This window comes from Thermobia domestica, chromosome 9 (assembly GCF_964235325.1).
Source record: "Thermobia domestica chromosome 9, izTheDome1.hap1.1, whole genome shotgun sequence".
Classification (NCBI taxonomy): domain Eukaryota; kingdom Metazoa; phylum Arthropoda; class Insecta; order Zygentoma; family Lepismatidae; genus Thermobia; species Thermobia domestica.
In genome coordinates this window covers 267,169,203-267,643,520 of record NC_137462.1, presented here as the reverse complement: position 1 = coordinate 267,643,520, position 474,318 = coordinate 267,169,203, and the positions used below count along the sequence as shown (strand labels likewise).

At 35.9% G+C, this 474,318-nt stretch overlaps 4 protein-coding genes across 9 annotated transcripts; 2 read left to right on the top strand and 2 right to left on the bottom strand.

Moving 5' to 3' along the window:
• Nucleotides 1-58,693: 58,693 nt before the first annotated feature.
• Nucleotides 58,694-213,093, top strand: LOC145660682 (uncharacterized). 3 transcript variants are annotated; one of them, XM_081726021.1, is made up of 7 exons: nt 58,694-58,847; nt 90,017-90,126; nt 160,956-161,164; nt 170,947-171,121; nt 173,625-173,708; nt 188,605-188,764; nt 203,078-213,093. In XM_081726021.1, the coding sequence occupies exons 2-7, from the start codon at nt 90,100-90,102 to the stop codon at nt 203,779-203,781; spliced, it is 1,359 nt and encodes a 452-aa protein (XP_081582147.1). In that variant the 5' UTR covers nt 58,694-58,847; nt 90,017-90,099; the 3' UTR covers nt 203,782-213,093. The 3 variants fall into 3 exon arrangements, with proteins under 3 accessions (XP_081582147.1, XP_081582148.1, XP_081582149.1); XM_081726022.1 differs by lacking the exon at nt 173,625-173,708; XM_081726023.1 differs by lacking the exons at nt 58,694-58,847; nt 90,017-90,126 and adding an exon at nt 160,334-160,455.
• Nucleotides 213,094-227,307: 14,214 nt separating this feature from the next.
• LOC145660679 (uncharacterized) lies at nt 227,308-345,456 on the bottom strand. 2 transcript variants are annotated; one of them, XM_081726015.1, is made up of 14 exons: nt 345,309-345,456; nt 324,426-324,595; nt 320,023-320,128; nt 308,800-309,024; nt 300,595-300,803; nt 291,115-291,283; nt 285,534-285,760; nt 282,346-282,527; nt 272,964-273,060; nt 269,789-269,972; nt 263,740-263,865; nt 252,148-252,792; nt 249,998-250,156; nt 227,308-238,856 (listed from the first exon to the last, which is right to left on the bottom strand). In XM_081726015.1, exons 2-14 carry the CDS (start codon nt 324,591-324,593, stop codon nt 238,552-238,554), a joined length of 2,802 nt encoding a protein of 933 aa, XP_081582141.1. In that variant the 5' UTR covers nt 324,594-324,595; nt 345,309-345,456; the 3' UTR covers nt 227,308-238,551. The 2 variants fall into 2 exon arrangements, with proteins under 2 accessions (XP_081582141.1, XP_081582142.1); XM_081726016.1 differs by lacking the exon at nt 345,309-345,456 and adding an exon at nt 345,081-345,207.
• LOC145660680 (cilia- and flagella-associated protein 91-like) lies at nt 345,442-445,930 on the top strand. Of its 3 annotated transcripts, none has more exons than XM_081726017.1 (14): nt 345,442-345,636; nt 372,558-372,634; nt 389,772-389,896; nt 394,953-395,018; nt 403,245-403,480; nt 407,999-408,165; nt 412,450-412,618; nt 414,546-414,728; nt 421,225-421,371; nt 425,174-425,352; nt 430,456-430,602; nt 436,261-436,482; nt 441,544-441,692; nt 445,068-445,930. In XM_081726017.1, exons 1-14 carry the CDS (start codon nt 345,561-345,563, stop codon nt 445,675-445,677), a joined length of 2,553 nt encoding a protein of 850 aa, XP_081582143.1. In that variant the 5' UTR covers nt 345,442-345,560; the 3' UTR covers nt 445,678-445,930. The 3 variants fall into 3 exon arrangements, with proteins under 3 accessions (XP_081582143.1, XP_081582144.1, XP_081582145.1); XM_081726018.1 differs by lacking the exon at nt 345,442-345,636 and adding an exon at nt 347,207-347,270; XM_081726019.1 differs by lacking the exon at nt 345,442-345,636 and adding an exon at nt 363,364-363,501.
• Nucleotides 437,250-470,333, bottom strand: LOC145660681 (uncharacterized). Its single transcript, XM_081726020.1, has 3 exons — nt 469,982-470,333; nt 444,469-444,902; nt 437,250-437,772 (listed from the first exon to the last, which is right to left on the bottom strand). The coding sequence occupies exons 2-3, from the start codon at nt 444,588-444,590 to the stop codon at nt 437,586-437,588; spliced, it is 309 nt and encodes a 102-aa protein (XP_081582146.1). The 5' UTR covers nt 444,591-444,902; nt 469,982-470,333; the 3' UTR covers nt 437,250-437,585.
• Nucleotides 470,334-474,318: the final 3,985 nt, after the last annotated feature.

Here is a 474,318-nt window from a genome sequence, read left to right as displayed (position 1 = left end):
ACTGATGAACCAAACTAGTTGCTTGTTAAACGATGCAACAATAAGAAAACATACGTAAAATTAAATTTCAATATTTTACATATAATGGTGGCCATCTGGTAGATCATCAGTGACATTGGACATATTCGTATTTGTTTCTCTAAATACAATGTTGTACCTTGTATGGGTAGAAAAGTTTTTCTTTCATACTTACAAAAGTCTTTCCATTTTCAATATCTACCCTTTTATCAGCCTTCTCATTTTTACAATACATATGTGTGGCGCTGGATGCTTGACACCAAACCTAACAATCTATCTATGTGTGCAATCAGAAATAACATTTTTAAAAAGCGAGTGACCACATATTCCAGCAAGAAACAAGAAATGAGATCTAAGAACTTCTACCAAGTCGTCGTAGGATAATAAGACATAGGATAACCCGTTAGAAAAATCTAAGCTTATATACTGTTTCTCCTGTGTTTGTATTACTTTTCATTTTGAAGTTCGTCACAATAAAATAATAAAATTACATTACACTAGATTGGTCTTAGACACCCTAAACCTTTCTTCTATCTCCTGAATTACACATCAAAATTAAAGTTACATTGTGAATAGGTACCCTGACGATGAAGTACTTGAGTTGAAATTTGAACATATTGTAAAATACTCTACTGAAAGAAAGTTGGTAGAAACAATAATGTACACAGGATTTAGACTTTCTTCCTTAATATTTTTAATACAAAATTATGATACAATTATGTATAAATCTAATGATGGTCTGAAAACTAATAGAGCCCCTGAAATTTGATTATTGGTGATTGTTGATTGGAATGTCCAAGTGCCAAGTCGCAGCTAAGGGACAGGTTGGGGAAAACCTCAAGGCCCAGCCGTAGCCAAGAGGTGGGTGTATCTAGTATTTCAGGACCCAGTCACAGCCAAGGGACAGATTTGGGAGAACATCAGGGTCCAGGCGCAGCCAAGGGAGTGATAAGGAATTTTAGGGCCCAGTTAGAGACAAGGGACAGGGTCGAGAGAACCGATAAGGCCCAATCGCAACCAAGAAGTTGGTATATGGAGCATTTCTCGTCCCATGCACAGTCAAGAGAGTAGTAAGGAATTTTAGGGCCCAGTCACAGCCAAGGGAAAGATTTGGGTGAACATCTGGGACCAGTTGCTGCCAAGAGGTGGGTCTATGGAGCTTCTTAGGGCCCAGGCGAATCCAAGAGAGTGATAAGGAATTCTGAGGACGCAGTCGCAGCTAAGAGAAGGGGAAGGAGTTATCAAGCAGCAAGACTGATGTCTTCTAAGGTATTGTGGCGTCTTATGTGCCCTCCTCAAGAGTCGTAGATCCTCAGGCACTTGAATGAGATGGCGTTCGTCATTTTTCGGAACGCATGTTGTTTGTTAATATCCGTCATTTACTTTGTTGTTGTTGTTAAGCACGTGGAGCGCCATCATATGCAGAAGATATTACAATATTAATAAAAAGAACCTCTACCATCACAATGCATAATTAATACAAGATTACAGGGACAAATTCTATTGTAGTTTTTGTTTTTTAGTGTTCTTCTTAGTCTAGTAAAGAATCTGCTTACTGTTGACTCATTGTGTCTCATATCGAGCGCACTACAGTGGTCAAATCACATTTTAAACGGAGGTCTTGTCTTCTATAGCTTCATTACTGATGAAGGACGTAAATCCAAATCAAGCAATCATTTATTTCGTTTCGTCTGTTCTATTTTGGTAGGTAGTACTTAGCCAAAATATCAAAATAACATAGAAAACGAAAATACTGCAATTTAAGTATTGTATTCTTTCTTTTACACTTTTGAAAACAAGTTCTCAATAAATTTAACTACTGAATACAGGTGAAGCATTTAAAGCAAATTTAATTTTACACTTACTTGGCTGTCAAGCCACAACGCCACTATTTCTTGCTTATTATTTTTTCTCCTTAATATATGAAAATTTTAATGACACAGCATATATAGCACAATCATTTTCGAACAATTTTGAAATTTTAAGACATATTTTGCGTAACTGTGATGATCACTTCTTGAACGTCAAGTCAGTATCGCTACCTTCTTTTTTTGTTATTATTAACATTCTCATTATTAGTAAGAAAAATGAGAAATGTCAATACCACAATCCATCATAAACGTAGCACTTGTGATTAAAAGTAATTTGAAATTGGTTTGGAAATATTTTGATTGGTGATGATTTTAACTTGACTATCAAGTCAGCATTGCTACATTATTTAATTAAATAAACAAAACTTACGTGCTTACGATCGCCAGTTAATTCCAGACAACCAAGTTTTCGGTTAAACAAATATTTTCTTCTTGAATTTTCCCTTAAGTTTTTCATGTATCTTTAATATACTCTTCATTCATTTCTCCATTCAATGTTATTATCATCTCTAATTGTTTTTAAAGGAATTAATACAATTTACAATAGTCTTATATATACCCTTCCTACTAATGTTAAGTTTAGAAGATAAACTTATAATAACCGCACTAATTGTAGCTAAAGATGTTGTTATAATTGAATGAACAGTAACAGGGATAAACACAGTAATAAAACCACTTGTTGCAGATAATAATATGGATAAAGTGATTAAACTATAATACATATATTTAAGAAAACGTAACTTTTTCCTTTTCTTCTTTAAGCCATATTCTAATTTTCGAATGATATCTTCTATTAAATTGATTTCTTCCTCTCTTGGAATATCCTTAGGCAAGTCAAACTCGTTCATTTAGTATATAATAAATGGCTAAGGTCTTCAAGTTAAGTAGTAATACTTCTATTATGAAAAAGAAACTTCATTACGAACTAGACAATAGTAATAACGATTTAAGTATAGGACTTGTTGCATTTTACAGTACTTATCTAACTCCAAACGTAACAGATGATGCATGGATTAAATGTGAGTATAAAACCGCCCATGTACCAAATGGACAATATAGCTTAAAGAGTCTTAAGAATTATTTAAAGTCTCAATCCGTAAACATAACATTAAAAGAAGATCATATAACAAATAGAGTAAAAATAGAAACAGGAGATACCGATGTTCTAATAGGAACTATAGCTGATATTCTTGGATTTGAGTATTATCATTTTTTTTAAAAAAAAGAATAAACAATATAGTGGAATTAAATTACGCAAGTTTCATCCTTTTAACACAATTAGCGTTCACTGTAATGTTGCTGATGGTATGTTTGTTTAAGATAGTGATTATACCCATAGAGAAACAGGAGTAATAACAACATTTAAAACAAATGCAGGGTTCAAACACAATATTATATATGAGCCCGTTTATTCATTATTTTTTCTTTAACAAGAGATAAGATTGATGAGTTTTAGATAAAAGTAACAGATGAGAATGATAGCTTAATTTATTTTGGTGGTGCAAGAACAACTGTACTTTTACAAAGATTTTCTCCTAAATAAATAGGAAGTATGTGTTCTATTAAAGGCTGTACGTTTAGTATTCCTCAAAATGAGCTTAAAAATTAAAGATTGATCATGTATTAACAAAGAAACAACTAAGTGATAAAGCTAAGAAGTTTAAAGAAGGTAGAGGTATGAATTTAACTTTAACTAATAATAATAATAATAATAATAATAATAATAATTTGTGAGCGTGTGGCCCCCCTCACTCCCATTCCATTTTAAATTCTCCCAGTTTTCCTTGGCTGAATTGGAATGAGGCTGGATGGATTATACGTCGACGCAAACTTTGTGTTAGTTTTATCCTTTTTTATGAGTTGGCAGTGCTGTGAGCAGTAACTTGTATTTCCGGTTGACCGAACAAAAAGGATGTGATATGGTGATGTTCCCAAAAAATAGTACCGCAGTTTCAAAAGCCATCCTAAGTTGTTTTTATTGATTTCAGAATTTTAAATATAATATGTTAATGGCGAGATTATTTAACACCCGTGATCCATATTTTTGTTAACAATACTGCTTATGGATATTTTTTTTAAAATAATCCTTTGGTGTGATTGGAGTAAGCTAACCGACGCTAGAGGAAGAAGGCGGGAACGGTGTGCGCGAAGATGGATGCAGTAATGAATAGAAGAGGTACATGGCACGGCATCAAAATCCTAAGTCAATTTACTAATCCTTTGTGAAATCGCACCAATATAAGTCGGAGTGAACTGCAGAAATTGTGTTATTTTATAATTCACGTAAGTTATAGTGAAGTTCAACGAAAACAATACAAAATGCCTCAAATCAGCTCAAACTAAGTACGAGCACACCTTTTCAGTTTTGTGACAGCGTTGTTGTTCTGCCCTAAATAACAAGTCTAATGTTGAGTTTCATTCGTGTTTATTATAAAGGAACATAGGTAAAACAAGAGATCAAAATATTCTGTAAATTGTCAATCAGTGGAAACATAGACAAGTACATTGCCAACTACACAGCTGAATAATGAAAATAGAAACTAACTTGGAAAATAGGACATCCCTTTGAAGAAAAATGGAAAGAAGATTCTAGAAAACTGCCTCCCAATACATCTATTGGCCTCCCCCTCCTTTTTTTTCAAAATCTCCAAAACCCCAGTGCGTGTGTGAATTGGTGATTTGTTAAGTAATTTGCCGGCTTCGTCGATATAGTTTGAAATTCAAATTCAAGTGTTCTAAATACTTTTTTTATTTTTTTTTAATTTTCCAATAAAATTCATGGGCTTGTATTCAAGATGGTAAATGACAAATGAAAATCCTAAAATATAAAAATTACAGAGGTATCAAACTAAAACATTGAAGTAAGTATGTATGTTGTATGTAGAATAGTTGTGTTTAAGTAAATCAATACCATACATGTATTATGTTTCAGTTGCTCCATACCAGTTTCTCACTCAAACCACTACTGGAACGGTAAGATTATTTGGTTGGTGTAGAAATTGTACGGATGTGTATCGGGCGTGTCACTGAGCGTGGGTACGCGCATAAACTGATTTGGATCGAATCCATCTTAATTAATGACTACATGCAATTCATCCCACAATCTCTAACCACTACTGCACAAAAGAGAATCTTATACTCCGTTCCATCATTCACATTCATTACAAATGGAAATTCTCAGTGTCTAAATAAAATAATTACACTTAGTGAAATCATAATACAAGCATACCGATCAAGACATGAGTCCCACAGGTCGTCAGAATACCTGCCCCGAACTGGAACCAAACCCAACACAATCCAATTGTGTTACAAAAATGGCTAGCCCGAACAGGAACCGAACCAATTGTGTTACAAAAATGTCTTCCCGAACAGGGACCAACGGGAATCGAACCCATTGTGTTATAAATTTATTTGTACTTTACACCCAAAGGCAATTACAAAGTACGAAGTTTATACATCATTATCGAAGGGTATGCAACGCAACTCCAAATATGGAACTAACATTGGTAACACGAAATAGTACTATAAATCTTTTTTTCCATATGTTGTACAAAAATATTTTACAATTTATCATTTAGTAACTGAAATCACTTTCGCTTAAAGGTCTTAAATTCATACTGAAATAAATCCAATCCCATAGACTCAATTTTGTTACCTGCATCACATAATTTACACAGTGGTGAATTCCTGTTTACATTTATTCTGTTTTCAGGCATATAAAAAACCTGTCTACCTCTCAGATTTTGCCGAGGACAATAAAAAGGTAATCTGCTTAATAAGAATGCATTATCTTCCTTGTTATCGATTATTTTTTTAAGATATAGTACTCGCTGTATAAATCTCCTATTTTCAAGTAACGATAATTTGAATTTTTTTAAAAGTTCATCATAAGGAATATAACGAGTTTGAATACCATATATTTTATACGCAGTATATCTCAATAACTTATTTTGAACTTTTTCTATTTGCTGTTTCCTACACTGATAAAATGGATCCCAAACAATAGATGCATATTCTAGTTTCGATCGAACAAATGCATTATACAACGATAAAATGGTCCTCTGATTTTTAAAATAACGACTTGACCTCTTAATAAAACCCAGCATTTTAAAAGCTTGGTTAGTTATTATATTTATATGATGTTTAAATTTCAAATTAATATCAAACCAAACACCTAAATCTCTTATAATTTCCTTTCTTTCTAACATCTGATTTCCAATAGTATATTCAAATATTGTGCGTGCTTTATTAAGAGTAAAAGTCATTACATAATATTTTGAAATATTCAACTGAAATTTATTTCTGCTACACCACTCATTAAGCGTATTAACATCTGTTTGTAATTTAATACAATCACTTTCCGTGCGGATTTCTTTGTACAATTTGGTATCATCTGCAAATATCAAGCATGAACTATATTGAAACATTTTAGGTAGATCATTTATCATAATAAGGAAGAGTAAAGGACCCAAATTTGATCCTTGTGGTACCCCAGAATGCACCTTGAATTCCTTAGATTTAATATTACGTATTAAAAATAACATATTGAATTCTTTCATTCAAATACGAATGAAACAATTTGACCAGTTCTTGCGATATACCAAACATTCTCAGTTTACCAAGAAGTACCCCATGATTAACCAAATCAAAAGCACGTTTAAAATCTGTATATACTACATCTACTTGAGACCTTTTATTAAAAGAATCATTAATTACTTGATTTATAGTCAGCAAATTTGAAATAGTTGATCTATTGCGTCTGAAGCCATATTGAGAATCCGATAAATTCGTAGATACGTGATTAAACATATGTTTATAAATGATTGCTTCGAATATTTTAGCAGGAGATGATATTAGATTTATTGGTCTGTGATCTTGTATTAATCTTACTGAATTAACCTTAGGAACCGGGCAAACCGTTGATATTTTAAATTTCGCAGGAAATTTACATTGAGTCAAAGACAAGTTAAACAAATAAGTCAATGGTTTAATAAAATATTCTTTACAACCCTTAAAAATATAGGACGGTATACTATCATGGCTAAACGATCTTTTACTTTTCATTTTGTCTATTGCTTCTCCAACTTCAGCTTCGCGGATCTTGTCTAAAACCATTATATCTACAGTTGAAGGAACTTCAATAGAACATATTTCATGTAGATCTATATTAGATGGTTCACAATTATAAACAGATTGAAAGTGTGTAGCAAAAGCCTCACATTTTAACTTAGTATCAATAATTTTTTCGTCGTTATATTCAAGGACAGATTGATTCATTTTAACTTTTGAGCATCTTCTATTATTTATGTAATTCCAAAATTCCTTAGGTTCATTAGCAATATTCGCTTTTACCTGATAATTATAATTTTGAAAAGCTAATTCAATGCTACACTTAATTTGTTTCCTAATATCTACAAAGTGCATGTAATCAGAGTAACGCTTAGATTTTTTAAATTTACGTCTAATGCGATCCTTTTTCTTTAAAGTTTTTATTATTTCAACAGTGAACCATGGCGGATAGGAATGTTTACTCTTAACCTTTTTTGGTGCACATTCATCAAGTACCTTGTACAATTCAGAATAAAAATAATTAACACCTTCATCTACATCATTAATTATGTACAAGGAATCCCAATTTTTTTCTTTAAGAAGCTGATACAGCTTCAGAAAATCACATTTGTTAAAATTATAAACTGCGTCACCAAGTTCGTTATAGGTTTTACAGTGTTTTAGAAACTGAATACTAATACTCAAACTCGGGTGATGTCTATCTTCTCGGACAAAGCAAACGTCTGATTTGGCAACTTCAATATTAGGTATGTTAGTTAATACTACATCTAAAATTCTAGATCACCGATAATGAGAACATTATGGGACAATGATAGTTCTTTGAATCTTTCAATATTTCTAAAAAAAATCTAAATAATACTCTTCTTTGCTATAGGGAGGGAAATATATTACACAAACGTATATAAAAGTTGAATTAGATAACTCAATTCTGACCCACAAATCTTCATAGTTCGGTAATTCAAATTCATTTAATCTCTCTGAAGTATAATTATTGTTAACAGCTAAGAGCACACCACCCCCATCATGCATTCCGCAACGTTCCATATCTCTATCCTTCCTAAAAACTTGATACTTGTTATCAAACAGTTCAGTACTAAATATTTCAGCTTGTAACCATGACTCAGTAATAGCCACACAGTCAAAATCATACATAGTTGAGCTCAGATAAAAATTATTAACTTTTGTTTTTAAACCGTTGTCATTTTGGTAGAATATATCAAATGTGCTATTAACTACTGATATACTACTAGAATAGTTTGTAATATAAATAAGTAAATAGTGTTGTGAATTATTTTTGAACAAGTATTCGAGCTCTTCTTACACGACAGAAAAGTAAATATTTTACCATAATGCTATATAGATTCATTAAAAATGCTATGTACCAGTCATCATACTTAAATAGATTTAAATAGTATATCATTAAAAATATTGAAATTACTAATCTGCTTATTATTCTAAACATTACACCTTTCAATTCACTCCACATAATAGATTTAATTAAATATGTATATTTAATACACTCTTTAGACTTAATTTTCGTTTACTTACTATCATCATCCAAGTACATTACTCAATTAATGGGCAAAGTGCTGTCTCCTTCATTGATAGAATTAGGGAAACCTGGCAAATCATCTTCAGTTTTTATAATCATTACCGGACTACTTTCATTTTTTCTAATTAAGATTTGGCCACTAGTACTAATCCAACAAAATTTGTGGTGAGTATTTCTTGCAGCGTTTCCTGCCTTTCAAAAAAATTGCTTATTTCTAGGGGACAAATTTACATTCACAAAAATTTTTTGATCATCACTTCCAGAAACTAAGTTATTGCTAACCAACCCTGTATTTCTTTTACTTAACCACCTATCCCTTACCGATCGTGTCTTGAACTGCACAATTATTGCTTTTCTCTTGTTTTTATTAGTACCATTTGGAATTCGGTGTACTACATCTATATCTTGTTCTTCGCAATTTAATCGCAATTTTCCTGCCATGTCAATTACAATTTCTTTCAAATTCTCACCAACACGCTCTTGGCTTCCATGAATTTCTATGTTTTTGTTACGTCCGTATTGGTTAAGATCATTCAATTCTATAACCTGTTGTTTTAGTTGAGTTTTCAACTCTACATTTTCCGCTTTTACTTTCGTTATTTCTTTATCCCGTCTGATGTTCTCCCTAATCTCTACATCAAACTTTCAGTAACTCATCATATTGCACAAATGAAAAAGATTAAAAGTTCTCCGGAAGAACATATCGGTGGTTTTACTTTTACAATACCCGCTATTTTCGCAGCATTAGGAGCAGTTGTTCTTTAGCAGGAGGATCAGCAGCTATCGCCAAACTGTTATAGATGCAAAAATAATAAACAAGAATTAGAAGAACAAAAGAGACACAACTTAGCAATGTAAGAAAAACAAGGTGCAGAAAGTAAAAAACTAAAACCATTAATCAACTTCGATATAGAGAGATTGGTGAAGGTAAAACATTTTCGAGGAGTGTTTATGAGTGATGAATTGACTAAAACTACTTATAAGGAAGAGTGTGGAGTTGTTAACTTAGATAGATCAGAAAACGTTGGTACACAATAGATATGTTATTGGAAAGATAATAAAGTTAAGTATGTATTTGATTCTTATGGAGGAGAACCACCTAAACCTTAATATAATATCTTGGAAATGATTATTTTATAATGACGAACGGATACAAGATTTTAATTCAGTCACTTGTGGACATCTTTGTGTTAAGGTTTTTAATCTTTTAAATCAAGGTTGTTCTTTTAGTGATGTTATGTGTATGAAAAAATAAAAAAAAACTATTTATGTATTTAATTCTTATGGTTTGATTGTCATACAAGTTTTTTGTTTAAAATAAATATGGAAACTATACATAATAGAATTACGGAGTATTTTGAGAAACATCAAGATGAGCTTAGTGGGACTGATTATTTGAATTATTTTGAGTATTGCAAGTATGTTAAAAATATATACTTAAAGGATAAAAATAATGCATATAAGGTTGTTGATTTTTGGAAAATGTTTATTCCTAAGTTTTTGTATACAGAAGAAGAATTGAGAAAGTTATATCCAGTAATTAGTTTAAACGATTTGAAAATGAGCCTCGGAAAGAACACCAATTGTAGTTATATAGATGAAAGAACAATAAATTGTTACACCAGAAAACCATGGTATAATAGTGTAAAAAGATTTAAACTACAATTGTCTCGTATACAAGCTTTACAGAATAGAATTATACCAAAAGAAATATATAACGTATTAGATTATGAATTTAATATACCAAAAGATCAAATAACAGTAAAATATGTTTTAAGAGTACTTAAGAAGCACAAATACTCAACCTTTTACGATGATGTTTACTTAATACACTTTCACTTTACAGATCAGAAGCCATTAAGATTAGAATTAAAATTGAGGGCTGAACTAGTATATGAGTTTGAAGAATTATATGACATCTTTTGAGAACTTTATCAATTTAAGAAAAGTCATTTTATCAATGTAAAGTGTGTTTTGTATTATTTATTAAAAAAACATAATATACATTTTGATATTGAATTTAAACAATCTAATAAGCAGATGGAGATACTAAAGATACTGGAGATACTAAGTTGGTCATTTCCTTTATAATAAATATGGATATCTTTGGTAATATTATAGATAGGAAAGGTGATATTAATATTAGTGAGGAGAAATTAAAATTATTAGAGAATTTAAATAATGCTGTTAGCGGAAGTCAACTTACGAGGGAACCTATCCAAGTGTATCTCTGACTTCGAGTCGATACTATGGTCGTTGGATACCTTGTCCCAAAAGAACATAACACGAAAAGGGATACATCCTCGATCTCAACCGTTGCGGAGATGTGTTAAAATTTAGAAATTGAGCTCCTTACTATACATTACAAAGTCAGATTCCGGTTCAGATTTTTCGGAAACGGTTGGGTAAGGAAACTCAGCGAATACATATCAAATTAGTGTGGGGAGACCAGCACATTTTGAATGAAAAATTTGTCCCTGGGGCACTCGCAGGGTCCCAGGCGGGGTCCAACTCAAAATTTGCAAATGGAACAGTGGGTCAAGTAACATATTGTATGAAAGCTATTGTTAAATAAAAGAAGATAGAACAAATCTCAACTATCTACGATAACCCTGTGCAAACGGTCAACCGGACAAAATAATACAACCTACATCAGAAAATCTATGGCCACTCTTCTAAATCCGTTAAGTTGTGACAATAACAAAACAGAAAAACACGCTTAAAAGTGCAAGGTATTGAAGTAAATCAAATTGCTGCAGTTTCTCACAGAGTCGCACAACGAACCTTATCCAAGTATAAGTGTGACGCCGAATGACCAATGGACTATAGAATGGCCATGATCATTGTATTTCGTGTCCTAGAAGAGAAAGGGTACATTCTTAATCGCAACCATCGTAGAGGGTGAGAAGTTCAAAAGGCAACGGTATATGCTTCGCGAATCGGGACCCAAAATTCGTAGAGTGCACCAGGAAATTTCTTCGGGGGATGTGCTGAACAAGAAACATGATGGAAAAGACGAAAAGGATTGATCTTGAAACTTTGAGGCATATTCAAGAATAAGATAGTGGAGAAAACGTGAATAGTGATGCAAAAACAAAGTATATCGGAGGGTGCTTGTCTAGGGATATAGGAAATGATCAAGAATAATATTTCGTAAAAATGTACAATTGGAAACTAGCTTGGTAACTGCAAACGTGACAAAGAAAAACAGGAGCATAGTGGAGTAGAAGATGGGTAAAAACATAGTGAACGTACGAAAAGGGAAAAGCTTATAGAAGAACGTTGCCATCGGCGTGATTTACTTGTCAAAGCGCTTGCCTACGGTACTCGTGTGTGTGCGTTCAAATCAACTGATCTCCCTTGAGAAAGGTGGTTGCAATTGAGAAAATATCATTTTTCTTCTAGGACACGAAATTCAATGGTCATGGTCATTCTATGGTCCATTGGTCATTCAAAGTCACACTTACGCTTGGATAAAGTCCGTTGTGCGATTCTGTGAGAGACTCTGCAGCAATTTGATTTACTTCAATACCTGCACTTTTAAAAGTGTTTTCTGTTTTGTTATTGTCGCAGCTTAACGGATTTAGAATAGTGGCCATAGATTTCTGATGTAGGTTGTATTGACATTTGACCAGTTGCCCGTTTGCACAGGGTTATCGTAGAGAGTTGAAATTTGTTCTATCTTCTTTTATTTAACAATAGCTTTCATAAAATATGCTAATTGACCCTCGTATTCCGAAAAATCTGACCCGGAATCTGAGTTTGTAATGTATAGTAAGGAGCTCAATTTCTAACTTTTCACGCCTATATCTCCGCAACGGTTGAGATCGAGGATGTATCCCTTTTCGTGTTATGTTCTTTTGGGACAATGTATCCAACGGCCATAATCTCGACTCGAAGTCAGAGTTACACTTGGATAGGTTCCCTCGTTAGATCATTAGAAGCCAATATTAACGCTCAATTAGAAACCAATAGACAAAGGTTCGAAGATGTATTAACCACATTACAAGACACATATAGAAAGAAAGAAAGATGACTTTCAAATGATGAAAAGAGATACTACTAAATTAATTATGCAAAAGGAAACTGTAAACCTATTATGTCGATTGAGAGCTAAAAATGTTAAAGATCCAGTCTTTAGAATATTTATTCTATCTAATGGTTAAAAATTTCCCTATAATGGAAAAATAATGCACATGGAATTAAATGTTGATAAATACTTCTTAAAGATATTTGTAAACGATACTCTAATTGAAAATTTTCCTTTTGAATTAGTAAGAATAATATACATATGTTCCAACCACAAAAAATTCAGCTATGGAAGAAGGACAATTATTATTTGATACAATGTATATAGAAAGAGTTATATCGTGAGAATTAGCATTTACTATACAATAAATATGGATATCTTTGGTAATGTCAAATATGCATCTGAGTTAGAAAACACTGGTACGAAAAAAGATATTGAAACATTAAAAGAAGAGCTAAACTTAATTAAACGGAATGAAATTATAGTTACCATGTCGATTGACAGAAGATGTGGAAAACCAGTCTTTTTAATACACAATTTATCTATTGGATACAAATTTCTCTATGATGGTAAAAAATGCACATGGAATTAAGTGTAAATAGTTATTATATAGATGAATGTTTAAATGATACTCCAGTGGAAAGGTTTTCCATACATTTTAATATAAATGATAAGTTATCAATTCATCCAAGTAATGATTCTGATCAGAAACATGGTAAATTATTCTTTGTTCGTATGTATGTAGAAAGAGATGAGGATCAGAATGATGATGAAAATATGAATGCTGGTAGTTTAATATTAGGCGGTGATAATTATTAACTTTAATGATTATCTCTATAATAAATAGCAATGATGATGTATTGTGTTAAGTGTAAGAAATCAACAGATACGAAGAAAGATACCATTAGAATAGAACAAGCAAAGAATGGAAGATACTTAAAGAAAGAGAAAGGAATATGTAGTATATGTGGAATTAATAAAATCCAATTTGTGAAAAAGACTGGTTGACTAGAAGAAGACAAAGGTGTTAGAGAAGATATTATAGAAGAAATTCACAAGCCTGCAAGAAGAAATTATACTAGGGTAAGTGTTATTATAAAAGGTATAGATGATTTATGGCAAGCTGATCTTGTAGAAATGGATAGTGGAGACTAAAAGGTGTTTCCAAATTAAATAAGGGGTATAAGTATTTGTTAACGATTATAGATGTATTCCCGAAATATGCATTCGCTGTTCCTGTTAAAAATAAAAGTGGAAAGAATGTTACAGAAGCATTTCAATCAATATTAAAAATAAAAAAAACTAATAATTTACAAACGGATCAATTCAAAGAGTTTTACAATAAAGAGTTTACGGAGTTGAAGGAGCAAAATAGGATCAATCATTACTCAACCTATAGTGGTAAGAAAGCTTCTGTTGTTGAGGGTTTTAATAGAACGCTTAAACAAAACATGTGGAAAAATTTACAGCACAAGGAAATTATAAATGGACAGAGATATTACCAACATTAGTTAGCGAGTATAATAATCGAGTGCATAGAACAATTGGTTTACAGCCAGTAGAAGTTAATAAAAAGAATGAACAAATAATATTGGAAAGAGTGTATAAGAAAGAATATAAGCTTGTTAAGCCTAGATAAAAGATTGGAGATTATGTTCGTATAAGTAAATCTAAAGGGTTGTTTGAGAAAGAATATATACCTAATTGGTCTGCAGAAATGTTTGTTATTAAAGAGGTTATTCCATCTAACCCACCAACATACAGAATTAAAGATTTAAATAACGAAGACGTGCAAGAAAGGTTCTATGAGCAAGAACTATTATGAACTGAATATAAAGATTAGTACATTGTAGAAAAAGTATTAAGAAAGAAAGGCGATAAGGTATATGTTAAATGGTTAGAGTTTGATGACTCTCAATAGTTGGATAGATAAAGAAAATGTAGTAGTTTAAATAACTTTTATGGTTAAATACCGTAAAAGGAAGAGGAAATTTAAAAAAATATTTTCTATACAATAAATATGAGCACTATGGATAATTCTCTTAGTTTAAACGATATTTGTTACCAGCAAATCAAAAGTTAACTATTGGTACGGTTTATTTGGTGATTTTAAATTGATCATAGATAAGGAGACAGAATGCTTTAACGCTACTTAGTTGTGTCAGAGTGCAGGTAGAAGGTTTGATCACTGGTTACAAAATAAGCAATCTAAAGAGTTAATCGATTATGTTTCTAGAACCGGTATTCCGGGTGCAGAAATTAAAAAAGTAATTCATGGAGGTAAAGGAGAGATATACGACATAATAAGAGGTACATCTGTTCAAAACAATAATATTCGCAATATCAAATTGGATCTCTCCTGAATTTTATATCAAATGTAACCGAATTATTTTTGACTATTTTATCCAAGATTTAAGACAATACATGATGATGTGGAAGAATTACAAACGATTACGAAGATTAGAAGAAGTTGAACAGTCAATGGAAAGATTAACGATTCGAAACAAGGGCTTAAAAGAAATAGCAGCACCATACAGACGATGACTCAAAAGATAATTGCCTAATCATATACAAGAAGAACAAACTAGATGATCCTTTCTCTTATTATGCTATCAGATGCCAAAAGAGAAGTCTATATAAGACTCTTAATGAAGCAGATGGAAAACCAAAGTGAGAATATGCGTTTTGTTTTTTTTAAGATTTAAACACGAAAAAAATCTTTGAGAAAACTGAAGATTTTCTATATACTAAAAATGGAGAAACATTTTGATTTATTACATGATAGACTTAAACTAATTCACGAAGGTCTTAAACTCTTAACAACACTATTAGAAAAACAAATATTATTAAAGAAAAGAACATGATATTAAAAGAAATCGAGCTAAAAGAAAAAGAGAATGCAGAACACTCACAAGAATAAATTTGGGGTAATGAAAGTGAAAGTGAAAATGATAGTGGAGGCTATGAGGGTTATGAAGGTTATGATGAAGTAGATTCTTCTTAAGCCGCAGCGGTGTTTTGTATAAAATGAATTATTTATGTTTTATGGATTATTTCCATAAAGCCATGTAAAATGAAAATGAAAATGAAATACTTTTTAATTTTTCTCTAATATTAATAGGAGGATAAATTTACTGTAGTAGAGTTAAGAAAGATACGTAAAGAGAAAGAAATAAGAGGTTATTTGCGGTTAAGAAAAGCACACTTGGTTACTTTGGTTCAAAAACATCCGAATGTAATGTCAAAACAGGCATGTGTATCGTTAAAAGCAGAAGTTGCTGTTATGAAAGATATGATTAGTAAACAAGATCCTAAATATGTGGTAGAATATTTTCAAAACTCTATTTGTACAGATATCGTCATTCAAGTACTTAATAAAGCAGACATTAAAACATGGGAAGAGTTTTCTAAATTGAAGAACTCATCTGAAAATTTTATTTATTACTTCAGAGAAAAATTAAATTGGAAACGTGTTTCATATCATCATCCACTTACGTTTTCCTTCATCGATCGTTTAAAAAGTGTATAGATTGGGAGGCTATATCTTCCAATAGAAAATTGGTTATTCATCATGATGTTATAAAAAGTATGTGGGTAAATTAAATTGGAAAAAAAATATGTGAACGAAATAAGAATTGTCTGAAAAATATTCTCACCTTACACCTACATTTGTATTAGAATATAAAAGTTATGTAAGATCACTCATTAATTGGTCAAAATATACACTTGAGCATGGTAATGATATATCTATGGATTTTTTACTACATTCAAACATTTATTAGACTGGAGAGCTCTCTCTTCTATGGGACATTGATTTAAATTACAATTTTAAGAGCATTTAGAGACAAATTAAATTTTAGATTCGTTTCCTACACCTATAAATCTAAAGGCTGTGAACTAGGAAACTTTTTAAATAATTTTAGTGATTTAATAGATTGAGAGCTAATTACGTTTTTGTTAGATGAGCCTCTGATTGAAAAATACCAGGACAAAGTTATTTGGAAGAATATTAATTTACGTGATAAGAGTGAAGAATTCATTCTTAAATATCAACACAAAGGCATAGCCTTAAATTAGCTGAGACGTTGTTGCTACAGAAAATTTTCTTAAAACTTTATAATGGAAATTAAAGGCGAAATAGATATATTTAGTTTTTTAAGAGTAAATAAACATGTAAGTGATGGTTTAGCCGTGTAACGTGGGTTCCTGTCACCACGGCATGGCGCGTCCTCAGGTTGCGGATCGAGATGAAGACCTCTAGATATAGAGGTTAGCTGCGAATATACTGAATAAGCAGTCGCGGACAGCCGACTAGGAGTGGTCCTCCAGCTTGGGGGGTTGGGTAGGGCTAACAACCTCATCCTGTAAAAAAAAAAGCACTTGTTAAGAAATATTCACAAAAGCCTCGGACAAGGACTGATAACTTGGCACGACCTCAGCAAAAGAAAATGGACATGATTTGGAACTTCGAATGTTGGAAGTCTTTACAGGCTAGGCGCGTTAAGATCCGTAACGAGTGAGTTAGAGAAATACAGGATGGACCTAGTAGGAGTTCAGGAAGTTAGGTGGGTATGAAATGGATCTGTGAATTCTGGAAATTTTACGTTCTTTTACGGGGAAGGAAATAAAAATCACCAGTTAGGAAAAGGGTTTTTCGTTCACAAACGAATATTACCAGGAATTAAACGGGTTGAATTTGTTACTGACAGACTTTCTTTTATTACTCTTAAGGGACGGTGGTGTGATATTATTGTTTAAAATGTACATGCCCGAACTGAAGATAGGGATGACGATATAAAAGACAGTTTTTACGAAGAAGTGGAATTGATATTTGACCAACTCCCGCGATATCATATGAAAATTCTATTAGGGGATTTCAATGCGAAGGTAGGACAAAAGGATATTTTCAAACCGATTATAGGAAACAAAAGTCTGCATAAGAAAAGTAATGACAACGGTGTTAGACTCGTGAACTTTGCAACATCCAAAAACCTAATCATAAAGATTACAAAATTCCCACATCGCGACGTTCATACATACAATTGGACATCACTAGACGCAAAAACACATAATCAAATTGATCACGATTTAGTAGATAGAAGAAGACAATCTAACATAATTGATGTCCGGTCGTTTAGAGGGGCTGATTGTGACACTGATCATTACCTGGTAACAGCGATAATACGAGAGAGGTTATTGTTGAATAAAGGTAATATTCATTGTCCTAAAACGGAGAGATTCAATTTAAAGAAATTAGAAGAGAGCCAGGTAAGACAGGAATACCAGATTAGAAGATTCAAACTGCATAAGTGTCGCGGATACCTGGATTGAAATTAGAGATAGCATTAAAATTTCAGCAAACAAAAAAAAAAAAAAAAAAAAAAGGGGAGGACACGCGGAAATACGTGGGAACAAACCATGGTTCGAGCAGGAATGCATTAAACTAGCAGAAAAGAGAAAACAGGCAAAATTACGCTGGCTACAAAATCCGAATGAAATAACTACACAAAATTTCGCAGGTGCCAGACGGGAAACTTCCAAAACTTTTCGAACAAAGAAACGCGATTTTTGAAAGCTAAAATTAAGGAACTTGAAGATAATAGTAAAAATAAAAACATCCGGGACATGTATAAGGGAATCAACGAATTTAAGAAAGGCTATCAACCTCGTGCGTATATATTAAAGAAATCTGACGGTACAGTTCTCACTGATACAGATAGCATCTCAATTAGATGGAAAGATTTCTTTGACAATTTGCTTAACACGCAACCAAAAACTAGTGTGCGTGGAGAAAAGGAGATACACACCGCAGAACCGTATATTCCAGAACCAAACCGAATAGAAGTAGAAACCGCTATAAAGTAATTAAAGAAACACAAATCTCTGGGTGTAGATGAAATTCCGGCTGAGTTAATTTTAGCTGGAGGCGAAAAATTGTGGAACAAGATACACAAACTCATTCTCCTTATATGGAACAAGGAAGAATTGCCAAAAGAGTGGAAAGAATCAATCATTGTTCCAATTCACAAGAAAAGCGACAAAACTGACTGTAATAATTATCGAGGCATTTCTCTTCTGTCAACATCCTATAAAATCCTTTCAAATATTCTGTTAGCAAGACTGACCCCATACGCAGATGAAATTATTGGAGATTATCAGTGCGGATTTAGACGAAATCGATCAACTATCGACCAAATATTTACCATTCGCCAAATACTTGAAAAACGTGGGAATATAATACCCCGGTATATCAATTATTTATTGATTTTAGAAAGGCGTACGACTCGGTTAGGAGAGAAATATTATACAACGTTCCTACAGAACTTGGAATACCGAGAAAGCTAATTACATTAATTAAGATATGTTTAAATGAATCCCAAAGTAAAGTCCGGGTAGGAAAATTTTTGTCCACGAGCTTTCACGCCGAAAATGGCCTGAAACAAGGAGATGCGTTGTCGCCATTATTATTTAACTTTGTTCTGGAATACGCTATAAGGAAAATCAAAGATAGCAACCAGGGCCTAGAGTTGAACAGTATTCATTAGGTTATGGCACATGCTGATGATATAAATTTAATAGGGCATGAAAGGAGAACAATAGAAAGAAATGCAGAGATCTTATTAAACGCTTGCAGGGACAAGGGTTTACAAGTAAATGTAGAGAAAACTAAATACATGGAAGTGCGTCGGTACCGTAATACAGCAAATTATGGATGCGTTAAAATATTAAATAATACTTTTGATAAAGTGGATAGTTTCAAATATCTAGAATCAATATTAACAGACGAAAACATATTCACGAAGAAATTAAATGTCGACTAAAAGCAGGGAATTCGTGTTACTATTCGGTTCAAAATCTCTTGTCGTCGCGAATTCTGTCGAGGAATTTGAAGCTTAAAATATTCCCTTTCGGATCCTATGGTACAATTTGTACCATACGCATTTTTCATGGTACATTGCGTTATTTCTCTTCTATTTGAGCTTTTTCGTCCGGGTTTTTTTGTTTTCCAAGTCCAGAGGCCTTGTACAGCGGGGGACACTTCTAAATGGTACACCTTAGCCGTAAATCTCCATATGGCTGTACCATTTAGAAGTGTCCCCCGCTGTACAAGACATTACGTATGGTTTCAGACCGTCCTGCGTCCAGACATAGGAGGTGATGACGTCATAAGTAAAAAATTCTTTTCTCATTTTCTAAGCGTATGTTCAATATTTTTTGGCGGGCTTATTTTTTTTACGTAGAAGATTGAAATTTTGCACAAACATTCAGTCCACTGAGTAGTATTTACCAGATTTTTTGTTCCGATGTCAGTGCTAAAACAGGGGGGAAAAACAGAGGGCCAAAGGGGTGAAAAAAGGAATATTTTTACCCCCAAAATCCCGTTTTTCGTCATTTTCCCGCCTCACATACATGATGGGGACACTTGAGTCATATCGTCTGAAAGGCAGTTCCATTCTGAAGAGAATGACGGCCGAATCATTGTCCTAGGGTAATTAAGGACGTCTCAGGGATTTTTTGAAAAATATACTTCTATATAGGGAAAAATGGGACATGGTGGGTATATTTTTTGGCGGGCTTACTTTTGCACCTAGAAGATTGAAATTTTGCACAAACATTCAGCCTACCTAGTAGTATTTATCAGATTTTTTTCAGATCTCTGCATTAAAACAGAGGAGGTCCAGAGGGGGAAAATCTGAGAAAAGGGATTTTTAGACCCAAAAAATCCCGTTTTTCAGGATTTTCCCGCCTCACATACGTGATGGAGACACGTGAGTCATATCGTCTGAAAGGCAGTTCCATTCTGAAGAGAATGACGGTCGAATTATTATTCTAGGGTAATTAGGGACGTCTCAGTGAATTTTTTTTCAAAATATACTTCTGTATAGGGTAACATTGGGAATTTTCTGAATTTTTTATCTGGCGGTTCTATTTTTGCACCTAGAAGATTGAAATTGTGCACAAACATTCAGTCCACCGAGTGGTATTTAACGGATTTTTTCAGATTTCTGCGTTAAAACAGGGGGGTCCAGAGGGGCTAAAAGTTTAAAAAAAGGAATATTTAGACCAAAAAATCCACTTTTTTTGCAATTTCCCGCCTTAGATACATGATGGAGACATGTGAATGGTACCGCCTGAAAGGCAGTTCTATTCAGAAGAGAATATGGGCGACACATGACCCTAGGGTAATTAGGGATGTCTCAGGAATTTTTTCCCCTGAGATCATAGTGTTTTGTAGTAATTTTTGGCATTGTGGGAAATTTTGATAAAATTTCTCTCTCCCTTACTATTCAAGATAAAAACTTGAAATTTGGCACACACGTTCAGTATACCAAGTACTATTTCTCAGATTTTTTAGATGGCTACGTTCACACAGGGGGGTCCAGGGGGGCCAAAGTTCGAGAAAAAAATTTTCCCTCCGAAACTTTCACTTTGACATTCCCCCCCCGCTTCTTGTATATGGTATGAGCATGCAAGTACAATTTGAAAGCCAGCTCTATTCTGAAGAGAATGAGGTATGAACCATGATCCTAGGATAAATAGTGACGATACAGTAGCTGCTTGACTGAAAGTCTAAAAATAGCCAAAAAAAGCCAGGATCCGGAAAGGGATATACAAAACTATAATCATGCCTGTCGTTCTGTATGGTTACGAAACATAGTCGCTTACTCTGAGGGAAATACATAGACTGAAAGTATTTGAGAACAAGGTCCTGAGACGAATATTCGGACCCAAGATGAACGGGAATGGGGAATGGCGGAAACTTCATAACGAGGAACTACATAATTTATACGGTTTGCTCAACATTGTTAGGGTCGTCAAGTCTAGGAGGCTTAGGTGGGCAGGTCATGTGAGTAGAATGGAAGAAAGTAGAAACGCTTTCAATGTCTTGACTGGAAGACCAATCGGAAAACGACCTTTAGGAAGACCTAGGCGCAGATGGGAGGACAATATTAAGATGGATCTTGCAGAGATAGGAATACAAAGTAGAAACTGGATGCAGTTAGCTAAGGATAGAAGTCAGTGGAGAGCTTTTGTGAACGCGGCATTGAACCTCCGGGTTCCATAGGCCATAGAGTTAGTTAATTTAGCAAATGGTTTAGAATTGGCAAAGAGTGAAAATGAATGTTTGATATGTAAAGAATCAGAATCTGAAATGTGTAAAACTAGCTGTAATCATAAATATTTTGTGTTGGATGTATGGTTCCATGGTTAAGAAGCAATAATGTTCTATGTGTAGAAAGGTTTTAAGAAATTTACCAAATAGAGAATATGATGATGATTATGATATGCAAACATTTGATGATATGATGGAAGAAGACCTTGATGAATTAGCGAGAAATGTTAGCAATAATGCTATACGAGAAACTCTTGAAGAAATGATTATATCTCAATATCAATATCAATAAATAAAATCTAGCAATAGAATATGTAGTTGAAAATGAAATTAGTTTTATTAAATAGTTTGTGACTGATGGGCTACGTCCAAAAAAGCCGAAAATGAATTAATTTATTTATTTTCTCTATAATAAATAAGATGAATAAATTTGCTTTAGTAGAGTTAAGAAGAATATGTAAAGGGAAAGAGATAAGAGGTTATTTCCGATTAAGAAAAGCAGAACTTATAAATTGTATTAAACAACATGAAGATGAACAAAACAGATTAAACTTTAGCCGAACATTTCCATTTAAAAAAGAGATATTTAAGGAACCGAAAGTCAAAGTTGAATCAATGCCAATCGATGAAAACGTCAAAATACTACATTCAAATCAAGATTAGAAACATGGAGACTCACAATATAAGGCAGAAGATCCATTAGAACATTATATTAAAACAACATCCAAAGCTATATTAAACAGAATACAACTCAGCTTACAAAAACATGGCTCATTGAAAATTAATCTATGATTAAGTTGTAAATATAAGAAAGGAAAACAAATTCAAGAGTTTTATTTTAATATTGAAAACCGGGAAATATACCAATCAACCAATTTAAAAGAAACACTAACTAATATGAAACAAGTATTAAGGAAAAGAATGGATGAGTTTCAAGCTAGAGTTTCAAGCTGGGCTATTATAAATATTAACTTTTTAGAACTAGCAATCGTTAAATATGTACCATACAGAGGATCACCATACATAGAATTACCTAAACAGATTCAAAACAAAGGGGCAGTAATTAATGTAAAGAATGAAGATGAAAAATGCTTTTAATACTCATTATACAGAGCCTTATATCCAGCAGTCACTTCCTGAATGAGTACCAAAAAATAATGAACTATTATCAAACTTAGAATCTAAACTAAAAGATATTCATTTTCCTGTAAAACTAAGCGTTATTCCAAAAGTTGAAAAAATATTTAATATTTCTATAAATGTTTATGCGTATGATAAAGACTATTCAATCTATACATTACATCACACACGGAATAAAAAAGAAAACATGTAAATTTATTATATATAAAACAACTTGTTGAAGAAGAGAAAGAAAAACACATTATTGTTGGATTAAAGACTTGAGTGGATTAGTTAATTCTCAAATGAGAAAATGGAAACATTTGTATGATTGATGTTTGTTATACTTTTACCCACAAAGTGCATTAGATAAACATGAGCAAGATTGTTCATCAACTGAAGCAGTAAAAATAACAATGCCTGAAGAAAACACATATGTTAAATTTAAAATCTATTAATACAATATGAGAATGCCATTTGTAATCTATGCTGATTTTGAATGCTTATTACATATGGTGATGGGATGTGAAGAATGTTACTCAGAAAATAAACCATACACAAAAAATCAACAACACAAACCTTCTGGATTTTGTTATTACACTGTTAAAAGTGGTGTAACTAAAAATAAATCTATTTTGTTTAGAGGCAAAAATGCAGTTAAAAGTTCATAAATAAGTTGCAGAAAGAAGCTAAAATGATATAAAACATTTATAAGCAAATCAATGAATTGTCTTTAACAAAAAAAACAGAGAACAAAATTTAATAATTCCGAATTTTGTTATTACTGCAAAGAAAATACACTGAAAAGAATTATAAAGTTAAACATCATGATCATGTAACAGAAGAGTTTATAGCTCCTGCATGTAATAATTGCAATTTAAAAGTTAAAGTTCCAAAGTTTGTGCCAGTTATTACACATAACTTAACAGGATACGACTCGCATTTATTCATTAAAGAGCTTGGATGCAATAAAGAAACAATTGATTTAATATCTAATAACGAAGAACGCTACATTTCATTCAGTGAAAAGGTTGGAACAATCAAATTAAAATTTATTGCTTCATTTAGATTTATGGCTTTCAGTTTAGACAACTTATCATCAAACCTAATAAGAGAACAAATGATTCATACACAATACTGCTACCCTAATGAAGAACAATTTAAACTTGTAACAAGAAAAGGTGTTTATCTATATGATTGTTAACAATTGTAATAGGTTTAGAGAAAGAAAATTTGCACCGAAAGAAGCATTCTTCAATAAGCTTACTAACACATATATAAGCGATGAAGATTATGAATATGCAAAGAATGTATGGGAAACATTTAACATTAAGAATCTCCGACAATACCATGATTTATATTTAAAAACAGATGTATTATTGTTAGCAGATATATTCGACAATTTTAGGAAAACATGTATAAAAGCATATGGTCTTGATCCTGCTTGGTATATGACAGCACCAGGTTTAGCTTGGGGTGCAATGTTAAAGATGAAAATATAGAATTAGAATTATTAACAGATTATGATATAGTATTGATGATAGAGAAAGGCATAAGAGGAGGAATCACAATGTAGTAAAAGATACGTAAAAGCAAACAACAAATTTATGGAAGATTATAAGGAAAATAAAAAAGATTCTTACTTAATATACTTGGATGCTAACAACTTGCATGGATGGGCAATGAGTCAATAATTACCATTTAAGGGATTTAATTGGTTAAGTGAAGAAGAAATAAAAGAAATAGATTTTGCAAATGTTCTTGATATTTCTGATAAAGTTACATTTTAGAAGTTGATCTTTAATATCCGAAAGAATTGCATGACTAGCCATTAACTCCTCAAAACATGTGCCCACCTGGTTCAAAACAATCAAAACTGTTAACAACTTTATACGATAAAGAAAAATACGTAATTCACTATCGAAACAAAACAATGTTTATCACTTGGATTAAAACTTAAGAAAATTCATCGAGTAATAGCTTGAACAATCAGATTGGTTAAATAATTACATAGATTTAAACACACAGATGAGAACTAAAGCAACAAATGATTTTGAGAAAGACTTTTATAAACTAATCAACAATTCAGTTTTTGGAAAAACTATGGAAAATATTAGAAAGAGATTTAACATTAAACTAGTAAGTGATGACAAAAAATTTGAGAAGTTTGTAGCAAAACCAAACTATAAAAACACTATAGCTTTTACGGAAAATTGAGTAGCTGTTCATATGAATAGAGTTAAAGTGCATTTTAACTAACCGATTTATGTAGCTATGTCAATTTTAGATTTGTCAAAACATTTATTGTACGATTTTCACTATAATGTGATGAAACCTAATTATCGACAAAATAGAAATCTGTTACACAGATACAGATAGTTACATTTATCAAATTCAAACTAAAAATATATACGAAGACTTCAAAAGTTTTATTAATTAGTTCGATACAAGTGATTATCCAAAAAATAACAAATACGAGATACCAAAATAAATAAAAAAGTACTGGGTAAAATGAAAGATGAACTTAAAGGAACAATCATAGAAGAATTTGTTGGTTTAAGATCAAAATGTATTCAATCAAATTTGAAAAAGATAAATGTAAAAAAAAGCAAAAGGGGTTAAGAAAAATGTTATAAGTAAAGAACTTTCATTTAAACATTATAAAGACTGTTTGTTCAAGCAAAAATAATATTATAAAAAGATGAATTTAATCAGAAGTTATATGCTCGATTTGTACAGTGTAGAAGTAAACAAACTAGCATTAAGTTGTGTTTATGGTAAGAGATGTGTTTCAGAAGATGGAATAAACACCCTCCCATGTGGGCATTATAAGATAGAAGAGATGTAGATGTACGATTAGTTTTAGTTAGATATAAGAGTTTTATGGTTATTATGCCATAAAGTTTAAATTGATTTTCATTAGAATAAGATTTGTCTTGTTCTTTCAGTGTAGATAGTAAATGAATTGTAGTTATAAGATGTAGATCTAGATGTATTGTAGTTATAGTTCTTAGATATAAGGTTCTATGGATGCAACTATAAAGCCTATGATCTTGCGCTATGTAACTTAGTATAGTTAGTTGTAAGGATTTATGGGCCATTCTATAAATGGTTTGTGGTATTCTTCTGTGCCAAATAGTATTGGTTAAAGTATTGGGAGAGGAAAAGTGGCCCAGAAAAGAGATTACTCCACTACTGTCTCATGTATTCTGTTTTGCAGACATATTTTTACGATGCTACCACAGCATTTGTATTTTGTGTCTTTACACATTTTTCTCCTAGGTGGAAGACCGAATAACGGTATATTATCGATGTTCCAAGGAACATACGTGTATTTTACTGAATATTAAAGTGTTTATATATCAGTTATGTATAGAAACATTTTATAAGTGCCTATGATTGCAGGCCTTTTCACGTTTTTAGTTTTGCATCATAGGATACGATTTCATTTTGTGCGTATGCAGTATACACTTTCCCACCTATGGTTTTGGTCAATTCATGGCGTAATGACCGTTTATTTTCAGGAATGTTTGGACTAGTGAGTCAATTTCCGAGATTTAGACTTTTGAGAAACTTGGATCTACAATGTATAGTTTTCAACGTTTTATTAATAAGTTCTTTAGCAGATAATACTCACATGTTCTGGTAACTACAATATTTACGTTTTCTGAAAGTGAATAACAATTATTATTCTAGGCCTACGCTAATAATAATAATTTTGTTCCAGGATGAAATCGTTCGTATATTGAGCATTATTGAATTAAAGTTTCGATTTTCACATGGCAAGCAGATGTCACTGTGATCCTTATGGCGTGCGGAATTTTCTTCATACATGTGAAAGATATCACAATCTTTTTCTTGATATACAGAATCATGATTGTTTGTTGGAATTACTATGAATGTCAGCTTTGACACTTAAGTTTTTTTTATTATTGGAAAAATGAATTTTCGTTCTTTTCGCTAAGCAACACGAAGCACTATTTAAATAAAAGAGGACATACAGGTGAAAACCTTATTTTGTTTGTATATTGTCAGTCTATAGTGTGTTTACATTTTCATTCATTTTACTTTTTCAATGATTTTCATATTTCTCCAGTATATGACGCTAATATTGAATCTTCGACAATAATTTTAATACTTTAATATGTTTTTCATTTTTTGTTATTTGCTTATTTATTCATGTTTTAATGTTTTAAATACAGATATAAGCATATTCTAAAAGGAAAAGTTTGCTAACTTTTATTGAGATGTTTAATAATTATTGAAGTCAATATTTTATGAATAGTTATTATGTGTGTATATTTACTTCATCTTTTATGATATAAAATGATCGAAACGGAACACTTTAAAACATTTTACGAAAAGTATTTTTAAAAAAAGAAAAAATAAGTAACAATTTAAATAGCCCCTATAAACGCTTTTTGCGCACTTTCAGTGAAAAAAGTTATCATACAGGTGTAACCCATACCTCGTTTCTCACACCAGTGTATTAAAAAACCTTCCCTTCTCACCTCATCAACTCAACGTCAAAAAACAACGTGGGATGTTCGTCATAGGAAGACAAAATGGACTTCTATATACGAAGAAACAGGAGATAAGGAAACAACCGCACCAGTCATTCAAGAGGATCTTATTACTTTATGGAACATTTGTACTGGATATTGCTCATGCAGGAACCTCAACATATTTTGTTGTAGTGAGTGAACGACAAGTTACTTAACTATTTTAAATAACCTTTTTCAGATAAAAAAACATTGATCGTTTATGCACGAAAATCTCACACCATATCACAGTGTTGCCAACTAATCATAATTTTTTGGTGAAAACCCTAACTTTATCCCAATCTTATTAAACGGCCAAGAGTCCTTAACCTGTATGTCGTATGTACTTCACAGGTTGATCCTTTAGTCGGACACCAATCTATAGCCGCCACCATTTTGTAGAAGTATTTTTGTGGACGTTCTGTATATTTCATAAAGACAGTGACTATTTTTCGATTTATACTTTATTCTGCGACACAAATAAGTTCTTTTTGCGATGGGAACTGTTTTTTCGCACGCAACAAGACAAAGAAGTCTTTAATCGTTTTTCATATATATATATATATATATATATATATATATATATATATATATATATAACGTTACTTTGTGGTGAGAACATTTTAGTGAGCGACGAAGCTAATGAGTGTTTCTCCCTGACTTATTAATATGTAAAGAGTATGTTCTATGGTTATTTGGAACTCCAGAACGACGCCAGCCACATCGCTTAACCAGCTTGTTATCTAAACGTTCCCAAACCCAAATTATCGCAATGTCTCGTGCGTCGTGGCCAGTAGACTAAAATTAACGTCAACTCTTTTTTATGTTCTATTTGCATATACATACAGGTGATTTAACTGAGTGCTTTTGGGAATGAACTACCAACATTGATCAGTCGATCAGTGCAGTTCGCATCTCGAACCTCTGAGTTCGAAGAGTGTTACTTCACGTTTCGATGTAGCAACCCCGCACGTTGCATCGGGCATCAAGTGTAATGTTGTGCTAAGGAGTATACGTTATTAGCCAGTCAAGGACTTAGTTATGGCTAGCCCCAATCAGTGAAATCCTAGGTTTTCAAACCTTGTGCGTCTAACATTGTAAGTTATAAACGCGCCCTCCAACATTATCATTCCATTTTGGTGACCGTCTACCTATTTTTACTGAGGAATAACGTCGACATTTGAGGATTGTTTGGAGCAGCAACTATATTACTTTGTGGAATTATCCCGGTGACATTTCCCCAGTGCTAATCCCCCAAGTGCACTAATGGTGTGAGAAAAGTATCTCTAGTGGAATCCTAATCATAATCTTTTATACCGATATATAAAAGTGATAAAGGGCTATAGTGTAGTGAAAAAGCAAAGTGTGATTTTATTAATGAAAATAATTATATATATTCAGTATTGAGTGTTGTGATTGTTTTTCTAATCCGTTATCTTTATATATAGTATTTAATAAATAAGCATAGTGTCTTTTAATCCAGTGTGTTTTTGTTGTGTGTATGAATAGTGTTTGTGTAAGTTGTGATCTGAGTGATCGTCTGATCGTCCATGAGGTTTTCGAGACGAGACATCCGAACGTCTCGGTGCCTAATGCTTATCTCATTCTTGAGACCGGTGGGCAATTCAGAAACGATTCTGTAATCACTTTTTCGAGCTGTCCTTCAACGTCTTACCCAGGTAAGTCCAGGTCTCCGGAAAATACTCATTGGTGGGAAAGCGGAGGACAGACTCAGGAAAGCAGTTACATAAATAAATTGATGCCCGAACAGCGACCCGAATCGAGGCGATTATTGTATATACGTATATGACTGAAAAGGGTAACTAATCGAAATCGAAACTGTAACACTAGCCAACAGTGAAAATGTAACTGGAATGAAATAAATGTTTATGAACTATATCGACCACGTTGACAACGAAAACGACAATGAAAAACTCGAATTAGCTCTCGTTTTTATGTTAAGGGGGCATTTAATTATAAGTATTATATTCTATTAGCATTCATTGAAATCCTTTCCCATACAGGCTTCAAATCCCGCTGATGGTAAACAGAGTGATTAAGTTTCCAAAGGCAACAAAAGCTGTGTGTATTTTGTCACTATTTTTAGCCAGGGCTTGTTGCGACAATGGGGGATAGTGGAAGAGGAGGGAGGAGAGGAGCATATTTTATTTAAGCGTAGTTTCAGTCTGTTACAAGTTATGTTGGTACGTGTGCTGGAAGAACGTGTTATAGAAGTGTAGTTAGTGCGTGTGGTCATTGTAATTCCTGTGATTCAATATGCCTCGTACAGTGCTCACAATTTTTGCTACATTTCTGAACAGGCTAAATTCAAATCGCAAAGGAGGCCAAAAATGCCATAGGCGTAGAGACGGTAATTTGGCTCTGAAATTGGGGACCAGGACAAGCCTTGGGCTCCTCATGTGTGAAGAATATCTTGTGTCTCGAGTCTTCATTCCTGATTGAATAGTAAAAGATCTTCCATGGGTTTTACTATACCCATGATGTGACGAGAACCATCACACCATGTGGATGATTGTTATTTTTGTATGACAACTCCATTAACACATACTATTTTCAGGAAGAAAAAGTCTTCCTTGATATATCCTAACATACCGTCGGCCATGTGACCAGTACCTCAAGGAGACGGACAGCCTGTTCCTGTCTTACCTGATTGTGATAATGATGAGGACGGTAGTGAAACTATTGCTGCACCATCACCTTCAAAATCCACTTCTTCGAAAGATTCTGCTTTTGTGTGTAACGATGAGTATACAGAATCACAAAATAACACAGTGTGAACTTAATAATCTAGTGAGAGATTTGGAATTCCGAAAGATAAAGCTGAACTATTGGCGTCAAGCTACAACAGTGGAATTGCCTAGATAAGACGGTAAATGTGGCTGCATTCCGTAACCGCCATATGATGCTACCTCCATTTTTTGGAAATTGAAAAGAACTTGGTAATTTGTTGTGATGGAGAGGGACTAATGGCAGCTATGGGCATTGACAATAAAAGTGATGAGTGGAGGTTGTTCATCGACTCCTCCAAAATAAGTCTTAAATATGTCCTCGTGCACAATGGCAACGTGTTACCACTGATTCCGATTGGGTATGTATCTTACATGAAAGAAACATGTGATAACATGAAATAATTGCTGTCGTGATTGAACTATGACAAGCTTAAATGGCAGATTTCCGGGGATCTGAGAGTCATAGGCATATTACTTGGGCTACAACAGTGCTACACCAAATTCTCTTGCTTCCTGTGCCTCTAGCATAGCCGCGCCAAAGCACTTCATTATAAAAAGAAGGATTGACCTAGGCGTCAATCACTTGAACCAGGATCATACAATGTTATGCACGAAGCACTTATCGAATTCAAGAACATAATTCTTTCTGCTCTTCATGTAAAACTGGGCCTAATGAAACACTTCGTTAAGGCCACGGACAGAACTGGTAAATCATCTCCCTATTTGCGCGAGAAATTTCCACGTCTTAGTGATTCGAAAATAAAAGGGGATTTTCGTAGGTCCCCAAATACGCAAACTCTACAAAGATGAGCATTTCAACACCATCCTGACAGATGATGAAAAGTTAGCGTGGAATGCCTTTGTTCAAGTATCAACAAACTTTTTAGAAAATAAGAGGGCAGAAAACTATAAGGATCTTGTGGTAATTTTCTGCATTGCTACGATAGACTGGGATGCAACATGTCTTTAAAGCTACATTACTTAGATTCCCACTTGGACTTCTCTCCTGACAACTGTGATGCTGTAAGCGACGAGCACGAAGAACGCTTCCACCAGCAAATTTCGGACATGGAAATGAGATATCAGGGAAAGTGGAATACATTAATGTTAGCCGATTACTGCTGAACACTAATTAGGGAATCACCAGCGGAAAACTACAAACGACAGGCAAAGTGGTTGCGCCTGTGACCTTCTTCCGAAGGATAACAACAAGGGAAATACATGTATAAGCTTATGCATGAAATAACGTAAAATTATCATAACTTCAAAACGAGAGCTAATTTTTGATTTTCATTAGCATTTTTGTTATCAGCATATCCGAAAACATAAAGATTAGCTGTTCTCATGCCAGTTACATAAAAGAAGGAAAATTTTATTGGCTAGTGTAATCGAAACGTCATTAGGGCATATATATATATATATATATATATATATATATATATATATATATATATATATATATATATATATGCTCGTGCTCGTTGTATCATATGGAGGGATATTTTTAAACATTTGGTAATAGTCCTAATGCGAAATAAAGTTTTGATTATTACATAGTTACTTGTGTTCAGGTATGCACCAACGGAGATGGTCCGAGAGTCTGAATCCCCTAGAACTTTTCTTAAAAAGTTAGCATAATTTCAGGGGTCAAATACACAAAATTACGAGTGTTTGTACTTTGTTAGCTACTCCGAAAAACCTTCGAACCCAAAAGAAAAATCTTGGGTGCGTCACTCCTTCTGTTTACATTGTGTTACTCATTGCCTGATTTAGAACGATTATGTTGGAAAGGACTGAATTGTTTTATAGGCCTAAGGATCCCTGAAAATATATATATATATTTTTTGCGTGGGGTCTTATTTTGAAGGACCGCTACTGCATCGAAGATAAATTAAATATCGTTTAACTCACACGCTTTTGTCACTTGTTGTGTATCAAACAAGTTCAGCTAAAGTTAATGAAGAATTGTTTGAGATCAACTATATTTCAAGAACGATTAAATGGACTAAGTTTGATGGACATGGAAATGGATACGGTTGCAGTAATAACAGATTGAAAGCCAGAAAAGTAACTTTTTTATAACTTTTCAGTAACAAAGAAAACGAAAAATTAAGCTAATTGCATAATCGTATCACTAGAAAATACTAGGAAAATATGCTTTTAATGAAGCATAAGAGCATACCTCTTTGTCAAAATCAAACCTATGTTGGGGCCGCGGTGCTTCAGTGGTAGAGCGTTCACTTCTGGCGCTTGGGGTTCCGGATTCAACCCCTCCCGCCAAGTACACTTTGTGGTGGACAAACACCGAGTGCGTGGGTTTTCTCGGGGTACTCCCGTTTCCTTCCACTTTCTCCATTCCACCATTTCATTCTTCTCTCATCATCACCGTCTCCTTTACCCTAACCGGCATAATCGTGGGACGTAAAACTCAAAAATTTCATTTCATTTTTCAAACCAATGTTAATGTTCGATAATGTTCGACAGTCTATAAAACAATGGCGGCGCTTGCAGTGGTGGGTGTAACAGACCGTCCTCAAAACAACAAAAATTTGGTAGAAATTCAACAAGTTAGTAATGATAAAATATCTGATGGTGAGTCAAGAAACAGTTCTCTAAATAGAAACTGTAAATACAGTAATAATATACCCGAAATTGATAACATTACATTAGCAAAATGTAGTTACTGCAAAACATGAATCAGTGAGGTGAAAACAAATGACGATCAAACCGCAGAGTAAACTAATAACTGAACTAATTGAAGAGATACGTTCACTGCGTGAGATTATTTCAGTGTTAACAGGTGAAAAATGTGAAGATATTCCTAGACAAAAGCAACAAGGCAAATACGAAGATGGATTACCGGTAATTAGTACAAGAAATGGTTCACCGCTTTATAGTGATGTAGTAGTGCACAATAACAAAACAAGTGCACAACAACCTACAAATTGCAGCAAACGAACCTGTTACAAGCAGAAAGAAACATCGAAGAGTGCTCTTCCAATTAGTAACAAGAAAATAAATGTTCAGAAACACAGTAACAACAATACCAGTGAGCATGGTGTATTACAGGAAATACCCACATAAAACAGGTTCACAGTTCTACACGACCTAGCAGATGTGAATAGTGAAAGTGCAGTTAGTAAAAATTGTACAAGCAATGTACACAAAAGTTCAGGTAATGTCAGTGTAAATGGAAATTTAGATGCTACAAGCAGGTGCAAGAAACTAAATAAAAGGTCTACAAATAGTAGTAATCACACAAGCGTTCATGATGGAAGCAATGGCAAAACTGAGAGTGCAAAGCTGCATAGTTTGAGAGCAAGTAGTGAAGTAACGACAAGAAATGCAAATATAAAATTTGGCAGTAATAGTTTGAGGGGGAAGTCGAAAGTAAGTCCAACAGAAATAAACAAGCGGAAAGTGGTGATATATGGTGACATTCATGCAAAGGGATTGGCCGGTATTTTAAACTTCAAATTGGTAGATAAACAAATTACTAGTTTAGTTAAACCGGAAGCAAGAATAGGTAACGTAGTTGAGCCAGTGGCTTTAAATAGTAATACTCTAACCAAGAACGATGTACTTGTTACTATCGGAGGAACCAACGATATTGCTAGAAATGAAGCTGATGCGGATATAAGAAATCTGTGCTCTTTATTACCAAATCTAACTCAAACAAATGTGATAGTTGTAGGTGCTCCACATTGCTATGATTTTATTAGCTCTTCTTCTGTAAACCAAGCGGTAAAAAACTTCAATAAGAAACTTAATACATTAAGAGGGAGAAGGAGTGAACCACAGCGGCCAGAATATTGGTGTTCAATTTAACATGGGATCTCAAACATTTTTTAGGCAAATCATGGTTTCATTTCGTTCTTTCGCAAAAGTGTCTCAATAGCTCATTAAATATGATGCATCTCCTTTTAAAGGTACAATTTGAACACTTCACGTTGTATTTTCTTCTTATAAATACGGATAATTATAATCTAAATTCCCATAAGAAAATGATCAAAATTAGAGGGAAAAGTCTTCTTTTTTTTACAGTAAGGAAAAGAGCTGAAAACTTCGAACTTTTTTGAGAATGGAGTTCTATCTTTGTATTTGTGCGCTACTGTACTACTTTTTCCTGTTTCCAAAGACAACCATTTCACAATCGATGAGAAATTATATTCTTAATCATTGAATCTACAGAAATCAGGTTTTTTCGTGTTCACGTACTTGGCCGTCTAACTGCTAGATGGCACTATAGTCATTTCTCATCCCACCTTCCTTCTCAGCGGGAGCCAGTCCTTTTGGAAACACATTGAACTTCTTAACAGGAGGGGGGGAGGAAGGAAATCATTGTAAAGAACGGAACTTCAAACACAAGGAATGGCAAAATTTATGACCTCTTTAGGTGATGGTTTCTGTTTTAGCAGCTCAGTGTATTTGAATGGTTTCTGTGAGAAGGAGTGATTTGTGCTTGAAGCGATAATGCCGAACTTTTGACAAAGATTTGTGAAGGACAAACCAAACCAGAAAAGACTTCGTTTATCTATTCCAAGAAAGAAAAAAAAACTTCCTCCCGGTCTGAGAAAATATATGCAAGAGAAAAGGTAAGACACATTATTAGTTATTATAATAAATTTTATAATATACAGTAGTAATATAGCAATGCACTATATGGTACCTTATCAAAATGAACATACCATATGCCAAGGATGCGAACATTAACAATAAATAATAATAATAATAATAATAATAATAATAATAATAATAATAATAATAATAATAATAATAATAATAATAATAAAGACATTAATTCAATTTAAAGACATTATTTGCTTAATCAAGTCGCACTAAAAAGTAAAAAAAATAAACAATTTTGTTTGTGCATGGCTAAAAATAAAAGAATGGGATGCGCTCTCATATAATGTTACTTTATAAATTCTTAAAATGACACGCCTCATTCTTTTTGTTAGTCTTGCATAAACATTTATTTTTTACTTTGTAGTGCGAATGGATTAAAAGAAGAATGTCTTTAAAATGTGCTATATCGTTTTATCAATGGATACTTTTTCCAAATCCTAAAGTGATATGTAACCAGGAAAACCAAGGCTAATTGCAGGCTAGTATTTATTTTAGAATAAAGAAGTTGAAAAAATATTAAAATTTACTTTTAAAATAAATAAATATAATGCAATATATGAAACTAACAATGGAATATTGCATTTCACCGGACTTATCTCGCTCTGCAACATTTCTTAATTCTATAACGTCAGGAAATAAGTTCAATTAACGTTGCATTGATAACACCACGAACCATTGTGAACTAAAGAAAGTAATATAAAAATAATTTGTTTAGGTTAAAAATGATTTTTAATCCATTACTGGATGAAGGTTTCCCCCATTTTGCTCCTACCAATATCACTCAGCTGCTGCCCTTATCAAGTGTTTTCAGGAGCTATGTGGATTTCATCTATCCATCTTGGCCATCTTCTAGGTCGTTTACTTCCTCTGGATATTCAATGTAAAACAATCCAATCGTCATCCAATTTCCATCTGTTTGCCTACCTATGATCCATCTTCACTTCATTTTCTTTGCAGTCCTGAACTTATTGACTTTCTAAAATTTATTGACTTTCTTCCCGTTCCTCCTAGTTATTCCTAGCATGTATCTGTCCACACTGCTCTTTGCTTAACTCTAAACTTCTGACTTGTTTGACATTCAACGTTCACATTTCACAGCCATACATCAGGGGCAAGACATATCAATTACACATTTATAAACTTGTGAGTTCCATAAGCTAGGCAGTTAGTTATAGGTCATCCAAATTGGACGGTGGCAACTGAAGCCTAGCAGTAGCACATGTTCATACTACGTACGGCTCACTTATGTATACATCCATTCGTAGTTTCATGGACATAACAGCACATATTTGGCATTTTGGTCATTTTTTGCATCAATGGTGTTTAGAAAACCAGAATGATCTGTCCGTAGACCAAGGGCGCCGATTTCTCTGTAAATTTGGGGGGACCCATTGGGATGCAGAAGTTATATATATGAAGATATTAAGACAAATCGCACTAAAATTACGCCAAATATTGTATATTCATAAATATAATAGGGGGACCCACATGAGCTTTGGGGAGCCAGGGCCTCCTCGGCTCCCCAGGATCGGCGCCCTTGCCGTAGACGGATAATTCCTTGTGTCATTAAAAAGTCACTTCAATTATACATTGAAAGTAAGTTTAAATATCGCTTAAGTATAAAGTAATTAATTCCTTAGGAACACAACATAAAGTAATAATTTATTTTAGGTCGGTGCCTGCAACGGAAGAAGTAGGAAATGAAGCGTGCAACAATGAAGTGAAAAGTAAAACTGACTGTATTTTATCCGGCCGAAGGATCATAGACATTCAGCATTTCCTAGAAGCTATGAAAAGATTAGACAGTCACAGTCCAATTGGTTGCACTTTCCGAAGTATGAAACTAGTACGAGAGAAGCGAATAGGATTGGAAAGCACTCTTATTTTCAAGTGTTCTATGTGCAATTTAGAAATTCCAATTTCAACTGAAAGGAATGATGAAAGTAGTATGGATGTGAACACTGCGGCTGTTGCGGGAACTATATCAACAAGTGGTGGACATGCACAATTGGAAGAAGTACTATCAGCAATGAATGTACCGTGTATGTCTTCAAAAACTTTTAAAAAGTATCACGATGTTGTGTGTGATGCCTGGGAGCAGACAGCAGAGAATGAAATGAAACTTGCTGCAGAAGAGGAAGCGAAAATAGCATGAGAGAAAAATAATGTGGATACCGATGGCACACCTCTTATAACTGTTGTTGCCGATGGAAGTTGGGGAAAACGATCGTATATAAAGAATTATAATTCACTATCTGGAATGGTAAGTTTCAAAATTCAATCTATTATTATTCAACTCTAAATTCATAATCAGTAAAATAACCCCTTCGGGGTAAAGGAAACAGTAACGCAAGAATTATATTAACAAAAAAGTGATATCCATTTTGCAAGTGACTTTCTTTGTGTCACTATCGCTCAAGTGTTTCCTTTGTAATAAAATTAAGAGACTTAGTATCCTCTCTTGCTCCACAGTGAAAAAAAAAACTTTACCATATATCGTAAAGATCTGATCCACCGGCAGTGGCCTATTTACGATTTTGTTTCGGAGGGGATTGGCTAACTTTGTTCCTGGAAATGTGAAAATTATGCAAGATATTTCATTTACTTTAATGTAGTAAATACAATTTTGGGGAGACTTAAGCCCGGAAGCCCCCCTTAAATACGCCACTGTCCACCGGTATTGTAACAGAGCGGTGCTTGAGATAATGACTGTAGAAATGCAAACTCCGTTTAGTGATTATTTCACAGCCTTGTTTTATTACAAGTGTAAACTTTTTTAGTCAATGGAAAGGAAGACGTGGATCTTGTGGGTCAGAGTTGATGACGATGGGTTTTGGTGAGTCGGAGTTGTTCAGAACGGTTCATGGTGGGTAGTGAGTCAAAGTGGGTCACGGTGGATCGTGGATCACGATGGGGTGGATCAGTGGACCATGGGTCACGTTTTCATTGACCCACGCCATCTCTGGTACAGGGATGCCCATTGTACGAATTCAGACATCCACTGGTCTACATATGGACTCCACTGGATGTCCGTGTGATGTCTGGGATGCTTGAAACGTTCGAAATCATAGTGGTAGGATGTTCGTTGTTATGAAGTAACTATTTAGTGAATGTACGGGTGAACAATAAATGTGGTGTGCTTTGTAGTTCGCGACACTAAATACGAATGGAAGAGGTATTATTTATTAAAGGCATATATTAAAGTTTAATTTCCCTTATACATGTTAGGCTCTGCAAGTTTTAATATTGTTAGTACTTGCAGTGGACCTCGTCAACTGTACTTTAGTAATAAACATGATCGATGTCCACTGGATTCGAAACTTCCATTTTCTGTACGTCTATTACACGTTCATTTCATGTGCAGTATGCATATATGGATATAAAATGAACATACTAGGACATCATATGGACGTCCTGTGCTTTAGGCGATAAAAATGGTTGAGTAGATGTGTTTCTTTCTTTAAAAAAAACTAAGTATTTTGAAAATATTGGTCAACAGATTTGCTTTCTGAATTCAAACTTTAAAAAACAAAAATATATTTGTTTCAGCACACAAAGACTGTTTATTCATAAATTCATTACTTTATTTATTTATTTTTTCAGGGAGCTGTTGTCGGTTATGAAACTGGTTTATATATATCGGCATAAAAAATAAATATTGTTACACTTGCACTCAAGCAGCAGCCCAAGGTGTTTCACTGAAGAAACATACGTGTTTCAAGAACTGGAGTAGCAGTCAAAGTTCAAGTGGCATGGAAGCAGCCGTAATAGTTGACGGATTTTGCAGAAGTGAAGAAATGTATGGAGTACGCTACAATAAACTTATTGCGGATGGTGATAGCAGTGTATATAAAAAAAATTTAGATGCTCGCCCGTACAAACATTTGACAGTTGAGAAAATTGAATGCCGCAATCATTTGCTTCGTAATTTTTGCAACAAACTTAGAGACATAGCCACTACAAGCGACAAGAAAAAGGAAAATATTGTGCTGAGAAAAATGTTAGGAGACAAGATTTTACGATTTAGGAAAGCAGTAGTTAGAGACGTCAAACATCATAAAAGTACAAACTTTGAGTTAAATGAAAAGGCAGAAAATTTAAGAAAAGACATTTTAAATTCAACTGACCATATATTCGGTAATCACAGCAACTGCGCAACATACTTCCGCAAACAAGACGGCGTCAAGGATGACAGAAATATTATTCCTGATTTGGCAAGCCATGGACTTCTAGAAAAGATCAGGGAAGTTGTACGACACCTAAGTTTGAACTGTAGAAGTTTTATACAGGATGTTGACAGCAACCGCTTGGAACACTACAATGCTGCAGTGGCCAAATTTATTGGAGGCAAGAGGATTAACTTTTCTGCAGGTCGTTCATATGCAGGGAGATGCGCTGGAGCTGTTGTGAGGCACAATACAAGTATGGCCTTTTATAAATTACATAAACAAATGTACAAATCCAGTCCAGGAAATGTGGCTAAAAGCACTGAAATGCGAAGGAAAAGAAAGTCGGAGTTACAACGACTGCATCGTGCTCCAAAGAAAAGATGTTGTAAATCACTATTTCGTGGAAAGGACAAGCCTGATCCAGACTATGGTCCTATCGCGCAAAGACCTGATCTCTCTCCAGATCAATTTGAATCTGAAAAAGAAGCTTTCATGCAGGAACTCCGAAAATCGGATGCAGCAAGGAGACTAATTGAAAGATCAACGATAGCCCAACGGAAGAGTGGCGGATGGATGGAATATCGAAGGAAACTCCTGACAGCATCAAATTTTGGAAGAGTATGTAAGATGCTACCAACAACAAGTTGCGGGAGAATTGTTAGGGCCATGTTATATTCTAAATTCGACAACGACCATATGGCATATGGGCGATATAATGAAGCGAAGGCAAAAGTAGTGGTTGAACAGGTTGAACAATAGTAGCTATCGAATATTGTGGGTTGTTCATTGATCCTCAGATCCCTTATCTTGGAGCAACTCCGGATGGACTTATCGGGGACAATGGATTAGTAGAAATAAAGTGCCCATCATCAGCCAGGGAAATGACACCAGAAGAAATTATAAAACAAGGAAAAGCTACAATATGGAAAGCGAAAAACGGTAATATATTGGGCATAAACAAAAACCATGATCACTTCTTCCAAGTGCAAGGCCAGTTACACGTTACCAGAAGAGACTACTGCGTCTATGCTATTTGGACACCTTGAGGAACAAGAACAGAAAAGATTGTGCGTGATGACAAAACATGCTTCCAAAACTTGAGAAATTTCATATGAACTGTCTCCTCCCCGAGTTAGTAGATCCAAGGAAACCAAGAAATATGCCCATTCGTGATCCACCATATATCACTGCAGCAATAGAAATGAAATCTCAGAGTAAGAACAAAAAAAGCCAAGTGCAATGATTTTGCAGATCTGTCAATCACTTTACAAGATTGACTGCAGGCGCTGCTCCAAAATACATTGGGCTATACAATGCAAATTCTTCAATCTTTACGTTAAGCTTAAAACTCCCAATCTATGCACCTATTCGTTCTTTTAATTTGTAGGCCTATATACATTACTGCATTCAGTTTTAGTTTGAGTATTGTATAGTAAAACAGCAATCAATAGAGCTTTGAGTAATTCTTTGAAAATGTGGTCACAAATGCGCATGCCCAAAAGATTGGGTGGATGGGAGGGCATGGGTGGAACACGTCATGCAGCCACCTCCTCGTGGTTTGTTCTGGGTTGCGAAACTACTGACGGTGGTACCGCAAGCGAAGAGTTGCATAGCCTATTACATAGTTTGTATCAATGCTATAATTCATTAACTTAAAAGCCAACGGATTGTTCATTTTCAACACATTTTTTCAAGAAACCTTCCCAGAGGAATTGGACATGGACATGGGAGGTAAAATATGGAACGAAAACTTACCAAATGTACCTGTGGAAGAGAGAAATACCGTCAAGTTAGAATAATGCTGTTATCATTTTGTTGTACAAAAAGGGGACAAAGAACGCGTCGAAAACTACAGACCAATTAGTTTATTGTCTGTTCTATACAAAATGTTCACCAAAGTTTATTTTAATCGTATTCAATGAGACGGATTTTAACGAAGGAAATGAACAAGATGTACTTCGTCGTAGCACATTGTATCACATACAAACATTGAATGAAGTTATGGAAAGAACTAATAAACTTCTACTATGTCTGGGATTCATAGATTTTGATTTCCTTGGCAGCAGTATATACATTCTTGAACATTAAGGCATCGATAAAGGCATCTAGTTACTGAGAAACATTTACTCCACTGCTAGATTTGTCATTAGACTAAGAAAGTGAAAATTTTGAAGTTGGGAAAGGAGTAAGGTAAGGAGAATCACTTTCTCCAAAACTGTTTTCAGCTGACTTATAGAGAGTTTTCCCAAATTTAAACTGGAATGAAATTGGAATAATGATCAAAGGTGAATATCTTCATCACTTACGATTCCTTTATCATATAGTCCTGTCATGTTAGCTTCAAATGCACAAGAACTAAACACCAGAATGGAAGAGCTGTGTAATGAGAGTTTGAAAATTGGCCTTAAAACGAATTTAAGTAAAACAAAAGTAATGTACAATCAACATGCGACAAAGAAGGAAATAAAGATTAGTGGAGAGACAATAGGCATAGTTGATTAGTATATTTACCTCTACCAATATGTCTCAAACGTGAAGTTTATAACCGATGTGTCTTACCTGTATAGCTGTGAAACTTTGGTACTGAATGCGCAAACGGCTCAGAGATTAAGAGTTACACAAAGAACAATGAGAGATGCAAGAGAACCAGGAAGATAAATGAATGGATTCACCTCCAAACAAATATAGAAGAGATAAACAAGGCTGTGAAGTGAAATAGAGATGGTCCATTTACGTAACTGAAGGAAAGATGGAAAATGGATGACAAATGTACTATATTGGATTCCTAGAGAATAGAAACGACCGAGACGATGTCCAAATGCAAGATGGGTGTATGAAATCAAGCGTTTTTCTGGAGCTACATATATGAGGATAGGAGCAGACCGACATAACACAATTATACAAGCAAAAATTCCACACAATATTTACTTTGTAGCGCCATATTCCAAGAATAAAATATGAGCCACTAGCTGATATACCCGCCTGTTAGTGCAGAATGAGTATAGTATGTTAGCAACACTAGAAGTCGTACCACTACTACAACCACTACTACTATCACTACTAATGCTATCACAACTACCACTCATACTACAACTACTAATACTACTGCAACTACTAATTTTACAACATTAAATTATTAATGACATCACATAAGCTACTGTATTTTAAAATACTAAATCTGTACATTCGTCTGGGGACTTCAGGTTTCGTATAAATGCGTTCCGCGGAGAACAGAAGCTGTGCTAAGTGGGAATGGTGACCCGGCACATTAATAATGGAAGAGTATGAATTTCATAGGTGTTTGTATTGTCTGCTCAATACTTGTGTATAAAGAGAATATAAAATATAGTAAGACACCTGAAAGGAAGAACACAATGAAATGGCATTTTCTATTACCTAATTTAAACTACTTCATCGAAATTCCTTCAAACAATCCTTTTATTGCCCATATAATCAGAAAGGCGGGGGGGGGATGACACAAAATTCTTTAAAGCATCCGATCTTTTGCCCCATGGCTACGTCTTTATTTGATGTGCACCCACTAAATATATTAATACTTATTTAATGTTTGAAACAAACACCTGTTACGTCCTTGCACCTTCCTGAAGAAGATGACGCTTCTTTTAATTCTATTGTTAATAAAATGGTCTATTTCCCCAAATAAAAGCAACACCAAGCAGGGCATATGCTTCCTCCTGTCCCTCTAAGTCGGCCCGCGGCCCTTTCCTGTTGTAACAGGAAAAACGTCAGGATGGTCGGCTACTGGTATCGTACCCAGGACCATTTGAATATGAAGGTGAGAGAGAAAATAAATTTGGTGGTCATATTTTAAAAAGAAAATGAGATGGATTCCATTAACAAAAGTCACATTGTCAATACGTTTCAGATCTTTGATTGGGTTTACTGCCTTTCAATTGCAAGTTTTATTTATTTATTTATTTATTTTACCGCGTAGGCCTTAAATAAATTAGAATATCGACTCTCCTGTGTATTTTAATATTAGCATGGTTCTTCATTTTATAGCAGACTCTTCTTGTACTATTCTGTTATTTGCCGTAGGTAGAATCCTTTGAGAAAGACAGGCGACAAGTGCTTTAACTTTTTTTTTTTTTTTAGTTCTCTATGGTAGGTTAGTGACCATTGTAGATATTTGAGTGGTTGGAGACACGGGGTTGACGGCTGGTATCATGTTGGTCCCTCTTATTTATTTTTGTTTCTTCGGTTCTGTTTCTCTTTTAGCCAAAAGAAAGGAATTTCACTCTCCTATCCCATTCACAGCCATAACCATCCCCCCTCCTGTGTTCTCCAACTTTGACCACATGCAGGGGAAAACGAAGGAAAAGAAGGGGTGTCATTTGCTTTGACGGCATTTCAGCAGCAACCCCATCTGTTGTCAAAATAAGGAAACACTTTGCACTGTAAAGAGAAACTGAGGAAGGCTGATATGTTCGATTTGTCAAGGTCACTTGAGTCCCGCCGACTCTTAAGTAAACGTTATAGTCATGTGCACCACCTAAATGTTGAGGATTTTATTCGTAGATATTTCACAAGGCATGGTATGCACTTAAGCAATACAGGTAAAAAAGAAATATGCGAGAAACTTAGCGTAATGATGGGAGAGCTTTCAGCAAAACTTAGTGTAAATAAAACACCCATAATTATTGATACAAATGGTACAGTACGCGAAAATTTTGACAAAAATTGCAAAAGTAGTAAAATTCCATGTCAACAAAATTGTTTCATACCATCTAATGAAGACGGTATCAGGGTAGAATCGAATATTGAAAATATGAATGTTTCAAATGTCATTGTCTCTCCTCAAGAAATTACGTCATATCAGGACAATGTATATAGGGAATCAAAAAGAGAAAGAAAACCTCCAACATACCGTCCGGATTATTTTTTTTGGTAGGATCATCAACCCAACATAAAGACATCCGTAAAGATAATTGGAGTTTTGATAAACGTCTAATTGACAATAAATTAAAACTCAGGTATATTGAGAGTGATGCCGTTAAAGTGCAGACATGTTATCAAAGTATACAGTCTGACAACTTAAATAACAAACATAATAGAAATAATATAGTTATTTTCCATCAAAATGTACAAGGGTTTTCGTTATATAAAAAGAGCATGTTGGAAGAACTACTTTTGGACAAATTGTTGGGAGTAAATTTAATCTGTATAACAGAATACTGGTTACAATCAGGCTGCTTAGAATACCTAAACATTCCTGAATTTCAGCTCAGAGCAGGATACTACAGAAGTAACAGAGATAGAGGGGGAGCCTGTATATATGCAAAGAGGGGTCTAAAAACGAAAGAATGCATTAGGTTTAAATATTTAAATGTAGAAAAACGCTTTGAAAGCTGTGCATTAGAAATAGTAGATTATAACCTTGTAATTGTATGTGTATATAGAACTCCTGACAGTGATATAGAAATTTTTATAAATAGGATGGATACGATACTAAATTATTTTATGAAAATCAAGAAGACCGTCGTAATTGTTGGTGATATCAACATAGACTTTTTACAGCCTATAAAACACGAGGTAGAACGTCTAGATTCATTTAATATGGACGCAATTGTTAAAGTTCCCACACGAATTACAAAATACTCTAAAAGTGCAATTGACCAGTTCATAGTGAGCAAACATCTTAACTACAACACAGTAGACGTCTTCAACAGTGGTTTTTCAGACCACCTTGCCGCTTGCCCAAGTACTCGACATACATGTAACTCCTAATAAAAGTTTTTGTAATGCAAAGGCAAGTAGTGAAACGTACAAAAGAAAATTTAATGACGAGAATATACAATATTTTAATCACCTTCTCAGGGAAGAAAACTGGAACGAGCTTTATATACATAATCAGGTTAATGAAACTTTCAGTTATTTCATTGACACCATAAAATGCTATTTCGATCTAGCATTCCCTGTTGTAAAATGTGTTACTTCAACAAAACAATCAAAACCCTGGGTAACACAAGGGATCAGAATAGCAAGTAAAAAAAATGAGACTTCTTAACAAAGCTAAAACTCAAGGAAATCTACCACCACATACAGAGACATATTACAAAAGATACAGAACATATACAAACGGGTTCTGAAAGCAGCAAAAGAATTACACAATGACACAATCATTAAAAAATCAGATAATAAGTCAAAGGCATTGTGGAAACTAGTGAAGAGCGAGTTAAGTTTAAACACTCGTAATGATGACGGTAATTTAGAGGTAATTAAAAATGGCAACATAATAAAAGTTCCTCGTATAATTGCTGACCTATTTAATAACTATTACACCAACTTATCACAAACGTACAATAATGATCCAGCATTGTCCACTTCGAAAATATTCTCAAAAATTTGCAACAATACAATGTATCTACATCCAGCTACTAATGCAGAAATAATAAAAGTGGTAATGAAAATAAAAAATAAATGGTCAGCTGGGGTAGACGGCATACCGCCAAGTATTGTAAAGAAAAGCATGAAATATATTGCTGACCCTCTGTGTTTCCTCATAAATATGTGGTTCTCAAGTGGAGAATCCCCTAGTATATTAAAAATTGCAAAAGTAAAACCAATATATACAAAAGGCGACAAATCAGCGCTTGAAAATTATAGGTTTATTTCACTTCTCTCAATTTGCTCAATGAGTGTCCGGCTAGCATCCTTTTTACTTAAACATGATCTAATAACACACGAGCAACATGGCTTCCTACAAGAGAAATCAACGGAAACCGCAATATATAACTTCGTGGAAAGTGTACATAAAAATTTAGATAGTAAGAAGAAATGTATAGGTGTTTTTCTGGATCTTTCGAAAGCATTTGACTTAGTGTCACATAGAAATCTTCTCTCAAAGTTACAAGATTACGGAATAAGAGGCATTGCATCCAAATGGTTTCAATCGTATCTGAAAAATCGGCAGCAAGTAGTGGAAATTACATACAATAATAGGGATACAAACCAAGCTACACACTAATATAAGAGAAACAAGAAATAACATGTGGAGTGCGACAAGGATCCGTATTAGGGCCGCTATTATTTTTTATATATATCAGTGGCGGCTAATGTTAGTGTTGCAGCGTTGCGCAACGACCAAAGTATTTCAAGAAATAATATTATTATCAATAGTAGTAAAGAACATTAAAAAATACTTTTTAATACTTGCATATATACACTTTAAATAACATATTTTTTACTTCTGTAACTGTCCGCTCCGTTAATCCGTTTTAAAAAGCGAAAAATAATCCGTCACAGAGTCTCTAATTTACATTGTGTTGCAGCGAGCATGCAACGACCAGATTCCTTCAGCGCGGCAATTGGAGCAAATGTTAAGTCTCCTTTTCCCTATCTCAGAAGTTAAAGGGACTGGTCGTTGCAGTGCTTCCGCAACACAGCACGGTTTCCAGTGAACGAGAAGTTTTTTCACGCTAAATAAGATTTCTGAATTTTCTTTCACTAGCAATTAACAAATGGAATTTGTTTTTATGCATTCATATTTTTAAATTACGGGACCATACTAAAGCAAATCAATATAATGACAATTAAAAAAAGTGATTGCAAAATTACAAAATAAGAGAAAATATCTAGTAGAGAAGAAAACAAATAAAAGTAGACCCACATTTACAAGTTAATTCTTAGCTTATATTGATAACGAAGGCTTCTTCTACAGTAATTTGTGAATCAAATATTAATAAGTCTGTATGTAGAATCGCTCTCCTCCCCCCCTTCTCTGTGGATAGTATTTTAGTATAAACATATTTCTTTTATAAAATAAGTATGTTTTATACTCTTGATAATTTCCACAAAAAACTGTATGATGGGGAACGCCACATTGAATTTGGGACTAGTTAGCAATGCTCAGGGGCGTAGCCATGAGGAGGTCCACCGGGTCCGGACTTCCCAAAAATTTCGAAATTTGACTAACATTTGTAAACTTTCTTAATAAATTATACTTTTTTAACACAGAAACGATTGATGTATGCTAAATATTTTATTTTACGCCTCATCATGTACTCTTCTTTTCCTATAAAAATAATCGTTCTATCATTTTTTCTAAAAATATATGTGACAGTAAGTAAGAATTACTTATCGTCTTTTCGGGTGCAGTATAAGACAGGTTCCATATTATGTAGACGTATTGGACCTCCCTCAAATACTTTGGACCCCTCCCAGTTAACATTTCTCGGTGTAGAACTGGCAGCGCTGTTTGTTTTGATGTTCTTTGATTTTTTTTGGCTTCTGTTACATGCTGATCCTTCATCTGGCGGGTTTCGAGGTTTCCTTTCCAGAACATATCACATTGGTAAGCATTGTTTCGCCTCATGTGGAAGTATAGTGTGTTCATCGTGCATTGCGTAACAAGCAAGACGGATGATTTGGAATGTATTTTTTTCTTTTACGTACATGTGTGTGTGTGTTGATGTATGAATATGTGACATTCGGAATTCATATACCAGTACCTATTTTGTATCAGCTGGTTTGGTTTTTAATTATTAGGTTTAATTTTATTGTGTGTGCTTTAATTCTGTAAACAACCTACAAATTCTGAATGAATTGTATACCATGACTTCTGTAAATAACTTACAAAAAACATTGACCAGCTTTCAACTGAGGAAAAATTTGCAATTAAGGCTTAGACAAAATAAGCAAAGGGCAATTCAGGAGAGTGTTGAGAAAATCAAGTTTAAATTTACAGGATATCTTATGCAGTAGTGTTGTTTGCACCAGATACATTTCCTCAATTTATTTTAAATTTTCCTGGATAAACTGTGAATAAAGTGTGTTCAATGTACATTTTTTTATAACACTAATCTCTGCTACGAACTCTCTTCAGTCAACACTGAAGAGGAATTCGGATCACTGTCAAGGACTGAGTTTGCTAGAATGAATCGTTCGCAATAATCTAGAAAAAAATATTTAGTAAATCTACAAAGCTTTGAAATTAATATTAACAGTACATATGGCGTCAGCAAAAGACGAAAAGTTTTTTCCACATGAGAAAGAATTGACACTTTCAAGGAATTGAATGTTCCAAGAAAGGTTATCATCATTGGTTATGCTTTCCATCGAAAAAGACCTGACAATAAGAATACCAGAGTTCAACCAGCATGTATTAGACAGATTTGTTCTAATCAAAGAGAGGAGAATGAACTTACTAATTAATTAAGGTGATTAATCGGATAAAATGTTCTGCATTTTTTATTTTTAAAAAACAGAATTTCATTTAATTTAACATGTCACATAGCATTTGTATTTAAAGTTATGCTGATTAGTCAATGAGTCAACTTTATATCTTCTGTCTCTTATCGTTCGTACTGCAACACCCGAAACCACAATCCACCGGCCGCCACTGATATATATTAACGACCTACCAAGTAATATTGCTCCAGCAGAAGCATCCCTTTATGCAGATCGCGCTAATATTATAGTAAAAGGTAAAACAAATGAGGTTGTTGAAGGTAGTGCAAACGAACTCCTTTGTAAACTATCTCACTCACTAGGTTAAAGAAAATAAGCTTAAATTAAATATTGAAAAGACACAAGCAATCAATTTTCATCACATGCGCAACAAACATGCACAGCCTAGGAACATTGTAATTCAAACTAACGAAATAGAATATGTAAACTCAACTAAGTTCTTAGGAATTTGGATAGATAAAAATCTCTCCTGGGATGTGCAAATAACTAAGCTTAGTAAAATATTAAACCATATTTCGCAATTAAAGTACTTAAAAATATTTTAAGAGAGTCTATTTTAAAAACAATTTACTTTGGATTATTCCAATCGAATTTAACATATGGTATTATATTTTGGGGAAATACACACAAGGCCAAAGTAATTTTTACGATACAGAAACGAATATTAAGAATGATGGCAACTGCTAAACCAAAAGATCACTGCAAACCAATATTTAAAAAAATCGTATACTTCCAGTACTCTGTTTGTATATTTTAAATCTATTGATGTTTGTAAAGAGACACCTACAAGGTATCCTTACGCGAGTAGAACAGCAACATGATCATGATACAAGAAACAAAGAAAACTTTTCTATTGTAGAACACAGAACAGTATTATATGAAAAAGGGTGTAAATACGCGGGTATCGTGCTTTACAATAAACTTCCGAAAGAAATAAAAACTCAGGACTCTGTTGCTAAATTTAAAAAAGAACTCCAGAAATATTTATTACAACATTGCTTTTACTAGGTAGAGGAATACATGAACTGCTAAGTGAATAGAAATGTTACATGATGTACAGTAAATCAATGTCATTACTCGCTCTTAGCATTAGATATTTGTTGGAGGATTTCTAAATGCACTGCAAGTAATAATTGCTAAGTTTATTTTTAACAATGATGTCATGCAAAATGTACAGTGTAATAAGATGTAAGAAGTAAGGCTTAATTATTAACCTAGTGTGTGTAATTTTCACTATTATTCTTTTACTTTTGTATTCATATATAAATGACGTGTCCACTTCATATGCATTGTATTACAGTGCTAAATATATGAAAAAAGGACGAAATAAATACAATACAATACAATACAATACAATATGAACTCAGTTGTTTTATTCTGTTTCCACTTTCATGTTTCAATTGTATTTGTCAAAATACATCTTAGATATATATTAGTTGTGTCTTGTGCTCATTTAATTAAAAAATATTATTGATTATAGAACTGAAACTTTGATCAGTTTTCATCCACAGTCAATTAATATAATTTCGCCATTTTTCATTAATATTCACAGCTAGACTACAGATATTGAAGAAATTTGCAATCGTAACAATTATTTTAAGAATTTTTGTTCATTACAACTTTCTACCCTTTTATTATCATTTAGATGAGGGCACCTAAATATTTTTTGCTTACACTTAAGAAATGTCTAGAACCGGTCCTGACTGTAACTTTTCTTAACAACGGGAGTGAATTTATAAGGATCGAATAGCCCTACTTTGTAGTAGATGAACAATACGAGAAAAAGAGAGAGAAACAAAGATAGGCTCGGCTCCAACAGAACCCGAAATCGAACGCCAAGCTTGCAGACCCCGCTAAATATGGTTAACTACATTTTATTTCACACCTTTTATTTCCTGTGTTTTCACAGCAAGCTACGAAAAATCCGAGAGCTTGGAGTACAAAGGATCTCGATGTCGCCCAGTACGACATGTACACCATCGTTTCTAACCATTCTTGGATTTTGATGTTCTTTATATCCCTTTCTATCATAGGAGAAGTAAACTGAAATTTCCTCTAATCATCTTCTTCTTTTGTGGATAGATACACTGCTACGTACAACGTGTGTGGTTCTCCTTGGTGCGTTCTGATTTTTTTTCAAACAGTGTGCAACACTGTACCATTAGACTTCACTGTTTAGTGATACTAGGGAATTTTAAAACTGTGCATACTTGTATATGGTGTTATTTCAAATAAAAGAATTTTATGCTGAGTTGGCAACACTGCTTCACTTATTGCAACACTGTTTGTGGTTTTCGAAAAAATGAAAATGAAATCTTTGAGTTTTACGTCCCACGATTATGCCAGTTAGGCTAAAGGAGACGGTGGTTATGAGAAATGAATGAAATGGTGGATGAAGAAAGTGGGAGGAAACGGGAGAACCCCGAGAAAACGCACGAGCACGGTGTTTGTCCACCACAAAGTCCACACGGCGCGAGCTGGAATCGAACCAGGGACCCCAAGCACCGGAGATGAACGCTCTGCCACTGAGCCACCGTATCCTCACAGTTTGTGGTTTTCGATAGTGCATTTTGTTTTCACTATATTGTGCAACTTTTGTTTTGATTGCTTTAATGGTTTTCAAGATATTTACTTTAATTGTACGTGATTCCATGATATAATGTTTCGTATATCCAAATTTTGAAGCCCCGTAGCTCCTATCCTTTTGGTCCCTAACACCTAAAGTTTTGCTCATTTTTATTTCTCATGATGCTCTATCAGATATGCTATGTGGAAATCAGATTTGAGCGAAAGCTCGTGGGACATTCCCGTGTCGAATTATTTGGCTTTAAAATACTAATTAGTTTGGTGTTTTATCTTGTACTACAAACTACATTATATATTACAATTTTGAAATCAAGGTTTACCACCTGAAGAAGAAATGGAAAAGTAGAATTACTGTGTGATGCCAATATGAGGTGTAGTCGGGGAACGTTTTGATCAGGGAGGGGGCGCTAAGATGAGTTCTTGTCCCGGGCGACAACTAGCCTAGTTGCGTTGCTGATAGTAATCCAAATTAGGTTGACTCAAGTAAGAAACAAACTTGCAAAGGTAATGTTATCATGTGGCTTTTAGACACTTGCACAATTGATACATTTTTCATTTACACTAGCTTGTTGACGCAATACCTGATGCTCCCGCGTGAACATGTACGCATCTTTCCCTTTCCCTTTTGAACCCAGACGACAATTTTATTTCTTATTTCCTAAATAAAGAGGCTCTCCTAATTATGGCGTTGGCGTGCATCAGTGATTCGAAGCACAACTCCCAGGGATGTGGATTTGCAGCGTGGTTCCTTGGAATAGTCATCTACTTTACTTGATCTTACACCCTTTGACTTTTTATCCTTGCGACCATCTGAAGCAAGTGGAATATACTGAGAAACTCAGCGAGTTACCAACAAAAACTGAGTGAGTGTTTTTATGATCATATATCCTTCTGTTGGATGTCGTCCAGAAGAAAATTGGCAATACGAATGATTTTTCATCTTGCCGATTTGATGAATAACTGGTTTGCTTATGCAGACCTGTACAAAATGTGAAATTCCAGTGAAACAGATAATAACACTTCTAAATATCGCAGAAATATTAATCCATAGAGGTTATAATTCTCCCGGAAATGATAAATAATAGGAAGAAACAATCAATAGAGAACCACCGATAAGCTTATGACCATCAAACCTTAAGATAGTTTCCTCAGCCAAGCGAATGGTAGCTGACAGTGTTATCCAAGAAGCAAAAATGAGATACCCACATGATTTTTTTTTATTGGCATGAAAAGCAATAATATAAAACTAGCAGCAAGTGGTATTATTAACATTAGCCATTCCAGACAAATCATATGCAGGCATATTGTCAATCTGTACGCAGTAATCTGAGCTTGCGTCAAAGTAATCACATGCCAGAACGTCTTAAGAAATCATTTAAATTAAGAAAAGTGAAAGAAAATGTTTTTTTTTTTTAATTCTCGCAATATTCTCAATCTACGCCAATTTTGGGAAGTCATCTGTGGTATTTAGCCCTAATATTATTTAATTTTATAGTTATACAAAACAGATTACTGCTAGTAAGCATCAAAAGATTGTCAACTGCTTTCCGTGTCCACATTATACTCGATTTAGTGCCACCGCACAGCGATTTTCGTTCGTTCTCTTTGATACAATGTTGGATAGAAATAGAACAAGCTCTAATTTAGAAGAGTTGTATCAAATGTTGTAACCAACCCAAAAGTTGCATACAACTTGGTATCACACATGTTCAAATTCTACTTTGATGAAATATTTGATACAATATATGATGGAATATTTGTTCGTCTATAACCGGCTTAAGAGTATTTTTTTTTTTAAAATTTCTTAGTGCTTTTACGTCATTTCGTGAATATGGTTCTCTAAATTACATAAAATCAAACAGAAAACACTCTGAAAGAAATCTTAGGGAGTATAGCATAATAAAGAAAAAATCTGTTATGTAATTGCACCAGGTTTTTTAGCTTGTAATTTCGTTCTTTGAACTACTATGAAAACATTATTAAAAGGAAGCCATGTTTCTGGGAAAAAAACATGTAACCAAAATTTAGTAAGAAGATAACTACCAATGGGCACTTTCACTCATGAAAGAAAAATAAATATAATCTTTGAGTTTTACGTCTCAGGATTATGCCGATAAGGCTAAAGGGGACGTTGATGATGAGAAAGGAATGAAATGGTGGAATGAAGAAAGTGAGAGGAAACATGAGAACCCCGAGGAATCCCACGCACAGGGTGTTTGTCCACCACAAAGGTCACTTGGCAGTGGTGGGGATCGAACCCGGGACTCCAAGCACCAGAGGTGAACTCTCTACCACTGAGTCACCGCGGCCCACTTTCGATAATGATTTGTTTCAAACAATGCAAAATTTGTGATTTAGTTTTCGTCAATCGGCACACCAATTACGTATAATGAATGAGCATTTTTAACAATGCGCTACGGTGCGCAGAATGGTACAGAATCACCTCCAAAATGTTTCAATCAAAACATGAGGCCATATTTCATATCTGCCTTCGGAAAATTTTCGTAAGAGATGAGAACGCAAAATAATAATAATAAAAAAGATATAACTTCTACTCGATTATAGGTAAAGTAAAACATAAGTTGCGTCTCGTTCATGTAAACAGTTACGGGATGAGATGGATGGTTCTAATCTCAATATTAATGATAATGATAATTTATTGCATCCGTTCATCGTCATACAACGAAATTGGACATGTCATTTATATATATACCAGTATACATAAACATATATACTATTATTACATATAGATTTTTATGGTTACTCAAATTTACTTACTATACATTTAATTTTACGTATACGAATTATTTTCTACATATTCTTCAACCGAGTAAAAGCAATGTTCTATCAAGTACCTTTTAAGTTTGGATCTAAAGCTATTGACCGAGACCTGATTTTTTATACATGATGGAAGTAGATTGTATAATAGAGTACCTTTGTGCGTAACTGATTTATTGTATATATTTGTCCTATGTGCATGCAAGTGAATGTCGTCTTTACTTCTTGTGTTATAACTGTGAATGTCTTTGTTAACAATAAATTCACTACTATGTTTTTTCAAATACATTAATATTTCAAACAAATACATTGAGGGAAGAGTCATTATTCCAAGTTCCTTAAAAATATTTCTGCAAGAAGAGTTCCATTTTACTCCTGCAAGTATTCTTACTACTTTCTTCTGTAGCCTAAATATAGCAATACTTTTGGGTGCATTTCCCCAGAACATCAAGCCATATTTTATTGTAGAATGAAAATTTGAGTAATATATACACTTAGCTGTTTTTATATTAATTTTATCCCTTACACATCTAATTGCATAGCATAGTTTGCTTAGCTTACTTCTTACATGTTCTATATGTGGTTCCCAGTTGAAATTATTAGATATTTTAACTCCGAGAAAGGTAGCAGTTTCTACATATTTAACTGTTTTATTATTTATTTTAATTATTGCATTTGCTTGATTACTTTTACCATTGTTAAAATTTAAGGCACATGTTTTATTTACGTTAATAATTAGGTCATTTTTATTCATCCAACTTGAAAGTTTGTTCATTGCCGTTTGGCAGTTTGAAGTTAATTCGCATTCATCTTTCCCACTAACTATTACACCCTCCATTCTAAAAGAAACCGAACTTTTGAAAACAAATAGTACCACTAGTGCCATCTGCTGTAATATTTTACCGGTAGATGGCGTAGTCCCTCATTGACAACTGGTATAAATGTCATGACATTTGGATGCACGGCAACAAAGTTATTGCGTTTCAACTGTCAGTGTGTTGTGTACATCGGTCGGAAAATGAGTTTCAAACAACGAGCTGCAATTGAGTTTTGTGTTAAACTGGGTAAAACTTTTAGTGAAACGCACCAAATGCTACAAAATGCATATGGTGATGAGTGTCTATCCCGTACGCAAGTTTACGAGTGGTTCAGGCGATTCAAATCGGGTAGAGAGACGCTGGATGATGACGAAAGATCAGGCCGTCCCAGAACCGGATTATCGGAAGAAAACATCGAAAAAGTGCGTGAATTCAGCAAACATAACAAAATATCGTCGGTGAAAGTTATTGAAATGGAATTAGGCATTCCTCAAACAACCGCATACCGCATTTTGACCGAAGTTTTGGGCCTTAAGAAGGTTAATTCGCGGTTTGTACCACACAAACTCACCGAAGACCAAAAAGTTGATCGAATTGCGCATTGCAAAGACATCGTTAAAAGTGCTCGGCAGGATCGAAACTTCTTGAAATCGATTGTAACTGGTGACGAGACGTGGTGTTTTGAATATGAGCCCGAAACAAAGCGGCAAAGTGCTGAATGGAGAGCGCCGGATGAAGGAACACCCAAAAAAAGTTGCTTGGTGAAGTCAAAAGTTAAGGTGATGCTGATTTGTTTTTACGATTCAAAAGGAATTATCCACAAAGAATTTGTTCAGCCCGGCCAGACAGTCACTGGAGTTTTACTTGGGCGTCATGAAGCGTTTGCTGGCAAGAATTCGTCGTATTCGGCCCGAATATTGCGAAATCGGCAGTTGGACTCTTTTGGACGATAATGCACCATCACATCGTTCGCGACTTGTAACTGAATTTTTGGTCAAAAATCACATTATTCGGTTGCATCATCCGCCCTATTCACCAGATCTCGCTCCGTGCGATTTCTATCTGTTCCCGAAACTGCAATTGGCTATGAAAAGAAAGTGGCACGCATCGATTGATGCCATTGAGAAGGCGACGACCGCCGTCCTAAAGACCATTCCAATAAAGGACATGGAGAAGTCGTTTGACAACTTGTTGGAGCGTGCAAATATGTGTATCGATGCAGAAGGGGAATACATTGAATAATAAAAATGATTTGTTCCAAAATGTACATTGCTTTTTTGTGTTTTTAAAACGTTCGGTTTCTTTTGGAATGGAGGGTGTATATTTGTATCATCTGCATATAAAGTCACACATGAACTATTAATACTGTCAGAAAGATCATTTATATAAAGAAGAAAGAGAAGTGGTCCTAGAATTGATCCTTGTGGTACTCCACGATTAATCATTTCTTCACTTGACACACATTTTTGAATTTTATTTTTAACTATTCCTGTGATTTCAGTTACTTGTTTCCGATCTTTAAGGTATGATTCAAACCATTTATTTGCTAAGCCTCTAATACCATAGCAACTAAGTTTTTCTAGCAATATATGATGATTTACTAAATCGAAGGCTTTTGTTAGATCTAAAAATATTCCTATAGATAATTTTTTCTCATCCAGTAACTTTCTGCAGTTTTCTAGAAAATGAAAAATTGCTGTCTCAGTAGATTTACCTTTCAAGAAACCATGTTGTGCGTTGGATATAATAGAATATTTATTAATGAAATCCATAACCCGATTGAACATTATTTTTTCCAGAATTTTACCTATAATGGGTAGCAATGATATCGGTCTATAGTTTTCTATTTCATTGAGTTTACCTTTTTTGAGCAAAGGTTTAACTTTAGCAATATTTAGTTTATCAGGAAAGGTTCCTGTGGTGATTGAAATATTTGAGAGATAACATAATGGTTTAACTAAATATTTATAACAACTTTTTACTAAATTGTTAGATAATTCGTCCGACCCAGCCGAATTCGAATTTTTCATTTGTTTTATTATGATTATTATTTCACTCTCAGTTACTGGTTTCAAGAATATAGATTTATCACATTTTTTAATTTTAAGTTCCGATAAGTTAGTTTTACTAGTTCCTTTGTTTTTAATAAGAGTTTGCCCTACATTTGTGAAATATTTATTAAAAGACGTTGCTATGTCCTTTGGATTTGTCATGTTCACGCCCTCATAAATTATGTTATTTATATGGGTACTACGTGTTTGCATGTTGAGCTCTTCTTTAATTATTTTCCACATTGCCTTTGTTTTATTGTGTGACTGAAGAATTTTCCTACTGTTATAATTTTGTTTCGCTATCTTCAACAATTTTTTTATAACTAGTTTTGTGTTTTCTGTAAATTAATTCATTCATCCCGGTAGGGTAACGCTTCCTAGTTTTTTTTAGTTGTATGTTTACCATGTTTGCTTCTAAGATTTCGGGTGTAATCCATTTTATTTTTTTCTTCTTTATTTTACTAAAATTATTTTTTTATTGGAAATGCTACTTCAAAACTATGTTTTACAGTTTCATATATTTTCTCATATACGTCATTCACGTCGGTTAGTTCATAAATATCATCCCACGTCTCCAAGCTAAGCAAATAAACAAAATAACTAATATTATTTGAACTAAAACATCTCGTTATTATAGGTGTTTCATTGGGTTTCTCTATAGTTGCAGTTGTTTGTTTTAAAATGTTTACTTTTACAATTTGTGCTTCATGATCTGAAAAACCTGTATTTATAACTTCTGAATCACAATTCATGACTAATGGATTTACTAAAATCTGGTCAATGTTAGATACTGAGTTTTTTGTTATTCTTGTAGGTAATTTAATTGTGGGATTTAAATTGTATGTTTGAAGTAAAGATTGAAAGCTTTCATTGAGTTTTTCACTTAGAAAATTTACATTCAAATCACCTACAATAATTGGAAAGTATTTTTTAACATGAAAATACGCCAAAATTTTATCCATCTTATTGATAAATATTTCAATGTTACTGTCGGGCGTCCTATACACACAATGCTTTGTACTGTTGTGAGTCGAACACATTCCCATACACTTTGCGTCAATGGAACTGATATTTGCAATTTAGTTTGCGGTAAGAGACAGAACAGTTAAATATAAATATCGGGTGTTCTAAAAATGGCGCCCACGGACCACAGAGCAAGTCAAAATAAACCAATATATACTGTATATTTGTATACTTTTCTGGTCCTCTTCTGAAGACGCAAACTGCACTATGTGGCAACGTCGCCGATAAAGAACCATTGATTAGATCTACCAGTCCATCAAATAATTACTTTGATTCTTACCAGGTGCCAGTTAAAATCAGTAGACGTTGACACTAGCACCACTTATTACCTTTAACAATCAATGTAACTCTTCGATAAATTTGTAGAGCAATGCTAACGGTTCCAAGTTAATATGCGATGTTGCCACATAGTGAAATTTTGATTCCCAACAGCGGATGAAGGAGGCGCAGAGGACATTTCATCATATAACATTTTCGATTTATTTTGACCTGTAGGATAGTGCTCTATGGTCCATGGGCGCTATATATAGTTTGCGTTTCTTTGAGAAGTCTCGCACGGATGACCTCTACCATAGCATCTACTCGCTCATGAGTTTTTAAAAAATAGTAAAAGCAACTCAAATTAAAAATTGGTCTCTTTTTTCACCTGTCCCTGTTTGCGAAAAACTGCGAACCGTAACGTAACTCAAAATTGCAAAAAGTCATTATAAATGTTATGCTGATAATCAGTGGCAGATCTAGGCATGGCCGGGGGGCCCAGTTATTTCATTGACAAAATAATTTAAGCTATTATTTATATATTTTTGAAAGTTTATACATACATTTCATAGTCTGGGTACTGGCTGACACCGCCAGTTTTTACCTTCTAGATCCACCAATGTTGATAATCGCAAATTAGCAATTTACTGATGATATCGTTGATGTAAGTGCCTGCTGAACAAGACAAATATGTGAAAATAAGTGAAAACAAAAAAGGGCAATTAGAAAGGAAATATGACAATATTCAGTAAGATTTGCGTAAACGCAAAATTTTCAATTACTTACCAATATGCAGGATAGATTAAAATTAATTCTTACATTATTTCGGTTGCGTTGTAATTCACTGATTTTTGTACATGTTTACAGAATGAGGATAATAGTTCTTTTTCGTATCTTTGCTAGATTCCAAGCTACCTATCGCGGAAAGCATAAAAATTTGTTAAGAGTGGTTCAAAAAATAAATTTAAATTTTGCGTTTTTTGAACAACTTTTTACAGAATTTGTTGTTTCGTTTTTTTTTTTTTTTTTGAATGATCTAACCTCTATCGCATCTTTAAATTTTTCATAATTTATTTTGTAATATAAGTGCTGTGAAGAGAGCTTCTCGGTATATAGGATAATAAGCAGAAAGCAAGCAATCCTAAAACGAAATTACGAAAAGCATTACAAGATGGACGAAGTGCGGTAGAGTAGTGAGTGATGAAGTTCGTTGTTTGCAAATGTGATATGAAGGTTAAGACCAGTGGCAGAGGATAGAGGTTCGTAATTATACTGTTGCTTTTGTAATTTAGCTCATATGTCAAGATGCGAACTATAAATATGGAACGAAAGTATGATCATACAAGTGACATTTGATGAATTTCTTTGTTGCTATAGATTTTTTTTTCTTTTCGGATTCTGATTCCATGGGTATCGAACATAGTCTCATTTGTCATTATTTTTTTTATTATAATACCATGCTAAAGAGTAGGGACAAGATGATGAGCAACAGATTTAATGAAAATACGAAACGTCATTCATTGTGAGCGCTATGAGTATCTATGTTCGGAGAACAGCTGACGTGTTCCTAAGTAGCCTTGAAATAGAGATGTTAGGTGGCAGATGCAAATAGTTTCTCGAAAACTTGTGTATTGAGCTACATTAAGGCTTGCGTTTACCCCGTATTCTGCATTTTAAAACACATCTCGGGTTAAGTTACTTATTGCTGGATTTTAAATACAAGCATAAGAATGCCATTATCTTTGATGATTGTAACACTTTCTTTGATGTTGTGTTGGTTTCGACTTCAAGTATTGGAAGATTATAGCTATGATTAAATTAAAAGATTATAAGTATCATCAAGTTACTGTTCCATAATTGCAACATTGTATATTTACACGTGCCCCTTCATAGGAAAATGTGTTTTAGTGCAAGGCGATTCTATATTTTCAGTGTTAAAAATGTATACTTTCTTCACAGTTGCATTTACGCAAAAATAATTCCAATGTAGTGATCATCATTACAAACAAAAGTTAAAAGAATGAAGGGCCTATGTTTAGCAGAAGGGGTCCAGCTTTTTTCTCTAAAAAATGTTACTATTTTGGTAATTTCTGCTCACACTCGGTTAGTTTACGGTAGAGTTGGTTAGTTTTAGTTAGGTTAGGCTAGTTTAGGTTACGTTAGGTTAGGCTAGTTTAGGTTACGTTAGGTTAGTTTAGTTTATGTTATATTAGTGTAGGAGTCCCGCATAATTTTCCAAAAAATGACAGAATTTCGCTTATTTCTACTAATACTACGTTAGTTTAGGTTAGTTCAGGTTAGCTTACGTTAGTTTACGTTAGGTTAGGTTAGCTTAGATTTGGTTACGTTATGTTACGTCTAAGTACTTGCATCAGTCATTTCTCCTGTAAATTTTGTGTTTTTTACGTGCTTCTGGACCCCTTGTACTAAACATACTCCGAATGAAGAAATCAAATAATAAAAAGAAGAAAACGCCGAGATTAGGAATACTACGTAACCCATAAAATTACCCAATAATGCTTTTGGAAGAAAAAAATCCGGGTAACAATTTACTGAACGGATCTATATATTTGTAAAATTTAGGAACAACTTTGTAATAACATTTTAAGAGACCAGTGTGTAAGTATTGAGATATGTTGTGTTCTTATCTGTGGTACATGTATCTACGAAGAGTTAGATTAATAAAAGTCTAACCTATAAAGCGCGGATTCGTCCATAAAGTAGGCTAGATATGAATTACGATATTCAAAGTGAAATGAAGTGAAGCATGTGAAGTCAGTGTGCTAACTTATGACGTGCAACCATAGAAATGTCCGACAGTTAAGTGATCCATATGTTTGTGGTGCTAGTATAATCTTGGCTTACCACGTTTTGGAAGATTTACAGGTGAAATTCAACACTGCATAAAAATATATGTTTATAAGGAACAAGTCTTTGCAGGCGACAGAATTAAATACAAAGTACTACAGCTGTATTTTAGGTTTACAAGTATAGGGGTACTAGTGTAAAATCGTTATAAGTGCTTTATGACAGATAAAATAAGTAAGTGTATATAAAGATGACACTGTTCGGTGTTATTTTCTGTCGGCGATATATTTCTGCACAGTGTAAAGAACCTGTATTTTATGTTTATAAGAAGAGCGTTACTGGTATGAAACAATGACAAGTGCTATTGAAACTCGCATCATTGCCAAAGTCCACTTCTTGTTACTATCCTCACTTACGCGCATACCCACCATTGCTGACGTGCCAGCTCCCATCGGATGCACCCCACACTATTGCGCGTGCCCTACCCAGCTTCGTCCTATCCTGACTCTGCTAGAGAGCGTTCATGATCTTTAGTAACCACCTGCCACAGGTTAATTTGAATTTTTTGCACGTCAGTTTCATGACACATACGTAAGCCATATTTTTACGCAACGTGAAAGAATTGTATATTTTCAACAATTAATTCTGGTTGCTCCATTGAATTTTATCTATGCCAAATGAGATTTCCATGTCGCCCAGCAGAAACCTTTTAGGGGACCACAAGTAGCAAATTGGTAAAGAAATGATAATTATTCAGAAATTCTTTCTAGTGGTGCGTCAAAAGTAAACCAGTACATATTTGTGAAATTTGCTTAAGTAATGTGTTATTTTGGAACACAAATGCAAACGTTAAAAACATGTCGGGATATTATCTATAACATTCTTAGTAACGTACAAATACTTAATTTAACTCGTAGGCATAAGGCAAGTGTGTTTATATGTCATATACACAATGTTTTCCACAAATGTTGTTTATGTGTACACGTACCGTCGATAACGCAGTTACTCCCTGCAGGCACGCTACTGCGCGGGCCCTTCTGCTCCGTTCCTGGCGTGACACAGGTAGATAGCATTCATTCTTTTTAGTGGCCACCTAGCTCAAGGCTCCTACATTGAATCTGCATAGAGAAAATTATATATTAAATGAATTTATGTATGAATCTGTATAGTAAATCAGAACCCTTTTGGTGCCTTATCAGTTATTTCTTAATGTTGGAGTTTCATTCCTGGTGCAGATTTATTTTAGAAGAGCGTAATCGTTATTGGTTTAAATATAGCGTCCGGACATATGTCATGAAAACGTTGATGCAAGAAACACTAACCAACTTGTAACAGGTGGCCGGTGAAAAGTATGAATTTCAACTTACCCGTGTAAGGGTAGGGCGAAGCTGGAGGTCCCGCTCGGGGATGCGTCCGTAGAGATTAATCATATCAGCAATGATGTGTATGGTGTGAACTAAGATAGTAGACAAACACTGCTTTGGTATGCTTTACTGTCGAACAGCTTTCGGATGCTTGTATGGTTGTGGGTCATGATTGAAAACATACTGTGTGATGTGATGCACATATTCAGTTCATCATGGTTTCCCTATGGACTGCCACGTGCTTAGTAGATATACTTTAGATTACGATTTCTAAAAATATTATCAGGGATGTCAGTGATACGATCACCGTATAATTTGATTACTTACATATTCCTCTTTTGAAATAACATTTGATGTTCCTCCTGTAAATTTTAATCTTGTTTAAGTAGACTGGAATGGCACCAAAAAAAATGTATTCTATTTCCTTGAGAAGTTATATTCAATTGGCATATTTAGGATTTAGTCACCTCCCACTTCCTACATGAATTTTTACTATTGTAGCGTATAAGGATAACTATTACATATGCTATTCTTCGCGTAAAATCGACTAGTAATTCTAGAAGTGTTCTTAATGTATTAGCGACTTACATTTTCACTAATATGTGATAGCACGAGAGGATTTGTTTCATAGAACATTAGGAAAAGTAGGAACGTAAGTCAGCGAAGGGATGCGAGAAGGAAAATGCTTCGCTATTCTTAATGTCCACCGGGCAGAAGTTCCTTTGCCATAAACTAGAATAAAAGCTTAATACATAAATATTTAACTTATTCGATGAAGATCCACTTTTGTTAGAAATTAAAATATCGCTAGAATATTTCTCCGAGACTGCTAAAGCTTCTTAAAATGGGCGGATTACACTCCACCCACTGGTTATGATTAATGTGAGTGGACATATCACTAACTCTTATACCACAGGCTAACATAAAAGGCAATAAAAAAGAGTGAGTAAGTACCGACGTCATGAATGAAAGAACCTGTGATTAATGCAGGTAGCGTAGTAAGCACATCGGCATGGTAAGCCGAAGAACGAGATTCGAATCTCGATTCAGTCGTGCATTTTACACGCTTCGTATATCATTAAATTCGATTGATGTGATATGAAATCAGTTGTGTCTTTAATTTTTTCGAGAGTAAGATTTTATTTCTTAGCTTTTGTCATACCTATTTGTAGTAGTTCGTGTAATTTGTAAAATAAATGTGTAGGCTTTTAGATTGTTTTTCGTCATCATATTTGTTCGGTTGTACCACTCGTGTTATTGATGACTTTTTAAAGCAAATCTTCACGATTGTATAACTCTTTCTTACTCTTATGTTTTTCATTTCATCCACGCGGATTTGAAATGAAATGAAATCTTTAGTTTTGCGTCCCACGAGTATGCCGGCTAGGCTAAAGAAGACGGTGATGATGAGAAATGACTGGAATGGTGGAATGAATGAAGTGGGAGGAAACGGGAGAACCCCGAGAAAACCTTTGTCCACCACAAAGTCCACACGGCACGAGCTGGGATCGAAGCAGAGACCCCAAACACCGGAGGTGAACGCTCTACCACTGAGCCACCGCACCCTCCACGCGGATTTGAATGGCAACGTAAGTGAACTGCACGACTTCATATGTAAATAGAAATTATGTGAGGACTGGATGGGAACGACTGTAGCAGTTCTTTCAGAATAATATTTGTTGCCCATGAGAGTGAAGAATGTCTTGTTCTATTAAAAAAAAAAAAAAAAAAAAAAAAAGTCCTAGGCTTCCATCGTTTAGGAATCTTAAATCATTCGATAGGGTTCTTATCCATAGGGCAGAACCGTAATTTAGCAGGTAGTGTACACGAGATTTTATGTAAAGGGAGTATTATTATCATCAGGTTTCGAAGAATTGGAATTAAGACGTTCCAATCATACAATACAATTTGCCACATAGACTTACTTGATTGATTGGTTTTTTTGAGTTTAACTTCCCGTTCGGCAGCCAAGCTATGCGAGACGTGGACCTACATGGACTTAATTCAATTTGGATGTAGGTAGGTGCCGCGCTGGCTCCATGGTAGAGCACCCGCCTTTGATTCGATTCCAACCCACGCCAAGTGAACTTGGTGGTAGGTAAACATCGTGTGCAGTTTTTTTTTCCTACCGTTTCTTCCTACTTTCTTCATTCCACCAGTTTATTCATTTTTATCACCACCGTCTCCTTTAGCCTCGGTGCATAGTCGTGGGACGTTAAAATAATAATAAAATTATTGATTGTTTTGAATCAGTGTTTTGGCATTAAATTATAATTACTGTTTCAAAAAAAAAAAAAAAAAAAATCAATTGGAAGAGTAATGTGTGCCGTTCTTGAAGGCACACTGCTCGCCTTACGTGATTTTGACTGTATACTTGACACGAGTTTTTCTTTCCAATTAGCATGCTTTATAGTTCGCAAGTCGAGATTACTCAAATCCTATGTATAGGAAAGGCATATCGATATTCACGATATTCGTGGTGGTAAAGAAATTAGTTATCTTCATTGCAGTGAGTGAACTTTATCTAAAAATTACAGAATTTCTGAGTATTCTATGATTAATTGGTTAGTAATTATCTTTGCTGTAGAAATGTATTTTATTAGATGTAAAATTAGTTCGATGAATAAATTTCTAATCACATGCTTATTTGCATGTATTTCAGTCTAACTTCACACCCATCCAAGTGTCACTGATTACTCTTAGAGATTTTAAACCGAGAAGTCTTATAAGTGTTTGTTTTGGATAAACTCAGCATGTTTTAATAAAGAAAACCGTACATCTGAATGTTAGAACTATAGGGAATTTGTGCTTACGGGCTAAACTCAGTCCTCTGAAGTCAGTCGACAAATGTTTGATATCACTAAACTCCCAAGTTTCAAAATTGTATTGTGTGTGTAAACAGTAGAATTAATTCTTTGTCACCTGAGACCTAGAGTTAAAGAAATTCAGAGGAAGTTCAAGGGGAATTTCTGTACTCATAAATAAAAATTTTGAATTCATTATGTGCTGAAGCAGTGATATTTACGCTTACATTACCCATACGCTGATGTTTTATCAATACTTTTATTTCACATTTACTAAGAGGCTGGATTTCGATAATAATCCTAAAAGAAAGATGCACTGTAATCAGATTTTACAAGTCAATCCCGAAAGGCAAGATATCCAATTCCATAGCCTTTTTTAAAAAATGAAGGAAAAATTTCTTCTTCACCTCCTTTCCCCTCAAAGGGTTCACATTCATCGAAAAAATGAAATGAAATTTCTTTAGTTTAACGTCCCATGATTATGCTCTTTATGCTAGAGGAGACAGATGATTAATGAAAATGCAGGATTGTAAAATTAATTTTTGAGCTGTTACTGGGATTTCAACCCAGAACCATGTACAGCAAAGGTACATGCGTTAGCTAATAGAGCAACGGAGAGAACTTCCACAATTCTCGAGTGGAAATGTGTCGGAATTCTTATTTGGCTGAAACTCCAAAAAAAATTTGTTTGTGAACCGATAAACATACACTTAAAACAAACACAAGCATCGTGAGCCTTAACCTAGATTTAAACTTACAGTTACAAAGTATTGCGCGAGTTTCTAAGCTATCAACCCTAAATTAATCTTTTAGTCATTGACATCGTCATTCCTGCGTTTTACAGATTGTTCCTGTTTTATAATGAAATCGAATAAAATGTAATCAGGTTTTATACAATCGGCTTAATATATGATAGAAGCTCACTTATGTGCTGTGTTGTTCTTAAATTGTTTATTTTCATGCATATGTCATTATTCACAATACATCACCATTCCTGCATTCAATAACAACTATATAATTTATGGCGTTCTTTATTAAGTGCAAACATATTAAGCTACTTATAACGTGTAAACTGTAACTTTTAAAAATCGTTGGATACACTGCAGAGTGACGCTTCCCTGTCCCACCACGCTTACCAAGAAAGTAATGTAAACACAACACCAGCGCCCTCCACCAGAAACCGCACTGCTATCCTAGTGAGGTAATTAAAGTGTGAAACATCATCATCAAAAATAAACGAAATGCAACTTAGCAGCAATCCGAGAACACTGTACCTTCAGGAGATGTTTTCCGTGTAGCGCGAGAAACGAGACTGACAGATTTTCGGAGGTGCGGGTTTATGACCGGGACCAACCCTCACGTTCTATTGGCTGCTGAAATTGTCATATTTAAGTCAAGCTTAACGACTCGTTGCGACCATTGTATTATCGAGTTACTGAAAAGTGGCTTCTGACAGATAACTGCACATGTTGTAAACAAAACGAGAGGGAGGGTTATTCGCCAATCACAGCAGTATTCTTTCATGCTGTTGCTAGGCAACGAAGGGCACTGACCGCGCTGTTGCCAGTAGTTGAGTCGACTTGTTAAACGTCTTAAGTTTGTCCCCAGAGCTGCTGTCTCTGTTGCGGAACCTCTGGCAACAGCGTCTCGAATACTCGACGTGCTCTACCCAACTGTCAGAAGCCACCTTTCCTTACGCACACAGTAGTGGATGTGCAAAATGTGTTGAAATTCTTATAATGAGACGTGAAGATGAGTGAATTTCCCGTAAAGCAGTGCAGTCATGACATCGCCACTGACCTAAACATCCATCACCATACAATGTTAAATCATTTGGAGATAGCTGGCTACTAGAAGAAGCTCGACGTTTGCGTGCCACATGATCTGACTAAAAAACATTTACTTGGTCGAATTTCTATCTGTGATTCTCTACTAGGATGAAACAAACTCAAGTCATTCCTGAATCGCTTGATCGCGAATAATGAAAAATGGATAATTTACGACAACGATATGCGGAATAAATCGTAGTCAAAGCGAGGAGGAGCATTGCAGTTTATGACAAAGCCTACACTAACGCTCAGCAAAGTTACGCTGTGATTGGAAGGGGAGTATGCATGACGAGCTGCTGCTGCCGGGCAGAACAATAGACTCGGTTCTGTAGTGTCGACAGTTTGCGCGACTGTATAGTAGCCTCAGTCTAAAGACAGCCACTTGCTCACAAAGCGATGCCGCCCCCGTGTGCGGTTTCTTTTCATACTATCCTGTTTAGTTTTCCTGTCCCTTGAAAAGTAACTGACCAGCAATAAACTGAACACAACTGTTGCCAAATCTTTATCAATGATCCTTTTTCTTTGACACAACCTCCCCCTCCCCGTATACACACTGTTGGAAACATGGATGGAAGAGAAAAGGGGGCGAGAGAAAGGAAGGCACTACGTGTGGCAACGTTCAGCTTTTTCTTCTTTCAAAGGAACCACAAACTTTATAACGGCTTCATTGTGCTAAATTCAAAGTCTCCCGAGTGGCTATCGTCTGGACGCGCTTTCTATACCTAGCAAGTCCAAAGAACTCCCGAAACTGGTCAACAAAGGTTGTCGTATATCATACTGATAATGCGTGACCACGTTTTTCATGACGCCAGGAATTGAGGAAACTTTGGCAGGGAGATTTTAATATTTCCACCGTATAAACTAGACGTGGCACCTTCATACTATCATTTGTTCTAGTCTGTAGAACTCCGTGCATGGTAGTTTCAAAACGGTCTTGTGGAAACCGTAGGTCATTAAACAAAATGATGCATATGTGATTTCATAATATTTTCAAATCACAATAAGTGTATGGTTAATTGTACCTCCAGATGCTTAATACTTTCCAGAAAGGTGATATTTAGGCTGAAGCTTTCATATAGATTCCAAATATCCTCACTTTAACAGTTTAGTTGTGGTTTGAGAAATAAGTCCTTATGGGTATTAAGTTAAAAAAAAAAAAATAAATAAATAAGCGGTTCCTCTGCAGTGTTAACAATTATGCAGAAACTCGCTTATTTCTGAGATATATAATCAACCTTTTCTTTCTAATTTACAGAGTGGCCCAAAAGTATGTATACAGCCCTGCATTGATCAAGTATAACATTCTAGTGTATCAAGATGAGATTATTTCATTCGGTCTGTTCCAAGCTTTTGGTATAAGTGAAAAGAAATTAAGAACACATAAGAACGAAACTAAGTCAATACCTGTATGAATAACAATAAGGAAATGATATAAAATGCCAGGAGCCAATCAGTACGGGACTCTGTAGGAGCCTACCTACTTTTGGACCACTCTGTATTTTAATTCTCTCTCTAGTGCAGTGAGTTCAGTCCACAAGGAATCTAATTTTGAAGTCTCTGTTGAGAAAAATCGAAAGGCATCGTTGAGAAGTTTATCGTGAAACGTATCATTCCACATACACAAACACACATACCCCTCTGTCTTCTGTTATTCTCAGCTGATTCCATCCTCAAATAATAAGTCCTAGTGGTAAACCTCAATGAAGACACTTGTCAGAGAATAGGTTGTTTATTTAATGAGATGAGTTTTTTTCATACGATTTTCGACAAATTTTACTACAAAGGTAGAAAATTATGTCAAAAATATCTTCACGTCATAATTAAAAGCTCGCGAATTCGGCTTCATCTAGTTCGGAAATTGCTTTTAAAAACTCTTCTTGAGGGTTTTATATATATATATATATATATATATATATATATATATATATATATATATATATATATATATATATATATATACTCAAAAATTACTTAGTTTTCAAGTTTGTCATAACACGACGTATAAAATTGACCTGTCGATGGATCAGTAGCAATTTTTCATTAGTAAAATTCAGTGTCGTTTCTTACTGCAAATCTTCATCAGCAGAATATGAACTGAATTCTACACAAATTTGCGGAATAAAAAGAGTTCAGACTCATCATCTATCTGTTCTATTCGTAAATGCTATTTTTGATTGGACGTCCGATAAGCTTCGTGCAGAATTAAATGAACTGCGAGCGACTATTTTAAGTAAATCTTTCAGGTTAACCTTCAGTGTATTTGTTTGTGTGGTGACGTATTCCTAGCAGCAAAGATAGCTTTCTTTTAATATTAGTATATTTCTTTATCTTTGTTTTGTAAACGTACTTTATTTTTCATTTTATTGCTCTTTTTATGTATTTTTCAGAAATATTTGTTATTATAATGTAATTTCTTTCCGTACTTTTTGTTTTACGGATAATTAAATGTCTAGATTGTTTTAATATACATTGCAGTCGTAATGTTTCTGATCTTTAAATAATTCCAACTATTGGTTTAAGGTCAGTTGAATGAATTATTATTACGCTTTCAAATTATACTATGCGTAAGTGTCGGAAGTGTTATGGGACATATTTGTCCGTCCGTCCGTCTGTCTACAGTTATCAGAGCAAAAACATTAAGAGATATCGAAAAGTAGTTTTTTTTTCTTTTTCAAACGATTCAGCGTCCCAAGACAATATATTACGACTATCCATAACACACTACCAAAACCGAAAGTGGTTCAGATTTACTATTAATTCTGGCTTCGATACTGATTTCCATAGAGCAAGAACTAAAGATATAGAGATTTTTTTTTTTTTTCAATCTAATCAGCTTCCGGAAAATAAACTGTGTCTTTCATTAATCCTCTATTCAGACCGGAAGTGACTCGAATTAACCATTTCTGATTTCAATATATTTCGCTGTAGAACAGAAACTCTAAAGGAATACCAAGTAAAGCTTTTTGATATGGATTCAGTGTCCGAGGAACAGGTTCTATCTTTGATCTTGTTACTTTGTTTGAACCAGTAATTACAGATTTGCTGCTTCAAATTTGAGTATTGAATGTGCATAGTTTGGAAATTTATCGTAGTTTCACACTGTGATAGTATATTCAATTATAAGTTATATACTATTTAGTAATAATGTAATAAAACGCACACGCTAATAATGTGAAATCATGTAGTAACTTCAATCTTTATTCATCTATTGAATTATCGGTTGCACACTGTGAATATTTTATTATTTCATAAATTTTATATGGACAGTTTTATATATTGTGTGCTTACTTGCTCCATTTTCAAAAACATGAAATAAAACACTTCATGGTAAAATATTGTGAAAGGTTTGTTGACACAGCAGATTAAATATATGCGTGGTAAAATGTTAGGAAATGTAGTCGATGTAAATTGTCTCAATTGGCTCTTTGTACAAGTACTGCAGATAAAGTTTTGGCAATGTCTGAGAAATAATGATTCCGGTGGCAAATATTTGTAATAGTGTAATGATAAATCAGTAAATCAACTGCAAACGATGCTGAGAATTACTGACACTCCGTTTAGTTGGACAATTTGCAGTAGGTTTTACGTTTTAAATCAACAAAATTCGCACCGTTAGAAGGTATGTAAAAAGACTACGATAACACTTGTTTCGGCGTATTATTTTATTCAAAAGCCGACCGAAGGGGGGGGGGGCGGTAGCTCAGTGGTAGAGAGTTGTCTTCTGGTGCATCTGGTCCTTGGTTCGATTCCAGCTCGCGCCAAGTGAACTTTGTGGTGGACAAATACAGTGTGCGTGGGTTTTCTCGGAGTTCTCTCGTTTCCTCTCACTTCATTCCACCATTTCGATCGTTTCTCATCACCACCACCTTCATAGTCGGCATAACCGTGGAACGTAACTCTTAAAGATTCCATTTCAAAAGCCGACCATAATGTCAATGAGTTGTGATAGTAAAGTACCCAGAAGTTTTTCTTTGATGCTCAAAATTTGTTTTGTCAGTAAGCATGGAAATATTAAAAATGATTGTCTAAAATATCATCGATTTCTTTTTTAAATATTTATTTGAAGATTTTCTAGATACCGAAATCTGTAGGGTTTTCTTTAAATAACAATAATTCACACCAATAAATATACAGTAAGAATACCGCTGTTGCCCATACAGTATTTCTCAATAAATGTAATGTTTGTTCGCCCAGAACAGGGTCAAACATGTACAGGAAATAATAATAATAATAATAATAATAATAATAATAATAATAATAATAATAATAAAATAACGCGGCGTAGATGAACACTTAACATCCTCGCATAGCAGAGATTGCACTAATGATATGACAGTTTTGCTTTCTGTAAGGAGAATTAATAAAGTACTAGCTGAACCTGCGCTCTCTACAGCGCATCATTCGCATATGAGCATAAATCTCCTTCTCATTCCTCGCAATATCTGTACATGTCCCTTTACAGACACAAGTGAAAGACGTCTTGATAAAAAAAAAAAAAATCGGCAAGGGGTATCTTAAAGGGGAGATTTTTTCGATTATTTTTTGCAAGATTTGAGCCTACTTCCGGTTGGAGTTTCTAATTCATGTATGACTAGTGTTTTCTTTCTTCTTGCATGGAGTATGTAATAAGCAAATACATTACATATACGATTAATTATAGTGTCAGGTATATATGGTGTTCATTCGGCAAAACATTCAAGAAGTAATGATTTATCTTAGACTGAAGAAATGGTTATCCTTCCTTTTTCATTATTATTTGGCCATGAAACAAACGCCTGAGACATATACAACCCAAATTTACAACTATGTGGTGTTGGAATGTATAATGCGTAGGATATTATGCTTTAGTTTTTTTTTAAATTTTAACACTTCCAGTGTCCCGTAAAAATGTAATAAAGAAGTAATGGTCATATTTTTTTAAATATTCAATTAGAGCTGTACAATCTACGCAAAATTTGGAATCGATCAGTGAAAACGTCATCTTTCTAGAGCCTATAGTTTCCGAGATCTCATTGTCGAAAGGATTGGCCACAAACATATAGTCTAAAAGAACTCCAAAGATGGCTGCACGATTCATTTACATTGATTTTAGAGAAAATTTACTAAAATACAAAGGCTTTGAACAATAATTTTAGAAACTTTATGAAAAAGATCTACTTAAATAATTTATTTAAAGTGCACACACTTAAAATATTTTGTCTCTGTTAAACGTGAAATCACATATAACCGTAAATGAAAGATTTGAAAGCCGAAGTTATAGGTTGGAGCTCAGGCGTTTTTAATTGCTATTGTAGCATTTTAATAGATAGATTAGACAATTTGAGGAAAAGCGACAGTTTGAGCGAAGAATATGGGATGAAAATAAACGATAGTTAGAAAGACAAAGATAGTGGTGATCGAAACGAAGCGTCGGTATCAAGTGTAGAAGTAGAAGGGTAGAAAATAAAATAAATGTTTAATTTTCGCATAACTGTGAAATATTAGTGAGGATATGAAGTTTGAACAGGAGATAGAAGCAAGGATAGGAATGGCAAAAGAAGCATTGAGGTGGAAGAAAAGTCTGTTTTGTAGGTCCTTGTAATAAGGAGTTGAGAAAAACTCATAAAATGTTTCGTTTGGAATGTTGTATTATATGGAGCAAAAACATGAACATTACGCAAAAGCGATGAAGAAAGACTACTAAATTTCGAAATGTAGATATGGAGAAGAATGGAGATAATTTACTGAGTCGGACGAGCAACGAGTGAGGAAATATTGGAAATGGTAGGGCAGAAAGGAATAATTTTAAGTATAATTAAAAAGAGGAAGAGAAACTGATTGAGCCATTGATTAAGAAGGAAACTGTATCATAAGGGATGGGAGGATGGAATGCATCAGGAAAAAGAGGGAGAGGACGAAAGAGGCCTCAGTTGGTATACGGTATTAAAACAGAAAATTCCTGCGTAAAGACGAAGTAGTAGCTGAAGACCCTGGTACTTATAAGTTTTTTTCAGATTGCAGTGGGTGACATACTAATAATAGCAGAATTCCTATGATGATAAAGATTGTACTTATATAGGACGAGACATACATTTTAAAGTAGTATCTTGATCACCATATTGCGTTCGATACTTCCCACCAGGAACCGAACCTAGGAATTTCGAGCATCAGTCATGTACAGTAGCCATTAGACTACGAAGAGATCAATGATTGCTTTGAATTGGCTGTATTCAGTCCAATGTAAACAAATAAATAAATATAAAAGGTGTGTCCTAAAAGTCGTGTAATATACATATTTTTTGCCGCGCTCCAACATGTCGCAGCACGTTCGGGCGTGTTGAGTTAGGTGGGCAGGACACTCAGTTTTTTAGCGCACCCTACGTCAGTCTGCTTCGAGCATCGGTGACATCAGGATGGCTGATTTAGCGTACCTCTGTTTTGAGACTACTACACGGCGGATACTTTGAAACAGCGTTGGTTGATGAAGTTCTGTACTAAACTCGACAAAAACGCTGCAGAAACTCATGAACTGCTGTAGAAAAAATGACGTCGCTGCTACCTGGCTGCTGCACCACGAGAATGCGCCCAGCCACACTTCTCTGCGCATTTGTGAGTCCAGTAGTAGTCGGGCACATCGTCCTTTTTCCCTTCTGTTTTTAATTCTAGGTATAATCTACGAAAGGTAATTTTATATGTTGCTATGTCAGTCACGTACTGACAACGAATGCTCGTGTATTTTAGAACAAACAGCGCGTTCACAAATCTTTGGAAGAAACATGGAGGTGTTATAATTTGAATGCACCTCCTATTTGTATCGCTTCATTAACAGGGGCGTACAAATGATATGTTTGCTCCCTGGAGGTGTATGCATACTCTCATCTGTGATATTTTTACATAATATTCTTTAGGACTATTTTTAATATAATATCCCAGTAAGGATCATGTTTGAGTTGTCTAATATTGCTGTTAATGGAACGATTAGGTTGGTAATAAGCATTGTACTTCTTCTAAGAGAAGATAACTTCAGTGACGAAGGTAGGCATTCTTCACAACTGTATCAACATATGTTAGCTGCATCGCTATGAACACAGTCAACCAAATACTATAAAAAATATCTTTATAATTCATTCACAGTTATATTGTCCCAGACTCTACATATTTATTACTATTTTGAATACAATAAGTTCTCGTGACTTGCAAACTACTAACAGAACTGCAGTAATTAATATTCATTCAAGTCACAAATGACGTTTCAACATGGAATCCAGGAAAACAAGTAATATCTAACATAAACAACAGGTTAGTATCATAAATCCGAGGCAGCATGTCCGATAACTGCAGTCATAAACATATCCTAACAACATTTTGTCATCATGATGGTTCGCAGCTATCATGCAGTAGGCCTACAGTCTTTCACTAACGTAAGCTCAATGTCTTGACGGAAGATTTACTACGAAACAATTTATATATTAATGTTGTCCCAGCATCGTGTTGAAAAGGAGAGGTGTTTGATTTAAGAGGTCGCGAACCAGGGTATAGAAAGCCAGGAATAACTGTGTTGCGAGCTGATGCACTAATAATATATCTCCCAGTCCAATTGCATTCTCACGAACAGTAGAGTATCGCAGTCTTCATGAGCCTATCCGAGCACTTGCTGCACTGAATCCAGTCTTCAACAAAGTCTTTTCTAAAAATGATGTATTTTCTTTTCTTCTTGGCTTTCGTTTTCCAAAATCGATGCATTTTTGTTTAGAACTGTCGCTGTTGCTTTTGTATTTTCTTCATCTTGATTTTGATTGTTCTTTGCTTTCTTGTTTCTTCAGATAATTTGACTCTAGCTGCCTTTTTTCGTCTCTATAATAATCATCTGCTTGATTGTCTTGAGGGATCCTTTGTAGGAGTTGTGAGTTTGATACTTTTATTACAGAGACTGGAAAAGTGTTTTCTAGCAAGGCTGCATTTGTAGCCTGTGATCCCACGGTGCCTTTTATTTCCTTATACTCAAGATTGATCGGGTTATATCCGATCAATTTTCAACATTATTTATCTTATGATAAGCTTGGCCGCCATTACCGATTGTGCTTTGCCATACCACCAGCATTATGGACAACCGCCGTACGTTGGAGCAGAGTCATACGATTTCCTTCCTGCAGGTTTCCTTTGGGCTAGTGAGGGTACGGGAGAGGCGATGCTTTAACTGGCGAAATGCGCAAACATGCATTGGGATGACGTTCATAGGTTTCTACAGGATAAATGTACAGTCAGAAATAATATTAAGTATAGGTTGGAGGTATAAGAAATGATAGCCGCAACCTATACTTAATATTGTTTTTGACTGTACAAGGTAACCAAAAAAAGTTCTTTCCGCTTTTGACGTCCCATTAATCGTGCACTCAGAGAGGATACGAAATGACACATGTCCCTGGAAATCGATCGGGTTAGTTTGTCCATCGACCTTCATTAACGCAGGCACGTTGCGCACGTACAGCAGTTGTAGCTCATCCAGTGTCGACGAGAAATGGAGGTAATGAAGCAGCTTGTTCGCATATGTTTGTTGTATGACTTTAAAGTAGACCTGTTAGCTGCCGCATCAAGTCGACGTATATGCCAGGCATTTGGAGAATGCCGCAAACAAACTCACCGCCAGGCCTTGGTTCAAGAAATTCCATTCGGGAGATGTGAGCCTTTCGGATTAACCTCGCAGTGGACGGCCACATGTGTTGAATGACGAGGCCCTGACAGCAGCCATCGAGGAGGACACTGTGATGAACTTACTGCACCTACATGGGATAGGGGTCATACAAATTAAGCAAGTAGGTACCCCACACATTATCGCCAGCCAACAAAGAAGAATGAGTGACAGCCTGATTGTTCTTGCAAACTGTGCACCTGACCACCCATCTTTGATCGCTTGCTCACTGGTGACGAAAAGTGGATCCTCTGACACTTCAAAGTGTACCAGACATTGGTTATCGCCATGTGATCTTGTTTCTCACGCCTCAAGACCATCTCCGTACCCACGAAAGGTTATACTCTGTGTATGATGAAATTGTCCGCAAGTGGTGCATTATAAGATCCTGGTCAGACTATCATAGTTGCCTCTACTCTCAGCAGTTGCAAATGATGCACTGTGCATTGTGGTAGAAGGAGCCAGCATTGCTGAATCACAAAGGTGTGGGTTCCTGCACAAGAATGCCAAATCATATGTGACAGAGGACCCGGCATACCTTTCAGCAATGTGGCTGAGATATACTGCCATGCGCCATATTCACTGGACCTGGCGCCAATAGATTACCACTTGTTTCATTTTTTGACAGTTGGAAATTTTTCAATTGCGGCAAGTAATTGTCAGTAATGGCAAAATTTGTAGTTTTTTTTTTTTTAAACCTACATGACATAACCGAGGTTTCTCAAATTAAAAATTACCAACATCCCTTTCCCCTAAATCGTTTTGCAAGACAAAATTTATAAGTTCAAAGCATGCTTTTGACTTCTTTACCGTAATAGACTTAACTATAACGATGTTCTCAACCTTATTTATTTGGTGCTCCCCTACGTAATCTCTACATACTTCATTGCCTCTTTCCTTCTCCCTCATTGGTTATATGTGCTTTTTGTCTGACCATTTCGATTTGTGATGTAGTATTGAATTTGTAAATCTTTAATAATAATAATAATAATAATAATAATAATAATAATAATAATAATAATAATAATAATAATATAATAATATGCCCTTGTTTGATAATATTATTTGGATAATTTTGGTTTGATAATAGGGATAGTTTTTTGAACCCATTTGTGATCATTTTATAAAGAATTGTAGTTTGTGTAAGTACAGGGTGAGGCAAAAAGATGTTATCATTAAAAGGAGGTTTACTCACTTGAAATTACAAGACAAGAATTTGGTTTCAAGGTTTTAATCTGGCATGCATGCCGCTCAGTGCACTTATTGAGTCACTGATACTTTTGATTGCATGGTCCTCTGGGCCATTTGTGCAGGGATAGCAGCGATAACCTGAGTGACGTGGTACTTCAGGTCTTCCAAGTTGCTGGGTTTGCTGGTATACTCATGATCCTTGACCATGTCTCACAACCAAGAACCACATGGCGGCAGGTCAGGGGAGCGTGTTGACCATGAGAAAGGACCACTTCTATTAATCTAACGTTTTCGAATGTGTCGTTCAGGTAATCCCGCATTTGCTCGCGATTCGTAGATCCTACCAATTGTCAGGCACGAAGACATCCCGTCTGGTCCAGGCCGTGAATTTCTCTTGTAAAATGCTTCAGGACTGAAAAACCTCCATCCAGTCAGTTATTTTCCTTCGTTCCTCAATGGAGTATCGGCACGCCATGATTTAATCTGCGAAACAAAAACAAAATTTAGTTTTCAATACCATACAAATCTTGAATAGAAATATGTGCTTTATTCATAATTTTAGAGTTTAGATCTATTTATGTTAGTAGCTTTCCTCGCCCCCCTTCGTTTGTTCACGATACCCTGGGAGATCAGGTTGAGAACCACTGATCTATTATAGTATTACACTTTATTATTTCGGGCGACGGTAGCAGAGAAGATAATGTGGTGTTTCTGAAAAAATCGAATTCAAGATTTCAGTGGAGATGGCTTTGGAAGATGGCAATTTTTTTTTTTTTTTTTTTTTCATGTTATGTTATTGGCCTCCGGGGATATGTATTCTCACCTGAAGCTATACCGTTGAGCATATCCGGACCAAATTTTAAACATAAGGCTTTACGAAGTTTCTGTAGTTTTCCTCCGTTTCTTTGAATTTTCTTGCTACTACCAAAGTTAAGGGTAGTTCATGGAAGTTTCGGTTTTTACGAAAGCTGCTGTAACGATTTTGTTTATATTTCATAAAATATTTCATTAAAATCCTTACAATATGGTGCAAGTAGTTTCACCTTAAAGATCTAGAAAGGGTACTTGACTCGTGGGGATGATTTTTTTTTTTTTTTCGAAAGATATCTTCAAAACTATTCAGACGGTTTTATTCATAGTGTCATGAATAAATATTTCAGAAATAGCCGTACGAAAGCCATGAGAGAGAATTGATCCCTGGAGGTGTTCTTTTTAACACTTAAAAAAAAAACTGTCAAGACGATTTACTCGTACATTCATAATACATATTTAGTTATCAACCTTATGATATGATGTAAACTAATTTTTCAAGAAAAAATAAATCCACGAAATGTAGTTTACTTTTGGTGGTAACTTTCTTGGGATGAAGTTTTCCCAAAACGTCTATTATAATTTTGTTCATTTCATAAATAAATGTTTCAGGAGTAAATACAGCATGATATAGATCTACGAGGGAGGATCATAAATTAAAGTTACAAGGCCGATATTTCTGGAGTTTCGTCCGTTATAGAGGAACGAGCAGTGCGCGGTAATTTTAATATATGGAGTTGGCAACTGTGCAGTTTCAGCCACGCGCCACATGAGGCGCTAGTTGTAGGTAAACAGAAATGGTGACTCTTTTAGAAATCTGGTCTGGCGAAGAAGTCCGCTCAGTTATTCGATTTCTGTGGGCGAAACATGTTACCGTGGCTGAAATTCACCGATAGTTGGTAGAGATTTACGGAGAGACTATAATGTCTCGTGAACTTGCAAAATGATATCGAAAGTCTGCGGCTGGTAGAGAAAACGTCACCGACGAGGACCGCAGTGGTCGACACAGCACGGCATCAACAGATCTGAACACGACTGGGACATCGTTGACAACCCTCCTTACAGCCCGGACCTCGCTCCAAGCGACTTCCACCTGTTCCCCCAGTTGAAGAAGTACATGCAAAAGAACGGTACTCCTTCAAGTAGGAGGCCGCGATTTTTACCAGGAGGGAATCTTCAAACCCATCCCACGATGCGACAACTGCCTCAACCGATATAGAGACTACTATTGGCTGTATTGGTTGTGGGGGGGGGCAAGCATTACTACGCGTATTTATACCCCTTAGAAAAAGTTGTTGTATTTCTTGGGCCCCCTCTTTCCATCTTTCTCTTACTCTATATGGGCCCACGGAGCCTGTAGACCCTCCCGCACGGCAAGATCTGCGGGTCTGTTAGTTACGCCTCTGTGCCCATTGCATACATGACAAGTTAATTAGGGGGACAATATTGATAATTTCAAAGCCATACCAATAAGCATTATTATTATTATTATTATTATTATTTGTGTCCCTAATAGTAATTTTTTAGTGAAATGGATCCACGACTCATTTTTGTTTTATTTACCTTTTGTGTGCTGTTGTCTTTATGTAATGTAGTGAACTTGTTTGATGCTTCATTTATAATTTCAAGTCCATATCGTATATGAAGTAAAGAAAATTTAGTCTTAAAATGGGCCCCCCTCGAACGGCAAAGAGCTTCCCTGTCCCCCCACAAGTTACGGCCCAGAGCGACGAGGTTTAATCTGGTGCCCCTTACTTTTTTATTCCGTCTTTTCGAAATTATTATTTCACTTTCTCATAGCATTATTGCATGTGTCGTGGCAATCAGTCTTGGGAAGTAACGTAACGTTTTTAAGTAACGTTTCCTAGTAACGCGTTACATTTTTTCCAAAGTAACTGTAACGCGTTACAAATTTTTAAGTAACATACCTAGTTTGCGTTACTTTTTTCGCGTTACATTTCGGATGAGTAACTACAATATATGTATTTTTTTCGGAAACAAATGTTTCTTTCCTGTAAGTAAATTTCTCAGAATTAAACAATCGAGCATGAATTACGTATGTCAGTGACCAACAGTCACCGACACACAGAGAAACAGATAAGTTCGTAGTGCCACTTGCTGTTTTTGGAAGATGAGGACAGCCTCAGGGATATCACGTGTACTGATTACAAGCACCTGGAAGATTTTGTCGTAAATTTTGACAGCTCCAAATCAATACATTCAGTGAGTGAACTAAGAGTGCAATGATACCGGTAGTCTATTTTACTTTGATTGTTGTTGTTTTTATAAAGATGGAGAACGAAAATATTTTAGCGTTCGAACATTTGAAAGAATACTTTTTTCTTAAGAGCTGAGGATGATGGTGGACAGAATTTAAAAGTAAAGTGTCTGAAGTGCCTCGGCGGAAATATTTATCAACAACTAGGGTACCATAGTTAACGACATACAGTAAGGGGTTAATATGAATAAACTGTTCTGATGAGCAGGCCTACTTTATTACTAGAAAATAGTTTGCTGATAGTATATAATATTGGAGTTCTTTCAGATCAGTTTGCTTATCCTAGAGTCCCGTTGATTATAGAGTTTGAAACTAGCTTTAAAAAGCATGCATCGATTTTAGAGTTACTGGCAAGTTTTGATTCACCCCCAGTTCATGTGTTCTCATTTTATTAGTTGTAGTGTAATATTTCTCTATATTCTGTATTTTTAATTTTACATAACATTGTTATTATTATATAATTAGTTTAGCAGAATAATAATAAGCAACCATTTTTTCTAATGCATAAGGATGAGCACGAGTCAAGATAAAACTCGACTCGACTCGAATTCAAGTCGAGTTTCGAGTCAAGTCAAAGGTAATATTCTCGAGTCGAGTTCCTAGCCGATTAAGTTTTTCGTGTCGGGTTTCGAGTCCAGTCGAGTTTGATAAATGGCTCGTTCGTTTTAACTCGTCTTGAAATCATGGCCTGATTACACTGGAAAGCGAAAGCCATAAGAAATGTAAGCTAAGCAATAATATGGAATACTTTTAGTGTTGCTCACGAGAGGGGACACTGCTCGCATCTCGTCTCGTCTCAATAGCGAGACCATAAGAGATTTTTTATAAGAAGCTCAGCTACGCTCGGCTCAACTGAGAAGATGGCTGGAGCCGGCTCGCTTGGGTGAACAATCGACTCGAGCTGGCTTGGTTGGGATGAGCCATCTGCTCGGTTCGGCTCAACTAAGCCGAGGGCTCTAGCCGAATCGGTTGGGTGAGCTGTTGGCTCGGCTCACTTCTCGATTCGGGTCGATAGTGAATGAGCTGTGAGCCGAGCTGCTCGAGTCGTTGACAATTCTAAACCCGGGCCGAGCAGTTTTGAAGATATTTGGCCAGTGCCCTATAAGTTTTAACAGTGTTTGGCTCGAGCTCGAATACTCAACCTAGACCCTCAACCCAAATTCAGAATATCGTGAACAATGTCCTTGACTCCTAGACTTCACGACTACCGAGGTTGGGATTTCAACTAGTTTTTTTTTTTTTTTTTTTTTTTTTTTTTTTTTTTTTTTTAGTATTCAAATACAAACCACCTATCTTTCATGTTTATATACAGTGTTGTTATAATAATAATAAGTTGTAGTAGTAGTAGTGTCATTGATAATACTTATATTGCCAATGTAATATACTTGAAGAGAGTACTTGTAACTACGCACCGGATTTGGCTCGACTCGACTCGAAACTCGACCCCAATTCGAGTCGAATTGGAGGAAATTTTTCGAGCCGAGTTCTCGGGTCAAGCTCAAAGATGTATGTTTCTTGTCGAATCGAGTTTCAAAGAAATCTCGCTCGTGCCCATCCCTACGAGTAACGCAGTATGGCATTTTATCAATGTTACAGTATATGAAAATGTTCATATAACAAGTAAAAAATTGTCCTTACATTTACATAAAGCGATTCAGAAGTGCAATAATAATAATAATAATAATAATAATAATAATAATAATAGCGGTAGTAATAGTAGTACGGAAAATTGAAGTAATAATTTTTTCACATATTTAAAGTTTCGGACCTAAAAGTAACGCGTTAGTATCGCGTTACTTTCGAAGTAAAGTAACAGTTACTTTTTTGGACCAATTAACGCGTTACATTTTAAGAGAAAGTAAAGTAACTTGTAACGCGTTACATTTTTACAGGTAACTTACCCAATACTCGTGGCAATCAACATCTTTTGAGATTAAGAACAAGACGTACGGTGACAATCTGGTTCGTCCTTTTAAGTGATATTTATTACAACTATAAATGATATGAGAAAAAAATGAAAGTAGCGAACAGAACACTGTAGCATAAAACACTTGACAGACCATAAAACAAAGACTTTTGCAAACAATGTAAATAACACGTGCGACTATCGACTGACATAAATTGCAGAGAAAACTACGTAAAATATAAGGAATGTTTGTCATGAAAAACTAAATACTGAATTTATGAAAATATCTAAGATTATTTTTTTCATTACTAGATTTACTTTTCCTTGTTATTGATATATGTTAAAAAAAAAAAAAAAGTCCTGAATAACATCAAGGCCCAGACCACATCGCTTAAGCTAGAAACTTGAAGTTTGGACAGGGCATAGGATTTTTTTATTTATTTATTTAAGTTCCACTGAGGAAGGATTATTGGAAATTCGACGGGGCACCTGAAAATAGGGGTGACAGTTATTATCTTAACATGTCAGTAGTTCGGAATCTTTGAATGTTAAGAGTCATGAAATTTGGTATGTGGACTTGTATTTGAAATAATTAGACATGTCTTTCAGTGTTTTTTTAGTATTTGACCTAGAAGGGAAGAAAAGAGGATGGGAAGGAAAAAAGGGATGGAAATTACAATTCTTATTATATGTCCATATCTCAGAGTCTCTTAATGTTAGAGATATCAAGTTCGGTATGTAGGCTTCTCATTTGAAAGAATTAGACACGTGTTTCGCCGGTTTTTGATATTTGCCCTAGAAGGTAAGAAGGGTGGGGTTACAGTTATTATAACTAGATTACAATATCTAGAAACTCATTAAGGTTAAAGACGTGAAATTCGGTATGTACAGTAGATTCTTCATTTAAAATAATGAAAGCCGTGTTCAGCTTTTTTTTTTTTTAAATCACCCAGAAGGGAAACAAAAGGCGGATAAAAGAAAGGATGTGAGGGGCAGGGATGAATTCAGGGAGTAGCCCGGGAAAATCTCCCCTCTCGAAGAAAGTTCATCCCCCCCCCCCAGGAGAAACTCTCAAAATTTCAATCAGAAAATATAGTAATTATTTCACCCAATTACCCACTTTGCTTTCCGTGCACATGCAGAGCAATACGATGACGCAGACCCATTCTATATAAATATACCAAATAGTCAATAGAAGCTCAGTTTCTTAACAGTATGATCGAGTTTGGCAGAACATGAAATTGTCAACTGTTGATGAAAGGTTTGTATTTTAGTAGGTACTGCCGCTCTATATTATATACTAGCAGCGTTCACCCCGCTTCGCTGCGGTCACCCCGGAACGCAATAAACTTTGTTACTTAGATAATTTTTACTTTTTCGCTTTCAAGTGATATGATAAAAACCATAGAAGATTGCAGTAAATGTTAACATTATATCGCCTGTCATTTATGTTAACCCGCCCCGCTTCGCTGCGGTCACCCCGGAACGCAATAAACTTTGTTACTTAGATAATTTTTACTTTTTCGCTTTCAAGTGATATGATAAAAACCATAGTAGATTGCAGTAAATGTTAACATTATATCGCCTGTCATTTATGTTAACCCGCCGAGTGACACGGTCATGCGGGTTGCATATAAATACGTTTATTTTTACCTATGATGAACTAACAAAGGATTTGTACGTTATGGACACTTGAATGGTCAATTATCTCAAGACACTGGTAATTAAAAATTAAAGTGATATGATAAAAACCATCTAGGGTCCAAATCCTAATAACCCCCCAAAAATGAAAGAAATTGGTTCAGCCGTATTAGCGTGATGAGGGAACAAAGGATTTGTGCGTTCTCTTTTATATATAAGATTAGTAGGTAGCACTAGCATAGTTTGAGATAGGAAAGAAAAGGTAGGGAAGATTCTTCGATCGTTCATTTGATCTCTAATGTCAGCAGACTTCAGTTCTTGAAATTTAACAGTTCTTGCATTATTTGAAATAGAGCGACCTAAGTCCCATTTTTCGTACCGGGAGTAACAGACGTAAGTGTATGGATTGTTAAAGCAAACATACCTTTCTTTAACTCAGCGTTTCCCAACCGGTGTGCCGCGGCACACTGGTGTGCCGCGAAAGGACCGCAGGTGTGCCGCGAGGAAATTGAAAGAAAATTATTAATTCTATAGCAACCAAATTGCAAGACAGGAAAAAATGTATATTTTTGTGTTTCACATTACTATGAATTTCTACCAAGGAAAAAAAACTGTAATTGTAATATATTATTTTACATCTATTACTGTGTAGCAGACAGTATTTCGGCTCGCACACATTTTCACGGTTAGCTGCTATGTTACGCTTCTTCAATTGAGAGTCATACTAACACTAAGAAATGGAAGCACTTGTACGGTACGCGTGCGCGTCAAGTGAACGTTCGTAGAACACTCATTCGCACGTGAATAATAGAACAAAACTTAGTTCAACAGGTGTGTTTTGACTTCGACGCATCGCAAGCTGTGTGATTGCAATAATATGCACCGGTTTTGATTAAAACAGCAAAGTTAAAAGTACAAGACGTTTGTTCACTTGTTATTTAGTGATCTTCGTTCTTAGCGAAAGGTTGGATACAGTTTTCGAAAAAGAAAGCGTATTTTTAAAACTCTGAGTCCTATATTTCATTGCAATTGTTTTCTATTTTAAAATTAGAATAAAAAATAAGCATAATGAATTAGCATAGCGGAAAACCAGTGATCGAGGTTTCATCTCTGTGAGATCAGTAATCAAAGAAAAAAATTACCATGGTATTTAATATTTGCAAATAATAATAATAATAATAATAATAATAATAATAATAATAATAATAATTATTATTATTATTATTATTATTATTATTATTATTATTATTATTAATATGAGTGTGCCGCGAGAATTCAAGTTACACCCATAGTGTGCCGCAAGTTGAAAAAGGTTAGGAAACGCTGCTTTAACTAAATTGAAGACAGTTAGAGGGTGAGATTCAGAGGGCGTCATTTAGAGGGATCAGGGAGGAACAGTCCCACCCCCGGGTTTGAAATTTATATAGATTTTATCAATAGAGTAGTAGTCCTATATCAGTGAAAGATCGCTATTAGAGGTGACGAAGATCCTACGAAGATTTCGTGAAGAAAGTTATTGATGTATATGCAGCGAAGAAGACAAGGCGAATATGCTTGATTTAGAATCAGAAGTTTGAGAAACAATGAGAACTTTTTGTTACAATATTTTTATGTATGTTTGTTTTAGGAAAATTAAAATACTTGTGTTATTTTAAATCTTTGACCAAACTCCTACATTAATAACAAACAGTAACTACTGTAAATAGGAAATAATAATAAAAATAATTACTGTAAATAGCAATTAAAGTTTAGTGTAAAAATATTTTTTGCCATTCTTTATAATTATTTAATGTGTTAGATAAAATTAAACGATTGTTTTTTAATTATAATCTTACATTGAATATTTATCCGCAATTAGTTTCAATATTAGGTAAGATGTGCATATGAATGGAATTGTTAAATATGCTGCATTCTTGCAAAAATACACAGAAACTCTCATCCCCCCCCCCCCCGAAGAGTTCACATTCCCCCTCGGGTGGAAATGTCTGAATTCAACACTGATGAGGGGTTGCAAATGTTACAATAAGATGACTATATCTCTTAGGCCACATTGCCACGTTAAATGAATCTTGTAGCTGTCATTAAAAAAAAAAAAAAAAAAAAAAAAAAACTTTGCAAACCGATCTTTCTATTTACTGTGTACATATTACGACTTCTCGAAAGCAAGAAAGGTATTTCCACCTATGCAGCACTGCACACTAGTGGACAAACAGTGAACCTCCTCATTAAAAACGTGTATTTTGGCGCACCCCGTCTCCCTGTCCAAAAGAATCCGTTGTTTCGGAAGCGGCGAAACTGGGTTTTCCTTTGTCAGCGGGAGGGCGATAGCAGGTAGCAAGCAAGACGTCCCAGAAAGTTGCACACTGTTCGACTCCTTGCAAGATGGAAAAAATGTTTTATGACCCTTAGGGTTTCAAGATTATTATTATTATTATTTTTTTTTTTTAATGACAGCTACAAGTTCTTCTAACGCGGCAACCCCCTTGTAGTTGAGGTTGGAATTGTTAGATTACCATATCTTGAAATCCCTTAAAGTTAGAGGCATGAAAATTGGCGTTTAGTCTTTTCATTTAAAGTAATTAAAAAAGAATGACGAGGGAACCTATCCAAGTGTAACTCTGATTTCGAGTCGAGACTATGGCCGTTGGATACCTTGTCCCAAAAGAACATAACACGAAAAGGGACACATCCTCGATCGCAACCGTTGCGAAGATGTAAGCGTGAAAAGTTAGAAATTGAGCTCCATAATATACATTACAAAGTCAAATTCCGGGTCAATTTTTTTTCGGAAACGGTCGGGTAAGGAAACTCAGCGAATACATATCAAATTTATGGGGGGAACCCAGCACCTTTTGAATGAAAAACTTTTGTCTCTGAGGCACTCGCAGGGGTCCAACTCAAAATTTTCAAATGGAACCGGGTATCAAGTATCATATTGTATGAAAGCTATTGTTAAATAAAAGAAGATAGAACAAATCTCAACTCTCTACGATAACCCTGTGCAAACGGACAACTGGTCAAAGTGTCAATAAAAAATGAAATGAAATGAAATCTTTGAGTTTTATGTCCCACGGTTATGCCGGTTAGGCTAAGGAGACTAATGAATGAAATGGTGGAATGAAGAAAGTGGGAGGAAACGGGAGAACCCCGAGGAAACCCACGCACATGGTGTTTGTCCACCACAAAGTTCACTTGGCGGCGGCTGGGATCGAACCCAGGACCCCAAGCACCAGAGGTGAACGCTGTACCACTGAACCACCGCGGCTCCAAAATGTCAATCAGAAAATCTATGGCCAGGCTTCTAAATCCGTTAAGTTGCGACAATAACAAAACAGAAAAACACGTTTAAAAGTGTAAGGTATTGAAGTAAAGTAAATTGCTGCATAGTTTCTCTCTCAGAAGCATCCTCCGATATATTTTATTTCTGCACCATTATTCCAGTTTTCTCAAACCGCATTCCTCTTCAAGTTGCCTCACAGTTTCAAGGTCCCTCCTTTTCGTCTTTACCATCATGTTTCTCGTTCAGCAAATCTCCCGATGAAAATTTCACAGTGCAATCTGTGAATTTGGGGTCCAGATGCGCGAAGCACATACCGTTGCCTTTTGTCCTTCTCACCCTCCACGACGGTTGCGATTGACAATGTATCCTTTCTCTTCTAGGACACGAAATTCAATGGTCATGGTTATTCTATGGTCCATTGGTCATTCGAAGTCACACTTATACTTGGATAAGGTCCGTTGTGCGACTCTGTGAGAGACTACAGCAATTTCCTTTACTTCAATACCTTGCACTTTTAAACGTGTTTTTCTGTTTTGTTATTGTCGCAACTTAACGGATTTGGAAGCGGGCCATAGATTTTCTGATGTAGGTTGTATTGACATTTTGACCAGTTGCCCGTTTGCACAGGGTTATCGTAGAGAGTTGAGATTTGTTCTATTTTTTTTTTTTTTATTTAACAATGGGTGATATCAATAAAACGGAGAAGTTACTCATTACGCCCAATTTTCAAGTAGTTACTCGCATTGGTATCAATAAAAAGAGAACTGAGCACTAGTCGTCCCGGCTGACCTCGAAGAAGCCCCGCCCTTTTGAAGTAACCACACCTCTATTCTCGAGCCGAGTAACTACTACGCGTTTGATATCAATAAAAATCAGACTCCTCTGTCATGCTAGTAACTTCTCCAAATTTGTGGAGCAAGCTAAATAGGTGACTCCGTGCGAAATATGGCAGAGTATATGATTGTTTTACTACGTAGAAAAACTTATAAACTGCATAGAAATGTTGGAAATGGAGATTACAAAAAGCATTATAAGTTTATGAAAGAAAATGTAGTGATTAGCACAACATTTTTTAAGGAGAATCAACCGAAATTCGGGGTGGTGGACTACGTAATGATGAAAAGATGCGGGTTTTCTTCAAGGGCGCCGATCCTGTGGGCGCCAGGGGGTCCGGGCCCCCAAAGCTCATGTGGGCCCCCTATTGTATTTATGAATGTACAATACTTGGCATAATTAGAGTGCAATTTGTCTTAAAATCCTGATATATATACCTTCTGCATCTGAATGCCCTTTCCCCCAATTTACAGAGAAATCGGTGCCCTTGGTTTTCTTGCGTTACGTGAGTGATCCGGAATTCAAGGTTGGAATGTCAGGGGATTCTGGTGTGGCTCAAAGTACTGTCTATGACTACCTGAAAATGGATTGTTTCCGGAAGTGTGCGTAATATACAAACAGCAAAGGCAGAGTGGCAAGAACAATATACATTTCCGGGTGCTATCGGAGCACTTGACTATACACAAGTGGCATTAAAGAAACCTAGTATTTTGGAGAGTAATACGTTAATAGGAAGAGCTATTTCGTGGCTAAGCGGTTAGCGTACATGCCTTTGGCATAGGAGACCCGCGTTCGATTCCCGGCAGGAGCTCATGTGGTTTGGATTCCACGTTAATCAGTGGGTTCTGTCTCACATAGGCACGCTACTGAAAAGGACGTTAAACTAATAATCAACTCAACTCGACGTTGATAGAAAGGGTGTATACATGAGAATGTATTTTGTTTATGTCAAGGCGAAAGGGGACATGTATGGTATGGAGAACGCAATCAGATGGACGTGATTTATGACGTGGGTGGCTGGACTTTTTTAAAAAGAAAACAAAGGAGCCAAGTGTCTGATTTCGTTCTTAAAGCCAAACAATCTACAAAGACCTTGGACAACACGTGATATGCGCTTGTCGTGTTAATCTTGATATTGCTGGATTCCAATCGACATCCATCAGCTCAAATAGGTTCATTTCTATGGTTTGAGTATTACTTTCTTCTTTCCCGTTTTTTTTATTATTTTTTCTTCTTTTTTATTTTTGTTTTATTCTCGCTCGAATATTAAAGATTCTCTTTTGAATTTGTGTCTCAGTCGTAGATGTATTTGATATTTCGTTGCATTTCACTGTAATTACCTTCAAAGTTTCGGCTTTCCTTCGTTTACTTTCTGGTAGCTGTGACTTTGAAAGTACCACTGGAAACTCTTTTACAATATCCACAAATGCACTTTGATTGAAGCTATCGTTGCTACTTGCCCGTTTCCTGGCTTTTAAGATACTACGCCATAGGTTAAAAACAACGAAATGACTGCGCGATGAATGGGAGAAATGAGTAATCACTTCTTTTATTGATACGACTCAGTGCTACGTGCAGAGGAAGCGCGAGTAAACGTTCATAAATCTGGAGCAGACTAGACCTGAGTAGTGGCTTGTTTTATTGATACGAAATTGAGGGAGGAGATTACTCCAGGTGTAGTTACTCCGATTCTCGAGCAGGACTTCTCAGGAGTAGTTACTTATTTTTATTGATATCACCCAATATCTTTCATACAATATGCTACTTGACCCCCGGTTCCATTTGCAAATTTTGAGTTGGACCCCGCCTGGGACCTTGCGAGTGCCCCGGGGACATAAATTTTTCATTCAAAAGGTACTGGGCTTCCCACACAAATTTGATATGTATTCGTTGAGTTTCCTTACCCGACCGTTTCCGAAAAATCTGACCCGGAAGCTGACTTTGTAATGTATAGTATGGAGTTCAATTTCTAACTTTTCACGCTTATATCTCCGCAACGGTTGCGATCGAGGATGTGTCCCTTTTCGTGTTATGTTCTTTTGGGACAAGGTATCCAACGGCCATAGTCTCGACTCGAAGTCAGACTTACACTTGGATAGGTTCCCTCGTGAGAGTTATAATTGCTAAAATAACGTGGCCACAGTGGCGGATCTAGCACGGGGCCGGGGTTCTAGTCCCTCTCAGTTTTTTGAGTGACAAAAATAATTTAAGCTACGATTTATATATTTATGAAAGTTTATAGCAGCGTTTCCCAACCGGTGTGCCGCGAATGGGCCGCTAGTGTGCCGTGAGGAAATCGAAACAAATTATAAATTTTATAGGAATCAAATGCAAGACATAGGGGAAAATGTATATTTGTATTTCACATTACTATGAACCTCTACTATAAATCTACAATTTTAAGTTTCATACTGTGTTACTTTTCTGTACATTTTTAATAATGGAAAACGTATTTATCATTATCATGACCATTATTGCTTCTTTATTGCTGCAGACTATTTCGTAACTTGAAATTTCAACATATCATTCAATAAATTCAACAAAGCAAATATGCATACATTTGTGTTTTAAAAGTATAGGAGATTTGTTTATTTATTCGTTATTTAGTGATCTTCCCTTTTAGTTAAAGGTTAGGTACAGTTTTCGAAAGAGAAAGCTACATAGTAGATACAATTGGAAAGATCATTCCATCACCTTTCCAATGCGCTGTGTTTCACATTGTGAAATAACTACAGGGTGAGCAGTAAGCAATATAAAGTCATAAATCGTTCACAACCTGTGGCTCTCAAACCGTTGAGAATAGATCCTGTGTTCTTGTAAACCTTTTTTTTTTTTTTTTTTTTTTTACTTAGTTTCTTCTGGTACACCCTACCCTATATATATATTCACTGTTCGGATAACTGGTGGATGCAATGTGAAATGCAAAATTTCATGTATATGTTTCACGTATTTATTTCAGTAATAGAAATTGATAACATGCTAATAGGTTTTATATGTATTTGTTTTCTTTTTCAGACTGTTTTGGCTTTCCCATGAGAACCATTTTATTAATATCGTACCATTGTCTCTAATATTGTCATCTAATCGTCAGAGACAAAATGGCAGAAAAGCCTTCAGCATGCAAAGTAAGTTTTATTTTATTTAATTTTGTTATGAGCAATGTTAACCTCTTCAGCCTTTTCCTTGTATTGATTTTGTTACTAATGTTGATTTTGTAACTTAAACATTATACAAGAAAGTGATCCTAATCTCAATTTAATGATTATTTCTGTACTTGTGTGACACAAAGTTGCCAACCCAGGGATCCAAAATACCAGTAGCAACAGTTCGTAAGTCTGTATATTCAATAGATATTGTTAATAAGCTATCAAACAAACAATCGATCCACCATACAGATTTAGATAAAAGAAGAAGCTGCTTTAGAGTCACCATATTTTTGTTTTAAACACACAATAGTCTTGGACATTGTTAGCATTAAAATGTCACTTTTTCGTAACAGTCGCCATTCAGTGTCCCTCTGGTGAGTTCGTACAGATGTCACTATCAAAGTAGGAAGAATGGATTTAAAAAACTTCAGTTTTATGAGATCCAGTATTTCAGCATCTCTGATCGTACTATCTTCAAAAGTACAAGGTGTTTCAAAATGAATATCAGATTTTTAAGTCTTTGTAGTATTTATTACATTTAATATGCAATTGTAAATAATATAACAGTGTTTGGTACAAGTGTTCAATATGAGCACCATTCGTTACACATCGTAGCGAAAGGCCAAAAAGGCCCATACAATATGGCACAAAACACATTCAACTTAGGGGAGTCTCATTGCAACTGTACCATCTCGTGAAGATTTGCTGACCGCCCAGATGCGAACATTATTTGTGTTTACATCGCCACTTAGGTGAAATGTCCATTGATCACTGAAGACGACACGATTCACAAAATCTTCATAATCATGCAGCAACATTTCATTTGTAAAGTTGACACGTAAACAGTGGTCTGTGGGCTTTAGAGTTTGTAGCAATTGCAGACGATAAGAACGTACTTGTAAGCGTCTCCCTAAAATTCCCCACACAGACGGTTACAGTGTAACTACAGATTCAGTCTTTGCAAAATGTAAAACGCAGGAAGTTTTCTGCTCACTAGTCGCCATCTTTGCTACTAGTGCTTCCTAACGGCAGACAGAGGAAACAGTGCATGTGCGTTTGAGCGTACAAAACTGTTTGAGTTGCTGTTTCATTGGATGTATTATTTATAATTGTAAATTAATTGTAATAAATACTACAGAGCCTTAAAACCACACGATATTCAGTTTGAAACACCCTGTACATCTTTGAAGAATTTCTTGGTAGTCTTGATAACAGTCTAACATTTTATTTAAAAATATTTATATTTTGTATCGGGAGGTTTATTGATTGTACAGAAGCTTCTAGCGTCGCACCAAAATACATTTGTTCTAGAGAGCTCCTCCCTGGCTAAGCGGTTAGCATACGCGCCTTTGGCGCGGGAGACCCGGGTTCGATTCCCGGCGGGAGCTCATGTGGTTCGGATTCCACGTTAATCAGTAGTCCACGTCTCACATAGCCTCGCTGCTGAAAGGGACGCTAAACTGAAATTCAACTCAACATTTGATCTAGAGGTAATAAGACACTAGGATATCGATAGTCCACACTTTCGACCTTTGCATTCTATAGCTAATTGCTCACATTTTATGTAGCAATCAAGAGTGGTTGATAAAGAACCAGTAGTATTTGTGCGTAACATAATAATCTAGGAATCTTCACTGTGCTTCTGTCTGTTTAAATTAGTAGATATCAGATTTTTAAAATTTTCTCCAGTGCGTCACTAGATAAGTTGAAAATTCGGGAGATCTACTGAAAAACCAATAGGGTTGTCAATACAAGTATGGTATCTTTGAAGTATGTTTTTATACAAATTTGGAAATTGAGTTTTTAGTCCCGTTTAGTTACTAGTACCTTTTTTTGTGTGTTGTTTTACTTTAGCTGTCTGTTCAGCACAAGATTATAATGAAACGCGAACTTGTTGGTTAATTGGGATCAGAACTACAACACTTATTGCTATCGAGAACCGAACGGGACCTTCTGCTCCCGTTTCGACAATGCTAACATTTGGTCATGAGTAGAGGTGGATTGGGTCGTGGGTCAACAGGACGTGATCCACTGCGACTCACCACCCACTGTGACTCACTCTGCTCAGTGCATTGTAGACAGCATCTTTTGAACACTGGTGAATATGTGTACGTTTTACTTTGAAAGCCTCCATTTTTTCCTTTTCATTTGTTTCTATTTACTGAGTATATCTAAGTGAAAAAAGAACTTCAGACACTTTTGGATATTGATATTTGTAATTGTAATAATAGCTATAGGACTTGTTACGTGGCTTTCGATGCACAGTAGAATTTAAACTTTCTTTCTTCACGTTGGCCTACTTTACTTTGATTTGAGACTTTCAAATGTCATCCTTTTTTCCAGTGAAAAGTATCAATAATTCAACAAGGGCCCATGTCAAACGTATTACCATTTTGTATCGTAAAGGTCAGATTCACTGGTATTGTAACAGAGCTGTGATTGAGCGTAGAAATTCGGGCTCCGATTAGTGATGATTTCACGGCCTTTTTAAAAATTACAAATGTGAACTTTTTAGTTAGTGGCGTGGATGATGGGTCAGAGTTGATGATGGGTTTTGGTGGGTCTCCCTTCAGGGTTTAAGCCCTCTAGCCACGACAATGTCCAAGGCGGCTCCGGCTGGATGTTTGCCGGAGCTTGCCGTTAGTTTTTAGCAATGCATGATTTATATTTCTATTTTTATAGTCCATTTTTGGGTGGTTCGTTCCTTCTCGGTTCCCGTCGCGCTGGCTTCTTGTCTTTCTGGTTTTGTGTGTATCGTCTGCTGTACTGATGCTTGTAAACAATAGCACATGTTGCATGAATAACCATGTGCTCGCACTGAAAGGTGGAGATCCTTACAATATTTTACATATAGTATTATTTTGTCAATTTTGCAGGATAAGTCTGGTTTCAATTGTTTCTTAAGCCTATCCTGTTTTTCGAATCTATCCTGCTTTTCACTCTCAATCTGTCGTAATCTTACTGACATTTAACTGACGTTATGTCTCCCTCGATCGCTGCAAGTTGCTGAGTGAGGATAAAATTGCAAATACTTCGACAAACAAGAGACACTCTTTAAAATTCTAGGGTTGTTACAAAAGTTCAAAGCCTACTTATGAACGGAGCAGCAGAGAGTTTATGGATGGTGTTACTATCCAACGTAGTCCCCTGACAAGATAACACATTTTCCCCATTGATGTTCAAGTGTGTTTTGTTGTTGGTAACAAGTGATTTTGTAGAAGGCGTGTAAAATTTTATCTACGGCATGCATGATGTCATCGTCAATGTCAAAATGAGTGTCTTCAAACTTCTTTTTGTACTTTGGAAAAAGATGGTCAGAAGGTGCCAAATCAGGCGAATAAGATGGGTGGTGGACCAATCCATAGCCGCAGCCGTGAATTGCTGCCATTGCGATGACTGACTTATGGCTAGGGACATTGTCTTGATGGAGAAGCATACCAGCTGCCAGGTTTCCATGATGCTTCTGCCGAATTTTATCACCCAGTTGTCGTAGAAGACTAGTACTCCACAGTTACTGTTCGCCCCTGTGGAAGATAATCCACCATCACTATCCTTTCTAAATCCCAGGAAACTGTCCATCAGTTTTCCATCTGAAAGGCACTGACTTGGCCTTTTTTTGGACGGGTGTTTCTACTCCTTGGAACTTAGGACTTTGGTTGGTAATGATGGACTCAGGTCTCATATTTTGTTATGAATCGAGTGCGAAAGGCATCTGAATTTTTCTGAAAGAGTTGAAGATTGCCCCTTGAAATGTTGCGCCTGATGAGCTTTTGATCAGGTGTCAAAAGTTTTGGATCCATCTCGCGGAAACCTTGCTCATTCCCAGATGCTGGGTGATCCCCAGAATCATTCCCAGATGGATTCGGTCAACTCTTGCAGTAGTCCCTACTGTCTCGACAATCTTTCTGATGGTCATTGGCCGATCATTCGTGATAATTTCATGCACTTTGTCAATGTTCTGAGTTAGTGCTTCCACGGGCCTTCCTGATCGAGTATCATCTTGAATGGAGGACCTCCCCTCTTCAATTCGGCAGCCCATTTCTTCACTGTGGCATATAAAGGACACTATCACCTAAGGTACAGTAGTAACTATGTCGGCGTATATCTTCTGCGGCCTTAAACATTTCTTGTGGAGATATTCAATAACAGCTCTCAGGGGCCGCAGTGGCTCAGTGGTAGAGCGCTCACCTCTGGTGCGTGGGGTCTCGGATTCAAACCCTGCTCCCGCCAAGTGAACTTTGTGGTGGACAAACACCGTGTGCGTGGGTTTTCTCGGGTTCTCCCGTTTCCTCCCACTTTCTTCATTCCACCATTTCATTCATTTCTCATAATCACCGTCTCTAGCCTAACCGGCATAACCTTGGGATGTAAAACTCAAAGATTTCATTTAATTTCAGTAACAGCTCTCGCCTTCAATTTCTCCATTTGGCCACACTTTGTTCACTCTTCTGTCTTTCTGCTCATGTAACAAAAGATTAAAAGTCTATATTAATACCAAATTTCCTATGATATAGGATGGTTCAATAAATATGGCCTAAAAAGTATTACGTGCCTAGTTCTAGTATTTCTTGCTTACGGTTAGAATTTATGCAACAACCGTCGTATCGTGAATGAAATGAATTGTTTTGAAACGAAATATACTGATTTAACAACATAGATTAAATTAGATGTAAAAACATGATTTTCTAGGAAACGCATAAAATGTTATTACTAACGAAAATCGCAGTTGAACGAGAAAAGCAATACTACAGAGCCGTTTATTCATTTTTATTTACTTCCGCTTATGAAATGTCAATTGATACGGTTCACTTTCCTTAAATTAAATTATTTCGACCTACATATTATTGAAGTACTCTTTTAAAGATTTTCTTTTGCTTTAATCGTGAAAGTGTGGAACCATTGTAGGTTTGAAGCTAATGTTCTGCTTTTCAAAAAAGCAAACACGAAGCATGTAATTGTAACACAGAGTAAATATTTCATAGAAAAAAGTTTGTTTATTTAGATTTTATGGAGTATATCTTCCTTGCTGCTGCTGTGCATACTTCCTGTCCTGATTCAGCGCCCATTGTTCTAAGCCGCAAAGTTTTAATTTTTTTCTTTCATTCCCCCCCCCCCCCCACGCCTTCGTTGTTCGTGTGTAAAACAAATCTCTGGAGATGAGGTTCGATTTTTGTTGAAAGAAGCAGGTGGATTGGTTGTCCGTGTCAATATTTTATAGAGTTCTTGTTTTTGACGTCATTGGCTTCGCTGACTTTTTTTTTCTTTTTCTTTTGTGCATCTCATTGACCGAGACATGGACGTTGCAACTCAATAATGCTTTCGGATTCACCCTTGAGAGTTAGACCTTGTGAATATTCTTTTGGGAAGATGCCAGGAAGGAAAGATATTGTGGTATAGATTATCGACCTGATCTTTATTGTCACAAGCAAAACTGTACATTTATAATATGTATAACACAATTCTAATTTTGAAATCTTATCACTTTTTAAATGTAGTTACAAAAGAATGTTAGAAAAACATATTTTATTACTATCACATTAATATTCTTATAATATTTTAATGTTAATCCGTCCGTTACTCTTAAAACGAAAGCATAATTTTGGATAACGGTGACTTTAACACATTCCTTACTCCACACGATAACCCGTAAATGAAAGCATAATTTTGGATAACGGCGAGATTAACACATTCATTTACTCCACACGGTAACGTGTAAACGAAAACATAATATTGGATAACGGCGACTTTAACACATTCATTACTCCACACGATAACGCGTAAACGAAAACATAATTTTGAATAACGGCGACTTTAACACATTCCTTACTCCACACGATAACTTTTAAACGAAAGCATAATTTTGGATAACGGTGATTTTAACACGTTCATTACTCCACACGATAACGCGTAAACGAAAACATAATGTTGGATAACGGTGATTTTAACATGTTTGTTACTCCACACGATAACGCGTAAACGAAAGCATAATTTCGGATAACGGCGACTTTAACACATTACTCCACACGATAACGCGTGAACGAAAGCATAATTTTGGATTTTTTTTTCCACAATAAACAGCTAGAGCGCTTATCTAGACTGAGTTTGTTATTGGAGTCAATCTGCTAATCTTCACTGGTTACGGTAATTTATCGGCGGTTATTCACATCCCATTCATTAGTTAAAAATGTACATTTAACATAACGTTAATATGAAGCTTGTAAAACATTTGAAGAGTTATGGAGTGCATAATTGTCTAGGCGAAAATTCTTGGATATTCTTAATCTTTATCTTAAACGCAAGTAAATTAATTGATAAATGCTCGTTTCGCGTGACCCACTTCGCTGTCGTTAGCAGAGTTTAGTTCAATTGTGATGCTCGAACTAATACTACAAGATCTATAACATGTTTAAGGATCACTAATTACGAAACTTTCGTTTATGGTGTGGAATCGGGAATCTCAAAGAGTTGCTGTTTTTAAAAATGTATTGTAGACGGAAAATTCCATTTTAACTTTGGATAAATTAGACGATTGGCTTGAAACGGCTGTTGATGTAGACCTCTGATTGGTACAAATTGTGTGCAAAATTACAGACAGGGAAGGCTCTATCATATGTGCAACACGTGCATTTATCTGTCATAACTATATTATTTAAAATAAATATTTCGTGTTGGAAACAGACTTCATGATGATAGTAGTTAAATTTACTAAGCTGATCTTCTATTTGAATACTACATTCATAAATCATGTTTACGTCGCACTAGTTTAAGGTCAGATGTATTAATACAATGCTAAAGCAAATGATCAAACAAATCCCAGCATGAATTGTTTGATTGTTTTCAAATACCAAATCTCAATTCTCAAACAGTAGCGAACACCTGATCCATTTAGTTAGTTATCACATATTTGATATGAAAATTAATCTTATCTTTGTCACAAACAAATTCCTTATCATTGAAAATGGAAACAATTGTTTCTAAAATTTTTAAACATATAGGGCTATAGAAGGAAAATCAAGAAATAAAGATAAAAGAACTAGTTGCACTGGAATTGCAAACTGATATATTGAGATTGAAACTTAATATTGGATTCTATAAAGAAAGGATTACATCTTTCCTCAGCAGGTGTATTTGCTTTATCTTTCACTAACATAATAGATTATTATTTAAAGAAAAAGAAAAAAAAAACAGACACAACTAGTGCGAGTGCTTTTCCTCCCCTTCCTTGTTCATGATGAGTTAGTATACTTTAAATAGTGACTTTAAAAATTTGTTCTTTCTGGAGAAAGAGAGGGGCAGAAAATGATGCCATTACATGGGGCGGCAAATTGCGTAGAGCCAGCCCTAAATACAGAGGCATGATCATTATCCTTGAGTTTCTGCAAACTTTTGGAAATAGGCGCCACTGTGTTTGGAGGTTCAGTGGCCAGAATTGTTCAGTCCATTTGCGGAACCTGGGGCGAAAGTAAATTGCGAGTCCAGTAGTGTAGGTTAGGAGTTCATATCTAACATGAAAAATGTATTGCAACAACTTGAGCCTTTTATATGAATGCCAATGATATCCCGCTAAACATTTGAAAGAAGAGAAAAATAATAATAGCAACAGTTCATATTATGCAGGCAGTACAATACAATAGTATCGGCGCATTCGCGTGCGATATACTGTTGCTCAACTTTTTATTTCGTTTAATATAGAACATCCAGGTTTAGAGTTTAACAATCACAAATTTCTGTCTGCTCTATGTGAATGTAATAATAAAGTTCCGCCGTGCTAAATGTAAGTCGGATATCCACCACAGAGTGATCTTCAGTGTAGCCTTCGTGAATATTATGGTCTATTAGGTCTATAAAGTGATGGTTCATGGTCCAAATATTTTGAACCCCAAGAATAAATTAGAAATAGTAAAGTATTTGAATTTTTTCAAGGGTCATTTTCCTGTATGGAGCAAAGCCTGGGGATACACTTTGCACCATTGACACTCGCTTATATTTCAGTTTCTAGAAAGAAGGGAGTATATAATTTTCTCGGGTAAGAAAGAGATGGATAATTTTATGTACACTCATGTCCAAAATTATTGTCGCATGTCTATAAATGTGTTGTTGTAGGAATATAATTTGATATCGAATTCGTCCGGTATTTCTTATAACGTTAGTATGTGTATAATCGGCAAAGACATGTATGTGGCAAATTTCATGTCAAAAGAGCAGTAAATAACAATAAAACGAAAAACTTTCTCGTCCATTTACCAACATTCTGTTTTACTCATTCTAATTTTCGTCTTTATAATTCTTTTCCCATGAAATTTACCACAAAACTACATTTCCCGATTATACACACAGTATCAGTATTGAAAGTATCCTGCAAAATCATTATCAGATTATATTCTTAAAAGAAGACAGTTACAGATATGCGACAATCATTTTGGACCCCCACTTACACTCAGGATTCAAATCCCAGAATCAGTCGTTCTGATTGAAGATTCTTTTTGTTTCCTTCAAAATACGCTAAATAAATACTAGGATAATACTTCAAGATCAGGAGCCAGAGATAAAACGTGTCTTTATTGAACGGAGGTTGTTTTCTGAAAGAAATGTCCGTTTTAGTTTATTTTTAAAGAACTGAAATATTGAAAATGGATCTTTTTCTTTCTCATTTCCATTCCCAATTTGCTTACAATAGGTTGTACGATTAAAGTGATTTTGTGACATACAATAATTGTAGTGTGCTTCGGTTACTTCCTGTTTTGCATAATGCCTTATCAGTGTGCAACGTTGTCAAGTTTACACATTCCTGTTTCGCAAAATCGCTTGAAAAGTTTTGATAGCACCTCAATATTAGAAATATTTGGTGAAAGGAACAAACCACCAACATAAATCTAAGGAGGTGCGGCCTCTTGTCGCACAAGTGCAATTGTGATATACTGCAACAAGAACACGTTATAAAAAAAAAAACTGACATAAATTTTAAAAAAATAATTTGTATTGAACAATAATGGCATGAACCTTAATAAATTTAGTATACAGGTGCGAATCTTAATATCACCTTATCTGCATTGGATTGTAATTTCAACTATCCAAATGAATGCAATGATATACTGCACTAAAGTACGGAATAAAGCCAACCTCGCCACACTTAAACCTACTCTTTAAGAACCTGAGTACGACTGTCTAAACGTATCCATAATCTTCTCCGCAAAGTTAAATTGCCTGCTTCCAGCAGCCGCATTCTCGGACTGTTCTTGCTTCAAAAGTAGAATGAATCTGTATATATAGTGATGGTTTATGTATACTTCCTATTAAACTTGAAATGCTAACTTGTTCGGCATTGTTCGTGCTTTTTTCGTTGTTCTTATCATTTTTTTCTTATTGCCCTGAAGTATTAATAAAAATATAATTAGTACAGCGTAAGGCGTTAGATAACAATCGAATAAAAAGTAAACTTTCAAATATTCCTAAATTTACGGGTAAAATATTACATTCAGTTCGTCAGGTAGTCTAAGGAAACCTGTCCAGGAATGTCTTCAAGTCTGTAGTCTAAGAATGTCGTCAAGAGGAATGAGGGTAAGTGCCTCTTCTCTCCTAACTCATTTCCTCATATTATTATGAGCCTTGTAAATTAGAGCCAACCCAACATCTTGTACCTTTCTCCATATAGATTGGGTAACATGAAACAAAACAAATGCGTTATGTCGCTTGCTGGCCTGTTTCTCTTGTAGTAGCGTATTTTGTCGTTTGTTCAGAGTCGGTTATAAATTTTTGCACACGAAACTGGAAGGAACGGTCTTCAGCTCTTTTCTTGATTTTTGAAGCATGAATGTGTACAATGACTTTCTTTTGCTTTGCAATAAGCAGAAGAGGAATGGAAGAAATGTCCGAAATACTTTCCGTATGATGTATATAACTATGAAAATAGACGTGGACAAATTTGAAATGTTCCATCCATCACCATCTTTTCGTTCCTTTCACTTTACAGAAATTCCCTTTCACTTTACGGTGTGCTGATATACCAGCTATCTTGACTTTCTCAATAAGTTATGAAATAATTTGTTTGTTACTTAAAATTTGTATATGTGATTACAATATTACGACGGAATCAATTTCTCAACATATAATGCAAATATCGGCGTACTTCTGGTGTCGTACACACTTACACACTTACGTAAAAATAAATAAATAAGATCTCTCATTCTGCGAAACAGGAACGCCTTGGATTATTTTCCTGTTCTTCGAAACGGCAACGCTGAGCGTGAAAAACAGTTTGAACCCATTTCTGCGAAACAGGAACACGTGGTGTGCTTCACATACTCTACGAAATTCGCAAAGAGAAATTCAGGAGTTTCACGATTTGATCTCCATTAGTGTTGAGAATATAGAGATATATTTCTAGTTAATTAGTTTTTCAAGTGAAATATTTTCGATTTGTAACTAACTGACACACGGAGAAAGACATTTTATTATCTGCTTTTTATTAATATGCAAGTACGTACTAGAAAAACAAAGGTAATATAGTCGCATTATTTTATTCCATACTAGCTGATCTTGACACGGGATGAATTAGGTTGGTGGAAAATATTTGACCCTCCTCAGGATACGCTTGTCAATGAAAATGTAGAAATAAAAAGTCCATAAGATATTATATTTTTGGCGTGAATTTTGAATTCCCATCTCCCTTATGGTATGCCCTTTAAGGAAAGTTGCATGATAATATCCCAGCTTTAGATGGGTACTAAGTGTGTTCAAAAACTCATTTCAAACTGTTCAGTCATTTCCTCGTGACGCGATCACAAACATGCAACATCGCTTTCAATGTGAACAAAGGAATTAAAGAAAATCACCCCTTCCACTTTGAACGAAAATTTTCAAAAACGTTGGAATACATGCCCACTTACTTTTAACGATGAGTTATATACCTAGTTTCATCTTTCTGACTTGGCGGACACGTGACATACTGTATTTATTTACATGATTTTTGAACATCATTTCCCCTTGCCTAGGGTTGCTAACTGGTCGGGTTTTGACCGGTCTGGCCGGAAATGTTGCTGTTATTTTGATTAAAGCCGGTGACCGGACAAACTTCTTACCAGCCCCTTTATAAACGTTTTTTTTTTTCAAATCTGTGTCTAGTTCGAAGTATAGATTAAAAAAGTAACTTTTATTGTGTAAATCCAAACTTTCATCTTTCACCATTATCTGTTTTGATAATTTTAGAGAGAGGACAGGGATTGTATCAGGGAAATTTTGAAGTTGTAAGGAATTTTACACATTTATTGAGAGTAAAAAATGGCTTCTTAAAGCAATTTCCTGTAGTTGAAGTACAAGTTTAAAGAACAAATTTCATTTTCCAAATTCAAAATTGTTGCGTAAGGATTAATGTACTTTTCTTCATCTGGTTTGATAATTGTAAAGATCTGGCAGTTACTGGTAAATGCAACAAAATGATCAATGCCGATTTCAGTTTTTCATTTATAGAACAATGTATCTATTAAGCTTATTAGTGAATGTACTAAGAATATGCAGAACACAGGTGCTAATGTACTTTTGTTCACGATAATACTTTTTCTTCCCGTGATTGGATCCGAATAGAGATACTTCACACTTAGACCTATATCATAGCGGATTTTTAGGGGGTGTCGGTTTTTTTAATTTTCCAGAGTTGGCAACCCTACCCCTGGCCCTAGGATGCGCCCTTGAATCAAAGTAATATGATAGAAACCCAGCTCAGGGTGGGTAGGTACTAACTACTGTATATTCAAGAATTCATTCAAACTGCTTAACCGCTTCCCTGTGATACGATCAGAAACAAGAAATAACATCGCTTTCAAAGTGGAGAAAATGCTTTCCTTTCCCACGTAAAACGGGAGTTTTCAAAAACGGGACTGGGACACGGACCCACTTTTCAATGGAGAGTTTCTGTAAAAACTTTCATCTTCCTAACTTGATGGGATTGTGAGATACTAAGTTTTTCGCACAGAGTTTGAAAGGGAAGGAAACGAGAGAACCCCGAGAAAACTCACGAACACGATGTTTGTCCCCCACAAAGTCCACACGGCGCGAGCTGGGATCGAACCAGGGACCCCAAGCACCGGAGGTAAACGCTCTACCATTGAGCCACTGCGCTCCCTAACAATTATTCGAATTAATCTTTAGACGACGAAGGGATTTAAATGCCGCAGCCCCTTTTATACGGCGCCATTTAAAGCGTTTTCGTAAGAGTTTACAAACAAGTCCATATCTCCACTCCTGTTTATCCAAAACACATGAAACAAAAAGAATGTTGTTCACGAATGTCTCTATTTTGTATTTGAGTTATTTATATATACGGAATTTTTAATGTTTTATGCGTTATTAGTATTGTTGTAATAGTAAATTTGCTTTTAGGAAAGAAAAATCAAATTTCTGCCCCCACCCTTCGTCAAATATTCTGATAGGATCAATCGGTGTTATTTATCCCTTAAGTTCCATTATTTGGCGTTACAATCCATGTAAAACTTTCCTTCTAAATTCTCTTTTTACCCTGTAAAAAAATAGTTTTTTTTAAAAAAAAAGTGTCGACCAGTGGAAAATGATATGAGTTGGAAACACTACTCATTTGCATATAAATTGAACATATAAAGAAACATAAACAATTTTATCTACTCACCTATGCTCCATTATAACTCATGAAGGTTACCACGCTGAACAGTCTCTCGTAATTCTTATTTCTTGCAGTGTCACCACAAGTACCAGTCGCGTATACACACTTGGCACTCGTGACTCACACATAAGTTCTGCCACATCTTTTTTTCTCTCTAAAAATTCTTGCCCAGCCTCTAAATTTTCAACTCTCAACTTCAAATATAAACAAAATGTACGAACCAGATAAGATAGGTTCGAAAGCCTTTTTGGGGTATTTTTTAGACTTTCAGTCAAGCAGCTACTGCATCGTCACTATTTATCCTAGGATCATGGTTCATACCTCATTCTCTTCAGAATGGAGCTGGCTTTCAAATGGTACCACTTGCATGCTCATACCATATACCAGGAGAGGGGAAAATGATGTCAAAGGAAAAATGTCGGGGGGATTTTTTTTTCACATTTTGGGCCCCTCTGGAACGGCCCTGTGTGAACGTAGAGATCTCCAAAAAATCTGGTAAATAGTACTTGGTATACTGAATGTGTGTGCCAAATTTCAGATTTCTATCTTTAATACTAAGGGCGGGAGAAATTTTATCAAGAATTCCCACAATGTCCCAAATTAGCGCAGAAAACCATGATCTCAGGTAAAAAATTTCCTGAGATATCTCTATTTACCCTAGAACTATAATCCGCCAATTATTCTCTTCAGAATAGAACTGCCTTTCAGGCGGTACCATTCACATGTCTCCATCATGTATCTAAGGCGGGAAAATCCCGTAAAAAGGGATTTTTTGGGTCTAAATATCCCTTTTTTCAACTTTTAGCCCCTCTGGATCCCCCCTGTTTTAACGCAGAAATCTGGAAAAAAATCTGTTAAATACTACTCGGTGGACTGAATGTTTGTGCACAATTTCAATCTTCTAGGTGCAAAAATAGGCCCGCAAAAATTATATATACCGACAATATCCCATATTCCCCTATACAGAAGTATATTTTGATAAAAATTCCCTGACACATCCCTAATTACCCTAGGGGCATGTTTCGCCCATCATTCTCTTCAGAATAGAACTGCCTTTCAGACGGTATGACTCACGTGTCTCCATCATGTATCTAAGGCGGGAAAATCCCGAAGAAAGGGATTTTTGGGTGTAAATATTCCTTTTTTCAACTTTTAGCCCCTCTGGACCCCCCTGTTTTAACGCAGAGATCTGAAAAAAAAACCTGATAAATACTACTAGGTGGGCTGAATGTTTATGCACAATTTCAATTTTCTAGGTGCAAAAGTAAGCCTGCCAAAAATATATATATACCGACAATGTACCATATTCCCATATACAGAGGGATATTTTTAAAAATTCCCTGAGACATCCCTAATTACCCTACAATCATGGTTTGCACATCATTTTCTTCAGAATAGAACTGCCTTTCAGGCGGTACCACTCACATGTCTCCATCATGTATCTAAGGCGAGAAAATCCCGAAGAAAGGGATTTTTTGATAAAAATATCACTTTTTTCAACTTTTTGCCCCTCTGGATCCCCTCCTGTTTTAACGCAGAAATCTGAAAAAAAAAATCTGTTAAATACTACTCGGTGGAGTGAATGTTTGTGCAAAATTTCAATCTTCTACGTGCAAAAATAAGCCCGCCAAAAAATAATGAACATAGGCTTAATAAAAGAAAATATATATTTGAGAATTATGACGTCATCACCTCCTATGTCTGGACGCAGGAAGGTGTGAAACCATACGTAAGGTCTTCTACAATGCCTCTGGACTTGAAAAACAAGAAAAACCCGGACGAAAAAGCTCAAATAGGAGAGTTATAACGCAATGTACCATGAAACACCCAAAGGGATAGAGTGTGGACTGTCTGGACAGAACCACTCACACACACACACACACACACACAAACGCATTCACACACACACTTTTTCCCTTCTCTCATCGACATCATTGGTAATAAACACCTCGAAGTGTAAGCTGAGTTCCTCACAACAGAAACAATCTCCTCTTGTCAGCAGAAATAATTGATAAGCAAGCGGTCACAAAAGTCAACGTGAAGAAATGAAAAAAAATAAAGGGAGGAAAAGTAACCAATTTTTTGGTTTGTTTGGGCTACAACTGGTGAACCATTTTTCTGTCACGTGTTCCGTTGATCGTTTTAGAACACACAAATGCGAGCAGCGGAAGGTTTGATGCAGGATAGCCAGTGCTACATTAGTTATTGGTCTGAATAATTTTTTTGGTCGAAAAGGACCAAACCGTATTTTCAGCCAAAATCGCTATTGGTCGAAAACGGCCAAGTTCGTCGTGTAAAGGTTAAACGATAGCAATAAAATAAGGACAATAATAATAAAACAAATGTTTGCAGCAATCCGACAACATTGTACTCTCAGTAGATATTGTCCTTATAGCGTGAGGGACGAACGACACTGGCAAAATTTCATGGGTGGGGACACACCCTTGTGCTCTATTGGGTAGTGAAATTGGTAAATCTAAGTTAAGCTTCACGACTCTTCGCGATGACTTTAGTTTGTAAAAGTTGAAGTTCGCAATATTCTATGACAGTTACAATGTTCAAATTCCAGGGCATGACGTGTTTCCGCGCCAACCACTAACACCTCTGCAAAACAGAGAATCGAACTCGCTGAATAAACTTCGCGCGATGTTCAAAGGGTGTTGCAATACATCAAATTAAAAAAAACGTTTGGGTTCAGTTGCCGATAACTGTAACTTCCTGTCTTTTACTATTTACAACGTATGTTGCTTGCACTGTAGTTAAACAGCAATTTCTGATTAGTTTGTTTTACTCCTCCCCAAAACATACGGCGGACAATGGTATACCGTATTCTTTAGCAACTGAATCGATATGTGCGAAATTATTCTGGAAGTAGGTAGCTTGAAGTAAGTTGCCGAGAACTAATTTTAGCAGTTTCTGTATCTACATAAAGGAATTCTTCCTAGTAAATATTTTGACATAGATAAGGTTTATTCTGGAATGAGGAAAACGACGGAAGATTGTGAAGGTTTGTTCTTCGCTTTATCGATAAACATACCGTGCGTATCTTTGACCTCAAAAATAACATTAGTTGCAAGCCCATGTTAAATTTCCATGATTTAAATGGTTGTCCTTAGAAGGTGTAAACGAGTATTTAGATATTATGTCATGAAAAAGAGGGAGATTCTAGTAGAAAGCTAATTGAAGGAAATGTGAAGTTCTGATTAGAAGGAAGTTTCTATTAAGGATCTTCACTACAGCGAAATTAAGCTACCGTTAAGTTTAGTTTTTTTCTGTAATATTTTCAAAACAAATAAAAATATTCGAAAAGTAGAAAGGTAGTGAACTAGACAATATGGTTTTGCATCTGATATCCTTATCGCAACTCATCTCTCTGCTTTCGATTTGCAACTGTAGATAGATTTAGCCTTTTTTGCGGATTCTGTAAATAGCGGCATACCAAAAACAGATAGGTGAATTGTGGTAAAGGTAACATATGCAAAATTGGAGTAGTTCACTACGTTTCTGCTTTTCGAATATTTTTATTTGTTTTGAAGATATTACAGAAGAACTCTAAAATTAGCGGTAGTTTAATTTCGCTGTAGTGAAGACCCTTAATGGAATGAAAACATTCTACAACATAATAATAATAATAATAATAATAATAATAATAATAATAATAATAATAATAATAAATAGCATTTTGTAGATACGACATGAGTCTCTACATTTCTGACAATCTTCATTATCTTTAAATATTCACAAACGTCCCACGATTATACACCGAGGCTAAGAGACTGTGATCATGATAATAAATAAAATGGTGCAATGAAGAAAATGGTAGAACTCCGAGAAAATCTCTCACACACTGTGTATGTCCGCCACAAAGCTCAGTAGGCGCCAACTGAGGTCGAGCCAAAAATCTCAAGCAGCAAAGGTGAGCGCTCTACCAGTCATAGTGATGGGCAGTGGTAATATTCCCGGTGGGAAGGAAAATAAAAAATGGGAATATTCCCGGGTTTTTTCCCTTGGCATATAAATTCCAGGGAAGGAATTTATTTCAATTTCCTTACTTTATCTTCGAAATTATAAGAACCAAATGAGTAATTATTTTATTTTCATTTATAATGATTTACTTCTAGGTTTTAAATAATTTGGAGGTTAAAAAATTTAAAATTCGTTGACTGTACTTTATATAACTAATAATATGATTTTTTAAAATTCCATTTCCATTTGCGCTAAAAAGTAGCAAAGTACTAATTTACAAATGATGAAAAGGAACCATTTCGTAAAGTAATGTAGAAATTATGTAGAAATAGATATGAAGTACTATTAATAAACCCTGAACTACCGTTAGTAATAGACGTCGGTCTGTTTCCTCTCTCTGACTCGAATTTCTGAAGAGGTACTCGGACTTTTCTTACATGTGAATTAACGCATGAAATTTCGAGAATCGGGTAGGAAGAAAGGTCCTATGTGGCAGTGTTACGTGCAAAATTATAAAGGTGAGTCAGTATCTTGCAAATATTGTGAACATAAATATTTAAGCGCAAATTTTAATAAAGTGATGGGACATGTGTCTTCTGGCAGTTACCCAATCTAATTTGTTTACAACATTTAAAAATTTAATATGTTCATAATATCAGTAGTAGAGTAAAGTTCAGGAAATCCACTTACATATAAATTTAAACTGTTTAGTGGTTTAAAAGTATGCAGACTTACTGTACCAAGTTTTCCACATATTTACTCGCATAGAACATACTGTAAATAAATATACATTTATGCGTGTTCTCTAAATATAATAAAATAACATAATACCGTTCAGAATATAGATATACATTTTAAAGACTTCCTCTGGGGTCAACAGTAATAATATACTGTGATATAAAAACGAACTTTGAAATTGTAATATAGTAATATAATGTAATTTTCTTTGTGATTGTACATAAATTCCCGGAAAATTCCCATTTTTGGGAATCTTCCCAGGAAATATTCCCGAAAAATATATTTCCGGGAATTTACCCATCACTAACCAGTGATCCATCGCGGCCGCACTAAAGCTAGGTTGCCCTGCTGCAAGAATCTTGTAGCTGTCATTAAAATACCTTGCAGCCCGATCTTTCTAATTACTGTTTACACAGTACAACTTTCTAGAAGTAAGAAAGATATCTCCACTCATGCAGCACTGCACTCGAGTGGACAAATAGTGAACCTCCTCATTAAAAACGTGTATTTTGGCCCGCTTCCCCTTCCCGTCCAAGAGAATGCATCGTTTCGGAAGCGGTGAAACTGTTTTTTTTTCTTTGTCATTGGGAGGGCAATAGCAGGTAGCAAGCAAGTCGACTCAAAGTTGCAGATGCTTTGACTCCTTGCAAGATGAGGGGCCGCGGTGGCTCAGTGGAAGAGCGTTCACCTCTGGTGCTAGGGGTCCCGGGTTCGATCCCAGTCCCCGCCAAGTGAACTTTGTGGTGGACAAACACCGTGTGCGTGGGTTTTCTCGGGGTTCTCCCGTTTCCTCCCACTTTCTTCATTCCACCATTTCATTCATTACTCATCATCACCGTCTCCTTTAGCCTAACCGGCATAACCGTGGGACGTAAAACTCAAAGATTTCATTTCCTTGCAAGATGAAAAAATGTTGCATGTCCCTTTCAAGAGTATGTTTAAATGGAGAAATATTGCAGGGTTGCAAGTTTTTTAAATGATAGCTACAAGATTGTTGCAGCATTGCAACCTAGCTTAAAATAAGTAAATAAATACAAAGTGGATGCGAGCTTAGCATTAAGAAAGACGATTTTTTTTTGTCGTCGTTTACTTTTCTTAGGTAAATGGAATTCTATTTTATGTATATTTTATTCACGATAATATTGTATTTTTAGAATAAGTTCCAAGCATAAATATCAATAAATCAATCTATTGAATATCATTATCTTATATATATCAGTGTAATCACAGTGTAATCACAATATAGGATAGAAGTACTCTCCAATTTACATGCTTATCTGATTTTTCTTTCTTTTTCTATTATGTGTGTTCAATTATCCTTACATAATTATGTTAGCTGCTCTCTTGGCAATTGTTCATATTGTTACGTTACGGTGTTATAAATCTAGTTTCTTCTTTTTTTTTCTGTCATTATGCAGCCCATTGTATATTCTTTAATTATAACATTTAAGACCTGTTGCTTTTTCACGCCGTGTTGAGCAGATTTGAAGCTTTATGACGAAGTGTGAAGCTCAAGCTGATCGTACTCGCGAAGTGTGGAATTGGAAAAATGAAAAGGAGGTTTCTTGGTTGTGTCGCTACATTGTGTGTTGCTTGACATGGAAAAATAAATTACAGAAGAATGGAACATTAAAAAAGAAAAAATGCCATTTATTATTATTATTATTATAATATTATTATTATTATTATTATTATTATTATTATTATTATTATTATTATTATTATTATTATTATTATTATTATTATTATTATTATTATTAGTTTAAATACCGTCCTTCGCGCGTGGAAGATAAAGTTTATGCAATATACCATATTTGAAATTAAAAGAAATGAGTGAAATAAATAAATAAATAATGAATAAGAACTCTTTAGGCGTTCTCTCTCTTAATATAAATGAAATAAATAAATTATGAAGCGTTCGTTATTCGTTACTCCTGTAAGTTTTCGGACCAACTGACTTGTCCTTGCTTTCCTAAATGTTATCGGAACTGTCACCAATTGACTTAACGATCACGAGAACTATGAATTTGACATTGATATCGATCATTTTTGACCTATTATTTTTACCTGCATCCCCTCATGACAATAGGAGCGTAACTTAAATGGCATTGAGTGTCACTGTTCATCTCAGTGACCCTGAAAACTATTGATTTAACATTATATCATCCGGAAGTTTTCTTTAGACTATAGGCCCTATGGTTAGCGCACGCGCATGTAGCGCGAGAGACTCGGGTTCGATTCCTGGATGCAGCTCAAGAGGTTCGGATCCCGTGTTAAGCAGTATGTTCACCTATCATATTGTCTCGCTGCTGAAAAGAACACTAAACTCCAATCCACCACTACAAATATCCATCATTTCAGGTATTTATTATCTCCTTTTATTCATACATTTTCACTCATCACCCCATATTACCCGAGTTGAAAATCTGAAAAAGAGATTTGTAGGCAATTAGATCTAATGAAGACATATCTGAGTACAAAATCCGATAGAGCTATGTTCGAGAAAATAACAAATTTTGATTTCTATCCTTCAGTAAACTAACCTTAGCGGAAATTTAAACACTAGTAGAGGCATCTAGGGTTATCGTACAATAAAAATATTGTTCAGAATAAGTCATCATGAGCGTTGAGACACTTGTCTTACTGTGTCACTTGCTTACAAATGCCGTCCATGTTAATACCCTGGAGATCCACTGCGCACACACTTTGTGATACCCCGGATCTTTCACAATTTTCTGAGAAGTACCATAGAGAAGTGCCATTCGCTATGGATTGAATACTAATGCGTGTATCCGCAGCTATAGCCGCATAGGTAGCTTTTCACGCGTGTCTTCTGTGGCAACAACATGGGCTTGACCAGGACGGAGAGATAATCAGTGGTTTTTTCACTCCCCTTCCGAAACATTCTGGCCCAGTCCACCACTGTTGTTTTGGAGACGCATGTATCACCATACACGTCTTTCATACGCCGGAACCAACGGCGCCGAATTTCAAAATTTATGTGGGTGCATATCAGTGGTGGGACGTGTTAGCCTACATGTTTTCATTAGGGAAGTCTGGATATTTTATTGATTTATTTTTACCTAAAATCTTTTATGAACACTGTCATAAAGGGCTGTGCTGTGATAAAGTAAAATATACCGGTACTGTAAGGATAAGTTGGGGCTGCCCTAGCTCAGTCGGTAACACGGCTGATTTAAACGGAAGAGAAACGGGTTCAAGCCCGGTTCAAACTAAAAATCTTGTGGGTGCCGGAGCACTGGAGCACCCGCGTACTCGGCGCGCATGGCCGGAGCACTTCAGCTGGTTGACAACCTTCGGCACTCAGAAACTGGATGACGGCACGCTGGTCCTGTTTGGACGGATTGGGAATCTTGAACGCCATCTTTCACTCGTTGTACCTGCAAAACGGAAACGTATTAACATTTCTACACCCAACACAAAGGGACATTAGCCATTACACACTATTAAACAAACAATATCCTCCTACACACTATACCAATAATACATGGAACGAACTGGTTTGAGTTGATCGCCTCTTATATTTATATTAGGACGGGTGGACATGTGCGAACGGTCCCGGTTTCGATTCCCAATTGAGGATCACTGAAAGTGTAAAGTGTAAAAGCTGTTTCAGGCCAGCCATTTTGAGTGAGTTTTACCCAAGGATCTTATAAAATAGAGGATCTGCCCTTACAACAAAATCTTAAAGCCATACGTCACAGTTTCACCACTCCTACTCTGCCCACTCCGCCCAATAGGATAGCAATGTTTTGAGCCAACAATCATGGCGGAAATGAAAGTAGCCAATCAGACGATGGCAGAAACGAGAGTATCCAATCAGACGTGCCGATGCTCGGTTGTTTTTTGGCTTCATCGATTTAATAGGATGAAGATACATATGGGCAGATCCTCTATTTATAACATCCTTGGGTTTACCTTGGTTTTCCTCATTCACACTGGGGAAATGCCGGGATGGTACCTAACATACAGGTCCCAGGCAGCTTCATTCCCTCCCTTTCCTCGAATAGTGTGATCGCAGAGGGACGTCAACCCTCATACGTGACGGGCTGACATGGCCATAGATGCCGAAAGCCCAGAAATCTAAATCCTAATCGTAACCTAATCCTAGGACGGGCGTGCAGATGTCCTAAAATCCTGTTTTCGGCATGTATTGATGTGTTTCTTTCACTATCACCATACTTGAATTCTCTTCTGTCGTCGCTCAAAAGTAAAAATGGGACAAGCGGAACCATCGAAAGCATTAAAAAAAAAAAAAAAAGTTAAAACAGGCTGTGAGTATATCCTAGAAGCCATACTATAATACATCGAAGATTAGTGTATTTTGATTGAAAGAACAGATGATTACAGCGTTACGGAAATGAAATAATTTTCATGCAATGCTAATGCTAGGTGTGTCCATCCTTCGCTTTGTAATTCTGAACACAATGAGACAAATGATGTGGTTGTTGGTAAATAACTACTCGCCCACAAAATATTCACAATGTACTGTATTCGTTTTTGCCAGATGTTCTAGTTTTCCAGTAATAAATAACTTTTAGTTCAAAGTAAGCCAGGTCATCTCGAAAATGGTGTTTCATGGTAGTAGAATTTGCTGTATTATGTGCATCGGAGTAACAATGTTTTGACTTAATAAACAAGGGAGCCCATAAGAGAGAAGTGTGTTATTGAAATTTTAGGAGAGTTGACAGAAATGTTAGTTGAATCAACTAGACCTGTAACTTAATAATAATAATAATAATAATAATAATAATAATAATAATAATATATTTTGTACAAGAGCATCTCGCAATCAAGGCCGTACTTCCACCTGGGGTAGGGGTCTAAAAAGTGGGCTTTTTAAATCCGGAAAATTCTTTAAACGTGGAATGATTTATACGGAGTTTATATAATTTGAATGGAGAGTTTATGCAATTTGAAACTTAGTTTAAATCTAATATCTCATCTCCGAGTGGACTCAAGACACGAAACAGAAACCAGTGGGAGATATAGAGGTGACCTTAGCAAAGAGCTTTAAAGCAAACCTTACATCGCGTTCACACTTGTCTAGGCATTGTCCGTCAGTGTCATCTGACACTCGGATGAATGTAGCAATACGTTGCAAGTAATTGGCGTGTTCACATCTATCCGCGTGTTCACCCGTTCGAGTTAGATCCGAACCTCATCCGGACGTGTGTACGGTTGACATTCAAGCCTAACATTGTGGACAATTGGAGTATACATATGTATCTGGGCTTTGCCCATCCGAGTGCTGAATTGTTGCCAGTTGTAGTGTTTCCTTCGCCTAAATTCAAATGGTTATCGTCTAGGAAACAAACTGTCAATGGATCTTACCACTGACCCATTGAGAACTATTTTCTCTGATTTTACTCTGTGTAATGTGTCAAACCAGTTCAATTATGTTACCCACACTTTTAAAATGGAACTCCGTTTAACCTCCTCTCATAATTTACATTTACCTAAAGGCTTTATTTCTTAGACTTTTCAATCAATACTACATTTATATTTACGCAGCTTGAGTTTCCCAGAGATGCATTCTCAAGAAAAGTCATGGTTCAAAATGCGTTCATGGAGAGGGACCAAGAGAAAATTAGTTGAAATACTTAAATCAGTCCTAAATTGAAAATTGTAAAAATAAATAAATGAAGAGCAGAGGTAAAAGTAAAGGAGAACGTGGGTGGATATAGTTCTCCCACTTCCAAAAAAAAAAAAAAAAAAAAAATGGCGTCGCTCCACTTCCTAAAAAAAAATACAATGGGCAGAGGTAGGCACGGGGTAGGTGTGACGTCAAACATTCCCCTACATTTTTAGATCCACTTTTACCCCTGATAAAGAGTATACTACAAAAGTACACCTTTTAAACAGTACAATGTCCAGTGGGGAATATTAGAAGTTCGGACTATAGACATAAATTTAGAAAGTAAATATTCCTTTTGAAAGGGAGTATCATTTAGAATAAGGGTGCCTGTGACATTTCTTATTATAACGACGAATGTCACCCGCCAGGGCTGGATTAACCTATCTGGACGCTCTGGGCTAGAAAAAAGTATGTGGCCTTTTCTGACTTCACCTAATACATTTCTGTTGAAGTACAGTAGGAAAGTTAAGGAAATATGTTTCAAATTTTTCGTCATATTTTATTTTATGATTATCTTCATGATTCTTTTTAGATGCACAGTTGAGATTTTGATCAAAGTGGAGGTTCCTGTCCACCAGACTCTCTAAGCTGCTCCTTAATCCGGCCCTGTCAACCACGTAAACGTCTCGACTTAATCATGCAAGTCCACTTCCGTATAATGTAGCATTGTCCATTGTCAATCCAGTTGTAAAAACTGTTTGTACCTTTCTTTGTGTAGAGCTTATTACGAATTATACACCTAGTATGCTAAGTATAATTTAAAATCCGTGAACACGCTATAATTCAGTATTGTTCTTCCATAACAATGAATATTTGCAGTGACAAATAGGTTGCATATAATGCATTCCTCTTGGACTGACCTGAGTAGTAAAAAGCTTTGTTTTGAACGAATGTAATACCGTAGGTAATACTACTACTTGATGCAATGAACAAAACGTGACGTAACCATTGAAATGTGTAATGCTTTGAGGCATCGCTGCACTAATTATTGCATGCTGTCTTCACGCTGGAAAGTTAAATGTATTACATACTTGGCAGTTAACTGTAAGACACATTAGCATTAAATGAGTCTTCTGTTTTGACGTAGATCGTGTTTTCAAGTTTCTGCTCGGTTTTAGTAGAACAAATGTTGTTTTGTTCTTGAACTTTTAAAATATCTTCAGACTTTTCTGCGTAAGATCAAGGTTAAAATTTACTTTGTGTGTTATGAAAATATATAGTACAAACAACAATTAGTACTTAAATATTACAGTACTTTTTAGTAGGCTAGTATCGTTATGCGTATCTTTGTTTGAATGTTATCGTATGGGCAAAGTGTTCTCTGTAAACAGTCTTTTACATAAACTAAGTAGTTTCTAAGCGGGAAAGTGAGATAGATAAATAAATAAAGACATACTGAATTAGAAACTTCCTCGTATTGGGAACAAACTAAAAAAAACTAGCGACTGTGTCAGAAACACTTCGTCGTAGATTGGTTTATATGGCATTCTTATGGAGGAGAGGCCCGAGAGGGTATATGTTTTTTTAAATTGTAGTATGACTTTACCCCATATTACGTCTTGCGTTCTGTTGCTAAGTACTATGATGTATTATTAATACAGAATTATGTACTAGAAAATCACGTTCAGTTGTAATTTCTCTATGTCCTAAGGTGCGTTGCAAAATGATACGAACGATACCAGATATCGTCATATTATGTGATCGGAAAGGAAACGGAAAATAGAAGTGAGGATGAATGAAACAGTGTTGTATTTATGTTACACGAACACAGGTACTGTAGAAATATACACGTATAGAGAACAGGGAGAAACAAAAATGAAAAATCAGCCCAAGAAAAGTGTTGCAAAATGATACGAACGATGACATGTTTAGTGTAATAACATGTAGCTAGGTCTCTGCTAGGAACATAGAGGGCGCTAGACGAGAAGGCAAAATGTATAGCAGACGAGTGATAGAAGTGTAGGCTAGTTTACTACGGCGAGGACATCTGTGTGAGGTGACGAGTAAGAGAAGCATAATGGGCCCTGGCAAAGTATTATCTGAGTGCGAAAATTGCCAAATAATGGCATATAAAGAAGAAGGTGTATCTGTTAATGAAATTGCACGTCGAATTGGGCAATGTGCTTGTGTCCTGAACAATTTTCTTAAATTTGGGATGCGGTATGAAGTAAGGAAATCATCAGGACGGCCGCGTTAATTCACGCCACAACAGCAAAGACAGGTTGTTCGAAAGCTAAGTTGTGCTGGAATATCCCTTACACAGTTGGCACAAGACCCTAACATTCGTGTACATAAATCTACCCTATCAAGAGCTGTGAAACGCTGTAATCATATCTCTGATAGAAGAAGCGTAAGCGTCAGCCACAACTCACCGCGCAGCACAAGGAGCGACGGGTGATCTGGACCAAAATACATGTGACCTGGAAGCAGAACGCGTCGTGTCATCTTCAGTGACGAAAAGAAATTTAATTTGAATTGTCCCGATGGCTAATGATACTATTGACACGATCTGCGGAAGTAGGAGCAGATTTACTCCAAGCGATAGCAAGGACAGTCTGTAATTATGTGTGGGGGAGGGCTTCGGTTGTTATGGTACAACAAATCCCGAATTTCTTACATCTCATATGAAGGGTAAGGGGAAAAAACAAGGAATGTCCATGTATGTGCTTTTTCGGGTGCTTTGCCCTATCTGTTGGTGACTCTTGGTTCTATTTGACTGTATATGCCATGCATGCGTAGATGTAGAAATGTCCATATAAAATGGGCAAAAGATTTAACTAACCCTATTCTTCTTACGCGGTTTGCAATATTAAAACGCCGTTTCCTCGAAAATGCAGTTTTGTGACATTCCTTAATTTTTCCCCTTACCCTTCATATGACATCAACCACGTAGTAAACAGTACTTGCAGACAATTTATTGTCATTTACCTTGCGAATTGCTGGTCCCGAGTGTATCTTCCAACAGGATAATGCTACTGTCCACGTTGTTGGAACTACCAAGGATTGCTTTCGGGAGAAAGACGTGATTGCACTTGATTGGCCTTTCAATTTCCCAGACAAAAACCAGATGGGAAATCTTTAGGAAATGTTGTGTCGCTCAGTGATCGCCATCGGTACCCAGTACAACAATGTTCGTGAGTTGCAGGATGCCATCATCGTTGCATGGAATCAAATTAATGTGACTCTGCTGCACACGCTGGTAAACATCATGTTTAATCGAGTGTTCAAGCTGGTCTTATGCAGTGGCTCATTTATTGTCTGTTAGAACTAGCTTTTGTATTGCGTTCGTATCATTTTGCAACAGTCATTATCATGTTGTTTTGATTGTTTTTTGTTTACAATTTGGTTAGCCGTGGAAATGAATGAACTATCCATGGTCTGTAAACATATCCTCCTTATACATCTCTACATATCACGTATTCCATCCGTGACGTGCACTTACTAAAGTTATGCCACATATTTGGATCGTTCGTATCATTTTGCAACATACCTTACGTTGACCCAACTGTTTTCATTACACCATAACTTGTTAATCAACTATTTTGTCTTCCTACCGTATCACCACAGACATTTGAATCGTATCAGTTATACCTTTGATGCATCAAATACTTGGGTTGATCACAGTTTTCTCGCCGAGTGGATTTTGTTATGGACAAACACTGTGTGCATGGTTTTCTCCGGATTTTTCCCACTTTCTTCATTCCACCATTTCTTCCATTACCACCACCACGATCTGGTTTAGCCCCGAAGTATAATCTTGGGACGTTAAACTCAAGAAAGAAGACAAAAATGGAAAAAAATAAATTGAAATATTCAAGTTTTACGTCCCACGTATATGCCATGTAGTCTAGAGGAGACGGTGATGATTAAAAATGAATGAAATGATGGAATGAAGAAAGTGGAAGGAAACGGGCGAACCTTGAGGAAACTCACGCATACGATGTTTGTCCACCACAAAATTCACATGGCTCAAGCTGGGATCGAACCAAGGACCCCGTGCACTAGAGGTGAACGCTAGTGATGAGCGCAAGAGTCTTGGTCTTGCAGTTTTTGCAAGAGTCTTGCATGCAAGACCAAGACCAAGACCAGGAATAGCGGTGCAAGACCAAGACCGAGACCAAGGGGTGCAAGAACAAGACCAAGACCAAGACCATACTTGCAAGACCAAGACCAAGACCAAGACTCTTGCGCAAGAGTCTTGCACAAGTACTGGTACTACTTGAATTTTTTTATACAATGTAAAAAAGGAGAAAATTCATTACATCTTTTACTTGAATTTTTTGACTTCAGTAAAAATGACACTGGAGTGAATGTGTTCCCAGTAGTGTTATGCAATCCGTGTGAGTCGATCTGCCCCTGTAGTATATAGCTACAGTATATCGTTTCCTGAATTGGTTGTTCGCGTTTTCTGTAGATATTGCTCGTTTTCAAGCCACACATGTGTCATCTTGCGCCATGTAAGCTATTTTGGTGGACAAACATTGTGTGCGTGGGTTTTCTTAGGTTTTTTCCGTTTCCTCCTACTTTCTTCATTCCACCATTTCAGTCGTTTTTCATCATCACCGTCTCCCTTACCGTTGGTGCATTACTGTAGGACGTTAAACTAGATACTTCATTTCATTTCAAAGCATATTAGTGGTGTTCTTCTTCCAAAACTGAAGAGAACTGTAGTATTGAACATCGGTAATTCCGTACACCATAGGTGTCGACTACATGGGTATGGCCTTGGTTATTGAGACTCAAGCATCCGTTGTAAATTTTTAATGTGTGCTTATAAAATTAATATCGAAATAACATTTTCATGACATTGACAAAAACTTAGTGCATGTGACCGCAAGTTTGATTTCATGGGCGGATGCTTATACGTTGAATAATTGTTTATTCATATAACTTTTAGCCTCCTTAGGTGTACGGCACATTGGGGATTGAGCGATATAACATTATACTACAACAGTAAATCTATAAAATTGAAAGTGACTATGTTTGTGACTCCTAATCTCTTGAACCACCAGCTCGAGATTGATCAAATTTTCAATATAGATCAGATTTGGGCCTGGAATGTTATTTTTCAGTTCACTTTGAAGGAGCAATGTGTGGGAGGAGGAGGAGGGGGAGGTATACAAAAATCAAAATAAATAAAAATAAAAGTGACTAAGTTTGTGACTTAATAATTCTTGAACCACCAGACCGACCTTAATCAAATTTTTAACATGTATGAGGTGCGGAACTGGAAAGTTTTTTATAGTTTCATTTTAATGGTAGAACCTAGGGGAGGAGGAGGGGAGGGGGAGATATATATAAAAATAAATAAAACTTAATAACTCTTGAAACACCCGACCGATCTCGTTCAAATTTTCAACATAGATGAAGCTCAGGCCTTTCACGATTTTTATCATTTTACTTTGACGGTACAACCTAGGGGATGGGGAGGAGGGAGATATAAGGGAGATGGGAGATGTAAAAAATAAAAGTATAAGTGACTGCCTTTGTGACTTCATCACTCTTGAACCAGCCAATCGATCTTAATGAAATTTTCAACATATATGAGGTTCGGACTTGGGGTGTTTTGTATCATATCACTTTGATAGTTGAACTAAGGGCAGGAGGAGGGGAGAGGAAGTGTACAAAAATAAATAAAACTTAATAACTCTTGAACCACTCAACCGAAAAAAAAATGAAATGAAATCTTTGAGTTTTACGTCCCACGGTTATGCCGGTTAGGCTAAAGGAGACGGTGATTATGAGAAATGAGTGAAATGGTGGAATGAAGAAAGTGGGAGGAAACGGGAGAACCCCGAGAAAACCCACGCACACGGTGTTTGTCCACCACAAAGTTCACTTGGCGGGGGCTGGGATCGAACCCGGAACCCCAAGCACCAGAGGTGAACGCTCTACCACTGAGCCAACCACTCAACCGAACTCGATCACATTTTCAACATAGATGAAGTTCGGACCTGAGATGGTTTCTGTCATATCACTTTGACGATGGGGCTTAGGGGCCGAGGAGAGGAGAGATATTTAAAAATGATCGAAAATGACCGATATTAGAGTGGAGTCTATAGTTTTGGGGGTCGCTGAGATAAAAAAAAATGACACTTCCGATTATGTTTAAATCCAAATTTAGCCCCGCAGCTTGGCGGTGGGAGAAGAGATATCTAAAAATGATCGAAAATTAATATTAGTGTCGAATTCATAGTTTTTGGGGTTACGAAAGTGAACAGTGATACTTCCGATCCCGTTTAAATGCAAATTCAGCACCACAACTTGGGAAGGGGGAAGAAGGATATATATATAAAAATTATTGAAAATGACCATTATTATCAACGTCAAATTCATGGTTTTCGAAGTCATTGAGATGAACAGTGACACGTCCGATGCCGTGCCTTGCAACATGGGGGAGGAGGAGATATAAATTTATTGAAAACGACCGATATTAGTGCCGAATCCATAGTTTTCGGTGTTTCTAAGATGAACAGTGACGTTTCTGATGCCGTTTAAACCCAAATTCAACCCCTGCAACTTGGGGAGAAGAAGGGGAGAGAAATATAAAAATAATCGTAAATGACCGATATCAGCAAGCGCTTAGTAATAATGAAAAGTGACTGATTAACGAAACATATTATTATTATTATTATTATTATTATTATTTAAAATTTAACCCAACGAAGTGGGCAATTGATGCTAGTAATCCATCTTCACAAGTGAGACTGATTTTATACAGTTATTTTAAATAACTTGTAGTTTGATGTCGTTATTTTGTATTTCTAATATAGGTCAAAAGTATTTATACAAATTGAGTTTATAGAAAAGACAGACAAACAGATGAGTCGTTTTTAGTTTTCACTCAAATTATTCTAAAATATTAAGTTTTGATTATAATAATTATTTTATTTTTTCTCTTTTTTGTCGATATGCAAAACATAATCATAATCATCATCAAAGCTATTCTGCCATTATTGGCTGGTTGCTTGCTGCAACTGAGAAACCTCCCGATGTACGGTGGTCCTCAGCTAGTCTCTTCGTCTTAATGTAGCAATTTTCTTAATATTTTCCTTCAACTACAATTTTTTTTGCTCCCTTTCTCTCTTTCCTTTCACCATACCCTCTAGCACGTCCTCCACAGCCAATATCCCAACCAGTTCCTCTTTCTCCTCTTGTCAATATCTAAAATTCTTCTTTTTTCTCCTACTACTAATATTTCTAACACCTTCTCATTCGTTTTCCGTTCAACACAGCTAATTCTCTCCATTTTTCTCCATGCCCAGGTTTCGAAAGTCTGTAATTTTTTCCATCGCTTTTGCGTAATGTCCATGTTTCTGCCTCATTGGAATCAGTAAAACCAAATCTCAATATTTAATTATAAGTTTGTTTAACACAAAGATTAGCTAATGTGGTTAAAAAGAAAAATCTGACGCCATTAGAGTTTAAAAATAATTTTGCATTTCATGGTATTTCAATTATCTGTACCGTTTTGATTTTCTTTCATTCCTCTCAGGGATAGACTCCCCAGTTTCGGAACCTGTGGAGTGTTGGATCTGTTAAAAAATATAAAAAGATTACGAAATGTCGTGATTTATCTTATAAGTAGCGAAGCGTGGGCACCCAATAAAAAAAATAAAGGTCATCACTCAATGTTATGTTGTACACTATTATCATACTTACACGAAGATAAACTATGTTACATTTAGAAACATATATTGTATTTCCGTTACTATTGGAGCATTGTAGAATTTATTATCCCTTATATTCAGAGTAAAATTTACCTATGAAAAGCATAAGATTTCTTAAAAGCAAGACTTGCAAGACTCTTGCAAGCAAGACCAAGACTGGGTGTGCAAGACCAAGACCAAGACCAAGACCAAGACCAAGACTGGGTGTGCAAGACCAAGACCAAGACCAAGACTGGATGTGCAAGACCAAGACCAAGACCAAGACCGAAGGTTCCAGTGCAAGACCAAGACCAAGACTGGGTGTGCAAGACCAAGACTGGGTGTGCAAGACCAAGACCAAGACCACCCCGGTCTTGGTCTTGGTCTTGCATTTGCTCATCACTAGTGAACGCTCTACCACTGAGGCACCGTGACCCCAGAAGAAGAGAGAATTCTAGTTTAGTTGGTATTGAACGTTATGAATATTACCATCAAATGGCTCTTTGCAGAAATGTAAAAGGAGCCGCCTCCTTCCCTTTCTTTCTAGCGTTCTTTTGATGTTTATTTATTTATTTATTTTATTTTTTGCATACCTAGTTGTATAATGAGGTACTATGAAGAAAACAGTATTTGTCTAAATGTTTAACATTAACGACACTCGAGATTTTATTGCTTAAAAATACAAACTGTTCTTAATAAGGTGAGATCTATAGAACAAAATGGGGGCACGGTAGCTCAGTGGTAGTGTTCACCTCCGATGCTGGGGTCCCTGGATCTTTATTCCACCATTTCATTTATTTCTTATAATCACCGTCTCATTTACCCTAACCGGCATAACCGTGGGACGTAAAATTAAAAGATTTCATTTTTTTCTATATTAATTAGATGTAACGCAGTGAGTAAACACTATCTTAAGATAGTGCTATAAGTAGTGTATTCCACAATTTCATATTTTCGGGAGAATATTTTGGCGTTTCTTGGCATCGTAGGAAATGTTTTGAGGCATTAAATGCATAGGAAGTCATTCTTTATGTAATTGAATCGACTATTTCTGAGAAGTCTAGTCTATGATTTTCTTGCAAACAGTTGCCAGTTAAACAGAAAAGTAGGTTAGTAGCAACTTACGTAAAAACTAAATGTATTTCTCTTTGCTTTGTTGTGCTCTAGTTACTGTTTCAGTTGTGTAATTGCATTAATGTTATGCTATGTTTCCAGTGTTTTAGTTTCTGCTAGTTACTTGTATTAAACTTGATTATTGGTTGATTCTCGGGAAACATGCTATTTTTCTTTAAGTAGTATTTGTCGTTTGCATAATATGGAACACTAAAGAAAGTTTAGTATTCCCAAGTGGAAGCTCACAGTTTCGTATGTGGGAAACCCTGCATCTAATTATCGTGCAACAAGGGCGAACGCGTGGGAGGTACACCGGATCGGGACCTCCCCCCTCAAACTGCTAATTCAACATATATTGTACACCTCTTAATGAAACTTCTGCTTGTTTAACAGGGAAGCAATTGATGTAGCATGGAAACTTGATCTAACACTTCATCTGTTCTCTTTCTCTCTCTCTCTTTTAAATACAGTTTAGTTCTATCACTTTTTCCCCCTGAAAATATAGGTGGAAGTATTTTACAATTGCTATGGAAGTTAAAATTACGGAAGCTTTGCACCGAAAGGATAAGTTATCTCGTTTTATTTGTAGCGAAATAGGCTTTGAAATGCATCAGAAAATCGGAGAAAGTCTCGAAAATATCATCGTTGGTATGGCCCATTGTACTCAAAATTCGGTTGATGGCATGTCTGGAAATTTCACCCAGCAAGGAATAATCTGTACATCCGTTGAACATAAAGGAAATATGCATGTTGGATTGTGTATGCGTGGCTTCCTTTATGCTGCTAAGAACCACCATCTACAGTCTCCAATTAGAAATAGGGCCCCTTGAAATTTGGCTTTTTCGCGATTTTGGACAGCCCTAGCTCTAAAACTATGCACTTTTCGCCATAGGTCCATATGAACTTTTTCTCTTATTTTGATGTGAGGAATCACCTCTTAAAGTTTGTCGGCATAGTTCATTAACACCCTGCATATATATAGGGTGTCTCAAAAGTCCCCTGACAGAATAACTCTGTTGTTATCAGAGGTACAACAAAATGTAAATGGGGAAACTGTCTCCAAATATGATATTTTCAATCTAAAGTGAAGGAATTATTTTAAATCGGACGAACCGCTCGTGCTGTACACACTTTATGCGCCCAATGTTAAATGAAAATGCAACCCACAACGTTTAGCTGGACCCACAACATAAGTGAATGAAGTTACTATTTTTTTTTTTTTTTTTTACATTAACGTGTCGATGGCCAGCCCCCATTCACCGTACTCCTACAAAATTTATCCACCTCCTAAGAAATAGCAACGTTACATTTTCATTTAACATTGGGCGCATAAAGAGTGTACAGCCCAGGCGGCTCGTCCCTTCACTTTAGATTAAAAACATCATATTTGGAGACTGTTCCCCCACGTACATTTTGTTGTGACTCTGATAATAACGGAGTTACCTTATGTCAGGATATATATATATATATATATATATATATATATATATATATATATATATATATATATATATATATAAGACGAACAAACACAAAGAAGAGTAGTATTTGAACACAGCACTATGACAATGTTTCCAGCAATTGTGCACTACTGGGCGAGTTGAATTGTGAGTAGAGGCGTGTGTGCACGTCCTTATCCCGAAATATTACTTGTAAGCCGACGAAAAAAAAGAAAATGTTCAGAAAACTTATTTGCTAACCGAGAGGTTCTTGAACTGGGAGTCTACTGTATTTATGTTCCATACTACGCAAGCAACACAAATCAGTTTATTTTGACATAATGAACAAATACTTTCAAATGGCATTGATATGGAATTGGTAGAGCATTGTGAACAACAGATGAAAGGGGAGGGGGGGATGAACATTTTTACTGATTTTTCCCATTACCTTCACAAGCATAATAAAAATGTTTATGCATAAAATATGGGCATATTTTTCCGTGTAGTCTTGAAGTGTAGACTAACAAAGAAACGAAAAATATTTAAAAAGCAGTAAAAAAAATACTAACCATTCTTTGGGTTTAAAGAGAAACAAAAACAATACATATTCCGATATCAACGGAACCACTTAGCTACGCTCTGTTCCCTCTACCTTCTGAACGGTAATAAACAGAACTATTTGTATCCCTTCTACTGTTCAGAAACCTGATTCGTTAATGATATTTCACTTCCACACTTGCAGAGGGACAGGAAATTATACTTTTATGGGACTATTTTTGGTCATGTGGAAAACATTCAGCGCTTCATGAAAATTGTTTTTTATATTACAATTTTCTGAGCAACTAGTAATTATGGTGATCAATATATTCAACACAAGTATTTATCCTTAGTACGTAAATGCCTCTATTAATAAAGAGTTGGGTTTATCCAGGATATTTTATACCTATATTTAGCCTGTCCGTGTATCCATCCTTTCGGAGACAGAAATAAACTCAAGAACTACTTGTCGAATCATCATCAATTTTAGCCAGGACGTAGAGAGCAGGATGTCTACTGATACTGGAAATACTTGAATTATACTGGAATTAAATTTTGATACTGGAATTTTGATCCACATACTGGAAAAATCATGAAACTTATAATTTGTCAACAATACTTTTTTGTTTTGATAGTGTTAGAAACAATTTTGTATCCATTGAGATTGTAAATTTATCCAAAGCAAGAGTTGTATACATTTTGTAATTAAACATTTAAAGCAATGGGTGAAGTGGATGGCTGTGAGGGGAGTTGGAAGGCCCTTTAAAAAATATTAAAAAGTTCTATTAAAAAAAAATCAAGGCTAACTAAATTTATTAAAAATAAAATATTCTTTTGATGGTAAAACAATTACAAACCTGAAATCATCAAGAGTGTGGTTATTCCTAAAGAACTTTTAAAAATCATTGTACTAAGTACAGAAATTTTGCTGATAATTATACTGATCTTGTGAATATACTGGAATTTTGAAAATGAAACTCAGTAGGCACAGGCCGGTAGCCAGCCCAAAACTGTAGGGGGGGGGGGAGGCAGTAGAAGTTAGTAGGGATGCACACGAGACAAGATTTGAGGCTGTCTCGCCTCGAAAATGTGCTGTAAAAGTGATGTCTCGACTCGAAAAATGTATTCTTCTCTATTGGAAGAGCTGTCTCAACTCGAATTTTGTCAGGACAATTCTGTCTCGACTCGTCTCGTGCGCATCCCTAGAAGTTAGAGGGAGCTCTATCCAACTATGTTATAGTTCATCACCATATTATAGTGCATTTGCAAGCCTACCGTGAACATTTTAGGGGGGCAGCAAAAATTTAGGGGGCCCGGACCCCCTAGCCCCCCCTGGATGCGGGCCTGAGTAGGCACCCTGGAGAGTCCAAGTTAGGAATCGAGTTTGTTGTCAGAGGTGATCCATCCATCGGGAAGGTAGAAATAAACAATTTCTGGTTTCTACGATGATCACTTTAGAGCAAAACGGTAATAGATAGCGACAAGCGTTTTCCTGCGATCGATTAAGTTCTACCCTTAACTCTGTGCTAAAACTGGAAATTATAAAAGCATACTATAACTTTGTTTAAATATTGATGTACGTAGGTCGTTCAATATATAAGTTTTCCTAAGCTGTAATATATATATGTATATATATAAGATGTATTTGTGAACTATACATAAATGTGTATGTGAGTCCTTCCTTACCTTTCCAGTAATCCCCATTCAGACTTAGGCATTTGTCTCACCGTAGCACCAATTTGTCCGAACCCTTTACAAAAAATCAGAGCTCTGGCAATTTAGCGCTCTCCTCATATTACGCTTCACTTCATCTGTTTCGAAGCGTTCAACTTGCAATGCAGACTTTAACAACTAAAAAAGATGGAAGTAACTCGGCGCTAAATTGAGGCTGTAAGGAGAGTGGGGCAATCGTTCCCATTCCATTTGTTCAATTTTGTGTCTTGTTTGCGTGCTGAATGGGGTTGGGTGTTACAGTCAAGAACAAGAGATCAGAACACGTATGTCAAATGGCGTTTCCCTGAAGAAGAGTTAAGGTTCGACATAAGCGACCTGGTCTCTTGTTAACTGGTGATGAAGTGAAACGAAATGTGAGGAAAGTGCTAAATAGCCAGGACCCTGATGATTTGTAGAGGGTTTGGACAAATTGTTGCAATTGTGAGACAAATGCCTGAATCTCAATGGAAATTATGTAGATAAGTGAGGAAGGACCCACCTATACATGTATGTATAATTTACAAATGTATGTTAAAAATATTTTATTTACAGCATAGGTAAGCTTACATATTAATGACCCACGTACATAGAGCAAAAAATACGTGTCATATTCTCTCTTAACCTTGTATTCAAACCAGGAGTGGCAAAATCGAATCGTTTCCGATTCTAACGTTGATTAATAAAGAGTAAAAACGGTAATAGCAAGAAACCATTTTCTGTAATCTGTTAAGCAACCCAACAATATATTCCATTCCCACTCTAATCTTCCAACAAAAACAGGAAATGGTGGAAATCTACTAATGCTGCTTCCGGTTTCAATATTAATGGAGAAAATATCACGCCATACAAACGAAACTCCTTTACTTGATGTACACCTGACACTGCTACGTGTATTTTTTTCACTAGAGCATTCGTAGAACGAGTAGCCATTCATCTTCCCATTTGAAAGCAAAACATCGTACTGAGCTAAACTAAATCATGTTCTTTCAAGTGTACTTGATGACGTATGGCTTTATTACGTAAAGTCTGTTTTGTTTATTGTCTCTCATTAATTGGGGGTCGCGGTGGCTCAGTGGTAGAGAGTTCACTCTGGTGCTTGGGGTCCCGGGTTCGATCCCAGCCCCCGCCAAGTGAACTTTGTGGTAAACAAGCACCGTGTGCGTGGGTTTTCTCGGGGTTCTCCCGTTTCCTCCCACTTTCTTCATTCCACCATTTCATTCATTACTCATCATCATCGTCTCCTTTAGCCTAACCGGCATAACCGTGGGACGTAAAACTCAGATTTCATTTCATTTTTTGTCTCTTATTAACATGTCTAGTTTTAGCGTAAGAGTTAACTCAATATTAAACCATCGTGCTTTAGTGCACATGTCTTTTTTTATAGTCGTTTAGAAGTTTGATCGGTTCTAACAACAAGAACTTAACATATCTTTTACAAAGATACAAGTTTCATCTAAGTTTTCTTGCATTCAACACACATTAAGTGAAAATACATTTGCTATGTGTGTGTGTGTGTGTGTTCCGTAGTAACATTTGTAAACATTGTCAACTAACTGATGATGATGGCGGTAGCAAAACTTGCCCACACTTGGATACATACTGAGCTTTTAATTGGATACTCGACGTAGGCGTTCGTTTATCCCTCTCGAATCAGATTTGACATGGTGATTCGAGAGGGGTTGCCTGTCTCATTGAGGAATAATCACCGAAAAACAATGCCCATAGACTTAACATTGGAAAAGTATTTGGCGCGGGAATACCCGTTTTAAACAATGGAAAATAAAATTTTCAACATTAGAAATACGGCGAAGCACTTTTTGTTTTGTTCTGCTAACACAATTTTTCAAAGCCATTATACTTTTCCCTGATACGCCAAATTCAATTATTTGCATGTCGTGTTACTTCACAGAAACAATTGATGCACTAAATATATATGAGTAATCAATAAAGGTGGATCGCTTTGCTCCTAACTTGCAATTAATGCATACCTAGTACGTACTGATTGAGGATTTTGTAGGGCTATTCAAAGGAAGTATTTTAAAACCTATTCGTCCATAGTGTCACGAGGAAAATGGCCTTCAAGTTGGGATTTTTGAGACACCGCTTGTGCCAATAATAAAAGTGCCAACACTTGAATACATACCGAATTTAAATAATTATACTATTACTAATTTAAGGTCGCTGAATGCAATGGAACTATTTTTAAACATATGCGTCCATGGAGTGTCTAGAAAAGTTGATCCTAATTTTGAGGCATAAATAAATATCGCAACTCTCAGATAATTTTTCTCATGACCCCGTGAGCTAATACGTTTAAAAATAGTCTCATTGCATTCAGCAATTATTATAGAAAGTACAATTAGAAATTCATTGAAACGTGAGAACTTTTTACTTGTGACATGATTATTGGTTCTTCGATGGAATGAAACTTCTCTCTCTCTTTTTGACCTTCAGTTTTATCCCTTTTCCTTCAGGTTGAGATGCTGAGATGTCAAGTAGGTTAATTTATGACGACTGATTGTGTTTTTCTCCATCTCATTTAGAGATGGAGTGGATCAAGATATGTGAATGGGTCAATGGGTCAATAGGACGTGACCCACTGTGACCCACCATCCACCGTGACACCCATTCTGACCGATTAACCCACCATGAACCATCGACCCACTCTGCCATGTGCATTGTAGACAGCACCTTCTGAACACTGGTGAATTTGTCTGCGTGTTACTTCCAAACCCTCCATTTTTCTTTTTCATTTTTTTCTATTCACTTACCTGAGATAAGTATATCTAAGTGAAAAAAGAACTTCAGGACTTTTGGATATTGATATTTGTAATTTTAATAATAACAATAGGACTTACTACTTTTCGATACACAGTCGAATTTTACACGGCCTTTTATTTATTTATTTATTTAACCGACTTTACCTTGATTTGAGACTTCCAAATTTCATCCTATTTTCCACTGAAGTGTTTATGTAGTTCAACAAGGAAATAATTATATAGGCTATGATAATGAAATTGAAATTCATTGTAATATGACCCATGACAAACAATTTATCATTTTATATCGTAGAGGTCAGATCTACCGTTATTGTAACAGATTGACCATAGAAGTTCAAACTCCGATTAGTGATCATTTTATTGTAAGTGTAAACACTTTATTCAGTGGAAGTTCAAACTCCGATTAGTGATCATTTTATTGTAAGTGTAAACACTTTATTCAGTGGAGAGGAAGGCGTGGATTATGGGTCAGAGTTGATGACAATGGGTTTTGATGGGGATGGGTCAGAGTGGGTCGCTAGGTGGTGGGTCAGTGGGTCAAGTTTTCATTGACCCACGCCGTCTGTGCTCCCATTTCCGATATTGATGAAAAATTAATTTGCTTTCTTTGGAGCGTGTCAGTTAACCCCATTTCATGAGTTTGAGATCGGTCAAGCTTAATGCTACTTAACATCTGAAGAATCTTTCAGTTTCTTATGCATAGCACATCTGGCTGGTTGTTTACAGTCAAATATAATCAAGCATTTGTAAAATGTAATTCCCATGCAATAAGTTTCTTCAATTATTTGTACTTCATCATACATGATAGTATAATATATATATTTTCTCCACCATGCTCCCAGTTCCCGTTTTTCATTTCTGAAGTTCGCAGCCTGAATTTTCATTTCTTTTCGGAATAGATACTGATAAACTAGAATTTATGTTTTTACTATAAAAAAATCAAACTATACTTCAAGCTGTGAAATTTTCATGGAGATAAACATGTAATAATGAAGACATTTCGTGACATTTCACCTCTGGTTTGATTTCAAAACTGGTCTCCTGACTTTCCGAACAAGAAAAGAAAAGTAGCTTACGAAACTTTAGTCATAATCAGGAGCATCGGGGTTTGGAAATCAGTGGTGGGGGGTGCTCTAATTCACAGTGCATGACCGGGGATTCTGGTGGTATTAGAAGGATTTGCTAGGGGCCCTGGCCCGGAAAATTCTGAAAATTGACTACCCTGTGGTTCTTTTTTGCTTTTTCCCCCCCACAGTGGTAATATTCTCGAATGATAGTATGACGGTGTAATCAGAAAGTTTCTAACTCCTGTCTTAGAACTCATCATACCATTCTGAACACTAACCTTTGGATTCACACCATGTGCGTGGGTTTTCTCGGGGTTCTCCCGTTTCCTCCCACTTTCTTCATTCCACCATTTCATTCATTACTCATCATCACCGTCTCCTTTAGCCTAACCGGCCTAACCGTGAGACGTAAAACTGAAATATTTCATTTCATTTCATTTGTATTCACAGATTTTAAAAGGAAAGCAGACATATAAAGTTAGTTAAATAGAACAAAATTTAAGTGGATAGTTTTGTAAAATGAACCCTTTATATAATGCAGCAAATTAAAATTAAAGGCTTGTACTTAGTTAACAAATTCATCTTACATCTCCCCACCTCATTGTATGAAAAATGCGGGCTCATCTTTTACTGAACAAATACACCGAAATAATATTTCTCTTCCCATTTGTGTGATTGCTCAGCACCCCTATAACAAACTGGAGATTGCCGAGTAGCAGAAAAAATCTTTCAGCTTAACATAACATGATTATGCCCTTTAGGCTAAGGGAAATAATGATTAAGACAAGTGAATGATAATGGAAGAATTAGGGAATGATAATGTGGGAGGAAAGGGATATCCCGAGAACACCCACGGACATGATGTCCACCACAAACTAATTCGGCTGGGGATCGAACCAGAGACCCATACAACAGAGGTAAGCACTGTACCGCTGAACCACTGTGTTCCCCTGGTCGAGTACCAGAGTCGGCGCCCCTTTTATGTATTTTAGAGCTTATGAAGAAGACGTTCAACCAAAGTCATACTTTGTAAACATTTCAGAAGGAAAAAAAGTTTTTTTTTCAGTGTATACTTGCAAATTTTGTTGGAGGATTCCACGGGCGTCAATCTCACCGGGGACGTGTCCCCTCCAATATTTATAAAAGGGTTTTCGTCCCCCCCCGTTCCCAAATAGGTCCACTACGACCCAAGAGGCTTAACCGTGTAGCAGTTTGCTACGTTCACAAAACGATGTTAGACAAAGTGGATATGATAAAAGTACTACAAAAGTTTGTTTGCAATTGTGAAAAAAGGCAGTTAGTATTTGGTCTTATAAAGGTGAAGGTAGAGTAAACTGTAACGTAACAAACTATTTTTGTTTGGATTACGAGCAGCAGAGCGAGTTTATACAGCGTTTTATTTCTAAAAATAAAGGTGCAGGTACGCTGGACTTCACGTTCAAATGGTTAAAAAGTTGTATTCCTTTCAGGGTATTATTATTATTATTATTGTTATATTGTAAATAATAATAATAATAATAATAATAATAATAATAATAATAATAATAATAATAATAATAATATAATGTCAAGTAGCATATCACTGCAGTCTTGTAACTAAAAACTCTTAACGTACATATACACAAAGATGCTTTTAAAATGTCTGATACATCTTAATTTTATAGTAAAATAAATACAATCAGTATTTCTTAGTGATTTATTTCTTGCTTTTTTCTCTTTCCGTAAACGGACGAAAGTAAGCGGCTATTGTTTGTTTTCAAAAGGTACCGTAGATGCGGGCTACTTGGACCCAATTTTGCAACAAATTCGTTCTTTCGGCCTATTTTCATCCACGAAAACTCGAAAGTTATTGTCATTACCCATATTAAGTGAAACTACAGGCTTTATTGCACATATCCCGAGAACAGTTTTAGTTACATGTATTGAAAACAAAGCACAGGCGATTATTGTAAAAAATGGGTCCAAGTAAGACTCGCGTTCGGGATACTTGAACCCACCCCCATATTTTCCTACAGAAAACCATTGAAATCTGCTCTGAGACTAAGTAGGACGTAGGTGTTCCAAGAACAACACTTTTTATTTACTGCAAACCACAAAGAGAACATTTTAAGAGGTACAATTGTAACAATCACTCCACGGAGCAATTATTATTCTATATATTTTCTTATAATAAATGTTTGGGAAAGCCAAAATATTTTTTTTACGAGTTAAACATCCCTTCTCTTAATCTTCGAAAACCGTTTGCCAACGAGTTTCACAAAATACGGTTGGTTGTATTTTACTCCTTCTTGGTTGTACCGACCACCCACGTCACTGAGAAAGGCCAGAAACGTTCCTTCGCACTTTGGCTACGAAGAAAGCACACCACTCCAGTTTAAAAAAAAAAAAAGAAAGAAAGAAAGAAGCAGAGAAGTGGACAGTGGTCTCCAGAACTAACTGTCATCTAGTGGAAACAACGCCACCCTTCCAACGGACTTTTTGGAAGGGGACATAAGCCACCAATACAACGACGAGTTTGCACTTTTAAAATAAAAGAAGAAAATTGAAAAAGAAACACCCGGGAGAAGTCAGTCAGTTCGAACTCCGCGGCACTAGAGGACGCGTGATAAAAAAAAAAACTACACACACATACACGCAATTTTTTTTTTAATTGTAGTTAAGTGAAGTGCACACCCAATATGCATTGCTAAACAACTTCAAAGTGGTGCTTTGTTCGAGATTCATCCGGGTGTCGATATCACTCACACATATACAAACTCTACACATATGTATATATATATATTCTGCTAGCGATCTTTTTTAATTCTTGTAAACGAGCAAGGAAATTAACGTGGTAGTGGCTCATTTTCTATTTTGTGTCCACATGTTTAATGTAAGTGAGATCAACTGTATATCAACTCAACTCAATTAAAACGAGATTCTCAGTGATGTGGGTTGGAAATTTAGGAGAAACGAAGTGCAACCAAGATATTAATACCGGTAAAAGAACAGAGACAATGAGGAGACCCTTGTTTCGGGATCCGAGATGTAATGGTGAAGCACAGTTTCCTAAGAAAGAAGTGGGACTACTAGAGGAAACAGCCCTCATCATATTCATGGAACATCAAAAGCATGTAAGATTTATGAAGATACTCGAGGTAAGACGTTTCCATTTCCTTATATTAAACAAACAATTAAGCGTGCGAGGGACATCTCTGAGTCATTCGCCCACTGTTATTACTATTGATTCCACCACCTTTTTGCGGCAATTCCACACCAAATCATGTGTTTGCGGAATGACCTCCAAGTTAATTATTCTAGAAATCAATGAACATTAGTTCCCAGGACGTGAATTAAGTATTCAATATTTTTTTAAAGTGCAAAAACTATAAACTTGCTTATATCATTCAGATTTTCAAAGACTGTGATTTGTTTTATCTAACTGATTTATTCTATAAATGGACATTAATTTCCACGGATCATGTAATTGTATTGTTTCATTATTTTTTTTATATCAAATTAAAAACTATTATTTTCATCAGAGTTTTGAAGAGTATAATGTCTAATTCAGTCAATTTGTTACGAATATTCTTGTATTTTGTTATTTATTATATTTTTTTTTATTTTGTATACTTTTGTCCAATATGTATATATTTATTTCCTGTGCGTATCGACAACATATTTAAAAACAATTTGATATTCAGTGATGTTACTTAAATTATATGTATATGTGTTTATGCTTAACGAGACAAATTTCTATCGATTCAAACTTCAAATCTCTTCTTTCACATGACTAGTCATTACAAAATTAAACACCATTCTAATTCTTCCTACTATCCCTTAAAGTCTCTTCTCATAGATAGCCAAGGCCGAGGCAAAATAACTATTGTTACTTATTCTAATGAATCAACGGGTTGTTCAAATCATTTTTAAAAATAATTTAGATAGATTTAACCACTTTGTGTGCAAAAGAAACTTATATTTTTAGTTTTAACAAAAGAAATCGAGACCAAAAGCAATTCTAGACAAAAGCGTAAAAATGTGATATTTCAGTTTAAAAACAACAAGAGTATATTTTTTAAAGTATCACTAAAATTATACACTTTGTGTGTTTTCATTATTTATGTAAACTACTTGTGGCTTATTAGGAAATCATTCAAAATAATTATTATTCGTGCACAGAAAGGAGGAAAGGGGGCTTGAATCAGCTTTTAATATTTAACAAGATTAAATCCTTTCACGGTCATAATATTTTTTTAAATCCAAAATTAATTATTACCAGATTCATATCTGTTGTAATACTAGAAGCGGTTCAGTATTCCTTTTCGTTCCTTTTTAGTGCTTTGTTGTTATAACTTTGATTTGGATTATTAAATTTAAAGTTTGTTAAATTTCAAATATATATATAAAAGTGAGATTTGTTAAATTCGCTTTCAAAATTGCCTTTCTCTGAAATTAAATTTTAACATTAAATTTGGCTGTTAACCAAAAAGGGTGTCTATTCATTTATGCATGTCAATATTTCACCCATTTCATTTCATGACTGGAAATTAGAGAACATTATCTATATTTGCATTACAAGTATGTAATCAGAGTGATCTTCGGAAATTCAAAATTTCTTTCAGTACATTTACTATTATTATTATTATTATTATTATTATTATTATTATTATTATTATTATTAGTGCGTATTCTTATCAGAGACGAGAGCGTTTAGCTCTACGCTCGTGATAAGGCATTTCCGAAACTCACTCTGATCACCGCCTTATTGATTGCATTTCAGCTATGCAGCATGTGTTGTATAAAAGAAGATTTGGAACAAAGCATTTTCTTCCACTTGTACTTGTAACATTTTTTTTTATTCCACTCTCAAGACGCTCCGTTCTCTAAAGCCCTGGGATCCGTTGGAGAAGGGTGGGTCTTAGAGTGAGGTAGAAGACGATATATATATTTTTTTTTGGCGCGCCGAGAAAACGAAATCTCGCCTCCGTAGCATTTTTTTTTTGGCTGAACCGAGGTTTGACTCCAGACGGACTCAAACCCCGGTAAGGCTGAGTGTGATATTTCACAAAGAATAGCGCCACGAACAGGGACTCGAATGTTATGTACAAGGTTTTTCGCGCCAAACAGCTACACGAATCATGTGGAATAGGTTTATGTTAAAGAGGAAAATAGCCTCCCAAATACTGACCCGAACTACTTGAACTATTGGTTCACAACCCGTAAGATCTTATTCTCTCTCAACTACGTAAATGATGAGTGTTATAGCACTCATAACATTGCCCTTTTATTTTCAGTATAATAACATTTTTGTATTGATAACGGATACATTTTCAGAAAAACAAAACAGAACGACATACGTAGTTAAAAAAAAAAAAAGTCACATTTTATTGCCTGCGGGATTTGTTTCTTGTGAGTATTTGAAGCACTAGAAGGAGCAAACGCAACCAGGTCAAAAAGAAGACTTCGTTAAAGAGGGTCAAGAATAATACTTGCCCAGCTAAAGCAACAGGGGGTGAACCGTGCGACCGTCTCTCTCTTAAAAAAAAAAAAAAAAAAAAAAAAAAAAAAAAAAAAAAAAAAGCAAGAAAGAAAAGAAAAGGGAAAAAGTGTATTTCAACTATCTGTTTGTTTTGTTTCTTTTGCCTGCAAAGAAGAATAAGAAGAAAAAGAAGAAAGAAAGGTAAGCAAATTAGGGTGAGAACAATCCAGATTGTTTCTTTCCGTTGGGTACGTATAGCCTATATGTAAAACTTTATATCATGTTTTCACATATACATCTATATATTTTTCTTTTAGAGAATTCATGAATGTATTATCATTATTATTATTATTATTATTATTATTATTAGCGCTAAGTATGTTGGATAAGTTAAGTATTTTAGACTTATTGTATTTTTTTTTAATTTAGTAAATATGTTAATTCCGTTGTAATGAATTATAGCTATAAAGAGTTGTGATGTGTGAGTTGTGTTGTCACCAATGGGTGATCTCCAGCAGGGTACCACATTTTTATATGCATAGTAAATAAATAAATAAATAAGCGTGTGTGTGTAAGTTTTTGAAATCGTCTTGTGGACACTGAAATTAATTTTATGCATGTCAGCATAACCAACTGTAGTTAGAATTAGATGTTTTGTGTCAATTTCTTTTCTCATTGAGGAGGATTTAATCTATCATAGAAGCTGACCTTTTTGAGTTTCAGATGCCGAGACTGCGTGCTCACACACTCTTTGGAAATAAGAACCAAAATGCTGACTGGAGAGGAACGGACTTGCCCTGATTGTGGCCAAGATGTATGGGAACAGGATGTAATCCCGTCTTCTCATAATGCAGAGTGTGTCACGTGTAGCGCTGTCAGCACAGCAGTGGCGTCGACCGAGAGAAGACAATCTTCAGCAACCGAAGAACCGCCAACGAGAACAGAGCAAGCAGATGCTTCTAACAGAAATTTTCCAAATACTGATATTGTCGTCATGATACAGACTCTTATAGAAGAATATAGAAAATGTCGAGAAGAATTAAAAGAACAGAGAAAAGGGCTGGAAAGAAAGCTCAACGAGCAGAAAGAACAGCAGATGCAGGACACGAAAATTTTGCAGGAAAGTATTGCTGCCAAAATGGCAGAGAAGCTGGATAGGCAGGCCCAGAACTTGCAGAGATCAAACGAAAAACAAATACAAGAGTCTGAGAAGGTAAGGGAAGAACGAGAAGAAACTTCTGGAAATGCATCAAATAATGTTCAAGATGTTGAGTGCGAGCAGGAACTGCCAAGTGAAATTATTGTGACCAGCGAAAGTCTTCAAAAACAGGAAGACAGAGAATGCACTGAAGAAATTTGTGGAAAGGAGCAACAGATTGAAAAGGAGAAGCATATTGCTACAGTGCTACATAATGCAGATCTAAAGCAACTGATAGCAACACCTCAGCCGTTGAATTCACCTTCAGCAATTCCGGTGTATGTAGATATGCACACTAAGCAGCTTGCTGGTAAGGCGACCAAGAGGCAGCGATTGAAGAAGAGGAAAAGAACTCGTGAGAAGCTAAATGGGAACCATAGAAAAAGAGTGCGAAAGAAACACATACGCATAAAGTTTCTGGAAAAAGTGGACAAGGTTGTTAGACCAACTTCCACCGATGGATCAGTGTACACGAGAAGAGGGAGACAAGTACATGTCAGAGAGATCTCCAGACAGGAAGCACCACCTGACAGAGGCGAAGACGGCCGGATCTCCGATGATGACCAAAGCCATGTAAATTATTAGATGCCTGTGACTCCAGGGTTCGAGTTTACGATCAAATAGAGTGCCAAAGGAATAAGCCGCTACTTGTCATATGAGAAACTTGCGCCAGGAAGAGAAATTCCATAGTAATGTAGATCGATTTAAAAAAAAAAAAGAATAAACCATATATAAAAAAAAGACTATCTGGTCGAGGTGAGCAGCGCTCTTGTAGCAACAGAAACAGCGCGCCCTCCCAAAGTTAAAACACATAACACTGCAACATTCCTCTCACAAGGGAGAGAAAGAAGAAAAAGAAGAAAACATGTAGTTCAGGATTAAAAACTGAGATTGAGAATAATTGCAGAAAGCAATCTGGAAACGGAGAGATGTGACAATGAAGACGGAGGAGCAAAACTTGAGGAGAAATTTAAACATGTAAATGACCACGCATTGTGGCTGGCAATGAATATGACACTTGTTGACTCGAGAAAAATGAAAGTTAGAGCACTCGGTTGTACTACGGTCCCGAATGAGCTCCGAAGTAGAACTTGCGTTAGAGGCACTTGTTAAGAAGCTCAACGCAACCTTCCTTCGTATTTGAGGTGTAGACTTTCTGTAGGACTTAACGCGCCGAGCTTGAGTACATACTCGCTTGAAGCAGCGAACTTCCTCAGAGTCCACCAGAATTATAAGTTTGTTCCTACCCAGTATGGTAGAAGACGTCCTCTTATTTTATTAATTGATTATATAGATGAAGTCCAAGTGGATCATGTAAGATTAGTACAGCATGACAGGAGTTCCAAGCTTAAGTACAAGTAAAGAAGTTGACCTCACAAAGAGAAGAACAAAAGCTCCAATAGCACCCTCCGGACATACCAGGACGCATCTCCAAAGAACCAAAAGAATATATGATACATTAATGGGTAAATAGTAAAGAGCCAATGACCTTGCATTCAAACTATGTTAAAATTGCGTTGAAAACTTAATAATAATTTTTGCGATATATTTATGTGTCATAAATGGCGCCAAAAAGATGCAAAATGCAGCGAACATAAATAGCACTCTAGTGGCTCGTCCAACTGTGATCGGACTCGAAACCCTACAATATGTTACGCTTTGACAGAAAGAAGTTCTCTGCTAACCTTTAAACGAAGAATGGTGGAAGCAACATCAGAGCCAGGATTTTTATGTACTTTCTAAAATTAAAAAATTTTTTTTAGGGTTCGGATTTTTAGGGACTTACATTTTGACTTGGAATTTATATAAATGTAATGTAAACATCGACTCTCTTAGGATGAAGCAGAGCTCCAAAGATTTTGCATCTCTAGCTTCATCTTAGGAGGGGGGTAATTGTAACAATCACTCCACGGAGCAATTATTATTCTATATATTTTCTTATAATAAATGTTTGGGAAAGCCAAAATATTTTTTTTACGAGTTAAACATCCCTTCTCTTAATCTTCGAAAACCGTTTGCCAACGAGTTTCACAAAATACGGTTGGTTGTATTTTACTCCTTCTTGGTTGTACCGACCACCCACGTCACTGAGAAAGGCCAGAAACGTTCCTTCGCACTTTGGCTACGAAGAAAGCACACCACTCCAGTTTAAAAAAAAAAAGAAAGAAAGAAAGAAGCAGAGAAGTGGACAGTGGTCTCCAGAACTAACTGTCATCTAGTGGAAACAACGCCACCCTTCCAACGGACTTTTTGGAAGGGGACATAAGCCACCAATACAACGACGAGTTTGCACTTTTAAAATAAAAGAAGAAAATTGAAAAAGAAACACCCGGGAGAAGTCAGTCAGTTCGAACTCCGCGGCACTAGAGGACGCGTGATAAAAAAAAAACTACACACACATACACGCAATTTTTTTTTTAATTGTAGTTAAGTGAAGTGCACACCCAATATGCATTGCTAAACAACTTCAAAGTGGTGCTTTGTTCGAGATTCATCCGGGTGTCGATATCACTCACACATATACAAACTCTACACATATGTATATATATATATTCTGCTAGCGATCTTTTTTAATTCTTGTAAACGAGCAAGGAAATTAACGTGGTAGTGGCTCATTTTCTATTTTGTGTCCACATGTTTAATGTAAGTGAGATCAACTGTATATCAACTCAACTCAATTAAAACGAGATTCTCAGTGATGTGGGTTGGAAATTTAGGAGAAACGAAGTGCAACCAAGATATTAATACCGGTAAAAGAACAGAGACAATGAGGAGACCCTTGTTTCGGGATCCGAGATGTAATGGTGAAGCACAGTTTCCTAAGAAAGAAGTGGGACTACTAGAGGAAACAGCCCTCATCATATTCATGGAACATCAAAAGCATGTAAGATTTATGAAGATACTCGAGGTAAGACGTTTCCATTTCCTTATATTAAACAAACAATTAAGCGTGCGAGGGACATCTCTGAGTCATTCGCCCACTGTTATTACTATTGATTCCACCACCTTTTTGCGGCAATTCCACACCAAATCATGTGTTTGCGGAATGACCTCCAAGTTAATTATTCTAGAAATCAATGAACATTAGTTCCCAGGACGTGAATTAAGTATTCAATATTTTTTTAAAGTGCAAAAACTATAAACTTGCTTATATCATTCAGATTTTCAAAGACTGTGATTTGTTTTATCTAACTGATTTATTCTATAAATGGACATTAATTTCCACGGATCATGTAATTGTATTGTTTCATTATTTTTTTTATATCAAATTAAAAACTATTATTTTCATCAGAGTTTTGAAGAGTATAATGTCTAATTCAGTCAATTTGTTACGAATATTCTTGTATTTTGTTATTTATTATATTTTTTTTTATTTTGTATACTTTTGTCCAATATGTATATATTTATTTCCTGTGCGTATCGACAACATATTTAAAAACAATTTGATATTCAGTGATGTTACTTAAATTATATGTATATGTGTTTATGCTTAACGAGACAAATTTCTATCGATTCAAACTTCAAATCTCTTCTTTCACATGACTAGTCATTACAAAATTAAACACCATTCTAATTCTTCCTACTATCCCTTAAAGTCTCTTCTCATAGATAGCCAAGGCCGAGGCAAAATAACTATTGTTACTTATTCTAATGAATCAACGGGTTGTTCAAATCATTTTTAAAAATAATTTAGATAGATTTAACCACTTTGTGTGCAAAAGAAACTTATATTTTTAGTTTTAACAAAAGAAATCGAGACCAAAAGCAATTCTAGACAAAAGCGTAAAAATGTGATATTTCAGTTTAAAAACAACAAGAGTATATTTTTTAAAGTATCACTAAAATTATACACTTTGTGTGTTTTCATTATTTATGTAAACTACTTGTGGCTTATTAGGAAATCATTCAAAATAATTATTATTCGTGCACAGAAAGGAGGAAAGGGGGCTTGAATCAGCTTTTAATATTTAACAAGATTAAATCCTTTCACGGTCATAATATTTTTTTAAATCCAAAATTAATTATTACCAGATTCATATCTGTTGTAATACTAGAAGCGGTTCAGTATTCCTTTTCGTTCCTTTTTAGTGCTTTGTTGTTATAACTTTGATTTGGATTATTAAATTTAAAGTTTGTTAAATTTCAAATATATATATAAAAGTGAGATTTGTTAAATTCGCTTTCAAAATTGCCTTTCTCTGAAATTAAATTTTAACATTAAATTTGGCTGTTAACCAAAAAGGGTGTCTATTCATTTATGCATGTCAATATTTCACCCATTTCATTTCATGACTGGAAATTAGAGAACATTATCTATATTTGCATTACAAGTATGTAATCAGAGTGATCTTCGGAAATTCAAAATTTCTTTCAGTACATTTACTATTATTATTATTATTATTATTATTATTATTATTATTATTATTATTATTATTATTAGTGCGTATTCTTATCAGAGACGAGAGCGTTTAGCTCTACGCTCGTGATAAGGCATTTCCGAAACTCACTCTGATCACCGCCTTATTGATTGCATTTCAGCTATGCAGCATGTGTTGTATAAAAGAAGATTTGGAACAAAGCATTTTCTTCCACTTGTACTTGTAACATTTTTTTTTATTCCACTCTCAAGACGCTCCGTTCTCTAAAGCCCTGGGATCCGTTGGAGAAGGGTGGGTCTTAGAGTGAGGTAGAAGACGATATATATATTTTTTTTTGGCGCGCCGAGAAAACGAAATCTCGCCTCCGTAGCATTTTTTTTTTGGCTGAACCGAGGTTTGACTCCAGACGGACTCAAACCCCGGTAAGGCTGAGTGTGATATTTCACACTATCAAATATAATGATTGTAATAGCTGATTACGTTTTCTTCTGCAGCTGTACGAGCCCTATCTATATTAGCAGCGAATCTAGTCGTTGACTGGAGGTGCATTTTCTAAAATAACCACTCAATCTCGACTGGGAAGATTGTCTTAGAAAGCAATGACAGTTCTCCCATGCATGGCAAAATAGGACTTCACAATAAATCTGAAATCAAGTTAATTAACGAGGAATCCGAAATCACAAACTCTATCAAGATGACTAGCGAAGGCTAATTCTTCTTCTTCATTGAACACTTTCAGATGGCCCGGATTCTGCCTTGACCTATTTTTTAATCTTCTTTCTATGGTGGAACGACTTATCTTGAAGTGAGCTTCTGTTTCTTTTCGCGACATTTTCCCCGACTGAATTGCTGGTAAACATTCTTCAAGCTGTTATGAAAAATCAGAATATTTTCGACCAGCAGGCAATCTTTTATATTGATGTACCATTTTGTACCGGTATCCTTAAGGAAACAATGAAAAGTCCTTACTTGTGTGACACGTGACAACAAACCTTTATTTTTTATTGATAAAGATAACAAAGGATGGGGTGGGATAAAGATAACAAAAGATGTGGGACAAAATATCCATGTTTTCCAGGTCATATGTACACACTTCATATACTGTATAATGCAATTACGCACACATCTTATTGTATATGAGAAAGTTTACCATGTCAATTTCATTAACCTATATGTAACTACTTATGTGTTTACCTAGCATTGGTTCCACTTCCTTGCAAATAGTGTCCACACATAAAAGTTTGGCGCTCAATAAATACACTCTTTCCGTCAACGACCTTTCTCACCTGCTGCTCGTATCGTAGCCTGCCACAGAACTAGTTTCAATGTGTGTACGCCTGCATTATGATCCCATCTAACGGATCTAACTCTGAACTCACTCACTATTGCATTGCATATGGGACTTTAAACGAGTTTTTGGTATGGGTCCAAGTAGCCCCTTAAGGGTCCAAGTAGCCCGCATTTACGGTATCAAGAGTTTTACAAATACTGAATTTTTCAATAACAACATACATACAGTACATTGTTTACATACTATTCTTCAGAATACTAGTCATGTTGTACAAACCTCTACTAAAGTAATGGATAAACCTTGCGAAAATAATCTAGGGGATATATTCACTTAATCCTCTTCCTAATAGCGAATAAAAACAATTAACTGGATACATTAAAATATGAACTGGGTACAATAAAATCTGATCTTAAGGATTTTCTGCGGAGAAAGTACAGAGGTGGAGTCCTAACAGAATTTTCGTACTGGCTTTCAGTTTAATTCAGTTCAGTTTAGAAGAAATATTTAGTTCTCATTAAAAAGGTGCCGGTACGCCGTACCGTTGCGTACCGTCAGAAGTAAGAGTGTAATGGGAGGTAATGCAAATAGATGTAAGTGATTCGTGACATCAAAAGAAGACAAAAAAAAAAAAAACATCTTGAATACTGTCGAATTCCACGTCGTGTACGATTCGATTTTCGATTGCAGGTTGGCAAATCTGTCACTCGTACACAACACGGAATTCGACAATATGGGAGAGGACTTTTCTTTTTGATATTACGAATCACCTACCGTAGTATTTGCATTACCTCCCGTTACACCCTGTATATACATATATTTCAACTAAATTTTTTAACTATACAGGGTGTCCGAGAAGTCCTTCCCTGATTACAGAAATTGATAACTCAGGCTAGAAATAAGATAGAAATATGAAACTGGTGTTGAATTGTTTTCAAACTATAAAAGTTTTTGTCTGTGTTAGGTTTGTTCTGCTTTACCAAGTCTTTTTTTTTTTTTGTTTGTTTGTTTTAGGTTTGTAGTACGTAAGTAAGAAGCCCAAGAAGCCATGCCAACCAACCAGGAGAAGGCACAGTGTGTCCTGTGGTACCATGAGACACGATCACCAACCACGGTGCAGAGACAGTTCCAGACAACATTTGGGAGGACTCCACCTGATGTCAAGAGCATTAAAGCCTGGCATGAGAAGTTCAAGAACACAGGGTCGGTTGCTGACCTTCCGAGGTCTGGTCGACCAAGAACCTCAGCAGACACGGTGGATGGAAACTGGATATCGCCTAGATGTGCTACGTGCTACCAAGGGTGCTCATGTGGAAGTGTACTGATGTGACCAAAACTTTTATAGTTTGTAAACAATTCAACACCAGTTTCATATTTCTATCTTATTTCTAGCCTGAGTTATCAATTTCTGTAATCAGGGAAGGACTTCTCGGACACCCTGTACATTGTTGAGCCTCATTTACATTAGTTGTAGGCTTGTATGGCTAAAACCTGTTTTCAAAACTTTATTGTTTCTAAGTGTTCTTCACACTACCTTTTATCATTATTTTTGGCACTTGGTATCATTTCAGTTTAATTAAAATTGTAGAATAAGGTTGAATTTTACTGTTTGAATAAATAAACCTTTTTTATTTTTTAAAAAAACCTAGACTATGAAAAGTAAAAAATAAAACCAAAATTTTAAAACTTTTGTTTGGTTTTTAAGTCAAAAATGGTATAAATGCAATATACCAAGATTATTTTTAATTTCCGAGGGAGGTTCCCTGGATCCCCGCATTCCTGGGGGCATTCCATGTATCCCAGTCCCTCAGTAGTCTGTCCCCCAAAGTTTATATGCTGTTAAAACGATAATGTATATTTTGTATGTTCTTCCCAATATTATTTCTATTTAGGTATAAAAGTGCTATTTAAAAGGGCACAAGTTGTTAAGAAGAAGAAGAATATATATAAAAAAAGGAATGATTTAAATATTGGTCTTGTATCGACATATTTCTTGTTTTGGTTGCTATACCAACGTGTTTATCTCGTTAATATAGTAACAAAAAACATAGAACTAAGATCCATATTGTAAGAATTGAATGTCCATTATTTTAGTGTCAAATTTGATGTATATCACGAAATATACATATTTTAAAGTGCATAATCATGGTGTGAATTATCATAATCTTGTGTAGTTTATAAATACTAAAAATATATTGGAAACTAGGGAGTGTAACGAAAGAATCACGTTACATATTTAGATGGCGTCGAAACCCGGGACTTTTGAGATTAGTTACAAGTTATAGTAAACTATCTCATTTATTGAAACACCACGGATCACATTCTATTACGAAATAAAAAGAAAATATATCGAAGAATTAAAATGAATATTCAAAGGGACGAAGATACCAGTGCTAGAGTTGATGTCAATATATCAGCAACTGAGACATAAACGGATGTGATTGATCTTATACGGCAGCTAGGACAGCAAATGAATTCCATAACACAACAAATAGGACAGCAGATGGATTCCAAATTGAATTCCAAAATGGAACAAGTAACACAACAAATAGGAGAGGAAATGGATTCCAGATTGGAACAAGTAACGAAACAGATAAATACCAAACTGGAATTAACCGACAATAGGATAGAACAAATTGTTCATAGTTTTGCAGCGATGAGAAGTACAGTTGAAGTAGTAGAAACACAAGTTAATGACAATACAAACCAAATTCGGAGACTGCAACAGGAAGTACAGATCATCCAAAGAGAAAATTAGTACAGCACATTGTAATCCCGACCCTGCTATCAACGTAGCGTATGTGGAACATGAGAGAGCTGAGTCAGGGCCATGTAAAGAGGACAGTAATCCATCAGAAGGCTATTCTGAAAGGGAGAACCCATTTCTAATATCGAAGATGAAGAAAGAAGACCTCATCGAAGGAACCATACGCACGTAAAACCTAGACGTTTAAGATATTTTAGTACTAATACCCGCGTAAAATTTGGTGAAATAAAATCTCTAACTAAATTTAGCGGTATATCTGAGGATATCCCAGCAAGCACCTTTTTAGAAAAAAATTGAAGAGGAATGTGAGTTAATTCGTGTAGACAAGTCTAATTCCCTCAAAATCTTGCCACACATTTTATTACCACCTTGTTTGGTATGGTATAAAGCTATCCGGGGTAGTCTACGTAATTATTCTGATTTTAAAAATGCGCTGATAGCAAATTTTGAGAACGATTTTATGTTAGCAGACCAGGATGCCCAGATTAGAAACCGACGTTTTGATCCTAAGGTGGACAAAATCTCTCAGATTTTGTGATTTCAGCATATAATGACTTGAAACTGATCAATCCATATCAGCAGGAATCACGCGTTATTTCATCAATACGAATACTATTACCGTTTAGGTTACAGCAAATATTGGTCTCTTCGCAGTGTATTAATTTTAATCATTTACTTATGATAGTACTGAATTATGAGAGTCAGTCTAGGTTGCAAGGTAATACTAACAGAAATCAAGCGAACCATATTCCTGTTCGAAACCAATGTTAAAGAAGATTGTAATCATAATACAAGAAGTAATGTTGGATTTTCTCGTAATGGCAATACGACCGAAGCTAATTTTAGAAGAAACAGAAATAATAATCATACAGCTTTCAGGAACAATGTAAACAACCGATCTAATTTTCCACGTACTCCCAGATTTCGTAGTAATTGCATATGTGTCACAAATTTTCAAAATAGAAATCAAAGAACTAGTGAAGTAAAAAGTATACAGGACTGTACTCAAGATTGTGCTATTCAATGCAACTTAATCGAATTTTTTGGTAATGTCACTTGAGCTAAAGTTATGACGTCCGTCAAAACATCCAATTATTTCTTGTTTTGCTTCACTTTGAATATTGTTATGATTTTTCGTTGTAATTCTTACTTCGTCTGTACTCTATGCAGTCACATCTATGCATCAATACGAATATTGTTTATCAAAGTTATGCTAGCTATGCCCGAATAAATGAAATATGTTGTATTTTAACTTACATCAACCTTATTGTTAACAAGGGGGCCGCGGTGGCTCAGTGGTAGAGCGTTCACCTCTGGTGCTTGGGGTCCCGGGTTCGATCCCAGCCCCCGCCAAGTGAACTTTGGTGGACAAACACCGTGTGCGTGGGTTTTCTCGGGGTTCTCCCGTTTCCTCCCACTTTCTTCATTCCACCATTTCATTCATCACTCATCATCACCGTCTCCTTTAGCCTAACCGGCATAACCGTGGGACGTAAAACTCAAAGATTTCATTTTCATTTCATTTTATTGTTAACAAATATAAGTGATATTGAGTTAAAGAATCTTATTTAGTACCTAAATAATTAACTTATATTTTGAATATGTCTTTGAGTTGATTTTAAGTTTAACGTCCCGTTCAGCAGCGAGGCTATATGAGACGTGGACCTACTGATTAACGTGGAATCCGAACCACATGAGCTCCCGTCGGGAATCGAACCCGGGCCTCCCACGCCAAAGGCGCGTACGCTAACCGCTTAGCCACGGAGGAGCTCTGAATATGTCTTTGTTATTGATAATTTTATAAAATTAAAATAAGATTGATTATTAGAAAAATATAAGAATGAGATTGAGATAAGATAAAAATAATATATTATTTCATGAATTGTAATTTTTATATGTAAAGGATATTCAAAAAGTAAGGTAACTATGTGTATGAAATGTTTAACGGTCCAGGATTCTTTCTTCAACTGTAGCCAATTCAAGAAGTCCTATAGTTCGGGAGCCATATATACAACGATAATGTATATTTTGTATGTTCTTCCCAATATTATTTCTATTTAGGGACAAAAGTGCTATTTAAAAGGGTACAAGTTATTAAGAAGAAGAATATATATATATATAAAAGGAATGATTTAAATATTGGTCTTGTATCGACATATTTCTTGTTTTGGTTGCTATACCAACGTGTTTATTTCGTTAATATGGTAACCAAAAAACATAAAACTAAGATCCATATTGTAAGAATTGAATGTTCATTATTTTAGTGTCAAATTTGATGTATATCACGAAATATACATATTCTAAAGTGCATAATCATGGTGTGAATTATCATAATCTTGTATAATTTATAAATACTAAAAATATATTGGAAACTAGGAGAATCACGTTACACTGTGATGTCAATGGAGGGTTTTGACTCTCGATGTCTTTTTCCCCTTTTCAGTGATTCTTTGCGGTGAACTTATACAACAACTGCAGATTGAAAGATCAACCATTAAGTCTAGGAACTACATTTTAAACGGTATTGAATGTTTGAAATGAATTAAATTGTGATGGAAACTCCCGCTATGTAGAACGAACTTCACATTCGTCTTACGTTATTGTTTTTTAAATGTGATTTCAGTGCAGCAAATATGTGATCTTGAAGCAATTCAAGGTTATAGTTAACTGTTATCAACGTGTCGTAGTATAAGTGGTGTATTTGAGGTAAGAAAAATAATTGTGTATAATGTGACTTTTCCGCATTGTGTGGGGCTTGTGTGAGTTACATGGTATGTTGAATATGTAGGTCAGAATGTGTGTTTGGTCTATGCCGCTTGATAAAGACTGCCAATAAGGCAATGAGTGTTCATGCATTGATTTTTTTTTAAAATTTAAGAAACAATTTAAGAAACAAAAATTGAAATTGTCTTCCTTTATTGCTAGTATAGGAGACGTGGTTCTTTCTATCTTTTATTGAATACGCCGATTGACCCAATTTTCTGAAATTGAAGAACATGCAGAGTGCGAGGTACAAAGAATAATAAAGGTGAAATATTGATCACTGGATTTTCTGACAGGGTCACGAGACAACTATTTTCGTGTGATGATTGCGTAACTCTATAATATTGTGAAACTTCTGGTTCAGAAGAAAGATTTCTATTTAAAGGAGCTTTGTATGTTACAGTTTGGATTGCTGGGTAGTCAAAGGTTTTAAACTTTGCCTGTGTTTTGTGTAGTCCCGGGTTCAATTCCAAATAGGTTTTATTCAGAAGTAAAGGGTGTCCCATAAAGAACGCGATTTTTGAGTGCATAATAATACAAAGTTATTGATGAAATTAACGAATTTACACATTTATATAGTATGCTACCTGTAATTATATATGAAATACTGTATATCACTCAAATGCCCTCCACGACGCTGCAGGCACAATCTTGTTCTTTTTCGATGAAATTTTCGATAACTTTTCGGCATACTTGCACAGGGTGTCTACGGATACTGGAAATATACTGGAATTTTTATCCACATACTGGTAAAATCATGAAACTGGTAATTTGTCAACTATTTTTTTCTTTGTAATTGTTTTAAGTCTTAGAAACAAATTTTGTATTCATTGAGATTGTATACATTTTGTAATTAGACATTTAAAGCAATGGGTGGAGTAGAGGGTTGTGAGGGGACTTGGGAGACCATTTTAAAAATGTTAAAAAAATCATTTGTATATTTTAAAAAAACAAGGCTAACTAAATTTACTAAAAATATTCTTTTGATGGTAAAAAAAATTACAAACTTGAAATCATCAAGAGTGTGTGTATTCCTAAAGATTAAAAGAAAAAAAATCATTGTATTAGGTATTGGAATTTTGCTGATAGTTATACTGAATATAGTGAAATTTTGAAAATGAAACTCAATAGACACACTGTTGCACCTCTCGTAGTTCTGAAAGTACACTCTGAATCACGGCCTTGAGTCTCGAGGGGTAGAAGTGATCGTAGTTTGTTGGCGTAGACACGAGATTTCAAATACTCCTACAGAAATAAATCCACAGAGTTTGCGAGCAGTCTCTGCTTAACATACACCATATTTGTAATAAATTTTCACAATTACAATATGCTGTTCTGTCGTGAAGCACTCAATTCCTACCAGTGTTCTTATTTTCCCTAAGAAAATTTCCCTCCAACTGATTCAAAATTTTCTCTTATCAAATTTCCCCGTTTGTTGAATGTCCAATTCCTATGATAGAAGTTAATAAGTTTAATTTAGCTATAATAAAGAAGTGCGAACCAGTGACGTAACTAGGGAGTCAACGGGGCTTGAGCCCCGGGTGCCGAATTGGATGGAGAGCGCAGAACTGGGCAAATATTTGTTTTCACTATAAGGCAAGGGAAGGAATTTTAGCATACTAAAGATCATAAAAAAAATTACCTCAGAAACTTAACAGGACAAAATGAAATGAAATTTTTGAGTTTTACGTTCCACGATTATGCCGGCTAGGCTAAAGGAGACGGTGATGATGAGAAATGAAGGAAATGGTGGAATGAAGTAAGTGGGAGGAAACGGGAGAACCCCGAGGAAACCCACGCACACGGTGTTTGTCCACCACAAAGATGACTCGCCAACCTTAGGATCATATCCATAGAGCATACATTAGCTTCAGAGCTATCTTTCGAGGACATTGTAAAAACTTTGAAGCTAAAAGAGCCCTTAAAGTTAAATTTCAGTTCCCGATTTTTGTTTTCATTTAACTTACATCGATTCAAGAGATTTTTATAATGTCCGAGATAATACTCGAGACAACAGCTTGACTGTGTGTCATAGTTAAATATTTTATTTTAAAGCAACAAACTGTTGATTCATCCTACACAAATGCACATCCTGATATGATTCCAGAAACCTTGTGATTTGCAATTATGATGATAAGACTATAAGAATATGTGAAGCATGTTACCCTCATATTATTTGGCAATCAAATACTAATTAGTTTGGTGTTTTATCTTGTGCTAAAAATTAAATTATGTACTGCAATTTTGAAATTTATTCATTTGATTTTTTGCTTTAAACTTTTTCCTTTTTTTTTTTTTTTTTTTTTTTACAAAAATGCATATACACCTAGCAAATTATGCTACTTTGAAATTATGCTACTAACAATGGATGCAAATTATGCTACTTTGAACAGACCCCCCCCCCACACACACAAACTATTACTATTGTATTGGCTTATTTGTGAATAACAAAGAAAAATTTAAGCGTTTATATTGGTCAGCGCGAAAATTTCCCTGGATTTTCACATTTTATGGAAAAATTTCCTTTTCCATTTTTGCTAAATTTGCCGGCGAAATTTCCCTACATTAGGGAAATTTCCGTCATGCTACGAACACTGATTCCTACCTGTACAGAAAAAAGATAACTAGCTCGGGAGAGTAATGCTCCCGGAAGTACGAACGAAATTCACAGTTCTGATTGGTTGGCGTTATCCATTTCTTGCCATGTAGCATTCAAATAGAAATCAAACGTTTGCTGCTGTAGGCCCTCGTGGCCGAGCGTGCTAGCGCTGTATGCTAGTAACGAATATCGCTTTTGGCGTGGGTTCAAACCCGTACCAAGGAAAGTTTTTTTTTTAATGTTCATAACTTTTTTATTAAAATAAGATGAAAATAATACTCAAAAAGTGATTTACTTACTTTTGTGCAGATAAGTAATAATAATAATAATAATAATAGGAGGAGGAGGAGAAAGGGGAGGAAGAACGGGTTAGAAGCTCTGCAGGGCTCGTTTTGTTCCACCTTGACCCCCATTATATAAATTTTGTGACAAAACAACTGGCTAGAATAGCGCGTAAAATAGCTGGCTAAAGTAGCGCGCGAAAAAAAAGGTACTTCCGGGAGCATTCGGGGCTCCGTGACTACTAACCACAAAGACAACAGATGAAAATCATGAAACGTTCAGTGCTGCCAACTTACTAGGACAGAAATGGCAGATATTTCAAAAGATGGGACACCGTTTATTATATGCGTCACTGTAAGGAATTTGTGTCAGAATAAATCGATTAATTGTTATTGTAACCACACATGAAAATTTACCTCAAACATGTCACAGGGGGCCGCGGTGGCGTTCACCTCTTGTGTACGGGTCTCGGGTTCAAACCCTGCTCCCGCCAAGTGAACTTTGTGGTGGACAAACGCGGTGTGTGTGGGTTTCCTTGGAGTTCTCCCGTTTCCTCCCACTTTCTTCATTCCACCATTTCACTCATTTCTCATCTTCACTGTCTCCTTTTGCCTAGCCGGCATAACCGTGGGACGTAAAACTCAAAAATTTCATTTCATTTCATTTTCAAACATGTCACACTTTCTTCAACTAGATGTCGCGTACTTAAACGAACATCAGTCTTCTAGTTAACTGTTATTATTATTATTATTATTATTATTATTATTATTATTATTATTATTATTTATAATAAAAATACCAATGTCCAGGATGTTCAGTAAAATGTGTCGTCAGTCAAAAAGGGTTAAGAACCACTGAATTGGACGATTACGAGCTCCTCGTGGCTATATGTTAGTATACGTATCTTCGGCGCGGGAGACTAGGATTTAGTTCTCAACGGGAGCTCATATGGTTCGGAACCCACGTTAAGCTGTACGTCCAATGTCTTAAATTACCTCGGTGCTGAGCTGAATGCAAAAATCCAAATCAATCAACCAATCAACTAGCAACACGACAGTATAAACTATGCGTAAAGATACATTCAGCTCAGCACCGAGGTAATATAAGACATTGGACGTACAGCTTAACGTGGGTTCCGAACCATATGAGCTCCCGTTGAGAACTAAATCCTAGTCTCCCGCGCCGAAGATACATATACTAACATATAGCCACGAGGAGCTCGTAATCGTCCAATTCAGTGGTTCTTAACCCTTTTTGACTGACGACACATTTTACTGAACATCCTGGACATTGGTATTTTTATTATAAATAATAATAATAATAATAATAATAATAATAATAATAATAATAATAATAATATCTATTATAATAGTGAAACTATTAATTTTTATAATAACTCTATATAGCATCGAGCATTACTGCTACCGCTGCAGGTGGAGGTGTTGACTGGTAGTCTGTCTCGATTTTAACTATTATTAAATTCTTGATAAATTTTAAATTCTAAAATTTCGCAACCACTTCAGGGGGACTGCGTGACACACCAGTGTGTCGCGACACATCGGTTGAGAACCACTGTTTTAGTGTTAAATGAAAGGACTCATGAGGCTGTGATATTGTGCAGTGATACTTCAATATCATTTTCTTTTTAATAGGTGGAATAATTTCAGTTTTAATTTTTTTTAGAATTTTTTGTCGATTTTTTTTCGAAAGCTACGCATGAGGATTTATACTCACCTATATCCATATCAGTTTGTTCATCTCAATGAGATCTGTCAGTTAGTATGTCTCTTATTTCTTCATTTTCAGTCGTAATACGCGAATGAATAATGAAGGCAGTTACGTTAAAGATTCATATCAGCCAATATATTAAATAATGCACGAGTTGACGTCGTTTCATATTCCAGCAAGCGTTTCGTGGGGTGCCAACAGATTTTTAGCAATTTAAATAGTCGATTATTAACCATGTGATGTAGATATCAATTTCTCCGTAGTCAATCTCGATCCCATAGGCAGTCCCGGTGGCTACTCTTCCAACAACAGTTCAACCGCTGTTGCATCTGTCAAGATACGCAGCACCGTGCGTCTTGTCCTTTGGCAGAAGGCGTTCAACCATCTGTGTAGGTATCGGCCAATACGTTACACGCGGCCTCCATCGTAGTCGGGCTTCAACATCCTGTAGCATCGGCGTCTCTGTCGGTTTCGTAGCGACAGTAATTCGGCAATTCGGCAATGTCGTGGCATGTAGGTCAGAAGTACCGGGCCGAAGCCCTTGCCTTCCATCTGAAGTGGTTGTTTCATTGGTGGTCCAGCGTTTCTGGTATTTGAGTCTGCTACTGTCGCAGACTCTGGCTTGTGAAGATCTGATCGACTACTGGGGTTGAGGCATCCTGTGGTGTCTTCTGGCTGGAGGCGGTGGTCTCTCTAGGTCGGTGACTGCTGGGTTTTCGTGCTGTCGTGTTCGGGCCCAGAAGGTTGCTGAAAGGTTACGTCGGGTTTCGCTGAGGAGCGGTAGGTTGAGGTCTTCATGGATCTGGTCGATTTTTGTGTCCATCGTGTGTCCTGTTATTGCCCTTGCTGCCCGATTCTGGACAACTTGAAGCGGTCTATGATGGCATTGTGCTACGTGTTCCCGTGCTTGATGGGCGTAGAGCAGGAGTGGCCGTATGTATACTATGTACACATTTCTTCTCGCCTCGTGGGATAGTTGTCTTGTGAGGAAGATAGGCAGCAGGGCACGGAATCTCCGGTTCGCTCTGTCTGTGATATCTGTCAAGTGCTGCCGGAAGGTGAGTTTCTGGTCAAGGACTATTCCCAGGTATCTGGCACTCTGCTGCAGTTGTAGCGGTGTCCCTTGGTAATTAATGTTGTATTCCTTCAGGGCACGTTTCCTGTTGAAATCCACCAGGGCAGTTTTGTCAGTTATTTCTAGCACTGAATATATACCTACGCCTTCCGTGGCAGCATGCCCAATGAGCTCACAAGAAAATCAGGCACCTCCTAATCCCGCTATGACGGAGTTCGCGCTCTCACCGATGCTGCCTTGAACGGCAGGGACAGCAGGCTTCAGTAACGATTCCAGCTAATCAATCTTTCGACTTTGACGTAGCAATCAAGTTTCTGCAGCTGCTTTATCAGTTTTGTAAGACTGTTTGTGATTAAGTGGAGTTCGCGATGCTGCAGTGAAAGTGTTCACCTCTGCTGCATGGGGACCTTGGTTCGATCTTGCTTTGTGTTGGACAAACATCGCGTGCGTAGATTTTTTTGGAGCTCTTTCATTTCCTTCCACTTTCTCCCATCATTTCATTCATTCTGATCATCTCGATCTCCTTTCGCCTATACGGCATAATCGTGGGACATAAAACTGAAAGATTCCATTTCTTGCTTGTGAGTAGTGTTGGGTGTACATATGACGTAAGTTGTCATGTTTCGCTACAATATCCATACTGTTCAAAACCTTGAATTAATTACATTCTCTTTAGATTATCTTATATTGATTACTTAATACAGAACTAGAACTAAAAATATTCTATTGTAAAAGATATACAGCCATCAGTAAAGATAGTGTGACGCTGTATTCAAACTATTGTTTTGAGAAGAACAGAAACAATTAATGCGATAACTGTATTATATAATTATTTTCAAAAGGCTTCAATATGCCGATTCTTTCATCGTCGTCTTAAAAAATTGATGCAACATACTATCACTACTAACACAACTATTCGTTGGAGCGTATAACTTTTTTTTCCTAAAAATTCCAGTTCCAATTATTTTATTCAACATCAGTCATTTTATATATACACTAGCTGAAATCCCCATTGTTCGCATGGGTCAGATAAAATATCTATGTAAACAAACTGAACAACGAAAGGGAAAAAAATATCGGTCATTTTGAATTATTTTTACATGGCTTGGTTTGCCCCTTCCCCCAGTTACCCCCGGTCCGCAGTCGAATGGGGTGAATTTGGAAGTTAATGCGATCGGAGTTTCACCATTGATCTCAGCGACCGCAAAAACTATGAATTTGACAATAATATCGGTCATTTTCTACTCCTTTTACATGTCCCGGTAGACGCCGTCCCCCTGAGACCCCCTGGTTCGAAAAAAAAAAAAACAACCTCTTCGTCTTGGTCTGGGGCCAAGACCAAGGTATTCATGAGTAATATTTGGTAACTCTCAGTTCACTCGTCTGGTCCCCAGGCTGCACACAGACACACAAACAACTCAGGGTGTCTCAAAAGTTCTCTGACAGAATAACTAAATGTAAGAGAGGAAACCGTCTCCAAATATGTTTTTAATGTAAAGTGAAGGAATTTTTTAAGTTGGACCAGCCGTTTGGGCCGTACGCTCTTCATGCTCCCAATGTTAAATGAAAATGCAACGTTGTCATTTACTTGTACCCACAACATAAATGAATGAAGTTACTGTCTTTTACGCTAATGTGTCGATGGCCAGCCCCCATTTCAAACAGTAACTTCATTCACTTATGTTGTGGGTTCAAGTAAATGGCAACGTTGCATTTTCATTTAACATTGGGTGCATAAAGAGTGTATAGCCGAAGCGGCTCGTCCGATTTAAAAACGAAACGAAAAAAAAAAAAAGAATCTTCATTTTAGATTGAAAACAACATATTTGGAGATGGTTTTCCCGTCTTATATTTTGTTGTAACTCTGATAATAACAGAATTACACTGTCATGAGACTTTTGAGACACCCTATATATATATATAGTAAGAACACACTTGAAAAACTAATATTCGTTAATAATTTTTTTCGTAGAAATACACTTTTTTTTTTTTCAAATAAACATAAACAAGTTTTTCTTCTGGCTCTTTTGAACCTTTTTTTTTAAATCAACGATCAAACAATGAATTAAAAATTAAAATATGAACAATATTTTAATTCTTTAGTTGCCCTAGTGATAACGGTTGCTTCTGTAACCGATTTTAGCGATTCAAAGCTGGAATATTGTACTCAGAACCTAAAAATGTAAGTTTTATTTATTTTTATTCTTGATTTTAGTTTGAAGTGGGAAGGCTTGATATTTAATGATATTATAGGAGAAACTGAGTTACACATTTTATACAAGTTGTGTGTTCGCTTCTTCTGGGTTAATCTTTGGGTTCTGTTATAATTTATGGCACACCAGGCCCGTAGCCAGCCCAAAAAAGTAGTGGAAGCCCGGCTGAAGGTAGGGGGCCCGGCTCCCTAGACCCCCCTGGATACGGGCCTGTGATACACACAGTTTTTTCTTTCGCAGTTCCAGGGGTGCACCCACTAGAGATCCGCCGGGTTCGGACCCCTCCCTAAAATTCGTAATTCAACATAAATTTGTATACTTTCTCAATAAAACAATACTTGTTTAATGGTGAAATGATAGATGTAGCATGAAAAATTGATCTTAATCTGTACTCTTTCTCTTATAAAAACAATCTAGTTCTGTCATTTTTTAGCTGAAAATGTAGTTAAAATTATCTTACAATTAGGGATGGGCACGAGCCAGTTCGAGCGAGTTTTCTTTGAAACTCGACTCGACTCAAAACATACATTTTTCAGTCTTAAAGTGACTTAAAGGTGGAAATTAAATGTATTGTTGAGACGCGTAATAGATTCCAGAAAACAACTATATATAAGCTGTCCCTTAATTTAGGTAATTTCGTGTTGCGATACGCACACCTCACAAATGTATTCTGTGTGACCATAATTTTTCAGTCACGAAACATGTATGATTAAACATGAGGACAGGCGTTTAGAGAGCTTTTCTGTGAGGCAGGCGATTGCTAGAAAAATCCAGGCCAGTGCGCGTGAACAGAGAATAATATAAAGTATTGTTACTTACACTATGTTGCCAAATTTCTAACCAATCAGAGTTGCAGACTCCGTATTAAAAACTTTTTTTTTTCGATCGTCTCTCATTCGTATGTAGGAATAAATATCCATGACACTTTTTTCTTATTAATTGTGAAGACAGGTGACTTTGTGATTACGTTATAGATCTTTCCCTAGTCTCAAACAAGACCAACTTTAGGGTGGTTTAGATGTGCATTACACCGCTTGTCTCAATGGTCCTTTACTGTAGTAGAGGCTTCCAAAATTTGGATGTTCCTGATACTGTAGTTGTCCTTAGTTTGCAACACACAATAATAATATATGAGGTATTGTAAGTTTGCGTTTAACATGTAGATTGGAAATATGTAATAATCTGACGTAGTCTCTCATTTGAAAAGGTACAGCTTACTTTATATTGGGCTGGCCTGTTTGTACTGCAGATGATTTCCCATATTAATATTTGCTTTGTCAGCGTTTCTTATGTTTTAATTTAGAAGTTACACCTTATTTCATTGCTATTCAACCTTTTTTTTCTCGCGTACCCCTAGACACAGTTTGCCACCCAATTGAGTATCCTGAAGCTGTTATGCATTTTCTCCAACTATGGTCATTCAATAAATATTGTAAATATGCTTGTTTTAGGATTGCGTAGCCCCAGGAACATGTTCGCGTACCCCCGGTTGAATAGCACTACCTTATTTTTCAGGTTAAACATCTCAGCCTGTATAACATCGTTGGTTCTACAATAATATGCGGCATTTCCTGCTAGCAATTTCTATAATACGACTGCATGCTTTCCAAACCGTGGTTGCATAAAAGCACTCCATGAATAATAAAATGCAAAAATTTGTAATCACTGAAGCATCTAAATGTTAAAACGGCGACGTTACGTTTCAATGCAATAACTTTTTATTATTTTTTTAAAAAATAGGTTATGCTGCTAGTATTATTAATTTTTATCAGTATCCTCCACGCTAGCACTTTTGCAATGGAAAATCTGTTTTGTTTTGTAGGATTTTCAGAGAACAAAAATAACGCGGAGTAAGTCTTCTGAACTTGTGACTTAATACGACTATGTCTTTGTTGGTGTGTTTCTCTCGAAAAATGGTAAGTCGATGACACAAAGTTAAAAAAAAAAAAAGTTTTGATGACATTAGTATGGTCGTCGGTTAAACTTTAATAGAACAAATCATAATTGTGTTGAGAGAGACGTGAAAAAACTAGCAATTGTAAATTTGGAAATCTATGTTTTCAGTTTGGAGTGAAGATTGGAACCAGTGGCAATCTTACTTTGATGCGATTGATTCGGTGAGTCAGTACAATTTTTGAAGAAAGGAACTCGTTTTCTATTTAGCTGCCCCATCAAATACACATCCCATAAAATCAACCATTCTCATGTTAAAAACCACTGGCACCACAATGATCAAAAAGCTGGTTTAATTAGCTACGCCCGTATAATCAAAGCCTTACTCTGAGAGTAAGTTGAGTTATTTATAAGTGCGTGAGAGAGAGAGAGAGAGAGAGAGAAAATTAAGAATATTTTCCATACGTTTCTGAGTTCCGTGAAATTCGAAATGAGCACAAACTGGAAAAGGTTGTGAAATCGTGATAGATAGGCTACTGGGTGGGTTAAAAATTAATGCAGGTTTTTAAATCAATCGCAAGCTCAGAATGCTATAACTTGCCTGAAGCTGAACGGAATTAATCGATATAAAAACATACATTATCAATACATTTTAGTCTGCGTGACGGGGTGGCTCAGTGGTAAAGGGTTCACATTTGGTGCATGGGGTCCCTGGTTCGATCCCAGTTCGCCAAGTGAACCTTGTGGTGTACAAACACCGTGTGCGTAGGTTTTCTCGGGGTTCTCCCGTTTCCTTCCACCATTGTATTCTTTTCTCATCATCACCGTCTCCTTTAGCCTAGCCGGCATAAACGTGGGACGTACAACTGAAGGACTTCATTTCATTTCATTTCAACCATATAAAAATTCGCGAATCTGGAAGGAATAAATTCTTCAAAGGCATCCTGGACACACTCTTGGTGTTGAAGACGTGCCCGTTCAAGAATATGTCCAGATACTGGAAAAGATGAAAGTCAATGGGCAAGAATGATGGATATGGCAGCGCTTTGTATTGCAATACGTGTAACATTTGTAACATCATTAATTCACATTGTTGTTGTGTTAGACCAGATCTGCTGAATAATAACCTAAAAGACTTTTCAGTTTTTGTATATTTTGCCAATATTCTGAATTGTCGGGAGTGATGAAATTACCAGGATTAGGTAAGATATAGTGGAGTATTGCAGCTACGAAGCATCTTACCATAGGAGTAGAAGCATGCTTTAATCATTTGGTAGGACGTAATCGTTGCCGACCATACAAGATTCATTTTTCCTTGCATATATTAATGTGGTCAAAAAATGGATCCTTTTCGTAGCGCAAGAACAGCAGCACATGACTAACTTGTATTAGTGTGGAAACCTTTTTTTGTTCTGCATTCCTCCAAACTCGTTCAATTTCTGCATGTGTTCTTGCTGAGTGAAGTCTGTTCGATCGTAGTAAACCAGCTACCCAACTGTGCTATCTAAAAACGTCCAACCAAACGACGAATCATTGATTCAGAAATTGCATCTCTGACACGAAACTGGCGGCGATACTCTCTTTGTGTTAAGGTAATTGATTTCTGGTTTTCAAAATACAGTTCAATAATTTTGTTGTTTGCACAGCGTTAATTTTTCCATCTTGCACTTTCTAGTTGTCTATTTCATGCAGTCTGCAAAATAAGAGGAAAATGATTGTTAGAAACATTTTTTTTTCCTGCCATACTTCTACCACGGTACTGCGATCTTAAGAAACATTCACATTAATCTTATATTCTCATGGAAAATATATGTTGCAATCCCTTCGTGAATTGTGGCCCACCCTGTCTATAAAAATAACGTAGAATAAGTAGTAGTATTATGAGGTGTGTTAATACGACAAAGATATTTATCAGTATTTCCGGAGTGAATGTAATGAAGAATGTCAACTAAATAAAATTTTAACATGCGAGATACGTCCAGAAAATGAGTGTACTAGATTTTTGTAGGTTTCAAAAGATTTATTTAAAACAACTTTTATATGGTTACATCAGTATATATGTGAACTATTTTTCCACGTGGTTTCCGTCCCTCTCGATGCAGTTAGTGAAATGAGGGATTTTTTTTTTTTTTTAATGCCTTGGTGAATGAAGTCTGCCGCTACCTCTTTTGAACAATTCTTCACCTCCACTTTCTCATCAGTTGAAATTTTTTTCCACCCATGTGCATCTTCAGGGGGGTGAACAGGTAATAGTCTGAAGGCGCCAGACCAAGAGAATGCGTATATCAGTCAAAATCGACAGTCTTCCATTCCTTTTCTTATCGTACACATCACTACGTTGTTTTAAAATTCACGACACCACTTACCCATACTCGTACGATTCAAAATTCCTTCGTCATAAACTGATTTGATCTCGTTAAAAACTTCAAACGAAGATTTTCCCTTCACAGTGAGATAACGGATAACGCTGCGAATCTCGCACTTGGCATCAGATTTAATTGACATCTTTGACGGGAGACATTACTATGGCCACAGTTCTGGTCGTACTGACGCGTGATTGGGCTCGTTGGAAAGGATAGGAACTAAGCTACATGGTAGTATGACCAACATAGCAATAACAAATTCCCTCTGCCCGCGAGAGCCCTAATACACTTATTTTGTTGACGTACCTCGTATTTTTGTACAATTGGAGGATACTGATAAAAATATCTAGTTCTAGCATAATTTCTTCATGTTAACAGCAGAATTTCTTCCTTAAGAACACGCGTGACGAAGATGCATGAGGTCATTGAAATGTAGCGACGGTACGTCATTTTAACATCAGATTGCTTCAGTCAGTACAAATTTTACTTTTATTATTAATATGGATCCTATTACGCCATTATTAATGAATTGCTCAGTGTTGGTTTTAGAAACACGACAGCTTCTGTCACAGAAGGAAAAAAAAAATGGTAACGGAAATTAATGGTTTACCAGAGCTCCATTCACAATATTATATTCCCAAAAAAACATTAAACAATGAAAAGTTCAAAAATTATTAAACGTGCATACAATCAGTGACGTCTCCTTTATGAAGAAAAATAACAATTTAATCTATCTATAGAAAATCAAAACAGCACTTTCAAGGTGACTATTTTGGAAGAAAGTAAAAACACATATTTTCTCATTATCAAAAAATCACACAAAGTGCCTTTCTAAATTCCAAAACAGTTTTGTGACAATATAAAAACTAGTGTTTTAAGCAAAAGATCATTCTACCTACGTCCGACAATTGTGAGTTAGGTGTATCGAATTCACGTCGCGCAGGAACTGAGAACACGGAAAATTCCAAGATGTGGCTACCAGGACTGGCATCCATTACAGGACGTTTGTGAGTATGCTTTGTGTTATCGAACATTACATGACTTAATTTGAGTGAAGGAAGGACCACAAAACATTAAAGGACACACACGAGAGAACCAAGGACTTCCCCTTGGTGCTTTTCTTTCCACTATATTACTTTGTTATATATCATTATCCTGTATATATCATTTGTTTTTATATCAATATCTTCTTAGGTGATGGTTCTAATAAATATTACAAAATGGAAGACATTTTCCTTCTAATTGCCCTTTTAATATGACTAGTAGCATAGCGTGACAATTTACAAGCATCTTTAAGCTCTTGAAGCATCAGACATCATATTAACAAGATATTCCCTGTAAGTTTTCCAAATACCTGTACTACGTCTGTACTTCCTTTTTTACAGTCCACTGTAGAATGAAATCATCTACTTAAAATATTTTTGTGTATATATATTTACAGTAGTATTAATAGTTGTGATTCTCTCATTCTAAATAATAACTCTTTGCTTTTCTCTTTTTATTTTAGAAATGTGGTTGTGTGTGTGAAAATTGTTCTGACCAAGCGAGTTTGCATTTGCATGTGGAAATTGAGAATCTGAAACAACGACTTTTGGAACGAGAGAACCACATTGTGAAAATGGAAACCAACTTTCTGACAGAAGCAGAGAAATTTCCAAACGGTGAACATGCTGCTTTGATGGAAGAAGTAGTCGTTTGGCAAGAGAAGTACAACAGGTAATAATAAACAATAAGAATTCGTAAAAGAAACTTATTTTACTACTGTTTAATGATGTCTGAAATGTAGGACAAATATTTTCAAAGGACATGTTTTGTAGAGGTAGGGTGTATGACACGCATTTTGTACGTACTGCACTGTAGAGAAGAAGTATAATGGGATTTGGAATGTGAAAAAAGTAGTTGATAATTGTAGAGCTGTTGCTACTGGAACTCGTAGTGATTTTATTGCAGATGAGGAAATTTTTAATATATACATTCTATATTATTGTGTATGTATAGCGATTGAATAACATAGAAATAAACACCACCGGATATAACGGTGCAAGCGCCACGTGTGGTCAACTGTATATAATCGTGAACAAAGGATGAAGAGTATACACAGTATATCGAAAAAAAAAACGGAACTTTTTAAATTAACAAAACGAATTAGGTGTTTTTATTCAAGATACATCCCTTCCGCATCAATACGCCGCTGGGCACGTTCCACTAATGTTAGCATAAAGTTCTTAATATCCTTTTTCGGAATCTCCTCAGTAACCCTCGTCATGGCAGGCTGGATGTGTGTAACATTGTCATAAAATGTTCCTTTCATGGCCAATTTTAATTTCGGAAATAGCAAAATAGCCACACGGCGATAAACCAGACGAATACGGTGGATGTGGAAGCACATAGATTTGTTTTTTAACCTAAAAGTCACGAACTGCGACGGTTATGTGATATGGTGCATTGTCGTGCAATAAAGACCAACTACCTGGCGCTCAATACTCAAGCCTTACGTGAACAATTCCGCCATCCATTTCACAATTCGCACCGTGGGCGATCATTTCACGCACTTGTTCCACCAAGTCATCGCAATTTTTGTTTTTGGTTCTGCCTGGCTTTGGGTCGTCTTCCAAGGACACACGACCGTCCCGGAATCACGTATATCACTCGAACACGCGTGTACAAGATAAGCACTCATCACCATACACTTGTTTCATCATTTCTAATGTTTGTGTAAATATTTTACCTAGCTTGAAATCAGGGTTGGCCGGTTTAAACCTTGGTTTAAACCAGCTGGTTTTTTCAAAAAAACCAACTGGTTTAAACCAAAAAACGAAAAATGTTCGTAAAAGTGTAATTATTCGTAAAATCTTGATGAACACATATTTGTGGGTTATCACGTTTCACTCCCATATATTATTCGTATTATATTCAGACCTAAATTCCCCATTCATTACTCAAAGAGATTATACCACAAAAGCAACCTTTTTTATGTAACTTTATGGATGTTTCTTTTGTGATTTTTTTTATAGTTTGTTATTATTGTTGTGCAACCAAAGGAAAATTCTAAACATTGTTTCGTTTTGATAATGTTTACTATCGATAAAATACATCGAAATGCTGTACTTTTTTGGGAGGGGGGTCATACAAACCCCACGAGAGGCAATTATTGAAATCACAAGAATCTTTGGTAACTATTTATATATAAATGGGTCAGAGCCAAAGTGGACTCAAATAATTCGTATCTTTATTCATTTTTCTTACTGATATGCAAAGTAAGTCGTCATATCTTTTTAACTTAGACTAATAAAGGTCGTAGTGAACTGACTTGGACTAAATTAGTTCTTCTGTACTCTCTAGTATTTTGAAGTTGTCCATATGTAATTCTGTATAATGGTTCCACTTGTGCAATTGTTTATCTTTTGGTCCTGAAATGACTGTTGACGATTATATTAACAAATATGTAAAGATCAGTCTAATGTATTTTTATCAGGAATCCTTCGTGAGTGAGTCAGCACACGTATCGCATTTGTGGCCAATTAGTCCCGATTTCGAGTTCAAATGGAGGACAATTTCTCTTAGATGTAGGCCGAGATGCGATTGGGATTCTCCTTTAAGCTTATGTGACCCCTTCCAGCATAACCCGGTTGTTGCATACTAACACCAAGGCGAAACAAGCTTATTTCTGTCCATATGTGATATAAATACATAGAGCAAATTATTGAAACCAAAAAACCTGGTTAAACCAAAAAAAACTGTTTTTTTTTTTGTTTTCTCAATAAAAACCATGGTTTTTGCCAACCCTGCTTGAAATAAAATTTAAGATTGACTCTTTGTTCAGTCCTTGTGTGTGTGTGTGTGTGTGTGTGACGAGGTGACACCAGATACATTCATTTTTCTTGCCATAACTTGACACTCCGTTAATCAGTTCTCATGGTCGTGGTCTCGTTTTGTTCAGCAAATATCCAGCTTTCCGATGATGTGTTGCTTCAATAGATGCAGCTAGTGGTTATCTGGAAACAAAAAGTTCCGTTACTTTTCCGACATACTGTGTATGTGCGATTCTTCATTATAACACAGATGATAGGACGATCAGCTTAATCATAAATTAAACTCAGACTAATATTCTCCCTGCGTCTCTCTGATAATTTGTTTGAATTGTCGTAACTTATTCATTTCTACAGATGCATAAAACAGTTAGCAGTAATTCTCTTTTGGACTTAAATATGCGCTTATTGAAGAAGAAGAGCATCCTAGATCAGTTTCTCAACCAGTGGCCTCCATTGACAATTCTTGTAGAACTTTTTCGCTGATTACAGTGATAACTGGCATTGCTATTCCTGTTTCCGATTTCGATAAATATTTGCTTAAACCTTTTCCATATTTTATGGTATCTTTAGTTACATAACCCTTTTTAATTCATGAAGAACAAATTCAGTAGATACCAAAAACAGTTCCGCAAGAGACGAAAAGCTTCTTCCTGCTAAAGAAACATTTACTCGTAAGAAATGGCTATGCTAAACTCTTTAAGCGATCATCACTGACTGACACACAAGGAGGTATCGAAAAGTTCGTGCAATCATCTAGAAGAAATCTACTCTGGAGAACTCTGACATCATGATAGTATTAATCCTTCTCTCCTTAGTTACCGTGCGTAGCGACACAATTTTGCTAGCGGTTCTTCACTTTTCGTAAGTTCGTTTTGTAAAAGTCTGCAGTTTGGCTTTGAATTCACAGTTCAACCTCAGAAATGACGTCCTTCCTACTGTCAAAATGACATCTTCGTCATTTTTGAAAAGAGGAAGAAGGCACTTGATGCTAGATCCGATGAGTATGGGGTGGGACAATATTTCATATCCTAATTCCACTGCCTTCATCATAGATGCGTGGGCGAAATGAGCTTGTGCATTGTCTGCCAATAGCAGCACACCTTTTGTGACAAATCCACGACATTTCTTCTTCAGTTTCTGTAGTAACGTAGTCAGGAGGTGGGAATAATAGGTACTATTCCCTGTTCAGCGTAAGCTCTAAACTCCGATAAACAAAATATTTGTATCCTTCCGCCTGTCACAAGTACGATTGGCTAGTGATGTATCATTCCCACTCCTCACGGGGAGGAGCAAATTACACACGTGCATTTTGACAATACTGTCTCGTGTTGTCCAGATACAGCAGCAGCAGAAAAGAAAGAAAAAAAACTCGAAAGATTAAAAAAAAAAGTATTTGAATTTCGCTCGTAAACAATTGTTGCTTAGTGAGTAAAGGTTTACCTTGTTGTTTCAGCACAACACTCGCGGAACCGGGATTCATGTCAGCCATCTTTCAGACTTAAAAAGCAGAACACGCGTCCACAGTTGAATTGGCGCCATAATTACTGCGCATGCTTAGTGTTTATTTCTATTGTTTCATTAATCACACTCGATTGCAGTATTATTAGATAATACGTATTATATTTTTTTCATTTATAATAATATAGCAGTTTTATATGGAGCTTCATAGTAAAACTAATAATCAAATCATATGAACTATTTTGCGGAGGAGTACAAGCGTCGGTAGGACAACAGCAAATCAGCGAGATTAGTTTCACGAGGCTTTATCACAGTTTAGAGCTTACGCCGAACAGGGTTTAGTAATAGTTTGCCCCTGTGGCAGGAAATCTGTCATGATGACCTCTTCACAATCCCCCCTCCCCCCCAAAATGGAAAGCTTCACCTTGGCGAGAGACTTCAGCAATTGTGCGTTTTTAGAAGTAGAGAAGGTGGTGTGTTTCCATTGGTTGCTCATTTCCTTGTTTCTGGGTGGTAAAGGTAAGCCCAACTTTCATTCATTATCACTAGTCTGTTAAAAAAGTCCTCTTCATCCACCTGATATCGATGCAACGTTTCTCTTGCAGCGTCCTCGCTATTTCTTTTCTGGAAAGGTGTGAGCAGTCATGACACCCATGTGCTGACACTTTCTGAAGAAGCAGCTAATGGTGAATGATATTCCTGGCAGACCCATAACTCATATCTGTTGCATACATGACACTATCAATAATTATCGTCCTGTCTTCCATTATGATCATCTTAACTTTCTCCGTCAATGCGGCATCATCAGTGAAAGATCGTCTTCCAAATCTAGATGCGTCCGCGGTGGTCATGTGTCCAGCTTGGGATTGCCATTTCCACTCGGATACTATCTTATAAGATGGACTTTCATTCCCATACACTTACTTCATACGAGGGTCACTACGAAAATTTTGAGATGTGAAATAACTTCATACTTAAAATCAATTAAACACTTACATTTTCTCAAAGTATTCACCATTACACTGTGCACACTTCTGCATCCTCGAAAACCACTTTTGGAAGCAGTGTTGCCAGTCTTTTTCTTCAAGTGTTGAAAGTTCATTCTCGTAAGCCACTACAGCTTCTTCAGGGCTGCAAAATCTCTTCCCACGCATGCGATCTTTGATCCTGGGGAACAGAAAAAAATCACACGGGGCCAGGTCAGGGCTATACGGCGGATGAGTCATAAGTTTGACCTCCGTAGATTCTAAAAAACTGAATTGTAATGTTGGCCGTGTGTGCGGACGCGTTGTCATCATGAAGCAGGATCCCACGCAATCCAGTTCTTGGACACCGTTCCCGAAGCTTCTGCAACACTTTTGTTAGGCAACCAGTGGTGTACCACTGAGCAGTAACAGTCCTTTGTTCTTCAAGTGGAACAGTTGCAACATGGCCACATTTGGAGAAAAAAGTTGCGACCATCTTCTTCCTCACACTTCGCGGTCGCTTCACTTTCGTGGGTGGATTTTCGTCTGGAATGATCCAAACTGTAGACTGGCGTTTCTTTTTAGGGTCAAATTAATTGCTGTTCAAAGTGTGAGGCACCCAACGAGATTAAACCTTCCTGAGCTGAAGATGATCATGAAGAATTTTTGTCACTGCTGGCGATCCAATGTTCGCTGTAGATTCAATGTCCTTGAAAGTTGTTCGAGGATTTTCTCGAATCATTTGTTCCACAGCGGCAATGTTTTCATCTGACACAGCTGTTACCGGACGTCCAGCTCTCTCTTCATCTTTAAACTATATCCGGCCTCTTCTGAATTCACCAAACCACCGAAAAATTGTAGCACGGGAAGGAACAAGGTCCCCAAATGCCCCCTGCAAACGGTCAAGGCTTTGTGTCTCGTTCAAACCACTTTTGAAATCGTAAAGGATCATTGCCCGAAAATGTTCCGTTCCGAGCTCCATTCTAGACAGCTGAATACTGCTCACATCAACAAACAAGTGAAGGCGATACGGCCACGCCGATAAGCGAGGCAAGTTGAAACTTGCTTCGCTTCTTCGCTCTGGATACAACTACCGAACGCAATTGTTGGAATTCAAATACTGTGCCACAACAATGCGTATCTCAAAACTTTCGTAGTGACCCTCGTATCTTCGTGAATCTCCTTTGGTGATTTTCACTGCTGAAGATTGAGGAACTTACGACGCTCCGTGCCTCAAGCTTGTCAATCATTGCACCCTCAATGATTTACCTGAAAAAGAAGAAAGAAAGAAAGAAAAATAATCGTTCTAACGAGTCCAGAATTTGCATGGATAATATATAAGGACGTAACTATAAAATGTATGTCCAAAGGGGTTCTAGTTCGTCATCTTCTAGATGATTGCACGGACTTTTTGATACCCCCTCGTATCGACACAACTTGGTTTTCTAAATGTAATTAATTTAATGCTACAAGTCAACACTATATCCTTATAACTCTCACAAAATGTACCTCAGAACCTAATAATAATAGAAATATCTCATTATTAATTTGCATTTGTTTCAATTTATTATACACTCTTTTGCTTTTCCTATAAAAATGGAAAAATGTTACTATCTCAACTAATCGACGTAGTGTTTATAACAGTGTGATTCAGTGCTTTAAAAGGAGTATATTTATGTTGAGGAGGAAGAAATGAAGCTAACGATAATGATTTCTGATAAAGATGCATGGCTTCAAACTTCACGTGTTCATCTGTCAGTAGTTACAGCATATTAGTAATCCTTTGGCCTGTAAGCACAATATTATTCAGAAAACTATGAAAGATATATATATTTTTAATTTTCTTAAGTACAAATTTTCCACTTAGGTAAGCGTTCTGTTGAAGCATAAAACTTAATTCCTGTGCCGAAGTTCGGTAGATAATCTGACTATGGTGATTCACGTGAAGCTGAAGAATGTATACAATTATAACTATATTGATGTCGAAAATATCTGTTGATGGCTTCGATACATCAAGTCTGGCGAAACAACGGTCAATATCCAACTCAGAAGCGGAAGACTTCAAACGGTGGTAACGAACCCAAATTTAAGATGATTAGATGAACTGATTGGACATGACAGGGATATTTCCACAGATGCCGTGGGGAAATATTACGTTGTTCCAAAGAGTGTGTATTTAGCGTAGCAAATGCATTTAATTACAAAAAAATATGCTCCAAATGAGTTATCAAGCTCTTTACAAAATTATGATCATCATAGGTATTCTGTCATTATTTTCGGGTCACTTGCTCTAACTGAGAAGCTTCCATGTTCACTGTCTTCAACTAACTTCTTCGTCTTCACGTACGATTTTTCTGTTGTAATACCGTCCGTCAACTGTAGCCCTTTCCCTCTCTTTCCTGCCACCGTACCCTGTAGCACGTCCCTTATGATACACTTCCTTATCAGCCAGTGTCCCAACGAAACAAAGATATGGTGGCCAGACAAAAAGTAATTTGTTAGGATCAACAAAATTCTTTATTATGTGTGTAAATAAATTTTCCTGAGTATTTTATTTATTTATTATATTAGATTAAATAGCAGTTAAGTGGTCTTTCCTTCGGTGTGAATCTCAGAGGGAAGTTTTAAAAATTTTCCGACAAGAATATTGGTTTCCTGATTTTATTCGCTTATACTTTGAGTTATAGATAGAGACGTTAGTAGTCTAATAGTTGTCAAGAACAGTGTTAATGTTGGTACAAAAAAATTTTACTTCCAGCAACCTATCCTCTCTTACAGTATCCGTGCAATTTACAGGAAAATAGAAAATGTAGTGCATCCATTCAAAATTTTCCCCCTCAGTTACTATTAGAATTGTAAATAGGAGAAAGGTGTATATTTTTTTAAGAAAAACTTCATGAGTCGCCGTTTTTTTCTAAAGTTCTTTTAAAAGTTATTTTTTTTCAGCCGTGTGAAAAAATGTAAAAACAAATAGAAAACAAAATGATGCTTATAATGTGCTGAGAATCGGTTCTGATGTAGATTTGCGAAGTAAAAAGCAATAGAATTTGAAATTAATGCCCATAATTTGTGTAATCAAATTAATGAAAAACTGATTGTTGAAAGTTTATTTTTATGTGTTAAACAGGGTGACCCAAACGTAGGGATACACCTCTGCATTGTGTACAAGTATAACATTCTAGTACATTATTATTTCTACTTACTCACATTTTTCGATTTTCAAAAATTATATATAGTAAAAAAAAAGAAAAAATCATTTTTGGAACTTTGAAAAATTCAAATGAAAACAATAATTAATTGTTATCTTAGATTGGTTTTCTAAAAATTACATAATTGAAATAAAAATATACTATAGAAATGGAAGTTAACGTTCTGGGGGCTAGCAAGAAATCGGCAACAAATAACAGTTGGATTCACGTTGCAAACTGTTGGAAATGAATTCAAATGAATAATTATGTACTGACTGTTGGATAAAAAAAAAAAAAAAAAAAAAAAATCCAACTAACCATTAGAATGTAACATTTTTGTCCTTGTGACTGGACGTGGTAGGAGCCGAGATTTACTCATGTCTATTCTATATTTGGGAACAATATTTTAAGAAGTAACGAGTTGTCCCGGCAACTTAAAATGACCAATCATATTTTGTGACTGCTACTCCAGATATATTTTCCTTGTTTATAATTCTCTCATTGGCATCTAGTACTCATCCTTAATCGATGAGAAACATATGAGACGTTCCAGATAGTAAGGACGAACTCAACTTTTCCTAAAAATGCATTCTCAACAATCAAAATATATACATCTGAGAATTGCCCTCAAACATAATTTCCGAGCGTTTAGATTGCAGTGGTGACCACCCACCCCTTATGTCCATGACGCACCCTCCCAATTGTCTATCCATAGGTGTTCTTCCATGAAAAATAAATCATTTCGATTAATTTTACACCCCCTCAAACATATTTATATAGATTTTTAACCCCCCCAATATTTCAATGACGCAGTTTGCGTCATAGCCCCCCTTTGTGGGCACCCCTGTAGATTGTATGTAACTTCCGTTGAGTTCTTCCTTACTATCCAGAATGTCTCATATCCACATCACAAACTAATTAAATAGTACTTTTTAAGTAGACAAATTTTAGTATTCTGTGAGTTGCGTAGTATTTTCTAAGATAACAATCAGGCCTAGAGCTGAATGGTATTCACCAGGTTATGGCGTATCCTGATGATGTAAATTCAATAGGGGATTATAGGAGAACAATAGAAAGTAATGCAGGGGTCTTATTAAACGCTTTCAGGGACATGGGTTTAGAAGTAAATGCAGAGGAAACTAAATACATGGAAGTTTGTTAGAATCATAATACTGCAAATTATAGGTGTGTTAAAATATCAAATAATACTTTGATAAAATGGATACTTTCAGATATCTAGAATCAATATTAACAGACAAAAACTATATTCACGAATAAATTAAATGTCGACTAAAAGCAGGGAATTTTTTGTTATTATTCAGTTCAAAATCTTTTGTTGTCGCGAATTCTGTCGAGAAATCGGAAGCTTGAAACATATAAAACGGTAATCATGCCTGTTGTTCTGTATGGTTGCGAAACATGGTCGCTTACTCTGAAGGAAAAACGTATTCTGAAAGTGTTTGAGAATAAAATCCTGACACGAATATTTGAACCCAGAAGGAAGGGAATTGGGAATAGTGAAAACTTCATAACGAGGAAATAATTAATTTATACCGTTTACCAAACATTGTTAGAGTTATCAAATCTATGTGGTTCAGCTGAGCAGGTCATGTAGCCACGATGGAAGAAAGTAGGAATGCTTTCAAAATTTTAACTAGAAATCCAATCGGAAATTGACCATTAGGAAGGCCTAGGCGCAGAGCGGAGGACAATATTAAGAGTGATTTTGCAGAAATAGAAATACAAAGAAGAAACTGGATCCAGTTGGCTAAGGACAGAAGTCAATGGAGAACTTTCATGAACACGGCATTGAACATCCGGGTTCCATAAGCCATAGAGTGAGTTAGTTACGTAGTATTTTCTTTTTTAGAGAATTGAAAAATGGCAAGGAAATGTTGAGGACCATAAAAAACATTAACTGCTTCTTCCAGAGGGTACTGGTTAGTCCGAATGGTCATGAACGAGGTAGATTAAGAAATAGTTAAAATATTATGTCGAGTTAAAATTACATTAATAGTTTTTATTTCCTTACGCTTGTAATAGTAGGAGGTAGGAATAATTTGATTTTGTTCCAGGTTGTATGACGCTCACAAGAAACTCCAAAAGGTAAATCAGAGTCTGGAGGACAAGCTTCTGAAAATAGTGGATAAGTTTGAAACAGAGAAAACTTCCTTGACACGCGATATGGCAAATCTAACACAACGTCTTGTAGAAGCGAGAGTGAAAATAAACCGATTGCAGGATGAAAATGTAAGTAGAAGTGTTAAATTACAGTTGTTTGTGCAGAAGTAGTAGTATTGTCTTCTTTTTTTAATAATTGTGATTTTATTAGTGGTGCTTAGATTGATTAGTTACCTATCAGGGATGTTAAATTCTTCGGATATGTTTCTTCTTGCTTATGTTACTAGTGCCAAAAGAAGGCGTTAACAGATCAGATTTTTAAGAACAAAATCCAACATACTCAGGAGTTAAATATTCCCGTACTTGACAGCCTGACATACTAAAAATAATACAAAATTTACCATTTTTCTTTTGCTTGTTTATTCATAAGTGAAAGGAGATAATGAAATGCAACTTACCACAATCATAGATAATGTTATTTTACAACAGAAAATATGAACCTGAAGAATTTTTAGTGTTGCCAGAATAACATTTTCCCAAAAATCTAAGTTAAGGCAGCGACTAGAGGAACGAACACAACTGCATTTGATAACGTATCTTCGTATGTTGTTTTGGTATCCTGTGAACTACTTTCTAAATAACATTATTATTTAATTTTAATAACTGTATGTTACAACTATTTTGTTTGTTACAAACTAAATGCAACTATTATTTAAAAAGTAGTTTACAGGACTCCAAGACAACATGATACGTAAGTAGTTGAGTTCGTTTTTCTAGACCATGCCTTAACTTAGATTTGGGGGAAATGTTATTCTGGTAATACTAATTTCTATGGATAGCAACACTGAAAATTCTTCAGGTTCATATTTTCTGTTGTAGAATAACATTATGTATAACATTTCAATGGTTTTGATCAACAACAGAAGCAATTGAAGTTGATAAAAATCCTACAGTTTTATTTTTTGCTCGAGACTTTTAAGTATGTGCCTGCGACACTTCCGCAACAATTTTTATAGAGGCAGTTGATGAGTACTTCAAGTTATATGACCGTAGAAAAACACCCTCCATAAATATATTCGTCATCTATCTTTCATCTTTTAACTTCAACGTTTATTTTATTTCTCATGCAAGTTTTTATGCTGTGTGGTTGTAAATGCTTGTGAATGAGATCCTTATTCTTAACCATACACCTATTGGTATTCATTGAGTTGCGGCTTCAGGTAGCGAAATTGTTTCCTGAGGTACAATTTGAATGTTAGAATCCTGTAAATTTTGAGAATGATCTTAACGTTAATAAATCTTATGGGTTGTATTTTGGTCTAAAATGTATTTGTAAAAACCTGTTAAGTTAGGCAATTTTACTTACATAATATGAGTAGTATTAATAACAGTAGTAAAAGTCAAAATTCGAAATATTTAGTTGCTGACGATGGTAAAAGCGTCAATGATATTACCCCAGTTTTTGTTCAGAATGTCCATATCGGAATGTAATTTTGACGTATTCATTCGAGTGAAAAAAGCTTTTATGACTGTTTGTCTATAGACAATGAAGATCTTTCATTCTCTTCCACTTTTAGCAATGTTGTTTTGTGTCTTGTTAGGTGTTTTGAAATAAAAGGACTTTAAAATCATTGTTGTTAACTGAGGGCAGTATAATGTTGGTTACAGTTCCTTGTGCTTAGGATGATAGATTGTATGAAACATTTGGTAAGACTAATACGATAGTTGTGTTTTAGTATAAATGTTAGACTAAATTGTTTGGCACAGGACTATTAATAGAATAGCAGCTTACTATTTTTAAGAATCAGAGTTGCATAATAAAACCCGAAAAGAATATGCTGCATAAAAAAAAAAAAAAAATATTTATGCTTAAAACAGATATCTGCTCGTAATTATCTGCTAAGGAGAATATGTCTTTAAAGTATCCGTAATTTCTAACAGGAAAGCAATTTTTGGATCGAAAGATCTAATATATTTCAATCAAAAAATTTCTTGCAGGCCTTATATCTGGAGAACTACATGTGGTGTAGCCAAACTCAAACTATCACATAACTCAGTATGATGTGCTTATTCTGTAGAAAATACGAAAACTCGATTTAGGGGCCGTTCAAAAATTTTGTGGTCCCTGATCCAAAAACTAATTATTGACCAGGATCGCAATCTTTTGATCCATTTTTGGTTTTCCTAAAAAATTCTTGTTATTCAGTTAAATCACACAAGATACTTTGTTAACTTGCTTTCAAATGTTACTATGTTACACAAAATAATAGTCTAACTATCAAAAGTCTAAAACCTAAATGAAACGTTTCATCGTAAATGCCAACTCTCAAACTAATGAATATTGATCGAACTTAACAACTTCAATAACAAAGATATAGTTATCTATTTTCTTCTTGTTATAAACTCAACGTCTTTTTTTCTTGTTGCTATTAAGTGCAATTTTTCTTGGAACTATAAACTTTTCCCAACAATATTGAAATAAGAATTCCAACGAAAATACATTAAAATTAAAAGTAAAGTTTAATATATATATATTTAAAATATAAAAATGCATGATCATAATACTACTTCCTACTTCTGCCTGCAATTCACGTCTTATTTCCTGAGTTCACACATGTATGTTCTATTTTAGGAGAGGTATAAGAATGACGTAAACCTTGCCATTCAGTTACTTCAGTGTAAGCCTTCCAACTTTGTCTCCCAGAAATTTGACTCGGTAAGTAAACCATTAAACTTAAAAAGTTAAAACTATAAACATCAATTAAGTCGCATGCCATTTTCATTTGACGGAAAAGATTTCCTAGGCAATTACTGTTCCTTAAGAAAATATAATTTAAGCTACCATTTGCCTGGAAAGGATAAGAGAATACTGCTCGGTTAGGGTCTGTGAGAGAACGCTATTACCATTATACAAAAGATTCCAATCGTCTTTTTGAGTAGTGTACGAGCTACGAGCAATGCGTAAGATTCAGGAGGAGATAATTGATAATGTAGTTGTTCAAAATACACTATGTTGCCAAAAGTCACCGGACACCCGATATTGTTGGTTTGAAAGGTACCACATGTATAACTAGTAGGATGTTGGGCTTCCGTTTGCCTGGAATTATAGCGTTTACCCCTCGGATTAGGCTAGTCACTAAGTTCTGGTACACTGCTGGCGGAAGTGTGCTCCATTCCTCCTGTAGCATGGTGAACAGTACACGTTTGGTTGTTGATCGAGTGGGTCCGGCACGCAACCGACTCTCCAATTGATCCCAAAGATGTTCAATAGGGTTCGGGTCGAGGCTTTGCGCCGGCTGGGCAAGCACTTCACCTGAATATTGTCAAACCACGACTCAATGGCACGTGCTGTATGAACAGGAGCATTATCGTGTTGATACAGAAAGAAGCCCGTCGCAAACTGTTTCCATAGTCTTGGCAGCATACTGTTGTCTAAAATGTCTTCATATACACCAGAAGTTATCGACCAGTCAATAAAAACTAACGGGTCCAACCCAAACTATGACAGTACCACCACCAAATTTTACGTTTGATACACTACACTCCGATAAATACCGTTCGTCAGACACCATTCGCCAGGTCCATACACGCCCATCAGAGTGCCAAAGCATTTATCGTGGTTCATCACTCCACATTACATTCTTCCACTGCTCCAAAGTACAATTACGGTGTTCTTTGCACCAGTGCAAACACTTCCGTGCATTGGTGCGTGTGATTAGGAGCTTCCTGGTGGCAGCACAAGCATAAAAACTAAGTGCTATTACTTCTCGATGGGCAGTCCTCTCATTGGCCTATGTACCTGAGCTGAGACGGAAGTCCTCTGCAATATCTGCCAAAGATGTCTGTCGGTTGTTTCCCACAACACGCTTCAGGGGTTCTCCGGTCTCGATCACTTAGTTTCTTGGGCGTACCAGAGCGAGATTTCGGTCCATATTTCTTTGGCGTTTCCACTTGACTATGACATCTCTACTTGTGGACCGGGGCACGTTGAGCTGCTGAGAAATCTCTCTGATCGTATGTCAGAGTTTATAGATATCTGCAATAATGCCCCTTTCGAATATATTCAACTCGTTCCGTTGACTCATCATCATGGACAACTCATGTTTGATGCTCCAGCTTTTCGGTCTTCACTTACATAGCGTCGGTAAGGTGTACTGACGTCATTCTAGGATCGTTTACTTGACGTGAAGGAGTATCCGGTGACTTTTGGCAAAATGGTGTATATCGAAATCAATCTTACAGGTTGTTCTTAATTGCAAATACGTTTACATTAATTCAAAAATATAGGGATACTCACTGAACTTCCTATGATTAACTCTTCTAAAATTACATCAAATAATATTTAGAAAAAAAGTCAAGAGCATGAAAAATGACAATTACATGAAACAGTAAATTTAAAAAAAATGAGTAAACGTTATGTCAGCTTTCGAGAATATTCAAGTTGCCAACAGAGTGTTTTTGTTCCAAATTAAATTTAAACTATAAATAATATTATCAGGCTATTGAAAATTAAATCACTTTGTGTTTTTGAACATTATTTATAGGTTCCGTTGATAACGCTTTGATATAATAATTTCAGTCTGATGAATTATTAATGCGTTAAATACTGTGATTTATATGTATTCATTAATACTGAAATTTACAAGAAGCACCTTAACTGTTTAATATTAAACTGCAAGAAGCCTATTGGAAACAGTTGAATTAAAAAGGCCTTTAAGTGTCTCAAATAATTGAGAAAACAAAGCAGCAAACACTTCATAATGTACGAAACTTCAAATATCCTGAAGTATTTGCGTAAGCATAAATGTGTTATTTCTAAGTTTTTAAGTTACAATTTGTAGAAATAGTTTGCTTGCGAACTTTTTTTTTTTTTTTTTTTTATTATATAAAGTTTAATGTTCAAAGTAATCTTTGTAATTTTCTGTGGCGTTGCGCCGTGCATTGGTTTATTCATAAATATTCTCCCGGAGGAAATTTCATGGTTTGAAGGCCTCAGGTCTTTTACGATCCTCTTTCTTTACCGTGAAATGTGTGAGCAGTTGGGGTAGGCACTAGATCCAACATCTGTTAGCACAAACAAACCTTTATATTTATTCAGATGTCTAAGACAATCTTCTTTGCTGTGAACGTGGTCCTGAATTCGCTGTAATTTACCAACATCTGCCGAGATAAAGTTACCGTAGAGCACATTTTTTTATCACCTATAAATTTTTGGCAGTTCACATTTTCGAAAAAGGAAGGTAAGTAAGAGCATTCTCGTTTAATAATAAGTATGCATGATTCAGTGTGCAAGTCAATCTCATACACTATTTTCTGTATATAATATGATCACAGGATTATAGTTTAACCAAGTGCAGAACAAATCACTACCACAAATAGAATACTTAAAAAAAAAAAAAAAAAAATTGAAGTACGAATCGAGTACGTTGCTTCAAATTCGTGTTTTTTCTCAAATTATCTCTGCACTATACATTGTGAGGTTATATTGCCTGCTTTGCAAACCTGTATGGAATTTAGGGATGGGAAAACCAGTTTTTATAAAAAACGGAAAGTGCTTCTTTTGCAAGTATATACAGTAGAGTCCAGAAAACTTAGGCTAATGTCTACCGAAAGATAGCAGAGTTTGTGAGAATACCCGTTTATCAGGAATGGGGTTAAAAAAGAAAAAGTAGGAGTGTTTCCTCAGAAAATACAGTACTGTACTTGTATGTATTGGTTGCTTGAGAATATAACAGAGAATAAACTACTCCAATTACCCTTAAACAGGAATGGGGTTAAAAAAGAAAAAGTAGGAGTGTTTCCTCAGAAAATACAGTACTGTACTTGTATGTATTGGTTGCTTGAGAATATAACAGAGAATAAACTACTGCAATTACCCTTAAACAGGAATGGGGTTAAAAAAGAAAAAGTAGGAGTGTTTCCTCAGAAAATACAGTACTGTACTTGTATGTATTGGTTGCTTGAGAATATAACAGAGAATAAACTACTCCAATTACCCTTAAACAGGAATGGGGTTAAAAAAGAAAAAGTAGGAGTGTTTCCTCAGAAAATACAGTACTGTACTTGTATGTATTGGTTGCTTGAGAATATAACAGAGAATAAACTACTCCAATTACCCTTAAACAGGAATGGGGTTAAAAAAGAAAAAGTAGGAGTGTTTCCTCAGAAAATACAGTACTGTACTTGTATGTATTGGTTGCTTGAGAATATAACAGAGAATAAACTACTCCAATTACCCTTAAACAGGAATGGGGTTAAAAAAAGAAAAAGTAGGAGTGTTTCCTCAGAAAATACAGTACTGTACTTGTATGTATTGGTTGCTTGAGAATATAACAGAGAATAAACTACTCCAATTACCCTTAAACAGGAATGGGGTTAAAAAAGAAAAAGTAGGAGTGTTTCCTCAGAAAATACAGTACTGTACTTGTATGTATTGGTTGCTTGAGAATATAACAGAGAATAAACTACTGCAATTACCCTTAAACAGGAATGGGGTTAAAAAAGAAAAAGTAGGAGTGTTTCCTCAGAAAATACAGTACTCTACTTGTATGTATTGGTTGCTTGAGAATATAACAGAGAATAAACTACTCCAATTACCCTTAAACAGGAATGGGGTTAAAAAAGAAAAAGTAGGAGTGTTTCCTCAGAAAATACAGTACTGTACTTGTATGTATTGGTTGCTTGAGAATATAACAGAGAATAAACTACTTCAATTACCCTTAAACAGGAATGGGGTTAAAAAAAGAAAAAGTAGGAGTGTTTCCTCAGAAAATACAGTACTGTACTTGTATGTATTGGTTGCTTGAGAATATAACAGAGAATAAACTACTGCAATTACCCTTAAACAGGAATGGGGTTAAAAAAAGAAAAAATAGGAGTGTTTCCTCAGAAAATACAGTACTGTACTTGTATGTATTGGTTGCTTGAGAATATAACAGAGAATAAACTACTTCAATTACCCTTAAACAGGAATGGGGTTAAAAAAAGAAAAAGTAGGAGTGTTTCCTCAGAAAATACAGTACTGTACTTGTATGTATTGGTTGCTTGAGAATATAACAGAGAATAAACTACTTCAATTACCCTTAAACAGGAATGGGGTTAAAAAAGAAAAAGTAGGAGTGTTTCCTCAGAAAATACAGTACTGTACTTGTATGTATTGGTTGCTTGAGAATATAACAGAGAATAAACTACTGCAATTACCCTTAAACAGGAATGGGGTTAAAAAAAGAAAAAGTAGGAGTGTTTCCTCAGAAAATACAGTACTGTACTTGTATGTATTGGTTGCTTGAGAATATAACAGAGAATAAACTACTCCAATTACCCTTAAACAGGAATGGGGTTAAAAAAAGAAAAAGTAGGAGTGTTTCCTCAGAAAATACAGTACTGTACTTGTATGTATTGGTTGCTTGAGAATATAACAGAGAATAAACTACTCCAATTACCCTTAAACAGGAATGGGGTTAAAAAAGAAAAAGTAGGAGTGTTTCCTCAGAAAATACAGTACTCTACTTGTATGTATTGGTTGCTTGAGAATATAACAGAGAATAAACTACTCCAATTACCCTTAAACAGGAATGGGGTTAAAAAAGAAAAAGTAGGAGTGTTTCCTCAGAAAATACAGTACTGTACTTGTATGTATTGGTTGCTTGAGAATATAACAGAGAATAAACTACTTCAATTACCCTTAAACAGGAATGGGGTTAAAAAAAGAAAAAGTAGGAGTGTTTCCTCAGAAAATACAGTACTGTACTTGTATGTATTGGTTGCTTGAGAATATAACAGAGAATAAACTACTGCAATTACCCTTAAACAGGAATGGGGTTAAAAAAAGAAAAAATAGGAGTGTTTCCTCAGAAAATACAGTACTGTACTTGTATGTATTGGTTGCTTGAGAATATAACAGAGAATAAACTACTGCAATTACCCTTAAACAGGAATGGGGTTAAAAAAAGAAAAAGTAGGAGTGTTTCCTCAGAAAATACAGTACTGTACTTGTATGTATTGGTTGCTTGAGAATATAACAGAGAATAAACTACTCCAATTACCCTTAAACAGGAATGGGGTTAAAAAAAGAAAAAGTAGGAGTGTTTCCTCAGAAAATACAGTACTGTACTTGTATGTATTGGTTGCTTGAGAATATAACAGAGAATAAACTACTGCAATTACCCTTAAACAGGAATGGGGTTAAAAAAAGAAAAAGTAGGAGTGTTTCCTCAGAAAATACAGTACTGTACTTGTATGTATTGGTTGCTTGAGAATATAACAGAGAATAAACTACTGCAATTACCCTTAAACAGGAATGGGGTTAAAAAAAGAAAAAGTAGGAGTGTTTCCTCAGAAAATACAGTACTGTACTTGTATGTATTGGTTGCTTGAGAATATAACAGAGAATAAACTACTTCAATTACCCTTAAACAGGAATGGGGTTAAAAAAAGAAAAAGTAGGAGTGTTTCCTCAGAAAATACAGTACTGTACTTGTATGTATTGGTTGCTTGAGAATATAACAGAGAATAAACTACTGCAATTACCCTTAAACAGGAATGGGGTTAAAAAAGAAAAAGTAGGAGTGTTTCCTCAGAAAATACAGTACTCTACTTGTATGTATTGGTTGCTTGAGAATATAACAGAGAATAAACTACTCCAATTACCCTTAAACAGGAATGGGGTTAAAAAAGAAAAAGTAGGAGTGTTTCCTCAGAAAATACAGTACTGTACTTGTATGTATTGGTTGCTTGAGAATATAACAGAGAATAAACTACTTCAATTACCCTTAAACAGGAATGGGGTTAAAAAAAGAAAAAGTAGGAGTGTTTCCTCAGAAAATACAGTACTGTACTTGTATGTATTGGTTGCTTGAGAATATAACAGAGAATAAACTACTGCAATTACCCTTAAACAGGAATGGGGTTAAAAAAAGAAAAAATAGGAGTGTTTCCTCAGAAAATACAGTACTGTACTTGTATGTATTGGTTGCTTGAGAATATAACAGAGAATAAACTACTTCTATTACCCTTAAACAGGAATGGGGTTAAAAAAAGAAAAAGTAGGAGTGTTTCCTCAGAAAATACAGTACTGTACTTGTATGTATTGGTTGCTTGAGAATATAACAGAGAATAAACTACTTCAATTACCCTTAAACAGGAATGGGGTTAAAAAAGAAAAAGTAGGAGTGTTTCCTCAGAAAATACAGTACTGTACTTGTATGTATTGGTTGCTTGAGAATATAACAGAGAATAAACTACTGCAATTACCCTTAAACAGGAATGGGGTTAAAAAAAGAAAAAGTAGGAGTGTTTCCTCAGAAAATACAGTACTGTACTTGTATGTATTGGTTGCTTGAGAATATAACAGAGAATAAACTACTCCAATTACCCTTAAACAGGAATGGGGTTAAAAAAAGAAAAAGTAGGAGTGTTTCCTCAGAAAATACAGTACTGTACTTGTATGTATTGGTTGCTTGAGAATATAACAGAGAATAAACTACTCCAATTACCCTTAAACAGGAATGGGGTTAAAAAAGAAAAAGTAGGAGTGTTTCCTCAGAAAATACAGTACTCTACTTGTATGTATTGGTTGCTTGAGAATATAACAGAGAATAAACTACTCCAATTACCCTTAAACAGGAATGGGGTTAAAAAAGAAAAAGTAGGAGTGTTTCCTCAGAAAATACAGTACTGTACTTGTATGTATTGGTTGCTTGAGAATATAACAGAGAATAAACTACTTCAATTACCCTTAAACAGGAATGGGGTTAAAAAAAGAAAAAGTAGGAGTGTTTCCTCAGAAAATACAGTACTGTACTTGTATGTATTGGTTGCTTGAGAATATAACAGAGAATAAACTACTGCAATTACCCTTAAACAGGAATGGGGTTAAAAAAAGAAAAAATAGGAGTGTTTCCTCAGAAAATACAGTACTGTACTTGTATGTATTGGTTGCTTGAGAATATAACAGAGAATAAACTACTGCAATTACCCTTAAACAGGAATGGGGTTAAAAAAAGAAAAAGTAGGAGTGTTTCCTCAGAAAATACAGTACTGTACTTGTATGTATTGGTTGCTTGAGAATATAACAGAGAATAAACTACTCCAATTACCCTTAAACAGGAATGGGGTTAAAAAAAGAAAAAGTAGGAGTGTTTCCTCAGAAAATACAGTACTGTACTTGTATGTATTGGTTGCTTGAGAATATAACAGAGAATAAACTACTGCAATTACCCTTAAACAGGAATGGGGTTAAAAAAAGAAAAAGTAGGAGTGTTTCCTCAGAAAATACAGTACTGTACTTGTATGTATTGGTTGCTTGAGAATATAACAGAGAATAAACTACTGCAATTACCCTTAAACAGGAATGGGGTTAAAAAAAGAAAAAGTAGGAGTGTTTCCTCAGAAAATACAGTACTGTACTTGTATGTATTGGTTGCTTGAGAATATAACAGAGAATAAACTACTTCAATTACCCTTAAACAGGAATGGGGTTAAAAAAAGAAAAAGTAGGAGTGTTTCCTCAGAAAATACAGTACTGTACTTGTATGTATTGGTTGCTTGAGAATATAACAGAGAATAAACTACTGCAATTACCCTTAAACAGGAATGGGGTTAAAAAAGAAAAAGTAGGAGTGTTTCCTCAGAAAATACAGTACTGTACTTGTATGTATTGGTTGCTTGAGAATATAACAGAGAATAAACTACTCCAATTACCCTTAAACAGGAATGGGGTTAAAAAAGAAAAAGTAGGAGTGTTTCCTCAGAAAATACAGTACTGTACTTGTATGTATTGGTGGCTTGAGAATATAACAGAGAATAAACTGCTCAATTACCCTTAAACAAAGGAAAAGTACATACGTACTTTATAGAGCCTTTACTATAGCTACATGAAAATGAAAATTAATTTATACACACTGTACAATAATTTGCCTGATAAGACAGACCTAAAAAAATACCCGGCAATGACCAGGCTGTGGCAGAGTTATTGAGTGCCGAGTTTTAGAGACTCTCTCTCTCTCTCTCTCTATATATATATATATATATATATATATATATATATATATATATATATATATATATATATATATATATATATATATATATATATATATATAATATAATATAACATATTTTTAAACTAAAAAAGAGTTTCGAAATAAAGTTGGCAAGGCACCGAATTAATGTGCATCTCTGAATATCTGAGAGAAACCGGCAAATTCTAATACTAATAGAGCTCCCTCTTGGCTACATGGTTAGTGAGGCCCGAATTCGATTCTCGATGGGAGCTCATGTGGTGCGGATACTAAATTAAGCTGTAAGTTTACGTCTCATATAGCGTCTGTATTGAAAGGAACGCTAAATTCTAATCAAACGAACCAGCCAAGCGACTATCGAAAATATAGTAGCATGTGCATAATTTGATCTTACATCTTTGCACCCGTACGCCATTACTACTCCGTAAGACGGAGACTGGAGTACATTGTGAAAAACTCGTGACGGCCAGTTTGATTATGTATGTAATAATTATGTTATTAAGTAAAACTTACCTCTTTAGCATATCAAGTTAATCCGGAGAGTGAGAAGAATTACAAACTTAAAACTTTTACGTACAAGATTTTATGAGTGTAGTGTGTGTACGCTTTAAATATGTATGTATAACCTTTAAAAATTCATATTGAACGTTGTAACTTACATCGTAGCAACGACACAACAATTAAATAAAGAAAACTTAGAGCGAAATTGTTGTCATTTGTTAATAGAAAGTAAATATATTGCTATATATGGTTTCTTTCTTTTTTTTTTTCTTTTGTCGAAGTGCAGAGAAAAGAAATAAAACCAGCAAGAATACTGGAAAGAATCGCAGGACCCGGAAAATCTGTAGAACAGACGGACTATGTCTCTGTAGTGGGATCAGACTTTATGAGTGCAAATTACTTGGTATGAATTTTAAAAAGTTGAGCAGATTCTTAGGAAAATGTTCTATTAAGTACCGAGCGGATGTAGGTTCGTGGTTACCAGTTTCTGCTTTGTACTCGAGAGATCCAGGTTTCAAATCCAGTGGCGGCTATCCTGATTCAAATTTTTCCTCAGTTCCACTAGACGAAATTTTAGGATGGTGATTTGAAAAATATATTCTGGGCGAAATTGTTCCAGTTCATTTCCTACTTTTGTTGAAGTTGATTGTTTAGGATTCCAGTGTAAAGTTGCCTCATGGTATTTGGCACTTCCTTCAACAAGTAAAGGTAAAAGTCTTAAGGAACCAGCGGTGGTCCAGTACTAGAGGGTTCACCTCTGGCGTGGGAACCCTGGTTCGACCCCCAGCTCGCGCGAAGTGGACTTTGTGGCTGACAAACATCGGGCACATGGGTTTTCTTGGGGTTCTTCCGTTTACTCTCACCTTCTTTATTTCACCATTTTATTTTTTTTAACCATCATCACTGTTTCCCTTAGCCTCGGTGGATAATCGTGGAACATTTCTTTAAAAAAAGTAGACAATACTCGATACTAAATTAGAATAAAATAAGTCGTAATTATTGATTTGTGTAAGAAGACAAATCTGGGTTTTTTCAATGTAAGAAACCATGCAGAGGACTTCGTTTGGCTTATATATATGGATCAGAAAAATGGAAACACCTGTAGTTGGCAACACGTCAGATGTATGGGTTGAGAGTGGTGTCGTGGCGCCCGCAGCGCCGGACCGCTGGTGGTGGTGTGTTAGGTCGGTCTCCATACTACGTCAGGCGCAGTGGAACAGCAGTGTCCAGTGGCTGCAGCAGACGGAGGTAGTGTAAAATGGGAGACCTCTCAGATTTTCAGAGAGGGCAAATTGTTGGTGCGCGGTTATGTGGAGTGAGTGCGACGGCAGTGGCTACTGTGTTAGGTGTGTCGCGTGGGACAGTGTTGAAGGTGATGACGGCCTACACAACACACGGGAAAACCACATCGGGGAAGCGGAACAGTGGGCGGAAGAAAATCATGAGTGACAGGTCACGCCGGGTATTAAAGCTCATTATCACGCAAAACCGTCGTGCCACTGCGGAACAAGTGACGGAGGAACTCAATCAGCACCTCCCCCACCCTGTTTCGACAATCACAGTCCGCCGCGAATTACATGACATGAACTTACGGGGTCGTGTTGCACGGGCCAAACCGCTCATCAGGGACCATAACGCTTTCGCACGCCGCAAATGGTGCCGCGACCATGCAACTTGGACCGATGAGGACTGGAAACGTGTGATATGGTCGGATGAGTCATCCTTCACCCTCTTCCCAACCACGGACCGTGTGGAGAACGCCCAAAGAAGCTTATGATCTGCAGTGTCTCCGCCCAACTGTGAAACATGGCGGCGGCTCGGTGATGCTGTGGGCCGCAATATCATGGTTTTCATTGGGTCCTGTGGTCACACTTAGCGGACGAATCACTGCCAACGATTATGTCGCAATTTTAGGAGACCACTTGCATCCTATGGTCCGGATGTTGTTCCCGGACAATGACGCCATCTTCCAGAATGATAATGTACCCATTCACACAGCTGGCGTTGTTGCAGCGTGGTTTGAGGAACATCGGGATGAAGTTCAACATCTTCCCTGGTCCGCCCAATCCCCAGATCTCAACATAATTGAACATCTGTGGTTCGTCTTGGAAACACGACTCCGGCGACGATTTCCACCTCCATCCTCTCTCACAGAACTGGCCGATGCCCTGCACGAGGAATGGTGTAAAATTCCACTTGCTACCATCCACATGCCTCCATCCCACGTCGCATCAAGGCTGTTCTGAAGGCGAAAGATGGCCCGACACCATATTAATCTGGTAAGTTGCAATTTCGTTCAGGTGTTTCCATTTTTCTGATCACCATCAGTAGGTCAGTGTTTAGTATTTTTGCTTTGTAATCGAGAGATCCAAGTTTCAAATCCGGTGGCGCCTATCCTGGCTCAAATTTTTCCTGTTTCATTACACGGAATTTTAGGGTGGTGACTTGAAAAATATGTTCTGGGCGAGATCGTTCCACTTCATTTCCTACTTTTGTTGAAGTTGATTGTTTAGTATTTCAGTGTAAAGTTGCCTCATGGTATTTGGCACTTCCTTCAACAAGTAAAGGTAAAAGTCTTAAGGAACCAGCGGTGGTCCAGTACTAGAGGGTTCACCTCTGGCGTGGGATCCCTAGTTCGACCCTCAGCTCGCGCCAAGTGGACTTTGTGCTTTGTGGTCGACAAACATCGTGCACGTGGGTTTTCATGGGTTCCGTTTCCTCTCCCCTTCTTGATTCCACATTTATATATATATATATACTATCGTCACTGTTTCCCTTAGCCTCGGTGCATAATCGTGGAACATTTTTTTAAAAAAAGTAGACAATACTCGATACTAAATTACAATAAAATAAGTCGTAATTATTGATTTGTGTGAGAAGACAAATCTGGGTTTTCTAAGTATAAGAAACCATGCAGAGGACTTCATTTGGCGATATATATATATATATATATATATATATATATATATATATATATATATATATATATATACAGGGTGTTACATAAGTGTGTCACAATAATTTGGGGACAGATTCTTCACATCAAAATAAGAAACAAAGTTCTTATGAACCTGTGGTCGGAAATGCATAGTTTCGTAGTTATAGGGTGTCGAAAACGTGAAATAAGTGGAGAACATTAGAAGTTCATGTTTAGAAGTCCACTACTATGGGACCTATCGTAGTCGGATCAAGACATCACTGAGAAACTGGTACGTGAACTATCCAAATATCCATGTTTAAGAGTGCTCCAGTACTTGTACATCAATTTTTAGAGAGGTAGGTGGAGAGTGATCAAGTACTCCCTAACAGCCTCTCTGAAAATGATTATGCAAATACTGGAGGTTCTGAAAGATGAATATTTGGATAGCTCACATACTAGTTCTTAAGTGATGGCTTGACCCGACTACATCGGTCTTATAGTAGTGGAACTATAGACATTTAAGTTTTTTTAGGTTTTCGACACCCCATAACTACGAAACTATGCACTTCTGACCACAAATTCATATGAACTTTTTTCTTATTTTAATGTGAGGAGACTGTTGCCAAAATATTGTGGCACATTTATGAAACACCCTGTATATTAAAAATCCAAATACAGCATTCGTGGCCAATGTACCTTGCAATAACTTAACAATTTACGAATCAAACAACACAGCGGAATAGTATATGGGAGGAAGTTAGCCAGAACCTATATGTAAACGTACCATTTCAGCACTCGCCTGGTGGAACTGAGGAATAAGTGTAAAAATCCTCAGTCCGGGTTGCTAGCAACTGAACTCGAACCCGGACCTTCTGATCATGAAGCCAGAACCCCAATCACTAACATATATTTGGTCGGTAGTAACGGAATATTCAATTTGAATGAGATGTAGAAGTTCACTATTTTCTATGTAAAACAAACCAATTTCATCGCGGACGTATGAAAATCAGAATAACAGAGACCAATGTGGTGTGATGACAATCCATTAATGAACGAAAGCTTCAGCAGAATTTAGAAATGATATTGTGTGATATGCGCAAAGTAATAATGTTAAGCTTTCTTATGGCAATGCTTTGATTCCTCTGCTGTAACCAATGCAAATATACTATATACGAGGGCTATCCAAAGAGTACTAGACGTTATGACTTATCGCGGCAGTGGGCGGGGCTAGAGTCGCCATGTTGGTGTCAGAACGTTGCCACACACAGTACGTATCCAGCTGTGGTAGCATGAGGACCGTGACGATCTTACTGTGTTTTCTGTGACGTGTTACAGTGTGTGCTGCAATAGAAAATCCCGCCTCTTGTGAGGTCCGTTCTGTGACTAAGTTTTTGTTTGTTTTGTGAAACACTGAAAAAGTTAAGGCACGCGATTCAAAACAAGCGTCGGGGGAAAACTTAGCGCGAAGGTGTTTTTTCACAACACGACCAAGCGTACCTGAGAGCTCTTGGATGGTTTTGGATGCAAGGTGTTTGATCACCCATCATACAGCCCGGATTGGCACCGAGCGACGATAATCTCTTCCCAGCGATGAAGACATGGCTCAGTACACAATACTTTGATACTGACGCCGAAACGCATGCCGGTGTAAACCAGTGGTTGAAATCGCAGACGGCACATTTCCACCGCGTCTGTATTGAAAACCTTGTGCCACGGTATGAGAAGTGCCTTAATTTGCATGGTGATTGTGTGGAAAATAGCTTAAGAGTGTACCTTTCAAATGTATATAATAGTATTTGGTTTTGTTCATTCTGTTACTTTTCAAAACTTCTGTTACTTCTGGACAGCCCTCGTAAATATGTAGAACAAAGGAATCTTAATGCGGGTTTATATATATAAAAAAGTAAGATATAAAATACATTATTAAGAAGGAATAATATAGAAAAATCTGGACGCTACACTAGCGTCCATATTTTTTGTGCTATCTTTGTTTATAGCACGTAGTGCAGAGCTTAAAACGAAACTATAAATACACAAAGCAAGGAGGTTTCTCCGTGTGTTTTCAATTGCCACCGAGTCTTCGGACTAAAGAAATGATAAATAATTTTTAGATTTATAAGTGTTAATGTCCTCGACTAATCCTTGCGATATTCTAATGTACGAGGGCTTTTCAATAAAGAATTATCATAAATGAATAAAACATAATTACCTGTACTAATTCTCCAAATGTTGATGGTCTTTTTCAAAATAGTCCCCTTGTATTGCACTTGTCCCAACGTTTTTGCCACTCATGAAAGACATGCTAGAAGCCATTTTTGGACAGATTCTTCAAAATCGTCTCTGCAGCTTTCACCACTGCCCCTGAAGATGCGAAACTCCGTTCCCAGAGGTGTTTCTTTAAAATTAGAAAAAGAAAGAAATCACAAGGGGCTAAATCAGGGCTATATGGAAGATGGGGTACACACGGAACGTTACTTTTTGCAAGATAGTCAATAACAACATTGGCAGTATGTGGCGTAGAGTTTCCATCCTGTTTCTTTCAAATGTGACAGTTTACGATGAATGTTACCTTGGAGGGTTTGCTATACACCCTTATAATACACTTCCGTGACAGTTGTGTGTAATGGGACAACATTTTTTTTACACCATGCCTTAAATAACGAAAAATGAGATGACTATAACTTTGTTAGCAGAAGCAACTACTCTCGGTTTCTTGGGTGTTGGTGATGAAGAAAACTTTCACACAGAACTTTGCTGCTTGGACTCAGCGAAAACAGAATTTGTGCACTATACTGTTCTTCGCGTGTCTCTTTCATGTTGCCATATGCGAATTTGAAACACGTGTGCTTGAACGGCTGCCAAAGTCTCATTGCTGACGTCATGTTCTTCAGGCTTGCTCGATCTATTCGTCACTTCTCCCACTACACAGACGTGTTTCGTTTTCTGTGCATTGCTGTTGCAGTCACCTTATAAACACTGATGGCCAGTCTTTATTGATCAGCTTACGTAACTGGAAATAAAATCGAGAGATTTTAAGAAAGAGAATTTTGCAACCCAAAGCATCATTTATGAAACAATTTTATATGTAATTTGTTTGATATGTAATTTGACACATTTTTTTGATTTTGATGATATATCTGTATAGTATATAATTCTGTTACAATTTTCAGCTTCCAATGGATCTTCAGCAGAAAGTTAAGTCTTACATTAGTAGTAAAAAGAAAGATGGAAATGGAATTCAGAACAAACCAGAAATAAAAACTATCAAAGTGCCTATTCCTACGTTTCCACCTACAGCTATGGTGTATTCTGTAAATAAAACTATTGGAGGTAAGGTTTTTCGAATTGTTTCAACAATTTGGAAGAAGTTTTACTATTTGTTTTTAAATAATACATGGAATATATTTAGTAACGCATTGTAATGGACACTTTTGTTAATGTCAGAATAATTACTCACAAGTATCTTTTCTTTCTAAACAGTAATTATTTATTTATTATTATTATTATTATTATTATTATTATTATTATTATTATTATTATTATTATTATTATTATTATTATTATTATTATTATTATTATATTGATTTAATCCGATTTGAACGTAATATGATGGTTGGCGCCTGTAGCAAGTGTAGATTATTGGAAGAGTTCTTCTGCAAAGAACTTCCTTATAGTAGGTGACAAGAATTACAGATTTTTATAATTGTTTGTTGGAAGATTTTTTGATGTTCCAGTTATGTCATACTGTTTTTAGGAACAACAGCTGTAGCTTTGATAATGATGGTGTTAGTGTAACTTTCCTATTTCTCAATATCTTTTTGATTTCGTCTGCCTAGTCTTTGCTATTTTTTTCTAAATATTGTACGTATGTTCTGAGTGGCGCTGCTGTTTCTTCTGTGAGGTACTTTCTGGTCCATTTTATTTATGATTGTCGTGCCCGGTCTGTTTGCACGTATCCTTACATTCGTTCTGATTTTTCGATTTCGGCGCTTAACTTATTCCAGTAATTTGTGTTTATCGTTTTCAAGAATTGGATTTTACTGATATTTGTAGTATGCTTTGGAATCGGAGATTAGTTTCAGGCGATTGTATTGTGTAGTATGGAAAGTGGAGTGTGATTTTTTGCCACGTTTGTGTTTTTTCAGGTAGTCCGTGGGAACCGTTATGCGGTATGAGCCTGTGATGTGTTCAATTGTTTTTCTGATGTGTGCCCACATTTTCTGCATTTTTCATCGAGTATTTCTTGTTTTAATCTATATTTACAATAGTTTCGGTTGGTATCACTTTGTCCTGGATGACGATCATAAAACCTGTTATTTCAGAAATTATTCCAGTCTTCTTGTGCCAAGCATTTGATTGTATTGATTACTTGTAAGTGAATCGTAAGGATTTCGTGAAATTGTTTTGCTGTTTTTGTTCATCTGATTAATAATTTGTAATGAACTCCGTCCTGGCTAGATGAAACGGTGTTACCTTTGTGTCTGCATTACATATTACGTGAAACAGATGATTATTACTAGTAATAGTACTACTATTTTGTTCGTGGAATATTGTCGAAAATCTCCAATCTTTTCTTGATTGAGTTTTAGTATATTTGCGATACCAGTGTCTCCTTATGTGGGGACTGTCATGCGCCGTATTTACTTCAGCTTTGGAAGTTTCATTCTGAATTCTGACCTTAAAGTCCACAATCATTCGCGTTTAATATTTAATTGTTTACTACTTCCAAGTCCTTGGAAAAAGAATGCCGAATAAGCGTCGAACTCAGTTACTCTTGGTAACATTAAAATCGCGATCTGACCTGGAAGAGTAGTGATTATAGTCATGGGCCAGTATAGGTAAGGTGAGTATAATTTAGGGGTACCAGATTTCCTTCAAACCACAATTGTTTTGGTGCCTGAGGACCACGAAAAACTATGATGGCCGTCTCAGAACGGTAGGTTTTCAATATGGCGTCTAATCAAAGATGGCGCCAAAGTCGAATTATAAAACTGGCAATATCTTGGCTCCTAATAACGCTTAAAAAAATAAAAAAAAATATATAAAAAACGACAGCTCATTATATTTGCAACAAATGTTCTCATAATTTTTGCTGTATCTTTCACGATATGTGAGGTAAATAACAAAAAATGAATTTCGAAGCGCTTTAGGTTTCATTTAATCTATACTGATTGTGAGAACAAAAGATCTTATGAAAAAATACTTCGAGTAAAAGAAAAGAGACATTAATTAGCTTTTGTTTGATGTATTTGTGAACATTCTAACAATAATGCAATCAGAAATATCAAAATGTGAATGTGCAAAGGTGCGAGCGGCAGCACTGCAATTCAGTGTAAATAGTGAAGTGGAATGTTTCTATAAATACTCGCACACTGTGAGCTGTTGGCGAATGTTTATGGAGTTTATGCAATTTATGCAGTTTTTCGTGGTAACATTTTAACTCCTAAATATGATGGTAATGACGAACTAATTTTACTTTTGAATCGAATGGTCATGGTTGTAGTTACTCGAAACTACTTGAAATACACTTCATTATGCATGCAAACATTGCTTCAGTTCAAGACAATCAAATCCCTGTCCCTAGCGGTATTCATTAAGGGTTTTCCGACTGTCGTTGCCTTTGATAACATCAATAGGAATGAGGAGACACTTAGTGGAGCAGGAAAAAGAACGTCTCACCGAGTTAATAGCATTATAATTCAGAAAGTGTCAGGCTCGTGTTTACTTCTGAAACCTGTATTCAGTGATAATAAGAAAATAAACGCTGTAGTTCATTCACCTTTAATCAGAATATATTGCAGGTAAGAAGATTGAGCCTCCTAAGATTATAATGTAGCCAATTCCTGATTGCCTTAGCTTGTTTTCGGAATCTAAACGGAAAATTTTACTTTGGGTTCTAAGTCGGCATTGCAACTCTGGAAATCAGACAGTTGAACAGAATTTAATATACTTGTCATTAACAATATTGAAGTTAAATCAAATTCAGTAGCTTATTTACCTTTCATAAATCACCAAGCAAACTGATAAGTCAACAGTTAATGAAATAGGGACTGAGCGCAATCAAATAAAGTCAAGCCTAAATTTGGAAACTGTTGTTGTTGTAGATCAGGCCAATTTTCATAAGCAACAGGAATTAAATGGACACATCCCATGAAATTGACAGTATTTTCGTATTGATGGGACCTTTTCACTCGTTTGTAACCTACTTTCTATTATTGGGAAGTTACTTGGTAATGCTGGACTTCATTCTGGACTTAGCAATAAAATCCAGGGTGGAAAAAAATCATGATTTTTTTCAAAAAAATCATTTTTGTTAATTTTTTTTTTTTTTATTTAAATCGATTTTTTTGATTTAAATCAAATCTTTTTCTTCGTATAATACAAGTCGCGAACTGAAGAAAAAACATTAGGAATTAGTATTAAATGTTAATTATGTCATTTAAGTGAAAGTATTGGGTTTTAATTTTGAATTAATTCCCAATCGTTAACCTATTTCAATCCCAAACAATGTTTCTTAAGCATTAAGGAAAAAGTACAGCAATGTATATCAACATGATACTTTTCTTTTCACGAAAGTTACTGATATTTGGCAGGGGCATATTTTTAAACAATTGGAACTAGCTAGCAGCACGAAATACATATAAAGCACATAAATTTCGCCTAAAATTAACTCACTCACTCTATGACCTATGGAACCCGGAGGTTCAATGCCATGTTCACAAAAGCTCTCCTGACTTCTATCCTTAGTTAACTGAATCCAGTTTCTATTTTGTATTGTTATTTCTGCGAGATCCATCTTAATATTGTCCTCCCATCTGTGCCTAGGTCTTCCTAATGGTCGTTTTCCGATTGGACTTCCAGTTAAAACTTTGAATATGTTCCTACTTTCTTCCATTCTCGCTACATGTCCTGCCCACCTGAGCGTCCAAGATTTGATGACCCTAACAATGTTTGGTGAATGGTATAAATTATGCAGTTCTTCATCATGAAGTTTTCGTCATTCCTCATTTCCGTTCCTTTTGGTTCCGAATATTCGTTTCAGGATTTTATTCTAACTTTCAATCTGCATTCTTTCCTCAGTGTAAGCGACCATGTTTCACAACCATACAGCACAACAGGCATAATTATCGTTTTGTATATTTTAAAGCTTCAAATTCCTCGACACAATTCGCGACGATAAGAGATTTTGAACTGAATAATAACACGAATTTCCTGCAGGAATTCCAAAATAAAAAAATCAAGATGATCAGTTCCAGAAGAAAGAACACTTATGATTGTTAAAAATATACTTTATGTGACGTGCAAAACAGTTCAAATGCGAGTTGTCCGTGCATTTAAGACATCTATAGATAGCAGGCACGTTTTTATATTCTTCTGTTGGCTATTTTATTTCCTCTGACATTTTTTCCTGCACAGGCGCGGCAAATTTTCTGCGATCACATCGCAGATCGCGGCATGTTCTGCAATGGGGTCAAGTATCCATTTTATCATAAGTATTATTCGATATTTTAACGCATCCATAAATTTCTCGTATTACAATCCCGAGGAACTTCTATGTATTTAGTACATAAATTTCGCCCAAAATTTTAAAATCTATTTTTTTTTTTTTTTTTTTTGTTTGTTTCGGAGAGGGGATCGGACCCCTCTAAATACGCTTCTATTATCTGGAAACAAACAAATAGACGTGGACACAAAAGAGTCTTCATCTTAAATGTCCATGGTGATTTCCCCGTTGGAATAGAAATTTTAAAAGCCTTTGTTACAAAGAGAAGGAAGCAGGGTTCACCCGTAACCCGTTCAAACGGGATTTTCCCTGATAGTTCTCTACATGATACTCGTTTTCATACTGGGGGGCGCGGTGGCTCAGTGGTAGAGCGTTCACCTCTGGTGCTTGGGGTCCCGGGTTCGATCCCAGCCCCCGCCAAGTGAACTTTGTGGTGGACAAACACCGTGCTCGTGGGTTTTCTCGGGGTTCTCCCGTTTCCTCCCACTTTCTTCATTCCACCATTTCACTCATCTCTCACCATCACCGTCTCCTTTAGCCTAACCGGCATAACCGTGGGACGTAAAACTTAAAGATTTCATTTTTTTTTTTTTTTTTTTTGTTTTCATACTGTGTTTACATACATTGAGTCTCATTGTATTATGATTATTATCTTCCATAATCGAAATAACAGAAGAGAAACTGATTTTACTTACTTTCACTTTAAATTAATTCATTTCGGAATTTGATTTAAATCAGCGATTTTTATTTAAAAAATCAAGTGATTTAAATCTTGATTAAAATCGTGATTTAAATCAGACTGATTTAAATCAATCCACCCTGATAAAATCAGAAATAGTTACAATTGTCTGCATTTATCAAGTTTTAGACTGAAAGAAATACAATCGTGCTGTAAGACTCCGCTAATACAGGGGTGGACAGGCCACCGGGATACCGGGTAAATCCCGGTAGGCCCCCTGCCAATAATTAACGACGCCCAGTGGTGGAATCATACTATATTTAATTCCCGTGCTCCATTTGGTATGACAGCTTCCAACAGAATTAATAATTGACCATTGACCATTACATTTCTTTCTGAATGCCAAGGGCCCTTGAAATGTGTTGCGGGGAATCGGAGGCCCCCTGTACTACAGTGCTCCCGGGCTCCATTTGCAGTATCTATCCGCCCCTGCACAAACATAATGAGAATAATTTGGAATGAGCTTTTGGATCATTTGAAAGTCGAAAATATTCAGCTTCCTTTTACAGTTAAACGTTATTAAATGAGTTATTTTGTTCATTTGCCGCAAACATACCTCAAAACTTTGAAACATTGTATGGAAAGATAAAATCAAATAAATATTTATTCTTTTCGTAGGCTGTCTGAATCATTTGAGACATGAAAATGGAGCACTTTCGTCTTTCTGGATGTTCTACATAGATTTAGTGGAGTTACTGTTGGGCTTGATTCGAGCTGATAGGGAAGTTCATTTGACTCTACCTTTCGTGTTTACAAGAAATGATCCCATGGTGTTTTGCTTTAGGTAAAATAAACTATGCCAGGTTGAAGTATCCCAACTCTAAAATACAAATCCTTCCATATTTGTCCCGGCGGGAGCTCATGTGGTTCGGATTCCACGTTAATCAGTAAGTCCCATCTCATAGCCTCGCTGCTGAAAGAGTCGTTAAATTAAAATCTACCTTCCATTTTTAAGTTTACGTCTGGAGAGTCTTCTGTCCAATTTAAATCAAAGAATCCATTTGCACGAATTCCGATTGATCAGGCTTTAGAGAAGACAGTAAATAAAGATACATAGACAGCAAGTAGGACAAAAGGATTTAGTTTTAAAGCTTGGAGTAGTCAGTAAATACTACTCAGCCGCAGAATATCGAGCTTCAGCACTTGGGAAGATGCGAGAATTTGTAGAGATCGTTCCACAAAAGAAATACCAGCATCCGGATCTTCAGAAGACTCGTATATCTAAAGACGAAGAACAAGTTCCGGCCTTAGTTGAGCTTCTGCACAATGAGTGGACCAACTCTTTTGACAAAAATTCCTGGAACATTGTTCATATTTCAACAGGCATAGAAGCGCCGACAAAAGTTCAAAATTATTGGCAAGATAGAAAGGGAAAAAAACTTAGACCTGACATGATCGTTTAGAAAAGAATAAAATGTTTCTTTGACCCTATTTAAAAATTCAGTTGCAAACTTTCAAAAATAATCAGGAGATTAGGCGTAAAAGACCCAACAAAGAAATAATTTTAAAGATAGATAGAAATTTTTTTGGAATCATTTCATGTTTTGAAGAATGCACACAAAGTACAAAACTGGAAGTTAGTCTTAAGAAATAAGGACAGCAAGAATAAACTAACGAGATTCCTAGCAAAAAGTTGATGATAAAAGAAGAAAAGAATGGATTTGAAAGGAAAATAACGTATAGAAAGAAGCGTTTAAAAATGACAGCAGAAGATTTCAGTGAAGTACCAGAACTGTCATCTCAAGAAGAAGCTGATACGAGAATGATGTTACATATTAAATATGCCTCACAAGAGTTTTCAAATGTCATATGTCAGTAAAATGACACGGATGTGTTTGTTCTGTCTGCATATGCGTCTGTGTACATTGAAAATCAAAGTAATATTTACATTAAGCGTGGAACAAAAAACTCTCGTCTTATTGATGTACCGTAAGGAAATTTGTCTCTGTTTTGTGATTTCCTTTAGAATCTCCTTCACCTTCCCTTCACGCAATGACTGGTTGTGATTCAGTTAGTGCTATGTAAAGGAAAATTAAAGGCAATTAAACTATTACGAAATAATGATGAATTTATGCATTTATTTATTTTCTTTGGAAGAGACTGAAATACAAACAGTGAACTTTCCAGCCAACTACAAAAGGATGTTTCCTTCCTGTGTGTGGAAAATAAGCGTATTGATCGAGCAAATGAAGCACGGTACCATTATTTCGAAGTAGACGACTCTGTTCAACTTCCTCCCTGCGAAGATTGCCTCTATCAACATGTTCTTAGAGCAGATTACAACTTTGTAATTTGAAAACGATGCCTGAAGACCTTTCCTGAAATTTCCGAGCCTGAAAACCAATGTTGGACAATTGACGAGAGTGGACATTTATCTGTTCAGTGGATGACGGATTACGTGCCCCAAAAGCTTGTTCTCGTTTCTATAAGCTGCCTAGCTGTTCTTTTTTGTTTAATAACATGGATTGTACACCTGCTTATAAGCTCGCCGATTGTGACAACCTACCTCAAATAGATGTTGAGGAGTATAGAGTTAACGAAGAAATTGGGTTTTCAAACAGTGAAGAGGAGAAGTAAAATTCGCAAGGTAAGTTTACATTTTAAGAGAGTAAAATAATATGAAATGTAGCTCGTGTTACGAGCTTTTTGTAGAAGAAAAATTCTATTTTAAAAATTAGATCTTTATTTGAGCTTTCTAAACGCTGCGGACCTTTGAGGACATTTAAATCTTGATATTTCCGGTTGTATTATTGTTAGAATGTTCACAAATATATCAAACGACAGCTAATTATTTTTTTTTTTAATCCGAAGAATTTTTTCATAAAATCTTTTCTTCCCACGATTAGTATATATTAAATGAAACTTAAAGCGATCCAAAGTTGGTTTTGTTATTTTCCTCACATATCGTCAGAGATACGGCAGAAATGATAAGAACAATATTTGTTGCAAATATAATGATCTTTTTTTTTCTTTCTTTTTCAGAGCGTTAAAATTCGATAATTAGGAGCCGAGATATTGCGTTTTGTAAATCAACTCGGGCGCCATCTTTGATTCGACACCATCTTGAAAAGCTACCGTTCCGAGATGGCCATCATAGTTTTTCGTTGTCCACAGGTACCAATACAATCATGGTTTGAAGGAAATCTGGTACCCCCAAATTATACTCAAATCTTGTCAGCCCATGGACTATTATTATATACCTCGGTAAAGGTAATCTCCAGAAAAAAGAATCAAACAAAAGCCTGAGTGGTCGGAGAATTGGACATTTTTAATACTCGTAGTACGTAAGAAAAAACAGAAGATGTAAATCTTAGATAGGGAGAGCCTAAGATTCTTTTCTTTTCAAAATGGTAAATGTCATACATGCCACGATATACGAGATGCCATGAAATGTCAACAACCATATAAAAGAAATACGAATACGTTACCTGGATAATGAATATTGATCATATATTCCTAGAAAACGATATATGAAAATCTAACACCAGAACACTTTTACGCATTAAGTGCAACATTAAGATATATTAAAATTTAAAATTTTATCACTATTATTGTCCTTTTACTGGTATTCTCACACTTCGAATCAGTATAACTCAAACACAATGTGTTTTACTTCACTAGAGGGAGGGAGTATAGCTCAGAAAATCACTGGCGAAGGGGGGATTGGTGATTATCCAATATTGCGATGAATTTCACTCCTTGCCATGCTGATTCCACTAGCCCTCCAAGTGACTTGAAAATGGATGGCTAAATTACTATAATCGTCTTAAGAGCCCGACAACGATTTCACACCATGCAGCCGGCGAACAATGCAGGAAATGAATCAGCTGCTCTCGCAATGGAAAAATATTAACTGCCGCTTTAGCGCATTTTCACTACATTATCTATAAAAAAAATTTACAGGGTGTCTATCGGTCACGAAATCAGAAAACGGTCATTAAAGTCAAGAAAGTCACGAAATTTAGCTTTTGGGTCACGATTTTTGCTATCTGTACAAATATAAATACATAAGACTGAAATTTTTGTTCTATAAAACGTCAAAATTCACCACCAAAAATGTATATGGTCGGCTTTAGACGCTACCAAATCGAAAGCAAAGCACGCTAATATCGCATGCATGAAAATTCGGCCCAATTCGCACCCAAATTCGTTCTTGAGAATGTTATTAAATTTTATGGTTTGGGGCAGAAAAGTTCACGAAAAAGTCACGAAATTTCATTTTGGAATTTTAGTAGACACCCTAATATAACATTGAACACCACTGCGCTATATGCAATACCTGAAGAACGAACCAACGAGGCTCATATACTGGTTTACACCGATGCACTCTTCTGAGATGTACAAAGTTTGTTGGCGTTGTCATAAAACTGGAAACTCTGGTGTTGTTAGTAGCTTCCTTAAGATGTTACGAGTAGACCTATGAAAATCCATGTATGATTGTATGGTAATTGTCCTTAGGCGTACATGTTTAGTTCGAGCAACACTGAAAGTCACTACACTCTTTTACCTTCTTGAGAATATAGCCAACAGGTATTTCTCACGGTTCATCTCCTATAAATATTTCCATCTAAGTTAATGGAAAATGTAAGGAGTTGATAAATGTTTTAGGTTAACGATATACAGAAAACAGTTCGAAAAATAATAATAAATTGGCAATTCTGAATGTGTTATCGTTCATTTGGCTTTCTACCCAGTTACGCTCTGGGTTTCACAAGATATTATTCTCATTCACTTTTGGTGTCTTATTGACTGGCGACGGTGTCTCGAGTGCGTCTGACTGGTGTCTCAAATTAAAAGTACGTTATTCGCTGCGAAAAGGAAAAAAAAATAAAATTAATTATTCAAAATGTTTTAGCTTCTGTGTTTCTCACAGAAAATGAGAAAAGTGAGGAAGAAATAAATGCTGGTGAAAGACAATTGCATATATATATATATTTTTTAAGTTATAAACTACCTATTTATTAGGCCAAATAAGTGTATAAGAAGTACTATAAATGTATTGATGACTAACTTTGTTAGCATTAGTAATTTGAATTCTGCGTATTAAATTAATTCTTGACTCTAAATGTTCCTGTAAGATGCGTTTCATTGTTTTCTGTTCAGTACTTCGAAGATGCAGTAGGCATTTGTAGTGGTCCGTACATTTGTAGTGGTTTCTTCAGGCATTTGTAGTGAATTGTTTTTTTTTTTTTTCTTTCTTTCTTTCTTTTGGAGATGTTGATTGGTATTTGTCTATCCCTTGTTCGATACAGATGTCACGGCTAAAAACTGTTTCTATTTCTATTAAACGATGGAGGTGGTGCTTAGCTTTAGGTCGTCTGTATATAGTAGGTGGTTAATTACACATGATTGGGACTATTACCTTAAAGCCATAAATAGGGATTGTTTGCAAAGGATTTGCGAAAAGGGTTGGACATTATGTAGAGTATTTTGAGAGAATCCCCTTTAGAATATACCTCTGTTCGTTTTTATTTCTTGAAATACTATTTTCTTCTTATCATTGGAGAGATGTAGTTCTGTGGATCGTTGTTTCATAGCTGTTTTCAGAAAGTGGAAGGTTGTAGGATGTATTTTATACTTGAGGTATTTCCATTAGATATAGGGGGCACGGTGACTCAGTGGTACAGCGCTTACCACTGGTGCGTGAGGTCTTTGGTTCGACCCCCGGCCAAGTAAATTTGTGGTGGACAACATCGTGTCCGTGGGTTTTCTTAGGAGTCACTCCCGTTTCCTCCCACTTTCTCATTCCACCAATTCTTCCATCATTCACTTGCTTTAATCATCCTCTCCCTTAGCCTAAAGAGCATGATTGTAAGACGTTAAACTCAAAGATTTCATTTCATTTCTACATTAGATATAGATGTTGGATTGAATCGAAAATTTTTGGTAGTTATAAATGGTACACTGTTTTGTGAAATGTAGCTTGCTTAGTAAGCACATTATCTAGTATGATCTGGTCCTTGGATTTTTTCTGGCTCTGTAGCATCCTTTTTGTTCTTCTGTCGTGATTTTATTGTTCTTCAGTAGAAAGTATATTTTCTCTGTTGAAATCCTGGATCTGTGCATGATAAGAAGTTAGGTATCGGCCTGACGCTTGCAGGCTGGTTGATGTCGTATAATTTACTTATCGAGCATATACACATTATAATATTTCGAATGACTTACCTGCTGATGTTCCTCGGGCAATTTTTACTGTAATATTTCGAGTGTTACAATCGAACACTCATTCTCAGTGTGTCTTTTCACAACACAATCTTTACATTGATTTCTTTGTCTCAGTAGTGGTAACTTAAGAATATTACTGAAATTTTATTGGTACTCATGGCAGGGTGAAGCAGGTTTTCCAGGTGGTAAACCCACTAGGTTTTTTTTGGGGGGGGAGTAAAACGCAATATCACTCTCCCCCCTCCACTTTCGAAAATATACTTCAAAACTTGAATTGAAATAACAACCTTAATGTGATCATAATTACTTTCCTCAATCATGTTCCTCAGTATACGCCTAGTTTCAGAATTGGCTATAAAAGTGTATCAAGGTTGGCTGGTTTAAGCCAAGGTGTTTTAAACCATGGTTTAAACCAGCTGTTTTTTTTTTTTTTTCAAAAAAAACAACTGGTTTAAACCAAAAAAACCAAAGTGGACTCAAATAATTCGTATCTTTATTCACTTTTCTTATTGATATGCAGATTAAGTCGGTGTATTTCTTTAATTTGGACCAATAAAAGTCGTTGTTAACTAACTTGAACTAAATTAGTTCTTCTGTACTCCGTAGTACTTTGAAATTGTTCATATGTAATTCTGTGTAATGGTTTCACTTGTCCAACTGTTTATCTTTTTGTCCTTCTGAAATGACTTGACAGTTATGTTAAGAAGCATGTAAAGATCAGTACAACTTTTTTTTTTAAAATCAGGATTCCTTCGTGAGTGAGTCGGCAGACGTACCGCATTTGTGGCCAATTAGTCCTGGTTCCGAGTTCAAATGGAGGACAATTTCTCTCGGATGTAACTCGAGAAGCTGTTTTTATTCCGCTTTAAGCTTATGTGACTCCTTCCTGCATAACCCGGTTGTTGCATAATAACATCAAGGCGAAACAAACTTATTTCTGTCCATATATATGAATATATAGAGCAAATTATTTAAACCATAAAAACCTGGTTTAAACCAAAAAAAACTGATTTAAACCAAAAAACCGGTTTTTTTGTTTTTTTAAATAAAAACCATGGTTTTTGCCTACCCTGAAGTGTATTCATCAAAAGAAAATCTTCAGAACGGAATACCATTGAAAAAGATATGTTCGGTAATAACGTATAACAAATTTAATTCGCTCACGATCAAATTCGCTGTAATGGTATTGAATTGTAACCTGAAACAAAAAGCAATGCGACTGTGTTCCCTATGTTTGTATAGTACATATTCGCGTATTAGTGCAAATAAATAATAAAATGTCTTTCTTCATGTATTATTTAATTACAAATCGAACATGCTTCACTTAAGAAAGGATTTTTTTAACACTACATTTGAATACGAGGAGCGTTCAGTAAGTTATCTACATAGACAGGAAGGAAGGGGCGGAGAATGATGACTGTGGGGAAACTCGCTGAGCAATTTAAGGTCAGTCGGAGCAACGCAGTGGTCATGAGCAGGATATGGGAATTAAATTTAACAGAGAGTTATAACGTTATGTCAATCCTATTGAGCTAGGAGCAAGAAGAATAGAAGGTTTTAGTTCCAAACCTGTTTTCCATATAGAACTTGAATCGATATTATGGAATAGCATTTTCTACACCTTTAACAAAAATGGAATTTTCTCAAACGTATTTTAGTGAATCATTGTTTTGAAATAAAAATGATACCTTCATAATTATTAAGGGAAAAAGTGAAACTCCTTTTCGTTGTTTATAAGACTTTCCCCGTATGGTTTCAGCCACCTATTTTGTACCGCTTTTCACCAAGTTACATCACTCACATGAAAATGAAATCAGTTTATAAACAGATTTTTCACTTCTGGTGCAACGGTTCTAAAATTGAGAAAGGCCTGTTGATAAACTAGTTGTTTATGTGGGAAAAGATTCTTTCTTTCTTTTTTGGAGCAGAAGATCCAATATATTTCAATCAAAAATTTTCGTGTAGGTCTTATGTCTGGAAAACTACATATAGTGTAGCCAAACTCAGACTATCGGTTAACTCAGTATGATGTACTTATTTCGTAGAAAATATAAAAATTCATTTTAGGGGCCGTTCAAAAATTTTGTGGTCCCTGATTCAAAAACTAATTATTGGCCAAGATCACAATCTTTTCATCCATTTTTGGTTTTCTTGAAATTGTTTCTTTCCTTTAAAAAAAAAAAAAATCGTTATGAAGGAACTGAAGATTAAACGATTCTTAAGTATACATTAACAATGTGAAGGGTCTCTTATTCACTGTTTCGTCTTTTCTTGATGGTAACTTTATATTTGAAATATTTCGCAAAAATTAAAATATAACTAGGAAGTTAAGAAATTATTGAGTATATGACGATTATAATACATTAAGACTCAAATTTGTTAACATTTAACTTAACAAGTTGTGTAGCCTGTGAACTGGTTAAAACGTTATCTTGATGTAATCGAAAGTGTCAAATTCAAACTATAAATACTAGCCGAACCTGTGCTCTCTACACAACGCATCATTCACATACAGTATGAATCTCCTTGTCATTCCTCACAACATCTGTATATATTCCTTTGCAGACACAAGTGAAGACGTCTTGATAAAAATCGGCAAGGGGTACTATAAAGTGGAGATTTTTTTCAATATCACACCATTTGTAAGATTTCAACTACTTCCGGTTGGAGTTTCTAATTCATGTATGATCAGTGTTTTCTTTCTTCTTGCATGCAGTATGTAATAAGCAAATACATTACACACATACACAATTAATTATAATGTCAGTGATATATGGTGTTCATTGGGCAAAACACGTCAATCAGTAAAGATTCATCTTAGACTGGAGAGATAATTATCCTTCGTTTTTCATTATCGTTTGGCCATGAAACAAACGCCGGAGAGATATACTAACCCTATATACAAATATGTGATGTTGGAATGTATAACTCATAGAATATGATATTTTACTTCTTAAAATTTCAATACTTCCAGTGTATCACTAAAAAAATGTAATAAAGAAATAGTCATATTTTTAAAATATTCAACTAGAACTGAACAATCTACACAAAATTTGCAATCGATCAGTGAAAACAGCATCTTTCTAAAGCTTGTGGTTTTCAAGATGATATTGTCAAAAGAATTAACCACAAACATACAAACCTAGCATTTTAATATATAAATGATTTCATTTTAAGTGTGTCATGTTATGGTTTGAGATTTTGTTTAATTTTTTATTTTATGTTTATTTTTCAGACAAAGAAAGTGGAAGTGAAACAAAACAAGCAAAGTCGATAGACATTGTGTCAGCTGCTATTATGGCCAAAGTGTTGGAGGAGCGAGAGAAAGAACGTTCTCAACAGAAACACTGCGATACGTGTCATTGTGTTCAGAGTGACACTAGCTCGCACGTGGACAAAGGGACACAAACATCTGGTTCCTGCATCGATGAAAAATGTGATTCTTGTGACGAACTATGCGGTGAAAGCAAACGAAAACATGGGAAACTAGAAGGGAACGAAGTAGTTACATCAACTGGTGAGACTGTGAAACCATTAGGGAAAATGTGTATAGCCAAAATGTCTAGAAATTCTGCGGTCGGTATACAGCCTAGTTCGAAAAGTTCATCAGCGAATATTTTACTAGACAATGCGCATTCATATTCACTAGTGTATGGTGTTAATGGTAGGCAGTCAGAAGTTCAAGCACCGACTGTGACCTGTAATGGTTCTGATGGTAGCCGCGTCAGTCATATTGCCCAGCGCACCACGTACAGTTCCAGCAGCAATGGTTCATGGCGTAGTACTGTATTAGTTCACAGTCCTCGATCACGTTCCGCGTCACTTTCAAGCAATGATTCTCAAATTGGACATCGAATAGATAGGATGGACAGTGTCACCTCAGCAGTCAGCCATTGGGTCCAATGCGGTTCAATATCATCAGCTGAAACAGAGATCTAATGCGTTGGTTTCGATTCCTAGTCACTCAATGTTACAAATGATGTTATGTGTATATATACTTGTGGGAAAAAAATCTATAGAAATTACAATTGCGTGTGTATTAGTACTTTGACTTCCCTTTAAAAGACTGACGTGTACATTTTGTGCATAATCCATGTGCATTCTTCCATGTTTCAAATAATCACTTACAAGTGCTATCAGTACAAAAGTTACTAGTTTACACATTGTAGTACCAAAGAAAACGAAGGATCCTTAACGGTAATACCACTGTACATTCTTGACATAAGTTATTTGCTTAATGACACATCTGATAACTTTTAAAAGCCTTTTTTTCTTCTTCTAAAAGCAAAAAGTATATACATGTGTAATTGTTTTAAACACAATTGCTTTTGATAGGAGAGTTTACTGTGTTCCGATATTTTCTACGTACGATAGCTGCAGTACACAGGTAGAGTCAACTATTTACAGTAAAAGAACAGTGCATTGGAATATTGTATTCCGTTTGGTAAATTTGAAAGTCATACGTATATGATGCTATAGAAACTTAAGAGATATTCTTTTGTCGGTCACTGTTGTTGATAACTATTTGTAAAACCAACTCTTTGCAAACAATCATATTATTGTGAAAACTCGAGAGAAAATAGGAATGTTGTGATTTGGTGCTGAGGTTGTGTTTGTGATTAAGGCACCAAATCCATTACTGTTGTTGAATACAAAACTTTTTCCTTCTCCTTGGTAGGCCAAACGTTTCCTTTATATTGTGAACTTGGCTGTTTGTGCTTAGTGGTCTAACAAGGATTGTCATAATGATACCACGTAGAGATCATTCCATTGAATTCGAGAGAGTGATGTAGACCTTGTAGAAATAATGAGACCAATCTTCAAAATAAGTGAGAAAAATAAACCGTGTTCATCTTTTTTGTATCACTTGTCAGGGTTTACAATTCAGGGCGAAGTGGCGTACAGAACCAAAATAGATAGGATTATCATAAAATTGTGAAGAAAAATATATTTGTGACAATATTTGATATCGAATAATTAGGAATCGAAGTTTTTTTGTTAGCAGTAAAAAAAGAAAAGTGCTTTTACGCAAAATAGGCAATAAAGAAAGCAAAGCTCAAATATTTAGTGTTCGTTATGCATATTTTCCTTCAGAGATCGTAAACGGAAACTAAAAAATGCTGGAAACAAATCACTAATCATTCAAGAAATAAATTGTTATCAAGGAACACACAAATGTAATTAGTAATTGCACAGAGTGATCATTTTATAGAAATATATGAGAGTGAACAAAATTATTACGTATAACTATAGAATACAAAGGTGCTATGTACAAGTCAATACAGCAGTTAGTGATACTCAACATCAGAGCTTGTCAATTTGTATTGGTCATACAATTGTTATCATATCTCCCTGTATATATTTTTTCTCCAGGTTTGTTTGTGTTATAACTTTTGTTTGTTTTTTGAACTCATGGGAAGTACACATGAAATAAAAAAAATGTGACGTAACATTCAATACATAAAATATGTATGTATTGAAATTGTTATCTCGTTTTTTTTTTTTTTTAAAAAGTTTGTTACATAAACAGCGTTAAAATTGAGTGTCTTCTTGTTATTTTTATGTTGTAAAAACAAAAAAAAATATTGAAATGGAACGCGCAGAAAATTTAGTATGACCACACATTGACACAGACTTACATACGTTAATATCACTGTAGATATGTTATTCCTTAAAACAAAAACTACAGTATAAAGTGCTTCAGTTGTGTAGAGATTATGAGGGACAATATAAACGGGAAAAAATCAAATCTACATGGTGTGATTACCAACTTTCGGCAATATCACGTACGTAGAGTTTGGGTCTTGACATAAATTTAGGCTTTAATAATTTTGTTTTCTATTTCTTTTTTCGTTACTAACGGCCCATTTCGTCTAAACTCACCATAAGTATAATCTGAAAGAAATTTAAACCTGTTAATAACTACATTAACAAGGAAGAGTTACATCTGGCTGAACTTAAATCGTTTATCTGATCTTCCGACCATTATTCCTTTTTTTCTTCAAGTTCATTTCTTTCTTGTTTTACTTACACGCAGGATGATTTTATTCAGTCGGTTCGCACCGGTTCCCTAGAACCGGTTGTTAAAATATTTCCAGTTCGCAGAACCGTTTGTTATACCCAAACATAACAGTAAATTTTACCCAGTTATAGCCAGGAACAGTAAATTTTAGTTTAACTATCTTTGTTTGTAGAAATTCGTACAGCTACAGGTTTAAATATATGATCTCTCAAACAAAGTATAAGCGTTTATTTCTTAATCTCAAATGCTTAGATATCAAGAATAAAAACTGAGTGTAGTGGTGAGGGTTATTTATATTTGAAACGCATATATACCATCATCAACAATTGTCGATCAATTGCTGAAATTAGTCTTTCCAATATTTTTTGACAACTGTTTGTCGTGCATAATTAGCTTCCAATATATTCGCAGTACTACTTAATTTCGTCACATCACCTTGTATTAGGATACTGTGTAGATCTCTGCGTGTCACTTGTGGCATCCAGTAAAAAGTTTGCTTTTGTCTACCTTACATGGTTTATCTATCTACCAATCCATCTCTTTCTCCCTCCATATATATATATATATATATATATATATATATATATATATATATATATAACACCACTGTATACGAATAATAAATATTTAAATGTCCCACAGATGTGCCCTGGAAGCTAAACGAGACGGGTAATCATGAAACAGTGGAATGAGAATGTGAGATGAAACCCTCGGACACTATGTTGCCGATCACAAACTTTTCCATCGCCTAAAATCGAACCAGGGATCCCTCGTATCAGAGAAAGTTAGCGTTGTAGCAGTGAGCTACCGTGTCCTCCTCCCGCTCCTCCCCCCCCCCCGAAGTTTTACTGTGTAAGAACTTCTTTTGTAAATTGTATAGGTGTTGGTAAATATACGAGGATAATCTCAAAATCGCTGGGGACGCAGGGAAACTATTCGTGTGGCTATTAGCAACACTATTGTGCTTGTTTACCCCCACTCCCAAACAAGCCTACACACTCCGCGCTAAAACGCACAGTCTTGGTTTAGCAGCCGCTTGTAATGAATCTCCCGTTTGGCGCTACCACCAAGTGCAATGTTCGCCCAGTTATTCGGTTTTTCACCGCTAAAGGCGTGAAACCGATTGAAAATTATCACCAATTGACATGGCAAATCATGCATCGATGTCAAAAACGTCCGCAAGTGATGCAGGGAGTTTACAGTTGGTCCTACTGAAATTCATGACAAAGAAAGAAACAGGAGACCGTCGATTTCCAAGACAAAATAAAAAAATTGGTTTCCTATGTATTCCTATGAGAATAATTACGGTTCTCTCTTTCTTGATAGACTAACCGCAGTACTGTTGAGATTAGCTGGTTAGTATAATGCTCAGGATACAAAATACTAAGTGACCGTGGAATACAACCCTAAAAGAAAATAAATAACTTTATATGCCACAAATTTATAGACTTAAATACCTTTTGTTTTGAAATACTAATTCATCTTATTAAAGTTTGTGAGAATGAAAATGAAATATTTAAGTTTAACGTTCCACGCTTATGCTCTTTAGGCTAAGGGAGACGATGAATAAGACAAGTGAATAGTGATGGAAGAACGTGGAAGGAAACGGAAGTACCTCGAGAAAACCCGCGGACACGATGTTGTTCACCACAAACTTACTTGACCGGGGATCGAACCAGCTGCTACTTGTTTATTATTATTTTAAATGTTAGACGAACATCATTAAAGCAAGTGTTGTCTGAAGGAATTTCCAAGGTGGGCGGGGCGTAGCGAAAAATACAAGTTCTTCCATCAGAATCTCGTTAAACCAAACACTTCCTTGTTAAGGTTTCGCTTGCAATGACAGGGTGTCTACCAGTCAGGGAATGTCAAGGAAAAAATTTTTCCCGGGCTGTGGGGGGGGTGAAGGAATGCCACTAAAATAGTCATAAATTACAGGTAAATGAATTGGTTCATTTGTACGTTTGTAGAATATTGTATAAGCATATAAACAATGATGAAAACTTACAGTTCACTTTAAATCTAAGTTATTTTTCGTGAGTTATACTAAGAAAAAAAGAATGACAGTCAGGGAAAATTATAATTTTGTCAGGGAATTTGATTATGCTTGCTTGGTAGACACCCTGAATGACAGTTACCAAGTTAAAGAAAAAATACTTAAAAATCGTCGGACGATTTATTTTTGCCCAGTAAAGTGGACGGACGTAGTTAATATATAAACAAGTTTGTTAAAATTTTATTTAGAAATGTATTTTTCACCGAATATTAGTAAGTTATTAAGTTTTGGAATTAATTTCGAAATACATTCTTAGTTACTCTGTTTATATTCTCAGTCGTCTTTGTTCAGTTGTTTTATACTGTACTCACCAACTAAGCTACGTTGGCGAGATTTATAATGTAGATGGATTCCGAAGTCCATTCAAAGCGCTCTGATCAATATATATTTTACTTCTTCTTTCAAGTAGTTACTTACAAAAATCTAACGTGCATGCAGTAAGAAGGAGCAAAGAGAATCTACTTACCAAGAGAAAATCAGTTCTGATACCTGGATCCATTACCAAATGCACCTAGGCTAGTGGTTAGCGTTATTTCTTTACAGTCGGGAAGTTCCGAGTTGGAATGCGAAAATTGTCGTCCTGGCCGAACGAGGTGAATACTGAGATGGTAATATTTTAACAAAGTGCCGTAATCGAATTTCTTCCTCATTGTTGTTATTAAATATTCATAAAACTTGCAGACTGATATTTTGTGAAATAAATAAATACAAAAGTAATTTCGTTACATATTACCATCAAATAGTCAAACAATGATGTAGAATGTGCTATCGATTCTATAGAAACGAAAAGAGAGAATTATTTCATGTTTTGTATTCAATGATTGGGCAAAGCCTCAATAGGGAGATCAAGATGGCCGCTGTACAGATAAGTATATGAGCGTCAAGCTCTCATTTTATTTTTATTTTTTCTCTTTTTAATTTTTCATCAATTTATATTTAGACAAATATAATAATTTAATACAATGCTTAAGATATATAACATAACTATGTCCGGAGCCACTACCTTTTTACAGTTATTAGTTAAAACAGTTTTACTTAGAAACAACATTAGTGACGAATGTCGGCTGGGCTTTATGGCTGCAATTATAATAATCTAAACACCCATAAAGATTAATAAGGAAGTAAAGCATTAATAATAGCAAGTAAGCTTAGATAAATAGTTAGCATTCTTGCTTTTCAGTCAGAAATCAGGGTTCGAATCCTGCCGCCGACAATCTTAATTGAGTCCCATCAACCTCTCCTTTGCTAGAATCGTACCTTTAACTGTAGAGCTTTTTCGCATTTCTCTTAAATTTCCTCTCCGATTTTCATCGTCAATGTTCCTAGTATAAAATCCCCACATGCATGTATCTAGAACTATGTTATTGGGTGTATAGAAACCATCATTTCAATCATATCTAAATATATGATCTTTCGTTACAAAATATACATTAATGGTAATATAATCAATCATTACTGTCAGTTGTGACTTTTTGTCAACAATCAACTGAATGCAAAGTTCCATCTGTGAAAAACACTTCATCCGTACAGGCAAAAAATTACTCCAGTGTCTCTTTTATATGATTATGAGATTGAAAGTTCTTATTCCTTATGCTGTGCTCGAAGGATCAAAATAAGAGGTAGTAACTGGGAGTTATTTCCGGTGAATATGGGAATAAAGCAGGACGTCCCATCCTAGCTGTACTAGTACAATATTACGCCTTTTGGTTGATAAAAGGTGGACGTTCAACTAATAGTGCTTCACGTAATCATTCTAATTGGTCGCCGTAAAAGGCGCCGTTATAGTCTAATCTACCATGTCATCCCATAAGTAATGTATTTGCGGCGTGAGTAAAAGAACAACTTACCTGGAACACTACTGCTAATCAGAAAAAAACAAAAAAAAAAAAAGTTTCCATCAGACTCCACAACATTCTGCCACCTTTCAACCAGTTGTTCAATCCCCTGCTGAAAGAAGTCACTGGTTTTGAAGGCAAAGGACTGGGTCACTGTTTGTTGCACATCATCGTCTTGCAGTGTTTTACCGGAAATGTGGTTTAGAAGGCTGCAAGAAAGACTGTTAAGGCTGTTGATGCAAAATCTGGTGAAAACGCCAGCTACATTCCTCGATCCTAGCACAGAACCTTCTTGGCATGTGTGGGTGCGCGTTATCATTGTGGATGAGCACACCCTTACGATGAACCGGAGCATGACGTTTCTATAACAATACAGGCTGTAGGCGTTCAAGCTGATGACAGTAGACATTTGGATTGATTGTCTGGTTACATGGCAGGAGCTCAAAAATGGATTATTCCATGTATATTCCAGCAAACACTCAACACAACTTGGCAGGGGTGATCCTGTTTTTGTGCAGTTGCTGTAACCTCTTCTTTAGGTACCCTCTGACGTTTGCGTATAATATGGTAAAGGACCCAGTTTTCATTCCCTGTCACCATTCTGTCCAGAAATGGTTCATGTCTGTGACAGATGAGCAGGATCCACTCGCTGCTGCTTCTGTTGAGGCGTTAACGCATGGGGTACTCATTTATCGATCTTCAAGACGTCCTAAGCTGCTGCAGATGACGATAAACGGTCGAATGGGTTCGCTAGCCAGTTCTTCAACAGTATGCATTAGCGCTGCTCGGAGGTCATCCTTGTCCAGCTGCACAGGTCTCCTTTCTTGTGGCTTATCGGTGAATCTAGTGTCCTGAGACTGAAACTTCTGGGACTTCCGCATATCCATAACACCCTGACCATATATAGCATTAATGTTTCGTACCACTGCGCTCGCTGAATGTTCGTGGCAAAACTCATACAACACGGCATGGCGTATGCTGTCCTCCGACACTGCCATGATCAAACACAAGCTATGATTCCAAAACGTGAAGTAAACCGCTGTCCTATCACTACTGCACAATGAAGTGCCCTACATGGCAGCTATGGCGCGTATCGCTAACTTCACTATTCGCTTGTCAGATGGCGTCATTGCAGTGATCATCGAAAAAACGACACTACTTATGGGATGAGCTGATAATTTCATTCCATAATATATAGCTTCCTTGATATCGCACCACATTCAGAATAAACTTTTTTTTTTGGGGGGGGGGGGGGGTGAAGTCCATCTTGAGTGGCCGGAGCTGGTATTTGCTACTGAGAAAGTCATTGGTTTTTCTTTCGTATTACTTTTATATGTAATAGTTTTTCATCACTAGTTACAACGCGTTTTGAAAAGGGCTGGTTTCTTTCTCTTGTCACCGATGTATTTCTAATTGTACGTCTGTGTGCTTAGCTCTGTTTTCTGTTCAAGAGCTAATTATGTATTTTCTTTAGCTTTTTTTCTAACTAACGCCTTTCTACTGAACGTAAAGATTCGACTCGGGGCAATCGTTCTTTGAGATAAGCTGAGATTCACGAAAACGATAAAAGTTAAAAAGTCTTCCGTTCTTCATGAAGATTGGGTTCGATCACAAAGGTGTGCAGTTCGATGCGAACATCAAGTTCTATTCGTGATAGTAAAAATGAATATTAAAACCTACAACTAAAATCTTGTCTTTTTCGATGGGGGTAAAGCTCCGTCCTGGCTAAGCGATTAGCGTTCGTGCCTTTGGGCGTGGCAGACCCGGGTTCGATTCGCCGCTTGAGGTCATGTGCTTCGGATTCCACGTTAAGCTGTAGGTCCAAGTCTTATATAACCTCGTTGCTGAAAGGGACACTCAACTAAAAATCACATCAAATTTGATGGGGGAACTGTGGCGTAGTGTAGAGCGCTTACCTTTTATCGAAGGCCCCATATTCGATTCTAGATCATGGTACGTCGAGTCCCAGGTTCGATTCCCGACCAAGTAAGTTTGTGGGGAACAACATCGTGTTCATGAGTTTTCTCGGGTTAATCCCGTTTCCTCCCAATTCCTCATTGTATTATCATTCACTCGTCTCAGCCTAACAGACATAATCGTGAAACGTTAAACACAAAGATTTTATTTTATTTCAAAATTGCAAATAAGCAAGCTCCTGAATGATGGACGGAACTCAGATATAAACGGGATCGTAGTGGCTCACTGTACAGCGTTCAGCTTTGGTGTCTGAGGTCCCTAGTTCGATCTCGGCTTGCGCCAAGTGGACTTAGTGGTGGACAAACACCGTATGCATGGGTTTCCGCGGAGTTCTCCCGTTTTTTTCCCGCTCCACCATTGCATTCATTTCCCATCACCGTCTTCTTTAGCCTAGCCGGCATAATAGTGGGACGTAAAACTCAAAGATTTAATTTCATTTCAGATGTAAATATCAAATTCAGAGACTACGTATTCTGTGTCGTTATCTCAACAAGATCAAACCTGTTTAATCGTGAGTCATTACTCCAGTTATTTAGCTTTGTTCGTGAAAGAATTACAGAATGGACGAAATTTAAATATAAGTGCGAGAATAACAGTGTAAGAACGAAGGACCAGTGTGAGAATACAGAATTGAAATAGCTACAATTTTCCATTTTTATATTGTTGGTAATGACGTGATAGTTTTTATATGCCCTCGTATATCGCCTATATTATTTCTTTCTATTGTTTTCCTTTTGATTATCTAAAGTACCGGAAATTTTCCGTTCTCGAACGTCTTGTGGTTGAATTTATAAAACTTAAATGTACCAGCAGGGGCGGCTTTAGGATTTTAATTTTGGATAGGCCCGCTTCCTCGCTTAAGGATACATATACACATTTGAATGATTAATAACAGTAAGAAATCACTTTTACAGTAGTGGTTGATGCTATTTGTTAAATAATTATCTTCCATTAATATAAATAGGGGATAATATATTTACTCTTTATTGTATCTTTAGCGTTTATGTATTTTTCAAAAAATTTGGGTAGACCCGTGCCTACCCAGCCTACCCGCTAAAGCCGCCACTGAGTACCAGACAGTTTTCTCTGCATATTTATGAGATGTTCATTCTGGGTCTGTGTCACTGTGCGATCAAATAAACATTTATTTAATTGAAAGGGGTTCATTATCTAATAACTAAGAAGTTCTACATTTGAGCCATATATGAATTGTTAAACTTAAATGTGCTTTAGTAAAATAAAGATCTGTATTATCTTCACGAAAATTCCATGCTTCATTCTTCCAGAACAAGCAAGTCTTGATAACGATTGTAAACATGTTAATATATAAAAATTGTAAATAAATGTTAGATTCAGTTATACTCCTGCTTTTTTTTTTTATTTCTAGCCTCCATTTAGTCTGCATGTGCTGTATGATGTTTTAATCTAGAGTTAATTTAATGCTCCCGTTGACACCAAACATTAAGTAATTCCGTGAAATTATTGTATTGATAGAAATCAAGTGAATGTTGTGTTGCAAATGAAAACAAAACCTGTTGACCTTGTTCCTCTGTGTTAAGTTTTAACTGTAAATAATTTATTTGTTATAAACAGATTTTTAATTTATTGAAAAACATTGGAAAGCAGAAAAAGAATCAGCAAGATGAATATATTGTGTTTTTAGTTGCAGTTTGCTTTTCAAGTATCTGATTGGTACACTGCTGATCTGATTGTACTGTTTCAATTATATTTGTACACTGCAAAATGAATATTCAGGAACTATGATACCACATGAACAAAATTTTATATACACACTTCATTTTCTATACTGTACCTGGTTAGTACAGGGTGTCTACTGGAATACCAGAAAGTAAATTCATGACTTTTTCATGACCTTTTTGTTCAAATTTTCATGACCATGGCGATAAAAATTTACCATTAGTAATAATAAACCCCTACCATCAGTGGTGCATCGGTTAAGATGAAGATCACATTATGTTCTTATTTGTCTAATGTACATAATGTCGATTAGCTGACAACTAATTTTAAAATGCAAGAGCAATTTAAAAGGCAGTAAACAAATTTTTAATTGCGGTTCTTAAATATCACTTATTGTGAATCTTAAAGAAAGAATTTAAAATTCTGCCGCCTTGTGTTCGAGCACAGAATAGCACTTACCTAAATACGGGCCTGCTCTTACCAGTGAATCACTCTATACTGTATTTGAAGTTTTAATTCTGAGTATAATTATCCATCTAGCAGAAATTTGTCTGAAATTAAGCACTCAGAGAACTGCTCAAAGACAAAACAAATTACAAAAGAAATTAGTTTTAAAAAAAATACATCATCAAATTTAAAATCTGCAAACTCAAACGAATAATATTTGCATAAGTCTAAAGGCCCAAAAATACACAATTTACATTTCTTAGAAGTAAAGAAATAGGGGATCAGAAAGTTGGACAGTAAAAAGTTGTTACTATATTACAGAGACTAGAAGATGAAATGGGGAGCAGCTAGGAAGACAGTAAAGTACCAGTTAGCCAGCACTAACTGGCGGGGGAAATTCTCACAATTACTGACCTGATACAACTGTTTCAGTTCATGCAGTATGAGGTATAAAAGTATGAAGTATAAAAATATACTCTGAGATTTCAGATTTTCATGACCAGTTGGGTAAATAAAGGACTTTTTCATGACTTTCATGACCACTAAGCAAAATATGACTTTCATGACCAGTAGACACCCTGTAGTAAGACTATTCATGGCTTTGGATTGATTGTTTTAACAAAAGAAACACTGACCATGGTTATGTGCAAAGGGTTCCACACAGACACGGACATATGGAGGACTACATTTGGAAGTTGAATTATTACTAGAAGTGATCAGAAAGTAAGATTACAAAGCCTGCAGTGAAATATGTATATATTATTTTTCGACATAGTCTCTATCGGTTAAGGCACTTGTCGCATCGTGGGATAAGTTTGAAGCTTCCCTCCTGGGGAAAAAAAATCCTCTCCTTGCGTGCTCATCCACGTTGTCATGAAGTGTTTTACCTCCTCGTTTGAAGTGAAGCGATGGCCTTCTAGGTGCTCCTTCAAATGCGGGAACAGGTGAAAAGTCGCTTGGTCCGGGCTGTAGAGAGGGTGGTCGATGATGTCCCAGCATAACTGCTTCAGCAGCGTTGATGATCTGGGTTGTATGCGGGCGCGCGTTTTCGTGCGCAAACTTTTGACACTATTCTGTGACATGCTGACGAGACATTACAATCTCTCCGTAAACTTCTACCAGCTGCCGGTGAATTTCAGCCACGGTTACAAGTTTCGCCCACAGAAATCGAATAACTGAGCGGACTTCTTTGTGAGACCAGTTTTCCAAACGATTCGCCATTTGTGTTTACATACAACTAGCGCCGTAGGTGGCAGGTAGCTAAAACTTTGCACAGTTGCCAACTCCACGTATTAAAATTACCGCACACTCCTCTATAACAGACGAAACTCTACAAATATTAGCATTGTAATCTTAGTTTCTGATCCTCACTCGTACAACGCATCCATCTTTTCGTGATAAATTAGGCTTTCTTGGGCAAAGTAATATTCCTCTGGTTTGTTAGTTTTCTTGTTATCCCGGCATGGCTTCAGAGGTTTAGGTTCTTAAAGAAACTGCCGCTACAGTGGATCCGATTTGAATCACGGCAAGACATGCATAGCGCGGCGGTACCAGCTGTACTCCATGCTCAAAGAGGACTTACAGAAATACTTCCAACCATGATGTAAACAGATTGTGAAGTTCCAATATGAAATATTTCTGTAGGTAATTAGGTTTTCGATATCCTATTAGTAATTGTTCATGGGCTGGGATTAAAAAAAAGTGACAACACTGCTGTCACGAAGGAGGTGCAAGTTAAATGCCTGCAGATATTTTGTGACTGATAACGGAAGACTAGGCGAGCAAAGTGTCGAGTTCGAACGGTTGTCTGATTCACTCAAATACTACAGTTTGTGAATTAAACGCGGACATTTTTAACGCCCTAAAAATATGTTTATGAAAATTAAACATGCGTGGATCAAATTTTAAGTAGAGTGTAGTCAGAATGCATGGGATTACGTCAAGCATGTGGTAACAATTCGTGTTGCTGTATCAAATAGTGGCGCGAAGATCTAAAATGCTTTATGAAGGCAGATAGCGTTCAGGATATGTACCATTTAGACGACTCCAAATTGACCACCACACTAATTCAGCTCTATTCATTTTTGATGGAGGTGGATAGCCAATGGACTGAGTGTGAGTTACCCACAATTGCAACTAACGCTATGCAAGTGCACAGAATTTGCTGCACCATTAAAGGGAAGGTAACATTTCCTTTAGACAAACGGATACAATGGCAAAACCAAGACTCGCTCGTTTCAATGACGATTCAAGGGGGAATTCAACAAGTGAAAGCATATTTGATCTCCTCGCCGAAAGATAGTGCGTTTCGTGAGGGTAATCCTGCACGTTACGAGTCGAGATGGTCGATGCAGCATACTACTGCAATTTCCTGCAATATTGCCTTCATTCCACACCCAGGAAGTGCTCAAGGTGTCGTGGGCACCTGTTGACAACGATGCGCATCCTCTTGCATGACCAGGGCAGGTCACAGCTAATGCTGTACAAGATTTGCATAAGTGGCGATAGAAGTTACTCGAATATTCGACATATTCTCTGGATACGAGTCCATGATGCGATTACGATGTTTTCGCGAAGATAAGAGAAACACTTCGTGGGAAGTATTCCGACTCAAGAGGATCCATAATTGTGCCCTTGGCCAGTCCCTACAAAACATCAAATGGACGTGTTCACAATACACGTACACTCATGTCCAAAATGATTGTTGCATATCTATAACTGTATTCTTGTAAGAATATAATTTGATAATGAGTTTGCAGGGTACTTTTAATATTGATACTATTTGTATAATTGTATTTCTATGGTAAATTTCATAGGAAAAGAATTATAAATACGAATATTAGAGTGAGTAAAACAAAATGTTGCTATATGCACAAGAAAGTTTTATTTTCGTTTTATTGTTCTTATTTACTGCTCTTTTAACATGAAATTGCCACATGCGTGTTTTTGCAGGTTATACACATACTAACATAAATACCGGGCGAATTCATTATCAAATTATATTCCTTCAACAACATATTTATAGACATGCGACAATAATTTTGGACATGAGTGTACATTACATAGGTACCTGACAGAAAATCGTAGACATGGTAGGTGAATAGTACGTTGAAGTAATGCAAGTGACAAGTACAAGGGAGGATCGGAAACTAAGCTTACAAAGCCGATATTTCTGGAGTTTCATCTGTTATAGATTAATAAGGAGTGTGTGGTAATTTTAATATATGGAGTTGGCAACTGTGCAGTTTCGGCCACCCGCCACCTACAGTGCTAGTTGTATGTAAACACAAATGGTGACTCGTGTGGAAAACTGGTCTCGCGAAGAAGTCCGCTCAGTTATTCGATTTCTGTGAGTAAAACGAAACCGCTGCTGAAATTCATCGGCAGTTGGAAGAGGTTGACGGAGAGACTGTACTATCTCGTCAGCATGTCTCAGAATGGTGTCGAAAGTTTACGGCTGGTAGAGAAAACGTCACTGACGAGGAGCACAGTGGCTGACACAGCACAGCATCAACAGATATGAACACAGCTCGCGTAGAGAAGCTGATTGAGGCAACAGGTATCTGATGGCAGAGTTGGGAATGTCGTTCGGAAGCGTTCGTCACATTGTGTACAATATTCTGCAGTAGTGAACACATCGTAATAACGTGGTTGAACACGCAAGGATGGGATTTTTTATTTGCCAGGAAGAAATCTTCAAACTCATCCCACAATGCGACAGGTGCTTCAAACGATATGGAGACTATGTCGAGAAATTACCTAATATATGTATTATCTTTTGGCTGTATTACAAAATCATCCCGGGAACACTATGATAAAACAGGAACCAAACAACAGAAGCAAATTCCGATTCAAACAACTGTGAGTCATAGGTCCAAACAAACATAGACACAAAATAATGCATATAACGATTCTGCTTATACATAAAGAAAGAGAGAAAAAAACTTAAGATTCCCTGGGTTGTGCAGAACGGACTTGACGTCTCAAATTACATATTAAGAAACACTGAATGAACGTTGCCAAACTCAAAATTACGACTAATATTGGGATCACAATAAAATAAGTAGTATGTAAGTTATTAAATCGCTTAACAATAAACTCAGTATGGTTAATTTTCAACTTCTGTAATTCCATATCTAACTCAGTAAGGGTTTTGATAGACGCAGAAAAATTTAGATGAGGGAGAGAAAAATTTAAATCAATGTTCATATATTCATGTTCCATATTTATCGTTTTCCGAGTGGGTAAAACCATATTTTGAATAAGCACTGTTTCAAAATTGTCATATACTATAAATTGAGTCAGGTTAATTCCATATTTAATAGGGGTAGTATGTAAAATATTATGGGAAGTTCTAGAAGTTATATGACCTGGTACTAACGAAGAAAAAAGTAAGCCAGCTGGCGTATATAAATGAACAAATTTTGCATCAGAAGGAACAATTTCTAGGTTGCAAAAGGTTAAATTCTGATTAAAATATATGTCCGTAAGACATTTTGATCGATTATTGGCGCTTAAACCTGAGGTTTCGCAAAAGTATAAAAATTTCTTCCAAACACACTGTTGATTGTCAATTTCTACAAAATGATTATCTGACAAGTAGGCCTCTTTAGGCAACGAATACCTGACAATCTTGTTTGTCATTAAAATACCTAGGTTGTGAATCATAAAACGCTGGGAAATTTTATCAGGAGTAACTACAGGTGTCTTTAACATGAGATCAATGTTCCAGGAATCAAAATTGAAGTTTATAAGAAAAACTGAAGATACCGTATAGAATAGACCAATATCATGTGAGAAAAGAGTATCCTTTAGAATAGCATGGCTCTTAACTAGAGAAAGTATCTGAACAGAATTTAAAATACGATAGGTTAGTTGATTTTGTAGAATATCAGTTAACATCTCGGCAACCTTACGTCGGGATTCATAATAATTTTGCATAATCCACAATCGTCTTTCATGGGTAATCACATCACAAAAAAGGTTCGAAGTCTCGTTTTGAATTTGGAGTACGGCATGCTTGACAGCCAGAACCACGCCACGTACTATTTTCACTTCATTATTAAATGCTTTCTTAATGTTCTGAAGTTCGGATTTCAAATAATCATCGTGGTCTTGTAAAATACTAAGGGATTGCTTTATTCGTTGAGTCTCAACAAAATTGTAGGAAGAAAATCCAAAAGAGGATATTCCTAAGAGCCATGAAACTATGGAACGAGTAGGACGGTGTTGATGCATACAGTGTAAAGAACTATTCGAATACTGAAATGCACATGGTATAACAGCTTGTAACTTAGCATAAAAATCTCGTTCCATGGTAACTACATCATTAAAAGGATTTACTTTGTTCTCACATGAAGTAATGTTTAAATTTGAAAGATGAAGGTCCAAATGTATACGTAAGGTAGTATAGACAGTGTCCGTTGTGTGCACAGCGTATCCTGCATGTGAAATGGCGATACCTAATTTTTCCAAGGTTGCTTGCTTGCGGTAGTCTATATCCCACTCGGAAGAAATACAGATAACTTGCAGAGGAAAGAAAACTAATACCCAATACATCTGAAATAAGAGGGGAAAAAAAAACTCATTTCAGAACCATTGTATTGAATAGATTATACTTGTTACTATTATTGTTAACCCATTTATCAACCTTTACTATAAGTCAAAACTTCTCTATTTCCAGGTACGTCATCTCAAATTATTGTCAGTGAAAAAAAATAAGAAAAGACAAGGGAGAAAAAAAGAATTCTAGAGGGATTTCTTCGGTTGCACGAATGGTGGTGGTAACTTGCATGTTATTTTTTTCTTTGCTTCTGACACATACAGCAGGACGACTATACATAGTCCGTCCATAACATACACGTACTAATCTAGATTATAGTTCCCTGGTAGGCCAGTAACAAACTAATCCAATATAATTAAAATATGTGTTCTCTTTCAGGTCTATTGTGGAAAGTATACATGCATCAATCGCTCGTACGTTCGTTGATTTTCTTTGTCAAATTGACAGAACACAACCATGTCCACCAAATCCAAATTCTCTTCCAAGAACTTCCGTATGCAATCCAAAGCAATACGGCATGCTTCTTCCTTGGGAAAAAAGAAAATCCCAGTCGCAATGTTTGGAAAGGCTATGGATCTAAAGCCACTTTTCAATGCGAGACTTAAGGCTTTTTCATAGCACGCTTGTAGTTTCCTTGGGTTCTTGTCTGGTGGAGCGCTGACATGTATGACGTAGGAGGCAGGGAGGTTATAGGCATCAGTGACGCAAACATCTCCAACTTTTAGCTGACTAATCTTCTCGCAGTCCTGAAGTAAGTCTGGTCCAGAAGCCTGGTGGATCGCTCGGTCAACACCTCCACGTGGCTCCAATGACGTGTTCGTACTGTTCACTATACAGTCTCCGGAGAGCGAAGTAATACTTCCAAAATATAGGGCTATTTTCTTGTTGATCTCGTGGTTGGCTGAAAACTTTGGGCACATTCTATCTTTTAAGGTTGAGGTGGGAGAAGCCATGTCGTACCAAGTCGGTAGGTCCACCATAGAAACTATATCCCTGATAAACATACAATCAGGAACAGCATCATCTCTGTCCAAATTTGGTTCTTCAACTAAGAACTGGGCGAAATCACCATTAACAGCTGGTAACTCGGGATCCTTGGCACCTTCACCTAAGACAGTAGGGGAAGAGGCATCTAGCTTCTGAACATCCTTTTCAGCATCTTTTCCTGGTGGGTAATACTTTTTTAAACGGTCAACAGCGAAAGAATCAATCTTAATTTGCCCATGTCCTGTCCGAAACTTTACATAGTAACTGTTGTCATGTTTGCTTCCTTGAATTATACCTGGACCAAAGTATTTCCCTGAGAAAGCTTTACAGTTACCTTTCTTAACGGTTGAATCAAAAATCCAAACCAGATCGCCTTTCTTAAAAGTTTGCTGTTTCTTCTTTTTGTTGTACGATTTAGCGGAAATCAGAAATCTTTTATACAAGTTATCATGGGCTCTTTCCCGTATATATCTTAAACGTTCTAATCGATCTTGGTTATCTGAAAATTGACACTGTGTGTCCAACATGGCAGAATGTAACAGTTTAGGAGAAAAACCATGGAGGCACTCAAATGGAGAAATCTGCATACTCAAATTACATGTGACGTTATAGGAAAAAACAATCTGTGGTAAAAGTTCAATCCAATTGGACTGGTTATCTTTGTCCAATGCAAGTTTCAGTTGCTGTTCAATATGTCTTATGGCGACTTCCACCTGACCTAAAGAATAGTGTCCTGCCACATCTGCAAAGTGTAATTGGATATCAAAGATATTACACAGTTCCTTGAAGACTTGACTCGTAAAAGCTGAGCCACGGTCGCATGCCAATTCAGAAAAAAGACCATATTTCAAAATAACTTGCTCGTACAAAAATTGAGATACAGAAGCAGCTGATGTATCGGGCAAAGAAACAGCTATACAGAATCGAGTTCCCTCGTCGACACAAACAACCAAATAACTGTGTTTAAGGATGTTGTTGCTGGGGTATTTCCCGGAAAAATCTATATATATCCTATAGTAGGGTGGAACGCTGGGATGGGTCTGTAGATTTCCTAGAGGCTTGCCACTCCTCTTCTTCAACACTTGACAAACAATACATTCCTTGCACTTCCGATAGACAAATTTCTTCATGTCCAAAAAGTATACAGACTTTAATAGCAAATTATACGTTTTGGAAAATCCAGCGTGGTTTGCTGCGAGTTTTTCAGCATGGCACTTCTCAAAAACTCGGTCTCTCAAGGACAGTGGCACAGCGACTAAATGAACTTTTCCAAGAGGCGTGGAGTTGACTTTGTATAGGGTAGAGTTCCTCATGGTAAAGTGTGATGCTCTTCGCTCGAAAGCAGGATCCTTGTCAGGAGCATCCTCCAAGTAGGCGATAATCTTGCTAAAGTATTGATCTTCTCGTTGAGCTTTTCTAAGATCAATAGCGTCATTATCTTCAATGAAAAATATACGGGGATCTGCCGCACTTGCGTCCTCATCGGTAATATCACGCTTGTGGTTAACAAAACGGCTGAAAGCATCAGCCTCCACATTGCTGGCTGCGGCGACGTGAGATATAGTAAAATGGTAAGCTTCAATTTCCGTCAGCCAACGAGCTAGTTTTCCAGTTAAGTTCTTGCTATTCTTTAAATATGTTATGGCTTTGGAGTCCGTGTGAAGGAAAAAATGTCTTCCCAAAACAAAATAGCGGAAAGAACGCAAGGCATATAGCAGAGCTAGGAGTTCTAGATGGTAAACAGACAGATTCTTCTCAGCAGGCCCCACTGCACGGGATGCGAATGCAATAGGCACCAGTTCAGATTCGGGATCTTCGGATACGGGTTGTTTTGCGACGGCAGCCAAACCTCGGATCGAAGCATCCGTGTATATGTGCAAGTCACGTTCGGGTTTATAGGCCAATAAGGTGGGAGCTTCCAAGATGGCGGTCTTCAGCGCTTCAAAGGAATCCTGCTGGGATTTACCCCAGGTAAAATCAACATCCTTCTTCATCAACTTCTGAAGAGGATCCGCGATAATCGCAAAATCCTTGACATAACGCCGCAAAAAGGAGCAAACTCCAAGAAAACTCTTGACTTGTTTCTTCGTCCGTGGCCTCTTGTAATCTCTAATGGTGTCCAACATCTTATCGGAAACGGACATCCCAAAACTCCCAAGCTTGTGGCCAAGTACGACCAAAGAGTGGTGAGCGATTTTGGTCTTCTCGGGGGACAACTTTAAACCTCTGGAACGAAGTCGTTCAAACAGAATCTTGCATAAGTCGAGCATTTCAGCCACACTACTGGAAACTACATAAAAGTCGTCCACATAATACATGATGTTTGATGAAGGAACTCCAGCAAGCGTTAATTTCACCAACCTATTCAACGCTGCGGCACTGGAAATGTGCCCCATCGGTAGGCAATTGTATACATAGGATCCGAAGCCTGGAATTGAGAATCCTGTGCACTCCCTACTCTTCTTAGTAAGCTTAATTTGGAAGAATCCGGCTTTCATGTCGGAACTCGTGTAAAAAAGCTTTCCCGCCATGCGTCCTAAGATGTCCTCCATCGGTGGCGTCGGATAATTACAGGGCATCGATTGCAGGTTTAAAAATCTGAGGTCCGAAACGAATCTGAAGTCTCCAGAGCGTTTTCTGACCAAAATAATAGGGTGATTCCATGGGGAAGTCTCTGCCGAGATTACATTCTGACGTAGGAGAAGATTCAACTGTTTTTTGACGACATCTCGAAGGTGGTAAGGTACTGAATACGGAGCCTTGTTCACTGGGGTCTCATCAGATAGCCTAATTTCATGTTCAAAGCCTCTAGCGACGCCCACGTCTGTGTCCGACCAAGAGAAGACATCCGCGAAGGAGCGGATAAGATCGTAAAATTTTTCCTTGTCCTCCGGGGCGAGGTCTTGATTGACGTCCACTCGGGTGGGATCACACATCTTCTGTGATGCGGCTAACTGCTCTGGTGGTGGGGTGTATTCCTCCGTGGTGTTTGCCACAACTTCATCCGAATCAACAGGCACCTCCTCAAAGTCCTCTGCCAGACCAAGAACTGTTCCCATGCGTAACTTCACTGGGGTGGTGGTGGGGTTGGTCACATAAACGACTGGTGTCTCACCATTTACTAAAACTCGTGGGATAAAAATTCCCAATAACTCTTCAATTCGCTGAGACGGGGACAATAACTTTTTTCCGGTGATATCAAGCGAATTTCGGAGACGGACCAAAGTATGTGACCGCGGTGGCAACACAGTATTTTCAAAAACTCGAAAAACAGGAGTAGAACAGCTAGCAACTTTACTTGTAAGGACTTTGGATAAATGCACCTCTAAATTTCGCCTCGGCAATGAACGAGACGGTAAACGACCAAAGTAAGAAAGAGTAAAGGTATTACTATCATAATCAATTAAGGCTCTATGAATATTCAAAAAGTCAGCTCCAAGCAAGGGACCATAGTCAAAGTGTGGAATAACTCGAAACACATGAGAGAAACGTCTCCCATTAATATCAAACTGGAGAATCGCCAACTCAGAAACCTGTATAAACTTGCCAGTAACACCTCGTAAACGAGTATTGATGCGATATCTCCTAGCACTTTCTGGTACTAAATTCGAACCGACGCAACTGACCTGGCTGCCACTGTCGAGCATAAATTCAGTCTGGACTCCTCCCATAATAACACTGATATGAGGCAACTCATTCTGGGTGAAAAGAGGGACCGTAATTCGGAGAGAATGGGTAGCAGTGGTCCAATTTGCTACCCTAGCAGTTAGTTTAAAGTCGCCCTGCAATATCTAGCGATATGATTAGGGCCTTTACAACGAAAACAGATAATAGGTCCCTTTTTTGAGGAGTCGTTGTTTTGGGACGACCCTGTATTTGATTCGGACCGGTTAGGATCGGTTTGGGGCACATGAAAACTATTGGCACCATTATCATTGTTTTGTTGCCTGTTATTACGTGGAAAGTTTCGTCTATTGTTATTTCTTCTATTGCGTGAGCCATTGTCATTGTTTTTGTTTTTACTGCCATCAGAAAAAGCGGATATTTGCAACGTTAACTTAGATAATTGTTGCTGTAATTCAAGCAAACGGCCATTGACGTCATTACTCTGCTGCGTTTGCTCTCGTGGCGAGTCAGCAGCTCTAACAGCTGTTTCCTGTCTATATGCTGCGTCAGCAGCTGTTACATAAGGAAGGCTGTCTGCCGGCTTATTGCTGACCAAGGCAGACTGCAAAAGCACTGAGTTCTTTTTAATGAACTGATCCAATTCCTTCCTCTTTGTCAGCAATCGTGCTTTTTCCTCTAATATTAACTCATCGACGAGTGCAGCGAGATTTTCATATTCTTTTTTAATAACAGCACGAAAATATTCAGGTTGAAGACCTTCGATAATGTACTGTATTTGTGCTTTTTCTGAGGCTGTAGGATCTGATCTAAGAATGAGATCCTGTTTTGAGTAAACGTAGTCCATCACGCTCTCATCCGTACCTTGCTCTCGAGCCCTCATCTGCGCAACAGTAAAGTGGGGAAGCGCATGATCTTTAAAGGTTTGACGGATTCGTTCTTTAAACTGGTCATAATTCCACTGCGCAAATTCGGGTTTCGATTCAATTGCTGAATACCAATTTTCAGCACCTCCTTTCAGTAATGACCCTAAAATTAACTTCTTACGGGCTCCTGTCCAGCCGTTGACTTCGGCCACAGTTTCGTATTTCCTCAAAAATCTGTCCACATCCTCCCCGAAACGAGCATAAAACGGCTCAGGTCTAATAATCGAATTCATATATTGGACGGGACCTTCGCCTCCTGCATTATTCGCTGCAGATGCCATATCTGATACTTTAGGACTTAAAGAAATGGAAGAGGACCCAGAAATCTCAGAGAAGGTATCGGATAAACGTAACTGCCTACGTAAGTTATACAAATATTGGCGCGTAACCTTAGCGGACTTAGGGGAAGAACACGCGGCAGGCTCAAAATATACAGTATCGCTGTGGTCTAAGATTTCTTCTGTAGGCACACCTAACTCCTCATGTAAGTAACGCAACATAGACAAAAATCTCTAAAAATTTGGGCACACAACTACACATCACATTAATACTATAACTCAATAATTAACTTAAAAATAATAAAATAATACCGAGAATACGCTAATATACACAAAAAATAAGAAACGCACTATACTTCGGAGAGAGTTAGGAAAAAAAGACATCTCGCCAGGACCCAAGTGTCATGCAAAAAATAAGAGGATACATAGGTGAGCTATTTTCCAATTGAGGAGAACCTCTCGGACTCTAGCGCCACTACGCCCCTAAACGAGGAAGTCAGATCGGTCAGAAGTTCCATCTGAACGCAATGACCTCCGTGTGCGGACTCGACCAAAAGGCCTCGACGCTAAAGTAGTACTTTTTGCTCGAAAGTAAGACGCACACCAAAAGAGCATTCACAATAGGGTGAAACCCTCCTCGTACAGTGCTACGCCCTTAGCAAGGTTCTGCTCGGGGTACGTCCATACCTCCGCAATAAACCTCGCACAGACTCGGCAAAAATGCCTCACTGCAAAAGTAGTGAAATGCGAAAGACCCAATAGACAAGAGAGCTTATTGGCCTCCACTCTGGTGAAACCATCCGTCTGTTGCGGAGATACGCCCAATAACTGGTCTCGATCGGGGTGCGTGTGCTACACTCCCGCAAGAAAACCAGTCTAGACTCGGCACTGAAATGCCTGCTCCAACAACAGCTATTGGCCAGAAAAGAAAACAAGAAAAACATGCACTATTAGAAGATTGACCTAAAAACATGCAGAGATAGAACTGTCAGGGTAAAAACAATTCTCCACCAAGTAGGACACTAGCAGGGATAAAAAGAAAGAGTAAAAAGCCACATCTCCACCATATAAAGGGTGTGTGGGGGAGGGAAAATGAAAGGAAACTCCACCTACACACAAGCCGTCAGAAGAACTAAAGTGGGGAATTTAGCTCAGTTCATAGGCACTGGATTCGGACGGCTGTCCTTTGAAGTAGAAGATCATTAGGATATTAGAGTTAATAACGAAGAAATTCTATAAAAGAAGAGAGACAGGGTTAGGGTTAGGTTTATCGGTTAGGGAAGGTGTACCTTCATGACGTCCGGGCGTGCGTTGTTCCCTCTCTGGTCTCCTGGTATCTTGCTATGGATCTGGTCCTGGACTATTGGCGGGATATCGCGGGCATCCGCCAGATCGTAGGAGAAGTCCGAGATTAGCTTCCACTCCGCACCGTTACTCCCGGCTTCAAATCTATATCGCTACTCCTCGAGACGGAAGTAACCGGGGCTATTTAAGGAGGGCCCCCAGGCTCGGTGACTATTCTGGTTGATATCGAAAGCGAGTCCCAGACGTCATAGGAGGTGTGGTTGTAGGTGTTGGGAGGAGTCAGGAAGGTGTCTCTCGTAACTTTATTACAATAAATACATAACATTCATAAATTGCTGAAGTAGCAAAACAACAACCAGTTGACTGTTGACAGTTCAGGACGCAAGCACTCTACACAGAAACTCCGCAAAACACAAATAAAATTAATAGAAACCTGTCACCAACATCATTGTCTGCATAACTCAATGCATTATTAATAACAGTCTTTGTGAATCGAAGCAAAGACACATTGATTCCTTTACAGTTGTATAAAATAATATATACACGTTTCACTGCAGGCTTTGTAACGTTACTTCCTGATCAACCCTCGTAGGTTGTGAATAAAACGAAGCTAGAATTACCATGTTCCCACTTTTGATCCTGCCATTTATTTTTATCTCCAAGAAGTATGATACTTCTTGAATAAACCACGTAAATGCCGACTTATATTAACAACATGGAAATGGTATTGAATGAAACTCAGGAATAATGTATGACCAGGAATTTATTCATTGTTATCCACATTTAAACATGTTGTTTTATAAATCATACTTTTTGATATTGAACAGTAATTTGAACATTTAAACACATTAGAATTTGAATATTTATAAAAGATTTCGAAGGCATGATACACAAAAGATGTCGCTCCATTAAACATTAACACATGTAGACAAGAGTAACAACCTTTTAATACAAAATTGTTTTATGTATTTCATTTGATTTTAAGCAATCGAACATCACAAAATATGAGGATATATATTTAGAACAGGATTTAAAGTGGTTCGAGTATTAAGAACATGCTATTCTTAGCAATATAAACATGGTAATATTTTAATTTATAAAAGACGTCTGTGATTAACTTTCACAAATATAGTAATAAGAATTTCCTTAAGTTCCAGCCTATTTTGAGAAAACTTTGTTGAAAATGTTACATATTCAAACCTATTCAGTGAAAACTTAACCAAGGAACTGATCACGAGGAAAACCACGACACTCCTCCCTTCTTGAGAGTCCCCGTCGCTATGACGTTAGTGAACGCGTCTTTGGCGCGGAAGTCTGTGTTTCGATTCCCGGTGGAAGCTCATGTTATTCGGATCCCACGTCTCATGGAGCCCTGCTGTTGAAAGTCGGGTTTTCAACCCTCATATTCCAATAGGGGACCTCTCATGATAACAAGACATCTAACTCCGACATGGATTGTTTCCACTATAGCTTTGTGCTATTAAACAAAACAATATCCCTATAAGAATATCACTAGAAAACTGAAATCCTTCCTATCTGTACTTTTTTTTTCTGCTAAATTTCCAAACGTTAGAAACAAGCCCGTAAAATTGAGGTTGTCCCTTTAAAATTTTCGAGATTGATTACAGATTGGCGAAATAGTTATGTGAGAGCACCCTCCGATATGGATGGTGCTAAACCAGCACATTCTTTGTGAATATCGTAGTTTTATTATTATTATTATTATTTTCTTTTTTAAAGATAGAATTACCATCTTAACATAAAACCTCGAGTATATTCGGGCATCACTGTTGAACTGTGCAAAGTTAGAAGCTTGAAAATGATAGTTTCCCCACGTTTCTGACAAGAATACTCGAGATTTTATTAAAGGAAGATTTTAGGGCTACGTATATCATTGTTTACCTTCATTAAAAGTAACTTCATTGTTGCCATTAAATTTCCCCCAGTGATTGTTAAAATTTAGCAATAAAAAATTAGATGAAAATTGAAACGCTCTTTCAGAAATAATCGGTATATTAAGGGGTTAATATTTTCGACTTAAATAGTTTTAAGTCGGTGGAAATGGCTTCAGTACTCAATTAATGCCAAAACGGCGTAAGTTTTTTCCTTCCTCGACTGTGATCCAACATTTGTAAGAGCGTGATATGTAATTAGAAATATGCGGCTAAATAGAAAAATATACAGAATAAAAAGAAATCATGAGATGATTACTGAAAAAAAATCTGGTGGAAAATATGTACAGATGTGGTTAGAAAAGAACAAATGCAAAATGTAATGTTCCAGTCATTACGATTTTTGTTTTGAATAAACTTCATTTATTAGATCGGAATTGGAAGTAAATGAGAATTCTCTTCGTTCAAATCCTAGAAGATCCTTTGAAAACATGCAAAGTATATTGATCCTAATATTCAAAATAATAATAATCAATTGTTATTCACAAGATTGCAAAGGATAGTCAATAGAAAGTAGCTGAACTCATTTTGCATTTCTCGCTGTTGAAGGAATTACATTATCTGGTTAAAAAGCTTCCTTGGGAAAATCAGAAGGTAAGTACAAGAATAGATATAATGCGCCTTATGCGAGTCATTCTGACGTGCGATTACTGCCATTCGAAAGAGTTCGACTAACATATGTTTCCTGCAGTAGTCAGACCTTTAGTATAACTCTAATCATACGTCGAAACGACTCTGCATAAGGCTCAATAAATTTATATTACTAGAGAGTTTTTTTTTTTCTTTTTTAAGTAATAGATTTTCCTGCTAGACTATTTACTATATTTACATTATTGTATTTTAATGAGATAGGGGACACTCGCATGGTCCCGGATTCGATTCCCGGCCGGTGCTTCCAAATTTTTGGCGTCGTGAGGCAGACTGGGGAGTCGCGTGAATGAAAGATGGGACGGCCACTAGGTCTCGAAAGCTCCCGATATACCTGAGCACGTGCTCGTTGCTAGGCTGGGCGTAGTTCCACCAATCGCTAACAGATGGCGTGGTCGCCAAATGGTTTGGTTTATTTTAATAAGGTTTCATGTATTTAAGGTGGAAACAGAAAACAACTGTGGACCGTATTGTGGAGTAATAATAGACCAGGTTCACTGTTTTATCCCGAAAACAATTGAAGGGGTAATTTGGATAAGGGCGTATCGACCTATTTCCGGTAAAATGAGATTATACATATTTTCGGCAAGTTCAAGCACGTCCGCATATGTCTAGGTGGTGTTAAGGTAATATCTCTGCTCCGTAGCGAACGCCTGTCTCCAAAAATAGTGTGTGAATACATTGGTTAGTTGGATAAGAGCGTTTGTTTTTCTGCTCTCCTGAAAAATTGGAGAATTGCTAGTTACGCCCTTATCAAAATTTACCCCTCAATTAAAATGTATGAAAATGCCGAAATCCCAATTTCATCAATTTGAGGGGCTACATTTTGAACTAACAAAATTTGACCAGTGGTATCGTCAGTATGAGGTGGGAACTGGTAGTGTTAAAATAGAAGAAAACGACAGTCCGTATTACATCAATTTAAAGACTGATATTTACCGTTGACGAAATCTGACCAAAAGCGTTTGCATGTTTTACAAATATGAATAGTTTCTGTACTACATTGACTTTTGGATACTCCTATTGTCTCATATATAAAATAAAGATGCGCCCTTTCACGACGCCTACACACTTTCTTCATTTCAGCATGTGTAGTCAGCGTCATAATTCTTTTCGTTTGATGAAATTAGTTTCGTAAATAACTTCAGAATGGAAGGACAATTTGAGTACAGTTTTCAGTAAATTAAAAAGAATATAATTTTCGGTACGATATAGTCATACCACTGTTATTCCTAAAATAAATTTTACCAAACGGAAAGAACTTTTGTCCCTGACTGTACAAGTCGACTCCAACTTGACAGGAAATCATTTATCGGGTAATAATTAATATATTTTACACTCAGAAAGTACAGAATCCATTTACACTCAGAGGATATAGAATCCATACGCCACATTAATAATGCTAAGGCAAATAAACTCACATTATTGAGATCATAAATCTTTCTTCAAATTCTGCATGGCTTGGCACAAATAACACAGATTAATTTTTAGTTTTCCATTGTTAATATATATGAAAGGAGAGGAAAAACCTTGAATTTGTAAATACGCACTCTATTACAAAGTGTTCATACTGTTTTTAAATGCACTACTAGCAGGGTCGGCTCTAGGCAATTTGCCGCCGCGTACAATATTATTATTTTCAGCCCCCTTCTCCAGAAAGAACAAACCATAAAAGCCACGATTTTAAGTATGGTACCCCATCATGAACGAAGGGGAGGGAAAGAGCACTATACTCAGAAAGGTATAAACACTACAAATACAATTTCGTTATGTCTTTTTTTTTTTTTTTAATCTATTATGTTAGTGAAAGATAAAGCAAACACACATGCAAAGGAGATGGTAATCCTTTTTTATAGAATTCAATATCGAGTTTCAATCTCAATATATAAGTTTTCAATTCCAGTGGAACTAATTCTTTTATTTTTATTGCTTGATTTTCCTTCTACATCTGTTAATTTAAAATAAGTTAATTTTTTTTAAAAAAAACTTGTTTTCGCCTTTAATGATAAGGACTTATTTGTGACAAAGACAAGACTAGTTTTCATATTATAACTGTGATAACTACCTAAATAGAAGAGGTGTCCGCTACTGTTCGAGAATCGAGTTCTTGTGTCTGACAACAATCAAGCAATTCATTCTGGGATTTGTTTGACCATTTGCTTTAGCACTGTCCATGTGACTTTAAACTAATGCGATCTAAACATGATTTATGAATGTAGTATTCAAATAGAAGGTCAGATTAGTAAATTTAATTATTATCATCATGAAGTCTGTTTCCAACATTTAAATAATATAGTTATGATAGATCTTGCCGCTCCGTGCAAATACACGTGTTGCATATATGGTAGAGCCGGCCTGACTACTAATGCAAATAATGTTAAGACTGATATTGTAGTTTATACGGAGCAAGTTTGTATCAGTAAAATCTTCTTTGAGAAACACACATGAAGGAACACTAAAACAGAAAACACAACAAATATATCGGTTTCTAAATGGGTAATCAATTTCGGAACACTTGACAAATTTATGTTACAGGCAATATTACAATATTTACAAATAATACATTCAAAAAGAAACTCACTCCAGTCGTTAACAAAAGAAATGTTTTGATTAGTAAACTTGATAAAGATAAATGTTAGAAGTTGGTTCACTTAAAGGTACACTAGATCTTAACATTGACGTGAAATTTTAGATTTTGATTTTCATATCTGCTTATCATTGTTTTTCAGTCACCCTTTTCAAAAATCTTACAAGGTTAAAAGTGTTTTTCTATATCATTTCAAATGTTGGGAAACACAAACACTACTACAATATGCAACATCACTTGAAAATATGAATACGGTTTTCATCTAATCACGTCAATTGTAAATTTATGGAATGTAAGTTTAAAAATAATACACAGGAAAATAATTTAAAATCTCCAGTCGTAACAAAAGAAGTGGAGATATTGGTTTATACAAGGTGTTTCAAAACAACATCGACAACGTTTGGGAGGTGATTCCTGACAGCAAGATAGAACAAAACGTATAGTCCATACTTGGTGCGCAAATGCTTCCTTTCGGAGTAATGGGCTGCCGAAAATATGAAGAAAAAAAAATGATCTTTAAAGATCCATAGCTCCAATACTATGGGACCTACTGTAGTCGGGTCAAGGCTTCACTCTGAAACTATAGAAACATGAAAATTGTTGTGGAAGTACCGCAGGATTCGAAATATGCATATTTGCATAGGGCACATACTAGTTTCTAAGTGAAGTCTTGAGTCGACTAGGTAGGTCCCGTAGCTTTGGAGTTATGGACCTTTAAAGTTATTTTTTTTTTTTTTTTTCATGTTTTCGGCAGCCTGTAACTTTGAAAGGAATAATTTGTGCACTCAGGTTGGTCTATACTTTTGTCTTATCTTCGTACAGGAATCACCTCCTAATCGTTGTCGATGCTGTTCTGAAACACCCTGTGTAATTATACACACTATTAAAAACTTGTAACATTTTATGAAACAGATTTCTTCTGGTTATACACACACAGAGAGAGATAACTCGTATGAAAATTTTGAAAGAAGTATTCGAACTTTCTTTGATAAACAAAATGCAGAAAATGTTTCTTTCAAAATAAAATGCAAAGAATCGATCTCTCTTTTCACTAAGAAATTGGTGCAATAATGAAACGGAGACTAAACTGTTAATTGATCTTAACTTCATTACGTTAGTTAGCAGAACAAAATTGAATGAGAAGCTGCTATGTGGCTAAATTATAAGCATTCTCTTTATTGTAGATCAGACTTCAGATGAAGCTCACATCATTCAGGTATCACGCTAAACTGTACATCCACGTGATACCTCAGGATGGCTTTTGAAAGGCTCTGAGGTAGGCAAGGGCCAGAAAGTAGCAACCCTCCTCTGGAATTCAGGGAATCCCAAGATTTGAGTTAGGTTTCACCAGATCGTGGTCGTGCTGTAGGATTCAGTACTTTGTGCCTCGGAACCAAAAAGGGGAAATGAGCTTGCCTTAGCGCTCAGGCGCCAACACCGGCAGATTCCTACTCGCTAGGGAGTCCCCTCTACCAGTAAATATAAAAATATAACTGAGAGACATTTAAGGACCGCAAGAACCTGTATAGGAGACTGAGATCCGTCACGTTTGATGGTCGTAACCCATCACATTCTTTTAAGTCCTGATCAAAGCATAGGGAAAACTAAATTCAGCAATTACCGTTAATGCTTGCAGTCACAGGCCGAATTTAAGAAGCTGACTTTTAAAATAAAACATAGGGTTTGCCCGTAATGTATTAAGACTAGCAGCCGCACGGCGCTCCAGCCGCCAGCAGTGCGTTCCGCGGCGGGAGGATTTGTGGTGAGGGGGGGTCTAAGCTAAGCAATGCACCTGGCGGCAGTCGTGTCCGAGGTCGCCGAGCGACCGACAGTTGGGAGTCCAGAAGATTTTTCACTTAGGCCACATTTCTGTCCAAACTACTCGCTGAAGGGCGTCCAGACAGCTTCAGGTTTTCAATGCTCTTCCGCCCATTCTTGAACTCTATCAACCACCGGAAAACCTGGAAACTTGACAGGGCGTCGTCTTTGTAAGCCTCCTTGACCAAGGTAAGCGTCTCGGAAGCGGTTTTGTCCAGGTGAAGCAAAGTTTAATCGCGTAGCGCTGCTCCAGCAAACGCTCCATTTCTCATGTTCTCTGCCGTGACAAAAACTCAACAGCAACTTTTGCGTCACGCGTGATTCTCACTGCGTCAGAGCTCGGATGCGACTGCCGCCCGGTGCGTTGCTTAGCTTAGATTTCCCACCACAAATTCCCCCTTATCGGAACTCAGTCTTGACTTTGCTCCCTCAGCACATACGTCCTATTCCTTTATAGATGGTTTTCTTGAAATGAAATGAAATGAAATGAAATCTTTGAATTTACGTCCCACGCTTATGTCGGTTAGGCTAAAGGAGACGGTGATAATGAGGGATGAGTGAAATGGTGGAATGAAGAAAGTGGGAGGAAACGGGAGTACCCCGAGAAAACCCACGAGCACGGTGTTTGTCCACCACAAAGTTCACTTGGCGGGGGTGGGATCGAACCCGGGACCCCAAGCACCAGAGGTGAACGCTCTACCACTGAGCCACCGTGCCCCCCTAGATGGTTTTCTTATTGAAAGACAAAATCAGTAGTTATAATGGAAAGAGAGAACGATTGTAGGAAATAGTTGGTTTTCAATCTACAATGGTCGAATTTTTGGCTTCACACTAGGAAGGTGCTGTATGTTTAATGATAAAGCAAGTTGATCGAACGGAATGCAAGAGCACTCAAAAATGACACGGGAAACTTACACATTATGTGAGAGGAACCTACAATTCCTCAAATCCATTTCCAAACAATACTATATTGTTGTTATAGTGAGGACCCAAGAGAAGAGCCTGCTCACCTGACAAGGTCACTTTTTATTTAACACAGGGTGCCTTAACAATGTGCTGCCCAAATGTATGACGGAGTGGAAAAAATTCCACCGTTTTAGACTGAAACTAACTTATTTCCAACAACGTTTCATTCTTCGTACCTTTATTTATAACGGAGTTACTTTATGGTCCTGGACTTTTGATACAGCTGGTATATTTTAAAATTCCATACTCCTTCGTTACTACATTTTCAATTACGACGCGCGTTCGGAAAATAACCTCTGATTGCTCACTCTGTGTGAAGTAGTGGGGGAAGCGCTACCATCTTTGCACAGACGTGCGCAGTAGATCAACCTGCATCCAGCCGTGGTAGAGTGAAGGTTGTCTGATCACTAGTTCCACCTTTGTAGTGTCTCAAAATGTGTGCTACAAGAGAAAACCCCGCCAAATGCGAGGTGCGAGCTGTTATACGGTTTTGTTACGGCAAAACAATATCGACAGCAGCTATTCATTGGGAACTTTGTGCCATGTATGGACCAGGTATAATAAGTGAAGGAGTTGTTCGTGAATGGGTTCGTTTATTTAACAGTGGATGAACCAACATTCATGACGTAGGCCATCAGTGGTCACTGATGAACTCGTTCAGAAAATTGATGGAAAAGTTCGTGAAAACCAACGTTTCACAATCTCGGAGTTTTCCGATGAATTTTCACAAATTTCCAGGACTGTGTTATACGACATAGTGACACAGAGGTTACAGGCTGGCTCAAGGCACAGGCGGGAGATTTTTATGCTGATGGAATATCGAAGCTAGTGCAGAGGTATGGTAAGTGCTTGAATGTTTATGAAAACTATGTTGAAAAATAGAGCAAATAGTAGTTTTCAGATGTATATAATAAATTCTTCTAATTTACTTTGGTGTTCTTTTTTTAACCAATCGCAACTTACTTTCCGAACGACCCTCGCACATTCATCCCTCATTTTAACGAACAAATAACAATAACGGTTTTATGTTGCTGACTGAAGTTCCGACATTCAGTATGCAGGAGTAATATCAACAATTATATTACAAAATAAAAAGGAAAATTCAGTAGAACCTACTGTACTTTTAATCAAGGATACGATCCAATCTGACAGTGTAAAATACCTGTACACTGCGAATATACATTATAGTAAAGTAAATTCAACATTTTTTAATTGTGTGTTTCCTCGAGGTTCTCCCGTTTCCTCCCATCCACCATTTCATTCATTTCTCATCATCACCGTCTCTAGCCTACACGGCATAATCGTGGGACGTAAAACTGAAAGATTTCATTTCATTTTCATTTCACCACTTTCGAATAATCTAAAATAAGATTACCATGGATAATGGAAAGGCGTTCTTCCGTACAGAGCAGGACTTTTAAACTGAATCGGCTGCTCCAGATTTTGTCCGAGAGATGAGTTTATTCTAATTTATTTTGATTTCACAATTTAGTAATCTAATAGTTGACTAAATTGTTATAGTGGACAAAAAGATATACGATTTGAACATAAACATAACATACACAGCTTTCTTTCTTTTTTTCTTTCTTTCTTTTTTCAAAACTAATGCTAGAATGTCTCTTAACTAAACCATATACACACACAGACTTCACAAGGTACAATTTTACTTTTGTAATATACGTACAAATAATTATAAAAATTCTATCCACCTCATAATAAGGAATGTGAACTCATAATAATTATACAAATATACCGATTAGTATTGTGTATCTCTAACCTTCCTAAACTGGTTACAGACTCCCATCGTACAAACCTACGTCAATTAATAGCAAAATCCTGGCCTGCAAATTTTCTACAGTACACAATCAAAACGGTAGTATTACATGACACTCTGATGACCGACGAATGTTTTGCACAACTTCAACTTGTGTCCAAAACAGAGAAAGAACGAAAAAATGACAAACACTTCAAAGTACGTATCACTGAAGTGATGCTACTTTTTTTTTTTTAAAAAAAAAAAAAAAAAGAATTTAAATACTCTGTTTCATGCTTTTTCATAGACAGAATTTACATATAAGCTTCTTATGAACATTTTTCTTTTTGATTAAATTTTACATTTACTGAAGGCGTATGATTTCATTAGGTTTGTTTTATATGATTGAAAAATATAAATATATAGTTGGAAATGGAAAATGAAGTATCACAAAATAGCAAAAGCATCATCAATACGTGTTATGTTATCAAATATATTAAGCCACGTTATATTATCAAATGTCAAATATATCGCTAAACGCTTCAAGAAATAAAGAAGGATGAAATTAAGAAAGAAAAAGAAACAACAATTGAAGAACAGAAAAATAGCAGTGAAATGCTATCTGGGAAAGAATCATGTGGTAGATTACCAAGTGATAGGAGTGAAAAGTGAATTTTATTCCCGTGAAAATAGAAGTGATCGAAATAGTTGTGCGCTGAACACATTGCAAGAAAAAATTGTGATCGGAGGACAAAACCAATCATTAACAGGATTTATATATATAACAAACAAACAAACAAAAAAAAAAACTCACCTACGAAACGTCCTTATACAAATCGTGTGACAAAATCAGCAAGCTCTGCGAAGTAACGTAGGAAAGAATTGACCAAAGTAGACGACTGCGGAGAGACCTTCTCCAGTGGATTGGCAATGGTTGATTATACTAACTATATATACGAGGGTAAATCAAAAATTATCCTCAATGTAGCTATAACTTTTCTTATATTTTCATACTGATCTCTGTCGTCATTTATTTTATTGTTATGCTGTTGTGGTCATGCTAGGAAAGTTTGGTCCTAATTCCTCCATTTGTCTTCCTTTTGTTGCAAATAAATCATGGCCGCTCCATTAAAAGTTTGCACGAAAGAGGAACAACGAGCAGTGATCTGATTTTTGTGGTCGGAACGTGTATTAGGGACCGGAATCTATCAAAGCATTTCGAAACAATACGGGAACAGTGTCTTGCCGCAACGGAGTGCCTACGAATTGATTTAAACATTCAAAAATGGTTGCATAAGTGTTACGCACGAGGAAGGATGGTCGTCCGGCCCCACATTTATGCGACTATTTTTGAATTTTTCAATCCATTCGTAAACACTATTCGTATATTGTGTCGAAAGCCTTTGATGGATTGCGACCCCTGATACACCTTCCGACCACAAAAACCGGATCACTGCTCGCTGCTCCTCTTTGGTGCAAACTTTTAATGGAGTGGCTATGATCTATCTGCAACAAAAGAAAAACAAATGGAGGGATTAGGATCAACACTTTCATAGCATGGCCATAACAGCATGTCAGTATGAACAATGTAAGGAAATTTATGGCTACACTGCGGATAATTTTAGACTTACCCTCGTATATTACATAATCATATTCCTTTCATTTTTTATTCTTTCTTTTTCCAATCTGTCTTAATCTCAGGGCAATCTGTTTTAGTTTTGCCTCAGTCCACCTGAAACTCTCTCTACTTTCAACCTTGCAAAACAATTAAGTGACCTCATTGCAAGATGGCGGCTACTTGGACGATTCACTGCTGCTTTTCTGTTCTTTTTCTTCCTACTTCTTCCCTCCATTATCTCATGAAGCGTTGAGCGAAAGCGCTTATGAAGTATTTTTATAATGCTTCAAATTTCGTGTGTTCATTAGTTTCTGGTAGGAAATTCAATTTCCGAATCCTTTCGTTCCAACTATATACGTATTATTTTATAAAACATGCCTCTGTTATTCTTCTTTTACATTTACGAAAATAATACCCTGCAACTGCACTGTAAGATAGATGAAAATAGTATTTCATAAAGAAACACTAATTCTATATTTTAATAACTTAATATAGTGTAAAAATATATTTAAAAACGTTTCTTCTTATATATATATATATATATATTTATATTACAATTATGTATAAAGTTCAGTGCATGATAAATTTTGCATGTAAATCTTTGGTATAGCAATCACTGTACAAAATAATTAATTTATTTGGTTCCTTATCATACCCGTCTCGGCAAGAAATAACCATTTCCAAAGCGTCCCATGTGTGCGGGCCAACTCTGCTGCTCATATGGCAAAATTGTTGCACATTTTTTACCATTTTTTATATCTTCAGGATTACATGTACATTTAATTTTAAGTCTGTACACTGTCATTTGACCCATTTCTAAATTAAAAATGTTATCATCATCATTATTTTGCGATTCGTAATCTTCACTATCTTGGTCTTCATCAGAATTATTTTCCAAACATTCTCTCGTGACTGCTTCTTCATATGCCTCTTGGTCCATTCCATGGTATTTGCCTGGAAAACACGAAGCAATTAGTATTTGCACGGAAAGAAAAGGTTTGTGGAAAATATGTAAAGTATATACAGAGGATGTTTCCGATCTATGGTAACGAAATTACACATTTTATGCAGCACCACCAAGCGGGAGGAGATGGAAGCTGCCAGTCGTGTGGGTACCTTGGACCACTGACTGTGCGTGACAAGTGTGGTAAGTGCATTTCGGAACAAATGCTGCCGATAATAAGTGCTTATTGGGAGGGCTACATAACTGCCCTTTCCGACATGAACTACAGTTATAGTACCATTATTAAACTGTCCAAGAAGTGTGGATTCACTGTGTCCAAAAATGACATCACGGGTGTTGAAAGAGGTAGGGTAAGGCCAGGTGTGGGATGATTCCTGTGGAGCAGAAACAGGCCAACCTCTGGCCTGCCACTAGCCGCACACGAGCTAGAATTCGGGAAATCGGGGCTCTGATCACCAGGGAGAATCTACCCATACAAAGGAGTATCGAACCGGCTACAGACATCACTGAAGAGTGTACACCATCATTCACCGCGATTTGTGGTTGGTAAAGCGACGAAAGGGGCGTGTTCATAAACTCTTGTCAAAGACATCCGGGAACATCGCACTAACTGTCGAAAGCTGTATGAGCGGTACCTAGACGGTGAAAAGTGGAAGTTTCTTGTAACACTGGAGGAGGCATATGTTTATCTGGATGACTGTCACAAGCCACGTGCAATTTTTTATCGATTAACACGTGCGAGGGACTTTCAAAGATTGTTCACTGAATGCAAGGAAAGTTTTGGTACAGGTTTCTTGATCATTGCTGGATACTCGTACCAGTGAAAGCTGACCAAACATCGTGTAGCCAAAAATACGAAAGTGAATTCGGAATAATATTATCAGGCTAACGTCCTAATACCCGTTTATCGCCATAACATTCCCCATCTCTACGGGAGGGACAAGAATCGTATGTAGGTACATCAAGACAAGGCGTCAACTCACACATCTCGCTCAACCCGCTTCTTCCAACAAATGGCAGCAGAAACTAAAATTCGTGCCATTCCATTTAAAGATATTCCAGTGAAATCCCCTGATGCGTCACCGATGGAATTTTGCGCCTTCGGCCTCCTGCAACGAGCCTTGTCTCACAGGTGACCCCGCACCTTTGAAGCCTGTCAGGAGAAATAGTTGCCGCTTGACCTATGACTACACTGCGTGTCAGTCTCCTACAGTGGAAACTTCGCTGTCGGGCAATTGCAGGCCCACCAAATTGAGCACTCTCAATGGTGGCGACATGGTTTCTCTTGAGGTAAGTGCAGTTTGAAATCGTCATCACAGATCAGAAACAATCTCTGTATATCTATAAAATGTTTTTCTGGTTACAGAACACTTGCTGATACAAGTTCGATTTCACTGAAGCCTCGTTCACGCTAATTTCCCAACATAACTAAATCTTATTATCTCTCTAATACATGCATTACTTGCACAAAATTTAAGGTTTTATGCCTAACAGGAAAAACATACTTTGAAGTTCTCCTTTTCTCCCTTAAGCGTCACATTTCCTAAAACCATTTTGTCAACCATGGGGAATATTTATACACAATTTCAAGCTTCTGTGTCTAACAGTTTCGAACATGTGAGGAAAAAAAATTAAGTCCCTCTTATCCTCCTTAAGGATCTTTATTACAGCGAAATTAAACTACCGCTAATTTTAGAGTTTTTCTGTAATATCTTCAAAACACACAAAAATATTCGAAAAGCAGAAACGTAGTGAACTAGACAATACGATTTTGCATGTGATACCGTTATCACAACTCATCTGTCTGGTTTTGATTTACAACTGTTAGCATTTTTTGCGGGTTCAGTAAACAGCGGCATATCAAAAGCAGATAGATGAATTGTGGTAAAGGTATCACATGCAAAATCGTATTGTCTAGTTACTACGTTTCTGTTTTCGAATATTTTTATTTGTTTTGCAGATATGACAGAAAAACTCTAAAATTAGCTGTAGTTTAATTTTGTTGTAGTGAAGACTCTTTCTTATCGTCGGCCTAGGGTATATAGAGAATATTTATACAAAATTTCAAAGTTCTACGCCTAATGATTTTGGAGATCTGGGGAACGAAATGTATCAAGCCCCCTCTTCTTCCTTTAGGGGGCGCTTTTCACAAAATCCTGTTATTATCTACAGCTTAGGATACATGAAAATTCTTTGCACAAACTTTCTTGATTCTATGCCTAATAGCTTCAGAGATCTGATGTTGAGTCAATCAGTGAATTTACTCTTATATATATATTAGTATATACTAAAGATTACGAGCTTGCAGTATCAGCCTTATCCAAATATTTATTCACTTCAAACCACATCATCCATAAGACCACTTCGTAAACTGATATATCTACTTTCGAATCTCTCTTTATTAGGACTAGAGAACCAGAACTTAATCTTAACCCATTTGAACCCGTTGTTACAAAATTGGGACATTTTTTATTTTACTTTTATTTTTCATATTACGTGAATAAAGGTAACAATTTTTGTATGGACCTCTTCATTTGGCACCAATGGTTTAGCAAATGACGTATCTTTGTCTTGAATTGGCACAAACGATGTGTGCTGTCGATATTAGTTGCGCTGAATAAGAACAAATTATGGCGTCTCAAAGGAGGTAAGTGAACTTTATGTTCGTTTATGAATTTTCTACCTATATAATACTATTTGGGTAGCAGAAGTATCAAGTTTTCAGTGCATGTGAAATGCAACAATTGATTATGATTATTATTAACAAAAGCGTTTTATAATTTTGAATGTTCCAATATTGGAACAGCGGGCTCGATCGGGTACATGAAGTTTACATTTTGTTTGTTCCATTATTGGAACAACGGGCGTAAATGTACCCATAAAGCTATGGAATATAGCAATTTTATTGCATGAATTAGTAATTGTTTCGTACATTTTATGAGCGTATTTTTATTTGATGTCATTTGTGCCACTTTTGAGGGCATTTTGGGCTTACATTCGGAATTTATTGGTCTCATGGATGAGGGGAAATTTATACACAAAAATTGATTTAATTGTTACACCCACGCAGTACGCTTTTCAGTTGAGTTGAGTTGATTGTGAATTTAACGTTCCTTTCAGCAGCGAGGCTATATGAGAATTGGCCTATTCATTAAAGTGGAATCCGAACCACATGAACTTCCGCCGGGATCGAACCCGGTCTCCCATGCCAAAGGCGTGTATGCTAACCGCTTAGCCAAGAAGCAGCTCTTTTTCAGTTGAAACATGACAGCCAAATAGAGTTGCAGGTGTCTTGATCGCTCATTCACTGAATCGTACATTTATTTACCTATATGTAGGAGTTGTTAAGAATGCCTGATTACATTTTGTAACATTTATTATTGATTTCACTTTACTGCAGTGTAATAAAAACAGTAAATTTTGGACATAGATAAAGGCATATTATATAGTTATATTTTATAGGTACTGTAGGGGAATCATTAGGAGCCTACACAATTTTATAGGCCCTGGCCGCCTTCCTTTCACTTCCTTCCCCAATGTTATCATTATGTTGATCACTCCAGTGTAAAATGGCCTTTGAGCTGTATCTGGTAGCTTGTAAATAAATAAATATTTTGTTGTTTTATATTTTAAATGTGTATTTCACAACTTCATATGGATTTTAATTATTTCTATAAATACTGTTTTATTTCAGATAGAGTGCGAGCGGTCCCGGGTTCGATTCACGGTGCGGGCTCTCGGTCGTAAAAGTGTAAGAAGCTTTTCAGATCAGCCATCCTGAATGAGGTTTTCCTGGCTTTCTCGTTCACACCAAGCAAATGCCGGGGTGGTACCTAACATATATGTCCCAGGCCGCTTCCTTCCCTTTCCCTGGAGTGTGTTCTCGCCGAGTGTCAAACGTGACGGGCTAACATGGTCACAGATGCCCAGAAATCTAAATTCTCCCTCCCTATTTCAGATTGACTATTGACGAAATTATCAATATACTTGCTAACGAAGAAGATATTCTTGCTGCAGATATTGTCATTACACCACCAGAAAATGAAGAGTTCTCGGAAGAAGAAAACCAGATATAGAGAGGCTATCTAAGGCCCGCTAAGGGAGAAGCTTCTTTTACAGTAATGCAAAGCGGCCAGCTGAGAAATGAATTTATAGGTAAGTTTGTTGGATAATGAAGCTCCGAAAACTAGTACATGTAATGAAAGTCAGCCTTCTGCAAAGTCGCATAACAAAAGTAATCTCAACAACCAGCAATTGTTGGGAGACCTATTGCGACCAGTCAACAAAGAAGCAATAAATGAAGTGGGATATCACAAAGAAGGACATTTCATTATAAAATCAGAAAGACAATCAAGATGTGGACAGTGAAAGCAACACAACATGGAAGTGCTTCTTTCACTTCCATCAGTAGCAAGAATGTGATGTATTGGAAAATAATTATAATGAAAAAAAAATCTGTTATTATGTGGATATGCATAATATTAACGTTTCAATATTTGTATACTTTGTATCTAATGAATATTGCTAATTATTGTAAAATCTGTATCCTAAAATTTTACCGAAATAGTACTTTAGCCTGGCTAAATTGAAATATTTTCTTTCAGAAACCTGTACCCTTTCAGGCCCGTTGTTCCAAAAATGGAACATTACCGAATTAGGGGTCCATGACATTTTCGTGAACCATAATGTATTTAAATATGTTATTTACCTTTATTTCTACCAATCTGACGGGAACCAAGATTAAATTCGATAAAAAAATAATTGGGGTTCAAATGGGTTAATCAAGGCTCCCTTAACAAAAACTGAAATTTTACGTATTATTAAACTTAGTAACCCTTTCGAATCATCATTAACATTAGATGGCTCTGAAAAATAACGCAATGCCCTTCTCATACTTAAAAATGAAATGAAATCTTTAAGTTTTACGTCCCACGGTTATGCCGATTAGGCTAAAAGAGACGGTGAGAATGAGAGATGAGTGGAATGAAGAAAGTGGGAGGAAACAGAACCTCGAGAAAACCCACGAGCACGGTGTTTGTTCACCACAAAGTTCACACGGCGCGAGCTGGGATCAAACCAGGGACCCCAAGCACCGGAGGTGAGCACTCTACCACTGAGCCACCGCGCCCCCCATACTTAAAACTGCTTTAACAATTATTCATACTTTAAGACTTGAACTAAATAGTAATTGGCAACATTGTATGATGGCGATGTTTTGAAGACAAGTATTTTTATACTGCACGTTAATGACTTTAATTTAACTTCAATTGCCTTTAGTACCTTCTTCTAGAGATTGGTGAGTGTTAACAACATTTATGAAGTGTTCAGAAAAGGTTAACATTTCTAGTAGATGAAGAAATCACAAGACAAACACGTAAATTGTCAACAGCTCAACAAGTAACTTAGGTCAGAAGTAACTTAGGTCTAGAAGAAAATGTCAGTAGGAAATTGAAATTATCGATGCTTACATAGTATATCCAGTGGGAGAGGGTTTTTTTTCACGGAATTACCAGCACCATCTATGGAGAAGTACGTGTACTACATAGCGATGCATTTCGACTATTTCCGTCAAAGTTGCAAAGCGCTAACAGCGATGGTCGATGTGTGCGGGTCTTGCGACTGATCCAACCTGCTGAACGTCGGTCAGAAAGGGAGCAATGAAGCAACGAGCGAACTTTAAATTCTGTTTCAGTGGCCCCGCGTAGCGCACTCGCTAATGTTCTAGCCTTTGGTTCCTGATGGGTCTACTCCGTCAAAAATGTGTAATATTTATATATATATATATATATTTTTTTCGAGCCAGTCATCTTGAGTGAGGTTTTTCGTCGGTTTTCGTAATTCAATCCAGGCAAATTTTGGGATGGCACCTAACATATAAGTCTCAGACCACTTCTTTTCTTCATCCTTTCCACAGATAGTGGGGCAGCGGTTGCTCAGCGTTCACCTCTGCTGCTTGGGGTCCCGGGTTCGATCCCAGCCCGCGCCAAGTGAACTTTGTGGTGGACAAACACCGTGTGCGTGGGTTTCCTCGGGGTTCTCCTGTTTCTTCCCACTTTCCTCATTCCACCATTTTCATTCATTACTCATCATCATCGTCTCCTTTAGCCTGACCGGCATAACCGTAGGACGTAAAACTTAAAGATTTCATTTCATTTTTCCACAGATAGTGTGCTAGTCGAGGGACATCATCTCTTATATGTGACGAGCTTAAAGCCATAGATGCGTGTACTGCCCTTAAGTATGTGTAAATAAAAAAAATCTTTTTCAAATTGGATAAAAGTGCAACAGAGACATTTCAAATGATTTAAATTGTTTACGTCAGTAAGGCACTGAGTCGTATAAACGTGTTTAAGTGGAATGCAAGATTTCGTGATGATCAGGAGAGCACTGAAGACGATCCATCCACAACCAGCAGTGACTGGGTGAACTGACGAAAATGTCCAAACAATGGCAGAGATTGTACGCAAGCATCGTTTGTGCATCTGCACGGCTCATCGAGGATCTCACTGGAATTCCGTAGTCCACTGTTTATCTCATTCTAACTGGAAATCTGGGCAAACGAAAGGTGCAGTTTGTGCCACACACACACACACTCAATGATGAATAAACACACAGCAGATTGGAACACGACAGAGTCGTGAAAGAAGCAGCTGATGTAGATCCAGGATTCACTGCAAGAATTGTAACAGATGATGAAAATTGTGCTTTCAATACGAATCGCTCACAACGCGTCAGAGCTCGTTAACGCTCTCCAAAACCGAAGAAAGTGCGCATACAGAAAAGCCGACTCTGCTCACTGTTTTCTTCGATTTCAAAAGCATCATCTACAAGGAATTGACTTCCAACGGTCCGTCTATGAGCGCCGAATATTAATATGGGTGTTTTGTAATGTCTATTAGCCAGGATTCGTAGAGTTCGACCTGAATATCAGCGACAAGGCTCATGGTCTGTTGCACGACAATGCACCCGGCACAAGAGAAGGATGGTACGCCAGTTTTTGAAGAAGGAAAAAAAAGATCGTGGCACTCGAGCAATTTCATATTCTCCAGATTTAGCTCCATACGACCTCTGGCTCTTTGAAAATTAAATCGGCGTAGAAAGGAAGGCGTTTCGATATCAGTCACAAGATCCTAAAAGTTTCGACCGCGATTTTGAAGACAATTCCGAAAGAAGAGTTCCAATACTGCTTCACCAAGTTTTATAATCACTGCAATGCAAGTATTGACTCACAAGGTGTCTATTTTGAATAAAACCTACCAGTCCACAATGTGTTGTCTTTCATTTCTCTCCAGTCATCTTTACCACTGGACATACTGTTTAAATTAAATTTTAAAAAAATGCCAAGATACGTGTCTTTATTTCTTTATTATTTTTCATAACAGCTTATTATACAAACAAGAAAACACTCACTTATTTTTAAATACTATTTAACCTGAGGACACATCAATATCTTAACTGCCAATCAGGGTTGGCAAAAACCATGGTTTTTATTTTAAAAAAAAAACCGTTTTTTTTTTTTTTTTTTTGTTTAAACCAGGTTTTTATGGTTTAAATAATTTGCTCTATATATTCATATCATATATGAACAGAAATAAGTTTGTTTCGCCTTGATGTTATTATGCAACATCCGGGTTATGCTGGAAGGGGTCACATAAGCTTAAAGCGGAATAAAAACCGCTTCTCGAGTTACATCCGAGAGAAATTGTCCTCCATTTGAACTCGGAACCAGGACTAATTGGCCGCAAATGCGATACGTCTGCCGACTCACTCACGAAGGAATCCTCACTCAGAAGGACAAAAAGATAAACAGTTGCACAAGTGAAACCATTACACAGAATTACATATGAACAATTTCAAAGTACTACGGAGTACAGAAGAACTAATTTAGTTCAAGTTAGTTAACAACGACTTTTATTGGTCCAAATTATAGAAATACACCGACTTAATCTGCATATCAATAAGAAAAGTGAATAAAGATACGAATTATTTGAGTCCACTTTGGCTCAGACTCATTTATACATAAATAGATACCAAAGATACTTATTTCACTAAATGCCTCTCCTGGGGTCTGTATGACCCCCCACACACACACACACAAAAAAAGTACGGCATTTTCGATGTATTTTATCAACAGTAAACATTGAAACGAAACAATATTTAAAATTTTTCTTCGATTGCAATTACATAACAATAATAACAACTACAAAAAATCACAAAATAAACATTTATAAACTTATATATAAAAAAGTTGCTTTTGTAGTATAATATTTTTGAGTAATGAATGGGGAATTTAGGTCTAAATATAATACGATTAATATACGGGAGTGAAACGTGATAACCCACAAATGTGTGTTCATCAAGATTTTACAAACACTTACACTTTTACGAACATTTTTTTGTTTCTTGGTTTAAACCACTTGGTTTGTTTGAAAAAACCAGCTGGTTTAAACCTTGGTTTAAGCCATGGTTTAAACCACCTTGGTTTAAACCAGCCAACCCTGCTGCCAATCCACTTTGAAACCAAATAGTTTCCCTTGCGCTTTGACTCACTGGATTCATACCTTCATTTCTTTATAGTAAAATTGATACGAAGATGGATAGTATTTAGTTTTCAAGCAAAAAAGATAACTAGTCTTCATTTCTATATATACAAATAAGTAATCATGTACGTACTTTATGAAATCTGATATATTTTAATTCTTAATGATTTGAATTTAAAAGGGATTTATGTTGGGGATTTATTTCTTTAGTTGTGTATTTATTGTTTACATTTGAATGTTGACTACATATCAGAAAAAAGGACTATTAGTGTGTAGTGTAAGATGATAGTGGTTGGATGCATACTACGAATGTTAATCACAGTGACGTATTTAGGGGGGGGGCCTCACACGGCTCCAGCACTCCACCATTGAGTGCAAAGTTTTTTTTTTTTTTTTTTTTTTTTAATGTACTTGCAGCGATAAGAGAAAAACTCACGAAATTGTCATTTGTCTCTTGTGGAAATGCAGAATAAAAGACAGCATATCTGCAACAGAATGACCCATCACTCTTCACCCCCCCTCCCCCAACACATACACACACACACACACACACCAACAAACACTTTTAACAAGTGAATATGTTATTGCAGCGCAACGCTTTAAAGTCCCGCTCCAATTCTGCTCTCTCAGAGAGAGCTTTATATATATAATAGCCATATTTGCATATCTGGATTCATGTTCAACATACAAAAAATAGGCCTATGTTGTATTCAGTTTTGACCCAAAATGTAACCCCCCCCCCCCTATTGAAAATTTCTGGATACGCGCCTGGTTCATCATTTATTAATTCTACTGTATTGTGTTCTTGAGATATAAATACTCTGAAACCATTCAATTTTGTTCCAGTATCATTCATTGCATTGAATACACTTCCTTGCATAGCATTATTCTGCACGATTATTAAAATCATTTGTATAGAACTCATTTTTATTTCATTTAAGAAGAAGAGCAAAAGGGTTTTTTTTACAGCTAAGCCCATCTCTTTGAAGAAAGAAAGAAAAAAAAATATCTTCGAATTAGAACCAATTATCTTTTCTACAAACTTTTATAAATTGGATTATTTCTTTGATTTCAATATTTTGTTTATTTTTTTCCCGCAAGAGAACATACCAATAACCTATCGCTAGGTTTATGCGGTGGAGGTAAAATGTTACAGCTATCACCTTACTATTGGTTATGGTATTAATTAATGACACAATTAGTTTATAATCAATATTTTCTTTAAAAAAATCTAAAAGTGATACAAGTACGAAACTATTTTTCAAGTTATAGGTCAGATTGGTCTGCCATTTGGACAAATGGAAGCATCATCTTTCGTGACGCTCAAGAAGCATCAGATAGGAGATGGACAGATTTATGCCATTTGCAATTATTTACATAAATCTAGCGTTTATATATTATTATATGTAACTATTATGAAGCCTCTAAAATTAATAGTATTTTAAAATTACGACACTTGGCACATTGATTATTAATAAGTGAATACGTTATTAAACGATCGATATTTCAAAATCAGATATACTCGATATACTCGTAACAATTACGGTACAATTTTCCAATTGTTAGTGATAACATGTTTCTAGACGATAAAAGTAAGCATCCAATTGTACACATTATAGTCAATAACAATATAAGGTTGACATGGATTTCAGTAGTGTTGGAAGATTTTCTGTCAATGATGATTCGCATCTTGAAAAGAAATCTCGTAAATAGTCAAGTTTATTCATTGGTGAGCACGATTACATAATATGTTCTATTTCGGATATAAGATATACTGTTAAGTATCTAATTATCGCAACTGTATTAGCTGAGTATATTTATCGTGAATATAATTTCACAACTTTCAACATTAACCGAACATAATTTTTACTACTACTAGATTTCCACTTCGTGACCTCATTTCGCGATTTCATCTCACTTTGCGACCATATGTTTGTTTTGCGACCCTTTAGAGTTCCAAACACACCAGACTGAAAAATCTCAGTCTATATATTTTGTCTTATTTTGATGTCAGAAATCACCCTGTAAAAGGTGTTGGTGTTGTTTCCGAACACATATGTACACTCATGTCCAAAATTATTGTCGCATGTCTATAAATATGTTGTTGTAGGAATATAAGTTGATAACGAATTCGCTCGGTATTTCTTATAATGTTAGTATGTGTATAATCGGCAAAGACATGTATGTGGCAAATTTCATGTCAAAAGAGCAGTAAATAAGAATAATAAAAAAAATCTTTCTTGTCCAATTAGTAACCTTTTGTTTTATTCATTTTAATTTTCGTATTTATAATTCTTTTCCTATGAAATTTACCACAAATATACATTTCCCTATTATACACATAGTATCAGTATTAAACCTTGCAAAATCATTATCAAATTATATTCTTACAAGAAGATAGTTATAGATATACGATAATCATTTTGGACATGAGTGTACATATGTGTTTTACCAATAGACAAGTGAATGTAGGCAGTTGGGAGGTGGTTGGCTACAATCTGACACAATCGAATGGGATTGGACTTGTTTCTGTGACGACCAATCTTCTGTCTTCTTACATTATATATAAAAAGAAAAATCACGGTACTCACTTGTGACATCAAAGCGTACATCTTCATCTGCTAGCCGCTGCTGTATGCAGTCTTGGTCCCTCGTCAGAAGAACTCTCTTTTTAGAAGAAAAAATCCAATGTGTTGCAAAAATAAAGTCTATACTGTTATTTACAGAAGACATTGGGGGTGCTAGAGTACCTGCAAAATAAGTAATATTGATTACGCAATGTTTAAACACTATTTTGCACAAATACGCAATCAAAAATAGTTTCTCGTACTTTCATTAGTTCTGGAAATTTCATATTCATTTTGCACAAATTTGCCGCATTCTTTCTATGATATTTCTTACTCGTTTGCAAATTACTGCGAGACATCAAAAACAACAAACGGCATGATTATAAGTTATTACAAAGTTTTACTGTAAAATTTTCTTTTGAATCAGTGCTTTTACAAAAAACATAACCAAGCGAACTAAAAGTAGTCTAAATTGATGTTATTTAATACAAACATGAATATTTTCATTATTTCTTACATTTTCCTTTGCATGCTCAGCGAATGTGCACTGAAACCACAATGTCATTTATTTTAGAATGAATTAATATTTGTGAAAATTTATGAGTCATAAATGTTATCGTCAAAGAAGGTACACAAATTTAAACTCCATCTTTATTGCAAGAGAAGGAAAAACTCCTGTATGGCTATATGGTTAGCTTATAGGCGTTTGGCGTGTGAAACCCGCGTTTGATCTCAAGTGTAAGCTGTAGGTTAAACTCCAAAACAAACAACCAAATGATATTGTCAGGTATGGTATTATCAACGGTTACGACTGAAAAGGAGTGATTGTGAAAAGAAATTACTTTAAATGTCTTTTCATCTGTTTCTGTGGAACACAAAGGAGTCTAGAGAGGGACTTTTAGTATACTTATGTTGACAGCGGTCGACCGTACTGATATGATCGCTGTATGTTCTTGCATAGATAGAGGAAATCTGGAGAGCTGAAGGAGTATCTGTAACTGTTCATGCGGATCGAAAAAGGAGTTAGTGTTTCTTCGACTTAGAAGGCTGGAAAAGGGACCAGTTTTCGTAACGAGGATGCTGACCTCGGCTTCTTTAAGTGAGGAGGGAAATGTGGTATAAGCAAGATTCTTGAGTTTCTGTGGGAAATGTATTGTGTTAAGTTGAGTTGATTATAGTTTAGCGTCCCTTTCAGTATATGAGGCTATATGAGACGTGGACCTACTGATTAACGTGGAATCCGAACCACCTGAGCTCCCTCCGGGAATCGAACCCGGGTCTTCCAAGCCAAAGGCGCGTACGCTAACCGCTTAGCCACGAAGGAGCTCCACCTGTGGGAAATGTAGGCTGGGATGGTAATGAGGGAGGAAATTCGAAGTAAAAGATGATTCTACATTTTAGTTATTTACTTACGAATAACGCTTGGAAAGTATCACTAGTAGAAGATACTCTGATGAGAAAATCTAGGGAAGATGTTGAGGGTCGATGTGGTACAACAAATACGGGTTTCCCGAATGACTAAAGCAGGGAGCGTTGATTTGGTGAAGACGGAAGCTCTTTAAGTGGAGAAACTATGTACGTCAGTCTCGAAAGACAGTTTTCGACTAGGATATCTACATCAATGAGTATGACGAAATAGTTTTGAAGAACCAGCGAATTTATATAAATAAATAAGTTTAAGTAGCAATCGGTAATAAACAACTTTCCTTGATTTCGTTGAGATTACTTCTTTTTCGAGCCAGATGTGAAACTTTTAGGAAAACATTATGAATGTCATTTATCACATTTTCCTTCATAATATTTCCATCATAAATATGACTTAGTGTTACAAGAATTTTGTAAATAGCCCCCTAAAGTTTCTTTTTTCTTTTCGCTCCTTCTAGAAAACTTTGCCCATCACTGGCCTAATCTACGGCATATACATACAGGAAAATGATGGGTGTAAATGATATTTGTACTAATTATAAATGACTTGAGTTGATTTTGAGTTTAACGTCCCGTTCAGCAGCGAGGCTATATGAGACATGGACCTACTGATTAACGTGGAATCCGAACCACATGAGCTCCCGCCGGGAATCGAACCCGGGTCTCCCGCGCCAAAGGCGCGTACGCTAACCGCTTAGCCACGGAGGAGCTCTACTAATTATAAAGTCTAAGCCTAATGAAGTACTTACCAGTAGAAGACGTGAAATGAAGACTTCGAGAAAATTCTTGAGAATGTACTTCACGCTTTCTCCAGTTCCGGCTGTACATATTCTGGTTCCAATCCCTGTCTGGACCCGATATTGGAGTATCATAAGCAAGCTGAGGATAATCTTTATTCATATCATAATTTTGTGGAACATTAACTGTGTTCTGATAAGGTAAGGTCTCTTGTGCTCGTCCCTCCGAAGGGTATCCAAGCGACTGCCAACCATTCATTGGATGCCGATATCCATGCTTCCCCACGTTATGATACTCTGGGTATCGGATATTTTCAGTTTGCTCTCCATATTGTTTAGGAGGTAACATATCAGGCTGCATAATTCCAGATGGTTGCCCACCAACATGGGGCATGTAATTCTCTCTATTTAAATTGGGCCTGCTATGGTACATTTGCCGTTGATTTAAAGGATATGAATTCTCATTATTGAGATTTTGATTTCTAGCTCCGTCCTCCTCACCTCTTCCATAGTAATTTTTGCTTTCAAATACGTCCGGCAAATCCTCTCCTTTATATTCGCGATATTTGTCCCAGAAATCAGGATGGGTTTTACGGTATTTCTGGGCTTCAGCAGATGTATTTACAAAATTACTATGTTCTAGTTGATGTCGTGATTCTGCAAATAAAATACATACATTTTTAACTGGAATATTTGTGATATGATGTGCATTCTTTAATTTGTGCTGGAAAACTTTCAAGAAATACAAATCAGAAATTAAAACACTCTCATCCGGGATCTCTTACTCCATTTTCTTGGAGGCGAGATGGGGTAAATGCTTATTCTGGACAAAGTGATCCTGCATGAGGTCTATAAATCCACCAATTGCGCCAAATTCTACTCCTGGAATGGTTTGAAACTAGAAGAAATAAGCACCGTTCGGGAACTAATAAAAACACAGCTAAATAAAAATATCAACAAATCAATCTGAGTACTGTTGAATGGCACCAAATAAGGTCCCACTCGTACCAGTGCCTTATCGTGGAAAATCAGCGCCCGGGGCGAGAATATACGACGCCGTTCCCGAACACATGAGTGATGTCGACAGACTAGCCGCAAAGCGCCACCAGCGCGAAGAGTAAGAAATTTTTCAAAAATAAACCCTGGTTTTCCGTGATTCTGAGCACTTTTTATTACTTTTCTCCTTCCATTTTATATATGTGCACATGCATTTTCTGCTTCTGGTCAAATTAAATATTAGATTGAAAAATACTGCTGTTGATCTAAAATATTCCAATATTTCTTCCTCTCGCATGTTTTCCTTTCCTTTTTTTATTCCCAAATTTTGCACCCCCTTACTTCGGCGCCCGAGGCCGTCGCCCTGTTCGTTTCCCCTTCCAAGACACGGCACTGACTAATACCTATAAACTTAACTTTCCTAATGCACAAAGTACAAGATATACAAAACAAATATACTGTAACAAAGCATGATATCTATTATAAATGTAACAAAAATACCAACAACATTTAACATTTATCCATACAAACAATATTATTTTAAACATATACACTCTTTATTTCAAATGCTCTATATTCCCTCCTACATTCCCACGGTAAAATTTTAATGAAACAAAATTGTATACTCCTTATTCGTGTGAAAACTCTGCTATGCTACTTTCCGGATATATCTCGTTCTTATTACGATGCATACTGTAAAATTCTGCTTATTGCAGGAGTTTGGGTAAAAGCTAGGATGAATAACTGAGCGTCCGGAATCGTCTCCCACTATCGATTTATTATAAACTAATAGAATACAGTTGTATTTACAGATATTAATAAAATGTTCTAATATCAGGTACTACGTAAATACAGGTTCCCCTCCATCTGACGGTCTCGGGAAGGAATCCTCAGTAGCGTGCTACGTGAGGGGTTGTAGGACACATTCTACTCCGCTGCAAGTAGAAGGGGTTAAGATTCCCGTTGAAGCTCTGCTGCAAGCCAGTCCGGGTTGTGGTTAGGATCCTCCTGCTGCTCCATTGCAAACAACAAAGAAGGGTAAAGTCTAGGAACCGTTAGCTTTGCTGCAAGCTCAGGTTTTGGGGAAGGGTACTTATCCCTTAGATTTCACTCCAAGTCTAACTGAGGGAGGACAAATCGATAACTGGTACCGGTCCGCTGGTTGCTGTCCAATATATAGGCGTCCCAGAGCGGTGATGGCGCTGCTACTGTTCTGTCGTCATGTGATTTTTACGAGGTGCTGGAGGCCCGTCGTCTGCTACTCGAAGTTAATCCCACGTGATGTATAGTACTCTGTTGTAAATCCATGTGGTGATGTTTGCAAACAGGAGCATATGGCATTGTTTGTATACAGAAGCACGTGGTATATTACAATACATACATATATACAGGGTGTTAATAAACTACACCGACAAACTGAAAGAGGTAATTCCTCATACCAAAATAAAAGAAACAAATTCATATGGAGCTATAAAGAAAAGTTTCAGAGTTAGGGCTGTCCAAAAGCGTGGGAAACATCAACTGCAACATAAACGCGTTATTTGCAACATGAAGAAACCTGGAGTGGCACTCCATATCGGCGTAAAGGAAGTCAAACATACGCTATGCATAAATGCATATTTCAACACCGTGACAGGGGTGCGCAAGGGACTCTCCACAGCGCATATTTCCCAGACATGCTCCCAACAGATTTTCCAGATATGCTTGGGCTTAAAGGTGGGTTCAAAGTAGGCAGAAAGTAAGCCTCGACAGCAGTGAACATGGTATGCGTCGGCGAGAAGTCGGAAGTGTTAGGGAACACTATCTCCACGGTTCTTCGTCTTCGGAAGAACGCGTACTGGGATTTTTTTTCACGTTTATACGTAAAATTAACTTTATAAATATCAGAGTAGCTGCGCCGCTGTAGGGACAATGTTGGGATGTAGCAATAAGTCGCAAGATGAAATGAAATGGTGACAATACTCTTGAAAGTATATATAGAGAAAGAAATTAGGCGAGGGGAGAAGTTAGATTGATTCGAATACAGAGATTTGGGGTACCTGGTGACACTCCATCCTGAAGCTATGCTCATAGTCGATATTCTGCCTGATCCAGGAAGTTTCCTTATTCCGCTGTTGGCGTGCTGAATTCCTGGAGACTGTTTTTCAGCCTAAAGATGGCTATATCTCTGACTCGAGTGTGAACCTTGGACCGTCAGTGTCCAAGTCACTAATTCTCTGGCTATTCTTCGTTCGCTTAATTCCATGAACGACCGGTTTTTATTCCGACTGGCAGAGTGAATAATCGCGACTCACTGAATCTGAACTGACTGTACTTCGTATTCCGATTAACTGACCTCTCTTCCGGGATCTCTTCGGTTTTAAGGATCAATCCATTACAGTATCATGATTATGTTGATGAAAAGCCTTGTGTTACCAGTCTCTTGACGTCACAGAAGTTCGATAATTATCAGGAAGGAGCTCTCTCTGGTTTATTACATAAAAGGAAACACTGACACAACAGTTATATAATAAAATAAATCTTAAATAAGAAAAATAATAAAATATGAAAGAAGAAAACGTTACACGAACTTCCAGACTGTCGGTATGTCATTTCTAGAATACTGTCCTTCCTTGATTTCTATATTCCTCATTCTTTTAAGTCTACTAAGCATTTCTACGTAACTAAAGAAAGAAAAAAATGTTACAAAATAATGGTAATTTCCATATACCCAAAGTTTCATGTCCATAAATCAATCAATAGTTCGTTTGCTCGATATCGGGACAGATCAATAAATGATAAATTCTGATTATATATATATATATATATAATTTACAATATAATAGGTGATACCGATACTGCAAATACCGCTTTTACTAAATCAAAATTGTTACAATATATATTAAATTTAATATCCGACAATGAACGAGGTGAGTACACTTTAATACTCATAACCTCGAAGTGTATGAGTACACAAACCTACGATATCAGGGTAAACACTTCACACGGTATGCGAACTCACAGATTTCACCTCTAATTCTTGTCATATATTTAATAACTTTTTCTATCTTTTTCAGTTTCATTCGATTTTTTTACAATACAAATACTCCTTTAGTTTAAATGCTTGCAATTTGCAAATTAACACATTTTTATTTCTGTTTTGTGTATTGGTTCTTAAGCCGTATGCTTAGAAAATAAAACAGCGATAACCATGGCAACAAGACGGTTGTCAGGAGTCACACTATTTTAGTTCATCCGTGGGTTTTCTCGGGATACTCCCGTTTCCTCCCACTTTCTCATCCACCAATTCATCTAGCATCATTTAGGTGCCTTATCATCATCTCCATTAGGCTAAAGAGCATAATAAATCTTTAAGTTTTACGTCCCACGGTTATGCCGGTTAGGCTAAAGGAGACGGTGATAATGAGAAATGAATGAAATGGGGGAATGAAGAAAGTGGGAGGAAAATGAACAATCCCGAGAAAATTCACGAGCACGGTGTTTGTCCACCAGAAAGTCTACACGGTGCGAGCTGGGATCGAACCAAGGACATTAACCAGCATAATCGTGGGACGTTTAAATTGAAACATTTTATTTTCATTTTATTTTTATTTCAGTCCAAAAGTCCGTCCAACTATATTATGGTGAAGTCATTATCTAAGATAAAAGGAAAATCAAGTTACTATACTGATCAAGGATGTTTTTCGATATTTATAAGATTATGTGCGGCTGAAAAGACAAATTACATTGACATGTCCAACCGGAACATAATATCCCATCTCAAAGAATTATTCAAAATGCTAACGAATCACATCTAGTTCCTTGTTTTGACTTTTCAGAACATCTAACAAAACCTTCTTCAAATATATATATATTTCCTGTCCAGTATCTAAACTAGAAAGATTCTACCTTTGAAGCATCAAAATCTTTGAACATTAAAGAGACAAGAAAGAAAGAAGAAGAAAACAGTATTGCAACACTGAAATTTTCGCCCACAAGCTTACAACATTCAACAATGGTGCATATAGTGAATTTTTTCTGTCCTGAGTTCAAACTGGTTTAATTTTCTTTATCGATTACTACTACTATTATTTTACCAGTCTTCATACAATCCTTTAAAAATAATCTTTTTCAACCAATTTCATCTGTCGTTTCTTTTTGACTAGCGTCAATTACTGCTTCGTTGGGTTAAAATAAGAAAAATTACTGATGTGTTCCGTTAGTCAGTCACTTTTTACTATTACTGAAGCGCTCTCTGGTATCGGTTATTTTTCGATCATTTTCACATATTCTCCAACTTCCAGGGCTGAATCTGGATTTAAACGACATCGGAAGTGTCACTGTTCATCTCAGCGACCCCGAAAACTATGGATTCGACAATAATATTGGTCATTTTCGATTATTTTTATCTTCCCCCACCATGTCCCAAGTTGTAGAACTGAATTTAAATTTAGTTGGCATCGGAAGTGTCACTGTTCATCTCAGCAAGTTTGAAAACTATGGATTCAACACTAACATCGGTCATTTTCGATCACTTTTAAATATCTCTCCCCCTCCCACCTCTAAGCTGCAACGTCAAAATGAAATTATAAAAACCATCCCAGGCCCGAACTTCATCTATGTTGAAAATTTGATCGAGATCGGTCGGGTAGTTCAAGATTTATTAAGTCACAAACATAGTCACTTTCCATTTTTATGTATTTTTATATATTTCCCAACGTAGTCACTTTCATTTTTACATATTTTTATACATCACCCTTCCCTAAGTTGCGCCGTCTACGTAAAATGATAAAAAACATCCCAGACCCGAACTTCATTTATGTGGCAAATTCGAACGAGATCGGTCTCGTGGTTCAAGAATTATGAATTTTTATTTATCTTTATATATTCCCACTTCCCTACGTTGTACCGTCAAAGTAAAATGACAGAAACCATTCCAGGCTCGAACCTCATTTATGCTGTAAAAATGATCGAGATCGCTCGAGTGGTTCGAGAGGTATGAAGTCACGAACATAGTCACTTTAATTATAGATAGATAGATAAATAGATAGATAGATAATGACTGGAACATGATATAGTAGAAATTATTGGGAGAAACCTATCTTCATTTCACAGAATTTGAAAGCATTTTAATTTACATTGCGTCTTCCTTTTGGATTTCTTTCTGAAATCGATACGGAACATTGCTTGTGCTTTAAATTTATCTCATTTTGATTCCGTTCTTCTTCTTCTTTTTTTTTTCTTTCTTGTTATTGACAAACAAAGAGGTTGTATTCTTACTTAAACCCATCTCATTAGTAAACTCGGTATTCAGACTCCACATATACGTCGCATGGTGACCGATTTGCTGTTTCTCCTCAAAATTATGAATCGAAAAATAAACTCCCTTCTTCTTTCAGTTCTCAAGTTTCGTGTGTCTTTTTGCCTTACACGTAGTCATTCGCTATTAACATATGCTACGCACAGACTTTCAATTGTTCTTTGTACTAAAGGCTGGAATCATTGTACAGTTTACCAGTTTACCATTGTACAGCTTACTTTTGACTCTGAGAAACAATCCACAATAAAATTGATCTTTTTGTAAATATGGTACATATCATACATAGGTACATACATATGTGTGTACCATATACATCTGAAACATTTGCACATAAATAAATAAATAAATAAATAAAATAACCCGTTGAGAATGCTCCAACAGCATTGCCAGAACGAACTTAAAAAGAACTGTTTGTTGTCTAGGGCAAATTGCTAAACAGATGGTAGGCTACTTGTCTCTTATAACTAGAGGAAGAATAATTGCGTATGGGAAGCCGGAATGCCTAAAATGCAAGTTGCTGGAATCATGAGCCTGTATATTAAAACAGTAAGATATTGAATTGAACGATTCGAAGCAGAAGGGGAACTGGGATTACAAACTAAAGCGAAACTGAGTAGTCCGTCGGTGACAACGGAAGACGAAGATGTTTCGATTATTGAACCTAACGCAGCAAACCTATTCGCTGCTAGGCGTGGGAGACCCGGATTCGAATCCCGGTGGGAGCTCATGTGGTTCGGATTCCACGTTAATCAGTAGGTCCTATGTCATACAACCTCGCTCCTGAAAGGGACGTTAAACTCCAACTTAACTATTTGCTACTGCAACAAGTCTGAAAACAATTTTAGATATATAACTGTACTTATATTATTTGTTCTGCTATGCAGGTCAAACTAATAGATGCACATATACATGCTCGTTTAGAGTTCGCAAGGACGCACATCAACAAGCAATAATACTTCTGTAACCGTATACTCGGGAGTGATGAGAAAGTGTTTAGCTTATACGAAGGAGGGAACCTGTTAAAACGTTCTACGATATGTTGTTTTACGAAGACACATGCTCAAAATGGAAGGCTCAAAATTGAAAAATTCGCAAAATGTAATTTCTCTATGACTTGACGTTCCCGAGATATGGTTCCTCAAATCTCCCGAAATTGAAACTTTTTTGGCCAATATCCCGGGAACGGTATATGTGACGCGAAAAATTCCATCAGTTTTTCATATAGTTTTCGACGTTCTATCGAAAGGAGGGCTTAAAACTGAAAAATTCGCAAATAACAGACATACACACACAGAGAGATATAGAGAATTCAGTAACGAAATTTTAAGTTCGTTGAAAATATTAAGTATACGAAGTAGTAATACAGTTACCCACAATAAGTTTTATCACTATGAACTTTGATAATTTTCTCAGGTAACAATGAGAAATAATGTTATTCTAACGACTAACTTAAATATTTATTTCACGAATATAATTTCCTCTGGCAACATTTATATTGTGTCATAAAATGGCATCCTTCTAAAACTGCTGATTATTATATTAATTGTTACTAGTGTATTTTTAAGTGTAAATTGTCAGTGATAATTCGAAGAAAGCTTAGAAAGTAATTAGTAGACCTCAATATATTATTAAATTCAACAATAATTACTTTGATGAACAAATGGAACCGCAAAGGTGCGACGGAAATGTCAAGAAAATATGGTCCGATTAAAGTAATTCTGATTTTGGGGAAAACCTTGAACAATGTGTTCAGATAAAATTATGCTGACAGAAGTAAATACTTGAGTTGACGATCACAAGAGCTATGCCATTCTCCAATGTATTACTAAAACAAAGTTACTTAAATTATTAATGGCAAATGTTATTTTGACTCATCATGTACAGAGGTTATTTCATTTCTATTTAACCGAAGTCAACGCAACTGTTCCGCGCATGAGTAACCCATCACCGTGAGATTGCCTCGATGCAAGCAACAGTATCTTGTTAATCACGCAGTAGACCAGGATGGTCGAACGTAGTCTGATGCCGCTGAAACTGAACAGATTTTAGGAGGGGTTCATTGTAGCCCTTTTCGACGCTGCGCGGCATCACGCATCGTACAAATGTGTCAAGTGTTTAATTTTCGTAAGGATCTTGCCATTGTCAATCATATTATATGGAAATATGCGACACAGAGTTCTGGGCCCACCACACTCATGAGAGCAGCCAGAAACTTGTCTGTCTGAAGAAGACCCCCCGCTATTGTGTGTGGTTTGGCGTGTAACCATTCACAGGTCTTTACGTCTTACGGACGTTTGCAAGAGCAGTGTGCACGCCCCGAAACTGTGTCATGTAGCTAAGCGGAAAAGAACTGCAGGAGGTTGTATGGACATCATTTCTCGGGTGATCGGTGGAAGTTTATTGTTACCCTTGGTGAAGTGTCGATTTACTTTAAGACTGTGGTTAAGTTCATACCATTATATACACACCTGTTGACGCCAAGGGCCGAAGGACGTTCTTCCGTCAATGTGCAGAGAGTTTTTCAAAACGGTTCATGGTTGTGGCTGGTTTCTCATACAGAGCAAACTGAGTTTCCGAAAGATGACGCGAAACGTCAAAATCAATGCTTTGTACTATCAGACTCATGTTCTGACTGAAATGCACCAGTATGAATACCAGCATTGTACGAACTAGACGTAAATCAGGTTGAACTGCATCCACACAAAGGATCCAGCCACATGGCGAAACATTGCTGGAATTCTATCGTCGTATGGACAGGAAGCTAAAAAATTTTGGCTACTTTCTTCTGTAACATCCCTACAGTCCAGATGTCAGGCCAATGAACTATTGCGCTTTTGGACTCCTAAAGCGGCGACTGTCCCATTATCGAGCCCAAACCGTTTCCGGCCTGTGGAAAGCATGTAAAGAGGAGTGGAATGCAATACACGTGGTCCATCTGCAACGCAGTCTCCTGCAATGGAAACTCTGATGCCGGGCAATAGTCAGTAGATGTGGCCTTCAGATCGAACACAACCGGTAGTAGAAATACAGCATTTCGTAGGTAAGTGGTAAGCTTAATATAAATATGGAAACTCCGATGCCGGGCAATAGTCAGTAGATGTGGCCTTCAGATCGAACACAACCGACGATGGAAACAATATTTCCTAGGTGAGTGCCACATTCAAATTCAGCTCAATATAAATGTATCAACCTCTCGTATTATGCCATTTGAAGCAATAAGTAAATACTCCGGTAGGAAAGATAAACATGTCAACGTTTATGGTGCTATCTGATTTAGCTTAACATAAATAACAGACTTTCTCTTCAATTCATAATATATTTTTCATAATAACGTAAGTTGAAAAGGCATGTACAGGATGCTATACTTCAACATTTAAAATAATATAGGTATAGCAGCCGCGCTTAAAACGTCCACTTCTAAGAATTCCCTCTATTCCGTGAGTACTTTGAAATTCCACTCGCACTGTTCTTCCTCACCATAAAATTGGCTTGTTTCTTCATGAATCTTGTTAGGCATTAAATTTAACTTTAAATGTTGTTGGCTCATGCAGTAGTAACCACGGTTATTATCATTATTTCTCTGAAAGATTATCATAACTCGCGGAGAGGCAACGTTATGAGCGCGGTTATTATAATAGTGGTGAGAGGATCTATGAAAATATCCTACTTCAGAACAAAATAAATGAAGCAAATTAATGAGAAAATATGAAATCTTTAAAGTGAATGATGTTTCACTAAGTAATTCTGTCAGAGACATATTAGAACATGCTGTATCGAGATAATTCCTCTTCCCGGGCAGTTGCCAATGCGAACTAGCAACAAATCCTACACAGCTAGACTCGCCGGCAAAAGAATGCATACTATTGAAACAAAACTTCTACTATGATGTCTGTATTATATATAAAAGATCAAACATTATAAAGTACCTTAAATCTACGAGGGCTATCCCAAAAGCAACACGTTTTGAAATAATAATAATAATAATAATAATAATAATAATAATAATAATAATAATAATAATAACACAACAATTATTAAAGGATTTCAATATAATAGTATCAACAGGGGTTGTCAAGGACGGATTTCTGGGGGTGGCAAAGAAAGATTGTATTCTTTTGTCATCGGGCTTTTGTGGCACTGATGTCTTACGTGGGGGGAGGGAAGGAAAGGGGCGAATCACTTAACATGTTTGGTTCGTACAAGCGTTATCGTTACGAAAGTTACCCAATATTAATAATATGTTATATTTAAGAGTAAAATAAGCACATATCATGAAACTAATGATTGATTTCTTTTTTCTCTTCATTACAGCATATCCAAATTGAATTCAAATTAAATGAAATATTTCAGTTTAACGTCCCATAACTATGCCCATTAAGCTAAGGGAGACGGGAGGAGGAGGATGCAATGAAGACAAAAGTAATGAAAAAACTAGATAAATCTGTCTTTCTGCGAAGACTACTGAAGAATCAGTAAGCAAGAGAGTGAAAATTGCAACATCGCTTTCTTTTTCAGCAGCTCAACTGGAAGGCCACCCTCAACTGGAAGGATTTGTTGAATTATCCATCCCATGTAACAAAGAAACACGTTTTTTTTTTTTTTTTTTTTTTTATGGTGTTCCGCTTTCTTTGAAGCCGCCTGGGGACAGTTTGAGCGATTTTACTTTAGTAGTCGCTCGGCGCCAAATTCGGGCTCTGTGGTGGGTGATCGAACACCTCCTATTCAAAACCATGCAAGAGCTCTCGGGTACGCTTAGCTGTGTGTGGACGTTCATTCATTATCCCATGTCCGTACACTTCACACAGTTTGCTATGGATTTCAATTGGCTTGTGGTCCTTTGTCAACAAAAACCAAATCACAGAATGTACCTCACAAGAGGCGGGATTTTCTATTGCAGCGCACATTGTAACATGTCACAGAAAGCGCAGTAAGAGAGTTACAGTTCTCATGCAACCACGGCTGGATGCATACTGAGTGTAGCAACGTTCTGACTCCAAGATGGCGACTCTAGCCCCGCTCACTGCCGCGATGGGCCAAAACGTCTGGTACTCTCTGGACAGTCCACGTGTGTAGACACTAGACCTCATACCAGCCAGCTACTTCGTGATCCTAACAAATTCAATATAATATTCTTCTTTCAAACTACTTTCTATTCTAATGTTGATATCAAAGTACAATAATATTTCACACTTAACACAAGATATCAGAAAAGAACTATAAAGAATGTTGTACCAAAAAATAATAATAATAAATTAAAAAATAAAAAAATAAAATAAAGAAGTTAATATAATTAAATCAATAATATTTACCTGAGTTATAGACTTCGATACCAGGAGGACGTGTATGAAAACTCAGTGCATACATTCTGCTTATCTTCTTAGATTTGAAGCGTAATTTGCACATATCATATCGTCGCAGATCTTCTGAACTGACTCCTACAAAATTCAGAATACCGAAGTTTTATCACACTTTCCCTGCTCTTACACAATACATACAACAGCGTATTTCAGTACAATCTTGTTAAAATTCATCTTGTATTAAAATTCATCTTGTAAATATAACATGCTTCATCATCAATATTTCAACACTAGACCATCAGTATATGTTTGAAATACAATACTTCACCCAATTTTGGTTCTTTCTATCTCTTTTAGTGTGTATCCAAAAAATTCATTTATTTTTAGGTTTTATGTCACATGTTTCTGTCCTTTAGGCTACGAAGGATGAAAACAAATACATGAATGGCCAATATACAACGCTAACGCCACTACCAGAAGTGGAACTCACGACAGTCTTGCAATCGCCAGCCCGAAGCCTTACAAGGTACATTTGCGAAGTGTCTCCTCGGGATTCGTGTAAAATTGATTCAAATGCAAAGTTCTCCGTGACCTAATGTGTATTGTACCACTTGTAGCGCCCATACCGGTAATTTGCATATGTATGGGCCTTTATATATCCATAATTCAATCATACACTACCTGTACTATATCGCTTGGACGCAAAATTGCTTTTAGTTTCTTTAGATGTAACTCGACATGAAAGTGGGCATATGTAAAACAAATTGGATCAAGTATTGCTTCTCTGACACATATTATCCACCCAGGCCGCCATCTTGGATCCGCCATATTGGATTCAACTTTCGGTTTTTCAAATGGGAATAGGTGCAAGTGATACATCAAATTCACATACAATTTTCTCGGAAATGCACTGGTGTAGTGAATTTTATTGTAGCTTGTATACCGTTTTAAAGGTATTGCATGCTAAATCCCTCCAGAATAGACATTGCAGAAAATAACTTCTAACTGGAAAAAATACTGTAGGTATATAAAAAAAACTCTTTACAACAATGGTGTCATAATCTTATTACATTTCTGTGAGTGATTATTACTTTCATGTTATACTGTAACAAGGAAGTATTGTATTACGGTCAAAATGCCTAATGTAAATCCAGATACGACCAGATTTGGGTGAAGATCTACCATTTCCGTATTTACGTCTGTGTGTCTGTATGTATATAGGTTCAGAGAATATTTCGTCAACGATAAATCACGTTAGAGATTACATATGCACAAGGGGTCCTGCACAACTTTCTACTTGGTTCAATATTTGTGACAGTGCCTGACTTTTAACATGCAATACCTTGTAAACGGTACACGCTACGGTAAAACTCACAACATAAATGAATTTCCGAGAAAATTGTACATAAATTTGATGTATCACTTGCACCTATTACCATTTCAAAAACCGAAAATTGAATCAAATATGACGGATCCAAGATGGCAGCCAGGTTGGGTAACATGCATCAGAGACGCAGTGCTTGATCCAATTTATATTGCATATGGTCACATTCATGTCCAGTTACAACTAAAGAAACTAAAATAAATTTTTTGTCCGAGCGTCATAGTAGTGTATGACTGAATTCCGGAGATATGAAAGCCTATGTATATGCAAATTACCGGCATAGGCCGCTAAAATTAGTACAATACACATTGCGTCGCGGAGAACTTAGCATTTGAATCAATTTTACACGAATTCCGAGAGACACTACGCGAATGTATCTTGTTAGATTACTCGACCATGCTAGCCGGCAGGTAAGGAAATCATTAGTGTTAAAATGTTTGTTTGTGTTCTACATTGTTTGTGGTGGACAACACTGTGTCCGTGGGTTCTCCCAGTTCCTCCCACAAACTAATTTTGCCAATTTCTTAAAAATCATTCACTATGAAAGGCATAATTGTGGATAAAGTTAAAAAGCTTATTTTATTTTTAAGGAGATCTCATCAAATCTCTTTTATACAGGGTGATTATAATTAAAGTAACACTTTCAAAAAGCTGAAAAAAAAGGAACGACAGGTCAAAATTACTTCAAATTTGAACTGAATATACTCGAAGGTGGGAAATAGTATGGCATAAGAACAAAAAAGTTCCAGAGTATATCAATAGACAGCGCTGTAAGCAGTCTCTATATACGGTTTTAGGCTAAGGATAATTAAAAACCGAATCATTATATGCTTTTTATGCAGTTTTTGGCCCAAAGACAATTAAAACTAAATCATTATGTGCTTTTTTATGCGATTTTCGGCCCAAGGATAATTATAAACCGATTTTTCCCGCCCAATGTGGTACGACCTTGCCGTGGTGGATAGGCTTTCCACTAACAGTGCCACAACTGTTGAATGACTTGGAAGTCATTTTGTCCGTCACAAAACCGAGACAATCATACACATTGAACAGTACGGTTGGTTTAATGCGTAACGCATGCCAAAGCCGTCGTATTTCCATTCAAAATGTCACTTGTAACCGAATCCAGTTTCGTTATGCCGTTTACAGCGCCATCTATTGATACACTTTGGAACTTTTTTTTCTTACGCCATACCGTTTCATCCCTTCTTCAAGTATATTCAGTTCAAATTTGAAGTCATTTTGACCAGAGGTTTTTTGTTTTCCAGCATTTTGAAAGTGTGACTTTAATTAATCACCCTGTATATTTAACCTGTCTGCTTATTTGTGTGCTGTCCGGGAGACCAAAGTCCAGAATGGTTTAATGGATCACCATCACTTTCGGCCAGGATGTTGAGGGAGGAAGTTAGGAAAAGAGTTCGTTGATAGAGGCAATCAATCTACCAGAAGTAATATAAATAAACCATTTCCGGTTTTAACGTTGATCACTATATAGCAAAATCAATTATAGATAGCGAAAAGTGGTTTCCTACAATCAATTAAACGTTCCAAGAATAATTTCCTCTTCACTCTAATCTCTCTTCTAAAATTGAAAGTGGTATAAATCTACTACTAACTAACTAACTAATTCTATGGCCTATGGAACCCGGAGGTTCAACACCGCGTTCACAAAAGCTCTCCACTGACTTCTATCCTTAGCTAACTGCATCCAGTTTCTACTTTGTATTCCTATCTCTGCGAGATCCATCTTAATATTGTCCTCCCATCTGCGCCTAGGTCTTCCTAATGGTCGTTTTCCGATGGGTCTTCGAGTCAAGACTTTGAAAGCGTTTCTACTTTCTTCCATTCTAGCTACATGACCTGCCCATCTAAGCCTCCTAGACTTGACGACCCTAACAATGTTGGGTAAACCGTATAAATTATGTAGTTCCTCGTTATGAAGTTTCCGCCATTCCTCATTCCCGTTCCTCTTGGATCCGAATATTCGTCTCAGGATCTTGTTCTCAAATACTTTCAGTCTATGTTCTTCCCTCAGAGTAAGCGACCATGTTTCGCAACCATACAGAACAACAGGCATGATTATCGTTTTATATATTTTAACTTCAAATTCCTCGACAGAATTCGCGACGACAAGAGATTTTGAACTGAATAGTAACACGAATTCCATGCTTTTAGTCGACATTTAATTTCTTCGTGAATATGATTTTCGTCTGTTAATATTGATCCTAGATATTTGAAACTATCCACTTTATCAAAAGTCTTATTTAATATTTTAACGCATCCATAATTTTGCTGTATTCCTGTCCCGACGCACTTCCATGTATTTAGTTTTCTCTGCATTTACTTCTAAGCCCATGTCCCTGCACGAGTTTAATAAGATCTCTGCATTTCTTTCTATTGTTCTCCTATTATCCCCTATTAAATTTACATCATCAGCATATGCCATAACCTGGTGAATACCGCTCAACTTCAGGCCCTGGTAGCTATCTTCGATTTTCCTTATGGTGTATTCCGGCACAAAGTTAAATAATAATGGCTACAACGCATCTCCTTGTTTCAGGCATAAATCTACTACTTTCGGTTTCAACAACACTGGGTCGATGCATAAGTTCATGCGGTTTTATTTTGGGTTGGTAAAAATGCGGCGTGAAGCGATTGTTTATCGTTATTCCGTTGTTTTACCGTAGTTTGGAGTTTGTGTGTTTTAAAACACATGATTTCTAGATTGTGAACATATTACTGTATATATTTTACACAAACTAATATGGAATGTCAAGTTGAGAAAAGTGGTCATTTAAGTCACATTTCACTCTTCTAGTTTAACAGAGGATCCAGTGCAGCAGAAGCTGCGAGAACAATTTGTGCAGTGTACGGGAATGAAGCAATTGCTGAAAGAACAGCATAGAAAAGCTTATCTTGATCAATGGCTAAGAGATTTCTTCCAGTTAAAACCAAAACTGTTCTACAGGCGAGGCATTGAATGCTACCTGAACGCTGGCAGGTCATAGTAGAGGTGAATACATTACTGAGTCGTTGTGAGTTAATGTGAGTGACAGTAAAATGTATGCAACGTATTGTTACACTCGTAGAATATGTTAATAGTATGTCTATGTTGTATTTGTATCTGAATTAACAGAACAGCAGAATACAAATAAAATATAAAATATAAGAACCGCACGAACTCATGCATAGACCCAATAATTGAGAATATATATCATACAAACTAAACACCTTCAAGTTGTGTACACGTGACACTGTTACTTCTTTGTAATATAGTATAGATTTGTAATATAGTAATATAATATACATGCAACATTCGATTATCATCTTTCAGAAAACTTGACTCACGGAGACATCTTGAATGACTGTGCTTTGCAAAGATTATAAGCAATTCTCAATTTGGTATTACTAAATAATCTGATATGATACATATTAAACATTAGCTAACACTGTACCCAACAGAAACATCCATATGCAAACCACACCATGGCTGTACCTATCAGAAACACCCACATGCAAACCACACCTCTGTACCCATCAGAAGCACCCACATGCAAACCATACCGTGGCTGTACCCAACAGAAACACCCACATGTAACCACACCGTGGCTGTACCCATCAGAAACACCTACATTGCAAATCACACCGTGGCTGTACCCAACAGAAATACCCACATGCACACAATATCGTGGCTGTACCCACCAGAAACACATTGCAAATCACACCGTGGCTGTTCTCATAAGAAAACACACTGCAAATCACACCATGGCTATATCCACCAGAAACACCTACATTGCAAATCACACCATGGCTGTACCACCAGAAATACCCATATTACAAATCATAACGTGACTATTCCCATCAGAAATACCCTCATTCCAAATCACACCGTAGCTATACCCGCCACAAACGTCCTCATTGCAAATCACACCATAACTGTACCCACCAGAAATACCCACATTTCAAATGACATCGTGGCTGTACCCTTCAGCTAAAAGAGACCGGGTTTCCATCAGAGTTCTCATATTTTCGTACAAGGAAACACTTCAACTTGTCAGCCATTTTCAGTCTTGTAAAAATTCCAATCGGTAAAGATTAAATCGCAAACGTTTTCGCAAAGTCTTCCACACAATTGGCAGTGGGATAATTCTTTGCTTGCTCTGATAACAAGATTCCTTTGGATTCGTGTGAAAACTGTCCGGATAAGTTTCACTGTTAAGACAGTCGGATGACTTCTGCTTACAGATGCAAACTCTTCCCTCAAAATAGTATGTGACAACAGGAACAATCTTCTCCAAATACTCTTCAAAAATTACAGTACATACTAACAAGTATGCTGGTTGACGTAAAATTCAAGATCACAAAACGCTCTCTTGCCTTCCTTTACAGTTTTCTCTCATAATATCCCTAGCGCCAGAATTGTGTAACTTCACAGAATTTTTACCAAACATTGAAAACTTTTCGTTTTTTATTTTATTTATTTTATTTTTTATTTATTTTTTTTATTGTATCAAAAGTCATTAAAACGTGGTTTCTGTATGTTTCTAATCAGGAAGCTCATTTATCACACCACGGTACTGTTTCTCTTATTACCATGCACAACCACCATTTTTTTGAAAAACAAAATAATTCTTTTGTTTCAAACACACATAAATTTTAAATAAGAATATTTTTCACCTGTAGCAAATCCAAAAGACTCTTTCGATTGCTCATGTCCTTTACAGTCTGCCGCCAAATATAGGAACATATCGTTTCCTAATTCTTCCATACTAATAGTTACGCTCGATCCTTGTGAACCAATAGTATTTATCATTGACTTGGGTAGAAGAGGTTTCCCTGTTTTTCCATTAAGCACCATTGTCTAAAAAAGAAAGCACAGAAGCACTAATAGTACATTTCTTACAAATCTACAAGTTTTATTTCTAGGTACCCGAATTCACAATGAAACAAAGCTATTTCAGGAGCTTTTCTTGAACTTTTAAATGATTTTTATAAATACTAGCTAGGTACTTACTTAGTACAGAATACAGGGCAAGTCAAAATGATGGACCCGATTTCAAAAATGTATTCTGTGAAATCTAATGAACATATATTACTATGAGACATGTGCTTCAAAGTTTAGTTTCCACTTTTTACCGCTAACAGTCAGTAAGAAAATGGCGTTGCCTGGAGAACAGAGATCTTTCTGTGTGCATGATTATCATGTAAACAAGTCTATGATTAGAGTGCAATGGATTTCAGGACCAAATATCGGAGAGATCCACCTACGAGAAAGGCCATACGTAAGTGATATGAACATTTCAGAGATTGGATGACTTTCGTGCCCGCATCATAGTACCCATTGGTGATATTGACTGAAACATGCTACAAAAGGTTTGGCACAAAAAGGACACCATGGTGCGAGTGATCTTTCTTTACGAATTCAATTTTATTCTACGTAGCAAGCCGGACAACACATTAACAGTTTATGAGTCAGTGATGACGAATGAACGCACAACTTGCCCTTGGTTTGCGAATACAGGGTGTCTACTAAAATTCCAAAATGAAATTTCGTGACTTTTTCGTGACCTTTTCTTTACCAAATCATAAAATTTTCTAACATTTTGAAGAGCGAATTTGGGTGCGAATTAGGCCGAATTTTCATCCATGCGATAGAAACATACTTTGCTTGAGATTTGGTAGCGTCTAAACCCGACCATAGACATTTTTGGTGGTAAATTTTGACGTTTTATAGAACAAAATTTTCCAATCTGTACTTACATTTGTACAGTTTAAAAAATCGTGACCCAAAAGCTAAATTTCGTGACTTTTTCGTGACTTTCATGACCGTTTTCTGATTTCGTGACTTTTTCGTGACATTCGTGACTGTCGTGACCGATAGACACCCTGGAATATCGTTCCAGTGACAGTATTATAAAATGCATCCTGTGGGAACCGTCCATCACCATGTTCAGATAAGCTCATCAGGAACACCGTGGGAGCGAACCTTCAGAAAAGTCTTCGCCATTGCAGACGAGTAACAAATTTACTTTTAATTTTAAAGATGCCACTATCATTCGGCGGCGCTGTGCAACCAATAAGGTGAAAAAGTTGGATTCATAGGTGACACATGAGCTGATACTCACCAACAAAAATCGACGTCTGGTGGTTGCAGTTCTCTGAGTGTAAGGAATAACCGAGGAAGTTTCTTGCACCTGATCGTCACTTGAGATCTGCTAGACAATCGTAAATAGTCAGGACAATATTTGGATCGTGATAACTGCCCTTCCATATATCGAAGGTGGTGTTGCTTATATGGTAGGAGTGTTCCATCATATTTTTCTCAGGCGCGGTGAAAGCATTAATACAGATCGTTACAATCCTGAACTCTGTGAAATGTACAAAAGGTTGTTCACTTTATATCCGTCCATTTTTGACGGGTACTCACCTTAAGAGATACTATGTCACCACCACCCACCATGTTCTATTCGACCCCCAGCATTGTGCACTACCACACGGCATCGTAATTTATATTGCAGCAAGCTCTGATACAGGACAGGCATGGGAATTCTGTCCCACTCCTCCCTGCAAGCTTTCAACAGACCATCAAGATGCGCGGGCGCCGATGCTGAAGACGTCGTTTCAACAGCCCACTTATTATACTATGTATTATTATAAATAGAGATTACTACTCACGTAGTTATTAATATTGGAATTAATTTTGGGAATTATAGGCATTACATGGAAGGAGAAAACTTATTGAAAGAGACCTTATTCAGGAAATACTAGACAATAGATATCACTGTGAATACTGCTTACATAATATATGTATAAGAGTGTCAATGTATAATATGAGAAATGGATCAAAGTTAGTTTCCTTGAATCCAATATCTGTAATTAGAAGAAGAATGGACAATTTTTTAATCTAATTTGAAACATCCATTTTTATTAGTACAAAAGCATACATTTTGAAGCTCGACAACTATTTCTGCCATTTTGACCATGTATCTATTTTAAGACTAAAAATATTTGATGTTAATTTGACAAGGAATTATTGTTTGATCCGATACCTATTTTATCATTATTTTCTATTGTTTCAGTAGGTAGGTTACATTGTATGCAATATGTGTTTATTTTTGCCTCATATGGTGCTGTACTTTTGTCATTAGACTGTTCATGGCACACAAATATACATTATTAATGTAGTAGTAGTAACAGTAGTAGTGGTAGTAGTAGTAATAGTGGTAGTAGTGATAGTAGTATTAATAGTAATATTAATAGTAAAATAATAGTAGTAGTAGAAATAGTAATAGTAGTAGTAGTAATAATAGCAGTAGTAGTAGTTGTAGTAGTAGTAATATTAGTATTAGTAGTAATAATAGTAGTAATATTAGTAGTAGTAATAATAATAATAGTGGTAGTAGTAATCGTAGTAATAGTAGCGTAATACTAGTAGTAGCAATAGTAGTAGTAGTGATAGTAGTGGTAATAATAGTTCAGTAATAGTAGTAATATTAGTAGTACTAATAGGGTAGTAGCAATAGTAATAGTGGTAGTAACAGTAATAGTAGTGGTGGTAATAGTAATATTAGTAGTGGTAGTAGTAACAGTAGTCGTAGTATTAGTAGTAGTAATAATAGTAGTATTAGTAATAGCAGTAGTAATATTGGAAGTAATAATAGTAGTAGTAGTAGTAGTAACAGTAGTTGTAGCACTATTAATAGTAGTAGTAGAAGAAGAAGACCACATAAGTTTTAAATTAACACCAATGTTCAATATTGATATTTAAAATACACTTTAAAATTGTGCTTCCTTACCTTGCAAAAATACAGAAAAACAATTGTTACTAGAATGTTACCATGGTAGTACTAACCTGAGAATAATAATAGATCGGATATCCTGGTCCTGTTTGGTATTGAACTAAGAAATCTGGTATCTCATCATCATCAAAATATCCCACAGAAGGTATACTGGAAGAAGAAATAACTAAGTAAGTTAGCCTACTATTACAGAAATTAATATTTGCACTTGTCTGAAACATACATGTGTAATCTGGGTTGTTACTTCTGATAATTCTTAGCTATAGACAGTATTTAAACTTGTTCACTTGTGTATCTTTGTAGAAAGATACTGACCATGAATGAATTACATAAATATTTTAGTATTTCCTGCAAGAACTCAAGACTCATCAGAGGAGTATTATAAGCAGCTATCACACGTTTAATAAATGAAAGAAATGTTTCAGTTTCCTCATAGTTAAATGGTTAGCATTAGAAATGAGATGAAATCTTTCAGTTTTACCTCCCATGGTTATGCCGGTTAGGCTAAAGGAGACGGTGATGATGAGAAATGAATGAAATGGTGGAATGAAGAAAGTGGGAGGAAACGGGAGAACCCCGAGAAAACCCAAGAGCACGGTGTTTGTCCACCACAAAGTCCACACGGCGCGAGCTGGGATCGAACCAGGGTCCCCAAGCACCGGAGGTGAACGCTGTACCACTGAGCCACCGCGCCCCCATGGTTAGCATTAGGGTCTTTGTAGCGACAGACTCGGTTCGACTCTCAATAGGAGCTCACACAATTGGATACTACGTTAAGCTGTAGTCCACACATCTTATATAACCTCGGAGACGACAAGGGGCGACGACTCAAAGCATGAAGACAAACCATGAAAGCAATGTTTTACAAGGGATGATCGATAATAAAGGTACAACGTATAACACTTTTATGTTATTCACTGTAACTTAACGCAAATTTATTTGTAGATTAATAACATGTCTGTCTTGGTGCAGGTTTGAAGATTTCGGATTCTGATGATGTATACCCGAGAAGCAGACATTAAAAATGACGATTCGTCTGGAAAATTGGTCAAAAGTAGAAGTGAGGTCAGTGGTGCGGTTCCTAGGGCGAAAACACTACATCTGCTGACATTCATATGATAGATTGTGGAGGTGTATGGTGAGTGTTACATTTCAAAGTAACATGTAGAGAAGTGGTGTCGTGCCTTCAAAGAGAGACCAATATTGTTAAAGACAACCCTGGACACAGCGGTAGACCTAATACTTCAAGCACTGACGTTACACTTGGAAAGACTAGAGCACCTTTTCTACAGCCCTGATCTAGCCCCAGAGAGCAGGGACTTTCATCTTTTCTCTGTTCTAAGGCGAATAATGGCTGGCCACCATTATCTGGCATGTGATTATGTCAAAACCGCTGCCCTACGGCGGGTCGAGAACTTGACGTGGATTTCTATGCAAATGGTATAGAAAACTTTATCTGCCGTTGTGATAAGCAGCTGAACAAAACTACTGTTGCGTGTCTACTGTTGAGTGCCCTATATCATCAAGTGTGTTGATCTTCCAGGTATGTCTTACACATGAGCTATAATAGGCTTTGTAACTTTTTTTTCGAACATCCGTCATATTACGTGGTATCAATACTAATAAAACATAGTACACTTATCCCTCGTTTTAACGGAATAAAAGGCTACAAAAGCGGTCCAATGATGCCGAATGTCCGTAATTTCCAACACTATATCTGCAGTGGCTAATAACCACAGTTATACTACGAAATACAAGTAGAAAAATATAGTATTGTACTTTTAATCAAGCATACAATTCCGATCTAACAGTGTGCAATATCTGGCACACAGTAAATAAACACTAAAAATACGGTAAATTCAATATTTTTAGTTTAAAATAAGGACTTTCAGACCGAACCGGCTACTCTAGACTTTGTTAGTTAAACAAAAACTTTGATTCGATGCATTGAAATGTTAGGAACAGCGCAAAGCTTCTCCGCTTCCATTGAAGAACTGTGTATGACCTACCTGTCTATCAATAACGTGGGGATAAGAAATATAAGGGTGCAGAATATTCAGTTTGCTAGATAATAGCTTGATACGAGCTATGTTGATCCAACAAAAATTTTCCGGAGACACTGAAATGGCTCACGAATCGATTTGACTTTCACTGCTGACAAGAATGATCGCCGTACTCTAAATACAACGAAAGACACAGTGGCTCAGCTGCAGAACACTCGCCTCTGAAGCAAGGGCTTCGTGATTCATCCTAGACCATGTGAGTTTGCGATAGAAAACATCATGTCCGTAGGTTTCTTCGGGGTTCTTCCCGTTTTCTTCCACATTCTCATTTCACTAATTATTTTCATAAGAATTCACTTTCATTAGTCACCCGTTTCCTTTAGCCTACAGGGCATAACGATCGGACGTTAAATTAAAGCTTCCTCTTTTTCTAGGCATAATGGAGAAATATTCAGTTTGGTGCCCTCTACAGATTTTATCAAGAAATGTAGCTGTTTAATCCTTGAACACGGAAAATTGATTAACTACTCAGGTAAAAATATAAGGTTCTTTATAGTACCACTTGGTTATTTTACATTGTATATTTAAGTTTTCTTACACAAATAAGCACTCGACAGTGTATAGAAAAAGCGATGTACAGGGTGGCCACGAAGTCCCGTTATCCCTGAAAATAAGTAATATAAACCACTAAATATAAGTAAATAACTACACGGAAAGAACTGGATGACATGAACAACAATGTTTTTGAGAAATTTTGTGATAGGAAACATCAAGTGTCCAAAGGATCAACCTGTCGACCGTCATCCTCATGGTAAAGGATAATACGCCGCCAGGTTCTGTGCGACATTTTGCGGAGCATTGCAGGTGTAACTTAAATGAAAGCTTGTTTCATGGTTTCTGTTAGTTCGGCAGTGGTATCGTAACAGTTTTGTGTAACGATGCCCTTTATGAACCCCATAGCAAATTAACACAACTAGTGAGGTCTGGGCTTTGTAGTAGCCAGGCAAGTGGTGCGGGCAGATCCGGACTACCACGACCAATCTAACGCCCAGAAAAGACTTCCGTAAGATATTCGCGTACGGCAAGGACATAATAGGAAGGTGCCCCATCATGCTGAAACCAACCAACATGTCTCTTTGATTCCGTGCTCCTCCAAGAGATGAACAAACCAGTTCTGCAACATGTCCAGGTATTGCTGGTGATTCACAAGAGCCATCGTTCACACAACCTAAACCAGGGATGCAAATAAGCAACAAAATTTTACTAGCCCAAGAAAAAAAAAAAAAAAAAAAAACTACTAGCCCACATCCCACAATAGAAATCATTTACTTAACCTTCGGTATGATATTAAATACTCGCCCGCGCCGATGAACTACTCGCCCCGGGCGAGTGGTTATTTGCATCCCTGACCTAAATCAATGAAAAACCTTATATTAGCATTTATAAAGGTAACGGGAAACTTACATTCGCATTTATCAAGGGGTAACGGGACATTTTGGCCACCGTGTACATTACGTCTTGAAGATTTCAAGTTGCAAAGACAGATTTGATTCTGGAGATTTTCAAAACAAGAATTTACGTACATAATATGATCTTTAATAAAATATTTTTTTTATTATTATTATTAATGAATTACTGCACACTTCTCAGAGTTATGTATCAATATTACTAAATATTCCGTTATGCCTTGGCGCTCACTTAGCTTATCCAAAAATAATACGACACAAATTGCAATATGTAAACATTCTATGAGTGAAGATTTATATAATGTACACGCAAACATAATAAGACACAAATTATTATAAGTAAACGTTCTATGTGTGAAAATTTATATAATATACTCGCAATATCATATTTATGCCACATGGAACATTACTAATTCAAACAGTGTAGTCATTTGCAGATGAATGAACAAAAACCATACAGGACATAAAATCCTGTGAATCCAAATAGCGCGCGAGGTTTCGCGTTCAAATACAGCATTGTGAGATAAATGATAAGGAGTTTAATTTTCTAGTGTTAATACAGCATCGTGAGATAACTGACGAGGATCTAAATCTTCGAGTATTAATACAGCATTGCGAGATAACTGATGAACTTACTTTTCGGTTGTTAATACAGCATTGTGAGATAAAAGATGGGAGCTAAATTTTCGGGTGTTACTATAGTATGGTAACTTTTCGGATTCTAGTACAGCACTTTGAAATAACTGATAAGAAGCTAACTTTCCAGATGTTAATACAGCATTGTGAAATAACTGACGAGGAATTAAATTTCGGGAGTTAATACAGCACTTAGAGATAACTGATAACGGTTACATTCTTGGGTGTTAATACAGAATGGTTCGATAAATAATGAGGAGTTAAATTGTCTAGTGTTAATACAGCATAATAAGATAACACATTGCGAGATAACTGATCAGGAAATAACTTTTCGGGTATTAATACGGCATTGTGAGATAAATAATAGGGAGCTTACTTTTCGGGTATTAATACGGCATTATGAGATGAATGATAAGTTAAAATTTTTCTGGTGTTAATACAGCATGGTGAGATAACTGGCCAGAATCTAAATCTTTGAGTATTAATACAGCATTGGAAGATAACTAATAACCTAAACTTATCGAACGTTAATACAACACTGTGTGAGAACTGATGACGAGCTATCTTTTTGGGTGTTAATACGATACTTACAGATAACTGGTAACGAGTTAAATTTTCGGGTGTTAATATAGCATTGTGTATTAACTGGTGAGGAGCTTAATTTTGGGGTGTTAATAATACTGCATTGAGAGATACCCAATGACGAGCTAAATATTCAGGTCTTAAGACACAATTGTGTGTGAGAGCTAATGAGGAGCTAACTTTTCGAGGTCTAGTACAGCATTTAAAAATAACTGACAAGGAGATAACTTTTCGAGTGTTAATAGAGCATTGTGAGATAACTGACGAGAATCTAAATTTTCAGGTGCTAATACAGCACTGTGTGAGATAACTAATGAGAATCTAAATTTTTAGGTGTTAATACAGCACTGTGTGAGAATTGATGAAGAGATAACTTTACGAGTTTTAATATGGCATTGTTAAATAACTGACTAGGAATCAAATTTTTAGGTGTTAATACAACATTTAAATGTAACTGATAACGAGTTAAATTTTCTGGTGTTAATACAGCATTGTGAAATAACTGGTGAGGAGCTTAATTTTGGGATGTTAATAATACTTTAATAATACTGTATTGTGAGATAACCGATTAGGAGCTAAATTTTCAGGTGTTAATACAGCACTATGTGAGAACTGAAAAAGAGCTAACTTTTCGGGTTCTAGTACAGCTTTTTGAAATAATTAATAAGGAGCTCAATTTTCGGATGTTAATACAGCATTGTGAGATAAATGATGAGAAGTTACGTTTTCATGTGTTAATGTAGCACTGTGAAATAACTAATAAGGAATTAAATTTTCGGGTGATATTATTGCACTTAGAAATAACTGATAAAGGTTAAATTCCTGGGTGTTAATACAGCATTGTGAGATAAATGATCAGTTAAATTTTCTGGTGTTAGTACAGTATGGTGAGATAATACGAGAATTTAAATCTTCGAATACTAATACAGCATTGCGAGATAACTGATGAGCTAATTTTTCAGGTGTTATTACAGCTTTCTAAGATAAAAGATGGGGAGATAAATTTTCAGTTGTTAATACAGCATGTGAGATAAATGATGATGAGTTATATTTTCTGGTATTTATACAGCATGGTGAGATAACTGACGAGGCTCTAAATTTTCGTGTATTAACACAGCACTACGAGATATCTGATGAGCTAACTTTTCCGGCTCTGCGTTTTGATTATAACTGAAAACGAGCTAAATTTTTGAGTGTTAATACAGCATTGTGAGATAAATGATGAGAAACTAACATTTCGAGTGCTAATACAGCACTTAGAGATAACTGATAAAGGTTAAATTCTTGGGTGTAGATTTAGAATTGTGAGATAAATGATAAGAAGTTAAATTTCTTGATGTTAATACAGCATGATGACATAACTGACAAGGATCTAACTCTTCGAGTACTAATACAGCATTGCAACATAACTGATGAGAAGATAACTTTTAGGGTGTTAATACAGCATGGTGAGATAACTGACGAGGATTCAAATTTTCGTGTATTAATACAGCATTGCGAGATAATAATGAGTTAAATTTTCGGGTGTAATACACCACTGTATGTGAACTGGAGGAGCTAACTTTTTGGTTGCTAATACAGCATTGTAAAATAATTGGTGAGAAACTTAATTTTTGGGTGTTAACAATACAGCACTGTGTCTTAACTGACGAGGATCTAATATTAATACAGCATTGCAAGATAGCTGATGAGCTAACAGGTGTCATTACAGCATTGTAAGATAAAGGATAGAAAGCTAAATTTTCAGATGTTAATACTGTATGGCAACTTTCGGGGTTCTTGTACAGCATTTTGAAATGATTGATAAGGAGCTAACTTTTCGGGTGTTAATACAGCATTGTGAGTAACTGATAAGAGCTAAATTTTCGGAAATTAATACAACACTTAGAGATAACTGTTAAAGGTTAAATTTTTGTTTATTAATACGGCATGGTAAGATACATGATGAGGAGTTAAATTTTTAGTGTCAATACAGTATGATGAGATAACTGACGAGGATCTAAATCTTCGAGTACTAATACAGCATTGCGAGTTAAGTGATGAGGAGCTACCTTTTCGGATGTTAATACAGCATTGTAAGATAAATGATTGGGAGATAAATCTTCAGTGTTAATACAGCATGGAGAGATAAATGATGAGGAGTTAAATTTTCTGTGTTAATACAGCATGGTGAGACAACTGATGAGGGTCTAAATTTTCGAGTATTAATACAGCATTACGAGATAATTGATAACGAGTTAAATTATAGGATGTTAATACAACACTTAAAGATAACTGATAACGTTTAAATTTTTGGTGTTAATATATCATAGTGAGACAATTGATGAGGAGCTTTTTTTAATACAGGATAATACAGCACTGCAAAATAACTAATGAAGAGTTAAATTTTCTGGTGTTATTAAAGTAGTGTGAGGTAACTAAGGAGCTAATTGAGAGACTGTACTGTAGGGCTGAAGTAATAGCAATAGTAATCAATATGTTGACCAATGACCCAGTTTAAGGTGCATTGCTTAACTGCAAAGTTCTTCATGGACTGGAAAGATTACAGCTTATTTTATACAGAAAAGTAAATTACGCTGAAGAACAAGAGAGTTCTAAATAAAACAACAACAATAATACTTATAATCAGTGCTATTTTCCTAGACAAAAAATGTGACGGTACTCACCAATACTGGTATTCTACGCATTCTGATTGTTTGAGGAGAAAAGCGTCAAAATGTAAACAAGTGGAGAAACAATAATTCTACTGACAGATTTCTGTAATCCCTGAACATTCTTTATACTTCTGAGCTTTCAACTCTCCCCTGAAAAGCTCGGAAGTATAAAGAATATTCAAGAATTACAGAAATTTGTACGTAGAATGATAGTCAGAATTCCTTAACGTGGTTTTACATTGTCTCAGGTGGACTAAATTAGCATGCGCTGCTATGTATTAATATAGGGTGTCCCAAAATTCACGCAAGAAGCAATTTTGATAGACAACACAGTTTATAATTTAAAATTGTAAATTTTTATTGATTCATAAAGTAAACAGTATGGGGTTATGTATGGAATAGCATATCGGGTAAATGGCCTACACGGTTTTTCTGGCACGTACACACTCTTTTGTTGAAATTTTCCATGACCATTTTTGCATAAACGTGGCTGGATTTCGTTGATACAGTCTCAATTTGCTCTTTCAAGGCGTGGATAGTCGTGAGCTTGTTGGCATAAACATAAACTATAAAAAAAAGTCCAAAGGCGTTAAATCGTATGATTTATTAATTTATTCATACTAGGTTTCAGATACAACACTAGGTCATTTTACACTGAAACATTTTAATTTATGTAACATAACAATAGAATAATAATTTGAGCTAAAGATGGTATACAGCAACTTGGCAACATTACAAAGATAGCTTAGTTATACAGGATTTGAAAGTAAACTCATTAGAAAACACGTCAACAGTTTCTGGTAACTGATTATACGTACTAACAATTCGGTTTAGAAGGGACCTTTGGACAATATTTACTCTCGCAGCTCGAGTGTAAAAGAAATTACTGGATTGTGTTGTTCTAGCGGGTACGCGAAAATTGATCTGACTTAATCACATAATAGATGGCCATTTACAATTTTATGCAAAAATATTAGGTCAGAAAGTTTGTTTCTCACTAGGGGAGGCTTGGTATTGAGGGATTTTATAACGCCATTTTTTTTGGAAAAGTTCGGAGGTGAGGTACTCAGTAGGATACAAATTAATTACAGAATTTAATTTTCTTTAGAAGAGTAGGGCAGACCATACACCAGATAGGAGAATAGTACTCAATAAAAGGAGCGACATATGACATGCAGAACAAGCTTAAGGGATTAGAATGTTTTATGTTTTATGATTAACAAGGTCATCAAGAGGAAAATGAGCCTCATCGCTGAAGATGATTTTGTTCGAAAATTCAGCATCCACTTGTTCTAGAGTCCATTCAACAAACTCTTTTCGCTATGCGTAGTCAGTAAGCTTCAGTTCTTGAGCCACTTGAACTTTGTAGGCATGAAGATGCAAATCTTTCGTGAGAATACGCTGTTGAGAGCTTCTAGAAATGTTCAACTCTTGACCGCGGTGCCGAATGAATGTGTCTGGATACTCAGCAACATTTCCATGAACCGTTTCGATGTTTTGTGTTGATCGACTAGTTGAAGGACGGCCAGAGTGTTTAAGATCACAAAATGATCCACTCTCCCTAATTTTTTTACTTAATCTCTTCACAGTTGATGAAGTTAAATCACTGTCCTGACCATATCTTGTACGAAAATTGAGAACTGTAACTGCCAAACCTTCATTATTTTAAAAATACTGCTTAACAATGAAAAGGCGTTGTTCCTACGTGTAGTACTTCATTTTTAATAATCCTAAACTGTCAGCTGCCACGTTCTATTTTTTCCGTTGGCAATCTCTTACCACACAAACGGAGCAAAATTCAAATCTTGTGAGAGTTTTGGGATACCCATTAGTATTATCTAATATAATATATTGTTTTTCCAGTCTTTAAATCGATGTAAATTTAAAGATTCATTTCGAAAACATAAACATTTAAAAAGCAGGAAGAAAAATCGAAAAAAAAAAAAAACAGAATAAAGATACCAGTACTGCGTATTGTTGCTACCGACAGAGAAAGCACTGCTTATAATAATTGATTTTAGTTATTTTTTAATTATATATTTCACGATAACTTAAGAAGTACATGTATTATAAGAGAAGAAAAGAGGAACATACTTGAGACTCTCTGACGATGGAAAAGTGTAATTCCACAAGACCTGAAAATTCCTTCCATCAAAGGCCACGACGGATGAATTGAACAATGCCATTATAATATCTTCAGTACCATCCAAATTAATATCGGCTAATACAGCTGCAGAGAAAATTCCTTTGAAACCATCTGTGTAAATAGGCTTTGCCTACGAAATAGAAATAGAAAATGAAAAGAATCGAAAAGATAACGAACTTATAATTAGTAATAGAATGCACTAAATAAAATTTGCACATAATGTATGATTCACTTGATATTTGACGCTTATATTTCGATTAAGATTTTTCCCTTATCACATATAAATATATAGAAAAGACACTATTCTATATGAGTAAGAGTTTACAACCTAACATCTTTCTTCTTCTTCTTCTTCTATAATAATAATAATAATAATAATAATAATAATAATAATAATAATAATAATAATAATTATTATTATTATTATTATTATTATTATTATTATTATTATTATTATTACAGTAGAACCCCTCTCGTTTGCCCTCGGCTGGTCTCTCTTTCCGGTTGGTCCGAACGTGCTCGAGCCGAACTTGCTCCGAGTCGTCGTTGACTCATGAGGTCCATTGTCGTTTACTCCCATCGCGGCATTGTTATTTACTTGCTGTTACCGCATATCTGCTTTAGTTTCCATCATTTCTTGTTTCTTTCGTTATGCGTGTTTTCTGTACTGTATTGTGCGGTTTTTGGTGCTTATTGTTCGTTTGTTTTTACTGTAGCATACAATACAGTCATTTTTGAGCTTAGAGATTATTCATTTTAATTCGTATTTTTCTGTATTTTTTGATAATCCGACCTTTTTTTGCGTCCTGACCATAACCCCAGTCCCAAAGGGACGGATTACAAGGTTCTACTGTCTTATTATTAATATTTTTTCTTGTACTACTCTACTATTACCTAGGTACTACCACCACCACCTACTCACCAAACTAAGATATTAAAGTGATTAGCAACGCTTCATTAAGAGACGTATTGCAGAATTTGCATGAAAGTGTACATTAATGGAAGATACTATTTCAGATTTTACGTGGGTGTTTAAGAAGGTAATGCTTCCAAAGCCCGCTACTTGGCCTAAGCTATAGAATATCACTTGTTTCACCTTCCTATCTCTTCTCGTTCCAGAGTAATAGACCAATACATAGCATCCAGTGGTGACGCCCGGTTGAAACAGCGGGCTGTCACTAAATTTCTGACTGGAAGGTTGTGCGGCCGGGAACATTCACCACCGACGGCGAGTCGTAGATACACCATTACGACCCGGAAACAAAGCGGCAGTCGATGGAGTACCGCCACACGTCCTCTCCTGCGTCAAAACTTCAAGGTTGTCCCATCTGCTGGCAAAGTGTTGTTGAAATTTTACCTCATCCTGCTTATAGTCCCGATCTTGCGCCCTCCGACTTTTGGCTCTTCCCCAAACTTAAGGATCACCTCAAGGTCCAACGCTAAAGTTGGGACGCGGAGGTGGAAGCAGCAGTTCAGCAATGGTGATGTCAGCAGCCACCACAATTCTTTGCCGACAGCATGAAAAACCTTGTTTCGCGTTGGCGTAAGTGTGTTGTCCGTAATGAGGACTATGTTGAAAAATAATGCCACTATTTGTAGCTGACAGTGCAAGCCTTCCACTGATATCTGTATCGGTGCTATCTGTCAAACACAAATAAAGATATCACCTTGGAGGCATTACTTTCTCAATCACCCTCGTATATCTATAAATATGTAAGCTTTCCACTGATAACTGTATCGGTGCTATCTGTCAAACATAAATAAAGGTATCAACTTGGAGGCATTAGTTTCTGAATCACCCTCGTATATCTGTGAATATGTAAGCTTTCCACTGATAACTGTATCGGTGCTATCTGTCAAACATAAATAAAGGTATCAACTTGGAGGCATTAGTTTCTGAATCACCATCGTATATCTATGAATATGTAAGCTTTCCACTGATACCTGTATCGGTGATATCTGTAAAACACAAATAAATGTATCACTTTGGAGGCATTACTTTCAATATCATCCTCGTATATCTATGAATATGTAAGCTTTCCATAGATACCTGTATCGGTGCTACCTGTCAAACATAAATAAAGGTATCACCTTGGAGGCATTACTTTCTGAATCACCCTCGTATATCTATGAATATGTAAGCTTTCCACTGTCAAAAACAAATAAAGGTATCACCTTGGAGGCATTAGTTTCTGAATCACCCTCGTACATCTATCAATATGTAAGCTTTCCATAGATACCTGTATCGGTGCTATCTGTAAAACATAAATAAAGGTATCACCTTGGAGGCATTACTTTCTGAATCACCCTCGTATATCTATGAATATGTAAGCTTTCCATAGATACCTGTATCGGTGCTACCTGTAAAACATAAATAAAGGTATCACCTTGGAGGCATTACTTTCTGAATCACCCTCGTATATCTATGAATATGTAAGCTTTCCACTGTCAAAAACAAATAAAGGTATCACCTTGGAGGCATTAGTTTCTGAATCACCCTCGTACATCTATCAATATGTAAGCTTTCCATAGATACCTGTATCGGTGCTATCTGTAAAACATAAATAAAGGTATCACCTTGGAGGCATTACTTTCTGAATCACCCTCGTATATCTGTGAATATGTAAGCTTTCCATAGATACCTGTATCGGTGCTACCTGTCAAACATAAATAAAGGTATCACCTTGGAGGCATTACTTTCAATATCATCCTCGTATATCTATGAATATTTAAGCTTTCCATAGATACCTGTATCGGTGCTATCTGTCAAACACAAATAAAGGTATCACTTTGGAGGCATTAGTTTCTGAATCACCCTCGTATATCTATGAATATGTAAGCTTTCCACTGATATTTGTATCGGTGCTACCTGTCAAACACAAATAAAGGTATCACGTTGGAGGCATTAGTTTCTGAATCATCTTCGTACTATCAGCAGATAATGTTGTACAATGCTCAAGGTAACTGCACATAAATTCTCAAGTACTTTTGTTAGTAACTTATAAATGTAAAAACATAACTGCAGTGTCTTTACCGAGGCAATCACTGTATTTGAAAGTCATAATTATTATTACGAAACCTATAGTTTCTTAATTGCATAAATTACGAAAAGTGGCAGACACGAAAAAAGAATTACCTTCTCCATTCTTCTATCAATTAGTTCATGTAGAGGCACAACATAGAGTGATCCAGGGTGATTTTGGCGTCCTGTACCAAATAACACGATCTCTTCACCATCTGGATGCACTAAAATCTGCGGTGTATAATAACTGTCAGTACTGTTTGGAGTCCCTGTCCACTGGATTATTTTACCATCTTTACCACTAAGAATAATGAGAGGTCCAATGGAAAGTTTTCTGTTACCTAAAAGGAAAGAAGGAGAAATTTAATAATTATTTCCTCCATGAAAGTTACTACACAAGGACTATTGAAATGCATAGTTTCGCTAAGCAAGCTCACGAACCATCCGCTAGCAATTTATGAAAGTTATTAAACAACTACGATATTTCATAGGAAGCTAAGTTCTATTTCTGACTAGAATAGTGTTTCGTTGTTCTCCGGAAACCGATTCCGTTTCCACAGAAATAAGTTTGTGTGTTTTCTGGTTTAGGTGAAAACCGAACCGGTTTTGAAGAAAACCGAAACGGCTTTTGGAGAAAACCGAAACCAGTTTCGGGGAAAACCGAAGCGGTTTTTGAAAAAAACCAAACCGGTTTCGGTGAAAAACCGAACCGGTTTTGGAAAAAAATGAAATGTCGGTTTTTCGGGTTTCGGTTTACTAGACACCGGTTTTCATAAAAACCGGTTTTGCCCATCCCTAGTATGGACTCATGAAGGATTAGGATTAGAAATTAGATTTCTGTGCTTTCGGCAACTATGGCCATGTTAGCCTCTCGGCGATCACACTATCCGGGAAACTGGGAAGGAAGGAAGCGACCTGGGACCATTACGTTAGGTACTATCCCGGCATTTGCCTCGTGTGAGTGAGGGAAACTTTACTTACAATGGCTAGCCTGAAAAAGCTTTTACTCTCTTTCGACCGAGTGTTCCTACCGGGAATCAAACTGAGGATCGCTCGCACCAAAGGAGAGAACGTTAGCGACTACGCTATGCGATGTCAACATGGATCCATACATATGTGAGTTTAGTATTTTCATTGCTTTTCTTACTTGGAGATAAAGAAGGCTGAAAGCGCGATTCAGGATGAGGCTTTCGAAAATATTCTCGCTAAAATACGTACATTGATACTGTAAGGACAGTCATATCATTTAGTTAAGAAACAATGTGAGATACGGCTTTCTCTTCATTTTATTTCATTTCACTTTAATAATTACTAATTATTTTATTATCACAATAATTATTTTATTTATGGAAACAAAATCCACACACAGGTAGAGGGATTAGCTATGGGCAGCCCTCATTGCCTATTGCTGAGGAATCATTATGAAAACTTAATTTTACAGAAGGATCAGTTTAATTTTGTAAAATATTATGATTTGAGCTTGAAAAATGGCTACAGTAGGTCTATGTTAGATAAATGACAAAACAGGCTTTAGCGTCTTTTATACTATTAACACAAAGGTAACTGTAAAGACAAATAGATATAGTTTCCATCATGACCTAATTTATCTTTCAGGGTTTTTATTTATTTATTTATTTTATAAAGATATATATATAATAACTTGAGCTGCAGAATCAAACAAAGACCTTGAAAATACAATGATCAACATCCACAATCGCAATAATTTGTTTTGCCTTAAAACTATAAAATTTTGGCCTTTACTATCTCAGAAAACAAGAAAAAATCTGACATTTTAAACGTTTAGTTAGTTTGGTCAATAAACAAGTGAACTATTTTCTTTATTACAATTAATTTTACATAGCTACATGTTTTGAAAAGAAAACGCGTATTCTCAGACATATATCCATAAACACTACCAATGATGCGCAAATGTGTACTACAAACACTAGATTTTAAATTGTATTACAAACACTACTGGTAGACCTTGAATTATAGTACGTATGTTATATACTTCCTTAGAAATGTACTCTTTATGTGATTCAGTTTGGATCAATTTTATTATTATTCAAGAATAAGTATTACTTATTGTTAGAAACGTTAACATTCTTGTGTAAGAATAATAAAAAAAAATACTATTTAACTACGTAACTGAATAAAATTTTGAGCCAAATTATTCCCTTTCTAGAACATCTTTCTTAATAATTTTCTCTATGTATTTCAATCATTAAGACTGGAAGTATCTAGGATTCTACATTTAAGTGCTATGTCCTCACTTAACCCAGATTATGCTTTATTATGTGATAACTATGCTTTGTTTTTAGCAAATTACGATTTATTTTGTTTTTAATATAAACAACGGAACGCTTAATAATATACTAATTATTATATTAATTTAATGCAAAGCCACGCTCAGGAATTCTAACTATCATTCTACTTATAGATTTCTGTAATTCCTGAATTTCTTTCCAATTCTAAGCTTCCGACTCTCTCCTGGAGTCTTGGTCACGGAGGTTAAAAACAGGAAGAAAAAGAACAGAAACATCTAGCAATAAAAACAAAACGAACTTATCAAGGAAAGAGCTGTGTTGTGCGGAAACATTTGTCAAGTACGTCAGTGATCACCAGATGAAGTCGATGGGAACATTTTAGCTCGCCATATTTTAGTTTGCATCAACTAGAAGAGATCGCTGACGTACTTGAGAACGTATTTCCGTACAACACAGCCCTTCCCTTGAAAAGTCCATTCCATTTTTATTGCTAGATGTTTCCATTCTTTTTCCTCCTGTTTTCAACCTCCGTGACCAAGACTCCAGGGTAGAGTCGAAAGCTTCCAACTCTAAAGAAAATTCAAGAATTACAGATATCTCTAAGTAGAATGATATATTAATTTATTTTCTGTATATTTATTAATACTTTATACTTTACAGTTTCCGTCATACCAATAAGCTGAAATCAAGTCCTGTTTACAGGTTGTCTACTGAGTTTCGTTTTCAAAATTCCAGTATATAACTATCGGGGTCACGGTGGCTCAGTGGTAGAGCGTTCACCTCTGGGGCTTGGGAGTCCCGGGTTCGATCCCAGCCCCTGCCAAGTGAACTTTGTGGTGGACAATCACCGTGTGCGTGGGTTTTCTCGGGGTTCTCCCGTTTCCTCCCACTTTCTTCATTCCACCATTTCATTCATTACTCATCAACACCATCTCCTTTAGCCTAACCGACATAAGCGTGAGGCGTAAAACTCAAAGATTTCATTTCATTTCAATATAACTATCAGCAAAATTCCAGTACTAATACAATGATTTTTTTTAAAAGTTCTTTAGGAATAATCACACTCTTGGCGATTTCAGGTTTGTAATTCTTTTACCATCAAAAGAATTTATTTTTAAAAAAAATAAATTTAGTTATCCTTGATTTTTTGAAATACAACGATTTTTTTTAACATTTTAAAGGGCCTTCCAACTTCCTTCATAGTCCTCTATTCCACTCATTGTTTTACATGTCTAATTACAAAATGTACACAACTCTTGCTTTGAAAAATTTAGAATCTCAAAAGATACAAAATTGTTTCTAAGACTATTAAAACAATTACAAAAAAGTATTGGTGACAAACTACCAGTTTCATTATTTTTTCAGTATGTGGATCAAAATTCCAGTATTTCCAGTATCAAAATTAAATTTCAGTATAATTCAAGTATTTCCAGTATTTCCAGTATCAGCAGACACCCTGTGTTTACCAATATCATAAGTCGAATTTTTTTGTGACAGTAAAGCAAGTTCGTAAAATAGTATACAGTTATAAAAATATCACTACAATAGTCAATAAAAATGTTTAAGAACGATAATATAGCCATCTATGTCACCCTCAGTCTCTCATCTGCACCACCATGAAGAGATTTGTTAATTGCATATTTTACGTGAGTCTCGTGATTTCCTTCTGCCAGAAATGACCTTTTAGAATTTAAAACACAATTGAACACAGAAAAATTCCTTTCAACTGAAATCGATAATGAATTGTTCTTATTCCGGATACGCACTGATCATGAAGCTGTTACTAATGCTATTTTAATTATCGTCTTGTTCTTCACAGAGCTGCAGTTATATTTTTAATTTATCAAGTTGGAAACAATTTTTTACTCTTTAAAATATCCGTTTTCAAAATGCCTTTTTATTGTTCTGAAAATAAAACTTAAAATAGTAATATTCACTTACAGACTGATATCAACACATTTTTAATCGAATTTTTAAAAATGATGAGTGGAAATACTAATTACGTTGATAAGGTCTATAAGAGTTTTACTGGGCAATTTCGGCTTTGTTCATTAGGTTAAGTTACTCATCTAAAGATAGAACCACTTTATAAACTCATTTTACACTTTTAGTATGCTCTGTGTGTTTCGTTCGTTTAAACTGGAAGACCGAAACAGACGCAATCAATGTAGTGTTTGCAAGTTTCAGTTTTAATGATCTGATTAAAATAATAAATGTAATTCTTGGTTACAATTACACTAATAATTAAACAAGTGGTTACCCCGGTAATTTAAAATACACTGTATATATATATATATATATATATATATATATATATATATATATATATATATATATATATATATAGAGAGAGAGAGAGAGAGAGAGAGAGTGTGTGTGTATTTTAGATATTATGATTTATTATGCAGTTAAAATTAGTTTTATCTGGACCCTTAGATAACCAAAATCATGTTCAGAGTAGCAACCTTATATCTATTATTATTATTATAATTATTATTATTATTATCATTCTTGTCTTGTAGGATTGAATATTGAAAGTAATGAAATATTTAACAGTTTCCTGAAGAAATGCAATCAAAAAAATTAATGTAGGAACATGGTAAACATAGATTCTAAATGAAGAACAATTTCCATGCAAATAAGATCTCTATCTCTAGTTAGTTTGATATGTATATCTTGTGACAAACTACACATGTACTTGATGGTAACACGTGACAAACATAAAAATATTAGTAAAAGCCTACTCAGACTAAAGTCAAATTCACGAAGAAATTAAATGTCTTTCAAAAGCAGAGAATTCGTGTTATTATTCAGTTCAAAATCTTTTGTCGTCGCGAATTCTGTCGACGGAATTTGAAACTTAAAACATATAAAACGATAATCATGCCTTTTGTTCTGTATGGCTGTGAAACATGGTCGCTTACTCTGAGAGAAGAACGTAGACTGAAAGTATTTGAGACTAAACTCCTGAGACGAATATTCGGATTCACGAGGAAGGGAAATGGAGAATGGCGCAAACTTCATAAGGAGTAACTACATAATTTATAAGGTTTATCAAACATTGTTAGGGTCATCAAATCTAGGAGGTTCAGGTGGGTAGGTCATGTAGCCAGAATGGAAGAAAATAGGAATGCTTTCAAAGTCTTAACTGGAAGACCAATCGGAAAACGACCATTAGGAAGACCTAGGCGCAAATGGGAGTACAATATTAATATGAATCTCGCAGAAATAGCAATACAAAGTTGAAACTGGATTCAGTTGGCTAACAAGAAAATTCAGTGGAGAGCGTTTGTGAACGTGGCATTGAACCTCCGAGTTCTATAGACCATAGAGTAGTTAGTAAAAGCATACTATATTATTAACGAATACCGTATTTTTAATTGTCAATTTAAATATTAGTTTATTTTAACACGGAAACACAACTTTACCTGAATCTTTGACTGGGGGGCCACTAGTAGCCAGTACATCTAGAACTCCATCCCCGTTAAGATCTTCAATAAATTGAGCAGTAAAAAAGTTAACTATTTCCTTCGCTCCTCGTTGAGGGCCAAATTGCCAAAATAGACTCCCATCATGTCCATTCACAGCACAAAACACCTACAAAAAGAATGTTATAAATAAGCATCACACAGAGAAAAAATTTAATTTAAAGAATCCACATGAATGAAAGTATAGGATAAATTCAATTTGAAACAAACAAATGGAAGAAATTGGTACCGTATATTTGAAACATTTTTAGCTATGCATTTAACCTCTTGTAATTCTTACTATTCGAAATATGTTTTACAATCTTAGTTAAAATGCTACATGAAATTTGGCAAACAAACAATAGAATAGAACCTGACAATCCTTCTCATTCGTCGGGAATATTAGGTTAAATGCCAAGAATTACGAGCCGCATAACACTGTATACAAATTGATATAAGACATCAACGAGAGAAAGATTTTTTTTTTTTTTTTTTTGACATCTTAACAAGTACGTTTTGTTTCACATTGAGAAAAACTGAAGTAGATTTCCACCCTATGGGGATTCAATATTGAAACCACAAGTAGTAGATCAAACTATCGGGGATTCAATATTGAAACCACAAGTAGTAGATCAAACTATCGGGGATTCAATATTGAAACCACAAGTATTAGATCAAACTATGAGGAATTCAATATTGAAACCGCAAGTAGTAGAACAAACTATGGGAGATTCAATATTGAAACCACAAGTAGTAGATCAAACTATGGGAGATTCAATATTGAAACCAGAAGTAGTAGATCAGACTATTGTATTGGAAAGGGCTTATAATCTACCTTTTAAATGTTACAAACCATGCTATAAGTTTTATAGAACAGTTATGTGTGTACGTTCGTCTGTTTGTCTACAGGTATCAGGGCAGAAACGATAAGAGGTATCGAAAAATAGTTTTTTTGATACGAGCTGAGCGTTCCACTAATAGTTCCCATCTCCTCTATTATTTATCTGTTGCAACTGGGAGTGGTTGGTATCTATCATTTCTTCTGGCTTCAATATTCATCGCCATAGACAGAACTAAAACGGTAAGAAATGACAAGAAAAGTTATCTCGGGTGTAATATCTCAACTGGAACCGGAAATTGCTGAAATCTACCATTTCTGGTTCCAACATTGATTAACACAGAGCAGGAGCGCACTCAGAAATTTTTGTTGGAACGGGTCCGAAGTTTCTTAGGGGGAGGGGAATTTTTTTAAAGTTATTTTACAATTGTTAGTTACATTGTTATATTAATAATTCACATGAATATAACATATTAAAAAGATAAACTAAGAAAATTTATCATTCATTTACTTTTTCAGAATTATATTTCACAACTCTTATATAATTTAGCATTTTGCACAACAGTCTCAGAAGGCCACACTTTATGACTCTGTAGGTCATAGGTTTCCTCCACCCCCTGATCTAGACCATTGAGTGTAGATAAGATTAGACATTGTGATTTAGTCACCGTTCTATATAGCCATTATAGTCTTAAAGCTAGTATCCAATAACATTATATAAACCATTACCTTTTGTTTTGTCACATAACCTAAAAACCTAAACCAAATATTGCAGCTGCACATAAAGAAAGTTGTTATACATCTTCAATTCTGTAGAATGACAAAAAATGTTTTATTCTAACACGAATATTATTTAAAATACCATCACACGAAAAGTAAATCAATTTATATTATTTCGTATTTGTTTTCATTCAGAGTAAAAAGCATTGTACTTGCGCTGCTATAGACATAAATGTAATGCTTTAAACAATGTTAATTTAGTTATTGTTGCTGTTATAAGATTACTGTTACATTGTAATATTCATAGAACATTTATAGTTTTGGCAAATCTAAAACCGAAATCAAATTAGGTGAGATGACAGTGACTTTAAAACAACAGACGTATGCGTTACTGAAGATAAAATAATAAAAAGTAATGCATCCACATCTGCATTAACCTCAAGTGTTAACCGCTAGTATTGTAATGTGTGCAACTTTAAAGGATGAAATCTACTATTTAAATCGATCAATTCCTAGTTGAGTAAATGCTTCGTAGTAAACTTTAAACTTGGAAACGGATCTAATAGTTTCTATGATGTCTGTTAACTCGATATTTTGAATACGAGGTGATTTGGCTGTCTTAACCTTTTAAGAACTTATTTAGGAGAATTTCTGATATTATCGTAATTATAACTTTAAAATTAATTAAAAAAACGTGCATGAAATTTAGTGAAAACCTGTTTTCGAGTACGAAAAGGCGATTTAGCTAGGTATTAACCTTATGAGAATTCATTTAGGGCGTCTTAAGAAATATTTCTTATTGGAGCACGTCAGTTGTATCTTGAGCAAGACTAAAGGTTTTACGAAATTCAGTAAACCCCTTATTCAAGTATGAGAAAGATATTTAATTAGATGTGAACTTTGGGAAAACACATTTAGGAGCTCCTGTAGCAATAAATGAGATAAGAGATTGAAAGTAGGTTCAGAAGTGATAAGTAACGCTCGTCACCAGCGGTATTTATAGTGTAATCTACAAAGAAAAAATAATCGTGTACATAGGGAAGGTGCTATATCAATAGAAGACTTAGGTGCATACAGTTTGTACCTTACTGCGAAATCTGAATAGGAAGTTTACATGAAAAAAAACCTGCAAAACATAGATGATGAAAATAAATGTTAGAAAGATGAAAAAATGAAATGAAATCTTTCAGTTTTACATCCCACGGTTATGCCGGTTAGGCTAAAGGAGATGGTGATGATGAGTAATGAATGAAATAGTGGAATGAAGAAAGTGGGAGGAAACGGGAGTACCCCGAGAAAACCCACGCACACGGTGTTTGTCCACCACAAAGTTCACTTGGCGGGGGCTGGGATCGAACCCGGGACCCCAAGCACCAGAGGTGAATGCTCTACCACTGAGCCACCGCGGCCCCTACGTTAGAAAGATAATTGTGATTAAACCGAAATTGTCTGTATTAAATACAGAAGTAAAAAGGGAGAAAGTACAACAGGTGCCTTGTTTACTGTTTCTAGATAATATTATTAGTAAACACAAGTCCGAACATGATATAAAACAAGGATAAGAATGCCGAAAGAAGCCTTACAGGTAGCCCCGAGTAGCGTAGTCACTAATGTTCTCGTCTTTAGTGTGAGCGGTCCCGGGTTCGATTCCCGGTGGGGACACTGGGTCGAGAAAGAGTAAAATCGTTTTGAGGTGAGCCATCCCAAGTGAAGTTTTCCTGGGTTTTCCTCATTCACACCAGGCAAATACCAGGAGGGTACTTTACATATAGGTCCCAGGGCGGTTTCTTCCTTCCCTAATTGGATAGTGTGATCGCCGATTGACGCCATCCCTCATACCTGACGGGCTGACATGGCCATAGTTACCAAAAGCTCAGACATATAATTCCTAATTTCCAGAAGCCTTTAGGAAGAAGGAATGTAGAAGTGCGAACATCACATAAAAAGAGGATACGATGCCGAGGATAAGAAGCCCTTTAGAAAGACAAGAAGAAATGCATATTCTGTTGATCTTTGAGAAAAGATTGATCTGATTTTTAGTTTAGCGTCCCTTTCAGCAGCGAGGCCATATGAGACGTGAACCTACAGCTTAACGTAGGATCCGAACATGAGCGCCGCCAGGGATCGAACCCCGGATCTTCCACGCCAAAGGCGTGTACACTAACCGCTTAGCCACGAGGGAACTCCTTTGAGAAAAGAAATAAAATGTTAACGTCCCCACACTTATATGTCCATTAAGATACAGAAGACGAATTATTAGTGAAAGTGCGTGATTATGAAAGAATTCGTGGAATGGGAATGTGGGAGTCATCGGGAGAACCCCAAGGAAATCCACGAACATGACGTTATCCACCAAAACTCAGATAACCTGGGATCAACCAAGGAACCCTCGCAACACAGGTGAGCGCGCTAACACTGAGCCACCATGCCCTTCCAAGAAATAAAAATATTTTACGAAAAAGACTCTCCAGTGTGTCGTTCGAATCACTGAATTCTTCAAGGACACTACAGAAAAAAGACAAAAGGCTTTTAAAATGTGAGTGCAAAGAAGAATGGAGAAAGTAGAGTAGGTCAAACAGAAAACCGAATAGAAAGTGCAAAAAAATAATAAACGTAAAAAGAAAAATATTGAACATAATTACAAAGGAAAAAATTGTTTGGGGACATTGTCTTAGGAGAAACAGTATCATCCTAAGGGTATTTTTCTTTTTCTTTCTTTTTTTTTTCCATCTTGCACCCTTAAGCAACATCAACGTTATGAAAGACTACTATTAACGTGAGTTCCGAATCACGACTGAGGCTTGAATCCGGGTAGTTGGCGGGTGCATAGGCCATCATGAAAGATCAAATCTTACAGTATAAGCCGTTCCTCACCACATAATCTCGCCTCCACGAGAGCTGTATTACACTACGGCACAGACCCCGGAATTATATTAAGATAGAGTTGCCAGATTTTGTAAACGAAAAACATGGACACCATCCTCAGGGTATATATAAGGTCAAGGTTTCTACTCATTTGGTCAGAACCAATTAATTACCCGTTTTTCCAATTTATTACTAACAATTCTCCAGTTCATTCTATACACAGTTAACACAAATGAAGCCTCGCTAACCATGTATAAAGAATGTGAAAAGGTAACATAAGAAGAGTTGCCTGGTGTCCCTTATTCCAAATTCTGATTTGTTGTATTTAACACGTCCTAAATACTGCGCAATTACGACACACCCTCCCATTCCAGTTTTTCTTTGTTACGTCATCACCTGAGTACGAAACACTATCCTAAAAGAAATACAAATTTAGCATTTAACAAGGAAAAAAAATACATTTACACTAAATTCAGAACGATAAATAAAAAGTAAATCTTAAAAGATTTACGCGGGCTCCAAAAGTTTGTCAGAAAAAAAATCACTACCAAATTAAACAAGACACCCACTTCTTGTGCTAGAATATGTTATTACGGAATTTAAGCCTGAAAATTATTGAAAATTTTATCAGATAAAGGAAAAAGTATAAATCCAAAATTATTGAATGTGTGCACAGCATCTTTTAGAAATATTTATTCACACATGGGAAAGTATATTAAAGATATCTCAGTTCTGTAATTGTTGAAGTGGGATTTCAAATGAAACTTACGTGTAAGACTACGGATCTAAATGCGATAGACACCCAGGTAACCCTCCATATTACTCTTACAATACTAGCAATGAATTGTTCGAATAATGAAGCAAATCCTCACATCAAATGTATGAAAGATGTAAGAGAGCTTTCGGACTCCTAGGTTAATTTTCGAAAGTAATATACTGAGCATTGAGCTTAAAATACCCCCTCGCAAGAACACTGGTTTTACTATTACACAATATTTTTCCATTCATGTAAATTTCTGCTGGCAAAAATTATGGTTTTATTATTAAAATGTTCTAATTGCCCCTCCCCTTGCTACGGAAATGTTCGCAAACTTTTTGAACTCTTTTCCGGTAGGTCGGAATGTCTATACAGGCACAGTTTGTATGATTTGCAAAACAAAAATTTTGAAGTTAATAATGGATTTTGCCACTCTAAGTCCTTCTTGAAAATAATAATAATAAAAAGCGGAAATTTAAAACAATGAATCGGCACCTCTTTCAAGTATGTTTTATACGAAACGTCAGATGTAGCAGAAGGGAAGTTTAAAACAATACGTTCAGAGTAGCTAAAATTATATATATGGGTCCCATACTAGCTCCAAAACTATGGGACCTACCGTAGTCCGGTCAAAACTACACTTAGAAACTAGTATGTGTCCTATCCAAATATCCAAGTTTCAGAATCCTGCGGAACTTCCGCAACAATTTTTATAGAGATAGTTAGCGAGTACTTCAAATTATATGCCCGTAGCCAAACTCCCTATGCAAAAATTGTTGCGTGAATACCTTAGGATTCTGAAACATGTATTTTTGGCTAGCACACATATTAGTTCCTAAGTAAAGTCTTGACCCGACTACTGTAAGTCCCATAGTTTTGGAGCTATAGACATTTAAAGTTCATTTTTTCATGTTTTCGGCAGCCTATAACTCCGAAAGGAAGCTTGTGCACCCAGGTTGGTCTATACTTTTGTCTTATCTTGGTGTCAGAAATCACCTCCCAAACATTGTCGGTGTTGTTTTGAACACCTTGTATATATATATATATATATATATATATATATATATATATATATATATATATGAGTTTTATTTTCAAGAATCATATTTAAAGAAAGAATATTACACCATCTATAATCAAATCAATAACCTACTCACATTCAAGTTTTTATTCTCATTTCTGCTATTTATCTGATTTAAAGCCCTGCAAAGAAAATCTCGCAGCTGACTTACATAATCAAAGAATTCTACGTAGCTCATTCGATAGTTGAGTACACACAATTACTCCTTTAATTGTTGACAGATGCAGATGATTTCTTTCCTCTGTCCACTGCACATTTATGAAAGAGAATACCTTTTCCAGGTTAGCAGGTTAAAATTATACCCACGAACACTTAAGATAAATTCACAGTCTTAGTAATTCCAAGCACTGTCCAAAAAAGTCCACTTCTTTTGACATGATTTACTACGCCCAATGTCTCTCTTCTTCACAAGTATTGCTTCTATTTGTTGTTTTAAGTATGAGAACTGATATCGAACAATATTGAATCGTCAATTGATTGAGTCTTTTTTGAAACTTAACTGTCTCTTGCACTTTAATTCACGCTAGTGTGGCACGTAGCAGCATCCATTTAAAGATAGAAAAGTCCTTGAATGGTGTTATCCACATCTTTAAATACGAGAAGCAGAACATGTTTCATAGGAGTCTTCCACTTCAACATAAAATTTTTGTATGTCTGAAGCTAATACCAAAGCTGCCAAGAAGCAACCCAGTTATTAAGAATACGCATGATGATTTACAGAAGTTAAGAAACATTGAGCTACATATTAAAAAAAAAAAAAAAAAAAGTTGAAATAATTCCGTAATATAGATTACTCTATCAACCCTATATTGAACTAATGCATATGGATATGTTTATTAAAGTCTTTAAAACGATGAAGTGGTATAAAATGATGGAATAGCTTTAATCTGTCGAGTGGTGGGATCTCCAATACCCTGCTTGCCGGGTAGCTGCCCAACTAATTGGTAAGCTGCTTCTGTTGGTTTAATACTCAAGCCCGAACTGACGAGTCATTTGGTGCATTTAACTGAGAAAGTAGTCTACCACAGGGGGTAGTTTGATTGAGGATGTTCACACATGCAGTACATACGAAATATATAAATTATTTTGTTTGTGTAGTAAAATAGAACAATGTTGGAATAAAACAGAAAAACACAATCTTTGGCAAAGCTTTCCCCGCAAATTGAATTGTTTATTTCAATAGTATTGGTAATTCTTGTTTACGTTCTGGCAAAAGTTTTTCTTTGTGTTACAAATACATAAGAATACAATTTAATGTCAACACCTCAAAAACAAATATCTCAGGTTATATTATATTGTTTGCCAGATATCGAACTACGTTTTCAGAAGTATTATAAAATAACTCAGGGCACGAAATTACCGGTTTGGCCTTTACTTTGTCCTCTTAAAAATGGTCAGCAAACTCTGTGGTCTGGCGACTGGTTTAGGCCTGAAATTTCGTGCAGAGAAATAACGTATTAAGTCTGGTATCAACTGGTATGGGAAAATTTGATGAATATTGATGATGAATATAGTAACGGATATTGAACCCAGAAATGATAGATTCCCGCTACTCTTGGTTACAACAGGTGAATAAGAGCGAAGATGAGAATATTCTTGGAACGCTAAGCTCGTATCAGAAAATTATTTTTCAATACCTCTTATCATTTCTACCCTGATGCCTGCAGACAGACAGACGAACGTACGTAAATAGCTGTTCTATAAAACTATGCATACTTCGCATAGTATAGCTTGTAATATTTAAACGGTAGATTATAAGCTCTTCCATTGAAAGCTTCATCATCTTACATTACAGAGAAACATGAAAGTGCAGCAGGATTAAAGTAAGGACAGCTTCTAGCGAAAAGTAAAAACTAATGAGACAGGTGGGTCGGTCAGGATTCAGGGCAGCGAAGGAACACAAAGAAGATCAAATATTAATTAGTGAAGATATTAACAAACACTATTAAATTATGAATAATAATAATAATAATGAAATAATGCAGAATGAAATATATATATATATATATATATATATATATATATATATATATATATATATATTATATATATATATATATATATATATATATATATATATATATATATATATATATATATAAACAAGTGTATAGGAAAAGCAGCGAGTCTAGTGAGGTAAGGTGTTATAGTATAATACCATCTTCAATATAAAATAGGTACCTAAAGAACTTCTGAGACTATTTAAACTTAAATTCGCATTCTACCGTACTTTTTCGTTACAGCACACTGTTTTCTCCGTCAATCTATAATAACTGTATTCTCTTTCACCACGTGATGAAGTTCATTGTCATTGGGCGAAACGCAGCATTCCTCCTTTCGAAAACATGTATATATGGGCTCTTCACGTACAGAATATTTATTCTAAAGAACTGTGCAACTTCCACACGTGAACAAAACGCCATTTAGAGCCTAACACCGATATAACTGTGGTATTAGGAAGAACTGTTGTCCACGCTTGAGATAGTTCTGATATTTCCCACAAATGCGTAAGTATTCCTAAGCTAGCTCTGGGTTGGTTGTGCAACAGATGATGTTAATATTCTACCATGGCCAACCACTTGCAAGCAAGGATAGGAATAGCCAAAGAAGCTTTTACAAGAAAAAAAAAAAAAACTATTTTGTGGGCCCTTGAATAAAGAGTTGGGAAAAAAGATTCATAAAATGCTTCGTGTGAAGTATTGAACTGTATGGGTCAGAAACAAAGAAATATTGCAAAAATGAAGAAAAGAGACTGGAAGCTTTCGAAATGTGGGTGTGAAGAAAAATGGAGAGAATTAGTTGGGTTGAGCAGAAAACGAATGAGAGGGTGTTAGAAATGGTAGGGGGAGAAAAGAACAATTATTATTACGTGGAGGAAGAGAAATTGGTTGGGACATTGGCTAAGAAGGAATTTTGTATCATGAGGGACGTGCTAGAGGATATGGTGGGAGGAAAGAGAGGGAGCGGCGAAGGAGACTACAATTAATGGACGGTATCAAAACAGATAAATCGTACATGAAGACGAAGAGGTTAGCGGAAGACCATGGAGCATGGAAGATTCTCAGTTGCAGCAAGTGACCTGCCAATAATGGAAGAATACCTATGATGATGATGTTATATGTTATAACTAAGGAGATTGATACCAAACTTAAATAAAAAAAAAAATAGAAAAATACTTACTCCTCCTCGACCCATTACTAAACAATCATTGGTCCCATCCTGAGTTAAATCTGCTCCACAATTTACTGCATACACTTCATGTGGTGTAGGATGTTGCCAAATGACTTCACCAGATTTGCCATCTAAAGCTAAAAGGCCACCAAAGCAAGACTTATTTCCATTAAAATAGAGTTCACACACGAAGTCTGGTAAGTTTAATCCATCTGCTCCTAAAAAATTCATGAAAATACGAATTAGTTCACGTATATTCTGACACCGTAATATAAGCTCCATTTTCTCCATTTTGACTCTGATCTTTGAGAGACAAATTCCCAGTGGAAACTAACAAAGATTCTACTCTCCCCTGTTATTAAGCTTTCTCTTTCCAGAAGCCTCACCAAACAACCTGTCCATTAATTTTTATCTTTTTACATTGATTTTTTAATACGTTTCGTCTGGAAACACTATCAGGTGGCTGCATTTCAATATGGAGCCCACCTGAACGTTTGATACTATTTTTTTCCTTTCTTTTTCTCGTTTCTTCCTACTTCTTGCACTATCTATCTGACGAAACTTTTAACAAAATACTTTATAGTGCAATTTCTTAGTATTATGTGATAATGGTTTTAGAATTTTGTACTACATAATAATTCGTTTCTCACGCCCGCTTCAGAATTCGTTTGTTCTAATCATATTTATATGAATCTACATATAGTTAACTTATCTGAACTACTAATGATTAAAGATAGCTCTGAGCAAAATGATTTAACTATCGGAATCAACTCAGAAACGAGAAGCTAATTTGTATCAACTAACTTCACTATACCACTACAAAAATGGATAAACTCGTGCATCTACTCCAAAACTATTAACTACAAAATATAAGGAAAAAAAAAATCATCTCTAATATGTACTTAGGTATATCGCTTTCGTGCTAAGATAACAACGAACGACGAAAACTTACTTATATTATGAGCTGAAAGCGCAACAAAGCAGGAAGTGAACACGCACAAGTAAAACCATCTGAAAACAAAAATATAAAAACAATGTAAAATAAAATAATACATCAAGCATTCGAAAACCAAAAATATAAAGCATTGAGAATAAAAGAAAGAAAGAAATAGAAAAAAAAACAAGATTAAGCCCAGGAATTCTGACAGTTAAGGAACTGAGAAAGTAGAGATCAGAGTACTTCGAGAATAGCACATTTCGTTTTCGGGATTAGGAATTAGATTTCTGGGCTTTTTGGCATCTACAGTCATGTTAATCCGTCATGTATGAGGGATGACGTCGCTCGGCGATCACACTGCCCGGAGAATTGGGGAGGAAGGAAACAGCCTGGGACAAGTGTGTTAGCATTTGCCTGGTGTGAATGAGAAAACCCAGGAAAATCTCACTCAAAATGGGCTGGCCTGAAAACGTTTTAATACTTTTTCAACTGAGTGTACCCACAAGGAATCGAACCCGGGACCGACATTTTGCTTTCATTTAGATTTTTTATGAAGCAGAAATAAATATAATAATTTGAAGTTTCAGCTGTACAATTATCACTAAATCAGTTACATATCTTCAGAATATGTGCTAACGCTGTTAGGAATTTTAACAATCATGTCACTTACTTAGATCCTGATCTCTGTAACATTCTTCTATATGCAAGCCCTCTTCTGGAGCTTTATTTAAGAAGAACAAAGATAGGAGCCCTGGGAAGAACAATGAATATACACTCCAAAGAATGCACACCTGATCCGGACATTTCACAGAGTGCCATGCCGCCAACTAACAAGTAACAAGCAGCAACAGACAATGCGTATGTTTACTGCTTTTTCCGCAAAGTCTATTCCCTTCTATTTACTTGATTGTTTAATTTCTTTTACTTCTACATTTAACCTTTGTGAACAAGGTTCAATTACTGGGCCTATAGCTTAGAAGTGTAAGGGTTTTTCAGGAATGAGAATCTAAAATGAGTGACATGATTACAAAAAAGATTAGTATATTTTCGTTATCTAAACATGTCTTCCTTGAGTGCGATTACCAAACATAGTGGTCTTACCGGTACGCATTCAAATCCATCATTTATTAAGATCACGCACGTGGGACTTAAAATATGGTAATGTCTGTTAACGGAGTTAATGCGTTAGTCAACTCGATTACTTCTGAACTGAAGCGAATTTTTGAATTATCTTTTTTTGCAATACATAACTAGATCAATTATCTCGGGTGAGTTCGTTAACGGAGTCAATCCGTTAGTCAACACGATAACTCGAACTGAAGTGAATTTCTGGATTCTGTTTCTTGCAATAGATAATTAGAGCAATTACTTCGAGTGAATTCGTTAACGAAGTCAATCCGTTAACCAACACGGTAAATCTTGAACTGAAACGAATTTTTGAATTCTGTCATTTGCAATAGATAGCTAGAGGAATTATCTCGGGAGAGTTCGTTAACGGAGTCAATCCGTTAGTCAATACAATAACTCTTAAATTGTAGCGAATTTTTGAATATTGTCTTTTGCAATAGATAGCTAGAGGAATTATCTCGGGCGAGTTCGTTAACAGAGTAATCCGTTAATCAAAAAGATGGGTGAATTCGTTAACGGAGTCAATCCGTTAATCAACACGGTAACTTGAACTGAAACGAATTTTTGAATTCTGTCATTTGCAATAAATAGCTAGAGCAATTATCTCGGGAGAGTTCGTTAACAGAGTAATCCGTTAATCAAAAAGATGGGTGAATTCGTTAACGGAATCAATCCGTTAATCAACACAGTAACTCCTGAACTAAAGCGAATTTTAAAATTCTGTTTTTGAACTAGATAGCTAGATCGATTACCTAGACCAACTTTGGTAATGGAGCCAACCCTAACCGGTAACGGTGACATGTCCGTACATTACTCTACACGATAACTTTTGAACGAAAGCGAGATTTTGAATTCTGTTTTTGCAATAGACAGCTATAGCGATTATCTCAATCAAGTTAGCTAATCAAGTTACGGATAACGGTCACTTTAACAGTAGTCATCCACATCCTTTTTCCTACTACTGAAACAAATATAGAAATTACACATCGCGCTATTAGATGGCAGCAAACATCCTCCAATAATTGACATCTATCGGACGAAACTGAAACTTCTATTGCGCGATCCCTTTTACTGTCTACCATAGTATATTTTCTCTAAGTATATAATTTCGTCTAGCATACAATGCACAGAAATTAGAATATTGTTTGCTCATCTGTACCTGCAGCACAATATTTAAATTTTGATTAAAATTGAAATTTGAGGGAAAATATTAGATGTAAAAATAGACAAGTCAACGTATGGATGGTACCGAATAAGAAGCTCAAAACATCTAAGATTGATATGGCTCCTAGTTCAAATTAAAACTACGAACGGGGTATATGGTGTTTCTAGTTAAGAAATGTTTAGGAAAAAAGAAAGAATAAAAAACTTTTCAGTAGATAAAGAAGATAAAGGACGATTTTCGGTACGTGAGTAACAAAACTGATCGGACTTATGTGCAAAAAAAAAAAAAAAAAAAAAAAAAAAAGCTAACTTTTGTCTCTGTGGCGCTATTTTTTCAGGTTTATTGCCTCATAAAATTAGTTAATTAAGACCGGTGTATTTCTTCAGGTTTATTGCCTCATAAAATTAGTTAATTAAGACCGGTGTATTGGCATAACTGTAACAATGGTGCAACATCGAATCTACGCTCAAGTTCCTGATTTTACATAATTATTTTTAACTTAATTTTCACAAAATATACAAGAAATAACATTTCCGAAGAGTTCCCTTGGGACTAGACGTTTAGTGTTTTCGCCTTTTGGTCCAGAAGAGCCAAATTGGACTCTCATTGTATATAGGTAATTCGAATTCCCGTAAAACTGTATACCGATATACAGGGGCGGATCCAGGATATGATCAAGGGAGGGGCTAAACCATATTTTGCCGTTTTATCCAGTGCAAAGCAGGATTGAAGCCCATTTTATCCAGTGTATACCTGAGCGTCAAGGGGGGGGGGCTATAGCCCCTATAGCCCTCCCCTTGGATCCGCCACTGCCCATATATTATGTAGTCCTGTGACGTTGAATTCTAAACAAACAACTATACATTTCCTTTTTTTTTTTTCATTGAATCACAATATAATGGGGAATAAAGAAATTAATAGAATAATGTAATGTTTTACGTCCCACGGTTATGCCGGTTAGGCTAAAGGAGACGGTGATGATGAGAGATGAGTGAAATGGTAGAATGTAGAAAATGGGAGGAAACGGGAGAACCCCGAGAAAGTCCACGAGCACGGTATTTGTCCACCTCAAAGTCCACACGGCAAGAAATTAAAAGAAGCAGAATACGTAATGAACTGTGTTACTTTGCTTCATGTTTCTTGGATGAAGAAAATTCAATTTCCTCTTACTTAAAGCTCTTCTTTGCCCCTTTTCGCATTTCTTTGTGTTTCGTATTGCTTCTTAAACGAAAGCCATTATCATGAATTAAATGATTACAACTAAACCAGAAATTTGTCTTTGTACTGAACGGATGGAGGAGGTCAAAACACCGGATAACTAACGCATATTCTATTTACAGATTCATTTGAATGTTTATTGACAAAACTAGTTATCAACTAGATACCGATGAATGCAATTATTTGTTCATTATTTGACAGTTATTTGTTCAGTGTTGACATTACATACCTCTACAATACAAATAGAGAAGACAGATTCTTATGATTACGGTTACAGAAATTTCTAGTCTTTTTCACTTTTCATATGTTATTCAAAGAAAAGAGTAACTATTTCATACTTACTTTGGATACTTTGATTCTTGGCTTATGTTATTATGAAGTATCGTTCTTACGAAGAACGACGCATGCTATAATAGAGGGGTATGAACTAATACGTTCTTTAACCGAGGCGTTATACTCTCAGCACAGTTTAAACATGCGACCACATCTAGAAAGCATCACGTTTTAGGAAGACAGAAAAAAAAATGTTTTAGAGGTATTATAATAATCCAGAAGTCATTCACAACATAAACGGCGCCAGGGTTTTGGTAATGTGGGTGCAGGCTAGGATGAGACACCACAACCTAACATTGTTGCCAGAACGCTCTGCACTATTGAGCCTTAAGATCTCAAAAATAATCCCCAAAGTTTTATTATAAAAAAAAAAAAAAAAAAAAAAAAAGCTAGAAAAACACGGTATGACAGCAAGTAACTTACGAGAGACTTAAGAAGACACTCAAATATATCCAAACATAGGAAACAAGAAATATACAAAACAGAAAGGATTATTGTAGGAAATCGAAGTTAATGTGGGTGCAACTGCACCCACTGTGGCGCCGCCTATGATTCACAACGATTGTCACAACTTTGTGGTGCTCATCTGTTCGTTCTATTTTTCTCTGTTGTTCTGCATTAAAAAAAAAAAATAGCAGTTGCTTTTTTGAAGAGAGACTAAGGGCTCTGAATAGTTATATGCAGTGCTTTATTTCTGGCGGGACGCAACGGTATGCTGTACCGGCATCTTTCTTCCAAGTTAAAAAATATTAAATCTTGCAGGTTAATGCCCCACGGTTACACTTTTAGACTAAGAGAGACGAATGATTAAGGCAAGTAAATGATGATGGAAGAATTAGTGGAATGAGAATGTGGGAAGAAACGGAAATATCCAGAGAAAACCCACAGACACGATGTTGTCCACCATAAACTTATTTGGTCGGGACCCCATGCACCAGAGGTAAGCGCTCTACCACTGAGCTACAGTGTCCCCTCCCCTCCCCAAGACTGAGATTTCTCTGGTACTTTAAATATTTAAGAAGTGTTCTTTTCAACTTAAATCGACTTTGAAGTCTGGGGAAACAGTACATTATATGTATTTAAAAGGTTAATACGATCAACAGCTTGCAGCATCTGTTAACTTGTTTAGATTTTGATTCTTGATTTCGTACTTGCTGAAATTCTGCTTAAATGAAAAACAAGCAGTTTGCAGTTTCCGTTAATACCTCCAGGAAAGTTCCGGAAATATTTCCTCCTCCCTCTTTGCTCCAAATTGCAAAACCTTCCAGAAAATGTGAGCTCCTCCGTGGCTAAGCGGTTAGCGTACGCGCCTTTGGCGTGGGAGACCCGGGTTCGATTCCCGGCGGGAGCTCATGTGGTTCGGATTCCACGTTAATCAGTAGGTCCACGTCTCATATAGCCTCGCTGCTGAACGGGACGTTAAACTCAAAATCAACTCAACTCAACCTTCCAGAAAATGTGGACGAAGGTTCTCTCAAATGAACGTTTTAGGAACTACATCTAGATCAGGCATGTGCAAGTTGGAACAGGGAATGGGCCAATCACATATGACTTGCTAGCGTCGAGGGCCGTACGAGACAATGTACAATATTTTCACAAGAATTGAATAGCCAATTCAAATTATAAAATAGCTCGTCGTATATTAATATCACAGGAACATAAAGACAGTGACCAAAATATTTACTTACTAAAGAAAAGCGGAAAAATCTATTTATTTACCATTTTAGTGAAACACGACCAGTTTGTCAATGTTCGGTGGTATCATTACTCTACACTGGATGTTCCAACGCGGAGGATACTTTCAAGACGCACATCAGTTATCCAAGAAAAACTTTACCTCAGTTATGTAAGAAATTCACTTCAATAACGAGTCAGGCGGGCCGGATTAAAGAGCTCAGTGGGCCGAGGGCCACATGGCTGATCTAGATCATCTCTGCTTGTACGAACAATCGTGCACTGTTATTTATCAGGATAATAGAACCACCTCTCACACTATTTAATCATAGTGAAGGCTCAATTTGTCGTTTCGAGACACACTGTTTTTGATGCCAAATGCAAGAAATGAACTAGAGATAACAAGGGTATGTCGGGCGATAATGGAAAATATGGAAGTTGCTACGTTAACATATTTATGGCGATTACCGGCACCTTTCTACTAGAAAATAATAATAATAAATTTAAAAACATAAAAAAAATCACTGATTGCAAGCTGTTTGAGGACAAGATTTTGGGGTTGGTGTTGGAGCCATAAGAAGAAAAAAGGGTAAAATATGTTCTCAGGGGACATCGTTCTTCTTTTTCTTCATACATGTCAAGCAAGTGTTTCTTCCAGTTCGAGTCCCCCTCTTTCGAGCAGCATCTCTAGTCTTATCTGATCTCCCCTCAGGCAGTAAGATTAAAATGTTCCGAGCTCAGTAGAACACGTGAGTACGTATGGCGAAGCAGATTTCGTACAAACCAAGAACTTTTTGCAGACTTTCTTCGAGCTATTGAGTATTTCTACCCTCACTAATTCGACTGTGGCCATAGATTAAATTATGTCAATGGAAATTGTCTAATAATTTTACATATTTTATATATTTATGTAAAAGATTTTGACAAGGAGACAACTGATCCGCAGCTTTCGTATATACTGTACATATGAAGTCATATGACAAGGAGACTAAAAGGGCTCCACATTTTTTGAACAGCTAATGTAGAAAGAATTACTACATTATCAGTCCTAAGCCTGAATAAAGTGTGAAGGAAAGCAGCGAAAAGTTTCTTTTTAATGTGTTTACTTCCTCAATACACATATTTTTGAAGTTTCATATTATGATCTTACTGAATTTCATGTGTTGATTATGATGTCCCACTGAAATCGGAACGTGTTAGTCTTACCACCTGGGGCAAGATCACATAAGGTCAGAGATACTGGTCGGGAAAGGGGAGGGGGGAGGCGGAGCTGACTCGAGCTGGAAGAAACATTTGCTTGACATGTATGAAGAAAAAGAAGAACAATGTCCCCCTGTGATAATATTTTAACGAAAAAAGTAACGGAAGTTCAAATGTTGTAGGCAGCTAGGCAGATAAAATGTGGAAGAATGAATATCATACGCGTTCTTCCACTGACAAGCCATTATATACTTTTCTGGGCCATTTATTAAGCTTTTTAATTTGATCTTATCAGCCAAGATAATGCTACGTAATCGAGAATATTTAACATACAACACACGAAAGGGAAATTAATTTCTGTAAATAAAAATTAACAAATATAAGCTCAGGATTTCACATCTTTCATACGACTTACAAAATATTCTAATTAGTTTATACTGCTACATCTCTTATTACAGTTTGTAAATGAAAAGAAATAAAAACACATACACCACACACATACAGACAAAATACTGATCAAAACTATACAAAAAAAAAAAAAAAAAAAAAAAAAACTTACCTGTTCCGTATCCAAAGATAACATCGAGAACGCCGTCCTTATTAATATCATTTAACCTGAACGCACTTTCTGAGAGAAGTTTCGGAAACGTTTTTGTCCACACGTCTTCAATTGTAATTTCATTACAGGGTACTAATAGATTTTCAGGTATTGGCCTCCAAAACGTAAAACCGCCCAAGGAAAACGAAAAAGTGTTTATAAGGTAAACAACTAATACTATCAAACCTGAAAAACAAGATTAAAAACGTAACCTTAATACATTTTTTTTTCTCTAAAACTAACACTTATATTACCATCTAATATATAACAGTGGTCGAATCACGGGAATATGAGTGAACCGTTTGAAATGAATTTTTGGATTAGTTATCAATCACTCAAACTCAGTACGAAAAACTAAGTATCTCACGAACCCGTTACGAGTCTGACATACTAAAAATAATACAAAATTTACCATTTTTCTTTTGTTTGTTTTTCATAAGTGAAATGAGATAATGAAATGCAACTTACAACAGTCATAGATAATGTTATTCTAAAACAGAAAATATGAACCTGAAGAATTTTCAATGCTGCTATCCATAGAAATTACAGGTTGCCAGAATAACATTTTCCCCAAAATCTAAATTTTTAAGATGGTAAAAAGTGCGGCCAACAAAGCATTAGCCTGGAGCCCCAGCCAGTATCTAGGCGCAGCTGCAAGATCGCCTTTTCACGCCCCGAAGGTATTTGTATAAAGTGTGAAGCTAACACATTATAGTAGTTACAGACATAACTCCGTATCGCATTAAACTCGATAAGACTAGCGCGCGTCGGAATTGGCGTTCAGATTGATTTCAGCAACTTCGAAGTTAAGGAGCCCATTCTGGTTAAGGCAAAACTGAAGTCGAGATATCGCAATCGAAGCGAGCACTACATATATATGTGCTAACAGTCAAGGCGAAGGCAGGTAGAGTGGCAATACAGGCAGAGTGGCGAAGGCAGGTAGAGTGCCTGTTACTCTACGTGCTCCAGACTCGCACGTACAGTAGGGTGTCGTTCACACGTGGCCACTATTATTTGGTACTTCTCTTACGGCCACTACCATGAGTTTGTTGTACCGGGTCATCGATTGTCCAACGTTTCTCTTCGCATTGAAAATGCTTCCGGTGATGAGAATGTTTCTGATTGAGTTTTATAAACTAAAGTGTCACGTCGATCTTAACCTCGATGCTGGCGCCATTTCGTGGCATCCCACACCTTTGGAACGCGATGTCTCAGGAACGGTGCATCTAACTACTCTGGTTCCTTCATAGGTGTGTTCTACGCATCGGAAGCTATCAATTGCAATCATGGACAAATTCATGGGGAGATGAAATTGGGGCTAAACTTAGCCGCACTTTTTTTTTTTTTTTTTTTTTTTTTAGTATGTCAGCCTCTTAAGTATTAAAGATGAAACTCGGTATATAAAATCTCCATTAAAAATAACGTGCCATAAAAATAAAATGTTCCAGCGTTTCTGAAAATTCTCACTTTAAGGCATTCAAGGGAAAATTTTCTATAATTTCTTTCTTCACATTGAAAGCGATATTGTCTGTCGCTTATGATCGCATCACGGGAAACAGTTTAACAGTTTGAAGTGAAATTTTGGATTTGCAACGTAGTTCGTACGTACTTCAAGTTTTTATCATGATACTTTGATGAAAGGGTGTATCCTGGGGGGTAGCTCAGCTGTAGAGGGTTCATCTCTGGCGCATGGAATCCTTGGTTCGATCCCAGCTCGCGCCAAGTGAGCGTGGTGGACAAACAGCGTGTGGAGGAGGTTTCTCGGGGTTCTCCCGTTTCCTCCCACTTCCTTCATTCCACCATTTCATTCATTTCTCGTCGTCACCGTCTCCTTTAGCCAAACTGGCATAACCGTAGGCCATAAAACTTAAAGATTTCATTTCATTTTTTCATAAAGGGGGAGGGGGTAGAGCGGGTTCAAAATTTTAGCCAAATATATAGTATATCAGGAGCACGTCGAGTTAGAAAGATGAAACTAGCTATATATAAACTCCTTATTAATATAAGTGGACATTTGTTTTAGCATTTTTTAATATTTACGATGTAACAGGACAAAGGGAAAATTTCTATATTTCTTCGCCTTACAGAACTCCCTGAATCCTAGCTCTGTAGATAGAGTGCAGAACTTCACGACCATGCTAAGCAGAGAGCATTAGGCAACAAACAGTGCAAACAAATCATCAACCACATTGGTTGCTAGTACCATAATTGTTTGTAAATTATTCCAATTAACATTTGAGTCTCCTGCAGTCTGGTGGTTAGAGCATTGGATTGATCTCCACGTGGTCCTGGGTTCGAAACCCAGCTGGAGCACCCCGAATATTCAGTCATTCTCCTCTTCCTCCGGAACATAATCTGACGAACTATAACCCTCCTGTTCCTCCATATTCTACTGCTTTTGTGATACAAAGTACACAAAAACAAAAACACACGTCTCATAAATAGCAAGGGTTCGTACTCTTCGCAACAGATGGCATAACGATCATTTTTGCTCATTGTTTGCAAAGGTCACATGCCTCTAATGATGTCACAGCAGCAAGTAGACTTCGGTCCTCCCCGACCAGAATCATTCGTATACGTTTTTGAGGCCTTTACCATGAAAAGAATATTTCCTCTTCAGCCGTTGCAATCAGATACGTATGGGCCGTACGTAGTGGTAGGGAAGAATGCAGGCTCGACTACGTTCGTAGTGGTAGTCACGCGGTTAAATCGATGTTGTCTATTTTTGTGACTGCATCACAGGAAAATGACTGACCCGTTTGAAAGAATTTTGGAACATAGTACCAACCTCAAAGTGGACTTTTATCATGACACTCTGATTAAAGGGCGCGTAAGGGAATAGGGGAGGGAGATTTCAAATGTATTCCTACAATAGAAAATTTTATGGGTTGTTATTATTAAACTTTCATTGAAGTGCTTATCCAAAGGGGGGGGGAGGGAGTTCAAATATTTTCCATAAATCTATTTTCCCCGTGCGAAGAACGGGCATTTCAGCTAGTATTACTTCAAATAACTTAAAAAGTATTTTTATTTCCATAAAATTATTTTACTAATACAAGAATGCATGTAATATGTATCATTTCTGAGTTTCTATCTACATTTTATTTGCTACCTAAAGTTATCATACCATTTTTCTGTTCTCATTTTCAGAATACTCAGATCCGTATTTATATATTGTGCGCCCCTGTGCTCTAAATAATTTGCCTAAACCTCCTTATCAGTCTCCTATTCTCTTTAATCCATGTTTGTCATGACATTACCCAATATCTGGAATTCTATGCTCGCACTAAATGACAAATGGAGTTAATCCAAAATTAAAATAAATGCAACTTAAGAGCACTTCTGGAAACTTTTCTGAAACAAAAGTACTTTTAAATATTCTTTTTAAAAAATCAGAACTGAAAATCTACAACTAGCTTATATTCTATCTTTACAGTAACACAGAAATAATCAAAAACCTAATAGAAGTCTGAAGCTAATTTTCACAATGTGAATAATATAGAATGAGAAAATGAAATATTTAGTTTAATGTTCCACGATTTATGCACCGAGGCTAAGGGAGACGGTGATGATGAGAAATGAATGAAATAGTGGAATGAAGAAAGTGGGAGGAAACGGAAGAATCCCCGAGAAAACCCATGCATACGGTGTTTGTCCACCACAAAGCTCACTTGGTGTGAGCTGGGATCGAACCAGGGACCCATGCACCAAAGGTGAACGCTGTACCACTGAGCCACCGCGGCCCCAATATAGAATGAATACTATAGACTTACAATCAATTTACCTTTTCAGTTATCAGTTTACGCACAAAAATTACACTGATCATAGATCACTCTTCGTTCTTCAAAAGTTTCACGTAAAGAAGTGAAATATAACACACACACCATGGCTTGCACATACTTGAGAGGAATGATTTTTGATCAGCATAATTGAAGAGTAAATCATGACGATAAACCAGAAAACTTGTACTTTCTTGTTACAGAACAAAATAATTACGGCACTGCAACCAAGTTGCCGTGATGATTAAATCAATGTTAAAGTTAACATTGTTACTACGTAGCAAACAATAAATTATTAGGTACTTGAATTAATTCTTGTTGTTTCTTGCAACAAAAACTTATGTTTATTTCAAAAGAATCTATTATTGAAAGTATATTATATTTGATTGAAGGTATCGTTCTTCGGAAGCTACAACCTTTTCCCACTTTTGGGGTAACAGATGGATTCCGCAATAAAAAATAAATAAAATAAATATTTGAAAAATCAGGTTCTTTTGAGGCAGTCAATTTTTTTATGTCTTCAAAAGATCTGATGTATTGTTCAGGAAAGCCATGATGCATCGACCGAAACAAATGATAATCTGAAGGAGCGACGTCCGTGAATAGGACAAGTGGAGTACGATATCCTATTGAAGTGTTTGCAAGGTTTCCTTCACTAAGTTTACAATACGTGATCTGTCACTGTTATAGTATAGAGAACAATAATTTTGTCATTGTCTTTTGGTATTGTGGCGTTTTTCTTTAGGTACTCGAATCAAATTAAATAATTTAGTTCGGTGGCGTTCAGCATTAACAGTTTGACTCGGTTGCAGCAGCTAATAACAAACTACACCGACTTGGTCCCACGAAATGCACAGTATGATCTTCTTTCCATGAATATCCTGTTGTGGTGTTGATGCTGATGGTTCGCCGGGACGCAGCCAAGGGCGCCGATCTTTCCCCCCCCCCCCCAAGCTCATGTGGGCCTCCTTACTGTATTTGTAAAATTACAATATTTGGCATAATTTGAATGCAATTTGTTTTAAAATCCTCATATATGATTTCTTCATCTGAATGGGGCTCCCCCTTAATTTACAGAGAAATCGGCGCCCTTGGACGCACCCATGACTTTCTAAGCTTAAGATTGTCACAACGAATTAACTTTTCATTACCAATCACAAACCAATGCAAAGACGAATTTTGTTTCTGTCTTTGATGCAACAATTTACAAATGGTTGAAACGTTTCATGCAAGTCACTTTCTGTCAATCCGTGTGGTACCCAGTTTCCTGATTTCTGGATCATTCTCACTGTTTTTTAAACTTTTCAGAAAACTTTATAAGTCTGAGATGAATCTTCTTCCAGTAACGTCTCTAATTCTCCATCTTCAAATGTTTTCAGGGACCGGGTCGCTTTTTGTCACTCACGTCAAAATCGTTGTCTTTGACTCGTCTAAAGCACACTCTGCAAGTTATTTCCGATAGAGCATGCTCTCTATATGCCTTCACTGGCAAACGGTAACTTTCAGCAGCACATTTCTAGAGATGAAAGCAGTCCATCAAATGGTTTATTATTATTTTCATAATTCGACATTTTCAAGGGAATAAAATTCGACATTTTCAAGGAAATAAATAATAGTGTTCTTTCCACTACAATCTAAGGTCACGTACTGGTATTAAAGCCTATTGATAGTACTTTTATATATGTCTAATGTATGTTGAAATAGCACAACCACTGACCTCTATTAGTTAATAGCGAGTATCCAATAGTAACTGGCACATATTATTTGCATCGAAAACCGTTTGATATATTTGTACTATCACACCCCTTGCTCTTCTTCTGTCTGAGTTGAAATGAAATCTTTGAGTTTTACGTCCCACGATTATGCCGGCTAGGCTAAAGGAAACGGCCTGTGGGCGTGGGAAACCCGGGTTCGATTCCCGGCGGGAGCTCATGTGGTTCGAATTCCACGTTAATCAGTAGGCCCATGTCTCATATAGCCTCGCTGCTGAACGGGACGTTAAACCCAAAATCAACTCAGCTCAACTAAAGGAGACGGTGATGATGAGAAATGAATGAAATGGTGAAATCAATAAAGTGGGAGGAAACGGCAGAACCCCGAGAAAATCTACGCACACTTTGTCCACCACAAAGTCCACTTGGCGTGAGCTGAGTACAAACCAGGGACCTCACACATCAAATTCTTCTGTCTGAGTTGATCAGCTTTTCAAGTACATAAACATTTTCACATTTGCTACTTTTTCCCTCTTCTAAGCACGCATTCCTTTCGCTTTGTCTTTCCTTTGCACATTTAATTACTTTCATTCTCATCTTGTTCTTTCTCAGTTTGTATCTTTCTTTCAACAGTTTGACGTAAAACTGCTAGTTTTTCATCGTCTCCTGTTACTAGTGCAATCTCACTTCCGAATCTTATCATGTAGAATAATTTACCATTCACTTTTATATACTTCTCGGAAGTCCTAATAGATTTTTTAATTGCTTCTTCAATGTAAATGTTGTTGAATAAAAGTAATTGTCTTCAACTTTTGCATACTCTTTTTCCTTTCCTTTTCCTTTGGCAAATTTATATTACAGCCTGTCTCTCTAATCAAGCGTTTCATTACTTTGAATATGATATGTTAATGATTTCGATGTCTAGAAGGCTATCAATAATTGATTCGTGAGTTTACTATCACTTCCTATGTTCTAGAGCCTCACTGGTATGTCCGGCCGAGACATGCAACCCCTCAGCGTGCGCTCTCGCATTACCATGTCAAATTTGGTGAAAAGTGGGTCAGGGATCTCGGACACCCAGTTTTTCGGTGTTTATTCCTCAATGGTATGTCGGTCGAGATATGCGACCTCTTACGGCACTCAGCGCGCTCTCGAATCACCATGTCAAATTTGGTTAAGAATAGTACAAGCATCTCGGGGGAGTATCCGGATAAGCGGACGCGTAAGTCGAGGAAAGAGGAATTCCGCTCCAACTATTCTACACAGGTATTATACGGTAAACGGAAGAAACTAACTATTGTTTTCCACTATATTCATAGGTACGAAATCAATAAAATTCGAGGGGGCACGGTAGCTCAGTGAAAGAGCGTTCACCTCTGGTGCTTGGGATCCCGGGTTCGATCCCAGTCCCCGCAAAGTGAACTTTGTGGTGGACAAACATCATGTGCGTTTGTTTTCTCGGGGTTCTCCCGTTTCCTCTCACTTTCCTCATTCCACCATTTCATCCATTACTCATCATCACCGTCTCCTTTACCCTAACCGGCATAACCGTGGGACGTAAAACTCAAAGATTTTTCAATAAAATTCGAAGAGCCAAATATTTACGACTGTACAGAGCATCGAGGCGGGGTCCATTGCTTACCGTGCCGATGCGTTGACCGCTACGTTACCAAATCAATCTCCTGATCACCCACATATTTTAACTATTGAGGTTATTTTAGCCACCCAGGCTGCAAGGACGGATAACTTCTATTATACTTGAATAATCTAGTATCAATACTACCGACCACTTATTACAGTTGAATTAGATATTATGTAATAAATGCAGGAAACAACCGGATTTTACTTACATCGTATCATCTACAAATGGGTATTCAATATAATTCAGAGAGTGAAAATCTAAGACTGGATCGAGAATTTGAACTCGGGTTTCGAGATACCGTAAAAGTGTGATAATCACTATTTTATCCTGCATCAAATGGTTGAGTAGTGACTTCAAGAGTGAAAATGACTGAGCACGAAGCAGAAAGCGAAAGGTTAACGCACTGGCATGGTTACCCGGAAGCCCAGGATCAATTTCAGAAGGTACAAAAATTGAAGAACAGTGAAATCTTCAACTTAACGTCTCACAATTATGCCCTTTAGGGTAAGAAGACAGAATATTAATGAAAGTTAGTAGGAAAAAATTGGTCAAACGAGAATGGGACAGGAAACGGAAACGATATTGCCCACAACAAACTCACTTAAGCTTGGATTGAATCAGGCATCTTTTGCAACACAAGTGATCGCTCTATCCCTGAGCTACAGTACCCCCTAGTACATACTTTGGAGGCTGCAGTTAGCGGTCTGTGGTCCTTGAACTTTCGCGTACCTCTCCGGTTTGGGATTTAAATCATAAAGCTCCTCTTAAATATTTAAGGTATTCCGTCTGTGATATATATATATATATATATATATATATATATATATATATATATATATATATATATATATATTCTGGAAAGTTCTGCTTATCTTCTTCTTCTTCTTTCAGGGAAGCAGGGGGGCTCAGTGGTAGGGCGCTTACCTCTGATGCGTGGGGTCCCTGGTTCGATCCCGGGTCAAGTAAGTTTGTGGTGGACAACGTAGTGTCCGTGGCTTTTTTTCAGGGTACTCCCTTTTCTCCTACATTCTCATTCTACCGATTCTCCCATCATCATTCATTTGCCTTAATGATCCGCCCCCTTAGCTGAAGAGCATGATCATGGGACGCTAAACAAATATTTTATTTCATTTTGATTTCTTAATCAGTGCTTTATAATCTTAGCTAGTATTTTTTTTTTCACTGGAGCTTCACCATTTTATTTACTTTAGAGTGTTTTCCATGTTTATCCCTGATTTTGTTTGAAGTTTCTTCTTTCTAGAAACTGCTTTCATAATATATATGATATCTTCATGTTCCTAGAGTGGTTTGTCTATTTCTCTACATCTTTTGTTGGCTATGCATTTATCTTCTACAGTTGTAAGTTTATTTTTTCATTGTTATCCATTTGGAGTTGATGTCTCCATTAAACAAAATAGTTTTCTCAACTGTTGCTTAGTTGATATCTCTTGCTCTCTATATACTTTTTCTTTCATCTTTCTGCAGTAGGTTGTGAGTTTAATGGATGTCTACTCCCAGGTAGCTTCTACTCACTCACATTTGATTTAAGGGTTGCTGAACAAGTATGTAGTTAGACATCTGTTTTTGTCTCGATCTCTGGTATGTGTACCTGTTCAGTAATTGCATTGCGAGTGTGTTTGTCAGCATAAGATTATGGTTTCTATAAAATTCCACTAACCGGGCTCCTCTTTTATTTTCCTACATCCCATTTGACTTTTTTCTTTCTTTCTTCATCAATTCCAGTAACTCATAGTGATTAAATTTTCATCACCTCAGAAGCTCCTCTTCTAGCAGTTCGTACAGCCTATAGACTTCTCGTCCTAATAACTCTGAATAGGCACGTAAATTTCCAATAATACTACATTTTTCGGTTCAACTTTCACAATTTAAATATAATTAAACTTTCGTTTTATTTTGAATACCAAATGACTTAAAATTAGAAACTGTACACAGTGAACACTTCTTTTTTATTATTATCAGTAAATTGCTCACCAAAAAGATCCCCTGTTTGATTTACTGTATTGTAGTTCAACTTCTAAATTCAATACACTTTATACCTTAGTCTGGTTGAAATAAGAACAAGCTTGCAAAACTTATTTCTTGTCGCTACCAAGAAGAGATTCTACTTTGCTATTCCATCTTCCAATCCTAAGTAGATCATACTATGTTCTTCATTTGGGTAATCTTCACGATCTGGCTACAATATTTCACATATTCCTAGAACTTCAGTTTTCACTCTCATTTTCCTGTTTAGGTTCTCGAGTTTTCTATGCTGTATTGATGATATCATATTCCATACTTTCACGATGCGGAAGTTTAATTTGATTGTGACCTATCTTACTAGGATTACGCAAATAGGCCTTATAAATATTGTTATGAGTACGTTGGCGGTCCGTCAGTACATCATAAATCCTTATGCTAACTCTTGAACGGAACTTTTTTTTTTTTTTTTTTTTTTTTTTTTTTAATAGACTGCTGATGAGTTTGTTGATGACCAAGTTTGTTGATGAATTCAATCCGCTAACATCTTATTGGATAACAGTGACTTAGGATACACAAAAAGTGGGGAAAAAAATTGGACTCGAACCTAGGTTCTTCGGGGGACCGTGCCGATGCGTTAACGACTTCGCAACCCAGTCCGTTTCCCAGAACAGCCATACACTCTTTCACTCTTGAAGTCGGTGCTCTCCACTTAGATCATATGACTTGTACCACATCTTGGCTGCTGTGCTTGGACAATCCACGATTCATACTCTGAGAACACATTTGACGGTTGTATTATCATTCTATGTAATGAAAGGAAGGAACAATCGGACTTTTTATATGCCACATCCTCTGTAGGTAAGAATTCAATGATACACAAAGAGTCAAAAAGTGGATGACTCAACCGAAACTCGATGCTACCACTACCAGTTGAGAAGCAGACTGGGTAGCGTAGTGCTTAACATATCGGCACGGTACGCCGAAGATTCCAGATTCGAGTCCTTGTCCAGTCATCAACTTTTTCACTGCTTGTCTATCATTGAATTCATATCAACAGGGGATTCGGTGTGCAAAAATTTTGGTTGTTTCCTTCTTTTATTAATATATAACAGCACCTTATGTTTGTCCGTTAGTGCACACGGTAACTTGAATGAAACCATTTTTGTTTGATTGTTCTTTTGCAGCACATAGCTAGAGCAATTATCTTAGCCGAGTTCGTTGAATGAGTCAATTCACTAACATCTTAACGGGTAACAGTGATTTATGCTCGTCCGTTACTCCACTTGACAATTCTTGAGTAAAAACAAATTTTTGAATTCTACTTTCTTGCAAAGAAGTAGAAGTAACACATATCACCATTAGATGGCAGCAAACGTTTTCCAGCGGTTGCCATCTGTCGGACGAAATTGAAATTTCTAATGCGTGATCCTTTTTACTGTCTTTAGTTTTTATTATTTTTATTACTATTTATAGTAAAAATACTAGTTGCGAAATGTTGTGGAGACCGCGGTGGTTCAGTGGTAGAGCGCTCACCTCTGGTGCGTTGGGAGGCACGGTAGCTCAGAGGTAGAGTGCTTACCTCTGGTGCATTTGGTCCCTGGGTCCATCCCCAGCTACGTAATTTTATCGTGAACATCGTGCCCCGTGAGTTTTCTCGGAGTACTCCCATTTCCTCCCACTTTCTCATCCTACCAATTCTAACATCATCATTCACTTGTTCTAATCATTGTCTCCTTTAGCATAAACAGGCATAAACGTGGGACGTTAAACTGAAAGATTTTATTTTATTTTTCGGTGCGCGGGGTTCCTGGTTCGATCTCAGCTCGCGCCAAGTTGGCTTTGAGATGCACAAGCACCGTGTTCGTGGGTTTCTTTGAGTTATCTCGTTTTCTCCCACTTTATTCATTCCAGCTGTATTATCCATCCATCTCATCACCAGTGTCTCCATTAGCCTCAGTACATAATCATGGATTTATTTATTTATTTTTTTTTTTAATGTAAAGTGCGCCCTGAAACACTTCCCATCTACGATAACGTCAGTTAAAAGCATGATAATGAAGTAACTTACCTAGAAGTACTGATAAAGCAATAATACCGTAACAGCACGGAGCGCATAGTACTTTACACGATGGAACTCTTCTCACCTCTGTATGAAGATGACCACTCTTTGTGCACTGTAAGTACAAGAGAAAATTAATATATTTTATGGAAAACAATAACTGAAAATTACTACATAGAAAAATATTAATTTTAAACGTTGTTTATCGGTATAGTTCTTCGAAACACACAGCTCTCGCTGCTGGTCTAGTGGGTAGCGCGTCTGCCTTTAGTGCATGTGGTCCTGAGTCCGATGAAAAGCATAAAAAATAATTTCACAATCATTCACTCTCACTAATCATCCGTCTCCTTTAGCCTGAAGGTCATAACTGTGAGACGCTGAACTACAAGAATCAGAAATGTATTAATATGTTCAGGAATTTTTATAATCATTTTACTTTAGGTAACTGTAATTCCTGAAAACACTTTTCACATCCTAGTTTTCGGCTTTCCCCTAAAATCTTAATCACGGAGGTTAAAAACAGGAGAAAGTATAATAAAACCACCACGAATAAAAGAAACGCACGCGACTTATCAGGATCGAGGCGGCAAAAAAGAAAGAAAAAAAATGTCCAAAGTCCTGTGACTGATCACTCACATGATTAACCGGAAGTTTGGAGGTGCTTTTCTTGCACTGTTTGACCCTGGTAAGTCCGTTCATTTTACTTTCCTGATGTTCTAATTATTCTTTCACCTGCTATCAACTTCGTAATCAAGGCTGCACGGAAGAGCGAAAAGCTAGAAAGTGCAATTTGTTTTGAGAAATTAGAGTGACCTGTAAGTAAAATAAATGTGTAAGTGTACGCCAAAGTACCGAAATCGCCAAGTCATTTCTGAGAAAATCGTCCAGAAAGAACCATCCCCAAAAGTAAACTACTTCTTTTGGATTTTCTCTACCTCATATCATAAATAATCTCACAAAGTTTGGAGTGGCGCTGTAGGCGTCCGGAGTGGCACAGTGCTGCCATCTGTGTATAAAGCGGAAGATGCATATAGTGTGTGTTTGACTGTTCATGACATACACTGATATTGTAGTGAGTTCTGATGGAGTGAGGCGATTACGAAAATCGTGTAGCAGTAATGGCCAAAGGTGTCCAAACTCATGAGGTCGGCGCTCACGAGTTCGGAACTCACGCTCACTTGACCTCAACCTCACGAAGTGAGCGTGAGGTCAGACCGGTGAGGTGAGGGTGAGGTCGAAATGAGTTTGTGAGCGTGAGGTTGAGTGAGGTTAGGTTCAAGTGGTCACCTCTGGTAATGGCACTACACACGGTTGGGAAGACAGAAGGTGAGATTTTCAACCTCCTCAAAACCCTACAAATCAACAAGAGATTCATGTATCGCGCCATACAGCGATACACCGAGACTGGAACGGCAGCTGACCGCGCAAGGAGTGGCAGACCATGAACGGTACAAACCCCGCAGGTCCAGAAATCAGTCGCAGCAAGAATTCGAAGAAATCCTGTTCGAACACAAAGTGTGATGGCTGCTGAGATGAACATCAGCAGAAATTCCATGTCTCGTCTGTTCAGGAGTGACCTACATCTACGGGCGTATAAGAGGCGGACTGGTCACTTTCTGACCCAAACATTAATGTCGCAGAAGGTTCATAAATCAAAGGCACTGTTACGGCGTTACGCCAACAATCTGCACAGAAATATTATGTTCACTGATGAAAAGGTGTTCATAATTGAGCAGGCCTACAACGCCCAAAATGACCGTGTGCATGCCACGTCATCTACTGCAGCTGCTGAGGCAGCTCCAAGGGTTCAGAGGGCACATCATCTTGCCTCAGTGATGCTTTGGTGGGGAGTGAGTTACTCAGGCACAACCCAGCTGCATTTTTGCGAACAAGGTGTTAAAACATCTGCCTAGGTGTACCAGGACACAGTGCTAACACATATAGTGAAACCACTGTCTGCTACCATGTTCCCTGAGAAAGGTGGACCTTCCAGCAGGATTCCACTCCAGGCCACAAAGCGAAAACAACCCAGGGCTGACTGGCACGGAACGTCCCCGACTTCATTTCTACCGCTGATTGGCCTTCTAGCAGCCCGGACCTTAAGCCGTTGGACTGCAAACTTTGGGCAGTCCTTCAGGCAAAGGTCTGCCATAAACGGCATCCATCTGTCGAAAGTCTGAAACAAATCTTGACCCGAGCAGTGAACAATTTTCTCATGGACGTGGTGCGTAATGCCATTGACCAGTGGCCGGACAGACTTCGTGCCTGCATCAAGGCCAAGGGGGGACATTTCGAAAAATGATTGGTGCGTCAGGTGTACAACATATCAATGTAAAACATAACCAAAATAAATTGCCTTGGTGTTAATACTCTCTGTGTTATTCACATTCAAACTTGTGACAGTATCTATGATATAACTAGGTAGAAAAATGACTTATATCATATTATAGGGTTGTTATTAAGACATAGATTTATGAAATATGAACAAAATCGTTAGAGCCCTTTTTAAGAAAATCCCAAAGTTTGACTTTCAGCCTTCAATAAACATTCCTGTTTCTGGTGGTAGGAAGAAAATTAGTAGAACAACCATAAATAATTTTTATGAAAATTTTACTTTAAAAATTTGGTCTCAACACATTGAACGATATGGTCCGTAGGCAAGTGAACGTATCTACATCGGGACAAATGGACGGACGTCCAAAAATCTGTTTTTAGGCATGTAGGGGACATGAAACATTTGAATCTTTTGAAATTTCGAATTCGATTTTTTCACATAATTTCATCATAATTTCTTCTTCTTTCATCGACACTTGAAAATAAAAAAACAGTATATATATATATATATACAGAGTGCGGAAAAAGTCCCGGGACGGTCCAATATCTTGCGAAGTATAAAGATTAGCAAAACAAAAATAACAGTGTTAAACAGCTTTGAAAAAGCTATCAAAAGGATACCAAACACAACCTCCTATCCCCATCCCCTTCGGGGATAAGGGGGTTAACTTTAAAATTTTAAATGGAAACCCCAATTTTTTATTACATATTTGAATTCTCCAGAAAAAGTGACAATGATTTGACCCAAAATTGAAAACAGTGCCTTCACGGATCGCACTTGAATCGACACACACACACAAAGAAAAGAAAAAGAAGAAAAAAAGAAACGCAAAACGTTATGAAAATGCGGCATCTCAGTATCATACTCTGTGGCTATGCGGTTAGCGTACTGGACTGTGGAATCAGATGTCATGAGTTCGATTCCCGCGCCGCAGAGTAACATTTTTATGTGAATTTTTTACACCCAAATAATGAATTCGTATATTTTAACTTCGATAAAAAATAAAGTATTTGTCCATATTTATTAATTTGCAAGAAAATACAAATGGCAACAAAAATGATTAATTTTTGTTGTAAGTAACCCTCTTATTAAGAACTACTTCATAAAGCTATAAGACAGTTACAAGTGGTAGAAATTCATGGCTGTGGTATAAGTGGTAGTGGTTTGAAGAGAAGAGTCTATCAAACATTTTTTTTTTCAAGTTTTACGTTCAACAATTACGCCCTGTAGGCTACAGGAGAAAGATGATTAATGAAGGTGAAAGAAAGGGTGGAATGATAATGGATAATGTAGAAGAAAAGGGAGAACATCGGGAGAACCACGGACACGACGTTATAAATCACCAACTCGCATAGCCTGAATCGAACCAGGAATCTCTAGCATCTCATTGAACACTTTATGACTGAACTTCCATACCCCCAGAAGAGACCATAACGAAGAAAATGTTGGTGTAAAATTGAAAATGAAATGAAATCTTTGAGTTTTACGTCCCACGGTTATGCCGGTCAGGCTAAAGGAGACGGTGATGATGAGTGATGAATGAAAATGGTGGAATAAAGAAAGTGGGAGGAAACGGGAGAACCCCGAGAAAACCCACGCACACGGTGTTTGTCCACCACAAAGTTCACTTGGTGGGGGCTGGGATCGAACCCGGGACCCCAAGTACTAGAGGTGAACCCTCTACTACTGAGCCACCGCGGCCCATTTGGTGTAGAGTTGAATAACATGTTAGAAGTCCCATGTTGGTTCAATATGTAGTTTATCTGAAGTGTAATTTTGCGAAAACAGAGTTAAAGAGAATAAAGCCTATGAGTCAAGATGTTTGTGATCATTAGAACTAACGTAGTACTGCATAGTTAATTTGTTCCGTACATCGGTTTTTCATTAAGTTCATCAGTATGTAACTCGGTGTCTAGGGCTAAACTGGAATTAATGTTCCAACTTCTCCCTGAAAAAAAGTAATTTCACCAAGGCATAGGCAAAGTTTTGTGCTCTTTTATTGTGAAATATAATAATGTAATCGTCATAATTAAGCATGGAAAATTCATTTTATACAAACTCATACAATTGTACTCACCTTACGTCTTGGTGCCATGAGAGGGCGTTTAACGCCACTTTCTTCATCCACTTTAAAACCATTTCTTCCATCTCGGATAAATACTTCATCATCCACATCATCACTTACATCATCATCATCAAAGCTGTCACGCACAGTCAACTTCGTCGTAGAATCGTACGATGTCATTCCTAGGAAAAAACATGCAAGTTATATCGTTAGTATATGTACGACACAATACTTACCGTTGTTATATGTAAGCCACAATACCTTATCGTTGATATATGTTAAGACACAACACTTTATCTTTGGTATACGTAAGACACAATACTTTAGCACACTATCTGTTTACAGAACGTTTAATATCATTTTAGTAGTGCATCAAGTAAAATTTATATAGAGACACAACACTTTATCTTTGGTATACGTAAGACACAATACTTTAGCACACTATCTGTTTACAGAACGTTTAATATCATTTTAGTAGTGCATCAAGTAAAATTTATATAGATATAAAGCCTTCGTTTCAAAGGAAAATCAGTTTCCTAAATATTGGGATTCAATAAGGAACCACAAGAAGTTCACAAAGAAGACATTACATTATTATTTTTTTTCCAGCTACTTCTAACCACTTCACGAAATTTTTCAGGAAAAGTAACACCCTACTCAGATTAGTACTACCAAAGAATCCGAAAAAATCTCTTACAGAATATAAATGCTATTACTAGACAAGGTCATATCTTCGGAAGTGTACCAAGACAATTGTGAATAAGCAGGTTTATATAGGAGTGACCAAAAAGGAACATTTGCATCACAGCAAATGGAACCCAATACAGAAATGAAAAATATGAACACAACTATTTCTAATTGTTACAGAGATATGTGGAACACATCTCTTTAACAGCAGAAGTAATAAATGCGTCCATAATTGTATTTAAGTAAATGCAGCTAATTTTATGTTAATGATTAAATAATGTTACTTAAAAAGCATGAACTACTTTCTAAATAACATTATTATTTAATTTTAATAAATGCATGTTAAAACTATTTTGTTTATTACAAACTAAATACAATTATTATTTAAAAAGCAATTCACAGGATTCCAAGATAACATAATACGTAATCAAATGCAGTTGAGTTCGTTCCTCTAGGTGCTGCCTTAACTTAGATTTGGGGACAAATGTTATTCTGACAATACTGTAATTTCTATGGATGGGAACACTGAAAATACTTCAGGTTCATATTTTCTGTTGTAGAATAACATTATCTATGACTGTGGTAAGTTGCATTTCATTATCTAATTTCACTTAAGAAAACCAAGCAAAAGAAAAATGGTACATTTTGTACTATTTTTAGTATGTCAGGCTCTTAACCAGTCCGCTTCTCAGTGTGGTATAAGCCATGCGATTTGAGTAGAGAGCACCGACTTCAGGAGTGAGAGTATTGTGTGGCTATTCTGGGAAAGCAGACTGGGTAGGGTAGTGGTTAACGCCTTTGCACGCATGTCGAAGATTTCGGGTTCGAGTCTTGGTCCAGTCATTCACTTTTTCACGCTTTGTGAGTTATAGCTAATTTGTTTTCCAGAAATCGGAAAAATTCCGGAATTTTCCGATTTTATTTTCCTAATACCGTGAAGTAAAAATTCCGGAATTGTCCATCCCTAGTTTATACATATCAATGATATGGAATCCAAATACACAAACAACGCCAGTTACATCGACGAATTCAATCTAAAGTTCTCAGATTTTTCACATACAGAAAAACATGTTTTTCATAATTTGAAGCCTATTCTAGTCTGCCAACGAACTACAAAATACAGTCATTAATAACGCAGAACAATCATAACGTTCTATTTAGTCCGAAACTGTTACACAACGAAAAATTAAAATTAACGCCCCATCATCTAAGACAAGATGTTTTTATTTTTCACTATAGAGGTAGAATCAATTACTTTTAACATTTTCAAATTTGGAGAGTCTGCACTTCACGAAACTATGTAAAATATTATCTGAATGTTATATCCGGAAGTTCGCAAAAGGATTATAATATAAACAAATATATAAAATAACCATCTAAATATACGTAGTGAGTTTAGGACGCACCTTCAAGATGAGTCAGTGCTCAATGACTGTGCTACAATATCAGAATTTGATCAGGAAACTGTGTATACTTCTCCAGTACAGGGTTTACAAAATCTTAATAACTGTCTTCTGGATGTGGAGTCTCTATTAAAAGGAAGAAGTTAGTGTATAAGGGTTATTATACAAGGAAGAGTAAGAGTACAGTAAGCCTTCGAAAATAACCAGTTTGCCAATGCAGAATCCTCTGAAAGTGACAATGAGACACTATACAGTCCTGTTTTGCATAATCTTAAGATGAACTTTACAAATCCAAGTAGCGAGAAAGCAAACTTTATGATTTTAAGATGCTTGCATGATTCATTGAATATACGGTACATAATAGGCGACTTCAATCCTCAATCTATATGGTTCTTCAAGCAAAAAATTAACTACAAACTAAGGTATGTTAGATAATACAGAGCAGAAACCCGGAAGAAAGTGTTTACTACAAGAAACTGCTGAAGCTATTAGGCTATTTTATGAAAGATGAGGTAAATAGTGCATGTCTACAATACAGGATTATGTATCTATGAAGGATAGAAATAGACAGAAAATTTAAGTTTTCAAGATACTTTTTTCTGTGCAGTTTAATGGAGATATACAGATTGTTTAAAGAAAACTATCCTAATATGGTTGATGACTTTTTCAAAATTTGCATAACTGAGGGCTAACAAGAATTTCAGAAATGATCCCAAAAGACAGATCAAAAGATTGCGATCATTGCAAAGAATTTTAGGAAAATCCATAAAATGCATCAAAAGATTGCGATCTTGGCCAAGAATTAGTTTTTGGATCAGGGGTCACAAAATTTTTGAACGGCCTCTAAATCATTTTTTTTTTTTTCTTTTAACGGAATAAGCACATCACACTGAGTTAAGTAATAGTTTGGGTTTGGCTACACTGTAAGTAGTTCTCCAGACATCAGGCGTACAAGAAAATTTTTGATTGAAATACATTGGATCTTTTGATGCATTTTTGGATAAGGAGCCACAATTTTTTTTTTATTATTTTTATTTTTTTTTTTTTTAATTTTTTTTCGGAATAAGCACATCATACCGAGTTAAATGATAGTTTGGGGTTTGGCTACACCATATGTAGTTCTCCAGATATAAGGCCTACAAGAAAAATTTTGAATGAAATATATCGGATATTTTGATCCAAAAATTGTGTTCTGGCAGCCCATAGTAGTACACACACTGTACATGTATGTACAGTCAGAAACAATATTACGTATAGTCAGAAACAATCATTCACCAAAACCAGAAATACACGAGAGCGTGTAGAACACATTGTAATAATCAATCGCGTACTCACCAAATAATGTTCCTTCCAATTGTGTTTCTTTCCGATCGGGATAGGTAGCCAACTATAGTTTATCGTTAAAAATATATTGCGCAATATTCATCATTATACCACAACAGATAAAATCGGATGTACAATCTATAACAACATGTGGTGACAAACAATAAAAATGTGAACAAAAATGCATATGGAAAAACGACAAGCCTTTGTGATTCTGACGAAAAGTGCCTGAGCGAAACACTTGAAATATCGGGAAAAAAGAGAAGTTATAAGGAATATTATTTGGTGAATAGTCTATTAATCACTAAAATTTATGAAATGCAAATTTCGCTTAGCAAATTACAAGCATCATTTCAATCCAACATCAACAGGCTATCACGTGTGGGATTGTCTATTATGGCCGAGAAATCAGGAAATTAGGTATTTGGCGAAAACGCAGTGAAAAATATCATTTCCCGCCAGTGAATTTCTTCCGGTAACTTAGATGGATTGAGGTTTATTGGGGACGTCAGCAGACTATTTACTGCCGTCACGATAAACACGACTGCTCAAATATGCCTTAAATAAAATTTAAAAATAAGTATAGTAAAATATAAGGAAAAACTGCTGCAAATTAGAGATAAAACCTTCAGAGAGAAAATAATAAATATATGAGAAATAACAAATATATAACAATAACAATAGATAAAATATGCACAGTTTGATATTGTTTACTTTGACATTTCAAAGGTCTTTGACGCCATTAACACCAAGTTGCTTCTTTACAAACTTTCCAATAGATATAATATTCATGGACAGATCCTCTCTTTCCTAGATTGTTATCTTTCAGGGAGAGAACAACGGGTTCCTCTTTCTGGATCCCTATCTTCATACAGTCCCGTGTTATCCGGAGTCTCTCAGGGAAGCGTGCTGGGTTCACTTTTGTTGTTACTATTTATGGACGATTTATCTAGTATCTTTTCGTTCTCTTCATCAACTATACTGCTTTTTGCTGATGACTGTAAACTCTTTAGTCATTAACCCTCTTTATTGCAAGCTGATGCTTCATTACTGCGAGCTGACATAGTTATGCTAAGTAATTGGTGTACAACCTGGAATTTAGCTTTAAATCCCAACAGCAAATGTTCTATCCTGTCTATCACTTTTAAAAAATGCCCTTCTTCCGATTTACAATGTTAACAATATACCAATTAATCGTGTGTCATCTCAAAAAGATCTAGGTGTTGTCTTTGATGGAAAACTCTCCTTTACGGATCACATTTCATAAATCTTATCAGGAGCTATGAAACTGCTTAGTCTACTTTATAGATTTCCCGAAATACAAAGTATCCCTGTCTTTACAACATTTTATAAGGCTTATATTTCCCCAATTACTGAATATTATTCGCCTGTATGGAATATGGCAGTACCTACTAACCTATCACGCATCGACTTGGTCTTAAACTTCTTTATAGTCATAGTTACATTTAGAATTCCAGAGTTAGATCACCACATGAGACAAGAAATAATGTCTTTAATGAACTTATGTACCCCAGAGAAACGACGCCGAGCTACAGACCTACTTTACCTATATAAGATTATCAATGGTAAAATTGATTTGAATTTTTACTATCACAGATTAACTTTCGAGTTCCTCCCCGGCGAACTCGTTCTCTTAATTTGCTAACTTACGAGACACCTAGTTTATCAATTGTAAAACGCTCGTTGTTTCATAGACTAGCACATGATTACAATACACTGCTAACAGGATGCAATATTTTTACTTCTGAACAAAACTTTAGAACTCAGCTAAAGAGAACATTGTAAATTTAGAGGTAAAGCTTCTGTGCTTGCACTTCTTTTCTAATTTTTATTGTTTTTGTTTTATTTGTTATTTTTATATTGTTCAGTTCCAGTCCATTGGCTTAATGCTATATGAAACTCTGTGAATAAATAAATAAATAACAACAATAAATGGTAATACTAGGAACAAAGGTTAATGTTTGAGGTGAACCTTTCCACGTGGGACAACTACCGTCCACTCAGTATCCATCAGGTCGTCTTCCACAATGTCACATTTCAAAGAGACTGAAGGTGGCTTAGGAACAGGAGTAGATTTTGCTCCTTTCGAGGAAAGAATCGTATCATTGAGCTGGCGTATATATTGGCTAAGTTTTAGGCCAGTCATATACGGTGAGTGGCGATGAGCTGCAGTTCGCCGAAGGCCCCAATTAAAAAATATGGGGTTCTAGGGGTTCGCTAGTAGATGCGACTGGGGACTGAATTTCTGAACTTTTGTCGGAAATAAAATCAATTTCGGCACCACTAATAAAAATACGTGGAGTTTTGGGAGATTCGCTCATCGATGCAACTGGGGTCAGAATTTCTGGACTTTGAGCGCAACAAGATTTGTTTGGGTGGAAACATCGGACGTCTAGGTTGCCACAGATTCACAAGAAGTAGTTGCATCAGTAGCAAATAGCACAGAAAGCGAGGAAGGGATGCATTCCTTTAAGCGACGCTTAGCATCGGCAGAAGAGATCCTCTCAACAACCATTAGCTCTTGGATACGTTTCCCACGTTGAAAGGCTGTAGAGTCCCGAGACCAAGCAGAATACCCACCCCCCGCAGCTACAGTATTAGGTTACCAAAAGGGTTTAGTCGCTGTGTACACAATGACTACCCTGGCCACAATTCGCACAAAGAGCAGCTCTCGCATTACATGACATGCTGGTGTGCCCGAAGTGTTGACATTTGAAACAACGTAGGGAACTGGGAATTTAGCGACGGCCCTTAAGTCGATAATAAACAGTCCGAAAGTGTAGGCAAACTGAAAGTAAGAATTACTACCTGAGTAGCAACGAGTTCACCTGACTTCTTGCGTTTGATGCGAGCTATTTTTACAATATGTTGGTCAGCCAGATCCGATTTAACCTCCTCCTCGGTGGGATTTAGGAGGTTCTAACATGATATCATAAGGCGAGAGACGTTCAGTAGACGATGAGGTTCTACCAACACGTCAACCGGTCCAATGGTAGTCAATTTAAGTAGCTTCGCTGTTTGTTTCTTGTTGAAGGTTTCCACCAATAAAAGGCCACATTCCGTAATTTCTTGGTGTCTTTAACCTGTCCAGCATTATAATTTTATTAATGAGAAAAGGGGACAAGCCCTTAATAGCACTCGGGCGATTTGCTTTAGCATTGGCTCTATTAGCATCTTTATTCTTAATTAGAAGACATCGAACAACAAGCATCACGATACTTGTCTTTTCCACATTATCTGTAACTTGAGAATATGTCTCATTTTCGTTTGGTTGGGGCTCTTTCCGAGAGGGCGAGCCCGGACCCGATTTTAAAGTACTCATAAAAAGTTGGTATTAAATATACATTTATAGAGAGAACATATATGTAAAGCAGCAACTTCATACCAAGGTGCTTGCAAAGAGAACTTATGCTCTCCCCTGGCTATCTCACAAAAACGCCCTCACCGTGACATAAGCAAGCCACTGTTCGTTCATTTATAATGTATTAGGCAAGGGAAACAAAAGTAGAGCATGTCAGTTATATTATAATTTTGGAGTGTCTCAAGCACAACATTACTGCTTTCAACAGAAACTTGCTGTGTCTTGAGAAACCAGTTTAGACCGAAAAGGATATACCATTCTTCTCATGAAACTAGTGCTCAAAACAAGATCTTAGTAAACTTACGTTTGTATAAAACTGATTTTGGCATAGTGGTTGAATGGCATTCTATTCCAACAGCTCATGGAAAGGGCCTTTGGGGTTGATTGCAATAAAGAGGATGCAGCCCGAGCATGTCTGCAACATCCAAAATGCATTCCGACATCTGCAACAACACAATTCTTATACCCCGACAGCCTTTTCATTAGTCAATGGCAAATTTTATTGGAATGCATTGTCAGTCCAGAAGATTCTATCGACTGTTTCCTACAACATCGCTTCTACAAAGCCAAACAATTCTCGCATCTCAGAATTTTCACGGGAAGGTTCTAGAACACAGGTCTCCCTTTTTAAAACTAATGAAATATATTTTACGTATCTTGTTTTGGTTCCTTTCCATTCCTTATTCTTTTCTGTGTTCATTTCTTCCATTTTTTAAAAATAATTATCGAAACTAAGAACACTGAACTTCAATCTTTGAACAGTCCACTACCATGTTTGTTTACTTAACCACCAGTCATATGTAGGTCTATTGTTTTATACATAAAGTAATAATAATGTTTTAATTAATTACAATTTTAGATAAATGAAGTTGTTTTTGCTATTTCATTGATTTTATGTGCATAAATTTTATTTTAGTTTGCTTTTCCATTAAGTTCCATTAAGTTTCGTTTTCGTATTCGGAGTCGATGTTGAATTGTTCATTGACGATAGACGTGGTATGTGATCGTATTGAATGACTGTCGAAGTATGTATATACTGCAGTATATTGCTTTTACACCTCGTGTGTTCTGGGTACATTTTATAGTTTCTTTTAGTGTTCTGTTTCTTTATTCTATTGTATTTGTATGTGCGTTTTGGTTTTATGGGTTTAGAAAATGTTTTTTTGTGGCATACAATGTGGCGTTCTTTGAAATTAATTTGTTAGAAATGGGTAAATTGTTTTGCATTGTCTGATGTTATTGATGTTCGTGGTTAGTTTCGTTTTTAGGGCAAGTTGGGTGAATTACGACAAAATAAATTATTCGAAATTATTAATTAACCAAAATTCCACTTGCAATATACATTCGGGGTGTGTGGGGGGCTCTGTCCCCTACTGTTATTTTATAATGCAGATTATTGGAATTGAGTTGAGTTGATTTTAGTTTAGCGTCCCTTTCAGCAGCGAGGCTATATGAGACTTGGACCTACTGATTAACGTGGAATCCGAACCACATGAGCTCCCGCCGGGAATCGAACCCGGGTCTCCCACGCCAAAGGCGTGTACGCGTAGATTATTGGAAGAAATCGTTTTATGTAAATAGTATTTTGGTTAGTTAATAGTTTGAAATAGTCTACTTTGTCGTAATTCACCTAACTTGGTATCTGGGTGGTGGGCCTGAAGGGGGGATCTGTGTTCTACAATCTTGCCAACTTCCACACATTCATTCTTGCAGCCTCAGATACTCCCAAACATTCTGTCACGGTATTTTCGTATTGTGGATTGGAATAGACACTTGCCAAATACGAGAACAAATTGGCAGTGGCAGACGTAAGTGGATACATAACTACAATCTATGACAACAGGTGGTGGCTGGCATTTATTTTGGGGAAAAATTAAACGAAATTGACGTTTGTATATCCAGCTGGTCCGTCTTCCTTTTGAATATTCTGCGAAGCCAGACGTTCTTTGGATTCGTGCAGTGGATGTCTTGTGTAAGGTGAACTCTGTTACCTCTAGCAGGCAGGTTATACACATTGCCTGATAAATATGTAGTTACGACAGAAAAAAAAAAAAAAAACTTTCCTCAAGTTCATTCCTAACCCCTAACTTGTAAGCAGTATCCAAACAAGGCTTGAACTTCCAAATATAAACAAACACCTGGTCCCTTTTTTTGATACTAATATGTTATTAATTTTATTTTAATCTATCCTTATTTCTCACCTGTTAGGGGAGTCAGGGGTTATAAGAGACACGGCCACAAAATACGCTAAATATCAAATCAAAATTACAACAAAAATGAGTAATGAAACCGTCAATACCTTTACTTTCCTACCCCACGTGTACTTATGAACTAATGAGTTTTTTTTTTTTATATTGTTGTCACGCTTTGCAAAAATACCTTCACTTTGAACTTACCACGAAAGTTCGTGACTGTTTTAAAATAAAATTTTATTGAGAAAAGTGAGTTACAAATGTGGAAATGACTGCTATGTAACTTTCTGATTATAAAGACTGATGTGATTATGAAGGCTGATGATTATGAAGAGTGAATATTATGAAAACTGATGTGAAATTTTAAAAAATGCTGAAACATTGCATTCCAGGTCAATTGAGGGCACGTCTCTTATTATCCCTTTTAGAAATTTTGAATGAGTAATAAGAGAAAGCTGTTTCTTATTACCCCAGTTCAACTTTATGTTTATTTACCGCATGTGACGAGTATAACCTACTAGTTTTTTTTTGTATATAGAAAGTAAATAGGAAAATTCCTACTCTGGCAATCCAGTCAAAGTCTGTGCATAGATAGTGGCAGTGGAGAATATGCTTGTTGGAAACTGCTAAATTGGATGCTCTTTGAGGGAATTTTTCCAGATTGCCTAAAATATACTATAACTGTACCAGTACATAAAAAGGATGATAAAAATGAGGTTAAAAACTATCGTCCAATCTCTTTAGTACCGATAGTTTCGAAAGTTTTTGAACAATGCATCAAAGATCAACTATCAACCTTCTTTGAAGAGAATGAGCTTTTTCATTCCTCGCAATTTGGATTTAGAAAAGGTCGTTCCACAGTTAAAGCTGTTGAAAATATAGTATCACAAGTATTAGACTGTTTTGAAAATAATATGAATGTTTGTGCAACACTATTAGATTTAACTAAAGCTTTCGATACAGTGTCACATGATATACTCCTTTCAAAATTGCATTATTATGGGGTTAGAGAAAAAGAACTGTCTCTGATTAAATCTTATCTCAGTAACAGAAAACAGGCTGTTCGCGTTGGTAATTCAATTTCAGAATTTTTGCACGTAACAACTGGTGTACCACAGGGAAGTGTCCTGGGGTCATTTCTTTTTCTAGTTTACGTTAATGATTTTCCAAGTTTTCTTTCTTTTAACAGTGTTTTGTATGCTGATGATACAACTGTCTTAACCATGGATAAAAATTTAAAAAATATTCAAACTAAAAACATTCAAATGTTAGAAGCGTGTTCAGTATGGCTAAATTGTAATAGGCTGCTATTAAATGAATCAAAGACGGATGTTTTGTATTTTCATCTTAATAACAACATACATGATTTGAATGAGTGTCATTCTGTAAAATTGTTAGGAGTCCACTTGGATCCAAAGTTAAACTGGAACATACATACTGAAAATCTATGTAGAAGACTATCTAGAGTTATATATTTATTACGTAAACTAAAAACTGTTGTTAGTGAAAAAATACTTCTGTCAGCTTATTATGCTTTCTTTCATTCTCTATTGCTCTACGGTATATTATTATGGGGTATTTCAACTGGTGCTCAAACCGTTTTTAAATGGCAAAAAAGGCAATAAGAGTGTTAAAGGGACTACGTGATAATGACTCTTGCAGACCTTTCTTTAAAGAGATGCAAATCATGACAGTGCCCTCAATGTATATCTATAGCTGTCTCATGTATATTAAAGAAAACTTGGAAAATATCAGTACCCGAAATAAAATTCATTGCTATGACACAAGATACGGAGACGACCTCGATACACCATATTTCAGGTTAAATAAAACACAAAAGAGTTATAAATACACTGCGATGAAGATTTATAATCTTCTACCTACAGAAATTCGTGGTATGTGTAATAGAAACTTCGAGAAACACTGTAAATCTTGGCTCATTGAAACAGCTGTGTATAGCGTTTTAGAATTTGAGAAAGAGTTAAAAAATAAAAAGTGACTAGTTATGTACTTATATATTCAATGTATATATTTTGTATAATCTCTTGACGTTGTCTATTGCAACAAATGTTGTTTAACGACAATAAAAATATTCTATTCTATTCTATTTTCATCATCAACTGGTGAAAGTTTGCCAGAAGAAATTGATCAACCAGAGCAGAATCTTGCTTAGAAATGTATTACGCTGTTTACTACGATTTTGACTGGTATGTTGAAAGGGATACTGCTTTCCCAGATGAAAAACCGTGTAAGGTTAAATTTTTGAAAAAAAGAACTAAATGGCTTCAATTGGCCTGCCTATGATGACATTCAAACAGTGACATCCAAATTTCTGTTTTATGGACCTATCAAACTGGATGGAAATAGGCCATTCCAGATGATAGCTCCAAAAATTCGTTGTGTTTATAGGAAAGTGAAAAAGGACTTTTGAAACCAAAACAGAAAGATTAAATATGACTCTTCTTCTTTGGTAGGCCTAGGTTTATAGGACTATTCTCAACATTTGTTGTACTCATGCCTATATGCCAACAGTTCTTTTTGGCCTATACATTTTTCCTATGTTTAAGTGGTTAAGATAATTAATAAGGCCTACCTGCTATAATTATGTTACACTAAAGTTCAAGTTACATTTATGAGGGTTTTTTTTTTTTTTTTTTTTTTTTTTTTTTTTTTTTTTTTTTTTTTTAATGATAACTTGGAGTTTACATAGGCTAGCATAAAATTTCCAAACTCTTTTGTACATTTTTCATATGTTCGTTCGACTGTACATCGTAAAAGGTTTAATATTCATCTTACATACAGTAGTTTTCGAGAATATAGTTTTCTATATTTTACATAAAATTTGATCAACAAGAGGTTTGCAACATTTTTTAATGTTCTCTTCTTGTATGATTACAATTTAACAGCTTTTTCAATCCATTTAAGTTAGCTAAAACTATTTTTCAAATGCGGTGTTTTTCTTTCTTGCGAATTTAAGCACTTTTTACGTTCATTTTTGACATTCTCCAGAAAATTTTTTGTCGACATTCGCATTCTTTTTTATTTGGTAGTGTGAGTTTTGTCCATGATGTATCTAGATTACGTAAAACTCAACTATACTTTGTTTTGATGGTTTTTGATATTTAATACTCAGGCAACTAAATTTTCCGAACGAACTATTGAATTTCGTTTTTTAAATCTTGATATTTCTGGAACATATGTACATATTTCTGATCTGTTAAAAGTAAATTGTTCAGAATTGTCTGAAGATGTTTCTTAAAACTATTACTCATTTTCTATTCTATTTGCATAAGCAGTGAGAGCCCAGTCTCTTATTACCCGGATAAGGGTAATAAGAGACACTGACTTTAACATTTTTTTTTTTTTTCATGAAAAAGCAACTGGAAAAATGTGTTAATACATCAGTAGTTTTCATTCTTTTTAGTACAATCACATATATTTTTTCTAGTTCCTCAAGAAATCAATACAAGTGCTAGAATTTTTTTTTTGTCTCTTATTACCCCGGCCTCCCCTATCTTGTTTTTTTTTTTTTTTTTTTTTTTTATGAAGGATCGAAATTAACGCAATATTCAACTCTACGTTTGGAATTGGAAACTCTTATAATAAATGATCCCAAAATAAAACTTTGGGGACATATTCGTACCAGTTTGAGTTTTTTTTTTCATAATTTTTTGAAAATTTTCAAAATATGGATTTTTGACAGTCAGATTCAGAATTTTATTTTTTTCGAAAAAAAAAAATCTACACTGTTATATACTATCATAAAGTTTTCTTTCCCATAAGATCCAAATTAACACTTAACCAATATCTTAAGATCTGTTAGATCGTCTGCAAAGGGTATTATTTAATTTCTACCCCAAATCACTTGATAGGGACTGTGGCTAACTTAGTAGTGATTAATGATCATTAGCCTATTTGTAACTGTGATGTAGTCATGAGTATAAATATAGTGTGGACGCATGGAATAAAAACCACAGTGCATAAAACACGAACCAATTTGTGCTAGGTAGCCAATAAAAAGCACGAATGCCATCTAACCGAGTCAGGGCAGAAGCTTAGCAGGCAGGTCCAAGCGGTACTGAGGAGTAGTGTTGTAAATAGAAAAAAAAACCGTTCGTATTTTTTCAGAAATGTAAGTTTTTTTAGAAAAAAAAACATTGCCTCTCGTTTTTTTCTAAATTTCGTCTTTTTCAAACAGTCATTTGTAATATATCTTACGTCTATTTAAGTATTAAATATTTTTATGTAGGTATAATCACCGTAAAATGCAACATAAACCAAACGCTAGATACTGATACGCTACAAATATTTTACAATTTACATGAATACCATACCTATTAACAATTCGGGTTTCAGCAGTTTTCATCAATATCAACTAAGAAATAAAAGTAGAAATGATATTTTGTTTTTTCGTGAAAGCAGGCCTTTAATAAGTACGAAAATAATGTCACGAACAGTATAAAATTCAAATAACTTGTCTAAAGGTAAAAACTAATACTAATTTGCCTAATAGTATTTTTCTAAATGTCATATATAAATATTTTGTCGACTAGATATATATGATATGCAGAGCCAGCTCTACCATATATGCAACACGTGTATTTGCGTGGAGCGGCATGTTTGGATGGTCCGGCAAAATCTGTCATAAGTATATTATTTAAATTAAATATTTCTTGTTGGAAACAGACTTCATGATGATGGTAGTTACATTTACTAAGCTGACCTTCTATTTGATTACTACATTCATAAATTATATTTAGGTTTCATTAGTTTAAGGCCACATGGACAATGCTAAAGCAAATGGTCGAATAAATCCGAGCACAAATTGCTTGATTGTTGCCAAATGCAAGAATTCAATTCTCGAATAGTAGTGAATATCTGTTCCATTTAGTAAGTTATCACATTTTTGATATGACAACTAGTCTTGTTATTGTCAGAAACAAGTTCCTTATCATTGAAGATAGAAACAAGTTTATATATATATATATATATATATATATATATTAATGTTAACAGATATAGAAGAGAAATCAAGAAATAAAGATAAAAGAGCTAGTTGCACTGGAATTGCAAACTGGTACATTGAGATTGAAGCTCGATAATGAATTCTATAAAAAGGATTACCATCTTTCCTCTGCAGGTGTGTTTGCTTTATCTTTCACTAACATTGTAGATTTTTAAAAAAACAGATACAACGGGATTGCATTTTTAGTAAGTATTTAAGCCTTTCTGAGTGCAACTGCAATTACCCTCACCTTTGTTGTTCATTTTGAAGTAGCATACTTAAAATCATGACTTTTAAGATTTGTTCTTTTTGGAGAAAGGGGAGGCGGCAAATTATGCCATTGCATGGGGCGACAAATTGACTAGGACCGGCCCTGATGATATGTATATAAAAGACATAAATATAGGATGACACAATTTGAAGTAATGCAGGGTGTTTTAAAATTAATATTACGGTTTATGTGCCAATTTCGCAAGTGAAATATTGCTGCATAACAATGAAGATTTTCTGGACCGTGTCGTCTTCAGTGATAAATCGACATTTCACCTAAGAGCTAATGTGAACTCGTATATATTCTGTCCATCAATGTTTGTATCTGTCCATCAGCAAATCCTCAGAAGATGGTACACTTGAAACGAGACGGGTTCGATCCCAATACCCGCCAAGTGAACTTTGTGGTGGACAAACACCGTGTGCGTGGGTTTTCTAGGGGTTCTCCCGTTTCCTCCCACTATCTTCATTCCACCATTTCATTCATTACTCATTATCACCGTCTCCTTTAGCCTAACCGGCATAACCGTGGGACGTAAAACTCAAAGATTTCATTTCAGGTTATTTTTGAAACGAGACTCCCCTAAATTGAATGTGTTCTGTGCCATGTGGCGGAAAGTTTATGGGCCTTTCTCGCCTATCGACTATACTTGCCGCGACCTTATCCTGATAGCCGAGATACGCAGCTTCAATTCAGGCGACTCCGCGCACATTACATAGTTCCTCCCGTTACACAAGTAAAACATTACTTAGGAGATCAATTCAAAGAGCTAATTGAGTTCAAGTATATAAAAATGTCAATACAGAAACAATATTTAAAATAAATGATACTACATTTATTAGTAAAGGGTTATGAAAATGACGTCACGACTCAGAATCGGAAAGAGAGAAGGAAAGAAAGGAGTGAAAAGCCGGCAGCTAAGATGCGAGTCTCTTGCAAGTGTTGCAAGATTATAAACTTGAAAAATCTTATAACAAAAGCAGAGGACCAGTAAAATTAGTTAATTGATCAATGTTAGAAATCGTCCACAATGGATAGGAAATGGCTTAATATTTTTATATGATATATGAATTAGAGTTGCTACCCCGTAAGAAACTTCTATGCCTGCTGATAAATGAAACAAAACAAAGAACGGGACTCACATGTAACTTCTGTAACTTTTGTGCAGAGAGTAACACTGCTCTGCCAAATATCGTCTTCGTGCGTGCGTTAGTGTGGGTACGTGGGTGTAGTGAAACTGAAACCATGGACAGTATTAAGCGCGAAATTGAAATCATGAATGAATCCGAATTATCATCTTCTCAGTATTATCGCAAACACGAGGAAGGGAAACCTCTTTAAAGTCAAGCAAAGTAAATTGCCAACGATTTGTACGCTCGACTAAGAGAAAAATACGCAGACACAACTATTGAAGAAATTGTTAATATGATTGTTGCCGGTTCGCTGTGGTTTACTCAGTGTCAATATAGAGTTGCTGTGCTTTTAGAAAAAAAAAATCGTATTTTTAATTTATTGTGTGGGAGGGTGGCTGCTCGTATGTTTCTGTTTATGATTGACCTTTTCCAGGTAGATATATGAGAATAACTTCATTTCTTATCCTTTCTACCTTAATCAATTGAAATGAATAAGCAAAATAGTTTTCATGCTCTCGGGTTTTAATTGTGAGGATTGCAAATACATGACGTGCGAATTTCCAATACATTTATTACTATTGTCGTGTCTTCATGAATTATTAAAACAAATAAACCAAGAAACATATTTTTCATAAGCGGCAGGAAAAGGACGAGAAATCATCGCTCCGCGCATATCAGCTGAAACTCAGAACAGCGCCAGTTGAAACCCTGGCGATTGAGAGACAAACCAAAACACACACACACACATACAAAGGCTTCCCTGTGAAAAGGTTCGCGCGCCGACATGTATTAATGCGCTTGTGATGCGGCTCTCAAGTTAACATTGCGTTTAGTATAGATCTGTGCCGTGTGACGAATGAATGTCACATTGAACACTTGTAGCAAAGACTGTTTGAGGTGCTCTTTTACTTGTTGCATTGCTTATAATTGTATGTAAAATGTAATAATTACTACAAAGACTTAAAACCCCAACATTCATTTTGAAACACTCTGCATTTCTCACCAACAGTGTTGGAACTAAGATGTAAAAAGGAGAGAAAATTTTCCATATAAAGTTATTGTTTACAACAACGATATTATTATTAGTCGAGATTATAACTATAACAACATCACGAGTTAGTAGTCAAAAAAATGTAATCAAATGTATACTCGGTGGCCCAGGTGGCCAAAGTGGCACACACGGGTGTGTCATTTGTTTAATCCGCTCCTGTGTGGACACTAATTAAGATATCGAGATATTATTCTTGCAAAATATGGTTGGACTATAGTTTATCATATTATTTTTTTTCTGGTGTCGAATTTCCTTCTCAAATTTCACCCCAGTCAAAAATTCGAGAATTTTCTAATTTCGAATTTCCTTTACTTCTTTTTTCCCTGTAGCTTCCTTCGTTGTAGAAAGACCTCCTTAAGACTTGCCAGGTAGATACCTCGGATGGATACCTAACTGTTGACATCAATTGGACGGGCCTGCGCGCAGTGTTGCCTATTAGGGAAATTAAAACTTTCCTAAATTTGGGCAAAAAATTAGAAATTTTTGTTTATAAATCCGTACCTATACGTCCGAGTGCAAATCAACTTACGCCAATCGAACATTCGTCCTTACTTAACAAACGGAAGTACAGATCGTTACAATGGGGTAATTAGGGAACGCACGAAAAATTCGTATTTAGGTTCTAACCCTTGATTTTTCTAGTTTTTCCCTACTTTTCTGTTTACTGTAATATATTTTTGATAATTAGAAGTTTTATTCCTTAAATATCGTCATAATGCTTGTAGGATATGTTAGTGGTATACCAATGTTTAATTTAAGACAGTTTGCGTCTGTCTGGTAGCAGTGTTACCAGCAACAGAAAATTTTAATTCCAGATTTTAGGGGGAAATTTTGAAAAAATGATCTGTTTTGTCTCTATTATTTCCCTCTTGTTGGCTATATCGGACCAAACGAACCAGTACCTGGAAGTCTCGTCTTTGCTCTACAAAACGCACTATAGAAAGTTTCAATAGGATAATTAGGGTAAGTACAGTTGAGGTTTACAGTAGACCTTATTCTCTAATTGGGAAGATAACTGTGATTTTTTTAAAGGTAGAATGAGATATTTTTTATTGACATGCTTCCTTTATTAGATATCGTTACAATACTTGTAGGATATATTAGAGGGATACCAAAGCTTATTTTAAGAAAGTTTGTGTGTGTCTGATAGTAGTGTTGCCAGCTACAGAAAATTTTAATTCCAGATTTTAGGGACAAATTTTGGAAAAAAAAATCCCTTTTTTATTTCTATTATTTCCTTCTTGTTGGCTACATTCGAACAAACGTACCAGTGTCTAACAGCCTCGTCCTTAGCCTACACAGCGCACCATAAAAAGTTTCACTAGAATAATTAGGGAAAGTGCAGTTGAGGTTTATAATAAACCATGTTCTGGAAATGGTAAGAAAATGCTGAATTTCTGAGGTAGAATGAGATTTTTTTTTAAAATTTCATGGTTACTTTGTTATATATCGCTATGATACTTGTAGGATGTATTCTTGGAGTACTAAGGTTTATTTTCAGATAGTTTTCGTCTGTCTGATGGCAGTGTTTCCAGCCAAAACAATTAATTCCTTCTTTTAGGTGAAAAATTCGGAAAATTTCCCTTTTCCCCTCTATTATACCCTCTTACTGGCTACACTGAAACAAGCGTACCACTACCTGAAAGCTTCCTCTTTGCCCTACAGAATGCACCATAAAAAGTTTTAATAGGATAATTAGAGAAGCTGTAACCCCGGCATATTTGATTTTTGCTTATGAGGCGTAAATAATGTCAACATTTCATGTGTATGACAGAATTTTTTCTTTCCCTCTTTGAATGGAAGCCAGCGACTTAAGGATTTCACTGTACATTGTCCACACACCAAAGATTCTTTTACGTGACTTGAACCCATATAGCAGCAGTGGTACTAGATACAAAAAATTTTGAAATTCGGTTAGCGAATTTTTTGTAAATTTTCACCCTTACATTTCCCTCAATAATTTCCCACCCATTGGCGACACTGCAAAGCAACTTACACGAAAAAATAGCCACATCTATTTTCTAAAAAATAAGGCCTTAACTATACCAATAGAATGAATGGTTTTTGGGCAATAGGTCACTAACTGGAATTGTAGGAAAACGCCAAAAATGACCTGGGGCCGAAAGGAATAATCACACAATTTTGCTAGTATATAGGAGCAAAGAAAACAAAGATTTGTAAGTTACGAGGACTTCGACTCAAGTTCTGTTGATTATTTCAATAATTTGCAACGTAAATCAATAAATAATAGTTGCCAGAAAAAAAGACAGCCATTTGAAAAAAAACATGAAAAAGAACGATGTTTTTTATTGAAAAAAAACTTCACAGAAAAAAAACGTTTTTTTACAACACTACTGAGGAGGTGTGCCGTAGGAAGCAGGCGTGTCAGCGACGGTGGGTATATGCAAAAATTAGGTCGTTTACAACGCCTCACTATAAATCACAGTACCAGGTTCGGAGCCATCGATGGATTTGTGAGAGATAATAAATAACATCCGCTGCAAATACCAAACATACTGCATTCACACTATTCGAAACCGGTTGACAAATCAACTGGAGCTTCCCCTCGTTCCACACCCTAATAATATAAGATCTCAACGCAATCTGTGAGAATTAGGGTTGGCAACTCTGGAAAATAAAAAACCCGCACTCCCTCAAATTTATCTATAATATGGGTCTAAGTGTGAAGTATCTTTGTTCTGACTCATCCATTGGAAGGAAATGTACTATCGTGAACAAAAGTGCATTAGCACCTGCATTCTGCATAGGCCTATCCTTAGTACATTCACTAACAACCTTAATATATACATTGCGCTAAGAATGAGAAACTGAAGTCGACATCAGTCATTATGTTGTATTTACCAGTAACTGCCACTTCTTTAAAATTATCGAAACGGATGAACAAAAGTGTATTAAGACTTTACGTGAAAATTTTGGATCTGGGAAATGAAATTTATTCTTTAAACTTATATTTTTTATTCCTAAACTACAGAAAATTGGTTTAAGAAGCCCTCTTTCACTCTCAATAAATGTATAAAATTCCTTACAAATAAATTTTACATTTTCCTGCTACAGTCCCTGTCATCTCTTTAAAACTGGCGAACAAAATATATTATTTGTTGATAAATAGTGAACGGTGACAGTTTTGGATTTACAGAATGAAAGTTACTTTTTAAATCTATACTACAACTAGATGTAATTGCTTAGAACTAGGTACAAATTTGAAAAACCCGGTCATAAAGGGGCCGGTAAGAAGTTTGTACAGGTTACCGGCTTTAATTAAAATAACAGCAGTATTTCCGGCCAGCCCGGTGAAAAACTGGCCAGTTGGCAACCCTAGTGAGAATCGATCTAACATTGTGTTAATTTGACATGGAATGACCCTCCTGTTTCACCATATATGACTTGATTAAACAATAAAATAGATCTCTCATGTGTTGTCTTGTTCCTGAAGGTATATTGAACCGGCATTATTTCTGGAAAATCTGAACAGTAAACATATTCCTGTCCCATAGGTGCCCTCGCTCTATATGATACCTGCCTTCCTTTACCTACTTAGGCTTCCACACTTTACAAAAGCCACGAAACAAATCCCTCGTTCAAGTATAACTAGTAACATAGAGTAAGGAGCTAATTGATTAATTTTCCTAACATATGAAAAGTAGCTGAGAAAATTATGTTTTAAACACATCAATATATATGTAATCATTATTTTCTCTCCCGAAACCCTTCACCTCCACGCCTGTGGTTCGTGTATCTATGTATAGTGAAATTAAATTTGCCAACGAATGTTATACGATATATATTATTCAATTCCAAGTAACGTTATTATGGCTGAAAAAGATTTATAGGAAAAGTAATTGTGTACCCATTATCATTTTGGAACCATATTATAATATAAAGTAGATTAAGATATGTAAAAGCACCAATACAAGAATTATTATTCTCAATATATACATCCCTACTATCTGCAGTGCAAGTGCATATTTTGACAGCATTTTACGTCCGACATATATATATATAATCGAAATGAATTTTGATGACAAGTAAATCTAGTAGCTAGCAAAAGAAATAGAATTAATTAGTTCCTTCAGAACTTTCTGCTCTAAACCTCAGTACCAGAACACTAGACCGTTTTATGTTGTAACGCATAATGTGCGTAAAGAGTGATGCAATAATTTTTGCTTCATTTTACTTATTATTTACACCGAATAACTTACATAAAATTAATCATTCTGTGAAAAAGCCGTAACATTTCAAATTTTTATAGTAATGTAGAATCCAAAACAGATATTCAATTGCGCATTTTATAATAAACAGGAAACGTATGTTTCCACGAATAAGTTAATTTATTTTGTTAGAATTGTTATTCTTACAATTTATTATATACCAAGATCAAGCTATGATCATAATTAGTGTTTCCTACGTGCCTATGTACGAAAACATACCTGTATGTTAATTTGTTTCCTTTAATTAAATGACAACCTGCTGATTTCATTCACTCGATCATCACCATAATCGACCAATAACTCGTGCATGCGTAAAAATAGCGACCCAATGGAAACGCCGTTGCCATGACAACGCCATTCGTTTTGTGCAGAGTGCGACATTTGTGTGTATGTGTGGAATTTAATTCGCGTTATCTTTGATTTCATAAAAAGGTTTTTATGTAAAACAAAATTAATGTTCAGTTGAGAACAATGGGATCAGAAGTGAAGACAATTGTTCGAAGACTACCTAAATATCGCCCTTCAAGACTACACGATTATGTTTACGGTAAATTTCACAGTTATTCTTCATTTACTCAATTTCCATATTTTTTGCCTCTAGTAATTTGTATCTTGCTGGAAAGTAAAAGTTTATCTTGTCCAATATTATTTGGGTTGCTTCCCAGTTACGTCCCTATAGGACAATGCTCTAGAGGGGCATTATTAAGGATTGAAATCAAACTCTGAACTAGATACATTGAATAATGGATGGTTATTATTACTCTTTGTAATATATAACTCGATTGTTTGTTGATTTAATATTTGTTACACCGGAACACTTTTTATAATGGATAGAGCTTAAAGGGCTGTATAGCCCAAGTTCGATCCCAGATGGGAGTTAATGTACGGATCTTACATTAAGTTGTAGTCCCACGTTTCGGATAGCATCGCTGATGAAAAATATATATGAAACTAAATAATAATAATAATAATAATAATAATAATAATAATAATAATAATAATAATAATAATAATAATAATAATAATAATAATAATAATAATAATAATAAATAAAACATGTAGGCGTTGAATGTGCTAACACTTTGAAATATAGGAAGTTGAGGCTGATGAAAATACCGCTCTGTTAGTAAAATACAAGCCAGTTGGCAACCCTACTTCAGTCTCTTATCATCAGTAAAGTTATTCCCTGCCAAGAAGTGATCAAGATGCCGTAGGAGGTGGTAATCGGTGGGAAAGATGTCAGAAGAATCCAATGGGTAAAGAAGGGTTTCACATTACAACGCATGCAGAGAGTGCACCATCCTTTGAGAGACATGTCAGTGGGGACCAGTGTTTCTTTCAGAAACAATATTCCGGGAGAGCACACTTGGTATTCGGGGGGCACTGCTGATACAATTCTATATATTATTATATTATAGACGTATTATTTTGGTCTTCTCAGGGGGGTACTCTCAGAGCTCCGGGGTGCAGTGCCCCCACAAAAACAGGTCTGAAAGAAACACTGGTGGGGGCTGTCGTGCAACATGAGGACACCATGGGGCCGCAATTGCTCAGTGGTAGAGCGCTTTTCTCTGGTGCGTGAAATCCCTATTTTCGATCCAGCTCCCGCTAAATACACCTTGTGGTAGACAAACACCGTGTGCGTGTTTTTGATCGTTCCACCATAACCTCCCACTTTCTTCTTCACCATTTCCGTCATTGTCATCACCTTTTCCCTTAGCCTCGGATCATATTCGTGGGATGTTAAAGTAAAAAAATAAAAAATAAAAAACGAGAACACTGTTTGTTGACCATTGCTGGATGCTTGCCGACATATTTACTTTATAATTCATAGAGTTCAGAACTTATCGTACGCATTACTTTACTTCATCCATTGTTTCCGTTAAAAAAAAAAAAAAAAAAAATCCTATCAAACACAAAACGTATATTTCAGTTGCACAAACCCAATAAGAGGAAGAGTTGAAAATATCAATATTTTTATCTCAAATTTCACTTTTCCCAAACCTTAAAGGACATTAGAGTAGAGGGGGGCAAGAGTACGTGGGGGGTAAGGATACGATTCCCTAAAATCAGGTGAATATATTCGCGTATGGCAATAATGCGTCACGTGGAGTTTGATGTTAATGGCGTCTAGAACCTAAACAGGTTTGAGTGTGCTGCGGCAAACTACAAGCTATCTAGGTAATTATTTATGTTTTTCTAATAGTTTGATATAATATTGGGACATAAGTAGTTAATGAATAACTTACACAATTTTTTAACGATTTCAAAGTACTATAAAGCGTTAGTTTCTAACATATCCATTGTTTGACAGGATGGAGTAAATTGACTTTCTTCCAACAGTTGGCTGTACAACATCACGGGAAAGTCAATTGATTAGTGAGGGGGCAAGGGTACGCAGATACCTACGGGGCAAGGGTACGCGTGCGTACTCTTGCCCCTTCTGTTCTATGAAAAAGAATCCAATTTGATTTAGATCTAACAATCAAAAAAGAATGTAGATTCCGTTGTAATAGAGAGTGACGGCAAACTTTACGAATACTAGTTCCCATATGTAGCCTCTAACGTTAAGAATTCTAAAGAATCCTGATATTTTCTTATGTACGAGGGATAAAATTGTTATTCTAAATACCACTCCTTACATAAAATATCTAAGGTGGTGTTTGAGTTTCCGAAACAGATAAACGTGTGAGATAGTTAAATCTGCAGTTATTGAATAACATTACGCTTGCTTATTTTATTCAGGTTTCAGAAATGCTACGCTTTGTCCTCTTTTATCTTAAATGTCAGTAGTTTTCAGTAATAAATTTTAATGGGCCTTATCCAGAGTCGTTCTGACGCGTGATTAGTGCCATACTAAAAAGTTCGACTACCATATGTTTCCTGTAGTAGTCAGTCCTTTAGTAATCATACGATAAAATGACTATTTATGAGACGGTATCAGACCAATGATTGGTATGGGATCCTATAAAGATATATGAAGCTAACCTAACCTAACATTTGACAATATGTGGCTTCATCAAAGATAGGTCGAGAAGTTTTCAAGTTACCCTCGTAGGTGACAAACACTCTGTATCTGATGGAATAAGCCAAATTTGGAAATGTATTTTTGTAAAGGGTCTAAATAATATCTGATTTTTTGTATCCTATGCATTCCCATTACTAATATAAGGAGTTAAGGATTTTTCTTTTCTTTTTTTTAAATGAGAATCTGCAACGTCTTTAGGTACAATAAAGCCAGTAGGCCTATTTACCGAAGAAATGGAGAACGAATTAGTGGAATATATCACATTACTGGATCAATTCTTCTATGGCTTAACTTTAAAAGATCTAAGAAGAATGGCATACAATTTTGCTGAACGTAACTAGTTGCCCCATATCCTTTAGCAATGCGAATCGAATGGCAGGAAGAGATTGGACAGAGTCTTTCCGTCGTAGACATATGACTATTGTTTTGCGACAGCGTTCAAAGACTGGTCTGGGGAGAGCTCGTGGTTTTAGCAAGCCACAAGTTGAACGCTTTTTTAATTGTGTAAAAGATGTTGTAAGAGAAAACGGTTTTTCTCTACGGGATATCTACAACATGTACGAAACTGGCATAAATACGGTTCCTCATAAAGTTCCAAATGTCGACTAAAAATCAGTTGTGAATAAAACTGTATCTAGTGATTTTGGAGTTAACATAACAGCTCTTTCCTGGTGAGTGCATTTGGTTCCTTCATTCCCAGATATTTCCCAGAAAACGAATGAAACAAGAATTAATCGATGGCTCGTCGCCGGGTTCTGTGGGAATGATATCTGATTCTGGTTCATCAACTCACAACTTTTCGTAGAATGGTTATATTATTTACACCAATATGTGCGATCAAATTCGGTTACGAAAACGGTTTGTTGACAATCACACCTCTCACATTTCAATCGAGGCGATTGATTTCTCCAGGCAAAATGGGATAGTGATGTTGAGTTTACCACCCCATACCAGCCATAATTTGAAATCAATAGATCGCTCCTGTTATTGTCCGCTGAAATCCTGGTATTCAACAGTGTGTGATAAATGGATGAGGAATCATCCATCCCGCCTAATTCCAAGTTGCGAGTTTGTTTACTGAGGCTTACTACAAAGCTGCAATCATTGGTATCCAGCCTTCAAGAATCTGGAGTTGTCCTACTGAATAAAGATGTGTTCACTGAAGAAGATTTTCTTCTCTCTATTGTGCATGTGGTAGACTTAAATGTAGAAGCCAGCTCTGAAGATGGAAGCATTCCTGAAGCAACAAATCAAGCATCAGACCTGAATAGAGCCCAAAATCGTTCATCGGGTGATTCACTGGAAGTAAAAAGGGGCCATGCGGCGCATCCAGATCAAGCACTCCTTTACCAGTTGCTCGTCCTCCTCCATCTGTTACCAAACCTTCAAACAGTAACGCTAGATCCTCACTAGAAACAAGCAAGAGCTCATGCGGACTGTCCACTTCAAACACTCTTCTGCCGGTTCCTCGTTCTCATTCATCTGTTACCAAATCTTCAACCAGTAACGCTAGATCCTCACTAGAAGCAAGCAAGAGCTCATGCAGACTTTCCACTTCAAACACTCTTCTGGCGGTTGCTCGTTCTCATTCATCTGTTACCAAATCTTCAACCAGTAACACTAGATCCTCACTAGAAACAAGCAAGAGCTCATGCAGACTGTCCACTTCAAACACTCTTCTGCCGGTTGTTCGTTCTCATTCATCTGTTACCAAACCTCCAGCCAGTAAAACTGGATCTTCACTGGAGGTAAGCAGGGGCCCATGTAGACCGTCCACATAATGCGCTCCGTTAGTGGTTGTTAGCCTCGACTGCCACCAAGCCCACAACCAAAAATCTTGATGTTCTCGAGGTCAATCAGAGATTCTGACATCCTCTCCTTTCAAGCAGAACTTACTTCTGAAACGGCGCCCTCCAAAGAGCAAAGGCAAACTATCAACTTGCACCAAGAAAGCTACAACCGAAGGTAACTCTTCAGGTCAGTGAGGGAGTAGTGTACGAGTGTTCATTATGCAATATCATCTACAGTGCTCCACCAATAAAAGATAAGATCAAGTGCGCAAGATGCCATGAATGGTGGCATGAACAATGCACATCATATGAAGGAGTAGGCACCTTCATCTGTGATAATTGTTAATACTTTTTTGGGTGCGTACTCTTGCCTCTTTGATTTCGTACTCTTGCCCCACATATAGGGGCAAGAGTACGAATTTGAATGTTTTCATTTTATGCATTATAGTTTCTCCAAGGACAGAGGTATATAAAAGTTGAGTTCACATTTCGTAAAGGAGAGTTCAAGTTTTGTGTTCCATGTAAAAGTTTTCCGTTGTAACTATTTTTTACCAAAATATATAAGTTTAATTAAAATTTGCGTACTCTTGCCCCTCTCTCCTATACTATCAATATCGCGAAGATAGTAACTTTATTTCAAACGACATTTTTACTTCTCAGCTATCAAAGCCTCTTGGCGTATTTAAAATGAGATGCGTTTAGTCCAAATATTCCCCTTCAATTTACAATCGTTGCTGAAGCTCGACGGAAGGAATTTAGAAAGTATTAGATAAGGGAGATAAGTGTCAATAGGAGTAACTTGAATTTTCTTGTGTTAGTAGGCCTAAGCCAATTAAATATTTCATCCTTCCTCCCGCCTTTACGAGATGGAAGCAAGTAATCAAAAAAAACGTCGACCTTGCGTAAGCAGGAAAAGACAGATTGAAAGAAGTTTGTGAAATATTGTAGTCATTTTCTCATTTTCTTTAATAATCATTTTTGTAATTTTCCATGCTTCTGATGGGCATGTGCCGTCGATGAGATTATAAACTAAATTGATTTTTTTATTTTTTTATTTTTTAGTTTAACGTGCCACGCCTATGTCCTTTAGGTAAAGAAAATGGACTGATGGGATGGTATTGACTCTCTTTGTCAAGATACGTCTTCACAGGCCCGTATTCAAGGGGGGTCTAGGTTGCCGCCCCCTAAATTTTCGCTGGCCCCTCAAATTTTCACAGTAGGCTTCCAAATTAACTATAATATGGTTGGGTCGGGGCCCCCTACATTTTTGGGCTGGGTACCGGCCTGCGGTCTTCATCAACAACATAGTAGTATGGGCGTGACTTGAGGACACTTTTTGGTCCCTGGGTCCCTGCCTCAGGACCCATGGTCCCTGGCCGGGGTCAATGACCTAGGGGTACATAGGACCACCCCCCTTAAATTTTGGAAATTGCCAAATCTAAAAATTTGGTATGGTAGCCTAGGACCACAGTATGTACCTTTATTAGTATTGGGTGTCTATGTCGTTCCCTTTCATGGGTAAAAAATTGCCAAAAAGTCAAATTTCGGAGGTTTTTGACCTAATTTATCCCCTTGGATGAGGTGTTATTACACTATATGGTTATATGGACGTATACAGGAGTTCATTACCTATCATAAGACATGGGTATATTAATGCACCCCTTGAACAATTTGGGAGGGGTACCTTGGCCCACCCCTTAAATTTTGGAAATTGCCCAATTTAAACATTTGGTATTATAGTACAGGACCCTAATATGTATCAAGATAAATTTGGGTGGTCCACCTCGTTCCCTTCTAGGGGTACAAAATTGCCAAAATATAAACGTAAGCAATACGTTGTACCACGTGTTTGGTTTTTTGGTCGATTTTATCCCCTTTGATGAGGTGTTATTATCCTATATAGTTATATGGTCATGTATAGGGGTCCATTACCTTTCATAAGATATGGGTATATTTGTGCACTCCTTTAAAAATTTGGGAGGGGTACTTTGGCCCACCCCTTAAATTTTGGAAATTGCTCATTTTATATATTTGGTATTATAGTATTGGACCCTAACATGTATTATAATAAATTTGGGTGGTCCACCTCGTTCACTTCTAGGGCTACAAAATTGCCAAAATATAAACGTAAGCAATACGTTGTACCACGTGTTTGTTCTTTTGGCCCAATTTATCCTCTTGGATGAGGTTCTATTACCTTATATGGTTATGTATAGGGGTCTATTCCCTATCATAAGACATAGGTACATTTGTGCACTCCTTTAAAAATTTGGGAGGGTACTTTGGCCCACCCCTTAAATTTTAGAAATTGCTCATTTTATATATGTGGTATTATAGTACTGGACCCTAACATGTATTATGATAAATTTGGGTGGTCCACCTCGTTCCCTTTTAGGGTACAAAATTGCCAAAATATAAACGTAAGCAATACGTTGTACCACGTGTTTGGTTTTGACCTAAGTTATCCCCTTGGATGAGATCCTATTACCTTATATGGTTATATGGTTATGTATATAGGGGTCTATTCCCTATCATAAGACATAGGTACATTTGTGCATTCCTTTAAAAATTTGGGAGGGGTACCTTGGCCCACCCCTTAAATTTTAGAAATTGCTCATTTTATATATTTGATATTATAGTACTGGACCCTAACATCTATTATGATAAATTTGGGTGGTCCACCTCGTTCCCTTTTAGGGGTACAAAATTGTCAAAATATAAACGTAAGCAATACGTTGTACCACGTGTTTGTTTTGGCTCAATTTATCCCCTTGGATGAGGTCCTATTACCTTATATGATTATATGGTTATGTATATTAGTCCATTCCCTATTATAAGACATGGGTATATTGATGCACCCTTTAAAAATTTGGGAGGGGTACCTTGGCCCACCTCTTTATTTTGGAAATTGCCCAATTTAAACATTTGGTATAATAGTATAAGACCCTAATAGAGATTACTATAAATTTGGGTGGTCCATCTCGTTCCCTTTCATGGGTACGAAATTACCAAATTTTAGTACAACCACGTGTTTCGTTTTTCACCTAATTTATTCACTTGGATGAGGTCCTATTACCTAATATGATTATATGGTCATGTATAGGGGTCCATTTTCTATCATAAGACATAGGTACATTGATGCACCCCGGGAGGGGTACCATAGCCAATCCCTTAAATTTTGGAATTTTTTCAATTTAAGCATTCGCTATCATAGTACATGACCTCAATATGTATCATGATAAATTTGGGTGGTCCACCTTGTTCCTTTCATGAGTAAAAAAATGCCAAAATATAAACATAAGCAATATGTTGTATCACGTGTTTGGTTTTTGGCCCAATTTATCCCGTTTGATGCGGTCTTATTACCGTATATGGTCATATGGTCATGTATATAGGTTCATTTCCTATCATAAGACATGAGTACATTGATGCACCCTTTAAAAATTTGGGAGGGGTATCTTGACTCATCCACTCAGTTTTAGAAATTGTTTAATATAAGCATTTGGTATCTTCGTACAGGTCTTCAATATGTACCACTATAAATTTGGATGGTCCACATCGTTCCCTTTCATGGGTAAAGAACTACCAAAAATCAAATTTCGGAGGTTATTGACCCTTTGATAAGTATTTAGCACGTTATATGGTTTATTACCTTTATATGTTTATGTTCTCTTTTAAATTTGGGAATTATAAAATAACATAATTTGGTAAAACGTTTTCTAGGACCCATTGTAGATGTTGGTGTTCCTCTTATGGCCAAATATTCAAAATTTAAAGGTTATTGACCGGCTTTATTATTGAATAACTACAGGATTTATTACTTTTTCATAAGACACAGGTGTATTTGTGTACCAATCTTAAATTTCGGGAGGGGTACATTTCTTATTGTCATATCAATAATTGGTGATTGTTCTTAAAATTGGATAGTATCTCATTCATTGGGTAAATCATTATGATCACGTGTCAGTTATTGACCTATGATGGGATTAGGAGTCCAGGACATTGGTACATTTAAACTTTGTAGGATAATTTGAGAATGCGTCATTGGTATTGATTATTACAGCCAAATATAAACGTAAGCAATACGATGTACCACGTGATTGACCTTGATGAGGTAGTGTACAGGGATACATAGCTAACCTTATTGAATCTTATGACTCATAGTCTTAAGGGAATACATGCTACAACACTGGCAAAGTTATTGTTGATGCAATTTGATTGGTTGATCACTATCTTTCGTGCAATCTGATTGGCTGATCACTATCTTTCGTGCAATCTGATTGGTTGATGAGTTTCAAATCTTTGCTGCATTCAGTTTTGTTTTAACATTTAAAAAAGTTTGAAACTTTGGTTTGACATTTTTTCGTTTGATATTTTTAGTTTAAAAATTTTTGTTTCGAAATTTTTTGTTTGAAAATTTTGTTTCAAAATTTTGTTTGAAACTTTTCGTTTGAAATTTTTGTTTGAAAAGTTTTTGTTTGAAATTTTTGTTTCAAAATTTTTTGTTTGTAAATTTTTGTTTCAATTTTTTTGTTTAAAATTTTTTCGTTTGAAATTTTTCGTTTCCAAAATTTTTTTTCTGTTTAAAAATTTTTGTTTGAACAGTTTTGTTTGTAAAATTTTGTTTCAAATTTTTTTGTTTGAAAATTTTTGTTTGAAAATTTTTTGTTTGACATTTTTAAAAGTTTGTGCACTCATTAGTAAAGAACCGGAACTGTTTAGAACTAAAACGTCTGGCAACATTGTGGTGCAATAGTACACGTCAGAACATGATAATGCAACGTCGTCAGTTTTGCATCATATATAAGTATCGTTCGAGTTAGTATTCATGATAACATCATCATGGCTACTTGTCTGCAGTTTCTAAACACACGTGATGTAATGAAATCATTTACCAAGATTACTGATTTACAACAGAATGTACCTTATAGAATCTTAGCTAGCCAAACGATCCCTACAAAGTTTGGATTAAGAATCGTAGTGAAGCTTGAAAATGATAAGAATATAATTTTACCAGCAAGATATTTTCCCATGGAAGCATCAAAACAAGAAGAACTGCTGCGTTTCTTAAATACTGGATCTGTATCTTTATGTTACAAAGGATTCTTGGGTCGAAGTCATCAATTTGAATTTAGTACACAGCCAGATTCGTCATCAATTGTGATGAAATCATGAATTCAAACATCAGCACATCAGACATAGTTGTATGAATTTGGTTGGTCAGCATGACGTCAGCAACTGTCATGTATTCAAACGTCAGCACATTCCTTTCCAATGACGTAAGCCGTAGTTCTATAAATCAACCAATACCGTGAAATCATTTGAGCAAGTGCTTTTCAGGAGGAAAGATGTGTACTTCTAACGATAAAGAGTTCATCTTCGCAAGCTATTATCCAATAAATATATTTCAAACAAAACATGTGATGATTGGTATCAGTGCTAAAACATTTGAACCAGTAATTCGATTGGGCAAAGCAGAACAATTTGGTGTACAACTGACCTGTGAAGAATGGCAAATATTATGTTCACGAATCGACCAAATGAACGATTATTTTCATGATGAGCTAAATGTGACCATAGTCAAATCATTAGGCTCAAATCATGAAGTGGTGCTGCGTACAGTCCTCGAAGAGAAGATGGTGCTGTTACGTAAAAAGAGTACATTCCATGTCCCTCGCAACATGGTGTATCTAACACAAACGGAATGGAACAAATTCATCAGCGTATTTCAGTGTGTTAAACATGCAGTGGAAGTGTGCAACAAAACAAGTATATTCCTGAAAAAGTACTATTTTGAAAAATGTGTTATGCATATTGTACAACATGTATCTAGATATTGTGATGGTTGTCAACATCGTTCGTGGGTGCATAACTGTATTGATAAACAGTTTATTTGTGATCAAATGGACATTGAGTTTCCACCAATTGATATCGCAATAGACCTTAAAAGACTTCAATTGGAATTAAAATTATACGCTAAAGACAAACTAGTGCAAGAAGTTCAAAATACATTGTATCGACAATATCCAGAACCACTATCTGGTATGGATGTATGTGGAGTGTAATAAAATGATCCATTTCAATGAATTGTGTTTTTTCATTTCAAGTACAACCCCATATTCTGATGTGTACTATTGCACCACAATGTTGCCAGACGTTTTAGTTCTAAACAGGTCCGGTTCTTTACTAATGAGTGCACAAACTTTTAAAAATGTCAAACAAAAAATTTTCAAACAAAAATTTTCAAACAAAAAAATTTGAAACAAAATTTTACAAACAAAACTGTTCAAACAAAAATTTTTAAACAGAAAAAAAATTTTGGAAACGAAAAATTTCAAACGAAAAAATTTTAAACAAAAAAATTGAAACAAAAATTTACAAACAAAAAATTTTGAAACAAAAATTTCAAACAAAAACTTTTCAAACAAAAATTTCAAACGAAAAGTTTCAAACAAAATTTTGAAACAAAATTTTCAAACAAAAAATTTCGAAACAAAAATTTTTAAACTAAAAATATCAAACGAAAAAATGTCAAACCAAAGTTTCAAACTTTTTTAAATGTTAAAACAAAACTGAATGCAGCAAAGATTTGAAACTCATCAACCAATCAGATTGCACGAAAGATAGTGATCAGCCAATCAGATTGCACGAAAGATAGTGATCAACCAATCAAATTGCATCAACAATAACTTTGCCAGTGTTGTAGCATGTATTCCCTTAAGACTATGAGTCATAAGATTCAATAAGGTTAGCTATGTATCCCTGTACACTACCTCATCAAGGTCAATCACGTGGTACATCGTATTGCTTACGTTTATATTTGGCTGTAATAATCAATACCAATGACGCATTCTCAAATTATCCTACAAAGTTTAAATGTACCAATGTCCTGGACTCCTAATCCCATCATAGGTCAATAACTGATCACGTGATCATAATGATTTACCCAATGAATGAGATACTATCCAATTTTAAGAACAATCACCAATTATTGATATGACCAGTGGCGGCGATTGGACGTTAAATGTGGGGGGGCAAGACATGATCTGAGTATTTGTATTTCAATCTTAGTTTCTCTGGTTGTTTCCAACACTTTGTTTGACGAAAGGTTGTATAACCAATAGGATAGTATATTTTTCGATTAAAATACCGTATATCTTATTTCATATTTTATTAAGTAAATTGACAAGAGCAAAGCCTTTTGTACTCTTAAACAACGAAGATGTAAGAAATATTTGATTCCTTGCTCGTGAACATCTTAAAATTCTGCCTGGAAAATTGTGTGATCAGATTATTTAATAACAAATTTGCAAAACAAATAAATAGAAAGGATATTATTAATCATACTAATGAATAATGAGGCTTGTTTTGTAAAAGTTATATTGAAAATAGGGATTAATGAACAACTCATATTTTTAATTCCATACATGCTCTTAAATGTATGTTATTAATCTTGGAAAATGAAAGACAGTAAATACGACAAGCATATGCTACGACTTTAAAGCAATATTTGCTTTTGCAGCTTCCCGAAACATGTTCGTTCCCATTAGACGCAGTTTTCCCTTTTTTGGAACACATCAAAATAAAACAATACTTAGAATCACTCCACATTCCAGTTATGCAAAATAATCCCAAAATCTAGAGTTATGTTGAGTTCACTAAATTTAATTGTATATACATTCGCACACACTGGCGTCTCTGGCATGTAAAATTTGAGGGGGATATCAAAGAAAGTGATTTAAATGGTACTACCTAGCTCAACCTGTTTATTAACTTCGATTCTAATTGTTATCCTTCTGCTTACCTTCACGAACCCCCTAAGGTATATCAAGAACTCGATTACAATCCTTTCACAGCCTGAATATTCCAAATAAATATAAATAGTATTATTTATGTGATACTCTGTTGTTAGTAAATAAATTAAATTAGAAGAAAATACTGAATATTTTGTACTTCAAAATATTTGGGGGGACGCGACCCCCTCCAGAGACGCCCGTGCTCCCACACCCCTAAACACACCACTTCAACGTATATTACAGTGCAAAACAATGAAAAAGGTAGAAGTTGTTTCTTATTACTCTCTTTTTAATCAATATTCTTTATTACTAGACAGAAGAAAAGATATTTTAGGAACTATCAACTTTGTGCAATTAAAGAATAACTTGTGAAATACTTTTTTTTCTTTCTTCGAAACGTTCTCTTAATTAGTTTCAAAGCGGCTGACTTACATATCAACCCCTTGTAAGAAGAAGTGAAAGTATGCTGGAATTGTTATGCTCCAATAGGTTAATTTTTGGGTTATTTTCTGTGGCAATTAAAACGCTATTCCCGTAGCATTCTTAACTCCACGGGAAGACAACCAGTATGTACTCATGTAACGGAAAATATTATATGGTACCATTTTTTTCTATGAAACAGTAATACATACAAAAACTTCAAATTTCCATATGAAACTATATACATTAACGTGTTACTTCAAAAAAGTGGGGGGGCAACTGCCCCCCTTTGCCCCCCCTAATCGCCGCCCATGGATATGACAATAAGAAATGTACCCCTCCCGAAATTTAAGATTGGTACACAAATACACCTGTGTCTTATGAAAAAGTAATAAATCCTGTAGTTATTCAATAATAAAGCCGGTCAATAACCTTTAAATTTTGAATATTTGGCCATAAGAGGAACACCAACATCTACAATGGGTCCTAGAAAACGTTTTACCAAATTATGTTATTTTATAATTCCCAAATTTAAAAGAGAACATAAACATATAAAGGTAATAAACCATATAACGTGCTAAATACTTATCAAAGGGTCAATAACCTCCGAAATTTGATTTTTGGTAGTTCTTTACCCATGAAAGGGAACGATGTGGACCATCCAAATTTATAGTGGTACATATTGAAGACCTGTACGAAGATACCAAATGCTTATATTAAACAATTTCTAAAACTGAGTGGATGAGTCAAGATACCCCTCCCAAATTTTTAAAGGGTGCATCAATGTACTCATGTCTTATGATAGGAAATGAACCTATATACATGACCATATGACCATATACGGTAATAAGACCGCATCAAACGGGATAAATTGGGCCAAAAACCAAACACGTGATACAACATATTGCTTATGTTTATATTTTGGCATTTTTTTACTCATGAAAGGAACAAGGTGGACCACCCAAATTTATCATGATACATATTGAGGTCATGTACTATGATAGCGAATGCTTAAATTGAAAAAATTCCAAAATTTAAGGGATTGGCTATGGTACCCCTCCCGGGGTGCATCAATGTACCTATGTCTTATGATAGAAAATGGACCCCTATACATGACCATATAATCATATTAGGTAATAGGACCTCATCCAAGTGAATAAATTAGGTGAAAAACGAAAAACGTGGTTGTACTAAAATTTGGTAATTTCGTACCCATGAAAGGGAACGAGATGGACCACCCAAATTTATAGTAATCTCTATTAGGGTCTTATACTATTATACCAAATGTTTAAATTGGGCAATTTCCAAAATAAAGAGGTGGGCCAAGGTACCCCTCCCAAATTTTTAAAGGGTGCATCAATATACCCATGTCTTATAATAGGGAATGGACTAATATACATAACCATATAATCATATAAGGTAATAGGACCTCATCCAAGGGGATAAATTGAGCCAAAACAAACACGTGGTACAACGTATTGCTTACGTTTATATTTTGACAATTTTGTACCCCTAAAAGGGAACGAGGTGGACCACCCAAATTTATCATAATAGATGTTAGGGTCCAGTACTATAATATCAAATATATAAAATGAGCAATTTCTAAAATTTAAGGGGTGGGCCAAGGTACCCCTCCCAAATTTTTAAAGGAATGCACAAATGTACCTATGTCTTATGATAGGGAATAGACCCCTATACATAACCATATAACCATATAAGGTAATAGGATCTCATCCAAGGGGATAACTTAGGTCAAAACCAAACACGTGGTACAACGTATTGCTTACGTTTATATTTTGGCAATTTTGTACCCTAAAAGGGAACGAGGTGGACCACCCAAATTTATCATAATACATGTTAGGGTCCAGTACTATAATACCACATATATAAAATGAGCAATTTCTAAAATTTAAGGGGTGGGCCAAAGTACCCTCCCAAATTTTTAAAGGAGTGCACAAATGTACCTATGTCTTATGATAGGGAATAGACCCCTATACATAACCATATAAGGTAATAGAACCTCATCCAAGAGGATAAATTGGGCCAAAAGAACAAACACGTGGTACAACGTATTGCTTACGTTTATATTTTGGCAATTTTGTAGCCCTAGAAATGAACGAGGTGGACCACCCAAATTTATTATAATACATGTTAGGGTCCAATACTATAATACCAAATATATAAAATGAGCAATTTCCAAAATTTAAGGGGTGGGCCAAAGTACCCCTCCCAAATTTTTAAAGGAGTGCACAAATATACCCATATCTTATGAAAGGTAATGGACCCCTATACATGACCATATAACTATATAGGATAATAACACCTCATCAAAGGGGATAAAATCGACCAAAAAACCAAACACGTGGTACAACGTATTGCTTACGTTTATATTTTGGCAATTTTGTACCCCTAGAAGGGAACGAGGTGGACCACCCAAATTTATCTTGATACATATTAGGGTCCTGTACTATAATACCAAATATTTAAATTGGGCAATTTCCAAAATTTAAGGGGTGGGCCAAGGTACCCCTCCCAAATTGTTCAAGGGGTGCATTAATATACCCATGTCTTATGATAGGTAATGAACTCCTGTATACGTCCATATAACCATATAGTGTAATAACACCTCATCCAAGGGGATAAATTAGGTCAAAAACCTCCGAAATTTGACTTTTTGGCAATTTTTTACCCATGAAAGGGAACGACATAGACACCCAATACTAATAAAGGTACATACTGTGGTCCTAGGCTACCATACCAAATTTTTAGATTTGGCAATTTCCAAAATTTAAGGGGGGTGGTCCTATGTACCCCTGCCAAAATTTAGGGGGTGGGCCATGGTACCCCTGCCAAAATTTAGAGGGGTTGGTCCTATGTACCCCTAGGTCATTGACCCCGGCCAGGGACCATGGGTCCTGAGGCAGGGACCCAGGGGCCAAAAAGTGTCCTCAAGTCACGCCCATACTACTAACATTGTCTTTAAAAGTCTTTATGTTTTTCATTATTTAAGTCCATGTTTTATCTAAATCGTCGGAGTCTTATGAAACTGCATTACTAGGGCCACTATTTATATTTTGAGCCTTGGCAACACTGATTGTAGTTAGGCGCTACGCTATTTCTTGTTTGCATAGAAATTGTTGACCATAACGTACTTCAAATGTTTTGTCAATAGCTTTATTTGTGTTGTTTAGGTTAACTTGAAGATTGCGTGACAACAGAGAAATGGAATTAACTCGTGAAAATTTTCGTGCGATGATTTAGTACGATTTTCGACCTGGATTATCAAGACAAGAGTGCATCGATCAACTTACTTCAACATTTGGCGATGAAGCCCGATCCTTTGCTACTGTGAAACGCTAGTATAACGATTTTCCTCGTGGCCGCCATTCGCTCACTGACGAAATTCGCGAATGTTATCCAATATCAGTTGTTATTCAAGAAAACATTGATACTGTGCAAAACTTAATACTGCAAGATTGTCATGTGACATACTGTGAGATTGAGGCAACCCTAGACATTAGTTCCACCAGCTTATATAAAATATTACATGATCGTTAAGCTGTGAGGAAGGTTTGTTCTCATTGGATCTTACATAAATTGACAAAAACTCAAAAAGAAGCTCGCGTCGATTGATGCACACAAATGCTCAATAAATACAATAGCGTTGCTTCAAAAGACGCATATAAGATTGTAACAGGTGACGCATCATGGATATATGCATATGAGCCGCAACGTAAACAGCAGTCGACTGTGTGGGTGTTTCAAGATGAAGCAAATCCAAGAAAAGTTGTTCGCGCTCGAAGCACATCGAAACAAATGGTGGCCTGTTTTTTCGGGAAAACTGTTCATGTGGTAAGTGTGCTTTTAGAGGAACGTAGAACGTTAAACTCTGAATGGTACACAACAATTTGTCTGGCGGAGGTCTTCGGTCAAATACGGAAAACAAACAAGCGCCGTTGGATCATTCTTCATCAAGACAATGCGAGCTCTCACACACATCTCGTCTAACAACCGACTACTTGAGCACTCAAAAAATCGAATTGATGGGTCATCCGCCATTTAGTCCTGATTTGACACCCAATGCCTTCTTCTTGTTCCCGAATGTCAAGAATGAATTGCGTGGACAACGATTTTCGTCGGCGGAAGAAGCCGTTGATGCGTTCAAAAACTGTATTTTTGAGGTGTCTCAAGAAGATTGGGAAAAAATACTTTGACAAGTGGTTCGAACGAATGCAAAAGTGTATTGATTATAAAGGAGAATATTTCGAAGAACAATAAATCGATTTTCAGTGACAAATTAGAGGAGACCGGGGCTTGTTGTGACAGGGGCAGGTTGTGACAGTTATGTTTTTATTAAAAGTGCAAACAATATACACGATTTGGCAAAGCTGATTGACGCCTACAGTCACGAATTCACAGTATATTGTTTCCCATCAGTGTGAGTCGCGCCGAGCCAGAGCAAAGAAGAAAGTTGCTTCTGTGGAGGTCTTGATCTATTTTTGAAGGTAAGTTTGATTTCTGCTTTCTTCAATATAGAATAGTTGGAAATATTAATGGTATTTTCTAAAAACTAAAGCAACTATAATACGCATTTGAACGGTTTTGTTTCTTGGTAAAGTAAAACTGAAATACTGAATTGCCAATAAAAGCAAAAAATACCCATTGGGGTTAGTTGTGACAAACTGCTAGGGGTAAATTGTGACAAATGTCACAACTGACCCCGCAGAAAATCAGACAATGGAAGTTTATTGTCTAATTAATTTTATTAATTTTACATAAGAGCTATTATTAATGTTTTGTTAGGAAATAGATACGTTATTAGTATTGGGAAGAAATTTCCGATTTCTAACGCATAAAATCATTAGCACACTGCTGATTGTATATGCATCAATGTTTGCAGATTTAAACTGGTTTCTTTTGCATATGTCTCTTGTGGATGAGTGTACTCAAGGGATCCCGGGTTCGATTCCCGGTGGAGACACAAATAGTTCGGATCCCACCTTAGTTGTAGATCCCTCCTTAGGACGTCATCACCGTCCCATGGAAAAGAAAGGCAAACCGCCATGGGTTCACCATGCCCAGATACTTTGAATCAAAGACTGGCCTTTGGACAGAACACCACATTATCATTAACAATAACATCCTTGTGCATGTAATTTGCAGCAATTTGAATTTGCATTTTAATGTTTGCTTCAATCTTTCTCATTGCAGATGGTACGAACATATAAGAGAAAGAGAAAGGTCAGATACCAATTGAAGTGCACATAGATGCAGTACGAGCATACCACGAAAACCAGGGATCTTCAAGACAAGTGCAGCACAATATGAGGTTAATAGACAGTCACTGTACAGATTCTACAAGAAGCAGTTTGTTGCAGGTAATTAGAACCTAGGACTCAGCTTAATTTGCATGGAGAAGAGATTCGACCGACTTAGATTTCATGGTAAAGATCCTACTGGAAGTATTGCAGGAAATAATCCATCAGGTTGGATGACGGGAGACATGTTTGTGCAATTCATGGAGCATTCTGTCAAACATACAGACAGTTCTCTTCAACATCGTGTTCTTTTGTTGTTTGATAACCATGAATCTCATATCTCAGTGCAGGTAATCAATTATGCCAAGAAAAATGGTGTTATTCTTCTGTCATTCCCACCTGACACGTCCCATAAGCTGCAACCCCTGGACAGAGGAGTATATTCTTCATTTAAAAAGTTAGTTGCAAATGGAATGGATGCATGGATGGAAAACAATCGTGGGTGTGCATTTAGTATCTATGACATTCCGACTATTGTGAAAACGGCATTTCCTCTTAGTGTAAATAAATCTAATATTCCTAATGCATTCAGAATAACTGGTATATATCCGTTTAATAGAGACATTTTACAGATGATGAATTTTTGGCACCGCAGGTAACTGATCGTTACATTGAAGATGATGACCACATTATAAAGTTAGTACTAGGACGTACTTCGCTAACACATCACTCAAGTTCAACAACATCCTCATCCTCAACGAACTTTTCAGGTCATAATGAAGAACAAGGACCAATTAACATTACACAAGAAGTGAATTCAGAACTCCCAGATTTACCTGTGAGGAAACAAACCAGCCTTATCCAGCAACAAACCGTAAAGAATCTGACACCTTATCGAATGTTGTCAATAGACCTTCTACAGTTAAAGAAAAACCACAACTGTCGTCTATGCAAGTAATGTCTTAAGACGAAACGTCCAGAAATGTCAGTAACCCTCATTATGTTAGTCCCAGCGCCCTTCGTCCGTTACCAAAAGCTATACCCAGGGAAACTAAACAGGAAGGAAGAAGCGAGTGTCCGTTGTACTCACTGATACTCCAGTTAAAGAAGTATTAGAAGCAGATGCAGGAGCAAGACATGAAAAGTCTCTGAAGAAGGGTATTAGCCGTAATATTCTGAACAGCTCTGTTAAAAAAGGGCATGAAAATTTTAAAACGTAAAAACGATAGTGACGATGATAGTGAACATGATTGTTTTTGTCTTGTGTGTCTAGAACCATTTTCTAATTCCAAACCCAGAGAATTGTTGGCTCAATGTGTTGACTGTAATCAGTGGTCACACGAAGCGTGCACACAAGGTAATCCTATTTATGTATGCCACAATTGCAACTCGGATGATGATAGGGGGTCTATGTGGTCTAGGTTTGCATCATAAGTCATTTCTGAAAGAAATTGTGATTCTATTATAAAACTGAGTATTAGGAAGAAAGTATTGTTGGCTCATTTAACTGTGTACGATACCGATAATTTAGAAAGAGTATTCACATGAGAAATTGAAAGTAGTTTCTTTATGTATGCAAAATATTTTTCTTAGGAAACATTACTTTTGCGTTATGTTTAGCACAATTTATATTAAAATTGCAATGGCGAAATCGGGCACATTTCTTTCTGTCACAACTTACCCGATCAAAGTCACAACCTGCCCCAGCAAGGGGCATGTTATGACAAAACATTTGTGTTTGTTTTATCTATTGTACTGTTCTTATAATGAAAAATACAGATGCAGAAAAAATTATGGAAGTAGTCTAATGTCCAAACTTTATTTTAAGACAACATTTTCTGACATTTAATAAAAATGAAATCCTAGAAAAAATAAAAACTTATTTTTGTCACAACAAGCCCCGGTCTCATCTACTGTTTTTTGATTGTTAGGCTCAAAATAAATAGTGGTCCTCGTACATCAATTTGCTGACAATCTTTCTCGTACTGGTTTGAATTGTTGCCTAGATAATCACTTCATACAAAATTCATGGCAAGCAAGTGCCACCCAGGAATTTTTGTTGGGAGGGGTCCAAAATTTTGGAGCTGTACAATACCACAAGCCACGGCATCTATGTAGTATTGAACAAGTATTATTCTGCACCCGAAAAGAATATAGGTAATTGCAAAATACTTCTACTTATATTTTCAGAAGAAAAAAAAAAACAATAGAGCTAGATTGTTTTTATAAGAGAAACAGTACAGTTGAAGTGTAAGATCACATTTTCATGCTACATCAATCATTTCCCTGTTAAACAAGTTTAGTTTTATTGAGAAAATCAACAAATGTATGTTAAGTTAGCAAGCTTTTGTTGGGGTTTGGACCTGGTGGACCCCGTAGGTCCTTCCCGGATAGCTAGTTTCATCAGAGAAGAAAAATAATGAACAGAAAAGAAATAGCAATGTCTCTTGTAAAAATTTGGATTATATGGCGTGGTTATTTTCTCAATTAATATGAAGCTGGAAGTGGTTGTAATTTCTACCACTTCCGTTTTTAGTAGAGAGATTAGAGTAGAAATGGAATATTCTTGGGATGCTTAACAGGCCCGTTGTCAGCCCAAAAATTTAGGGGGGCCGGTAGAAGTTAGGGGGGCCCGACCCAATCATATTATACTTCATCACCACATTATAGTTCATTTGCAAGCCTACCGTGAAATATTATGGGGGCCAGCCAAAGTTTAGGGGGAGAGGCCCCCTTGCCCCCCGTGGATACGGGCCTGATGCTTAATTGATTGTAGAAAACAGCTTCTCGCTATCTATTACCGTTGTTATTCTATCACAATCAATATTAAAACTGAAAGTGGTTGACCGATTTGAATAGAAAGTTATAATTCTTAGAACGCTAAATCGATTCCCTAAAAACCTTGTTGTTCCTTATCAGTTTTGTTCTGTGCAGATCAATATTGAAACCGGAAGTTGCAGTGAATTTGTATCACTTCCGGTTTTAGTAGAGAGTCAGGGAAGGAGATGAAATATATTCTTGGAACGTTTACAAGTGCTTATTTCGGAAAAATATGTTCCGAGGGGCACACTGCTGGCGATACTATTATTATTATTATTATTATTATTATTATTATTATTATTATTATTATTATTATTATTATTATTAGGTATTCTGCCTTTCGGCAGGTCCTGGGACTAATGAGGATTTTTTTCTTTTTCTTGAATTTAATTTTGGGCCTGCAACTGTTTCTTTTATGTTTCTCAATTTTCCGCTTCCGCTTTTAACTTCCAATATTTTCTTCTATTTTTAAATTATCGATCAGTTGAGTTCTTCTTCCTATTCTTCGCTTTCCTTCCACCTTTCATTCTATGGCAGTGTGCAGAAGACAATTTCTTCGCAAGATGTGTCCCATCCAATTGGTCTTTCTACGAAGGATGGTGGCTAGAAGCGTCCTCTTCTCTCCTATCCATTTTAAAACATCTTCGTTTGTCATTCTTTCTGTCCATTTTGTGTTCTCCATCTTCCTCCAACACCATGGTGAAATGGCGAAAGAAAAGTAGAGTTCCGTTTATAACTTTAGAAAGATGGAAAACAATTTTGATCCGGGCACCATTTGTCTACAATATGAGTTATAAACACTTGTGAGAAATTAACTTGCTGTGTGTTGTCACAAAATATACGTACACTTCTTGGGCTTCGTAATGCCAATTTTCGTTTCTTAATAGCATTACAACTCCATGTGGATTATTTTCAAAACCAGATATCTATATTAAACAATCCGTAGAATGAGAAAATTAGTACTTTAAAAAATGTCATTATTTTTCTTTTCATTATAATTTTTGTTATATACAAAAATTGTTTATTTCTATGATGTAGAATCAGAAACTAAGCATATAAGGCTGATATTTCTGGACTTTCGTCTGTTATAGAGGAATGAGAAATATGCGGTAATGTTAATACATGAAGTTGGCAACCGTACAGTTTCAGCTACCCGCCACCTATGGCTATGGCGTTAGTTGTAGTTAAAACACAAACGGCGACTCGTTTGAAAAATTGGTCTCGCGAAGAAGTCCGTTCACTTATTCGATTTTTGTGGGTAAAACACGTAACCGTGGTTGAAATTCACCGGCAGCTGGTAAGAGCTTTACGGAGAGACTGCAATGTCGCAGAATGGTGTCGAAAGTATGCGTCTGGTAGAGAAAACGTCACCGACGAGGAACACAGTGCCCGACCCAGCACTGTATCAACAGATTTCAAATAGCTTGCGTGGAAGAGTGATTCCAGACAACAGGAGGCAGTGGCGTAACTAAAGGCTTGGGGGGCCCTCCCGCATACAGCGTGGTGTGGTTTCCCTTTCTACGTGTCACTTCACTATTTGGGGGCCCCTTAATGACTTGGGACCCCCCGCAATGCAGGGTTTACGGGGCCGTTATTTACGCCCCTGACAGGAGGTCACATTACCGCATCTGATTACAGAATTGGGAATGTCGTTCGGGAGCATTCGTCACATTCTACACGATATTCTGCAGTATCAGAAATTTTGTTCCCGTTGAGTTCTGCGCAATCTTCAACCCGATGGGTCCAACAAACACAAGAAGAAGCGCATGGGGGCAAGTCTGCAACTTTTCGAACGGTTCTCGTCAGAAGGAAACAATTTTGTTTACCGCATTGTCACAGGTGACGAAAAATAGATCTACCATTACACCCTCAGCAGCAAGTAGTTATCAAAGGAGTGGAATCATTCCTCCTCTCCAAAGACAAAGAAGTCTGCCGTCTCGGTAATGCCATCTGCCGTAAAGGATAGTCACAGTGTTTTGGGACAGTGTCATTGGCATATTCGTAGAGTTTTTGAAAAAAAAAAAAAAGGCGCACGGTTACCGCTGACCGATCCTATAAGACCTTGACAGAATTGCGCGAAGCAATCAGGTGGAAACGGCCAGAACTTCTCACTGAAGGCGTCATCTTCCTTCACGATAACGCGCGCTCGCATACAGCCCAGACGATCACCACGCTGTTGAAGGAGCTTCGCTGGGATATCGTCCACCACTCTCCCTACAGCTCGGACCTCGCTCGAAAGGACTTTCACTTGTTCTCACACTTGAAGGAGCTGTCCCTTCAATTCGGTCGAGGGTATGAAACATTTCAATGTGGCGCAACGACAGGATTTTACCAAGAGGGAATCTTCAAACTCATCCCACGATGCAATAAGTGGATTAATCGATATGGAGAAAATGAAATGAAATGAAATCTTTGAGTTTTACGTCCCACGGTTATGCCGGTTAGGCTAAAGGAGACGGTGATGATGAGAAATGAATGAAATGGTGGAATGAAGAAAGTGGGAGGAAACGGGAGAACCCCGAGAAAACCCACGCACACGGTGTTTGTCCACCACAAAGTTCACTTGGCGGGAGCAGGGTTTGAACCCGGGACCCCAAGCACCAGAGGTGAACGCTCTACCACTGAGCCACCGCGGCCCCGATATGGAGACAATGTCGAAAAATAACCCAATGTATTTACTATCTGTTGGTTGTATTGGTTGTATAAAATAATATACACGTTTCACTGCAGATACTTTCTGTTCACTCCTCGTATTATTTCATGTTCATGTAAAATAGTAAAATAAATAAGTTCCATTTCCATTGCCGACGAAAATGCGATACAAAAATTATAGATTGTGATTCAAAACTAAATTTGTTTCACAAAATGACCCACAAAAGGCAAAATAAGTATATAAAAGCTGACACATACAAGGTGAATTTTTTGAGCATTGGACAATCATGTAATTTCTAATCTAATACACAAGACACTCTGAAATTTTATACGAAGAAAATAGTAACAAGGAGTAATCGTTCTGATATATTTTTTTTCAATACCAATGTTTATTTTTTCAAATGGCACTATGTCAGGTTATTACAAATTTCAAATCTACATGTTAAATGAAAAATTACAATCCACAATTTATTGCTCAGAGTTGAAAACTAAGGAGACTTCAATGTTATACAAATATCCAAATTTTGGAGGTCTCTACCACAGTAACAACGGATGGGACAATGCACCTTGATCATGATATGCTATTTTGGATAAATGGAAGCAAAGTTACAAGGAGTTGAAAATTTGACTTTTCGTGAAAACGTTTATTTCGAAAAATTGTTGAGATAACCATCGTCAGGGGCGGATCCAGGAAGGGGCGTCGGGACGATTGCCCCCTAGAAGAGGAAACTTTTTTATTTTATATATAAATAAAATATATAGTTTATTTTTTGACGCTCTTAAAAGTAGCTCTAAGTAACAGTATTACAACCCACCGCCCTCCCAGAAGTCCGTCCTGGATCCGCCCCTGACCATCGTGCCTTAGTACTTACGTTGTATCCAATAAACAAACAAATCCTTTTGCCTTTTAGAGCTATTTGATATCTAAAACCATTCCGGAGATATGATGAATATTTGTCAAGTTTGCAAAACTGCTTGAATAGCATATGTATGAAAAAATGTTTAAAAATTATTGTTGTTTTCTTTTCCTCTTATAACATTAAAACAATAATTTTATGTAGTTCTAATTACATGAAGTTTTCGCAAATACATAATTTTAACCAGTGTTGCAAACTTTACCGATGTTTATATCTCCGGAACGGTTTAAAATGTCAAATTGCTGTAAACAAAAAATAATTTGTATGTTTATTAAAAACCAAAAAACAAACAACTTGGCGTGCCAGCCCTTTGTGGGCCTCAGCCGCACCAACGCAATCTGTTACCGACCAGCTGAATTACACCAACCTAGTGACCAACACTTGGTTAGCGCGCTCTGTCCTCTTGTCTCTAACGCACATCAGGAGGTTCTAGACCTAGTGGTTGTCACGACTTTAATTCATGTGATTCCTCAGTTCGCCACACTACGCTGGGTGGACGCCGAAAATTGGAAAACATTGGGCGGGAATCAAACCTAGGACTACGCGGACGTGAGTCCAACGCTCTAACGGACTGCAGAATTCCCCTATTTGTTCGGCTGTTAGAAAACACAAAGTGCTTAGGCATGACTGTTAACCAAACATTTTTTTTCGAAATAAAGACTTCCGAGAATTTCAAATTTCAAACCCATTGTAACTCCGTTCACATTTGTTCGAAATATATCATATTGTGGTCATGGCTTTGAACAGCATGTTTGAAATGCTTTATATTGTGGTCATGGTATTCAAACTAAAAAATACTTTCGACGTGCCTTTGTTTCTTCTTCTTTTTGCTAGAGGCTTCCGAAATTTGGATGCTTGTGATGTCGTAATGTCCTTAGTTTGAAAAACTTAATAGTTCACTGTCCTCCATTCTTGCATCCTTAATTTAACTCATTTCCCGACGCCATATAATAAAATTTTGTAATGCTCTTCTTTAACTTACAGTAGTTCAACCGTGTCCTCAAATGTAAATTTAACTCATTTCCCAATTTCATGTAATAATAAAATTTTGTACACCCTCTTCTTTAACTTACAATGGTTCAACTGTGTCCTTAAATGTTGCAACCCTAATTTAGCTCATTGTCTGACGTCGTATAATGATATTTTGTTACATACTCTTCTGTAACTCGCAATGGTTCAACCATGTCCTCAAATGTTGCAACCTTAATTTACCTCATTTACTCACATCATATAATTATATAATTTTGTGCATGCTCTTCTTTAAGTCACAGTAGTTCAGCCATGTTCACAAATGTTGCAAGATAAATTTAACTCGTTTCCCGACGTCATGTAATAAAAAAAAAAAAAAAAAAATTGCAGCATGCTATTCTTGAATTCACAGTGGTTCAAATGTGTTCTCAAATGTTGCAACCTTAATTTAACTCATTTCCTGACGTCGTATAATAATAAAATTTTGTACATGCTCTTCTTTAACTTACAGTGGTTCAACTGCGTCCTCAAATGTTGCAAAATTAATTTAACTCATTTTCTAACGTCGTATAATGATTATGTTATTTTGTTACATGCTTTTCTTTAATTCGCAATGGTTCAACCATTTCCTCAAATGTTGCAATCTTGATTTAAATCATTTCCTGACATCATATAATGATGAAATCTTGTCCATGCTCTTCTTTAAGTCGCAATGGTTCAACCATGTCCTCAAATGTTGCAAATTTAACTCATTTCCCGATACCATATAATAATAAAATTTTGTACACCCTCTTCTTTAATTAAGAGAAATTGGAAATATAATCCAATTTAATTTAATGTTAATTAAGAGAAATTGGGAATATAGATCAATTTAATTTAATGACGATTAACAGAAATTGGGAACATAGGCTAAATTAATTGAATATTAATTTAGAGAAATTAAGAATATAGGTAATTTAATCAAATGTTAAATGAGAGAAATTGGAATATAGGCTAATTTAATTAAATGTTAATTAAGAGAAATTGGAAATACAGTAGAGCGTTGATTATCCGAAGTAATTGGGGGACATGGGTGTTCGGAAAACTGGTTTGTTCGGATAATCGAACTGTACATGTTTATTTGCCAAAAAGAAGTATTGTACAGTAAATTTATTCATAAAAACTGGCATCTCTTTAAGTATTACAAAGTAATGTACAAAGGCAACGCCTTATGAAGGCCCCATTAGAAGCAATGTTCCGCCAGCGGTGGCTTAGTGCGGCGACTACTGTGGGAAACTTGGTTTGGGAGTGAGGGGGATGATGGACGGTAGGGTGGGAGAGTAACAGGTGCGAGCGAGTTTACAGTTCGGTTAAGCGGTCGTTCGGTTGACAGACGTTCGGATAATCGACGCTCTACTGTATAGGCCAATTTAATTGAATGTTAGTTAAGTGAAATTGGAAATATAAGCCAATTTAATTTAATGATAATCAATAGAAATTGGGAACATAAGCTAATTTAATTGAATGTTAATTAGAGAAATTGAGAATATAGTTTTAGATTGAGAATTTAATCGAATGTTAATTAAGAGAAATTGGGAAAATAGGCTAATTTAATTGAATCTTAACTAAGAGATAATGGAATAAACCGAAAAGGATGAGAACATAAATACATTAATATAAATTCACAAAATTAAAATTGCTCGTGATCCTACCTTCGACCTTGCCTATCAGGAGTGATGAATGCTATACCACTAAACCATCATGCAATACCTAAATTACAAGACTTTAAATAATGCAACTATTAATTGATATATATATTTTTTTTACTTTCCTTTCCAGATCGAGACTATTATGTTTCTGGCCATATCGATCACTATCGTGTTGCCAAAGAAGCACAGAAGGAAAGTGCGGACATTGTAAGTACTTTGTGAATTCATCTTCTTAGCAATTTCAGTTTGACTTAACTGTTAGTTAATATGAGGGAATATTGTGGAAAAAAGGTAATATGAAAAAAAATGTGAAAAAGAATTTAATGTAAGGGAAAATTGTGAAAAAGAGTTTAATATAAGGGAAAATTGTGATAAAGAATTTAATATGAGGGAAAATTGTTAAAAAAAAGTTAATATGAGGGAAAATTGTAAAAAAGAAGTTAATGTAAAGGAAATTAAAAAAATAATATGAGGGGAAATTGTGAAAAAGAATTTAATATGAGAGAAAATTGTAAAAAGAAGTTAATATGAGCGAAAATTGAGAGGGAAAATTGTAAAAAAAAAAAAAAAAAGTAAATATGATTGAAAATTGTGAGAAAGAATTTAATATGAGGGAAAATTGTAAAAAAATGAAGTTAATATCGGGAAAAATTGTAAAAAATATAATGAGTGAAAATTGTTTAAAAAAAGAATTTAATATGAGGAAAATTGTAAAAAAAATAATATGAGGGAAAACTGAAAAAGAATTTAATGTGAGGGAAAGTTGTAAAAGAAAGAAGTTAATGTGAGGGAAATTGTGAAAAAAGTTAATATGAGGCAGTATTGTGGAAAAGAAGTTAATATGAGAGAAAATTGTGAAAAGAATTTAATGAGGGAAAATTGTGAAAAGAATTTAATGAGGGAAATTCTAAAAAATATATGAGGGAAAATTGTAAAAAGAGAAGTTAATATGAGGGAAAATTGTTAAAAAATAATATGAGGGAAAATTGTGATAAAGAATTTAATATGAGGGAAATTTGTAAAAAAAAAAAGAATTTAATATGAGGGAAAATTGTAAAAAAAAAAACGAGGTAATGTGTCTGAAAATTTTGAAAAGAAGTTAATATGAGGGAAAATTGTGAAAAAGAAGTTAATATGAGGGAAAATTGTGAAAAAGAAGTTAATACGAGGTAAAATTCTGAAAAAAGATTAAGATGAGGGAAAATTGTGAAAAAGAATTTAATATGAGGGAAAAGTGTAAAAGGAGAAGTTAATATGAGGGAAAATTGTTTAAAAAATAATATGGGGGGAAATTGTGATAAAGAATTTAATATGAGGAAAAATTGTAAAAAAAAAAGAGTTAATATGAGGGAAAATTGTAAAAAAGAAGTTAATATGAGGGAAAATGGTGGAAAGGAAGTTAATACGAGGGAAAATTGTGAAAAAGAAGTTATGGTAATTCTATTTATTTTGTGTCTAGTAAAAGTTCAGCACACTTATTCCGACTTCAACCTGCTATAGTCCTTGTCGGAGCCATGGAATGATAATTTTAGATCCCTTTTTCAATTTAATTCAAAAATGAGTCAATTATTAATTGCTTCGTTTGAACATTATTTGTAGCTGGAAGCTTTGATCCTTTTTCGTTATTATATTTGTTTGCTGTATGCACTCTTTCCCGGTCACATTTAGATAACCAATTTACTGATTGGCAACATTTGAAATGATAAAACTATGTTTAAAAAATGTAGTTACTGATTATCAAAAATCCAAATGGGTGAAAATATACTTGGTAAATGTTGTTCTCGATTAGAAAAAATCAAGTGTGAAATCATATTTAGTAAAATTTAGTTACTGGGTAGGAGAATGTTCAAGCGCTGAAATTATGTTCAGTAAATATAGCTACTGATTAAGAAAAATTTTAAATGGTGAACTATATGTTTGGAAAATGTAATTACCGATTAGGAAAAAAGTCAAGTGGTGAAATTATATTTTTAAAATATAAATCTGATTAGGGAAATCTGACGTAGTGAAATGGTGTTTGTAAAAGTTACTGATTAAGAAAATTTCAAATTATGAAATTATGTGTAGCAAATGCGTATGGAATATAATTTTGAAATAAGTAAGTTTAAGAAAAAAAATAAATAAAAGTGTTGTATAATTTGTTAAAATTTATTCCTACAATTTTATCCAGAGCCTTATTGACATTTCCCTTATCTATGTTTAATGATTTTCTTTACATGTACCGTAAACTTTGAATTAATTCTTGAAGACACAAAATAATTGACGCATTATTAGTCGCAAATATGAACAACTGTTTTACTAATATATATATATGTCATGAATAAGGCAGCCCCTTAAAAATATCTTAGCAACTTCCCTAGGTATTACTTGCTGAAAAAAAATATAGTTTTCGTCTTCTTTCCTGTGTATTTTTTTTTAATTCGAATTTTTACCCTCGTCACTTTTCCTTCCATTTCTTGTTCTGCTATCGTCCCCTATTAAATTTACATCATCAGCATATGCCATAACCTGGTGAATACCATTCAACTCTAGGCCCTGGTTGCTATCTTTGATTGTCCTTACAGCGTATTCCAGGACAAAGTTGAATAATAATGGCGAGAACGCATCTCCTTGTTTCTGGCCATTCTCGATGTGAAAGCTCGTGGACAAGAATTTTCCTACTCGGACTTTACTTTGGGATTCATTGAAACATATCTTAATTAATCTAACTAGCTTTATTGCTACATATTGGAAAAGCGGAGGGGAGGGGGGGTTCATTGTCAGAAAACTCAGTATTAAAGACTTTCATGGTACATTCTAATGCATCTCTTTAGTTAGCAATATTTGGTCTATAGTACTTTCTATTGTCCGTATTATTATGGTAGGTTTTGTAACTACTAACATTAAATTGTATTAATCAGGAAGAAACTGTGCGTAATGTTGTTACCTATTTCGTTTGACAAAAAAATAATATTAAAACCATATTACTATTACCTTATTACTTAATGTAGCTACTTTTTTTTAAGTATCATATCTGAATTGTGAACTAGTACCTTACTATTACTATCTTCGGTGTTGAGTAATTGAAATTCTTATATATTTGCGTTTCTAATCCTTTATTAATATAGATAGTAACTCCCCATCTTTGGATTTTACTCTTAATATTTACGGCTAGAACTGTTAATTATATAACCCATTGTTTGTCCAATTGCTTTATCTAAGTTTAACTCCAGATCCTCTGTTCTAACATAATTTGCTTCCAATATATATCTTTCCACCACTGAAGTCGTTTTTGTGTAGAATTTTTATGTGTTCAGTGGTATGTTGAGAATCATACACATGCTTGGATAACACTGTTACCGCTGAGTTACCACGTTTAAAGTTCATAATGTGTTCCTTTATCTTGATCTTTTCAACATTTCACTTTTACGCAGTAATGTTTATAATTCGTGACTGGAAAGTTTTTAGATTTAAATTCTACCGTGAATCTATATTTGAACACTATCGTCTGATGTCTGAAGGACCAACTAGGTCATAATTGGAATGACATTCATCTTTCTTTACATTTACTTTTAGTTTCGATATATTGAGGACATTACAGCAAGAAATAGAATAAACATTTTTAATTCCAATCAGCTTTTGACAGTGTTGCCAACAACGTTAACAATAATGTTACTAAACGTATTTAGAAAAGTCGCTAGAAACCATAATTGTAATGGAAATAATGCTAGTTTATTCGCTGTATGACATTTTAAAAGTCACTAAATCCCTAGTTTAACAATGGTAAACGAAACAAATCTTGTCTCTAAAATATATTATCAAATCGCTAGGTTCAGTAACAAAGTCCATAAATCGGCAACACTAGCTTTGAACATGACTTGCAGATGGTTACAAGCAACCGAAAAACCGTCTTAGATAATTAATTAAGTTCCAGGCCGGAAAATAATATCGTGAACTGACAATTTGAATGCACTGGTCTAGTTGAAATATTTTGGAATTATCAACTAAAATTTAATCTATTTATCAAAAAAATTATAGCAAATTATTTTATTTTTTTTATTTTTTAATAGTTACTGAATGTTTAATAAAATCACTGGCTATTATTGGATAAAATGTTTAATAATTTTCTAACGCCCTATAGAAAAATAATTATTGCACATCGTCTGACCTAGAGAACTAGTTGAATTAATAATTACTAAATCATTCCCTTCATAGAATAAAATTATTTTAAGAAGTTTCGAATGTCAAAAACAAAAACACGTTTAGGTATGTGCCTATACCTCTTTTGGTTCCTTTTGGGCAAGAAAGAATTAGTTCTACACTGATAACTTTGCAGTATTTCAGAATTGTAGCATCATTCTACGTGAATTATTAAATGTTCACATTTCCATACAGTTAAAACCAATATGAGATAGAATAGAATCATTTGAATAGCAAACTACAGTTACATCATAACTTATATCAGTTGCTCGTGATTGTAAAGCGATTTCATGAAATCAGGTGCATAATTATTTTATATAGAAATATTATATAGTAATGATCTTGTATTAAAATTATGAAAATAATAGGTCAAGTTTATCCCCACGAATGATATTAAAATTATATTGCAAATGGTAAATTATTTTACTATTATTTTACTATCGTGGTACTCAGTAACAACTTATTAAGATTTAAAATCATAATAAAACTTACCGCCTTTCAGAAAAAGAAGATACGTGTGTGCTGCCTTCTGTCCTAATCGTTTGACACTACATTTCAACAAAATTAAAATTACGGTTAAATTTTATAACTATAGATATTCGTTTATTGTTACAAACAATAATCGATTTTTAACAATCTAAATTAAAACACAAATTACAAAATTTTCAGTCCAAAAGTTTCAAATGTACATGTCAAGAACAGGTTGATGAAAAAGGCTTACATGCACTAAGCTGTTCTAGAAGTGGAGGTCGAATTTCTCGTCATGGAGAGCTGAATAATATAATAAGACGAGCCCTTGCCAGCATTGATGTTCCAAATATTTTAGAACCATCTGGAATGTCCAGAGATGATGGGAAACGACCAGATGGAGTGACATTAATCCCTTGGAAAATGGGGCAACGACTGGTATGGGACGTCACCTGTGTAGACACATTTGCACCTTCCCATTTAGCTTCATCATGTAAAGAGGCCGGAAATGCTGCTGAGACTGCCTGTAAGCGGAAACACACGAAATATTCCAAATTAAAAGAAGATCATATGTTTATTGCCTTTGCTACAGAAACCATGGGAGCTTTTAGCAAGGAAGTTAGGGAATTCCTAAAGGAAATCGGATTGAAATTAAATCTGAAGACAGGAGATCCAAGAAGTGCACAATTTTTATTTCAACGCATTAGTCTAGCAATTCAGCGAGGTAATGTAGTTAGCATTTTAAGTTCCTTCCCTTCTTCTAAAATGGAATAAATTTTTTATTTGAAATGAACCAGAAATTATGAACATTTTGGACTGAAAATTTTGTAAACTATTTAAGTTTTGTTAGCTGCATGATATTTTTCATGCTACTTCCAAAGATGAGGAAGATGTACTTATTCGCTCTTCTCAATTATGAATAGCCTAGTTTCTAGATTTTACATTTCAAACAAAAGAATTAGTGTAATGTATCTTCTGTCCATAATTGTCTATGACAACCATTTTTTTTTCTGTGGCAATGAATTTTCAATATTCTTAAAAAAAAACACAAATTAAACATAACTTTCTTACAAGGCTGTTTATATTCTTTATTATAAATTAACGAGAAATGTTACAGTTTCGGAAGTATATCACTTCCTTCTTCAGACTACTATTCCAACTGAAGTCATAGATAACATAACATAATTTGTTATCTCTACCAATCAAGAATCATTTTTTTTCTTCATTTTTCATTAAAATTCAAAATATATGCCCATTGTTGTGACAATTTTAAACTCTTAACAGAAATAATACATTGTTAATTAATCTAAATTAAATATACATCTTTCTTTACTTTGTATAACTTGCCAAATCGTTATTAGTTATCACTAATTCTTTGCCTAATTTCAGGGAAGAAAACATTTATTAAATATTATATAGTAACAAGCTATTACAATAAGTCTCAATAAAACTTATAATATTAAGATTATTGACCGTAATGACATAATTACACTGCATTCATATAAATTACAATTTAAATATATAATTATAAGGTCAAAGAAAAACTATTGTCTATGGATTAATATATATAAAAAACTATTCTTATCAGATTATAAACACCTCATGCAGTTCCTTTCCAGAAGGTAAAATGCCAAAGACCGACGAGACGTTACCATGTTGGATAGAAAACTTTGCCTAATTATTTTACATTTCAAATTAATAATCAAATATTGTTATAACTTACGGTTTCGTCAGTTCTTGGTACGTTGCCGCCTGGAAGGGAACTGGAGGAGGTGTTTCTTCTCTAGTACAACAGAAACAAGCGAACAATAGAATGATAAAAATAATATATCAACGTTCAGAGAAATTTTACATATATTTTATATTGTAATCCATTGTTTCTGAATACTACATACTATACTTACGGTTTCATTCAAATTTGTAACATATAAATTTATATTTATTAACAGTGTTTTTCTTCATCATCTTCGTATTATTGTTATTGTTAATGTTAATTGACGAAATTGTTATCCCGAATAGTTCATAAGTTGCCTACAAAAGGAAAATTTCTTCTAATTCTTTTCCGGTTGGCAAAGTTTCTAAGATAGCTGACACATTTTCTCGTTGAATGGCTATACTAATCCGTTGTATAGGATATGCTCTTGCTCATATATCTCCCGATTTTAGCGATATACGTTGGCCAACTGCATTCATAAAATTAAACCCCTTTTGGCACCATGAACCACTTGATTCAATTGATATTGTAACAAATATTTGTTCAAGAGACTGATACAGGATGCACACTACTTTTTAGGTCAAAATTACTGACTTTACTTACCTTAAATCTGAAAATACTGTCTGAATACTGAAAATACTAACTAACTAACTAACTAACTATATATATATATATATATATATATATATATATATATATATATATATATATATATATATATATATATATATATATATATATATATATATATGCTAACTCAGTTATTAACAAATCTTGCAATAAGTTCGTTAAATTCAAGAAATGAAAAAAATACCAAGATTGTCTTCGTGAAATTGTCTAAGCAAAACCAAGTACATGGAAAACTGAATTGGAATAAACTCATTTTCGTAAGATGATAAAATAATTACAGCTGCCCAGACCAGTTTCCCTTGCTTCTTTTTACTCATACAAACTTAAGAACCTTATTATGATGTTCATTTCTTCTCGGTTTTTATCTTGAAAAAAAGTAGTAATTAATGAAGTCTTTCGTTTTTCTATCTGAATTTTATCAGCCTTTTGTTTCTTTTCATTAGCTTCTTTTTTCATCTTTGTAACATTGTCAAGAATTACTTCTGCTGCATCGGCTCCAACAAGATCCTTATTCTTAATGGTCTTCCTCAATCGTTCATTTGCTTCCTTTAGTAACCTATCAGATTATTGTTTCTTCTCTTCTTCTTCATCCCTTAGATGTACATTCTTTTTCTTCAATTGCTCTTTTCCCAATTAAAAGTGTATTTTTTTTCAATTCTTCTTCGGTTGCCCGTTGATTTTTTTTTCTGCTTCTTTTTCTTGTTTTTATTTCTTCAATTTCCTCTGCTGCTCACAGAACTCTTCAACTTTTGTAAGCAGTATGTGCCAGATCTAAAAGCTCTTTAGATATATATATATGCAAGATGTGCCTTCCCATTGTATATATATCTCATGTAAAACTCCCTTAATGTACAAATAAGCGTTGAGAACCCTTTCTGACATGTTAGTCCTATCAGGGGTCATAATGAGTAGGGAGCTTGAAAACCATCTTTCAACTTCAGCTGAGAGATGTGAAAGTGAGGGGACTGCTTTCACAATTTTTAACATCATTGAAAATTTATGCTCTCCTAAAATGTTAGTCTTTTGGAAAAATTGGTTCCAATACTGCCGTCCTAAGCGAAAAGACCTTAACTCCATATTTTTTGAAAATCGAGATATTGGTATGGGAATGTTCGTAGTACAATTCTGCATCTATCTAAAGTGAAATTGACGTAGTTTGACTAATAGGTAGGGGGTAATGACGTCATGAGTGTTTACCTTATGTTCAAAACTGTACCTGAAAGTAAGCAAAAATACCTTAAGTGGCAATTCATAAGCAAAAATATTTAACTGTATTACCACACAAATTTTAGATCGTGAAAATATATTTAATAAAGTTTTACTGAAATACAACAAATTTGAACGTACAGCATAAGCCAAAACGCGTTTTGCTTATTTTCTCGAAAGTATGTGAAATGGAGATAAGGCCTTTTCGTTTAGCAGGGCAAATAGACATATATTCTTTTTTTCACTAGTTGTAATCTCATTGTCTTCTAACCCGAATAGTCTGCACTCATCCACAAGTGTGTCTTCTTTGTAAGGAATAGGCAAAGTTTCAGCTATTTTGACAATTTTCTTCCAGGTGTCCTCTTTCTTTCTTTCTTGAGGATTCAAACACTCCAAATGTTTTAATAGACGCTTAGAAACCATAGATGACTTGTTGAAAATAGACTTACAACTAGTAACATCTTGTGTCCTTGCTTGATGCAAGAAAGTTAGTTTACTCTTTTCATTTACTTTACTCAACTCTCGTTTTACACCTTCTCCGCAATTGATTTCCTGCAAAGGAAGGAAAGTTTTCTCTTCACTGAATGTTTCCACAGAAAACTATATTGATGTTTTGTACATTTGGTTCATAAGAGTGCTTGTTATGGACCTGAGCATATTATGCATGGTATGGACAAGTGGCAATTCTTTTCGGAACTCTCCCGTTAATTAAGTCAATAAGTGAGCACTTGAACATATAAACAGTACTTCTGCTTTCATTGTGACAATTTTCAACAGACTTCAACAATGTTTTTACATTGTGAACATTTCATTAAATGACTTTTTTTATTTTTTATTTTGGGATGTATGTCAAGAAATATTTCATTACTGCTGACATAATTTAACGCCTTTTACAAATTATTAAACTGCAGCATCTCCATACACTATTAAGCCGCCTCAGTTATGTTTCATTCATCATTGGGGGCATACACAAAACATTTAAATTGCTTTTAAATTTTGAAAATTTTTGTTTTACCTTCCAAAGAGCCTAAAATACTGACTTTACTGACTTGTTTAAAAAATACTGATTTTACTGACTAGTTTGCATCTCTGCTGATATATTTATTCCTTTTTTTTCGACCTTTCTTCGAGCTGCTACGAGTCCTGCTCGAGACGATGTATCTGGTACATTTGACGGAGCATAAGTGTGTGCAAAGGTGAGATCCCAAACAAGCTCCTTTCCTTTTTTCTCCATGGTACTAACATCATTCTGTCAGGTTTTTTTCCATCATTGCGGCTACATCCATTTGGTTCTCTCACTGATGGAATGCCTGCTTTAATGAGAGCTCTCAGAATGATATAATTTACACTGATATGTCGTGAAAGCTTGCCAGCACTGTTTTTACATGATAAGCAAGGCAATCCTCTACTATCTACATTGGCGTTACATGTGGAACAACAGTGTAGTTCGCAGATATCTACTCCTAAGCATAGAGCAGTGGCTGTTCGAAAACTCTCGTTAGATAAATGTAATCCCAAAGAAAGAGAAGATACGGCTTGAAGCCATGCTGTACGTTTTCAGGGGATGTGACACAAAGAAGCCTGGCTTTATCTTCGAGTTTCGTAAGTTGATCTCAATAGTGAAGCTATATAATATTTTATTATCGATCATATTGTCATTATATTACCGTTTTATTTTGCTGGAAATTAAAACTTGATAACGGAATAAGTAGCTGCTATAATAACGATTTCGACGTATAATAGCAAAACTTGTTAGCATGTTCCTAAGAATAAGTAGCAAATATGTATAATTATTGAAATTTAAAATATTCCAGATACATTATAATCAAAAATATGGTCGACAGAGTTCTTTCCTTGATCGGGTGCCAATGGAAAATGTGGGTGAGAAGAAGTAAATTCTCAGTAAAACGCCAACATTTGTAAAAGTAAGGGCGCATCATAAATGTTTCGTAACGAACATGATAGACAAATAACATAAGAATTTTGCACACGTATGGAAAACATGGGAAAATCGTGCGTAAAAATCAAACTTAGATATATTATACTTAACACAAACTATTAAATGTATAATTGTTTTAAATATTATGCATACTTACAATGGATGGTGGGCACACAAAATAGAATATCACTAATACAAATATACTTTATGGCGATACTTTAATCAAAACCTGGTTTCCGTTCAAAATGATGCACGAGTTTAATACATGTCGTTCCTGATTAATACTGAGCAGCACAGTCATTTGCAGGTCGGCTGTCGCTTCTCAGCCTGCAGTGTTAAGCCTCAAACCCAGAACTTTTTCTCTAAACACTATACTCTCAAGTACCTCAATTATTACAATTTTTATTTACGTATATCTGTAGGAGCGGTACTGTTGGCTATTACTTTCCAGGCACCTTGCAGCAACCAGGCTGGGATCTGCTAAGCGTGGATATTCTCACGGTTTTAGAGAGATAATTGAGAACAATGCACTATTGTGCATATGAGCAAAGAAAAATGAGAAAAAGCGTTTCACTGCACCAAAGTTTTCTAATGCACAGAAAATAATTCCAATGAGCCAATTTCATTAAAATAAAAATAATCTCCAAAATTACGTACTGATAAACATAATCGAAATTAAAGTGCTTCGCACTGTTCTAGTACCTAGCGCATGTACCTTTGGTGCTTGTAGTCCTGGGTTTGGTTCCTGGTTGGAAAATACAAAATAATAATAATAATAATAATAATAATAATAATAATAATAATAATAATAATAATAATAATAATAATAATAATAATAATAATAATAATAAAACTTTACAATCATTCACTTCCATTAATAATCCGTCTCCTTTATCCTAAAGGAATCGTGAACCATGGATGTGTAGGTTGGTTCGATGCATAAGTTCGTGCGGTTTTCTTTTGGATTGGAAACAATATGTCGTGAAGCGATTGTTTATCATTATTCCGTTGTTTTACCGTAGTTTGGAGTTTGTGTGTTGTGAAATGCAGGTTTTCTTGATTGTGAACATATTATTGTCTATATTTCAGACAAACTAATATGGAATGTCAAGTTGAGAAAAGTGATCATTTCCGTCATATTTTACTCTTTGAGTATAACCGAGGATCCAGTACAGCAGATGCTGCGAGAACAATTTGTGCAGTGTACGTACGGGAATGGAGCAATTGCTGAAAGAACAGCACAGAAATGGTTTTCCCGTTTTCAAGCAGGATGGTTTGACTTGACTGATGTTCCACGTTGTGGAAGACCTTCAGATTTTGACGGAAATCGCTTGAATGAGTTGCTTGATGAGAATCCTCGTCAAACAACGCGGGAAATGTCGCAAGTTTTTGAATGTGTATGCAATGTATTGTTACACTCGGAGAATGTGTTAATATTATGTCTATGTTGTACTTATATTTGAATTTGAACAAAACAGCAGAATAAAAATAAAATATAAAATATAAGAACCGCACGAACTTATGCATCGACCCAATAAATAATAATAATAAATTTCATTTCATTTCAAAACGAAGATTAATTTCATCGATTTGTTTTAAATAGTCCGTAGTTAATCGGAAGGATACCTTCAGGCTTAATTCAGTCAAAGATTCGAGGAACTAGCAAGTCAACTACCTTAAGATTTACTCATACCTCCTGTGGTACAAAGTGGAAACTCTTCCCACTCTAAAAGCTTAAGCGTTTCACTATGTGGCGGTAGAGAACGACAATTGATCAGTATGCCTGACGAGCACGGAGCTCTTTGGCCAGGTGCTGCCATCATATTATTATTTCATCAACTCACTCTGTTTCTCACTAATCGGGGTTCGTTGTACGATTGACAATCCTACCCCGTAAAAATAAAATTCTAAATAGACAAAGTGTGTTCTAATGATGCTTCTGTAGCGAAAGGTTCCGGAGATAAAATAGTCCTCCAACTGGATCTCCGGGACAGAACTACCATTGATCTTGAAGGAATTAAGAATGAACTTGAGTTTGAATCGTAAAATGTAGGAAATCTGTACAAAGCTTTACTAAGTAAAGAATTAAGAAAATTTAACGTGAGAATAAAATGATAACATTGATTAAAAAGTACAATTACACACATGTAATAAAACTGGTTCAAATTAAAATTTAGAATGCTCAAATCTATATTTATGTTTATAAATGTACTTTAAAGAGTCTTTGAGAAAACAGTCTCTCTAAGCAGACATATTAAAATTTTCCATGTTCCTGGAATTAAAGAGTTTGAATTTATTAATATTACCTTTCCTTGATATGTGAGTTGAGTTAGTTCGAGGAATGTTAATCCAGAAAATATATCCTCTATTATATTTTACTAATTCTAGCAACAGAAATTTTGTATATTATGGAAACCACAATTCTATTAAGTTTGAAAGTCATTTCGTAAAATCTGCCATATTATTACGTCCAGTTATTTTAAATTATGAAATGTATACCCAACTTTAATTATAACATTGGAAATTGTAGGAGAAACATAGGTAAAACATTTTTGAAAAGATTAAACATGTTATAGAAAGCAGAAAATATTAGCATGGTAGGACAAAACATGTACTTGATAAAACACGAAGGGCGCCGATACTGGGAGAGCCCGGGTCCCTCATATGAGCCTCGTGTATTTTTATGAATGTGTATTTCTTATTGTTAAATGTATTTTTGTCAATATTTGCCATAATTTGAATTCAATTTGTCTTAAAATGGTCATATATACCTTCTTAGACCCTTGTCTGCAACCAAAAACATCTGATTGGGCTCCTCCAAAGTTACAAAGAAATCGGTGCCCTTGTAAAACTCAGTCCCAGAACTACAAAGAAAAGAAGTATAATAATAATAATAATAATAATAATAATAATAATAATAATAATAATAATAATAATAATAATAATAATAATAATAATAATAATAATAATAATAACAACAACATAGGTATACTAGCGTTTCAAGATGATAGATGGTCCGGAACTCATAGTCTGGCTATGCGAATTACAATTGCTCATTTTTTTTCTATTGGGGACGCTTATTACTTAGAAATAAGAATCTTCGTTAACAGTAGCATCTTATTGGCACTCCTAAAGTCGAATTTGTGAGGGACAGTCTTTTCATATATCAAAATGAAGGGTAGTGGCATGATTTCTTTATTAGAAATATCCATGCGACTACAAAAGAAACTGAACATTAGATTAAAGTTCTATAGTGGTGACTAAATATTTTATGTTGGCTTTGATACACTCTAAGAAGAAAAAGAATTATTGAATTTATATGTAAATACTAAAAATACAGTACTTAAGTATTATTTTATTCTTTTTATGGTTGCCAGGATTAGTCAGTTGGTCGTTAAGATATAGCAGAATATAAACAACGTGGTGATGTGCCAGTTATTTATAACAATGTTGTTGTTATAGACCTTTCTACAGAAAAGTTAAACGCGTTTTCCAACAGTTTTGGAAACATGGCATGAAAATTGTAATAATTAGGGGCGGATCCAGGACCGACTTCTGAGTAGGGATGCGCACAAGACAAGATTTGTGGCGGTCTCGTCTCGAAAATGTGCTGTAAAAGTGATGTCTCGACTCGAAAAATGTATATTTCTCTATTGGAAGAGCCGTGTTTCGACTCGAATTTTGTCAGGAAAATCCTGTCTCGACTCGTCTCGTGCACATCCCTACTTCTGGGGGGGGGGCGGTAGGTTGTCATACTGCTACTTTTAAGGGCTCCAAACTTTGGGATGGGTTTTATTTATATATATAAAATAAGAAAGTCTCCTTTTCTGGGGGGGGGGGGCGATCGCCTCGATCGCCCCCCTGGATCCGCCCCTGATTGTAATAGTCAATTTAAACGGGTTTAGGAAGGAATACATATTTTATCCTACAATTGATAACGAAAGCCTACATGAAGTTAGATTTAGAAGAAAAGTCAAAAAGCAATTAAATACTTTTTACAGTAAAACAGTAATGCATTCACAAACACTAGCAGGTGACAGTTGTTTAAGAATAGCACCTCGGCTCGAAACACTCAAACTGTTAAGGTTGCGAAGCATGATCAGGTTTCTGTAGTCAATAGGGCAGAAACCAGCTGAAATCTTTCGTGAGTTCTGTGCAATGTTAAAATATGAAATGAAATCTTTGAGTTTTACGTCCCGCGATTATGCCGGTGAGGCTAAAAGAAGACGGTGGAGATGAGAAATAAATGAAATGGTGGAAGGATGAAAGTGGGAGGAAACGGGAAAACCCCGTGAAAGCACGGTATTTGTCCACCACAAGGTCAACATGGCGCGAGCTGGGATCGAACCTGGGACCCCAAGCACCGGAGGTGAACGCTCTACCACTGAGCCACCGCGTCCCCACTTCTATGCAATGTATGGTGACAAGTGCATGGCATTCATAAACTGGTAAATTGGTATGGAAAATTCAAAGCAGAGTGCATAACTGTGTTTGATGAAACACGTTTCGGATAGCGCGTACATCCCACACAGAGGTGAATGTTAACACTGTAAGTGAAATGAACCAGTGGACTGACGACCAACAATTCAAATAATAACGGTTGAAGTTTCTTTTTCATATGGCAGTATATGCAACATCATCCATGAAACACCTAGGTATCACAATGTGTCAGCGAAATAGACCTCCAAACAGCTCACAATACTGTATGTACATAGAGGGCCGAATAACATGCTGTCTTGAGTAATTGCTTCAGTACGAGACGAATGAAAACGCAATTCTCGATCCCATTGTTTCCTGTAACGAATCGTAGTTGCTTCATTACTTCCCAGGACGAAAGGGCGAGATTATGGTCCAGAAGAACACAAATCCGCTCCATCAAATAAATAAATAAATAAATAAATAAAAATAAAAAATAAAATTAAAAAAAAAAAAATATAAAAAAAACCCTCCGCAGGAAGATTTTGCTCATCGTCTTCTGGGACAACCAGGGTGTGATTCTTGCTAATTTTATAACAAAAGGAGAACCATCATTGATGCCGTCAATTGTGTCATATTTGATCATTTACAAAATGCTTTGCGCCGAATACACCCCACGAAGTCTGTGGAAGAGGTGTCATTCTTCATGACAATGCACATTTTTATATTACTGCAACAGTGTTGCAAAAAATAAAAAAAATAAAATAAAAAAAAACTCTGTTTATTTGCGAAATTCTGATGCATTGAGTATACAGTCCAGACGTGGATTTGTTACACTTTCAACTTTTCAGATTACTAAGAGAAATACTTCTCTTGCCAACGTTTCTTCAGCGACAATGAGGTCATCACAAATGTACGTTGTTTTAATGCCCAGTCGAAAGATTTTTACCTCATAGATATAGGAAATTTGGTGTCACGCTGTGATATGTGTCTCAATGTCAATGGTTGCTGTGTAAATAAAGCAGACGATGTTCACACTTCAAAAATGTGCATTTTAGATTTTGTGATTACTTTGAGATAAAGTTTTCATATTTCGTGTAATGCACAATTATGCGTAATAAGAAGAAAATGAAGTCCACATACCTTTTCGTACGTTTATTTTTAGAGGCCTATAATTTCGATACCTAAACAATCCTGTAGTATCTTCCTCAGCGTAAACGTCACCTTCAGAGTAAATCGAATTGAAAAATTACGTGTTAGTCTTTTGATATCTTCATCTTTCAGATTACATATCTGTTTTGCAGTGAAAAATTTACTCTTTGCTTATTATTATTATTATTATTATTATTATTATTATTATTATTATTATTATTATTTTCCCGTGTGTTAGCCTTCAAAAATTCAAGCTTTATCATCATCATCAGAAGTATTCTGCCATTATTGACAGGTCACTTACTGTAACTGAGAAGCTTCCATATTCCACGGTCTTCCGCTGACCTCTTCGTCTTCACGTACGATTTCTCTGTTTTGATATCGCCCATTAATTGTAGTCTCCTTCGCCCCCTCCCTCTCTTTCCTGCCACCATACCCTCTAATACATCCCTCATGATGCAGTCTCTTCTTAGCCAATGTCCCAACCAGTTTCTCTTCCTCTTCTTAATAATATCTAAAGTTGTTTTTTTTTATCTCCCACCATCTCTAACACCCTCTCATTCGTTTTCCGCTCAACCCAACTAATTTACTCCATTCTTCTCCACACCCACATTTCGAATGCTTCCAGTCGTTTTTCATCACTTTTACGTAATGTCCACGTTTCCGACCCATACAGTACAACACTCCACATGAAGCATTTTCTGAGTCTTTTTCTCAACTCTCCATTCAAGGTCCCATAAAAAGACTTTTCTTCCTCCTAAAGGCTTCTTTTGCCATTCCTATTCTTGCTTTTATTTCACCTTCACACTTCATACAACAACTACCTAGGTATCGAAAACTAGTTCTGTTCTATTTTCTCCCTTCTTACTTCTATAGTTAACACTGACCGCTTCATTCCAGCCACCATGGCTTTTGTCTTTCTAACATTTATTTTCATTCCAAATCTTTCTTTCTTTTAGACACACACACACACACACAAATCAAGTTAATGTAATGGAAATTTTTGCAGGACAAATTATTGTGTTACAACGAGAAGTTCGCTCTTAATTTATTAAATTTGAATATCCCTTTAGCCCATCTCTTCATTTGTTAGCCAAGAAATTCTTGATTTAAGACATTTTTGATTTTGTACCTTTCTTCTAATTTTGGAGACGCAAAATTTCATTTCCAAATACAGTGCTAATCGTACACATCATTTCATGTTAACAGCTGCAACAACATAGAAAATATTAAAACTTTTAAATAACTTAATTTTTGTTTCTCCTTTACACACATATTTAGGAGTATTTGAGTTACCATTATGGCTCAAATATACTCACCAATCTGTACGTGATTTATTTCCTTCAGGACGACGATTTCGGTTATCTGACTGTAGACTGTAACCTTTCATTGGCTCTGCTTAGATGCTTGTTTCACTCCAAAAATGTTCACCATTTTTTTTTTTTTTTTTTTTTTTAAGAAACATGTTCTCTTTAACATATATGATTGTATGGTCTTGATAGCTGAACAAGTATCTATTTACAAACTTATGTATCATCCCGAAGAAAATAAATTACCCGCAGTTTGGTGAGTATTTTTTTTTTCTTGAAGGATGACACTATGTGAATGTAAACTTAACATTATATATATCTTTGTTGCAGAAAATATGTCCAATATTTAGAACTATGTTCAGTGAGCTGGATCGCTACCCACGAAATGAAGTGTACTCGATTTCTACAGGTCAACTACCACCGTTTGTGGATGGAAGCTGGGAAGCAAGAGTAATGTGAGTATCATATACTAATAATAATAATAATAATAATAATAATAATAATAATAATAATAATAATAATAATAATAATAATAATAATAATAATAATAATAATAACTAATATCAACTATCTCTAATGAAGATGCAATTGCATGAAGTGAAATGCAATTTTAAAGGATTCATAATTCTGATAGTATTTCTGATGCGAAATACAATATTTTGACTACATGCTCATCAATATACTGTGTGATTACAAATTATTGGACGATTTCAGGTCATATTTTCACTTATACTGAGCAGAAATTCATGATCTTAGTGTTATTGGAGAAAGGAAACTTTGAAGTTTTATTCTGATTTTAAATGCACACGATGTGAGTTTCAAAGTAAACGTAAACATCCTTTATACCATTTCTAAAAGAAGTATGTTTGGCCTTTTTTAATTTGTTTTCTTTCTTTATTTTTATTTTTTAAATTTTATTATTTAGTTATTTTATTTTTAAATATTATTTATTTGCTTATTTTTCGAAAACAGTATCCCGAAAAACATGTTTCTTGACAGGTTGGAAGGTGGTTAGTGCCATAGCTCACGGAAGATGAGTAATAGAGTTTAATTTTCTAACAAGCCGGTGCCTCTCCACATTGGCATGCGAATGTATTGTATTGTATTGTATTGTATTTATTTTCGTCCTTTTCCATACATTTAGCACTGCAGTACAATGCATGTGAAGTGGACACGTCATTTGTATATAAACACAAAAGTAAGAAGAAATAATAATAATGTAAATTACATACATTAAGTTAATTTGTATGGTTACATTTTGCATGATATCATTATTACAAATAAAATTACAGTAAGTATTTATTACTTGCAGTATATGTAGAAATCCTTCCATATATATCTAATCCTAAAGACAAGTAATGACACTGATTTAATTATATATATATATATATATATAGTATGGAGCTAAATTCGTTGTACAAAAGCAGAGCAGTGATTCCTGAGAGTAAAACAAACAAAAAATTTCCAATAAACATAGGGCACAAACCCCACCGTTTACGTGTTATAGGCTGCCGAAAACATGAAAAAATGAATTTTAAAGGTTCATAGCACATAGGTTCATATGGGACCTACTGTAGTCGGGTCAACACTTCACTTAGGAACTAGTATGTGTTCTATCCAAAAATACGTTTTAGAATCCTAAGGTACTCACGCAACAATTTTTATGGAGGTAGTTGGAGAGTACTTTATATCATAGGCCCGTAGTCAAACTCCCTCTAGAAAAATTGTTGTGGAAGCATCTCAGGATTCTGAAACACGCATTTTTGGATAGAGCACATACTAGTTCCTAAGTGAAGTCTTGACCCGACTACGGTAGGTCCCATAGTTTTGGAGCTATGAACCTTTAAAATTCATTATTTCATGTTTTTAGCAGCTTATAACACGTCAACGATGGGGTTTGCGCCCTATATTTATTGGAACTTTTTTGTTTGTTTTACTCTCAGGAATGACTCTTCTGCTTTTGTACAACGAATTTAGCGCCATACTGTATATATTACAGTTAGCTATTCATGTATTCCTCTACGCCCGGAAGTACCTAAATCGACACTTGCCAGGAACATGAATTAATCGTGCAACATCGCAGGCAACACATTCTGCTTATGGCCATCATGTTCACCGAACTTCACAGTGTGCGATTTCTTCCTGTGAAGTTTCGTAAAGAACAATATGTATATCCCTCTACTTCCAGTTATACTGCTAATGTGCCAGAATTGAGAAGGCGCATTACCAGAGCCATAGCGAACATCACACCAGACATGCTTGAGAGGGATTGGGAAGAATAGGATCACCACTTGAACATCTGCCACATTACACGTGGAACTCACATCGAGTGCGTTTAAAGTCAGAATGAAACTTCAAACCTTCATCTTTTCAGTGACTCTAAGATCACGTATTTCCGTTCAGTATTAGTGAAATATAGCTTTTTGCAATTGTCCAATAATTTGTAACCACCCTTTATTACAGCCTACATTGACAAAATGAGATGATGTTTTTATAGTTTAATATCACATACAACTCACATAACTTCAAGTCAACTGTATTCGCATTTGATCCGAAAGATAAAAATAGATTACGTAGTGTCATATAATGAAACATGTACATTAAAATGAAACAATCAAAACAAAATATGTAATATTACTAAAATTATGTGATATTACATATTTCAATTTCTAGGAAACGCAGTTTTATGGGTTCAATCTAGGAAAGCTGCATATTTTATATATACATAAAAGCATATGTATAACAAGCACTAAGAAATAAAAATAAAAGCGTATACAAGATTTTATTTATTTATTTATTTATGACTTCTTTTACGTGGCAAAGTTAAGGCTCTGCAGCCTTCTCCGAGCACTTAACCACGTACATACATTTTTTTTATTTAAAAAAAGCACCAATACATAAAAAATATTAACAATTACAAAAGAAAAGTATTGAACCACATAAAAAAAGAATATACTACTTAAGTAAAAAATAGTTAAACGCTTCAAAAACAAAATTGAAAATAATATACAATAGAGGAAACAAAATAACATGGAGAAACCTAAATTGCATATTGCATATAGCGGTACTAGAAGTATGAATATATAAGATATACAAATTAACATAGGTTACCTATTGGTTGTGTGTCCATATGTGGGTTATTAATAATCTGGTAAAACGAAGATGACTCATGTGCTACCAGTATCCTTATCTTTACTTAAGAGAAGGGAATTTACAGATTTTTTTAATTTGGCAACTGTGGAAACGTTGTGTATTAATTGAGGTAAACTGTATAACGACTTGTATAACGAAAATATATGCTTTGGGTAATAATGTGCAATGAAAATAGCAAACTTCGTAAAAATATTTTAATTTACTCAGAGGTAAAAATGAGGAGGAAGCCGGGGACGTCGTTCCTCCACTTTTAAAAATATTTATGACGTCCCTCCACTTCCTAAAAATTACAATGGGCAAAGATAGGTACGAGAGACGACGAGACGTCATCCGTCACCCTACCTTTTCAGATCCACGTTTACCCCTGAATGTACTAAGAACTACGTTTCAGGAACACGAAATTAAATTAAAAAGTTATTTTTACTTGAATACAAGTTTTATTGAAATTACTAACAATTTAAAACATAAATAATGTTTCCACTAATTTTTAACTTCAATAAGAAAGTTGCATAAATCATCAGCATAGACTTTTTTTCGAATCCACCAGTTCAATTAACCTGCGGTCGGACAAAATTCTCCCTAGGATAAAAATGACTACATTACGGGACATTATGGGCGTAACTTCACGAAATTTGCTTTTCAGGTGTTAGATTCTCCGTGAAGTCATATTTTTTGTCAGCTAGCGTCTTGCACTCAGATCTATAGTTTAAATACCACGGCTTCCGAAGTAAAGTAAAATTTCTCCCCCAAGTTTTCTTTTTGGATTTGATCGAGTTCTCCGCCCGTTTCGTTGATATTCTATACGGGGATCCCAGAAGCTATCTGTCGGAATTATTTTGAAGTCATTGAGTGTAAGTTTCAAACTGCAACAGTAGACTCTTAAGAAAATATTGAAACAACAAACTTAACTTAATCAAAGTGCTCATTGTGGAAATTCGAAGCTTTGTTAATACTGATTAGTGGCTTCAAAGGAGCTTATGTATTTAGTTCACCAATGATCAAGTTCATGGTGTATTTTTCTTTTTAAAAAAATGTGCAATCATCATAACATACATAAGAAGAATCACCTACTGCCATACAAACTACGTATTTAGTTTTATGTAAAATAACAAGTAGATTGTAACATTACATGAAACACACATACACACACACACACACACACACACATATATATATATATATATATATATATATATAGTGGTCGAAGTGAGACGATGTGTGGTGGTATGCCATACTGCCTCTGGTTTATCAGTCATGAAGTCATACCGCCTCTGGTTTTTAGTGATAAAGACATACCGTCACGGGATAGTAGATGCCAAATATCTAATAAATCCATTTTTATACACAGTAATTGAAGAATAGCTCTGCACATAAAAAGATTTTAGTCCTTATCTAGAGATAATTTCTAAGTTGACAACACCGACATTTTTTTTTTTTTTTTTAACGAGATGTCATCAATGAAGTTTATCTAATTTCTATTTTGATGTGCCATATTGAACTGTTTCTTTCGTATGTATGTGTATCTTCTTGTCTTAATGCATATAAATGTCGTGTTTTGAGCATGAGCGGATTTAGGGATTGTCTGCTGTGGGGGCGATTCTTCCCGGATTTGGACTACCCCTCAGTCGAGTGGGGATTTCGGGAGCTTTCTCTCAGGAAATTGCTAATGTAAGAACTCGGTTTTTAAGCAATTTTGTGCATAATTCTCTATAATACAACATAAGGGAATATTTTTATTTTTTTCAGGAAGTTGTTGGCGAGGTATCAAAGTCTCTCCATGACTCCTCCCCCCCCCGTAACTAAAGAGAAGCTCTCCAGTGATTTTAGGCATTATGTAAATAGAAATCAATCTTTTAGGCAACATACCCTCACTGTATCCGAACATTTAGATAGCCGGTATGTCAAGTCAAAATCGTAATAAAACATATCGCCTCTGCTTTTTTCCACTTTGAACACTATATTCGTATATATATCTGAGGTTTAATAATAATGTCAATCGATTGGTTCCTAAACAGGATTTTACGAAGTAATATATATAGCTTCCACTACAAAAAAACATTACCAGTGATTCTGAAGTATGGGCAAATATGTTTTTAATAGTATAGAAATTTTGCAAATAATTTTAAACTGATGTTAATATACAAGCTAAACAAGAAATAAGTATATCCTATAAATACCTTTGTAATGACGCCAGTCTGTTCAAGCCCTTTCGAGACAGTAATTGATATAGTTTATAGCGGTTATGTAATTTGTTTTTGATTTAGGTTATTTTTATACAATGAACTATACATATTTGTTAGTTAACTTCTACTTAAATATACATTCTTAATGTGGTACTCATTTTTTCTCTTTCTTTAGAGAACAAAGTGTGTCCCCTCCGAAACTTGACATAGATGGAGTTGATCGATACAAATTTTATCGGAGGTAAGTAACATTGTTTTAAAAATCGAAATGTATTAATCGTCATGAGATTTTTTTTTTCAAATAGACGAAAGTATTTATATGCTGCGATAAATCTAAATATACTTATATAAGTTCATAATACGACGTATTATAACGTGGATTTGAACGTAAGGTGGATATAAAAAAAAGACAAAAGGAAATTATACTAACACGATCAATTTCCTGCACGGTCATATGACCCTCAAAATCTCTTCGAATTATGTTATTTTTACCCTATTTTGGTGACACACAGCGTAGATTTCACATTTCCATTTTCAAGGACTATACAAACTTAAATCACATTTTACTGTAAGACCTTTACATGCTTATAACTTCAACATCAATTATTATTATTATTAAGTATTCTGCCTTTCGGCAGGTCCTGGTACTAATGAAGATTTTTTTTTTATTTTAGATTTAAGCCTGGAAATGTTTCTTCCACTTTTATCGATCTTCAGCTTCCTCTTTTAACTCTCAATATTTTCTCTTATCTTTCAAATCATCGATCACCTGTGTTCTTCTTCTTCCTATTCTTCGCTTCCCTTCCATCTTTCCTCCTATGGCAGTGGGAAGAAGACAATTTCTTTACAAGATGTGTGCAATCCAATTCGCCTTTCTACGAAGGATGGTGGCTAGAAGTTCTCTCCTATCCGTTTTAAAACATCTTCGTTTGTTACTCTCTCTGTCCATTTTATCTTCTTCACTTTCCTTCAATACCACATTTCGAAGCTCTCTAAATATTTCTTTAACTTCCGTAATGTCCAAGTCTGAACCATAAAGTTCAATGCTCTATATATAGCACTTGGCCAACTTATTCTCAAGTCCAATATTGAGCCTGCTAGTTAATAATGATCTTTTCTTGTTGAATGCCTCTTTCGCTATGGGAATTCTTGACCTGATCTCTTTGATGCAGTAAGCGTCTTTCGTCAAAATACTTCCCAGATACTTGAAATTATCGACCTCTTCAAGTTCTCTTTGTTCTACTTTGATCTGTAAGGGCGTGCTTCCACGGAATATTCTCATGACTTTAGACTTTTCGATGCTAATTTCCATTCCATACAGTTTTCCAGTGTCAACTATTTTGTCAATCGTCTCCTGTAGTCCTCCTTCGCTTTTACTATTATAACCGTATCATCTGCATACCTGATCTTGTTAATGATCTGCCCTTCTTCATTAAACATTCACTGTAAATGTTGAATAATTGGGGCGACAAATTACATCCTTGTCTGACTCCTCTTCCAATCTTCACACTATTGGTTTCTTCTTCATTCAAGCGCAACTTCACTCGTTGTCCTATGTACAGGTTTTGAATGAGTCGACGATCTCTCTCTCCAGTTGACTCCGATTTCTTTAAATATTTTCAAAAGTTTCGTCCAATTAACTCGGTCGAAAGCTTTTCGGCAGTCGATGAAGCACAAACACAACTCTTGCTTTACATCAAGAATTCTTTCTGATATAATTCTCATCAATCCAATAGCATCTCTGGTGCCTTTTCCTTTCCGGAATCCAAATTAATCTTCTACCAACCTCTCATCTATCTTACTTTCCAACCGCCTATTCAGTATGCGTGCAATGATCTTTGCAGTGTGAGAAATCAGACTAATGGTTCTGTGATCGCTGCACTTCTTTGCTTGCTTTTTCTTGGGCAATGCAATCAATGTAACATCAAGAAAATCCTTTGGTCATTTTCCACTCAGGTAGATCTTGTTAATAAGTGAAGTCAGTACTTTCATTGCGTTGTCTCCTAATTCCTTGAGCAAATCTACTGGTATGTCGTCGTCTCCAGTGGCCTTTCTCCTTCGCATGTCTTTGATTGCTTGTACTACTTCACTTTTCAATATACTGGGTCCTTTTTCATCATCATCCACCTCTTCTTCTGCTTCGATCGCAATATCCTTGGGGCGGTTCTTCTGATCATACAGATCTTTTATGTATTCCTCCCAAATTCTAAAGATTCTTTGATGGTCAGTGGTTACATTACCTTGTTGATCTTCGATGCCGAACGTTCGTATACTTTTGTTAGCTTTCCCTCCTAACTCTTGTGCTTTCTGGTACATCAGATCGTATCTGCTGCGCTGTTCCCATGCTGAAATGAAACTTATTATTTTCTCCTCTGATGATTCTTCCCGGAGTATTTCCCACCCGGAGATCCGAACGGGGGACTATTTTACCTCCGGAATTTTTTACCTCAGGAAGAACGATCATATTTATTTATTCTCCTCCTTCGTCTCTTCTGGGAAAAAGATAATGTGGTAGTATTCCCATTTCCTTTCCACATCTCCATGCCGTTGACCATCTAGTGGTTCATCCGCCTTTCAGGACAGTTTCCCCTCCAAAGGACAAGAAGATGCCCTGACCTCCACCCGCTCATCCTCCCTCCGATGAGCCCTCCGAAGGCCGTTAGCACTTGGTAGAAGCTGACTCCTTATCCCAGGAGTCGGTCGGTCCCCACCTACGTTAGCCGCCAAAGACGTTGCCCGCTTTCTCCCGCGAGGAGATGTAGGTTGGAATTTTCCCTTCGTTTAGGATGAGACCCGAAGGCTTTTCTCAAACCTCTCCAGTACTTTTAGAAAGCTCAACATCAATGGAACTTTTTAATTTATATACGAAGTATCGTAGTCTGAAAAACTAACTATTGTGTGGGGACTTCACAATTCTATACATTCTCCCATATAACTATGGTTAAATTAAAAGTATACTTAACACAATAATGATTACCCTATTCTAGATTTTTAACCTTTGTCCTGCAGCTATGAGAGTATTAATATCTACCTAGGTACCTGAAACTCCTTTTGAAGTGGTCTTGTCATCTCTGCTGCGCACTCACCATCAAACATTTTAAAAAACGGCTTTTAGACAGGAAACGGGATAAAATCATTACTAATTCCATAAACAAATGTCAAATAGTCTAAAAAGTATTGAGCTTAAGGTATATCCATATTCATATTTATTTGCCTGTTCATAGCTTATAATATGAGGATATTCCCCAATTAAGATTTACAGTTCTCAGGTTACATTCTCTATATGTTATCAGAAAGATAAGTTTCAACAGAGTAATAACTTTTTTTTAAAACAATAATTGTAACAAAGTATTTCTGATTACCCCTTTTTCGTTAATGTCCTTATACGTTGTCGGTAATTTGTTATACAATTTTATACAATTCATGTAGACAGTTTTACTAAAATTTGCATAGTTCTGCTGGATGATATACATATTAAAATTCTGCCTAGTGTTGTATGAGTGAATCGTATTTACTAATGTAAATAGATCCTTGTGTACATACAGCACCAAAACACTGCGGAGCGCTTTATCAACAGCAACACTGAAAAATTGACTAGAAATAATGTTTGAGGTGATACAATATTACGTGCATCAGAAAAGTGAGCCTGCTAATCAATTGTCAATCCAAGAGTATGCATCATTTCAGTATTGTGTTTGATACTATTCTGATTTTCTACTTGGGCAAACCTGCTTGACCTGTTCTTCGTCCCTTATTTTCGTACTTCAATGATTGTATTATTGTTTCTGGTCTCATATTTGATTTTAACTAGTTTGAATCGTGTACTGTAGGTACTTTTCTACATCCGAGATTCATATAGGAATTCATGTAGGCCTATCTTCAAACTTTGGCAACACTGAACATTATGACATAACGAGTATAGTTAGACTCATAATTAGATTTTCTACATGTTATAGTTTGTGTTCCGTGCCATTTAGCAAAACTTCATTTTGTGCTCAGTTGGCAACACTGCATTACATATGATGTTATTAAGCATGTCTGTGGGTACAATGTTTGATTACTATACTGTTGTGTAAATGTCATTTTGATTATTTTAATCATTTTGAAGTTCTTTCTCTGTAAGTGTATCTTTTGCATTGCAATCTTCACATGATTCTAAATCCTTCTTTCGTCTGAATCTCCTATGTTTCTGGGTGTCGGCCCGTAAAACTTTGGATTTCTCACTTTTCTTCACTCCTCTATCGATTGCACGTTGTTTGATTGGGGAATGCTTCTATCAATATAAGATGTTCCCTTGTCAGTACTGTTTAGACAATTAGATTTGAAATATTGTGTTCCCATAAGCATATGCATTTATTGCTCCGATATCTCTTGCTTAATTTTATTTTATATACATATTAACAAGTATATCGTATTTATTATAATTTTAATTCTTTATTACCCTGAATTTTCTTTGTGCAAGCCTTAGTCATTATGAATAATAAGTCCAAAAATTACAAAATCAGTAAAAGTTTGAAAATGGGATTTGGAAACACTGAACTTTACATCGGTTCCATATTTGTTTGATGATGTAGAAGACCACTTCAAGTGAAGTTTCAAGTAGATATTCGTACCCTTGTATGCCTACAATGCAAAAATAAATTTAGAATTGGGTAATAATTGTTCTGTACTTTTCGCTCTAGGATTCTTCATAGGTGAAAAATTTAAATCAAACTAAAACTAATTATAATCAAAGACTGATCTTGTAAGCGACATATTTTAATAACCAGACTATTTAAACGGATGGTTCCCATCTTTATCAACGTTGGTGACGAAACTTCCGCTACAATTACATCACATCTTTTAGCACCAAAGTTTGAGATTTGAAAGTAACGTTGAGATGAATGAAATAACATTAGATCATTGTACGAATGAAGAAAAGGAAATCACATCAAGAATAGCAAGTATCCATTAAGTATGCACTTCTTGACGTATTTCAGCTTCACTAGTGCACCAAACCACTGGAATCTCAGGCATGTTAAAATTGAGGAAGACAATTAGAATTCTTGTAGATCCGAAGTTAATTCATTTCAAAATTGTGAGTATATGGGAAGCTACTTGAATTAAGAGCTAAGAAGGTCGCGCTTCTTTCTCTATCAACAGAATTCGTCGTAATTTTCTTCCATCACTGCAGATCACTTGCTGCAAAATTTTAAAGTTCCCAAACACAGTAATCCTTAGGGAACTTTGTTTTGGCATAGGAATTCACACTACCCTTTAATATTTTACATTAATATGATTTTTGTCTATTTTAGGGTGACCAGACGTACTGATTTTCGCAGTACAGTACTGTTTTTAAAAGAGCTGTCCTGCGTGTTGCGAAAACGCCTAGAAAATTGAGCAAAGTCCTTCTCTTTTAAAATGTCCTGCGAAATGTCCTGAGTTAACTTATTTGCAATATTTTAAGATTTCATTCTTTATTCGTAGCATTTTGAATCACAGGTACTCTTTTCGTGAATGATGAACAGCTGTTTTTTTTTTTTTTTTTTTTTAAACACTCAAAAGATTGGGAAAGGAGAACAATGAGCAAACCATTGTTTTTACTGAGAAGGGCTTGTTGAAATATCGATAAGGTAGAAAATGTTTATCTTTCAACTTATGACAGTGATGCTAACCAAGTTAAGTGGAAGTTACCTCGTGTCGGTCTAAATTTTCTCTCATTCCTTAAAACAATACAAGGAAATTGATTAAAAAAAAAAAAACTTTTGCCCAACACGAAGTTTCATTGTACGTTTATAAAAATAAATCACTTCGTCATTCATCAAAGCATTTGAAGTTGTGTTCAATTTCTTCTATACTTTTGTTCAGTACTTTTCTATTTAACAAAAATGAATGATTAACTTAACGTTAAATGAAATAAGTATATGCGTACTGCCGATGCAGTAAACTATCGTATACTATTATATTTGTGTTCTACTTTCCGCTTGTCAGAGTCTGGTCACCCTAGTCTACTTTCCTTGCTTCTCTTCGCCATGCCTATTACCTTGTTACTCAGCGTACAATTTCCTCTTCAATAATGTCCTAATATAGCAAGTAAAAATAAATAAATAAATAAATAAAATCATATTCACCACAGTATATTAACATCTTAGTAATGTTTTTGTGGAACAGCAGTCCTCATTTTCAGCTTTCTTGAACCCGAAAAAGATTTTTTTTTAAAAAAAAAAGTAAAAGGATGTGGAAAGTTGCAAGGATAAAAATAGTGATTGAAAGTAGCAGTAGATACAAAACTTCATATCAAAGAGCATGCGGGAAATGATAACAAATTTGATAACTTTAAAGCTGTTTACTGTTGCTATTATTCTTTCTTTCCAAGTGTAGTAAAATGATCATTCTATACCGACTTAATTTCTGGAGCTACTTTGACTCAGGGGCGTCATTTAGGAGGGGGGGGGGCAGGAGGGGGCAATTGTTTGAGGAATACATATACTTTAATATATTGTCTACTAATATACTAGTACAAAACGTGAAAGTCTTATGTCTGTAGTGCTCTTGCCCCCCTCAAGCTAAGTCTGAAATGACGCCCCTGCTTTGACTAATCAGAAATTATAGTCCCTCTACCCCCCCCCTCTCCCCGCATCTTTGAAAGTAACATACGTCAGTTGGACTCTTCAATTGCACCAACTTAATACTTAGCAATAGATATAATATTGTTTGCTCTGCTTATTTCTCTACTTCTGCAATGTAAATACTTTCAGCATTGATCCATTTCGTCTCTCACACAAAATATGTAGGGGGACTCGTCACTCTGTCCTTCCGCCAGAGACGCCTATGCACCAAACTTATCTAACTGTAGTTTCTAGAAAAAAGAATCGATAAGGTGCATCCCTTTAAATTCTTTTATAGTAGTTGATAGATAACAAAATGAATTCCAATGCTAATTATTTAAAGAAATCCTCGTGAGATTATGTTCGGGAGATTCTTGAAGCAAAGCACATCAAATCGAAACAAATGAAAGATCATACTCGTAATCGAGAAACAACCGGTGTTGTTGTTACGTTTGACAGGTTCTTTCCAGTTAATGAGAATTATAATAATATATAAATATTAAAAACTCCAGAAATTGGGAATTGATTATAAAGTATAGGTATTGCATGTAGAAATAATGATTATATTCGGAGCAAAATAAAAAACGAATTGACATTTGGAGGAGCATATGTTGTTCTATCGTCACACGTGAGTATTCCGCTGGGGCGTCCTCTGTGCTCCTTATACTTCAGTTCACAAAAATACTTTTGAACTTGGAACAAAATAAGAAATGAATGGACATTTAGAGGAGCACATGCTGTGCTGTTTTCACGTTGTGAGTATTCCGCTGTGCTCCTTACACTTCAGTTGACAAATACTTTAGAACTCGGAGCAAAATAAGAAGTGAATTGACATTTGGAGGAGCACATGCTGTGCTGTTGTCACGTCGTGAGTATACCGCCGGGGCGTCCGCTGTGTTCCTTGCACTTCAGTTGACAAATAATTTTTGAATGTGTGTTACATGCTGGTATTGTAATGTTGCCCCTCTCTACAGAAACCTTCCACTTATAAAATTACCACAACGTGTATGATTGGCCCTTCTCTCGGTGACCTTAATAGCTACGTGACGTAGCTTCCCTTCTCAACACAATTCTCCACTGATTTTTAATCGTCAATGTGTTTCTAATTTTGCTTAATATTTAATGAAAATATAAAGTTATATTATTCTGATCTGGTGCGTATTTTCAAAATTCGTGTTTTGAGGAACAGTTAACTATTGTGTTACAGGTTTTGTCTAGATTACCTTTGTTCAAATTCAGCGTGAAATTTTTGTTTTTAGTGTAAATACTATTTAATTCTATAAAAGAGGAAATTTTGTGAAAAACGGTAATGCTTTTGATTTTATATTCGGAAATATGAGTTATCTTGACAATTCTGGTATTGTTAAATCTCCTTCTTTAGCATATCTAGAATCTTCCTTGATCCTGGTTGTAATTTTTATTTTTTTAAGCCGGTGTAGAATTCTCCACAATAACAATTTACTTAGTAAACCCCAGAGTTCGATAATTTATCTATAAACTAATTTTTATAACTTGAAATAATGTTTTCAATAGTATTTGGGGAATTAACTGTGAAGATAAAACTTGATTTGTGTGTGTGTGTGTGTGTGTGTGTGCGAGAGAGAGAGAGATTTTTGTTCGTATGGCCAGCCAAAGAGGAAATGAGATCTATATCTTGGTAATGTTACTGATATTACTAGGTAGACATGTAAGTTATTTTGTGGATTACCAAAGCTTGACTTTTTTTCATTATAATAGTGTACCTAAACTTTACCAATTTTTCGTACCTAAATTCACATTGTATTCAGATATATAGCTTTCATCCTTGTAAACCAGCTAATAAATTAATTTTCTTTAACTACGATATAAAAATAATTTCTATAATGTCATATTTTTTCTAGAGCTATTGTCCCATTTCTTCATCCAGTAATACCCAGTGTGAGGTTTGCGAAAGATTTGTCGAAACTTCAGGAACAAATCAAAGAGCAGAAAGAAGCTGATTTGCCACCAACACGTAATAGAGGAACTCAGACTATTTTTAGAGATTCAGAAGCTCAAACCGATCCATACACTCCAGAGCATTTTGTTCATGAGGGACATGACCCAGAAGTTCTTACAATCGCTCACTTCTCATGGGGTAAGAATGTCATATTTATTTTTAAACAAAACAACAAAATTTACCTTCGTAGTTTATATTTAATTAACACGGGTATTATACATATACTTAGGTACGTAATTATTCTTTATATTGTGTTTTTACGAGAACATACATTCATTAATTACGAAAAAGATTGGGAATCTTCCCGTGGAATGTGCCTAGTTAAATGGTCATGTGACTTATACGTTCAGGAGAGATAGATAAGTTCAGGATAGTGCAGAACACATGGATCCCAATAAGAGTTATTATTATTGGTGTGACATATACGTCTTGTCCAACGGATTTATCTTGTGGAAGTGGCAAGTAGGAACACATTGTGGGAAAGCTTCACTTGTTCGATAACCGAAAAAGATATCTATGATAGGTAGCAAAGAACATTAATGCGAAAAATCGGTCACACAGGATTGTCACCATTTACCGTAAGTTAAAATAGCATTTGTGGTGTCAGTATTAATTGTAAATCTGCACACTGAATTTCACTACCTCGAATATTTTGGCAGAGAGTTTGCATATAAACCTCTGGTAAGCAAATCCAATCTAGTGCATCATCTCGGATAGTTTTCACAGCAATGGACCTAGATAGTGAAGTAGGGGAATCATCAAACAAGATTTATACTTTTTTTTTTCTCCAATGGATGTGTAGGCCTATAGGAATGTGTCTCTTGGGGAGAATAGTTGCTGCCAGAAAGTATCATACAGACCATGAAACACGCGATTGTATGAATTATAGTAGGGTACGAAATGGATTATGTTGTTATGCTGTTGGATTTATGTGGTTGTTAATAGCACGGTAATGGTAGAGTCTACTGTAATATTCTGGATAGTAAAATGTTCCTAATATTGCGAGAAATTTGCAGTATAACCTCGTATTACTTTCAATATCGTAGTACAATTTATCACTTTTCTTAGATTAACGTCGCACGATTTTGCTTCGAGGCTAAGGAAGATGGTAGATGGAAGATGGTTATGATAATGAACGAAATGGTAGAATAAAGGAAGTGGGAGGAAACGGAAGAACTCCGAGAGAATTCACGATATTCAGTAGTCTACCAGAAGGTCTACTTGACACGACCTTGGATCAAACTAGGGAGTACGGTGGCTCAGTGGTTGAGTGCTTACTTCTGGTGTGTGGGGTCCCTGGTTCGATCCCCAGCAAAGTTTATGGTGAACAACATCGTGCTCATGGGTTTTTCGTTGTGCTCCCGTTTCCTCCCACTTTCTCATTCCACCAATTCTTCCATTATCATTCACTTACTTTAATCATCGTCTCCCTTAGCCTGACAGGCATAATTGTGGGACGCTAAACTGAAAGATTTCATTTCGGATCGAACTCATCAGAGGTGAGCAGTCTATCACTGACTTATTGCAGCTTCCAACAAAATATCATATTCCACTGGCTACTAGGTACTTGTATGTGTTCAACGATTTTCACCAACTGAATTGTGCCACGCAACCCGTAACCTGAACCCTATTGAACATTTATAATATAAATGGAGTGCAGCTATGCCGACGTGTCCTGCATCTGTAGTTCAACTAACTGGTATACTGAACAAGGAAATACTTCAGTATTTTGCCAACTTAAAGGAAAGTTTATCTGACAGAATGACCATTTGTAATTTCATGGTTCCATGATGAACTAATATCTCAGAGGCCTCCTCATAATATGTAGAATAAATTCCCTTAATTTTTGGTAAATTGTGTGCTTTAAGTCTTCGTGTTCACTTCAACCATGAATTGGTGGGAAATCTAGAAATTTTTTAAACTTTTCTCTCCCTTGGAAGAGCTGCTTTATACTTTATACTTTTTAAGTATATAGTTGTTTATCTAATGAAACTTGAATAGAACTTGTCTAAAAGTATTTAAAGGTTATCGACAAAACATACACATTTACAATAACATTTATGTAATATTTTGTACATATAATTTCATGCTAAAGCACAATCCATTTAGGAATAGCAGTAATATAAAATTTAAATGATACTTTGAGCATGATGTCACACTAATAATGTGTGAGCATGATGTTACACTAATGATGTGTGAGCAAGATGTTACACTAATGATGTGTGAGCATGATGTTACACTAATGATGTGTGAGCAAGATGTTACACTAATGATGTATGAGTATGATGTTACACTAATGATGTGAACGTGATTTTGAGATGATAATGCAAGCATAAAGCTGAATGAGCGTGAAGTCGAATGAATATGATGTTGGGTTGATAGGTGAGCGTAATGTCTGATTGAAAGCGTGAGTAGGAGGTATCTTTGGTTTTGTCTATTGTAATTAAATTATAATCTTTCTTTGGCGCCGATATCATCACCACTGAAAAGAAAAAGAAAAAACAACAATCTCTATTAATTCATTTCGTCGACTTCGGATTATTTTTAAGTTTCACCCACACCACATCTTGATAGGAATAGTAAGGATAGAAGTGCATTTATTAATATATAGTATCATCATGGCAACCATCTTGAAGTACACTATTTTGGATTTAGGTCCAATATTTTTACTAGGAAATGGTCATGCAACATATACTTAGTTTTGGGGTAGCTTTTCACCTCAAATATAAATCTGACATTATTTCCAACTTACCTGTAATGTTTTGATATTTATTACCTTCAGAATATTTGTTTATTAAGTTACAATTCTGTTTCCAAACTTACAAGTGCTTTCCCTCATATTGTATACTGTAAGTGCATTTAAAACTCCAGATCTCTTGGGGAATAATTTAATATTATTCTATTGAGTTGTTGTTTTTTTATCCTTTATTTTGGTCTAATATGGGACCATTTTAGGGGGGTAATACTTAAAAAAAAAAAAAAAAAAAAAACTCGGAGGTCGAAAAGTAAGGACCACTCTGATATACAGGATGTGTACAAAGTCGCTTTCCCTAATATATGAAGTACTAAATTAAAAGAAGCTAGTTGACTTGACAATCCTTATTTATCTTACGTACTCAAACTGTCTCCCGCCATGTTCAATGCACAAGCCACATCTTTTCAACACTAATTTGCAAAGATCATGACACAACCGAGGATCGGCATCCAGTTTTTCGAATAGTTGTTCGATTAGCTTTTTCAAGTGATCGAAATCCTGCAGTTGACCGGAGAACACCTCGTTCTCGACAATATCCAACATGGAAAAGTCACATGGTGTGAGGTCACATGAACGAAGTAGCCGATCTGTCGTAGCTCGACAAGCAATCCATTCATCGACGTGTTGATTCAAGAAATACCTCACAATAACACGAAAGTGGGACGGCGCTCCACCGTTTTGCCACGTGAACTAAATGTTTTCGTAATGAGGATTGTTTTCACGTTCTGGAATGACAACTTTCTGCATCGTCTGCACGTATCACTGGTAACAATTCCTTCAAAAAAGAATGGTTCTATGACACTACCACACCAAATCCATCCCAAAGAGGACAACCAGGGACGTTTAACTCTTCTGTCACAATTTAGTGTGGATTGGTATCACTTCAATAAACACAATTGTGTCTGTTTATGTGACCTTTCATCTATAATGAGACCTCGTCTGTCCGTAAAATTTGTTTTCAGAAGTCTCTTCGCTCCGAATGAGAAACCACTCACAGAACTCAACCGCCGGTGCGAATCACATTCGTTCTACGGGTGCAGAAGTTTTGTCTATTAAAGTCTCATCTACAAATCCTCTATGTTCCTTAAAGAGATACATGTCATTCCCAGGTCATGTGCGCGTCTTCTGGTACGCTTCTTCGGGCTAGATACACAACTCGGAGCAACAAATTCAGTGTTTCCCTCATTTCGTACATTTTGTGTCGTCCGCTTCATGGTAGATCATACACAGAACCTGTAGCCTCGAATCTTTGGTTCAGGTTTCTTGTGGCTTGACATGATGGTGGTTCCACTCCAGGAAATCTCCTGAAGTCTACTGTCACCACATTTGTGTTTCCATTAAGCTTGTAGACGAAAACACTTTTTTCTTTGTTAATTTGCAATTCTTCTCAACTCTGTATTACTCAGCTCAACTTCATTCAGTAAACAGCTCTTAAACAAAACACCTACGAAAACATGGTTACCAGTCACAAAGAGAGCCAGTAGTGCCAATTCAAGTACCAAAAAAAAAAAAAAATAAATAAATAAATAAAACAAAAAAATAAATATATAAATAAATAAAAGCATTCTTACTTGTTTTGCGGAAAGCGACTTTGTGCCTACCCCAGGGGTGCCCACAAGGGGGGGACTATGACGCAAACTGCGTCACTGAAATATTTGGGGGGGGTTAAAAATCCATATAAATATGTTTGATGGGGGGGGGGTAAAATTAATCGAAAAGAAGATTTTTTTCATGGAAGAACACCTACGGATAGACAATTGGGGGGTGCGTCATGGACATAAGGGGGGGTGGGCACCACTGCCTACCCTGTAGTATATATGTATATCATCAAAGAAAATCCATTTTCGTATATTACTGTACAATACTTGTTAGTAATTTCTAACTCGTTTATTTTGCATTAGACAATGGCTTACCCGCAGGAGTTCATGAAGTGGAAGTTATCGAGAGATACCGACTGCGAAGGGAAATGGAGAGAAACTTGCCTCCGTGTGATACGGAAGAGAATATCGCTAAAAGAAGAAAGATGATGGAGGACTTCGAGCGAGATGAATGGTTATTTAGAGAAAAAGTACGTGTTCATATTCTGTTTACTTTTTCTAATCTCCGAGCATTGCTGAAAGAACATTATATGAAAAAAGAGCACATAGGGAATTTTTTCTAAAAGATTTCGAAAATGTCGCCGTGAAAGTTCTACTTTTTAATACCACTGTGCTGTAGCAGATAGACATAAAATTTGTATTTTCAGGGACTTTCATAATAGAAGTATAATTCAAATTGTTGAGTAAAAAGCTGTTTTTATAACTATCTAACTTATTTATTTATTTATTTTAAATATATGAGATAATAGAAGAAAGTGTTATAAGCTCGTTTTCTATTAGTGCAATTGAAATGAACAATATTGTATTGATATCAATCGAACAGTTTTTAAAATCATATCAATTGAAAATAAAATAACCTATAATTATCAAGATTATGAAATTTCTGATTACGAAAAATATGTTCTTCTGGTCAAACCCTTTTTAAGTGGTGTTTAGTTAGTGTTTAGTTAGTGTTTAGTAGTGTTTAGTTAGTATTTAGTTGTGTTTGGTGGTGTTTAATTAGTATTTAGTTGTGTATAATGGTGTTTAGTTAGTGTTTAGTTAGTATTTGTGTTTGGTGGTATTTAGTTAGTTTTTAGTTAGTATTTAGTTGTGTTTAGTGGTGTTTAGTTAGTGTTTAGTTAGTATTTAGTTGTGTTTAATTAGTGTTTGGTTGTGTTTAATTAATGCGTAGTGGTGTTTAGCTAACTTTAGTTAGTATTATAAGGATCAATAGCTTTTTATAACTCACTCTTTGTGTGATGCTTAAATATAATAGGCCTTATGCGGAGTCGTTTTGATGTACGATTACCGTCATACTAAAAGCCTGATTACTGCAGGAAACATATGTTAGTCGAACCCTTTAGTATAGCACTATTCACGCATCAGAACGACTCTGCATTAGGCCCAATATGTTTATTTTAGTGTTACAATTTTTATAATTTTGTGGTCCATTAATAAGAACTAACAAGAACAGTGTTATCGCTGAAAATAGGTCGATGGTCAGAGGGAAGAGTTTATGTTTATGTCATATGTTTATGTTTATGTCATATTCCCTTCCATTGAACACAAACATGGATGATTATAATGTTTATGCACACTTGCCCACACTTGATAATGAACTAATTTGGAATAAACAATCCTTCTAAATTGTTTTATAAACTCTCGCATGACTTTTTAAAAATTGATTTTATGTCTGCAATTGACGTGTACTTACGAATTCAAAAGTCGCAATACGCCTAAATCCAATAAAGTTATAATGTGAGTGAGAGATCTCCATTTATCTGTCTAATGAAATCGAAAGTATCGGATCTGAATTTGTGTTAATTCCAACTTAAAAACATCAAGTCCATTTTTTAAAAAAAATCCAAACCCCCAGTACTTTATTCTTTTGCTCTGATACAGTATATGAAAATTATACTATATCTAAATAATAAAGTAAATTAAATTAAAGGGCCGCGGTGGCTCAGTGGTAGACCATTAATCTCTGCTACATGAGTCCCTGGTTTGATCCCAGCCCGCGCCAAGTGGGCTTTGTAATGGACAACCACCGTGTGTGAGGGTTCTCTCAGGCTCTTCCGTTTCCTTCCACTTTCTTCATTCCACTGTTATTATCCATCTCATCACTGCCTTCTTCATTATCCTGTGCATAACCGTAGGGTGTAAACTGAAATAGATAAATAAATATAAATATACAAGTACTTATCGAAGTAGTGGAAACAGTTTGCAACAACACGTAAGATATGTATAGTAGTAAGATTGAGGGTGCGTGCACAGTGCAAAGGCGTCACTGGTACTGTGTTATGTGATTGTCTGTAGTACGTCAGGCGGGGTAGTACAGAGGCAGATGTTGAAGCGAGCAGTCGGTAGTGATGCAAAATGGGAGATCTCTCTGAGTTTGAAAGAGAGCAAATTGTGGGTGCGCTGTTACTTGCCTCACGTGTATCTCTGATAGCTAGTGTATTATGTGTGCCGCAACAAAATATTCAAGGCGAAGATGGCCTAAAGAACTCACGACAAAACAACATCGGCGAAGAGTAATCTTTAGTAACAGAAAGCCAGAGTATTGAGGAGGATTGTCACTAAAAACCACAGAGCAAATGTAGTAAAACTGATTTCAAAACTGGAACTTAATCCCGACAATCACCAAACTTCAACATTATTCATCTGGAGCTCAGAATCCGGAACACATATCCTTTATTCTCGCTGACGGAACTGACTGTTGCACTACCTGAAACATGGTACAATATTCTTCCGGAATCATTTATGTATTAACGCATTTTTATAATAATTTGCAAGCGATTACAAAATATTCATAACTTCTATACCACTTCTCCATGACTAATCAAAGCTGTTCTGCAGGTTAACGGTACTCCGACGTTGTATTAAGTTGCATTTTCTTACTTCTTTCTATTAGAAAGATAATCATTTGCATATACCAGTGAAAAAAAAATAAAAAATAGAGAGTTCTGTGTAGGTGTTCTTGAATCAGCAATCTGTTGACATAAGTAACTTACTATATTTTCCTATCCTGAGCCAGACATTTTATTTTCCTTCAGTGTTTATTGCCAATTTCCCGGGCGAAGGGGGGGGGGGGAAGCATGATAGCTCAGTGGTAGAGCACTTTCTTCTGGTGCATGAGGTTCCTCGTTTGATCCCCGGCCAAGTAAGTTTGTGGTGGACAATATCGTGTCCGTGAGTTTCCTCGGGGTTCTTCCTTTTTCCCTCACTTTCTCACTCTACCAATTCTTCCATCATCATTTAATTTGTCTTAAATAGATGTCACCCTTAGCTTAAAGGGCATAAACGTGAGACGTTAAACTGAAAGATTTCATTTCATTTTCATTTTTCTTTCTAATTCCCAGTATTATGTAAACTTTTTAAATCTTGGTCTTCCTGTCGATATTTTTCCTTTTGCTACTTCCACCACATTCAATTGCATGATTCTCCCGTCTCTTATAAAGAGTTCTATCATCTTATATCTTTGTTTCGAAATTGTTCTTTTCTTCTTCTACTATCTCCAACACTCTTTTATTCTATACCGTTGATATTTCAAAGTACGCTGGGAAGTATCATAGCTCATGTTCAATTGGTCCTCTATGTGTCGAATGCACAGATATCTATTTAGATGAATAGTTTCAAATACCTTTTTCTCAATTATTCTCATTGGCAACGATATGCGCCTGATCAGGACGAGAATAATAATTTGTCCCTTCACTCGTTTTCCGAAACATTCTTGACCAATCGACTAGTTATTTTCGATTTGCATGCGTTAAAAGTTGATAAAAAGAGTGCTCCGTACAAAACTCCGGTGCCTACACCACGCAATGATTTTATAGGTAGAGTCTAAATGATAGTCCCTTCACCAAATTTTATTACAAAGTAAAATAAATACAAGTGTCTTTGATTTAGTGTCAGTTTCTTAATGACCAAGTGAAGGAATATTGATATTTTGCCGGGTGCCCCTTCCACTCATGGATGTTTCCAGAACACTTAGCAGGTTGTAGGTGAAATTAGGATAACCGCCTCAACTCAAGGCAGCCTCGGAAGGTTTCAGTTGAAGATGGGATCCCCAGTCCAGTGCGACAAAAGGTAAAGGAAGAGGTGTGCTCCTAGTCCACTGCCACATAAGAAGGTAATGGTTAGCGATCAGTTGGTCGACTGATACCAGGTCCCTCGATGGTCGTGCTTTTATCTATCCTCTTCGGGTCCTTTCGTGAGGTCCGTCTTCTTTTGGCGTTCCTCGGTGTCTTCCGTGTCGGATTCTCGTCTGCTACACTGTTTACAATCAATAACACGTGTTGTGTTGACATGCGCTTTTGTCATGATGTGGAGATCCTTACACTATACACGTCCTTTTTCCGACAAAACACTTCAGCTGGTTGACATCCTTCTGCAGGGAGAAACTGTATGTCAGCTAGTTCATCTTGTTTGGACGGACTGTGGACGGAAAACGCCACCTTTCAACTGTTATTCCTGAAACGACAAAAAACATAGGACTGTACATGTACAAGGACATATGCATGATATACAACTACAACTACACCTTCTTTTAATCACACCATATTGTACTTATGGCCAACGAACGGGTTTCAGTTGATCAACCCATCAAGCGGTAAGAAAATAAACGCCATTGCTTGTAACTACTTAAAATGATAAATTAGTTCCATTTCTGTTTAAATTTCTGTATTTTTATCTGGGTTAAAATGACACTCCATTTTACTCTGAAATACTATAAGAATTTATTTTCATTTTGTATATGTCTTTCTTCATAGGAAATACAAGAAATTCACGACGTTCGACTAGAATTAGTTGAGAAGTTGATATCAGAGCGTGATGCAATTTGGGCAGATAAATTTGAGAAAAGAATGACTCACAAATACAGCACGAAAGAAACAGAGAAAGAGAGGAAGTTACAGCAAATAAGAAAAGAACTTAAAAGAGGTGAGTTATTTGTCTAGTGACAAGACCTAGAAATATTTAACAGTATCGTACTTCATTGACTATTAGTCCTTTATTTGGTCCTGGTATAGGTTGAACTCCTAAATTAATGATAACATACGGACTCATCGTAAGGAAAGTGGATAAAACCAAATAAAAAGATTGTTCCAGAGGATTTTTTTATATATAGTTCTCAAACCGTAATGAAATTATGGTGGTTTAGAATAACGTTGTAATTTTGTTATGCTGAAGAAATATAATAAACAGATTAATAAAACATTGACTTCATGACGTAGAGAAAGCAAGCTTTACTATATATGCAACATGTGTATTTCCACACGGCGGCACAATCTGTCATACCTATATTATTTAAAATAAATATTTCTTGTTGGAAACAGACCTCATGATCATGGTAGTTAAATTTACTAAGCTGACCTATTTGAATACTACATTCATAAATCATGTTTAGGTCGCATTAGTTTGTCACATGCACAGTGCTAAAGCAAGTGGTCAAACAAATTCCAGCATGAATTATTTGAGTGTTGTCAAATACAAGAACTCAATTCTCGAACAATAGTGAACACCCTTCCATTTAGTTAGTTATCACAGTTTCGATATTAAAACTAATCTTTCTTGTCTTTGTCAGAAACAAGTTCCTTATCATTGAAGATGGAAACAAGTCTTTTTTTTTTAACATATGTACAAGGAAGTGAAGAAATAAAGATAAAAGACCTAGTTGCACTGGAATTGCAAATTGATGTATTGAGATTGAAGCTCGATATTGAATTCTATAAAAAGGATAGCTATCTTTCCTCTGCAGGGGCGTTTGCTTTATATTTCACTAACATAATAGATTATTATTTAAAGAAAAAAGACACGGCGAGACTGTACTTATAGTGTTTAGGCCTTTCTGAGTGTGAGTGCATTTTCCCTCCCGTTCATTGTTCATGATGAAGTAGCATATGTAAACTCGAGATCCGTAAAATTAAACTCGTTTTGTACTATTTTATGGAAAAAAATCATATCTATCACATTTCACCTACTAAAAACAAAGATAGTTAAACTAAAATTTACTGTTCCTGCGTATAACTGGGTAAAATTTACTCTTATGTCTGGGTACAACAAACGGTTCTGCAAACTCGAAATATTTTAACAACCGGTTCTAGCGAACCGATGCGAACCGGCTCAATAGCACCATTGGACATACCGTGAGATTCGGTATCGTAGGGTACCTTCTGGCCATAAGAGGGAGATATGAGTTTGCCTTAGCGCCTTGTGCAAGGGTTGTGTAAAAATTGAAAAAAATGACCTCTTGATGAATTGTTTGTTTCTTAAGAAAAAATCTTACAGATATTTCTTGGGGAAGTATTGAAAATGTATCCCGATTAGGTCTGGCGGCCTAGCTAGATGTGAAGCGTATTGCATTTTCGCTTCATATGGTTCCCATGTTATTGCTTTTTTTTTAATGATTTATAGACGTATTCTACAGATATTAACACATGGATTATAAATTGGCCTTAGTAATCAGTAGCAATATAACGGCCGTATGCGTGGGTTTCCTCGCGGTTCTTCCGTTTCCTCCCACTTTCTTAATTCCACCATTTCATTCATTCTCAACATCACCATCTTTTTTGGCCTATACTGTATAACGTGGGACGTAAAACTGAAAGAGTTTATTTCACTTTTTCAATATAAAGGGGAAAGAAAATATCACTATTGTCAAACTTGCATGAAATTATTCTTGTTGGAAAATTCAAGAGGACTGTCTCATCGTATGCCAATAATGACTGTAAGACATGCAACGTTAGTAATTTAACTCTAATAATAGCATATTTAAGATAAAAATAATTTTAATGGATATTTTAATATTAATTTCTATCAGTTTGTTCCGGCTGTGATATACAAATGCAAACTTTTTTCTCGTCTTCAGATCTACGAAAGTTGTCACTTAAACACAGAGGAATATCAAAGAAGTTCAAGAAGATCAACATTCTGAAAGAATATACTGATTTCGCAGATGAATTGTATGCTCCACAACTAAGATTTGGAGAACAAGCACGTAGAGGACATGAGAAGCTCTTCCTTCATTCAAAATATTTGAGTCACTATAAAGGTAAGGAATTATTTCTATAAGTTTTACATTCTTTTTTTTTTTTTTTTTTTTGAGATAATTCTGAACATTATTAGTGTAAATTATTCATTATTTCGCATTTGGATATACACAATAGTATGCAAAGGTTTGAAGCGACAAGCAATAGCGTTTTTATTATATATTAGTGACTAAATCATTTTAAAATAAATTTTCGTATCAGTATTTACAGCAAACAATTTAATTAACGGTTATTTTTCGTTTTTAATTTAATTTATATACCTATATCTTTATACAACACTCACACTCAAATATATATATATATATATATATATATATATATATATATATATATATATATAAACACTGCTGAAAATGACGTACTTATGGAAAATATTTAAAATGATTGGTGTTTTCTTTCTCTTTTATAGCAATGTAGTATTAGTTTTTAGTAGCTGTAATTACAACTTCTTGCAATTATATTATTTAAGCAGTGTTGCAAACTTAAACAATGTTTATCATATCTCAGGAACGGTTTGAGATATCGAAGTGCTGTGAACAACAAAATAATTTGTAGGTTCATTGCAATCCACACACAAGTAACTAGATATGATACTTATCTAAGCATCTTTTCGAAATAAAGCCTTTAAAAAAATCAACTCTTCAAGCCCTGGTAACTTCGTTTCTATTCATTCGGAATAAACCATACCATGGCCATGGCATCCAACGTTAAGGTACTTTCGATGTGCGTCATCCTATCCATCTCTGTTGTGCTGCATGTATGATAGAGGCTTCCAAACTTTTGATGTTTGTGATACTATAACATCTTTAGTTTGTAACACTAAATAATAAATGTGGTATTTTACGTTTTCGTTTGACATGTTAATTTGAAATATGTAGTAATCTGACGTTGTGCCATTTGAGAAAACAAAACTTTATATTGGTTAGCCAACACTGTTTGTTGAGTATTTCTGTTTAATACGTGCAAAGATGTCTCCCTCCTTATAGTTGCTTCGTTCAAAGCTTCGCTTTTCTCCCTCTTAGTTTCTCCGTTATCACGATTGAACATTGCAAATGGCGGACTATATATAGGGTTTCCAGAATGGGACTGACGGCTTTTAAAAGTGTATAGTTTTAATAAGGTCAGAGATACAGAAGAAAAACAAACATTCATATTGAAAGAAAACTCCAATCTTGTTCAGCAAATTTTCATACTTGAACAACTACCGATGCCGGCGCTAGTATCGCCGATAAACAGAAGTGGCATCGGCAGTCGAAAAGATGCAATGCATGTGGTGGTTTGCAGAGACAAAAAGTGTTGTTCAAGTTCAACGAAACTCTTGATGTGTTTACCACGAGCAGTGATTTATCTACACCCCGCAGCACCCCTCTAAAATTTTTGAACACCCCTCCGGAACGAAATTCCTTGCACTTCCCAACTAGGGGGGTGCAATATTAAAAAGATTCTTTCTCGTTCTGCCTAAAGCCCTCCAGGACTTTCTAGAAAATATTTTAAATGACTTTATCTTTAGGCAAAACGGGAATTCCCGTTCAGCCTAATCTTTGGAGACAAGGAATTCTATGAGAGGAGGGAATTTTTAGGGAAATGCAGCACAGAAAAGCTTGACTCCTAGAGTGCTTGCATGCAGATCGGAACTCATGTATAAAATGGCTGTAGTAACGAGCGCGGGAACTAAATCCAAGCGGTCAAAATGCAAGGAACCTCTGGCGGATGCATCATCTCCATCAGAGAATTCAATTCCTAACTTTTGAATTTCTACATATCCTGGTCAAAATTGATGATCCATCAAGTAGTTCTTGAAATTCTATTTGTCTCCCGAACGAGCGAGCGTCATTTCCAACACGTTCTCTCGCGGGATTTTCTGAGTAGCTTGGCGATAGTTCTTCTGCCTCCTGAGACACTGCTCGGTGAGCCTCCCAGCAGTGGTGCCAACCACGATTTCTTTATCGAACATTTTTTTTTTTTAACTTAGAAAATATCATGCATTCTGTGTAAGGAAAATGAATTCATTATAAATTATAATTTCTGAAAGTAAAGGGTAGGCCAGGCCTCAGGGCCTCTTACCACCCTTCGCCACTGGCCGTATGACATTATAACAGAAACGAACATAAAATAAACTTAATTCGATATAATATCAAATTATTTCACATGAAGATTTTATTCACTTTTGTAGTAGTTCATCTCTAACATGCGAAGAGTCGCAATACGTAAAAGGTGCCACAGTTCACATCCTCAGACATATTTGGCCATATATTAAGTAAACAATGCAAGAAGATGCATAAGGCGACTCTTAAGAAAGAATGTTAGTGTTCTACATCACAACTCCGTTTTTCAGCATCACCGTATCAGCTGATTTGTTTTATATGCATAATTCTATACTATATGCAATAGTATCATATATACTTCTATTTCCATATTTATATTGTCAATGTAAATAGCAGCAATACAAAATATAAATATCAATATTGAAATACTTGTATGTTTTTTGTAGTTTCAATCAAATCAAAAGGGCAATTAATCGGGGATAAGGGTCGTCTTAGTATCCTTTTGCATTGTTTGCTTAATATATGGCCAAACATGTCTTGAGAATGTGAACAGTGGCATCTTTTACGTACTTCGAGCAGTGGCGGTTTTAGCGGGTAGGCCGGGTAGGCATGGATTTACCTAAAAATTTTGAAAAATATAAGCACTAAAAATACAATAAAGAGTAAATGAAGGGTAAGGGGAAAAGAAGGAATGTCACAAAACTGTATTTTCGAGAAAACTGCGTTTTAATATTGAAAACCGCGTAAAAAAGAACAGGGTTAGTCAAATCTTTTGCCCTTTTTTTACATGGATAATTTTACATCTATGCATGCATACATATACAGTCAAATAGTACCAAGAGTCGCCAACAGATAGGACAAAGGACCCCTTAAAGAACACAAATGGACATTCCTTGTTTTTTCCCCTTACACTTCAAATATATTTTCCACTTTTATATTAATAGTAAATAATTATTTAATAAACAGCATCAACCACTACTGTAAAAGTAACTTCCTATTGTCATTATTCAATCAAATGTGCATATGTATTCATACGCGAGGGAGCGGGCCTACCCAAAACTTAAATCCTAAAGCCGTCCCTGACTGCGAGTCTTAGCATGTTGGAGGTGAACTACTGTACAGTACAACTGAATAAAATTTTGTTGTGAAATGACTTGATACTAGACCAAAGCAAGTTTGTTTTATCTTCGTTTCAGCTACAATGTCAAACGGCTTTCTTGCAACTGAGCCAATCAATATTCCATTTCTCTGCAGGTATCATTTTCTTTAAATCATATTCATTTTTACTGAAATACATGTGAATAACACTGTTAATAACAAAACTGTATCTAGTCATTTTTCCGAAAGAACAAGTAGAATAACATCTAAAATTCATGATACAACTTAAATAGTTATTCTTCTTACAGAATCTGTTACAATTATTAAAGAAAAATTCTCTTGAAGAAATCCCTCCCTGGACAGAATTCCTTGTGTCGAAAGATCAGGCAGAACGGAAATTCCTGTTCTGCCTAAAGATAAGATCATTTAAAATATTTTCTACAAAGTGCTGGAGGGCCTTTAGATAGAACGAGAAGACAAAATTAAAAATCTTACTACTTTGGTTTTGTTTTTTAAGTGCCCATAGAATAAAACAATTACTTTGGACAAGATAAATTTTCAAGCAAAGTATGCAACGCAAGATTGAATGGAAATCAACCTTTACACGACTGTGACCGTCACAACAAATTGATTAATCGATTGCTAACGATTTCATCTCGACGTCACACCAAGCATAAGAAAGTCAACGCTAATCGGCTCTGGCTGAGAAAGGAAATCCAATTCAATCCTTCGTTGCATCAACGAATTTTAAAATTTGTATTTAAAAAAAAGCAAGATTGCACCCCCGGATGTTTTGAACGCCCCCCTAATTCAAAATTCTGGATAAATCACTGACCACAAGGATCCTCCATCACGCAATAGTATTTAGGCGTGGAAGGATCAATTTTTATTAACGGGGAATGTAGTGAAATAACACAGCGGTGGTAAATCGTGTTGGTCAAAAACAATGTAGAAGCAACAAGAGAGAGTTTCTCACTTAGCCCGAGGAAGCCAATTCGCGCAGCGAGCAGGCAATTCCAAAGTCAACAGTGCACTATGTGGTACACAAACCATTACGTTTGCGCGCGTTTAAGATGCAATTGTTGCAAGAAATTAAACCCAACGATAAGCCACAGAGCAACATTTGCTACTGAAATTCTGGACAGGATTGATTATGACCATAATTTCCTATTGAACGTTGTTTTCTCTGATGAAGCAACTTTTCATTTGTCTGGCTGTGTTAACAGACACAATGTTAGGACGTTGTTAAACGTTGTTTTAATTTGAGGACAAACATAAATGACGACACGGTTGGTTAGTCCTGTTATAAATATTTGCTTTTTCATCTAATATAGATAAATTTAACAGTGTACATAGGAGGCCGTGGTGGTTCAGTGGTAGAGCGTTCACCTGTGGTGTGGTGTCTGTCGTTTGATCCTAACTCGTGCCATGACGGTTTTGTGAACAAACATCATGTGCATGGGTTTTCTCGGGGTTTTCCCGTTTCCTCTTATCTTCTTCATTCCACCATTTCATTCATTTCTAATCATCATAGCCATGGGACATAAAACTGAAATTTTTCATTTCAATAGTATGCGTAGAATAAAGATTTACTTGAAAAGATCAATGATTTTTTTCTGCAGTAGGCAAATTTACTACTCTCTTAACATTTAGAAAGACTAATTTTATTTTCTGACAGAGTATACGGTATAAGGATGCAATAACCTATTGAATTCTGCTTGATTGCGTTATAATTATCGAGAAGTAGAAGTTTATTTAATATCAGCGTACACAATCCATAGGAAAGAATTTCCGAAGAGTAGTTTTGTGTATGGCACACTATTACACATGCCATCACTATTTCAGTTTGCTCTATATTCGAATTTTTAAAACAGTACTTTTTTTTAACATATGCTTAATATATTCTTCAAAGAACTCATAAACTCGCACAATAATATCATTGTTTATATAGATGTGTCTCCTTGTACGATCGTTAATAACATATCCCTTCAATGGAAATTCAATTTTCTAATAATTTCAATCTGGGAAGACGAAGGAAAAAGGGAAGAAATAATCGTTGGAATACCAGGAAATCGAATTCCATGATGTGTTTCAAAATCTTGAAAAACAAAATTTTGACTACTCTATGTGTCATAAAATTGTAGCTGTACGTAAAAAATTACAAATAAATAATAACTGTAGTATTTACGATTTAGATTTGCCAATTTGACATACAGATGTATTTGACAACTTATGAAAAACAGTTCTAAACTTGTAAGTTTTATAGATTGAGTCACTGGTCTTCCAATGTCCAGCGGGTACTCTACACTGGGCTGTTACTGTCGTCTTGCTCTCTATACAACTGTGATATTTTTTTTAATCACATTTCAACTAATCAAATAGCTTTCGACAATTTCTTGTAGTGATGTTCCACAATTCCCTGTATTCTTTCCAATTCCTTAACAGTTAGGTACCGATGATGATGATAGTGAGTCATTGAAACGCGCACGATTAAATTAATAAAAAGGGTGCAGTTCAAGGTTAGTATTTCGTTATTGACTGTTCATCTTATTTAGAGCAAGCTCCTGAGTTATAAACTAATCAATTCAACTGAAACTTTGAAAATATGGACATTAAAAGCTCAGGTACATCTTTTGTTTCTGCGACCGTAAGAACTATTGCATCTTCAATCTGAGTTAAGCTTTTTCATGTTTGTAGTTGAGTGATTATTGTCATTCAAACATCATATGATATATATATGCTTTATAATTTATATATAGTTTATGGTTTATAGTTTATATATAAATTTTATATATAATTTATATATATACGCAACAATTTTTATTTGTATATTTTTCATACAATTTGAAGTACTTACCAACTATCTTTATAAAAAATTGTTGCGGAAGTACCGCGAGATTCCGAAACTTCAGTATTTGGATAGGGCACATGCTAGTTCCTAAGTGAAGTCTTGATTCGACTACGTAAGTTCCATAGTTTTGGAGCTATGCAGCTTTAAAGTTCATTTTTTTTTATGTTTTCGGCAGCCTATAACTTCGAAAGAAAGCATTTGTGCACCCATGTTGCTCTATACTTTTTGTTTTATCTTGGTGTTAGAAATCACCTCCCAAACGTTGTCGGTGTTATTTTGAAACACCCTGTATGTATTCCTACATCAGTGCGTGAAATTCTAGCAGTAGAAAGATATTCTAAGGTGGATAAGATGAAATGGCTTAATGTGAATTCGAATATTTCCATATATGTAAGAAATCACCAATATGTAGCTTTGTTAATATTTTCCATTACTTTCGTGTTCAAGTTATTATTATTATTATTATTATTATTATTATTATTATTATTTTAATTTTCTGTTTAGGTTTAGGAATATTGGAGACCAGTAGTAATTGGTTAGCTGATGTGAAGCTTAAGAAAATGGAGAAACCCCCACCAGATGATGAATTGTGTAAACGCGAGACACGATGGACACCAGAAAAGTTGAAAAATATATTCGAAGATTTTAAAGGTAATTATTGTTGGATAGATTGATTATTATCATTGTCATTTCATTGTGCCAATCAGCCAGCTTATGGATTAAATGGTATAAATGTCAAATCAGAAGATGATTATGTAATTTTAGTTTAAGAATTACTGACTTAACTAGAAAGTCATAAGTAATGATTCATATTTCAATTTGATTCGGTGCGAATTTATAGTACTGGTAATATTAAGTCCAGCAATTCGCTTTGGAATAACTGGAAATGTGTGTTTTCTCTATTTTGTTACTATTATACTCGTAATTGCAACGCGGCTGCGTTGTGCACTTTTTCCCTGATTAATAAGACTAATTAATTTTCTTCATCGCCATTACTAATTTGAGAATAGACTTCTTTTTTCTCACCTCAACTGTAAGTTGTTGGGCAACATGGAAATTTTAAAACTTTTCTCTCCCTCATGAGAGCCGTTTTATACTTTGGTAAGGTTTCTTCTTCGTAACTGCATCTAGATATTCTGTCCTTCGTCTTCCTCTTCCTGGTTTTCTTTTTGACTTTCCCTCTATCAGCACAGTGATCCAATCGGAGTGCCGAATAAGATGGCCGAGCACACTGTTTCTTCTTTTCCCTATTATCTTCCTGATCTGTCGTCCTTCATTAGCTTCCTTTAGTACGTCTTCATTTCTTTTCCTTTCGGTCCTTGATATGCGCATCATTCTGCGCCAACACCACATTTCAATAGTTTCCAGCTTGGATATTTCAGCTTCTCTCAATGTCCACGTCTCTGATCCGTAAAGCGCCATGCTCCTAACCAGGGTCTTAATAAATCGTTTACGAACGTCCAACGGCACATTTCTTGATATTACCAGTCCTCTTTTTCTATTGGGTGCTTCTTTAGCCTGCACTATTCTGGAACCTACGTCTTTTCTCTTCTTCAGTCCGAGGATATTAGACTCCATAAATAGGGGAACGTCTTAACGTCTTCGATTATAACAAGAATAGACTAGAATGCGAATTTCTGAGTATACTCAATGATAAATAAAGTAAGATATATCAAACTACATTAATATTTGAGATTATATTTATTAATGTTTATTTGGAATTATAAGTGAAAGTTAAATACTTGGAATATGTCTCATATATCCACTACTTTCTTTTCTTGGTTTTATTGCGATATCATTATTTGATTGATTAAACATCATGTATCTGTGTACGTAAAGCCATTAACAAAAGATAAAATATTTCTAAATCCGAATGCCATTATACATTGCACGTATATGAACTCATTAATTTGAGAGTTGTTTCCACAGTATTCTAGAGCATTCATGCATCTATCGTATTGTGTCTTTATTATTCTATCCTTTTTTTTAGCTTTCCTTTTCTTCTTATTCTTTGTATACTTCCTCATATTTTTTTTATTTATCGTCCTGTTCTTCGTGCCATTTTGTATCCAATCGTATATACTTCTTTGCATCCTTTGATTCTTTGTATTCTTTCATATATATTGTTTCTTGTGTTCCTCGTATTATTTGTTTATTTATGTATTCTTACATAAATTAGTATCTTTCCTTGCATTCTCTGGAAATAGTGTATTACATAACCTAATGTTTATGGAAAAATTTCTTCATAGCAACTATAAAAGCTTTTATTTTATTTTATGTCGGACCTACAATATGTAACATGACCCAATTGGAGCCAACAACATTCAACACGCGCAGTGTTTCTTTCAGAAACGATGTTCCGGAGGGCACACTTGGTATTCCCGGGGAGGGGGGACTGCTGATACTATTCTATTTATTATTATATTATAGACGTATTATTTTAGTCTCCGGGGGGCACTCTTATGGCTCCACTGGGAAGGCAATGCCCCCCAAAAAACAGGTCTGGAAGGAACACGGTTCAACAGTCTAAAATAATCGAAGCCATCAACATGTATTAACAAGATTATCGAAGTAGGGCTAAAGCCACAGATGGCAGAGCTAATATGCACCATAAAATAAATTATTAAATTGTGTGCGTCCACCACTAGCTGTAAAACTAGACATGGTAGCTAACAAAATTAACCAAATTTAGAAATTGAAAATTAACAAAGTTTAAAATGATCAATAAATGAAATATTACATAATTTCAATGATAATACAAGGTAATAGCTATTAAGGTATGAAATGGTATAGGTAATTGTAACTAAATAATTGTTCTAATCTCACCCGTTCTCATTATGGTCAATGTCCGAGTACTGGCTTCACACAGAATTCAAGTTCGACGAATATATGAGGTGAAGTCACAAAGTAAAGAGACTTGCAATTTCTCGCACTAGGGTTTGGTAACATTGCTAGTATTCAACTCTGAATTAGTGTCGTCTGCAACACTTTTATGTAACGTGTCTCTTATTCCCGCGTTATTCGTTCATTTCGTTGGAGTTAAACATGGCAGCTCGATTGTCAATCTGTACCAAGGAGGCAATTAGCTACGTCAACGATGGGTACATCATCACGAACCGGAAAGTAAGGCTGCGAGCATGATTTGGAAACACCCATCACCACCAGAAGTTAAGACATTTAAATGTCAACTATTAGCTAATCATTGATGCGGTGCAAAATTGGTTACAGGTGCAACCGAAAAGCTTTCTTTTCCGACGGAATCAAAAAAACTTGTGAAACGTTGGGAAAAGTGAATTGAAGTTTAGGGAAATTATGTAGAAAAATAATACATGTTTCAGTTTTCTATCCTTAGAATAAATGTAACTTTTCTCTAGTCTCTTTAATTTTTAACATCCCCTCGTAAACACTGCTTATCGTGAGACTAACTCGACAAGCTCCTATCGAAGTCTAATCGCAACCATCCTTTCGAACACAAATCGAACAGTTTTGTTCGGCTTGAGTTGTGAGGTATCATGATCAAGCAGAAAGGAGTAACGTCGGGTATACGCTGGCATACTGTGGAAGATTTCAAAATTCGGCGTCAGCTTTACCAAAGGTGCTCCAAGTGACTTTGTCCAACCCAAACAGGACATAAAGTCGCAGTTCTTGGCATGTACGACACATACTATCCTTGAAGATAGAATTAGAAAGTCAACATTAATTACCTGGACGGCGGAAATACACATTTTCCCAAAATCGATGTGTTGGCTTCTTGGTGGTGAAATACAACAGTCTTTCTAGTGAATACCCTTACCATAAGTGGAATTATCACAACTCAAGCAGAAAACAGGCCAATACAGGATAAAGCAATAACGTTGTAAATAAAAGTAAAGCAGAATTTACATGATACACGTAGGATGAAGAAAGTCTAACGTTGCAATTAAAATAAGGGATTCTCGAGAGACCGAATAATTGCTGCTAGCGTAAGACTTATTTCTAATAATTTACAAAGAAAGAATTGATTTAGCTAATCAAAATAAATTACAATGTCGTTTTAAAGCTCGAAAATTGTAACGTAAATAAATTAAATGTCCTGGAAGGGTTGATGGCCAACATCTTGGTTGTAGGAGACTGTAGTTGAGAAACTGGGAATGTTTCTCAACTAGCAAACAAAGCTCATCTTCTCTAGGTCCCGAGGATAGAGATGCAGCAAACCGAACACAGAATTTCTGTGCCCGATTCTCTTCACATATTCAATGAAACATTCGTAATAATCATGTAGATTCATAATCAGAACCAATGCTTCCATCAAATCTTTCAAGGTAAGGTTAGGAGAGTATTTGTTTACGGGTAACTTAATGTTTTACAAGTGTTACACGTTAAAGATAAAGTAGCAAATTGCGTTCTGCTTTCATGATCCATATAGTGCAATGTATAAAGAATGTTTTTATCACATTCTCAATATTTGTTACAGCATACAGAGCTGGCGAGAAAGAAGTACTAAAACCGCTAATTCTAATTTCGAAATTCCGAAAACCTGTTCCGCAAGCTCCAACCCCAACGGTTGAGGGTATACCTGACGCGGAAGAAGATTTGTATCAAGCATGTGTCTTGCTGCAGAAAATCCTCAAAGGAAGAGCTATACAGATTTTGGTATGCATCAATACATTTCTCATAGAATAGAATAGAGTATTTTATTGTCATTAAGCTTTATAAACAATAGACAACTTCCAATTAGTGTATATATATGTATATAGGGCGTCCCGTAAGTTCGTCCGTTTACATAGGCCATCTCGGTAACTATTGAAGATACGAAAAAATGATAAGAGAGCAATGTTATTGGAAAAGTATGTATTTTCAGTCTAGAACGTTGGAATTTTCAGAATTGCACGAACCGTTTGAGCTCTACACTAGTATAGCGCCCAATGGTAAAGAAAAATGCAACGTTGCCACGTCTTTGTTGGACAACAATGAAGGAAAGAGTGTGTAGTTTGAAGTATCCTGGGAGAATAGAAGGAACGGTCACAATGAAGATATGAAGAAAGATGACACACGACATCAATCCAAGGCAGTCGCGTCACCATCAGAAGGGGGCAGGTACGAAAAAGAAATTGAATTGAATTCATTCAAGGCAAACTGGTATTAATGGCCAAGTGATGTCAACGAGAGGAGACAAGAGGACAATTGAATAAAATTGGAAAGGGCGTAAGGTGCCAGAACTCAAAAACCAGAGAAAAGCACCTGCTTCCTTTCTGATGGTGACGCCACTGCCTTGGGTTGACGTCGCGTGTGATCCTTCTTCATATCCTTTATTGTGGCCGTCCCTTTTATTTTCCCTAGTCCAGGATACTTCAAACTACACACCCTTTCCTTCATTGCTGTCCAACAAAGACGTGGCGACGTTATATTTTTCTTTATCATCGGGCGCTATACCAGTGTAGAGCCCAAACGGTTCGTCCAATTTTGAAATTCCATCATTTTAGATTGAAAATACATACTTTCCAATAACATTGCTCTATTATCATTTTTTCGTATCTTCAATAGTTACCGAGATGGCCTATGTAAATGGACTTATGGGACACCCTGTGTATATATATATAATTAATATTAAGAATCGATCGCAATATACAAAATTAGATGATGGTTAATATAATAACCAAAATATAGTAAACTTTAATAATAATAACAATTAAAATAAAATAACATGATACAAATTACAACATAATTTCTGTACGTTCAATGAATTCTTCAGTGGAATAAAATGGCTTAGAAATGAACCAGTTATATAGCTTTTGTTTGTGAGTCTTTAACGACAACTGTTGCATATATGTTGTTAGCTTATTAAAAAAAAGGAAAAAAATCAGACTTACAATTAAATAACTGTTACTTTCTTTATTTAATCTACTAAAGAGGGTATCAATTTTCTTACACCAGCTAATATTATGCGTATATACCTCATCCCTGAGTGTCATATTTGTAATTGTTTTGCTTGATGTAAGGTAACACTTGATGAAACTTAAGATGTAAATTAGTTACTGGCATTAATTACTACAATTAATTAATAAGAAAAATAAGGATAATTAGAGGACAGAATGTATCCAACGAAAAAAGTAAACTTTTAATTGGACACGTGTGCAGCTAAAAAGTGAAAGTGGAAGCCACACAAGTGTTACTTTTTAATGAAGGGGTGGACCCTAATTAAAAGTTGATCTCCGGAGAGTATATATAAGTGATGACCAACTCCCAAGCAGCCAGAAGAAGTGGAAGTCTGATGAAGACACAGTTATTGCGTTGAAACTGTTACGTGATAGTATTTTTTTTTACATATTATCACATAGCCTTGCTCAGTGTGTTATTGTGTATTAGTACAAAATGGAAACAAGGCCTGATAGAATAATTACTGGCATTATCTTAAGTTCCATAAACAACGATTATAGTGTTCTTTATCAAATGCTACATCAATAATCTGACAGCTTTTTTTCTTCTATTTTTAAAATCATCTGTCAGTTGTGTTCTTCTTCTTCCTATTCCTCGCTTTCCTTCCGTCTTTCCTTCTATGGCGGTATGAAGAAGACAATTTCTTTGCAAGACGTGTCCAATCCAGTTGGCTTTCTTACGAAGGATGCTGGCTGAAAGCATCCTCTTCTTTCCTATCAGCTTTAAATATCTCCGTTTGTTACTCTCTTTGTCCATTTTATCTTCTTCATCTTCCACCAATACCACATTTCGAAACTCTCTAAATATTTCTTCTCTTACTTCAGTAATGTCCAAGTCTCTGAACCATAAAGTCCAATATTCCACTTGTCCAATTTCTTCCTTACTCCAATATTAAGCCTGCTAGTTAAGAGTGATTTTTTCTTGTTGAATGCTTCTTTGGCTATGGAAATTCTAGACCTGATCTTTTTAATTTTTTGTCAAATTATACAATGGAAAAATGCAAACTATGAATTTCTGATATATTTATGAGGAGCTGTGTTATTTAGACTTCTTCATAGGCAAAACACTCAGAGGGATTTTGTACCTTCATATTTGACATGTTGTTCCCATTTCAGTTGACTGTTTAAATATATACAGGGAAATTTAACCTCAGCATTTTTTATATTTTTCCATATTATTATAATAATGTAGACTAAAGGCTACTCCTTTTGTTTTGTCTTGATTTAATACATGATCATTTGTTTTAAACAATATTGCTGCTTCCGTTAATGTGTTTTTAGTTTCATTGTACACTTCTTCAAAACTTTTATTCGTATTCAATAGTGCAGTATCTGAATATAGAATAGATATAGTAGACGTATAATGAAGTAAATAAATTATTGTTATTAAAAACAGTAAAGGACTTAAAACAGAACCCTGCTGTACCCCATATTGTACTTCCAAGATATTTGAATGTACTTAAGTTAACGTTTATGTGCCTAATATTTCTGTACATTATCGTAAGCAGTAAGGTGAAGAAGGATGATGTAAACTAATAAGCCTTTCTTAAAACAAAACTGAAAGTTTTCGAAAATAATAAAGAATAACTATCTAATTAAAATAGATATTTTAAAAAGACTGAAATAATAATAATACGAGGCGTGTTTGAAAAGTAACTTCCGATTGGTCACAGTGCGTGAAGTAATGAGGGCAGCGCTACCACCTTTGCACAGATGTGCGCGGTACATCAGTCTCTATCCAGCTGTTGTAGAATGAAGGTTCTCTGACCACTGGTTCCACTTTTGTAACGTCTCAAAATATGTGCTGCAAGAGAAAACCCCGCCAAGTGCGAGGTGCGAGCTGTTATACGTTTTCTTACGGTAAAACAATATTTGGAAACGGCTATTCATCGGGAAATTTGTGCCATGTATGGACCAGGTGTGATGAGTGAAAGAGTTGTTCGTGAATGGGTTCGTTCATTTAAAAGTGGATGAACGAACATTCATGACGAAGAGAGGAGTGGCAGGCCATCAGTGGTCACTAATGAACTCCTTCAGAAAATTCATGGAAAAGTTCGTGAAAATCGAGCTTTCCGATAAATTTCCACAGATTTCCAGGACTGTGTTATATGACGTAGTGACACAGAGGTTAGGCTACAGGAAGTACTGTGGCTCAATGCATAAGCGAGAGATTTTTATGCTGATGAAATTTGTAAGCTAGTGCAGAAATATGGTAAGTGTTTGAATGTTTTTGAAAACTATGTTGAAAAATAGAGTAAAGAAATAGTTTTCAGATGTATATAATAAATTATTCTTATTTACTTTGATGTTTCATTTTTAACCAATCGGAGGTTACTTTCGGAATGGCCCTTGTAATGTAGAAAAGAGAAACAAATGGAACCTTCTTTGATGTAACTAACAATAATCTGATACTAGATGGCGTTAAAGTGAAGTAACTGGATTTTTGTTAGTTTGGTTTACTCTGAGCTAACGTTTCTTTCGAGTTCCAAGGCTATATGTGACTTGCCTAACGTACAACCCTAAATGAATATGCTTCTAATTTTAATTCTTCTCTAATTGAAATTGTTTTCCCTCCACTAGTTTCATTTGTTCTGTCATATAATCTTCAGTTAAATATTCAGTTTCACTGCTTTGAACACAAGACTAATAGTTGTATAGTCTTCACACCCTTTTTAATTCGATTTCTTAGTCTTAAGAAAACATTCATTTAAAGAAAAAAAAAAAGTTTTAAGTTACTATCAGGACCGGCTCCACCATACGTGCGACACGTGCATTTGCACGTGGCGGCAAAATCTGTCATAACTATATTATTTAAAATAAATATATCTTGTTGGAAACAAACTTCATTTTGATGGTAGTTAAATTTACTAAGCTGACCTTCTATTTGAATACTACATTCATAAATCATGTTTAAATCGTATTAGTTTCAGGTCACACGGACAGTTCTGTAAGCAAATGGTCAAACAAACTCCAGCATGAATTGCTTGATTGTTGTCAAATACAAGAACTTACTTCTTGAACAGTAGTGAACACCTGTTCCATTTAGTTAGTTATCGCAGTTTTGATGTGAAAACTAATCTTGTCTTTGTCTCAAACAAGTTCCTTATCATTGAAGGTGGAAACAAGTTTTTTTCTAATTTTTTTTTAAGTAGATGTAGAAAGGAAATGAAAAAATAAAGATAAAAGAACTAGTTGCACTGGAATTGCAAACTGATATATTGAAATTGAAGCTCGATATTGAATTCTATAAAAGAGGATTACCATTTTTCCTTTGCAGGTGTGTTTGCTTTATCTGTCACTAATATATAGATAATTATTTAAAGAAAAAAAAACAGACACAACGAGATTGTATTTGTGGTGATATGCCTTTCTGAGTGCGAGTGCCCTTTCCATCCCCTTGGTTGTTCATGATGGGGTAGCATACTTTAAATAGTGGCTCTTAAGATGTGTTTTTTCTGAAGAAATGGAGGGAGGGGGCAAATGAGTCATTGCACGGAGCGGCAAATTGCCTAGGGCCGCCTCTGATTACTATTGCTTATACAAGTCTTTATCTCTCTTCTCTCGTATGAACTCTAAAGTTTGAGGTATTCAAAAATTAAGATGATAAATATACAGGTTTCCATAATGTCTCGAAAGTTTCAACATCATGCGTGGGAGCCAAAGGGGTACATGCTAAATATATGATTACTTAAGAGTATATAAATAATAATAATAATAATAATAATAATAATAATAATAATAATAATAATAATAATAATAATAATAATAATAATAATAATAATAATAATAATAATAATAATTTCTTATATCTTCTTTTTAGATGTACGAGGGACGAAAGCGATGTCGTGAACTAATAGAAGAATTACGTAGTACTCATGCTTTGCAAGAAGCAGGCAGAAGATTGCGTCATCGTGAGAAACTGGAAGTTTTGCATGTTCAGAGAGATTATTTATCAGAACTTAGAAAGGTTAGTAAATCTGAAACTTATTGCTAATTTACGTGCATTACATAGTGCCTTGAAATATTTTTTTTTTCTTTTGTACTAAAAGAATTTAGATGGTGTATATATTACGATTCTCAAATTAACGCATCGTACTGATTGAAATGTCTCGAGTAGGCCTACTCCAGTGGTGCCCACCCCCTCTTATGTCCATGACGCAACCCCCCCAATTGTCTACCCGTAGGTGTTCTCCCATGAAAAAATCTTCTTTTCGATTAATTTTTACACTCCCTAAAACATATTTATACAGATTTTTACCCCCCCCCCAAATATTTCAATGACGCACTTTGCGTCATAGCCCCCCTTTGTGGGCACCCCTGAGTACTCTTTGTTCTACTCTGAATACGTAAGGGCGCATTTCCACGGAATATTCTCATGACTTTCGATTTTTCCATATTGATTTCCATTCCATATACAGTAGAGCGTCCATTATCCGAACGTCGGTCAACCGAACGACCGCTTAACCGAACTGTGTACTCGCTCGCACCTGTTACTCTCCCACCCTACCGTCCATCATCCCCCTCACTCCCAAACCAAGTTTCCCACAGTAGTCGCCGCACTGAGCCAATGCTGGCGGAACATTGCTTGTAATGAGGCCTTCATAAGGCGCTGCTGACCGGCCAAGCCGCCAGTCGCTGTGTTTCAACAATCAGCACACTTCTTTTTATGAATAAATTTACTGTACAGTACTTCTTTTTGTCAAATAAACATGTACAGTTCGATTATCCGAACAAACCAGTTTTCCGAACACCCATGTCCCCCAATTACTTCGGATAATCGACGCTCTACTGTAGTTTCCCAATGTCAACTATTTTGTCAATCATCTCCTGTAGTCTTTCTTCGGTTCTAGATATAATAGCCATATCATCTGCATACCTGATCTTGTTAATGATCTGCCCTCCAATCTTGGAAATCTCTAATTCCCATTAATGCTTCCTTCATTAAACATTCACTGTAAATGTTGAATAATTGGGTCGATATACTACATCCCGGCCACAGAATAACAACATGTTTTGATGAGACTTTGAGGAGCACTGTGAAAAAGTACTTTCGGAAAATTGTTCGTGCAGTTACATACAAGTAGTCATACACAATACCTTTGATATATAGAGAGTTTATTAATTCGTGTGTCAATTTCATTTGTTCATTGTGCAAAAGTGGTATGAGGTAAAGCCGTGCAATTTGGTGTGACTTTAGACAAAGGACATAAGTTTTGTTTCGCCATAGAAGCATGTCACTTGTACTAAAGATTGAAGAGATATAGGGTCAAAGGTCAAATTTCGATTTTTTCCTTATGGGACTGCAATGGTAAATTTTGAAAGAACCTGAAAAAACGTAAATCGAAGTGATAACAAAGAAAAGGCTGTATGGTATGATTCTATGTCCCAAGGTGACCAAATATGCATCAATCAAGTGTCAAGGTTAGAGGTTACTGTCAGATCAAAGTCACAGGTCATCTTAAGAACCCATTTGAATAGTCCGTACCTCATCATGTCAAATGGGTTCTCAAGGTGACCCGTGACCTTGATCTGACAGTGACCTCTGATCATGACACTTGATTAACGCATATTTGGTCGGCTTGCGACATAGAATCATATCATATAGCTTTTTCTTTGTTATCACTTCGATTTACGTTTTTTCAAGCTCTTTCAGAATTTACCATTGCAATTCCATAAGGAAAAAAAAATAATCGAAATTTGACCTTTGACCCTAGATCTCTTCAATCTTTAGTACAAGTGACATGCTTCTATGGCGAAACAAAACTTATGTCCTTTGTCTAAAGTCACACCAAATTGCACGGCTTTACCTCATACCACTTTTGCACAATGAACAAATGAAATTGACACACCAATTAAGTAACCCTCTGTGTATATATATATATATATATATATATATATATATATATATATATATATATATATATATATATATATATATATATAATTAATTTTAAGGCCTCCACGTTCCCCTCCCTTGGCCGATTTCTCACGGTCTTGTTCATGGCATATGCAACTTGCCTCTGTCTTTTGTTCTCTTTGTTACTTCTTTTATTTTGTTCTTTATCTCTCTTCTCTCGGCTTTTTATCCTCAGCGGGTTGAGATGAGGCTATTTTTTAACCATAGTACAAGCTTTGCTTTTAGTAGACTTAAATCCGATTTAAACTACCTGCTGAGTAAAACAATGCGTTTATTGTAAAAATTATTATTGTGTAACAGTTTCGCCAACTACCCATTTGGCGTGATAATGACTTATGAAGCCAATGGGTACCGTAGTTGGCGAAACTGTTACACAATAATAATTTTTACAATAGACGTATTGCTGTGCTCAGCGAGTAATTTTAATATGATTTAAAGGTCCATAGAAAAAAACTATGGGGCCTATCGTGTTCGGGTCAAGACTTTACTTATGAAGTAATATGTGTCCTATCCAAATATCTATCATAAGGTTTTCAGAATCCTAAGGTACGCAACAATTTTTATGGAGGGAGTTTGGTTACGGGCATATAATTTGAAGTACTCACCAACTATCTCTATAAAAATTGTTGTGGAAGTATCGCAGGATTCTGAAACATGGATATTTGGATAGGACACAAAGCGAAGTCTTGATCCGACTACAGTAGATTCCATAGTATTGGAACTATGAACCTTTAAATTTCATTTTTCCAGGTTTTCGGCACCCTATAACTCCGAAAGGAAGCATTTTTACACCCAGGTTGATTTATACTTTTTGTCTTATGTTGGTGTCCCAACCGCTGTCGGTGTTATTTTGAAACCACTGTATAATAAGTAATACTACAGAAGTGGTGTTCGTGTTACGCTTCATATTTGTAAGAATGAAGCATTACCGGTAATTATATAATACCGGTATGTTCTTTTACAGGTGTTTAAGTAGAATGCAATTATTATTATTGCTCTTTGTCTTACATTAGTACATTTTTTTTTTAACTTGGTGATATGCAGTAAAGTTTTTCCTAAAACCATAAACTATTTAAAGACAAACGAATGAATCGAACCCGGCACTTCCCGGTAGGGTTTAGTTTCTCTTTTATTTCTTTTATAATTTATTAACAGTTTTGTTGACCAATCTTATTTGTAAGTGTGAATACATTATTTCTCGGATTAATTTGGTCTACCGAACCTTGAATAACGAAATGCTTTATCTTCGTAATTCGGTTCGAAGTCCGGGCCACATCGTAGGTAGTATCATACCTGTTACAAAATACCGTCCTTGGGAATAGAGACGTATAGAAACTGAACCCAGGACCATTACAAAATAGCGTCTCCTCACAAGGACAGATGGGAAACAAACCCGTGAAAATTATAAATCAAATTCATTCTGTTACACATTTTCTGGTCCTAAGATTCAATTTTAGTGCTTATTATTTCATTTGTGCTTGCATTTTTTTTGTTTAAGATAGTACCGATAACGATAAGTAATAGAGTATTTACATGTGATGCCCAAAGTTACCGATACGATTCCAGACCAATAAAGGCTTTGTGGTAAACAAACTTTGTGTGAGTGTATTTTCTCGAGCAAATCTCCTCTCCTCTCCCATTTTTTCAATCAATCAAAGTTTCATTATCAGTCATTAGCAGTTATCATCTATTTCTTCTAGCTTAGACAGAGGACATAAAATTTGGATGTTAAACTTAAGGTTTTATTTCATTTCATTTCATTTGTTAAGTGCTGGTAGCAAAGACGCCCGTGTTGTGGTTTCCAAGGGGGGAAGGAGGGCAAGTATAAGTGACGTTTAAAAAATAGTTTCAAATTTTGCTGTAACTAATGTAAAAATTCTATTGGATTTTCGATATTCTGAAATACAATTTCCTCTAGGGGGGAGGGCGAGCGCCCCACCTTGCCCCCCTGAAGGGCGTCCTTGGCTGGCAGTCTGCTAATTTTTCACTTATTGTTTCATCTCATATATAATACACTTCTGACTCAATTCCTCTATTAGTTTCGCCTTTCTTTTTCTTTTTCTGAATATACAGGGTGTTACAAAAATGTCTCACATTATTTTGGCAAGAGATTCTTTACCTCAAAATAAGAAGAAAGTTAATATGGATCTGTGCTCAAAACTGGATAGTTTCGGAGTTATATGATGCCGAAAACGTAAAATAAGTAAACTTTAAAAGTTCATAGCTCCACTATTATGGGACCTATCGTAGTCGGGTCAAGACATCACTGAGGAACTGGTACGTGAACTATCCAAATATCCATGTTTAAGGCTAGTTTTAGACGGAAGCATTTATCGTAGCATTTCTTGTAGCAGATGTGCTGCCAAAAATTTCATATAATATTCTATGGCATCAAAAGTATATGGTGTTTTTAAACGGTAGCATTTTGATAAGCATCTGTCGTGACGTAGCAAACAAATCACTCTTGAAGAGCGCAATTATGACTCCGAAATTAAGCGTGAGGTAGCTAAAGCTATAGTAATTGTAACAACAGTTCTCGACGGTCATATTAAAAAACGAAAATCACAAACAAGTATGTGGACAAACCGCATTCCTACTCCAACTGATTTTTCTTTACTACAATTCAATTTCCCACACAAAACAAAGAGCATGGATATTTGGCACAAAATCTTTCGCTTCTTTTTAACACACCACGGCGCTGCAATCGGACCAGAAATGCTGGGGAAAATGCTACGAAATAGAGCAGGTTCTATCGACAAGAAATGCTATAGGATATGCCATGGCATGGGAAATTCTATAGCATTTGCTACTTTACACGGTAGGATATCGATGATACGATTTTTGCTACGAGAAATGCTTCCGTCTAAAACTAGCCTAAGAATGCTCCAGTACTTGCACATCAATTCTTAGAAAGGTAGGTGAAGAGGGATCAAGTACTCCCAAACAGCCGCTCTAAAAATGAAGTACCGAAGATTCTGCAAAATGGGTATTTAGATAGTTCACATACTAGTTCCTTAGTGATCTCTTGACCCGACTATGATAGGCCCTATAGCAGTCAACTATGGACCCTTAAATTTCATTTTTTCACGTTTTCGGCACCCTATAACTCCGAAACTATCCACTTTTGAGCACAGGTCCATATGAACTTTTTTCTTATTTTGATCTTTAGCAGGGGTGCCCATAAGGGGGGGCTATGACGCAAACTGCGTCATTGAAATATTGGGGGGGTAAAATCTATATAAATATGTTTGAGGGGGTGTAAAAATTAATCGAAAAGATCTTTTTTCATGGAAGAACACCTATGGATAGACAATTGAGGGGGGTGCGTCATGGACATAAGGGGGGTGGGCACCACTGATGTGAGGAATCTGTTTTCAAAAAATTGTGACAAATTTTTGCAACACCCTGTATAATCAAGGATTGAATTCCTATATTGTTTATATAATGACACCCATTGAATTTACATACTAAATTTGTTCTTTTCATAAATTCAATAAACACTGGTTAAAACTAAGTTAAAAGAACTATATGAATAAGTTTCCAACTATGAAAAATAGTTAAGTTCTTGTGCGTATAGAACAAATGAAGTATTAAAATAACATTAGTTGATAATAATAATACTTTATACGTCAGGAGTTAATCTTGAAAAGCGAATTAGAGGATAAAAGGTAAATGTAGTAATATATTTCATTTTGACCCTTGAAACAGGAAGGTCGACTGAAAGACTTGATGAGTAAATTTGAAGGAGAAACCCTGGGACATATGCTCGATTTCTTATCCAAGGAATTGTGGAGATTACAAGATGAACGAAGAATTCACGCGATGGCGCTGTTAGCAGAACGAGAGCGAAATCTGCGAGAAGCGCAGGAAGCCGGCAGAAGGCAAAAGGAATTGCGAAGACGAAGGGAACATGATGAAATATTCAAAAGTGTGAGTTACTATTTATTAATACTGTATTTTTCATTTTATTTATATGAAACAAAACTGGCCAAAGCACCTGCAACTAATTTAAAAAGAAAATACATTTTGCACCTAATTGAAAATTTAAATTTTCTACAGATGGATGTAAAAAAGTGACGGAGAACTTGATTGGCTCTGGGAAGTGTGGGCGTGTTCTCCTTTTACTTTCTGTGGATATTTTGTTATTCTCGGATTGATCTTTCATAACGTGTCTGATAAAGATGATGTTACATGCCGAAACTATTACGCAAGTATTGTTAATATATATTTAGTGCTTTGGTCAGTTTTAGTTAATTAATACTGTGAAATTTTCAAAGCTATAATAAACAAGGTACATATATATATAGTATACGGCAGTGTTTCTCAAAGTGTGGGTCGCGACCCATTGGTGGGTCGTGGACCGGTTTTTTTGGTGGGTCGCGAGTTTTTCCTTTTAATTATGAAAATTTTATTTCATGCAGGAACATATGTAGTAAAGTAAGTACTATTCAGGAAATGAAAATTGGAAGTGTTTGTTAATGAGGTGAAGGGTAAGAAGTTACTCAGAGCCTTGCCCTGTTCTACAGTCAATAGAGATGCTGGGTTTGGATGGAAAGAGAATGGGTGAGCCAAAATCTGTCAAGGGGTAGGATATTGCGTTGGGAATAGTGTTAGCTCTGTGTTATCTTTATATGGTAAAATTAGAAAAATGATTTACAAAATTTAATTGGTTTGAAATGTGTATTTGAACGACAATGTGTATTTGAATAAAAATAGGTGGGCCACAAAATACTTTTTAATATTTAGTGTGGGTTGCGGTAACAAGTTTGAGAACCACTGGTATAGGGTGGCCACAAAATCCCGTTACCACTGAAAATAAGTAACATAAAGAACTAAACATACGTAAATAAGTACACGGAAATAACTGAATGACATGAACAACAATGCTTTCGAGAAGTTTTATTTGAGATAGGAAATATTAAGTGTCCAAAGGATCACTCTGTCGACCGTCATTCTCATAACAAAGGATAATACACTGTCAGGTTCTGTGCGACATTTTGAGGAGCATTTGCAGGTGTAACTTGAGTGAAAGCTTATTTCACAGCATATGTCAGTTCGGCAGTGGTATCGTAATGGTTTTGTGTAACGATGCCCTTTATGAACCCTCCATAGCGCATTATCACAGGTGATGAGGTCTGGGTTTCTCTCATGCACCCAACAACTTGCAATAACACGCTCTTCAATACCGTAACTGGAAGCATCAGCCATCGTTCACACAATCTGAAACAATGGAAAACCTTACATTAGCATTTATTAAGGGATAACGGGACTTACTCCACCGAGAATATTGAACGTACTTCGGACCGAATCTTCATCAACGTTAAGGATCAGAAGAAAGCACAGAAATTAGAAAGAATAAAAGTAAGGGATATCGCATATTATATATAGAATATTCCTAGCAATACAATTATATGTACTCAGGGGCGGATCCAGGACCGACTTCTGGGGGGCGGTAGGTTGTCATACTGCTACTTTTAAGGGCTCCAAAACTTTGGGATGGGTTTTATTTATACATATAAAATAAGAAAGCTTCCTCTTCTAAGGGGGGGTTGTCCCGATCGCCCCCCCCCCTCCTGGATCCGCCTCTGTATGTATTACTGATATATTTACTAAAACTCATCAAGAGGATCCACGGTGGCTCAGTGTTAGAGCGTTCACTTCTTGTGTATGGGGTCCTTGGTTCGATCTCAGCAACAAACACCGTGTGCGGGGGCTCCGTTTCCTCCCATTTTATCCATCACATTCATTCCTCATCATCATTGTCTCATTTAGTCTAGCTGACATAAGCCTGGGACGTAAAATTGGAAGATTTCATTTCATATAAAATACATCAAGATATGTAGTTAACGAAATAATTTTTTTTTATCATTTTCACAGAAAAATATTTCTATTGTAGTTTCTTAGTACTAATTACTAACTGATACAATCGAACAACATATCTATTAACAATGATAATATCTATTAAGAATAATACTAATCCTCATCCGTTAAAAAATGTGACACAAAATCTGCGAACGGTTTCGAGGCGTTCCACACACCTTCCTCAGCGCATCTACAAAAAAGTTGTCGCCACATGTAAAAGACATGATGTACGAATTTATTTGTTTGTCCATCCTGTAAAATAAAAGAATGGGGTAAACTTTTAATTCGGCAGTATAATTCCCGTCTCTTCCTAATTTATTGGTAATGAACAGTTGGTTATTTGGTATATACAAGGAGCATTCAAAAAGTTGGCTATTTGGTATATACGAGGAGCATTCAAAAAGTTCCCGCAATTCTGTTGTATCTCTTTATGGTCACAATATAAGTACACATTTACTTAACCGACTTCAGAGTTGTGACCTTCGGAACACATACATGCTTGTTCCACAGCTCCTGCAATTGGTGGAAACACCGGCGAAAGGCCTCTTTGGTATGTTCCGAAGTTCAGCCTTCGCGCTAGTTTTGATCTCTTCTACGTTGGGAAAGGGAAAATGCCCATTTTTATCTGTGGAAAGAGCCACACATCCGAAGGTGCTAAACTGTGTTTAAGGCTATCAAACTCTCTGAATCAGATTTTCTCCAATTCGCACATGAACTGGATGTTTACGCGTTGCTCAATCTGCGTTGACTGATCATTAAATACTCCTCCGTTCAGCTACATTACTCGTACACTGTCTGGTATAACCTGTTGACACTTGTCAAGTTCATAAGTAGGCCATCTAAGGACTGGACTGTTCAAGATTCATTGTGTTTGCATCGCAAATGCCGAAACTACAACAGCATTCCGGGAAGTTTTTGACTGACTCTCGTATTTCTGCGTAAGATCACAAATAACACAAATTCGATTGACAATCTTGAAGTAGCATTCAATTAACCAGTCGCGGACTGTGAATCACTCAGCAAACTTATGACATTAAAATATACATCAACAGTAAATTTTAAAACTTGAAACATCTACACACATTCAGGAAGTACTTTCCCGGTAGGAGCTCACGTGGTTTGGGTCCCATCTTATGCTGTAGATTTACGTTTCATACAAGGGCGCCGATTTCTCTGTAAATTTGGGCGGGGCATCCAGATGCAAAAGGGATATATGAGGATTTTAAGACAAATTGCATTCAAACTATACAAAATATTGTATATTCATAAATACAATGTCAGGGGGCCTACATGAGCTTTGGGAGGGGGCCTCGGGCACCTTCGGCCCCTCCCCAGGATCGGCGCCCTTGGTTGCATATAGCCTCGATGCTAAACGGGACGCTAAAGTCCAAATCAACTACCAATCAAGAAGTACTGGCTGTGTGATAACATTTGTAAATAAAAACTATAAACCAACTTGTTGCTCTTCTGTACGATTGAACTTTCTCTCTCTATATATATATTTTTTTAAGTACAAATACGTTTTCTTCAGATACGCTGAAGGATGCATTAGAAGCACCTCGACATCATTGTCAGATTTCTTGTATGAGAATTTTGATATATTGTTATAAGATAAATGTTAGAAAGACAAATGCCATGGTGATTGGAACTCATAACGTGCTTCGTGTAGAGTGTTGTACTGTATGGGGCGGAAACATGAATATTACGCAAACGTGATGAAAAACGACTGGAAGATTTCAAAATGTGGGTGTGGAAAAGAATGGAGAGAATTAACTGGATCGAGGGGAAAACGAATGAGAGGGTATTAGAAATTGTGGGGAGAAAAGAACAATTTTAGATATAATTAAGTAGAGGAAGAGAAACTGGTTGGGATAGTGGCTAAAAAAGAACTGTGTCCTGAGGTGGTAGAGGGTATGGTGGCAAGAAAGAAACGGAGGAGGCAAAGGAGATTACAATAAACGAACAATATCAAAACAGAGAGACCGTACGTGAAGACCTAGAGGTTAGCAAAATGCCGTGGAGCATGGAAGCTTCTCAATTGTAACGAGTGCTCTGCCAATAATCGGAAAATACCTGTGATGTTGATGATGATGTTATAAAATACACATGGTAAAACATTCCGTATTACTACAAGTATTTTATTATTATTATTATTATTATTATTATTATTACTCTGTTAGAAATAAAGAACTTTTACTAAAATCCCTTTTTTTTCGAAAAGCTAGCGCAAACCAAACTCTGCTTACGTATAACTGTGTGGAGTCATGTATAAAATAATGTTAGTGTTATGTATCACCAGCTGCAAGAAAATGTTTGAATCATTGAATATGATGACAGTCCCTTCTTTACACATATTTGAACTTCTGATAATTACCTGGGATCATTTAGATAATATTAAAAGAGATGGTGATACTCACAACTACCTTACGCGTGGAAAAGATAACTTATCCACTGTGTATCATAGAATATCAGCATATGGAAAATCACACATCTATATCGGTGTAAAGTTGTACAATAAACTACCTGGGTACATAAAAAAATAGTCACGGAAAGAGTTTCTTTGTGAACTCAGTGCGCAAACTGCTATTAGAAAACACATTTTATACTGTATCTTAGAAGCAAATTTTGAAACTGTCAAAAGTAATTAAATTCCAATTGTAAATACTAGATTTATGTCAGTTCATGTAGTTTTAAATATAGTTAAGGTGGTAAATACAAATATACAGTAATTAAAATAGTAATTAATATATATATATATATATATATATATATATATATATATATATATATATATATATATATATATATATATTGTTATATAGATTGTAGAAGTGGTTTAGCCTATATCTATTTTCACAAGTTGTTGAACACTAGAGCATTGTATTCGTTTTAAATATTGTATCGAAATTATGTACTGACGAGTTCTATACCATTTTGTACAAATGTACATGTAGCATGGTCCAGAGAATGATTAATAAATCTAATCTATGAAATTTCGTGTGTACATTTTTTGTGGAATAAACTTAAATTTTTCTTTAGATTATACAAGTTTTCAATCTTAAGTCACGGTTGTTCTACTGAATTCTCTTCAGTGAGACCGTATTTTAAGTATGACTTTCTTTGTTACAGATGATGAAAGTACACCAATCCACAGTCGATTCATATTTGGAAGATATTGTAATGGAAGCGATGGAACACTCTGCTGAAGACAATGCTCGGGAGCGTGTTAGAGAGCTTGCAAAGAAAATAGACCAAACAGCGCAAGAGCTTCATGACAGGTAAAATTAGGATTAGTTGTTAGTTTTATTTCAGGTAGTCAGTTATGCAGAACTATTGACAAAAGAGGCGTATTAAGTGATAGAATGGGTATTATAGTGAAAAAATACATTTTATAAATTAAAAATAACCATTAATGCGATAAGAAAAATGAAAGATTCCGTATTTTGACTCCTTTCTTTGTTTCTTTTCCATACATAAAAAAACACTTAGCATAACAGCCTATTTGAGGGTCTGAGTCGCTCTAACGCCATCTGTCAGCAACTGGCTGAACTACGTTCAGCCTACCCACGAACACGTGGTCAGCGCGCTGCGTTGCCTGTCACTAACTCGCGCATCGAGAGCTTTCTATAGTGCTGCCAAAATGTCTTGAGCCGTGGCAAAAATGCGAACTAAAGCTCACACCCTCACACACCCACGCGTTGAGCCAATAAGGGTTCAGCTGTTGCTAAGCGAGAGAAAGCGAGTGGAATTCCTTCAGCCGATAGCAGCACTTGCAACGGAAGACTAGGAATCAAGTCAATGTGGTATATCTTTAGACCTAGTGGCTAGGGATGGTATCGAGACGAGACTTTGTACACTCTCGGTCTCGTCTCGGTTGATAAGTAGCGGTCTCGGTCTCGATCTTGTCTCGAGTCAAAAATCACCGTCTCGGTCAACTGATGCTTCTCTCGGCCTCGAGGGCCATGTCTCGGTCCCGTCTCGGGTCTCGTCTCGAAAGTCTCGAAATAAATAGTATGATATTAAAGTGAAAGTATTATTATCATACAGTCTGTCGTTTTCGCTTCTTATTTTTTGCCTTCATTCTTGACTTAGAATTATGATATGGTGTACCTCTTCATAGCTAATTTGCTAGTGCTAATGCTTTCCGTGCGTGTGTTCCAGGTTCAATCATCAGTGGGTATAACATACCTGGGATAAAACCCTAATAGTAACTCATATTTCACTTTCAGTAATAGACTTTGTCTCATATAGCCTCAGTACTGCCTATACAATTAAAATCGATTAAATTAACTCCAGTACTATACAGTAGTTTATTTCCTTCCTTTGAAACAGAGTTGTTCAATACCTCCTAACGGATAACGCAAAGTATTATTATCATACTCATTATCATACTCATGTGTATGATAATATTATTATTATCATACACATAGCAGCAGGAATGTATTTAATCGTACCGAAATTGAAATTTGACAATTTCTCAGTTATTATCCAATACATTCTGCTTTGACTGTCATTTAAAAACAGAATATAACGTTCATTATCTTAACAAATATAGTAAATTATTACTACAATATATTTTGTTTCAAATTGATCAAATGCTTTATTACCGTTTCACATCTCAGTGTTTAATTGACACTTTAAAACATGCACTTCCTTAACCTTGTGGTGGAAGCTACGGCACTCATCTTTGCTATCTGTGGTCTCGGGTTGGATCACCAAACAAGTTAGATTCAAACTCCGACGTTTCGTATAGTTCGCGTCTCACTTTAAGTGCATTCTGTTTCTTATACAAGTTCATAATGTCGTAATGTATTACATAAGCATATATCCAGTGCCGTAACATAGATTAAGGTTATTCTTGAGCTCTCAGCGGTTCATGTGATTTTATTCGAGAAAACTAATCATGCGTTCATTACGTTGAAATTTTATATAAATTGAAAATTATTTGCGAAACATGGGCATACATATTATATAAGTATATAGGTAACTCGAGCTATCTGTATCTATCTTCTCTGTCCCGGCAAAAAAAAAGTGATTCTTAACTTTTTAGTTTTCTTTTGTATTAATTTTCGTAGTTCTGCTGCTGTAATATGAAGAATCAAAAATATATTTTTTTTTTCGCTGTACGAATTTCGTTAAATTTTGGATCCGTTTTTACCCTACCTTATCTAGTAAAAGTTATATATATATATATATTTGCATTAATTGTTATATATATTTGTTATAGAATTGTATTAAAATGGATGGAGTACTCATACAGTCAGGAGGTAGTGCGTTGCTGGACAGAGTTGTATTAAAATGGATGGAGTATCCAGATAGACAGGAGGCAGTGCGTTGTTACACAGAGTTGTATTAATCTGGAGTACTCAGACAATCAGGAGGCAGTACGTTTTTAACAGTTGTATTTCTGGCCTCGGATTGCAAACATGATGCCAGGTACAAAGTGATAGCATTTTATTCAACGTAGTTGCCTTGTAGGTTGGCACTCTTAATACAACGATCTTGAAGCAATTCTATCCCATGATAATAAAACATTTTGTCTTGTGCTCCAAGCCATGCCTCTGTAGCTGCTATGACGTCATTACTGATTCTAAATTCAGCTCCTTTCAAGAGCATCTTAAGTTTTAGGAAAAGACAATAGTCTGAGGGGAGAGATCTGGAGAATAGGGTGATGGTCAATGATATCGAATTTCAGTTCATATAATTTGTGCATTGCGATGACTGTTTTGTGGCAAAGAGCGAAGGCGATGCGTTTGGACAGTTTTCCTCGCCTTTTTCTTCAATGCGGTATGCAATTTTTCCAGTAGGTTCACATATCTTTCAGCATTCCATGTAGTGCCTTTTTCCAGATATTCACTCAGTATGACTCCCTCAAAATCCCAAAATATGACACCCATCACTTTTCCAGCGGATTTTTCTCTGCGACATTTTTTCGGCCTTGGTGACCCATTATGCACCCTGCATCTACTGAGGATCCTAATCTCTGGATCATACACATATAATTGCGTTTCATGAACAGTAACATTTTTTTTTAATAAAGTTGGAACCACTTACTGAAATACGGCGCAGCACAGAGTGTGCACAGTTCCATCTTGTCCGCTTCTGCAGCTGTGAGGAGTTTGGGCAACCACTTCGCCGAGTTTCATACAAGGTTCTTTATGAACGATGTAATGCATACGCTCCACACTGATCCCTAGGGTCTCTGCAATACGTGACAGACAAGATCGCCTTCATGTCGTGCGCCGATCCAGTTTCCATGGCCACCACTGTTTTTGGGTCTTCCACATCTCTCTTCACCTTCAGTACCTCCTGCCCCTCCGGAGATATGCTACACTGTGTTGTATGAAGGACAGTCATTAACCATTGTCTGTATCAATTCATCAAAAATTTCCTTCGCTTCCCTATTCTCTGAGAAGAGGTATTTGATGACTACTGTCTTCTCACATTTGGTAAAAGTCGCATCGTGTTCCGCCATGGTTACTTCAAATCTGCAACAAAAGAGAAGTATTTGAAATACATTTACGACTTTTTTGGACAAAACATTCTCTAAAATATAGTTATTTAACACTATAAATATTTTGAAATGTGATATCATTTACTGTGTTAGGCCGAAACTTATCTAACGCTCTTCGTATTTATTTTCTATTTTCCAGGTCTAAAAATCTAGAGGTGCAAGAATTGATATCAGACATTGTACACAATTTTACAATACCTGAAGTAGAGAAATGGGCTGTACGCAGAAAAATCAGACAGAAACAGGCAAAATACATGAGAACTGCTCATCAGATAATTTATGAGGAATTCAAGAGATTTGATCCAGAGAGGGAAGAAGAGCAGATTGAAGTAATACCACAGGAAGATGAGTTACAACAGGTTGAAAAAGTATTAGAAGAAACAGAGGAAATAATGGAAAATGTTAAAGAAGAAGTGAAAAGTGAGCAGACAGAACCTGAAGACGTGGAGGAGGAAGCTGAACAAGTAGAAGAGGAAATTAAGGAATTTGAAGAACAAGAAATAGCAGCATCAGAGATATATGAAGCAGAAGGCGAGAGCGAAGCTTTGGGTGAGGAAGCAGCAGAAGGCGAGAGCGAAGCTTTGGGTGAGGAAGCAGCAGAAGGCGAGAGCGAAGCTTTGGGTGAGGAAGCAGCAGAAGGCGAGAGCGAAGCTCTGACTGAGGAAGCAGCAGAAGGCGAGAGCGAAGCTTTGGCCGAAAAAGAAGCAGATCAATCAGAAGATGCTGTTAAGTCTGGTGTAGATCCCTAACAATACAGAAGAAAGCATATCGAAACTTACGAGGAATGAAGATGACTCTAAATGTGGACCATATATTTATAACTTGTAGCCATTTAAATTCGTACATAATTACATAATAGGATGAACACATGTGACTGAGAATGATAAACGTTTCTCAGAACTTGCAAATTATTTTGCATTATTGGAACAAAATGTAAAAGTTGAAATACCATCTTTGTTAAATTTCGCGCTATTTGATTGGAATAAATAATTACAATAATTATATCCGTTGTTTGACTTATTTCAACAGTTGAACTTCAATTAAAAGAAGGTTGTTCCAGATAAACAATTAAAAAATACATTTTTTGATCAAAAGATCCAATATATTTCAGTCAAAAATTTTCTTGTACGCCTTATATCTGGAGAACTACATATAGTGTAGCCAAGACCAAACTATCACTTAGTATGATGTGCCTATTCCGTACAAAATGCGAAAACTCGATTTATGGGCCATTTAAAAATTTTGTGGCTCCTGATCCAATAACAAATTATTGGCTACGATCACAATCTTTTGATGCATTTTTTTTACCATTCCTAGAATTCTTGGCCAATATCGCAATCTTTTGATCATTTTTTTGATCATTCCAAAAATTCTTTTACTTCATAAATTTTGTGCGCGTTGTCATCCACTACTCTGCCGTTTTAACAAGTAAAAATATCTTTGCAATATAGCAGAACATGAACTGCGGAATATTTTCACCTTGCACCAAATTAATTGAAAACTCTTTCTATGCATAAATGTACCAGAGCAGTCAAAAACTTCCCGGAATGTTGTTGCAGTTTTGGCATTTATGATGTAACCACAATGGATCTTGCAGAGTACAGTCCTTAGTTGTCTTCGTAGGTAATTATGAATTTGACAAATATGAACTTGAGAGTACTGACAAGTATGACAATAAGGCCAGGTCATACAGGGCCGGCCAAACCGATTGCTCCCAATCGGGATATGCGCCTAAGGAGGCCCCGCGCTAATGCCGTCTACTCTACTCTTCAGTTTAATCTACCCTTCGGTGCCGTTTTAATAGCATATTAGATCCCAGTGCAAACAAGTGTGTTGTGGTCCCTATGAGTGAATTTTGCTCCTAATACATGTAATTAATACATGCCATTCTGCTAGCAGGGCCTCCGGCTAAGTGACTGTGGTACCGCGTTAAGATGGCTCTGCTACTCTTGGTTGTCAAGTACACACAACATATTGCGATACAGGTACATCCATGAACTCCACAAGGGAGAGTATTGTCTCTCACTGACAACTAAATGAATAGTTTGTATTAAGTTTTCGGGCATAAGAAAACATTTTCTGAATTTAATGCTGTAGTAGTTTCTTTATTTTTTACCTTTACAACTTCTTCAGGGAGTATTCTGCACATCCTCAACGCCCCTAGCACTCCCCCAAATTTCCTTACATACAGTCCTGGGTGTAAAAGTATTGTTTTCTTTGAGTTTATGTAAACACGTATATCATTATTATGGGTGCACATCCTATTTTATTTTGAACACCCACTAAGTAAAAGTTCCTGGCGTTCTTACTGATTATGTTAAGTGATACCACCGTGAATACCGAGATGGTATCAAATAAATCAACCACAGTGGTACTTCTTTGCATATAATTTCTATTATTATAGATAAATTAAAAATACAAAACCAGAGGGCAAACTTTGCTCTCTCCTGCGAAAAATCCCGTGGATGTAATTTTTTTGAAAATCAAGTCAGGAAAATCGAATGTATACTAGTGCGTACTGAATAGGTGGCGGCTGCTTATGAAAGTTTGTCTTCTAACTCGAATAATCCAATGGAAAATCATCCATCTTCCATGAGTTCCTTAAAATTTGAGATCGTCTCATCACAATTTCATTTTGTCTGCAGTCGATAATGATTTCAAGCTGATTATACCTTTCATAAGTAGCTACGTACGATGTTCTCACTAGCGTGCATTAGGTTTTCCAGACTTGAATTCTTTTCAAAAAGATATAGATGTTAAGAAATCTTTGAACCAATGAATTCATATCAATGTGCATTTCATTATGTCTTATAAATATAAACTTATGGAAACATAGACTTCACTATTGTATTTCTCGCAATAGTAGGGTAAAATAGGGTTGACCCAAAACTAAATACTATTGAAATAATCTTTGGGATATGAGATCAGGTAGCTATGAGTAACCAGTGAATGCTAAAATCTGGAAGTTTGCAAAATTCGAGATATTCCAGATTGAAGTTGTAACTCAAAATTGCGTTTTGAAACAAATGCTGCTATTGAAGTAATACCAGTTAGTACACACAAAAGTAGTTTTATGCATGCAGTGCAATATATACAGATGCTGATCCGAAAAATGGAAACACCTGTAGTTGGCAACACGTCAGATGTATGGGTTGGCAGTGGTGTCGTGGCTCCCGCAGCGCCGGACCGCTGGTGGTGGTGTGTTAGGTCGGTCTCCATACTACGTCAGGCGCAGTGGAACAACAGTGTCCAGTGGCTGCAGCAGACGGAGGTAGTGTAAAATGGGAGACCTCTCAGATTTTCAAAGAGGGCAAATTGTTGGTGCGCGGTTATGTGGAGTGAGTGTGACGGCAGTGGCTACTGTGTTAGGTGTGTCGCGTGGGACAGTGTCGAAGGAGATGACGGACCACACACAGAGCCGTAGCTATAGATTTCGGCGCCCGGGGCGAAGTAGAATTCGGCGCCCCCTACACTCACCAATAATTATATATATATATATATATATATATATATATATATATATATATATATATATATATATATAAGAAAAGCAGTTTTTGTTGTTATGATACGCTGAATTTTTATTAATCTTCTTAAAAAGGTATTGCCATTGCAAAAACCAAAAACGATCATTATGTATCCTTTTTCAAATAAGAGCTGTTTTCAAGAGTCTTATTTTGGGCTTTTTGTTAAACTTGACAAAATTACCTTTGGTTGTCTACAAATTCACTGGGAGAACAGTTATGGAAAGTTACTACTATTTACAACGTTTCATACTATCGATAAGAAATGAAATTTCAATACATTAAAAACTATGTGCTTTTAAATTGTTCGAAATGGGTGACAGTAATAATTGTAAACTTTTTAATTTTATTCTGTATGTGACCACATCAATAGCATTTTAATTTCGATCTTTTAACTGTAAAATATATTTTGTGAAATGTAATGGAAATTCAGAAGGAGCCTTCTTTATGAATTTTTAAATATTGATCGATGGAGCTGAAGAATATGTTCAATGTTTGTACTTAAAATCCAAAATATACTTTGGCTACTAAATGTCTGAAATTATAGTAATTACTTAATTTCTTAATGAATGAAAGTTCCGAATTTAAGGTACCGGTACTTATTATTAATTAACATATTAAAGTACTCTAACACGTACATATATAAAGAATGTGTGTACTTATGTTTTGTATGTATGTAGATAGATAAAAACATCACACAACTAGACACGTATGCTGCCGTCCTAAGCGAAAAGACCTTAGCTCCACATTTTTCGAAAATCGAGATATTGGTATGGGAATGTTCGTAGTACAATTCTGCATCTATCTAAAGTGAAATTGACGTGATTTGACCAATAGGTAGGGGGTAATAACGTCATGAGTGCTTACCTTATGTTCAAAACTGTAACTGAAAGTAAGCAAAAAGACCTTAAGGGGCAATTCATAAGCAAATATATTTAACTGTATTACCACACAAATTTTAGATCGTGAATATATATTTAATAAAGTTTTACTGAAATACAACAAATTTGAACGTACAGCCTAAGCCAAAACACGATTTGCTTATCTATATATATAAAAGAGAACGTACAAATCCTTTGTCCGCTCATCACGCTAATACGGCTGAACCAATTTCTTTTATTTTTGGGGGGTTATTAGGATTTGGACCCTAGATGGTTTTTATCATATCACTTTAATTTTCAATTACCAGTGTCTTGAGATAATTGACCATTCAGGTGTCCATTACGTACAAATCCTTTATTAGTTCATCATAGGTATAAAAATAAACGTATGTATATGCAACCCGCATGACCGTGTCACTCGGCGGGTTAACATAAATGACAGGCGTTATAATGGTTTTTATCATATCACTTGAAAGCGAAAAAGTAAAAATTATCTAAGTAACAAAGTTTATTGCGTTCGGGGGTGACCGCAGCGAAGCGGGGCGGGTTAACATAAATGACAGGCGATATAATGTTAACATTTACTGCAATCTTCTATGGTTTTTATCATATCACTTGAAAGCGAAAAAGTAAAAATTATCTAAGTAACAAAGTTTATTGCGTTCCGGGGTGACCGCAGCGAAGCGGGGTGAACGCTGCTAGTTTTCTCTAAAGTATGTGAAATGGAGTTAAGGCTTTTTCGCTTAGCACGCAGTATGCAGAAAATAATATGTTGGCGATACAAAAAGTTGAAAAATAACCCAAATAAATTCCTCCAAATTGGAAGCATTTGATATGTCAATGGAATTTAAAAATAAATCATTGGTAGTGATAAGTGTCTGAAAAAGTCGAACTTCGTTGTGCTAATTTCTGACCCCTTAAGCCCCTATCCTACAACTGTTTGAAGTTCGAAAATATTATTGTTCCCCTCGTTTACCTTTATTTTTAACATTCCCGCACAAACAGCAGCTTGAATGTGTCTTTTCACTCTTCTCACTTTCATACCTTCATTCTCACCGTCAAACAATGGGGCCAGGCGTGACGTCATATTGTGTGGTGCTCTCGTTGTGTCAACTGAAGATCTCTCAGGCAATTCTTAGCAAAAACTCGAAAAATGAAGTAAAAGATTGACTCGACATAATTTGTTATAATGAAACCTTAATAGTGTACGCATAAGATAGTGTACAGGAAAAGAAGTTATAGCAGTTTACAATGAACTCATGGGACGCGTAAATTTGGTTATCCGCCGAAGCCGGAGAGGCGCTGCTTAGTGACAGAAGATAGGAAATTGACTTTGAATGCAACTATTCCTACATTGCGTGTAGATATTCAGTGGCTGGTAGGGATGCGCACGAGACGAGTCGAGACAGGATTTTCCTGGCAAAATTCGAGTCGAGACACGACTCTTCCAATAGAGAAATATACATTTTTCGAGTCGAGACATCGCTTTTACGGCACTTTTTCGAGTCGAGAAAGCCACAAATCTTGTCTCGTGCGCATCCCTAGTGGCTGGTAAACATGGTGGCACGGTCAACATGTATGTATCATTTTGTATATTTTGAATGTAGATGTGATGTGTACTCAATAATCATATTTGAAATGATGCTAATATTTATCATATCCCTATGATAATCCCCTACTTAATATCATATTTGGAAAATGTTGTGGTACTGAAAGCATATAACTATGGTCAAGCGATAGAATGGCATTTTAGTAGAAAATATGGCATAATATGTCTGTAATTTTTTAATATGTCGTAGCGGAAACATTGTTCTTACTGTATGCAAAGAGAAAACCTGCACATATTTGCACTTTTGAGAAATATAGCGCATGAAAATGTTTAAGGAAAACCGCATTCTGGATGCAATGCTGCTTTTGAATTGAGCTGGAATGAATGTGAGAGCAAGTGTTAGGTTATTAGACGTGTGATCCCCATGCACGCAGTGACAAAGTTGAATATAGGTCGATTCTGGAATTTTGAACCCAGATCTCGTTGGGGGCTTCGCCCCCAGAACCCATCTTGTTTCTAACATCTAGCCATACTTCTCTGGCATTCACTAACAGAACTAAACTCTAGTCAAACGTATTTGATTAATGGTGGCGACATTTTGAAACACCAATGCTAAACCATCTATGGCCTATAAGGTAGAACCATATTAAAAATGGTGTTGATCAATTCATTATTGTGTTTTTTGTTATGCGTGCACAGAAGTGACATTGCAATCAACTGTAATGAACTTCCGCTTGCTCCAGCTAAGAGTGTTCCGATCAAGCTCTGAAATGAGCTCACGTAATACACGATGCAATATATGAAACAACTTGAACAGGTTACTGATACTTGAAAATCATAATGGGCCTTATTCAGAGTCGTTCTGACGTTTGATTAGTACCATACTCAAGAGTTCGACTAACATATGTTTCCTGCAGTAGTCAGGCTTTTAGTATGACGCTAATCATACGTGAAAACGACTCTGCATAAGGCGGCATATGTTTAATATATCTGATAATATATTTATATCGAGAACTTGCGATGAGATAATTTTTATGTATTGAAGCGCTCTTGCATCTTCATTGTTATAACGAATCCTCCACAACTTTGAAATAATTTTGAGAAGCAAGAACTTCTCTTCAATTTTATTACTCTTCAGTTGTAAATGAATAAGTACACTTTTTCCTTTCATGCGTAAGAATGTAAGCCAATCGTGAATTGCCAAATCAAATCATATCACCCATGCGTTTGTTTATGCCAATCATATAATCTGTTATATAATTTAGGAGTGAATATAAGGAATATTTCCTTTTATGATGTAAAACTCTGTTTTTGATGAAATAATGTCGAAATAACATTATTGTAGCCACTGCACATACCGAAATAATTGGTTTTCTTTCAATTTTCTGCTTCATATTGCGAATTCTTATTTTTGCCAAGAATTCAGTGCTTTGGCCCCACTGTGCGTTGAGATTAATCCGATTGGGTAGAAAAACGTTTTGAACTAAGCAAACTCATTACTGTCAAAACACCGAACACGACTTCGCTCGTTTCTGATTTTGAAAATGCTCCTGCGCACACTATAAGTCATTACTCGGCAGTGGATTGCGAGCGAAGCGAGCAAGAAAATTTTTAAGAAATCTAAGTATTTCATTGATAACCGACAACAATATTGATCGAATAGGGCGCCAATACTCTCTGGGGGCGACTTGGCTTTTACTCATGTCCAACACCACTTTTTCTTTCTCCTTGCTCGTTCGGCGCCCCCTTGCATCAGCGCCCGGGGCGGGCGCCCCGCTGGCCCCCCCTTAGCTACGGCTCTGACCACACAACACACGGGAAAACCACATCGGGGAAGCGGAACAGTGGGCGGAAGAAAATCATGAGTGACAGGTCACGCCGGGTCAGCACATTGTCACGCAGAACCGTCGTGCCACTGCGGAGAAAGTGACAGAGGAACTCAATCAGCACCTCCCCCACCCTGTTTCGACAATCACAGTCCGCCGCGAATTACATGACATGAAGTTACGGGGTCGTGTTGCACGGGCCAAACCGCTCATCAGGGACCATAATGCTTTCGCACGCCGCAAATGGTGCCGCGACCATGCAACTTGGACCGTTGAGGACTGGAAACGTGTGATATGGTCGGATGAGTCATCCTTCACCCTATTCCCAACCAAGGGCCGTGTTTATGTGTGGAGAACGCCCAAAGAAGCTTATGATCTGCAGTGTCTCCGCCCAACTGTGAAACATGGCGGCGGCTCGGTGATGCTGTGGGCCGCCATATCATGATTTCCATTGGGTCCTGTGGTCACACTTAGCGGACGAATCACTGCCAACGATTATGTCGCAATTTTAGGAGACCACTTGCATCCTATGGTCCGGATGTTGTTCCCGGACAATGACGCCATCTTCCAGGATAATAATGCACCCATTCACACAGCTGGCGTTGTTGCAGCGTGGTTTGAGGAACATCGGGATGAAGTTCAACACCTCCCCTGGCCCACCCAATCCCCAGATCTCAACATAACTGAACATCTGTGGTCCGTCTTGGAAACATGACTCCGGCGACGATTTCCACCTCCATCCTCTCTCACAGAACTGGCCGATGCCCTGCACGAGGAATGGTGTAAAATTCCACTTGCTACCATTCGCGACCTCTATGCCTCCATCCCACGTCGCATCAAGGCTGTTCTGAAGGCGAAAGGTGACCCGACACCATATTAATCTGGTAAGTTGCAATTTCGTTCAGGTGTTTCCATTTTTCTGATCACCATCTGTATTTCGTCCATAATAAGACAGTGGCAATTTATAGTCAAAATGTGTTGAAATTTCAATACTGGTACAGATGATTATACACAGGGTGATTCAAAAGTCCGGCACTGTAAAATAATTAAAATATATCTGTATGAATTTCCATTTCAGTGTAATTTATATTCCATAAGCTGTTTCTACCCTGTATGAATTATTTGCTATTTTATTTAAACACAAAATACTTCTTTGACTTCTCTTATAACTTTATGTTTCCTATAGTGATGAGCGCAAGAGTTTTGGTCTTGTAGTTCTTGCACGAGTCTTGCATGCAAGACCAAGACCAAGACCATACCTGCAAGACCAAGACTCTTGCGCAAGAGTCTTGCACAAGTACCGGTACTACTGGAATTCTTTTATAGAATGTAAAAAGAGGTAAAATCATTACATCTTTCACTTGAAATTCTTGGCTTCAGTAAAAAAGCCGCTGGAGTAAATGTGTCCCCAGTAGTTTATGCAATCCGTGTATGTCGTTTTGTGAATCGGTTGTTCGCGTTTTTCTGTAGTTATCACTCGTTTTCAAGCCACACAGGTGTCATTCTAATCAAAGCTTGTTGCACACAAAGAAATGTGTAATTGGTGCTGGATTACGATGCATTCCTGCGTTTTTAAACAATGAGGATTACTTATCGGGAAATCAGACATTATTCTACAGATGTGTGTTATCTGGAGTAAACTTAAACCTTTGACCTTCGAGCTGGTAAAGTTTGTCGACACGTCCTGGGATAAATATAGCAAAAGAGGGATTTGTTTTTTCACCCTTTAGTTTCTTTACCTCAGACAGTCTAATGACGAAACGCCACAAACGTCCAGTAAGAAGAAATTTGCAAAGTGAAAAAGGCAAGTGGCAAGGGCAAAAAAGTAATATTTCATGTGTAGTTCGAAGTTGTTGCGGGAAGTTGGAAGCAACCGTATGGGTTATGCAAACTATAAAATAAATAAATAAATAAATGAAATAAAAAATAAAAAAATATAAAAAATAAGGAAGCAAAGTGGCAATAAAAATGAAACACAGAAACACTTTAGGTCTGAAAAAAACATCATTTATCAGTGCATAAGAACGAAGTGCAGGAACTATTTCCATTAAAGCAGCGGCAAACTCAAAATATGCAGATTTCTTTAAACCTGGTTTGATTATAATCAATATTATTTTAACTTTTTCTCTCTTTTTTGGCCAATATTGTTAAACATATCATCATCATCATCATCATCATAGCTATTCTGCCATTATTGGCAGGTCACTTGCTGCAACTAAGAAACTTCGATGTACGGTAATGCTCAGCTAGTCTTTTCGTTTTACGTAGCAATTTTCTGTTTTAATACCTTCCTTCAATTACAATCTCCTTCGCCTCTTCCTCTCTTTCCTTCCACCATACCCTCTAGCACGTCCCTCATAATAGAATTCCTCCTCAGCCAATGTCCCAACCAGTTCCTCTTCCTCCTTTTAATTACATCTAAAATTCTTGTTTTTTCCCCTTCTGCTACTATTTTTAACACCTTATCATTCGTTTTCCATTCAACGCAGCTAGTTACCTCTTTTTTTTTCATTCCTAGGTTTGAAAGCTTCGAATTTTTTCATCGCTTTTGCGTAATGTTCATGTTTCTGCCCCATAGAGTACATATTTGGAATCAGTAAAACAAAATCTCAATATTTAATTGGAAGTTTGTTCAATACAAAGAAGAGCTAATCGAAGTTGAAAACAAAAGAAATCTGACGCTTTTAGAGTGTAAAAATAATTTTGCAATTCATGGTATTTCAGTAATCTGTGTCGTGTTGATTTTCATTCACGCGTCTCAGGAGTAGCCTCCCCAGTTTGGGAACCAGTGGAGTATTGGATGTTAAAAAATAGAAAAAGATTACGAAACGTTGTGATTTATCTTATAAGTAGCGAAGTGTAGGCACCCATTTAAAAAAAAAAAGTCATGGCCTATGCTGTACACTATCATCATACTTACACGAAGGTAAACTGTATCACTGGCGTCTCTGGCATATAAAATGGGGGGGGGGACATCGAAGAAAGTGATTAAAATGGTGCTATCTAGCCCAACCTATTTATTATCTTCGATTCTATTTGTTACCTTTCTGCTTACCTTCACGGATCCTTTAAGGTATATCAAGAACTCTGATATAATCGTTCCACAGCCTGAATAATATATTCCAAATAAATATAATTATTATTATTTATTTGTTTGTTTGTTATTCTGTCGTTAGTAAATAAATTAAATTAGAATGAAATATTGAATATTTTGTACTTCAAAATATTGGGGGGGACGCGACCCCCGTCCCCCCGCCAGAGACGCCTATGAACTGTATATTACATTTAGAAACATACTATGTATTTCCGTTACTATTGGCGATTGTATAATTTATTATCCCTTATATCCAGTGTAAAATTTGCCTATGAAAAGCATAAGATTTCTTAAAAGCAAGACTCTTGAAAGCAAAACTAAACCAAGACTGGGTGTGCAAGACGAAGACGAAGACCAAGACCAAGGGTTCCGGTACAAGACCAAGACCAAGACCAAGTTCACCCAGGTCTTGGTCTTGGGCCTTGCATTTGCTTATCACTAGTTTCCTTGATTTCAATGCTTCATTCCTTGTTTCTAAACCTTCTATGCAAGTAACTGCAACCCAATAGTCAGTTATTATTTATTTTGTTTGTAAAGTTATTTTCTATATGCTGTCTTGATTGCATTCTTTGCCAGTGTTTATTCCTCCTTCACCTCTGCACATGCGAGTCCTAATGACCCGTTCTGTATTCGGTTCACTAATAAAACAAACTTTGACCACTTTTCTTGCTAGAGGCTTCTAAGTTTAATTGTGTATTTACTTTAATATAAGCACTACTTTTTATGAATTCTTATTGTTACACCAAACACTTTTTTGCATTATATATATAGTACTCATACGCATTCACACACGTTCCCCTGCATTCATTGCGGATTCGTTCACGAATTCAGAGTTTACGGTTCGCACACTTCAGTGCTCTGGTATACCGACGCATATTAGCACAATGTTTGATTGTGAATTTAAGGCAGTTTTTCACGTTTCTTTTCTAATTAGAAGCTTTCTTCGCATGATCTACGGAAATTCTTATGCTTTCACGACCATTAGGGGCTGTCCCCATATTACGTAACGTTTTTTTTAAACCAATTTTTACCCCCTCCCTCTCCCTTGTAACACTTCGTAACGCAGGGCCAAATCCCTCACCCTTTGTTACGTAACACTTTTTGATTTTTGTTTTTCACCAATTTTGCTGATTTTCGGGGTTATTACAATAAAAATATTTTTAATGGTACAACTTTATATTACAAAGTGTGTGTATTCTGAACATATTTGTGTTTTTTCGCCAATAAATCAAAGTATTGAAAAACGGTAGTCCTAAATCAGCGCTAGAATGCGAATAAACTTGATTTCTCCAGAAATATTCAAATCCAAAAATTAAAAAAAAATCAATAGGAGATGAATATCCGACGAATTAGGTTTTAAATATTTTATTTTGCTCTGCAAATTTTGGATCGTTCCATCGTGGAAAATGTTAGTTTACGAAAAAGAGTTTCTTCTGTTTCACACACGAAACCCTTAGAAGGAAAGAGTGGGTATTGATTCTAATTAATAGCTTTGAACAATATTCTCAGAAATAGCTTTACAAGTGGGAACGCAAGGGCATTTTCAAGCGGTGGTAATGCTCACTGACAACCAACTCCAGAAAAGCATGTGTGGTAAATGTAATGCTACGGTAGCCGAAAAAGTTTTATTGTATGTGATGCATGCTGGATTCGTCGTCAGTCATACTGGTGTCTAGTAGCGTCTTCGAATCTCTTCTGCATGATTCAATTTATATTAACTACATGTTCGCAAATACCCAAAACAACATAAATATTTATTTACTTATTTATAGAAAGAAAACAACTGAATAAAATTATTTGTTTAAAAGATTGCATATAAACCTGAGAATAAAAAAATACAACAAAAAACATGGGTTAAGTAACAAAGATGTAACCCCCTCTCCCCTTGTCACACTTCGTAACGCAAGGCCTAACTCTCTTCCCCCTTTGCCGTGTTACGAAATATGTGGACAACTCCTTAGTGCAGCCATTGCCATAACTTTCACTGACAAGTAAGAAGGCTAACGAGGTATCAGAAGCAGAGCGATTGGCGAAAGCCATGCATTCCTTCCATTTTGTGTTTCTGACTGAGTCTCAAAACAAATAATAATAATTATAAATACCTAACAACATACAAAAAGCAACAACGCTTGAATGGACTCAAGTGAAATAACAAAGAAATCCACAAATATGAATTAGTGTACCATTTATTCAAAAATAAGACTACGATGACTATGGCGAGAAATTCCTTTATTTTAAGGTTAGGCTCTCTTGGGCCAAATAAACAATTCAGTTGATTATAAAAGCAGTACTAGAGATAATGGAAATAATCTTTTTTTATTTTTTAAATTTTTATTTTCTATTTTTTAGAAATCAGTTATACGTATAAAATTAAATATCTTCAAGTCCTTCTAGCACTATTAACTGACAACATCAATTATTGTTCAGTTCATTTTTTAATGAACAAGTGGATTGCATTGCGTATTGGGAAACAGCGGTAGGTTTTGAAACTATGGGTTTTAATATTAAAAACGGAAGTGGTAGAGTTTGCAATGGAGAGATAGGGTCGAAGATTGAACCTGTTCTTCACACGCTGAATCCACGCGGAAGAATTTCCTCGATCTATTACAGTTTATGATCCAACATAAATTAAACATAATTTTCTTAAAAGGCTGTCTATATTCTTTATTATAAATTAACGAGAAATGTTACAGTTTCGGAAGTATATCACTTCCTTCTTCAGACTACTATTCCAACTGAAATCATAGATAACGTAATATAATTTGTTATCTCTACCAATCAAGAATCTTTTTTTTTTCCATTAAAATTCAAAATATATGTCCATTGTTGTGACAATTTTATTTTTTTTTCATTTGAAATTTTCATTATAACAGTTTTTTAAATAATTATTGGCAATTGTTAGAATTGTTGTTTTTATATATAAATTTAAATTTGTAATATGTAACAATATCATATAAATACATTGTTAATATAGGCCTATTATTAAAATAGTGTTTCTCAAAAATTGCGTAGAAACTGAATCATTCAACATCCAGTGATCCTATAATTACTATTCTCTAATTGTGGACCAGAGTAGTCTTATGTGGACGAAATCGTAGTTACGAGCTCGTAGTTATCATTAGAGCTAGGAATTTTAGGTGCTGTTTTTTTTTATTAAAATCTCGAATTTATAGATTGTCTTGCAAAGAAAACATTAAATAAACACTCCTAACTATGAAAAAAAATTTAAATTAAATAAAGAATATAGACAGCCTTGTAAGAAAGTTATGTTTAATTTATGTTTAAGATGGACACAAGGCCTTTTTATAAAAATATATATTTTATGATCCAAGAGGAACAAAAGTAAAATCGGAAATCATATAGCTTTATAAAACTTCCAGTTTTTCCTATAAAGACGGAAATAGGACCTATTCCTACGATACTGAGTCCTATATTAATTTTGTTATAATTCCAAATTGATCTGATGCCATGTAAAAGATAGCAAAATGCTATTTAACATAAACTATGCTTTCTTAATGTACAAGGGTTGAAGGACAAATTACTGCTTATTTCAGATTTTGCCTACGAAAATGATTTACATATTTTCTGTGTGAGTGAACATTGGAGTACAGACATTGAACTCCAATACAACAATATAGATGGTTTTTGTATGGCAAATAGTTACAGTAGGAGTATATACATACATGGTGGGGTCGCTATCTATGTTAACAGCCAAATAGAATATCGTCAATTAGACATAACTTTTCTTAATACTGAACGTGAATTTGAATCAATTGCAATTTTTCTGGATCAGTACAAGTTAATAATTGTATCTGTTTATAGAACTCCTGATAGTAATCCAAATATTTTTTTTTAGAAAACTTGGAGAAGTTATTGGCATTTCTCAGCAACTGGCATAATTATGAGATAGTAATAGGGGGCGATGTAAATGCACATTTTGATGTGACTACTGACAAACGAACTGTCCATGAGTTACTTAATCTACTCAGACAACATAATCTTCAAGTGGTTAACCGTAAACCGACTAGAGGTACAGCGTGCTTAGATAATGCATTTACCAATGTAAAAACGGAATGTTTAACCAGTAATGTATGTCAATTTCCTTTCTCAGATCATGATGCCCTGCTAGTCAATCTAAGTACAACAAAAGTAGAATCCTGCAATTTTAGTTTTCCCACCACCGAACTTATAGCAACTAGGCCCATCACAGAAACTAATTTGCAAAGTTGCATTCAACTATTATCGTGTATAAACTGGGAAGTAAACATAAGTATGATAATTTAAATGCCAGCGATACATTTGATCTTTTTTTTTACTAAGTTTCTAAATATTTTTGAAATGTGTGTGCCTAAAAGGATGGTCCGATATAATTCATCAAAGAAAACAAAGTTAGGTAAAAGAACGTGGTATACCCAGAACTCTCTGCTATAAAAGCTAAAATAATGCAGTATTATAATATATATAAGAATAAAATGACTAGTGAATCCAGTGATATTTATAAGTCTCAAAGGAGTAAATATAAATCTGCAATAAAGGTAGCGAAAGCAACATACAATGAAAATTGCATTGAATTATCATCAAATAAATGCAAAACTGCATGGAAGATAATCAACAAGGTAAGCAATAGTAATAATAAAAACAACAATAATGTTACGCTGTCGCCTGATACTCTTAACACGAATTTTGTTACTTCCGTAGAGGAAATCAAGAAAAACAATGCAGATACTTATGTAAATATGTATCAGTATTTAAGTCAACATAGTCCATTTATAAGCTCATTTGTTATTAACCGTGTTAGCCCTGATGATGTCATAAAAGTAGTAAAAAGAATGAAAACTTCTGACAGTAAGGATATATTTGACATATCGAACAACCTTATAAAAGCTATCATTAATCACGTTGCGCAACCCCTTGCAATATGCTTCAATAAATGTTTCTCTCAAGGTATTTTTCCTAAATCACTTAAAATAGCAAAAGTTATTCCTATACAAAACGGGAGATCGATCGTGTTCGTCTAATTACCGTCCAATATCTCTTATTCCAGTTTTTTTCTAAAATTATGCAAACTATTGTTAAAGATCAGCTATATAAATATATGACTGAGCAAAACATAATTCTAGAAGCTCAATTTGGATTCAGATCTGGGAAATCGACAATTGATGCAGTAGAATCACTAACGAAAAAAATATATAAAGTTTTTGAAAATAAGGGTTTAGCTCTAGCTACATTCTGCGATTTAAGTAAAGCATTTGATTGTGTAGATCATAAAATTCTATGTGATAAGTTAGCGTATTACGGATTCTATAGTAGCAGTTTAAACTTTGTAAAATCCTATTGAACGTAAACAGATAGTCAGTGTTAACAACATGCATTCAAACATCTTAGAAGTGAAATATGGGGTACCGCAGGGTTCTGTTCTGGGTCCGGTACTATTTTTAATAATGATAAATGTTTTGCCTCTAAATATTAATACGAAATAAATTTTATACGCGGATGACACTACCCTACTTAACATAAATACAAGCTTTGAAGAAGTGTATATAGAAGCTCAAGCTGCATTAAGAGAGGCAGCGACCTGGTTTAAAAGAAATGGTTTTGTGCTAAAACAAGATAAAACAAAAAAAGTAACCTTTAGTCTCAATCACTGCAATGATAGAGGAAAATGATGTATCTGAGGTTAAATTTCTTGGTATACGTATAGACAGCCAACTAACCTGGGAACAACATGTCAAACATGTATGTACAAAGCTCTCCAGAGTGCTCTTTCTGTTAAGAAAATTGAAAGATACAGTTCCCTATGAGTATCTGAGGAATTCATATTTTGCATTTTTTCACAGCATAATTGGATATGGGATTTTGCTTTGGGGTAACAGTAGCCAAGCACATGATGTTCTAGTTCTGCAAAAGAAAGCTATCAGGATTATTGTTGGAACACATGATAAAGAACACTGTAAACCACTATTTATCAGGCTTAAGATAATAACAGTAGTTAATGTATATATTTATCAAGTGCTACTTTACACTAAGCAAAATCTCGCAAATATGACACTCAGGGATGAAGTACATACATATAATACTAGATTGTGTAAGAAAATTGATATACCCTTCACTAGATTATCGAAGATCAAAAATAGTTATTTAGTTATAGGACCAAAGCTGTTTAATAAACTAACATCCTCCATACAACAGCTGCCATTTAAGGTCTATAAGAAAAAGTTATATGATTGGTTAGTAACGAATCCATTTTACTCGATTCAAGAGTTTAGTGAATGTCAAGACATTGTGTCCTAATTTGCACTTTATTTCAAATATTATTAGGTTGTTCATTATAAAATTAACCAATAACTGATTGTCTGTATGCAATAATTTTTTTTATATATCTGTATCTATATGTATATCTCATTCGGACGTTGTCTATTGCTTGTAAAGCTCAATGACAATAAAATATTATATTCTATATATACACACCGAGTATTATATTGTAATGTTATTAAGTGGACGGTATTATCATCAATGCCCGTTAAATATTTAGCGAAATACGCCGTAATTGATACAGATAGTTCAAGCTAGCACAAAAACAATATACATGATGGATGCAGAATTCTATCATTGGCTCTACAATTTACGTTTGCTCCAAACCCTGTAAATCGACAGAATGACCCTGTGAATAGACATGCCTAAGGAACTGGGGGCGAAAAACCGAGCGGTTACTGAGTACCTGTACTAGAAGGATATGACCCCAAAAATTCATCTTGGTATATGTGTGTCAATCATTGAGGAACTATGCAACTTCTAATGCTACTGTACAACTTCTAATGAATTGAGTTGCAGATTTCCAAAAGTATCAGACGCTCATTGATGACGAACACCGCACCTTCAACACTACGGTGACCCAAAACGTGAACACTTACTCGCTGTAAACACTGACTGCAGAATGAAGATCAAACAAAAGGACAACAGTCTCCTGCATGAGTTGACAGTTAAAACAAGAATAAACATGATTGAATATCATTGATATAGCAAGCAGCAAGAACAATGAGTACGGACTTTTTGTCAAGTGTGCATTTTGACTTTCCAAGCCTTCTGCTGATAGCGGCGTTCTTTACCAGTGCTGCTGTGGGAGTGATAAGACGGGTTGCAACTAGAGGAAAGAAACGAATTCGAGAGCCTTAACTGGACTAACCATTCATCCTACTGTATTTTACTTCAGAGCAACGAATTTCGAGTTGAATTTGTGAACAAAACACCTCCTAGAGTATGACGTCATTACTTTATACTTCGACCCCCTTCTGCTCAAAAACATAAAACGCGGTTTATTGTGTGTTATGGTATACTAAACGCCTAACCATTCCCAAAATTTCAGATTTTTTAATCCAGGCCCATTGGAGATATTGGACAGTGAAACATGCCAAATCGACATAATTACTTACCACGATTTTTTTTCAGGCCTTTGGGAGCAGCTACAGGTCTGTAAGTTTTTGGGCATTAACTTATGATTCTGGACTACATGCACACACAAATTCAGACCTCTACGTCGGTTGTTTCCTCTTCCCAAACATCTTTAATGTCCAAAAATGTTGCTACTGTAGGCCCTGATTTCACCCCCTTGAAGTGGCTTTAAGCAAAGATGTTAAGAGATCGAAGTTTTAGCTATGGACGAATTGGAGACGTCCAGCAATTTTCAATTTGGTAGGACAAATACATGCTGAGATATTCAAAACAACGTAAATGCCTAAAATCGAAAACACGCAAAATGGCGGCAGTCGCTGCGTCACCATGGGATGTTATACAAAATAATTAATTGTGGTTTTGAAGTACCCTGATATAGGATAAACATTTATTTAACAAAATAGATTTTTTTGAAAAGGTCAAGCGGCAATTTTTCTTTTTCTCGATCACTTTCTATGGATTGACCCTAATGCCATCCACAACATAATATTGCAGAATCAAACATTTGGTGTGTTGTAGAAATTATAGGCATTTCGCATAAGAGATTACAACATCCTCTGATGAAGTGTTGAAGATACAAATTGAGCACTGCATGAGGAAAAAATATTGACGAGACAGGTTCCAAAATCTAAATGTTGAACACAATCTGCAGCGAGGTCAGTGTTCTTTCCAGATATATTTCTTCCCATTTCCCCTCAGAGTCGAAACATCGCCCTGAGCAGGAGCAAAGGTATATCAAATAATGTCAAAGTGTGGCCCAACTGATTTTTATTTCTACCCGGACAAACTTTTCCATACAAAAATGTGTGCGAGTGCTCGCTTGTAATCACATAATATATCTTCATAAAGAGGATACAATCAGGTTTTAGTAAAATTCGTAATTAAAGATATTACTTACATTCACCACTTTGTACCTGAAACAAAACAGGTTTGAAGGCAGTAGAAAACATACCTGATCTCCGCTCACAAAATAATCATGAAGGGTAAGGTGATGGACAAAGCTTTATTGAACACTGAGGGCATTCTTAAGATAGACTTTCTAGCAAAGGGCGATACGTGATTGGAGTATACTATTAAGAACTATTAAGGCGTTTAAGTGAAAAAAAGTGAGATCGCCGCGAAAACCAGTCTAAAATTGTTTTGATGCACCAAGGCAACATAAAGTTCATAGGTATAACAACGAACCAGAAGAAATAAAATGTCTCTCGAATTTTAATACCCTCAAATCATTTTTACTGTTCCTACTTAATAATAATAATAATAATAATTTGATTTTAAGTTTAACGTACCTTTCAGCAGCGAGGCTATATAAGACGTGGACCTACAGCTTACCGTGGGCTCCGAACCACATGAGCTCCCGCCGTGAATCGAACCCGGGTCTCCCACGTCAAAGACACGTACAATAATAATAATATCTACGAGCATCCAAGAAAAAAAAAACTGCATTAAATAGGATGATTATTTTTTATTCCAAATGAAATAAAGATATTCATATATCGATGGTTGAGCGCCAAAAAGGCGTAACTGCAATTTTATTAGTTTAGAGGCTTAAGTGATATGTGCCTCTCTGGCACAGAACCAAATGCTAATAACTCAGTTATACCTTTATATCATTTTCGAATAACGTTCCAAGGATAGAGATTTTCATTAAGACGTCTTGGCACAAGAAAATTCAATCCATTATACATGTCCTCATTGCATTAACTCAAAATATGAAAATTCGACAGTTACGCCCTTTTGGCGCTATACCATCGATATATGAATTGATGTAGGATTTATTATAAAGACGACGACAACTACGGCAACATTTCCTTTCTTTTTAGGTTAAGTCCTCTTGGGTCAAATAGACAATACGGGGCGAGTATAGAAACAGTAGTAGTGATAATGGTAATTAGTCAATTTCTTAGAAATCCGTTACAGAGTTTAACATTTTCTAGTTCTATCAGTGTTATTAGCTGACAACTTAAACTATTATTCAGTTCAACTTTTTCCCCTTCAATAGACAAATGATCTGCGTTCCATATTGTGAAACAAGAGTAGATTTTCAAATTATGGGTTTTAGTATTAAAACCGGAAGTGACAGATCTGTAATATATAGGTGGAAATATAATTTATTCGTATCATACTGAATCCAAATAAAGAGACTAGTTTTTAGCAATCTATTATCGTGTTTCTTCATGGCGATCAGTGTAGAAAGAAAAAAATGTTTTACCCGTTAAGTCTGAGTAGAGGAATAAAAATGAGGATATTATATTTTGACAATAATGAACTACGTTCTAGTAATGATGGAGACATTGTTATGGCTGATAGTAATTTCCCTGAACACTAGAACTACAATTTGTTTTAGGTTTACGAATATCTTATGGAACCTGTAAAAAGTAACTTGCACTAAAGTTTTTTTCTTTTATAACATTGGGAAATATAGAAAAGGCTTTACGTTTGCACGACTTGGCTAAGTTAGAAAGTTGTGAATCACTCCCGTGTAAAACATAAAATATCTAACAGAACTTATGACAAGAATAGCATAAAAATTAAAAAATAAATAAATAAAAGCAGTAAGTGGGATTCTAACCAGGTTCAAAAGTATTGCATTTCGAAAAAAAAAAAAAAAAAAAGACTACTTAACACGCATGGCTATCGCAACAACTGCTGAACGTACTCCTGTTGTATTGACAAGTAAGGGACTCATTAACAACCCTTCTTTTTTCACGATCACGGTCGTGAAGCGTATGTGTTTTCTTTAATAAAGATTTCTATATTTGCTAAGGTACTGTTTTGTTCTAAAAGTATCATTGTTAGGGATGCATTCGAGTCGAGTCGAGTCGAGATTTAAGCCTGTCTCGACTCGTCTCGAGAAAATGTTGTCTCGACTCGAAAATATGTTTCTGTCTCGACTCGTGTCTCGACTCGACAGTCTCTGTCTCGACTCGACTCGAATTCGAGTCGAGACGTCTCGAAATTCGAGTCGAGACAAAATGTACGAGTTAAAATATACGCACACATCAGCCAGACCATCATGACTACCTACCTAATTGTCAGTATGTCGACTTTTGGCATGGATAAAAACGGCGACACGTCTTGGCATACACGCAATGATCCTTGATAGGTCGCTGGAGAGAGCTGGCACCACATGTGCTCACTCAGGTCACCTAATTCCCGTAAATTCCGGGAAGGGGGGCGATGTGTTCTGACGTTACGTTCAATCACATCCCACAAGGGACATCACTCAAATGTCCGGCTCCAATTTCAATGAAACTTTTTTTGCTGATAGAAGGCATGTATGCATCATTACTTGTGATGACAAATTTTTGCCATGGTGCATGTTTTCTATTTTTTTTAATAACTTTTAAGAGTTGTGATGTGGTTATTAGAGATTACTACAGAAGTCCCTTACTACCCTTTGTAAACGGAGCGTTAATGAAGAAAAGTGAAGAAAAATCATGTGGATACATATAAGTTCTGGGGGGAAGTCGTATGGTAGATATGACCTTGATGGCAGCCATCTTGAAATCCGCCGTTTTGAATTAAGGTCAAGTTTTCAAAATGCTAATAGGGTAATATGATACATAATTTCGGGCTAGAATTTAATTAGAAAAATAATGGTTAGGTTAGTTTTAAGATACACCCATTTGGGGGAAAGTTACAGGCATATTAATTGTTTTTACTTGCTGTGTGCGTAAGTCCCTTCTTACTTTCGTCTCAAGACCTGTAAATCGATCGCAACGGCAGAGCCCGGTTTCGCACTAATGTTTAGAAATATTTAAACTCACTTGAGGCAATATTTGTGGATTATTGTATTGTATTTTGCCTTTAATTAAATTTGAACCCACTTCATGATCTTGTGTAAAGTATCACTAAAAGAGAATTTCTTTTTTTATGGAGAACGTAAGCATGGCAATTATAAAAGGTGAGTTGTGTGCGTATGTATTTATAAGAAAGTTTATTTTACGAGTCTTTTGTGGTTCCGCCAACCTATTCTTTTGTTACGATTTATTTCGCTTTCTTCCGTTCCTCAGAATTTGGCCTAGGTTGAATATTCTCCAGGGTACTGAAGGTACTCCAGCCTATCCAACCGTAACTTAAATTGTATTTGCACAACGAAAAAAAAAACTTAAGTTAAAATATAAAAGAGAAATAAAATAACATCTGCAATAATGAAGAAAGGAAGATTTGAAAAAAAAATAAATAAATAAATAAAATAAAATTAAACTATACTTCGAATCAGGATCTTTTCTCCTGTTGAGACCACTGCGAGAAGCACTGTAACTGTTGATAATATCCTTAGAGTTTAATTCTTTCATTCTAAGACCACTTGCCAAATGTTCTTAAACGAGCTTATAACAAAGGGATATTCAGATCTCATAACACAATGACGACTACATCATACAGTACAAACTAAATTTATTGTTAGAACAGAAAGAAAAAAAAAGAATAAAACTACAATGACAGAGCTCCCCTTCCCGCACGGGGAGGAAACGGCTGAAACACGTTGCAAGTGGTGAAAAAAAGTAATAATAATAATAATAATAAAAAATAAGGTTGAAAATTTAGTCCATTTTAGTTATCAATTACAAAATTTATCTTCTCCAATCTTACTTTCACAATAATTTCCACGCGAACAGAACATTTATTTTAATGCACCTCTTAAGTTTCCAAAAAAAAAAAAAAAAAAAAATATATATATATATATATATATATATTTCAGGTTATAGTTAGTTTCGTACAATATAAACTCTGTTTCGTCAATCCGATTCTTAGTGCAAGTACATTTTTGCATTTTGGAGATTTAGAATTACATAGTACAAAATTACAAGTTCTGTTTATATCGGGTTGACCAAAAAAAAAAAAAATGTTATGTTGCCTGAATTCAATTTCGTCACAATTTAGTATTAAATTTTACAATTGTTTTTAAACACTATTACATCATTCGAAAGGAAGGGGGGGGGGTAACATTTCTTTGGCCTGCTGACACATTAGGAATACAAAAAACTATTACAAGGGTTTACGGCATACTTATTAAATCGGTTCACAAACTGAATACAATTTTCACCCAACAGCTTTCTTAATGGCTGAGCACCCTATGAAAGTGGCAGCGGTGGAGATAGAGAATGGCCGGGCCTACATAAACATACTGAAGAAATAAAATATTATCTGCCTTCGAGCGGGCAACCTGTCTATCTCAGGCGCAACACGTCTCTAAATACACACTTTCTTCATATATTTAACTATTTCTTTGCCCATGGCTCATTAAATCGCAACTTCTCTAGTGTCACTTTTGTGTAGCACAAACTTTTAAGTACTGATCGTATCTGCCAAATATTTCCTTAAGTTACAGGGTGAGCGGACAAGCTTCAGGTAATTCCATTATCACAAGCATTTATGTTAACAACATGTCAGCAGGATAGAGAGAGAAAGCAGTGAACGTTCTAAACATCACCCCCGGTTTATAATTCCATACTTAAAGTTTACTAGAAGGGTCCTATTAACCACAAACAACAGAGCCAATTTCAGATTTTGGTACACAATAGTTAACGATACTAAACCTAACCTAACTACTATAACTAACAAACAAAGAAATTAAATTCACACAAAACAAAAGAGATTTGAACGAAGATTTGATATGGAGAGGTGCTGAGCTAAGCGTAGATTTTTGATATTTGAAGTTCCAACCGAGACAAGTGGAAGTGGAAGTGAAGGGAGAGGAAGGACGAATTCTATCACCCAGGCGACTGGGGACCCATGCTTGACTGGAAAGATTTACTTTAAGCAATCATGTTTCTAGAATCCATTACTCTAAAGAAACTCATATAATATTACTTTTATCGTTGAAAAAAAAAAAAAAAAAAACAATTTACAATAAGCAGGCGTATATATTAACTTATTTTTGTTCCCCCCTTTTTATTTGATACTAGCAGCGTTCACCCCGCTTCGCTGCGGTCACCCCGGAACGCAATAAACTTTGTTACTTAGATAATTTTTACTTTTTCGCTTTCAAGTGATATGATAAAAACCATAGAAGATTGCAGTAAATGTTAACATTATATCGCCTGTCATTTATGTTAACCCGCCCCGCTTCGCTGCGGTCACCCCGGAACGCAATAAACTTTGTTACTTAGATAATTTTTACTTTTTCGCTTTCAAGTGATATGATAAAAACCATAGTAGATTCCAGTAAATGTTAACATTATATCGCCTGTCATTTATGTTAACCCGCCGAGTCACATGGTCATGCGGGTTGCATATAAATACGTTTATTTTTACCTATGATGAACTAATAACAAAGGATTTGTACGTATGGACACTTGAATGGTCAATTATCTCAAGACACTGGTAATTAAAAATTAAAGTGATATGATAAAAACCATCTAGGGTCCAAACCCTAATAACCCCCCAAAAATGAAAGAAATTGGTTCAGCCGTATTAGCGTGATGAGTTCACAAAGGATTTGTGCGTTCTCTTTTATATATATAGATAAAAAAATAAATTTTCGAAAACCGAGAATTTAGTTCCTAGTTCATAGTTTTGATGGAATTTATGATAATTTATAGAATTTAGTCACCAATTGATCCGGATTGAAGCAAAAATTTAACCAACCATAGCAACCATCTTCTCAAAAAAAACTTCTACACCTGGAACCTTCCTAGTCACATGGTCTTCTAAATTTCAAAGCCTGCTTCTCAAAATATCGAAAGTAGCTGCATCCCAATTTCAAACAAGAGACTATTGTTACCTGAGAGGTCTTGAAGTGCTTTTCAGTCCTGGATATTACCGTTCCTCTGGACAGCAAACGCCATCATAAGCTAGTACTCGTGCATATGGATACGGAAGGAAAGTTCTGTTATTTCACCTTACATGTTTGTTTTAATCTGTTTATAGTTGTTAGTCGGCCTTCATTTCTCACCCTTCGTCCACTCCTGAAATTCACTAACTACAGATCACATTATTACGTGGTTCGTAGGTGTTTAGTTGAAATTTATTTCATCTCAGTTGCCTGAGATGTTAGCACTACTCCATAGTAACGCGGAAAAAAAGGACGCTATCCCCTCCCGGCGAGGATAGCTTCACTTCGCCCCCCTTATTTTCCAATTGGTAGGTTTAAATACCGGAAGATGTTGGGAATTTTAACATACTTATCCACCTATTAAATGTGGTAAAATAATTACGATTAGAATAAAAATATCTAAATTATAACTACTTACTTGAAATAATTTAAAATTAAATTTTACAAAAAAAAGCTTGATGTCCTTTGTTTTTCATTTTGGGTTTTCTCACTTGGTGGCAGCACATTCACGCACAGCGAGGACTATAAACGAACACTTGATGTGGCTTTGGATGGAACTCGAAGGGCGCCATTTTGGATCCTCAGATCCCAGCGATCTCATACTAATATAAACAATTATACATGAGCGAAAAAGGGACCGTCTCACTTTAGTTGTTTTTTTTCAAAATACTCATATCTCATAAATAAAAGAGCTATTATAAAATCTCTTACCACTATTCTTTAATACTTATAAAATTTTATTTATTGTAAAAGCACTGACGAGATATTTCTTATCGCCCACTAAAATTATGGTGGAGCTCCTTCGTGGCTAACGGTTAGCATACTTGCCTTTGGCGTGGGAAACCTGGGCTTGATTCCCGGTGGGAGTTCATGTGGTTCGGATTCCACTTTAATCAGTAGGTCAACGTCTCACATAGCCTCGCTGCTGAACGGGACGTTAAACTCAGAATCAATTCAACTCAAAATTATGGTTTTGACTTTATTATGATGTAATTAGTTTAAACGCCCAACTGCCTAGTAATTATAAACATTGACTACATTATAAAATTGTAATTTGTGACGACTAAAATATCAGATATTAAAGATTATTCTTTGGGTTTTGGAACATTTTGAAAAACGTGAAAAACTGGTACTGCACCGATACAACACACCTTTTGGATTTGTCATAACATGTCTTACATAGCTTTGGTTCGATTCTCAACACGGACTGCAACTACCCGTTAAATTGTGCATCCGAAAGGCACTCTTTGTTAAACCTCGCTTATCACCGCTCATCTTAATAATATATATAACTTCACAGCGAAGCAAATGTTGCATTTCTCTCTTTCATCCTAACACAAAACAAAACTAACCACAGCTGTGACACGAAGGAGCTATTTCGAAAAGAAACAAGCTGTGCTTCATAGAGATGTGTACCAAATGATAGAAGTATAACGTATTGTTTTCTTTCCTGTATATTGATATCAGTTGGTATTCTTAATGAGTTTACTCACTAGTTTAGAAAGAGTATATATGGAATTTGGACATATGTTGTACGTATTCTCCTGAGAAATTGATGAGACCAGAAAAGTTATAAGGACAGATAGAATAGGTTTAAGCGCATCTACGTGACTTTATCAAATATTTATTCTCCATAATGGTACCACGCGGAAAACTTGGTATAGGCCTACTTTTATCTTTGCCTCCCTCTGTTAGCTGTTTCGTATCATATATATCGGATGGTTTTGATATTTCTTCTGATCATTAAAACAACAATGGTACCTGTGTGCGTGCAGAAATGCAAAAGCACAAGGTAACTTCCTTAATGTTTTGGAAACAACAAACCCATTTCACGTGTGCGAGAGAAATTGAGCACAGCGAGATCGGGTGTTTACTCACGGTCAGTTCGCAGCAGGAGTCCATGGTAAAAGATTTGGCTATCTCGAAAACACTCGCAAAACCTTACAAATACAAAAGACTGCGCTTCAAAGAAAGTTTAGACACAGATGTTTCAATTTTCTTTTTGCATCTTTCTTCAGCAAAAGAGTCGGTTCATTGTATTCGAAAAAGGGAAGGGAGAAAGGGTGAATTTATATTTTATGTGGGGGATAACGTTGTAAGTAGTATAAACAATACATACCGCTTCCGACTCTGTACTGAAGCACTTCCTTTAGCGGTATATCACTATATCTATCCTGACCCTCATCCCACCTCAAGTTGTAAAGTAGAAAGGGACAGAAGTATTCAACATGACTGCGCACTTGAGTTTCAGTTCACAATACGAAAACCAGTGAGCAAGTAAACAGTCTTTTGTAGGATCGTGTTTTACTTCTTGAATTTATTTTTGAACATTTCTGTGAATTCAACAACAGAACGCAGTAGAAATACGGACTAGTTTTTACTCCAACCATTACTTTCGCTCCAACCCAGGGATGCCACATTTATGATTTCGTACTAGATTTAGTGATTTTACTATTGAACTAGTGATCTAGTACGTACTTTGGGTAAATAGGCACATTCTAGTGATTTTTTTGCATTTTTTTCTGATGCAGACAAATGAGAAGGAAATGGTTCTTAAAATAAAAGGAAGAAGTATATTGCAGTTCAAAACAAATGTAGAAACCTTAAATATTTTTTTCTTTTCCCTCTGACTGAATGAAACCCCTGCTGTGTAACGACCTTAGGTAAACAACGGCTATCTTTGGTCCGCTACCTCCTTTTGTTAGCCGACATGAAATGGGTTACTTTTTTTTCTGGAAGAAAGTGAAGAAATAATTATCCAGTACATTTACGTTTTGTCAGGCACACAGGCGCAGTCTGTACTTGTTTCCTAACGAATTTTAGCAACATAACATAAATGAAACATATGTACCAGAAAATAGAGGCAGTACAAACGGAAATTTTCATCTGTGACACATTTGATGAGAAATATAGTTAGATGTCACGTGCAAGCACTCTAAACATGTCCTATCCTGTAATTCTATTCGTATGTTTATGTAGGTGAGACTGAAAAATCAAGAAACAATAATAACTGATTTTCTTCCAGGGGAAAAATCTAAATGTGAAGGGGTGTTACACTGGGACTTTAATTGCGTCCTTTGTACAAGATTAACAAGTAATAGCAATTTTTAAATTTATTTTAGTCCTTGGATAGAGGAAGATGGAAGCGAACCCTCGTAAGGGCCTCTGCAAGGAAACATGAATACTATCCGCCACTGTTTGTTACATTACACAAAATAGTTTTATATATATATTGAGTTTTAGTCAGGGTTTTCATTCTGCAGGAGAGGGGGGGATAGTAATACCTGACGAACATTTTCTATTCTCAGAGTGTTGCAATGATAGCATTTCCTCCATTATAACTTCGCCAAGCTAGTTGCATTATATGTAAGGATTAAGTTAGCCTAAAAAGCTTAAATTTCTATGGCTGTTTTACTCTGTACCCATGTTTCTCATTTTCGGTCTACGGGACTCTGTGTCCGGAAATTATCGATGGCTTCCTAGTCGGAAAATAAGTGTATCAAAGGCATATATATTATATCTATGGTTATATGAGGCATGGGTCTACAGTTTAAAGTGGGATACCGGTAACAACTTCATGAGCTTCCACCGTAAATCGAACCAGAGTCTCCCGCGATCAAGGCGTATGTGTTAACCATACAGCCACGAGGAAATTCACATAAGCACACACACATATATATTGTTGAGTTGATTTTGACTTTACCGTCTCTTTCAGCAGCGAGGATATATGAAATGAAGACCTACTGATTAACGTGGAATCCGAACTACATGAGCTCGCGCCGGGAATTGAACCCGAGTCTTCCACGGCAAAGACGCGTACACTAGCCGCGGAGTTCACACACACACACAGAATCAGAGTCCTCACACACCAAGGGTGAGAGCTGTGCTACTGAGTCACAGCGGCCACGGGGCTAGGTCGAGTCCACTTTACGTTCATAGTTTCTTAGTACATAAATGTTACGATTATGAAATAGATTTTCCTTAATGAGCTGCATAAAAACAAAAGCTTTCGAAATGCATTAAACAATTAGCTCGATTTGAGTGTGAACTTAAAGTTATATCAGAGTGTAAATACGGATACGCACCAAAGCTCGAAAACTTAATACACTATTTCTCCTATATAGTCAGCATGTATCAAGCAATCGTTCAGCTTTCATTTGAGAGGATGGAAATCGAAGGCCCCTGAACAACTATGTTACTAATGTGCGGAATGTATTTATCTTACAGTGAACTGCTTTGATGCCAAGTGGCCTAACTCCAAAATTGAAATTTTCCAGGAGTGAAAG

Excerpts from the sequence above, each read along its gene's own strand:
- LOC145660681 (XM_081726020.1), bottom strand. The coding sequence starts at position 444,590 with ATGCATTACATCGTTCATAAAGAACCTTGTATGAAACTCGGCGAAGTG. Across the intron at positions 437,773-444,468 it reads CTGTGCTGCGCCGTATTTCA|ATTGTGTGAACGATGGCTGA; the intron begins GTAAGTGGTTCC and ends CCATTGTTTCAG.
- LOC145660679 (XM_081726015.1), bottom strand. The coding sequence starts at position 324,593 with ATGACATCGTACGATTCTACGACGAAGTTGACTGTGCGTGACAGCTTT. Across the intron at positions 309,025-320,022 it reads TGCTTTATCAGTACTTCTAG|GTTTGATAGTATTAGTTGTT; the intron begins GTAAGTTACTTC and ends CTTGTTTTTCAG. Across the intron at positions 238,857-249,997 it reads TGTACGCTTTGATGTCACAA|GCAAATACCATGGAATGGAC; the intron begins GTGAGTACCGTG and ends CGTGTTTTCCAG.
- LOC145660680 (XM_081726017.1), top strand. The coding sequence starts at position 345,561 with ATGGGATCAGAAGTGAAGACAATTGTTCGAAGACTACCTAAATATCGC. Across the intron at positions 412,619-414,545 it reads AAGAAAAGAACTTAAAAGAG|ATCTACGAAAGTTGTCACTT; the intron begins GTGAGTTATTTG and ends TCTCGTCTTCAG. Across the intron at positions 436,483-441,543 it reads ATGATGAAATATTCAAAAGT|ATGATGAAAGTACACCAATC; the intron begins GTGAGTTACTAT and ends TCTTTGTTACAG.
- LOC145660682 (XM_081726021.1), top strand. The coding sequence starts at position 90,100 with ATGGCAGAAAAGCCTTCAGCATGCAAA. Across the intron at positions 161,165-170,946 it reads TGGCAAGAGAAGTACAACAG|GTTGTATGACGCTCACAAGA; the intron begins GTAATAATAAAC and ends ATTTTGTTCCAG. Across the intron at positions 173,709-188,604 it reads TCTCCCAGAAATTTGACTCG|CTTCCAATGGATCTTCAGCA; the intron begins GTAAGTAAACCA and ends TACAATTTTCAG.